This window comes from Camelus dromedarius, chromosome 34 (assembly GCF_036321535.1).
Source record: "Camelus dromedarius isolate mCamDro1 chromosome 34, mCamDro1.pat, whole genome shotgun sequence".
In the NCBI taxonomy this organism is placed as follows: Eukaryota; Metazoa; Chordata; class Mammalia; order Artiodactyla; family Camelidae; genus Camelus; species Camelus dromedarius.
The window spans coordinates 10,870,004-11,353,506 of record NC_087469.1 but is presented as its reverse complement, the minus strand read 5'-3'; the positions used below and the strand labels follow the sequence as shown (position 1 = coordinate 11,353,506).

Here is a 483,503-nt window from a genome sequence, read left to right as displayed (position 1 = left end):
ACTTTTAGCAGAAGGAGATGCCAGGAAGGTTTAAGACTGGAGTCCTTAGGGAAACAGTTCAGAGAGCAGTAAGGAGGATTCATTTAAATATTTGTATTTATGAAAAATGTCACTAACCTGTTCTGTAGAGACTGGAGGAATTGAGTCGGAAATATTAAGCCAAATCTTGGTAAGCCAGGAAAAAATTAGGTAAAACAAGAATTCATGTCACTTCTCCCCCACTTGCTGCCAATTATTTCTGATTCCTGAAATGATGTCTGAATCCTCTACTCTTGAAACCAAAAATTCAGTTAGTTCTGCGCTAGAGTCAGATAAGTGTTGAGTTGCAATCAAGTTTTTTTCTATTGATTAAGGAAAAGTAAATCTAAAGATCAGTTTCAGGATTGCGTAGAGAGGTTCTTTTCCTGAAAAACTAGACCTCTCCCCCAACCCTCCTGAAAAAAAAAGTAGATTCAGATGGAAATGTCAGTTACTTGGAGCTGAAACCTTGGTCCTTTCTGATCGGAATCACTTTGCACTGAAAAACACAAAAGAAACCCCCCCTTCTACCTTTGTACCCAAAAAAAAAAAAAAAAAAAAGGCAACTGTATAATGTTACAGAATTAGCATCCACCAGCATGGGATTAAAACGCCAAACAAAGCTGCTGCCTCCAACATTTAAATGAAGTTGGTTTTCTACTAAAGTCTTTTTCTGTTTCTCTCATTTTGAACAGTTGCCACAGACAGGCTCCACTCTGTTTTTTCACAGGTATGGATGAAGTATTTAAAGAAACTTTCTCAAACGTTTCTAGTTTTTATTCCTGCCCTTTTCCCTCTGATACACCGCAGGGCAGTGGGTGAGACCAGGGAACAGGTAACCAGCGTGAGGCATGACCTTTCAAGAGGGAAAACCAAACCATGCTCTGGACACCTCCAGAGATGCCCAGTGAGGGTCCTTGGAGGGAGGGGGCAGATAGACCCCTCCTGACGAAAATGCGCACTAAGTAAAGAATTTAAAAGGCATTGTGAACGAGGTGAAAATGTGTTTGGTTCGATGTGGAATGAGAAATACTGGCTAAGGCAGAAACTGAGTTTACTATCCAAGATACTTAAAGTAAAATTTGGTAAAAAAAAGAAATCATTTGAATGTAGCAGAAGAAAAACTCTCATAAATCAATGGCAATTCAAAAATCACTCCAAACTTCTCTCTGACCAGGCGTTTAAATGCCAACTATATCAAAAAACATAATTCCAGTTTTGAGCAAGTTTGTCCTAAAATGAACAAGGGGTTTGGGGAATTAATTTTTTTAGTCTAAATTATTCAATACTTTCCCAAAAGCCTGTGGTAATTCAGTAGGTTTTACACATTAAGATTATCATATTAAGTAAAGTCAGACAGAGAAAGACAAATATCATACAATGTTGTTTATATGTGGAATCTAAAAAAAAAAAAAAAAAGATATGAGTTTTATTTACAAACCAGAAATAGACTCACAAACATAGAAAACAAACTGTGGTTACCAAAGGGCAAAGGAGGGGAAGGGACAGATTAGGACTTTGGGATTAATAGATACACATTACTGTATATAAAATAGATAAACAACAAGGACCTACTGTATAGCACAGGGAACTATATTCAATTTATTGTAATGGGCTGTAATGGAAAAGAATCTAAAAAAAAATATATATATATATGTATGTATATGTATAACCAAATTGCTTTGCTGTACACCTGAAACTAACATTGTAAATCAACTACACTTCAATAAAAATAAGAATTATAGAATTAGAAAAAAATTTAAGGATTACTCTCTCATTAGTATTATGAATTCTCCACATATACTTAATATATGAATATTTTCCTCCAAAATGCACATATTTATTAAAACAGAGGATCTGGTTTTTTTTTTTTTGGTGCTTGTTCAAAATAAAATTAAACTCAAATCCAAGATTCACCCAGAAAAGCATTCTCCTTGCACAGCGTTTATTAAGGTTTTAGTCCAATAGTCAACCCAAATGTTGTGAAGAAAAATAGTAGGTTCTATTTTAAAACTGACAGTGGCGTAACAATTGCTTTGGTCTTCTTTCTTCATAGACTCATGGATATTTATAGCTCAGCCCTTTTGACCCATATTAAATGCTTCATCCGTCCTGAGGCAGGACTGTTCCTGGGACACATGCCACCTGGGCATAACCAGATACACAAGACGGCACGTGAATGAATCAGAATGACTTGGAGAATCTAGGTGCAAGCAGGTGCCAGGTGCTTGAGGCAGATCAGAGTGGTAACCAAGGGGGCCTGATCCATAGAGAGTTATTGAGATGATTAACAGAGCATGGCATTCCAGGGCAAAGGAGACGGGCAGCCAACAAGGGTACTGCTTACTACTTACGATTAAAAAGAGGGAGAATGGTTGAGCAAGAGACCCCAGTGAAAGGTCTCGATCCCTTGCTCAGTTTGTGGATCTGAGTCAGTTTTCAAATCTGGAATCCACAGACTGAAAAGGTAACCATGTCACCAAAGGGAAGAATCTTGCAACAGCACTACAAGTATGTACAGTATAGATTCTCCCAGTTCTTCCCCCAAAAGACCTATGGCCATTTACTTGTTGGACTGTAGCCTGGGGGGCGAGGAATGTCTAGATAGCTTGAGGACCATTGGAAAAGAGGTTTAAATTAACACTGATACTCAAAGACCTTGTTAGAGTGAAAACAGAGAGGCCCAGGCAATAAAAGGGGTCCTGGCCAAGTCCCAGAGGGCTATAGACCCACTCGGATGTCTTTTCCCTAGTCCCAACATGTAACTGGGATTGATGTACCTGGCCCATTGGGTCTTTGGTCTATGCTGTAAGAGCTATCGTAGCAAGGAAGGAAACTTGATCCCCCTCACTCCAGCCAAGGCAGTAAATACGAAAGAGTGTTGCTTCCTGGGGTCGGGGGAAGATGGTGAAGATTAGTGTCACTCTTGGAGAGCAGAGGTGGTGGACTCTGTCAAATCTCCATTTAATTGGCCAAGATGGGTCCTGAAGAATGACTGTGGGCTACTGCAAGCTCAACCAATTAGTAGCCCCAATTTGCATCTGCTGTTCTAATGTAGTATCTTTGTTAGAGCTGATTAACAATGGCTTCAGATACATGGCAAGTGGCCATTAATTTGGAAACGAATTTTTTCTTATCTAAATCAGGAATGAAGATCAGAAAGAGTTCACATTTAAATGGAACAGACAGCAATATATACAGGTTTGCCCCAGGGCTGAGATCCAGATGGAATGGCTCCCACAGAATATCACCTTGATTCATGATGTTGATAATATCAAGCTGACTGGGCATAACGAACGAGAAGTGGCAAGCAGGCTGGAGGCCTGGGTGAGACATATGGGCTCCGGAAGGTGAGAGATAAATCCTTCAAAGATTCAGGGCTAGTACTTCAGCAACGTTGTTAGGAAGCCAGCAGTCAGGGACATGCGGGGAACTCCTCTCCAAAGTAAAAAACAAATGACTGCATCTTGCAACCTCTCGACAAAGAAATTCTTCCTTCTTTGTTGCTTTCTTTGGGTTCTAAAGGCTGCATATTCCATACTTGCAAAAACTGTTCGAGCCCACATGCCAGGTGACGTGGAACTCAGCCAGCTTTGACTTGGGTTGAGAGCATGGAAGAACTTGCAGCATCTCCAGACTGTAATGAAAGCAACCCTGCCTCTTGGAGCATGTGTTTAGTAGCGTCTGACTAGAGAACGCACTTTACTCATAAAGGGGATATGAGAGTGGGCCCAAGATGATAGTAGGAGCCATCTGTTGGAGCAGTGTCCCCAGTAGGAGGAATGTATGGGCCCAGGAACCAAGGTGTGCAAGCAGGAGCAGCCCCACTTGTCCTTCCTCCCAGTGATGATTGAGGGACTTTGGCTTCCCAAGCCCTCATCTCTAGGTTGTTCAGAGTTTGACATCCTGGTTCCCCAGAGGGCACTCTCGACAGGAGACACAGCAGGGGTCCTACAGAACTACAAGCTATGGCTGTGAGGCTGGCTATGCACTTTGGGCTCCTTGTGGCAGAAACTATCAGGAAAGGTGAGTCACGATTCTGTTAGAAGTCACTGGCCCTGATGAGCAGGAGGAGGGCTGCTGTTACAGGTGTGGTCCGAGGGGTAATATGTGTGGAACGCAGGTGACCCATTTTGGCAGCTCTTGGCACTCCACTGCCCAGTTGTGACTGTGATGGGCAGGCATAGCAACCCAAGTCTAAGTGGCATATGGTTCAGACTACTCAGGCATCTGGGTTTGGGAGCAGCCACTAGGTAAACCAGAGAGACCAGCGGAGGTGAGCGCTGAGGCGGTAGAATGGATGGTGGAAGAGGGAGGCAATGGGTGCCAGGCGTGGCCCTGAAACCAACTGCAGTGACAGGGTCTGTCGTTCATTCCCCTAACCTCCCTCTTCTGAGTTTCCCCTCAGGAAGGGGGGTCTGCCAGAGCCCCGGAGGAGCTGGCCCTGATCAAGGATGAAGAATTGCATCTACACATGGCCTGGAGTGGACTGTGGTAGACACGGAGGTGCACCGCTCGGATCCACCTTCAAGAAAAGAATGCTTTCCAGCTACAAGGAGTATGGTGGGCTGACAGCTCCTTCGGTGTCGATATCAATGTTCAAGCTGAGGTTATGTTCTTCTTGTGTTCTGCAGTCCATGACTGAGAAAAGCTTTGGTAAAAGGACCTAAGTGGGGCTCCTCTAGTAGGAATCTTTGCTTCAGAGCATCTTATTGGGCTTGAAGACATTGTCGGATCTACAGCATGGTATGATGCCCACTCCTGCCCAATCCTTTTTTTCTTTCATAGGTGTTATTCCCCCAATAAACCTTTGGCACTTCCAACTCCACCTTAGCATTGGCTTCCCAGACATCTGAATCTGTGACACTGGTGTCTCAGATAAATTTACAAGCCCTCGGCCAACTGATCATTTTGCTTCATTTTATAACGTACCACGGAGATTCCAGGTGTTCCTGTAGTGCAGCTACCGACTGAATGATGTTCAGCCTGGTAGATCTCACTCACTAAGAGGATTACATCTAAGGCTATGCTTATATTCTCCCTGAAAATGGTAGTTATCCATGGCTGAACCCTTGACATGGATGAGGTGATACAGAAAATGCAATGATGCTCCTGGAGACGTCTCCTAAACCATAGAGATGTCCACAGTGAGAAAACCCTCAAGAGCTCCACATCTGGAAGTCTGCTTCTCTTACTGCCTTGGAATCTTCACTCTTGGACACCTGGGTTAACTTTCATAAAATGGGGTCTCATGCAGTCTGTTAGTTTTTCCTTCTTAAGGGCAAACATTTTTTTTAATAGTATCATGATCTCTAAACTTTGGCAAAATTTTTGAATACCTAATATAACATTGCTGAAAATTTTCATATTTATTAGTATCATGGTAATAACCATTTAATAGCAAGCTGCAAACATTAACATTAGGAGTCTCAATTGTAGCACAAATGCTCTAGAACCTGTTTTTTTGAATAATCTATTTTATTATTTGCCTCTAAATAATTTTCTTTTTGTGCTGATATTATTCATTCTAGACACTGGACTCTTAATTATGAGAATGGCATCGGCTCTTTGAAAACCATATTGAATGACAATGTTTATTAACTAACTAGCAAGATTTTCTTGATCTAAGATCTCAGTAATAAAAGATGTTCATCTCTGAAATTTAAACAAAGACCCACAGATGTTTTCTGAAAGTAACTTTAGTACTTCTCTCTAGCCAAGGAGTTTGTAATGGCTAAGTAGATCAACATAACTAAAAACAACCTCACAATTGGTCTCATTCCAACATCCTCATTGCTAGCACATTAGCAGCGAAGTTGAAAAGAGGTAGGGGGCAGGGGGAGACACACTATAGTCCCTGTTCACCAAGCAGCACCAAGCAGTTCCCCTGGAAGACGTTCACTGGCGGGCAAGGCAAGAAGCAGCTCTGATTAAAGCTTACTGCAGACAGAAAGCAGAGGGGTTCAGGGTATTTGTCTACCACTTTTCATGGCACTCAGTTGAAACAAATGCTCATACGTTGTTAAGGATAAATAATACAAACGCCTTCCCCTGCAGAGGTGAAATCTCACTCATCAACGATTAAAAATCGCAGATTCCAAGGGAAGATAGCTCCTAAACAGACGACATGTATGCTCAGGCAAATTGATGTGTTGAATTCGAGTGCCTGGATTTGCATGCCTAACTGGGGAGAATGCCATCTTAGCTGCACTAACCAGGAATCACGTATCAAGCCCAAGATTGGTAAAGTCTTTGCAGGGATGTGACAAGTAATAAAACCAGGGGAAAAAATGTTCTTTTTATGTAACTCCAGTCGAGAACAATTTGGCAATATATACCCAAATTAGAATCACTCTGACCTTTTGATCTAGCAGTCCCACTCGTGGGGATGTATTCTACAGATTTATTTCAAACACATAAAAGAATGTATGCTTTTTACTGCAGCAAATTGAAAATACTAAAAAAAAAAAAAAAAAAAAAAAAGAAGGGAGGGGGGAGTTTGGGAGAGAGAACAAAGAAAAACTCAAATGTCTATCAATAAGGTGGTGGTCAAATAAATTAAAAACTACAGCTAAAAATGGAATATTATATATTATACTATAAACAAAGGGTAAGGTGATTCTGTATGTACTGCTATAGAGAGATCTCCAAGGTACATTTTAGAAAGCAAGGTGCGTGCGGGTATATAATATACTAACTTTGGTGTTTACAAGGGGATCAATAAGAATATATGTTCTCATTTGCTATCATTTGTGTTAACTCTGGAAAGACACACAAGAAACTAATAAAAGATGGAGTGGGCTCAGACTGGCATTTTCCAACGTATACCCTTTTTATACTGACTTTTGAATCATGTGAATGTTTTCTGTTTAAAATTAAATTTAAATGGTTTTTTTTAAAAGGCATCTTTTTGTAAACAAGTTGAAATATAAACTAAACAAAAATTTTTAACACAACCAAAGCAGGTCATAATGTCCTAGTTGTAGTCTCTAATATTATTCTCAAATAATAAGGCTTACATCTGTCCTCAAATGTAGCAGGCGGTTCAGAAAACATCTTTTTCATTCTCTTTAGTTTGTGTTCTTTAATGGCTGCCTCCTCTTATCCTCATTCTTATCTATTTAACACCTTAATTGTATTACTTACAGTGACTAAGAAGCATTCAAGGGTGGAGAGTCTGTGAAAGACTCAACACATTGAAATTGCATTGTAATTTTTGGGCAGATCCAGATCTTGCAGACCATAATAGATAAACTGGCTCCTCTATTTTGTAAGCGAAATTTATATTCTTCACAAGGCTCTCTCTTGAATTTTAAAAAGCAACTATAGCAGTGACAGCCTCATCCTTTCCCATAATAAAATCTTTGATAGAGACTCCATTCGATTGTAAACTTTCTTTCCCTCTATAAACACCAACTTTAAGTTCGCCTGAACACGGATGCCTCCCTGATAAAAGTCTGAGACAAAACTGAGTGACCTGTCTCCCCTTTGGTTGTTCACTAAAACAAAATTGTAAGGCTCTGGTATGTCCTTAGGTGGAAGACTAAATGATCAGTGTTCTCGCATCGTATTGCTGGTTCATTTCTTCCTGTCAACAGCACCCATCACAAGTGTCCAGTACGGCATTTCTGAGTAGGGAGGACAATAGAGACACACCAGCCATAATGTCACAGTTCTGGAAGTGGCATGAGGACAAGTTCCAATTTGGATTTAGAGCCATCAGCCACATTAGTGATTCTGTTACAGAGTAAATCAATTTAGTAAATGAATATCGAGAGGAACATCTCATTTTAGTGAAACATGAAGATGAACAGTAACGGTGCGGGGAGGGTTATGGAGAACGTCAGCAGCAAGTACTATAGGGCAGCTGTCAACTGCAGCCAAATTGCTTGGGTTTGAATCCTGGTTCTGCTGTCATTTACCAACTGTGTGACTTCTGGCAAGTTTCTTAACCTATCTGTGCCTCACGAGTGAGAAGATGGAGATAATGAACAGTTCTGAACCACAGGGACGTCGTGAACATCAGATGGGTTTAATACAGGTACTGTGGGCCCTGGTTGATGATAAATGTTCATTGTTAGTGTCTAGAAGAAACATGAGAATGAAAATTATAAGCCTGGATCCCTGGCACTAATTCATACAACCAGCAACTCTGTTTGTGTCTCATCTCCCTCTTGGGTTATGAGTTTGTTGCTCTCCTCTTAACATTTGTGCCTTAAAATAGAATGCAAGCGAATTGCTCAGGTGCCTAAACCACACTGAAGAAAAGCGTGAGATATTCGCATGTATTATATTCGTGTATCTAGGCAAAGATATATTTGAACATTTTAGTAGATCAGTTTGCTAAAAAATCAAAACAAAAAAGATAAAAATTTTTAGCGTTATTCTCAAATTTTTGAAGGATTCAGAAATTCATTATATTGTAGGGAGATGTAATATGGTATGTTATTCCTTTCATGGATTTACTCAGTTCCTAAATCTTAGTTACATTAAAAACTTAGAAACAGATGAAATGGCTCATGTTAGTATCTATTATGACCTATTTTTTAAAAGTTATCTAAGTTTGAATCCTGAAGTCCTACGTCTAAGTTGGAGAACACAGATAATTTCCAGAGAAGAGATGGAAAGAGAAATGTGAATTCAAATGTTAACCTTCTTGTTTTATATGCATCCTAGTAACTGGTGACAGTTACAGTATTTTTCAGCCCAGCAGGTATTGGATATCTTGACATATGTCTACCTTGCAAGAACTCAGAAAAGCTCATAATAAATACTAATTAAACAGAACTTTTGCATAGAAGTTAAAATTATAATTTTTTGAAATTTGAATAAGAGGTAGAAATAATCTTAAACAGATCATGACACTTAAGCACTTCTGAAGAACTGAGAAAGAACAGATTTTGTCTTTTAAATATAGAAATAAAGTATAGTTCTTGGACTCTTGGACCTTAATTCTTGGTATAGGTTAATTCATAACATATTACCAAGAACTTATTGGTAAGCAGACAGGATTCAAGTGTTCAAAACTCTAATTCTTATAAAAAATTATTATTCAAAGGAAAGATATATCATTTTAAAAAGTGTCGCAAATTTTTAATCATCAAAATGAGATTTTTACTCAAAAAAGGAGATGCCAAATTAATCAAAGGTAGGTTTTTTTATCCTTAAAAGAGCATGTCAGAAGTGTAAAACTTTGCTAACACAAAAGCAGTAACATATTTCCTATGAATCTTTGTTTTGCAGTTTTAATTACTAACTTTGACAAGATTCCAAGTTTGTTAAAATAGTCAAATTCTTACCAGCTTAGTCCGATTCCCCAGAGGACTCAACCACAGCACTGATGTCCATTTTTTGCTATATAAAAATAAACATATATTTTGACCCCACAACTCCAGAAAAAAAAAAATCAGAACACAAAGAGAAAGTGGACTTGGATTTTTAATTTTTTTAAAGATTATCTCTCTATATATATTAATAAAAAGTGCAAAGAATAGACCTTCATGTTTAAATTATATTCTAAAATAAAATATATATTTCCATTAACTGCAGGAGACAACTGGCAAGTAAAGAGCCTGAGAGAGTCCAGTCCCTCTCCATCACGACAGTGGACATATTTGAAGGAAGCACCTATGAAAAATAGAGTGTTCACAACACATCTGGTAACACAGATAGCTTCTGGGTGTTCTTGAAAGCAGTTTGGTTGCATTTTCAATCCAACATGAAATGAGGGGAAAAATCAAATTCAAAAACAGGAATGACCTTGCTTAGAACAATCTATTATTCCATATTCTGCTCTGTTTGCCCTGGAGCCTAGCACCTGCCATGTAGGTTTGCCCTGGAGCCTAGCACCTGCCGTGTAGCAAGCCACCCTGACACATGTACCTGGGGAAGCTGTCACCAGCGCGCCTCAAATGGTGCTCAGTTCCCTCTTCCTAACACTGCAGATTCAGCGACATAGCTGAAACATCTGGTTAGAACTGAACTTTTTTTTTTTCAAGTAAACAAACTTTTAAAACAGAGCATCATAACATTCGGCTGTGTTAAACACAGCTCATGTTCACCAAAAGGTCTTAAAGGAGCAAGGGTAGTACCATACCTGCTGCCTTCTTACGTATTTATGGCCATGGTGGCAAGAGGGTGCAGGAACAAGAGAAACTTTCAATAATAAAAAAAGACATATGACTCTGAACTTTTTTTTTTTTCTCTTTAAAGCAATCTGGGAGATTTCAACAATTCAAATTCAAACCTCAGTTTCCCACTGTGGCTTCAGCGGCTGCTGCCCACGTGAAAAGGATGCCTTGGTTCTGACTTGGCTTTCTTTTACGACTCCTTTCCCTTTCCGTAACCGAAAAGAATTTTCTATTTTAGAAAAGATACGTTCTGGTCACTGTGCCTGTAGAAACATATCTGTAATACTGGCTACGACAGAATCTTGCCTCATAAATGTAAATAAGATGCTTTCACTGAACCTGGATGAAGCTGATATTAAAATACAGATAAGCTACAATTAATTATGCATAAGTTGTAGACTCAAAAGTCCATGGTCTCTCCTCTCCTTCTTTATGGCCTGCTTATAAAAATAATTTTGGTTACAAGTGTCTGCACAGCACCGATTTTATTCCAAAAGCAGCGTCTTTACTCAGCCGCCCAAATAAATTTACATGTACACATGCTCTAATAGCTTTTCTCATTTACTCCTGCTCTGTAACTCTAAGAGACTGGTAATTGCATTAGATCTCCTCTCAATCAAAAATTATTCAGCAGTTATTAAAACCATCCATTACAAGGCCCTAAAAACACCCACGTCCATGGAATTAAATTAGAAGTTCCCCTGACATGCAATTGTGTAAGAGAAGAATTATGCCTGCAGTTGATGGACACTGTGTTCTGTAATAACAGAAGGGACAGGTCCCTAATAGTAAAAAAGCATTTCATAAAACTTTGTCATATATAAAATATCTTATTACTTGTGACCATTCCACTGATGATTACAGCATAACATAAGTGTTTGCTCTGCTTTCTGCTGTGGGACAGTCAGCGGTCATACGACCTCAAAAAATAAGAGCGCATCTGCTTCCCAGGCTGACAAAAAGCAACGGGCTCAGCTGCACTGCTTCTCTCTCACACTCGTCTGCACGCGCGCGCACACAAAGCACCCACAGTTTTAGTCTTCGTGACACTGTGGCCACACTTTCCCCCCACTCCCAAAAATCCGCCAGGAAAATGCGATTGCAAAATAATTATTCTTGTCTCTGTCTAGCCTGGCTCTCCACTGCTCATTTTCATGCTTTTGAGAGATAAAGTCTGTAGCAGAAGGAGAACAGGCCTCATTCATCTTCCTCAAACCCTTTGGTTTCCACCTCCAGTGTTACAGAGAATGTACACTTGACTCGGCAGGCCTGGGTCACAGGCTTTAAGATCCACACCTGAAGTGCCATTAAGAGAATAGACGTCTGCTCTCCCGGCACGGGACAATTTAAACAGTAGCAGTAATGAATACAACTCCGCATACGTGAAGAGTGTACAAGAGTCATCTGAACATTTCATAAGAAAGTAAAGAATTTCTAGGAGGGATGGAATCACATAACAGAGGTCAAAAGGTCCAACACAATCAGGTAACAATTACATTCTTTGAAAAATACTTCATGTGCACATTTTCTGCCCCAGTTGCACTGTCTTTCTCAAGTCTCCCGTCTGTAAACATAGTGGACCCAGAAAGACATATATTAAAGAGAGAGGATACATTAACAAATGTCCAGAAGAACAAACAAAAAATTTTCCGAGCAGGTAAGGACTATCTTTTGAAGGAAAGTGCTTTAAATATGCTTCTGCAAAAAATATGATTTGGAGGCAGATCTGAAGTTCTGACACTTACGTTTTACTTCCCAGATTAGTCAGAGCTGTGGGGGCAACTAACTGAAACGTAAAACAAAAATAAGTGTTCAATTATGACATCGCAAAATCCCAGGGAAGAACTGGGAATCAAAGCTCCCTTGGAGCAAAATTTCCCACTTCTAATGCAAAGTGCAAAAGCAAAGTCTTCAAATGACGGCAGGCAGGACGCCACAATACTCTCTCCCACAGGCCCCCTACTCAACTCCCTCACACACACTAGAGAGTTTATTAGCTAAGTCTTAGCTCTCCCGGCACGTACATCCATTACACTATTGGATTCTTCATAAAGTCAGGCCTCCATTCCCCACAGTTTAAAGTAATGAAAAAGATAGACAGATAATGAAGAAATACATTCAAAATGCAAAAATCAAAGAATTCCAGAATCTGACGTATTTCCTGTCAGTAATGGTTGATACGTTGTGGAAGGAACATTAAAACTGAGATGGTTACATGCAAAGAGCTCAGACTGCTGTGTTGTGCTTCCAGAATGAACAGCAAGTTTTCCTGGAGTTGTAACACTTCATCTACTTTTCTTCCAGACTCTAACAGAGCTATAGGTTCTAACTGAGTACCTGAGATCAGAATCAGGTTGACAAATGTTTAAAACACTTTAAATGATTTCAAAAGGGAGAAAGGGAGAAAAAAATTATCCAACTTGAGAATAAGAAGTTAATTATGGACAGAATAAAACTACTAGGTAAACATGTATGGACCCGAGTCAAAATGTGAAAAACTGAACCAAAGAAGCAAAGGAGAGGGAGGGAGGGGGGAAAGGAGGAATTGGGAGAGAGAAGTGCTCCTTCCTGAAAAGACTCCTTGTTTCCTGATTTAAGTGCAAGCCACCCTTCTCAGGGGATACACCGCTCACGCCGTCACAAGGACACCTGTGCGGGCGTGACACCAAGCGGCAGGCAGAGCCCAGGGAACACAGTAAGAAGTCGGTGACTGCTTAGTCATCTTTCTTAAGGGAGGGCACAGGGACTGGAGATGTGACCAGTTCTGGTGGCAGAGCCGAAAAAATCTGTGGTACAAAATACCAAAACAGCCCCCTACCCATTCTAGGGGGACATGTACAAAACCCCCCGAAACCCAAACAAAATGAAACAAAACAAAACAACCTTCTCCCTCCTGAAGAAAACCTCAAGGAAACAAATGCCCTGCAGGAAGTCCTCCTGTGTGTGTTCTCACAAGGCTGGCGAGGTTATTTTGTTTTGGATTCCACAAAAATTTTGTCCCCATCCCTAATGCCGAAAGAATGCAAGGCCCGGGAGCTGTACTTCATCTCCTCTGGGCCGAAGGGCGCTTCGTGGTCGAAATAGTAGAGAAGCATGTTGCTAGGGGGTAACTGCACTAGAGTTTTCAGTTGTTTCTTTAGTTCTGCCACTGTTTGGTCCAGACGAATGCTCATCTCTTCCACCTGGTCGTTAAAGTGGACCTGGACTTTCGCGCTGCTCTGGGGTCTTAGGTCCACTTCTGCCAAAGGCTCCAACTTGCCGTATTTTGTGATCAGTTCATGATACCTAGAAGGATAAAACAGACAACAAACAAAAAACAAAACAGTGACAGCTTCAGTCACTAGTGTAAGAACTACTGACTTCTTCAGAATTACAGGTAAACTATGCTTTCTAACATCCTCTTCTAATTTATATCTACCTACCCACCTATCTACCTATCTATCAAGTGACTACAGTACAGCCTCTGATCTGATACGGCTGCCCTTCCGAGGTCACAGTAAAACCACATCCCTGGGGACATGCCTGCTGTGGGTCATCATATAAGAACAGGCTCAGAGGGGAAAGGAGAACCTAGAAAAGTAGACACTACAAAGATGATGGGGAGAGGTCTAATCACTCTGTAGAGCTTGCTTTCTTGGGTGTCATCAGCAAGAAGGGCAAAGATCTAAGCACGTGTTCCTTGGTCACAGATGGGAACATGCACATAGGCCAGCAGCTTCTGACCCCTGGAGAAGCCATAACTTACAAACAAAAACATCTTGTTGTATGTTAGCTGTTAACTCAGCCTTTTCAGCGATGCTTTGTTTCAATGCTCTGGCCTAGTCTAGTTGACTGTAATACAAGGAGTTTGTGGAAGAGTTAAGAATACATTCTTGTAAAAAAGTAGTAAATGAGGGGGACAATTTCCTTGATCAGTGCAGGAAGAAAGAGCCAAAGACACCTGGAGGACAGTGAACTGTAGAGGTGACACTAGGGCCCCTGAGGATAAGTTCCCCACGTAGGAAACCCTGTCCCCACTGCCAGCCTTGGAGGAGCTAGGTCTGATCTTTGTTGAGGAAGCTGAGCAGCTTCCTATAAACCAGGGGGGGAATCATGCTGAACATTCGCTTTATTATAACAAAGACACACTGAAGTTAATTAAGGATAAGAAGACAATGGTTGTAAGATCACTCCTCCATGTTCTCCCCCCTACTTTTGGGTTTAACTTGGTGAAATCAATGTTGTAAAAAGTTGGCAGGAACATGGACGACACAGTAAAATGTCTATGGTCGGGGACGGAGGTAATCATTTCTAGCACGCAGAGCATCAGGTGTGGTGAAACAGCACTGGCCTTGGAGTCAGAAGTCTTGACTCCAGAGTTTTGACTCCCAAGTCTTGACTCCGTCTTATAGTCAGCTGTGTGACTTAGCGACTCACCCAATCCTTCTGGATCTCAGATTCCTCACTGGTAAAACTGAGATAATGTCTGCCCTTCCTACCTTACAATATAGTACGAAGAGTTATTTAAAATAACATATAAGTAAGCACTTTGTAAATTCTAAGTTCATATACAAATAACAAGTATTAATATTATATTCCTGCTGTCTGGAACTTACATTATTAAAACACACCCCCTGCCCCACCTTGGACAACATACAATTGAAATCTGTTTAGGTAGAACTTCTTAGAAAAGGTGATGGTGTGATGAAACGGATTACAGAAGCTTCTCCCAGCATTTAAGCCCCAAATAGCATTTTTTAAAGGGTAAAATACTACCAGTAGCAACTGAAACAAGAAAAGGGGGAACAACTTTATTGCCGTAACTTTTTAAAAGGAACCCAAAGCTCTGTATTGTGTGGTTCTGTTAAGCACGGATCCTAACTCAACCCCTAGGAACCATTAGGAAAAAAGAAGGAAACAAAATCCTGAGCCTACTGACCAATACTTTCCAATTTAGAGCAGATTCAGGGCTGAGGGGTAAGGAGTCAGCTGGGAGGAAGACCGAGAAAACGCCTTAGGATAAGAAGGCTCCACATCCCACAGCTAGGATGCCAGGATCTTAGTAATGGCAAACAAAACAAAACAGCCCAAACAAACATAAACCAAAATTACCAGGACCTGAAACTTTCCAAGGGTCCAAACTGAAAAAGTGAAATGATTCAAACTCCAAGGGTATCTTTCCTTCACCCAGTCTCCTAGTATATGGCTTCAAGTAAGTGAAGCTAGGTTATGATAATTTAACAAAATCTTGGAAAAGACACCAGAACCCAGGGGTCAAATGAGAGCTGAACCCAACTCTAGAGATGTTTTCCCTTCAGACCACAGAAAAGTAGATGCAGTTGTAGTATCCCAGGTTCTCAAACTCTGCAGGGACAAAAGAAACAACGGAGAAGGGGTCAAGAAGTTCACTCATACTACGTTTCAGTACAGATGGTCTAGAGAGAGGTACCCACTTAAAAGAAGATAAGACACAAAACAGCAACTAAGCACATACCACAGCAAAAGGAATAAAAGCAGAACTCAACCTGAAAGAAAACATAACTGAATGAAAAGAAAATGCCCCACAAACACTCTAAGGTCTAGACTCAATAAGGACATAAATATAATAAAACACAAGCTCAAAGACGATAAACAGCAGAATGAGATGAAAAGGGAGATTTCAGCGCCAGTGAAAGAAACGGAGGAGCAAAACAACACATTACCCACTGAATAAATCAACCAGAAAGCATGACCCAGGAATATTATACCTCACTGAGTTTTTTTCAGAAATAAATTTAACAAGCAAATATTGTGAAACAAGAGCTTAGGGAACAGTGCACCCATCAGTCCTTCTGAAAAAGAAAAAGAAAAATACTACTCAACAATGAGATTAAAGAACTAATGGGAAGCTCTGAATCTATTTCGACATAAAACTAAAATTTAAAAGAATAACTATATAATCCTAGACTTATTTATAATTGATACTATAGTCAACTGAATTTATCTCAAACATAAACCTATTTGTACACAAAATTATGATCCATGTGCAGAAACTAGCCTATTTGCTACAACTGGTCAAATCTATCAGCAAATTAAGTGACCCATCAATTAGAACACTCTAAGGTCTTACAGTTAACTCAAAATCAGCAAGTCCAGAAATAATTCGTTTTCATTCCCCAATCGTATTCTCTTCTAGTCTTTCTTATCACAGTGAATGGCACCAGAAACTAGCCATCTAAGCCAGAAACGAACAATCATCCTGATTCCTTCCTATCTCTCCTCTCCATTTCTCCCACTCAATCAATTGCTGTGTCCTAGTAATTCTGTTCCTAAATATTTCGTGAATCTATCTGTATCTCTCTTGCCCACCTGTCTTGTAAATTCAAGCTACTATTATTAACAATCTGGATTGCTACAGCTTTCTTTGGATGCATAAGCTGGGTGAGTTTCCTCAGAATTAGTTCCAACCTCCTTCTAGAAAGCCTTTCTGTACTGCAAAGCTGAAAACTACATGTACCACACTGCTTTGCAGGTGAGATTGAACTTGCACCAATCACATTTAACAGCCCTGGGGAGAGATACAGTGGATCTAGCAGACATGGTGTGGGATCATTTTGGGTAGAGGCTTCCTAATTGCCAGACTGCAGTTCAAGCAGTGTGTTCCTGGAGCCAGCATCCCTGGCAGCAGCCTGCTGATCTTCAGATCACAGCTTAGATGGTGTGATCCAGCACCAGGGACAGCAGCTTCCCGAGTCTCCCCTCATGTGATGCTAGGAGAGGCAGCAGTGCCCTTGGTGGGCTAGTTCTGCAGTACCGCTCTAGAGGTAACCCTGGCTCTTCCAGAGATTTTGTGAGCACCTTATTCTCTGTATTAAATCCCTTTCTTCTTAAAATAGCTAATGTGGCTTCTATCATCTATAACTGAAACTCAAGTGATACTCTTTCAAATGGTTTTCCATGATTTCAGGGTGGCCCCCAAATGACCCCTGTCTATATTACAGCCAACACGATTGCTATAGAACACAAATCTGACAACACTCTTCTCCTTAAAATCACACAAGCCCCATCAGAATAAAGCCCTAACTCTGATATAATCGTGGTAGGCAGACTTTTGGCCCCTCAGTGATCTCTATGCCCTGGTGTTATTCTCAAGATTATATCATGTTATATGCCCAGCTGACTGTAAGAGGTTAACTAGATAGACCTAATCTAACCGTCTGTGCCCCTGAAAGCAGGGAAGCTTCTCCAGCTGGCAGTAGAAGAGGAAGTCAGAGAGGTTCCAAGCATGAGGAGGACTTGACAGACCACTGCTGGCTTGAAGATGAAGGGGACCAGCTGGAAAGCATGAGAAGAAACAGAATTCGGCCACCATCCTGAATAAGCCTGTAAGGCGATTCTTCTCCACAGCCTCCAGTAAGAAACACAGCTCTGCTGACCCCTTGACTTTGGCCTTGCAAGAACCTAAGCAGAGAACCCAGTTAAGCCATCCTGTGCCCATGCTTCTGACCCACAGAAACTGTAACATAATAAACAGATATTGTTTTAAGCCACTAAGCTTACGCTAGTTACAGCAGCAATAGAAAACTAACATATCGACTATAAAAGGCCCTTCATGATCCGGTTCCTTCATCACTTTACCAATTTATTTTGTGCCATCAACATTACTGCTTCCTGTACCTGCTTTCCACTTACTTAATCTTAAAATCAATGTTTACTTATTAACTTGCAGGTAAATCCAGCAGACTTTTATATATGAATAAAAGTTTAGCTATGAGCTGTAATATTTATGCTTTATTCTATAAAAATGAAGAAAAAGTAGTAGAGTTGTGACTCCCTATAACTCACTACACACACTGAATATGTTTCCCTAAAAGTTACATAAGTAAAAATCACGATTCCAAGATAATACGTTTACTCCCAGCTATCTGATTTTGGATTATCTTTAAGCAGGGCTAATCAGTAGATACAAGAAATTACGGTTGAACGAAATGCCCAGTAAGTTTTAGAAACTAATTTTGTCTTAGTCTTCTAGCTTAGATATTTCATTCATTATTCAAAAATCCACCTAAACTATGTCTGAACTACATCTGCATACTCTACATTATTGGAGCTTTTCTTAGCATCAACCCCAAAGCTACCCCAAAGCCTTAAGAGGTAAACGATTTCTGATGACTAAGTAATCTTCAAAACTAATGATCTCAGTTTATAATCTACCAATCAGTACTTCTATCTGATTATTAAAAAGTAGTTAATATTTACAAGTATCACTTCTGAAGTGGGCAAAATACTATAAAAGTCTGCCTTGGAAGATACTGACAAGGATGTACTGCAATAAGCAAATGCTAAAATACAATACATACTGTGTTTGTATTCAGAAGTTCTGAATATCATTCCACTGTGACCTTCTAACAGAAAATGACCAATCACAAGGGAAACAAAATTTACTACACAAGGCACAAAGGCCAGCGGGACCACATGGGCAACTGAGAATGATAAATGGAAACCAAATGCTCGCTGCGACCTTGTGAAGAACACTACCCACGGGCAAACTGGCATTGTGCCTTTTTTCCTTAAATAAAAACACCCACGGAGACTAAAGCTTCTTTCAACTTTAAGAGTCTGTGAATGGTGAGCAGTCAGAAATCAGGCTACCGGTAAGGTGGGGTTGAACGTGGCACTAACAAAGAGGGGGCTGGAGAATGAAGCCATCCTTAGTGGAGCTAGGGTAGCTCCAATCCCAGGGCACGTAAGCAAGCATTCACACACTGGGGGCCCCTCATCCACGGGACACCTGCCTAATGTGACAGACACAAGAGCAGATTTTAGCAGCATGATGGTCGGGTTGGGAGAGATATGCCCCTTTCTCCTTATTGCCTATTTTCAGTCTTGATTCCTGAGATAGCTGGGAACATTTCCTCAATCACAATTCAGTCACAGGTCTATAACTCTAGAATAAATAAAGACTTGGCACATTACTTGAAAAAGAATGTAGGTTCCTACTATAAATCTTAGTCTGAGGGTGAATTTATGATAAAACCTAAAACCCAAGGATGGATAGAGACAAAGGTTAACTCATTCTCAGCTCTGAGTAGCCTTATAAATGATCCTAACTAGGTAACAGAAACATTAAATATTTTACATAATTTTTAGGAAACTGTAAAACTAAAGTAGGCCTAGAACCAAAGGCTTTGAGGTGGCAGAAATCTTCCAATTTTGGACCTCAGGTCTCGAAATCCATAAATCAGCAGCTCACAATCTCAAGGCGCATCCTAGAGAAGAATGACAGGATTTTCATTTCACGCAGGTGCAGATACCACCATGTGGTTATGGGTATCTCAGGGCTGCCCTATCCATCCCTTACAGCTAAGAGAGGTGTGCTCACAGGAGGCCGACATGGTACTCTTAAGCTCACAATATTACTACTCTATTAATTCTCAAATGCAGACTCATATTCAATCACCTGGAGTCTTTATTCTAAATAAAGCTATTTTACTACAAAATAAATCCCTAATGCATACATCTCTCTCTTTAAGGAATGCAACAAATAAAACACGAAAAATCTCTTATGATTCATTTGGTTGAACCAAATCATTAGATGTAACTGTAAGAAAAACATTCATATAGTTTACTTTGTCTCCCAAGGCATTATGAAGGATTCAAAATATATTCCAAACATCTGACTGCTGTTATTTAATCTCTCCTGTATGCTATGCTTTCTCTCATTTTGATAGGGATCATATGGCGTATCAAAGCTATCTCCCTAGCATTCTACAGCTGGGATTTTACACTACACTGAAACAGGAAACAGTTTTCTCAAGGTTACCAGTATCTTATTTATTAAAACACATAAACAACACATTTCAGAGGCAGAAAGGGTCTTAGGGATCTCCATTACATATTTTACAGAGATAGCAACTGCGGGCCAGTGTGTCAGCCCAGAGTCTAACAGCTAGTGAACAGAGGGGTGGAAATTAGAACTCAGATCTTGCTCTCAGACCATCATTCTTTCTTAGTTCTCATCATCTTAGGGGTTTGCTGCAATAATGAATACTGTTCTAGAAATTCTTTTCTCTGTTTCACATTTCAAATGCCCCCTTTCATGTTCTCATTCCTCTTTTTACCATTTACACTCCCACAGCCCTCAAAATTCATTCCCAGATTCTCTGCCCTTTTGTCTTTCTGATCTTCATCACAGAACTAATTCTTTTACTTAGCTTAAGCCAAAGATGTTGCCTACTTGTCTTCCTCAAGCTTCTGTATTTCACCCACCTCCACAATTGTTTATTCTCATCTTTCACACATAGCAAAGTAACTTGAACTGAACTTAGTATTTTCCATATAGTTTTTCATCAAGGCTTAAGTCATAGAATTTTGTTTCAATTCACTATTTCTTAAAGTCTTGTCAGAACTAACTTGTAAATGGATAAGTTAAGTGTGACCTATTCATATAAAAGAATGCCATATAGCAGTTAAATAATTATTGTGACTTACATTTATCAATATAATTAAAGCTTTAATCAAAATGGCTCCATAAATTCACATTTTAATGTCTTTCTGCTTCAAACACACAAAGTAAAATGGATACAGAATGAAAGGTTGAATTCCAAGAAGACATAGTTCAGGTGTAAAAATAAGAGACATCTCCATGGACCAGAAATTGAAAAGAAATACAAAGCATACAACTGAAGCCACAGGACTCCAAATCCAAAGCAGGCAGTACCATTCAGGAGTTAGGTTCCTGTTAGGCAAAGGAGATTAAAAGCACTCCATGGGAGAGAGAGGAACTCAAGCCAGTTTATTGCCAGAAGCAGGGGTAGGGTTAGGGTGATAGAGGCTGGGCAGGAAATAAGGATGCAAAAAACTGCTGCACACCCACTGCTTGGGGCTACCTCTTTCAAGCAGTGGGTCTCGGTAAAAGAAGTAAAAAGATAGCCTTACCATAAGGAATTGAATCAAATCACCTGCTGCCTAGGTGACTAGATTTATAGTAACTCTGTCATCAGTGGGAAAGGTCTCCAAAATCCATTATAAGAGCTGGTTCTGGACCAGGAGTCTGAGGAAATGGCGAGAGATAAACTGCAAAAGCCATTAGGCAGGGAGAGGTGAGCTCAAACAGGAAGACATAAAAATTCTCAATGTGCCTGTATCTAACAACAGGGCTTCAAGATAATGAAGCAAAACCTGATAGGACTGGAAGTAGAAATAGACAAATCCGTATTCACAGCTGGAGACTTCAGCACTTCTTTCTCAGTAATTGACAGAACAAGCAGGCAGAAAATTGTTAACAATATAAAAGACCAGGACAACGCTAAAATCTTGACCTAACTGACATTTTTAATACACACTTCCAGGCAACATCAGAATATACCTTTTTTTTCTACTGCATATGGAATACTGACCAAGACAGACCATATTCTAGGCCAAAAACATACCTCAACAGATGTAAAATAATTGAAATAATATAAAGTATGCTCTCTGACTATAATGAAATTAAACTTGAAATCACTAACAGAAAGATAACTGGAAAATCACCAAGAATTTGGAAAATACACAACACACTTGTAAATAAACCATGGGTCAAGGAGGAAGTCACAATAGAAATTAGATTTTTTAAATTCAATGAAAATAAAAACACAATATATCAAAAATTCTAGAATGTAGCTAAAGCAGCACTTAGACGAAAATTTATAGAATTAAATGTTTATAAAATAAAGATCTCAATGATCTGAGCTTCTACCTTAAGAAACTAGAAAAAGGTGAGCAAATTAAACTCAAAGCAAGAGGAAGGAAGGAACTAATAAAGACATGAGCAGAAATCACAGAAATAGAATGCAGAAAAACAATCGAAACCCCATGAAATCTAAAGCTGGCTCTTAAGGTTAGTGATTTGATAAACCTCTAGCCAGACTGATGGAGAAAAGAAGATACCACTATCAGGAATAAATGAAGGACCATCACTACAGACCCCACAGATGCTAAAGGTTTATAATAAATGAATATTATGAACAACTTTATGCCCATAAATTCAATAACTAAGATGAAATGGATGAATTTTTTCAAAGAAAGAAGTTACCACAGTTCATTAAAGAAGGAACAGATAACTTGAATCAAGCTATAGCTATTAAATAAATTTAATCATAGTTAAAACCCCCAGCAAAGAAAACACCAGGCGAAGATGGCTTCATTGACAATTTCTACAAAATATTTAAGAAAGAAATAATATTAATTCTATACAAACTCTTTTAGAAAAGAGAAGAGGAAAGAACACTCACAAACTCATTTTATGAGGCCAGCACTATCCTAATATAAAACAAGCCAAAGACATTACAAGAAAAGAAAACTATACATCAATATCCCTCATGAACATTGACACAAAAATCCTCAAAAAATATTAGCAAGTGAAATCCACCAACATATAAGAACACAATACATTATAACCAAATGAGATTTATCCTGGGCATTTAAGGCTGTTTAAATATTTAAAAAATGAGTCAATATAATCCACTGTAATGGCATGCTAAGAAAACCTACAAATTTCTCAAGAGGTACAAAAAAAAGGAAGAGGAAAAAAAAGAAAATAAAAAAGAAGTATAAGTCATAAATTGGAAAAGAAGACATACACTGTGCCCTATCTAGATAACATGATTGCCTACAGTGAATCTACAAAAGAGTTTAGCAAGGTTGCAGAACATATATTTTCAATATACAAAACCCAATTGTATTTCTATACCTAGCAATGAACAACTGAAAATTGAAATTAAAAAACTGTACTATTTGTAACAGGACCTAGATACACAAAATCCTTAAGTAAAAATGTAACAAAATATATGCAGGATCTATATATGAAAAAATACAAAACACTAATTAATGAAAGAAATCAAAGAGAACTTAAATAAATGGAGAAATATACTGGTTCAAAAACAGGAAGACTAAATACTATTAAGATGTCAATTCTACCCAAAGTGTTCTACTAATTCAACACAATCTCAATCAAAATCCCAGCAGAATTTTTTTTCTAGAATTCAACAAGCTTATCCTAATACTTATACGAAAAGGCAAAGGGACTAGAATAGCCAAAATAACTTTTAAAAGAAAATCAAAGTTGAAAGACCCACACTACCTGAATTTGAAGTCTTATTATAAAGCTACAGTAATCAAGAGAGTATGATACTGGCAAAAGGACAGACACAATGCAAAAGAACAGAGAATCCATAAATAGAGAGTCCACCTGTATGGTTAATTGATTTTCAACAAAGGTGTAAAATCAATTCAATAGAAAATAGATAGTCTTATCAATGGATGCCACTAGAACAATAACACCCAAATGCCAAAATGTAAAACCTAAAACTATAAGATGTCTGGAAAACATTAGAAAATCTCTGTGATCTTAAGTTAGTTAAAGACTTCTAAGATATGATACCAAAAGCATAATACATAAAGGAAAAAAACCAGTAAGTTGCATGTCATTAAAACTTAAAACATCTGTTATTTGAAACAGTTAAAAGAATAAAATAAAAAGCCAGACTGAGAGAAAATATTTACAAAACACATATCTGGTAAGAGACATTTATTTGGAATATATAAAGAACTCTCAAGACTCTGTAATAAAAAAACAAGTAACCCAGTACAAAAAAGGGCAAAAGATTTAAACAGATACTTCACAAAAGAGGGTATGTGGATAGCAAATAAGCTCGTGAGAAAATGCTCAGCACCATTAGTCACTATGGAAATACAAATTAAAACAACGAGATACCACTACATATCTATTAGAATGACTAAAACTAAAGACAGAAACAAGAAAATTGTAAACACTAAGTGACAGTGAGGATATGGCAAGAGGAATTTTCACTTGGTGCTGGTAGGAAAGCAAAATGGTACAGTCACTTTGGAAAACAGCTTGGCAAGTTAAACATATATTTCCTATATGACTCAGCAATTCCACTTTCAGATATTTATCCAAGAGAAATAAGAACTTATATTTACACAGAAATCCATAGAAGAGTGTTTTCATAGCTTTCTTAATAAACTGTGATAGATGAATCTCAAATGCATTATGCAAAGTAAAAGTTTCTTTTATAGACTCAAAGGCTGCCTACATCTCCTTTTCAGCAAAGGATAGAATTACTAGAAAATTAGCAAGAATAGAGATCTGAACAAAAGAATCAATCAACAGTATCCAATTGACATATATAGACCACTCCACCCAACAACAGCAGAATACACAATTTCTAAGCACTCATGGAACAATCACTAAGGTGGCCATAAAATAAACTTCAACAAATTTTAAAAATTGATATTACACAAAGTATGTTTTCTGATCATAATGGAACCAGAGCAGAAATCAGTATCAGAAAGACAAGAGGAAATTCCCTAAACACTTAGAAATTAAACTTCTAAATAATCCATGGGTCAAACAAGAAGACTCAAATAAAATGATAATTTTTTTAAAAAACATAGAATTGAAATGAAAATTAAAATATAACACATCAAAACATATGGGATGTCAGCAGTGCTGAGAGTGAAATTTATGGGACTAAATGTTTATTAGGAAAGCCCTCAAATTAAGACTCTATATTCTTAACTCAAAAGGGAGAAAAAGAAAAGCAAATCAAGCAACAGGAAGGAAATAAGCAGAAATCAATGCTATTTTTTAAAAAAGGAAAACAACACTGAAAACTAAAAACCATTGCTTAAAGAAATTAATGAAAACACAAATAAATGGAAAGACATTCCATGTTCATGGATTGGAATACTGTATATTATTAAGATGTCTATAGTACTCAAAGCAATCTACAGATTCAATGCAATCCCTATCAAAATCCCAATAGCGTCTTTTTTTTTTTTTTTTTTGCAGAAATAGAAAAAATCATCCTCAAATTCATATGGAATCTCAAAGGATCCTGATTGGCCAGAAAAATTTTGAAAAGGAAGAATAAATTTGGAGGACTCGCATCTCCTTACTTCAGAACATATTACCAAGCTACAGTAGTCAAAACAGTGTGGTACTGGTATAAAGCCAGACATACAGACCAGTGGAATAGAATAGAGAGGGCAGCAATAAAACCTCACATTCAACAAATGGTGCTGGGAAAATTAGATATCCACATGCAAAAAAAGAAAATAAAGTGGACCATTACCTTATACTATATACAAAAATTAACTCAAAATGCATTTAAGACCTAAATGTAAATTCAAAACTATAAAATTCCTAAAAGAAAACATAGGGAAAAGCTTCATGACACTGGATTTGTCAATGATATTACATCAAAAACAAAGACAACTAAAGCAAAAATAAACATATAGGACTACATCAAACTTGAAAAAGTTTTGTGCATCAAAGGATACAATGAGCAGAGCTAAAAGACAACTTATAGAATGGGAGAAAAATATTTGCAAATCATTTATATCTGATATGGGGTTAATATCCAGAACATTTAAGGAAATCCTACAAATCAACAACCAAAAAATTTTTTTAAAAGACTGAAAAATGGGCAAAGCACTTGAACAGACATTTCTCCAAAGATGATATACATATGGCCAACAAGCATATGAAAAGATGTTCAATACCACCAGTTATCAAAGACATACAAATCAAAACCACTATGAAATATCACTTCACACCTATTAGGATGGATACTATTTTTAAAAAAACCACACAACTACAGTTCCGCAAAATTTTACTATTGGGGGAAACTGGGTAAAGGGTACACAGGATCTGGATATATTAATTTTTACAACTGCATGTGAATCTATAATTATCTCAAAAAAACTTCAGTTGAAAAAAAAAAAGAGTACATACTATATGACTCCATTTATATGACATTCCAGATAAGTCAAAACTAAAGGAATAGAAAATAGATCAGTGGTTGCCAAAAGGTGGGAGCCAAGGGAAGGTTTGAGGAATACAAGATTTGGGGAGGGGGGTGTGAAAGAACTGTTGTATATTTTAATTGTGTTGGTGGTTACATATCTGTGGTGTTTGTCAATACTCAGAAATGTATACTAATAAGGGTAAAATTCATTCAACATCAATTATACCTCAGTAAATCTGACTTTAAACAAAGGACACTACTAAAAGATAATCATTTAGCAGGACCAATCAAGAAAAAAGAGAAAGGCAGGAATAAACATTAATAGGAATGAAAAAGGAGATGAATACTGATACAGTACATTTTTTAATCAAACATATCCCTCATTATGGGATGATATTAAAGATCTATTGATAAGTAAAAAAAAAGGCAAGATGTGCATTGTTTTGGACTAATTATGTACAAAAAATATGTATTGAATAGCAATATGAACTGTAACAAGGAACTAGTGCCAGTAGCTGCCTAGGGACCAAATACCTGAGTGGCTGCTAGGGAGAAAAGTGGGAAGACTTGGGTTTTGGTCTATACCCTTTTAAATTACATGGGAGTATTACCTAGTTCAAATGAGAATTAAATAGAAGAAAATAATTTAAATACCTACCCAAAAATGTTAAGAATATTATGAATGACTATAAAATTTTTAACTTAAATAGTTAATTTAATTAAAAAAAATAAAATTACCAATGTAATTCATTTTATGAAGCTAATATAACCGTTACAACAACACCAGAAAAGAACAGTAGGAAAGAAAATTACAGACTAATTTTAGCTATGAAAACAGATGGAAACATCCCAAATAACATTATAAAATTAAATTCTGCAGTGTTGAAAAAGAACACTTAGTATTTTACAACCAATGTCAACATTCCAGGAATGCAAAGATGGTTCAATACCTGTAAATGTATCATTAAAATTCATGTTAACCAAAAAAATTAAAAAGTTAAATTCAGGCTAACAGAACAAAATAACATGCGCCTCTCAATACAGAAAGAACAGTCTGTTTAAAAAAAGTCAATACTCATTCATAATAAAAGAAACTCTTAGAAAAACAAAGACAGTAACTACCTTAACCTAATGAAGGGCACCTAACAAAAACCTGCAGCATAAGTCATATTTTGTATCCAAACACTTCACACTGAAACTGTGGAAGCAGCCTCTTTAAAGTGAGAAACAAGATAAAGAAAAATACCCCTTTTACTGTTCATTTTAAATATTATACTGGAGGAGGTTCTATTGAAAAACAGAAAAAAGAGATACAAAAATATTTGCAGATATGACTGTCTACATAGAAGTTCAAAAGAAGGTAAAGTTTAATTATTCCACATATCAGCAAGACTGATGGATACAGGCTCATCATATGAAATTAAATGGCATTCCTGTACACAAACAACAACCAATTAGAAAGCAGTAACAGAAAAAATTATTTCATTTCAAATAGCAACAAAATGTATAAGATGTCTATAAATCAATTTAACAAAGATGTGCAAGGCCATTGTGAGAGAATTAGAAATATTGCTGAAGGATATAAAAGATTCTCTGAATTAAATGGAAAGACAGCCCATATTCACAAATAAGACATACAGCATCAAGATGTCAATTCTTTCAAATTAGTCAATGAATTCAATGCAACTGGAATCCAAATTACAGCCGGATTTTTGTGGAACTTGATAAGCCAATCCTAAAATTCACAGGAAAAAGGACCTATATAATCTGAATTAGATTCAGATTAATCTAAACCTGAAAAGGAACAATTAGGGAACTTACCCTTATTGGGAATTAAGACTTACTAAATTTAGCAATGTAACTGAGCAATTTTGTAATGGCACAGGAATGAACAAATACACCAATGGAACAGAACAGGACCCTGACAAAGAACCATGAAAGCATATAAAAAACTAGATATATAACAGAGGTGGCATTACAGATTAATGGTGAATGCCAGTTCTCCATATGAGGGAAAAACAAACCCTTAGGTCTCTAAGACTAAACACAAAAACAGATTCCAGGTAGATCAAAGACGTAAATGTGAAAACACTCTGAGAAAAACACTCAGGAGATTATCTTCAGTGATCTTTGGAAAGGAAAGGACTTCTTAAATAAGATGGAATATGACTAAACCATAAAGAATTGATACATGTGGTAATAAATTTTTAAAACTTCTTTGCAACAAAAAGCAAAGTGAAAAGATCAGATTGAAAAGCTAACTGAGAAGAAATGACAATGTATATTGACAAAGAATGATAAAATCCTACTTTATATTTTAACGGGTAGATAAAATACAGTAAGTAGGTATCAAGGATACATATCAAATTCCTGCCAGCAGGTAGTTACTTCTTGTAGTAAGAAACAGGACTAAGAATAGAGGCAAAAAGGTACTTCAATTGTATCTGTAATATCATTTATTTCACTTAAAAATAAACTTGAAATGAAGAGAAAAATACTAATAATCATCACTTTTAAATAATGTGAACATGAGTGTTTGTTTTCTTATTCTCAGTATTTTAATTCTAAAAAGCCAACCAAAGGAAAAAGGACAAAACTGGCCCCCTGCGCTGCCAACAGTTCAGACACCAAAGATAATTTCCCCCAAGACCATAATTTGTAAGGCTGGATCTTATTCTTTCTTTCCTTTGCAGCTATATTCAAATCTGCATATATAACTCCAATCAAGATTAGGAAGGTAGCCTATCTCCTGCTGGGCTGGGAAAGTGGAAAGAAGTCAGAGTCAAGTCCAAGGTAATTGGAATGACAAAAGCTGTGAGCAACAGGGAGAGCTAACATTTCAGAGGCTCTCCACGGTGCGCCAAGGAGAAAGCCCCTTTTGTTTCTCATCAGACGCACGGCTGAATGTGAGGAGTGCTGTGTCACGGCCCTTGTCAGAGGATGATGGAGCCTGGCAGTATGGAGAACCCCAGGAGACTCATGTCCAACGCAGGAATGTTCCTTCACAACAGCAGGTCCTCTGTCTGGAAGGAATATGAGGTAACGGACACAGCACACTAGGATTTCTCCAGCATCCAAGACAAAATAAGCCTTCATTGTGGTGGTGTCCAAATACGGGCTGCTGCCCCGCTCTCACAATAACATGAAGATACAATCAGCTCTATTTAGAAAAGCCATTAGTTTAAGCAGGAAAAAACATACTCTCCATATTTTAAAAAGCTGGGCACCACTAATGACAATCCAACAAGCATCTGAGGAACGCCTGCTATAATCCTTGACATCGGAAATAAGGACTTCCCAGGACACAGTTTAGGGACTGCTTGGGACAAACACAAAATGAGGTACTAAAGGAAAATAAAAGCAAAGCAAAGTCTTTAAGAAAACCTATTTCTGGCTTTGCCACTCCATCTCTGACAACAGAATTTCCTCCCATCAGAGTAACTTCACTGGAGCAATGCCTCTTATAATTCCTCTTTATGAAAAACAAAATTTGAAAGTCTGAAAAAAAGATAACCCAAATCAATGAATTTACTTCCCCTGACTGTCCTCAAAAACAAAAAGAAGCCATTGAACCTCCAAAAGATACATGATATGTTGGTTTCTAAAAGAAAAGTTACATGGTTTGCCTTTTTCTCTTTGTTTCTCTTCAAAACTAAACAGAGGGCTGTGTATTAGTCAAGTACTAAATAAGTAATTTAAATTCAACCTCTCAGAGGAAATAGAGAGCGCAAACATAAAATAAAGGGAAAACTGATAAATATAGGCAGTGTGGACAGACATCTGATTAACAGCAAGGCAAAAATAACAAACAGGTACACTTAAACATGTATCAGATTAAAAAACGTGGAGGTTTCTTTCTCTCTAAGAGGTACTTTTATACCCCTAGAGAAACCAGGGCTTTAAGTATCAGAAAACTCGTGGAGCTCCACGAAGTGTTTCCTAAGGACTACTGCAAATTCTACAGTGAAATTCTGTCCCAACATGTGCACCTCTGTAAAAAGACATAAAGGACCCCCAATGCACATATCCTCCTTCACTCGTTTCAGTTGCTAACTAGGTCCCTGGGTCTCTCCCAGCTTCTCCTTCTAAACATAAGCCAAAATCTGCCCATGTAACTTTCCCACATGACACCTTTCAGCGATTTCCCACTGCCCCCAAGAAAGACACCTTGTCCCCTGGCATGGCACACCAAGGTCTGGAAGGGCCTACCCCAGTTCCTACCTTCCCCCCAAGCATTATCTGCCTCTGTTTCCGACTTCATTGCTTTTCACCAAGTCACACTGAGACTGTTGTAGCTCACGACACAGAAAGGGTCACTTCATACCTCGATGCCTTTACTTCCCACGTGCTCCCTTCTGTCTGGAATATTCTCCCATCACCTTTGCCAGATTAATTCAGCCATTTTCTAGGAAGTATCACTTCTTCCAGGGGAGCTAAGCACCCCTCCTCTGTGCTCCCAGAGCATAATTCGAAGAGTGGATCGTTTTACTGAACAGTTGCTGTAGTCAGGCACCACTCTAGGCATCGAGGGTAGGGCAAAGCACGAAACAGTAGATCTTGCTTTTACAGAGCTTACAGTTCAGTGCAGGGAGAGGACAGCACACAAGAACTGTGAGTTAGGTGCCGATAAATAAGACAAATAATGGTAGGTTAAGAGACCGACAGGAAACAGGGGGTTGCCATTTCAGACAGGTTGGTCAGGGAGGGAACCTCTGACGAGGCATCAGTGAGGGAGAGAGCCAAGTCGTCAACTTGGTGTACTCCGACCAGGGGAAAAAAAGCAGAGGCATGAGGTGGAAGTGTGCTTGGTGTGCCTGAGGAATAGCAAGGAAGATGTTTTTGTTTTTGTTTCTGTTTTTAACATACTCAAGTTTTTATAACCTGACTGCCATGTAGACAATACACGATAGGGGGCGAGGGTGGAAATAGGGAGACCAATTAAGAGGCTACTATAATAATACAAGTAAGGGATTGGGAAGGCTTGAATTAAAATGAATAGTAAGAAGTAGTCAGATTCTATATATTTTTGAAAGTAGAATTGGGAAAAACAAACAAACAAATGGACTAGACACGGGTGGGGTGTGGGAAAAAGAAATCAGAGATGATGCCGAACTCTTAATCCTGAGCAACCGGAAAAATGGAGAGATGGAGAAAAATGTGCAGAGCAGCAGATATGGCAGGGAGGAGGAGGGGCCAGGGAAAGGCAATAGAGGGGACCAAAAGTTCCCTTTGGGACACGTTAGGTTTAAACATCCAGGTGGAGATGTCATGTAGGTGTCTGCAAATACTAGTCTGGAATTTAGGGGCAGATCGGAGCTGGAGGTATGCACTTGGCAATTATTTGAATATGAAAGGCACAGGACTGGATAAAAGTAGAAGAGAAGAGGTCCAAGGACCAAAGCCTGGAGTGACTGGATTTTCAGAGGTTGGGAACATGAGGGGACTCCAGCAAAGGAAATATAGCTCCAGCTGGGCCCAGATGGCAAGCTTCTTGAGAGCAGACACTATTTTTGTCTTATCTTCAGCTTCTGGCTCAGTGCCTCTCAATTCATAGTAGGTAGTCATTAAACAAATTAAACCATCTTTCAAAACCCAGCTAGAATCTAGAGTTATTTCCTAGAAGTTCTGGTAAAATATGAGAGTCCAATAAATGAGATATATCCAGCCAGTGAGGACATCCTTTTAACCACATGCAGCACACACTGAACTTGCTCTGAAAGAGTGCACCACTGCTACACAAGGCATGCTTCATGAAGAGACGAGGCATGGATGCAGGCTCTACAAGGAAGTCTACTGATTGGAAACATGTACACGATGATGTTTAAGGCCAAGAACCACGGAACAGAGATTTTTCGTCTTCTATCGTCTCACAAAGTAAATAAACATGGAACATATGGGCGATTCCTCAGTTTTTTTGTGTGTTAGTCCATTATTACCACAAACTGCTACAGTGGAGAGGCTAAACCTCCAGCTCTGCCTATCAGCAGAAGGCAGTAAAAGAATAATGGAGCACCTGTAAGAAATTATAACACCCTTAGTAAGTATGTCTCCCTTCAGTCCTCTAAACATTTTATTCTGTTCATCATAAAAAGTTGAAATGAGTCAGGTACCTGGAGCTTGTATTTTTATTCTGAGATAGGAAAACAGAATACGTAAATTTCTGGATCATCTTTAAAGTCTGCTGTTGCCAAAACAATTAATCACATGGAAACAAGTGTATGTGTGAATAATCCAACTGACTCACAAAGTAACTTTGCTACTATAAAGGAAACTGAACCGATCATAATGGGTTTTTACTCATACCCTCAAAAGACACTTTGGCTAACTTTTCTTACTTATGTCTAAGTTGAGCAGAGGTGTTTAGTGTGTAACGACACAAGACAGGAGAATAAGAGGAGGAAGAGAAGCTCGGGGAACCTAACAACTGGGAAAGGATGCCGCAGAAGTTAGAATTTACAGCAAAATCAAATTAAACACTAATTTTAAAAATCCATGGTCAAGTGAAAAGGAATGTTTTCTTCAAAATACATGGATACCTCAATCCCACCAGGAAATTAAAGCTCAAATATGATTCTGTAGGAAACGCTGAATTATCCAGGAAGTCAAATGTTCACCTCTTACTAACTTTGCACTGTGTTATTCACTACTCAGTGGCACTTCAGGGAGAAATTATGCATATAATTTGGAAGGCAGTATCGTAATACTTACCATGCCCAGTCTGTACATCACTCTTCTTGTTTCGCAGTGAATGCATTTTAATATAAATTCCTCTGTGCTTACTCACCACTTCACCCTGCATCAGCATGAACACTGTTACAGTTCTTTTTAAAGTGCCTAGAACAGTTCCTGGCACATCACAATGGCTCAAAAAACATCCCACCAGGCGACTTACAAGAAAACTACTAGAGAACGTGTACTGTAGCGGATATCTGTCAACTATGGCTGTCCAGCATACAAATGCCCTTCTGACTTGAGGGAAACCCAAGATAGATGAGAGGCAGGAACCACTTCCTACTTCAGAAGCAAAAGAGAAGTAGATATTCTCTTTCTCCATTCCCTGAAAGCTAGAACGTGGGAAGATGACATAAACCTGTCTAACTGTAGCTGGAATTTTAAATCTTTAGATGTAAAGCAAAGACACGAGGTCAAGCAGAGATTATTCACAGCAGATAGAGAAGAGTCAAGAATTCAAAGGCACAGCTGCAGATGTCTGAGGGCAATGAAGTCCAGCAGCTTGCTGACGACTGCCCAGTGACCGGTGTAAGCAGCATACTGCCTGTACAGTGCGGTCTACAGAAATCTTGGCTGTGCCTTGCTTCCTATCAATTCTGCCCAAGCCTAATTCTCTGATCTTGTCACTTCTATGAGCTACTTAGCACTCATTATTCTTTTACTAAATTCCTATCCTACTTAGGTTGGCCAGAGTTGATTACCAGGGAGTGTGCGCTAAGAGACTGGTACCAGGGAGCAGATTACTGGCAACAGCACCTCAGGAAATTAAAGGCAATTTGGGATTGGTTTCTGGTTTAGTAGGGGCCAGTGAACAGCATACTAGTGTCCACGGAAAGGATTCTGCAAGTCCTTGACAGGGAGAGGAGAAAGTGACCACCACCTGAGCTCACATGGATGCCCTAGGAGACTGAGTGCTGCCAAGAATACAACAGAATGGAGGGCACGAAGAAGTCAAGACTATGAGGCCGAGCTCTGCTCTTCTAAGGGCACTGAGAGCTGACAGAGAATATTAAGGCCAAATTTCTACAAACCAGGCTTCAGGCACAGACTGAAGCCCAGGCACTTTTAAGAAAAGGATATTTTCTCTCTTACAATAATAGAGCGGACGTAGCTATGAAAACAAATACGCAAGGTTGGATGCTCTAGGTTGCTGAATTTTAAGTCAGGTAAATTTGCATCTATATTGGGGCTATTTTATGAAAGTTGGAACATTGACTGCAGAGACAGAGAGAATAAACTGGAATGGAAGCATAAGGGAGGATTCTGAGCACTTGGGAATATCCTGAATCCCTAATCCTCATTCAGGGTCCCCTTGCTAGCTACATCCAGTGGGACTGTTCCTCTATTGCTTGAAAAGGGAGTGAAATCCCCTTGCCCGAGGGAATTACCTTGTAAGAGTAAATTCATTCATTTGCCTCATGCTTCCACCATATACACTGTACTCCACTACCGCCAGATCACAGCATGGTGTGTGGGGTGAAACACCAAAATAATTACAAGACTTCGGTCATTTATATGGACAAAAATATAGGAAATACAGGAGATGTTGACCGAGGAAAGAAAAGCAATTCTTGATCTAGCTGATTTTGTGTAGACACATTAGTGAGCAGAGCACTTGTATCTTTGGAAAACATTTCATAAGCCAGGGATACTGGTAGGAGACACTGAAATCAGGTTGCCCATTTCAGTACCAAGAAGGAAGGAAGAGACCAAGCAGTGGCATCTAACTACTAGTGAGTGAGAAAGCAGGCATAATTACGTAAACAGGCAGCAAGGCCAGAGTGGTGATTCCAACAGCTTGACTGTCTAAATCTTTTGCAGTGACTAACAGATCACAGTCAGTGTAGGATTAGCATAGGTTATGTCATTCCAGGGAGAGAGAAATGTGTTTTCATTTATACAAGGCATTTATTAGGGCAAGTATAAATACATTTTAAATATATAACACTGGGGAAAAGCTATATGTATAGATGTTAGTCAACGCAGTCAAAGTGTCAGACTACAGGAGATGTTCTTTTTGCTAAATCATTCCTATTTGGGAGGAAGTCCCAAGATCAGGAGATGCAAAATTCTACCTCTCAATGCAGAAGCCAAAGTGGAGCAGATAATCTCTCTCCTGATCACTTGGGAGACAGAGTGTGGGTACATGCCCTAGACACAGCCAATCAATTGGTCAGACGCATAGTTCTGACCCGAAGGAATGAAGCAAAGGTCAGTGAGAGATTATTTTTCAGCACTATGGGGAAATCGAAAGTCCATGACACGGCTGCAAGGGTTCAGTGCAAAGTCCAGCACGGTGGTGTCTAACAGAGATGACAGTGCCAACAGAAATATATAAAGCAGATTCTAAGTTGAAACCCTGGCTACCCTTGCCTCCCTTGATTCCTGTCTAAGCTGGGTTCTCCAGCCTACCTAACAATTCTTTTCATTTCTCAATATCCTTCCAGTAAATTCCTCCCCTGATTACGATGACCTCTATGACATGCATTCAAGCACACTGACCACTACAGAGGCCACTTTAGGAGAATGATGCCATCATGGACAGAAAACAATTTACTGCCTAAACATACACTACTTCTTGCAGGAGACTGGAAGTTAAGTAAACTATAATGACAGATTGATGTTCAAAGCCAGAATGTGTATTTCTTCTATTAATATGTTGGACTTAATCAAATGAAACTATAGCTATCAGATCATTTTTTAACCTAAAACATTTTCATGCAGTTTAACCTAGTATTTATGGGTTGTGTTAAAAGATATAGTCATGTTTCTCCCCACCTAGCTATTCTTAGCTAATTTTAAAAGGTTATCTTCAAAATCCTTACTTAACTTTTCTAACATTTTTAAAACACTTAAGCTTTAAAATTCTACTGATAATACCACAAAACCTTTTTTTTCCAAAAGAATCCATTTCAAAAAAAAAAAATCAACAGTACTGATTGAGCTTTACAGAATGTCAACCCCCTTAAAGTCTGTAAATAATAGACAACTGTGGGAAAAAAATGCTGTTCAGTAAGAATGAATTCGAATCACAGAACTGTAACCAAAAGGACCAACTAATCTGACTCACATTCAGTCCTAACTTGCATCTTGTTGCAAGTCATCTTGTCAAATGGGGTTTCATAGTATTCTTAAAGTCATTAAGAAAAGAATATAACTTGAGTAACTGCTTCTAGTTTCTAACACCTAGAAACCTGTTTTTTTGGGGGGGGAGGGGATAGTTCTTTCTTTTATATTTACCTACATCATACCTGTTACATTTCCTTTACGTTTACAGAGTATTAACGGTAGTTTCTCATCAAACAACATATATTAATTTGTCATATTTTTAAAAGGTTCATTGCTAATTTAGGCCTCGGTATTTCTTTTCATATTCAACCATCCTAAGTCCTTTAAGATTTCCTCCAGAGTCCATCTTCTAGGCCCTTTCTCACAGTCTCTCAACCTAATGCACATCTGCCAAATCTTCCAAACTGCGGGACTTAGTATGTCCTAAAAGCAGACGCAATGTGACAAGAGGAGACCAGGTCTGGGGGCAGGTGAAAATGTGCTCCTGCAGAAGGGGATCAAGAGGACGGATGACATGGGACATGGGACACTAGAAGTAGGCAAGTACTTACTCACCCAGCCATTCTTAATACAAGTGCAAGGCTAGAAGAAACACACTGTGGAAAATGAGATAAAAGAGGTTTGCTTTTTGTGCTCCTTCCTTTATTTTTAGCCTATCACCAAAGTCCTCCAAGAGGGTCCAATAACAAATTATTCGATTTTGCGCTAAAACAATAGTTCTTAAGTTGCCTCAATACCTGCTAAAGTGTGGCCAAGCTAATGGGGGATTTTTACCTGAATGGCACTTCTTCCTGCGGAACATCCACATAGTAACGGATAAAAAATCTCTCAGAATCTTCGCGCTCGCCATCGGTAACAACACTGCCGTTAAGTTTGGAAACTGATGGCAATCTATAAATGAAAAACAAAATAGAGACATTTTGAGACACTAAAAATATTTATAGCTATAGAAATAAAATTATTGGTTTGATGCCCCATCTTATTCTCTTGAAAGGACACATCTGATGTAGCACCGCTTGGGTACAACTATTGACATGAACTAAGTTTTACATAAAGTATAAAAGGACCAAAAATATCTAAAGTTTCATTTTTGGATGTGACACTGACCTTTTATAATCATACCTCACCTTTCAAAATAAGATTCTAGGCAGCACTGTCCAACTTAAATATAATGCAAGCCACACATGTAATTTTAAATTCTCTAGCAGCTATATTTTTAAAAGTAAAAATAAAACAGATGAGATTTAATATTTAATATTTTACTTTAATATTTAATAATAATAAACTAATACTTTTTAATAATAATAAACTAATAATTTAGTTTAATATTTTAATATTTAATAAAATAGTCTATTTAAGGCAATATATCCAGGATATAATCATTTCCACATATAACCAATGCTAAAAAATAACTAAGATACTTTGCTTTTTTTTTCCCCCCACATAAAACGTCAATATCCAGTGTGTATTTTTCTCACTTAGAGCACATTTCAATTCAGACTAGCCACAATTTCAAGTGTTCGACAGTCACACGTGGCTGATGGCCCCATACTGGGCAGCACAGCTCTACAGAAAAGTCAGTACAATTTGGTCACCTAGTCCAGGAATTCATTTATTATATTTATGAAACAGTTGTGTAAATAAAATAAAGTACAAGGCCTACCGCAAGACTTACTCTTCTTAGAAGAAAAATATGCTGAAATTTACTTCTTCAGTGAGATATGAATGTGTATGTTAACAACTGGAAAGCAGTAAAGATCTGCTAGATATTAGTTGGTTAGAAAGACCAAAACCCTGTTTACAGAGCCACTCTTCTTTAGGGAAACTTAAAGCCTACTCTTCCCCTGTCAAAACGACTACGTATAGTACACGAGAGAACAAATCACAGTTCCCTTTACATCTTAGCCAAACCTTACTGCTGCTAAAGGTGCATAATAATAAACCCTCGTGGGACACCTCGGCAGTCTGGGGGAGGCAGAAGCTGAGACACGAAAGGCAGGGGAGGAGGCGGAGGAGGGCGACCACACGGTGGTCCCCTTTAAGTCACTCTAAATCAAAGAAGAAAACACAGATGCCTCTCTCTTTAGTTCCACACTAATGGAACAGCCCAACTGTCAGGTATTTACACTTGAAATGACTACGATGTTAATGTAGAAAGTAAGGAGAAATAAATTAGAATTGATTCCCTATTATACCTACAGTTTCTTCATGACCCCAAAATAGGATTTCAAATATTATAAATATTGAAAAGTATAACAATAGATTTGTGAAGGAATTTTTCAGTGGTTTTGGCAGGCCAATTATATTTTACATTTTTCTTATCATATTGCATTCTTTTTCTCCCAGGATTTGGGAGCTACAGAAGCAGCTCCGCCAAGCCCAGTATGTTCAAGAGATGGATGAGCATACAGTGCGCTCCCCCAGCCCCAAACAGTGCATTATTCCTTTAAAGAAACAACAACACTCTGAGAAAAGAAAGCCGAATAAACAGGACAACAGACCTGGCTACGACCAACTTCCTTCGCTCCTCGGTGGTGTATGGCTGCAGAAGAGGAATTCCTAACAACCTCACTTCTTCAAGTTTAGGGAATGAGTTTAGTTTGTCAATGTCTTCCCAGGACTGCAAACCTAATTTGAGAAATATACTGTTTAAGTAAATCCAGAAAAGCATACAAATAAGAATATAAACATAGCCAAAAAAATGATTTCAATTAATAAATTCTGAAATGTTAAAATGATCATAAACAAAACAAACAAAATCAAAAACAAAAGACCTGTGCCCTTGAGAAGGAAAACATGCAACACATTAAGACTGTTCAGTCCTAAAAGGAAACGCTTCCTATGGCTGTGGACAAATGTATCATCCAAGTCAATACTTGGCACTGGTAGGGAAAACATTCCTGCCCTAATGAAGCTCGTCAGTTTTACAACACATTAAACCCACTGCAGAGAGCAGCGCAGTCCCTTCCTATTCCTATCAACCTTCAGGTAAAGGCAGCGGAGCAATTTACGAGGGCTCTGGGCACAGCTACCCCAAGTCACAACTGTCCTCTTCCCTTCAGAGTGGCACTGCCATCAAGGAGGAAGAACAGAGTTAGCTCAAGGGGTGTCAAGGTGTGAAATAAACAGCCTCCTTATGCAAATCACTGTTTTTAAAAGTTAATTCTCTTATAACCTCTATGGCAAAATAAACTGTTTATATTTTTTCAGTTATAGGTTAGAGTTATTTTTATCTATGTAGTTGTTTAAAAAAAATTGGCCAAAAGACAAATGCCAAGCAAATAAGAAGAAAAGCCATAGACTGGGAGAATGCACTTGCTAAAGGCACACTGATAAAGGACTGTTACACAAAACATACAAAGAACTCTTAAAATTTAATAATAAGAAAATGAACAATCCAATTAAAAAATGGGCAGAAAACCTGAACAGGCACCTTGCAGAAAAGAAAATATACAGACGGCAAATAAGCATATGAAAAGATGTTCCACACCAAGTGCCATCAGGAAAATGCAAATTAAAACAACAGCGAGATACCACTATACGCCTATCAGAGCAGCCAAAAGCCAAAGCACTCACAGCACCAAATGCTGATGAGGATACGAAGCAACAGGAACTCTCATTCACTGCTGGTGCAACGCACAATGGTACGGCCACTTCACAAGACAGTTTGGTGGCTTCTCACAAAACTACAGGTACTCCTACCACATGATCTAGCAACTGTGCTCCTTGTAATCCACCCAAGTGAACTGAAAACTTATGTCCACACAAAAACCTGCACATGGAAGTTCAGAGCAGCTTTATTAATTAAGCCAAAACTTGGAAACAACCAAGATGTCCTTCAGTTTGTGAGTAGATAAATAAACTGTGGTACATCCAGACAATGGATAATCATTTAGTGCTAAAAAAGAAATGAGCTATCAAGTCACGAAAGGACACGGAGGAAATTTAAATGCATATTACCAAGTGAAAGAAGTCAATCTGAAAAGGCTACATACTGTATGAATCCAACTATATGACATTCTGGAAAAGGCAAAACTATGGAGACAGTTAAAAGATAAGTGGTTCCCAGGGATTAGGTGGGAGGGAGGGGTGAACAGGCAGAGCACAGAGGATGATTAGGGCAGTGAACTACTATGTACAACACTGCAGTGGTAGATACGTGTCATTACCCATTTGTCCGAACCCACAGAACGCACACCACCAAGAGTGAACCCAAATGTAAACTATGGACTTTATGGATGATGCGTCAATGCAGGTTCAACTGAAATGCATCACTTTGGTGCTGGGATGTTGACAGTGGGGCAGGGAGTGTATGGGAACTCTGTACTTTCTGCTCAATTTTGCTGGGACCTAAAACTGCTCGAAAAAATAAGGTTTATTAATTTTCAAAAATAGGCTAAAATATTCATTCCTGTGATAAATGGAATCAGACGGCAACAAACTGGTAATCAACTACATGTAAACACTAGAAAAGAGAGCATGTGAGAGTCAGAGCAGGTTGGGATTCCTTAACCTAAATCCAGACAAAACGGTCTAGCTTGTAATTCTTTGTACTCTGCCTTTTACTATCCAATTCGCCAATTTCATTTCACTCCTTTCATAGCCTGACCTCTTTAACATATAAAATATTAATAGCTAATATATGCTGTGTCAAATGAATATTTGATAAATATTGGTATTTATCAGAGCATTTATGAAAATGAATGCCTTAAATTTAGCTAATCAATAGGCATCTGTATGTCACTCTTGAAATCCACCCTGTAAGAAGGCAGAGCTATGACTGAAATACACTTTCACTGTATTTCATGCATAAGTTCAGACCGATTTGCATGTAGAATGAGAACAAGCCTGTACCTCACCTGACTTGTGGAGGCTGATGGATCGCAGATTAGGAAACAACCTGGCCAATGAATCATCAGGCTCCTCGATAGCATGCAGATGATTGTTAGCCAGGACGAGGGTGTCCAGCGAAGGAAACATAACCCCTAGCTTGCGTATTTCAGTCCAGTCTTGGAGGTTATTGTCTGTTATATGTAGTAGCTTAAGAGAAGGACAGCAAATAGAAGGACAAGACACTGTTTCATAGTCATTAAGGCACAGGAAGAGCTCTTCCAAACTGCAGAGAAAAAAAGGAAATATTTCATTGTTTAAAGCAGTTGAGTTTCTACTCTGCACCTATTTTCATTCATTCAATAAAGTAAAAAGTGCCTGCTACGTACGAGACTCTGCTAGGTGTTGTAGAGAAAATACAAAGGTGTCTTCCTGAAGCTTAAAATACAGCTGGGAAGACAAAACCTAACATACGTACAACAGCAGAGAATGACATAACCCAGGACTGAGCTGGCTGTGTGCTTAAATAACTAAGTGCTAAATGGAGCAGCACCAAGTTCAAGTACAACAGTACTTCATACAGAAATGGAACTGAAATTGTAGTTTATCGGGAAAGGTTACATGTCCTTCAAGGAGCAGTAGTTGCTCAACTTGCGTAAGTCGAGAGGAGATAGAAAAATATTCTAGGAACGACATGAAAAAGTGTCTAGAAACAGAAATAATAACTACCGTTTACTGAATTCCTACCCTGTGTCAGGCCCTGGGCAGGTGCTTCACAGACTGTATTTCTATTTCTGCAATTTTATAGATGATGATGCCCATTTTACAGACAAGGAAACAGAGCTCAAAGAGATTAATTGGCTTATCAAAGGTCATATGGTTAGTAAGTGGAATTGGGATTTAAAAGCTCATTCTATGCCATGCTAGATGGTGCATGCAGTGAGGAAACCAATCTCAGCAGAGGCAGAGTGAGGAACTAAGATGGAATAAGTGAGTTGAGACCCGATTCTGAAAGGCTCTGATAATTCCCATATTTAGACAGTCAAGGAGACTACAGCTCCATATATTTCTTTAAACTACTTCCTTTGAATATTTATGCACATATACAAAGATAGATACAAACAAAACAGAGCATTTTTACACTGACAAACAAAAGTATAATTTCCTGCTTAAATTATTGAAAAGAATACTAGGTCCATTCTCCCATCATGCCAGCTAGGCACTTAGTCATCTGAGTGTTACCATATTTTAGAGACACTATGATTTTTCTTCCCCCCAAAGAAAAGGGCTAAGGCAAAATTCTGGAATCAGGTAATCAGAAGATTAAAATGGAGAAAGGCTGGGCTGATCTCGAAATGATAAGGGCTTCTCAGGGATATTTTCTGGTCAAAAGATGACATATCCTATGTCTTAGTGCCACTCAACACTGAACAAGTATTCCAGTGAAAATGCTACCAGATTACCCTCACACCCTCATTTAATTACTTCATTTTTCTAACCTCATTCTCCATTCAATCTGCCGTTCTAGAATTTCTGAGATGGGAGCTCAGCAGTAACTCTAGGTACTAACACAGATGGCCACATAGCTCCCTCTCCATCATGCTCTCTGGGCTTACTCTGGTAACTCCTGCAGTATCGTGTGGACTGTCTCCCAAGAAGCTTTGCTGTTGTTGAGGACAAGTTTTCGAACCCCAGAGAAGGACCCAGCACACGTTCTTTCTAAAACCGATAAATTCAGAGGGTTGGAACTCAGGTTTAGAAACTCCAACTGGGGAACATTTGACACAATTTTACTGACCTATGGGGAAAAAAAAAAAAGAAAAGCATATCAGGCAGTAATCAGAGCTTTTAGACAGCAATCGTATTCAAGAAAACCTAAGTGAGTGGGTTTCCAGGCAAACGGCCATTTAACATTAGGGGGTCCTGTTTAGTGATGGTACCCACAGAGGGGGATAAGTAATTTCAACCAATCTTGGCAAGTAAGTTAATCTCTTTCTATGAAATAGTGGCATAACTGAAAATTAATGGTATAAAAGAAAGATTTTTCATGTTGCCTTTGGCAAGGTTTTTGATTCTGCTCTACAAGATATTCACTTTGATATCTCTACGTGACATTTTGGAGAAAAGATCCTTTAGATGACATTTTAGACTTCAAGTTTCTAAAGAGCTGAGAATGGGTCATGTACAGTAATTCTCTTTGAATATTTCCTTCCTCCCATCCCTAGGACAACATTAAGGTTCATTAAAGTTTTACTGAAGACCACATTGTAACAATTCAGGAATTCAAAATTGATTACATAGTCATAATCACTTAGAAAACAGTTTCAACTTGGTTTAAAGATGCACCAAATTTTAAAATACATTCACTCAAAAATACAAAGCATCTGTAACTATATTACAAAAGAGAAAACACGATCAATTTAATGATTTAGCTAGCTAGCAACGTGGCAAGCAGAAAAGAGAAAAAAAAGGAAATGAGCATTACTGAGTATTGACCTTCACTATCTGCTCTGCATTGTGCTAGTTTCTTTGATAGAACTCAATTTACTAAATTCTCTAAACAACTTGCAAGATGACTACTATTATTTTATTTTTAGTAAATGAGGAAACTGAGGCTCAGAGATGTTAAATAATTTGAGTAAGGTTTCAGAGTCACAAAAGCCAAATCTAGGATTTAAATATCAGAGCCATTGTTCTTCCCAGTATACCACAACTAGTAAATCATAAATATAACCAGAAAAAAAAATGAAGAACTAGCTTAAACAAGCATGAAATAAATGCTAGAAGCCCAGTAAATGTATTAAATGTAAAGTGTATTAAGACATCAAACGGCCAGGCAATGTGGTAACTAAAAGTTATGAGAAAAGGAGTAGAATAGAATAGTTAGAATTGGTTTTAGAGTCAGAAACCCTGGGTTCAGACGAGGTTACAGTACTTCCTAGCTGTGTGGTTTGACGAGTTACCTAACCTTTGCAAATCTCAGTTTCCTTATTTGCAAACTAGAGAAAAAGTACCCACCTATTTTACAGTTATTGTTGGCAGGATTAAATGAGATACATGAGTAAAGCACTTAACAGTGATCGGTACATCTTTTAGAAACTTGTTTCCTTACCTACTTCCCAACAGAATGTAAACTCTATGAAAGCAGGGATAGAACTTAGCCTAGTTCACAACTGCATGGTTACTGGCACTTAACGTCTGTTGAATAAATTAACGGCACAAAACCACTTAATAAATGTAACTATGACTAATAGTATAGGTAGAGTATGAACCAATATCTCAGCCCTGGCTATACATCTTAGCACATTTATGTCATATTTAAAATCATTGGTAGAATTTTTAAAATATACTGGTTTCCCAGGATCTACCATAAACTACTGAACCATAGGTGGGATAAGTTTCATGGTTGGGACCTCGACACCTGTTTCTTTTCAAAGCTCTGCAAGTAATGACGAAAGGGTATCCAGTGTTGAGGACTATGGGAAAGGAAAAGCCGTCTTCGCCTTACATTAGATCTGTGTGCTGCGTACTGCACGGTTCAGGAGCCCTAAAATCAGTGGGAAGTAGACTGCAAACAGGTGCAGAGAAGTATGTTGGAGGGCGTGGTCTTTACATACAGTGTTTCATCTGTACTAACACTAACCTTCTTGATGTAGTACCATAGTTATTCTCATTTTATAAGTAAATAAGGTTTTAGAGAAAATACACTAGGCTTCAGTTTAAAATGTAAGGAATTCATACCAGTCTGCACATATTCTCCTGTCTGATCTCTTTGTGATCAAATGGTACCAAGCATTAGTGGAATATATGGCTAGGATTTAGTCTACTCTATGGCCAAAACACAGCGAAAGAGTCTAGGCAGAAACCAACCCTTTAGTGCGTTCTACCACCTGGATCCCAATGACAGGAAGGACTTTCATACAGAAGATGACGACTTTGCTTTACCTCTTTCAAGGGCAAAGAAAAAAAAAAAAAGACGATGAGGAATTTTGCTCCAACTACATCATGAAGAATAACCACTACAGTACAACCCCAGTTAAATAAACAAAAAACATAAAACCTTCGCTAACTACCACTCCTCATATTTTATTTTTATAATAAAGAAGAAAATATTCCCCCCAAAATGGATACTGTCAGAGCTTTTGAAGTGGTTTCTGAAGGAATTCCGAGGCTAGCAGATATACGATGTAATCGTCTTCATGGTCTGTATCTGCACTACTGTCCAATGAGAATAAAGACTTAGAATCATGACTTGTTAGTCCTAGAATATCCTTAAAAGATAAAAATTAAACTACTGTTTAATAATTCAAGCAGGAAAAATAATATATGTTAGAAATAAATATCTTCTTTAAAAGGTTAAAATGAAAAAGGATTTTTGAGTTAACCTTAAATTAATGAAACATATGACATTCCTTACACAAGTACATCTATTTATGACAGAAACACGTCTTAACAGTAAAGGCAGACACTCAGCGAGTGTCTCGGAGAGTATACTGACTTCTCTTTTTTAAACTCTAAAAATAAAAAAAGACTCCTCTAGCTGGAGTGAGCTGAGGATACTCATGTGCAGAAACACGGAGATGAACTTAGATCACCTTTTAGATGTCTCTGTGATTTAACAGGGGACCCTCTACTCTGACTTTTAAAAAGGAAGAAACTGAAGTTTTAAGAAAAATGGGGAAAGGGTTGTAAGATAACAATCTGTAACTTATACCCCAGCTATTCTCTGCCTCACCTGAGCGGCAAATTCCTCCCTCCTCTCAACTGCCTCGTTTAATTTCTTTTATAAAATGTTTTTGATAAGGAAGGGAGGAAAAAAGAGATCCCTTGAGAAAGGTCAGACCAAAATCTACTTAGCCAAAAAATTCAAGTCAAAAGCTAAAAAATTCATCTTTTTGTTAAACACAGATGCCCAGTTTTAGAAGGATGGAGACAAATCTTTGCCTGCCCACAAAGGATTACATTTCTCACTCACATTTATATTAGTCTCTGGATATATAGCAGCCGGCAGTTTAAACTATAAAAGAAGTCACTCCTAACATTAGTGATCATTCAGAAACGCTAAAAGAACAAACTACATTACTTTGTACCACATTTCTGCATCAAATACTGGCTGAAATAAACTTAGTTAATGGCCAGGGACAAATGATCTTTTTGGTAATCAAATATATGGGTTGTAATGGGTTGAAACGTTAACGCCTTAAAACGGTGACCTATGAGGCATTTTGCAGCTTGGCAAAGAGTTTAATCAATTCTAAAAATCAATATTCTTTCACTGCCAGTATTCCTCCCGTCTCTCTGTGTTCTGCTATATATTCTGAAGACTGGGATCAACCACAGTTAAGGCTAAAGACAAAATAGAAAGGAACAATGAAAACAAAAATACATTGAAAAATGGAAACCTGAAGGGTAGCAGCAACAAATATTCATTTGAAAACAGCTGGAAAACAGAGTACAGAGCACTTATAGGATTATACACACCGAGCACAAATAGAGTACAAATAAACATGTGAACCTCTGCCTATATATGCCAACGTGGGCTGGAAAATATTTATTGTAGCCCTTTGTCTAAGCAGAGAAGAGGCTGAATTATCTAGTATAAACCCTGTGCTCTGATCCAGGTTGACATAAATCGTTCTTCTGAGGTAGCAACTACATCACTGTTAACTGTTCCTACAAGTTAGCAAAAGTTTATGTATGTGGTCAAAGCACAAAGCACAAAACCTCTTGTGAAATTTTTACTCCCAAAGAAACAAATTTAGGGGACTCAGCGTGTGAACACAGGAGCTGAGATGATTCAGGGGAAGATCTGGTCTGACTTGTCACCCATGCAGGTCAAAAATCTCACCAGAGGCTCAGCAGTAGGACTATTGTGGGAATTGTGGAGAAGGAGGATTAACAAGGTAGTTCTTTCTTCACCTGTGCAGTGTGGACAGAGCATGCATGTCAACTAAGCATCTCAAAGGACCAAGAAGGCATAGATTGTAATTTGTTGAACAGTGAACTATAATAGTTGTTTGGACAAGAAAATCAATCAATCAATTTACCTGTACAAAAAGAGACCGTTTCTTGGAACAGCACTGTAAATCTGCACATATTAACATATGACTTAGAAATCAAGTAACATGCATCTGGAAGAATTTTGGTAAACATCTTAATAAAAATAGGAAATATAATTGGGAGCAGCATTACCAGATTAAACAAGACTATGAAACAGATGAATATAAGAAAAGCTAAAGAAAATTAGGTTATAGATAGATTTTTCTTAAAGAAAGCTGTCTTAGAATTTGTATCTCATTTAATATCTGCCAAGTGCCTCAATGATTAATTTTTTCGGCAGCCCTGTCTTATGGGTGAGCAAACTGAAGCACTGAATGATTAAGTGAATTTCTTAAGATCACAGGAAAAGTTCACAAGAGCAAGTAGTCTTGATCAAACCTGAAGATAAAATCATTTATTTATTAGTGCATTCAGCAAACATTTGAACGCCTAGTATGCTAGGTGCTGATGATTCAAGAAAGCTTTTAATAAGCCACAGTCTGGTAGGAAAAATGTCAGGTGAATCCTTTCATAGCACCATGATACAGGTGATGGGATGATCTAATTCTGCCTAAGCAAGAGCTGGGGAAAGTTTCACAGAGGAACAGCAACTTGGGCCAAGTCTTGAAAGATACATAGGAAGTGGCTGGGTAGACAAAAGGAGAAAGAAAGCAGTAGATTCAGAATGAATAAAAGCAAGAAAGCTTTTTGTGTCACGATTTATCATGAGCTGCAAGAAAAGCATATGGTCAAAGGTGGAGATAAACCTCTAGAAACAGCATAGGGCCGTATGATGGAGAGTCACACTTAGAGAGTTCAGATCTTAGTTTGTAGGCAGTGAAAAGCCGCTAAAGGACTTCAACCAGGAGAGTTTCATCACATTTCATTTATTAAAAGGAGTCTGGTAACTCTGTAGAAGGTAGCTTAGAGGAAGCAGGGTAAAACTGGAGGCAGGAAAACCCATTAGGACACTTTTCCAATAGTCCAAGCAAGAAATAAGAGCCTAAATTGAGGCAGGAAATCAAGTAGGAAGAACTATTTTTCCCTTATCCTTAAGGGTAGCTTCTATCAGGTAATGTTATAATCAGGTGGGTAATGTTCTACATAATGATAAGAGAGAATGTCATAATAACTTTTATTTCTCTGTGCAACTTGGTTTAGAGTTACTCTAAGGTCAAAGGCATCAGTTATGCCAAATCACCAAAAAGACTTAATAACATAAGGAAAACGTCTAAAATATTTGAAATAAATTTCAGTACTAAGAATAAATATTTTTATAATCTTAGTTTCAAGCTCAAGCAATTTTTATGTCAGTTTATAGCAATACATGTTGAAGTAGCGGCAGAGAAGAAGCACACAATGTGTAAACTAGTGAAAAAGAGAATTGCGTCATTAGCAGTCTAAGCCTCTGTGGTCTTATTTAACCTCTTGATGCCTGGAATAAAGTTCCTCAGTGCTTTTTGCATTAGCAGAAGATAAATAAGCAATAACAAAGTTAAAAATCACCACAGAAACAGTCGAAGCAGTCAGTTATTTAAATGGAGACGTACAGACAAGACTCTCAAGTGCGAAGCAGAATTCAGCAGCATAAACAACAACACAAACAATAATACAGTGAGTTACTGCTGCATTTCACCAAGACGCAGCGATATTACCTCGTGCCAGTCTTCCAGTTTGTTGTCAGAAAGATCTAGTTCTGACACGTGAGCACAGAAGGCAGCGATTTCTTTTTCGTCTCCTGCACAGGTTATTCCACAGCTGTTCAACACCAGTACACTCGGGAGGTTGAGGCGATCTGAATCACGGGGGAAACAAAACACTTCCGACGTCAGCCTAATTCTTGTGCACATACATTTAGCCGCCAGGAATCAAGACCAAACTGTGTGAGCTTACGCAAGGACCTGGAAAATACAGGATATGATGGGGCCCAGGGGTCCTGAATTCTACGGGGAGACAGTCCAATGTGGCCCAGGAGGATCTCAGAAGCACTGGACCAGTACCACCAAGAAGTCCTGGAGGCTTTACCTCCCAAGCAGGACTGTTTATCTCGACTACCAGCAACAGAGCCATCATCCCTGCTGCCAACTTCTCATCTGAGCACGAGATCCATGTGACTCGTGTCTGGACTACCACCGTCTTCTTCCTGGCCTCAATTCTTTCTTTTATTAACTTAGTTCAAAAATATCATTCCGGATAGTTCTTTTCTCTGTCTGATATGTATTTTCACCTTTTTTTCGCCTTTGAAAATTATCTCAAACCATTAGATAGTCTACCTGCTAAACCACTTCTGTAGCTCCAGTTCACACCGTTCAGAAAATCTTCCTCGGGTACGTGGCTCCATTTAAAAATCTACATCTCTTTCTCCCACACTTATCCATCAGTCATTCCCCTTTCATATCCATGTAGAATATTTGTTGCTTGCGAAAATCAGACTTTTAAAAATATATAATTGTAATGAGAGGAAATGTTTCAGAGTCTTAAGCTATTCAATGAATTCAGTCAAACTACTGTTTGTTCAAAAATATGTGTCAGTAAAATCACACTATCTCTAATAAAAAGGATAAATATTAGAATTCCATCACTTTTTCCCTATTTGGTATAAAATGAAGGCTCACAAAAGTACTATTTTATTAATGGAGGCCTCAAATAATATGATTTTTCGACTTAGTACTTTTCAATTCCTCCAAATGGGAATGGATCATGAAAAAAAATGACCAAGTAAGAAGTCTACTTCTTTCTGCCTTCCAGTTTATATGGAGTGATAAGATAATTGTATTGAGAGATAACAAACACTCAGTAACCTTTGGGCACAGGAACTAAAGCACTGTTCAATATTAATCTCCCATAATTACAAAGAACTACTTTCAAGATCAGTTAATTACAACATTAAGCTAAAGTGCAAACATAAGACACATCTTACACTTATCTAGCTGTAGATCTTTGCTCACATCATAATCCCCCTCCTAGAATGTCTTCATCTCCTCTCTAACCAAATTCTACATTCTTGAAGGGTTAATTCAAGTCTTAAAGCTTTGAACCCTTTCTTGATCAAACTAATTAACTCTCTTTGGCTCAACATAAACTACCTTGTGTTATTATATTATTTACAAAGATATGCATCTTTGTAAATGTGAATATCTTGTAATCCAATAGGCTGTAAGGTTATTGAGAACACAGGTCAATCTTTTACTATTTTACATCCTCCAAGTTCCTTGAAATATTATTACTCAAATATTGCTCTTGCCCTGTGAGTACAACTAAAATGTCTTTTGACCAATCCAGAGGAAAAGAAGTCCTTACAAGTTTTTCAAAAAACTGATTTCACAGCAAGGGAGAAAGACCCATAATTCAAAAGAAAGGAAATCATTTGCCAATAAGACAACATTCTGGTTTAATGTCCTAAGTAAGCTCCAGTAAATAAATGTTTTAGTCCCATTTTTCTTACCTTTCATAGGAGAGCCCTGAGGTGTGGCTGGGACATGGACTCCCATCCCAGGACCACGGCGGTAAGGGAAGTTTTCAGGACTATATTTTTCACATAATACTTGCATAAAACTCCTTCCACTAGGTTGATCCATTGTCCTTTCCTAAAATTCTACAAGAAACCAAGAAATCATTGAAATTACTTATTTACTCATACAATAAATATTTACTGAGAATCAATTATTTACAAGGTACTAAGCTAGGCATAGCAGACATGTAAGACATGGTCACTGCCCCCAGGAACTGCCACTGTGGTGATAACTTATGGTTTAGGGAAGCAACATGTGTAGACAGATGGTAGCAACACAGTCCAGCGTAACTGCAACAGACATGAAAAGTGCTACAAGATTCAGAAGAGGATGCAATCATTCCCAGCTAAGGGTACCAGGAAGACTTTTGGCTGATGTATAGGGTTCATGTGGTTACAGCAGAAAGGACTGAAAAAGGAACGTACAGATTAAACATCAGACTAAAGAGTTTGGATGAATTCTCTTACATTTGTCTTTTAAACTCCTCTCCTTTTCTTCCATAGAAAAAGACTTTGTAATTGTATACATGGCCACTTCTATTAAAGAATGAGTATGTAAGTTCTAGTTGATGGGATTAAAAGTAAGAAATTCCATGGCAACTTCTGGGAATCATCCTTAAAAGGTAGCCAGAGTTTGCCCTTTGCCCTCCTGCTTTGTCTCTTCCTCAGTTCTACTGCCTAGAAAACAGATGCCACCCTACACCATGAGCCCAAGGAACACATCCTAAGGAAGGCAGAGCGAAGAACTGAAGAGGATCTAGGTCCCCGAGGATTTCATTGAACTGAACTGCCATCCTGGTGCTAGGCTGCATAGCCCTAGAAATTTCAGTGCAAGAGAAACAACCTGTTTTATTTAAGCCACTGTTTTTTGGGGTTTTGTTTGTTCGTTTGTTTTTTCAGTTTTTCAGTTACCTACAAATGGACCTAATCCTAACTAACACAGAACGTCATTTCTTTTGGTTTTGAGTTTTGGGAGAGTCTAATCTCAGTTAAAGGTCCAAATACACAGTAATTCCAGCACCCTCTTAGTCCTCATGCATAGGTTAAAATAGGTAATATTAAACAACATGCTAACTTCTGCTAACCCATTATCTTGAAGGACTGGACTTTGATCTGTATTAAATATAAATCAAAATACAGGCAACTAATTGTCCTCTGCAGTTCCAACTACTAGATATCCAGCTTCCTACTAAAATAATCAGAAAAAGGAAGGAGGATAAAGAGAACTCAAAGAAGAAGGGACATCATTAAAAAGGTAGAGCAGTGAGAATGCACAGTGGTACCTATGAGTACCCACAAGAGATCTACTAGCAGACAGCGTCAGGAGTATCTAAATCGGAACCTCAGAGGGGATCTTGTATGCTATATTAAGAGGCTGAACTTCATTCTGTAGGAAACAGGAGGAAACTTACAGGTTTTGAGGAAGGGAATACAACAATCAAATTTTTTGGAAAACTCACCCTGGCAATTAAGTAGCTGATTAACTTGAGGGAAACAAGACTGATGGCAGTGAGCAGAGTTACATGTCACAAAAATACAGGGGAGAGATGATGAGGGCTCAAAGTGATACAGTGGTAGCACAAGAAAGCAAGCAGTGGCAGATTCAAGGTCAATTTAGAAAGCAAGCTTTTATAGGGGTTGTGGGGAAGGTGGAGTCAAGGCTGACCCCCAGGCTTCTATACAGGTGACTAAGTGACTGGTGATACTGTTAAGTAAAAAGAAAACATGGAGAGATCCAGTTTTAAGAAAGAAAATGATGAATTCTATTTTATATGTGTTCAATCTGAGGCATCTTTAAACTCGGTCCATTTTCTAGATTACCAGGACCATGTCTACTATACTTTGTGAAATTAATTCACAAATGCCTAGAACACAAGAGCAGATACTCACTGTGCATATGTCCAAACGTCTTATCTGTAGAGTTTACCAAAGTTTAGACTAAGGAATACATTTCATAATGAGTATGGACAAGTCACCTTGAAAATACAGCGCTGCCCTGTCAGGACGGCCATAAGGATAAAGCCTGTTCTGGTACAAGACAGTTCGTTCTTTCTACCCACACAGAGTGCTAAGTGTACGCTGCTGTCCCCTAACCCAGCATCGACTGTGGCAAAACTGAACTGTGTGCACCTAGGACTCCAGGAACCTCTAGGTGGAAAGGTTCTTTTTCAGTGTAAACTCATCACAACAGCAGACACACAGAGTAGGTGCTACACCAATAGTGACAGGCACCAAAGACCTTTCTTAAGCGGAATGCCAATGGAATTTTCAGAAATGTTTAACAAAAAGTCAAAGAAATTACACTGCTATCTTCCATACAACTGGCAGTTCGAAAGAATAAAAAGTGTGTGGGAGGTGCTCAACTGTCAGTGTCAAAACAATAGTCACTGAGTTTAACTCGCATCTTTTAACTGGAAGCTGCAGAATCACTTAAACTCAAACCTCTTCCATTCAAGGGCAGTAATCTTGTACACCGTTTAAATACAGGCAGAGTGTGGAATTAAAGAAACCTCAGCTAAAACTGGAGTCTGGACAGGCCTGTGGACAGGCCCCTGCCGCACAACACAATTACTCTCACAGCAAGAGCTGCAGGCCTACAGCAGGAAGACGCTGCCGACTTTACCGTCCAGTAGGGAGAAGAACACTCCTCTCTGCCCAGCGACAGCCCAACCAGTCAGAGACCGAAGCAACCCAACCTACCTCCCTACTTTGGACTTGAGCTTCCGCCAGTGGACTCTGGTTATGACACACCTTCTCAAGTCCCGGCCTTTTCCCTATAAAAGCAAGATCTCCTTCCTTGTTCTCTGGATTCACCTACTGGTCTGCCATCGTTTGCATATCTCAAACTGAAATCCTCTGGCTATTCCAGAATAAACTGGCTTTTGCTGGTTAAATAACTGGCTATTATATTAAAACTGATACTAGGGATGGCAAAGTTAGAAACATGCAAATTAAAATAAGTGCTAGGAAGCAAGCAATCATGGGAAATTAAAGTTATTCCTCATGGCTCCATACTTTAACAATTCTTCCAAGTAGTCTGGTTTTGTTATTTTTTTTTTCCCCTAAGACTTAAAAGCAATGCCAGACGCCTTCACTGGTCATTTTCCAGGATACTCTATCGGAACAGCTTTCCAGGAATGTAGATAGTGTACACAGTAATACATGGGTTTTGAATTAGAACATTAAGATTGCAAAATGGATCAGTAACATAAATCTACTCAAAATCTGTCTGGGCAGTTGGAGCAGGAACAGTAGGTGGGAAAGGAAAACTGAAAACCAAACAGACTGAAAAATGAGGAAATACAGGATGGAAAAAGATCTTTAACTGGAGCCTTTTAAAAGGTTTTTTGGGGGTGGGTGGGGTAATCTATGGCTTTCTGGAAAGAACAGGCGTCAGATCACATCTGACCACCTCTACAGTTGGCGGAGTTCTAACGCATTTGTAAAAGTGTTCTGAATTATGTTTAAAGCCAGGGAGCCAGGAATCTGGGGTGATGCTGACTGGTTCTATTAGCAAGTCGTGCGGTGTGCCTGCAAAACTCGCAACTCCTTTGTGCCTCAAATCCTGACTACGACACGCGCTTATAAAGTGGATGGTGAGAGTGCAAGCTGGAGGATGAGATGCTCAGCACACTTTTGCCAAATAGATTAATAACAGAACAAAACATCCAGTCACCTAAGTATCCTCAATTGCTATCAAGCAACTTGTACTTTATGTTCCCAAAGGGTCAGGCCAAAATTAGTATGAAACTCAGCACAACTGGAAACAACAGAAAACAGGCCATGTCTGACCACTAAGAGTGGAAGATACGTGAGACACAGCCTTATGCTGGTATGTAAGATTGATATTTACTTCACAAAAAAACTTTACGGCAGAGTACCACACTTCATAAAGGGTGACTACCGCAAGCCTCACTCACACATTCCAAAAAATACAAATACTACTCCAGAGTCCCAAAATACACATTTTAAACCTTATAAAAAGTAAATGAATCTGACTGTACAGGCACAGACTACCTCCAGGAGGATAAAACCGAAATTAGTAAAGCTAACACCTGTGGTTGACACCAAAGAATGGAAATGAGGAATGCGGGTGAAAAGGAGATTTCCTTTTCAGTGTTCACCCATGCGAACCACCCAAGCTCACCTGATGCATACATCATCCTTCTTCCCCCACACATTACCTTTTCAAAAAATAAAACATTTTAAGGGATATAATGCTTTAATAATCTGTCAAAGTGTGTTTTGAGTCCTCATTATTATTGTCTGTCCAAAAAAAAAAATTCCAAATTGGATCATGTGGAATATATAACAGTAATAATAATTTTAAAAGGAATTGGGGAGTGAGGAAGAAAAGAGAAATAAAATGGGCAGCCAAACAAGAATAGACACTTTTGTAAAAGAGCACTGGGATAAAAAAAAAAAAGCAGAATAAAACACACTTGAACCTCAGAACAAAACTACGATTAAAATGAGGTGGGGTGGAAATGAAGAGGGTCGGAGGGCCAGGCTACAGGATTTTATTAGTCCTCACGTGGCTCTAACATGGGCAAAGCAAAAGCTCCACCAGGAAGTGTACAGAGAGGCTGGAAGAATGCCCTCAGGCCTGTGGTGTTGCTTCCTTTGCAGCCAACTTAACCGTGTTCAGAAAACTCACCCAAAGATTTCACCCAAATGACCCAAATGGTATCCAAACTCTTGCGACTCTGGAACCACTGCAGCTCCAGGAGGCAGAGGTTACAAAGCCATAAGCCTAAGGGCACCTGGGAGCTTCAGGCCTCCCAGTCACCTCCCACCGCAGTGGGAAGCCCATCCTGCAGGATTCAAATTCCCGGAATAATAAATAGTTGGAAACTGATTGACAGTTCTAAAACATAAACTGCAGTAATTCAAAATATGTATCAATGTAGGATGAGGCTGAACACGCAGGAAGAGCCTGCATAGCACAAACACAATGCAGAAGAGACAAGCAGTCCCAGTTTTCAGTCATCTGACCTGGACCCACTGATACACAACGGACCGATCTTATCCACGCATCAGAGAAGGACAGAGAAAACGGCACTCTAAACGCTACCTGCTGGTATTTTGCTACCAAATATGTGACAATAAAACTTAGATTAAACATTCTGCCCAGAGGCGCCAGTTTCACCTTTGGGCTCCTTTGGTCAGATGACATTTCATTCCAGGCATTTTTCTCCTGTCAGGTGCCTATGTCCTTTACTAGACCATCTGAGAATAAGAATCTCTTTACCACTTGTTTAATAAAAATAGAGACAACAGATATATTTCATTTTCACTGCTATCACTTTCTGCACCTTATCAAAGTGGTTCCAATTAGGCTTATTTGCCCATTCATTTATTCATAAAATGTTTGCCCTCACAAAGCTGACAGTCTCATGCAGTTCCATTCAACAGAAATGAACTAGAAAACGGATCTATGCCAAGCACTGTGCTAAATACTAAAGAAAATGAGAATGAATAAAATCCAAACGCTGCCCTCGGTGCATCCACAACCTAGAGGGAAACACACAGAGATAACGTACCTGAAATAAGCCACCCAGAAATAATGGATTCAAACACAAGACGTGATTAACCTGTGGAAGTCTGATCAAGGAAGTAGTAGGTAAATCCTGAGCAATTTTGAAAGATGACAAAGAACAGGGTGGAAAAGAGCATTCCAGGCACAGGAAATAACATAAACTGGCACAAGAGACATTTTTAACTGCTATTACTACAACATAAAATATGTGTGGGGGGAACTGGGGAGGCAGCAGATTCGACCGAGGTGGTCAGCTCATGATTGGCCTTGCTTGGGTTTGACTTTATCCTCTAGAGTTAAAGTAAGAAAATTTTTGATAGATCACTGTGAATATAGTGCAAGGATGGGAGTTACCGATCTTTATGCAGAATATCAAGAGGACAAAAATGATGAGAATTTTAAAATCCCTAAAGGACTGGGCAATTAGGAGTTTGCTCACCTTAATGGAAGCACTTTCAAAACATAGCATAGGGAGTTAAGGAAATAAATAATGAAGACAGTAAGTACAGACCATGCCTTTGAGAAGCTTAGGTGAAAACAGGAGATGGGACAACTGATGAAGAAAAATCAAGTGTTCAGAGGGAGAGCTATTATATCTTCTTTTTTAAGAAGAACAAAAAATGGAATTTATAGGCTGCATTTGTGGGGAAAGGGGTGTGGAAGAGGTCAACAATAACCAATGAAGCAAATCTAAGGGGGAAAATCTCCTGAATAGTTCAAAGAATCTCTCAGGATTACTAGCTTTCTCAATTTTTACAAATTTTTTTTTAAATATCCATTTAACTTTTGCTTTGTGGACTCCTAACCTCATCACCAAAAAGCTTTCTTTTCTGAAAGATTCCCATTATCCCCAAGCCCTGCCAGATTCTAGGACATTTTAGGTAGCTGGGACTTCAGTTTGTTGTTTTGTTTCCTCCATCTTTCTGCTTTCTAATCACTTCTGATTGTGCATATCAAATATATTTTTATAAAATATGAAAAGCAGGTATATTAATAAACTCAGATCAGAGGAGATATGAACAAAAATACTTCACAGCTACCACTGAAATACCAGTTATGTCTACCTCCCCACAGGGATTCCAAAAATAAGAGATCACATGATAGAGCAATGCATCAGTAGCAAAGTGAGAAATACTTGCTCCCTAGCACAAGCTAAGTTCTTCTGGAAAAACTGCAGCCACAGTAGATTTAATACTGAATACACAATGTTGGTATTCATACCACACTATGTGTTTCATATATAAGAGTTAATAATTTATTCCATGCTTCAGCACAATTGGCACAGTTTAGCAACTAAAGATGAATATGTGTGCATTGCGGGTGAGAATGTAAAATGTTGTAGCTGCTGTAGAAAACAGTATGACAGTTCCTCAAAAAATTAAACATAAAATTACCATATGATCCAGCAACCCTACTTCTGGGTACATGCCAAAAGAACTGAAAGAAGGGACTTGAATAGATATTTGTACACCAATATTTATAGCAGCATTATTCACAGTAACCAAAGGATGGAAATGGTCCAAACATCTATGGGTGGATGAATGGATAAGCAAAATGTAGTACATACACACAATGGAGTATTATTCAGCTTTGAAAAGGAAGGCAATTTTGACACATGCTACAAAATGGATGAACCTTGAAGATACAATGCTAAGTGAAATAAACCAAACACAACAGGACAAATACTATGATTCCACTAATGTGAGGTATCTAGAGTAGTCACATTCACAGAGACAGAAAGCAGAATGATGGTTGTCAGGATCTGGGAAAATGCGGAATGAGGAGTTACTGATTAACAGGTACAGAGTTTCAGTTTGGGAACAGCAGAACGTTCTGGAGATGGATGGTGGTGATCGGTGTACAATGTGAATGTACTTAATGTCACTGATCTGTATACTTCAAAACGGTTAAAATGGTACCTTTTATGTTATATATATCTTACCACAATAAAAACTACTTCAAAAATTAGAGAATAAATAAAACATATGTTATGTTGGAAAAAAAAAAAGATGAATATAGGTCAAGTCCAAATGTCTGGTTCTTACTCTCTCAGCACACTTGTCAAATTAATGCCAACAATTCACTTAAGGATCTTAAATAGTGAAAGGGATAAATTAGCCAAGTCTCAGTAAATGCATTTTGTGAGGGATCTGATTTATGATGTATACAATCTTGTCTTTTTCTTGGACTCCTTTACTGATGTTCACTTGGAAAAAAAATGTCACTAATGGATGAGGGATTAATAGAGTTAACATTTAAATTACAATCTCCAAAGGGACTTGCCTTTATAAAGCATATGCTGTAAGTTACTAACAGTACCTGTGAGAAAACATGATCCTCATATAAGTCACAATAATAAGGGTTTAATAATCTAGACTTGTTTCCAACATTTTAAGAGTCACAATTCTTTCCTAAAACTCTTTACTCATTTGCCTATGAACTAAATAACAATACCGTGATTATAAATATAACAAAAAATATTCTCAAAAATTCATTGCAATAATGGCAACTGTCAATTAGCACTTAGTATTTGAGAGATTCACTGCATCAAATCATTCTTTTAAAATAAAATGTTATAAATATAAAGTAAGCGTAAGAGGGAAGGGAACGTGCTAAAGTTAATGGTTTCCTGAAAAACCGTCTACCCAGACTTCATGATACAGTCAAGCCTCCTAATTAGCAAATTCCTTATTTGCAAATTCACCTACTCATTCAAATTAATTTGTAACCCCAAAATCAATACTTCAGCATTTTCAATCATTTGCAGGTACTCACAGAGCAACAAAAAATGTGAGTTACCCAACAGACATGCACATTTCCAGCTGAGATAGAACAAGGTGTCCCTCTGCCTTGTTTCAGCTCTCATACTGTAAACAAGTGTCCCTGTTGCCATCTGTTTGGTGCTAGGTTTTCCAAATTTCTGTGCTTTTTCATTGATTTGAAAAATCCCCCCTCCCCAGTGTAATGCTGTGTCCCTTAGCACAAGAAGGTTGTGATGTGCCTTATAGAGAAAACAAGTGTTAGAAAAGATTTAGTTAGGCATGAACTTTGGTGTTTTTCACTATGAAGCAATAACATATATTGAGTAAGATGTCCTTAAACAGAAGCACTTATAAAACAAGGTTATGTACTGATCACTTGATGAAAATGTGAACCGAGACCAGCAAGACCCTAACCCTATATTTCCCCTGGGAGCAATGGTTCCCTATTCACTATTCAAGGCAACTTTACATTGAGTACCATGAATAACAAGAATTGCCTGCAATTTGTTAACGAAAACTCTGGAGGAAAAAAATAGATCGATGGAATTGAAAAGAGAGCCCAGAAAACGGCCATGTAAACACAGTGGGGAGTGGCACAGAGAGCAGCAGTTTAAACTATGCAATAACTGGTCACGGGACAAGTGAATACAAATCTGGGGAAAATGAAAGGGAATCCTCACCTCACAACACGGAAAAACTCAGCTCCAAATAAAACACGGAAAGCAAACTTCACCCTGATGAGAAGAAAATAGTTTTTTTTTTTTAATAGGAAAAGAGTTCTAAGATTTTGATTTGGGGAACTATTTCACAAGCAAAACACAAAAAGAACCCATAAAGGAAAAGTAAAATGAAAAACTTTTGGTCATCAAAAGGCATTAAGCATGTAAAAAGACAAGTAAGAAATTGGAAAAGGATACTTGCAATACATGTAACTAATATGGAGAACTAAAAACAGTCAGAAAAAGGCAAACAACCCAATAGGAAATTGGACAAAAGACGTGAACAGGTATTTAACAATCTGAATGACTGATAAACATATGTAAAAGATGTTCAATAATGTTCAGAAACAGAAATTAAACTCTCAATAAACTACCATTTTATATAAATTAGCAAAACTTAAAAACTGTGACAATACGAAGTGATGGAGAACATGTGGAAGAATGGGAACTCCTGCGTTGTTGGTGAGACCTCAGAAAACAATTCACCACTGTCTAGTGAAGCTGAAGATATACATCCCCCGCGACACAGCAGTTCTGCCTCTCAGGGTGAACTCTGCGGGAACCTGGGATGTGCACCAGGAGAAAAGTACAAGAACGTCCACAACAACAGTACTGTCTGAAATTATAAAAACCCTGGTGGAAAAAAAATGCCTTTATATCCAAGAATAGGCAATTGGATAAACGGTACTGTATTCATAAAATGAGATGTTGACACAGCAACGGAAATTAACCATCAATCGTTCCCTATGACTGCTTCCTGACAACATGACCGACTTTCAAAAGCAACGTTAAATGGATAAAATAACTAATTATAAGAATACACACAGTGCAATCCTACTTAAACAAAATTCAAAAACATAGAAAATTAGTCATCGTATTGTTTAGGGTTACATACATAGGTGACAACTGTAAAGAAAAGTTAGAAAAATGATAAACACAAAATTCAGAATTGTGGTATCCTTGGAGGGTGTATAATCAGAGAAACACAGGAGGCAAAAACAGAACTCAACTCCCTCAAGCCTGCTCCTCCTCCACCAGTCCCCACCTCCAGAATTTTATTTGATTTCTCTCTTCCTCTCAGACCCCCTGTATGTAACCAACCTCTAAAACACCCCAATTCTGCCCAATTCTTTCCATCTCCTTTACTTTACTCTGGCTTAAGTTTCCATTGACCTCTTACTAGGACTGGGGCAACAGCTTCCTCCCTGGTCTCTCATGACCATAGGATTCATTCTCCAAATGATTTTTTCAAAATTTAAGTCATGTCCTTTAAACTCTCCAAAGGCTTCCCTTCACACTCAGAATCAAATCCAATCTTTGTCATGTCCTCAAGGCTTCATCTTATCTGTTCTGTGCTTACCTCTATAACCTCACCTCCTCCCACCCTCTTCCTCAACACTAGGTTTCAGCTAGCATGGCTTTCTACTTCTCAAACCTTCCCAGCTGATTCCCCCTCTTAAGGCATTCACAGGAATGCCCTTTTCTTGCCTCCTGGCTTAGCTGGCTTCATCTCAGTATTTAAGCCTCAAATAAATTTAAACACCAACGTTACCTTCTCAATGAAGCTGCCTCTGACCACCCCGTTAAAAATGGCCCCAGTGCCACCAGCAATTACTTCTCACTTTGCCCTCGTTCATTATTTACAGCATTTATCACCATCTGTTAGTTTAGTGACAAATTCCACCGGAACCAAAGTCCCACAAAAGCAGGGACCTGTCAGTCGCGCTCAGTGTTACACGGAGCGGTGTCAGTGCATGACAATAAATATTTGTTGGATGAGCAAAAAAGTGAATTTTACTTTGAATAAACATGAAGTAGTATGTTCTGGCAGGGAAATCAAGAACACCTGTGAAAAGTATGACAGATGGAAAGACATTTTGAAAATCACTGGAAAAGCATTAACTTAGAATTTTAGTTTAATCCCTTTCTCAAAAGTACTAGTAATTATCACATTCCTAAGGACCATTAATGAATAATTATTACATTGATTACATATTAATAACTGTGTGACATAGCCACATAGTCCAGAGTTTAGGAAGTGTGTCATCTGTTTCAATCTCCTGTTTGACCTGAGTTATGAATTATGAATTATAATATTAATTATGAATCTGTGTTGAAATCTGAGCAAGGTGTTTACCTCTCCATGCCTGCTTCCTCATTTGCAAAATGAAACAATTAATAGCTATTTCACAGAGTCACTGTGAAGTTTAAAAATGAAAAAAAAAGTTTTGAAAGCATCTAGTTGTGCCTGGCCTATAGTAAGTGGTCAATAAATTATGGTTATTATTATGAAAGCTGAGAGCAGGAAAGTCCAGACAAGTGGGAGAGCCTGAGTTAAATTATTTAACTGCCAAGCACCTTCTGCCTCTAGCAGAGGTGGACTAATTATATACAAAACACTGGTAACATCTGCCAGGATTAATTCCTTTTCCCTCCAAAAAGAAGACCAACGTACACGAAGGTAACACCTAAGCATGCACAGAGCGTTTTGAGAACATCAGGGAGTGACTCCTCGGGGTCAGCCACAAACAAACCTGAGTCTTAAACAAGAGCCAAAGGAATCCCCTAGATGAAAAATAAGGGGGAAAGACACAAATAAGTCAAAGTGGGAAACGCAGAGCGGCTGGTGTGGAGTGTGAGGGGGGAGGGTGGGAAGGAGGATGGGCTGGCAGTGCCAGAAGGTAAGGGGCTACGGTCCTCTGTTTAAAAGTTTACACTTTATCCTTCAGGGGGATAAAATAACAAAATCTAACATGCTAATTTGATACCAATCCTCTCAAGAACACAAAATACCTTTATGACTTTGAATACCATAGAGATCCACCATCTGTTACGTCTAAAATGGAAAATACATTTTAAGCCTGAATTCTTAACATGACCAATTTGCTTATTAACAATGACTGATATGGAACCTCCTCTCAAGTTTCATTACTTCGATAACCCTTGTCACGCTGATCATCATGACATCTATTGAGTTCACTATGCGCCTTGTTGTTTCATATATTATCATTCAATTCTCACAACACTTTTATAAGAGGTACTATTGTTAACCCCATTTTACAGACTGGAAAAGTAAAGCAAAGAGAGGGTATAGTCAGATTGCTAGTGAGTGAGAGGGTTCAAATCTAGGCTGTTGGACTCCAAAGCCCTAAAATTAAACCAATCTGCTGAGCTGATACTGTTCAGTTCACTTATATCATTTGATCAAACTACTGTAAAGCGTCCTGCAGGTCAGCAATTCGCAAATTTTACTGTGCGTCAGAAGAATCACTGAGGCAGATGCCAAGACTCTGATTCAGTAAGTCTAGGCTGGAATTTCAAGAGGTCTGCAATTTTAACCATAAGTTCAATCACTTCCGACTCACTTGGTCCGTGAACTATATACTCTGATGAACCCTACGCTAGGTGTCCTAGAGATGTGAAGGTATTTGAGCCTCCTGTCTCCATGACTTTACAAGCTAAAAGGGATAAAAAAGAAAAAAAAACAAGACACACAAACAATACATACAAAGCCATACGGGAAAAGCTGTATAGACAACACAGACAAGAAAGACTTCAAGGAAGAGGGGTCATCTGTAATTGAAATGAAGATGAGTAGGATTTCATGAAGAAAGGAACCCATTTCCCGCAGACTTTCAGGAATAATGTTACATACAAAGGAAGGAATGAGTAGATGGCTTGGCAGGAACAGAGGATCTGCCTTTAGGAATGGAACAATAACGTTAGTAAAAAGGGGCTGTAGAATGTCCACAATGTCAACCTGAGCACTGCGGGCTTTATTCAGTGCTGGCACTGGGAAACTGCTCCTGGCTTCTGAGGAGGGAAATGATACATTACAGCAATATTCTTTGGAAGAGGACTCTGATGAAGCTATGCAAGATCAAGTGGATGGAGAGTAACAATGGGCATAGCTAGGCTGTTAGCATTCTAATCTCTAAGAAATAAAAGCTAGGACATTGTAGTAGAGAAGGTGAAAAAGGGAAGAACAGTACCTCTTAACCGTTAACCGCATGTAGGGCAAAGGCAACAATTGCAGCTAAGTGATTTCTTCACCCCTTAAGTCCAAACTCTATTACTATCAGTTTCGTGCTACTTTTTACAATGTTTTTTCTTATATTGCTAACTAGGCCCAAAACATATAATAGAGTTCACTTATTTTAAACACAGCCCATGACCAAGAGGTCAGCAAACAGGCCTCTGAGCAGCCAAAATACATGTCATATAGTTCATACACTAAAAAAGTATTTATAATATATATAATATTTAATATATATTATATATATAAATGAAAGAACACTATTCAGAGCTACACAATCTAATTTTACACGAAGTTCTAACAAAGGTAAGCATCTAATTTCCAAACCCACAGCAGTCTGGAAGCAAAAATTAGAATGAGAAAAGAGCCAGCTATAGGTGGAAACACTTAAGAGTCTGAGGTTCAAGAGAAGAAATGAAAACTATAAAAAAGCACACACAATCACTCAGGGTAAATTCTCCACAACTGTTTATTGACAGGTACACATGATTCCCAGAAAAATGAAATTAATGAGAATCTTCCTTAATGTCCCAAACAGCTACCACAAAAAAGAAACCTTTTAAACATTCTTTAAAGCTAAATATTTTCAAACAAATATTTACCTGATTAAAAGGTAATTTTTAAAGGACGGCTGATACATGCCAGCATACCACTCTCCTCAGTAACCACAATACAATCAATAAATAGTTAAAGGTAAGAAAGATTTATAACGCACAAAGCTTGAAGATAAGAAGAATGCTTTCACAAGGCACCTAAGCAAGAATGTGACCCCACTGGTGAACTTTAATGTGGGCAAGTCTTCCTGATGGCCTCTGAATTCCACATTCCAAACTATATGAAGGTGTCACCAACAAAAGTTACCACTATTACCTGGTCTTAAGTACATACCGTATAAATTTACCTACTGAAATTAGGCAACATCATTGGACACTCAACGCCCTGTAAGAACAGGTTGTGTGACAACTTTTTAAAAGACTTCAAACACGGCAGCACATGAAGGCCTCTTACTTTGTTCACTAATACTTATTAACATTTATTACAATACTATTCATCTAAACAGATGAAAACATCATTTTCATGGGAGGAATTAAGATGTCAACTAACTCAAAGTTATACTTAAGTTTATGATTAAGTTACTAAAGCCATGAACTTATACCTTTAATCATGGAGAAAGAGTATACTACTTACTAATTACTGAAATTAGAAAAATCCGGGTTTCAGCTTGAGATTTTTTTAAATACCAGAAAAGCAAATAAGTGTATATTTATAATACTGTAACATTAAAGTAAAATTACATTAAAGATGTAGGGATAAATCAACTAGAATGGAACTAGGCCTCTCATATTTCTCAGACACAAGCAAAGGATAGAGAAAATTAAAGTACACACTTATTTCAAAAATTTCATCAAATGATCAGACATTAAGGTATCAAATATTACGATTATGGTATAAAACACGAGTTAAATACGCTATGTTATATGTGGACAAATGAAGCAGTCAGTTGCACCTGGTTGGTTCTGCCACCCCTCAGCCCCACCATCCATCTTCTTATATAAAATCATCCTTGCGCTCTAGAAACATACAACATGAGGACACTAACCGGATGCCAAAGCAATGTGTCTTGGAAGGAGTGTTTTTCAAACGGCAACGTGTGACCTACAAGCCAATTTAGTAGGTATCAGTCAGCATTTTTTTAATGACAGAGAATAGAATATAGTAAGAATGATCAGTATGCATCGTATGTAAAAAGGGTAAATAATGCCTTGTAAAACTTTTCATTCCTATGCGGGTATGTATTAGATCATGATGTAAAATGTACCTATTATGGAGTATGACTCAAAAAAAGTTTGAAAGCTTATAGAAATCTAGGTCCAATGTCTCGGGACCCAAAGGCTGAATGTTTTCATTAGTTCTCAGCATCTACACATCATCTCTTTGCTCAAGATGGATTCTTGGAAACCAACTGAAGGGCTCCGGGGCAGCATGCAAAGAATGGGGACAAGTCTCAGCCAAGCCTGTATTTGGTCCTGAAAGAATTGCTAACTTCCCCAAACAACAGCCCTAGGCGGTGCCTACAAGCTTCTCGTAGCTTAGCAACCTTCAGAGTAGAGCTCCTCCTTCCTCCACTGACTATAAACACTTCTCTTCCAACCAACTTTCCTTAACTACAACTTCTAGGAGCACTGTCCCAAGAGAAGACGGTGTTAAATTTCTTTCTCGCTTCACCAATTCCCAGCATGTTTCCTAAAAGAGGACCCGAACTCTGTTGAGAATGCAGCTCCCCACAGATCCTTACCTTCCTCCTCTCTCAGATCCCAGGATGGGGTACCCTCCTCCCAGGCCCCATCTTACTCCAATCGCCTCATTGTCAGTCAGGTATCTTGGGGGCGAAACGATTCCCCCCAAAGCCCTTATAAAACTACCGCGTCCTTTTACCAGCCCATTGGAAGGTGCAGGCCTAGTATCCCAAGAGCCTGGGAATGCCCGCCCGCTCCTTGGCCCCCCAAACCTCCCTGGGGACATGTCCTTTATTATTTTTTTTTTTCTTTTTAATTCAGTGGTTCAGAGCCAAGTTTCCTATCTCCCCAGAAGCCCCAGGCTCATCTCCATCTCCTACCAGCCAGGGGGCGTCTCCCCATCCCCCACGCCCCCGGGGGCACAGTGAGAAGCCCGGATTCTCCCAGGAACTCAGGCTCCCCCAGACGCCCTCCTCCAGCCCGGGACTCACTCCCTCTCCCAGCCCAGGCCCTCCCGGCTCTGCCCCGGCCCAGGCCCGGCCCCATCCTCCCCTTCGCCCAAGCAGGCCTCGTCCCGCTCCGAGTTCTTCCCGCTGCGTCCTCGCACGGCGCCCCGGCTCCGGAGGGGAGCCCCTCGGGCCTCGAGAAGCCGGCGGAGCCGGCAGGCCCGGGCTCCACTCACCCCTCAGCCCGGGAGGCGGCGGAGCTGCTGCGGCGGCTCCTCGGGCTGCGCCTCTCCTCCCCCCTCCCGGCCGCCGCCGCCGTGGCCGCCGCTCAGCCTCCGGCCTGCTCCCGGCCGGCCCCGGACCGGCTCCGCTTCACCTCGTCCCCAACTCCGGCCGCCGGAGCCCAGTGTCCTGCATTGACCCGGAAGCAGCTTTCCCGGCCCAACAACAACACGTGACCCCGCCGCACGTGTCACGTCCGCTGCGTGAATGGGAGGGGGCGCCAGGAGGAGCGGGTCCTCCAGGACCAAGCTGGGGTTGCCATGGCGACGGGGATGTCTTTGCCGGCCTAGTCATCGCTAGAAGCACCTCATCAGCTCTCTCTCTTTCTTGCCCGTCATGAGGGGACAAGCTAGGTGCAAAGGAGGAGTACGTATTGCCACATCTGAGTGGAATAGGGGCAGGTCACTGCAAAGCCTGGGCCTCCGAGAGGCTGCTGCTTTACAGAAAGGAGCATTAAGCTCAACCTTTCCTGACTTACCTAGAATTTTGTCCCAATTCTGTCACTAATTTGCAGTATGACCCTGATCAATTTACTTCCTATCTCTGGCTTGAGTGTCCTCATTGGCGAACCCTAGGCTGTAATCTAATATGATCCCAAGATGATTTTGCATTTGGTAGCATTCTGGCCTTTATTCTGTGTCTCCTGCGCAAGGCCTGGAGCATCCTAAGCTTTCAGTGCTCTGACACCAAGGTAGTAACAGCATCTTCCATTTATTGAGCCCCTTGTAGGCACCAGGCCCTGTCCGTATTCTAATTTTTACAACCTTCCCAAAGTAGATATTTTATGGAATTGAAAACTGAAGTTCATAGAGGTTGAGTGATCTGCCCAAGACCATCCAGTTAGTAAAAGTGACCAGGCTGAGATTTGAATCCAGGTCAGTCTGGCACCAAAGTCAAGTCTTCACATTATGTTTTGCTATTGCTCCAGCTCCATACACGTTACACCTGACTGTTGGGCTGTGATTGCTTATGTACTTTTTCAACCATTTCTTTTGCAGGAACAGGCATGGAAGAGGGATGGTGCTGGCTGATCCGGAAGAGAATTCAGCCTTGTATGGTTATGCTCGCTGAAGAGCTGGGAGCTGACAAGGTCCACGTGCATAAGGTGTGTGTGCTTTCATGCAGTGTGTCTCAGGGAGCAGGTGAGGTGTTGTGATGTACACGCACGTGTATTAATTAGTTCCTAGAGGCGGGGAAATAAACTTCTTTAGGGGTAACTCAGTGGCAGTTCCTAGGGACTTCTTTTATTTTATTTTGTTTTGACTTACCCCATAGGTAGGGCTCAGAGGAGTTCCAGAAGGGGGAAAAAAAGCCTAAAAAAGCTAGCTAAAGAAAATGCTCTGATGGAGAGAACATATAGCTCTGTGGTAGAGTGTGTACTTAGCATGCTGGGTTCAATCGTCAGTACCTCCATTAAAACAAACAAACAAACAAACAAACCTAATTACCTTCCCCCATCAAAAAATGTTTAAAAAAAAAAGAAAGAAAATGTTCTGAGGATCAAGGGGAAGGTGACCCAAAGAGTGTGGCTTCGGTTGCTGAGATGGGGGCCTTCCTCCTCCTCCTACAGAGAACAGAGCATCTTTCTGGCACCTTTGGATGAATGGCTTTGGAGGCATTAAGATTATTAGCATGACTGGTGTCTAAAGTAGCCTCAGTGACAAGCACCATGAGAAGAGCTGAGTGAAATATGCATAGAGGACGAAGAACAAGGTGGATGCTGCATGGATACTTAACTGATAGGCTGACTTGTGAGCTCAGGTACCCTTGGGGACACCCAGAAATACTTAGGAAGTTAGATGTCCTGTGAGCAAGTAGGAAAAAAGGCAACAAATGTGGGTTATCCCTGTTAATAAATACTGTATACAAGATACATAAACACATATGTGAGTACTGTGTGTGACTGGGTGTGATTAGTTACAGTCGGTCCTCCATACCCTGAGGTTCCATATTGGAGAATTCAACCAATTGCAGATAGAAAATATTTGGGAAAAAAAGAAAACTCCAGAAAGTTCCAAAAAGCAAAACTTGAATTTGCTGTGTGCAGCAACTACTTGTATGGCATTTACATTCACCTTGTATTTACAACTATTCACATAGCACTTAACATTGTATTAGGTATTATAAGTAATCTAGAGATGATTTATGTGGGAGGATGTATGTAAGTTATATGCAAATACTACACCATTTTATACAAGGGACTTGAGCATCTGTGAATTTTGGTATCTGCGAGGGTCCTGGAACAATCCCCTGAGGACACTAAGGAATGACTATATACACTTCTTATTTCTTTGAAATATCCTTCAGTCATTTTTCTTTTGTTCCTTTTTTTTTTTTTCTCTGTGGTTAGATTTTTTTCATTTTATTTCTTGGTTCATTTCAGTGACCTGAGAAGGGCTATTTCCTCTTTACAGATTTTCCAGGAACAGCAGATTTGGGGGATAAACTTCATTTCTTTTCTGTCTGGGTTCAGGAACAAGGTGTCCTAAATTCTCCTCACTCCATCTCCTACTAAGTCAGGGCCCTCCTCTTTTCAGGGAGTTCCCAAAGTCGGCTCTTTTGTTCCTTTCTTTCCCCTTATAGAGAAAACTTCTAAAGACACGATCGCTGTCTGGTCTATCTCCAAAAGACAGTCAGAATTATCTTTCTAAAACTCATGTGTGATCCTGTTACTCTCTGTCTCTTCTTATTCTATTCCTGCGCTGTTCAATCTGGTAGGCAGTAGCCACATGTGGTTATTTAAATTTAAATTAATTAAAACTGCATTTCCTGAGTCACATGACACTAGCCACATTTCAAGTGCTCAGTAGCCATATGTGGCCAGTGCTATCATATTGCACAGTGCCAAAGTAGACTATTTTCATCATCACAGACAATTCCACTGGGCAGTGCTGCTGTACACCTTCAACCCCGCATGTACCTGTTCTAGAGGAATTTGCTCTGCGAAGCCCTTCCCTTGAGATACTCTTCTTCCACCTCCTTGAGACTGAAAATTATATGTAATTGCTTATTTTCTTGTTGTCTGCTTGTCAAGCACGTAAGCCTCGGCAAAGGCAGGAGCTAGCCTATCTTGTTCACCATTGATTTCACATTCTCTCTAAAGGAGAGAGTGGACAGGGAAGTAAAATGAGAGGAAGTAACAGAAAGGCAAATTTCTGGTCATTTTATTAGAAATTGTTGGTAATTTGATTGTTTTGGCGTACAAACAGCAATTTCATATGGTTCAAGCTAATGAGGAAGAACTTTCGAAGAATTGGAGCTGCTTCAGACAGTTCTAATAAGTTCCCTGTCACTGGGATAGGTTAAGCAAAGGTGGAATTGATTAGCACTATGTTTGAATAATTCCTGCATCAGTCGGACTGGTCTAATTCAGTCCAATTCTAAGATTCCAAGTCTGCGGTCCTCCAGCCAAGTCTTTAATTCAGGGTTGAATATGCTATAACAATAATCATAGCTACTTTCTGAGTTTTTATTATGTGCCAAACACTTCTTGAGATATTTCACATAAACTATTTCCTTTAATTCTCACAACAATTTTTATGAAGGATGTTTGACTTATCTGTTGAAGCCATTTTGACCTAGAGTGTTTTATATGAAAAGTTTTAAATTACAGATTCAATTTATTTCATAATTAAGCATAATTCAAAATTTCCTACTCTTCCTGCATTAGTTGTAGTAAGTTGTATTTTTTCAGGAATTTGATCACTCCAAGTTTTCAAATGTATTATAGCATAAAGTTGTTCATAATATCCCATTATCTTTGTCAGAGCTACAGGATCTGCAGTGATATTTCATTTTTATTCAAGAAATGAAATTGATAAACCTTTAGCTGGTTTGACTAAGTAAAAAGAGTGAAGACACAAATAACTAAAATCAGAAATGAAAGAGGAGTTATTACAACTGATACTAGAGAAATACATAGGACCATAAAAGAGTACTGTGAGCAATTATGTGCCAACAAATGGAATGAATTTATCCAAAAAATGAATAAATTCCTAGAAATATACAACCTACCAAGGGTTCATGAATAAACAGAAAATCTGAACAGACCAATAAGGAAATTGAATCACTAATCAAAAACTTCCCAACACAAAAAGCCCAGGACTACATTGTTTCATTGTTGAATTCTACCACTTAAAGAAGAATTAATACCAATCCTTCTCAAAATGCTTCCCAAAAATTGAAGAGGAGAGAGCACCCACAAACATATTTTATGGGGCCAGGACTATCCCAGTACGAAAGCCAGTTAAGGATACTACAAGAAAAGAAAACTGTAGGTCAATATCCATGCTGGTTATAGATGCAAAAAATCTCAACAAAATATTAGCAAACTGGATTCAGCAACACATTAAAAGGATCACACACCATGCTCAAGTGAGATTTATCCCTGGGATACAAGGATGGTTCAACATATGCAAATCAATAAATGTGATTAATAGATTAATAGAATAAAAGATAAAAATAATATGATCATCTCAATAAATGCAAAAAAAACCATTTAACAAAATACGACATCCTTCATTGTGAAAGTCATCAACAAATGGGGTATAGAAGAAACATACCTCAATGTAATAAGTAAATATAATAAAGTAAATAAATAATATGACATACCCACAGCTAACATCATACTCAACAGTGAGTGGTTGAAAGCTTTTCCTCTAAGATCAAGGATGAGACAAGAGTGCCCATTCTCTTATTCAACATAGTACTGGAAGTCCTAGCTAGAAAAATCACTCAAAATAAAGAAAGGCAACAAAATTGGAAAGGAAGAAGTAAAATTGTCATTAATGCCAATGATGTGATCTTGTACATAGAAAATTCTAAGACTCAGACAAAAGACTGTTGGAATTAACGAATTCAGGAACATTGCAGGAGATAAAATCATACCGAAACCAGCTGCATTTCTATACGCTAACAATGAAATACCTGAAAGGAAAATAAGAAAACTATCTCATTCACAATAGCACCAAAAAGAATATAATGTTTAGAAACAAATTCAACCAAGGAAGTGAAAGATCCGTACAATGGAAACTACATTAATTGATTTTTTAAATGTTAAACCAGCCTTGCATATCTGGAATAAACCCCACTTCACTGTAGTGTATAATTCTTTTTGTACATTGTCGGGTTTGATTTCCTAACATTTTGTTGAGGGTTTTTGCATCCATGTTCATGAGAGATATTGGTATTTTTACCAATCTCTGACCTAGTCAAGAAATAGTGTGAATAGATACAGGAACTTGAGAGAATTTTAGATCATCTTATGCTTAATAATAGTAGCTAAACATGCAATGTCCTCTTGCTAGAGCCAGATATTCTTCTTAGCTTTTCATGCACTTACTCATTTAGTTTCTAAGGGAAAATTGTATGCAAATTCAAGTCATTTTTCTCCAGTAAGGGTTAATCATTTAAAAGAGGAATCTCTAAAACTGACATACATCACAGTATAGCATTCAGTAACTTGCTCAGGAGTTGGCCATGGTACTTACTTACTCGACAAAATGTGTGGAATAAGTGAATTAATGAGTAACATTGGAACCTAGTTCAACTACTAATTGTATTATTGAATTATGCTTTAGAAAACTACTTGGAGACTCAATTGAGGATGCATAAGAACATTTAATCAGCGGTTCTGAGGCATGTTTTAAATGCAGGCTTGACAGAAAGCAGCTGGTTGGCTACCCTGTTCTCTATTCTCTGTAAACGTTTAACTCAGCAGAGTTGTATCCCAGTAAGCATTGCTCCCAAGCCAGAAACTTGTCATAGGTAAACTTGGCTTTCCATTAAGATTAAATATTGCTCACAGGTATCCATCTGTTTTGGAAGGTTTAGTTGCTCACCTGCCTCTGGAGGCTTCATTGAACTCTGTGAATATGTCATTTAAAAAAATTGTACCAGTTTTGAAGTAACACTGAGTACAAATCAATATATTGTACATAATGTTAATCCAAAAGATCCAGCCAACTATTGAGGCACTGGGGAGATAATCCTCTCCAACAAAAAATTTTCCTGTTATGTTATTTCCTTATTTATTTGTTAGAATTTTAGAGCCATTTTTATCTAAAACTCTTCAAGCTACTCCCATATGACTTATTTAAACCTGCCTCTTCTCACGTAAAATTGTAAATGAGGGAAGTAAGGTAGACGACAGAAAGGGAAAAGTAAATGAGAAAAAGAAAGGTTCAGGGGGGACTTTGCAAGAGCAGGTCACATTATTCCATACATTTTACATGAATTGGTTGCACAGCAATACGCATCACCTCCATGCGATTAGACTGTCTTTCCATGAAACTAAAGATCTCTCCTTATTTAATGACCGGATTCACTGATTCTGTGGTAGTTTTAAAATATGCCACAAGTTCTTTGGCCCTCCTTGCATTGAGTAGTGGGGTCCTGTGTCCTCTCTCCTTGGACCTGGATGGGCTTTGTGACTGCCTCCATCAGTGGAGTAGAATGCCATGTACTGCTCTCTTGTTCTCTTGGGTTACATGTGGTTATATATACACGCATACACTCATATATAAAAACATATATATATGTTCGGCATATGTATGTATGTGTATATATTTGGTATGTAAGTACATCAAATACACAATGGGGAAAAGGGAAGTGAACAGTTAGTGAGATAGCTGTGGCAGGACAAGCCTCAAGAATTTAAAGAACCCCAGTCCCTGGCCCAACACTCTCTCCACTTACAGACTTAAACCTTTCAACTTTGCCGAGGATACATAAATGGATCGTTGAAGTCGTGTAAGGAGTGATGTATATTTTCCATCTGCTCATTATTGTCCACTGTGCACCAGCCATTGTAGTGGGTGCTATACAGATTAGACTCCGTGGTCTGTCCGTTTACTCACCCCCTTGCAAATATCCCCAAGTACAGTGCCCCTGTTTTCCCTCTGTCCTTCTTGCCTGGCAAACCCGAGGATGGACCTGACAGTGCCAGTTCTGGAGAAGGTGAGTACCGCGCGAGAAGATCATGAAACGGAGCTGACCGATGTACTTTATTTCTAACAACTAACAAGCACTTAGTACTGCCCTCCCATCTTGCTGAGTTTTTCTAATTTCCCACTCCTTAAGATTCCTTTCTCTCTCTTTAAACTGCCTGTATCCCCATCTCCCTTCATGCCGAGCAGATGACCTCACTTCAGACTTCATTAAGAAAAACAAACACCATCAGTGTGAACTCACTTACCTTCCTACACCTTCCCTAAAAGTCAGCCTGCACCTGCCCCCATTTCTTCTGCTGCTGAATTGGAGACCACATCCTTCCACCTGCCAAAGACCGGGTCCTCCCTTTGTGTTCTGGATTTCTTCTGCTCTCACCCACTCAAGGTCCTCCACCCTTTGGTTTTCCTCTTCTTGCCCTGCTTCATGGGTCTCTTCTCTACTGGATCATTCGCATCAGAACAAAGACATGCTCTGGCATTTCCCATCTTCTTGACTTCACATTCTGTACCCTTCCCCCTTCTGCTCTATTTCTCTGCCCCTCTTCTCAGCAAAATGTCTTTAAAATAGTTGCTACACATGCTGTCTCTGCTTCTCTCACCAGTCACTCTTCGGTTTACTGCAACCTGGATTCTTTTTCCACCGCTCTCCGCTGACACCATTCTTGTGAGGATCACCAACGGATAGTTCTGTTTTCGTTTTAAATTCACAGTAGCATTTGGTTCATTTAACCTCCCCATTCTTTTTGGCCTCTGGATCATCATTTGGTTTTCCTCCTTCACACTGACTGCTCCATCTTAGTCTCCTTGACTAGTTTATCCTCCTCTCCCCTACCTCCAAATGTTAGAGTCCCCTAGGGTTTATTTCCAAGGCCTGTTCCTTCCTCTCCCTGTCTAGTTTCTCCGTAGGTCATGTCATCTAAGTAACAACTTCATGCTGATAAATTCTAAATCACCAGCCCAGACGTCTCTGAGCCCCTCGACCTCCATACCCAGCTGCCTTTTTGATATTTCTATGTAGGCCATCCTTAGATGCCTCAAATTTAACATGACCAGAGGAAACTCAGTCTCCTTCCTGCATCCCCTCCCAATTGGTCTTCCCCATCTTAGCACCACTTTCTATACCAATTGCTAAAGCCAGTAACATGGGATTCATTCTTGACTCTACCAAATACTATCCACCTCCAAAATATACTTATCTCTGCCCCCACAGATACCCAGCTCAGACAGACAATCTACAAATATTTGTTTAACAAACCAACCAATAAGGGAGAGGTTTGTGTTCGCCCACTTGAGAAACTCTGGAACAGGTTGCAGGGAGTCTTATGGTATGAAACATTGATGTTCTTGTTGCTAATAGGTTAAGAAGACACTGGAATTAAAGTATACTAAAAAAAAATAAAGTTGGGGAAAGATTTCCCCAGTTTCCAGGAAAGGAGGGAAACTTGCCTGGAGGTAGAGAAGATTCAAGGTGCTTAGATCATCTTGAGTCACTACATCGTGGTGTTGTGGGAAGAGATGCTTACATAGGGTAGCTATCAAACCCCTCTAAGTTGTACATTCGGAACTTTCCTCAACTTTCTTCACAGAAGAATTAGTGAACTCAGAGAGTGAGGCAACACTTTGGGGAGGCTATTTAAAGAAGGGTAGCATCTTAAGAAGGAAAGCAGTTCTGAAGTACGTAGCATGGAGGTTAATGGCAGTGTTAGTGGCAGCAGTAAAGCAGCAGGGAAACTTTATAAGCCACTGAGCAGCATGAGCTGGGACCATGCCAGTGAAAGAAGGTCTAGTAAAGGTGAGTTGCAAGTCCTCATGCACCCAAGTTGCTGCAGGTGTTTTTAAACACACACACACACACACACACACAGCTTTTGTCAAAAATGTTTGCAAAGAGCCACATCCTATACTACCCTCTTGGGAAGTCACTGTAATTATTTGCATTATAAATGCTCCAATAAATTTGCAGCAGAGAAAATAATTTAACTTCATGCAGCATGCTCCAAGCATGTTTGGCCTCGGAGCCCTCTGTCATGAAATACCTTATAACATGTCACTGAACCCAACTGTTCACAAAACAGAGGGTCACAAGGAGGCAACGTTTCCTTAGCCATGGACTCAGATTCCGGGGGTCCTGGAGAGATATTTACAAGGGGTCTGCAAAATCTCCATGTGCATCCTACCCTGAGTAAACTACAGTTTGCAAATACACATGCTGCTTTTAAAAAATGTGTCAGTATCTGCAATTTTAAAAAATACTAATTCTTAATTGCTCAATACTAAATGTATAACTGTGACCCTGTTGTATAGGAGCATGAAGAATATTTTCTCATTAAAAAGGGATTTTTAAAAGTAAAATTTTGTGAATCAGCCATCCTTAAAATGATTTTGATCCTATAAATAATAATGGCTAATATCTTTTGGTGCTTAATATTCAGGTGTACTGTACTGAATGCTTCATAAAGATTGTCTCACTGAATCCTTACAGCAGTCCTATGAGGTAGGTAGCCTTATTATCATTCTCATTGTGTAGCTGAGAAAAATGAGGCTTCGTGCAGTTAAGTGCAGGAATCCGCTGAGAGGCACACGATAGAAAGCAGTAGAGTTGGGATTTCAACCCAGGAGCCCAACTCCAGAGCTCACACCTTAACCATCAGGCTGTCACCCTGCATCAGGACGGCATGTCCGGAAGGGAACGAATAAGGCTCAAGCCACGTGTTTTGAGCTTTTTCAGGGAAGAATGGAGATTTCTATGTTTTATGGCTGCTAATTCTGTTCCTGTATGTCCCTGAGAAACTTCTCCAAGGACCTGTCTTGCGCAAGACCACGCTCTCCCCTTCTCTTCATTAATTCTGCAATTTAAAAAGAAGGGATGAAATTCAGCATTTTTGTGGGACATGAAGGCAGGAAAGAAGGGACTTTTCCTCACCTCTCTTTTCGACTGAAAAATTAACGCTTTTCTCTCATGAAATTACACCCATCTCCCCAGCATCTCACCAGGATTGGGCCCAGAAAGAAATGAAAAAAGCGAATTTTGACAGAATTACCAAGAGAGCTATGATGCAAACAGCCCTGGGACAGGGAGGAAAGCCTCCAGGTACTTTTCCTATAAGAGGGAACTCTGCGTGGTTCAGAACCGAGGCCGGTCACCTCACTTTTGATAAAGTGCTGACTTGTGCACACTCTTCTCAGGCAGAGACAAGGCATGTGATTTGAGTGAGTTAAGCTGTACCTTCGAACCTCTGGCAAGGCTTAATATATATAATTTTTTAAAAGCCAACACATCAGAGAGCAAAAGGAAAGCAAAAAAAAAAAAAAAAAAGTGTAATGGTGGCCCTTCGTGCTTAAAGATGACAGTGATGGCAGAAGTGTGAGTCCTGGACTCTCTGCCCCATCAATTCCCTGCTGAGTGTCTCAGGTTGGCCCTGCTTTTGTCTTTCTTTCAGCATATGGAACAGATTTTTGCTTACACATAAGCAGTACCACCCATCCCACATAGCGTCCCACCAGGAAAATGGAACCTCAGATTGCTTTCCTGAACTGTTTTTCTCTTAGCAAGTTATTTTCCAGAGTTTTCCCAGCATGTCTCAAGCAGCACTTTAATACTTCAGCTCCCGAGGTGCAACGGTATATTATGAATGATGTATTGGGGAAAACACTTATTTAGGCTCCAGGCGGGAGTTAATAATTTAACTGCCTTTATCGGAGCAGCGTTTTGACATGTGTGCATGAAGTTTCCATGGGAGAAAACCAAACTTCAGGCTAATCTACTTTGCACCAATCTTTAGGCCACCCGGAGTGACAATACTTGGCGTAATTTCTTTTATAGCTCAGCATGGAGCAGTGCGTCGCACAGAGGTAAGTGTATAGCTATGAATGTTCTTCCAGCTAAATGCAGGGGCAGGAAGTAAGATGACTCCAACGTGAGGCTTAAAAAAATGCACACAGTGATGACATGCAGCTTACAGTTGGGCCTCTAATTGAGCTTTCCAGATATTCATTCCAAAAGGAAAGGAACCTTGTCAGTTCACAGCCTCTAAAGGCTAAAATCAAATACCCAAGGGATTTTTTTTTTAAGCTGTTTTTGGCACCAAGATCAGATAGGGCTCCTTCCCTAGAGGCCGAGTTTAATGGACGCTGTTCAATGCAGTGAACATCAGCCTCTACGAAGTTCTTTACAACAGAGTTAGTGAGGTTCATTGGGTTGTTTCTCATAAAGACCTTCTATCTCAGCTAATAGCGTCTCACTGAAGGGTAGTTCTTTAAGAATGATTCTTCAGGGACCCAGGAGAGTCTATCTCATCAGCTCTCTGCTGATCAATAATGTGAAACCAGAAATTGGAACCAGAAAATTCATATTAATAAAATATACTGGCTGGTTATCATCTGCGTGCAGGAAGTTAGATTTTGCCACTAAGTGCTTTACTGACTTAAATTTTGATCAGCCTGAAGGCTCCTATGCCTTTCCCACCAGTGTAGGGAATGTGAGGAGGATGTGGCTGATGGAAGTGCACAGCAGCCTCCTGAAAAAGTGTCACGACCACTGCCACCACCATCATCATCACAAACTCTTCCATTTCTTGGGCCCTTCTTATTTACCAAGCGTGTACATCTGCACTTTGCACATGTGATCTCTGTAATCCTCTCAGCAATGCTACAAGAGGTTTTATATTACAAAGAAAAAAAGACATTGGAGATTATAACCATCAAATGAATAGCTCAAAGCACCATCAGCTCATAGGCAGAATTTGACTCCAGTTCTGACTTTCCATCATCCCATACCACCCCTAGATTTCTACCATTAATTAAGAGGTCCCCCCAACCACCAATTTCTTGTAAACCCTTTCTATTTTGTATGAATACCTTCCAAATAAGCACATAAGACTGAAAATCATTTGAAGACAGAAATCAATCGCTCTGTTGCTCTTTTGAGCAGATTTAATATCCTACTGGAGAGAGAGAAAGAGAGCGGGAGGGAGGGATAGAAGTACTTCTGGATCCTTTTACTCTACTGGTAGCAACAGTACAATCTGAGTTCTTGGACAGTCTTGATTCTTACTGACTAACACATTCTCATTAAAAACCACTTATCTGCATTCCTTTAACGAAGTCGCTGCCCCTTTTATGCATCTGTGATAGGGAGATGCTCTCTGGTTTTGCTTTCCTGCCTGCATCTGTTTTGTTTTATCAGTACACACCAAGACCACGCCAGCGCCGGTCCCGGTAGCCCTCTGTATGTTGCAGATGCTCTAAAACCACGAGACCTTAGGAAGAAGCATCTTTGTTGGCATTAGATCAGTAGTTCAGCCTCCCAAAATATCTGAGACCACGTCCATAGAATTAAGAATATCGTTTTGAAAGAATGGTTCAGCAGGTGTTTTTGTGGTCGATGATTCAACTTAGCAGAGTTGAAAGACATAGAAAGACAGCATAGTTCCCCTGAGATGTGGGGGTTTTCACTCACAATATTATATTGTAAAGACTTGCCACTGTATGGAAATACATAGAGGTGGTACATTCACTTTTATGACTGTGAATTATTCCATTGTATCGATTAAATCAAAAATTTAAAAATCTGTCTCTTTATTGGTGGACATTTATATTTTCCAGTTTTTTTTTTTAAAAAAACAATCTGTTTTGTTTTGCTGTTACAAAACAGGGAATGTTTTGCAGGGAATATTCTTGTTCATGTCTACGTGTGAACATTTGTAAGGATTCTTCTAGAGTATACACCAAGATGTGAAATGACTCATAGAGTATTCCTCATCTTTACATTTACTAGATATTGCCAATTTCTTCTCCAGTTTACACTCCTATCAGCAGTGCATGTATGAGGCTTCTTTTTAACCCAGCATCCTCCCCAGTCCTTGGTATTATCAGATTTTTATTCATTTATTTTGCCTTCTTGATAGATACATTATTTTACTGCTGTTTTGAAGATCTCCAAGTGTTTGAAAAATAGCTGACTTGGTAGCTCTATGAAAACATAGCCTTGTTCTAAATGTAGTGGACGATGAATGGGAAGAATTTATTCAGTGAGGTTCAAACGACTGTGGCCAAGGAGATGAGTTGCTGCCGGTGCTTTGAACAGTTGTACTTAAAACAAAAACGTTGCTGATATTCATATTTTGACAAGTTGTAAAAAGGTCTTCTCCTTTTCCTCTACTACTTACCTTTTTACCTTTTTCTGTCCAGATTAAATTATGAATTTGGTGCCACCAATAAATAAATAAGTCAAGAGTGATGCCCATCTGCATGGGGAAAGTAGCTGCTTAGAAATTTGGAGACTGACTTTAGACAGTGGCCTGAACGTCCTTAGACATGCTTTAACGTGTTCTACATGCTTAGGGTGGGGCGGAGTCGGGTGGGATGGAGTGGGGTGGGGGAGTTGGCCTCTGCCACCCAGATGCAGGCTGGAAACTGGGTAAGGAGGTGTCTAGGAAAAGGCTCCTGTGAGGACAGACTGGCTCTGGAAAGCGGCCACAACTCCGGAGCCTGGTTAACTAGTTGCCTCTTATTCCATGTTTCTTTTCCCTTTGTTATCTCAAGCCTTTAGTTGTCTTGTCTCATCATTTTAGCCTTGTTGCAGCTGTATAGCAAGGAATTAAGGAGAAAGTCCTACGTCCCCTTGAGTCTTATCTGTGAAAAAGCAAAAGTGGCCGCAGCGACAGAGGTGACAGCAGTGGTAATTGGTGACAAGACTCTAAACCGCAGGTGAGTCCTGAGGGGATAGAAATCTGGTTATCAATCTAGTCTCTTCATTTCAGTCTTGGGAAGTTTTAAGGGAGACCATGGGGTTTCTTACACTTAGAATTTCCCACCTAGGCTGCTGGGGCAGGCGACGCTGGCTGACCCAGTTGTCAAATAAGCCTCCGTTTCCTTAATTTCCAGGGAGTCGGCATGCCGTCCCAGAAAGAGCATGGTCTTCGAAGCTGGCAAGCTTGAGTTCACGTCCGTGTGGGGAGAGGTTTGTGAACCTGGGCAAATTACTTCAACTCCCTGAGCCTCCAGCTCTTCAGCTCTGAAATGAGGGTTAAAAAAGACTACCTCAGAGACTTGAAATAAGAATTAAATATAATTTAAGAGACAGTACCTAGTGCCATGCCTGGGACACAACAGACACGAAAGAAACACTAGTTCTCTTCTCTCCCTGTCCCTCCCCACCCCCATCCCCACCCCACTGTCTCCGGGACCAGCTTTCCCACAGACCCAGTGTCTCCAGAAACCCTGGGATCCTTGGAGGCAGGAACCTCCATAACCTTCAGAGAAGCTGACCTCCCCCAGATCTTGTCTCTGCTACTGGGTAACGATTGACCTAACTCAGTATTACACCTCCTTAACCCAAAGAAACCACTCTGTTGACACTTGCAGCTACCACAGCCGGTTTACGGGGCACATGCAGTGTTTGAGGACAGCTGGACTCCTTCCTGCAGCAGTTAACACTAACCTCCAGATCATACCACTTGCCTGCAGGGCAAGCCTTGGTGTTCAGCTTTGGAGGGAATGGATTTTTCCCTCAAAGCCCCTGCAGAATAATCACTGTCCTTACTGCCTTTAAGGCAAGTGCCTCTCCTCACTGTCGGAAGAAGTTTAGGACCAACAGATGGGATTACGATTATCTGTGACAATCTTTGGTATTGAGTTGAAACGCTTTCGATGTTGGTGGCTGGCTTAGGTGGCTGTCTAGGGAACCTTTCATCTCTTTCATCACCTTTCAGAGTCACCCCTGCCACGGCATTCTCCAGGAAGAAGGCGGCCTCTGATAAGAAATTCGAATGGGGTCTCAGGCGTGTGCTTGCCCATGGGACACTCAGCTGGCTGGAAGCATCCTTCCCTCTGGCACAACAGCTCCTTACTGACAGTCTCACTCGAGAAACTGAAGATCAAACAAGTTTAATCTCTGATCCCCGCGCTGGCCACCTAGCAGGGATCTGTCTTTAGGGCGAGGGGCATCTGAAAGTAATTCATGTTGTCATCACAGTGTTTCTCTCCACAGGAGGCTGTCGGCTGCTTGGGGCTATCCATCTGACATACCCTCTAGTTCTTCACGGAGACTAAAATACCATTTAAATCTTATTTCAACATTTCTCAAATCAGGTGGGTATTACCAAGCATGAAGTCATCATCTAAAAACTCAGTTTTTTTAGAGAGTTAATTCTCTGGGAAAAAATATGAAAGAACTTCTCCTCCTGCTTACTCTGAAATTTGCTTTTTTCCAATTGTGTGCTTATTGTGTCTTTCTTAAGCTTTAGAGATTAGGCTTCCATTTCTCACCTAGACTCCAATTTGCCCATAAATCTCTTCATCTTGCTTATTTTAAATGTTCCGGCCAACTTCATGGTTTAATAATGAGAAATAAAATTGGAGCCTTAATGACTCATAAGGAGGGAATTTTCTTTTCTTTGGGAATTAAAAGAGCTGTCGAAGGGGCAGGCATCCTGTCAGACCAGCTGTCACAGCCTGAGCTGAAGCACGCCAAATGCGACTTGAGGTTACACACTTCTTTGTGCCCAGGGTAATTCTCCAATATGATTACGTGACAATCCTTCAGATCCAGCCCTACTTACATCCGCCTGATTGCTATGCCCCTATTGATTAGCTGCAGACTGTTCACTGAATTCAGGCCATCCGAGAAGGCCTCCGGTGCCCGGAGCGTCCCTCGCACGGTGCCCGTCGGAGCCAAGGCAGGCTCCCGGCTGCAGAGGGCTTCAGCACAAGCGTGTAAAGGGGGCCCTGAGAACACGGTTATCAGATAACGAGGTAGGAGGGAGTACAGTTTCAGCACTTCCACCTGAGCAGACTTGAACTTAAAAGAGAGAGAGAGAACTCGAAAAAAAGTTCTAAAACCCTTTTCTCGTAAGTGTAGCACTGGAGAAAGGTATCCACAGCATGGTTGTGTAGCCTAGAATTCCCCCGTTGTCCCAGGGCTGCGAGGAAACCCTAGCTGGGGAGCTCCCCTCGTGCAGAGAGCCGGGCCCTGGTTTCTTTTGTATAGAATGTCACGGGTCCTCTGAGACAGGTGATTGGAGAGGCCACTTGGCACTGGACGGAATAGTGGGAACCGGCTGGAGACAGACCAACCCTCTCTATCAGGGCCTATGGGATGTTTAGAAAAAAAATCAACTCAGATTCTCCCACCCTAGTTTACCGCCCTTCAGGCATGTCCCAGGCCATCTTTCCTCACCGCACATCACTTCTTCCTAAAGAAGTATCTTGCAGCTACTCATTTAGCTTTTTTTTTTTGTTAGAATATGAAAAGAAATATATGTATGTATATGTATGACTAAAATATTGTGCTGCACACGAGAAACTGACACAATACTGCAACTTTTTAAATATATTTTTATTGAAGTATAGTCAGTTTACAATGTTGTGTCAGTTTCTGGTGCACAGCACAGTACTTCAGTCATATAGGAACATACATATGTTTGTTTTCATGTTCTTTTTAACCATAAGTTACTACAAGATACTAAATATAGTTTCATGTGCTATACTGTATAAACTTGTTGTTTATCTGTATTATATATAGTAGTTAGTATCTGCGAAATCTCAAACTCCCAGTTTATCACTTCCCACCCCTTTCCCCCCCGCCCCCGTAACCATAGTCTGTTTTCTATGTCTGTGAGTCTGTTTCTGTTTTGTAAATAAGTTTGTTTTAATCATATATTGATTTATGTTAGTATGCTTTGTGCAGTTAGACTTTTAACGCAGACTGTAAATGCCTTGAGAGTGGAGAACCTTGTTTTATATTTTTTGTTCATTCATTTTATTGATTGATAAATGAGTCAGCAATTAATCCGCTCATTATTCCAGAATCTACTATGCTGAGAGAACTGTGCAAGGTGTCCTTCTGGGGACTCAGGGACTGCAGAGAAGAGTGGTACCTAATTTCTGCCTTCTACCAGCTCAGAATCTTGTTGGGTAAGCTCGAAGTGCACGAGGAGAAAGTTAGATAACAACGCAGTAATGCAGTAAGATCACTGTGAATCAAACACAGAAATGACTGGAAGTCAAAATTTTAATAACGTGTCTTTAGGTATTAACTTTTGGGGTGGCTTTTATCTCTACTTTTCGGATTTTTCAATTTCCTATAATGCATGTGTGTTAATTTATTAATTATACACAACTAAACTTTCAAGTATGAGTTAAGTAGCAACACAGTAACAGCAATGTCACAAAATCAGATTAAGACACTGGGTCAAATGAATGACCCAGAAAGTGAATTGCTTCCATTTTAATTGCTTTGTTTCTCTGTCCTTCAGTATCTAGACAGAACAGATGTTGAAAGAACTTTTTTGACTACATAATCATAAATTCTTGCTGAATATAAAGTTTGTTGATTATATAATTCCTTGTTATGTCTTTTGTAATCCTATCCTTCATTATTAAATAAATCTCTTCTGCTATCTTGTAACTGTGTGTCATATCTCTTCAACAAGATAACAATGTTTTGTGTTATATATTATTCCCCCTTGCATTATAGTTATGTACATCTATCTTCTCTTTTAAATGACACTTTGAAGGCTGACCCCATGTCTGACAATCATAGGATCTCAAGGTTGAAATGAAAAGGACTTAACTAAAAATAGTAAAGACTTTGAAGCCGGGCAGCTGTGTTCAAATCCTAGTTCCACCACTGACCTCTAAATTGCTGCCGGCCAAGAAAAATAGTTTCCTTTTCTGTAACAAGAGGCAAATAATATCTCTGTGTTGTGAATATAAAAATACCAACTATAAAACACACACTTCCCACAAAATATAAGAATCCTCTCTGATCGCCTTAATTTTTTAGGGTATCTCTGATATCATTAACTTGCATACTTACAGTAATAGGGAACTCACTGCTTTGTTTAAAGTCTTTCCTTTTATTGATCTGTATTCTGTATCTCAGCAATATACAGAGAAAAAAATTCCACTGCCTTTTCCACATGACCTTGTCCGTCTTCATGTCCCTCAGCTGCATCCACAAACCTCCCTGCCTCTCCACCAGTGCAAACATAGCATTTCATAAAGGTTTATTGGTTTGAATGGTTAGAGTTACCTCTTTGGTCACGATGGTTTGGGTATAATTGTAATGGTAGAGCATGAACTAAAACAGAGTAACCAACGACTGGAGGGTCCTCCCAGATTTACAACTTCTAGCTCTTTGGGGCTTTATGTGTAATTTTCCTCATTTCCATTGTTATCTCTGATCGCTGAACAGAACTCTCTCTCTCTGGAGTCAAAAACAGCAGCTGGATGTTTACATCAACGAAATGACCGTTCTGGTTCACTGACATGCGCTGTATTAAAACCATCAACACTCATTGCTGTTAATAATAAGAAACATCATCAGAGAACCCAATAAAAACTTTTCTAGTAAAATTCCATCTCTTGAGTAATATACACAGCATCTCTGATGACCTCTGAGCATTTATGGAGGCAGATTATTTCAAAAGCTAATGCAAAATATTAGGGGTGAACAAACTTACAGAATTAGAGTGATTTGTCTGTTTCAACAACCAAAAGCAAGATTCCTAGCCAATAAAAATGGGAGCTCAAGATTTGCAGATACTAACTAATACATACATAAAATAGATGAACAAGTTCATACTGTAGAGCACAGGAAACTATATTCAATATCTTGTCGTAACATGTTGAAAAAGAATATGAAAATGAATATATGTTCGTTCATGTATGACTGAAGCATTGTGCTGTGCACCAGAAACTGACACAACATTGTAAACTGACTGTACTTCAATAAAAAAAAAATGTGTATAAAAAATAAATAAATAAATAGGGTGGGGGGAGGTATAGCTCAGTGGTAGAGCACATGCTTGGTATGCATGAGGTCTTGGGTTCAATCCCCAGTACCCTCATTTAAAAAAGTTAATAAAGTTGGTTATGGTTGTAATAATAATAATAATAATAATAAGGAGAAGAAGGAGAAGAAGGAGAAGAAGGAGAAGAGGAAGAAGAGGAAGAAGAAGAAGAAGAGGAAGAAGAAGAAGAAGAAGAGAGAAGAATCAGGGCAGAACCCTGCCTGTGTTCTCTCCTTTCTGGAGGAAACCCCCAGATGGGACCAGGCAATGGGATGCGATGGAAGACACCCGGACAAAAGAGACAGAACGGGGTTTGAATCTTTGTCTTTCATGAGGAGGCTTTCTCTCTCCCTGGCTGTGGAACTTTGGACCTGTTATTTAATTTTCAGAAGCCTTCATTTTCTCTCCTGAGAATAGTGATATTTAATTCAGAGGGCTATCACAAGGATTAAATAAACAAATATTTGCAGTGTGTTTGGCGCGTAGCAGATACTGGAGAGAAGCTGTTATTTCCCTTCTGCTCCCTGCCTTCTTCTTTGGTCTAAATACTAACTCTTAGGAAAATAACAGCATTTTTCTAAACTCATCAAAACTGGCCAGACTTCCCAGAGTGGTAATCAGTCTACATGCTAGAGCTACAATTTGTAACTTTGAAACCATTATGGTGGTTTTCACATTTTAAAAAGCAAACTACCAAGGAGAAATTTTTTCTGTTTTCCTGATGAGTAAGGAGGAAAGTGAACTTGATTTTCATTATTTTGGTAAAGACGATCGCATTTCTTCTGAGCCAAGTACCATCTTGACTGACTTGTGTTGAAATGAAGAGCCCATGAACCAAGTTTTGGTAATTTTATTTTGGAGCAGAAATCACTTTTTGAGGATAATGAGGAGAGAAGGGAGAAGACTGGTTGATTTTTCCAAAGCTGGTGCAGGGAGTCAGGAGGCTGAGTTCTTATAAACTGTAGAGAAGGCATATAGACGGCTGGAAGAGAACATTTCCTTGTATTGACCGCTTGGAGCCAACTCTCCCCTAGCCTGCGAATATGATCAGCCTGCTTTCCCCACCAGGTACATGAGTAAAAAAAAAGTAATATTTTTGCCTGATGTAAATTATTAAGTGTTTCTTTGCATGGTTGCTTGAAATCGGAGGTGCATTCACGTATTTCTGCCACTCAGTTTCAAACCTGAAGCATTTTTATGTACATTTGCTCTCATGTTAAATTTGCCTTATTCATGCATTCATTCATGGGAACCAAATATGTGCAAAGAATCCTATGCACTGTGAACGAATAAAAGATGAAAATGGCACCTTCTCTGCACTTTAAGAGCCTTATTCTGGTAGCTGGGAGTAAGAGGAACAACACGTGTGCCAAGCACGTACAATTCAACGTCGGAAGTGACAAGGGACAAAAAGAAAGGTGAGGAATGTTCAGGAGAGGGAGAGATTATTTTGTCAGTCCCTTGGGGACGGGGATCATTGAAGATGTCCCAGGGAGATGATATTTGAGCTGGATCTTAAATACTGGGTATGCTTTGACAACGAAGAGGTGAATGGAAGGGAGTTCCAGGAGCTGGGAACTGCCAAAGCAAAGGCCCGGGAGAAGAGCAGGGGGTAAATCGGATGAATACAGAGTAGGACGTGGTCTGGTTTGACCACAGGGTGGGATGGAAGGTAGGTGAGAAAAGCATCAGGAGAAACTCGAAAGGTCGGCAGAGGCGGAATCAGGTGGGGCCTTACATGCTCTTGAAGTAAAGTCAGGCTCAGCAAATCTCCTGTTTTATTTGCGACAAAAGATCGGCTAGCCAAATGAAAAGGTTGGTTCTGAACCCTGGACTTCATTGGCCAGCGCAGCCACTCACAATTTACCAGTTCTATTGTCTGACATTTCTGAAAATTGCTTTCCACCTAAAACCGACCAGGCTACTGGTAAGTGTGGCATATGGATGAACACCGACCCGCGTTGCTCTCGTTCTCACTGACTGTGTTCAATTACATGATCGGCAGAATGTTTTGCCTGGTCCCCTGTTCATACTAGGGGAACTTTCTTTTGCAGGTGATGGAGTGGAGGGGAAGAGGTTTTAAGAAGTCAGCTCAGGCATCGTATCACTCGACAGGGAATGGGGAAAAGCACCTTTTACTTCATGCATCTACATATATGTTGGCTTAGAAATAAATTACATCAGAGACCACTCAGTGAGAACTAAGCCACTAAAAGCCAGAAGACTCAACCCAGCGATGTTATCTAGAAGCAGGGACAAAGGCTGAAGTGATAATGTAAAGTGTCTTCTCTCTTTTGAAACTGACATAAGGAGCCCTGATGGGAACCTGCAGGTCTGTGCTAAACACACACGCACAGACATACACACACACTCCCCAGCTTAGCTTATACAAAAGGGGGCAAAAGCTGCATAGAGAAGTAAGGTTAAGTATTTTTCACTGAATCCTCTTTAAGCTAGTTTTTAAGACCCATCACCACCTTTGAGTGTGTGGGCACTCACCGTCTCCGGTAACACTGTGCTGTGCTGTTTACTCTCTTGTGACCCCTCTTCTTGGACCATCACGTATCACCAGGTTTTGGTGATTTAAGATGCTTTTCTATGCCCACTTGGTGCTATAGGATTACAGGTGATGTAGAAATGGAAGTTACATTCTGTTATTTCTAATGGAAAAGCTACTAAGAATCTAATCAGAACAATCCACATAGAATAACTTCCCAGGCTGACTCCATGCTATGGATAACTGGATAGTTTTATGGCCTGAAAAGGAAAATTGTTCTGAATGTTCTTGTATATCAGAAATGTGGCGATTTGGTTCGGTATTAATTTTTCCCATTGGTTCCACATCTTCAGTTCTATATTCACACTCCTTCCCCCAATTTAAAAAACTATTTGGTTTTCTTTTTTTTTTTTTTTAAAAAGGAGCTCATAATCCACTTCAGATGATTTCATTGCTTATTTCGTAGTTAATCTTTCTATATTCTGTAGGGCTAGGCTGTTCACCTCTGTACCTGATCCCTCTAATGCATCCTAAAGAAGCCCAGGAATGAGATAGTGGTGAAAATCTCTGCACAGTGCTGGCAGCAAACAGAAAGCAGCAAAATAGGAGAGCTGGAATCCTGTAAAAAGGAACGCCGTGGGTGAAACTAAACAGCAACAACAAGCTATCTTGTATCAGCAGAGCGCTGAATTCATCAACATGAATTAACCATGTTTCGCTCCCAGGGAGATGAAGAAGCGAAGTCTTGTTTTTCTAGACATCAAAAAAAAAAATTTTTTTTTTTAACAACCCCAAGACACAAACAGTTCTGCTTCCCCCACTAAGCTAGTCTCAACTACCAGGACCCTTGAGACTCTCTGAATGTCTGCATGGTTTGTATTCCAAATCACACACTCCAGCACTTGGACGTTCTGTGCTTTCCTTTCACAGCTTCATACAGGTAGGTTTTGTCTTCCCCGACAGAGGACAGTTTCTTCTACCTCTTCATTATATCCCACAGACCTAAAGCGGGGCTGTGTGCTAGAGAAGGACCCTCTCAAGATCACTCACCAATCTATGAAAAACATCCCAACAAGATGAGAGGTCCTTTGGTCCCCCTCCCCCTCTGACTTCTCTGCCACAGTCGAGAGAGAGCACTGGATTGGGCACAAGGGATGCACAAGTAGGAATGGATTCTTTAGCTGATTTTCTAGCAGGAGAATCATTGCACGTATGTGTCTGACCTCCATCCTCTATAATATAGACTCTACATATTCAAATCTGTAAAGCAGCTCAAATCCCCAGACACAGCATCACTCACCACACACTGATTTCCTGACACGCTTCGGTCAGTCCCAGCCAGTGAACTATTCACATGCCTGCTCTTAGTTAATACACGGGCAGATGACATGTTCAATGTCCTTATGCCCCTTCTCCGGCCCTCAACTTTCCTGCCACTTCCGATCGCAGAGGGTGTTTTCCACTTTACTCTCCTTATTGTCTTCATAAACTGTTTTTCTTTCTTGATCTCAGTGTTCGTTCTATTTGTTTAAAGGTAATATTAGTATTTTTTCATTCATTCTTCAGATTTGAAAATAAGTATGAAATTAATAAAATGTGAATAATAATATCCTGTTAATAGGGACAGGACTGTTCTTGTCTGATTGCCCTTAAATTACAATGAGGTTGTTGAATTCTTCAGTCCTAAAAATTGTCGTCCCCCCCACCGCCACCTCTGGGAGCCACACCCAGTTGTGAAAGATGGATAGGTAGACAGACAGATAGGGTCCATATTTTCTCCTTGGAAAGGGTTTTCTGAAGGCCCAGAGTCACCAGATTTTGAGGCATACTGTAGGATGTCCCGGTTGTCAGCCCGTGAGGACACTTTCTGTTTGGCTAATAGACTTGCCTGTGGGGAGAAAAGTCACCATTCATAGAAAGGCATGGGAATAACTCAAGGCAACTAAAGGCTTAATTTCTCTTTTTGAGAGCCCCCCTAGGAAGCACTAGATTTAAGTGAAATCTTTATGAAAGGATGCCTTCTCTGAATTTTCCCAGCAGGCCTCTTTGTTATTACCCCAAGAGGGCCGCCAACCAGTCAGGGAATCAGATCTCCCTTATCACACCCAGACTGCCTTGCCTCACTGCGCACCCCCCACTGGTGGGAGGGCTACGAGCGGCGCTCTCAAGCTTCACTCAAACCACCAATCTGCCGTCTCTGAAACACCCCAGCCCTTTCTGGCCTCGTGTACTTGACTCCTCCACCACGGGGAGGTCCCCCTTGGATTCCGAAAGAAAATTAAACTCCTTGGAATCCAAAACTAATAAACTTTCACAGAGCAGCCCCAGGTGGATTGGTTATCATGATATTTCAGTCTCACTTAACCAATAAGAGGGCCGGCTGGCAAGTTCCCAGGGTGAATATTCTCATATGAGCATTGGATTAGAGGAAGCCAAAAGATTTTCGGCCATCTACACGCTCAATTTACACCCCACCTGGGTTCAAAGGTAGAGATCTTGTGACGGTTGGGGCCCTGCAAGGCAATTAAAAGAAATAAAGCAAAGTATTATATTTTAATTGATGTAATCTTCAGGCTCCCAGTGGAATCTGGGGTGATATCTGACTAGAGTTACCCCAGGTATCAATAGATGTCTATTTTGTGAGAGCGCATTTAGGAAGACAAAGCCCTAAGAGTCCTGAACTTCATTAACATGTGTATCCGTTTGAGGGGGGTTTGGCTCTGACTCCCAGGACTACAAATTGAAAGAAGCCACCTAGATTTTTCTGGGATCTGAACAAAGAGCTGAAGGGGGTGGGGGAATGGAGAGGGAGAGAGAGAAGGGCAGGTGGAGGGGAAGACACAATGTGGGTTTATATTTTTATTTGTTTTTCAAGTACCTGGACATTAGACACACCAAACCATTCTTTCCAAACCCAAACAGCTTTCATCCATCACTAACATTTCTGGGTTTGTTTCTGTTTTATTGTAAATATTCCAGTCGAAGAAAGATAAACAGACAAGAAAAAACGACTTTATACAGTATACAGTCAGGTAGAAAATACAGAAAGGAAAAGAAAGCGAACAACCAACAGACAAAAAGTGGAGACGAACCAAGGAAGAGAACCAGCTGGTTGCAAATTCACTCACCAGCTTCAACGAGGCGCAGCGATGGTCTTAGCAGCTAATAGAAACTGCCTAGCGCTGTCAGTCTTATCTTATTCCACCCAGGGAAAGAAACAGACTTAATAAATGATTCATGGGGACATTTATTTCACTAATCCGTTAAAAAAAAAGTTTGCTATTGATCAAGATATCCTGCTCATAAAAACGAGTTTTGTTTTTTATATATTTTTTTTTAAAAAACAACCCTTCCCACCCCACATGGGATCTGACGGTAGGGACCACGTTGTCAGAAGCAAGGGACGGAGCTGTGGGTTGGAGCAGCGTGGCACCATCGCAGTCTGCGCTCAGTCGGCCTTCGGGTGCCCTTCCCACCAAATCCACGTTTCTCCTCGAGGCAGGCTCTAAGCCAGGTTTAAAAAAAATACTCATGTCCTGCACTCATGTTTGCCGACATGTGATGGTTTAAGAGGAAAAAGAAAAAGGATTCAAATTCACGAGAGAGAAGAGGTCAGCTTAGGACAATACCGGCATCCTTTACAGGACAAATCAGAGTCCCCCCCCCCCCCTCCCGCACCCCCTGCCCCGAATGGCAGCTCTAACTCTCTGGGCACAAAGAAGATGTCAACCTTAGGTCGATGGCAAAAGCATGGAATGAAGCTCATCATCTTCCAAAGGCTTCTTTGTTTTAGTACATTCAGAACGGAAACAATGTGAGGACAATTCGATTCAAGGTGGCGATACTGGTGGAGGTGGGAGTAAGTGACTGCTTCGTTCTCTCTCTGAATTTTCTAAGTTGACGATCAGAAATTGCATAGAATTTGTTTTCCATCAGAAAATGAAAACTCTCTGTGTGAAACTCCCAATTGGTGAAGCCAAGCAAAGGTCAGGCAGCTGCTGGGAAGCCTCACCTCTCCCATCCATGAGTGCTCTGGACCCTGCAGACTCAGTAGAGAAGTAAATAGCAGTCATCTGACAGCCTGGAAAGCATCAGTAACTCTGAGCGTGTTGATGGAAGAGAAGTGAAATGCTTCATGTAAAGTCATAAAAGGGGGCTACTGCCCACACTCAGGTGAGAACTCAAGAGTTCCTAGTTCCCAGGCCTGTGTATTCGCTATGGGAACCTGGCACATTCTTGATTATTTAAGGTTTTTCCATATAACAGACACACTCTCGCATGCACGCGCGCACACACACACACACATACCCAGGTCTCCTGTCTAGTAGCAAGAAATCATTCAATCCATGATATCCTTGGGGGTCTGGCTTCATAGGCAGCTACTGAGTTTGGTTAAAAAGAGCTGCTGCTCTCAAAGGATGCACCAGACCCGCAGGGTGGCCCCATCCTCCCCACCACCCCTGGCAGCCCAGGCCGCCTATGAGAAATTTGCATTTAACAGCTCTGTTCCTTAAACAAGACCCCAGGATTCTCTGTGCCTTCTGCTCTCTTCCCCTGTCTCTCTTCTTCAGAGATCGCATTCACCAAAGGCCAAATCATACCCAAGAGTAGTGAAAGTCAAGAAGATAAAGAGGAAGAAAGGACCTATTAACCTCCGAAATCCCAGGCATTTCAAGGTCCCTCAGTAAACTATGAGTTAATTGGTTTTTGGCATTTAAAAAAAATTACTTGAATGGACCTTTACTTGAGACTTTCCAGCTGATTCTTCCCAAGACTCTTCTCCTACACTCCCCGTGGCCCCTGTCACCGCCCAGAAGGGGGCGTTCAGCACCTGGAGTCTGATGCACAGGCCATTCCATATCCTAAAATTTAGGACAAGGAACAGGGGATTATGGAGACCTTCTTTCCCTAACCCAGCCTCCCCCCACCAAGAAAATAAAACAAAAGGTTATAATTGAGAAGACAGCAAGGAAGAGAGAGGGGGAGGAAACATAAAGAGAAAACAAAAGAACGTTAACAAAAATATACATACAAATTCAGAAAAGAAAAACTTCCCTGTTGAGTTTAATTTCTTTTTTTTTTTTTTTTTTTTTTTTTTTTTTTGTCCTGTAAGAACTAGACCCAGGGTACAATGGCCCCTTCCTCAGGGGAAACTCCACTGATGAGTCCACCAACTCATTGGACGGTCTGGACGGGGACCCCCACCCGGACTCTGTACTTGCGGCGGGAGAGGAAGGCCCACTGGGGGAGGATGGGGCTTGTGGCCTGGAGGGAGGGCGTGCCCTGCCACTCGGGCGCAACGTCTCTGGGTGGCCCCAGCTCCCCGGACCAGGGCGCTGTCTCCGGCTGGGGTGTCAGGCTCTTTGATCTTTTTTTGTAAAGTTACTGGATCCAAAATCCGGAGAGAAGAGTGGACGCTGTACAAGTCCCGGGGCCCGGCGGACCGCCGCGCTCGCCCAGCGCACCCTGCCTTCGCGTCGGGCCCCCGAGCGGAGCATCCTGTGCGGCCGGGCTACTCGGGCTCGCTGCTGTTGGTGGCCTTCTCCCACTCCAGGCTCTCCTCGCTGCGCGCCGGCGACGGCCGCGCCCGCAGGCCCTGGAACCGGCGGCACTCGGGGCACACGCGGATGTGCGTGCAGCCGCGGGCCACCAGGGCGGCCTCCTGGGCCAGTCTCTGCGCCAGCTGGTCGGGCTCCCCGGCCCCGCAGAGCTTGCCGTTGCTGAGCGTCACGGTGCCCCGGGGCCGGCGCTCCTCGGGGATGGGGGGCCGGGGCGGCGGCAGCGCGGCGCGCCGCCGGCGCGGGTGGACACTGTCCTGACACAGGATGATGCTGCGAAGCTCGGTCACCATCTCCTGGCAGACGGACACCTGCAGGACACGAGGAGGTCACAGCCCAGCCTCTCAGAACCAGCCCCGGAGGGCCCCCAGCAGGCTCGGGTGCGGGATGAGGGGGGCAGTGTCTCAGAATTATATAATCTCAGTTATGAAGCTTGCATGAAGGCCTTTCAATCCACCGCCGCACTCCCATTCCCCACTGAATAGCCAAACGCCCTGCAGACCACCATGCTCAATAGCCCTGCCAGCTGGTGGTCTCATCTTTGAACACCCTAGGAGACAATGCTCTCACCGTGTTGGAAAAGAACTCCTTCCATTGCTGTTCAATGCTGCTTCCTTCTACTGACTTTAATTCCTCTCCCTGAAATTTTCATCCATTGATCCCAGTTAAATTTGGTCCTTGAAGCCAAGTAAATAAATAACCCCTCTACCAGACGTCAGTCTTTCAAGTATTTGTAAAAGCAACCATGTCTCTATGAACATTCTGTTCCCAGGCTAAAGATTCTCATTTCTTTTAATCAACTGGCTGTGGCTGGAGAGGATGCATTCTAACAGTAACTGTAACAGCGGCCACTACTGCTGCACGTCTACCGTGTCCTGATAAGAATCTCTTGGGTCCAGCTGCGTCTCAGAATATTTCGGATTCTGACAAGGTAATACAATTTACATGCCATACATTATGTATCACATCCAGTGGGTCTGGGGCAGACCTTATATTCAAACACATTACTATTTCTGTAGCAGAATGTATAGATGCTCACACCCAGTTGAGATAAAGACCATAAACACTAGCCTCGGACAAGTCCAAGTTAAGTTTTGTTGCCAACTTAAGGTTTGTTTGATGTTGCATTGGCATCAAACTTCCAAAAACCTTGGGACTTTCCAAGCTTTTTAGGTTTCAGAATGGCGGGTGAAGAAACATAAAACTGTACCATGACTACTACTGTTATACCCATTTCACAGATGTGGAAATGGAGGCTCAGAGAAGATAACAAATAGCTGACCCAGAATTTGAAACTAAACCTACATACTGCAGAGCGCATGCGTGCTCTGCTGAGTTCTCTCCTCTGGGCTGGAAAGGACACTTTCTCCAACCAGGATGGGAGAAGCAGCTTTCTGTTCTTTCATGTTCTTTCCTCCAGTCTTCCCCTTCTATTGACAGGACATTAACTCTACCATAGTTAAATAGTTAACATAGACTTTACTCTTCTTTATAACGTCGAGAGTGCTTTAACTCCTCACTTAAGTTTTCAAGGTACACCCAGACCACGGGTGAGCTCCTGGGAGAACAGATGTGCACAGATCCTCTCCCTGAAGCAGCTACAGAGAAGCAGTAGCACCTAATGGAACATGGCCTGAGTTAGGACTTGAGACCTGGATTCCAGACCCCGGGTTGTTACTAAAAAGCAGAGACTATAGGCAAGTCACTTAACTTCTCCATGCTTCTAATAATAATTACCACAAAAGGACCACCACCTGCCTTACCTATTGTATGTAACAAGAATATAAGGACATATATTTATTTACCGTCAACCAAGTATCAAACCCTGTGCTTTGCAGGGGAAATACAGACACAAAAGACTCAGCCCTTACTTTCAGGCAGCGCAATGTCTAGTAGCCAGGCTGATACAAAATAATTGCCACACAGTGTCTAAGTGCTGTGTGCACTGGTTCCAAAGGTGATGGAAAGGAGGAGGAATGAGCAACTTTCCGGTCCAGGGGAGAAGGCAGGAGAACAGGAGAAGGTTTCACGGGGAAAGAAACACCAGAAGGAGGTCTTAGGAACAGAGAAGCACACCACCATTTAAAAGGTGGACAAAGGGAGAGCCAGTAACGCTGGAAGAGAAATAGGAGGGGAACTGAGAGAGCTCAGAGCCAGGCAGGGCAAGGGAGGAGAGGGCTTCTGGAAGGAACTGTCCATCCCAACGAGGGCCGCACTGAGGTCCAATAAGGCCCAGTGGGTTCTCTTTAGTTTTGTCCATTGGGAGGGGTCAGACCTCTTGGCAATGACCTTTCAGGGCAGGGGTGGGGAGAAGCCAGACTGCCCTGGAGGGAGGCCCAAATGGGAGGTGAGGAAATGGAAGCGGAGGCAGTCAGAGTCCCTGGGATTTCCAGAGGGGAGGGATAGGGCAAGGGGAATAGTCATACGGCTATTATTTTAAAATATAGGATAAACATGAGCATATTTTTGGATCTGGGGGAGAGAGCAGGCAGAAAAAAAATAAAGGGGAGAAAGAGGATTAGCCTAGAGTTGCTGAGGAAAGATGGGAACAAGGCAGAGATAGAAGGATGATCAGAGCATCTGTGGCAGCCACAGGGGGAGGGTAGCTGTGGGTACATTGTTGGGGGTGTTTAATTGGGAGCTGGTCACCTCTGATTTTTGGTGAGGCGGGAGGCAAGCTTAACCTCTAAGCATGAAGGAGCCAAGAGATGTGAGGAGTGGGCGATGGCTTGCAAGTTCTGGGAAGTGGGGAAGAAGCCAGGCACAGAAAAGGAAGAGATTGGCAGGCGGTGTTGTATTGAGGCCCCGCGTGAGGCTGGACTGCATCGGCCTGTAGGGGGCGCTGTACTGTTAGGTACCGTTAGGACCTGTTCTCCAGTGTCAATGAGGGAAGGAGGTTTCAGGTCCATCCAGAGTTGGGAGATTGGCATAGAGGCCAATATACTTTAAAAACCAAATAATGCAAGGAGTACGTAGCATCTGTGCCCCTTCTCTGAGGCAGAGTGGAGGGAGAATGGGATAAAGTCTTATTCCTCCTTCTTAGGCTCTTCCATCTGGATTGAAGTTTATATTAACCCAGTTTCTAAGCCCCGGGTTTGGGGATTAAACGTATTCAAAATCCCCGAGAAGAAAGAAGTCATTCTGAGCCCTCATGAACTGGGATATCTCTAGACGCTTTACCTGCAAGGCAAAAACATACTTAAGATTGAAGAGCCAAAGCCATCGTTTTCCATTAATAACCTGGCACTTTTGCCTACTTTTCGTTATACTACATCTTAAATTGTAGTTGTGTAAGACTTTGTTTTCTTAAAACATTTTTCGCATTATTTATTTGCTGGGCTGTTTCAAAGAAGAGTCTGAAGCCCAGAGAGGTTACCCGCCCTCTCTTTGGCTACATGATTAGTAAGTGATGAAGCACGAACCCAGATCTCGCACCCTCGGAATGGGGATTCCTTCCATTGCGCTGTCCTGTGGGCTCCCCACCCTCCTATGGGGTTTCACAGGTTCGTCTGAAATGACCTTTGTACGTGCGTGCGCCTGTGAACTTGGCCCCGCCTGCCAACACTATCAGTCATACCCCTTAGAAGATTTACCTCAGTAGCTTCTGAGTGTCGGAGAGTCCATAAAAACTCCAACATAGCCATAAAAATGGCCACGATTAAGCCACAAATAAGAACCACAAAGATTCCACCAATATTCTCCATTCCCAGTCCTGTAAGAAAGTGAGAACAAACCAAAAATAGTGTAAAAGAGCTGGAAGACACCATCATTCTACCAAAAATGTTCCACGGCATTTAAACAACCAGAACCCGAAGATGTTTTACACACGCATTCCTGGAAGAGATGCAATTGTTCTTTTGGAAAAAAAAATGTAGCATAGCTGGAGTAGAAGAGGGGAGGGGACATTAGATGCAAGCGGAGGGGACTGGTGAGAAGCTTTCGAAGGCTGTCTGGGGTGGGAGGGGTGGTCCCTTTAAGCAAAAGGCTAAGGCAAAATTTGATCTCGTGTGTAGAGATGTGATGCCAAAATGCCAGTAAATTCTACAGTTTCATTAAAAATTTAGTCGATCTTCCTAATATTTTGTCTGCTTGACATAAAGCAACTGTCTTAACCAAGCTATGGATAGAAAACATCACCTGGGAAGCTCATTAAAAATACAGATTCTTCATCTTTACCCTAGACTTACTGAATCCTTATCTCTGAAGATGGGGCCCAAGAATCTTTATTTTTAAATGCATTTCACAGGTGATTCTTTTCTAGCCAGGCCTCAAATCTGTTTGCAAATTGGTATTTTGGAAAGTATTATTCAAGGCTAAGTTCCTTGAAGTCAGCATAGTTTTTGGTTATAACCTCACTGCCTAGCATGATACCTGGCAGCTAATCGATACACAAATGATATCTGTAGAATCATGTGATTGTTTTATTTCCAGTGTCAAACTCTGAGTTAGCTATGTAACTGGAAGCTTTTTTTTTTTTCGGTACTAGAGAAATCTAAACTTTAGGAGTGTCATAAACACATGAAACCCTGATTCAACAGGGGCCATGATCATAAACCAAAAAGCATCCTTGCATTCAGGAAAATGCCAAGAGGGTAGCTTGCGTCCTGTGTTGTTCTGGAATGCCTGCACGTTTGAGTGTTTGTTCAACCAGCAGTGTTTTCACGGGGCACAGAGCTATGTCAGTGTCGGGGAAAGCCAGCTTGACACAACACTCAGAGACAAGCCACTGTTCAGGAGCAGAAACCTGACACTACTTTCTGCACTTCGGAAAGCTGGAAAAATCGCCCTAGCAAGCCATTTCAAGATGTCTTGGGTTTTCTCTCACAAAGTCTCAAATGGAGATCTGTTGCTTTTTGTTTTGTTTTATTTTTGCAATAGCACAGCGCGATGCAGCGGCTGCCTACACTAATGATCTGCTAGAGTGGCTCCAAGGGCTCCCAGAATGAATGTGTCCAATGGACTCTGTACTCTGGTCTGCAGGTCCACACAGCCGGCTGTTGAGTACTTGTGTGAATCCAAGATCCTCTGTTTTGAATAATCAAAACCAAGAAGTAACTTAAAAACTCAATTCTTAGGGAAGGCGTGTAGGGTTTGGAGTAGATTTCCACCTCCCAAGAGGAAGGTGCTTGGGCTTCATTTGAACACCTGTCCCTCCAACCAGGACCATTTGGACAGAAGGTTTTTGACCAGAGGAAAATCAGGGGGACAAAAAGGATACCTAAGGGGACTCTTCAAGGACCTAGCTGAGGTGAGCAGGCAGCTGCTCCAGCCACAGCTGTAGGGGTAGTGAGAACAGGCACTGGGATGTACCTCTGAGCATCATGGACAGACTAGTTTCTCCAGCCCGCCCCTGGGGAAGGGAGGGGTTCCCAGTGACGAGGAAGCGACAGCTGTGATACCAAGAATGCCGACCTGTTCAGGCAAACAGGACCCCAAGTGACTCTTGAGGTACAAGAGTTTCCTATAGCCTTGGGACAGCTCTGCCTGATGTAGAAAAAAGACTAAGATGCCCTTGAAGGGACTTGACCTCTCCCTGTGTTCCTGCAGAGGAGGTGTCCTCATGGGGCCCAATTCTGCCATCTGGGCTCTAGTGCTTTCCCTGTCACCCTCAGTCACCCCCCTAGCCCTCCCCACTGGCTCCTTCCCTCAGCACACACACACACACTCACGTCCTTTCCTTCTTAAAGAAAAATAAAAATCCTTCTTCCACCTCCAGCTCTGCCTAGTGAACACCCTTCTCTTTCCTTCCTTCCCTGGCCAAGCTTTTTGAAACAGTTGTCTATATCAGAACTATTTTAAGACAGCCCTTAAAACACTTACATTTAGAGGCCCCCATCTCCGAGGGAAGCAAGTAGAAGAAAAGGCACCCACATCTTATGTTAAATGCATTTAAAATTTTTTGCTTCTGGTGGGAAGGAGTGGCAAGAAACAGTTAATTTATAATTGGTGGTGATTTCTCAGCAATCGTTGTGCATACAAGAGCATGTTTGCAAAAGGAGAAAAATCTAACCAAAAAAAAAACTGTTTCTAAATGTAATGAAGTTTTTATGAATATTACATTAAAAAATTAATGAAGTCGAAACAATGTTACATTTTGGAGATATTTAATTACACGTCTTATTTTAATTTTGCAGTTTTCTTTTTGCATTTTGGAGCTAATAATTTTTTTTCAGACCTCAAACATAATTCTGGACGCTTGAAAAGCTTTTAGGCACTAGGTAGTCTGTCTAGGGTATCTGAAGGAGAAAATGATTCTGTTCTGAATTCACTTTTATTCCCCCGAATAGTCACTCCTCATCCCTTGCAATTTTGTTTTGCACCATGAAAACCAAGCTTACCGAGGGCACCAATGAACATTTTGTTTCTAACCTACTGGAAAATTTCCAGTCCTGATCAAACCTCTTGTAATACTTGACATTGTCAACCACACCCCCTTCTTGGCATTTTTGTTTGTTGTTTGTTTTGGGGGAGGAAGGTAATTAGGTTTTTATTTATTTAAATGGAAGTACTGGGGATTGAACCCAGGATCTTGTGCATGCTAGGCATGCACCCTACCACTGAGCTATACCCTCCTTCCTCATTCTTGGGTTTTTATAAAGCCGTTGCTGCCTGCTCTCCTCCAGTCTTCTTGGTTGCCCTTGCCTGCTCTCAGGCACATTTCCCTTCTCCCTGCATTTGGTCTCTTGCCTCTCCTCCATGCACTGTCCTGCTGATTTTACCTCCTAAATTCTTTTCAATCTCTTACCCTTCTCTCTATCTCTCCTACCACTCCCCTGGTTCAAGCCCCCACTATCTCTTGCTTGGACTTCGGCAGCAGCCTCCAGGGCTGATTTTCCTGCTCATAGCTATGTCCTCCTCCACTCTACCCTCCAGAGTTGTCTGAGTGACCTTGCTGATCAGAAGCTTTCTGATACATCGTGCATCAATCTAATATTGCATGAAATAATACACTAGTTTAATGTGCTATCTCTGGATTTCCCATTAGACTATGATTTCCTTGAGGGAAAGATCCATGTTTGGTCAACTCTGTAATCCCACAATCATGGGCTTGGCTCATCATAAGAGCCCCATAAAGGGTGAAAAAAAAAATGAGCAGACAGAAAGAGAAAGACATCTCAGATGGAGAAGCCTGCATTATCAAAATGCAGAGTGTAATCCTGAATTACCAAAAGCTTTAGCTCCATAGTGTGATATGTACTCATTCCTAATTAAATGTTGTTTAAAATAATAGTAAAGAGTGACAGCCCTTGTCGAGTGCTCCCAGCCTGGTGACTGAGGCAGGTGGCCCAGACCGCACTGAGTGGCTGGCCAGAATGGGGCAGAATATGACGTGGACAATCAGCGACAGGGACTGACCGTACGTGGTCCGGGGCAGGTGCGGGGACAGAAGGGACAGCTCTAAAGGGACAGGTGATCTGTGTCGGGATGATCTTGATCAGATTGGAGAAAGCTTCTTGGAGAAGCTCAGGTTTGAACAGGATGCTGGTAGAAACCACGAGTCACCGAAACACCCCACAGCCTTTCTTTCCCAGCTCCTCGCGTTTCAGGGCCAGCATGTTAACCAAGGGTGCTGGCTCCAGCCAGCTGACTCCTGGCTGAGTGGCTCCCTCCCCCTAGGAGCCAGGCTTGTATACCGCTCATGCCTTTAGGAATTTATTGGAAAGTGGAGGTGAGAAGAGATTGCTGGCAGAGTCTGGGTTGAGAAACAGATGGAGCGGGGAGCAGGAAGCGGGAGTTAGGAGGGAGCAGCAGTTCCGTTTAACACTGTCATTAGTCACTCTCCCAGAAGTCAGATGCCTTCCCCGGCTCACAGTCATCACTCGGAGGTGGACTCCCTCCAGTCTGACTCCAAGGCCCTCGCGGTACCCACAGATGCCTCCACACCGGCCGGGGGGTCGCCTCATCACCCCCTCCCTTCCCTTCTTCAGACAGGACCACACAGAAGCCATCAAGACAGACGGCGTTCCAACTGAGATCTTCTCCTGACACTTGAGTCTCCGAGACTTAGCTCTGCCCCGGCAATGACTGGATTAACTGAAATGGAATCGAACTCTCCCACAAGCTCCTGGTTGATTAAGGACTAACTTTGGTTGGTCCCTCACAGATTGTCCACAAACACAATGATAGCTGACAAGTGCAAACGAAGAACTTTCTTTGTGTCTAGAACTACAGACGGGAATGGCAACCTGGAAGGGGGTATCTCTGAATAGATCTGACTCTCCACCCATCCACCCACCTGCCCTGCCTTCTCATCGGCAAATAATCACTTCTTGGATTCAAGTGCAAGTATGTCTCAGGCCTTAAAACTGGTGCGTGTCTCCAGGTAGCACTGTGGAAATTTGCAACTCTGATGCAGGAAAGCTCCTTTTGAACAGGAGCCTGGAAAGCAAAGAGGCAGAGGCCACAGGAGCCACAGAAGCAGGTGCAGAGAGAGGAGAGACTGGTGCCACAATCCCACCAAGGGACAGTGTATCTAGTCTTTGACGTCAGTCAACACACCTTTCTTAAGGAGCTTCCAGGGACTGAGCGCTGTGCCAGGCGCTGAAGTTCTGTGCGATATTCCACATCGAAAACATCTGACAAGAACGTGCACTTTTTGACCAACATGACTTTCAAGCACTTACAATTTCAGAGTCACATTCACCTACATCCACGCAAATACATTAAACGGTCCCATCTCCGTGGACTTATCTGTTGTAAATGGCAACTTCACGTGCCCGTGTGGGACCTTCCCAGAAACTATAAAGCGACTCGTCATGTTTGTGCTACTGAGGCCTGTGGAACACTAAGTTTGCCATTTCTTCTTGTATTCACTGCGGCATCTGTTGACTAGACCTAGCAGATTCTGGAGAGAGTGACAGAGTAGGGACAGGGACCCAGAACATATGAAGGATGGGAGAAGCATCTGATAAATTCTGCAATTTATCAAAACACAAGTTATGGGAGAGGCACTTCACAATTTATCAAAATATGAGTTCAAACATCTCATTTTTAAAGAAACATTCACTATCTCATTCAATTATCATCAAAAATACCATAAAGAAGGCCCACTGGAAGAGCGTTTTACTGTTAAAGAAACACAAAATTCAGATAACTTCAGAAATTTGCCTAGGCCTTTGGAGCTAGGATGTGAAATCTAGATAAACCTGACTGCCCAGCTAATGTTTATAGAAATAGAGCTGCCCTTTGTGAATGTTTACTATGACCGAGCTTACCAGCCTAAACCTTTTCATTCCATCTTAACAGTTGTCACATTTTACCTCCATCTTCCTGACAAGGAACCAAGGTCCTAGAATCAGGTAAACTTGCCCAGGGCCCCATGGCTGGCAAGCACCAGATCCAAACAGAAGCCAGAGCCTGAGCCCTCATCCCTACCCTACCCCGCCTCTCCCCAGAACTTGGGTCCCTCATGGCCCCTCATGTGGCGGGGGTGCAATTACAGAACTCAGCCTGGCTCCCGGATGACTGAATTCATTCCTAGGACCCCACACCCCAGAGTCCCTGGAAAAGAGGGTCCTATGGATAAGCCATTAATTCCACTTACAAAATCCCTTTCTCTCCTTGGGAACATTACATCAAATATTTGAATCAATGATTTATTGACTTAATTTTGGCTCACTTTCCAGACAAAGTGGGGCTGCCGTCTTTATAATTGCTGACCTCCTTTGATGCAGACACACTGGGTCGCAGTTTGCCTCTGTTCCTGATCAGGCTTTCTGGCTCCCACCCCCGAGTTTCTCTGTCTCTCCACAATCAATCTAATTTGCTTAGGAAGAGGCTTCCTCTGCAAACATCCCTTCGAGACACTGTCTGAACACCCATATTCGGGTTTCCAGTCCTGGCTCTCTCCAGAGAAACCAGAGAACCAGGATAATAGTGCTGGGTCCCCAGAAAGAAAGAGGGAGGAACACGTCCCCAGAATTGCCCCACCCCCTCATCACTGGCCCCCACTCTCGCTAAGATGTCTCACACTTTCATTCCTGCTATGCCAGACAGCAAACTTCCTGCTCTCTAAGGACTTTGTGAGTCAATGCCACCGGCCTCTTTTCCATCCTTGAAAGGGGACCCTGATTTTCACAGCCTGGTGGCATATTTATGTTCCTTTGAAGCCTGATTGTGAGCCTGTTTTTCAAGATAAAAGTATTTAATTTCTTTGGAATTCACCGACTACCTTTTTGTCTGGCGATTGTTTTGCAAAGCCTTCGGTAATCCAATCCCCTTGAATTGGGATGCTGGCATCTGCGAGTGGCTAGCGATATTTCTTTTTATAGGAGATGGTGAGAAAATAAATAAAATAAATGTTTTTGAAAAGGCAAGGCAGAAGAAAATGAAGCAGCTTGGAATGAAGCCTGCTCCTTTTTGTAATTCTCCAGTCTTCCACATGATCTGCCATTTCATTTTTCAGCTGCGTATGAGGGGAGACGGTCACCAAGCTAGAGGCAGGGAAAGAAATAGGGGGAGAGGAAGTGAAGGGGTAATGTTGTGGTTCTCACCAGTGCCAAGTGAGACCTGGCAAAAAGACTCGGGATCGGTGGCATCATCCCAATGTTAGGATTCTTCTCTGGAATTTGGCAGTGATGCAGGAGCTGTAATATTGGATTAGAAGTGGGGTAGAGTCAGATCCTCTTCTCTGAAATTCTCACATTTTAATAGGATAACAAAGTAGAAGAGGATTAAGTGAGGCACCGCACATCGTCTGCTACCTTCTAATTGATGTCACTCTCGGAGGTCTCTGAGAAAATGACCCCTCCACACACACACATAGTTCCCTTCACCTCCATCCCTCCCTGCGTGTTCCGTCTTCCCCTCCTTCCTTTAGGCACATCTGGAAGCCAACTGATTCCAATCACGGAAAAAAAAGATCCCTCAGCAGTTGCTTTGGAAAGCATATGAAAAAGACTGCTCTTTGTTCAATTTGAGACCCAAGGAAAACACAGTCCTGTGCTTCCATTCCTGACCACCGTGAAAGACTCGGAGGAAGAGATCTTCTGGGTCTTGCTGAGCCTGTCCTCCTGCCACAGGATGGGGGTCTCTTGCACAGTGAGTTGCATTCTGTAAGTCTGATGGCTAATTTGTCAGAGACCGAGCAGCAGTTCCGTTCCTTCCAGGCTAGTGCTTCTGGTCTGGCTTGGGGGAGTTCACGGGGACTTTTGCTCAGCCAGAAAGCCTTTTAGCCTGTCTGAGTAATGTTTGTTTGGGTTTCAGCCACGGCAGAATTGGGGCCACTGCATTAAACTGGCACTAGATGCTGGGATGGGAGCCCAAGCCCTGGCTCTTAGGGTGATTTGCACAGCATCTCTCAGATAGCTCCCTCTTGGACATCACCGCTTAGTAATACAGCTCACCCTCTCATTGCAAAGGAAGACTGCATAGAGGCAAGTGAACATCAGCTAGTTGATAGAACCCTAGCATCTTCTGAAGCACATGGGACCTGGGCAGGATGACTTCCGCTGTTTATTTCCCTTCTTCATCTGCTCAGTTCTCTTCTCCTTGCCAGGGAACATTGGGTCTCCAAGTGCTGAGAGGAGAGAAGCCTCATGCTCACTCCTTTCCATCTTCCCTGTCTCCCCTCTTCATCCATCCTGAAACTCTGCCGTCCAGTCCGTCTTCCTAAACCTCTGTGGGATGGGGAAGAATTTCCCATACCAACCACTCTGCAAAAATTACAGCTTAATTTTTCTATAAATGTACCTAATTTCTACCTCAAACTCCTATTTCCACCTGATTGCCAAAAACATAGAGACTTCCTTCTGTTTAAATTTCAGGTTCACTCTCAGTTAATGCCATGTTTTCCCTGTTCCCCCTTCCCTCCTGGATGCATTTCAGGTCTGAGGGTGGGAAGGAGATTAAGTGTCAGGAGTGTGGGAGGTTTAGGTGTCTGGTCTTAATGCTAGATTCCACTTAGACTTCCAATATCCTTGTCTGGGACCCAGGAAAATGCAGGGCCCTCTCTATCCTGGGTCCCCATGTGCCATCTCTCATGCCCCCACCCTACCGCAGCATGACACATATTTCTGGGGCATGCCAAACTTCAGGAGCAAGCAAAAATCTCTTAACCTCCTGGAATTCCCCATGAATCTAGGAGTTGTATCTGCCTTTCTCCATCTCCCAGCGGGGCACAAGGCTCCTTTGCAGGGACACTCCACATTCTCACGTATCCTTTCCTGCTCAGAAGCTCCCTGCTCCCACCAGGGCCCCTCCTTCTCTGCCTTGCAGACCGGGCGGCCTGGCTCTTTAAGCTTCCAGTGTCAGCTTTAAGCCAGGCTTCCTTCAGGTCCTGGCCTCTGTATTCCAAAATCCTTTCCTAGCAAATCAAAAACCATGGCTTCTAAGAACATTGTCTCTGCTGAGGTGTAAGAACATTAAATAAACATGCCTGTATTATGTAGTAAAGTGTAAAATTCACATGTGTTTTTAGGACAACACAGAAGACTTTAAGGAAATTCCAGGTATGTTGGGCTGCTTTAGGCTGAGTCCCCAGATCCCCAAGAGGGCAAACTCAGTCTCCTCTGTCATTAATTCCTTCCACGGGACAGTTTGAGACACACTGGTTTGCAGTCCAAATGCCTTCACCTGGTTTTCAATGCCCTCTTCACTCCAGCCTCCTCCTACTTACCCAAACCAATTTCTGAGTGTGACCTCTATGTTCCACCAGGTGCCTCTTGCCTGGATGCCCCCCTCCCCACTTCCTTTCCTATTCTGGTCCTGGGCATCTTCAACATCTAGTTGAATCTCTCAAACCCACAAAAGTCTCCGGATACTTTTCTCTGTACCTCCCCCATTTCTTTTTCCTTCCCAACAAACAGAGTTAGTCTCCTCCACGTTTGACCTTTGGGGAGTGGACAGCCAGGAAGCGTGTGGCCTCCCTGGGTTCCCACCAGAGAAGGGGCAATGTTTCCTCTAACTTACAAAGGGCTTGCCCCGGCAGGTTCGCATCCCCCAGCCCTCCCCTTGCGGGATCAAGATCCCCACGGAGACAATTAGAAGCACAAAGACACCACTTCACTGTCTTATCCTGGGTAATCATTCATGCTGAGCGGGGAGCCAGGCACACAGATCATTCATTTTACTCCTCAGCTGCCTCCAGGGGTAGAGCGTGTGTAGGTAAATTCGTTGCATATTTTAGCAAGGCTGCGGCAGGTTACTAGGCTGACCATATGATTTATTGTCCAAACCAGGACATTTTGAGGATGAAAGGGCACGCTAAAAATAACGAACAGGCATTAACTGATCTATGACAGGTGTAACCCAAGACTATCTGGACACGCCAGGCTATATGTTCCCCCTACAGAAGATGCTGGGTGTTCAGGGACCCTTGGCACTCCTAACTACACGTGTCCGTCAGCGACTGCTTTTCATCCAGCTGGATTTAAGACCCATTCATTCATTCACTCATTCAATAAAATATTCCCGTGCCAAGCCCAGTGGACAGCCCTGGGTGGACAAACGCTGCTCTCGTAAAACTTACGTTCTGGTAGAAGAGGCAGAAAGCGAACAAATTAATAGAAAGCATCATGTCAGGGAGCGATAAGCTCCAAAAAGAAAAATAGAGCAGAGCCGAGGTGAGCGGGGTTGCAGGGGAAGACCTCTCTAACGGGGCATCCTCAGGGGCAGCATGCAGGCCTTGAGGAGGCAGCAGGCTGGGAGGCTCGGGGAACAGAAGGAAAAGGGGGAGGCCAAGGGAGCAACAGGCAGGGCCTGGAGGCCACAGAAAGCTTGAATTTTGATCTGCTTGAGATGGGAAGCCACTGGAAGGTTGGTCCAGGGAAAGGCTGCAATCTTATGTGGGTCGTAAAAAGAACCCCTCTGGCTACTGGTGGAGAACAGACTGCCGAGGGGCGCGAATAAGGAAAGGAGACCAGGCTACGATAAGCCATGCGATAGGCCACGCAGAGCCCGGTGGAAGAGGTGGTGTTGGGGCGGAGGTGGACTCTGGAAACACGGTGGAGGTCGGGTCTCTAGGACCTGTGAGCCGGCAGGAGCCAAGACTCCGGGGCAGGACTGATCCCAGCCAGTCCCGGCCTGGCCCTTCCGAGGCTTGCTCTCCACATGTCCAAGCAGTCATTACCTGGAACTCGGGCACCGGAGACGAGCAGATCGGGTCCCCGGGCAGGAGGGGAGGCCCTTACCTTTGGCTCTGTGGTCCTCCTCCTTGGGGCACCTGCCCCCTTCCCACCACTTGCGCTTCAGAATTTCCAGGCGGTTGTTCTCCTGCAGCTGGAGAATGGCCAGGTCAAATTCGTCCCGGAAGACCGAGCCTGTGGGTCACAGGAGAGTCCGGGACACAGGAGGTGAGCGCCCTCGTCTGCATCACACAGCTCCCTTCCTAGTAAACCTGCCCGCCACCCTGCCCCTGTGACATAGGAGGGGAGTGACAGAGGGGTCCCTGCAGGCGTGCTCTCTCCACTTCACTCACACCGAGGACTCTTCGTGGAAAGGAGCGAGTTCTGGGTCCACACGGGGCACACTCAGGAGTTTCTTGTTTCCTTCTCTCCACACTGGCTGGGATGCCCAGTCCATGGCCAAGACCCCTGCCTGCCTGCATCAAGTGACAGCCTTCCAGGCAGCTGTGCCACCCACCTCCCCATCTGGGCGCCACCGCTTTCTATGTGAGTTAGTGCGGGAAGCTGGTTGCCATGCTCCCGATCCGCCTGCCTCCAGGAGGCCAAGGAGGGAAACATTCTGGGACACAAACCTCTCAGCCAGTTGTTTATTCCCTACTTCATTTAAATTAGTTTCTCAGGCACTTGTAACTCTCACTACGTTACACCCGACAGTGGTTTACTTGGAGCTGTCACCATCTGAGAGAAGAGCCCTCAAGAGTGGGTGGAAGCTTCCTCTCCTGCTTCTGTGCAGAGAACGGGTCTGGGGCATCCCCAGCCCTCACAGCTGCCCCGTCCATCACCCCGTTTATACCACGCCTCCCTCCCTCCTTAACAGAAGGCCTCTGTTGAGAGCAATTCTTTTTTTTTTTTTTTTTTAATTTTCAGAACGGAATATGGTCAAGGAGCTTTGGTTCTGGAATTTAGGTTTAATCACAAAAACAGGCTTAAATGAAACCGTGGAAAGCTCGATGCCCCAGCACAGGCTGAGGCCTGCGATCATGAAGAAAAAGCTGCCAGGAGGCTGGGAATCCACTCAGCTGCCCAGTTTTCTTGCCCAAGCTCTGTGAAGGCCTGATGTGGACAGAGGCCCCAGGGAAAAGGGCTCTCGTGAAGGATACAGGCAGAAGCCGGAAGAAATAGACCCATGCTCTCAAACGTTCACGTGTACAGGAATCCCCTGTGAATCTCGTCCACCTGCAGACTCTGACTCAGTGGGTCTGGGTGGGGGCTGAGACTCTGCATTTCTCACAAGCTCCAAGGTGGTGCCTTGCCGCTGGGCCACAGACTGCACTTTGACAGCTAAGGAATTAGCTCCATTCCGAGATCGCTCAGGACTCTTAACAGCCCATGGTGACTCCATGGATAGAGCCTTCCCTGCTGGAGCTACGACGACGCTCGGACATACAAACCCCAAGCCTGCAGCACCTCATGTACAGTAGGCACTTAACACACATCTGCCGTGATGGCTTCCTGACCTAACAGATGCTGTTAGGGGGTGAGATTAATGAGCCTTCCAGGTGTAGAGACAGCTGTCCAGCCCAACAAGCATTTCAAGCAGTTTTCAAGGCATCTCCAACCCAACTTCAACAGCACATCACGGGCCCCAGGAAAGGATTATTCTGCCTACTCCATGTTTGCCTACTTAGTGCCTAAACTCCCCAATTTTTCACCTCATTCTTTGTTCTGTTTCTCTCAATTTTCTTGGGTCCAACCACATTGCTTATTCTCTAGCCACGCCCTTACTTACCACTCAAGTATGACACACATGCTTGACTTCCCTGGACCTAAATTCTGTCTCATCAGTGGACTGTGCGATGCTCTTCTCTGCCTGATCAAAGAACCTGGGCTAGCCCACAGCTCACCTTCCCTGTCTGTCCTGTCCTGTCGAGCTGGTGGACCCATGTGGCAACATGGTCTGGGGAGCGAAATGCTGGACTTGGAGACAAGCACCCTAGGCTCAAGCCCAGCTTCTCTCTCTACTCATTCTGTGACCTTGGACAAGTAACTTATCAGCTCTGAGTCTCAGTTCTATCCTCTAGGAGGGGAAGGACCACATCTACCTAAGACTAAGTAAGAAAACACATGTGGAAACACCTGTTACGGACCAAATGCATTTCCCTCCCCTTTTCCTTGGTGATCGATGAAAATGTCTAGAGCCAGGCTGCTTTATGTCAACTCTCTATAGATTTGTTCCTTGAAAACTTTGGAAGCACTTGACATTTCAGTTAAATTTGTTAAATTGCCAGAGCATTACCAAGGTGCACCTTAAGTTCATTTTGTGGTTCACGCCACCATCTTGAAACAAAATGTCAGCCAGTAAGTTTCTCAGAGGGGCCCATTATCTGTAATATTAATGGAATCAATAAAATATGATGCTCAGTGGAGAGTACGCAGGTGCCCAGAGTGAGGCCTCTGGTTTACAGAGCTGCGAGCGTCAGAATTTACAGAGTTCAAGGATGAACCATGTGATTGCCTCTGTTCACTGGCTTTGTTTCTGATCAGCCTTTAAGAAGTCATCTGCTTTTATCAAATATCATAGGGAACAGTGGAAAAGATGGGGAGGGCAGTGATGTTCCCCAAAACAGGCCAAGTGTGAGACACTTGGTAAGCACCTGACCAGATTATTGGGTTTAACCTTCATCGTAATGCTGTGAGGTAGCTATTAGTAACCTGATTTTATAAATGAAATAACTGAGACTCAGAGAGGTTAAATAACCCATCCAAGGTCCCACAGCCAGTAACAGGGGCGCATTCCCAGATCTGCTTGACTCCAGTCCATGCCCTTCACACAACACAGGTATAAGAGAGGTCTATAATTTAGAGAGTTCTGAGTTAGGCAACGATCAAGAAAAGGGTGTATAGGGTAACAACAAAGATGCACAGGCCACATCAATTTCCGTATCAATTTCCCCACATGATCTGATGGCTTCGATGCCTGCTTGTTCCTCTGCTGCCTTGAGCAGGACACACTTGAGGTCATCCCTGGACAAGGATGGCCCTACGCAACGTGGCTCTCCATGGTGGGTGGGGGAAGGGTGCAAGTCCAGATCACCTGGGGAACATTTTCAGATCTCCTCCACAATCATCATGAGCAGTAAAAGTGTTCCCCTGCACCTGCTGGTGGAGGGACCATCAGCAGGGGAAGGCCTAAAGTAGGAATATTCCTTTAGAAAGCACAGCTGGAGTACCTTTCTGGAAGCCAGACTTCTCTACCCTCCAATAACGAACCGACGGCATGGTCAGCAAGCAGAATATCAGAGCTTTCCCGCCCTTCCTCAGCCACCTATGCTGACTGGGAGTCAAGAGATCCGTCAGACCCACAGATGATTGGAAAGCCACCTCCTCGAATCACATCAGCCTCCTTTTGTAATAAAACATTCCCCAGGGACACTAATAGCAAAATTAACTCCCTTGAGTCCTACTATGTCTTCCATCCCTTTCCACCGCTAGAAGAGATGTCAACCAATGGAGAAATGGCCAAAGGGCAGGAAGCGGGAGACGGGGAGAACAAAACGCCAAAAGAACCCACCAAGGGCATCCATGTGCCCTTCAGTAATTAATCAGTTAATAACTAGTCAATTCACCCTTCAGGAAGCAAGAATTGAGAACTGATCACTGATGACTGGAAGTGCGTGGGTTTGCTTTTTAAAAACAAAACAAAACAAAACAAAACAAAACAAACAACTCAAGAATGCCAGGGGTTTGGGGAGAGGGAGGGAGGAGGGGATGAATAGATGGAGCACAGGGGATTTTTAGGGCGATGAAACTATTCTGTATGATACTATAGTGATGGCTACATGTCCTTATGCATTTGTCAAAGCCCATAGAACGTACAACATCAAGAGTGAACCCTAAATTAAACTATTTATATTAATGTGTCCATGTTGGTTCATTGATTGTACCAAATATGCCACACTGATGCGGGATGTTGAGGGTAGGGGAGTATATACGTATGGGTGGGGAGGGCTATGGGGGAACTCTATTTTCTGCTCAATTCTGCTATAAACCTGAAACTGCTTTAAAAAAAATAAAGTCTATTAATTAAAAGGGGAAAAAAAAAAGGATGCCCGCCTCAAGCCCCCGTTAGGCGGGCTCTAGGAACAGGGGCCGGGCCGTGAAGCCGGAGTCTGCCTGGGCGGAGCTACCCGCGGGGCCTCCGCTCTCCCGCATACCGACGGGCATGCCGATCCCATAGCCCTTGGTGTCCAGCAGGCCCCCAATCTGGGTGAGGTTGCAGTTCCGCTGCCGGTAGTACTCATTCATGGTGGACTCCAGGAGGAAGGCGTAGTTGGAATTCAACACCCTGGCGATCCCCTCCTCCGTGCTCTTCACAAACACGCTCGGCTGCTTGGAGTACATGTAATTCCACATGCGCTGGTAGGTCTGGTAGCGGGAGTTCTGGGGAAAGAGCACAAGCCAGCGGGTTGGGAAAAGAGGGAGGAAGCAGGGGTTTAGACTGAAAAGTCTGGCCCTTCTGCTTCTCAGTCCCCCTCTTGATAGCCAAGAGCCTTCTCCCTGCCATCTCTCAGCTGCCACCGCTTTAACGGCAGGAGAGAGCTGTGCTTTGATACTTTTGTAGAAAGACAGAGAAGGAACAGGGTCCGAAGGCGCTGTGAATGGCCTACTGGTTCAATCATTGTTTTGCCTCATCCACCCTCCAGAGGTCTTCCGTAGCCACCTGCATGTTCTGACCCAAGTGAGAATGGAAATTCTGGCCGTGTCTTCTGCTCTCCTCCAGCGTGGAGGCACTGAACCCAGGTTCACTCTGGACTTCCAAGGGACATCAGCTGAAGGAGCAGGGCCAGCTGTCCTCTGTCAGCCCAGAGCCCATCTACCAATCACATATCCAGCACTGGCTTCTACTTTACAGATAATAACAAGACGGAGAGGATTCTAGGGGTCTATCCGAGCCCTGCGTTTGCAACAGCAAACAGAACTGAGACTGGTATGGGAAACACAAAACTGAAGGCCTTGGACTTATTCCACATGAAAATGAACTTCCAGGGTCTTTGGTTGGTTAGACACCCTCTACTCCGGGGGAATTGGCTTCCCTAGAAGAAGCAAATGGAAACGATTCCAGTATCTGACCCGGCTGTCAGCCTTGGTGACCAGTCACCACTGTGGCAGGGGTGCTCCTGAGCCTCGCAAGGGAATCTCAGAGAAGCCAACAGGGTCCCGATCTGAGACCTCTCTAATCTGGGATCGATGAAACCCGTTCAGCTTAATCTAGAGTTCCTTATGCTTCAGTCATTGGTATATTATTCCAACCTTGCTTTGGCTAAGTAGTACTTATAAAACTTAGCCGTCTTAAAAAATTTAAATGCAAATGTTAGCCTCATGCTACGCAGTGATATAAAGAAAAGAACAGGTTAGATTCGCTGCATATTTCTTTTCTAGTACTCATTAAAATAAATATGAAACTTGCAATTAAAAAATAGTTCTACCACTAAAATCATCTCAAGTACCACTAATCATTCATGTACAGCACTTTGGGACAAGGCTGATATTAAACCAAAGTGTTTCGGGGACCTCGTTTCAGGGTATTTTGTGGAGTAGGGGGAAAATGAGCCCCATGAGAACCTCCAAGCTGGGTGTTCAAAACGGCTAATGGGATTAGGCAAGATGCTTTTATCTCCAGCGGACAAACATCTCCACTGTAATCTGCCCAATGCCCGATGCTGGCAAGCGGCCGTATGGGTTTACTTGGAAGAAGGTCATGCTGGAGCCTCCGTGAATCGTGCCATACTCAATGGCGGTCTGGTCAGCTAGGTCATCCACTGACTCAATGGGCACATCCATGCGTTGCACGGTCAGGAAAGCTGCCAGGTTGGCCGTGTAGGATGAGATGATGATCAGCGTGAATGCCCACCTGTGTAGGTAAAGACCAGGAAGCCATCACTGCCCGGGCCCTCCCAGGAGTCTTAGCCCCCATCCCCAGTCCTGCTGCGACATGGGAGAGACCAGGTGGCAGTCTACTGAAGGAGCTCTCGGCTTAGTGGGGAAAGAGAAAAGAGTCAGGGCATATGATGGCAGCAGAGGTGAACAGTGTTGCCTGGAAGAAGACAGTGGTTTTCTTTTTCTTGTTTCCTTGATTATTGGGTTACTACTCAAAAGAAGCATGCCCATGAACATGAGACAGCTTGGGAGACAGTGAGCTAGTGAATGAGCTAAGGGTGCCAGCTCTGGGGACTCCATTCAGAGTACAGCTGGGATGGCTCCCCCGGCCTCCTCGTGATGCAGCCAACCTTCCGAAGAGCATCGCCATATACTGAGCACCTGCCACGAGGCCACACCCACTACCCCGTGTCCGCCCTGCAACTCAGGGAGGTGAACTTCTTATCCCGATTTTATAGATGAGGAAACCGAGACCCAGAGAAGCAAAGCAACGTGGCCAAGTAACACAGTGATGTATTCGTATTCTAAAACCAGTTCTGCGAATCGTCAGGGCAGCAACTCTTCAAGATGAGCCGGTGAAAAGCACCTTTGAATGGCTGAGAAGTTGGTATTAGAACGCGCTTTTGCAATGGTCACACTACTTCAAGATGGAAGGTTGTTTTATGGGGTAGATTGAACTCATTTACAATTAGAATAGCTTTGCAAAGCGGACAGCATGCATGCTAAAGTCATTAAAACCAGTTTGTTCACTTAAGTAGGTTAAACAAGACTTCTACCATCTGGGCAGCAGCACGGAGCTGCTTCCTAATCCATTTGTTTATAGGGGTTCAAAGATATATGTAAGCACAACTGAGGTTGGATGATCGCCAAATTCTGAATCAGTGGAGTCTGAATTAATGAGCCCTCACTCATTACGAAGACACTGCCAACGCAGGCATCGTGTTTGCCACGGGACGCAGCTGCCAGCAGCTTCAGGTGGGTTTTCACGAGCAGGAAGTCCCACTGCCTCCTTTGCCACCGTGTCCAATAACTCCTGCAGGCTGAAGTGAAGGGACAGGAGTATCTGCCAACTTGATAGGTGTACCCACATGCCAGACCACCAGTAAGGGATCTGGTTTTCGTTCCAGCTTTGTCCAGTTCTGCCTATGAGACTTTGGGGAGAAGCCACACGCCACCTCTGAGCTCGTCCACTTGTCTAATAAACAGAGATCATAATGCCTGCTCCGCCTGTCTTTGGAGAGTTGTGAGATCAAATGAGATAATATGTCACTAGTGACTAATAATCTGTAAAGGATGAAATGAATGTGAGATACAGAGATGTGTAGAGACAGGTCCCTGCACTGAGTATGGGGTGCAAATCATTTGGCCACCTTCCCTATGGGTGACCTGTAAGGGCCGGGTGACCCTCCATCCTCAAAGCCTGCTTTCCTGGCTCCTGCCTGGGCTCTTACACTCTCCTGCAAGTTGTTTCTCATGACCATCCCCCAGAGGAGGCTGGGGTGGTGGGGGTGAGGGTCCCCAGGTGGAGGCGAGAATCCAGAAGCTGCTCTGCTCCATCACTGGAGGTTAATGAGCCCTGGATATGGACATGAACTCAGAGTTGGCTGGGGAGGTTCCCTGAGCCCCACGGCCATGCTGGCGTCTGTTCTACCCTGGGCAGCTGTGTGGCTGTTCATGCCACTGGTCACAAGGGATGGTTCAGAGAACGTAGGTGGCTCAGGGCAAGCCCATCGCCTCTGCTAAGAAAGCAAATCACGCCCACACTTTCTCCGGAGGGGTCAGTGGGGACTTGCTGCTGTGCAAAAGGGGCACTGTCACTTGTAAAGCTGGCATTCTCGTTAGCAACATGGCATTTTCTGTCACTTGCTCTGGATGAGGATGCCAAGGTAGGCCACCAATGCCCTGTTTTCTGACCTTCCACTCCCCAGGGAGCCAACCAAAAACAGCGGCCCTGATTTAATAACCAAGAACTTCAGGAGGCAGAGGGGCACACTAACACTGCCAGGTCGGGGCTGGGGAGGCCTGAGCTCCCCTCCCACACACGCTCTGGGGCAGAGTACCCCAGCCAGCTTTCGAAAGCACTGCTGAGCCGGTGGGCTGAGGGCTGGCAGCCTGCAGGGCAGGTGGTCCTCTTCAGCACCAGGGCAGCCGGTCTCTGGAGGAGAGAATCCCAGGGGGCGGGAGCTGACAGGTGACAGACGCAGGCAATGGGGCCTACATGCAGCGCATGGGAACGAAAAGCCCAGGTAGAGATGGATCAAGACCTACAGCCGACTTCTGCTTTTCTCCAGGTTTCTGCTCAGACTTCCTGGATCTTGAGGGAGCTCTGTGATGGTACCTGCCGAGACCATCTCTTCTGCTGGGGAACGTGTGACCCAGCTCCCCCTGGTAATCTGCTCAGTGACCCCAGGGAACTATCTGATAGTGGGTGAGAACTTTGCTCAAATGGTTAAAATCCTACTGGATTTGTCACTTACCAGGGAAAACAAAAACCCCAGCTGGGAAGAGGTCACCATCCCAGCTGTGTTCCCACCTCCCGATCACTCAGTGCGGTGGCTCCTCCAGAACTGTCCAGGTCACCCTCTGTCCCCAGCACCCATGCCCTTTCCTTTGCCCTCTGGCTTGCACAGGCTGAGAAGGAGGGGAGAGAACCAAGGTTGGAAGTCCTATAAGCTGTGACACCAAACCCGACAGTAGGTTTTTAAGGGAGGATGGGGAACTCACCTCTCAAGGCTACACTGATATTTCATGCCCTCCCCCCCAATAACGATCTAACAGCATGATTCCTCCACACAGCTAAGTAGCTCTTCCAGGTTTCGAAGAGCTTTCCCACACATCGAATCACTCCATCATGTTTTTTGACCTGTCTGAGCCAAGAGGAGAAGGGCGTTTCGGGCAGAGGCGGGCTGACTGCCTACATGGAGCATGCTGTTAACTCTCTCTCCAAGGTTCTGTCCAAATGTGAGTGACTAAGAGCTTGCATTCCCACCCTCTGTCCCCCCTCCGGTGAGATGGACAGGTCCAGCAGGCCCCCAGAGCCAGGTGCAGAGGGACAAAGCTCCAGAAAGTGGTTGGAGAGGGGGCGATGTGGCAGGGGCTTGGATTCCTCCCTCAGGGCCAGGCTGCTACAAGTTCATATTTGCATAAATCTGCATATGCCTTTGCAGGCCCCACCCCTTAACTGCTGGTCATTTTCAGGTCAGGAAGTTACAACAGCTTTGGTGTGGGCTTTCGAGGCATATTCTCACTCAGTCTCCTTTCCTGCCTTGGTTCCCTCTACATCCAGCCCTCTGCGGCAGAGAATGGGGAGGGAGATAAGATGGCTTAAAGGGGGCCCACCCACTGTCCCCAAACCTTCTGAGCAGGCAGAGGGTGGAGCCGAGGTTCCTGCCCACCCGAAGCTGGATCAGGGCTCATCTGAGGACCGGGGGGTCTTACCAGACACCACTGACGCAGCGGGTGGATAAGGCCCGAGGGGCGATGGTGGAGCCCTGCTGCATGAAGCCCCCGACCGGAAACCAGAGGCTGTTGCCGAGGGAGTACTGGTTCACCAGGAGGTTGCACCGGCCCTGGGCGCACGGGTGGGGGCTGTACCACTCGTAGGGGGTCAACCTGCGGGAGAAAGGAGCACACACAAGTGCTGTGGAGGGTGGGCACCAGGGGGCGTGGGGGCGCTCTCCTCTTTGGCCTCACCTCTGGACCTCGGTAGCCGGCCTATGGCCTTGGGCAAGCCAATACCCCCTCCCCTAATGTGGGACTTCAATTTTCCCATCGAAAAATGAGAATGTTGGACTATGAGGTTCTGACACTGTTTTTCTTTAATCAAAGAAACATTTTAAATTTTTCAAAATAAATCAAGTCAAGGGGTAGCTGGCTGGGAACTGCTTGTTCTGCCTTCTCCAGTCCCCCAGAGTGACCACAGAGAGACCCTAGGGCCCCACAGAGCCATGGTTTGAAAACCCTCAGCCCAGAGCAGTAGTTCTCAAACCCGAACGTACGTCAGAATCACCAGGAAGGCTCATGAAAACACAGATTGCTGGGCCCCACCCCCAGAGCGTCTGATTAGGTAAGTCTGGACGAGGCCGAAGAATCTGCACGTCCCTAGGTGATGTTGATGCCACTGGTCCAGGGACCACACTTTGAGAACCACTGGCCTAGATGGTCCCTCAGGCTGTGGTTCCCAATCCTGTCTATTTTTCAGACTCACCTGGGACCTTTTAAAATAATGCCAACACCTGGATTCCAGTCGCAGAAGTTCTGATTTAATCTGTCCAGGTAAGGCCCAGTCATCAGTATTTTTCAGGGCTCCCCAGGTGAGCATGGTAGGTACCCACTCCCGCTGTCCCTCCCAGCCTCACACTGGCCCCTCTCTGAGCAGCTCCTCTGATGTCTAGACTGCTCTTTCTTCCTGCCCATCAGACACGTGCTCTCCCTCCTCTGTCCAGCTCCTGTCTGTCTCCCGCACAAAGCCTTCCAGCTCCGATGTGAGATGCATGTGCTGAGCAGGGCCGGTGCTGCGTGTTCACAGGGTGTCATCATCATCCCCGGCCTTCGCTCAGCCTGGTCTGCACGTGCGGAGCTGCAGGGCTCGCCCACATTCCCCTCGCTGCTGCTGGCTCCTGAACACACGGCCAATGCGCCTGCGCTGGCCTGGCGTCCCGAGATGTGCTCCCTTCCTCCGTGGCCTTGGGAGGCTGGCTTGTCCCTGTGGTGCCTCCCCTCGGTGGTGGTTCCCAAGCCTATGGGCCACTGGAAGTAAGCCTCAAAAATGCGGGTTCCCAGGCCCCATCCCTAGAGATTCTAAGATGATCAGACTTGGAAATTCAAGTTTTTAAAATCACCTTGTCTGTCTCTGATATCAGCTGGCTTGGGAACAGCAGCCTTAGATCAGTGGTTTTCAAACATTTTTCCCCCCTCTAAAATCCTACCCAGAAGTACAATAGATGAGAGAAAAGTGGAGCTGGTCTGGATGGAGACGGGTTGGGGCCCCAGGGCTCTGGCTGCCCTGCCCCTCCAAGTCTCTGTACTTTCCAGGAGCTTCCACGGTCCATAGACCCTGTCTGAAAGCCACCACCTTAGGCCAGATTACCCTAGGCTCAGATATTTAGGATACTATACATATATAGGACATACAATCAGACCTTTCACACAATTTTTTGGTTATTCTTTTTGTTAATTCTAGATCCTGGGGGGCAGTATGCATGCATGTGTGTGTCTGGAAACCAAGCCCTAAGAGCATTTCCAGGCCCCCTAGGTCACCTGAGAGCTGCGACTTGCTCCACACAGGGGCTCAGTCGCAGGGGGCAGGAGTGAGCTGTGGGGCAGTGGAGCCGGGACTCAGGGGGGACGGCTCCCCCCAAGCAGCCACAGACAGTGCGGGGAAGTGGAGAGGAATGTGTCAGACAGCGTGCCAGCTCCCGCACACCTCTCCAGTCGTCACGACAACAGATACTTGATGGGGCAGTGCCTACAGGCCCAGGGGGTAGGTGGCGCCCGAGCAGCACATGCAGCGGCCCTCGAAGATGACCAGGGTGTGAGCAGGGCCTTTCTCTGTCTGGTGGATCTCATGGGCTGCAGTCAACTTCCGGAACTTGGCTTTGATCTCCACTGACAGAGGCACGGACTGGGTGCTTCAATGCCTCCTGGGCAGGGGTTAGACGCCCCATGGTTCCTTGGGGCTCCATCTTCTAACTGGAGCCAGCACAGGACCCCCTTGAGCACCGGGTAGACACGCTCTCGGGGAAGACCACACCCTGCAGACGCGGAATATTCGCTACTGAATTACCCAGCCCTGCCACATGGCCCCAAGGGGAAGGAAACCGAAGAGAAGAGGCCGGGCCAGAGCCACTGTCAGCCCTCTCAAAGCTCGCCCGGAGTGGCTCTCGCTCCTCCGGGATGGTGAGCCGGGCACGGAGCTAGAAGCAGGGGTCTGAGCGAGACCATGAGCCACGAGAGCTTGCTCTGCTTCTGGAGAGTCAGCAGGCTCTCCTGCAGCCCAGGCTGGTCCAACCTAGCCTCAGAGAGCAACAACCCTCTCTGTGCACTTTCCTGGGAGGACTCAGCCGAGGGAGGGGCCTCAGATTCTTCTCTAGGCCCAGGGACAGTCTCTGGTCTCCAGGGATGGGGCCGGGTTGGAGCATGCCTGTTCTCCCCTACCCCTGATCTGGACCACTTGTCTCAACTCAGACTACTTGCCAAGGCCTCTCTCCATCCTGCCTTCCTGCCATTAGCCCCCCTTCACAGTTCCCGTTCAATGAAGCAGCTGTGTTTTCACAGGCAGAGCTGGGCTGGGGAAGGGCCAGGCCCTCTGCAGAGGAGGCCTTCTCCCTTGCCCGTGCCACTGTGGCCTCCGGTCCCCCTCTCCGGATTGGCAGGCTCTGTTTCTTGTCATTCAGCATTTTGTGGCAGATCCGGGCAGGGACGGATGCCAGGCAGCCAAATGCACAGTACTTAATCGGAGTGATCTTCCTACCACCTTCCTCCCCTTCTCTCTCTCCCAAGGCTCCTACACAGCAGGGGGCTGGAGGCTGGGGGACTGGATGGGTAACAGGCAGGGGTGCAGAAGCAAATTCGGACAAGCTCGCGTGAGGGGATGTGCACGTGGATGGATGGATGGGTGGGACCAGGTCCTGAGTCCCTCTCCCATCCCTCTGCTTTGGCACCAAAGTCTCCTCACCCCGCCCCTCTCCTGCTCCCCACCCCCTCCCGTGCAGTTCCCAGAGGTGGACACGAGGTGGCGGTGTGAGGACAGGGAAGGGGAGAGGCGTGTACCGAGCCACTAGGAAGAGGACGCAGCTGACCGCCAGATAGGCTAGAAGCATGAAGAGCCAGACGCCCGGAGAAAATGGGTCCAGGAAGGAGAAATAGCCAGGTCTGCGTCCCTGGAAATGGAGATAAAAACAAGATTCACTGTACACACTCAGTCAGAACGGCCCTTGGGCAGCGCAGGGCAGAGCGGTGGTGAGCTGGGTCCTGCCCCAGATTTTGCTGCCTAGGGTTATGGGTGCTTGGTTTAAATGACAGCAGGGGATGCTCTGAAACACCTACCCAGCCCTGACCTCAGCAAATGAGACAAAGGAACAGCCCGGGCCTCGTCACTTCCTAGGATGAGGGAAGCTCTGTGCTGAGCAGGTAGAGCAGCCCCCAGTGCCTCTTATGTGCTGTTCCATGTCCTCCAGGGGCTGCGTGGCTGGGCTCTGAAGCACCTCTGAGCCGCCGATGTCCGCGCTGCTGGATGGGACACTAGCACCCCTCCCTGACACCCACGTCTTTCTCAGGAGGATGCTGATACAGCAGGCATCCTTGGGATTTTGTTTGCAGGGTGATCTCAGACACAGTGAGACCTTCTCCTGTAAACCTCAAATCAGTGCTGTGAGGCCTGATTGTTATTTTCATTTTATCAGGGAAGAAATCAAAGCCCAGGGCAGTCAAGAGATGTGTCCAAGGTTATACGGCTAATCAGTGGAAGAGCTGGGACTCAAATGCACACTTTCTGACACAAAGCCCAGGACCATGATGCTATGGGAAGACGTGTGTGCCCCCAGCACAGGGGGACAAACTCATGGGACCCAAGGGGTGAGGGCAGGGACAGAAAGCTGGGGGCCAAGCTCCAGGGGTTTTCTGCAGGACATTGCTTCCTCCCGGTCTCTAACTGTGTGGTCTTGGGCAGGTGCCCACCCCTCTCCAGCCTTGGCTGGAGCTGGACTAGATCAAAGGTGATACCCTGGCGACCTACAGCCCACAGACAACTTGTTTACCTGCAGTGCCTACCCATCTTCATCAGTTGCCAACATTCAATGATTGGGAGATTCCACATAAAAATCCAGATTTGTGGCTTTTAAAAAATGGGTGATCTGGCAACACTGGGTCTAATTCTCAACCGGCCAGAGGTGAGTGGTGGCTTCCCACTCAAGACGGGGCCCTCTCCCCGGGCCCCCACTGCCACCTTGTTCTTGCACCAGGCTTGCTTCTTCCATTTACTATGAAACCACTGGACCAGATGCTCCCTAAGGACCATTCTAAATTGAAAATTATGTGATTTTATGATTTCAGGGATCTAGGAAGTCCACGAACAGGGCAGAAAATCAGTATTAAGCTCAGGGGTCTATGAACAGGTAAACTTTCAAGTTCAAGAGCACATCCATCACGGCACAAACTCCTGTCAGTATCAAAGTATGTCATTTTTACACTGGGGTCTCCAGAAACATGAAGGGGAACTACCTACGCCAATACTAAGCTGATCTCCACCAGCTTTCTGGGCTTTTGTTATCCGCAGGCAGCTAGACCATGGAGACCATGCTGAGAAACTCGAGGTAACCATAACTGGTCCCACCACAGCATCTAAGGTAGGGGTGGGGCTGGGGGAGATAGCTCTGCACGGCCTCACTGTATTCACACAGTATTCAACTTCTCTTCTGGTGGGCTTTCCATCCCTTCTCGGCAAGCCAGCAGGCACATTCCCGAAGCACTTGGGGTGCAGTTTTACACTCCCACTTGGGGGCGCAGCCCAGAGGGTGCAGAGTGAAGAAGTCAATAGCTTACCCTCTGCCGATGGGGCACCTGCTCTGCGGCCTTGCAGCCCTTCATCAGTGTGACAATGACCTCTTGGGTGGCCTGTCTGAAACTGGCTTTCTCTCCCAATTGGGCTTCAACCAACCAGGGAACTTCCCTTTGATACCAATTGCAAGTTCTCTGCCTCATGTGCATTCATGCTTGAGCTGCAGAGGACACTTAGGTGATTTACGGGGAAAATAAAACAACCTGAGGGACAAAGCACGGGAACCGAGGGAACAGGGGAGAAATGGGGAGAAGACCACTCGAGCATGTCTGGTCCTGGCACTATGTACATCCTCTAACAGGAAGAAGAACTCAAGAGCAGCAGAATCGGGGTCCCCAGTTAGTCATATTCCCGCATCCATCACCAGGTAACCATAACTTCGCCATCATCCTAAGAACCAGTGGCAGACACGGGAAGGCACAGTGCAGAACCCACACACAGAGACCAGCAGGGGACAGAGGAGCCATCATGCCTACACACCTGCTAGAGCAGAAATCACTAGCTTGGGCCACTCTTGGGGTACTTCTATACCCCCGAGTTTCTCTGGGCAAACGTACATGAACTCTACACCTGTCACTCATGACTGTTTCACTCGGTGTCTCTCAATTGAGAGATATCCAGGAGAAAAAAAAAATCTTTTATTGTTGCTTTCTGAATCTGAAACCCCATTAGATGCTCAGTGTCAGAAATCTATACCTGATTCTATCACAACGAGTGAAATTGAGGGAAATGACAGCCCTATTTAAAGCTGCCATATTTGGTTATGGGTGATAAGCAATGATGCACAGCCATGGGAAAAATTCCTGGAGACTCAAGTTGTAAAACATAGAGCATCACACAAACAAGGATCAAGACATAAACAGAGCTCCACTGGAAACATATCAGTCACGTTGGCAAGGCGACATCTGATTCCACTTGTGATTGACTGACGCCAACCAGGAGAGCAAGGAATGGGCAGTCATTTGAGATTTGGGTCTGGGCTCACACAGCCTGGGTTTGGGCTGAGCCCAGGCTGTTTTTCTGATGCCAAAGAGAAGTAAGTTCCTTGCAAGGCTCTGGACGCCTACCATCTTTTCTATGTGGATGCTTTAGATTGCTTCCTTCCCAAAAGACGTCCAAGTCAGTGGTGCTTGGAGCAAATCAGGTGTCACATGGCACAGGCATTCCTTCCAAATAACAGATTTTCCTTAACCCAAAGGATACATACATACTGGAGACACTTTTCTTCTGAAGCACTCAAACTGCTTCACTACATTCTCTTGATGTCAATACTCAGTTTTCCATACTGACAGATGGAAAATCTGGGACCCAGGGAGGTTAAGTGCTTTGCTCAAATCATTGGTGATGACTTCAATTTCTCTGGAGCTCATTCGTCAAGCTGGGCCTAGGGATGCCTCGCTCTCCTTCTTTCAAGCAGCATCTGTAGCACATCTTCCTCTCCTTTTAATCTTTGCAACTTGCTCCAATAAACTCCCTAATTAATCCCACGCCTTCTCCGCTGTGCCAACAGAGTCCCAGCCTGCTCTATCTCACCCCCTTAAAGAACTCTAAAACGTTATTTATTTATACCCATCATCATTTGTTGTGACTCTGTTGTATTTATGAACATATGTATTGATTTATACATGTCTCCGTTGACTGCAAGTTGGGCTGGTTCCTTCTGGTGAATACAGCCATTCTGAAGGTAGATAACTGGTTATATGTCATCTATGCCTCAAATGTCTAGGACAGGTCAAGCCCTGTAGATGGGACTGAAAAGTTAGAGGGCACCCACATTAGAACTGGTTCCTTGACTTTTGTACTGTGCTTAAGACTGACCACATTCAGGGCCAGCTTCACTGATGCTGTCTGATGGGAGAGACTGGGCTGGTCTCCAAGTGACCACAATCCCCCTCGTGGTGAGGCCCTTTGTGTGTGAGCAGTGGAGCTCCCCGTGGAGCTGCAAAGTGACGCTAATCTCCTTTTGCATGCTGAAATTTCCTCTTTTCCTTGAAAAAAAAAATCTGTTCACTCACTGATACTGCATTCTATGTGTACTGGAAGAAATGACATTATTGTAAGAAAGTAATTGCTCTCCCAGAATCTGGAGCCAAATGCGCAAGGACACCAGAGCCAGGTCATGCAGGACAGTGAGTGAATTAAAACACAAGACCCTGGAGTCAGGTGGTCCAGGCTGGAATCCTGGCTGTACCACTTACAGTTATGTGACCCTGGGCAAGTTACTTAACCTCACTGGGCCCTCACTTCCTCTTCTGTAACATGCGGTAATAATAAAATGGGTTGTCTTAACACACAGCAAGGGATATTTAAGTGTTTGCTCCCCCTCTGTCTGATGGTAGCTGTGAATGGGGTGCAGGAGGGCGGTAGTGTGACAAAGGAGGGAACCTCCTCTTACACTGCTGCTCTCTCAATGGACAAGAAACGCTATTTTCTTTCCTACAGTAACACACACTCAAGATGCTCGTGGGGAGGCTGCCATCTGGCCACAGCCACTTTCCATAACTCCTAGAGTTTGTACGGGTTATAATACATGAATCACGAGGGTTCCCCAGGGCTCCCCAAGGGAGCCATTAGGGTAATACCAGGCTCCCCTCCGGAAGGATGGCTCTTAGAAGCCGGGGATTGCAAGCTTTGGAACTCAGTTCCGCCTCCGCCTTCCTAAAGGAGTCGCAGACAGAGTGGGCCAGATGTGGGGGTTTCCCCTGTGTACCCTCGTCACCACCTCCTACACACGCACTAGAGACGCCAGCTCTTCCTTTCCTGAACCCACGCCCTTCCCCAGCAGAGCCAAGACAAGGGCTTGTCATGACCCCCATGTGGTTTTGCCAGTCTTTAGAACCAAAGCGCAGTTTATAGAATGGTTTCTTTCCACGCCCAGTTTTCATCAATGGTCAGTAAAACATACTTCAGGGCTGAAGAAAGAGATAAGAGAGACAGTCTCCATGACTCCTTCTGGAAGAAGCAAAAGGAGTGATTTCTTCCTATCCACTCCCCCCGGCCCCCAGGGACCCATGGGTAACCTCCCTCAGTGTGTCTGCGATGGATTGTCTTGAAGATATTTTGGTTCAGCATGCACTTCTCACCTCTGACTCCAAGAGGGAAAAAAGAAGTGAGCAATGAGTTCATCTCCACGAAAAACACCCAGATGGGCTTGTTGCCCATTTAACCCAGAGGCTGCCATATCCAGTCTCACTTCACTGATTGGAAATCTGTCACGAGAAGACCTACGTTCTCAACCTGGCCCTGACCTTGGCTGGCTGAGTGATCCCAGGTGAGCCACTCTGCTTCTCTGGGTGCCGTTTTCTGCTTCCAGAAGATGGGATACCACGACCAGCACGAAGGGGGAATGTGAGAATTACTAAAGTCATGTTGATGAAACACCGTGAGCATCTCGAGAGAGGAGCACCCAACAAATAACGAATATTAACATGATTATGCATTCCAGGAACCGTATTTCCATTATATGGGCTATCATCTTACTTAGCTTTAAGGAACGGAACTCGATTCATTCTGTTTCCTTAGAACAGAGTATTAAGCAGTATTAGAAATGATTCACTGGTTTACTTAGCATTGTTCTCCATTTTCCTAGACAATCTTCCTGAGATGGAAACAGACCTTCTTGGAAAACGAGTAATACTTCCAGCAAAAACGCCAGGCATTAGTTTAAAGCTGACATTTATTTCTTGCTCACTTTTTAATCACTGTCTGCTTTTAAATTTTTTCTTCCTTTAGAGAGAAGATTCTAGCCAAGAGTTAAGAAGAGAAAAAGGACAGAGTATGAAGCTTTCACATTTGTTAATCAAAGGTGGAGAAAGATATGGTAGGGGAAAAACAGTAAACTCACATTTTCAAGGGAGCCTTAGATGCTCTGGCTGGCTTAGGACTCTAGATGGAATCAAAGACAGTATCCTCAGATTAGACAGGATCTTGAAAGATCCCCTGACACATGTCCTTGACCCAGAGGCATACACCTATTACATCTAGAAATAGATCATTGGAAGCACATGGGCTCGGAGACTGGAAACCTGGGTTCCATGCCACTTCCTCCACTGCACTGTCTTTTCTCTTTCCACGGCACCACTAGCTACCGCTGGCCTCAGAATCCTACTCTCTGCCTCAGGGATGGCTGTATTAAACCAGAGACTGCATGTGAAAGAACTTCATACAGAAAGAGATGCCAGAGAGACGTCAGTCAACATACAGGTATCGTGACCACAAACCCAACCTCCTTGAATGTATCAACACTGAACTTTTTAAACTGGATTATCTATCTGGGGGCTACATATGCCAAATGTCAAGTCCCAGGTTGGCTCCTGGCACAGAATGATGAGGCCTTGCTCCAACAATCAGTGTGTGCTCGAGGAATACAAACCTACTTTAACATTAATATGAGCAAAACATCAAATTGCCACTGCAGTAAAAAAAGAAAGAGAGAAAACTACATGACATATTCTAACGTCAAATACGAATGTTTTTCTTTTTCTATGCACTTCTCTCTTCCATTCATGGATATTTGAGTGCTTACAGGATGTATCAATTCTATAAAATTCTAGACTGCAAAATGCATCAATTCTATAAAACCCTGCAGTGCAAAATGCCCGTGGGGTTATACTGCTAAGCTAAATACTGAATTTCTCAGTAAGAGGAAATGAGCTAATATGTCAAAGAAATCAAGAGAGTCTTGAACTTCAGATGTCCTGTCATTTGCCTCTCATCTTTGGAGTACCAGGGGACACGTCAGATTCTAAAGGCCGAACCTTCTATGCCTGGCCTGGAAGCTCATCTGGCCGCAGCCAGGGACGTCAACGCCTTCTCAGGTGGATGACATGCTGTAGGTGGAGTCTGCAGGCATCAGGGAGGGAGAGAGCAATGAGTCCAGGTGGCAGGCAAGGCCAGGCCTGGGAAGAAGATGTAGCTGAGCCACCCCAAACATCTGCCTCCTCTCACTTTTTGTTCTCAAGACCAATGGGTAAAGGCCAGAAAGAAAACAAGACCTGTATTTGGGTCACTCATCCTGCTGCCTGGAATACTGGCCCACCCGACAGAGGCCAGGGTCCTGGGGCTCAGTGCTGCCCAACCATGAGCCACAAGGTAAGTGGTGCTCACTGCCCCCCTCCCTGCCTCCTTCCCTCCCTCCCTTCCTTTCTCCCTCCCTCTCTTCTTTTCTTCCTTCTGTGCTTATCAAGTAAATACGGCACATTTAGGACGATGACATTTTCCATACCAAAAATCATATCATAAAAATTCATGGTCTGAGAAGACTGTACCTTCTCCTCAGTGTATATCCCACTGGGATCTACTTAGGGGGAGAGAGATAAACAGAGACTAAGGTACCATGGCGTATAAACACTACAACATGGGTACAGGCAGAGGGTGGCGCTCAGAGAAAAAAGCAACCAGCTCCCTCTAGAGGGGTCATATATAACGGGTGACATTTGAGCTGGGTATTAAAGGCGAAGGACTAGCTTGTTAGACGGTTGAGGGGCAAGAAGGTGAGCATGAACCTAGGTAAGGAGATGGGAAGAGGCTGACGTGACAGGAAAAGAAGAGAGCAATGCAGTGGGACGGCGCCTGCAGCAAAGGACTGGAGGTGGGGCAGGAGACGCGGGCTTTATTCTCCGTGCTGAGAAGGCTGGGCTTTTTCTCATAAGTGATGAGCAGCCAATGAATGATTCTTTTTTAAGTGTAAACGCAGTCCCCCACTATCACAAACGGTGCAGTCAAATTGCCCACATTTGGGGAAATCATGGGTCAGCACACCCCAAGTGTGATGGCTAAGCGTTGCCCTGGGAAAACCACCTTTGTGATCATGGTATCTCCCCTTGTCAGGTAAGTGTTCTGTGAGTGATTTTAAATCAGACGTGGATATGACTGCATTTGTAAAAATGAATGAATAACAAAAATAACTCTCAGGCTGCAGGATGGATGGAGGATGGACTGCAGTAGGGAGCAATTCACATACATTTATTAAATGTAATGACAAACACTTTATTGTGCATGGGCCAGGCGCTGTTGGAAGTGCGTATCCTCATTAAGTGTGCATGACGACCTGTTTTTACAGATGAAGAAACTGAGACACATGTGACCTGCAGCCAGTGAGCTCAGCTCTGAGAATAAACCCAGGCAGTCTGGCTCCAGAGTCCATGATTGTCACTCTACTGATTCTTGATGGATGCTTAAAATGACCGTGGCTCTTTGATGGGGATACAGTCACGGATGAGAAGCACTCGGCCCTCTAGGAAGATACAGGCCACCAGAATGGCGGCAGTTCAGGTCAGAGAGAGAGAACCTAAACCAGCGTGGTTAAGTGGGGGTGGACAGCGCGTGTGAGGACTCTTTGGGACATGAGCTGACCGACTCGGCGTGCAAGGAAAGAGAAGTGAAGGTCAGCTCAGGGGGCTGGATGGAGATGCCGTTATTGGAGACAGGGTGGAGGAGAGGAGGGAGAAACGTACTGAGTGCAGTTTGCGACACTATTTCTGAGGTGTCTGTGAGGCACCCAGATGGGGAGGTCTTAGTAATGTGTTTAAAATGTGCTTCTGAAATTCAGGGGAGCAGTCAGGGTTAGGCTGACAGATTTGGGAACAGGTGAGATTATCCAGGCAGAGCTGCGAGAGTGAGAACAGAAAAGGGCCACAGACATTTAAGGGACAGACAGAGAGGAATCAACAGGAATGATGGAGAAGGCAATAATCAGGCACGTAGGAGGAACAGCAGGAGAAAACGGTGACTTGGACGCTAGGAACAGAGAAAGTTTTAATAAGCAGGAGGGATCAATGGAAACAAATGCCAAAGCCAGAATCCGTAGGCAGCCTCTGAGTGGCAGGGAGCAGAGGTCAAAAGAGCAAAGTATTCATCTGATTTTGATCCTGGAGATACGTGAGCAGAAACAGAGATTATACCCCAAGGTTGGGAGAAAGGAAAATGTCCTATAATCACCTCATGATGATCCATATTCGTGAAGGAACATGGATAATCTTAGATTGCTGGAAATTCACAAATTGTTTCTGGTCATCTTTAGACTTTAGAGACATACCTGCCACCATGGGTTATTTTGGAGGGTTTTGCAGGGGTTTCTAACTAGGCATTTATACTTTGGGTTAACCATTTGCACTTTTGCACACAGGTTTGATTACCACCAGATGCTCACCTTTTGGTAACAAGCACACACGACTCAGGTGACCTCAATTGTAGGACTAAGATTCTAGATCATGATGGATTATAAATGAAATTAAATGAACCATACTTTTACTCACAGAAAACTATCAATTAGAGAAAATTCGCAAAAGAATAAACATCCAGCATTCAACGTTAATTCCATTGACGTAACACTGTTATATTAAGAGGAAGCGTCTCTACGTGGTTTTGGATTCAGGCTCTCACAGTGACCTCTGCCGGGCTCCCCTTTGGTGTTAGCTGTTCCCTCTGATACCTCTTTTGTTTCTGATTCTGCGAAGTTCATCTCAGGCTTTTTCTCACCAGGTTTCCTCTGGTTTGGTCGATTCAGACTAGTTCTCTCCCCAGCTCGTTCTTTGATACTTTCTAAGCATTCTGCCTCGCACACAGAGTGCACTCAATAAATATTTGTCGAATAAATGCATAAACTGTCAGTTCCGCTCAGTGTAAGCTGTTCACGCCAGCACTCAGTTTTCACTCAGCTTGGCCTCCTGTTAGAAATCAGATCTGAGCAGCCATGTGACACACTCAGTAGGGAGCGAGGGAGGGGGAGGAATCCTGACCAGAGAGGGGACCTGTACGGGTTAGGGTTCTCCAGAGAGACAGAGCGAACCAGTAGGGGGTGTGTGAGAGTGTGTGTGTGTGTGTGAGTGTGTGTGTGAGTGTGTGTGTGTGTGTGTGAGTGTGTGTGTGTGTGTGTGTGTGTATGTAAAGAGATTTATCTCAAGGAATCGACTCATGTGATTGTGAGAGCTGGTAGGTCCAAACCTGCAGGGCAGACTGGAAAGTCAGACAGGACTTCTAGTGACAGTCTTGATATAGAATTCCTTTGCTTTGGGGAAACCTGTTTTTGCACGTAAGGCCTTTAACTGGCTGAGGCTCACCCACATTAACAAAGGTCATCTCCTTTACTTGATGTCCTTTACTCAATCACATCTACAAAATACCCTCACAGCCACGTCTAGGCTAGGGGTTGGCCAAACATCCGGGCCCTGTAGCCTAGCCAAGCAGACACATAAAACTTCACATCCCGGAACTAATGCAGGGGAAGTCATACAGCCATAGGTTTGCAGAGGATGGAAAACGTTTGGCTAATGATCCAATTAAGGATGTTCAGAGGATTGGTGAATTGGAGTTTGGTTCTGGCCAAAGTTGATATTCAGGACAGTGGTGATATTCTGGGTGGTGAGAGCAGCCCAGCCGAAGGCGCTGGAAACACATGGGGTCAGGTGCCTCCACCTATGTGGCTCCTCTGGGTCCATCAGGCCATGGGTGGGGCGCTAGTTCCCGGGCCTTAATGGAGAAATCACGGCCAGAGCCTATAGTCATTTGGCCTAGCCACAGGAGTCTAGTTTGGAGAAAGGCTGTGTGTTTCCATTTCTTTTGGATCCTTCCTTGGAGCTCAGCTGTGGGAGGAGGGTGAGGTGAGCTCCAGAAACAGTGCTGGCTGGAAAGCTGGCTCAGGGGTAGCAACAGCTATAACAATGACAAGAACACTGTCTGAGTCAGGCAACCTGGATTCCAGGCCCAGCCCTGGGGCAGCTCCAGGTGTGACCTTGGTCTCCTCCTCTGCAAGATGGGAATTATCACTCCTTCCCTCTTCCCTCAAAGAATAGCCCTGAGGGCCAACTCAGGAAGGGGCACAGAACGCCTGACTTACAGGACATGTGTTACAAAAGCCACCAGGTGGGGGTGGCAGCCTGGTGTCACGGAGGGCGCACAGGCTCGCATCACACCTCTCCTGGGTTTGAACGCTGCTCTTTCTTTTAGTGATGTGTGGCCTTGTCCACATTTTTAGAACTGACTGCCACTGTTCCCCATTTCAAAGATAAGAACAAGAAGGGGCAGGTATAGCTCAGTGGTAGAGCGTGTGCTTAGCACGCACAAGGTCCTGGGTTCGATTCCTGGTACCGCCACTAAAAATAAATGAAAAACAAATAAAATAAGAACAACATGACTGCATTCGATTACTAGGGCTGCCAGAACAAGTACCACCAACCGGGGGACTTGCCACGACAGCGACGTATCGTCTCCCAGGTCTGGAGGCGTGAGGTTCCACATCAAGGTGTCAGCAGGGCCACGCTCTCTCCAAGGCTTTAGGGGAGGGTCCTTCCTTTTCTCTGTGAGCTCCTGGGTGGCTGGCAATCCTTGGCACTTCCTGGCTTGTAGATGATTACTCCAATCTGCCCCAAATTCACAGGGGCTTCTCCCCTGTGTCTGTGCCCAAATTTCCCTCTTTTTATAAAGACACCAGTCATTGGATTAGCAGCCCCTCTTCCAGCATGACTTCATCTTAACTTGATTCTATCTGCAAAGAACCTATTTCCAAATAAGGTCCTGGGGGTTAGCGCTTCAACACAGCTTTAGAGGGGACACAATTCGACCCATAACAGCAGCCCGCATCACAGGGGCCTGAAAGGGCGTCTGGCACATAAGAGATGCTCAGTGAATGGGAGCGGTCATCATCATGGGAAAGAGAGGAGAAGGGATCCAATGCCCCTTAATTCACAAGACAGACACATCAGTTACAGCGTCAGCCATGACCAAATCCTCACATCTCGTTCTGTCTTAGCCCGGGGAGCTTGGGATTCTGATGCTGTCTCTTCTTCCAGATGATCTGCCTCCTTTCCCAGGCCGGGCAGTGATCCTGATGGACACTGAGGCCCAGTACAGGACAGTGCTCTTCCGAGCTGCTTGGGTGGGCTCTGTGACCAAGAGACCTTCCTCCCAGAGACACAGGCCACAGTTCCCGATGCGCTAGCAGCTGCCAGGCTACAGATAATCCCCTTTCTCCAGGGTGGAGATCTGAAGCTGGGAAGGGGTCAGAAGCTGGAGGGTCACATCTTCAGCAGGCACGTGGGGTGACCTCTTGGTTCCTTCCCCGATGGGCAGCCTGACGGCGCCAGGGTGTGTACTCGAATACGCCAGGTTAGCATGACCCTGAATGCCTACGGTGCCTAGGGCGTTGGGGAAATCCACGTACTAGCCGTGCCCTGAGAGCCAGTTTGGACGAGGCACAGCCAGGGTTACTGTCCCGACGCTCCCTGCCACCAGCCAGGAGACTGTGCCTTCACACCCACCCTCTGCTGCCCTTCAGTGACCTTTCACAAACCCGTTTTCACACTGTTTGTACTAACTCTAACCAACCTAACCAGAGAAGTCTTTTTTTTTTTTTTTTTTTGTAAGGATGCAGAAGAGGGGACAGGCCAGGTAGAAGTGACATTAGATTATCTGCTCCTTCTTTCCCAGAACAGATCATCAGGAGAGGGAGTCTGCAATGCCTCACCAGGTCCGATGCTCAGAGTGAACAGAGGTGGACCTCAAAGTTGGTGAAGTCCTTGAGAACGCCGGGGTGACTTTTCTGGGCTAGGGACCCACCCCCTAGAGGAAGCAGAGTGACCCACGGGACCAGTCGCCGACACACTGTGAACAAAGGGTTGAACAATCGTTCTTGGCCATCCCTATTGAGTGAGGCAAAAGCAGTTTTTATTGGAAAGCCCACAAGTGTGACTTTTCCATTCTTCCTGTTTGCAAGTCTCTGCAGCTGATGGGGGAAAAAATAGCCCAGCACATTTGCATTTAAGTCTTGAAATCTAAATATTTCTGTGAGTCATTCATTATTACCATATAACTCAGTGTTTGCATGCAAATAACTTTAATGCCATAAATGCTTATAAAATAAATCTCTTACCATATGAACTCGGTAAAGAATGCTAATTCCCAGAGTCATGAATGGCTTTGAGAAATCAATCACCTTCTCCCGTTCAGCCGTAATGGTGAGGCCTGCCACGGCCAGATCTGCTTTCTGAAAGGAACAGAGAGGGACCGTCAGCGGGGTGGCCGCATGAGAAGGTGGCACGGGGACTTGTGACCAGAGGCTGTCACTGATGGGGAGATGTTGCTCTGGCCTGGCTTCTCTGCTTGGGGAGTGACCCCAAGCAGCCACGGCATTGCCCAGATCTGAGTGATCCCGCATCAAAGGACATGGCTGTGGAAGCTGTAACTCGCGTTCATTTGCGGTTAGACCCCTTCAAATAGATAAGTTATAAAAACAGGGCATCACTACAGACTGTTCAGACTGTTCAGAATGCCCCAGGCAGGGAAAACTGGCAGATAGAACTTCTGGATACTCAATATGGAGCAGTTTTTTAAAATTCAACTTATTAATTGGTTCAGTCGACAAAACTTCACCATGACCCTGTAGTGGGTACACTCTGGTGACGGGCTTTACAATGAAAGAGAAAAATGATGGAAGCACAGAAATGAGAGGCAATCTGATGCAACCCCATTGGCCCCACGGTGACCAGGAAATTGAGCAAGTGGCCCAGCATCGCTAAGCTTGTCCCTGTCAGAGCCAGGACTACACCTCAGGCCTCCTGGACCGCTGGCCGCTTATGCTGCTGTCAAGGGTAAAAATCTGGCAGAACTAAAAGAAAAGCTTCTCATCATTTTCATGCAAAATCACCGGCGTCTGTCCTGAAGATGTTTCCTTCCTTTCTTTGCCTCCACCGTGCACCCCAAGCGCCCGCATCTCAGGAGAGCCTGTCCTGAGTGAAGGCCCTCTGGGAAAGGAGATACTATTGGCTTCTTCAATACTCCTCTCTGTCCGGAAGTTCTTCCTTGTGTCTAACTTCAATCCATCCTGTTGCAAAGCAAGCTCACTTCTATTGGTCTGTTCCCCTACTACATGGAGCAGTGGGAAAGGCCCAGAGCTGGCGTTCAGTCCTGGCCATGCTCTGCATTAACTAACTAACTAACTAATTAACCAACCTAGGCTAGTCACCTCATTTGTCTGGGCTTCCTTAATCTCATCTGTAAACTAAGGATGTGGGGTTAAGACAGTGCTAGGATCATCCCCAGAAACTCCCTAACAGGGATTCTCAAAATGTAGTCCAAGGCTAACCGCGTCGGAATCACCTGTAGGGCTTATTGAAATGTGAATTCCTGAGCCTCATCCCAGACTTCCTGGTTCAGACTCTGGTGGGAAGGGCCTGGAATCTGGATTTGTAACCAGCTGCCTCAGCATTCCTGACTTACACCGATATTTCAGAACCATGTTTTATAACCTGGGCATGTGTCTTGGGCTGGCCTCCCTTGCGGTTTACATTTTAGCTTAACTCCTAATTCTGGCGGATCAGTTGATACAAAAGGTGAAGAAAGAAATGAGGAAAAGCAGGGTGTCCAGCAACCTACAAAAAGGCCAATCAGCTCTGAATGAGTACACACACACACACACACACACACACACACACACACTCACACACACACACACACACACACACACAGGATTCTTCCCAAATCTTTGCAAAGGAAGTAGGGAGAGATGCTGCCCACCGTTTTACACACAAGGGGATGTAAGATTTGTGTAAAGAAGGACACACCCATTGGCAAAGGTCAGTTTCTTCTCCATCTCAACCCCAGTCCTCCACTCTCAATTCACGCTACAGCAGCCACGCGATCCAGCGTAGGTTAACAACTTGGGACCTTACAGAGTGAGGCCAGGCTTAAAAGAGACTAGAGTGCAGATGCAAGAGATTTTTAATAAAAAATGAAAAATGTGAATGACTCGTTGCGCTCCTTCTGTATTTCTCCAAGAGAGTGTTGATGGTGGCTGTCAAGTGACTCAACTCCTGGGGAGAGAGTGAGGTGTGATTAGAAGATTAGTAGTGCCTTCCTTTGGGGGGCTCTTTAGATGGCTGTCTGGGCCTTTCAGAGCCTCAGCCCCTTGGTGATGGCGGCACTGACTTCCGTTCAGCTCGAGAGCACAGGCGTAAAGGGACAGAAATCCACGACAAAGGCGCAGGCGCAAGGCCGGTTCCGTGCTGGGGGCGGTTTACAGCCAGTCGGCAGCCAAGCCCTGCATGGGCTTTGGGAGGAGGGGGCAAGAGTTAAATGGGTTGGAATGAAAGAACTGAAGAAAAGATTTGGAAAATAAAAACTGACAAGATGGACAAGAGGTAAACACAGCATCCTGTCCTTTCTCTGGTCATTAAATAAAATAGATACAAGCAACCAAAGTCAACGACTCTATCCTCAAGGTTCTTTTCCTCCCACATAGCTTTCTTTCCAAGAGGGCAGACTTTGGATTGAAATTTGGAAATCATTTCACAAGTTTATAGAAGTTGGCCAGCAAGGACATTATGGTTAAAACAATTCCATATGGAGAGAAAGCTGGAAATGGACGGCATCCCAGGAGGGTGCTTCCCTGGGTACGAACAGAATGACCACACAGCCAGAGGGAGCGTCGGCCCCAACAGGGTGCTTCTGCCTAATTCACAAACAGACACTTCCCCAAACTGGGCCAGACGGAAAGACTGCCTCCTGAGGGCACTGCTGCCCCCTTGTCCCCAGCCCGTCTCTCTTTCCTTTGTCCCCACTCAAGAGTAAGCTGGCGGCAGGGGAGGCAGGGAAGCAGGGATGAGAAGCTAGAAGAAACCATACAGGTTTTGTGGTGGTTGTTTTTCATATTTCACTGATTCAGCAGAGAACAGTAATCACGTACCTTGGCCTCAATGCTCCCCGGGGTATCTGCCACAACCTCGTGGGATCAGGTTAGTCCAAAAGGCACACGTGCCTTTATTTTGCCTTCGTTAGAAAGACATCATGCAGTAAAGCAGTCTTAGATGAGGAGATAATGTGTCATGAAACCAAAGTACCAACCAAGAGGGCTGGGACTGCAAAAATGCTCGAAACTGAGGGATTCGTGGGCAGGATGATGGCTCATCCGAGCTCTTCTGCATCTCCGGCCACTTGTTGGGGAGGGCTGTGCTCTTAGTGGAAAGAACCATGGACAGGATGCCAGAAGACCTGGCTCTCGTCACAGCTGGGCCACAAACTCACCGTGACCTTGGGCAGGTTATTCTACTCTCTGGGTGTTAGTTTCCTCCACTGTAAAATGAAGGGGTTCAACCAGATGCCCCCCAAGCTCCCTCCCAGCCCTAAAATCCCAGGCTTTCCTTTTGCGGGGCCAGGAGAGGAGGAGTTTAGTTTAACTGGCCCCTATTTGCTCAAGAAGCTGATGGCAGTCCCAGAATCCGATGCTTCAGAGAAGTGGAGGAAGAAGGTGTTTATCAGACCATTCAGGAGCAGCAGCTGACAGGCGCCCGGGGCCGGGAAGTCAGGACAGGTCAGGAAGGTACAATGCCACCTGGAGAGAGCAGGTCTGGAAGTGTAAGCCTGGGGGCTGGGAATCCAGAAAAGGGTGAGACCCCTGGAGCCAGAGAAGGGAAGAGGACCGGGAAAAGGGGACAGGCAGAGAGCTCTGTGGGCATCACCACGTTCCTGGCGGGTGTGTGTGTGTGTGTGTGTGTGTGCATGTGTACATGAGCACACATGCACAGGGGTGTATAAATACATTTCCTTAGAAAGACCTCTCTCCTCTCCCCATTTTTGATTGAAAGTGTTCTTTGAAGAGCTTAGGGTTCTGCCTCTGAGAGATGCTCTCTTTTATCTCCTAGCTGTTGTGGAATTTATAAGGAGAGGGCAGGTTGGAGGCAGCCTGGGGGTGACTTCTAAAACATACAATCTTTGGCCTCCTGGGTTTTAACACAGGTCAGCCGCCTGCCACCATCGCTATCAGGGTGGGCTGAAGGCTCGAGGTGGCCGCTGCTCTCCTCCTGGGACCTGGGGACTGGCTGGGAGGAAGCCTGCCTGAGCCTGCTGTTCCCACCCTGTGCTTCCCTGAGAATCCCACCAGGGAGGCTTCTGCCGGTAGCACCAGATCCTGAAAGATCTGAAGGGGCAAAGCTCTCCCTGTCTCCTTTTCCTCCTCTTTAAGACTCCTACTGCTCACTTTTGGGCAAAATTCAATCCCCTCCCCTCAGTAGCACCTCAGCACCAGGGGCAGACCTTCCGCTGCCTTGGTCCTGCCCCATCCTCACTGAGCTCCTCCCTCACAGGGAGCCCAGGTAATGAGAGGATGGGGCAGGTCTGAAGACCAGGTTCTGCCTTTTGCTGACCATGTGTCCATAGTGACTCCTTACCCTGGGACTCAGTTTACCAGGCCATACAATGGACAACTGCCAATCAATATTACATGAGAGTTAAGAGAGATGATGGGTTTGCAAGAGGCCTATAAACTGTGCACACTGTGGGGTCCTGCCATGCCTCTCAGGGACTGTGAAGGCAGTAGAGAGAGTGGCTGAGACTTAGCTTTCAGTGTGGGACAGACCTGTCTGGACTCTGTTACTTACTTGCTGCGTGACCTTGGGCAAAAGTCATTTAACCTCTCCAAACCTCAGTTTGCTCATCCGTAAAGTGGGGATAATAATAATTGTACCCACCTCTTAGAACTGCTAAGAAAGTGAATGAGACGATGCTTGTAAATGCTGAGCATGGGGCCTGGGTGGAAATAAGTACCTGATAAACGTTTGCTGTTAGGATGATAATGATGATGGTGTGATGCTGATGAACTTGCCGAGGATGATAATCTCAACAGGGGCTTCTGGAGACAACATCTTAACCCAAGGTGAGCTGTGGGAATGCCTGGGGGGCGGGGGCAGCCAGGCCTGTTCTACCTCCATGTAGGCGGAGATCTCTGGACATTTGGCCCCTTTTCCTAGGTGACCTGGGACAGGTGCACAGCTGTACTGACACAGGGTGCTTCTCTGGTGTGACTGCCCATCTCTGAAGATCCACGTAAGGACCCTCTGAGGCCTCACACTGTCCTATTGCTGGGGAAACTCCAGGAAAACCTGACACCCAGCTTGGAAACCAAGCGCAGGCATTCTCCACCGCCTCTTCCTGGTTATGTGATTCTCCTCAAGGGACAGCAGATTAATGACCTCCCAGCTTCCTTGGAATCCTTGGATCCACTGTGCTGTCTCTGATCAGCTTCCAGACCTTTTCTCTCTGGCTTTCTTCCACCCCTCCACCTCCTCCTGCCCCGCCTCCCAGTCCCCTGGGCTCCTGCCCCCGGGGGAGGCCGGCAGCCTCTACTCCTTTGCCAGTCACATTCGCCCAGATCTTGTTACACCTGCTACTCAGGCCCCACAGTGCCTCACATTCTGTGCTGTCATTTATTTAACTCTGTAATTGTGTTACTTAACTCTGGAAAGCTTTGGGAGGCTACAGTTGTAATGAGAAAATGCTACAGAGAATAAGGCTGTCCCGAGCATTCCTGGAAGCCTTCATTCCAAGGTAGTTGTCTCTGGAGATCCCCTGTATATTGGAAAGGCTTACAGAATTCCAAGCAAGGCCAGGCCTGAGGCGGTGAGAGCAGGGAGACATTACTCGTAAATACCCAGATAGGACAGAGCTCCAAGACCAAGACTGGCTTCCTGGGGAGGGATAACAACATGTCAGCTGTGGTGGAAGATCGGTGTGGAGGGGGACGTGGAGCCACAGAGCTCATCGGGACCCTGGTAGGCACTGTGTCATGGGCTCTGCCCTTGAGTGTGGGATCTTAAGGTAGGCAGAACCCACTGCCCTTCCCCAGCAAGCCCTTCCTCTTTAATGTTCAGCATCCCCTCAACACTCTTTGCTGACTCTCCGCCTTGCTCCAGGCAGTGTGTAAGGTGCTGGGACACAGGGGTGAGCAAACACAGGTGTGGTCCCTGATGGAAAAGAGCTTACAATCCAGTGGAGGAGGCAGGCAGTCATTGGATTGTTGAAGAAAAACATCTGTAAATTATAGCTGAAATAAGTGTTACGAAGGAGTCATCTGCAGCACTAAGGAAGGTAGAACAGGGGGTTGACAGAGTCTGGGAGGTCTGTGGGAGTGTTCCCAAGATGAGACTTAGTTACTTGAACAGGAATTACCAGTGAGAAGGCCTGGGGTGGGCACCTGCAATAGAAGGGACAGCACGTGCAAAGGTCCTGAGGTGGGGGGGGGGGAGCTTAGTGTATTCCAGGGGCTAGACAAAGGCCAGAGTGTCTAGGGCACACGGGACTGGGGAGCGGGCTGTAAGATGAAGCTGGAGAGACAGGCAGAAGATGCAATACCTTGAAGAGCAATTGAAGGGCCTTGACGTATTTCAAGCAGGATCAGATTTGCAGTCCTAACGTGTTATACCACCTCTAGCCCTTCCTGTGTCAATTTACTAACTAAACAGTTCATATGTGATATTTCACTCAGTGCTCACAATACCTTTATGAGGTAGGTTACTATCATCACCCCCACTTTACAGATCAAAAAACTGAGGCACAGAGAGGTTATGAAACTTGCCCAAGGTTGCACAGCAAGTGAGTGGCAGAGCCAGGATTCAAACCTGAGCTACTTGGCTTCAGAGACTGCATCCTGAACCCGAAACAAATTTAATTGGCTCTAGTGAATTCAAAAGACTGAAGAGAAGCAAGAAACAGTCATCCTCATTTTTATCCTCACTTCTTTGCCATTTCCTCCACTAAAGGCAATCTGGTGTCTACGCCACCATTTCACCAATGTCACTCCAGCTGGTTAGTTATAAATTCTACGGGATACTTTCTAGCTTGTATCTTGCTGAACCTCCTAGCTGACCACTCTCTCCAGCCCCCGCCTGGCCCTCCTGAATGAGGCCAATGTCAAGAACACAGCTCTCCCTCCCTCAACCTGCTGTTTCTTGTGACTACATTGGCCTGCTTCTTTGCCACCAAACCAAACTGGGCTCAAATCCCAGCCCTCCGGTTACTGTGTGACCACGGGTAGGTTTCACATCCTCTCCAAGCTTACTTTTCCCATCTGTAAAATGGGGGTAATAATCCCCAATCCAGGGCTGTTATGAGGGTAAATGAGATAATACATACAGTGCACAAAGCACAGTACCTGGCATCTAGTAGGTCCATAATAAATGGTGGTTATTAATATTCCTTTTCTAACAAAATTCACTTTTACCTCATGACGACTGCACCCACCCTCCCTCTCCATGTGTTTGGTGGGGGAGGTGAGCTCCACATCCTTCTACTCCCCCATCTTGATCTCCGCTCCTCCCTGACCTCCCGCTTGAAAAATTATCCATGATCCCCACTCCTCCAAAGCCCAGCCCGGGAGTCAGGCCCTCACGGTCGGCCCCCTTCTCTGAGTTCAGCCTCATTTCCCAGCAAAGCCCCTGCAGCCAGGCGGGCTCAGCTGCCTCTTACACACCTTGCACTTTCCTACAGCTGTAGCGCTAGCGAAGCCACCGCTCCGCCCTGGAATAGCCAATGAGAACTCTACTCTCCAAGGTCCATTCACAGTTCACCTCCTCCGCAAAAACTTCCCTATCGTCTTCTCGGGGACAAGCCCTCCCTCCTCTCAATCGCCGAAGGAGATAAGACACTGGTTACACCGCTCAGGAGGCACGTGCCTTGCATTGGAACAGGGGGCCTGGGCTCACGCTCTTAACTCTGCTAATAGCTGCGTGACCTTGGGAGAGGTCTTACCTTCTCTGTGCCCTAATTTATTCATCCATAAAGTGAGCACAGCAACAGATCCCACCTCATGGAACCTCTAGAGGAATTAAGTGAGCAACTCATGCAAAGTCTATGCCTGGCACAGATTAATTCTCAATACATGTTACCTCTTACTATTTTTGTTGTCGTTGTGGCCTGGCAGGGGCCAGGTCTTCAAAAAACTTAACATATATAGTATTTCCAAGTTGCCAATGGCTCCATTTAACAGACAAAGCAACTGAGGCCCAGAGAGGTTAGTAATTTGCTCAAGTACACACAGCTAGGATACACAGAAAGCTAGCTTCAGATGTACAGATTCTCAGGACTGCTTCCTTACTCAGGTTGCACTGTTCACAGTGACTTTTCCAAAGTGGACACACAGTAAGTCTCTAACTAACAGCCAGTGCAGCCAGCAGGGCAGGGTAGAGGAGGACGACCCTCACCTCTGGCCCTCTCTTGCTGACAGCAGAATCAGGCTGATTTCTGACGAGTCTGCAGGCAGGAGAGATTTTGTCAGGCAGCTGGGTCATTATAACCAGATTGAGGTCGTGCTCCGGATACGGTCACATACAACACCTCAGTCTCCAGCCCTGAATCCCCACTAGAGGGCTCCCTTCCCCTCCTTGCCCCTCCACAGGCGGGTTCCTGTAACTTCACGGGCAGGGTTACACAGGGAGCCCAGGCAGAAGAGGAATGGGCCCCACACCCCACAGTGAGGGTGGAAGTCAGCAAAGGGGCATTAATTACACCCCAGGAAAGAGCTGGATGGTGAGGACAGGCCCAGCCGGAGCCAGGCGGCCAGAAGACAAAACACTGGCTTCCAGGTTTGCGCCGGCCCCCGCAGTCTTCTCCTGCTGCGCCGATTAACATCTGCAGCTCAGCCCATTTCAAGTTAGATCATCTGCTCACTTCCTGACTTTTGATCCATTTACCTGCTGGGTGCCTTTCTCCCTCCTTCCTCTGCCCCCACCTAGTGAGCGGCCCAGAGAACCTGCAGTGATTCACAGGGGTCACCACGCTGAGAGGCCATGGGATCTGAAGGCGCCGGGGAGCTCACTCCCACTCCTGGCTCGGGCTCCTGCTCCGGCGCCGGCAGGAACCATCATTTAGACTCCCTAATAACAGGCCTCGGGAAGGCGCCCAGCTGCTCTCCTGCCTGCTGCACAAGCGGGGGGACTTCCCCTCCACCCGCCGCGGGCTGGGGTCACACGGCACCTGCAAAGTGTGCAGTGACCTTGCTCACTGGGGAGACTGGATGTCAATCCCACCACTTCTAGGTACAAGGACAGGGACTAGGAGTGGAAGCCAGTTAGTCGCCTGTGATGAGAACACACACACACACACACACACACACACACACACACACACACACACTCAGACCAGCCTGCTCCCTGTTCAGGGGGAGGCCCTGCTCAGAGCCTGTTCGAGCCCGTCGGAGCCCCAGCCTGTGGGATTTACCTGTGCTCCCTGGATGGAGCCCAGAGGAGCGTCAGCATTCCTGGGGAAGCAGCAGTGTTGTTCGCAGGTCCAAGGGCTCCCTGATGCTACTTCTCGAGGTGACAGCCTACTCTCAGGGTTGGATGAATTTCCTTAGAGTTAAATTAAAATCCCCATGAAATATTTAGTTGGCTTAGCTCAGGGCTGCGTAATTGGCCTATGTGGGCAGATTTTAGACAAGAAACAGGCCTAAGGAAAGAAGGATTGACAATTCATTTATGGGTAAGGTCGTGCGGCACGGGTCCAAGCTGGGTCAGGAGGTCAAGCAGATGCTGCTGACCTTTGACTTCTGTCACAAGCTCCCATCCCTGGCCATGGACCCTCTTGCCCCTCTGGGGTCAGACAGATCTATGTCTGAATCCCAGCTCTGCCATTTTCAGCTGCGAAAATTACCTGAAGTCTGCGCTTCAGTTTCCCTGCCTCGAAAATGGGCAAAATCATGCCTATTTCTTATGATCATTGTGAGGATTAAATCCAGTAACCCGTGTAGATGGAGCTCAGGGTTAGTCCTGCCCCTGACAACCTCCCCTTCCAACTGCAGCCGGAGGGGTGTTTGAAAGCTAAGGCATTCTCTATATTGCCTTTTTATCCTTTTTTTTTTAATGCCATGGACCTCATTAGTGGGTGAGACCTCTGGGGAAGTCTGTTAACCCCTTGTTTAAAAATGGCTTAAAATGTTTATTACATTTGCCGTATCATATGACTGTACTACGTAATACATAATCACATAATTGTGATGCAGTGACAAGAGCCAGAGGTGGGTCAAATAGCGACACTCAAATGGCACCATTGGTGACAAGGTCACAAGCATGGTTAATCATGATAGTTGTTGCCTGCATTCAGAACCGAAGGAAATAGTACATTTCAATTTGAATTTAGGAAAAAATGTAAATTTTTCCCTTCTAAGTTTCTGTTCTCTCTTGATGCTATCCCCAGACCCTTGGGTGTGCATGGATCCCAGGAAAAGAACCCAGAGACACTTCCCAGTTTGCTGATGGTGGTTCTGGACCACCAGGCGCTGTCATGGCCTCCCACGCACCACTCCCCAGCCACACTGGCCTTCATCCTGCTCCTCAAACACGACCGGTTCACCTGCACCTTGGAATCTTCACATTTACTCTCTCCTCTCCCTGCTCCGCCCAGCCCTGGCCTTGGCGAGGCCAGCTGATTCACGCTGTTCAGATCTCAGAGTGGCCTTCCCCAAGCGCCCATCTAACAGACGCCTCTCCCTGACGCTCTCTGTGTAATTATCCTGGGTTTTCTCTTCACAGCAAAAATCACCATCTACAATGCTCTTGTTCATTTATTCATCTTCTTGAGTATTGTCTGTCTGCAAAACAAGCTCCGGGAGGCAGGAACCTGCTGTTTGCTGGGTCCACACATCTCTCCGGAGCCTAGAACAGTGCCTGGCACGTGGTGGGTACCAAACTGAGGGAAGGCACAACCAAATGAATGAATAGAAGAATCAAAGGAGCTGCGAATGAAAAATATCGCCTGCCATATCAGTACACAAAGGATGTTGCAGCCACCAAGCCATCGGCCCCTGCAGCGCCCCCGGTGGTGCAGCCTGAGGGGACTCAGGAGGGAAAGCACAGGACATTAGATGCCGAGATAGCTAAGGTGCACATCAAAGGAACGATTCCCACAGCCCAGGCTCTTGCGTCTTCCCATACACAGAAAAGCCCTAAATTCCTTAACTCAAGATACCTGGTTTTCTTTAATTAACAGTCATCTTTTGATGTTCCGACAACCTGGTCTTTGTTGCAAAAACTCCTGTATATCCTGGCTCCTCCCTTACCTCTTTGGAGGGAGTCCCTCAGAGCTATCTGAGAGGCTGTCTTCTGGGCTTAAGTCCTCAGAGAGTCTGCCAAATAAAACATAATTCTCAATTTTTAGGTTGTGCTCTTCTATTTCTCTTTCAATCGACAGAGCTCAGTTCATGCTAGTTTCTCACCTTGACTCTGAGCTGGGGGAGCAACTGTGCAGCAATATTTCAGCTAAGAGGACACGCTCTGTGGCCAGCCTCGCCACTCACCAGCCATGGACTCTTAGGCAACCTCTCTGTACCTCAGTTTCCTCATCTGGAAAGTTGGGAGACAGTAATAATGCGTACTTCATAGGTATGTTGTGATGACTAAGTGAATTAATATATGAAAAGCACTTAGATCAGTGCCTGGAGGAGGAAATGCTACAGAAGTATGCTATTATTTTATTTCTTGTTGTTGCAAGTCAAAGTATCAACTCTATTTTAAAAAAAAATGATTGTTTCAAAAACATCAGATAGATTTTAAACAGAATACAAAAAAAAAAAACCCATGATTGGAAAACTAATATGTATTATAGATGTCATACAGTGTTTATATAGTTGAGACATGAAAAGGAAACAGCCCTGAGAGTTTTGGTTCTGGCAGCTGCCAGGGACGCAGACACGCTGGGAGGCTTGAATTCTGCATCCTCGTGCTGCAGAACCATGACCGTCACCACCGTCATCATCACCCCTGATTTTCTGAAGATCAACCAAAGATTTACACACCAAATAAAGAAAGGAAATAGAATTCTATCTAATTTTTCAGGATGATACGCTCATTCCGAATCCAAATGCTCCTTATTTCCCAATCAAATTGATAAAACCTCCAGCCACATGACATTGCAGCCTTCAGTAGGCGCTGTGATAAGAGGCAAGAAATTTCCACTGGTGAGTTTCCACACTTCTGTCAGTTTCCCATCCCTGCTGGCAGCCAGGAAAGCTGGCTAAGGTCTGGGCCGCAGTGTGGGGCCCTGACATGGAGCAGGGCTAACTGGCCCACATGGGGATCAAACGTGCAGCCCTGACTTTACAGGCAGAGGGCCTGCACTGACCAAGCTGGCTCTACACCAATTAGGAAGGCCTCTGGGTTCCAAGCCTGTGCTTATTAAGATGCTCAGGGAGCCTCAGGCAGCAAGGCTGACCCCTGCTGGAGGAATCCGACGGTACCTCTAGCCCACGGTACTTTCTTTTATTTCCCTTTCCACTCGTCAGCCCCGTATTTAGGAATGTGTGATTCCCAGGTCTGTTATTAGGGCTGTTTTGTTGGGTGAGATAAAATACTGGCCGGTTGCCGGAACTTCCAGAAGCCTCTCCTTTGCCCCCTCTCAACTCCAAGCCAAAAAGCCCCCTCGAATGCTTCCCCCACCCCTTACTGCCCTGCTGGGCAGAAGGGAGGCCCCAGCTCTGCCCCAGACTGGACCCTGAGCTGCCCCCAAGTGCCGGGAAGGGTGAGCAAAGATCTGACCCGCCAGATCCCCGAACTGGAGGGCGCGAGCCTCTTTCTCATTTCTTACCAGCAGGTGCACAAATCAAAACCATCGCCAAGGGCAGAGGGCATTTTCTCAGGGCTCCCTGCAGTTTTTCAAAGAGCAGAACTAGAGATGTCATCGTCACTCTGGCCACTCCTCCCAGGTGATGAAGTGCATTTGATCCACTTCAGAGACGTGCTGACGTGGCTCACGTGCCCACCCATGATAACATCCCCAAAGTTCTTTTTCACAGGCTGCACCTGAGCCCCACAACAACCTCAAGGTCGCAGCATACAATCTAGAGACAGGAGAACAAGGCTTAGCAAAGATGGTGTTCGCTTTGGGATGATGGTCACCTTTTGGGAAGAGGGAGGGCATGGAAAGCGGTAAGACGCATTTTGCGGGAGAGGTGGGGCGCAGGGTGCTGTGATGGTGTATTTCTTGACCTGGATTTTGAGCACAAGAGTACATTCCCTTTGTGATCATCCATCAAGCTGACGCTTACGATTTGTGTACTTTTCTATATGTATATTTCAGTTAAAATGTTTTTTTGAAAAGTTAAGTGATTTGCCCAAGGATAAGAGAGAATGGCTATCCTCAAGCCTGACGCTGAGCACTCTTTTGACACCTTGGAATAAAAATCCCAGAAAATACACACCAGGCTTCAGTGGCTGCATTATTTGTGCCAGAGTCTGGTATCTCCACACACACGAGAAAGGTAAGCTCAGGCATGATGGATCTGGCTTATCTCTGTTTAAACAGCTGGGTGGCTTCAAATTCAAGAAAGGATAAATGGAACATCTGAGTGTTTTAACTAGATTTGCATTTGCATCTGGATGGAGAGAAGTACAGATCCCTCAACTAGTCAGAACAGCAGAACAGATTATGAAACTCCCAGAGGAACCAGCTCTCTCTGCTGTGAACACTGAGCAGAGCCCTGGGGGGAACGTGGCCTCCCTCTGGGAGCTGCAAACACCCTCCAGCACTTGTCAGCCACGCCCTCCCCAGATGGGTCTTAACACCTGGAGGACAGCGGCAACACAGATGCGCTTAGAGATGATCATACTAAGTGAAGTAAGTCAGACAGAGAAAGATAAACAGCCTACGATAGCCACTTATATGTGGACTCTAAAAAAAAAAATGATACAAATGAACTTATTTACAAAACAGAAATAGACTCACTGACATAGAAAACAAACTTATGGTTACCAAAGGGGAAGGGAGGGATAAATTTGGAATTTGGGATTAACTAGTGTATATAAAATAGATAAACAACAAGGACCTAATGTATAACACAGGGAAATATATTCAATATCCTGTAATAAACTATAATGGAAAATAATCTGAAAAAGTATATATACATATGTATATAAAAGAAATATATACATAATGGGAAAGAATCTGAAAAAGTATATAACATATATGTACATGTGTGTGTATGTGTGTGTGTGTGTGTAACTGAATTGCCTTGCTGTACACCTGAAATTAACATGACATTGTAAACTAATGATTCTTCAATTTAAGAAAAAACCCTGGAGGAGGGGGAGAGCCGTCTGTCTCATGTTCAACAGTGATGCTTCTGCAGCAGTTTGTGACAGAGAGCTGTCAGAGGGTCCTGAGTTTAAGTCTGCTTCTTGCTAGCTATGTGACCTTGGGCAAGTTACTTAGCCTCTCTGAACTTTCTTTTCTCAGGAGTAAAGTATGAATGGTAATAGCTTCTATTTTATAGAGTTGCTGTGAGGATTATATGAGTTAATATACAAGGTCTGACCCATAGAAAAGGTTCAGCGCTCCATAAATGTTTACTGCTATTATTACGACGCTGCTCCTGATTCTGGCATCCTGCCTCCATCCTCTGTCCATTGACTTGAAGCCCCCGAGACCCGGCCTCTGCTTTGGGCTGCACCATCCTTCCTGGTGGCATTTTCTGAAGGCTGAGCCCTTCTACCTGATTTGCTGCTACTGACTCCCCTTCGCTCCTGGCCCGGCCAACACCAGCTTACACATTTGCTGTCCTTACTGACCACATTTAACCTCTGTTTTGATCTCCTGCCTGTATTTCACTGTTTGTCACTCCCTGGCAGCCAGCCAGGCCCCCAGTCTGCTGCCATCCAGGACCCAGCAGCTCCGCTCAGGGTGTGTCCTGGATTTGGATAAGGGATCCATTTAGCGAGAGCCGACAGTCTTTCTGAGCTGCCCAAATTCACTGAATGGACCACATGCTGCCATTTTAAAAGATGGAGGCCTTTGTTCAGTTGCCTAAATTGCAAATGTAGGCACAGCTGGAGCAGAAGTTTGTCACCAAGCAAGGGAGCCCATCTGAGGGCTGCAGAGGATAAAGAATAATGAATGTTGTAGGTTCTGGAAAGGCTGGAGCAGAACGGGCTCTCAGATGGCTGTCTCCAGAGCTGCCAACACTGCCGTTGGCATGACTGAGCCAGCCCTGGTCTCACGCTGACAAATGGCAGGATGTCAGTTGCTCCTGACAAGCTATAGGACGGCAAGAAAAATGGGCTGTGAATAAGCCCCCCAAAGCATATAATGATCCTGGCCAGGAACCGAGATGGCGAGGCCAAACCACGGCAACAAGCAAGTTGAAACCACAAGACCTTCTGGTGCAAATTCATTTCCATGAGTGAGGGCTGGCCGAAGGACAGAGGGGACTGTCACATTCGGATGCTTTGAAGCAGGAAGGCCAGGGATGAGAACTGCCTGCCTATGGCGAGGGGGGGGGGGGCGGGGAGGGGGGAGTATGCGGCAGCAAGATCTGATGATGGAGGCGCTGCTAGGTAAGCAAAGCAGGGGTGTGTTCAGGGCGCTCCCCACAGCAATGCAGAGGACACACTGTGGCCCCATTTGATTTTGGAGTCTGATTCTGCCACTTCTCAGCCATGTGAGCTTAGACCAGTGAACCTCAGAGCCTTTTTGCTCATCTGTAAAGTGGGGGTAATAATACTTTACTTTGTGAGGTTCTTTTAAGATTAAATGAGATACTTGTTAAGCAACGCCTAGCACTGTGTCCGGCAGGTCACCAGCATGTCGCAAACGGTGCCCATCACTATCTTCAAAGCAATTTCCAGCCAAGGGATGGGCCAAAGGTCAGCCTAGGGAGCCACCAGCGGTTGAGCACAGCACACAGGAGTCTCAGCTGAGGCAACTCAGATGTTCAGACAGGTGATTCGGGCGCCTGCGCCACGGTGTTCAGGCTGCCGCCGCCCCTCCCCACCTACACACATACTCGAGGGTATGAAGCCGGTGAGCACAAGAGGGGAAGGCTTATTGCAAAAGCAGTTGGAAGATAAGTGTGTGTGCGGTGGGGACTGATGAAAGCCACAAGAGTGGAGAGAGGGGACTGTAAGAAGAGGAAGCAAAAGAGGAGATGGGGTCAATTTTAGAACCAGACAACTCACCCCGGACATCCCCACCCCATGCAGAGAGGAAAGAGGGGTGAGGTGGCTTCAGCTCTTCTTTCTCAAGACAATATTGGCGTGGGAAGTGTGGTGGGGCTGAGCATACAGCAGGGTGAGTTGGAGGCCTAGTGGTGGGGAGGTGGGGAAGGGGGAGCCCAGGAAGGGGAGGCAGGGGTTTACAGGAAGCAATGCGGGCGGTAGGGAGGCCCCGGGAGGGCAGCCTCAGGGAAAATGTCATCTCCTGCTGCCCCAGCCTGCTGAACGCACCAGCACTTCTGGGCCACCAGTGTGTTTTCCCTGTTACCAGTCAAAAGGATCATCTGAAAACCTGCAACTGGGTCTCAGTTTTGGACTGTTCTGTTCAGGGTCTCAGGTCTTTGGGATCAAGGGCTATAGTGGTTACTTCTTTTACACATGCCTTCCCAGCATCCCACCCATCCACCCTTCCATCCATCCATCCATCCATCTATCCATCCACCCGTTCATCCATCCATCCATCCTATAACTCCTGAGTGCTGTGTATGCTGGAGCCTGTTCCAAATGCTACCAGCTACACAGATGAACGACAGATGTAATTCCTGTTCTCAGAGAACTCACATTCTAGTGAAGGGAGACACACAATGAACAGAGAATCATAATAAGCAAGATGACTTCAGCTGGCTGTAGTTTCTTTGAAGACAATACAACAAGGTGATGGGGTAGTGAGTGACTCAGAGAGAGGATGGGAGTCCCTTAGGGTGGCAGAGATATGCTTCCTGGAGGAGGTGACACCTGGATTAGAGCTATATAATAAAACAGTAAAAACAGTAGATTAGAGACTAGGGGAAACGGGCTTTTGATAGAAGGAAGGGCAAATGTACAGGCCACTGCTGGAACGGAACTAAGAGAAGTCCAGGGGGTGAGGGGCAGGTGGCAGGAGACGCAGGGCCTTGGAGCCCTTAATTAGTCCTTCAGGTCTTAGGGACCTTGGTGAAATCGTGGCTGATGCAAGGCGGAGCAATGGGGGACATGGTTTTGCTCACTTAGCAGGTGAGCACGTGGAAGCCCAGGGAGACTCACCACTAATTTCAGGTTCAGGGACAGACCCAGACTTCTAACTCAAGGGATCTTTATCTTTTCTAAGCCCAAGGGAACACGTGTGCTTGCCACCACTGCCACCACTTTGTCACCTGACAGAGGTGACTTCTCTCCCAAGAGATGGCCCAGAGACCCTCCCTCTGGAGGGAGTTCCTGATCCTTGTGTGCCCTCTTCCCGCAGAGGGCCGGGGGCGGGGCGGGTCAGAACAGCATGGCCACCACCTCCGCATATAAACTTTGGAAGGCTGCTGGACCACACTCTGCAAGAGCATGACTAGACACGTGGTGTTTCAGTTTCATGTTGATTCAGTTTTGTGTAAGCTTTTGTAGTCTCCAGACAGGTGTGGCAGGGAGGAGTTAACCCAGGCCAGCCTGGGAGGGGAAGGGCCTGGTCCGGGAAGCGTATGTCTCGCGGGAGCAGGTGGACAGGCGTGCCCATGTCTGTGTGTCTGGGGACTTGGGGATGGATGGAGGTGAGACCATGGAACTGAGCTTTAGGCCTGGAGACAACGTGCAAGCAGACCCTTCCGTGGAGAGGTGGGTGACTGACAGCGGTGGGGGGTGAGGGGGAGGTTAATCCATGCCAGACACACGGAGGACATTTTAGTTCATTGATTTCTCCCAATAACCCAGGGGTGGGTGCTACTGTCTCCATTTTGAGGATGAAGACAGAGTGGGGTGGGTCAGAAACACTGGGTGGCTTGTCCAAGCCCACGCAGGGAGCAGGGGTCTGCACCTGGGGGTTAATGGTGTGGGGGGAAGGGGTGTGAGGATGGGCAAGCTCACTCAGTCCCCCCATTTCGCTACCACCTGCATCCTGACGACCCCCAAACAGAGCTCAAGCCTAGCTCTGCCCTCTCGCTGTCCTTCCTCACCCACCTCTCCGATTTACTGTACTTTTCCACCCCAAAGTCCTGCCGGCACTCCAGACCCATCATTTACTCCTCACCTCTGCCGTCTAAAGCTACTCTTTTTCCAGGCACTGTTTCTCAGTTCATGACTTTACCAGGCACCTGTCATCTGAAGCTGAGACCGGGAGTCAGCCAGAGCGTCCCCGCCCCCTCCCTGCTCTCTCTCCTTTCAATAACCAAGCCCCATCCATTTTACCTCTGAAACGCCTGCTTTATCCGTCACTGCCACTTGGATCTTACTGCTGCTATCATCACTCAAGTCTTCATTGGAATTACTCAATAGTTTCTGCACCGGTCTCGTGGCTTCTGGTTCCTCCCTACTCCATCTATCCAGTTTAGTGGATGCCAACGGCATCCGTGGTTCTCAAACGTGGACACGCATCGCAACCACCAGGAGGGCCTGTGAAAATGCACGTTGCTGGGTCCCCCTCCAGAGTTTCCGATTCAGTGGGTCTGGTTGGGATCCCAGTATTCGAGTTTCTGACTAGTGATACTGAGGTTCAAGGGCCACACTTTGAGAACCACTGCTCTAGCATTTATTTCCAGACATCACTGCCCTGCTTAACGAGACTCCAGCAGCTCCCTTCTATCTTTAAAATATGGTCCAAACTCCTTATGGTGATCTTCACAATCTGTCCCAGACTTTCTTTTCAGCCTCAGCTCAAGCTACTGACCTCCCTTCAACCTACGATGCAGCCAGAGTGCAGGATGCATGTTCCTTACACCTGTCGTATACTTCAAACTCCGCATCTTTGATCACACGGCTCCCTCTGCCTGCAACAATTTCCCCCGTGGCGCTTGTCAAATTCCTGCTTGTCCATCAAGGTCCAACCTGACTGTTACTTCCCTTAGAGGTGTCGCAGTGTGTTAGAACGACTGTGGATTTTCATGTCGGGCTTGGCTTTGAATTCCAGATCAGTCACTTGTTGGCTGTGTAACCCTGAGTTAGCCTCTCCGTTAAGCTTGAGTTAACCTCAGCTTCTTCATTATAAACTGTGAATAATAACATTTATCTGATAAGATGGTTATTGGAGAGGAAATGACGCGACAGAAATGCCTGGCAGGTGGTAGGTACTCCATAAACAATAGCTATTATTATCCTGAGCTCTGCTCTAAAGCCTTGCCTGGCTCCCTAGAGCTGAATTCTTTCTTTCTTTCTCTCTCTCTCTTTCTTTCTTTCTTTCTTCCTTTCTTTCTTTCTTTCTTTCTTTCTTTCTTTCTTTCTTTCTTTCTTTCTTTCTTTCTCTCTCTCTCTCTCTCTCTCTCTCTCTTTCTTTCTTTCTTTCTTCCCATAAAATTTTGTATGTGATTCCATTTTGTATATATCACATGCTGTGGTCTCATTATTTTTATACACTGGGCCTCATTCCTAGTAAAATCAGGGCCATTGCACAAATTATAAAAATTGAGACTCCTAGCAGACTTACAGGGCACATGATTTGGCAAACTAAAGGTGTCTTTGTAGGAAGAAAATTTACAGGTGGATACAGCCCCACACCAAGAGCACGTGCTGGGTGAGCCACGAGAGGGCTGGGTTTCAGGCCCTACTCACCCCTTGTACTATACACAACCTGCACAACCATCCTTGGAGGCTCTATGTGTGTAGAATGTGAGCTCAGTGAAGGCAAGAGCTGGGTCTCATTCAACCTGAAGCCACAACCCATGTTGAATCAATGCAGGTAGGGGAGGGAGTGTTGCCTGAGGATAGGAAGTACGTAAGGAGGATCAGTGGGGCCCTGGCCCCAGGTTCAGGAGTAGGATCCTTATTCCTAGAGAGGAGGGATGTGCAAGAACCAGGGTTAGTAACATCAGAGACACAGGCTTTGGAGAATAATCAGCAGCTGAATTACTGGATGGTAAATGAGGACATGCTTTGGGGAACAAGACAGAGGGTGAGTGTCCGGGAGCTGAACTGGAGCTCTTGAAAGCACCTCCTGACCTCAGGCTACAGCCTGGGGCATGGCTGGGCCTGTAGGTGGCACCTCACCTCTGCCAAGTGAGGTGGGCAATCAGGACCAGAGTATTCTTAGGAGATACTAAGATAACACTTTCCAGAGCTTCCTTCCCCACCCCTGCCCCAAATCAATTCCCTACTGCCTGTCTCTTCTGTTTCACAGCAAGCCAATCTCTCAGAAAGCTTTTAGAAGACTTAATTAATCCATTTTCATTTCTTCTGCAGACCCTCACTCCCCTTACCAGCTGGCACTCGGTGGGGAAGGCAGAAATAATTCCCAAGGAGTGAGCCTTCTGACAAATGTCCCCAGCTGCATCTAGACACCCGTGGGGTTTGGAGGAGTTCCCCGGTCTGGAGCTGCTGGGGTGGCTCTGTAGGTAACTGAACCCCAAAGCCCCTGAGATTGCCATCTGCATCCACTTCTTCAGTGGAAAAGAGCCATCATGGGGCAGGGGGTGGTTCTAAGGACCAGGTTCTTAGATGCCTGCTGTATTCCTGAATCTGTGGCTGACCTTCCCTGAGCTTCACGTTCTATGAGCCCCAGGGAGGGAACAGGCTTGACACTGCTTCCTGGGAGATGAGGATTTAAGCTGTGCATCCCCACAGGTGATGGACAATGTCATTCCTTGGTCCTGCCCTGCTTGGGGCTCCCCTGGCAGCGTACTCACCTGTCTCATGCCCACACTGGAGCAAACGTCTCTTTTACGTGTCTGCACTCCCCCACCTCCATGCCACCTAGTCTGTAAGCCCTCAAAGACAGAAGCAAATCTCACCTGTCCTTTTACCCCAATCCTCTAGCACAGTGGCTGACTCACTGTGTTAAATTACTATCTGCTGATTGATTAATCAATTGATGGCCTGGTTTTCTAAGCCTTGGGTTGACAGCTGGGTTGATAGAAGCCTGCTGAGGAAGAACATCCCTAAGTTTATCCAAGGAACGCTTATCGCCAGGCGCCTTGCTCTGTATCATTCAAAAGAACTATCTGTTAACACTTTGCTGGGTCCCAGGCACTGCATTAGGTGCACATGGAAGTCAGGATGAACAAGACTTTGTGCTCGTCCCCCAGAGCTGCCAGTCTCACTGCCACTAAGACCCTAACCCAGCCACCCCCACTCCTACTCCACTATTGGAATACGATGTAGTTTGTCTTTGTAACATTTGTAGCACTTATCCCATACAACCTCGTGTTAAAATCACTTCTGCTGTCTGCCTGCCCGTCAAGCTGGAGAGCTGCCAAAGGAAAGGGACCTGGTTTCAAATCGCAGCCCTTCCGGGTGCTGGCCTCTCTGGGGCTGTGTGTTCCCAGCCTGTACAAGGAAGTATTACAGCCCCCACCTCTGGGATCATGGGGCTGAGGATGTAAGTGTCATCCATGTGTCCCTCTCGAACTGGCCACCTAGAGCACCCTCCCTTCTGCCATTCTCCTGGGCCAGCCTATCCCTTCTTCTCCATTCTTTTGGCAAGTAGACACAGAGGACAGGAGGACTGTACCCAAATCACTCTCTGCCCAAGCCACCAGTTCTCATGTGCCCCTCCCTCATGGGGCAGCGAGAAGACCACAAGATGGGGGTCTGAATAGGGTCTGAGTTTGGACTCTGGTCACTTGCTGTGAGTCTGACCTTGGGTTAATTGGTGACTCTCTGAGCCTCCATTTTCATCTGTAAAATGGAACAATAATCCCTGCCTCTGGGGCCACGCACAGGTTAAATGAAAGAGCGTGTGCAGAGCTCCCCCACGGTGCATGGCCCTTGTCAGGACTTACCACCGCGGCCCACTTCTGAGGGCTCAGCTTTGAACAAGGAAGAGGTGCCTGCGGCAGCGGACACCTCCATTCTAATTCTCTACAAAGCCACGGACGCTGTAGGTCCATGGTGGACCCCCCCGCTGAAAGCTGGTGACAGCCAGGGAGGGCATTGGCTGGGGCTCAGGCTGATGGCGGGAGAGGCTTGGAGGACTGACCGCGGTCTCCTGGGGAGGGCACCCCTCGCCCCCGAACAGGGAGACAGGGAAGCAGTCGCGGAGGCAGACACGGGAGCCCAGCTGTATGGGCGGCAGCCAACACAGTCATCTCCGAAGAAAGGAAGAGCGGCTGCAGCACAAAACTGCTTTTATTGGCTTTTTATCAGGTGAGTGAAAGGACTCGAGTGACAGAAAAGAACCTTTGAGACCTCAAAAGGAGACAGAGTCTTGTAAAGGGAGGGTCTGATGAGAGGGAGAGCGAAGGCAGTTGTGGTCCAAGATGCAGCCCAGGTCTCTGGTCCTTTTATTCTCAAGGACAAGAGCCTGTGAATAATGAACCAGACAAGATGGATTTCCCCCCTTCCAGGTCTCGGGGGGTCGTATGCAGGGGCTGCTACCTGACGTGCATCCTTCTAGAAGCCACCCCAGGAAGCACCTTTGCCAGAGCCAAACAGCCCTCCCTCTTCTCCTGAGATGCAGGACTACCTGAACTCATGCTTAAAAGTCTACCTGAAGGGGGACCTCCCCTACTCAGTAGGCCCTAGAATTAAACGCTGAGACCCCACATTGTCACCATTTTCTCCTGAGCATCCTCACCCCTAATGCCTTAATTCAGGCCCCATCCCGTCCACCTGAGGCACTGGACTGCCCGCAATCTGATGAGGATGCCTGCATCTGATCTTCCCACCGCCAATCCATCCACCTCTCGCCCGCCGGACTAACCTTCCAGAACCAAAGCCAATTACGCCACTCCCCCCTTTCGGAATAAAACAAACAGACCACTTCACTCTTCCATAGCTCTCCATCAGAGTTTAAATCTCCAAACATATAAATCCGGTCACAACTGGCCCCAACCTACAGAACTTCTCTCCTCCCCTCCCTGCCACACCTGACGCCAGCCACACGGGACCACTCACGCTGCTTGGCGTGAGCGCAGTGTTTGCTGCACCAAGAATATTTTTTTCTGCTGAGCTGATGCTTCTCCATCCTCAATACTCTGCTCGGCAGTCCTTTCCTGGGTGAGCCCTTCCCTGCTCATCCCTGGACGTACCTTATCTGTCCTTCCAGCAGACCTACCCCTGCCACTCACTACCCACGCGACCTCGAACTGGCTCCTTATCAGCTTTATGACTCAGTTTCCTCGCCTGCAACATTTGGTGACTGTGAGGACTAAATGAGTTAATACAGTCAAGTGCTTAAAACAGTGCCTAGTCCACAGGAAACACTTAATAAATGTCAACTATCGTTATCCTCATTTTAATCAATGCTATGAATATAGTGCGTATAGTTCCTGTACAGGAACTCTTGGCTCACCTGTCTCTTTGAGTAGAACCTGAACTCCTTACCAGCAACTCCTCACATCCAAGCAGTGCCTGCCAGAGAGTGGGCACTTTGATGAAGGAAAGAACGAGTGAATGAATGAATCGCTGAATCATCATTGGAGCCCACCCCTGCCTATTTGAGTAAATGCAGAGACCAGGCTTCAAGGGGAAGATGCAGCCCTCCCTGAGCCTGGCTGTCACGTGGCGAGAGTCAAACACTCTTTTAGCCCCTGGATCGGTATCTCGATTTTGAAGAAGAGAATTCTGTGACTTATTTGCAGTTAAAATAGTCTCTGGCTTCAAGGTGAAGAAGAATCCCAGGGGATGAGTTGTATTTTTTTTTTTTTTTAGTTCAGCAAAATGTCTCTGGACACCTTTCCCAGTGGATCAAGGCCACAGACAGCCCACCCCACCAGGTCTCTGGCAAATTCTCTCCATAATCCTCTCTCCCAGGGGCCCAGAAGGGGAAATGGAATGAGGCATTTCAGCTTCATTTATACTTAATTCATCAAAATGTCATTGGTAAGAGCTATGTGATGTCCAAAGCTTATGAGCCTTGAATCTAAGCCCTCCAAAGCCCTTTTCTCTTTGAACCCAAATGAGCCGTTCTGCCAACCTGGTGGTAAATGCCAACAGGGTACTTGGTTGCGAGCCTGGATGCTTGAGAGGGGCTCTCTCTCTTCCTTCCTCTTCCTTTACTCTCTCCCAAGCTGGGCCCCAAGGATGTGAAGTGCAGTTTCTCCCCTTCCCGGATACCACTCCTAAGGGCTTAGCCGACAAGGATGCCTCACGCGCTGGGTGAGAGTAGAAGGGCTCAGAGAGGCCGTCTGTCCAGAGGCCCCACTTTACAGACGAAGTGCGATCCCTTTACGGGCCAGAGGCAGACTTGGATACCAAGTTCCGGGCATCCAGCAAATCCTCTGCCAACTGCGGCTGGAGGGAGGCGAAGCTGTAATTGAGCAGGAAGAGGCCATGTGCTGTCGGGGATGGGGACTCAGGTGCCCAGGTTTAACCCCACCTCTGCCACTCGCTGGCTGTGGGACTCTGGGCGAACCAACCTTCTAAGCCTCGGGTTGCTCTCCTATAAAATGGGGGTAATGATGATATCGACCCCACGGAGGCGCTGTGGAGGATGAGCTGCCAACGCTGCGAAAGCAGCTTCAGACGTGAAATCGGCGCGCAAGTGCAGCGGTGACCAGGACAGCACCCGGGCAGACGGACACTCCCCTGGCTGCAGTGGCTCCCAGTTGTCCGCTGCGGGAAGAAGTCTTGGCCAGGGCTCCAAAGCCCTTCATGAACGTGCCATTTCCCACCCTCTGTTCTGTCTCCTGTTACTGTCACTCCCACCAAAACGTTGCTCCGGCCTCGTGACTGTCCCTGCCTCTCCCTAATCCTAAGAGATGTTCTCAACTCCCAGCAGCCGCTTCCATGAGCGATTTCACTTCCAACAACAGCCAGCCTCTCAGCAGCACACACCCTTCTAGCTACAACCCTTTTGCTTTCCCACAAGAGCCAAGCTTCTTTAAAGAGTCTTCCACGACACTTCAGCCACTGCAATCTGATTTCAATCCAGACACCCACTGAAACCACTCTTGCCAATGGACGTCCTTCTGTCTTTCCTTTCCAGAGGTGGGAAACTTCTTTGCCTACTCTTAGCATCCTTCACAGGCTCTCCTGCCCCACCTCCCTCTGGAACATGTGGTTTTCTCCCGAGGGACTCTTTTCCTACTCACGGCTTCAGTGACCGTCCGCAGTTCACCGTCCACTCCAGTACCTATAACCTGCTGAGCCCGCTCTGCCCAACCCTCTGGTCGCCCTCTCTACCTGCATGTCCAAAAGGCTTTTCAAAGTTACCATTTCCAAAGCTGAAATCACCTCCCCTCTCTCCTCCCAGATCTGTTTTTCTCCTGAATTTTCCACCTCAATGACTGGCACCACTGGTCGCCCAGATGTCCACGTCAGAGACCTGGACATCATCCTACTCTTGTCTCCCTCCCTCATGGTCCAAGCCCATTTGGTCCCTGAGTCCTGATGACTTAACTATTAAATAGTTTCAGTAGCTTATAAGACAGCATATATACTATGACCCCATTTTTCAAAAGGAACTTGTGTCAAGTGTATATTCATTAAGGAATCAGAAGGCATGTTAACAAAACGTTCACCAGAGGCATTACTGGATGGTAGAATTACAAGTCATTTTTCGCTTTTTAAAACCAATATATATTTTAAAGATTGTCTACCTCTGTATAAAAGAAAAACTGCCATCTTTAAAGACAGCCTTTGAATGTGTACCCTCTCGGCTGGCCTGGCCCGCTGGGTCTGCCTCTTCCTGATCCTTCATGTGGCTTCATCTCACTCCTTGCTCTCTGTTCCTCTAGCCTCCAGCCCCGAGGCTTCCTCAGGCTACTGAGATGCAAGAAGAGGTGGGACTTCCTGGTGACCAGGTGTGCGCTGGCTCACCCACCTCAGGCCAGGCTGCAGGCAGGGAGATGGGTCACCAGCTCACAACCACTCACTGGACCAGCACGCCCCGTGCGGCTTGCATGAGAGTGCCATCACTCTAGCCTTGGGATCTGACTTTTCAGAAGGTGGCCAGAGGGTTCTGATGCACATCCCAGAAGCATGGGGCGGGGGACACCTACGAAATGAATTTCAGCCAATGAGAGAGGGGACTCAGCAGATCAATTTTCTTCCTTCCTGCTGCGGGCTGTTTGCTGAGGCAGTGATTTCCCAGGCCTCTCTGAAGGCTGAACGGCCAGCTGCACTTGGTGCAAAGCAACATCCAGCACAGTGAGACTCCCCCTCATCCGTGCTCCTCCTCCTTGCCTGCCATACACCCCTTTCCACCTCTTCCCCTGCCTTGGAATTGCACTCCCTGAGTTAGCATGAAAGCTTTTGCCTTGGGCTCTGTCTTTTAGGGAGCCCTGGTCCAAGGCAACTCTCAGACCTCCTGTATGTCAAACACTCTGTATATGTATGCATGCAGGTGTATTATTTTAAATCCTTACAAAAATTCTTTCTAGATAAACCCTGAAGGCTTAGGGAATGGGGTGGAAAGGATCAAATAACTTGCCCAAGAACACACAGCTAGTAAGTGGATGAACTGAAACTTCAGCTGAGGTCTAATATCAACATGCGTGCTCTCAGACCATAAGTGCTGAAGTCAGACAGACCAGGGCTTAAATGCCGGCTCAAAACTTACCAGCTGTGTGATCTCTGGCAGGTTACTTAACCTCCCTGAGCCTGCATTTCCTAATCTGTATAAGTGACAGATTTAGCTGCGGTGACCTCCGAGGTCTCTTCCAGTTGGACATTGAGCAGCCCCAAGGCTCTGTTGTTACAACCTCTGAACTATTCCCATGCAGCTTGGGGAAGGGGGCACACAGGAGGGGTCAGGCCTTAGGACTGTTGTGATCCTAGGGGAGCATCTGGGCAGACATATCAAAGTGTGGAGCCTGGGGCAGGGCAGGGCCAGGGTCACTCATTCCTGCCCAAGATCACCCCCTTCCCATGGCATTCAGATGGCCTTCTGGCTGAAACACTCTTCTCATTCTTTAGATATCAGCTTACACATCATTTCCCAAGGGAAGCCTTCCCTCCCCTGCCCCCTTGCCTCTCAAGTCTGGACCCCTCCCCTCCAGGTGCCCTCTCATAGCTCCCCCACCACCACCTCGTACTTAAGACAGTGCCTTAATAACATACTACTGTGGTCATTCACTATACCTGTCTCTCATTAGTAAGATTCCTGAGGGTAGTGAGCATGTTTGTTCTGTCCCTCACTGCATCTCCATTGTCTAGAATAGTGGAAAGCGTTTAATAGAAATGTACTGAATGAATGGGTTAATTAATTAATTAATTAATACTTGGCAGCCAAGTCTTGATGAGATCAATGCAGCAGGGTTTGGGTTTGAAGGCTGATCTGGGGTGGGAGTTTCAAGATCCCAGTCTGATCGCCCGAGTCAATCTGTATGTAGCTGCATGTCCTCGAGTCCCAGATTCCTCTCCTCTTCCTGCCAGTCTATGCCACAGCTCATTAGGGGGCTGATGAGGGAATGGCTGTGCACTGACTCCAACAGCCCTGAAGTCACCCTACCAGTCTCCAGGCAGCCCAAGGGGCTGAAGAAATGGGCTCAAGGTGACTGAGTACCTTGCTAAGAGGGGGAAGAAAAGGCCTGGCATTTCCACTCGCTGGGCTTTAACCACCGGGCTGCATCTCTGCTGGGGAATCCAGACAAGAAGGCTGCTTTAGGAGGGGGGCTGGGACTTACAGAAAAGCAGTGCGCCCTTTTCTGGAGCGCGGGCTTTGTCAGGAGTGGGGCTCAAGTATCAAAGACAGTAGCAGCCTTCCCCCTTCCCAAGCCCTGCCTCTGTGAGGGGCTCCCAGGGCCTCCTGGGGCTTCTTTGATTGTCTGCAAGCCTCTCCCTGTGAGGAAGGTCTCACCCCGAACCAGCTCATCCTGGACTCTAGGAACCGGGCAGCTCACAGTCTGGCTGAGCAAGTCTGCTTTTGACCCCGCTGGGTCGCTGCAAATGCTGTCAGGCAAACTCTTAACCACCTTCTCACCTCAGCTCTTAAGCACTTTTTCCATGCTCTTGTCTATAAGGAACGTTTCACGATGCGTTGCTAAGGATTGCTTATTTAAGAGCCCGACTAACATTTTTACCCTTGAAGACAAGGATTTTTAAAATGTATCTTTTATCCCAAGTTTGGTACATATAAAGGGTTAAGATCATATTAATTCGATAGAAAAAGGAAAGGGAGAGAAGAGGGGAGGAAAGAAAAAAGCGTGCAAGGGAGGGAGGATAAAACTAAGGAGAGAAGAAGGGTCTGGAATCATGTGGACCTTTCTTGGTGTCCTGTGACCCCAGCTGCGGTGGGAAGCACGTGGGCTCTGGAGTCAGACACATCGGGCTCAAATCCCAGCCCGGTCTCACGCTAAACGGACGGCTTCAGACAAGGCATTCAAGCTCGCCGAGTCCAGGCGGTGCATTTGTAAAATGCGGATCACAACTTGCTGAAAGGTACCAAGAGGACTAGAGACAGTGTATAAAGCAGCCTGCAGGTTGGCACTGGCCGGAAGGCTGCAGGGGCTCCTTCTGCACTTGGAAAGCACACTGGAGGGACCGATTGGTTAAAGGTCGCACTAAGAACCTAGGTCTGTGCTCTCTGCACTGGGCACCCATCATCTGTCCCGACCAGAAAAACTTGGTTGTGGAAACATGGGCAGTGAATTAGCAACAATTTAATTAATTTTTACAGACGTTGGTAGTGTGTACCAAGAAAACAAGAGCTCCCCCACCCCCCGCGGGAAGAACTTTCTGCAGCCTCGCTCTAACCTGACAGTGATTGACATTCTAAGATGCTCACCTGCATTTTAATCCAGGCTCCACACTCACCCTGAAAATCTACAGCCTGTCAAAGTGCACCTTGGCCCCGGGTCTGGAAAAGCACATTAACAGTAGCAGAATATAACACAAGAAGTAACAAAATCACTGTGACTGTGACCAACACCTCTGACAGCTGATCTCTCTTCCCCCGTGATTTAACCATGTCACCTTGACGGCACCTCTCAAGGGTCAAAGTCAACCGACATGGGCGCGTTCTACTCTCCCAGAGCCTGTCCAAGCTCTGCCAGGGGTTCTGATGACCAACAAAATTGGAACAAACCAAAAGCACCTGGATTACAGAGGTGCCAAGAATGGAAGCCAGACTCTCTAAGCTGTGTACATTGGTCCAAGCCTCCATTACCCGTTACAAGCGCCGGACGGGACTGGGAGAGCCACAGGGCAGGGGTCATGCTGGTCGTATTCACCAATATATACCTCCAGTGCCTGGCTCAGTGCCAGCTCCAGAGAGATTTGTGCAACGAATAAACAAATAAATGGAAAATGCGTGAACGTTTAACCGAATACACGGCAGGTTCATGAGCATACAGCACAGCCCTATGTCCCTCCGTCTCCCTCCCCAGCCCATCCCCAAATCCAAATCACCTGCGCTTTCCTTACCCGAGCGATCAGCTCCCCGACCATTCCCGTCCAGGTGCCGTTGGCCTCGGGCACGCCGTACACACCGTCCCCAACCAGGCGGATCTTGTAGTTGAACCGGAGGATCTCTGCCAGCTCCTTGAGCATGTCCACACAGAAGCCCTCGTAGCGGTCATTGCCTTCCATCTCCTGGTGGTTCCCCTTCAGCATTAAATACGGGTTTTCCTGCAGCAAAACTGGGCAGCTGTCATTCTCATCTTAGCCCTGGTGTCTCAGCCACGCATGATGAGGGGGCCGGGGACACAGGGAGGGAAGTGGCCTGGAGAATGGGCTACTTCGTAGGTGGCAATTAGCTCCCCTCCCCTTGTCTTACCAGAAACCCACAATGGTCCCACCACACAGCAGGTCCAGTTACAGCCCCTCTAACTTGTTTAAGGTCATCATTTGACCCCACTCCTCATTTTATTCATTCTTTATTTTTCTCTTCCTTTTGTTCATTCCACACAGACCTATTGCTGGGCATTGTGAGATACAAGGATGCTGACAACAGAGCAGGCTAGGTTCTCACAGGGACTGAACAATGCATCGCAAAGCAGAACAAGTCCAGCCGTGAGTGTTGGGAGGAGGGCTGGGTCTCCAGTGAAGTGTCCAGGGAAGGTTCCATGGGGGAGGTGGGACCCAAGCTGGGTTCCGGAGGATGACAGAGCACTGACAGGTGGAAGTCATGTGAATGGAGGGCATCACAGGCAGGGTCAAGGGCAGAGTCCTCAGTGAGAAGGAACATGGCCCGTCCAGTGGCTAATGGATCGCCCTTGAGTGGGAGTCTGGGTTGTGTGGAGGGGTGCGAGGACACACATAGAAAGATGACTTCAGGTCTGCGTGGGCCTTGGATGCCAGGACGATGTAACCGTACATGATACCTACACAGGAGGGGGCACTGAAGGTTTTAAAGACCTAAGGGTGTGAGTGAAGACCATTAAGCGGCAAGGTAGACAAGGTCTGGGAGTGAGGACAGACCCTCTCCTTGTATGACATGCGGAGTCCTGGGCCGCGGTCTGGCTCAGGTGGACTGCAGAGAGCCGGAGAGGGTCAGGCTTGATGCCAGGCTGGGTGTGGGCACAGGAGGCAGGGTACCAGACCCTCGGAGCCTGAGCGGACGACTGAAGATGGTGTCATCATGGCCATGGATGGCTTGGAAAGGGAGAGGTTTTGGAACATGTTGAATTTGAGGGGCTGGTGGGCAATCCGGGAGGGAACATCCGACTGAATGTTGAAAACGCGGAGCGAGGGCAAGGCTGGGGCAGAGATCGGGCGGCCTCTGTATGGAGGTGGGGGCAGAAGCTGCAGGATATGGGAGGCCCCCGAGGGGGAAGGACTAAGGAAGCACAGCAGAGGGATGAGACCAGTCTTCGAGAGCGGGGAGATGAAGACAAAGCAGAAGCTGCCAGAAAAGCTGAAAATCAGGAAAACGTGGTCAAGGAGGAAGGGGTGTCCTGCAGGGGGATGCAGGCTTCCCACACAGGGAGAAGAAGGGCTGGGAACCCGTGACTGGGTCACAGGTCACCGGAGACCTTCGAAGGCAGATTCGGGGTGGGGGCGGCGGGTGGGGGGGAAGCCCTGCAGGGACTGGCAGTGAACGAGAGGTGCACAAGTGAGTGTGGATTTTTGAGAAGTTAGACAAAGGAAGCAGGTCGCTGCTCCATCCCACTGCTACTGGTCACGTCTATCTCCAAACTTCAGCTCCCCATCTGCAAAGAACAAGGCTGGAGGACCCCCAGGGTCCACCATCCCTAGATGGATGATTCCCTAAACTGAAGGGCAGCTCAAGGGGAGCAGGGAACAGGTAAGGTGGTGATGGTGGTGTCTTAGGATGGGAGGGACCAGACTATATGTGTAGATAGAGGACAGGGAGGGAGGAATCCCTTGAAAGGGAGAGATGAGAGAAGGACAAAGGGGAAGTGCTAGTCGGCGCAGCCAGGTCCCAGGAGAGGCAGGGTCCAGGTGAGTGTGAGGCTGGGAAGGGGGCCTAGGGCAAATTTACGGTGGAGAGCATGGATGTGGACATAGAGAGGAGGTAAGGAGGCCAGAGGTGGGGGAACCATGACAGCCAGCCCTCCAAGTTGTGTTGGGGGCAGGCAGGAGGGAAGGCTTGGTGTGTGGGAAGGTTTGCTCAGGGGTGGGAGGGGAGCGAGCAGAGGTGAGCACAGGGACTGTCCGGCTGAGTTAGGAGGCTGAATGCAGATGGACAGCTGGGAGCAGGGACTGCAAGACAGCTGACTTGGGGACCGGCAGGAGGTGAGACGGCTGAGCATCATGGTGGCATCAATTCTAGAAGCTAAGAGAGGAAGTGCTGAAATGCTGGTTTGCTGAGCACAGGCTGGAGGGGGCTTGTGGGTGGGCGAAGGTGGAGAGCCAGCAGACCAGAGGTCACAAAGGGAGGAAGAGGGACAGCGGTCTTGTGGGAGTGATGAAGTGGAAGAGGGGAAGGTCGGAGGTTCGGCGCCAGGGAGAGGGGGGTCTGAGTTGAAGGTGACGTGGTTCTGGTTCACGATCAAGTGCACTGTCATGTCAGTGGGATGGGACCAGGCTTCCTGCTCTCCTTACACACTGTCTTCCACTCAAGGGCTTCTCTCTGCCCTTCTTCTGCCTAACCTAACTCATCTCTGTCCTCGGGGTCCCACTGCCTCCTCTAATGCTGACCCATTTCTCAGAACTCCTCCTGCACTCACTCCAGGGCCTCAAACACTCATCCTCCATCCTCCTCTTGTGCCTGCTCCCAGGTAGAACATACATGGGGCCCGGGACCCACTCCTCCCTTTCTCTGGTGCCCCCGCCTGGCTCCTGCATTCAGCACTTATGGATTGTATGAGTGAAAAGTGCTGAATTGGCCTCTCGGACCGGGCTGGGCTAGGGGTTTCCATGTCTGGGCTGGAAGGCCACGTCCCAGGGTATCTTTAATCATCCCAAGGAGTGTCACAAAATTCTTCTCCCCAGGCACTCTCTACTCAGGTTAATTTAAAATTCACCGACTTATTTAGAGTAAATAAACCCAAGGCCAGTGTTGGAGGGAGGAGCGTGTGGGAAAGGTTGGGGCTCACTGGCATCTTGGAAAGTGTGGGGGCTAATTCTGTGTATTTGCTGGTATTCACCAATAAATCCTTCCCAAGTCCCAACTGTACCCTGACGGGAGCAGAAACAACAGGGATGTGTGCTGAGTTTTAAGGGATAAATCAGATAGGATTACCATTTCCCAAGGATATATCCCACAAATGGTCACCAAGGATTAAATTGAGGTAATCATTCCTGGTAAGAATTACTGACGTGTACCAGCCATCTTAGACACACGCACGAGAGAAGGTTCTTGTCTGAACTGTGCTTGCCGTGTTATTAAACGTCACATAGACACAAAAGTGTCCTTCCCCACCCTCTTGAGCACATGTGTGCATGCACGCATAACACATAGGGTCAGAGTCTAGGAACACACACATTTCCCAGTCTAGGAACACAACCCTGTGGTCTCAGTATCACTGTGGGTCGATGTCAAAGCACAGAGCCTGGTCCAATTCCAGACCCAGAAGGGCAGGAAGTACACCCCAGCAACGTCCCCATCTCCCTCTCTCAAACTCTTGCTGGCTTATGAGGAATTCCTTCGTTCAAATTCTAATAATCAAGCTCTTACTTTGTGTTAGGCACCCTGATCTTTCAGGAGCCCTCACTCTGGAAGGGGAGGTAGAGCTATAAATGACAACCTCTCATACGAGAAATGTCACAACAGAGGAGTGTACGAAATGCTAGAGACAGAGAGAGGGCAGGAGGCAACTAGGGAAGACTTCACGGAACAGGTGACATCTGAGCAGAGCTCTGAAGGGTGCAGAAGTATTTCCAGTTGGAAACAGGAATTAGGGGAGAGGGTATTCTGTGCAGAGGGAACAGCATTTACAGAGGCAGGGAACAGCATGAGACGGTGAGGAGGTGCTGGGCCGTCCAGTATGCACAGAGAGGAAGCAGGTACAGCGGGCCGGGCCTGATGATCAGGGGTTTATCTTCCAAGTTCAGGGCGGGTGGGCCCTGGGCAGCACCGAAGGGCTGTAGGTAAGGAAATGACAGGACATTCTGCTTTCAGAAGGACAGCACTGCCAGAAGAGGGGGATAGGGAGGTAAGACCAAGCAAGTGAGAAGCCTTGAGGGGCCCTTTGAGGCCTTGAGGCCTTTGAGGAGGCCACGCCGCAGCTCCGGTAAAGAGGTGGTTGGGCCCGAGTTAGGCCAGGAGCTTAAGGATGGACAGGAGGGGACAGACTCAGAATGGCCTTCGGTGCCAGAGAGGACAGTGGGAGGAAGGGCCCAGCCGTCACGCTGTGTGCTGCCCCCTCGGCCAGGACTGCAGCTCACCATGGCCCCAGCTCAGCCAGGATCTCCCAGATCTCAGCTGGTATGGCGTCACCAGCCCCTTCGAATCTTGCTGACATGCTCACACTGGTTCAGATGAGAGAAGGCTGGAGCAGAGATGGGGAGTGACGAACACCCTGGGAGTGGGGCTGCCCTCCCCATCCTTGGCTCAGACTCCTCCCTCTGCCTGGAATGTTCCTTCACAGACAGCCACTTGGCTGTCATCTGCTCAGATCTTCCCTTCTCAGTGGGGCCGGCACTCCCCCTTGCCTTCCCCAGATCTGCCTATTCCGGAACCCTTAAAACAGTGCGCAGCACACAATAGGGTCCCTACCCCACAATATCCACTGAAGGAGTGATAGAACATATTCAGGGACCCCCTGTCTCATACCAAGCAAATGAAGGGAAAATAGACGAGCCTGGCATTCAAGTTCCTGTGCACTCTGGACCCAAGCCACTCTCCTGGCTTCACGTCTTTCCCCTCTTTACCAACGCCCATTTCCCAGAAACCAGCGCTCCTCGGCACTTCCTGAGTGCCTGACGACGCTCTCCCTCATTCACCTCTGCCTCCCCATATCTCCCTGTCTTTGGTGGCCCATCCTCCGCGTCCCTCTTCTCTGAAGGCTTTGCTGACCTCCTGGATGGGACGGGACCATTCTTTCCTTTAACGCCCACTGGGCTAGGCGTGCGCCTCCTTCCTGGCTTTCGTGCCTCTCAGCTTACAGTAGGTCAGTAATTCTGGTCCCAGGCTCCTGGGCCCTGGGGGTTCATGGGGGTAGTGATGGTGGTCCCTGACCTCTATTTATTATCTGGAAAGCCTGAAAGAAACAGTCACATTTCTAGACTTGCACAGTTAGCGATGATAAGGCTGAGCCGGCCAACTGAAAAGTCAAATCTCTGTTTGGGGCTGGAATTCTATCAGCGTGGCCACTCTGGTCATCTCCTGCTGATAAGATGCTGGGCCAGGCAGGCAAATATGTTTTTGATCTGTTAAAAGGAAGTTGGAGGAGGGGGACAAACTATTACTTAGCAAATTACAGCAAATATAGATTATTGCTTAATAGATGTAGTTGGTTTAATTGACAAATCTTTTAAAATATGAGGTCTTCAGGTGTGGGGAGGAAGAAGACCTTGGCCGTGAATGTACTTGACTCGTGCCACCTGCTAAGTTACAGCCTCTTCGAGGACAGAGACTGAGTCTTCCTCATCTTGGTGACTCCAGGGATGAGCAGGAAGGAAGCCCCAGTGCCTGGCACACAGGCGGAAGGGCTTGCTAATTGTCAAAGAGAATTGAATCAGATAAAAAAGGCAGACGGTCCCTTGCTATAGAGATCGAGAACTTTCTTTTGATCATCTGGCCATGAAAACCCACTGAAATTCAGGTGTCCACCGGCGGGGGTGGGGGCAGAGGGAGGAATTTGTACATGAAGGTACCAGCAAAGTAGGCTGTTGTGAAGAGCCAGGGCCACCCCGATGGACTTCTCCCACCTGAGTCATAAGGTCCCCGTCCCTTGGCCACAAACAGCTGCCCCGGGAAGAGGCATCCACCAGCTGTGGGGTTTCTCCACCCCACCCCTCTTCCCCAGCTCTTTGGAACTCATCAGATATTTCCATATGAAATAGCAACTTGAGTTTAATTACACTGTCATAAATTGGCCTCGGGGCCGTGATTAGCGCTCCACCTTCTGTTCACTGGGAGGCTGTGAGCACTGAGGGATGGAGGGGGAACCCTGGGGAGCGGCAGCTGGGAGGCCCTGGGGGGGACCCTGCTTACCAGGATGGTGGTGACGACCAGGGTGGTGTTGAAGAGACTGTCAGAGATGTTGGAGGCGTAGAGGTGGCTGTCCATGCTGAGGCCGTCCGCCACGTGCCACTGGCCAATCTGAGGAGACCAAGGAGAGAGTCTGGGAAGGGGTGGAGGAAGGAGGCGGCTGGGGAGCTGGGCTGCTGAGGTCCTGCGGCCCTCCAGGCTTGGGGCAGCCGAGAGGCCAGTCCCCTGAATCCGGCTGGGCCGCATGGAAACCAGAGAAGGAGAGATGATGTGGTGTGTGGAGCAGACCGGTTGGGCTTGGGCAGGGTTCTTGTGACGTAGGGTGGGGGGGCAGTCAGGGAAGGGTGGGGAGACCTGAGGGGACGGGAAGACTTAAGAGAAGAGGAAGAGGGAAATGGAAGAAGAAAACAGGAACGGGCTGCAGTCCGGGGACGTGCTCTCCCGTGGAGGGGATGGGAGCACGTGCACCTGCGCCATCTTGAGGCAGGACTGAGCCGCGCAGCCCTTCTGCTCCAGTCCGCCGTCAGTCACCCTCACCATCTCTGTAAGAGTCAGAACGGCTATGAGAGAGAACGGCATACACGAGACTCCTTGACGAAAGTTTGCCGAATGATTCAGTGCGTGGATGAACCAGAGCGGGAAGGAAGCCTCAGGTCCTAGTCCTGGTGGGTCCCCTTGCTGGCTACGAGAACTTAGGCCAGTTACTTGAATCTTTCCAAGTCTCAGCTTCCCCTGCTGTAAAGGGCAGTGGCAATGTTTGCCCTGCCTCCTTCTCAGAGCCAACTGACATCACAGATGTGCCAGTTTGATGTTACATTATTCAGCTAGACCCAGGCACATGGATCTCGACTGCATAACCCCGGAAGGGTTACTGAACCTCTCTGAACATGTTTCCTCATCTGTAAAATGGGAATAACAGAAACTTCATTGTGAGGATGTAGTTAAGCTGAGACTCAAGAATAAATGCTCTTTTCCTTTCTCTGTTCTATCATCTTATCTTCTAGGGGGAAAAAAATCCACAACTTACTCAGTTCCCCATTCTAGAAAGTCATCTAAATAGAAACTCAACATCATCGGGTTTTTAGATGGTTTGTTTTCCCAGTGGAACCCTTTTTATAACTACACATACGTGTGTGCAATACCAATATATTTCTGTTAGCTGGAGCCCCTGGCAAATCTTTCTGGTGCTGAGTGTTGGAGGTGGGCAGCCAGGAGAGATGGCTGACAGCTGGCTGGAAACTCAATGAAATGCACACACCCGCCTCTGCCAGGCACCTCCGGGCAGCAGCAGCAGCTTCCCTGGAAAACCCGCACAAGTTCCCTGGGTGCCACGTGGCTCTTCCCACCAGGGCTGGGCTCTGGGCTCTTTTTGTGGAAGGTCCAACCACAGTGGAGCCATGTCTCACCTCTGGCCCCCACCCCCCCACCCCAGGGCCAGAGGGTTGAGAGTCCTGGGGAGCAGTAACCATCTCCCCGACGTCATGGTCCAGAGTTTGAGGAGGAGGGGGCCAAGCTGGACCCCTCCAGCTCCAGGAAAGAGCTTGATCGTCTCTGAAAGTGAGCCTTTCATCTGCCAGCAGGGAGATAATCAAAACCTCCTCTCTGAGCCTCAGCGAGCACGCCACCCGGAGGGGGCTGGGCAGCTTTCTCCACTTCTGGGACAGCAGAAGAGTGATGTACACACTCCTGTTCATTTTCATTTACAAGCAGTGTCTCCTGCATAGCCACCTGGGAAGCCCCATGTGACAGACAAAGGGACAGACACCAAGATAAAAGAGCTCACTCAGCTTGTCTGAGGCCACCTCCCATCAGCTGAGACGCCTGGAGCTCTAACCCCTGTGCCCTGAGCCCTGGTTGAGTCTTCTTAAGGAAGCCTCTGTGGCCATCCTGCCTGGCTCTCCAGTGTCCTGCTGCACGTTGTGTTTACTTGTCTGTCTGCCCCACCAGCCTGCGTGGGGCTGACCTACTCATGCTCACACCTCAGCATGAGGGGCCGGTACCCGGAGGCAGGGGAAGCCATCATCTCATATCGGCTGACTGCTGCTGTGGGTGAGGCGTGGGCAGGAGGCAGGGGAGCCCCCTCGGGCTCTGGGAGTGCCTACTGTCTCTCAGAGGGACTAGCCAGGTCAAGGTATTTCCTGAGCTTCCCCTCCTCCCCTCTCTCTGCAGGGGAGAGGGGTGGGGAGCATGAGGGGCGAGCTGCTAGGGGAACTGGAAGGGCAACAAGAGTCATGGGACACCTGGTGTGCGAGATGTGTTCCATCATCTCTGAATTCTCCCACCAACCCTGGGGAGCAGTGATGGCGTTTTTATATTACTCATGAGGAAACTGAGGCTCAGAGGTTTAACGGCTTGCTCAAGGTGGTACACGGGCTGGAACCCAGAGCTGTCTGACTCCTGAATCCAAGATCTTTCCCATCTCTGCTGCTATCCCTTGAAGGGCGGATGGCCATGCCCTCCACATAAGCAGGCCTGGCCAACCAGAGAAAGGCTGCAAGGGACCTCAGCCTCCCAGCAAGAATCCCGCACACAGCTCTTTACTCATGAATTTTTACATCCACAAAGCCAGGTGAAATGAGGCTATTTCCCTGTCTCTGAAGCGGCTAGAACTGGCTCCTGATGGTCTCCAAGGATGGGAAGGGCCAGTTTTGGACAGAGGATGTAAAGAACAATTGGGTCAGATGTTAGCATCTGGATATTTGGGACAGGACTGAACTTCTTAGAGTCCTGCCCCCCTAAACACGCACTTCACACTGACAGGCCCAGCCAGACCTCCTTCCCCCCAAATTTCCCACCCTGTTGTTCTCGGGGGACCCAATCCTCACTAACTGCCTGACTCAGCCCCAGACTCCCTGGCTGACCCAAACCACAAGACAGATTCCCACAAAAGCCGAGGATAGAAATGATTTACCCAGAGCCAGATCCAACAGCCTGAGCAATGTCCCCCACCCACCTCCCACCTCTGGAGACATGGCAAGGAGACTAATTAGTCCCCAGGCTCTAGTCAGGAAATGATTCTCCCACCCACCCTCCCATTAGCCCCCAAGAAATTAATAAACTCATCAGATCCAACAAAGCGGCTTGGCAGCTATTACACAGTGCAATCTAATTGCAGAAAGGCAGTGGGAGGGAGAGCAAGAGACAGAGCCAGGCGCCCTGGGATCCAGGCTGATTGCCCCACCCAGTGGGCACCTTCCAGGCCACACGCATGCCAGGGGCGGGCAGGAGACATAGCTCTCATCACTGACAATCTGTGGCTCTGCCTGCAGCCAAATTCCCTTGCTCCACCCCGCTGACACCTGCCCCCAAACCTCCTGCAGGAACAGCTGTTTTGTAAGCCTTTTCCACATGCCCACATGTGCAGGCTTGATTATGCTTCAAATAATGTCTTTCTGGGGCCCTCTCTTGGCACTTCCTGTCTCTCCCACTGGCTCTGCCTTTCCACCAGTTTAGAGACCCTAGGGGCTGCAGTGAAAGGAGGAGAGGGTGTGCATGTGGACACCACCACTGCTAGCCTACACAGCACCTTAATGCAGGTAAAGGCTCCCCCAGGGCTGATGTGGCCCTGCGGGCGCGCAGCTGGGCATGTGGATGTCAGCCTCCACTTGCCAGTGAGCATCACAGTCCACATCACGGACACAGTCACGCTGGAAGACCTGAGTTTAACTTGGCTTCTCTGTTTATGAGCTGTGTGATCCTGAGTCACAATCCCTCTGAGCCTCAGTTTCCCCATCTACAAAATGGGGATTAAAATAGCCATGATTCCCTCATTGGGTTCTTAAGGAGATTAAGTCAGATGGTGCAGGTGCAGAGAACCAGGCGAGCATTCACGGAATTTGCCATGCTGTCATCTGAGACAGAAGGTGGGATCGCTTCCGTGCCCCACACTTTGCACTGCAGACGTTATCAGATTAGACCCGAGTCTCAAGGTTTTGGTTCCTGGACCAGCAACATCAGCACCAGAAATGCGAATTCCCAGGCCCAGGCTGACTGCACCCGACACCCCAGGCGCAGACCCGCAGCACGAGTGTCAGGGGTTCCGATGCAGCCTGGATTAGAGCAGCACGAAGAGCGACTCTGACCACAAACACGGGGACAGGGAGGGGCAGGCGTGCAGGAGTGGACAGTGGCTGAAGGCCCAAAGGGCTCCTGGGAAAAAAGGCCCTGACTCGTTTGATTTGCCAGTTTCTGCGGTGTAAACACTTCCAACCATGGCCGATGTCAAGCTGCCAGCATGTCACAGGACACCGCGTTGGGGAGAGAAGTGCGCGATGGGATCTTGCTAGCCGGGGTGCCACCGGATTGCATACAAATCTCACTGCCACCCTACTTTATTAGTAAGGAAAGGAAAGTCCAAATAAGGTAAGAATTTACCCAAGTCACAGAGCTGATAGGTAGAAAAAAAAAAAAACAAAACAGGATTCAAAACAAGGCCAACGTGCTGCTTAACTGAGATCATGATGTGGAAAACAAATGTGGACCACACTCCTGAGTCCTTGCTCTTAGAAAGCAACTGATGAAAGAAGTCTTTTGTCAAATGTGAAAATTCAGGCCAACATAACTGACAGGGGATGCGTCTGCACGTGCACAGAAAGTATCCTTTATCCAACATCCCCAAAGGACACAGAATACATACGAATTAAAAGTAATCTTACTCCTTTAAGCACTAACACATAGGGGATTTAATTATTTATTTGGAAGTATTATTTCCCAAAATTCTTTTGCAGGAAATTAAACTTTCTGCTGTCCCCCTACGCAGAGGGGACACCTTTACCTTCATACAGTGTCACCACCACGAAGCCAGTTACTACACTGTCTGCTCACTGGTTATTGGAACGTGGCGTCTTCTTCCCCTCATTTCTGTGCTTTCATAAGTTAGTCTACTTTTCATAGTGTTTCTTTTCTCACTGTGAACTGTCACTGCTGACTGCTCTCAGGACAGCTGTGTCGAAGAGCACTTGTCCTTCCAGCAGCTGTGTTGGGAGCCCTGGGTGAGCCACCAGGAGACGGAGCTTGAAAGAATTACTGGAAGGAAAGCACAGATAAGGCCTGATGGGCCGAGGGGGTTTAGTGAACAGGCTCTGTGACACTGATGGGGGCAACCCGTCGTCCCTCGGAGGGGCAACTGCTGTACCACTGAACGAGTGTCAGAGACCTGCGTTCGGTCTGCCGAGTGACCCTGCGTCAGCGTGAGCAAGCTGGTCACTCCCTCAGCAACACACCGTGAGCAATGCTTGCCCAGGGGTCCTGACCGCAGGCGTCCTCCGCTGCTTCCTGAAAGAGCTGGTGGCGGGTCACCTGCAGTCTGGAGACTCGCATTAGCACCCAGCACCTCGTCCACAGGGCTGGGTGACGCTGAGCAAGTCAGTTAATGATCCCGAGGCTCACCCTTCCCTGGCCTCCACCCTAGTCCAAATTCCCACCGAACCTGCCTGGACTAGGATCCTAGGACCTCTCCTGGTTCTGTTCTCCACACAGCAGCAACCAGCTGCCTCTAAAAACCTCAAAGACGATCACACCAACCCCTGGTGAAAACTCTTCAATTCTTTTCCCACTTCGGTTGAAGGACAGAGACCAAAATCCTCAACACAGCCCACCAGGCCCACGAGGCCCGGCCGCGGGCCTCTCCCCACGTTCATCTCACAGCCCAGCTTCTACGGCTTTATCTGTGCTCCGGTCACAACTGCGTGTTCCAGTGCAGCAAGCTCCTTCCTGCCGGGGTCTCTGTGCACGCCATTTCCTGTCTGGAAGTCTCCCTGCTGCACGGCCCCCTGCCCCTCAAGCCCTACTTCAGCTAGTTCAGGGGCTGGCAAACCACGGACTATGGGCTCCATCCGGCCCGCCGCCTGTTGCAGGAAATAAAGTTTTATTGGAACACAGCCACGCCCGTTCACTGATGCGCTGTCTGTGACTGCGTTCATCTGCAACAGAAAAGCCGCCAAGGTCTAAATGTTTACTCTCTGGGCGTGTTTTATAGAAGTTTTCCAGGGGGGGAGGGTATAGCTCAAGTGGTGGAGCCCGTGCTTAGCATGCACGAGGTCCAGGGTTCAATCCCCAGCACCTCTTCTAAAAATAACTAATAAAACCTAATTACCTTCCCCCTGCAAATAATAATAATAAAGAAGTTTTCCAAACCCTGGTCCAGTTTATGTGTATCCCTCAGTCCTCAGGTTATAAATCACTACCTCCAGGACCTCTCCTTTAACTCCCAAAGTCAAACTTCTTCCCGAACCACATTCTCTTCCTTTAAAACATCTGTCTCTGGCCGTCAGTCTACATTCACTAATGAGGCCATTGCTCAGCGCTTGTCTTTCTCCCTGTGCGCTGACGGAGAGCGCTCCGCAGTCGCCTGAGCTGGGCGGTCCAGCCCAGAGCAGCCACACGCCTCCTGCTCCCCCTGGAATCACTCAGGGTTGTCATTCTGCTTTGTTCTCTCCCAACGAGGTAGAAAGGGACTCATTTTGAACAGCCTGAGGGACCTTCTCACATCTGTACCTGCCTCCGTGAGTAGGCGCACGGCTCTATAACATTTAATATTTTATGTGCGTTGAGATGATCTCTGCACTCAGTGCTGCCAGGATCCAGCTTGCAGACAGGCTGACATAACTCCAAGGCCCGGCAAGTCCTTCTGCTCCAGAATCAGGACTTCACGAACACTTACTGATCAGCTCTGCAGGCTGGGCACTTAGTCACATGGTTTGTTTACATAAATTTCCCTGATTCTGCATAATAATCCTCTCAGTACTCCCACCTAAGAAATGCAGGCACTTCGGACAGCAATAAAAATGCTTAATGCAGGCACCTCATACAAATTTTTGTTGAATGATGAATGAATAAAACTGAAACTCAGAGATGTCAAGCAGCTAGCTGAGAATTACAGTTAATAGGGGATGACACTGGAATTTGAACTCACATTCTATTTGCTACTATACCATCTGGTCGGGTCAGGGCAGGTACAAGCTACCCCGACCTTAAGACCTGGGCCTTCCATATACCTCTCTGATCACTGTGAACCTGTTCTTCGGTGAACATAGCCCTGAAGGGTGTCAGCTACAAGAGTCCCCAAGAGTGAGCCTGGTCAAGGCAAATGGTAGTTTCTTAGGGGCTTAGCACAGAGGGAGGGAGCCAGAAGACACACATTTTCTTAACTCCTTTGCGTAAGCTGTGTGACCTTGAGCAAGTCACTTAACCTCTCTGAATCTTTCTCATCTGAAAAATAGAAATAAATGAATCTGCCTGTCCATTGTACAGCATTGCTATTGATAATCAACTGAGTTAGTGTGTATGATGGCTTTTGATGAGCCATAATAAACCATGGGAACCTAAGATAATACTACTATCGTCCATCTGGTGGACATGCAGCTGACCAGAAGTCAAATTCCACCCTGCCATTTGCATGTGGCCTTGGGAAGCCAGTTTTGCTACCTATAAGATAAGGGTGGTTAGTCTTTCTTCCCTTCTCCTCTTGTTGGGCTGATATGAGGCGATCACAGATCAAAAGTTTAAAGGCCTACATAAAAAACAATACAGTAATGCCATTTGCAGAAACATGGATGGATCTGGAGATCGTCATTCTAAGTGAAGTAAGCCAGAAAGAGAAAGAAAAATATCATATGATAGCACTTATTTGTGGAATATTTTTAAAAAGATAGACACAAACTTATTTACAAAACAGAAACAGACTCACAGACATAGAAAACAAACTCATGGTTACCAAAGGGGAAAAAGAGTGGGAAGGGATAAATTGGGAGGTCGAGATTTGCAGATGCTAACTACTATACGTAGGACAGATAAATAACATGTTTCTCCTGTATAGCACAGGGAACCGTGTTTAATATCTTATAGTAGCCTATAGTGAAAAAGAATATGAAAAGGAATATATGTATGTATATGTATGACTGAAAAATTATGCTGTACACCAGAAACTGACACAACATTGTAAACTGACTATACTTCAATTTAAAAAATGGAAAAAAAAAAAGTTTAAAAGCCTACAACCAAATGCAAGCTTTTTATTCCAGATCCTTGTTCTCTAGGGCCGTCCGAAGTTGGACCAGCCATAACCAATGACTCACGTGTTTTAACCTCAGGAGCAGGATTCAAAGTTAAAGTTCTCATTCGGAAGAACACCTACAATAATGCCCTAGTGTCTCCTCGAGGGCACAGAGCTTGTTTCAATCTATAGGCAGGAAAAACGACAGTCTGGTGTGGATCAGAATCACAGGGGCTGGAGACCCCAGGAACTGAGACTGAGCACAGTTTAGAATCTCTGTAGTACGGGTCTGTGCCTTGATGTACGACCAGGGAAAGGGTTTGTAATGTAAGCCTCCACGGTGAACCCCTGGCATGAAGGAACAAAATGTTTATTGAATTTAAACCCAGTGTCTCCAGTCGTAGAAGTTTAGTTCACATGGGAGACTGGGTTGTGAGGAACAGCTGGTGCCTGAGGGGCTGATCTGGGGAACAAAGGGAGATGTTGATGTTGGCTGAAGACCCCATTCTTTCAGCCAAAATATTCTTCTAGCACAAAATATGTACTTACATGCAGAATACTGTGAAAACTCGGGTTCAGAGGACAACAGTGACAAATGCCAAAGGTAAGAGATCAGAAGCTAAGCCCAGGAAAAGCCGCAGGGACGCCATATCGAATGAGCTTTCCCTGGGCTTCTTCAACCTTCAGCTGAGCTGGTCTACGGCAGTGTTTTGTTCAGCTGTGGCTGCTCCCCATTAGTGGGTTACGAAATCAATTTAGTAGGTCAAGACCTGCATTTTGAAAATGAAATATGTGTCTAGAATAGATCAGAGTGCAATCCACAGAGCGGGGGCAACTATTGTTTCATAAGCTTTGGTTTCAATTATGTGTAGGTGGGTGTTAATGTGCCGCCTGGATTGCAACCTAAATGCAAGTCATGCTCAAAAAGGATGAACATGCCTGGTGCCAGGCATCTGGACACCTTACCTGTTCACTGATCTATAACCAGCACCTCGCAGAGTACCTAGAACACGGCTGATGCTCCATAAATGTATTTTTGGCATCAATGAACTCCTATCCCGGTCACTTGTAACTAAAGACTAACTACAAGAAAACCATACAAGCAGATCTTTTTGAACATTTACTGTGTGCTAAATACTGGACTAAATGCTTTACATTTGTCATCTAATTTAATCTTCCCAGCCACACTGTAAGGGAGGTACAGCTATCATCCCTGTTTTGCAGATTAGAAAACTGAGGCTCCAAGAGGTGAGGTTTCTTTGCCCAAAGTTCCATAGTTGATTCAGATTCGATCCTAGGCAGGTCCACTCTGCGGCACTGCCCCCAAGATATTAATTTTCCTGGGCTGTGGATATGCAGTTAAACATCTGGTAAACATCTGAACTGTTATTCCTTATCCATTGGTATTTGCCGTTAAGCTTTCCCGCCTGAGAGTCCCCATCCCTGAGGTCAGTCTTTGCTTTCCTTTGTCTTCGACTCTGACTTATGTATTTAGATGAGGACATTTAAATAAAGCCTGCAGAAGGGGACAGTGGGGTACAGTGGAAAAAGAAAAGCGTCAGGAATTCCGACTTCCTGACTGGCTCTGGTCTCAAATCCCGCCCATGACCACCAGGCTGGGAGCTCTTGTTTGGGCTCATACACTCCCCTTCACTTGGGGATGCCCAGCCATCCATCAGCCTTTGGCCTGAATGTCACCTCCTTGGGAATGCCTTTCCCAACCTCTGACTCAGTGCGTCACCATCATAGGGACTCACCCATAACGCCCTGAGTTTCTCCTTTGTAGCACTCAACATGCAATCATTTAGATAATTATCTATTTCATGCAATTATTTAGATAATTATTTGTTTCAAGTCCATTTCCCCCACTAGAAAATACATTCCCTGACTGATGAGCCTCTGTCTTACTCCTCACATATCCCTAATGCCTTGTGTGGAATCAATGCTTAGTAAATATTTGACAATTGCATTAATAAATTCCCCTTTGTCATTCCCGCTCCCAGGATAGTTCCTGGCCCAGGATGGGTGATCGATAAGTATCTGTTGAATTGAATTATGAAATTCCTTTGGGCGAGTCCCTTCTTTTTCATCTTCAGTTATTTTATCTACAAAAGAAGGATCTCATCTAGCCCCTTCCAGCTCCAACATGAATTCCTGAAGACGCCAGGTGGATTTATAATGGGGTATAGTTCTTCAAAGGGTTTTGGGGCAAAGCCAGGGAGAGACAGGCCTGAGAGGGACGACACAGAGAGGACTCGGGAGGAGATGGGAGGGGGGCACCGGAAGCTCAGCTGCCCAGGCATGAAGGTGAAACAGATGGCCACCTACGAGAGGGGTGCCGGGAGGGACCCTCTCCCGCCTGCAAGGGGACAGCTCTCTCTGAGCCCCGTGGCTGATACCTGGCGTCCCTCCATGAAAGAGCCTAGTCTGAGAGCGAAGACGCTGAGTTTGGTTAACACGGAAATAAATCTCAAAGTGTTAGCACATTATTATTCAATGCAACCGGTATTTGCTGAGCACCCACTCAGTGGCAGGTATGATGCAAGGGAAGAGAGTGTTCCTCTGCTCAGACCACGCCTGGAATATCGCACCCTGTTCCAGGCAGCACTCCTTAGGTGGAGCACAGACTACCTGGAGTGTGTGCCAAGTATACGGACCAGGAAGGGAAAGAGACTGAAACCACATGCTAGAAAGAAAAGTGAAAGGCAGTCATGGGAAGGATGAAATACACGTGTGAACCCAAGAACCAGAACTAAGGACCAAAGGAGAAAGAAAGAACTCCATCCAATAGATAGAGAAACATTCTAACAGCGCGAACTTTCTGTGATGGAATATGCTGTCCCTAGAGGTAGTGAGTCTCCCGACGCTGGAGGCATTTAAGCCCAGATGCTACTTCATGAGAACACATTTGCAAGAATCTAAGCATTTGATCAGAGGACCTTTACTAATCCTTTCAGCCCCAAGAGAGTAGGATCTCGATTCTACTTCTACGTCAGGGGAATCAGGAGGAAGGTCAGGGTATCGAGGAGGGTAGATGAGGTCCTTGGACAGTGTGAGGAAACAAGAGAGCAGAGGTGTGGGTTAACAAGTACGGAAAGGCCACTGTGGGAGAACTTCAGCCATTCATTAGGTTTGCTCATTCCTGGTCTTCTCTCCTGGCTGAACTCATTACAGTGCATTCTCATTATTCATGGTAGTTAATGTTCTATAAAGTAGCCACAAACACTGAATCAGGGGAGATTGAACCACTGCTCCTAAGGGAAAAACGGCTGGGTTCCTAAGAGCCTCTGGTCACAATATTTTCATCAACCAATCAACACATAACTTTGTTTTATGTGTGTTTCCGCTGATAGACATTTAATATATGCTGTTGATTCATTAATTTTGAACAAATGCATTCCAAGTCATGCCTGAATAATGTTTTTATAACACCTGTATTTTCTTTGTAAGGCACACCCCAGTTTCCTGCACTTAGGAACCCTACTAGACAGCACTTCAGAAATTAAGCATGGGGGGCGGGGTCATCTTAACAGCGAAATCGCCAAGAAAAAGCACAAAAATGTGAAAAAAGACATGACACTGAAGAAATCGTGAAAAGGATACTTGTTTACAGCACGAGACTAAAGAACAAGGCAGAGCCTCCCCTCGTTTGACCTCAGCTGGGAACATGCCCAGCGACCCACTCAAATTTTTCACTGCTCTGTGCATGTCTGCGAAGCGCACCATGAGTACTGAACTGGGGTCAGAAATGGATTTTAGAGAGTAGACCAGCTGGCAAATACGGAACCTGCAAGTAATGAGGATCAGTGGTACTTGTCTGCACTTGAATGCTTGGCTCTTGCCCAGATGTGCCCAGACTTCCATTCCGCAGCCCCAACCTCTGGGATGTGAAGTGGAATTTGGTCAAGCCCTCACCACTCCTCCCGCCAAAGAGAACAAACTGACGGTGGTGACTCTTTTCAGGGACTCTGGTGAAACATAAATATTGTCTAGGGCAGGAGCGGAGCTCACTTCACTCCACTCGGCGCTGGCTAAATATACCAATCCCCGGTGACGCTCTCAGGGATCTAACAGACTCTCCAGCTAGCTTAGGGCATTAGGAGTTAAATTTCCCTGAGCAGGGCAGGGAAATTTCTTGGACAGAAGTCCAGATTTTGATCATTTCTTTCACCTACATCTCAACTTCCTCTTTTTCTTGTGCGGTGAAAAGATCTCCCAGACGCTCTTCTAAACATTTTGGAAGGTAATCAAACTAGCATCGGGTGAATGCACGGCAGAGTCTGTAAACAGGAAGACTCAGCTGCGCAGCCCTCTCTCACCTCCAGAAGATGGAAGGTATTTCAAATTAGCTGCTGAGGAGAGAATTTATCAGAGAGCTCAGGCGTGCTCGAGAATTTTCATCTTACAGGAAAATTACTGCCAATGCACGAGACACAGTCAGGGCATGGAGAGTGCCCGGCTTCATTTGTTAAGCTCGCTGGGTGCGGAAGTATCTTGGGGAAGCAGTCGTACTAATAACACACAACTTTGAGCTCTGAGAGGCAGATGCCAATTGAACTAGTGATTCTAACAAAGCATCTGGGCTGAAGGAAGTTGTTCGCTGCCCATCCAGCAGGCGTCAGTGGAATGCTGGAGGGCAGGGGGAAGGTGCATCACTGGGCTTCTAGGGATGGACTGAGGATGGCCCTTCGCTGCTCCTAGATGGATGTAGGCTGCAGGTGGGACATGGTGTGTGGCTGGGCCTCCTTGCGCTCTGGAAGGATGGGGAGCTTTTAGTTGGGGGTATCAGCAGCTCCACTATGGGCAGTGCCACTGTGGACTCTCCCAGGAGTACAGCCACGACTTCTGGTTTTCACCTTCACCCAGAGCCACTGCAAAGAGGAACTGGGATACTGCCATGTTAGGGATGGAGGAAAGAGAAGGAGAGGTGGGGGAGGGCTGCAGGGAAACCCATCCCGAAGCAGGGACGGGCCAGCTGGCAGAATTTATTCCCAGCGAGCATGGCTGGCATGGGCTGGCCCCTCATCCCTCTTGCGGGGCTCTGGAGTTCCAGCAGGAGTGACGTGAGCATATGGCTCAGTCCTGCTTTGTCTTTCTCTCTGCCCTGAACTAGGCGAGAAGCGAGGTTCCAGGAAATACCGCATGCAAAGATAGAGAATTATATGGACAGACATCTCCACCAGAGACAACAGAACTAAAACTTGCACAACAGAGTAGAATCCTCAAGGCACAGCTATAAAAAATATTTCATTTTGTTCTCACAATAATTTGATGATGCACATAAAGCAGATATTATTATGACCATCATCTCTATTTTACTGAGGAAGCACAGAGTGGCGGAATGCTGGGGCTCAGCCTGAGTCTTTCCTCGTTCCCATGGTGCCTGCCCCTGCCACAGCTCCCTCTCATCTCCCTGGGTTTTCCCCTCCCCCTGGCCTGCCTGCCTTCGCTCCTCCACACCTCTGGCCTGGGGCCTGCCCCGCATCTCATCAGAGCTGCTTCATGAGACTAAGTTGGCAGCTCAGCCCTTCCAGCTCTCCCAGGCATGAGCTGGCTGCAGAGGCGCGGGAAGTCATCACTCAGAACTGGCAAACTTCCCCAGGCTGAGCTCAGGCAGGATGCGTGATCGGGCATATTACAAGAAATATATTTAAAACGCAGCACTTTCAAACCCTGCTCCTCTGCCCACAAGCAGCCCCCCTTTTGAAAATGCAAGTAGCTCTAATTTGTTTGCCGGCTGATGCGTGAATAAGCTTCTGCAGCCAGTGAATTTTCCATCAAAGCTGATAAGCCGGAAGTCCCTGTGCTTTGGGAGAAAGAGCTAGAAGTCTGTGGGCCAAGGGAAGCAGGAGGAGAGAAGGCCCTCAGGTGACACCTTTCCAAAGCCAGCTCATCTGCCTCCTGGCTCTCAGTCATCCCAGGGGTGACCAGGAGAGCCAGATGCCCTCACAGGAGGAGGTACTTAATAGACTTTTAATTAACCAGAGGCGTACTGCTGTTAGAGAATGGAAAGCCAATGGGAAGGGAGCAATGTATCAAAGATTTGAGGGGCCTTCCACTCCGATTTTCAAATTCCAGTTGCCAATCAGGAGGCTTGTCATGTGGAATCTCTCTTGAACAAACGGGGAGCAGTGGCTTTGGAGAAGTCTTGACAAAATCCTCGGTCCCTGGGGCTCCCCACACACGCCCCAGGTCCCAGAACCAAAGCTCTGTGCACACTAGTCCTTGTTCAGCGGTGTACCCTTTCTCCCAGCCCATGCTGAGCCCAGACCCAGCTGGGCGGTGCTGGGTCGGTACTCAAGGAGTCCCCAAGCCTGGAGGGACAGCAGTGCGAGCATGCTACAGTAGAGGCAGGCACAGGGAGCAGTTAAAAGGGGCACTGGAAGACTCCCTAAGGAGGGGCTTGATGATCCAAACTCTGGAGACGTGAGCAGGAGTGGCCGGCTGGGCATGGGGGTGAGGGGACAGGCACGGGGCGTCAGACAGCCTGGTGTGTGCCCTAGCATCGCTGCGGTAGGGCGTGCGGGGTGGCACGGGAGGAGGCTCAAAAGTGGGCAGGGCTGTACACCAGAAATTGACACATTGTAACTGACTATACTCCAATAATAAAAAACTAAGAAAAAAAAGTAGGCAGGGCCCAGCACGTGACAGCCTTGCTGTGGAGCTGCCATTTACCCTGAAAGCAAACGGGAGCCGCCGTGAGGTTTTCAGCCCAGGAATGACATCCCCGTCTGCGTTCTCCAGTGTGAAAGCTGGACTCAATAGCCTTTCAGGTCTCCTCCAAGTCTAAGAATTTATGATATTCTGTGAGATATTGTCAGCCATTCTAAACCACGAGCCAATTCCCCTATTCCCGGCTCCTTAATAAAAAGGAAGAAATAAGTGAATTCTCTGTCACCTTCAAAGCAGCCCCCAGACCACTGATCTGATCTCTTTTTCCCCCTCCCTCCACCTGGGAATCCGCTGCCTCAGAATTTCCTCATCAAAGGCCAAGTGGCTGGGAGTGGCCCACCAAACAGCCCCCCAGCCAGGGAGCTGGCACTCTCGATTTCCAGCAATCAAACCCCACTCCAGTGCTCTGAGCCAGGACTCACAAAGGCAGCTTCGAAGGATCTGCATATTTATGGTAAACTCCTTCCTCGGACTGAAAATGTATTAGATAGTAGCAACCACGGTGCTCCCAGAGCAGCTGCCCTGACTGGCAACCTGTCTGAACCTTACCGGTTATTCTTGTTAGCGCATGTCTCCCAAAGGCTCACACTGTGAGGGGCTGCGGGACAGGGTGCAGATGCTGGCAGCAGGGGGACCTGTCCATAGAGAGTGTGATGCCCTCCTCACTGTTCCCTCAATGCCATGTGCAGGCAACAGCAGTGCACACTCTCACCTGACAGTGTGTTTTTTGGGTTTTCTATTGTTCTTTGCTTTTGAGGTGGGTCTGGAGGTGGGGACAGGAGGGGACAGGTCTGCTAAAATTGCCATCAAAGCAAGAGAAGACACTTCCTGGTGCTCCGGCCACAGAGGGCCAGGATATGAATTGTAGCTGCCTTTACACTGCCAGTGGTGCAAACAAAGCTGGTTCTGCTGCCACAAACCCTGGACCATCCCACCCAACAACCTTCCCCGGCAGGCGGGCAGGTGTGCCAGCATGTGGGCTTCCATCAGGGAAGAGGGCAGCACTGTCCTCCCAGCAACTGGTGGGACCTGCAGGGACTTCAGGAAGTTGGAGACGGATTCCCTGAACCTTCTAGAGGACACAGTATCCTTGAGTTCTTGGTTTGCACGGGTGACTCACAAAAGCCATCTTGTCTACCCACTGCTCCTGGTTAGAACCACGCTCAAGTCAGCCCAGGAAATCAGGCCCTTGAAAAGCTGGGTTGGTATCAGCTTTGGAAAACTAAATACGGCTATCCGTTCACCATGCTTTTTACTCGCCCACTCTAGGCCAGCTCTGCCAATCTCTCCATCTCCGTGGGAACAGAGTTAAGTGGACCCATCGTCTAAGGAAAAGTTCACATGAAAATAACCCTGTATATGTTGTTGGTAGGAGTTAGGAGTAATTCATTGACTCCAAGGCCCAGAGTTCAGAATGAACAAAAAGTTTGAAAACAAATTCCAGTCAGCAAGTCAGCATGGTGAGTAGAAAGTGAGTGTTTGGCGTGAGGAAGGGGAAACCCCCACAGCGCTCTTAGCTCTCAGCGCCATCCGGAGCCTGGTCCCTAACTTGGGCCTCGTGTTTTACTAGAGCCCCAGACAAACCAAAGAGCATTAGTGGTGAGAGAGATGTTTGCTGTGTTGCATGGGGAACAGCTACGGGCCGTTGTTTGGGGAAGGAGAAAAATCAGAGGGACAGGACAACGCAAGCCCTGGACAGGGATTGCTGACTGCCATTGTTGCCTTTCCCAAAGATGAGGAGTTCTGGAAGGAACCATGACTCATTTATCTTGTGTTTCCAGCCCTTGACAGGAAGTAGGTGCTCAAAAAAAATCTTATGCTAAATTTCAGGAAAGAATGAATGAATGAAGTGAAATCACACTATGTTCAAATATTTGAAGAGCTGGTAAAGAGGAGAAAGCTGGTTATTCTGGGCTGCTTAAAGGGGAAGGATTGGGAGGCAGATTTTGACTCAATGCCTGGAAGACTTTGGAATGTGTCCCTGGGGAGGCGGTGAAATTCCCAGCCCAGGACATGTTCAAGGAAATGTCCCCCGGGGACACTGTGGAGAACAGTCTTGCATTGGGTCAGAAGATTAGACCGGAGGCCTCAAAGGTCTCCTCCAACATGTTCTGGGCAATTCTGCAGAGTGGAAAGACCAAGGCCTTTGAAGACAGCTAGACGTGGGCTCAGTTCTTAAGCCTGGAACTAATTAGCTGTATGGATGAGGATACACCACTTGAACTCTCTCTGTCTCTGTGTCTCTACCTGCAAGATGGAGAGAGGAGCTTTCATGCACGATTGATAAAAAGATGAGAAATTTTAAGTGCACCCCCCAGCACAGTGCATCCAATACATGGTAGCCATTCTCATTATGATGTCAACAGGGCCACCTTTCTATGTAACCACAGGCAAGCAGAAAAGAGTGCTGTGCAAACCTAGTTTCCATAATCCTTGGGCTTAGCCAGGCCAAATGTCGCGGGGTTACCATCTCCACTGCACAGAGGAAGAAGGTTTCGGTACCCCACTGCAATACACAGTGAGCCGATGGAAAAGGTTAGTTTTGCATCTTTAGCTAGACAACCCCCCCTCCCCTTGCCTTGTCCCTCCCTCTCCCGAAGGCTTAATTAGAGCCTGTTAAGCCATTTCCGATCCTCAGATGAAAGGTGTGCTCATCTTATTACAGTCCTAACAAAGTCGCTGGGGGCCTGCTCAGAACCTCTGATCTTTAAACCAAGTTAAAATGAAGAAAATTAAGGGCTCTGTAATGCTTTGCTCCCCTTTTCCCTTGCCTCTTTCAAGTAAGATTTCTCCCAAATTAAGAAGGAAGATTTTTTTCCTACTCCAACACCACTGAGGACATCTTTTGGGGGGTGGGGAGGGAGAACATGGGGTGGAGATGGGAGATCTCACACAGGCAAAAACTGGGGGATGGAGCTGGCGAACCTGGCCCAGGTTCAGAAATGTCACTTACGGAGCATCACAGGGCACATTTTTCCCCAAACAGACTCCAATGGAAGCTCCACAGAGTCCCAAGATGGAAAACCCTCTCTGAGCAGAATCAAAACAGTAATTTTTTAAATGGTAAAAAAAAAAAAAAAAAAAAAACCCTAAATTCTAAAAGACTGTTTTTAAAATGGTAATAATCCCTTAATCAGTCACTGGCAGGGAATATGGTATTTGGTTCAGACATTTACCAATTACAACCCACTGGGTCCCTGCGTGGTGCTTTCTAAATAATCAGATCTAGCTCTTAATAGTCACTCGCCCAGACAGGGAGAAAAAGCAAAAAACCAAATCCAAATGAGAAGATGCCATTACTAAAGAAAGCCTAACCCAGCAGGTCCCTGGGAGCCAGGAGCCGTCCTGGTCGGTAGCAGGTGGCAGCAGGGAAAAGTGTTTTGCTTTGGGGGTTTAGAGATACAAAGAAAGTGAAGAAAAGCCAAGAGGGGGAGGCCCATGGCTTTGGAGTGGGACAAGCCCGCGTGTGAATTCAGCTCTGCCCAAAGTCCTTGCTTCTCATGGACTTGGGCCGAACTCCTTACCACCTCTGAGCTTCAGGTTCCTGATTTGTGAAAGGCGCGTTTGTCCACCTTGAAGGGCTGTCCTGCAGATGAGAAGTGACCTGCGTAAAGCGCCCAGGTGGTGTCTGGTGAACAACTGGTCCACGAAAGACGCTACTTCCCCTGCTCCTTGTCAGCCTCTCCTCCCCTGCCAGCATCACCTTGGATGGAGAAACCCAAGTAATTATCACTCCCCAAACCATTTCTTCATCCTGTAATAAGCAGGGGAAGGACACCTGTCAAGAAGCAAAGATTGGGCCGGTGATTGGGATGGGACCTGGGGACCAGCGCTGCAAGGCTACATCTGTGCCCGTGATACATCCTGCACGGTTTTCACTGCGACTCACGGAATGTGAGCCGGACCGGAAAGCAGCAGGACGGTCACCAGATTTGCTGAAGAAAAATGGGTAATAAAGAGGATGATTGCAATCCACTTTACACGTCCAATCAAGGATGTTGTGTCCCTTAGGGTAGCTGAAGGTCAAAAACACCAACTTCTTTAACGGTCACGTCTGCAACAGAGTCTATTAATTCAACATTAGCGCAGAAAGATGGGGGTGGGATGCAGGGAGGTCAGAAAGAAATTCTATGCGTAGAAGCTGCAGTTGGCTAACATCTACTGGTACATATTTGTCAAAGGGTAGCCTGTGGACCACCAGCATTATAATCATCTATCCGGGTGCTAGTTAAGAAGATGCAACGCCTGGAATGCACCTCGTCTTACTAACTCAGAATTTATAGCTGTGGGGGTCTAGGAATGTGCGTCTTAAGCACCGATGGTCATTCTTGTGCACACTGGGTTTGAGAAGTCCTGTCCTCCACCGGTAGCGCGTGCTGCGGAAGAAGGAGCAGCAGCCACTGCGCAGGATGCCCCAGGGCAGAATCCCTCGGTGGGGCTGAGGGGTGGGTGCTGGTGGCTGGAGGTGCTGTTTCCTGATGACTCAGGCTGGCTCTCTCACGGCTGGTAGAGAAGCAGAGTTAAGGTGAAGCGGTACTCTAGGTCTGATGAGCTGTTTTTCAAGTAGAGGGTGGAATCAGGGCCACCGGCCAACTCTGCCACTGCAGGTGTCGCCTGATGGAAGTGGGCTGTTTCCGGGAGCGTCAGAAAGCAAGGCTGAGGGCCAAAGGAGCTTTTCCAAGCCCAAGCCTGGGTTTTCTACGGAGTAGATCTGGCCTTGGCACGAGCACTGTTCTCCCAACTACAGTGTCTCCCCATCATTCCCTCCCTGACCCTGTTTTACGTTGCCGGTAGCACTTACACTGCTGACGTACTACGTAAGTACTTGTTTGCCTAATGCCCGTCCCCTCCTAGAACACAGGCTCCCGGAAAGCAGAAATTGTGCCCATTTTTAACTCGCACCTAGAAGCCAGCCTGGCACACTGTAGGAACTCAAAAGATACACACTGAAAAAAAATGAATGAATGTTCTTCCCTTCACATCCCCAGGCACACTGGGACTCAGAAAGTCTGCCTGACAATTTTTCTACAGGCTGGCGGCTTCGTTTGTTCCAGGAATTATGAGCCCGAGGGCACAATTTGAGTTTAATAACCCCAAATTGTACTTATTTTTTCCACGTCGGTCTCCCTGGCCAGACAGTGGACCCTCTCCATGCGGGCACTGTGCTTCTCCGGTTCTGATTCTTCCATGCCCAGCACAGTGCCTGACACGTAGGGCGGGCTCAATACGTGATTTGTCACATAAACGAAACGACCATTTTGTGATACTCCATCCCATAGTTTCTGGCCACCTACCTAACGCCGGCCCCATTCGGGACGTTATGACAAACGATAGCTGTTGTCATTGCTTAAAGATCATGTAGCTCCGGAGAGGGCAGAACCCAAGCCTTGCAGACACAGGGATGGAGTGGCAGGATGCAGATGTGATGGGCCTCCCAGTGCAGCCCATGGTGCCACGAGGACCACCTTGGTGCCTGATGGTGCACCCTGGGCCCTCTGCTAGGTCTACCTAATCAGATTCCTGTGGGTAGAGTCTAAAAATCTGCATTTTTAACAAATTACCACCGTGATTCTGATGCATAATTGGTCATAATGGTTAAGAACTTGGGCTGCAGAGTCAGAGGTCCTTGGGTTCAGAACCAGCTGCCACTGCCCAAGGCCAAGTCAGTCAGTCTCCTAAAGCCTCAGTTTCCTCTCTTATAAAATGGGGATTAATAAAAGGCACCTACATTGTAGGATTAAATGAGAAAACAAAAATGATACCCTTAATGTGGTATATGGCCCATGGTAAGAGCTTAATGAATGAAGGCCCCTATGATGATGATGATGATGATGGTGGAGGCAGTGAAGATGATGATGGTGGTGGTGGTGAAGATGATGATGGTGGAGGTGGTGAAGATGATGGTGGAGGTGGTGAAGATGATGGTGGTGGTAGTGAAGATGATGGTGGTGGTGGTGAAGATGATGATGGTGGTGGTGGTGAAGATGATGATGGTGGTGGTGGTGAAGATGATGATGGTGGAGGTGGTGAAGATGATGATGAAGAAGACAATGATTCTGCCACCCCTTCAGTGGTACATTCCCTTGTTCAGACACTGATAGTCAGGAAACTCTTCAATATGTCTGCTTCTTGCTCTAATTAGTGCATCATTCCCTATCTCTCAAGCTTTTTTTAAGGATGGAGAAAAGATACACTAAGAATAAAGAGCTGATTATTAGGGTGATGGTGAAATTGGGAGACCTTCAGAGAGGTACTTGAAGAGACTGCCAGAATCTCTGTTTCCTCTGATGTAGGAGAATCAGAGGAAAAGAGAATGAGAAGGTTAATGGAGGAGAATGAGAAAGGAGTAGGGACTTGTAAGGAGCTCCAGCGGACAAAGCATCCCTGAGCTGACAGAGTACACAGGCAGCAGACAGGAGAGGAGGGGTGTGATTGGGATGGCGGGGGGCGGGGATGGGTTGGTCAGAAAAGAGCTGACAAGAGAGAGCTGGCCATCCATTCTAATGCTGAAGGGGTTCCTCAGCCCCCATGGGATCTGATCTGTGCGTGACCGGCAAGCAACCTGGAATCTAACACTGGTTCCAAGGTTAGGGCGAGATTCAGGGAGCAGAATAAACCAAACAGTGGAAAGGCCTCCTTCCGTGACGCCCCCTTGCCTCCTCTCTCCCGGCATAAGGCACAGTTGCCTCCCTCTTGGTATTCTGCTGGGGCTGCGGTTCCTGACCACGCTGGCTGATCCTGGTGCAGGAAGGAGGGAAGCCAGTGCCTGTGGGGAGCCTTGCCCAGGACACAGCCTGTTGCTCTTGGGGATGGCTGAGCACAGGAGGCCATCCTGAGTGCCAAGGAGGAATGGGCTGGGGACAGGGAAAGGGAAAAGGAGGAGGGATCCACCACCACAGCAGCACAGCTAGCCTTACCTGCCGAAAACCATTCCTTGTGAACTGTAAGATTTTCAAGGCATAGTTGGACCTCTGGCCTTTGCTGTTGAATTCAATGTGGCCGGTGAGACCTTCCAATTCTACCTGTCCAAGAGAGAGTGAGTTACAGCACCAACTAGGCCCCGCGTTCCAAGTGGCCCCAAGCAAGCATCTCATTGTGCTAGCTAGGTATGCGCCAGAAAGGGGAAGCCATCAGGATGCATTCTCTGTCTACCTCTTGGCCACAGGGTCTCAAGCCTATGAAAGTGATGTCTCTGGAACCAATTCAGACTTGGCCAGGGCTTGAGGAGGAAAGGAGGCCGCACACCCAATGACCTCGCAGCTGCTGCATAAACCAACACGATGCCAAGATGCCAGCTCGAGCTCGGGTCCCCCTGAGCTCCTCCTCCACGCCTCTGGCTGTGAATAGCATTTATCCTCCTTGGGCAGCTGCTCACCCACTCCAGCTTGCAAAAAGTCAGGATGATCTGACTCTAAATGCAAAATCCCAGCCACTGTGCACCAGGCTTCTCTGCCTGGTGATGGCTTCTTTGTGGGCGGGAATCCCTGTCCATCTCACCAGAGGCCTCATGGCTGGGAGAACACTGGGGAGAGCCAGCACCAAGCCAGAAGCACTGAGACTGCAGGGATCACGGTCTGCGGCAGCATTATCCATCCCCGTTTATGCAGAGCTTTGCAGGGACCGCTTCTGAGCCAAGGGGACAAATTCCAAGCCTGGAATCCAGGGGCCCTCTAATAGTCTGAGGCACAAGGGCCACTGCCTTGTAAACAAACTTGCTGTAGATTCTCAGTGATTTTTAGGGATTAGGGGACAAATGTGACCCATGATCCCCAGATGGGGTCACTGCAGATTGCTGTTTCACCTGGGGCTGTAGTGTCCTGAGGGGACCTGGAGGACAGGGGCCCTGAACAGTATCCCCCCGTCCCCCAGGCTGGGCGTGGCCTGCGGGGCCCCAGCCACCCCTCACCATGCGCAGGTAGTTCATGAGGCTGGTGCCATGCTGCCAGATCTGGGCCGAGCCACAGGACAGGGGCTTCACGCCGATCTCCTGGCTCCGGTTCAGCTCCTGCACCGCGGTCACCACGGCATAAACGGCGTCAAACAGCAGGGCCGAGGACAGCTGGGAGAGGGCAGAGAGCGGGGCAGAGGGAGGAAATGACGGGTGTAAAGGAAAGAAAGGGAAAAGGGGAAGAAAAGAGAAGAGGAGGAAGAGAGAAAAGCAAAATAAAGAAGTAAGGGTGTGTCTCTGATGCTGTTGGACTACTGCCTGTCTCTGGGCCGACTCCGCTTCCCCTAAGAGTCCAGGGGCTGGCCCAAGGAGACAATGGTGAGGCCTCTCTGAAATTGGACCATCAAGCCATTGCTTTGGGCCCCAGATTATTTCAAGAGTATCCCTTTCTCTCCTCGCTCCCCTGATCTGAGAGACTCCTGAGAAGGGGGCTCTCTTCTCCATCCCACTGCCCTTCCCCTGGCAGCCGAGCTCCTTCTTCAGTTGATTCGAGGCTCACCTGGATGCTTCTCGGCAAGACTACAACTGTCCTTGTCCTTTGCACATAATTCATTTCCCCCCAAGCACATGTGGCTCCTTTATTAATGGACCTCTCACGTTTCCCTGCCAAAGGACATATGGAAATTACGAACGCTAAAGACGCCCTTTCCAGCTCGGACAAGCATCTACGTGAGGGGAGTTAGCGACCCCTACTGACACCGGCTTTTCCATCCTTCCGTTTGGCTATTTAAATGATTCTGTAAACTAATTTCTGTCCCAGCGTCTCCCTTGCCTCCCAGTTAATCTCTCCGTGCTGAGATTCTCAAAATCACCGAGTGTCAGAACTAGAAGGGGTCCTGGAAACCAACCAGTCCAACTCAGAGGACTTCAGACAGGATGGGAGCAGACTGCAACCCAGCTGCCCTTTCTCCAGGCTCATTCCCCGCCCGTTCCTGTCCACCGCCTGCAGCAATGTCTTTCCCCCTCCCTTCCCGACAAGGCTCCTCTTGAGACGCCAGGGTATGTCATTGCTCCACCAGAATTATTCGTGCCTCGCCTCCCAGGACAGCGTGAGGCAGTCTTTCTAGATGCAGTTACCTTCTCAACAGCAGACAAGAGCATGAGGCTCTTGGGCCAGAGCTGGGGGCAGGGAAGGGCGGTGGGCAGGCCTCTCTGCTGCCCCGGGTTTGGTCATCACGCAGTTTCCCTCCCAGTCTGACTGGCTGTTTGTCCTCAAGTTAGCCTCTCAGTTAAGAGCACCTGGAGCCTTTGCTGGCACAGGACTACAAGGCGGTTGGGGAAGGGACCACCTGCACAGCACCCATTCTCCTCTGCCTCCTCCCCAACAGAACCCCCACTTCCTTCAGGTGTCCTCCCTTCCCCCATGCAGCCACGTGCTTCAGGGGTAGCTGTCCCAGCACATGACCCAGCCCGAGCTGTCAGGTGAGCCCGGCTGACCCAAGAGTCATCCCATCCCCCTGCCAGTATGCGATTTGGCACTGGGCAGATGGCCCGATTCTGACCAATGAGACACAAGCTGAGGCCTGGAGCAAGGGGCTGCTTCTCACAAGAGCTTCCTGTCTCTACGAGAGGCAGTCCATCCTCCTCTGGACACTGCTGGCTCTGGATATGACGCCCGGACCTGTGGCATCCATCCTGGTTCCAGCCTGAGGATGAAGCTGACACCAAGGGCTCAGAGCAGAGATGAAAAGAACCTGGGTTTCCAGTGACGATGCTCTGGAATCTGCCCTATGTCTGGACTTGCTGTGAGATGAGATAACACATTTTCCTTCTTGCAAGAGGCAGTTTAATTCTAGCTTTGCATTACTGGGAGCTCAGAGCACCCTGTCTCGTTGGTGCTGGAGGCCCTGGAGAACCCTTGTTCTCGGGGGCATTGGTGCCCCAGGCCGCCAGATAGGCCTGGCCTCATCCCCTCTCTAAGGCCCCTTCTCCCGAGGCTGCGCGCTGGTCCCCGGACCCCCTCATCACTGCAGACTAGCAGACACAGTTTACCACGCCATTTCTCACTTCCTCCCACCAGGCCCCAAGCTCTTTCCTGCCACATGGTTGTCACTATTCCCACTCTGTCTGGGACGTGGTTTTCTTGGCTGATGCTCCATTATTAGCAAATGGTCCAGATGCTGGGAGATCAGTCTGTGCCTGTTTGCAGCGTTCTTTGTCATCTTGAACTCCTGGGCTGGCAAGATTCTTCGAGTGCGTCTAGTAATCACAACTCCAGCAAGGGGTGCTGGGGGGCAGGGAGGCGAGCGGATGCAAGGAGCATCCTCAAGGTTCCTGTCTCCTCTCTGTCTGTATCTTGCCTTCGGAGAAGTGACATGGGTGACATGTCCCCAGAATGCTCTAGGATTCTTGGGTCCTTTCTGTGGTTCAGCCTGGGCTGATTCTTGATGAGACCTCCTAAGCCCCGAACACCTTCTTTCCCCAGCTCAGTCTCCTGAGGGTCCTCGGTACGTAATCAGACAGCTCCTCTCTCGCAGGCTCCTGGCAGTCAGCCCAGGACTCTTACGTGGATCCTCCAGCTGCTTCTCTAAGACCCAGTCCCCCATCCACGCTCCTCCAGCTTATCCCTCTCCCACCCGTTGCCCATCTTCTCCCCTCAGCCAATGTCACCTCCAGTGGCCTGAAAGCCCATAATCTCTGCCACACCAACTTTTCCGTCTCATCCCGGATGTCCATCCTGAAGCATCTTTTTGCTCTCCTAATTGCTTTCTCCCTATTATTTACTAATTTAGCTCTGGAAAGCATTTGAGACTGCAGATGGGGAAAAATTTTGGTACCCAAAGGCTCTCCATCCTTTTCTCCACTGCTGGGTCCACAGTGCCCACTGTCTCTGCTCCTTCCCGTGGTCCCCCCTGCTTCCCTTTCATGAGCCCTTGACGTCTTTCTTGGGCTTCTGTCCCTCATCGGCGTGTGCGTGCCTCTGGGCCTTGTCTCTGCTTCTCCTGTCCCTGTCGTTTCTACATATTAAGTCCCCCTAATGGCTCAATTCTCATTTAAAATCCTCTTCCTTTCTTGGCTCCAAAATGTTGCTTGGCAAACACCCTGGACTCTCTTGTTTTTATATTTTCATTTGTTTCTTCATTGTTATCTTCTTTTGAGCTGTTTGTAAACTGTTCAGGGGAATGAAAGACTCTGTATAAGTTAAGATGACTCAATCTGACTCAGGGAAGAGCGGCTGAGTTTCTCCCTCACTCACCGAAATAAAAATAAGAATACCTTCTAAACACACACCTGTATTTCTCATCTCCCTGACACCCCTCAAATCGCTGGATTCCTAGAGTCCTGTTGGATGTCCATTTGTCTCTGAACTTCTGTTGCTTAAACTCTGCCCCCCTCCCAAAATACCAGGATAGGAACCATTAAAATTTCATGGAATAGTTCTTGCAATCTGGGCTTTATTCAATGAAATAAACACTTAATTACAAACATCTGTTTTAGCCTCAATTCTAATTACTTAATCTAGCCATCTGTAATTTTAATGATTTTCCATGATTTTTGTTCTTTGCTGGGTGATGAATGGGAGTAGCACGTGAAACGAGCGGGAGTGGGTGTCTCCCTTCACGACACTATCTTCTGCTTGCCTGTCACCGGCCAGAAGGGGGTGGTGGCTCGCTGGCAGCCACCTGGCAGGCACTGAGCTTTCTCTTGTGGCCGCTCCTCAATTTAGCCACTCCCTCTCTGTGCCCTGGGAACTGGGCCCCCTTTCCAGCAAGCTCCATCTGGAACACCGTCGGCTGACTGGGAAGTTAAGGAAGAGAAGGAGACACACTCAAGTTGGGAGGAAAAGAAAGAAGAGAGAAGAAAGTGAGAAGAGAGGAGAGAAAGAGGAGCAGAAAGAGAACGAGAAAGGAAGGAGGTGATGGTGACAGAGGAAGGTGGAAAGGGAAGAGTGAGCGGAGGAGGTAAGAAGGGAAAGAGAGAGGAGGAGGCTGATGGGGAGTGGACTGGGCAGGAGAGGGCGCTGGAGGAGAGCGAGGACCGGAGACCGGGTCCCACCGCGACCGCAGCCTCTTTTGAAAGCTGGATGGGGAGACAAGCCAGGCTGTGCTTTCCTGGAACTGGTTATTTCTCGCCTTCCAGCTCCGCAGCAAATGAAAGAGCTGGCTCTTTGTGCTGGGAATTTCCACCCCCAAAGAGACGGGAAGAGGCACCGCTTTCCGAAAGGTAGATGCCGAGGTGAGAAGCCCCGAGGAAGATACGTTGCTGCTGGAGGCTGTGAGCTTCACACGCTCTTCGAGGTGAGGAGTTCCTACATCACTTTCCCTTCCTCCTCAGAGGCCAGAGAGACCGTAGCTGGAAGGTTCTATGAGCTGCAATGGAGCACCGTCTTTTGGAGGCCCTCCACAGGCCACCTGGCTCTCCTGTGCCTCGGTTTCCTCATTTGTCAAAAGGGGTGCATGGTCACTCTTGTCTGTTATTAGGATGCTGTGAGGAGGAAGAAGAGGTCCGGGGGGGGGTGATTCAGCACGCTTCGGCTCTGTGCCAGGCGAGAGCCAGTGAAGGAGGGCACGTCTCCCAGGCTCGAGAGGACGCATGCCCTTTCAATGGCAAGAAAACCAAGGGGCTTGACTTAAGAGAACGCAGATGGAAGCAGGCAGAGAATCTGTGACCCGGGACTGCCTGGCCCCTCCGGCGACCAGTTCTAGGTCTAAGGCTCATATGTCTTCTCCCCACACCACCCCTCCCCTTGGAAATAACCTGCAGTGGGCATGGCACAGCCTAATTTTACTCTTGTCTCCACCCCTCAGCCTGGAGGGAGCCTCCAGAGAACCCTTCCTTCTCCAGATGTCCCCCAGAATTCTTGGGGGGCATAGGATGCTGAGGTCTTGGGAAGTCCGAGAGTGGACTGAGAAAGAGAAGAATAAATTCCGTGTTCTACATCTTTTAAACTGCCTGGGGCTGCCACCCCAGGCACCCTATCCTGAGTAAGGAGCACGTCGGTGTCTGGCACCCTCCCCACCCTGAGACCTTCATACCTGCATGGTGTCCCACCTGCAGTCAATGAGCAGCACTGAGGTTTTTGCTCCCCCCTCCTCCGGAAAGCCTTCCCTGATCTCTCCAGGCAGAACTGAGGGGCTGCCCTCTGCTTCCACGGGCACAGCGTACCCATCAGAACCGCTGGCCTCGAGGCGGAGGCAGACCTTGCTCCCCACGCTGCGGACCCCAGAGGACAGCATTTGTGGCTTTTTTCTGTGGACTGTGGGCTGGAACCCCATCCTTCACCCCGCTCTGTGCTCAGGCCCTTAGCATGGGACTATATTTTTTCCTCTAAAAGGGTAGAGTCTGTTTTCTTACTCCCTGACTCCTGGTTTGTGGGTGTGGTTTTCTTTGGCCAATAAAATGAGGTGGAGGTCACTGTGTGCCCGCTCTGGGAGCCCAGGACTATGAGGAGGTCTTGTGCCTTTCTGCTTGCTTTGCTGCCCCTCTGCCACCAGCATGAGAGTGCCCCAGGCTAGCCTAGGCCTGGAGGATGAGAGGTACCTGGAGCAGAGCTGCCCCCGCTGCCGACCCCCTCATGCTGAGTGAGCTCAGCCAGGTTAGCAGAGCTGCCGGGCCGCTTCAGCCTAGCTCAGCTGATCTCTAGCGGACCCTCAGGTGCACGAGCTACAGAAACGTTCATTGTTGCAAGCTAGCGAGATTTGGGAGTTGGTCATTCCACAGCATTTCTGTTGCAAAAGCTACCTGATATATTTACTAATGCCTCTCCCAGTGTCTGGCAGATGGAATGTTAAAGAAACTCATTTGATGGAGAACTATAAATTGAAGATGGAATCATATCCCATTTTATCTTCATAAGGATCCTCTAAGATGGTTAAGCATAATGAGCCCAAAATTACAGATAAAGAATCTGAGGCCCAGAAGGGTTACTTAGCTTCTTAAGATCCCATAGCAAGAAAACACCAAGGCCAGTATCTGAAGCCAGATCCTGTGCGTCCAAGGCCCACCCTCTTTCCAGGACATGTGAGCACAGCCAGAGCCGGCCCCACAGCCCTGTGAAAGGCACTGCCTGGCTGTGGTGTCAGTTCTTTACAAGCCACCCCACCAGATGCCACGGGCCTCCCATCTGCCTGCTCGCGCTCAATGGGAAGATGAATGGAAGGGCTGAGACCCTCAGAGGGAAACTGGCAATGTGGCACCGGGACCTTTAATTTCAAGAGGCCAGACGCCGGATGTGGAACACCTCAGGCTGGAGAGGAGGTCGCAGGTTTTGTTCCTCTCCTAATACTGTGCTGGGAGCCTTTGAAGTGTGCCAACACCTCGTCACAACACTGGAGTGATGACTGCAAGCCCCACAGACCAGACCGGGAGCACAGGGCTGGTACTCCTGACATGGGGGATGCGCCTGGTCCTACACACGACCCTGTGCTTAAGACGTCCTCACCGCCCCTTAGGCCACCTAACGGGGGTGAGAACTTCCTTCCTTCAGGTGTTTCACCCTGCCGAGCCAAATCCTTCCTATGGATTTATTCCTCTTTCAGGTCTCAAATATCTTGTTGGGATGTGCTCTATAACCTTGAGAACCTTGCAACTCAAGTTCTCACGCCGCCTTCTCCCATCCGGTTCCCTGATCAAAGCTTTGACCCTTTAGAAAATTATATGAGCATCACATAAGCTGCCTCAAGGGATTTTGGGAGGCTTAACTGTAACTCGGGTAGGACAGATCTAAAAAGCCAAGCAATCCTGTCTCCTGAGAACCTGCCTTTTAATACATGGACATGATTAGACATTCTTTTTTTTTTTTTTTTAATGGAGGTACTGGGGATTGAACCCAGGACCTCATGTATGCTGAGCACACGCTCTACTGCTGCGCTAAACCCTCGCCCACGAGCAGAGCAGATGTTCCTGACCTGCCTCCCAGAGTAAGGACATCAGACCCAAAGGAGAACAGCCAAGGAAACCTTTGACTCCATCACACACACAGCAGGGGAGGCAAGAGCAGGGAGGAGGAAGACGGGTGAGGCTCTCTGGACAAGCTTCAACCAGGGCCGTGGTCCAGTGCGATGAAAGAACACCAGACCAGGAGACTCAGAATCTAGTTTCACCCACAAAAGGTTTGGTGTTTGCCCTTGAACAAGACCCCCCATGCCCCTCTCCCTCACCCCTATTCCCAGCCTGGGCTTCAGCTTTCCTATCTGAGAAATCAGCTGAAAGGCCCATTCAACAGTAAGATGCTTGGATCCTAAACTCAGGTGGGCCTCAGCGACAGTGTGACTGGGAGTCTGGCCACAGACATGCCTACAAGACAACTTGGTGTGTCCAAACCCTCTCTCCCTGCCGACTCCTCCATGCTCGCAGCCTACAGCTCTCTACTATCTCAGATGTGTCCCTTGCAACGCTGCCCAGCACCTCTGCAATCTGATTTTGAGCTGGGCCTGGAGAAGGCTGGAGTCCAGGAGGGTTTGAGCCCGGGGTGGGGACTGGCCCACAGAAAGGGTACACATGGCAGTGAAGGGGCACCAGGGAGGGGCCTGGTGGGCACTTACCGCGGGCCCCGTGAAGGGCACGTGGTCACAGTTCTCCTGCCAGGACTGGTTGAGGCTCTGGGCAAACTCTTGGAAGAAAGCGTGGGACTGGTTGAAAATGGAAAATCCCAGGATGTTGACGCGATCATCCACGAGGCTGTCCATCCTCTGGAGCGAGAACTCCTGAAAGACGCAGCAGTCAGAGCAGAGCAGGGTTAGGAAGGGGAGAGCGGGGTGGACTCGCCGGGGGCACAGCTGGGCGTCTCGTCCTAGCCACACGGACCCCGCTGCCAGGCACTCTGCTAGGTGCTAAGGGTCCAGAGATAACTGAGAATTTTCCTTCAGAGAGCTTACAGTGCTGGGGTGTGAGGAGAGAAAAAAAGAGAAATGAGCAGAATGATCCCTAAGAAAGGCAAGCGTAAGGTGCACTGGGCAGAGAGAGAAAGAAAAACACTAACGAGCTGCTGGAGGCAAGACTGTGTCCACAGAAGGGGTGATCCTTGAGCTGAGTTTTGAAAGATGCATAGGCATTTTCTGGGTGGAAAGCATGAAATGACAAAGGCTATTCCAGGCAGAAGTCACTGTGGATACAAAGGCATGGGGTGAGACAGCACAGGAGAGCCTGCGGGGCACTTTGACAGAAGCACTGCTCCTCCAAGTTTGTCCACAGAACATCTGCCCTCAGACTTATTGGGGTATCTTTTTAAAAAAGGGACGATTTCTGCACCCCACCTAACATCAGCTAAATCTGGATCTCAGGAGATCAGGTCCAGGAGTCTGCACTTGCAGCAGAGCCCAGGGTGGGATGCACACCAAAGTTTGGGAGTCATGGGGGGAGCGGTGAGAGGTGAAGCTGGAGACATCTGCAGGGGCCTGGATGCCTGGCCAGGGAGCTTGCATGTACTTTATCCTGTCGTGATGGGACCTGAGGGCACCATCAGCCAAGGAGTGACAAAATTGAACCCAAGAATCTCAACCTGAAGGTCTGCAGGTAGGGCTGTGCCTTCACCTGTGGGTATTAGTTTTTATTCATTCAACAAACATTTAAGTGTTTATTATGCGCCAGACAGAAGCACAGAGGATGTTTTGGACACAGACGATTTGAACAAGGGATGCATTTCCTGACGTCCAGGAACTCGCAGGTTAGGGAGGAGACAGGTTGTAAGTAAACAAAGAAATACGTGTGTCAGATGTCAGATATTGACATGGTCAGTGTCAGATACTGATGGGGGGTTCAGGTGGGGGCTGCTACTTTAGATGAGGTAGTAAGAGAAACCCCACCTGGGGCAGTGACATTTAGATGCTCAAGGGAATTCGCACAGGATACACGGCCCTCACCCAATCACTTGACCTGGACCACGTGTTGTCTCAGCTAAAACCTGCAGGTGTGAGTCTCACTGAAGACAGTGTCACAGGGAGAAGAGTCACCCTGCTCAGGGAGGGCTGAGCTCAGAGCCCAGATCCCCCAGGGCCTGCCTTGGCCTTATACCAAACCAGGCAAAGAGGGTGTGGGCCACTCGGCTCACCAATCCCCGCTCCTGGGATGATGCCTTCAAATGCAGGTCAGGCCATCCTCGCTCACAGAAGTCACACTCATCACACGTTCATTCCAAGCACCTGGCACACGGCCCGCACGTGGTCGGCACTTGGTCGTCAGGCCTCAGGACTCACCTGTCAGCCTCTCAGCCTCACAAGACAGATGGCAGGTGCCCTGGGCTTACTTTCTGGCTGGGTAAAAACATGGCTTTCCTTAACACGGCCTCCTGATCTTAAGACTTAGCTCCTCCCGGCCCCTGGCATGTCCCCGGCATCCTCACTCACACCCACAGCCCGGCCAAGCCCTCGGCCTGTAGGCCTGAGCTCTCCTGCCCAGAGTCCAGCCTCATTAGTTGCAGCCTGCAGATTGAAGTTACAAAGAATCCTTTGGAGCCACCAACCCCTGACAGTGTGGAGTCAGATGAGGATTAAGTGTGCTTTGGATCCTTCCACGTTCCCGTCAGGGGAGCGCAGACGTGCCAGAGGATGTATTGATTCATAAGCTGGCATTATCTCCTGCCTCTCTGACAGGGCAGCTGCCCAGGCGCTGTGGGCTATCAGCAGACACGAGGGGGCAGATGGCTTATGAGAAGAGATGCATCCGGCAAGGGGGAAGGAGAGGGGGCGGGAGCGCAGAGCCAGGCGGCTGTCAGGCAGTCAAGGGGCCTGACCGGCCACGGTTGGTGTGGGAGGAACTGGAAGATGTGCCCTCTCCCTTGGCTTCCTTGTCAACATGGGCAGCTTATCGCCGCTACACCCCCCTCCCCCTCCTCTCCCCACATGCACACCCTGGTGGAAGGAGGCGCATTTCAAGGACATCCTGACTCCTTGACGGACTCACAGCGGCAGTAGTGGGGATACAGTGAGTAAGGGCTTGGGTGCTCAAACCCAGGCTCCACACCATGCGGAATTGCACGACCTTCAGGAAGCAGTGTGACTGTCAGGATCTGGGCTTCAGGTCCTCATTTAGTAAAACGGCAACAATAATGACAGCAACCTCAGTGGTTGTTCAAGGAACAAGTAAGATGCACAAGCAAGTCTCATCGTATCTGGCACACGAGGAGTGTTCAACGTGTGACAGTTACCGAAACGCGACCGCGAGATGGCGGGCGGCTTCTGGCTCCCTGCTTCTTTAGTTCCACTTGTCTTGGAAACCTGAGTCAGGAAGGTGTTTCCTTGAAATGTACATCCCAGGCAGAGCAAGGATGAACAAATGAGTTACAGACACTTAGGCACAGCCCGTCCCAAAGTCAGCCGGTCTGTCTTCCTGCCTTTTAATTCCTACCTTCTCATCCCTCAATTATATCCTATTTTCAAAGGCCCCCTTAAGATAAAAAAGATCCAGGAGCTTCCTTGATAATCCATTCTATTTATAATGACTCATGGGAGAGCTTATGAAAGGACAAGAAAGGGGGCGGTGTGTTCTCTTATTGTAATTCCCGGGGACGCTCTAGGCTTCTACGCTGAGCAGCCTCACAGTTAGGAAATATTTCTCTATGTCTAAACTTACACTTTCCTGCTGCTACTGAAGCCTGGTATCTAAGCGAGGACGGGGAATAGCTGACTATCGTTAGTTCATATGCAAAGAAAATCTCCTCTAGTTCATATGCAAAGAAAATCTCCTCAGCCAGTATTTCTCCAAGTACGTTCCTCTGGACACTAGCTTTCCCAGGAGGGGTTAGCAGAAATTTCATGAAAACAAGGTTCCACGTTCAAATAAGGTGAGCAAACATTGCTGTTCCATCTGCCTTTTCAAGATTCACAATGCATACTGGCATATTAAAGGGTTAAAGAGGTCCTACAGCAAAGCAGTTTAATTTTGGTTAACCCAGAACTTTCCAAACATATTGACCATGGAACACTTCCCCCTTCTCCAAATCTATGACTCGCATTAGTGTTCTGCAGAACGCACTGTGGGAAATGCTACCCTAAACGTATTCAGGGAAACATGCACTATAACCCTCAAATCAAGTGGTGGAGACATTTTGCTGAGACGGATATTTCACAAAATTAATCAATTTCAGGATGGGAGGGGATTAAAGGCCCTCTGGCTCCTGCCGCCTGCCGTGAGCTCTGGCTAAAAATGTGCACCAGGCTCACTCAGGTGCCCTGTGCTCCCCCAGCCACACCACCTGGCGGGCTCGCAGTGACCTTAACTGAAATGACAAAGGCTTAAGAGCCCTGGGGTGGATCAGGTTCTCACAGGGAGCTTGAGTCTCTTACAAATGTCCCGAAGGAAAATCCCAAGGGTCCCCACTTCCAGTGGGAGTGGACTCCACCATCGTCCTGACACCAGGGGGACCAGAGTAAAGAACGAGGTAAATGGACAGCTGGTGAGTTCGGGGGGGTGGTGCAGAGACCAAGCTCAAGTTTTCTATTACTCAAGGGTGCAAGGCTTTGCGACAGCCCTTGTGGTGCCATTACATTTTCATGCTGTGGCCTCTTTCTCCCAAGGCCTGTGTGTTCCTCGAGAGCAGAGATGTGCCTGCCCTGTTCTTGCGAGGTGGGAAGCCTTATAAAAAGACCAGCAAGACCTCCAAGCAGGGCCACTACTCTTGTGCAGGCACCATCCGGTTCCCTGGCCCAGAGGCTCTATTTCACTTTTTGCCTCTGAAATGGCTTACTTACCCATAAAATTCTATTGGTTCCCTGAGCTCACTTCTGATTGGTTATTTCCTTCACTCCTGCATGGTTATTACTCTCACTTCTGATTGGTCCACTTCCCTAACTTCTGATTGGTCCATTTGTAGTACTTCATTTGCATAGAGCTCGCTCCTGATTGGTCTATTTCTATGCAGCTTGTTCCTGGTTGGTCAACTTCTTTACACTTTATTTGCATATGATGTTGCAAAGTGTAAAACTGGCAGCTTATAAAGGCCTGTGTAAACCTACAGACAGGGTCCAGAGCTTGGAGTGTTAACTTTTCTGGGCCTGCTGGTGTAATAAACCTGAGTTCTCCAACTGTCTGAGTGCTGCTTGGTCTCTCGCCTGGATCCAGGTTGCTGTCACAACTGAGCTGTGACACTGAGCTGTAACACATTTTTCCGCAACACTGGAACCCCACGCTGCACTCAGCATAATGCCTGATACCTAGATGCTGTTTGGCGAATGTTGGTTGAGGACAGGTGATTGAAGACGTTTCAATGCCCTGGGGTTCTCACTCTGCCGACACTGTTCATTGTCTTACCCCTACAGGAGATGTTAAGAATACAAGCAGAATTTTGATACCAAGCTCTGATTGTCCTCTGGAAGTTGCCGTATTGTATTTTGAAAAACAAACCCCTGACAGCTTGTTTTCTCATCACCTGGCTTTCTTGTTAAAAAAAAATTTTTAATGTGCACATGCATGTATATGTGAGCATGTGTCTGTGTGTGTGTGTGACTCCTTGAGTGTACAATGATTTGCAGGGGACTGAAGAACTACAGTTGAAGGTCACGTCACAGGCACGAGCGACTACAGGGGAGTGTTACCCGGAATGAAGGTGTTTAGAACAGGCCTGGAGGATGGCCTCAGGCATAAAGGCTTGAGAACAACGTGAGTGCTGCGGCTCAGCTGAGTGGCCCTCACTTTCTCCACCAGCTGTGACATTTCCAATGTCCTGGCTGACCCCCAGGCATCCACTCGCCGGTCAGCTGCAGGGGCCAGGGCAGACTGTGGCTGGGGGGACAAGGTCAGCTGACTGGAGCGTTTCATGATCCAGATTCACTCCTGTGCTTGGCTTTAAGGAGAAAAGCTGGAAACCAAAACACAAGTCCAGACCATGTCCTTAGGTCAAGTCCATCTCCTAACCCTTCGCTGCCTAGGCCTGGGTCCAGGTAGAATGGGGAGGTGGGGGACATGTATTTTATTCTCTCTGCCCAGCAGCCTGTTCTCCCTTGTATTTCTAACCCACCAAGAACATCACTATTGCCCTCCTGCCACCTAAGCTAGAAACTTCAAAGGCAGCCTCAACCTCCTCCTCTTTTAACTTCACATGTAGTGGTTGCTAAGTCTGTCAAATCTGTCTCCTAAATGTCTGTTGCATCTGTCCCTTCCCTTCCAACCCCACCAGGTCAGGCCTTCATCATTTCTCCTTTGCAAATACCTATCTATTAAGTGAACCACTCTTCTGATCTCAGGAGATGTGGCCACCACATTGCACAACTCCCCAGATGCCGTTCACCTCACTCACAACATGAATGGTGCTCCCTGGAGTTGCATGCTGTGGCCATCTCATCAGGAAGCAGCAGGATACAGTATAGAGGGCATGCGTTTTGAAATGAGACAGTCCTGGGTTCAAATCCTGTTTCGTCATGTACTGGTTGGTGAAATTTGAGCAGGTCAGTAACCTTTGAATTTCAGTCTGTTCACCAGAACAACCACCTTGCAGGGATAGTCCACGGATAGTGGGCACTCAGGACAAGCGCGGTCCATCCTCCGTGTCGCCCTGCTCCTTCCTTCTCCTGGGTCCTGACAAGGGGAACTGTCTGGCCTGGGGGCTTCTCCTCCCTCCTTCTCATCTCCCTTTTCCTCCTCACTCTGCAGGAGGCTATTCTTAGCTACTTGTCAATACAAAAAGTTTTGCTAAGTAAGTCACCATAGGTGTTAATTGTTATGTGTGGCTATTTGTGTCGAGACAGAAGGCTTGAGTTGAAGTTCCAGATCTTCCAACCATAAATAATTATAACAAAGCAATAATTATAATAATAATAACTCCCACAATTTATTGACCACCAACCGTGTGCCTGGCAGAACTAAGCACTTCAGATAAATGATCTCAATCCAACCTTACAGAAGCCCTATGGCATGGGAGTTATCACCATTTTACAACTGAAGGAACAGAGACCCAGAGGACTGAAGAGGCTTTCCCAAGGCCACACAGCTGTATTCGGGGCTGAATGCACACCCAGACACAGCTGACTTCAGAGCCAGTGCTTTGAGCCCCATACCATTTACCGCTGTGTGGCCTCAGGGTGTGGGGCACCAAGGGAGGGAGGCACTACGAGTTCACTGTGGTTGTGCTGTACAATAGTTGGCAAAATTGAATTAAAATTCATTTTGAAATCTACAACTCAACTTGAAGACCAGTGACTTCTGATCTAAGATTTGCAGCTACAAAATGAACACAGGTAGTCCAGGGGAGTAAGGGGATTACTGAACATCAACTAAATCTCTGCCTGAGAAGGATTTTAATTACAAATGGGCCTGCTGATTGGCGTGGGCTTCAGACGGAGCAACTAAACAATGATCCTGAGAAGATGGGAGAGGTGAGATTCGCCCCACACCATGTCTGTTCAGCAGGAAGGACCCTGAGAAGGAATACGAGTAAACACCAGCCAGCAGATGGGGAGGAATTAGAAACAAACGCAGTGTCATTGAAGACAGGAATGGCTACGAGGCACAGAGAGGTAGGCAGTCAAAGGCAGCTGCATGAACTTGGCCGACTTCAGCTGAGAGTGGCTCAGGAGCCTCTGTCATCCTAGTCACCATCATCTGAGCCACAAGCGCTCCCCTGCTGGCCCGTGGGCCGTCTCACTCATTGCTGCATCCCTAGTGCATAGAAACTTAGTGAAACTGAGTGCTGGTTCTTTGGTTTAATTAAATGATTAGGAGAATGACTGTGTCGGAGAGAGCGGGTATGGGTTTGGAGTTACAACCTTTTCGATCGTATACTATCTATTGGTATTTTGTCGTAGTTTTCTTCACTGAAACCCCAAATTCCAAAAACCAATCTTTGCTCCTTAACTTTTTAATCTCTTTTTTTTAATCTCTTCTAATTAGACGAGATTCCTCATTACAAAAGAGGGGAAATCACACTCCACAGTGTCAGCTATGAGTCTTAAAAAGAGGTAACATATAGGAAGGTGCCATGTAGATTGGAAATATGACACAAAAGCCTTGAATTATTAGTATTATTAGTGTTAACAATAAAATAGCCCACGGAATGCATTTTGCATGCATTTTCAGACGTTAAAAGGCCATGAGGAAGACAGTGTAGGGAGGGAGCCTTCCTGAACCCTGTAGTTTATGCCATGAAGGAAAGTCTCTCTGCTCCTGCATAAAGCTCTCAGCCCTAATTGGCTCGACAATCTTAACAGCTCCCTTCCTGCCAGGGCCACAAGCAACCTATAAAAGGTGCCATCCTGAGGCATCTATGGCTCCTGGAACCTCTTCGGATGCTGCTAACCTGTCTCAATCAGGTTCTGACTCTCTTTGTAGACCCTTCACTCCAGAACTGGTTCTTCTTCTTAACAGTGGTGTTTCAAACACTCTCCTCTTCAAACACCCTCTGCCCCATGCTCAGCTCTAGCCCCTACCTGCCTTGGAGAGGAGGCCAGCAGCCTCAGATCACCCAAATCACGAGTCATTTCTTAAACATCAACTTATCATTGAGGATAGTGACATTAACTACTGCCATCGGCATGGCTCTACGAGGCTTCTAAAGCGCTTTTCTGTATCCCTTTGGTCCACACAAGCACACTTGGCGTGGTCAGAACAGGTTTTATTCATATTCCCATTTGGTGGAAGAAGAATCTAAAGGCCCCTGGGGCAAAATGCCTTGTCCAAAAGACAGATGTGGGATTAAGATCCGGGTACCAACCATAATGTCCATTGACAGACAACTGGGTAAAGAAGTTATGGTATGTGTGTGTATACACACCCAGACCCACACACAATGGAATAATACTCAGCCATAAAAAGAATAAAATAATGCCATTTGCTGCAACATGGATGGATGGACCTGGAGATTGTCATTCTAAGTGAAATAAACCAGAAAAAGAAAAAATATCATATATCACTTATATGTGGAATCTGAAAAAAGAAGCAGACTCACGGACATAGAAAACAAACTTATAGTTACCAGAGGAGGAAAGAGGATGGGGAGGAATTAATTGGGAGTTTGGGATTTGCAGATATGAATTACTATACATAAAATAGATAAATAGCAAGTTTCTACTTGTAGCACAGGGAACTACATTCAGTATCTTGTAGTAACTTATAATGAAAAATAGTATGAAAATGAATCTATGCATGTACATGCATATGACTGAAACATTATGCTCTCCACCAGAAATTGACACAACATTGTAAGCTGATTATATTCCAATAAAAAAAAATCCGGGTACCTGGCATCAAGATTCTAATTCCATTCCTCCCTACTGTGTCCTTAGCACTAGGCGAGGTCACCAGGACCTAGCATAAACTCGAATGCACAAGCCCTTCACTGAGGTGGTTAATGACTGATGACTTCTAATGTTCTCACTCCAGGAGCACAGAATATATATACTGAAAGATTCCAATTTCTTAAGCCATTATTATGAAGCTGGAACGATAGAAGATATCCTTAAGACTATGTCACTCCTAGCGGGGAGGGTATAGCTCAAGTGGTAGAGCACATGCTTAGCATACACAAGGTCCTGGGTTCAATCCCCAGTACCTCCTCTAAAAATAAATAAATAGATAAAATAAGTTAACTTAATAACCTCCCCTCCAAAAAATAAAAAATACATACAGTTTAAAAAGAAAAAGACTTTATCAGTCCTGAACTTGAATTTCTTATCTTTCCACCCCAGTTTAATCCCCTCCCTTGGTTGCCTAGCTGTGAATGTGACCATTATTCAGGCTAGGATTTGGAACTCATCCTCCATGTCCCCCACTCTCACGCTCCCCATCTGATGCATTTATGCACGCACGTGCTCCATCATTGTCACTGGAGAACATTTTACTTCCTTAATATCTTTTCAGTCTGCCCCCTGTTCTCCATCTGCCTCAGTTCAGATCTTCACCAGCTTGTTTTCTGGACTATGAACGAGTTGGTTTCCCTTCCTCCAGTCTTGCATTTCTCCAGGGTCCTCCTCCGTGCTCTTGCTGGAAGGATCTTTCTCAACTTCACATTTGATCATGAATCCCTCTCCACCTCCCAGTGCTTCTCCGTGCACACAGGACAAAAGCAAACTCTTTAGCTGGACATACGTGTCTTTCCACGTTAGGATTCCCGTCCACCTCTCTGCTCATTCTTCACCTTGACCCCCTCCATCATCCGAGAACCGGCCACTGCCCTCACAGGTATACCTGCCATCACTTAGGGCTTTTTATCACATGAGTTTGTTCAAAGCGACCTTCCAAGGACTGGGTGCTATTGGAGGCAAATGTACTGACTTTACCAGTATCTACCCTGGAGCAGAGGTTACAGGAAGAAGTCAGCACTGTTGACTGAATGGATTTAGGGAGGGAGCACCTGTCAGACTGTTCCTCTCACCGCATGGCCAGGCTGGTCCCAACTTCCCAGGCTCTTCCTTATGGCTATATCCATTCATGTTCCCTTGGGACCCAAGGTTGGCAGAGGCCAGGACCCAGACCCTTATCTCACAAGTGGCCTCTTGGCCTTTCTCAGGAAAGCCTTGGAGCCACCAAGAGCCCAGAATATCCTGGGTACTCTAACATCCCCTCCCTCCCTCCAGGTACCTGTTTGTCTATTTATCTGCATCAAAGCCTGTGCTCTCTGCAGACTAGGTGATTGCTTTTTGTATAATAGGTCTTAGAAGGAAGCAGCAGCTGGGGAGCTCATTCAGACCTGTCTGTGAATTCCATTTAATGGGAGATTTGGTCCTAAACCTCTCGGCTCCCAGCTCTCCTGCATTCTTCTCCCTGCACGTCTCCTATTCATTTATCCCCATGACCTGAACACGCACATCTCTTCCTCCCAGGAACCTTGTCCCTTCCCTGCCTTTCTTTCCCAACATGAGTCCACAAACAGGACTTCAAAAGCAGAGCATGTCCTGTCTTGTTCAATGCTCTGTTCCCTGTACCTTACCCTGCGCCTGTGCTCAGCAAGTGCTCAATATACATTTACTAAATGAATTAATGTTCACCTGCAAATACCCATCAGGGTGGGACCACCTTTAGGAAGACTGCAGTCATCGGCTCCCAGGAAGAGGAAGGCAGAGGCCAGGGGTGGAGGAGCCTCCCACCTCCACTCCGGAAGCTCTGACCGTCTTTATTTTGTATTTAGAAGACTGTTCTATGCCGCTGGGACTAAGTAAGTAGTTATTAACTGTGAAGCTGAAACCTCAGTGGATCAAACTGACACGAGACATGATGGAGACTTGGTGCTCTCTCCCCTGAGGCTGGGAGCACCACTGCTCTCCCGCAGGCCTGTTTCCTGTACCAGGCATTGATTCCTTACCTCAAGGTCCCCTGCACTCGGGATCCACTGATCAGGCCTTCTGTCTACACAGCAGGTGCTCAACATCTCTCTTTCCAAGTCCCAACTCACTAGCCTCAGACATGTAGAGACCCAAGGCACCCCCTCCCCCATCTCAGCAGGGATGCAAAAAGCAGTTGAAGAAGATGAGTGACTCTGTCAGTCAGCAGCCTAGGCCTCCTCCCTCAACTCTGCAGCAGGACCAGGGGAGGGGCTCCGGTAGGGCTGGGTGTCTCGCTGTCTCCAGTGCGCTCAAGATCACTCAGGAGTTACGTGACTAAGGTGGGACCAGGACCCGGGCCACTGGGCTCTCAGACAGGTTCCCACAGCAGGAGGGAAAGGCACATAACAGGAGATTTTTCAGATCTTGGTCATTTTTGCCTCTTTTATTCCACAAGGCACACGCACATCTCCTCTAGGACATACATCATGTTAGGCAGCAGAAACACCCCGACGGGCAGACGGACCCCTGTCAAGGTTCTGGTCCTCAGTGTCAAATGGCAGGTAAGTCTCAAACAGTGGCGAGCGCAAGTGCTGGGGGCGTGGACGGAGGTGGCGCCTTCTCTCAAAGCGACTGTTGATATTCCCAGAGGTCAGTTCAGAAGAGGCTGCTTCAGACCTGATCCTGGGGGTGATGGGGAGCTAGTGCAGAGTTTTCAGCAAGAGAGCCATCTGACCAGGAATGGTTTTAGGAAGATCTTAACTCTCAGCCAGGATAGAAATCCATGCGGGTTGTGGCTGGAGGTGTCAGCTGGATGGGCAGGTGTCACATTTATCACCAGGCTGTGACTTGCACTGTCAGTGCCACAAACTCAGGGCCGGGGTGGGGGGCCTCCGATGGTGATTAATTGAGCGGTTGATGCCTTTGACACCGAGGGAGGCCTGATGCTGGGGACAGAGAAGCTGGATTGCTTACTAATAACAGCACTTGGTACTCCTAATGATGCTTGTAATACAACAGCACTTATAATGTAATAATAATAGTAATACGATTTTCCATAATGTCTTTTCTTCTCAGTCTCTCTATGCTTTCCAAACATTCATTACATCCTCAACATTCTTCTTAGCATGGCCCAAATTCTTCAGGGCAGGAGCCCCTGTGGCAGCTGCAGCAGTCCCTAGTGGCCTCAGTTTCCCCTGGGCTCTGGCTCTGTCTTCTCTCAAGGGCTTGTTGACAGATCACCATCAGGAGTCGAGGGGTGCACCCTGCCCAGCAGAGGGAACCTGGGTCCACTATCTACACTATCAGGGGATGGACCATTTCCTGCCCCAAGAGTCTCCAGGGCCTTTCTCCTGGTTCCCTGGCTAGATCGCTCCTTGTCTATGCTTTTACCCGGGGATAGGGGGTGACAGGGAGGAAATAAATAAAATAAAATAATTTACATGATTCCTGCATGAGTTTTCTTTGGCTGGTTGCAAAAGAGGAAGTCAAGGAGATTCAAGGTATGAGAAGGGCTGGCCTAGAGGGAGATTTTCTACTGATGAGATGGAGATGTCATAGAGGGGGTCATGAGCAAGTAGGGGATGACATGGATGGGATGGAAGCATCGTGGGCAAGGACCGCAGAGTAGCCTCTGGATGCTGGGAGTGGTCCCTAGCCAAGAGCACAGAAGAAAACAGAGATTCCAGTCCTACAACCCACTGCAAAGATGTGAATTCTGCCAACAACAGGAATGAGCCTGGAACAGGTCCTGAGTTCTGGATGAGAATGCGGCCGCAGACACCATAATTTCAGCCCGAGCGGAGAGCCCAGCCTTGCCGTGCAGATGTCTGATCTACGGAGCTGTGAACCAGTCACTGGTGTTGTTTAAGCTGCTAGCTTCGTAGCAATCCATTTCACAGCAAGAGAAAACTCACGTAGAACAGAAAAGCAATAAAGATCAATTTGTTAAGGAAAAGATGTGGGTGGGGAGGTAAAGGGCAAATCCTCAGCTTGACCACTTGTTGATGGAAAGAACTTGGACAAAGCCCTCAAACTTCTCTGGGCCTCGCTTACCTGCTTTGTAGAACCGGAGCCCCTACCTTGTAGTGTTATTTTGAGGATGTGAAATCTTGAACATAAAGTACTTGGCATGATGTCTGGCACATGGCTGGCACTCAGGAAGCCACAATTACTACACTAGCTTGTAAAAATGGGTAGGTTTTTATGATCAGATTCCTGATCGTGGATTATTGGGAACGGCTGGGTCGCTGGACACATGGGGAGGCTAGGGCACTGTGCATCGAATTAATGGGACTGTTCATGCCAGAGGTCAAGGCATGGCTCCCCTCTCCCAAAGCTCTATGAGGCAGAAGGTCTGGCAGTCATAAGGGGATGTTTCCATTATGTTTCTAGAGATATTGAGCCAGAGGAGTCTCCAGAGTCTGGTTCTTATTTCAGTTTGATTTATTTCATAGGCACAGTCTGGTGCACCCTGCCAGTAACACACACAGGCCCAGACATGGGAGTGTGTGTGTGAGCATGTGTGTGAGCGTGTGTGTTGGAGCAGGTGCGAGGAATGAGGTTTATTAAACGGATGATACGCAAATATCTCAAACTTGGTTCTGGGAGCCCCAAGGGACCTGTGTTCGCTGTCATGCTGTTTGTCAAACACGAGCAGAGGGGCTGACTGATAATTGGTTCCTCCGATGCGAAGCAGGGTTTCTTCGCCTCCACCAGGGTTTCCACACCCCCTATCGAAAGCTTCTTCGGCTTCTACTGATTTTCCTGGCAAACCTCGTCCTGCTCTCACACCCTCTGCCCCTCGCCGCTAGGAATCAAGCGGATTTGGAAGTTCCTGCCTCACCTGTGATCACCAGTTCTCACTGTGAGGCCCAGGTGCTGGACTTCTGTTCCCCAGTCAAAGCCCTGGCTGGTGGTGTCCGTCACCTCGAAGGGGAGAGTTGTTGACAGCTCTCCGAGTGAGCCTGGAGTGTCTCAGGCATTTGTGACCAGGTACCACCCCAATAAAGGAGTTAACTCAGGATCACTTGTGACTTACACCTTCCCTCTTCACCTGCCTGACACAGGCCAGGGAAGCTGGCAATTGGAGGCCCCTGTGGAAGTAATGTGAAGGTTTCTCCCCACCCCGAAATACCTTCCTCGCCAAATCCACAATTTCCCAGAGGCTCCACTTCCTTGGTGAAGGCTTCAGTTAAAGAGCAAATGTCTACGGCATTAAACTGTGTTATTCTTCACCTAGAATATCTTCCCACCCTCCTTCTTCACCTGGCCAACTCCTATTGATCCTTAAAGGCCCATGGGCTGTGGCCTCCGCTAGGAAGCTATCTGTGGGCTTGCTGGGCCGAGCCAGGGGCCCTTCTGCCGTGGTGTGATAATACTCTGGGACATCTTCGTCATTTTAACCCACAGATTTACAGTAATCAGTGTGGCTTAGTCTCTCCCTCTAGTCTGACCTCCTCACAGATTGGACTTTAGTCACTGCTGCTTCCAACACACAGCACAGCAAGCGCTCAATTAACGTTGACCTGCGAGGGCATGGCCTGCGGATCCGGGGGCCCCTTCTCTCCACTCCTGACTCACCGTGAGAGCTCAGGCAAGTCACCCTCCCTCCCTGTAAAATGATGAGATTCAGTTAGATGCTTTCAAAGATTCTCCCCAAATTCCATTCACATATTGGCAGGAATTGGATTTTGAGACTGCGGTGGCCCATCGTCTGTCAGGGCTCCGAGGAGGTGAGCTGGACATGGGACACAGGACAGTTACGTCTGGGCAAGAGAGGGAGAGAGGACCACTCACAAGACAGGAGTGCAGCCCCACCAGCAGGGAGGTAGGCTGGAACAGCAGAGGGTACTGGAGGGACAAGCAAACCAGACAAGGACACCAGCAACCACGAAGAGGAGTGTGCCCTGCTTCAGGTGGAAAAGAGGCTGGGTCCACCCAGTCATTTACTATAGACTCATCCAGTCCACGAAATCAACAGAATTCAAGCTGAAAGGCCCCTTTAGTTTATCCCCAGAGGAGAAAGGGCTTGCCCAAGGCCACACACAGTCAGTTAGTGGGGCAGCCCTTGGGCCTGCCAACCCCAGCTCGAATGCTGAAAAGTCCAGCCACCTTGCAGGGCACATGGATGTCACCTCACCCGAACCTCCACCTGCCGGCCTGGCTCCCCTCTCCCCATCACACCCCCTCGCTCCAGCCACAGCAGGCACCGTGCTCTCTCTTTCGCAGAACTACAGTGCTTACCTCTCTGCTCACATGCCACCCTCCCATTCTCCTTTCGAACCATCCCTCATTAAACAATTCAAAGGACGCCCTGTCTGTAAACCTCTCTTCAAGCTCCCAAAAAAGCACTAAACACTTCCTCCTCTGGGCTTCCTCACTTGGCCTTTATAGAGTCTTTAAGCCACATCCTACCGCTGCTTGCATCCCCAGCACACAGTGGACATGTAATAAATGTTTGCTGAATAAGTGGAGTTGACTTTAGCATTTTCCACAGGTAAGTCACTTAATCATGACGAGCTAATCATTTTACAATCCCATAACCCGGGCCAAGGGACCTCCAGCTGTCGGCCAGCTTCCCCAAACGCAAATGCGAAGAATAATTTTCAGCCGATGCCTCCTGAATCTTCTCCCAATTCTTCCTGCCATTTCTCCCGAATACACCGCCCTCTACCAATGGCCTAGTTCAGAGAACAGACACAGGAGGGTTAGCAGCCAGAGAGCACAATTCTGGAGTAATAGCTTCTCCTTAAGATGCTGTTGTACCCACATCCGCCTAGGAGACATTTGTCACTGCCAGGTCCGCCACCTCTCTGGGTTTGCGTTTGGTGGGGGCAGCACCTTGGAAGCTCAGACAGACACATGGGGAGCCTTCACTCCATTACTCTTTTCCTACTTGCACTAAAAACATATTTATTCACCAAAGTATACTGTATTATGCAGAGTGGTTCTCCTAAAAGGCTCAATAAAGGTGAAATATGTGGATAGTCTTAATATTTTTACAATAAACTACACTTAAGAATCAATTGCTCTGGCACTGGAAAGTTGTCCGACTGATGGATTGTAGCTGTTGGCTAGCCCTGTGTGTGTGTGTGCGCACGCGCACGCGCGCATGTGCAGGTGTGTGTGTGTGCACGTGCATGTGATGTGCTTTCAGTAAAAGACTGCACGATACAGAAGAGGCTCACGCACCCTGGGAACTGCAGTTCTAACTAGGTAAGAGGCCAATTTTGCAATGTTCCTGATAACAGCTTTGGAGTTTTGGAAAGCTAGAGGCAATGAATCAGGACACGGAGGTCCCAAGCGTGGAAATGCTCAACAGGGAAGTGGGAAAGAAGGGGGGGAAGGGAATAATGTTTGCTAGCAGCCCCCTGAGGATTTCAAACTTTCCATGTTCCTCACAAAGTGATGTAAAACTGATCATTCCCATTTGACAAGAGAAAACTGAGATTCTGGTAGGTTAAGTAATGTGCCATGTGTCCATCTCACTTATGGCAGGGCCTGGATTCAAACTCAAGTCCTCGCTGATCTGAGTCCTGGACTGGCTCCCTTAAGCCATGTTTCCATCCTCTGTATCAACACAGTCATGAGCTCACCCAACCTCACGTGCCGGGTCATGGGGACAGCGGACAGAACTAGATAGTTTCATAATGACCTTAAACACGAAGGAGAGGTTTGATTTCAAAGACTCTTGGGTTCTGGCTCCATCAGTCAGGCTGGCTAGAAGAGGCCACTTGACCAAGACTGACCCTGGCATGGTGTGGCCAGCAGAGGATGCAGCCTCAGGTGACAGGCCACTGAGCACAATTGGACAGACTGTCCTTGTACTCTTCTGCCTCTTCCTACCTCAATGTTTTGGTCATTTTTTGGATGCCAACCCTGGGCTTCAGGTTTTGTCATCACCCTCACTCATCAGAACCCCCTGAAACCCTATCTCTTGCATCCTGAATGAAACACTCCTCCTGGTCTTGCACACCCTTACTTTCAAATCTGTCCAGCCCAGAATGGAGGAAGGGCACTCCAGACTGAGCAGTCACCATGTGGGCTGTGAATGTGCCAAGTACCCTCAGGAGAGGGGAGGCCGGGCCCAGCTCCTCTGGGATGAGCTGTGGACCTTTGTGCTCATGGGCTTAGTTGGGATGAGCTGAATTCCTGTTAGATGTGAGGAGACGAGTTATCTCCCATGGACTCCCTCCGAGTCCAAGAACTCTGTCATGTTATGAATTTGCCCACTCATTGACTCTCTAAATATTTACTGAGCACCTACTACGTGCCAGGAGGCAACTGAGGGTACAGTGATGGACAAGACAGACTTGGTCTTGTCTTTATAAAGTTCAAAGTCTGGCGGAGGGGATACAGAAGAATGAATTTCCACTTGAGATGAATGCTGCAAAATACAGAAGACAGGGCGCTGTGAGAGTGTGTATCGGCAGACTCGATGTAGGCAGGTGTCAGGGGAAACTTCCTTGAGGAAGTGACATTTAAGTAAGACCTAAAAGATGAGTAGAGTTGGTTCGCCAGAGAAAGAAGCAGAATGGCAGAATGGTGAGCGTTTACTTCCTCTGGAATCATTTGTTTCTTCCCTCCCCGTCTGCCCCAGCTCCCCTTTCCATAATAATTCTAGCAATTTCAATTACTTATGGCTAATCCCTCTGATAAACCTCTAGAAAAATAACAATAAGCTCAGTCTGCTTGACAATAACATGGACCCAGAGGAGGAAAGCAAGCTGCATACATCCATTCTGCCTACACAAGATTAGAGGCTGGGCCGGAGAGGTGTTCTTTCCGCAGGACTCAGTGGGACCTGGCTACTCTTAGGGAATTCGGGGAGCTGCTGGCCAAACAGAAACCGCTTCTGTGGGCCACGTGGGCCCTCGATCTGAAGGGTCCTTCTCCCCTCTCTCCAGGAAACATTCCCAACCCCAGGGTGCTATGAATTCAAATGTCCCCAACAGCGGGCAGGATGAAACAAGTCCAGAGCTGGAAAGACCCTCAGAGATCAATCTCGTGCAACCTCAGAATTTTCAGATGAAGAAACCAAAGCCCAGCGAGGAGAAATGGCTTGCCTGGGTAAACTCAGCAGAGCAAGGTGGCTAAGCTGCCTCAGGTTCGTGATGTGGCTCCACTACCTGGACCAAGGGGTCAAAACTTTAGAGGCCTCAGCTTGCTCATCTCTAAAATGGGGATGAAACAGAGCTCTGCGAGAGTTGTCATGTGAGTTCTGAATGAGACGATAACTAAGAAGCACTTACTACAGAGCTTTGCATGTAGAAGGTGGTCAATACACAGCAACTATCACAATTACTACGTCGCCCAGCTAGTTAGCAGCAGGGCTGTAACTAGAAGCCGCAGCTGCTTCGCTGTCCATTCTCTGTATGATGAGCCCTCCAGCCGGTATAACAGGTGTAACCCCACATGTGCCCCCCAACACCCAGCACTTGGCCCCGTCTCTCTAGATCCCCCAAGAGAAAAACTCCGAGGTGCCCACTGGCACAAATGGCAGCTTCCCCTCCAGCATGGCAGTGGCGCCAAGAGCACGGAGCGCCAGCCCTTCCTGGGGCAAGAGAATGAAGTGATGCTCACAGCATCCAGCTGGCCATGCTGCTGCTCTGCTGGTGGCCGCCCAGGCAGCGCATGGACCATACAGCCCCTTGCTTCCAGTGCCCAGTTATTTCCTGCCTTTCCTTGACATTGCGCGACTCTGACCCTCACCCTCAATCTCTACACTTCTCCCTGCCAAGGCGGCGCCTCCCTCCTTTGGCGCAGGGCCCAGCTGTGCTCTCCCACAATAGATTAGGGTGATTTTATCTTTTCTATTAGGCAGTGATTGCGAATCTCCTTAGGTTCATTAGTAGCTGGATAATCCTCCCAGATTTATTAGCTCAAATAGCACTTCCTCCTTCACCTCCTCTTTTCAGATGGCACCTCTGCTCTCAGCAGCCGAATGGGCTGTGCCCAAAGGCCTTTAATTCCTCAAGTCCTTTATCCCAACTTCCATCAGTCTTGTGGAACAGTGGTTCCCGCAGCCAAACCCAGAGGCCAACTGGAAGACCGAGGCTCCTTCCAGACTAAAGACCAGAACGAGCACAGAGACTCTGTAACCGTCCAGTGCGTGCTCCACCTGGAAGCATCAGACAGGACTGTCAGGCCGTCAGCCCTCCTGGGTAAGAGCGCTGGACGTGCAGGCCCTTTTAGTTATCAGGGAGCTGACGCCTTTGTAACGAAGTGCTGGTCTCCACGTGCAGGCCCAGTGAGCCTCTAAGCAGACATGCCAGGGCTTAGGGTGCTAATTGCTTTTCCAGCATACGGGAAAGAGATGTGTGACAATAATTGATCATTTAATAATGTGGCAGATACGGCTAACTGATCACCATACCCATGTCCTCCTTTCCCTGGGCACACAGAGGATGCCATTGCCCTGTCTCCCTTATAGGGAGGTGCAGGGATGGTACTGAGTTCCAGCCAACAGAACTGAGGAGAAACACTGGGTACCACTTCCAGGCCTGGAAAAGCCCTCCTGTGTCTGCTCCTGCATGTTTTCCCCTTTCCTGGCATCTCAGAGAACACATGAGAAGCTAGAAGAAGCCTAGGCTCCCCCAGATGACCTTAAGGAAGGCTGCCCGATGATCTGGAACACTCTCTTGGGACTTTAATTGAGGGAGAAATATACTTCTACTGTGTGAAGCCATGAGACTGAGGTTTATCTGTTACAGCAGTCGGCACTGCCTACCAGATGCAAAGTGTTATCAATAGCCAATTTTTAATTTTACCAACTTTTTTTGAGACGGATGTTACTATTCACATTTTACGTATGAGGAAACTGAGGACCCCAAGAGCATCAGGGCGCACAGCCAGGCAGCCCCGGGAGTGGGGATTTTCACCAGGCTGCCTGCCTCAAGGACTGGGCTTTTACACACCAGCTTCCTTCTCTCATCATAAAGCTTCTTCATCAGGACCCTCAGCTTCAGCCATGAGGTCTCACTTCTTTCAACTGGAAAACTCCACATAGAAATAAAAAAGCACATCTGAACACTTCATACCCATTAAGATGGCTGTTACTGTAAAAACAAAAAATAACAGGTATTGGTGAGGATGTGGAAGAACTCAAACCCTCATACCTTACTGGTGGGAATGAAAAACAGTACAGCTAGGAAAGAGTTTGGCTGTTCCTCAAAAATCAATCACAGAATTACCAAAAGATCCATCAACTTCCCTACTAGATGTATTCCCAAGAGGGTGGAAAGCAGGGGCTGGAACAGATACTTGTAACCTGTGTTCACTGCAGCACCATTCATAATAGCCAAAAGGGAGAGGCAACAGAGACATCCACACTGATGGATGAAGAGATAAACACCATGTGGTATATACACAAAATGGACCATCATTCGGCCTTGAAAGGGAAGGAAATTCTGACACATAGATGACCCTCCATCTCCCAAAGCCCAGGGCTGGCACACTCACCCTCCCTGTGGGCCGGACCCTGACAGAGAAAGAAACCGCGTTTCTACAGGGGCGAAGGAATGGATGGTTTAGAAGTTTGACTCATGATGGATACTTTTGCCCCAACTCTTGTGATGGGTAATCCACTGATGGAGTCCGGAGCAGCCAATCTAATCCACTTATTACAGATGCCCTAAATCAATCAACCTTCTGAACACCTGGATGGGATGGACTTAAGGGGACCTGACCAGTTACCCAGTAATTACTGGCACCAGCGAACCCTACAATGGCCATGCACAGAAACTGAACCACCTGGTTCTAGTCATTCTCTGGAAATTAATAAAATGGCATTTTACGAGTTACTTTTATAGTTTGCTAGAGGCTGGGCAGCAAAATAAATATCTCCTGTTCCCTTTAGTACAGGGGACATATATATAGGACTTAAAATAATATCTTCCCCTTACAAAACTAGTATTGCTGTGTGGGTAATACCTCCCAAGGCAGGCATTATTAGTGTCTGCCAGCAGATGAGGTCGCTGAGGCTCAGAGAGGTTAAGTAATTTGCACAGGATCACACAGCTGGGAGCGAGTCAAACTAGAATTCTTATTCATGTCTATTCATGCCAATGCCCGTGACTTTTCAGCTCACTGTGCTGGCTCTCAAAGAGCTAATCTGAGTGCCCGCTACATTACTGTGACAGAATTCAGAGAGATGGGACATGATGGGGGCCCTTGAGGAATTCAGAGAAGAAATAAATAAGAATTAAAGTCCAGGTGGCACCCATTTTGGGGGGGAAGGGGCTGTAGCAGCCCAGAGGATCACTCATGACCCTCTGTACAAAGCCCCTCCCACTCTGGCCTAAGACTCCAACTGCAACTGGGCAGAAAAAATGGACTTAAAAATAGTTTCTTTACGTCCACTAGGGGTTTGTCCCTTCCAGAGAGCCAAGGCCCTAATGAAAAGCATCCAGCATCTCTGACTGGTTGACTTTTGCAATGGCTCCTCACCTATTTTCTTGGCTATTATTCAGCCATCATCATTCATGCACTTACTTTTCCGATTTCCCCTTGCAAACTTACAAACTGTGTGAATCCTGTTAATTCCGGGTTCAAAGAACTCTCTGACTGAGGAAGGCTCCCAAAGCTCATCTCGTTCTGTGCCCGCCCCCGCCAAGGAGGACCAAAGCTCTTTGAAAGCTGTAAGTGTCACAGTGTTACCAAAAAACACAACGCCTTAGAAATACATGGTACGCTGCAATTTACAATGCATTTTTCTTTATCCTTGCCACAACCTTGTAAGATGTGATTACCCTCATTTTACAAATGAGAAAATCGGGGCTCAGAGAGTCAGTGTGCCTCCCTCAAAGTCACACAGTGAGTATAAAGCAGAGTGGGAACTTGACCCGGGTCTCCTGACTTCACAGGCCAGCGCTTTCCCCACTAGACAAATCATCACAATCATTATCACCATTTTTGAGAAGAGGGAATAGTTACGCAGAGTGGGGGATGCTTTCTTAAAACTCTCCAATCCAAGCAAACGCATCTTATTCTCCTTACTGTCCTGGGAACTCATCTTCCAAACCACTAGCCTCCTTCCATCTGCAAAGTCACCCTCCTGACCCTTCTGCTGCCCTGGCTACAGAGGGGGTGTCCCTGGCAGGCTGGCACAAGGCAGGCAGCCCCTGGCCTGACTTTTTCCTCTCCTCCCTTCTACTACCCAGGCTCCCAAAATGGAACACAACTGGAGTTGAATATCTCTTTACTCTTCTGCCAACTTGCCCGGGCTCCCCCAGATGCCTCCTCACTTTAAGCAAATGCTTTTGCATTGCTCAGGGAAGAATCTAATCCTTCCCTTCCCTTTACATGTTAATGCTCTGATTTACAGCAGCAGGTTAGACGGGGGAAAAAAATTCATCAGCAAACAAAGAAGTTCCTTCCGCTTTATATTTTGAGGGGAGGGGGCCGAGGGGGACTTCTGGGGCGCTGGCAATGTTCTATTTCTGGATCCGGGGGCTGCTTACACAGGTGTGCTTACTTGGAACACGTTCACTAAGCTGTGCATGTGTGATTTGTGTGGTCGTCTTCTCTAAGTAATGCTTGACTTCAGTGGAAAATGCCAACAATGGAACAGGCAGGTCTGACTAGGCGACGACTGAATGACTGGCAAGCCTGCTGTGGAGGGAGTCCCTACACCAGAAAAGAAGCTATACAGGGTTCTTCAAGCGGGCGTTCAACTCTGAGAGCACAGGCCTGTAGGATGCTTTAGGGCGAACAATTTCACAGCAACCCCAAGAAAGGGCTGTTCACCAAACTATAGCTGCAAAAGAATGGGGACCTCAGAAGAACAGCCTGTCTCTTTGGACAGCCATCTCCTCAACCTCGCAGGACATTTCAGGAGACCTGGTCCCTAAATCCAGGAAGGGACACTGAATGAGCCCCTAGGTTTACCCTACCACCTGTGTTGGCCACGATTTCATTTTAAGATTCAGGAGTCCAATCTGAGGTTGAATTCTGCTTCCTAAACACATCAAGGATCTTGCAGTTCATTGATACCTGCCTTCCATCTTTTAAGTAGGTTACTTTCACAGAGGGCTGTAAATAATGAATAATAATTAACTGACACGCCCATCCCTGGAGCCGTCCATGTGTTTGAAGTGACTCACTCTTTCTGGACAGACCACATACTCTCAATCTCCAAGTGTGTGAGTTTATCCTTATTCCCAAACACTCTTGCCTTCTTTATCAAGAAAAAAAGCCTACCTGTCTTTCAGGATGTAGCTTAACGGCCCCTTCTTCCGGGAAGCATTTCCTGCCTGCCCCCGGTGAAGCAAGTGGCCCCTGCTCTGGGGTCTAAAGCATTCTGTGCACACATCTCATAGAATTTGGCACTTTGCAGCGCAACAGGTGCTTTGCAGTAGGCTTTTCCTGGGCAGGCCTGGCTTCTTATTTCTATTTTAATCCCCAAGGCCTGGCCGGTGTCTGTTGGATCAAAAGCACGTTTGGATGAAGGGGCCACTTAAATGATCTGCATGCGTGTATCTCATGCATTTATAAAATAAACAAATACATAAAATAATTAAATCTCCTCTCTGAATGATTATTTATTACAGCTCTATCTGTAATAGACCAAAACTGGAAACAACCAAGATGTCTCTCCATGGTTGGGGTAGACGGTTAAGCAAACGGCGGTACATTCACACCATGAAACACGACTTGTCAATAATAAGGTACAAGCCATTGATTCACGCAGCAACTTGGGTGGATCTCGAGGGCACTGTGCTGAGTGGAAAAAGTTAACCTCAAAAGTCTCTTATTTATGACTCCATTTATATCAAATTAGAAAATTATAGACATAGAGAACAAATTAGCAGTTGCTAGAGGTTAGGGATTGTGGGAAGACGGGAGGTGGGTGTAACTATAAGATGGTGGCTGGAGGGAGATCTTGGCTGGAAGAAAATAGTCTTGTGTCCTGATTGCCCTGGGAGTCACACATCTCCACGCATCTTAACAGATTTGGTATTTTCATATGCTGGTTTTCAGACTGTACTGTAATAATGTCAGCTGTAACCACTGGAGAACACAGGGTTAGAGGTCCATGGTACCTCTCTGTATTACCTTTGTGACTTTCTGCGAATCTATAATCACTTCAAAATAAAAGGTTATAATGTTTTAAACCTACCCTCCGAGGTTCTTTCTACTGAGCCTATCTATACTTCACAGCATTTCATATTTTTTAATACTTTACAATTTCAAGACACTTACATATCAATTAAATTATATCATTTCAAAATGATGCAACTCCATGACATAGCTGTGCTGTCCGTAAGCCCATTTTACAGATAAGGAAACCAAGGCTCAGGGCTTGCTCAAGGGCACACAGCTGGCATGTGGTAAAGCTAGTGCTCCAACCTGACTCAATTAACAATTTCTATAGACCTGTTTATTTAGCTGCAAAATAAGAGGATGTGGCAAAAATGGCCCCTGGAGGTGCATCCAGGTTTAACTCCGTACTCCTTGTATGTCAGCTACACAGACTAGTTGTGCTCCAGTTTCCCTACTTCTGAGCCAGCCACCCCAGGGGTCTGGCCATTAGAGGCCAGACTGCAGGCCAGTAACTGGACCTATAGGGGAGACTTATCCATCACAGGGACCAGCATGTAGCTGGCAGCATCTGAACTGAGGCATTAGACTCCCAGATCCCCATTCTCTCAAGACTAAGCATTGTTGGAATGAAATTCCCAGTGGCTCTTGGGTTTCTCGGACACCCTGCCTCTCTGGCTGGCTTCTGCTCCTCTGTTTCCATTTCCCCTACTCCCCATCTCCTGGGCTTCATTCCGTTACACCCCACTGACCCTAATTAATGATACTCTCTATGCCAAGGAGGTGAGCTGTGAAAATGTCTTACCAGATTAGTGAAGATGTATGTGTAATAGGCTGACACCATCCCTAGTTCCGCCGCCTGCAAAGAGAAGAGAAGGAAATTAGAAAGGAAAATAAAAACCCACTGGAAGTGAATGAGCAGTGAGGGCTCCAAGTGTCTGCCCTCTGTCTGGCCCGCTACCCCTGGGTACCACGCAGAGCAGAGCATCTTGACCGGTTCTTACACTGCCCTCGACCTTGGAGGATGAAGCACAGAACACTGGCTTCTAGAGCAGGGTCTCTCCACCCCACCCCACACTTCCGACTCACAGTAGCTGATGGTCTCATGAACAACTCAGTCCCCTGGGTGTAACAGTATTACAGAAGCCAGGATGACTTTAAGGGAAATGAAAAAAATAATAAAACAGGCTATGATCGTTATCTCCACAATTATTAACAATAACAACAGCCAACATTTAGCCACTGTTCAGTATGCGCCAAGCACCAGAGAGCGTTGAACTTGGGTTAACTCGATGAGTTTGGGGGCTGTTATTCCTTCACCAGCCCCCATCTGACAGCGGAGGGGCTGAAACACCGAAGGCTACGTAACATGTCCAAGATCACACAGCTCATAAATGGATAAGATGGAATTAAAGGCAGGCAGAGTAAGACCCCCCCCCGCAGGACTGTGCATTGGTGGGACTGCTGACACACCCCTCTGATGGGCCAGTGCCGAGACAGGAGAGTCTGTGGGTTGCAGGCAATTCCCAAAATCACCCCACCCCAGTCAGAATGAGAGCGAGCGAGACTCATAAGCACATCTTTGAATCTGCAGTGATGCTGGAAAACAAGTGACTCATTTGCAAACCCTGGTCCTCTTATTAGTAGGAAGGAGCCAGTTGCTTGTGACATGCCTTGCCCTTGGTCACAGTGCACCAGCGTGTCTCAGCACACACATGACAGCTGCTACTTCAGAACGGCCTCTTTTTGTCTGATCTTGGCAGCACCGTAAATACCCCTAACCAACCTTCCCCGTCAGGGTGCCTGGCTTGGAGTGTGACAGGTGGCATAGAAGCTGACAAGGAGATCACGGAAATAATGAGCCCAGCTCTCCCCAGGGCCCTCCTCCCTCCTGACAGTCGGTTAGCTTCATCATGTAGCCGGCAGCCTCGGGCCACCAGGAAACCGTTTTTGTCTTGACTATTGAGACGCAGGGGGGAAAAGCAAAACCAGGGACATTGACATTTTCCCTTTGCATAGTGTTTCTCTCTCCAGGAACTCCAATAACTTTGTGAGCATTGTTATAGGAACCCTCACTGGCTCCTTGAAGGACAGGCCTGGGTCCTTTAATCACCACCGTCCCAGTGGGAAAACGAAGTGACTGGGGCAAGATGACACCGGGGTCACGATGGAGCTCACGGCCCCCGCGTTAGGCCCCTCCTCCCTCCAGCAGAGCTACATTGCCCCTCCAAGTCCAAGAGCATGGTATGGCATGACGCCCACCTCCATCCCTTCCCCTTGCCTCACTGTCCATGTAATACGCTGCTCCAACCGCTGCCTGGGCCGATGGGAGCCCCCTGGTGACAGGGATGGGCCCAGGGCAGGGGGCTGGGAGAGGGCACCGCCAGACAGTTAAAACCATTTTGCGAAATCTGCTGTCCTAAAGATAACAGACAAGAGATCCTTGGCTTTTAAGACCTGAATTCTGGATAAACACGGAGTTCGCTGCCGGAACAGCCGCTCAATAAAGTAAGGGATTATTCTGAAAATCCTGAAATCAAGAGACGGCAGAGCGCTGCCGAGCTCCGGGCCGGGCTCACGTGATCAGCGTGCCCTCTGATCACGCTGCTTCCCACAGCCTCCCGGAGGCCCCTCAAGGCCAGGTTGAAACCCCAAGCAAGAGGAGCCTGGAGCCCCAGGGAAGCATGCGCACTGAGTCCAGGACTGATGCAGGGCGGGCCTGCCTGGGGCTGCTAGGAATTCAGAAGGAAACAAAGGGAAGAGGGTTTCCTGAAGCCTCACTGGTCATTGATGGATTTGCTTCCAAGGTCACAGGGCCTGAGGCTGATACCTCAGCGGAAAGCCTGCCACTGGCCACGCAGAAGAATTACTTGCTAATAATGACCATTACAAGGGAGTTTCCTGCAAATGCACAGACATAAAAAAAAAATTAAAAAGGGTTTTTAATTAAAATACCCAGTATTGGCAAGGCATGAGGCACCTTTAAGCTTCTGGTAGGAGTGGAAATTGTCACAGCCTTTCTAAAAGGCAACCTTGTGAATCATACCAAAATCCTTAAAAGCATGCATACCTTTAACTCAGTAATACCACTCCTAGAAATTTATGCTCAGAAAATATTCATGAATGTGCATAAAGATTTATGTACAAAGATGTGCATCCTAGCATTATTTATTATAGCAAAGATTGAAAGCAACCTGTATCTCCAACAAAAATGAGATGCTTAAATAAATTACGGTACATCCATATGATAGCAAATGATACAGCCAATAAAATATTGGTAGAAAAATATGTAATGACATGAGAAAAATGAATGGCATATAATTAAGTGGAAAAAAAAAATCAGATTCCAGAAGAGTGTGTGCAGTGTGATAGTAATTTTGGAAAAGGAAAAAAATGTGTCTGTAAAGGCAGAAAGGCTAGACATCAAATTTTAATAGTGGTTATCTCTGGTTGATGGAATTGTGAGTGGTTTTTATTTTTATTTTCTTCCATGTGCTTTTCTATACTTTTTGAAATTTCAACAATGAACTAGGCGTATTTAAAAAGATGGGGAGGGGTAAATGCAGATTTGATTCTGGGAGCCATGAAATATTCCTGGGCAAGGGTTGACCCTAAAAGGCTTCCGCCTGGGGGCTGTCCAGGCAGAAATCAGCTACCACAGAGGAACGCGCATTCTGACCTGCCCTTGGCGAGGGGACTGGGGGATATCTACCTTACTCCTGACTCCCCACCTTCCCGAGGACTCCTCAGCCTGTATCTCTTGTGCCCTGAAATCTGGAGGACCTTCTCCATCCTTGATGACTTCATTGATCACAGCCCCAGAGTTAAGAGAAAAAAAAAGAGGAAAAAAGGAAGAAAAGCGAAAAGTTCTTTGTTTGAGTGTGTGTCTGTGAGTTGGTTGTACGCACACAGACTAGGGTTGGGAGCTGTGGAAAATTACTATAGCAACTGGCTGAAGGGAGGGCCCTCGGTACTCAGAGAACTCATTCAAATCTCTTATTAACTCTGAGACAAAACTAGTGGAGGGAAGGGAGGTTAGGAGAGAGCAAGGGAGGGAGAGGAGGAGGCATGGGAGGGTCTGCTGGGCTCCTTGGGGCTCGGCACAGGTTAATCAGGATGCTTGCTTCCCATCGTGAAAAATGGCAGGTTGCACTTAAACGTGCAATTAAAATGGCATTAGAGGAGGCCAGCGTGCCTGGAGAGGCTTGGGGAGCCGCCGGGGCCAGGGAGGAGCCCAGGAGCAGGGTCCACTCGGTCTAGGGCTGTTTGCCTAGCCAAGCCACCAGCCCAGGAACCGCCAGCAGTGACTCCAAGGCTGCCCAGCTGTTTGCAAATGCTTGTCCAGCGTGGATCCCCAGGCACCTGACTTCCCTCCTTCTGCCTCTCGGAGCAGCCTCACTTGCAGAGGTCCAGTCTCCATGGACGTGCGCTCTGATTCAGGGGCCAGCACCCTGCCCCTCTGGGTCCCCGGGGTGGGTAGGGGAAACCGGCGATTTGCTGTTAGAGGGCCTTGGACAAAGCTGCTCATCCCGCAGTGTCTCAGTTTCTTCATCTGCCAAGGAGAGATGTTCTACCCACCTCATGTGGTCGATGGGAGGATTACACTGAGAAATTACACGGCAACACTTTGTTGACTGTAGTGTATGAGGATGATACGCGGGGCCGATAGTCAGTAACACACACAGATGTAACTGCCCTGGTTGTCAACACAGGAGACACTTCTACACCGCTGGGCAGATAGCCTCTGCCCCAAGCCCCCAGTGGCCCACCCCACCACCCTCACCCCTCCGAGGACCACATGGATCACAAAGCCTAGGGTCTGTGGCAGGTCTAGGTCTGGCCCGTGTCCTACTGCACCTGGAGGGAAATGTTTTTACAATATGGCCATCACCTCGCCTCCTCCTTTCAGCTTTCGGGAACCTTCCATCGAAACTGAAGCACATAGAGGCTTGTCAGGTTCAGAGATCCAGCCTAGGGCGCCTTCAGCCTCAGCCCAGGGGGACGCCCACAGCAAGAAGGGAGCAGAGTGCCAGGTGGGAGGGAGGGGGAGGGAGAAGGCCGCTCAGCCCCACCAGCACCCGCCCAGCCCGCGCCCACCTTCAGGAGGATGGTGTGGGACATGGAGGCGTTGGCGTGGATGATGATGGTGGCTGTCTTGTCGTCCCGGATCTCCTTGAGGAGTGGGGTGGGGTCCCTGGTGTCATCCAGCATCCGGACCGAGAGTGTGTCCTTGGAGATAAGGAATTGCCGGAGCAGCTTCTCTAGGTTTAAAAGGCCTGGAGGGAAGAGAGGACGAAGCCCCTGAGGGTCCACGGAGCTGCCTTGGGAGACAGGGGAGCAAAAGCGAGAGGAGTGGAGACTGGTGGGGAAGCAGGGCTGGGGGCTGGCCCCACTGCTGGTTAAGCAGCCACATCCCATCCTGAGCAGGTTTCTTAACCTCTGCGGGCTCCAGTGATCCCACGTCAAACGAAAAGAACGCTCAGGGCCCCGGGTGAAACAGAGAATGGGGCTCCCTTGAGCGAGACAAGAAACTCCCCGCTCCTCCTCACAGCCCCGGGGCTGCCCAGCACCCAAGCCTGGGTTCACAGACCACCAGGCCCGGATTTCTTTCTCTAACTTGGCCACCAGCTCCCTAAATGACCTTTAGTGTGACTGGGTCTCGACCTCAGTGTCTTCATCTAAGAAATCAGAATTCAGGCACACAACAGAGACACTGGAGGTTCGGTTCCAGATCACTGCAATAAAGTGAGTCACATGAATTTTTTTGGTTTCCCAGCGCATATAAAAGTCGTTTACACTATACTATAGTCTGTTAAGTGTGCGATAACATTATGTCTAAAAAAATGTACACACTTTAATTTAAAAACATTTTCTTGCTAAAAATGCTAACCATCAACTGAGCCCTCGGCAAGTTGTAATCTTTTTGCAATAGTAACATCAAAGATCACCAACCGTTTAATAAATACAGTGTTAAGGAAAACGTTGGGAACATTGTAAGAATTACCAAAATGTAACCTACAGACACAAAGTGAGCAAATGCTGTTGGAAAAATGGCGCTGGTAGACCTGCTGGAGGCGGGGTGGCCACAAACCTTCAATCTGTAAAAAAACGCAGTAAAACGAGGCGTGCTTGTAATATCAGAGGCCAGAGCCCAGGGCTGGGGCGAGGATTAAACGAGGCAGCACATCAAGTGCTGGGGCCGGAGCCTTGCACAGGGTGAGCCCTCAGAAATGCTACATCTAGCTCCAGGAGAGCCTTCATTTCCACGTGGAGGTGGGGGAGCCGTTCCCGCAAGGTCACAAGGCCGGGAAAACAGGTCTAGCAAAAGCCTTTGAACTCCTCAAGGCGTAGTGGCTGCACTCAGACTAGGTATTATGATGACGATGAGAGAACAGGCTTTGAACTGCTCTCCAGCAGGCAATCATGTGAGCCCAGAACAAAACAGAAAACTGGGAGTGTGAGCTAAGGACTCCCTCCCTCCTCACCACCCCCCTCACTTGCTGCCTCAGGGCTGCGGTGGGCAGAGGGGCTCCAGAAGGATGTCACCGAGACACGAGGGTCTTAATCCTGCTTTGTCTCTGACAAGGGAGGCCAGGGGAAGGGAGTGTGCGTGGAAGGGGTTTCCTGGGAAGACGGTGGTCTCAATTCCAATGGAGAGGGACCTACAGGCGTCTGCTCCCCAAAGCCAACAGCAAGAGTAACATTTATTGAATTCTTATTGTGTTCCAGGTAATGGGCTAAACATTTTCCATGACTCATCTCACTTAAGTCCTCACAACAGTCCTTTAAAGTATTATACTCCCGCAGTGCAGAGGCGAGCAGGAGCCAAGGAGAGAAGTGGGTACGGTCTCCACACACCGTGGATGGCGAGGGAAGGGTTGCTTTCTAACCAAAGCTCCCCGTGCTCTGGTTTCTGCACCGGTTAAAGGAATATTAAAGCAAGGATGTCGGGAGTACAACCTTGAGGACTCCTCCCTGTGCAGGTTATGCACTCTCCTGATGTGAGAGGCAGGGTGCGCTCTGAGGAGCACTGGACCACCTCCTCGTTTTGTAGAGAGGTAACAGGATGTGCCCAGGAACACAGCTGGGACCAGAGTTCCCATTTCCTCATCTCCATCCAATCCTCTTCCCCTGAGACCAGGCTGCCGCTTAGGACAAAACATAAGAGGCAGCAGGCGCAGATCCCAAGGAGGCCTGGGGACCTGCGTCTCTGGACCCAGGAGGGAAAGCCTACACTTGATGTGCTTTGTTAACAAGGACAAGGTAGCCGGGGGGAGCCCACCGGCCTGGCATGATGGAGTCGGAGGGCCTGGAAGGCAGGCCAACCCTTAACCTCCTGTCATGGGTCTGGAGAAGGTGGTCCAGGGAGATAGAGGCTGCAACAGGGATAGGGGAGCTCCTGGAGGGCCTGTTATCCACAAAGAGGTTTCAGAAACATGGGCAGAATGAAGAGAGAGGAAGGTCAGGTCTGTTCATCCAGCATCACTGACCTAAGTGCCAGGCACTGGGCCGACAAGACACCTACACAGAAGAGGGGTCACGTACAGACCCTGCCCTCCTGGAGCTTAGGGTCCAGGAACCTGTTAAAATCAAATCCCTATTTTGTTTCATGGCCTAAGAATCTGGTTTTCTATGGGGCAAATGCATTTGTGCTCTAAGTCAAATGGAGAGAATATTCACATCTTCCACAGAGATGATGTGAAAAGCGAACTCCCACTTGGACAAAGGTCTGAGCCCCTGACCCAAAGGTCACTATAACCAGGAGGTCGGGGAGGCCACAGGACTGGAGTCTTGGCCATCTCCTTGGCTCATGGAGAGCTCTGCTGGGGCATGGTCTAGGGGACGGGGCCCTGCAGCTGGAGGGATGAGGGAGGGAGGGGAGGCAGAGGTAAATCCCATGGGGCCTGGAATGCAGCAGGGAGAATCTTGGAGCCTGGCTGGGAGAGAGGCCAAATCCCCTGGGATCCTTCAGATGGGCAATGAAGTTCAGTAGGAGGAATCAGAAGCCTGGGGAGTGGCAGTGTGATTACCCACAGCACGGAGAAGGCTGGCAAAGGCAGCCCAGGGACCCTTCATCCCTTTAAAGCTGGCAGGTGCACCGAGCTCCCAGAGAAAAGAGCCCCCAGGTGTCAGGTAAACTGGGGACCCTGTGCCAATCAATGCCCATGTGCCCTACCCCCCTGCCCTTGAAACCAGGCAGCCGAGCATCACCCCCCATCTCATCCCACTGCTGAGAGGCAGGCGGGCCCAGGGGAGGAGAGGGGAGAAGGGCAGGGCCGGGACCCCTACTCATCGCTCATTTCCCCCGCCTGCACCGCGCCCGAAGCAGCAAAGAGAACATGAGGTCGGACGTGAATCCCAGCTCCTGCATGGGGGCCGCTGGGGCCGCTAGTGCGGGAAAACCCCTCCGCCCCTTTGCGCCTCCGTGTCCTTATCTGTGGAATAAGGAAAATAACTACCTTACAGGGGGAGTAAGAGGATGTCAAGTAAGCAGAAGTGGGTCTGTCACCCGGGACGTGCCTCACAAATCTGGTTTCCATCCGCCCCCTCCCCCGCCATTCACATCCTAACCGTCCTTCACCGCCTCACCTCCTCCCAAAAGCCTTCGCCCGGCTCTCCGGCCCCCACCCGCTTCTCTCTTCTCTCAACTCATACAGGATTTATTATCCAATCTACAGAGTATAGCCCTTGGTTATAAACCATAGGAAACATTTGATAGCATACACACACGCATATATGCATACATATTACGATATATAAAATACACTCTAATTATTTCAGTGTTGGGTAGGGATCCTGGCGCAAACTTCCCAGCACGTCCCCGGTGTGAGGCAGCGGGGGCAGTGCTTGCTGGTGGACTGAACTAGAGATTTGGGGGGGAAGAGAGAGACTCTGCATGCCAACAGGCCAGGGGAGCAGCAGTGCCAGGTGAGAACAGACACCGTGTCACTGCAGGAGCAAATGAAGGAAGGGGGTACCTGTCCTGAGGAAGAAGGGAAGGGCTGTTGCAAGACGAACTTGCTCTTGGCAGCATCAAGGACTAACCCCAGGAACAGATGAGCGGATGGAAGTTGCGGGGGGACACACGTAACTCAACATAAGGAAGAAGCTCTGTTCGCTGTCTAAAGAGGCAGTGGTGTCATCGAGAGAGTGAGCTCCCCATTGCTGGAGGTATTCAAGGCAAGACTGAACTCTCTCTTGAGAACAGCTGCAGAGGGAATTAAACTCCAAGAATGTTGACGTCCTTCCTGCCCAGAGTTTCTTTAATTCTATGAATCAGAGGAAGATTCTTTTTTTATTCTAGACAGTGGAAGGCATCTGCTGAAGAGGAAGGGGTGGTTTCGTTACATTAAGAGTATCTGGAGTTTTTCAGTGTCGTTTGGCATTTCCAATTGTCATTCTCCTCGCCTCTATCCGCTTAATGGAACTAAGGGATTTACCAAAGGCAGCTGCCAGCAGAGGGGTTAAAAGCTGCTCTCTTCCCGGCTTCCTCCTCCACCTCCACCCCGACCCTCCTCTCCTGTGGAACCCTTGGCCCAGCAGCGGGTCTGCCTGCCAAGTCCAAGGCTGCGAGGGACCTGGGGAACCAAGTCTCACTCAGGATGCAGTGGGATGGATCGATGCGAAATCCAGCAGGCTGGCTGTTCTGGGAAGAAGGAGGGAGGCTGGCTTCTGGGACTGGGAGGCAGGGGACCAGGAACGGTGGGAGAAGGGACAGGCCAAGAGAGGCCCAGCTGGGGTGGACAGGGCTCCAGGACAAGGACACTGGCACCTAAGGGATGGGTCTGCAGGGGACACAGAGGAGCCTTGTATCAAAAAAGAAGAATAAACACCCATTTCAACAGCATCCCCCCCTCTCCACTGGCCGATTCCCTGGGCTGCAGGCTTTGGTTCCGGAAAACGCGAATAGTCCCAGCAGAGGCGGCACTTTAAAAACTGTGGGAGGCAGCTGATGTCACAGTGACCTCAGGGGATGGTGGTGGGGACTCAGCGAGACGATGTGAGTTCACCACTGTGCATGATGCCCGAAACCTGGGACGTCTCCACTTCCCTCCCCTTGCCAGGTGCACAGCCCTCTGGTGTGTGGTTTTCACACCGTTTCCAGGGAGCAGATTCTGACTGAGAGAGAGGGATGGGGTCCGAGGTGTTGCCAGAGGGTCAGGGGCACAGAACAAGTTCAAGGGCTTGAACGATTTAAGCGTATCACCTGCTTCTCCGTGTTGCTCCATCCCACACCCGGGCTTGGCCCCAAGAAAAGGTAGAAAGGGCCAGACCACGGGGGTCAGAGGAGGAGATGCAGAGGGGCTGGGGAAGCAGGCTGAGGTCTCCTCTGGACCGTCTGCTGCCTTGCGTGGCCGTTAAGCCAGTCCACTTCTCTGACAGCAGGGGTGGGCATGGAAAGACCTCTGTGCTCCCCTCGGCCTCTCCACTTCGGGGTGTTTATCCATTTATTTATTACTGGGGCCCAGCAGACATCCCTGCCTTGAGAATTGCCTTCAGTGTTTCCTGAGCTCCTTCACATACTGTTGATTAAACCCCACAAGTGCCAGGGAAGCGGGTATTGTCATTATTCCCAGGTAGAGACCAACCACTGAGGCAGGAAGGACCCAGTGACGGATCACAGAACAAGAGATCCTGGGACAGGCCAAGGTCCAAACCCAGGTTTTCTGATTCCAAGTTCTGGCTTCTGATTCACCACTTGAGTTGGCCTGGGAAGAAGTCAATCCTCTCATAAAATAGGAAAAACGGACCCTCACTTATTTGTGTCTCTTCCACAGTGCTGGGAGAAGCAGGAAGAGGAGGTGACAAGAACCATGCGACCTTGAAAATGGACGTAATCTCTCTTTTCTTCATGCATATGAGAATGTCTATAGAACCCACCTTACATGGTTATAGGAGGTTTAAATGAGATCATTTCAAACCCTCAGCAGAGTGTTTGTAACGTAGTAAGTGCTCCAGAAATGGTTAATTTGCATCACTCTAAGCAAAAGGCCTCCCGCAGAGCCCCCTGGGGACAGCACAAAAAGGCCAGCGACTGTTCCGTTATGCACACGGGACCCTGGGTGTCATTCCCGATGCCCCAGTCCTCCACGCCCTGCTGCCATCACCAGGGTTACGGGATACAGTAATAGTAATTAAATGTGCATTGTGTTCTGGGCCCAGATACCTTCCACTCAATTCCCCTGAGAGGCATTATCATCCCCACTTTACACGGGAGGGAACTAAAGCTCAGAGAGGTAAAGGGACCTGCTTAGCATCACACAGCTCATGGAGCAGCTTGGTTTGACTGCAAAGATGGTTCTCTTTCTACTGAATCAGCCTGTTTTTCTCTTCAGCGGCACTCCCTCCCCAGGAGACCGAAGTCTTGCTCCTCTTCAACAACCTGGACCGAGTTCAGCAAATACCGGGATGTTATAAAGACAGAGCCGCACTCCGGTCACTGTGCTGCAGGTCCTCACCTGGCCTTGCTCGGAAGGGATCCGAGGCAGGGGGGGGAGAGGAAAAGTCTTGTGTGCCACCCGTTCCCCAGGTGTGGACACTGTTACACTCTTTGTGTAAGTCGTTCTATTTAATCCCCTCAACCATCTGGGAGAGAGGAGTCACCATCCCCATTTCATAGAGGAGACAACAGAGGCTAGCGAGTGCTTACGTCACTTTGCCAAGATCACACAGATAGTACACAAGTGGCAGAAAGTGTAGGGGGAACAGGGCCTGTAGCCACGAAAAGGACATTGAAATACTTAGAAGCACCAAAGCATGGAAAAAAAGATGATTTGAGCTACGGATGACGATTCCAGGGAGACACACAGCATATTACACTGTGACCACCAAGTCAAGGGCTCTGTGTCCAGCCTAAGGGTCTCAAAAGGTAACTCTATGGCAGGGCTCGGGGAGCTCCAAAGGGGCCTCAGAGGCCACAGTGGGGAACCCCAACATTCCTTGCAAGCCCCCAAGCGGCAAACTCCCCCAGGCTCTGTGGGGATGATCAGGACAGCCACGCCTGGGCTCCTTGCCACACCTCCTCCCCCAGCCTCATTAGAACTAGGTACGAGCAGATGTCCCGATTTTTTTTTACATTAAAGAAAAATAATATAATTCACAATACAACTCTACTTGGTCCAAAACCTGCTTATTAAAAATCTGCTTTGGGAAAGACGGAGAGTAAATGGTACAATCCCCCATGGAATGATCTCTGTTATGTCTAATTTTGACGGCTGGAAAATAGAATTAGATTCCTGTTCCCAATTCAACTTGCAGCGTTTCTCGGCCCTGCATGAATAAGGAAGATGCAAGAATGTCTCCTCCCGGGCTCTGAGCTGCATTTCCCTTCAGTCCCTCATTTCTTCATTCTTTGATTAGATTTTTAATCCTCTGCCCTTGAACTTCTCCTGCTCTGCCCCACCTTCCTTCCCCCTGGTGGGTGGGGCCAGAGTCACTCAGGAGCCTCAACAGATGAGCTCTCCAAGCAGAGGGGCGCCGGGTGGTTGAGGAGTCCTGCCTGGCTCTTGGCTGGCCTCTCCAGCACTTAGGCAGACTTACCCTCTCCAGGACTGCGCTCGGCCATCCTGCACCAGCTCAAGGGAGCAGGGGGACACACTGCTCCAGAGAGAGTTCTGCCCTGCAAAGGACACTGTGCCTGCCAGGCAGAGACTGCCCTGAGCTGCTGCTCTGAGGCTTCTGGTACAGCCCAGGAGGGTCGAGGGACTGTGGACGAGGAACGCCTGGCTCCCCTCCTGGTCAAAGGACCTGAGTTAAGAGTCTTGCTTTTGTCCTGTACCAGCCACGTGACCTTAAGCCTATTCCCTTTGCAGCTCCAAGACCCTTTGCTCAGCTCTAGAATGACTGGAGAAGAGGGAGGTAAAGGGGGAAAACATAAGGGAAAGTACTTTGCAATCTGCAAGGAACCATTTGAATGTCAGAGAATGTCAATTCCAATGGAAAGAGCCCTGGGCTAGGAGGTAGCAGTATCTAGCATAGTGCTCAGCATATGGCAGCAACTTCCTTCCCAAAGCCCAGTAAGAGCTGAAGCAGAGGAAACAGGGCTCAGCTTAAAAGCAAGAGAGACTGTGGCTAGACACAGGAAAGAACTTCCTATCAGTGAGACATTCTACCCAACGCAGACAAGGACTGCAGGACAGTCTTTGCTTGGGCATATTTATAGCCTATCTTCTGTCTCAACATTCCTGCTGGGTACATGGGGTATGTCAGTTCAGTCCTGCTTGAGTGGGCTTGTGGCAGAAATTTCCGGGGCAGAATCCTTGAAACCCTGTTACACCCTTCAGTGGTGCAAGGATGCCACACAAGGAGGGTCAGGTGGTATGCAGCATACCCCAAGTGTGTTCCATCAAATGCCAGCATCCTGTGGGCTTTTAGATCAGCATCCTTTTGGGGCATATGACCAAACTTACTTGGAAGATGATGAGGTAAATAGTTGTTTCGGCCACAGGACAACTCAGAGTGTCCATGCTAATGTGTGCTGCGAATCTCCATGAGGGAGAAATAGAATGAAGTGTTATCCAAACATTTCTCTCTCCTTTTTGGCCACAAAATGCTTTTCCCACAAAACCCTTATCATCTAAAGGCATGCTGTCCAATAGAATTTCTGTGAAGATGGAAATGTTCTCTGTCTGCACCATCCACAGGTGGCTACGGAGCATCTGAAGTGTGGCTAGTGAGACTGAGGAACTGGACTTAGAATTTTATTTAACTTTAAAGTGGGGGATTCCAATGCCTCCAAACCCACTGGGTGGTTGTAATAATTAAATACGATACATAAAAAACACACAGAGTTGGGACTCAGTTACTTTTGTTTCTTGGGTATAGCACAGAACAAACAATCAGTCTGTGTTCAATAATAAATGAATAAACACAAAGACCCTGTTAAAGAAGATAGTTCTGGCCCTTGGCAGGGAGGCGGCTCTTGTTTTCAGATGCTGCAGGGATTTGAGGATGGAAGGTGGATTTACCACGCAGAGCAGTTCTGAGAAGCCGTAGAAAGGAGCCTGATGGAGATGGCGCACGTCTGCCAGTGCAGCCCACCCAGACCCGCACGGGAAGACCTGCACAGGTGAGCCACACAGGACACAGATGCTTGGGGCTTGGGCTCCGAGCCCCAGTGGTAGCCAGTGGCCAGCACCTGTGTGACGCATGTGGATGCACAGCTGTCACCGGCAGCACACAGATGCATAGATTTGCTGGACTGTGCAGGCTTAAATTAGCTAAATCTCACAAACACTAAATTTATGTCACAAATTGTCTGACAGTCAGAGAAAATGCATTTCTAAAACCTGCATTTGCAGAAAAATGCTTTATCAGGAATTGACCTTGGACCTTTGTTCCATCAGCAGAACACGCTCTCCAAGGGAAGAAGCTCTTCAACCCATGAAATACAAATGCATCCAATTTTATATTTTCCCTCTCTCTCTCTGTTTTGTAGCTCCTTAACAATGAGGCTGAAAATGTGGGAATTGCGTTTGCAGATGCAAAAAGGCTTGGCAGTTGGCCAGTCTCCCTTGTAACTGAGCTCCTCTGTGTTCTGCCCATGCCCAGGGAGTTCTGGCAAAGGATGTTCCTGGACCGCTCTCTCTCTCTCTCTCTCTCTCTCTCACATCCACACATGGACAAACAGCCAAGGACACATGGAATGCCCGAACCGTCTAACTGTCATCTCCAGGATGGGAGGGTGCCCTCCCCTTCCTGGCGTATCTCCAGCCAGGGGCAAATCAGTCAGGCTGAAATCAACAGGACCTGACTGTCTGGGGCGGAGCCAGCCTGGGGAAACTTACATTCTGCTTTGGCACAGATGAGGCAGGCAGTGGTGCAGTTGAAGAAGTTGAGGATCCCAGCTACCGCCACGCTGATGTCGGTGTTGCTGGGGTGGAGGTTCAGGGTTGTGAATCTCTGGAACTGGAACTTGATAAACTCCTCTGGGGCCACTTTGAAATGGGGGACCTGGGAGGAAGAGCAGAAAAGGACAGCAGGGAAGGTCCAGAAGGAGTGAGAAAGAAAGAAAAGAGCAGAGAGTGAGACCAGGCGGCAGAGGGTGGATTCTCGTGTGAAAGACCTTTGCTGCACACTGGTAGGTGCTGGAACCTACAGGACTCAGGGCACCTGCTCCGCTGGAGGAAGATGAGATGGCATCCCTGACAACGCTTGAGACAGGCGGACGCAGGACGGGAAACCCTGTATACATGTGCTGTGGATCTCAGAGCTGGGGTCTGTGACCCTGAGAAGGCAAAACAATAGGTCTTTATTCTCAGAGGAACTGTCCACTGCAGGGCAGCGAGACAAACAGCTCTTGAAGGCATAATCCTTATTTTATTTTATTTGTAGTTAATGAATCAGAGCAGAGATGGCAGAAAGAGAAAAAGACTGCCCTGGGGACTAAGGCAGGGGGCTCCCTCAGCTAGTCTAGCCAACAGATACATAAACCAGCTCCCAACGAAATTTCTGGATAAAAGCCTGGGATGGGAGGAGGAAGCACCTCTGGCTGGGAAACCATCTAGAGAGCCAGGTAAATAATACCTGCTTTGGCTTCATTAGAACAGTGTCAGCTTCCGTCTGAGTCTATTACTGACATTTCCAGGAGGCACTGTCCCTGCCTTCTGCCTCTCTTCTCCCGGAAAGAGATATTAACAGGCTGTGATGGGCTGCTTTATTGGCGACTTTGGCTATTGGGTAGGTAACAGGAAAGTTAAAACATAATAAGCTGCCATCTACCTTGATTTTACTCTGTCACCCTGGTCCCAGAGCCAGAAAAGCTAAAGGTGGCTCATGCCTCTCTCAGAGATGGGGCTAACACCTCAACCCTCATCCTCACTTAGGGTGCCCAGTGTGAGGGCCAGATTACCGTAAGTATGGGTCTGAACTGATGTTAAAGTGAATAAGATTGAGGTTAGACAGCAAGAAGAACTTCCTGGTGATGATGCTGACTGGCTCCTAGAATGGGTCATTCAGACATGATTGCAGAAGTTTCCTTTGCCTGCCTGGCCCAGAGTCTGGGATGATGTTGACATGGTCTCTGTAGGATTCTGCTACTTTTTAAGCTTATAGAATAAGTCAGCCAGAGCCCAGAACTCCTCTGAGACTAGGGTGAGGGGAGGATAAAGATTTAGCAAAAAACAGCGAGAAAAATCCAGAATTCAACTAGAATTAGCCCTTGCACCATAGAGAGAGGGCAGCCAATAGTTTCCAGCAGAGACTGAAAAGCACAGAACTGGGGAGAGAGCCTGGTGAGTAACGACAGAAGACTCTAAAGAGTGAGGCTGACCTGCAGTGTGTCATAAGAGGTCTTTCTTCCCACTTATATTTTGCATCCCCTACAATCTGTCTAGAATGAATAACAAATGCGCCTTGGAAGGAAAAAAGGGTCACAGAGGGGCAAGATGGAGGCCAAGGCTGGGCAGGGGCAGGGTGGCCAGGCTGGCGGGCTTACACATTTGAGCATCTCTGACCAGTGCCCCTCCTGTGTGGCCATCCAGCCTACCAGGTTCCATCAGCAGCTAACTCACCCCCAGTAGAAGGAACACTTACAGATACGCTTGAATCCACAGATCCCAGAGATGAAGCAAGGAAAAGACTTAGGAAAGTGAAGACTCAGGAAAATTTGTTTTCAAGTCCATAGACTTGGGTTTGCATCTAGGTTCTGGTGTATGGTTTGGGGCAAACTGTTCAACCTGTCTAAGCTTCATTAACATAGAAATAACAACAGGTGCTTCCTGGAGCTCTAGGAGGATAAAGTGAGACCCTGTGTGTGAAGGATGCACTAGTTCAGTTTCTAACACGGATTCAATGTTCAGGCAATGCCTTTTCTCCTTCCCTTCCCCTTTCTCCCCAAATCTAGGAGCTGCGAAGAAGCTCTGGGGGATGCATGTGCAGGGGTGAGGGCCGAGGGGCTTCCTAGGAGGGGGATCTGGTGGAAAGCCTCCAGCACAACACACACACTCCCATCTTGGAGGCTGCTGGGGATGCAGCCAGCTGCTGTGATGGGCCCGGGCAGGGATGGCCAGACCTTCCTGCTGATTCTCTCTCTAGGACCAAGATCAATCCACAATTGATTCGCAATTACAAACGCATCCCAGCAGGTCATTGTGGAGGTGTAGGGGGGAAGGAGAGGTGAGCGCAATGGAGGGAGGCAGCGAGGCAGAAAGCGGCCAGCCACAGGGGCTGCAGAGATGTTAGCAGCATTTATAGGAACAAACTCCTCGGTGAGAACTCCATTTCTTTTCCCTGAAACTGAGGGGAATCAGTGTGAGGCAGTTCCGCCTCATAAAATATTAAAAGAAATGCATCATCCGAATGGAGAGGAAAGGCTGCTCTGGAAGGAACACAATCAAAGGCGGACTAACCGTCCAGCCGTTCCCTGGGCGGCATGACCTGCCTGGCTGGTCCACGGAACAGGCTCCGGGGCAGCGGGATGGGAAGACGGATGCAAGTCAGGGTCTCTGCCTCCAGCCTGAAATGCCAAACAGGGCTAAGGGATGTGTTTGTGGAGATAAAACAGCCACTGAACCCCCATTCAGAGGAGGCCATTTTGGAGTGGGAGTCGGGGGGATAAATGCAGGGGACCGTGAGGAAAGTGTGATGGGGAGGTTGCAGGGAGGAGGGGAGAGAGCAGAAAAGAGGAAATGGGGAGCTGAAGTCTTGGCAGCCTCACCCGGTGAAGATCACAGCAATCGCTGAAATAACAACCTGCCATAGATTTGAGCTGTGACTTGGAGCCTGGCAAGAAAGATTTAAATTAAACATCAGGTCTAACTTGCCGGGGCCGAGGCTTTGAGATGCTGGAAGGGCCTGCAGTGGGACAGTCTCCTTCTTTGGCCTGGGCTGGATCAGGAGTCACCTTTCAGGACATCTGGGAGGAGTGGGGAGTTGTCCACGTGGACCCACGTTGCCCAGGGCAAGGAGCTCAGGGGCGTGGCCTGCAGGGCAGTGGTGAGTAAGGCCCACCCAGGGACTGGGGCTAGGATCACACAGCGCTCTAACATGCCGAGAGCAACTCTTAGAGTGGGCTCGTAAAACCCAGGAGAGCAATGTTCCTATCCATGCCTCAGGGACTCGCCAAGTCCTCTGATCCCGTGAGACGTGGAGGCATCAAGGGAGTGGCTTTCAGAGGGCCTGGGGGAGGCAGAGGCCCGCCTGCTGCTCCACTGCCTCTGTGGGGGCAGCTCTCTAAAGCTTCTGGAAGGCTGAGCATCCAGGCCCCTCGAACAGGTGCAAGTCTGACCCTTCCTTCTTCTGTCCTTCCGCCCTGCCCCGTCCCCAGCTCCTGACCACCAGGCTCCATCTATCTCTTCTGAAAGAACTGCCTAGAAGGCTCCTGGGAGCAGAAAGAGACTACGGGGTCACTTTGCCACAGTCTCTCAGGGGTAGATCTGAAGGAGAAGGACTGATTGCTTCCAAGAAGAACTAGGAAAGATTCCAACAACAGAATCTCTGAAGTTTCAAGTTTGTTCTTTCTGAGGGGAAAGGAGAGAGAGAACTGATGGACTAGGGAGGGATCAGGCTGCTGCTCAGAAACTCATCCCTGACCGTCTTTATCTCCCAGGGAATGAGAACTAGAGGGAATGGACCCAACACCTTGGAGAAGTAAACACTGGAATTGGGGAATGAAGAAGAAAGCAAAATAAAATCTCTCTTTAAAGAGAACTTATAAAACAGAGGTTTTCAAACTTGATTTCAGCGCTAAAAATGTAGCAAAGCCTTGCTCCAAAGGCATTCTTCCCCAGAATCCCAGGATCCAAACAGATGCCCTGGAGCTGTTCACATGGAGCTTGGACTCCTGCCCTCTTGGCCTTGCCTGGACCACCACCCTCCCCAGCGTCTCCCTCTAACCCCGCCACCAGCATCCCCTGCCCCACCCAGGACCCTAAGACTCAGAAGAGCATGGCTTGAAAATCTTGTTGTGAAACTTTCCCTCTGAGTCCCCTTCACCTAAGCAACCTGGAAAAAACTAACTGCCACCAAAGGACCACTTTTTAAATTTGGAGTGACATCAGGCAGGCCCTGATTCACTCTTCCAGCTCTTAAGAATCCACGCTATCTTTGGGCCCGGGGGCCCGGGCTGCCAGCCCACAGATGGTCCCCACCCTGGTGCAGCACTCACCTCCTTCTCCCCGCAAATGTTGCTGATGATGGAACTGGAGGCCGGGCTGGAGGATGGTCCCAGGACAGCGACCACCCCCTTGGGAAGGATCTGACACACTGCAGCCGGTGGCGGGGACAGAGCGTGTGGAGCAAGAAAGGAAACAAGGCACTCATCAGGTGCGACGTGGTCTTCGGCCTGGAGTCCTCCAGTCCCCCTCACCTTCCACCCACTCCCGCCCGGGTCCCCTCTCCTACCCTTCCAAACCCAGTGCCTCTCCTCCCCTGGACTACGGGGCTCCGGGACAGTTTTATTGGAGTTTATGGATGGTATTAAATGAGGAAATGACCCAGGTTATGACAACATACGGCCTCAGCCAACAGGGTGTATAAATTGTCTGGGCTGCCACCCAAGGACGGAGGCGCACGGCGGTTCCGGCCCATCCCGCCCTCCGGCCTGGCCTGCAGGATCGGGGCTGCGAGCCAGGCATGGCTGCTGCGGGGGCCGAGGGCCCAGCTCACAGAACGGCCACCCGAGAAAGAGTCTGGGGAGGGAGAAAGGCAGACAAGCAGAGAGACCAAAGGAAGGGAGGATGATGCAGGCAGAGAGGAGAAAGGATTCAGTTCAAGTCAAAGGGAGCAGGAGAGAGAGGAGGAGAAAGAGGGAGGATGAGAGGCCAAGAGGGGCCTCACCTTCCGATGCCACCTGCAGTCACCTCGCCGGGAGCCTGGCACCCCCGCTTCCCCGAGCGTGTCACGTGCCCTGCTGACAACCAGCGTGCTCTGTGCCCTTGAGCCTCACCTTGGCGCTCCTCCCTCCTCTACCCTAGACACTCCCTCACCTGTCAAGGAGCACCTCAAACGCCAACTTCTTACACCTTCCCTGGCTCCTTCAAGTGGAATTTAAACTCCCCCGGGCTCCGAGGCCCGTGGTTTGTCCGTCAGCTCTAAGACACTTGTAAGTGTGTCTATTCTGGTTGTTTAGATGCGTTTCTCCTCTCACTAGATTTCAAAACCTTAAGGGCCAGAGCTGAGCCGGGTATCCGTCTAAATCCCCGCTTTGCTTTTCCTGGGTGTCCGGCACAATGTTTTCTAGATGCCCAGCTGATCATTGTTGAATGAATGAGTGGATGGATGGGACATGAGGTTGGAAGAGGAGGAGAGACTAAGATTTTAAAATGCTACAGGCTGAGAAAGGAAGCATTGGGGGAAAAGGGGAAACAGACGGAGAGAGAAAATGAGACAATTCTCAGGACACGCACAGCGATACAGAAGCAGAGAGCCGTCCCTCGGATACGCCCCGTGCTTCCTGGTCGCCCTGTGAGACATCCTTCCCCGCAAAACTCAGAGCTGACACGTTTTCCTCCGACTCCCATCCAGTCAGCTCAGTCAACGGAGGTAAAAGGGTTAGTCCGAGGATCCTCACTGCGTCAGCAGCAAAGCCATGCCCACAACCTGGACGCGCTTTCTCCGAGAGCCCTAAGCACTGGCCCACACAGCCAGCTGAGGGCTGTGACGGGCACAGGGGGCAGGGTAGAGCACCAGGGGTCATATGCCGGCATTTGAACTCATCACACGGACAACAGATCTGTGAGGTCTTCTCCCAGCCTGCTGCTCAGGCATGGATCCCACAACATCCCAAATCTCACCGGCCCCTGAGGCTGCTGGCAGCGGGCGCCTGAGGGGGACCCCTCAACTCTAAATATCAGAACCGTCCCCAGTGACAGAGTAGCTGTGAACAGGCTTTACCTGAGGAACGCTCTTCAAAGTTCAGGCTAATTCCAAGGAAATTACCTCACGTGATCCCTGCCAACTTAACTCTTCCCGCCTGCTGGGGGCTCCAAGTTCACTGGCCATCAAATTCCTACAACAACCTCAAGGATGGATCTTAGTTTCTAATTTTACAAATAAAAAAACCGCATCCTGGGGATGTTACGGCCAGAGCCAGTGTGGGAATTCAAGTCTGGTGACCCCATCCAGTGACTGCCCTGCTCCTTGCAGCCACTTCTCCCACCTCTTCTCAACCCCGTATAGTCGAGGTCCCCAGCCCATCTTGTTCTACTGCATCCACCTCCCTAGGGTCACCAATGACCTCTTAGGAGTTCTCACCTCATCCTCTCTCTCTCTCTGGGACATGTGATGCTGCTGATTGCACTGTTCTTTTGAATTTCATAACACCATCCAATCCCAGTTCTCAGCTGCTTCTCTGACTGGTCTTTCTCACTTCCTTCGCCAACCCCTCTTCCTTCGCCTACCCACAAAATTCAGATTCTGTCCATGCCTCACTCTCTCTGGGTCATCTCATTCTTGCTTGTGGCTTCTACTCTCATCTCTGCCCAGGCGATCCTACACTCTGATCGATGTCCTGAGTTACAGAATCAGGTCCCTACCCCCTGCTGGGTGTTGCCATGGGGACTTCCCTCTGGTGTCATGCACTCGGCATGCCTGCGGCAGAGAGACACAAAGCACAGTCTTGAAGAGCAGGAACTCTGATACAAGACTGTCTGGGTGTGAGTCTTGTCTAGGTCACTTAGGAGCTGTGGGACCTGGAGCACTTTACCAAAACCCTCTGGGCCTGCTTCCTCGTCTACAGGACGGGGATATTAACAGCACCTCTCTTACAGGGATGTTGTGAGAATCAAAGTGAGCTAATACAAAGGACCTGGAGTGGTACCGACAAGCTGTACGACTCTCCTTACTCCCAGTACACTGTTTCTGTTACATGCTTTTCATAAACAGTCTGATTTGATCTGCATACTTCAGGAAGAAGATGCATTATCATCCCCACTTTACAGATGGGGAAACTGATGCTCAGAAAATTTAAGTAACTTGTTCAAGGTCACACAGGTAGAGCTGGGCTTGAACTTGGAGATCCAACTGGTGCCAAAGCCCAAGCTCTTAACTCCTGCACTGCACCCTCCTTCGCTCCTGAATCTCAAACAGCGGTCACCCTTGACTCTTCCTTGCCTTCCCTCGCTGAATCTACTCACTCGCTATACCAATCAGGGGCCAGGCTCTGACCATTTGACCTGCTCACCTCCTGCTGTCCCCTCCTTTCCGCTCTCACCGTCACAGTTCTAGGTCAGCCCCTTTTACTATCTGCCTCTAAGGGCTTTCTCTGTCACCACGATCCTTCACTTCCAATCGGTTCTCCAAATTGGGGCTAATTATAATCCTAAACATAGGTCTGTTGCTCCTGCAGAAAGTTTGTCTAATTTACCTCTGTGTCCTCCATACCTAGCACAGGGCTGAACTCAGAGTTATGTGCTCAATAAGGAGCCGCTGAACCTCAACAAAGCCCCCTCAACACTTTCCGTGGAAAACTGGAAATAAACTAAATGTCCAATCGTAAGGGAATAGTTATCTAAAGTGTGGGTCATATACCCAAATGGAATATTACTTAGGCATTTAAAATGCTTATGAACAGTTTATAATAGTATTAAAAATATTTATGTAATAATATTAAGAGAAAGAAGCAAGATATAAAATTATATGTGTATCGATATGAAGGCTACAACTAAGCAAATACAGAAAATAGTTCTGCTCTGAGGAGTGACTGGAAGAAGAGGTTGTAAAAGCCCGTGTTTATTGAGTGCTAATTACGACCCATTCTAAGCACTTTATATGAATTGACGTATTTAATTCTGGAAACAGCCTGATGTGCTAGATAATCTTACAGTCACTTCATTTTACAGATGAGAAAAGCAGAACAAAGAAGTGAAAAAAAAGGCAGAGTCAGGATTCAAACCCCCAACCCCTGGATCCAGCATCAGTTCCCTAACCACTGCGCCACACAACCACCCCTGGTTACTAGTGATTAACTCGGATCTTAATAGAGATTGCCTTGACTGGTGGAACACTAAATGATGCTCTCCCCCCCCCTTTTCTCTACTTTCCATAAACAAGCATGTATTTCCTTTATAACGTATCATTACAGAAAATAAAATTTCATTATGAAAAAAATTTCTTCCGATGAGCAGATAAAATCCAGATGGGCCTGATCTCCTCAAGACACAACCTCCCAGCCCTTCCTCCCCATCACCTCTCCTCCCTCTTCACGCCAGCTCACCTGGAACACACTCCGTATCTTCCTATTACCTGAGCCCATTCCAGGGCTGTTCTCTCTGACTAGACCAGGGATGTCTTAGCCTGCTGCCTGAGGTCTGTGAGTGGAAGTCAGTGGTCTGTGAACAACCGGGGAAAGAAAAATGGCATTATTTTCTCTAAACCCCTAACTAAAATTTAGCATTCCTGTCAATTTGGAATATAGGCAATAAAGCACGGTATCCTAACAGTAACTGCGACTCCGTCACTGACAGACATCATGAGTGTGTCATATCACATTACAGTGCTGCAGACGTCTTGAAATGTCACTCATATTCCTAATTACTTCAAAATTACACTAGTAGTTACATCCTATGCTAGGTTTGGCTATTGAATACATTAATAAAGAAATACATACACTGATGTATCACTATTAAAATATTTTAACTGCATTCCCATATAATCAGTTTCCCTGGTCATCCTATCTATTTAATTTTATTCATTTAAAAACACTTATCTGAGGAGTTTATTAGCACCCTTAGACTACCAGGGTCCAGACCCTTTTGCCTGGAAAACTCCTACTGGTCCTCCAGTGCCCAGCTTGGTTCTTGCCCATAGGCAAGAAGGTGCCATTCCCTCCTGACAGTCACATCACACTGTGGCTCTGAGCCAGCTCCATGCTGAACAGGTCAGCGTCCCTGTTTTCTGAATTCCTGGCCAGCTTCTGCCCCAAGCTAGCTCATTATGCTGGGTCTCAATAGGGGGAAATTTCTCTTGAAATGAAATTCTTATAGAAGGTCACAATCCCTTATTCCCAATTCCAAAATCCAAAAGGCTCTGAAACCAGATGGTTTTCATCAAACTCATTTGGTGTCAAAATCTGATCTAAATAGAGAGATGTGACGCTTGTCATAATATGTGAATAGTTGCATGCAAGTGTGCATTTAATTTTGAGTATGGGGTTCAGCCCCAAACCCCACCAGAAATGCTACTTAATGTATGGTATGAGCACCATGTGACCTGCCCAGTATCTGAAAAGCTCTAGCATCCAGCCTCAAGGGTTTGTGGACCTGAGTTCGCTGTTGTGAGTGATCATCCCCCATCTACCGCTGGATCAGAAACTCCTTGAGGGCAGGGGTCACATCTATTCAGTCCTGGCAACAAGACAGTGCTCAACAGATGTTTGCTCAGCTGAACTGAAAGGATCCAAAATGAGTGCAATGAAAGTGAATTATCATCTTCCCAGCAGCCATGGCCTGGGGATTTCCTGGGATCTGGGAATTGTTCTTTCATTCCCTATGAAGGATGCCCGCTCAGTAAAAATGAAAATCATCTCTGAAGGGCCTCGGCTCTGAAACTTCCCGGACCCTGATTCTGCAGGCCCCCGGCTGTCTTGTGAGGGTCTCTGAGCAGTTTTGTGAGGGATGGAGGAGAGGGAGGTGCACTCTACCTCTGCCTCCCAGGGAGCAAGGAAGAGACAGGAGTGACGTTGCCATGGCGACGAAGTTTCCCAGCCAGCAGAGGAGTTGGAAGGCAACTGACAGAGCAGCTGCAGGAATAAAAGACCACGGTGGGGTGCTGGAGGAAAGGGGAACTTCTTCTCCCGGGGAGATACCAGCTCCAGCCTGGATCGGACTTCCCCTTAGACACCTGGCCTGCACAGGAGATGTTTGTGGGAGCTGCTCCTTCCCTGCGTCTATACAGGGAGGGGAAGGTCCGGCTGTGCTGCAGATGGTCCAGAGGGGTGAGTTGTAGGCACACTGATCGCAGGCCCTCCAGGGAAAAGGCAGCTTCCCGGGTGGGGACGAGGAACCTGGGGCCTCCTCACCTAACAGTGTGGCCCTCTCTGAGCCCCTGTGTAAACAATCAAGGCAGTCGGAAGCTGACAGAGATGTGGAGCAGGGGCTGGGAGAACTGAGGCCGTCACATAAAAACACGTCAAGGCTCTGAAGCCCGAGTGGAGAGGGTCTGGTCCTGGTTCATACCAAGCTCCAAGTGGGGCCCTGATGAGCGGGAGCGAGGAAAACAACTGCCTTCATCAGCACCAAGAACTGCCTCCTTCTTGTGCGAAAGCCTCGGAGCACGGTCCACTCTCAGCTCTGTGACTGGACAAGGGGCTGAATGGACCGGCCCTGATGGCCTCTGAGAGGAGAGCCGTGAAGGTGGGAGAGCCGGATCTCTGCACTGGCCCGCCCACGATGGGTACCGCTCTGGCCAGGGTGCCCCAGGGTCTTAGAGAGCTCAAAAGTGCCACTGGCTGTCACAGGGATGAAATGAACAGCATGGGGAACACTGTCAATGATACTGTAACATCTTTGTATGTGACAGATGGTAACTACACTTAGCATGGTGATCACTTTGTAATACACAGAAATATCAGATTACTGTGCTGAACACCAGGAGCGAACAGTCTTGTAGATCAATTATTCTTCAAACACAAACAAACCAACTCATAGAAAAGTGATCAGATTTGTGGTTACCAGAAGCGGGGGATACAGGGAGGGGGAATGGATGAAGGCAGTCAAAAGGTACAAACTTCCGGTTACAAGATAAATAAGAATTAGGGACGTCGTGTACAACACGGTAAGTGTAATTAACACTGCTGTATGTTACATACGAAAGTCGTTAAGAAAGTGAATCTTAAGAATTCTCATCACAAGGAAAAACATTTTTTCTATTCCTTTAGTTTTCTATCTGTGGAAGATGAGGGATGGTCACTAAACTTACTGTGACAATCATTTCATAATGTAAGTCAAATCATTATACTGTATACCCTGAACTTACACACATCAATTATCCCTCAATCAAACTGGAAGGGGAAAAGAAAATCTGCCATTGGTTCCTCTCACCAAAGACATATCATTCAAAGCTCTCAGCCTGGTCCCAGACCACCGTGCAAGGGAATGTTACACAGGCAGGCACTGACTGGCAGACACATTACCACCCTGGATCCGTACTTACAATCATCCCGAGAGGGAGGAGTTACAATACTAATTCTCCTACTAAGAAGGATGCTAGTAAGTGAACTCTACAAAGAGTTCACCTGGCACCTAGCCCTGCTCTAAGTCTTCTAAGTGCATCATCGCATTTAATCTTTGCAATAGCTTCATGAAGTGAGAACTTATTATTCCCATTTTACAGATGAGGAATGTGAGGCACAGAGACAAGCCCGCGGTGCTGGTAAAGTCAGGATTAGGATCCTGGTGCTCCCAACTCCAGAACCTGTGTCCTGACGGCTGTTCTACACGGCTCTCCAGTCCCCTCACCACCACCCCACGGAAACTCTCAGTTTTAGCCACGCCCAGTGGTCACTGACCCAAGGTACTCCATTTTTCCCTGCCTCGAGCCCAAGCATCAACCTCAAGTGTGCTGTTAAGGCTTCTGCATGGACGCACTCTTCCTTTCCCCTCTTCTGTCAAACATTCCGAAGTCTGGCCTTCCCCAAGGCCTTCCCTGAGCACCTGGCTGCACCTCTGACCTATCTCTGACCTCCCTCTGCCCTTGTCGGAGCCACTCCCTGGCAAGTCCACAGCAGAGCTACTGAGATTTATGTCCCTTTTCCCATATGTGGTCTTAGCTGTCTCCTGCGAAAGACAGTGAGCCTCAGTCTCCCCATCTGTAAAATGAGGAGTTTGAGCCAGGTGATTTTTGAGCACTGTAATTCGATGCATTTCTGAGTCCCTGTTATGCATACGTGAGGGGGGCCACTCAGAGAAGGGGAGCAAGGACTGTTTGTTGAACGACTCATCACTGTCCTAGGCCTTTCTCTTCCAGCGTCTCCCCTTTTCTCCTTATGCTGACATGGAGACGTCCTACTAAGTTGATGGCGGGATGTTTGCCTTCACCTGCAAGAGCAGCTCTGAATCACCAGAGGTCATACCCGCAGAGCCTTCGAGAAGCTCAGGAGCCCGTGCAGGAGGGGCAGCCACGCAGCGGGGACCTCACGCTCCGTGCCCATCTCCAGGCGCTGGAGCCTCATGGGGCTCGCCAGGGACGCAGCGCGCCTCTGGGTTTCCAGGGGAAACAGTGTGGACGGCTGATAGCATGCTTGGTCTCACAGAGACAAACAGAGGCAGAGGCGAGGGGTTCACAGGGAGGCTCCCGCTTTTAGCTCTGCAGTAAATTAAACCTCAGTCTGTCTCTGGCAGCAGCAGAGACGGTGCCTCCGGGTGTTTGGGTGATAAGGGGGTAGCGCTTAGTTAAGCTCTAATACGTTCACCCACAGGAGACACACGGATCTATAGGAACAGAGGAGGGCAAGGCCTGTGGGAGCTCCCTGCACCGGAGCCAAGGAGGGAAGGGACAGGCGGGAGGGGAGGTGACCTCGTAGGTCCGGTCCACCCCTCTTACTTCAGATCTGTGGGCTGGGCAGAAGCCGCTGGGGAGTCAAACATCAAGAAGCAGCAGGCAATGACGGTGACCCGGGCAGAAAGGTGGAGGGAATCAGATGTGCGTCTGAGGAAGCTTTACCAGTGACCCTCACTTTGAATAAACCCACTGCATGAAAATCCATGTGAACCAGAGAGAAGCCTGGCGGTTTGCTTCTGGTCTCTTTCTATTGTCCAGGTTGTTACTAATTAACGCCCCGTGTAACACTTTCCATCTCCCAGCCGGGCTTTCAACCATCAAACGAGAAGGTTGAACTCTAGACTCCAGCATCTTCAGTTTCTCGCCACTTCATCATCTTTGATTCTGAAATCGCCATTGCTTCTCTCAGCTGACATGCCTGCCCCAAATGTGATTCATTATCTGTGGTTTGTGCAGAGGTTTTAAAACTCACCTATTGCCGAGAGCAAGCACCAGGGTGCCCTGTGGGATGGCTACTGCCTCAGCTGAGATCAGAGCCTCTGTTTTCCGAAACCAAGAATGTTATCACTATGATCTTTCACCCCCTTGAAGTGGAGTCCCCAGCCAGGGGGTGACAGGTGTGAGGTGGGGGGCATTGTTCAGGGCCCTAGAGCCACTCAAATAGCTTTAAGTCATCAGTGCAAATCAGCCCCAGAGCACTGGCCCAGGGAAGACCCAGCCATGACACTGAGCAGTGGTTGGCTCTGGGCAGCACTCCTCGCCTTCCAAAGGCTCAAAGCTGTCGGATGCATCAGACCAGAAAACGGGAAAAAGGGAATATCCAATTATGATGGAGGCCCCACGGGGCACACTGACATTAAAGACAGGCTGTTTGAGAGAAGCCCGGGAGGTAGACCTCGCTGCCAGGTAGAGATGGTTGAACATTGAATCAGAGGAGAGATAGAAAGATGATGGTAAGAGGTGGAGAAAGCTAGCTTCAAGGTGGTGGGGAGAGAATAAACACGAGAACGAAATCCACAACTGTCACTTACTAAACACCTGCTACGTGCAGGGTGGGAATTCCCTCACCTGCACTGTCTCGTGTTGTGTTCGAATGGCCCTAGGAGGTGATATTACCATCACCTCGTTTTACAAACGAGGAAACTGGGGCACAGAATGGTCAAACAGCCTGTCCACGGTCCCACAGCTAGTAAACAGTAGAGCCAGGATTTAAATTGGTCAGTCTGACCCTAAAATCCACGCTCCTCTTTACCCCACAGTCTCCTCAAAGCAGGGACGGCCGAGCCGTTGCCCCGCCTTCATCCTGGACCCTGCCTCCTTCTCATCTCCTCCCCCTCCCCCGACACTGCCACACACCTCCAGTCCCGCCCCCACCACGCTTCTGCTAAAAGCGCTAACCCACCACCCACTCCCCCTCTTACTATGGGAGGAAAAGAATCCGGCTGGAAGCTTTCTTGCTATGAACTGTCTGGGTGGTGTTAAAAATCCATCGTCGGGGAGCAGCTCTGGCTTTAGGAGAAAAGCCTTTGGGGTAGAAAGATCCAAAAGCCCTCTATTCTAACAAATGCTAATCATGCCTCAGACACATTGAGATGTAAAAGCTGAACCAAGGGCCACTTGTTAGTAAAATACTTCGTGCCTAGAAGAAGGGCATTAGAAAGATGCTCCAAAGCTCTGTGAGGAGGAATAAAGAGATCAGTTTCCTTTATTCCCCTGATTCATCTGGCTTAATATTTCAGATGTATTTTCTCGGCAAAGCCTGGGTCATTGGGAAAGGAAATTTATATCTGCTAATGACCCCCATCCACAGTGGGCGATTCGTGCTTTCTGTCCCGTGAAACACCGATGAAGGGGGAGATGGGTTTTTTTCAAAGAACAGACTATAGAACTATTTAGAAACCTGGACCATTGTCTGAGATCTGCCCTCCTGGACAAAGAAGCAGTAGAGGACAGACGGGGCTGGGAGAGTCACAGGAAGTCATCGCTCGTATTTACGATTTAATTTGGAAGATCCTAAGAAATCTGAATCTTTCTTTTGTTGTGCTGGAATTTGACTTCTATGGCAACGAGGATTTTACTCTGTTCCCTGCTGAGTCCCCATGGCCTAGGATAGAGCATAATATGCACTCACTAAGTATTTATTGACTGGCCGAGTGAATAAATGAATGACTATTCCAGGTACCTGTTCCCTCACCCCCTCCCTGTTCCTTCTTCTGGACACATCTCTGTCCATAGATCCCGCTGGCCTCAGCAACCCTGTTCTGTGTGATCAGAATCCATCCTCAGGCGTTAGGAGTGGACATTCTCCCCAAGGGTAGTTATGAGGTCATCTGGCCAATGTCTGTGGCTTGTGAGACCAGCCACAGCAAGATGAGCTGGACCAACCAGATCCTCTACCTTGGAAATCCAAACCAAGAGGCACCGAGGGAAAGCTGAATGCTGAAGAGACACTATGAGCCACCTGAGGGCAGGGCCTGAGTCTATCCTGTTTTCTGCATTGTTCCCAATGCAGGATATCCTGAATCAGGCCTGAAATAGAGCAAAAGCTCAATAAAAATTTCCTGCTTGAATGAAGAAGTTGTAAACTGGGCCTGGATGGCCATCATGGAACAGGTACACGATGAATAAGCGGGGAAACCAAGAGCAGAGAGGGAAGAGCATGGATCCCATGTGGCAAGAGCATCAGAGGAGCTGTTAGACAGACAGAGACAGCCACTGCCTTCTCCCCTGCCCGCTCCCCTCTTTGGATCTGTACAATATCCTACCTATTTCACTTCAGCCAGTGTAAATGTGTTTCTTCTCTCGCAGGAATAGCCCAGATTGGAGCAGCACTGGATCCCCAGGTAGAAGACCAGATGTCTGACATGCGTACTGAAGCAAGGTGTTCTTTGGTTTGGTCTGGTTTTGCCACTGAGTGTCATTAGGGTTGAAATGGGCTACGATGGGAGGAGATGGGACTCCGGAGTCTTAGGGAACAGAGGCCATCATCTCCTGGGCTGAGGGGTTCCCCTCCTTCTCTCTGAACAGGAGTTGTTCCTCTCCAGCTGAGCTATGAGCCACCATCCCACTAACTTAGAAGCTCATCCTGTAAATTCATCAAGGCCATACCAGCAACACACAAGAGAATTACAGGGCAGGGGAGTGGACTGGACACTGGACCTGCAGGGTTGTGATGCAAGTTCAGAGTCTAGGACTTGCTCAGCCATTGACTAGCTCTGGGGTTGGGCAAGTTACCCAGTGTCTCTGAACCTCAGTTTCTTTGGCAAAATGGGAATAGTAACACTTAACCCACCAGTTGTGGGGAGGATAAAAGCAGTGCTCCGTGCATAGCAGGGGCTTGTAAGTGTGACTTGAGTGACCTACTGTGTATGTCTATAAAGCACTGCAACTCACAGAGGCTTTTCCTTTATTGTAAGTCATTTAAACCTCACGACGACTTGCAAGCTTTGCAAAGTAGAGCCTAGCATTCCCATTTTACAGATGAAGAAACTGAGGTTGAATAGGATACGTGGCTTGTCCAAGGTTACCCCACGGAGTGAGTCACTGAACTTCAGCCCAAGTCCCAGCTTCTTTCCACAGTGCTGCCCTCAGCACAAGACAGCAAGACAGGAAACAGATGTGCAATGACTGCCCTTCCCTTGGGCTGCCCGTATTCTCCTTTCTTAATCACACACAAGGTTTCCTTCAGGGATTTGTGTACAAAATGTCCAAGAGATGAATGAATCAATATTGGAAAGAATGAATAAGTCAATGAATGAATGAATGAATGAATGAATTTCCTGTCTTAATTCTACTCCACACACGATTTGCAACAAAGCCTGGGATCCTGTCTAGACTCAGCCCTATGGGGCCCCTGGGGCATGTTTCGCTCCCTCTCTTGGGAATACCGGCATCACAGGCCTGGTGATGGGTGCAGCTCACACCACCAGCCCCTCCTCTGCCAGCAGGGGAAACAGACGGCAGCCCTGCCCATTCTACGTACTGGTTTCTGCAGTCTCGTACTCGCTGTCTCTGAGAAGCTCAAAGATGTCCACTTCGACCTTGGCCTTGCCCAGCCTCTCAGGAGCGCGGTTGATGCGGTTCTTGGCCAGGGTGATGGAGAGCCGCTCCCCTCTGCTGCACTCCATGGGGTCATCCAAGATCGCAGCTGTGGGCAGGCAACCACATGGAGACAGTTGGTACCCTCTGCCGTTACCCCTCCTCCTTCTCCAGTCTCCCCCCACTGCCACCTTCCTCTTCCAGGCAGCTACCCGCATCGCCCTCCACCCTGTCATCCTCAGAACTGTCACCAAAGCACATCCTCTACTTGCTAAGTGTCTCCGTTTGTAGCCAGGTGTAGCAGTGAATTCTAAGGTGGATATCTGCCCCAGGAACCCTGTAATGCCACAGCAGGCCACCAGGGGTCCTACCTGTAAGAGGTCCCTAAGCTTAGGCATAGGGATACCCTAGGATATACGTTTATACGCACACACAGGCACATGTGTGCAAAGGAAGGGAGATGGTGGCTGTCCTTTGAAGATGGTCTCCTGGGCATATGAGAGACTCTCCTTGAGGTGATGCAGGGTTAAAGGAGGCCAGGTTTGAGAAGGAGAGCTGTCTCAGGAGCAGCTGCAAGACGCTGCTGAGTGCTGGTATCCAGGCTCCGACATCAAGAAGCCGCAACAGCCAGTGAGCTACATAGTTTCTATGAACTCTTTCTTCATTGGACATGAGAAATAGTAAGATAACCTCTTGAGGTTGGTGTGAAAACTCAGCAAGATAATGTTTGTAAGTGGCATGGTATACGAATTTAATCAGTGTGACTTTATCAATGTGAATGGTCGGAGTGGTGTGGTACCAATGGCTGCCCAGCTTCTGGAAGCAGTTAAGGGTAAGTGTCATGCTATCATAGAGACCTGAGTTCAAATCCCAGCCCCGCCCCATCTTAGCTATGGGACCTCAGTTTCCTCGCCTGTAAAATGGGGAGAGAGCCTATTCTTTGGGCTACTTGCGAAGATTACATGGATAATATGTGTGAAGTGACGTGCTCACCACAGCATCGGGTGCGTGGCAAACACTCAATAAATCTATCTCTTGATATCATTCATTCTCTTGGTAGAGGACATTGTAAAATGGAAAATCTCTACCTACAGATAAATGTTCCCAGCAGCATTGTTCATAATAGCCCCCAAAGTGGAAAAACCCCAGTGCCCATCAACTGATGAATGGATGAACAAAATGTGGTCTACCCATTCAATGGAATACTATTAAAAAATAAAAACGGATGAAGTACTGATGTATGCCACAACATGGATGGACCCTGAAGACATTATACTCAGTGAAATAAGCCAGACATGAAAAGACCACATGTTGGAAGATCCCATTTACGTGAAATGTCCAGAATAGGGGAACCCATAGAGACAGAAAGTAGATTAGTTGTTGCCCAGGATGGTGGTGGTGGTGGGAAGTTGGGGATAAATGGGGAGGGACTGCTAATGCATATAGTTTGTCTTCTGGGATGACAAAAATGTTCTAAAATTGATCGTGGAGATGGGTGCCCAACGCTGTGAGTATACTAAAAAACCGCCGGGGTGAACTGTGTGGTATATGAATTATATATCAATAAAGCTGCTACAAAAATAAAGAAAGATCAAGCTTTTCTTGCAGAGGTTGAAGCCTCAGAAGAGCAACACGGACAATCAAGCCTCATAGATTTCCCTGACACGTGGCCCTTGACTCTCTGTGGCCAGTGTGGCCAGAGATCCAGGTTCCCCGCCGTCTTTTCTGTATGATGCTCCCATCCCTACAGAGACCCAACTCCGATACCAAAGCCAGGACACAGAATATGACAAAGCATTTTTCCTGATTTGTGGATTTATTTGTATGCATAGCCTTGCTGAACAACAAAAATTAGATTTACACAGGTTGGCCAAAAGTTGGGAGACAGAGGTGCGGCCAAGACTAAGGCAATAAAGTGAGCTTCTGTGAGTTAAGGAGCAAAGTCCACGCACACCTGATAGGATGAGCCACCTGAGGGAGTGGCCAAAGGACCACAAGTGTATGACTGAAGAACCTGGGACATCTCAAATCCCTACCCAGGGGACCTTAGGGCAGCAAGACCAGAATAAGATTGTTACTCAGGAAGCAGAAACCTAAACGATTACACTGTGATCTCCTGGGGGAAAGACTCTGGGAACAGAAGTCAAGCAGGGCAGCCCAGGGGAGCGATTCTCAAATGCTGTTCCTGCAAGACGTGGGTTCCTGCAAGAGGTGGAGGGGGTCTCTAGCCCCACGCCAGCTTCAATCAGCACAACTCCACACCCGTCAGTTTTAGACATCGGGGTTCTCCAAAAGATGTGATGCGGGAAAATGTTTCTTTGTTACAAATATAACAGAAACCATCAGCTCAGCCCTAGACACAGGAAAGAGACACGTAAGATGTTAGAGATCGTCAGCGTCATCGGGCACAAGTCAGGGAAAGGAGGCACTGGCTCCGAGGCACACAAGCCTCATGTCACAGGCACACGTTTATCCAGTGACCACATCAGGCTGAGTGCCTAGTGGACACGTCTGAGTATCTGGAGCAGCTCCAGGAGGTGAGTGTGTTGTGTCAGCATCCTCACTTGGAAATGAGAAAACAGAGGTAGCAGGGGAAGGTGTCGAGGAGGGAGGGGGTCCCAGGTCAGTCTCATACGGACCCTGCACCCTTAAGCACAGTGCATCTTCCTTCTAATGAAGCTCGTCTTCCCAGGGGCGTGCTGCTGAGCAGGGAGTGGACTAGGAGGGTGTGTCTTGGTCAGCTCAGGCTGCTGTAACAAAGTCCTGGAGGGGGTGCCATTTGTTCCTCTCAGTTCTGGGGGCTGGGGAGCCAGAGTTCAGGGTGCCAGCATGATTGGGTCCCAGGAAGGGATTTGCAGGTGGCTATCGTCTCACTATGCCCCCACACGGCAGACAGAAGGAGGGCGAGTTCTCCGGTCACTTTTAAAAGGGCACTGATCCCATCATGGGGGCCCCACCTTTATGACCTCACCTAAACCCCACCTCCTCCCAAAGGCCCCACCTCCTAATACTATCACACTGGGGGTTTGAGTTTCAACAGATGAATTCTGGGAAGACACAAACTTTCAATCCACAGAATTTAGGGCATGTAAGCCTTATAATCACCACAACAGAAGACCAACCAAGGCAAACCAGCTCTGAAACACCAACAGGCTGGACCCTGGACCTCTGGAAATTCCCACGGGTGATGCGTCCAACCCCCATGAAGATTTTTAGACTGCGGGCAGGTATCTTTCTCTTTGCGCCATGTGACCTCACTATGACCAACGTTTCCATCTACAACCTGTTAAATATTTAATAGATCACTTGTAATAAGACGAATTAATTAATAAAACAATCTCTCAGAAAATTCCCACGTCCCCTGCAAATCTGGGAACTCAGGCCTCTCCTGAGACTTGGGGGAGGAGTTACTTCAGCAATGTTTTCATGCTGCAGAGTCGCACTGGACTCACCTCTGCCCCATCAGGACCCGAAGGCCACAATTATACCTGCCCCACAGCAGCCACACACGTACAATGGCCTACTGGTCCTGTCTGCTCTCTTTCTGCAGATGTGTATGCTGTGGACTGAATTCTGTCCCCCGAAATTCATTTGTTAAAGCCCTAACATGACTTAATTTATTTAGAGATAGGACCTTTAAGAGGTAATTAAGGTTAAATGAGGTCATAAAGGTGGGGCCCTGATCTGATAGGATGAGTGCCCTAGAAGAAGGGACTCCAGAGAGGGTTCCCACCCTACTTCCCCCACCCTCCAGCCGGGAAGAAGGCTGTCACCTGAAACTGACCCTGCTGGCCCCCTGACCTCAGACTTCCAGCCTCCAGAACCATGAGAAATAAATGTCTGCTGTGGAAGCCACCCAGTGTGTAGTGTTTTGTTACGGCAGCCCAAGCACACAAAGAAAACGTGCTAATATAAACCCTGATGTGCAGGACTCCAGCCGATCAGCTCGCAGAGAACCACTGGACACACTTTGAGACAGAGGGATCGTGGCCGGGGGAGGAAAGGGAATGTGGGAATTGCACACTAAGGGACACACGTGGTCCCCTCGGCCCCCGGGACTCTGCACCCAGGGGTCCTTGGCAGGTGCGCACCAATTCACTAAGACCCACAGTCCTGCCCTCCCTTCCCAACCTCCTGCCATTCTGGGCACCACTTTTTATTAGGTTTTAGACAGTGATTAATTTCTGGCTGGGAAGAGCCTCTCCTGGGAGGTTGGTTGGCATCAAACATATTGGGATCAGAATAATAAGGATGACAACAGGAACCAGATTCCGGGCTGTGGGCAGCAAAGACGAGGGAAAGGCTCAGGCCCTCTTGGGACACCAGACGAACATGTCCCCAACAGGCGTTACCAAGCAGCACTCTTGCTGTCCGGCTGTCCCACAGCGGGGCCCCAGGGGTGAAGAGCAGCGTGCACAGGACTCAGCCCATGCCTACGTCCACCCTAGAGAGGGCGCCTCTCTGCCCACTGCGGACTCCCTTTTCACCCCAGCGGCTGTGGCCCTGACCGCCCAGGGGAGGCCATATCACTGCTCACACCCCTTCCCCATTGTCTGAAGGGCTGGTCTCAGTCGAGGCTCTAGGGTGCCATTGGCCCTCTGCAGCCTGGCTTCCACACACCTTCCTACCCACAGTACCTCCGTCACCCCTACGGTGACAGGACCTCCGTGTTAAAACCTGGGCTGGCCTCTTGTGTTTCCTCTTCCAAGCCTCTGCTGACACTGGCCCTGTCCCTTGTTCCCCAGCTCCCTACCAGGCCTCTGTTCCCCTCAGGCCCATCTCCTCCAAGAAGTCTCCCCTGACTCCCGGGCCTGGCGCTTTCCTTGGATTTCCAAGCACTGCCTTGCAGGGGTGCTCATCTTTCCATTTCTGTGTATGATTTTCCTCATCTAGCTTGTTCCTTAGAAGCCCAGGGCAATCTCTCCATCCTTTGAAACTCCTCAGATTTTCCATCCCAAATCAATTCCCTCTTCCTTCGAACGCCCACAGAAACGTCTCAGTAGCTTTCCTCAGACAGTGACCACTTCTGACTCTTTATTATTTATTGTGCCTATTTGTCTGTCCGTCTTTTCTCCCCTAGACAGTCGGCTCCTTGAGGGCGAGGGCCGTGCCCGACTCATCTCTGCAACTGTGCCATCCCGGGCACACACGCGCTGAGCTCTTAATGAATGGTATTGAGCGAATAAATAAAGCAAGGCCACTGCCTTTTCATGTCCTACCGCCAGCAGCAGCAGACATCGCGCCCAGGGCAGTAAGAACCAGACGGTGCGCAGACCGGGGGCAGCTCCCCCGGGGGCCTGCAGGACGGAGGACCCGTGTGGAGCCCTCCTGCCAGGGGCTGGCGGCTCTCCTGCCCTCGGCTCACCTGTGTAAATCGGAACAGGGCTTGCCCTCCCTCCACAACGTCTCAGCTGCGCAGAAGTGACCCCTCAGATTGGAAAACCAAACGCCTAATCCCTTGGTTCTTCCAGCGTCTTGTTGCTGAAGATTTCAAAGCACTTCGATAACTCTTACATCTTCGAGGGCGGAAATAAAGAGGTTTTAGTGGAGAGCCTTTTATAGGCAGTATCTATAACATGCCTACAGCTGTTCGGCTCAGCAGGTCCGAGCCCTGCGCTGACAGGAAGAGGGGATGTGCGCCTCCAGGCAACCAGTTGGCTCTGCTCCCAAGCCAAGCCCCCGGCTGCCTGCTCCCCGGGGCCCCCGCCCCACCGCTCGTCTGGTCCCAGCTTCCTCACTCACCTCTGTCCTCTCGGGGGCCCTCTTTTCACCCCTGTTGGCCCCGGTCATGCCTCCTGCTGGAGGCGATCGCACCACTGTGCAGGCTGGTCCCCCACAAGCTCACACCGCTCCCCCTCTCCTGGGGGGCAACAAGGCACCCCCCTGTCCTCGTAAACGACAGACTGCCCGTTTGCTGGGGCTGCCACGACAAAGCACCACAGACTGGGAGACTTAAACCACAGAAACGGGCTTTCTCACGGTTAGAGGCTAGAAGCCCAAGATCAAGGTGTCGGCAGCTTTGGTTTCACTCTGAGGCCTCTGTCCCTGGCTTGAGGACGGCCGTCTTCTCGTTGTGTCTCCACAAGTTCTCTCCGCTACGTGAGTCTGTGTCCTTATCTCCTCTACTTGAAAGACGTCAGTCGTGCTGGCTTAGCTTCCACCCACATGACCTCACTTTAACTCAATTGCTTCTATAAAGATCCTATTTGCACATACAGTCGCATTCTGGGGTACTGGGTGTTGGGACTTTAGTACAGGAACTTAGAGGGGACACAATTCAGCCCATAACAGGGACTCTGCGCATCTAACCACCACCCACTCTCACCTCCTCATTCTTGGCCCACAGGCTGGCCAAACCCAGGCCGCTCTCAGTGAACTGCCTCAACTCGGTGGCCCCACCTCTTTCCATCGGGCTCAGATAAGGAGGGTCTTCTTCTAGGAGAGCCCCCCCAAGCCTGGCTCTCTGCCTCACCGTGCTTCCCTGCTGCCCCAGACCAGCTGGTTCCCCTCTGCTAAAACATGGCCAGAGCCATCCCCTCCTGTGGGGACCCTCCACTGACTGCACTGCCCAAGCAGGTCCCTCCAGCTTTCCCTTCTGTCACCTTCAATTCAGGCCAGGTTTCTCAAGTGACTGCTCGACATTTGCTAACTTCCCCTTGTCCCACATTCTCCTCAACCCCCCCACACTCCCCCTATTGTCCCCTCCACTCCACTCAAACTGTACTTACAAGGTAAATAACCATCAATCACCATTTTTGCAAAATCGATGGACGCTCCTGATTCTCTGTCTAATTATATCCTGAGCTGGTGTTACTGTTTGTATCTGCCAGGTGCTGCTCAAAGAAGATCATGTGTATCATCTCATTTAATCCTCACACAACCCTGCAACTGGCTGTCCCACTTTATAAGTGAGAAAACTGAGACAGGGACCAGTTTAGTGACTTGCCCAGGAACACACAGCTCCTGATGGCAGCGGTGGTCCAGCCCGTGAGCTGCTAGACCATGTCATCAGGCCGCCTCCTGGGTTCTCTTTGCATATGAGAGTCCTGAGCAGTTTTTTTTCTTTTGTCTTGACTTTTTTTGTTTGTTTGTTTTTGCCTGAGACCCTCAGCATCCTCGGCTTCCATGACATGACACTCCTGGGACTTTCCTCCTTCTTCTCTGCCTGTTCTTTCAAGCTACACTTCTTCTGCCTGCCCTTTAAATATCAGGGAGCCCCAAGGGGCCATGCAGAGCCTGCTCCTTGCCGCACTCCCAGGAGCTTCCTACGTGATCTCGTCCACAGCCACCTCCGTGGGGATATTTCACTTACGTCCACCTGCCATGATATCTCCATGTAAATGTCCATCTCAGATTCAGTAGGACCCAAACTAAACTCCCCCTTCCCTCCTGGATGCTCCCTGCTACACGCCTACATTTACTAAACGGCAGAAGCAACGACCCAATTATCGGATTAGTCTTTAAGTTTTACTCGTTAATCTTTTCGGTCCCTAGTGCTTGGCACCTCACCTGATAAGAGCAGGAGACATTCTATGTATGTTTAAGTCAAACTTGTCTCGGCTTTTGAAAGGTTTTATGTTGACTTCTACTCCTTCAGAAATTACTATTCTGACCCATACATATATGGACAATTGATTTTGACAGAGGTGCAGTGAAAAAGAAAAAGTTCTTTTCAATAAATTGTGCTCGACCTATTGGATATTTATATGTTTAAAAAAGAAATAACAACATCAAGCCCTGTCTTGTACACCGTATAAAAGAAACCCCATCTCACACCAGATATAAAAATTAGCACAAAAAATGGATCATAGACCTAAAACTAAAAAACTTTAAATCTTTGTGACCTTGAATTAGAAAACATTTGTTAGATGTGACACCAGAAGCAAAACCCATAAAATTAAACATTGACAAATGATTTCATTGAAATTTAAAATGCCTGCTCTTCAAATGATACTGTTAGTAGAATGAAAAGACAAGCCACAGCCTGGGAGAAAATATTATCTGCAAAGCAAATATCTGATAAAAGACTTGTATCCAGAAAACACAAAGAAATCTCAAAACTCAATAATACAAAATCAAACAACTCAACTTTTAAAGATGGGCAAAAGATGTGAACAGATGCTTCAACAAAGAGGTGGTAACATCATTAATCATTAATCATTGGGGGAAATACAAATTAAAACTATAATGAGATATTGTCATAAACCCATCAGAACCGTTAACAATTAAAAGCTCAACCAGACCACATCGGTGAGGGTGTGGAGGACCTGGAACTCTTCATATGCTGTTGATGGGACTATAAAATGTATGACCACTTGGAAAACCATTTGGTGGTTTCTTAAAAGTTAAACATACACCTCCTATTTGATTTAGCTATTCCACTCCTAGGTGTCTATCCAAAAGAAAAGAAAGGATATGTCTACACAAAAATATGTAAATAAATGTTCATAATTACTTGATCTGTAACAATCAATGAGTGGAAACAACCATCAACCATTGAATGAATAAACAAACTGTGGTCTAGCCATACAATGATATACTACCCGGCAATAAAATGTTATTAAAGAAGCCAGACAAAAAAAGACTACATGCTGTATGATTCCATTTACAGATATTTCTAGAAAATACAAACTAATCTGTAGTGACAGGAAGCAAATGAGTGGTTGCCTGGGGATGGGGCTGGGAAAGGGGTAGGAAGGAGCAGAGTGAGGAATCACAACATGGCACCAGAAAACTCTTTTTGGGTGATGAAGAAATTCATTTTCTTGATTGTGGTAATGGTATTACAGGTGTAGGCTTGGCAAAATTATCAAATTGTACATTTCAAAAATATGCAGTTTATTATATATAAATTATATCTCTATTTAAAAAAAATGCTTTTATGAGATAAATATTACTATTCCTCTGGCTCCTTCCTACCTTCTCCCTCCCTTCCCCCCCACTTCCCAGCAAATGAAACATCTTAAACTCTGTGGTCACGTCTACTGCCTTTAATTCCTCTGCATCTTCTCCATCCTGAACCTCTAAGATCTCTGGATTAGAAATCACCAAGGTTCTCCTTCCTTACAAATCTGAAGGTCTTTCTTTGGTTTTCAGGGTTTTGAAGCTCTGAGGCACTCATGCCTGGACTGTTTTTCTTGGCATCATCTTTTGACATCTGATTATCATGCTGATCACCTTTGCCCCAACCCCCTCCCTAGCTCCCTTCCTTCTGTATAACCCTAGTTGTCAGCGTTCCCCAAATCTCACACTCCGGATTTAGTCCTCAGTCCACTTTCTCTTCATGTGTACTTTCTCCCTTGAAGAATTAATTAATTCTCAACTATCAGCTCTATGCAGATAACTCCAAAATCTCTACCTCCAGCCCCACTTTCTCATCTGCACAGCAGACTCCTGTTTCTGGCTGCTGAAGGGGAATGTACCCTTGGAAATCCTTCCAAATTCCAGGTCCCAAATGTAACCCACTACTTTCCATAGAATGGGGGCCTCTCTGTGACTCCCCAGTTTCAATTAACAGCATCAGTTTCCCACATGCGATCCAGATCAAGCTGACTGGCACACTCCCCATCCTTTAACCACTCTAACTACTCAGTCACAAGGACTGATATGGGTTTGCCTCCCGTCCACTTCTCTCTTCTGTCCCCACTGCCGCTACCTCTGCCTCTCTCCTGCAATACCCCTAACCTGCTTCCTGCCTCCAGCCTCTCCCGCACTAATCCAGCTACTCCACACTGCAGATTCCCTGCCTGGCCCTCATATGCTGTTCCAGGCTCACATTTTACTAAATTCTTTGACCATCTAGCTACACCTAGGCTGTCCTTGCTGTCACTTTGCCCTGTGCCTTTTTTCCAGGCGGTCTCTTCTTCCTGGAAAGCTCTCAGCTTTTCTTTATCCACATCTCAGGCCGACCTGAATGATGTCGCACTCGCATGCCCACTCCCATACTGCCCCAGGCAAGTACTGGACTGCTCTAGCCCAGCTGATTTTGCCTCTTCAAAACCCCCAAAGCGCTTATTATCTGTGTCATTCATTAAGCACTTAATCCCCTGCTTTGTAATTGACGTAAGTAGTGCATCCATTCATTCAATCAACAAACATCTATTACTAATTCATCAAACACCTATTAAATGCCTATCTTAAGCAAGGCACTAAGTACCTAGAAAAGGATAAGATATGACCATAAAAGGAAATGGCCACAACCCAATATGGTAAGTGATTGACAAAACCACATTATGCTGCTCCAGCCGTAAGCAATCCAGGTGCTCGCTGTGCTGGAGAATCAATTACAGACAACTAAGACCAGGTCCTCAGCTCTCAAATCTTTGGCCCCTCCTGGGGGTTGGCGGGGGTGCAGGGCGAGACAGACCTTTACTGCATAACGAAGTAAGTGGTTCAGTAGCGAGGCTCACGAATTTCTAAGGAAGCACAGATCAAGGAAAACCAAGCTCTTCTGGGTGGGGGAGGGAAATTTCAGGGACGGCCTCAGGCACTGATCTAACATACACAGCGAGCATCTACCACGTAGCAGGCACTGCTCCACGCTTCCCAGAAGAGGCAACCTTGAAGGAGGCACATGAGTTTCCCTGGAGAGGCAGGGCAACAAAGTGTGCTCCATGCGGGAGCCCCCAAAGGCGTGAGGAAGCCTGGTGTGACTGGTTCAGTTGGCGAGAGGGGCCCGAGCGCCTGGAGGAGAAGGGGCAGGCTGGACAGGAGGACAGGAGCTTGTGGGTCATGCCAGGGAATGCAGACAAAACAACAGGAAGACACCAACAGACAGTGACATCATAAGATTTGCGTTTTAGGGTTATCACTCTCACAGCACAGGAGATCTACTGGAGAGAGAGCTGAAATAGAAGCTGGGAAGATCAGTTCGGGAGTGAGTTTAATAGCCCAGGAAAGAGAAATGAGGCAGGTACTGAGGGGCGGGGCAATGAGGATCAAAGCGATGGGGCAGATTCGAGCCAGATTCAGGAGGTGGAATTGACAGGGGCGGCTGATTGCGGCAGGCGGGGAGGGGATGAGAAGGGCTCTGGCTTCACTTAGTATTTAGATGGTGACATCACTGACTTGGGTAAAGACTGAGGGGAGAGGAAGGGTGTTCTTTTTTGTCTCTGGAGAAGGGCAGAAATGATGAGTTTGGGGTAGTATTTGTTAAGTTTGGGGTACCAGGTTGAGCAGCAAAGTTGACCCATCCTGGCGGAGGCACAGACCTGGGAGACCTCAGGGTTAGGGCGGTAATGACAATTTGGATCTGGCACAGGGCGGAGAGTAGAGAGGAGGGGACAAGGCTAAGACCCTGGAGACTCAACATCTGGGGACAGTGTTAAGGATGAGAAGCTGACGCAGGAGACTGAGTCACCGTGGTTAGGCCAGAGGAGGGAAGTCAAGCAAAATAAGCACCGGGAATTTTCCGTGAGCTCTGGCTATCAGGAGGTCACTGGGGAAGTGAGCAACAGCTGCTCCCGGGGAGGTGGGGGCAGGTTTAGATTACAGCAGCTGGAGGAGGAGCTGAGAAGCGCATGCAGCTTGTCTTCAGCGAAGGAGGGTCATCGGGGCAACAGGTGGAGTGAATCACGTGGCCCAAGGAAAGGCTTCCAATTCCCGTGAGAGGGGCTCAGAAGGAGGAGCCCCGGGGGAAGGAGAAGCTGATAATGTCAGAAGAAGGGGGCCACTTTCTGAAGCAAGTCCTGCCAAAAGGCTGGTAGAGAAAGAGCCAGAAGCATAGGTTACAGGTTCGCCTGGGCTGAGAGCAGGGACAGCAGGGGAAGAGGGAAGGCGGCATGGCCAAGACTGCTCACTGTCCCCTGGGCACTCTTTCCTTCCCTTCATTTTCATAACAGAACACCCCAGTGTTACCTGGACCTGTGGTCACCCAACTACAGACCCCATTTCCCAGCATCCCTCTGCAGTGGAGGCCAGGAGCTGAATTCGGGCCGGTGAGTGTGAGTGGAAATGACCGCAGAACATCCAGGCCATTCCCTGCCCTGGACTCTCCCCGCTCTCTTTGCTGGCTTCAAATGGTGACAAGAGGAACATGAGAAAACTGCATGTCGATGATGGCCACGCTGCTTCCTGCCCCTGCCATTCCCCCGCCCCGCCAGCCCTGGACCACCACCGACCGCCAACCACCGTGGGAGAGAAAGACACTTCCATCTTAGAGCTACTCAATTTTCGGGTCTTATTATTATTATTATAACTCAGTCTATGTTCCAACTCAGCGCCATCCAACAGAAATATAATGCAAGCAACACATGCAATTTCAGATTGGCTAGCAGCCACATGGAAAAAGTAAAAAGGAACAGGTGGAATTTTGAAATTAATTTTAGTAATATATTTTATTTAACCAAAATTTCCAAATATTACTATTTCAACATCTAATAAATAGAAGACCACTGGAATATTTTGTATTCTTGATTTCACACTGAAAGTTCAAAATCCAGGGTGGATTTTATACGTACAGCACGTCTCAATTCAGACCAGCCAATTTCAAGTGCTCCACAGCCGGTGCCTACCACGCTGGACGGCATGAGTCTACCTAACACTAACAGATGGGGCTGTAGGGAGACACTGGGGGAAGGGGGGTTGACAGAGATGGAGCTTGAGCTTCTTTTTCCTCTGAAAAGAGGCAAGATCATCACTTTCTGAGCAAGAGTGACAAAGATGGGGTGGGTGGCTTTGGACGGAAGCTTAGAATAGGCGTTCTGCTATGTAAGTATATTTCTGTCTGGGCCCAGCTGAAATGAACAATGTTGGTGTGTTTCTACACAACCTCAGAGCACAGACCAAAGCAGGGCAGGTAGGTGTCAGAACTCTCAAGAGTAGAAGTTACTAGGTGGGTGGGCAGGACGAGGGCACACAGGAGTTGAAGGCACTAACAGAGTCGTGGTAGAGGTGATGGGCCACGGTCTTTCCACTTGATGGGAAAGCCAGTGAAACCCAGAAAACGTTGAGGCAGAAGAGGGTCAAGGGGGTACCACAATGCAAAGTGTGGTTTAGACAGTGACTCGGAGAAGGAGACGGTCACTGGAGGGGAAGGCATTAAGGTTCCCCAAGGCACTGGCACTGGGATGGACCCATGGGTACTGAGGACGATCAGGGCGAGAGCCAACACAGGGACGAGAGGAAGGCCGTGAGCCAGGAGTCAAGGCCACAGGTGAGAAAGGCAGGTGCTAGGTGAGCAGAGGCTCTAACCTGGGGAACAATGTCGGGCAGTGGTGGAGGGGGAGGTGTTTGGAGTTTGCACTGGGGAGCCGGGAAATACAGCTGCCTTTCTTCTGAGTGAGCAACCTGACAGGATTGGGTCTTGGCAAGCGGAGGGGCTGTGCAATGGGCTTGACATCTCAGCAGAACTGGGGCTCCCTGCCAAGCTGGTAAGGGTCTGGAGGGAGGTCAGGATCCGAGCTGGGGAGACGGCACAGAAAGGCAAGGGGGAAGCATCTGAGGGAGCCCTGATCATCCTCAGGGGACGCGGGAGCACACACCGTGCAGGGGGCCTGTGCAGGGGGCCTGCGCATGGTGCTGCAGAAGCCTGCCTCCTGGTGCTGAGGGACTGCTCTGGGCAGGGGTCCCTGTCTCATCTTTCCCTGTGGCCTCCGTTCCACTCAGCACAGATCCAGGCAAATGTTAAGCACACATGCCTTCCAAACTTGTTAAAAGTATCAATCCTCATCGCACTTTCAGAACACAGCTCGTCTTTTGGTCCATCCCTTAACCCTCCATAGCCCCACAGTCAACAGAAGATGACCTCCTGGAAAAACTGTATGAATAAAGTCCCCGGCATAACCAGCTTTGCATCGCATTCAGTGCCTTGTTAATAAAGCCACTCTGCAAGGTCTCTGCACGTCCCACTGGTATTCCCAGTTAACCTGAAGCCCTTCCTTTCTCTCCCTGGATCTTGCCACCTTCCTCTAGCTTTTCTTGGGGGAAGGACAGTCCACATCTGTTCTCATGGTCACTTGTCTGTGGCAGCTCCCCTGGCCAGTTCCAGCAGGACCAGATGCACAACTATGGCAGGGCCGTGCCCAGCAAAGGCACACACACTCAAGTCTCTCTGCGCACAGAGACAGGCGGGAGAGCGAAAGAGTGGGCTGGAGCTGCCCGTTTATCTTTTCTAACGGCTGCTGGTGACAGCCCTCTGGCCGAGTTATGGAACAGAGCAGGATGAAGGCAGAGAGATGGGGAGCGATAGAGGCTTCTGGGAACCTTAACGGGTCCAGCACGTACAAGGATGCCAGGCAAGGTCTGCTTTAACTCCAGAGGAGACTGAACCCATGTCCGCTTCACCGTCTGGGGGAATTCAACTTGAAGAGCACTTACTGAACACCTATCTGGCACCAGGCACTAGTGGGGAAGATGCCCTTGAGAACACAAGACATGGGGGCAGGAAGCAGCCCTGGCCCTTGCTCTCAAAGACTCGTGGACTAGCTAGGGAGACGGTGATGGGGGCAGGGAAGGATGGCAGAGAGCATAAGTGAAGAGCCGGGCAGACTCTGAAACGTGAGCTCCGCTGGGCAGCTGGCAGGTGCCATCCCCAGCATCCACCCACCTCTGAGTACCAGCGCTCCATGCTGTCTGTGACCAACCTGTCAGTCTCCATCATCTGACGTCACCACTGCTCCATGCTCCATCCCTGACTCTAGAGATGGAGACCCTAAGCCATAACTCCACTGGGAGGTTCTTATCTCTACATCTCACCCAAAGCCGTGATAAATGAGGGTCGTGCCCACTAGAGTTCACCATGCAGGACCGTGTCCCCTCCAATCAGAAATGGCAGCTACAAGGGGAGCCAGAAGTCTGACAGGTATGCTTGATGCTAATCTCTCTTCCACCCAAGAAAAAGGGCAAGTGAGAGATAAGGACAGAATAGAATTGCTTTGAGTTCTTTGCAAGAATGTGGCTAGAAAAATCCAAAGGGCCATTACTTTGATTGTTTCCACCATGGAGTTATCTGCCTCTTTTCCGAGATCAAAGCACAAGAAATGGATCTTCCTGTTCATCGTCATCTTCCCCTGGGAAAGAGTCAGAACAGGTCAGGGAAACTGATCAGGGAGGAGGCAGGATTTATGGTCTAAGCGAGGGCCTCGCAAAGGGAGAATTGTTTTGTTGAATACTCGTTCACCAGTTTATTCGAAAAATATCCAGGTAATAGCATCCTCTCTTTTGTGCCCCTTTCCTAAGGAAGAAGGGAAGAGATTCATACCAACAAAATGGGTCAGACTCCTAGCTCACGTTGCTCTGACCGTTTCTGACTGGGGAGGACACTTACTGTTCTCTGTGCTGGGGAGGCACGTTCTCCTGAAGTTGACATCTAGAATGTAGGTAGGAACTCTGACTCGCTGCCCCCTCAGCCTCCCTGAGGCCGGCACCTCCCTGTCACACTGCCTCCCTCAGGGTCTGCAGAAGCCTCAGCGTCCTTTGCGGCATTTCACAGAAACAGACACCTCTCGGCTCTGTCCTCCCTCAAACACCCGAATCATGCACCATTTTTCTCCTTGAGAACAACTTGCTTGTTAGCTGGTGTCCGTGGGCATCTCGGGTCGTCCCTGGGGGATCATATATGCTGGGCTTTGTGGAGGGACGGTGAGGAGTCAGGGTGGTCCCTTCAGGGCAGAACAGTGGCCCTGGCCCCCTGGAGCCCCAGGAGCAGCCCAGGATGGGGAGGGGAGGACTCTGAGAGGAGGGGCACCCACCCGGGTTCTACAGGACCCAGCGGACTGGGTCTTGCTCTTTGGGGCACTGACTGGCTGAGTTTCCTAATGAGCTGTTGTTGCCCAAGAGAGATGCTGTAGTGGCTGTTGTCAGAATATTCAAAATGCACAGAGGGACAAGGGAGAAGCATCACCAAGCTGCAGGAGATAAAAAGCAGCCTCGCTCAGATGCCATATGCCACAGACGTAAAAAGCGAGTCAATTTAATTTAGTATAGACCACGCAATTACCCACTTTAAAAATTAAGGACTGAGACCATAAACCCACTAAACTTCAAATCTTCATAATGAGCAGTTTAACAAGAGAGAAAGGTGAGAGAACAGAAGGAGGAAGGAGGAAGGAAAAGGCACAAGGGAAGAGGAAGGAGGAAGGGAAGGAGAGGGAAGGCGGCGGGAGAGAGGAGGAGGAGGGGAAGGAAGCGGGAGGAAACAGAAGTACAGAACTAGCAAGACAGAGCGGAGACAGTGAGAAACAGGAGGAAAGAGGAACAGACCAGCAGGACGCATATGTGACCCTAGAGGAATTTCCCGTTCTTGGGGTCTTCGGAGTCTGTTGCCAGAAAGATTTAAAGTCACAACTGTAGGTACAGATGGGGGCAAAATCTTACCCTGTGGAATAGAAAATATTCACTTCTGGTTTTTGTTTTTTTGTTTTTCTCCTCTTCATTCCCACAACCATCACTCTAGTTCAGAGCAGGGCTTCTCCACCGCAGCACTGCTGATACTTGGAGCCAGATAACTCTTCATGGGAGGGGGCCAGCCCGTGCCCGGTACAAGTTTAACAGCATCCCTGGCCTCTCTCCACTAGACGCCAGCAGCACCCTCCCCAGTTGTGACAACCAAGAAGCCTGCAGTGACGGCCAAGGGTCCCGAGGCTCGGGGAGGCAACCCCCCCAGGCGAGAACCATGAGTTTAGACCATCATCACTTCACAGTCTGGCCCCTAAAAGTTCTCCCTACTTTCAGAGTCTTGCTGCTCTGCCACCCTCCATACAAAGTCATGAGAGGAATGTCCCAATTTGAGGGGGTCATGTCACTATTCAGAACCACTTAAAAGCATCCCAGTACCTACTGAATTAAAAAGTCCTATTGGACGCTCGCTGTGTGCCAGGTTTTGCTCTAAGCACTGGGAATAGACGGGTGAACAGAACTGAGATCCAAACTCGAGGAGCTCATGCTATAGTCGGGGAAGGCAGACAATGGACATGTAAAGGAAGAAATATAGGATGTTTTCAGAGAGCAAGGAGTGCTGTTTAGAAAACACGGTTGCCAGGAATCCCGCTCCTGGGCATATATCCAGAAGGACCCCTACTTCAAAATGTCACCTGCACCCCAGTGTTCATAGCAGCACTATTTACAATAGCCAAGACGTGAAAACAGCCTAAATGTCCATCAACAGATGACTGGATAAAGAAGAGGTGGTATATTTATACAATGGAGTACTATTCAGCCATAAAAAACTGACAACATAATGCCATTTGCAGCAATATGGATGTTCCTGGAGAATGTCATTCTAAGTGAAGTAAACCAGAAAGAGAAAGAAAAATACCATATGAGATTGCTCATAAGTGGAATCTAAAAAAAAAAAAAAAAGAACATAAATACAAAACAGAAACAGACTCATAGACACAGAGTAGAAACTTGTGGTTGCCAAGGGGGCGGGGGGTGGGAAGGGACAGATTGGGATTTCAAAAAATGTAGAATAGACAAACAAGATTATACTGTATAGCACAGGGGAATATATACAAGATCTTGTGGTAGCTCACAGTGAAAAAAATGTGACAATGAATATATGTATGTTCATGTATAACTGAAAAATTGTGCTCTACACTGGAATTTGACGCAACGTTGTAAAACGACTATTACTCAATAAAAAAATGTTAAAAAAAACAAAACAGGGTCGCATGAGAGGATGATGGGAGGGGTGAGGTGGTCAGGGAAGGTGTGTCTGTAAAGAGGCATCATCTGAGCTGAGACCTAAACACGGAGGAGGAAAAAGCCATCGGGGAGACGGAGGAACATTCCAACCTGAAGGAACAAGCCGAGAGCCTGGCAGGCATGGGGGTTCAGTGGCTGGAGTGTCATGGGAAGAAGGAAGGAGGGAGGGTGAAGAGGGGGACAGAGGTGATACCATTGCCTCCTGCATCCTGATGAGAAGGTTAATTTTATTCCAGTTGCGATGTGCAGTCACGAGAGGGTTAGAAACAGAGCCCCACTCCCTAACCTAACTCCAGACTTCCTAATCTAACCCCTAACCCGCCCCACCCCACCTTAACCTGCTCCTACTCCTTGTCCAAGGCTGAGCCTGCATCCGTTTCCCCTGCAGGGTGTTACAACACACACTGCCTGGTCCTCATCCCAGAGTGGGAGGTGCCTGAGAATTTTCATCTCTAACAGGTTGCCCGGAGCTTCTGCCACTGCTAATCCAGGGACCACGCTTTGAGTCACGCTTTCCAGGCAAACTTTACTTCTGAGCTATGTCTTCTATCACACTGTTTTCATGTGGAGATGACCCACAGCTCTCTCCCACCTCTGCAATCTCTGTATATTGAAATCTCAGCCATTCTTCAAGGTCTGGCTCAAAAACTGTCTCACACATACCTGCAGTGATCACCTCAGGCAAATGGACATTCCCTCTGTCCAACCATCACACGATACTATCCGTAAGTGCCTGTAATATACGTGTTAGTGCGAGCACCTCAGTTTCCTGCTAACCCATGACTTCTCCCCGGACAACGTCCTCATCTTAATAAATCTGTTTAAAATCTCTCTCTTTTCTGTTTTGAATGAGGTGAGCTGTAATTAAATCAGTTGCTTATATAAGTAACAAATACTGTGTCTTCTTTTTACCTTACATTCATTTGGATGGCTATTATCAAAAACAAAAACAAAAACGGAAAATGACAGGTATTGGCAAGGATGTAGAGAAACAAGAACTTTGTGTACTGCTGGAGGGAATGTAAAATGGTGCAGCTGCTATGGAAAACAGTATGGTGGCTCCTTGAAAAATTAAAAATAGAATTACCATATGATCCAGCAATTCCACTTCTGGGTATACATCCAAAAGAAATCAAGATAGGGTCTCAAAGAGGTATTTGTATATGCATGTTCACAGCAGCATTATTCACAACAGCTAAAACATGGACGCAACCCAAATGTCTATCAACGGATGAATGGATAAACAAATTGTGGTATATACAGACAATGGAATTTTGGTTAGCCTTAAAAAGGAACGAAATTCTAATACATGCTACAATATGGACGAACCTCGAGGATATTATGCTAAGTGAAAAAAGCCAGACACACAAAGATAGGAAAGGTGGCTGCCGGAGGCTGGGGGGTGGGGAAAAGGAGAGCTTTTTTTAATGGGGACAGGGTTTCAGTTCTGCAGTACGACAAGAGTTCTCAAGACGGATGGCAGTCACGGCCGCAAGCACTGGGAATGGACTTAATGCCCCCAAACTCTACACTTAAAAATGATTAATATGGCAAATTTTATGTTCTGTGTATCTAGCCACAATTAAAAATATTTTTAATGCAAAAAGATGTGTCTTCTATAGTTTACAGAGCGCTTTCACACGTCTTATCTCACTTGTACCTTTTAATAATCTAGGAGATAACAGTAAAATATTACCATTCCCATTTTATAGGTGAGCATTCAGAAGCGCAGAAAGATTAAACCAACTCAAGGACACACAGCTGATGCACTGAGGGATTACAAGTAAAAATCAGATCCTTTACTACCAGCACTCTGTCCTGAATACCCTAATGCTTTTCCTAGAATGTTCCAGGTAATAAATCACCTTTTATGTGCTAAGTGAGGTATGAATACTAGCTGGCTAGTTGGGAGGAAGGGAGGAAGGCAAGGCAAGGAGAAAGGGAGAGAAGGAATTACTTAATTAGGGAAAGACGTCTCTCTCATGATTTAGGAAAAGAGGGACAACTAGTGTTTTCTGGATGTTTCTATGTGCCTGGAAGCTTATATATGTTTTTTCTCTTAACTTTTACACAGTCCTAAACGGTAGGCAATACTTTTAATATTATTTAAAAATATTTGCAGGTAGCTCACATATCTGATAATATATTTTTTAATGTTTTTTTAAATTAAATTTTTTTTTATTTGGGGGTGAGGTAATTAGGTTTTTATCTACTTATCTTTAATGGAGGTACTGGGGATTGAACCCAGGACCTCGTGCATGCTAGGCACACTCTCTGCCACTGAGCTACACCCTCCCCCTATTATTATTATTTTGATTTAGAGATGATGATAAAGAAAATTGTGTGCTTAAGCCACCGGGCCACTTTCACTTTCTCCTTGGACCCCAGGCCTGGGCAACTCTGGGCCCAGGCTCCCACCACGCGGAACACAAAGACCTCCGCGTTCCAGGATGGCCTGGCTGACAACGCGCCCCTGCCCTTAACTAGCAGTCAACAGATTACTCACCCAGCCCACTCTCTTCCTTCACCACCACCCCAACCAGGGCATTTGTAGTTTAAAGAGACACTTTCCTGACGTGTTCATCCCTGTCAGTGAGCCCAGTGACCAGCCCACTCTGCCTGGGCGTTTGGGGTGAGGGGAGACCAGGCCTGTGCGAGTTCCTCCTTCATCCTCCCTTCCTCCCGGCTCACATGGGCTCACATGGGCCCGGGTACCACCTCCTCCAAGAGCAGATGGTCCCTCCTCTGTCACAGGACTCACACCCCACCAGGGACTTCTCAAGGGGCAGGGAAGAACCCTGTCGAACCTTTCTTGAAGCCCTTCCCCTCACTCATGAAGGAACACACAACAGAGGCCGTGGTGCAAACTGACCAGCACTCACCACTCCAGGCCTGACAGACGCAGCAGAGCATCATCCCCTCAGGGGCAGCACTGCCGGCCAGGGTTCCCAGGGAGCCCATGGCCTCAACTCACCAAGGCGTCTCATACCACCCCTTCCATAGGCAGCTCCTTCTCCCAGCCCCTCCTCCAGACAGCCGGGTGCTTCAGAGCCGCCTCAGTCAAAGGCATCCATGGGCCACCCTGTGATAAGAAAGTGGAGGGACCTCAGCCCCCACTGATTTGAAGCAGGGGCTCATCGACCCCTGTGTAATGAAGGTGGCTGTAAATGTGGCTCCAGCCCCTGATTCTCCATCAGACTCTGTCACTTGGTAGCTTCCATTCCTCAGCATCCAGAACTGGTGAAAATCTACCAAGTGTTAACCCACTCCATGAATCTGATGGTAATGAGGTCGACTTTCGCTTTATTTATCATTAGTGCTGGCAGACCCAAAGGGTAATTCAGTGTTTGAAAAGGCTGATTTTAAAACTTCATGTCAGGGGACACATTGCCAAATGCAGCCCAATAATGCCTCATTAAATATAGACTAAAGTCTTTATTTAAATTCACATTTGTCTCATCCCTGTCTATGAAACACAGGGACGTATAAAGAGTCAGTCTTTAATCTTCAGAACGAATTTAGCCCTCTTGTTTTCCTCCCCCAGTCAGTCCTCCTGATGTCTGTGGAAATTTCCTGGAGGGTCCGATACTGTCCCTTTCAGGCACTTTTCAGCTCTTGCCCATCAAAAGGACATTCATCATTCACCAAGCCTCACCACGTGCCCACCGTGCTAAAGAGTGGGGGTGTAAGTTGACATATTCATGGTCCCTACCTTTAAGGAGCTTACAGACTTGTAGGGAAATGAGAGCAAATAATTTCAACATGATCGGGCAGGAACACTCTGTCCCACTTTGTTTTTGTCTGTAGCCCTTGCCAACATCCAACACACTCCACATTTCCTTACTTATTTGTGGTCTCTCGGTCCCCGCTGCCATGTAAATCTTCAGGGGAGGGGGAAGGAATTGTATCTGCTGTGTTCCCTGCCATGTTCCAGCCCCAGCACAGCCCAGAGAAGGCACTCTGGCCACCCTTGTCAAGCGGGGGCTGCACTGGTGCTGTGCAGAGGTCTACCCAGAGTGATCCTGCAGTGCTGGGAAGGACCTCCTCTTTCTGGGGAGTTGCCTGGGAAGGTTTCACAAAGGAGGACACAGTTAAACTGGGTTGTGAGAGACCAATTTGCTGGTAGGAGAAAAATTCCTAGTCCATGGGCACAGAGAAATGGAAACGAATCATTCGTGTAGCTGGGATGTGGGGTGACCGGAGAGAAGAGTGGAAAATAAGGCTGGAGGTGTCGGGGGTGGGGGTGGGGGTGGACTATGAAAGATCTTCTAAGCCATTTAGAGGGACTTGAACTTGATTTCAGAGGTACTAGTTGGGAAACCCATGACAGTGTCTTTAGAGCAGGAGGGCAGGCCCCCCAGGTGAAGTTTCTAGTTCCCCAGAGATTCTACCAGCGTAAGTGTCTGCCAAGCCCAGGTAGCAGTCAGCCCCCAAGACAGCCCCAGTGAGCTCTGCCTCCTGGTAGTCACACCCATCTTAGAGTTCCCTCCCACACTGTACTGGGGTTGATCTGGCGAACAGCATGCGGCAGAAGTGATGGGGTGACCACCTTCTGTCTTAGGGTGGGTCTCTCTCTGTCCCTGTTTCTCTCTCTCTCACACACACACCTCCTGCACTGGGAAAGTGTGCTGTGTTGTGAGCAACCCTGTGGAGAGAACCACATGGCCAGGTGCTGAAGCCTCCAGCCAACAGCCAGCAAGGAGCCAAGGTCTGCCAACAGCCGCACGATCGAACTTACAGATGACTGCAGCCATGGCCAACACCTTGACTGCAGCCTGGTGAGAGACCTTGAGCCAGATCCCCTCGGCTAAGCAGCTCCTGGATTCCTGACCCTCCCAAACCATATGAGATCATAAACATTGCTTTAAGCCCCTACATTTTGGGATAACCTTCTATGTAGCCGTAGATCATTAATACAGCCTAATTCTCCTCCATGAGCATCCAGTGACCTCCCACCTTTGGGACAGACACTGGAGCAGAGATGGAGGATGTCCCTTCTAGAAAGGCCACTGATGAGAGATTCCTAATGAGGTCAGACAAAAAGGAAGGGGAGCTTCAGCTTCCCTGGAAGGCAGCCTCCTGCTGACGCGGGGTGGACAGAGCTCTCTCCGGCTCTGGGGCTTGCAGCTTCCACAACCTGGAGCTCTGACGCCCATGGTCCCAGAGGCCAGCAGAGATGGGAGTACGCAGCCCGCTTCCTATTCTACTGCTTACCCCGCCACTTAATCCAGGAACTCGTCAAGGGGCGGTGGGCAGCTTCTGCACAGCAAGGACAGAACAGACAGCTCAGGGGCAGGCTCAGCCCCTGCTGAAACAATACTCAGAGGCTGGCCTTTCTCTGCCATGGTTATTCAGTGTCGTTGATGCTCTTAAGAAAGCCTCAGCCCTCAGGTTCACAGTCACACCACGGCGCCTTCTCAGGGAAGTCTTCCAGCCTGACAAGGGGGCCCAAGCGACAGCCAGTGGCAAAAGAAGCTGACCCTGACCCCAACAACAGTATTTAATTAATTACCAAAACATAATTGACATATAACATTGTGTGATTTTAAGGTGCCCAAGGTGTCGGTTTCATACATGTATATATTGCAGTGTGATGGACCCTGCAGCATTAGCCAACACCTCCATCCCATCACAAAACCATCATTTCTTTTCTGTGATGGGAAAATTAAGATTTAGTCTCTTAGCAACTTTGAAGTTTATAGCACAGTACTGTTGACTACAATCACTGCGCTGTGCATTCGATCTCCAGGCCCCAAGGACAATAATAAAAAACATCCCACAAATACCCTACAAGGATGTGCCGTGGGGTGGGGAGCCCGTGGGCCCGGGCGTCTGGCACTCCAGAATTTTAATTTCAGCTCCACCTTTTTGCTTTTCTCTTGAGCCAGATCCACCCGGCTAAGCAGCTCCTGGATTCCTGACCCTCCAAAACCGTATGAGACAATAAACATTGCTTTAAGCTTTTTGTAGGTTTGTCTGACCCAAGGGTTCGCATCGGGGTTGTCACAGGTTTAATTTAAATAAGCCTCCACAGAGCACATGCCCACCACGGGGTCTAGAGAACAGCAGGTGCTCGGTAACGGTCTTTCCCGCCCCAGACGATGTGTGAAAGTCTTTCCGATCCCATCACACCCGACCAGTTCACTGTGCTTCACGCAAGTATAAAGAACCCTGAAATAGTACCTATTGTTACTGTCATGTTCTATAACATTCAAAGCACTCCTGCCTCCACAAACTCATCAGACCCTTGGATAAGCTGGTGAGGTTTGAGGGGCACGTACTGCCAGCCCCAGTTTTGCCCAAGTCACACAGGTAGTAAAGGGAAGAGCTGGGACCAGAGCCCAGGCTAAATCCCAGTCCTCTTGCCCCCCAACCCCAGCTGCCTCTCCAGGCACTGCCCCCTCCTTTCCCTCGTCACACGCTTCTTCCTTAGGGGGCCCTTTTGCATGACCTGTGTGCAGTTTCACATGTGAGACTCCAGATTAGTCAATGGACAGCAGATTCTAGAAACCTGGGGCCCTGAGCTTATCGGCAGATCAAGTATAGAAGAAACAGAGGCACAGGGATGGTCCAGAACATTGGATAAAGAGGGGCCATGCGACAAGGCCCTCATCCAATACCAGTGAAATGAAGTTAGAAGAACTGAAAACTTAACCGCCCCTAGGTTGCGGGTAGAGAAGTGCTGGGTTCCCTCATCCTCCTGCCCCACACCCACCCATCTGCACCTACTTGCATCTACATCTCCTCTCCTGCCTTGGTACAGGGGAGTCACAGGTCCTAGCATCAGATAACCTCTCTGCTGTCACTGAGACGTTCATTCATTCATTCACTCATTCGTACATTCACGCTCTCACCCACGCTCAGCCAGGCCCCCACGTGGCTCAGCAACCTCCTGCCATGGTCCGACCACTACGTCTCTGACTCCCGCCCGCCTTCACCTCCCTGGCACCCTCGTCCCTCACTTCATTCTCAGCAGATTACCTCGCCTCCCAGTTCACAGAGAGAACATAGACTCTCAGGTCCCACTTTGTGGTGGTTAATTCTATGTGTCAGTTTGGCCGTGGTGCCCCGATGTTCAGTCAAACACCAGTCTAGATGTTGCTGTGCAGGTTTTTTAAAGATGTGATTAACATTTAAATCAGTAGACATTGGGTAATGCAGAGTACTCCAAAATGTGACTGGGCCCCATCCAAACCGTTGAAGGCCTTACAAGAAAAAGACTGAGGTCCCCGGGGAAGAAGAAATTCTGCCCTGAGACTGCCTTCAGACTCAAACTGCAGCATCAATCCTCCCTGGGTTACCAGCCTGCTGGTCCGCCGTGCAGACCCACAATCACGTGTGCCAATTCCTTAAAATAATCTCTCCATAAGTATGCATGCATATGTTCACACACACACACACACATCACTGGCACCGTTTGTCTGGAGACCACAGCAATCCCTTTAGCACACTCCTACCCATCCTTCATCTGTGCTCAAATGTGACCGGTGTGAGACTTGCCCCAAGTCCCCCAGGCGGAGCTCCTTCCCTTAGACCCTGAGCATCCTTCCATTATGAAAATGACTGTGTGGTACTGATGATGTGTTTTTTGGTGTCAAACCCCAAAATCATTGCCAAGATTGACATCAAGGTGCTTATCTCCTATGTTTTCTTCTAGGAGTTTTAGTTTCATGTCTTAAATTTAAGTTTTCAATCCAGTTTGAGTTGATTTTTGTATGGGTATAAACTAGGAGTCCAGTTTCTTTTCCTTTTTTTTTATTTTTTATTTTTTGGCATGTGGCTATAGTTGTCTCAACATGATTTATTAAAGAGACTGTCTTTTCCCCACCGTGTATTCTTGGCTCCTTTGTCGTAAATTCGTTGATCATGGCTCTTTAAGGAGAACCTCTGTAATTGTGATCACCCTCCGTTTTGTGGGTAACCTCCTCCAGAAGTGTGGGTCTGGACTATCGCCTGTTTCCACCCTTCCTACCCATCTCATGTGGTTCCTTCTTTATTTCTTTAGTTGTGGGGAATCTTTCCTGCTAGTCTTCAGGTCTTCTCATAGATGGCTGCTCTGTAAGTAGTTGTAATTTTGGGAGCCTGTGGAAGGAGGTGAGCTCAGGGTCTTCCTACTCCATCATCTTGGCCACATCTCATCAATACTTTCTTTTGCCATTTTAGTCTCTATTTCATTTATTTCTGCTCTAATCTTTGTTATTTCCTTCCTTCTGTTAACTTTGGGTTGAGTTTGTTCTTCTTTCTCCATTTCCAAGAGGTGTAAACTAGGTGTTTATTTTGGATCTTTCTTTTTTCTCAGTGTATGTGTTTAATAGACTTCCCTCTTAGAACTATCTTTTGCTACATCCTGTAGGTTTTGGTATGTTGTATTTCCATTTTCATTTGTCTCAAGATTTTTTTTTTAATTTCTCTTTTGATTTCTTCTTTGACCCATGGTTGTTCAACAGAATGTTATTTAAGCTCCACATATTTGTGAAATTTCCAGTTGTTTCTTATAGTTGATTTCTAGTTCATACATCACGGTGAAAAAAATGCTTGATACGACTTTAATCTTTTAAAGTTTTTTAAGACTTGTTTTGTACCATAACCCATGATCCATCTTGGAGACTGTTCCATGTGCACTTGTGAGGACTGTATTCCGCTGCTGTTGGATGGAGAATTCTCTAATATGTCTTTTAAGCCCATCTGGTCTAACGTGTAGTTTCAGCCCATCTGGTCTGATGCGTAGTTTAAGCCTAATGTTTCCAAGCTGCACTTCTTGAGGGTCTAATCCTAATGCCTGTTGCATCTGCTGACTCTCATTCTGAGCCCCTATCAGTGAGAATCCTTTGTAAGCACAGTTGAAGATTCATCCATTTGCGGGGTTTTGTTTATTATTACCAGCCTGTCACTACTTTTTATACAGATGTCTCCACTTGGTAATTCTTAGACCAGTAGGGAGTATAAATTCAAACCTCAGACCCGTTAAGGGCACCCCATGGTTATAAAGGCTGAGGGAGACTATTTTTTCCTTCCTCAGAGCCCAAGTTATCACCCTGTGTCTACGAGCAGGTTATTTTATAGGTCCCCGTTTCACTGAGGACTTCATCTTTATGTGGGGTTTTCAATTCTATCTCTCCGCCTTACAGTTCTAGGGTCTTGCCTCCTATCTCTTCATGGGCAGTGAAATCCAAACTCTTCAAATCCCAAGACTGGCCCCTCCCCACTCCCCCACTCCAGGCTGCCACAGCATCATTCCACCTGCTCACCACTTTGGCCTTCAGCTTTCTCTTCATTTTTTGGTCCCTGGTGGTTTTCCTTACTTTCCTTCCTGCTCAGCTAGTGTTCAAAAGCTTTGCCATTATATTTTACCCAGCATTTCTTGGTATTCTCTCAGAGAGGGGCTTTCAATTTTATTAGTCAACTATACTGTCAGAAATAGAAATCTGCTGTATTTCAATTGCTTGTCTACACAGCTGTCTACTCCCACTGGGCCGACAAGCTTCTTGAAATAGTACTCTGGGCCTTAAAGCACGGGTCAAAGCTAGTCTGCACTTAACAGCTATGGGACATCGGGCAGGTTACCAAATCTCTGTGTCTTAGTTTATCAATCTAAAAATAATGGTAACATTGGCACCTGCTGTTATAATGGTTAAATGAAATAACACACACAAAAATCTTTAAACAAAACAAGCACACAATAAACCCTCAATACATATTGCTATTATGGTTAGGAAAGTACACAGCAGAGAGTTGCTCAGCAAATATGTATTGAATTCATTATTTTCAACTTTATATACTCATCACCTTGCATATGAACGTTGGTACATCACAGCACTCGATACATATTTAAGGAGTTAATATGACTAGATGAGTGAATGAATGCATCAATATTTAGACTCATTTTCCCTCTTGCCCTAGAGGAAGAGACCCCCTCCCCTCACCTGAGTGAGGCCAATCCTTTTATAAATATTCTAGATCCCACCTTCTCCCACTCTTCCTATGCCTTCTCTCCACCTTCCCCTCCTTCCTTCCTCCCCAGAATATTATATGTTCTCATTTTTCCCGGTTCCATGTAAAACATGCACACACACACACACACACACACACACACACACACACACACACACTCTCTCTCTCTCCTTTGACTATATATCTCTTAATTGCATATCCTGGCCTATTGACCAAGTCTAGCATCTGGACGAACTCCTTTCTTGACCTCCTGAGCCTGGGTAGGATGCCCTCTCCCATGAGCCACTGTTTCCTGCCCTAATTACATCCTGACCCTTATGCATTGCATGGTAACTGTCTACTTACTAGAGGATGGGGAATAGGGCTCTCCCCTTGGGATCTGCACTGCCTAGTGCAGAGCCTAGCATGTGGCAGGTGCTCAACAAGTCCTGATTAAATAAATGAATGAACAGAAGCCAATGATGACACAATACTCACCATAGTTATCATCCCTACCCCCAGGAGCTAAAAAAAAGAAAGAAAGAAGCTTCAATAGTTATAGAGCAATCAGCCTTGGAATCATCAAGATGAGTCAGTTTGTCGTCAAGTTTCCTAAGTAGATTTATCTTCATGCTGCCCTGATGAGCAGGACTAGAGATAAGTGAGGATGTCCAGGGGCTGCGGGGGGGAGGCAGGAGAAGGGCAGCATAGCTCAGTGAAAAGAACATACATTTTGACACAGTCTGAACTTCTAGTTTCAACTCTGTGTCCCACCAATACTGGCTATGGAGCAACTCTGGGTCAGCTAGTCTCTCTGAGCCTCAGTTTCTTCACCCATGAAATGGGTATAATGGTGATGGCACTATCTCAGCCTTACTCTGTGTGTGTGTGTGTGTGTGTGTGTGTGTGTGTGTGTGTTTTCTATGGACAGTAAAGTGAAACCCAAACATTATTTAATATTGCTGCAATTTCTGTTCTCTTTCTCTGCCAGCTCCAAACCAATCCCTACCACGTTTGCTTTGGCCTGAAATTATCTGCGCCAGAGACAAAGTCTCATTGCATAAAATACAAAATTAAATATAAAACGCCAAAGTGCATATACAGTGTGAGAAAAAAAAAAACACTACCCTGAAATTCATTCAAAAGAAAGTACACTCAGTCAGTCTTCAGCAGGACTGGCCAATGATAGATCCCTGTTGATTACAAAGGACGGAGCAAGGTCAGAGAGGAGACACAGCCCGGTCCATGGAGGGGACCGGAAAAGAGTTTGCCACTGAAAGAGGGGACTCGTCTTCAGATGGCTGGAGCCAGAAGCTGAACTTTGGTTGACTTCCCGGTTTACTGAGGGTCAGCCCTCATTAACTTTCACTGTGTGGCATAAACAGATGCTGGGAGCGGAGGTCACTTTATCATGCCACTGTCACCCGGACGGCTCCGCGCCGCAGTCTACGGAAAGATTTGTGGGTGTTTATTTCTTACACCACGCCTTTGCCATAAAGGAGAATCACTCAACTCCTCCCGCTTCCCCTACTGCACCCATGGGGGCTGCAAACCTGGTGAGTGTTTCAACGACTACTTCCTGACTAATTGCAGGCACTCCATTGGGTCTAGCAACAAAAGTGGGGCCCTGTCTTCAGGAAGACCCTGCTGACATGCACCGGTTTTGGTGTTACCTGGAAGTGAGAGGGAGATCTTTAGCCCATCGCCACAATTTTCCAGGATTAATTCTTTAGCTGGTGTACTGGTTAAGCTAGTAGGGCATCAAGGCGGTACCCAGGCAGGGAGAAGGGAAGAGCCGTCCACGAGGGGCTGGTGGAGGCTTTGTGAACCATGAAGCATCACAAAGATGCTGTGACGCTCACTATCCGCAGTTCAGCCACTGGACTTCCTGCAGATTCTCAAAACTACAAGGTTCTCAGTGCAGGACACTGAGGCTGACTCCCCATTCATTCCCAACCCGCCTCACTGTGTGACAGTGATGTGGCATAGGGCTGGACCCTGCTCCAGGAATGAGTTCTGATCAGTCTAAAGCAGTGGGGTCAGCATTCTATGGCCCATGGGCCAAATCTAACCTGCCACCTTCTTTTGTGTGTGTGTATGGGTTTTTTTGGTATGGTCCACAAGCTAAGAATGGTTTTGGCACATTTAAATGGTTGGGAAAAAAATCAAAAGAAGAATATTTTGTGACATGTGAAAATTATATGAAATTCAAACATTAACATCCATAAATAAAATTTTATTGGAACACAGCCATGTTGATTAACCTGTGTCTTGTCTGTGGCTGCTTTTGTGCTACAAATGAGGTTGTAACACAGACTATACGGCCCACAGTTATACCTAAAATATTTACTATCTGGCTCTTTACAGAAAAAGACTAAGCCGGTGAGAGCCAGGCATTCCCCTGTGACAGTGGTTGGTTCATGGTGATTCCGTGCTCCTACCTGGCCCACTGAGGCCTGCAGGGAGAGGACTCTGTATGCGTCTCATTCTCCTGCAAGACTTGAAAAAAGTTACTATTAATAGCCCACAGTATAAGGGGGGACCAATCTCAGGATAAATCTGACGCTGTGGACACTGGGGTGGGAAGGTGGGCAGAACCCACGTCTCTGCAGCCATCACTGAGACACTGGAAACAACCTCCAGACTTCCTGGTGTGGAAGCCAATTCATTTTCTTATCGATTAACTTGCTTTGGCTTGGTTTTCTGTTACCTGCAGCCAAAAGCATCTCTCAGCTCCGGCCATTAACACACACTGTCCTCTCTGCCCAGAGAGCTCTCCTCTCCCCATCCCTTGCCCAGCAACCGTCTACTCATCTTTCAAGATTCACAATGATTAGCAATGTCCCAGGAAGGCCATCTGTGACCTCCTAGACTAGGTGATGTCCCTATGTCAGACGCCATCCCCATCCACAGTGCCCTGGACTCACCCTTTTGTAACACATCACATATCTATTATTAAGTGTTTATCTCACCTTACTTGCTAGTCTTCTGGCTCCATTACAGTCAAAACCAACCATTTACTTTGTTCTCCACTGTGTCCCGAGTGCTTACCACAGCACCTGGCAACTAGGTGCTGATGAAATTGCATAAAGAGCAGTGCTTCCCAGCTTACGTTTAGTGGGATACCAGCATCCCCGTGGTTATTAGGTAAGACACCAAGGCATCTCCGTTTATTTACTCCCACGGTGGACCAGTTAACACCTGATGATTAGTTTTAGCTGGCCTCCTTTTTCTCTGCAATGTTTCACTCCAGTGTCATGTGTGGACTATATTTTGGACTACATTTTAGATGGGAATCTGACGACTAAGTGTTCCAGGTCTGATGTTTAAATAATTCTGAGCAACAGAGCTAGGCAGCTGCCTTTCCTACAGGGTTTCTCAGAGACTTGGTTATAGTGCTGGGCAATGCTGAGGCCCTGCCTGTGTGTTGCTAAGAGAGGAGTGTAACATGCAGCATTTCCCAAGCTTATTTGACAATGGCCCCCTTTTCTCTAGATTTTTTTGGGGGGGCGGCAATTAGGTTGAATTTACTTATTTATTTAATGGAGGTACTGGGGATTGAACCCAGGACTTCATGCATGCTAAGCACACACTCTACAGTAGAGTTCAGCGAGCTATCCCCTCCCCACCCCCTCCCCTGGCCTTTCTCTAAACCAGTAATACCTTACTGGACTCTAGATTTTTTTTTGTATATATCTATATATACAAAAAAATAGATATATATTTTTTTTAAGTTGAAATGCTGGCTGAAAGCCTTTGGGAAAAGACAAATGCAGAGGCAAAGCATTAAGAGGTCCCCAGAAGTCTCTAACATAAAGCAATCAGTTGCTAAAGCACAGATATCAGGCCCAGGGACCCCTGTGGTCCTCAGGATGGGGACACGAGGCAGCAGCCAAAGGTGGGGCGGGGTGAAGGGGGAGGTCTGGCACCCACCGTCTGTCCTACTGCACTGGCCGATGTGCCGCCCTTGCTCCAGGGCGCTATGAGACCATGTTGCTTGAGCCTTAAGGCATTGCAGCAGTGAGCAGAACAGATGGTTCCCTGGAGGCCAGGTGCAGTCCCTGACTGGCCCAACTTTTACTCCTGAGCTGGGAGCTAAAACTACTCCCAAAGCTTGAATTGCAGGCCATGGAGATAATTCCTCTGGTGAGGCAGGGGCCAAAATTCTGCACTGTCCCCCTCCGCTGGCTATGGTATTAGTCTCCGTGCCATCAGTTCCATAAACTGTAAAGAATTCCCAAAGTCTTTCATTAAGGTCCCGCCAACGACAGTGCCAGAGGGGGTGCCCGGGGCTGCAGGTTCCCCTCTTGTTTTCTGAACGCGAGTGCAGGGTAGGAGTGGAGGAACCCCGTCCCCAGAAGTCCAGAGGGAAGGAATCCCACGGCCTCCACGTCTTCCCCCACCCACGCTCTCCTCCACAGACAAGTGAGACTTGGTAGCAGCCCCCTGATGACTAGAGTGGGGAGGACTGGTGGCTCCAAGCCCGAGAGGGAAATGAGTATTTAAATGTAGCTCCCCTCCTGTCTGGAGCCCAAGTCTTATTTTGGAACCCCAAAAATAAAACAGGGAGGGCCGGGACATAGAGGTTTCGTTGCTTCCCCCTGACCCAGGAGCTCTTCTCCCTGTCACAGCTCTGGAGGTGAACAGAGTCTCCAGAAAAAGAGACAAAGAGTTACCAAGGCCTCCCTGGTCCCACACCATCCTTGGGATTTTGTTTTGCCTCCGGGACTTCCTGTGACACAGGTACGGCTATTATCGTAAGGTACCTGAGGCTCAGAGGAGTCAGAGGATTTGCCCAAATACACAGCCAGACAGAGGTAAAGCTGGGACTTGGGAAAAAGGCCCATGCTCCTTCCAGGAGGCCACACCCCCTTCCATGAAGCCTCAGGACAGGTATGGTGCCCAGCAGACAAAACCCGCCCTGCAGGTGGCCCTCTCCAGTCTGCCTCCCAAGCTCTGCCTTCAGGGAGTCTGTTGGTATCTCTACAGAGTTGGTGGCTGTGATGGCCAAGGATGTCTCTCGGGTCCACTCTTGGAGCCACTGCCCTGCTGGGAGAGGAGGCAGCCCCACTTGTCGCTGCAGCTCTGCCATCGACAAGACAAGACCCTCACGGGCCATTGAGCTGACAAGCCTACACTCGATTCACTCAAGGGTGGAATCCTGCACCTCCTTCAAGAGCAGAAAAGTCAGCTCCACTGAACTGTGTTCTCAGGCAGGAACTGAGCTGAGCTTGGGCTGGGATGTCAGGCTGCAGGTGTCTGGTGCAGTGTGGGCAGAGGTGGAGAAGGAGCTGAGTTATCCAGGCTGCATAAAGCCTGCAAGGAAGCCGCCAGGGGTCGCCTCGCCTTGTTCCCGGCCTCAGGGTGTGGGAGGCCTGGATGGTTGCTCCAAGAAAATTGCTTCCTGCCTCTTGGGGAGAAATCATGGGGTCAGAATCTGAGCTGGGTGCCCACTGCAGACCAGTGGAAAGTCTGGAAGATCCAGAGGGTGGGGCCACAGGGGTCCATTTGCATGAGGGCCTGAGGGCCCGCAGGAGAGGGAAGGGAGTAGTGGTGAATTTGGTTTAAGAATTTAAGAACTGGCGGGAAGAGAAACGATTTCCACCATGAGTCCTGGAGCCCACACTGCCCTTTGAGCCAAATCCTAGAGAGCGCGCAACAAAGAACAAGCGAAAGGGCGGTTTTCTTTAGGATCCTGAGCATGTAAAGCAGTCCTGTTTCCTTCTCGGGGTGGCAGAGGGTACACAGAGGGGATGGGGGACATTTTATCCACATCAGGACACCAAAGAGGATTTGAGGGCCGGGAGTCTGAGATGGGCCTGGAGCCACTGGGACCCACAGAGGGTCTGAGGACACACTGGGGCATAGGGTCCCAGCCATTTGGCTAGAGATGGGGGCCTAATATATACAGTAGGCATACAACAAACGTTTGATGAATGAAAATATATCTTTGAACGATTATGCCTTGGGTTGGCGTGGCCTGGAGAGCCCAGCATTGCAAGAGCAATGCCACACATTGGTCTCGGGTGGAGCAGGTGACAAGCACTTGACCATCCCAGAGCGGAAGCATCATTCCCATCTCAGGGAGGGCACCAAGCTTACACTGCTGGGGTCAGCACACAGAACAGAGCTCCATGCCTGAGGGAGCTCACGCCTGTCCTAATCTCAATCCCAGCAACTAACGATCATCACCTGGGGCCGATCACTTCACCTCCCCAAGTTACAGCTTCTTCATCTGCAAACGGCAACAATAACAGTTCATGCATCAGGTTCCCGGGAGGATTAAAGATGATGAAATGTCCTGAGTCCCCAGGGGAGCAGCAGAAGGACCCACGCCAAGAGTCCTCCCAGGGTGAGTGGCCAAGGCCCCCGACATCTCTCTTCACATAGAAATGAAAGCCATCAGGGGCCTGAGGGGCCTTCAGATATACTTTATTTTCCTAAATAGTTTTCACTGCTCATTTGCTTAGTAAACTCTTTTTTAATAGCAGAATTGGCTCTTCCTTCCCCAGGGCTCTGCCATCAGTGCTCAGCCCATTGGCTGCGTGATGCATTTGCATTCTCCTCACTGCAGCCTGTGGGCCACAAAGGCAGGCTCTGCCCAAATCAGCCCTCTGCCTCCAGGGCCTTGCACACAGTCCCCAACTACAGACACTCTCAGAAACTGTGTGCTGAATGGATGGACTTTGAACCTCTACCCTGACCAATTCAGTTCCAAATGACCAGAGCCCAAATTAATGCGGTTTCAGTGTAATTAGCACTGACATTTTCCCCACAGTTCAGATTCAGATATCTTGCTTCAAAGGACATCGTCGAGAGAGTGAAATGGCAACCCACACAACAAGAGAAAATATTGGCAGATCATAAAGGACTTGTGTCTAGAATGTATAAAGAATTCTTATGACTCAATAACTAAGACAAATAATCCAATTAAAAATGGGTGAGAGATCTGAATAGATATTTCTCCAAACTAGATCTACAAATGGATAAGATGCTCAACATCATTAGCCATTAGGGAAATGCAAATCGAAACCACATGAGAGAAGATGTGGAGAAATACACTGCTGGTGGCAATGTAAAATGGTATAGTCCCCTTAGAAAACAGTTTGGCAGTTCTTCAAAAAGTTAAATGTGGAATTACTGTATAACCAAGAAATTCTACTCCTAGGTGTATACCCAAGAGAAATGAAAGCATAAGTCCAAAAAAACTTGTACACTAATGTTCAGAGCAGCATTATTCATAATAGTCAAAAAGTGGAGAAAACTCCAATGTCCATTACCTGATGAGTGGATAAATAAAATGTGGTATATCCATACAATGGAATATTATTCAGCCGTAAAAGGGAATGAACTACGAAATGTGCCACAACATGGATGAACCTTGAAAACATTATGCTACGTGAAAGAAGCCAGGCGTGAAAAGACACATATTGTAAAATACCATTATATGAAATATACGGAACTGGTAAATCCACAGAAACACAAAGTGGATGCCGGGGGCAGGGAGGGGTGAAGGGATGGAGGAGTGAGAGCTAATGGGTACAGGTGATGAAAAAATATTCTTAAAGTAATAATGGTTAATAGTTCTACAACTCTGAATACGCTAAAACCCATGGAATTATATACTTCAAATGGGTGAATTATCTGGTATGTGGATTATATGCCAACAAAGCTGTTTAAGATAATAATTCCAACAGACTAAAAAAGCAGATTCAGATGTCTTCACTTTTCTGACATCTACTCTCAAGCCTCTAACATTGGAAAACAAGGGTCTGAGTTGGATCTTAACCAATCAAATCCCCCAACGCACCTGAAATAGGGCTGGACACAGAGTAACTACTCAAAAATACCTGTGGAATTAAAAAAGGTGACTATTCAGTCAAAAATGAAAATAAGGTAAGTGGCCTCTCATTCAAATTCACCATCATCAGGGTAACAGTCTCTAGACGTCTGCAGGGGCATCGCTTACCTATTTTCGTCTCACCACAACTGGTTAGGATGGGTATGGTCCCTATTTCATAGAAGAGGGAATGAGGGCCATTGAAATTGAATGGCTTGTCTGAGATTGCAGTTAGTGAATTACAATGGTGCAAATGGTTGGACTCCAGTATTCATGATCTGGGTACTTCTCCCTTCCCCAAGCACCCCTATCCCCCACATGCACGTGTGCACGCACATGCACACACACACACACACCACTGTTGTGTGATTGCTCAACTGCTGCCCAGGGTTTGGCAACCACCTCTGCTCCCGAGAATCCCCTCAGATTCCTCAGATTCCCCTAAACTGGTTGAATGCAGAACAGGGCTCAGCTGAAACACTGCTGTTCTGCTCTGGGGAAAGCTGGGCAAAGCCAGCTTTCCTGTCTTCTCCAAATCACCCATCCAGTGCTCAGCCTCTGCCCTGCCAAGGACATGGTGGAATGAGCAGTGACACCTTGAGTACAAGTACATCCCTCCCCTGGGCTGAGCACCCCGTGCGCTCAGGATGACTTCCATGGAGGCTGCAAGATGCAGAGTGAGGTGGGGCAGGACTGGGGAGGCAGCACTTCAAGGGCATCCTCCAGCCCAGGCCCGCAGCTCCCCTGCCTGCAATGCAGGATTGGGCAGGACCTCCTCTGACCTCACGGTGGAGAGGAGAGTGAAGGGGCTTAGAAGCCTGCTGTGCGTCATTGGTCATTACCATGTTTTGTGACTTGGCCGTGCAAACAGTGACAACAGGTGGCTCTTACTCCCCCTTTTGGGACTGGAGAGCAGAACAAAGGAGAAGCCAGACAGGCAAAGAGAACTCTGGACTTGGCGAACAGGTTGGGTGCAGGCTGGGTCCCTCAGCAAGGCTGTGTGCTCCCTGCCTCCCACCCTCGACTGCCACAGAGAGGGTCAGAAGGCATTATCAATTAACCAAAGTGGGAAAACTTTAAATGGAAAAAACAAATTTAAACTGATGAACTTTAGGGGTCATTCAAAGGCCAACTTTGCTGAACTATTCATGATTTTAAGAAGATCCACTGGGCTCAGGAAAGGAGTAGATCTCCCCAGTTCCCCCCCCCCCCCAGGCTTGGATTACTTTGTCCTTTGCAACAACTCTCAGGTCGTGGACTGGCCCCACCCTGGCAGGCTGCGTGACTCCGGACGTGGCCCTTCCCCTCTGGACTGAGTGTCAGATAACGTGGGAGGGGGCTAACTGAGGATGACTCCCCATGCAAGGTTACACCCTCTGCTCCCCACTAATTACCACGAAGCTCCACCAGTAGGGTTGTTGCTTCATTCTCAAGGACCTCATCTCACTAAAACACAGAGGATTTTAAATCAAACTCTCCTGCTTCCTGGCTGAGGGACCTTGGGCAGATCTTGGCCAGTTGGAGGATCTTTTCCTCATTTGTCACAGGAAGTTGGCCATCTTTTCCAAACTGGTTGTGGGAAGACCTCAGGGTGAGGGCCATGCAGCTGCCCTGGGGAGAGAACGCTGTCACCTCGCAGGGGCCACCTGGCATCTCATCAGCTCCCACTGTGACACCTTGGAGCAGGGGTCCTCGAAGGGTGACTTCCCACCCGCCGCCAGCAGCAGGCTGGACGTCAGATTCCAAGGCCCCAATCCTGACAACTCACATCAGTCTCCGAGACAAACTCAGGGACCTTCTTTGTGACAAGCTTCCCAAGGGCTCTCTTGCTGACTCAACAGGGAGAGTAGAGCCCAGCCCCGAAGTCTGGTAGAGATGGGGAGGGAGGGGGCGGCACAGTTAGAAAAGCCGGGAGAAACCTGCAGAATGGTGCTCTGGCGGAACACACGGGCTGCTTCCATTGAGTCCAGGCGGTTGCCTAACTGTACCTGACCTGCCTGCTTCCTCTGGAGCTTTGCCTGGAAACCTTCCCTTCCCCTACCCAAACCCATCCCACCCAGAGCCTGGCAGGGAGGGCTCCCGAGGACTCCAGGAGGAACTCAGCAAAGCAATAACTTCCCCTTCAGAGCACAGGCTTTGGAAGTCAGCTTGGCAGCTTCACCAAACCATTCATTTTATTTATTTTATTTCATAAAGCTATGGATAGGACTTCGTATGCAAAGGACTCCCAGATGAGATGCAAATTGGGATTCAGAGCCAAGAACTACCATGGGTTTTTTTTCTTCTTTCTTTCTTCCTTTTTTCCCCTCACTCTTTTTAAATTGCAGTAGCACTGCAGCACCCTCTACCTGGTTCTCTGCCCTCTGCTCACTGGCCTCCTTGCATGGGCTTCCTACCCCTACCAGCAGCCACTGGTAGGCGCTGCTCCCTCCTGCCAGGCACGAGTTCCCAGCTTGCACGGAGAGCTGGTTAATTGAACTCGAGTAGGGGCCCTGGGTGGTGAGCAAAGCCTGGGGGCCCCGCCAAGGTGAAAAGGCACCAGCCTCTTCCACTGAGATTCTCAAGACTCACGCTGGAGTCTTCCCATCCTTCCTCCTCTGCACACAGGGAAAATCCAACACAGGTACACTGCAAGGACACCTCGCTGTTTAACTCGTACACTGCAAGCGCCTTGACTGCCCGTGTATTTCTCTGAGCCCTGAAAATCTGGGTTTAAATCCTGACACAACCATTAGCCCCTGACTCTGAGCAAATAACTTAATTTGTCCGTGTGACTCTGAGCAAATCATTTAATTTGTCTGAACTTCCATTTCTTCATCTGTGATGAGGGTAACAATGCCTACTTCTTGACTTGGTAAAGATTACACAGAATAATTTATCTTAAGTATTCAGTACAAAATAGCTTATCAATAAGTTATTATATTATTTTAATAAAACGGTACCTGGAGTACCTCACTTTGTGGAGCTTGTGCTCTAGATGAGGGGGTAAAATAAAATACCTCAGAATAGATTTAACCAAGGAGGTGAAAGACATGCACACTAGCAACTACAAGACGTTGTTGAAAGAAATTAAAGAAGACGTAAAGAAATGGAAAGATATTCCATGCTCATGAACTGGAAGAATTAACATTGTTAAACTGTCCATAGTTCCTGAAGCAATCTACAGATTTAATGCAATCCCTATTAAAACCTTATGACATTTTTCACAAAAATAGAACAAAAAAAAAATCCTACAATGTGTATGGAAACACAAAAGACCCTGAGCAGCCAAAGCCATCCCAAGAAACAAGAACAAAGCTGGAGGTACCACACTCCCAGATTTCAAATTATACTACAAGGCTAGAATAATCAAAACAGCATGGTATTGGCAGAAAAAGAGACACACAGATCAATGGAACATAACAGAGAACCCAGAAATAAACCATGCATATATGGTCACTTAATGTACAACAGACGAGCTGAGAGCATACAATGCAAAAAAGGAAAGTCTCTTCAGTAAATGGTGCTCGGGAAACTGGACAACCATACGCCAAAGGATGAAACTAGACCACTGTCTTACACTATACACAAAAATTAACTCAAAATGGGTTAAAGACTTGAACCTAAGACTTGAAACCATAAAACTCGTAGAAGAAAACATAGGCAGTATACTCTTTGACATCAATGTTAGCAGTATCTTTTTAGCTATGTCTCCTCAGGCAAGGGCAACAAAAACAAAAATAAGCAAATGGCACTACATTAAACCAAAAAGCTCCTGCCCAGCAAAGGAAACCAGCAATAAAACAAAAAGACAACCTACTGAACAGAAGATATTTATTTGCAAGTCATAAATCCAACAAGGGGTTAATAATCAAATTATATGAAGAACTCATACAACTCAACAACAAAAAAGCAAGCAACTCAATTGAAAATAGACAGGATACCTGAAGAAACATTTTCCCGAAGACATACAGATGGCCAACAGGCACATGAAAAGACGCTCAGCATCACTAATTATTAGAGAAATACAAATCAAAACCACAATGAGATGTCACTTCACACCATTAGAACGGCTATTATCAAAACAGCAAGAAATAACAAATGTTGAGAGGATGCGGAGAAAAGAGAACCCTCAAATATACTACTGGTGGGCATGTAAAGTAGTGTAGCCACTATGGAAAACCACATGGAGATTCCTCAAAAATTAAGAATACCATATGACCCAACTATTCCATTTCTGGATATTTTATTCCAAAAAATAGTCCTATGTCCATAGCAGCAACATTTACAATAGCCAAGAAATGGAAGTAACCTAAGTGTCCACTGATAAATAAATGGATAAAGAAGATGTAGTATATGTACATATATACACACAATGGACTACTACTCAGCCATAAAAAAGAATGAAATTTTGCCATTTGCAGCAACATGAATGGACTTGGAAGGCATTTTGCTAAACGAAACAAGTCAGAGACAGAAAAATACTGCATGATTTCATATATATGCGGAATCTAAAAAATACAACAAACTAGTGAATATAACCAAAAAAAGAAGTAGATTTAGAGACACAGAGAACAAACTAGGGGTTACCAGTGAGGCGGGGGGGGAGCGGGTCCATTACATACATAATGGACTAAGTAGCCACAAAAAAAAGATGAAATCTGTCCTGCCATTTGCAACAACACATGTTCCCTGAGGGTATTACGCTAAGTGATGTAAGTCCAATGAAGAAGGAAGATAAATACCATATGATTTCACTCACATGTGGAATACTAAATAACTAACTATACTAAACTAAACAAAAACATAGATAGAGCAGACTGGTGGTTACCAGAGGTGAAGAGGGGCAGGGGAGGGGTGAAGGGGTAAAGGGGCCGGCTGTATGGTGATGGATGGAAACTCGACTTCTGGTGGAGAGCACGCTGCAGTGAACGCAGAAGTCAAATCAGGATGTGGTACACATGACATTTATATAATGTTATAAACCAATGTTACTTCAATTGAAAAGTAAATTAAAAAAAAGAATAAAAGAGAGATTTCGAATCTGAAGATCCCTTTTTGCAATTACAGAAGGGTCAGCATGTACCAAGACCACATGTCTCGACAACTGTTCTTTTTCCAAATCAAGAAACATCTTCTCCATGACTGCTGTGCCTGAACCACCAGGAGGAACAAAGAGCCTCCCCCTCTGTGCTCAGAAGCTCACTCTCCCCCACTTTTCACGGACTGGTAACAACCTGGGGGTCAAGAGACTTGTGTCCTGGTCTCAACTCTGTGCAGAGTAGCTGTGGAAACTCCAGCAAGTCACTGCCCCTCTCTGCCTCAGTTTCCTTGCCTGTAAAATGAGGAGGCCACACGAGGACCCTGAGGCTCCGTCCGATGTCAGCACCATGGGATGCTCTGCCAGGACTTTGGCCTCCCTCTACGTCCCCAGCACCGCCAAGAAAGCACATTAACAACCCTAACCTTGGGACCCACGGCCAGATTGATTTCTCTTTCTCATCTCTCAGCGCAAAAATTAATAAAAGTGAATTTTAAAATGATTCTGAAACTTCTTGCCACCCCTCTGGAGCCCATCAGTCCTCGCATGGAGTCACGCCAAGGCCGCCTTAGTGAGACGCCCTTCCACCCAGCGGTGGCGGGGCAGTTCCATTTCCTGCGCCTTCTCCTCTCTGAGGCTGTGTTAGCTGTGCTTGGCTAAGCCCCCGATTCTCAGCTGTGCATACCCAGGTCTTCTGGGTCTGGCCCCTTCTGGGTAGTTCCTCTGTTCTGATTTGCACCCTTTCAGTCTGCCTGGAAAGCTCTGCGGATTGCTCTGACTGAAGCAGCGGCACGGTTTCCACGATGTGGGGTGGCACTGGGACAGTGGCAGAGCTGTCGGCTTCTCTGCAGCCCCTCATCACCGTGTGTGAGCTGGGCACATAGAGGCCCTCTGGCCCCACTGCCCATCCACTCCCCCACTTGGGCCACAGGAGAGGGGAGGAGGCTTCCTGCTAGCCATCAGTGTCCAGAAGTCAGCCCCTCTGGAGTTCTGGAGAGGTCTGTCTTTCCCAGCTGTATCAGATCTGCAGAAGACTGTGATGGGGGGGTGTTGTTGACAGAACTTTCCTGGGGCAAAAAAAGTATTAGGGGGCCAAGCACAGATATGACTCTGCCTACAAAATCTCAAACCCACAGAGCTCTCTCATTCCTGCTTAAATAACCCACCTCGGTCCAAGGCCAATTTCCACTCCTCAGAGGGCAGTAGACAAAGGAGGAGATGGTGGCTTAAAAACTTGAAAATAACCACAGAGTCAAGGCAAGTGATTTGGAAATAGGAATCCACCAAATTTGCAATCCAGGTGACGGGTGGTCGACACCATATACAAGGTGGTTGGAATAAGTCCTCAAGTTCTTTTGGTCTCAATTCCCCACCTGACACACACCAGAGGGGTGTGAACTGCTCAAGCATTTGGTGAAGGGGCATTCACATTTTCCTGAGAAACACAGGCATGCTTTGTAAGAGGCACTGGGGGAAAAGGCAGGCTTCTGTCACCAGCCTAGGCAGATGGAAGGCTGCCATTTATCCAGCCTTTCCTGCTCCCAAAGGACCCTGGATGACTCTCTGTCTGGTTGCTTCAGTAGGAACGTTACCTTTTTTTATGTGAAGAGCTGGAGGATATCTATGAGCTACTGAAATTCCCAGATGCAAGATATTACCATCACCATCATAAGCATTGACGAGTATTAAGAGAGGGGTCCATACTGGGAGGCGGGCACTGTGGCATCCACTGTGGGGCATCTCAAAGAACAGCCCATGATACCAACCCCCCAGCAGCTCATTACACAGTAGGGGGAAGTCGCAGTTAATACAAAATAGAAAATAAATGACAAAGCGCCCAGGAGAGAGAAGCAGGGAGCTCCAGAAGTGTTCCAAGACTCAAGTTCTTGCCCTAGGTCTGCTGCCAGGCAAACCTGGAAAGGTAATTCTTGGGGGTCCGTTTCCCTTTTATGAAATGAGAATTTGGGACCAGATGATTTCTTATGGCAACCAGGGAAGGCTTGACAGGGGAAACAGGTTTGGAGTCTTACGGTGAGTGATGGGTGGGCGTGAGGGGCAGGGGAGGGCATTCACCAAACAGAGTTGGGGAAAGACAGGGCTCATCTCATTCATTCATTCACCGTTTTCTTCACCAGCTACTCATCACTCTCCTGTATGCCAGGTGCCTTCTAGACATGGGGGTCCTAGCCATAAGGCCACCAGTGCTTCAGGGAGAAGGGGGAAGCAGAACCTGTGGATTCTGGTGCCACGGGAGTCGCGCATCTGCCTGCCACACAGCGGCCCACGACACGTACCCAACTCCCCCTTCTCCCCGCAGACACCGGGGCCTGCTTCTATCAAGGATAGGTTTAAAGGTGATAAATAAAAGCAAGGAGAAAATGAGGTACACAAAGAAGACAGACTCAATTATTCCAAGCAAATTAAAAGTGCCTGGCAGGGGGTGGCAGGAGAAGGGAGGAGGAAGGGGGAGGCTGCGGAAGGTTTCCAGGGGACTCAACAGACAAGCACTCGGGGAGGGCTGTGCAGACAGGAGGGATTAACCCGTTGGTGCTTCCCCGAGACCACCCTGGGAGACACACAAACACCCCAGCCAGGGTCTGGAGGGGAATGTAGAGGCCAACGCTTGGCCCTTGGAGTAGAATCACATTCCCTGATGGTGCTTCTTAGAGAAGATACAGAATTAGCTCCATTAATCCACAGAGGCACCTGGCTCGGGTAGCAGTGATAAGCTTAATTAAACCATTTAGTTACTGGATCATGAGCTTGGGTTACAAACAGTCCAAGTTCCCGCATCATGTTACGGATCCAAACCCACATGGCCCTCATCCTGGGTCTTGTGTGAAAAGCATACTTGGAGAGGGTGAGGCTTGAGAACTAGCGTGCACACGCACATGTGTGTGTGTGTATGCACACAAAGATTTTGTACCAGGCCTTGTGCCCACCTCTGGAAACCGTGATAAAATTCTGATTAAATTATCAGGCAATAATGTTTGCGATATTAACCACAAAACTAAAAATATTGACAGTAATACTGGGCTATGCTCAAAATAAACCACTAAGCAAAATAATCACAAGCAGGAATGGTGTCTGGACCCGGGAATCCTGGCAGCCTGACTTCTCACCCCCTCCCACTGTCTGCCCCGTATTGTTCTGAACATTCCTAAAGCAATTTCTAAAGCTTAGTTATTTGTCTGAGTTTCTCAGGAGCCTCAAACCACCTTATCACTCCTGACTCTACATCTAGGTAATCCCTTTATGGGGTCTGAGACTTTTCCATCACTCCCTGGCCTCCTTCCAGACATCTTCTGACACTGACTTGGTTTGTCACAAACCCTCGAAGGGGAGGAGCCTGTGGCGAGTCAAGACAGGCCCGGAATGTGCAGGGCTCGCTCAGAACTAAGGCTGCCCAGTGCCTGCTGGGACGTGTGGTTAATCGGCTTCCAACTAATGTAAACTAACGACCAGCAGATTAATAGGATGTGCTGAGCAAGCGCCTTCTGCTCGCCCACTAATTGCTTGTTTATGTAACTGATGAGCATGGCACTCATTAGGGGTTGTTAGCACATCAAGGCAGTGTGCGGATACTGGGACGGCCTGAGCTTGTAAGCCTTAGTTAGTTAGTTGTTTGACTTGGGCACAGCGTTACTTCAGGGGTTCTATACCACCACCCCAGAGCTGCCACGTGGTGAGAGCTTACTCTGTTCCAGGCATTTTACCTCATTTAATTCTCACAGCAAGTCTTTGAGGAAGGTATTATCAGCCCGTTTTAGAACTGAGGAAACCTTGGCTCAGAGAGGTTAAGTGATTTACATAATATCACACAGCTTACCAAGGGTGGAGCAGGGATTCCAACTCCACAGTGTTAACCGCTCTGTTGAACTGTTCCCCTCCTCCAACGTCTGCTTTCAGACACAGTCACTTCATTAATGCAAGAGTGGTCTGCGTTTGAAGTTCCACTGAGTGATGTGCTAAGAAAGGGGAGAACACCCGTGCTCTGGCTGCCTCCCTTCTGAGGAACCTGGGCTTCCTGATGACGACAGAGACCTTTCCATCTGACGCTTGCAACTCCTGAATACTTCTTGATTTCTCCAGAGTGTGGCTGAATAAAAACAGAAACTTTATTCCACCTTTCAGGTAAGTGTAAGTTCCTTCCCGTCTGCTATCTAGGACAGTTCCTTGGCTCCTAATGCCAGCACTCCATGTTCTGTGTCCTTGGTCTCTGAGGGCACAGAGCACCCCCCCACCACCACCACCCCGGCCAGGGCAGGGGTTTGGAAAAAGGAGCAGTTTGCTCTTCTCATCTTGTTCCCATGACTCAAGTATCTACCTACCTACCTGTCCTACCTACCTATCTACCCACTTGTCTTGCCTAACTTCCTGTCCTACCTACTTACCCATCTGTCTCATACTCTAAAAATCAGCAGAGCACCTCTGCCTAGGTGTACCACATTCTAGGTACTTAGGATGTTCTCAGATGCTACTGATATGTCTCAAATTTTCAAAGGGTAAATTCCGGCTTAGAGAGGTATAATAACTTTCCCCAGGTCAAAGAGCAAAGAGGAAAAAACACACATTCGCTCTTTAGGACTCTGAGCACTGTGATGGAGGCTGGGGAAGGTGACAGAACACTTTGGTCAATTTGAAATAAATCTCAGATTCCTTATTAATAAAGACACTGACATTTAAGTAACTCTTTTCTTTACAAAGCAATATGACAAGAATTGTAATATGAATCCTTCTTACAGGTTTGTGAGGTGTGTGTGATGGTCTCCATTTCAACTAGAAAGAAGCTAAAAACTGCACCGAGGTCCTGAGCTCATCAGCAGCAGAGCTGGAATCCCAGTGCTGGTCTTGGGCAGCAAGTCCAAGTGCCTCACTCACCATCAGCACCCAGTGGTAGCTGCTATCATCACCAGCCGAGATAACAAAGGGAGTTATTGTTACCCTTGAAACCCTCCCAGATCACACCACTGACATTGTCACTGGGGATGAGGCTTAACAGCCTGTATTCCAAAACCAGTTCCATGTCCTTCTCAGACTTTGTCCTGGCCCCTAAATAAGCAATAGCACCAATTTCCAGAAAGATCTTTCACAATTTTGCCCACCTGTCTGACATCATGAGAATCCATCTGACCTACAGCACAGAGGTTGTCAGATCTCATTTTTCAAGGTCAATAGTGTTCAGTTGTTTCTAATTCAAAATGTTCACACCCTCTGATCCAAATTTTTCACTTTGAGGGATTACATTCCAGAACCACTCCTGCAAATGCGCCAGGACTCCTCTGGCACAAGGATGGAAACAACCCACATGTCCATCAAAAGGGGAACAGTTACTTAAATGATGGATAGTCACATAAAAGAAAAGCATTCTGCTTTTAAAAAGAAGTAAGTAGATTTATTATATAAACTGACATGGAAAGCTGTTCACAATATAGTGAAAAAGGCCAATCACAATACAGTACATCTACATATATATACATGCATATCCTCCATTTTTTTTAAAGAAAAAAATATATATAGACTTAGTGTGACTAGAAAAGAATCCAGAGGCATGTTCATCCATGGTGGTTAACTTGGCAGGTGGGAGAGAAATTACAGGAGCAGGGAGTAAACTTTCCGGACGATGCCCAGCGGATTCTGGCAGGAATTGCTCCTCTGCCTACGCTGTTTCCCTGTAGCTGTGATGAGGAAGGAAGCTCGGGGCTTCCCCCCACCCCAACCGACCTATCTGGACATCAACAAACATTCTCTGAGGAAGGTCACACCCATTTACATCCCTACTCAATTCCCTTTAGTCACCAAGTCTCATCAGATTCAGAATGAAATCAAATAATAAAACTGAAACACAAATTTATTTAACACCATGGTAGGACTGGGCTATTTTTTTCTATCAATTTCCTAGCCCAGGGATTGCCTTTTAAAAGGATAATGATGATTCCGAGGGCCCAGTTATTACCTCGAAACCTCACATTTTGCTATATCCAATGCTCTTCTCTTACATAAATAACAGTTATTATTGCAAAGTGATTTTTTTTCCCCTGCACTTCCAAAGTGGTTCCTGCAGGAGATGGCAGGAAAATGGATTCCACTAATATTCCACTTAGAACAGTTGCCTTTTCCAGCTCTCACGTCCACATAAATCTCCTTGGAGTCTTTTATACAAACACCATCTCTCCTACCCTGCACTGCCCCACTCCCTCCACCTGTCTCTCCTCCTCCTCTCTCATCAACTCTTTCCCAGAAAAAAGACCTTCGTCCTTCGTGGGTTAGCCAGTTGCTGCGATGACGCTGCCGCCTGCCCTGCCCAGGTCCAGGCACGGGGTAAATGTGGCTAATGTTACACTCATCTTTGTTTTCCGCCACGCTCTCCCTCTACCAGCCAGGGAATATGCCTTTCAGCATTATTTTCCTGACTGTGGAGCAGTAATTAAAACCCCCAAGTGAAATACATCAGCAACAAAAAGCTGAACCGACTGAACCGAGTCGGGGATGGTGGTGTCGTGGGTCCAGCTGTGCCCGCATCCAGGCCGGGGGAAGGAGGAGGCCGAGCCCCACACGGCTTCCGGCACGTTCCCATCTCCACGGAGCTGGGTGGACCCCCGCTGCAACAGGCACCCCACCACCTCATTAACACCCCTGCTGGCCCCGAACCCCCTCGAAATTGTGCAGGTTGTTGTTATTAGGAAGTATTTATAAAAGGCTCTGTCACGGCAAAGTGCTTTACAGTCATTTCACGGGAAAAGATCAGAGTGCAGGGAGTATCAGACCCGATGCGGTCCCTGTCACTGTCTCTCAGTCTTGCTGAGCTCCTTAAAGGACCAAGCCTGTCATTCTGTGCTGTAACCCGAGGTCTGGGCTGCCCTTCGCACACCCCTGTGCTGGCCTCCCTGGACCGAATCAGCACAGTGAAGAGAGAAGTCCACACCTAAATAACTTTCATCCACAGTCAATCGTTTTGTCCTTGCCACAGGCTTTAAAGGTTGTCAGGACAGATCCGATTGCTCCGTTTTGTAAATGGAACAACTGAGGCTCAAGGTTGGCTGTCTCGTTCAAGGTCACAGGGCTAGTTGATCACGTAAACATCGATGAGACCTCACCTGGGCTGCCCTTCGTGCTGGGATCGCTGACACAGCATCTTTGCAACAGGAACTGGCAGAGCTCGGATTACAGCCCAGGCTTTCCTTATGCTAATTCCTAGATTATATTATTCCCGATCTCTCCTTGGGTCCTGAGATGAGATCCCGTCTACAGGTTTCCAGATCAGACTTGCTCCTCTGTGCGCCCCGGTGGTTCACACACACTTCTACGGCTGCACCTGCCCTTGGGCTGTGGCACATTTACAGATCTAACGCCTCTGATCCCGCAAACTCCCCCAGGGCAGGGGCTGCTTCTTCCTCCTCTCTCAAGTCCCAGTACCCACCACAGTGCTGGGTGGGGCTCAAAGGGTTCTAACTGTCTGAATGAACCAATAAATGAATGAATGAAGAGCAAGGCAATGACTGCCTGTTGACATGTGTGTGCACGTGTATTCATGTGTACTCGCGTGCATGTGTGAGCACAGGCATGTACCCTGTTCCATGGGAGCAGGAGTTTTCTATCTGGCCTGAAAGGTTAAGACCCCCTCTGTGGCATTCACAGGAACAGAAGGTCCCCCTAGAAGGGAAATCTGCACGGTGGTTCTTTGCAGAAAGGCAGCATGGCACCACGGCTAAGAGTCCACAGCTGGTTTTAGCTGTGGAACCTGGGGCCAGTTCCCCATCTTCTCTAAATCTCCCAATGCTTCAGCTGTAAGAGGGAGATGAGTTAACGTATGCAGATGCTCTGAATGATCCCCTGCATCTGGAACAGGCTCACTGCTGGAAAGAGTACCAGGCAGGGCAGTGGAGCAGTGGGGCTCTGGAGCACTTGCCAGAGACCTGCCCCAGGGACTGTGTCTGGGCATGTGCCTCACACACAACCTGTGGTCTCAAGGCCCCATCTCCCCCAGACAGTTAGGTCCCTGGGTCCTAGAAATATGGGGTGGGACAGGGTTGGGCACCTCAGGGCAGCCCCGGACTTCAAGTTCACATAAAACCAATGGAAGGTGCCATCTCCACAGAAAGGTGAGGGTGACATGACTGTCCATAATCAAAGCATTTGGCAGAACACATGACCTAAAGGGCGGGGGGTGGTGGGCACTGCACTCTACAGATACACTGAGGTCCTCACAAGGAAGGGGACTGACTGGTTGGCAGGAGGGAAACTCATCCTTCATCAGTCACTCAGCTCCAGGGAAACACAGTGGCTGAGATGATCCTCTCTGGACCATCCAGGGAGGCCAGGATCCCAGGAAGATCCCAAAGATGGCTGTGGTGATCCCAGGTCACCAGGCAATATTGGACTGCTTCTCTGGCAGGTCACCTGCCCTCTCCCTGCTGGGACTTGCATGGGTCAAGTTCTGGGTAGGCTAAGATACTCAGAGTCCCAGCTGAGACAGGGCCACCACGGGGCAGCTGTGGGTGATGTGGGGTCAGGAGGTCCCTGAGGGGTGCTCCAGTCCCTACCCTCACTTCAGCCGGAGGCTCAGCCACTCACGTGTGTTGCGGGGAGGCAGGGTCTTGGAGCCACTGCCATGGTGAGTCCGTGCTTCAAATCAAAAGCAGCTTCATGGACCACATATGACTTTCCCAGTGGCCTAACTACAATCCACTGCTATGCTCAGGTATAAGAGATTGTAGGTTTTAGAGTCTAGCCAGGCTCATGCATTTTATTAAAATTCCCTGAGGCTAAGTGTGGGCTCAGAAAGGGCAGGAAAGGACAAGCTACACCTACATGATGCCAGATATTGGGTTGGATCTACACAAGTTCAGCCAATGGTCCACGAAGCCCAAATCCCAAGCTGTCCCATGTCATGTAAACCAGCCATCTGTAATTTACCAACTGCAGGCTTTGGCCACCAGATGGGCTGTCCTGGTGGACAAGGCTGGGGCACGTGTGAGGTCAGCTGGCGGGAGCGCAGCCCTATGACACGGGTCCTGGGGCTGGTCCATGTGTGATCCTGTTAGTGCGATTGTGTTTATAGCTACGAAAGTCACCTTTCATTTAGGCCTGCCCCTCAGATATTAGACTGGCGGGTGACTGGGCCAGTGCAGTGTAAATGCATCACAAATGCTAGAAAAGAACTGTATGTGCATAACTGATGCTAAGCATTGTTACCTGAGGACAGGAGGGATATTGACAGAGAGAGATCCACCATCTGTTTCATCCTCCAAAATGCCCCACAAAGCAATGTGGAATTTTGGTTCCAACATATATGTACAAGATGACTTAACACTTTGTCTCAGAGAAAAACTGAACGGGAGAGAAACTCTAGAAGCAGTAGAAAAGGATTTGTCCCCTGTGGGCCTCAGTTTTCTCATCTACAAAATCATCCCTGGGGTCCCTTGCATCTCACAGCCCCCTGGGCAGCGACGGTCCTCCATGTGCAGATACGTGGAACAAGATGGGGAGGCGGCCCAGGCTCAGTCTGGCAGGAATATCTTAAACCACTGACAGAGAAGGCAAGAAAGCAGACACACCTACGGGAAACCGAAGGGACCAGATCAGCTAAAAGTGGTCCCACCTGTGTGGCAAGCCCAGCTCTGAGCACTCTGAGCGCACAAACCCATTTCATTCTCATAGAAACTCCACGAGGTGGCCACTCTTACTACCTCCACGTAGGAGAGGATGCCCAAGTCTGGCCCTTCACCAGTCTGCCGTCCTGCTGGACTGCCTCTGTGCTTGAGCAAGGTGGGGGGCTACAGGGCGGGGTCTTACAGCCTCAGTAAACGAACAGGGGTGGGGGTGGGGGACAGGCAGGTGTAGATGGAGCGCTCCAAAGCTTCTCTCAAACGGCCAGGCTGCTCTGAGGAGGGCACCCAGAGCCTGCTCTGAAGCTTTTCTGCTCCAACTTTCTGGCTCTGATCTTTTGAATGAACAAAGGGCTCCCCTGCTCCTCAATGCTGACGCATCTGAGCCGGCTCCCTGTGGGCTGTGTTTCTGACAGCCCAGGCCTGAGCTGTGTCCGGCCCTCCTGTCTCACCGAGATGAGAAAGGCCTGGCTGTGGTCGAGTGCTGGGGGGAAGGCGTGAACAGGATGCGGGGAGAATTAGTTCTCTCGGCTTTGCCAAAGCAAGGGGTGGCAGAGATGAGCAATCCTGGCTGATGATGCTTTGGTCTGACTAGCGTCCTCTCCACAGTTGGCTGTTGTCGCCCACAAGCCCAGTGCCTCCCGCCGTTCAGGTCCTGCTTGCCCCGCATGCGAAACAGCAGCCAGCTACCGGCTGCCTGGTCTCCTTAGCGTCCGGCGCTGGCCAGAGCAGGGCATGGGCCGGGGCGAGGGGGAGGGGGATGGATTTCAGCAGATCAGGCCGAGCCGCTCAGCTTCAGCGCAGACTGCTGGTGCCAAGAGGACTGGGGAGGGTTCCCTTCCGGCCTGGCATGAAAATGGCTCTAGGTTTTCCGGACCCGTCCCTCAGCACCCCTCTTTAAGGTTTTCTGGTTATCATCCAAGTGCATCACTCAAGACCCCCCTGGAACCGCTGCCTTTACTCCATCTCCATCCCACTCTCCATTCTCACCTTAACCCACCCACTGGGCTGGGTCTCACCCTCAACACTCCGAGACAGCTTCGACTAAAGTCCCCAGTCCCCGCGTTGACTGAAGCCCATGGGTAATCAATAAATGGTACCACTTTCCTCCCAGTTGCTCAGGCCCAAAACCTAGGAGTCAGTCTCTTTCCCTCACACCCCAAAATTAACCATGTCCGTAGGCCCTGGCCATACTTCCTCCAAAACACATTCCTGATTCAGTTGCTAGCTACCACTGCCATGCTTTACTCCTGATCTAGGCCTCCGCCACCCCTCTTCTGGACTTCTGCACCAGCCTCCTGGTCTCTCTGCCTCCACTCTCCCTCAGGGCAGCCAGAATGGTCTTTCTAAAGCATAACTCAGATTATATCATTCCTGAGTGTAAGGAAACGCAAGGGCTTCCCACTGCAAACAGTGACATGCCCACCCCTAACTACGGCTTCTAAGACCTGCACCATTTGGAGAAATCTGTCTTCTTTGACTCCCTCTCCCACTAGTTTCACTTTATTCTCTGTATTCCAGACCCCTGGTCTTCTTTTTGCCCCCAAGGCATACCCATATGCTGCTATCTCAGGGGCTTTACCCTGCTTCCCCTGTGGTTGGAATGCTTTCCCACTGGATCTTAGCAACAATGCCCCTTCTCATCTTCAGGGCTGAACTCAGAGAGGCCTTACTTAATACCCGAAGTAAAGCTGTTCACTATTTTACTTTCTTCTTAGCACTTACCAGTGCCTGCAAGTATCTTTTTCATTTATTTGTATATATAAATATTGTCTGTGTATATACATTCCTACCACCGCCACTAGAATTCTCCTTGTGGACAGTTGTACCACGGGTGCTCAATAAATGTTTATCAGCTAATTATTTTTCCAGATACCTCTGGATATAGTTACAAAAACCAAGCCCTTCCACAGCAAGCTCCAGAACATGAATATTTTCCTAAAATTGCCAGGTGCCAATCTACACCTTTCTCTCAGGACATGGCTTTGTATACATGGCTGGGCTAAGTGTCCTGACCACGGAACTGTTATAAGAGGAGTGGGTCTCAGCTCTCTTATGGTCAATCCTCCCTTTCTGTAACCAATATTTTATAATACTCCTTTTCTATTCCAAAATGAAAATTCATCTCTAACTACATATCTAATTGTTTACTTAAAGATCCACCTCATTCCCTAATTATAATACAAAGGAGTAATAAAAAGAAAGAAATCTATAATAAAATAATAAGTGTTTCATTATGCAAATGCTTGGGCATGACTAAACCAGAAGACAGAAGGAAGTAGTCAGATGTTTGCGCCTTTATGTAACACCACCATGAACACAGCAACTATAAAGTCAAACTAATACAAGAGTGTTGTGTTGGCAACTCAAACACCACAAGCTGAGTTGGCAAGAGTGATGAGGGTGATGTGACTTTCCAAAATGTTGAACAACTTTTGGGAAAATTCAGAACAAAACAAGGTAGAGTCTTCACAATTTGCTTGGTAGTTGTATTCATGGGAAAATTCAATGCATACTAAATCTTTATAAAAATAACCTGTGTTTACAAATACATACAATGTATCTGTAAATGCAGAATATGTAAGTGTATGCCTTACATAAATGTTCAGTAGAATTACTAAAAGTCCTTCTATGTCTTCATTGTGTTGGATTCTCCAGAACCTTGAAGAGCACCTACCTAGTAAATGCCAGTAGTGCTCACCGCTCAACTGTTGTGAAAACCAGAGCTGACCTAACACATTTACAAGATGCCCCCTCGGTTTAAGTTATCGCAAAATAGCAGCATTGCTCGTGGTCTCCCAAAACTGGAAACAACCCAAATATCCTTCAGCTGCTGAAACAGTAGATACACTGTGGCCCAGCCACACAATGGAATACTATTTAGTAATAAAAAGGAACACACTTCTGATACTGACAACAATCTGGATGACTCTCATGCACTCTACTGAGTGGAAAAAGCCAGACTGAGGTGGCTACACACTGCATGTCTTGGAATGCTACCGGCTAGGTAGCTTTTAAACAACAGAAACTTGTTTCTTGCTCCTGGAGACTGAGAAATCCAAGATCAAGGAACCAGCAGATTCAGTGTCCGGTGAGAGAGCACTTCCTGGTTCATAGACAGCTATCTTCTCACTGTGTCCTCACATGGTGGAAGGGGCGAAGGAATGAGGTCCGGCAGAGAGGCAGGCGGGAATAACTGAGAGCGGACACTGGAGGGAGGTGCCCAGTGCAGGCGGGTCAGGAATTCAGAAGGTGCTGACTCTGTACAATACAACTCCGTGACAAATCAGAATTCAAGGCCATCTGGCTGCAAACCGTCCTGACTTTGACAAGACCCTCTTTCTAACGACCAGCAGCAGAGGGGTTCCCACGGGCTTTTTCCCCCTTCTTACTCTGCTGCCCCATTCACTGCACACCTAAGGCGCCGTCCTTCCTGATGTCTCCCTGTCTAAGCACCCGTAAGGGATACAGGAAGACACTTTGCACCCCAGACCTCCAAAGGGTCTTCCCAGGCTGAGGGCTGAGCCCCAGCCCCCCAGGGAAACCCCTTTAAGAAGAGTTAATAGTAACTGAAGCCTGTTTGCACTGGAGCCTTAGCCACCCAGACAGAGGAGGGAAGGCCAGTTATCAGAACTCGATGCACAAACCCCAGCCTCAGTAGCTCCCTCCTCCCTCTCCGGCTCATGGCGGCATTTGGAATTCGAACACTTCAAAATCTTTTGTTTATGATTCTGCCGTTGAAGCACCATTTACTGATGAGTAATGGCTGGTGTCTGAATAAAGCCCTGTTAGTTACCGCCTCCTTTAAACTTCGTTAAGGAAAACATAATTACTGAGCAAATCTCATTTGGATTCACTCAGTGCTCCAAAGGCTCCAGCACAGACTGTTCTTTGCCCCTTCTTTATAGACAGAACAGTACACAGGCTTGCAAGAGATTCCTTGAAAACCTGGAGACACTTTGTGCACATGCAAATGAAGGAAGCCGCGTCCGGGGAAGCCTGCTTGTGCTGCCCAGAGACGGAGATGCCAGCTCCCTTTCAGAACAGCCGCAGCTGGGAGTCTGGCTCCCCGTCGGAATCAAGATGTCTCTTTGGAAAAGCCTCAAAATCTTTCTGATCCTCAGTTAATCCTACTGCAAAATGCCGTTACCTCCATCATGGTGGAAGCAGAAGGAGCCAATGAAGAGTTTTAAAAAAGAAAAATGTACATGGAATGCAGGAAATTCTCAACTTGAATTAAAAAGGTCATGGCTGAATGGGGGTTCTACAGCCTCCGCTGTGCCTTGCTCCACACCTGCTAAGGAGGCAACACAGTGTAGTGGCTGGAACTCCCAGCCTGGCAGCTGGCCTCCAGTCCCAGTACCAGCTGTGTGACTTAGCTCCAGTGACTTAACGTCTCTGAACTTCTGTTTCCTCATCTGTAGACTAGTAGGACTTAATTCTAAAGGTGCCAGACTTGGGCTTAACCATGTAAATTACTAAGAAGAGTACCTGACATCGTTACTGTTCAATAAATGTTATGTATGATTATTCCCTTAACTGCCTGCATTAACTGTCTTTTATTTTCTGGCTTCTGATGCTTTGACATCTAGGGCCTTGCTGATGCTGGAGGGACCGCCCCTCCCAGAGTTAGCCAGTTCCTAGGGATACTAAACAATGGGTCCACAAGGGCACTTTTTAAAAACAAAGCAACCAACCCAGAGCCCACACCCCAACCTCCCCTTTTATTGGATGCTCACAGGACCACCAGTTTTTGGTCCTAATTCCTCCCAGAACCTACTGAGATTATTCAAACTAGCCAATCCTGAGCCTACTCACCCTGTCTCACATGTTCCTTCCAACAGAAACCACAACAAAGGCTCTTGCCCACATCTCCCCTCACTCCCTCTGCCTGGACCAACCCCACTGCTTCTTGGTGTGGCCCTCTCCCCACGGGAACAGTGAGGAACACACTGTCTTTTCAATAGTGGTCATCCTGATCTGTTGACCTCACCAGACTTCGAATTTCCCACTGATGCTCTGTATTTTAACACCCTGCCTTTGCCACAGCTTTAGTCCTCCCCAACTGCTCTCTCGCAGGTCATCAACCATGTGTTATTGCCAAGCAGGTGATCTCATCCAGGTCTGTTTTTCCTCTTGGCCTTACTATATAGCATTTGGCTTTGCTGACTGGCTTAGAGGTCGTCTGTTCCACTTTTTTTTTTTTTTTCCAGAAAGTCTTTCTGAACCACTTCCCCAAGCCCTCAACCGGTGCCCCTCCTATGTGTTCCCCAGCTTTTGGAATTGTCCATTTTTGTGGCTATAAACCTTCCATGAGAAAGTCAACTCAGGAAAGCTGGAGCCACGGCCTCCCTCCAGTGCGCAGCATAAGGCCTGTGCTGCTGGATAACTACCGCTGGAAAGACTGAAGGAATGACTGTGTGAACAAATAAACCCATCCACCGCTCACAACCTAGGGTCATCCTCAACTCTGCACCCGTCTCTCTCTGTTCCCCACCCCATTCTTCTCTCTTCCTTTTCCTTTCCATCATCACCCACTACTCCTCTGTCCTTTCTATCACATGCTGAAACAGAGCAACAGGCTCTTAATTCAACTTCTCAGTTGCAACAACTCCCCCTTCAATCCAGACCACACGCCACCACCACATCAGACTTCTTAGAACGTAAGTAACTCAGATCTTCAGCCAACCTCCCTCCCTGCCCCTCCCCGACCTACACCCTCATAGACTAAATACAATATCCCAACTGCTTCTCCTGGTATCAGCACCTCCTCGCCCTCCGCGATCTCCTCAGCCTCTTCTCCATCCACCCATGGCGGTGAACCACCATCGCCCACCTGAAAGCTTATTTTCTTCCCAGTTCCAAGCTGTCCTGACCAAAGCAGGACACACATCAACACCCTCAGCTCCCACCTCCCATACTGCCCAGGCCTGGGATCTAGGGGCCCCATCCCTGACAGCTTCTTCCCACCCCTCCCATAGGTGTAGAACTACAGGGGACGCAGCTTTGAGACCTGGAACGCAGTGGGAAAATCTATATTCCTTTGCTCACAGCCACAGACACATCAGAGGATGTCTGGAGAAAACAGTCTACAATAAACCAGAGTCAAACACAAAATGCAGTGTTGATCGATTTCATGACCAGTCCTGCCTGGGCAGACCTTAGTATGCTGTGACCATGACTGGCAGAAGTAGTTTTAATGACCATGCCAATAGGAGCCCTTGCTTCTCAATTTCACCCTCTCCTTCCTCCCCGTCTCTCTCCCTTCCTCTCCCTCTCTCTCCACACACACACACACACACATACACACACACACGTGCGTGCACACACACACGCATGCACGCACAACACGCTCTGCATTCTAGGTACAAGGTGGTATAGTGCTCCACAATTCAGGGGACTTTGCTTTATGCAAAAGTTGTCTCCAAAACAATGTAAATTTTTATAAATCAAATCCTAGTTTCTCCAAATCTTATTTTTCTGATCCACCTCATCCTTTTCTCTAATTGATCTTTAGGAAACACAGGTTCCCAGCGGTTCCTAATACTTAAGCCTTCAGCTTTCAGCCTCTCTTCTTAGCTTCTCTGTCAAATAGGTAATAGCATCAAACTTGGACCAAAAATGCTCCGTTAGTAGAAGAACCCTAGAAAATAACATTATGCAAAAAGGAAGACTCTTTCTGTACTAAGTCTGCCTTCATTGCCTGTTTTGTAAATTCCAGTTTTGAATGTTAGGTGGGAGAGACGCTTACCTAACTCATTTCAGATAAATCTGAATCTGGAATAAAATACCTTTTCAGTATGAGAAGGGGTGTCTACAGATAACTCGGGACTCCTGAGGCCAGAAGGAAAAGAAGTCAGCCTAGCAGACTGTCAAGCTCATCTTCACAACCAAAAGCGGGCATTATCATCAGGCTGACTTCACCAAATGAGACAGCTCTCAAGATCCAGGGGGTCAGGTAGCTGGCCCAAGGTCACACAGGCTGTGAGTGTCAGAACTGGGGTTTAAATCTAGATCTGACTTCAAAACCTTCACCTTCTTCTAGGCTATCTCTGGGAGGAGGCCATCTGGTCGACCCCCACTCCCCCTCTACTTAGGCTACACAGGTTACAGGAAATTCTGCTTTACATGTGTGCACAGAAGTTGCTATAGTCTTCCTATACTGCAAAAACCTATTGTTTCAATTCTTTAAGCATCACATGATTCTATAAGGAATTGGAGAGGCCAACTTCTTTCCCAGCAGATCATCCCCGTGATTAACAACTCTTATTAAAACTGGGGCTCAGTCAGTCATGAAATTGTTCAGATTGGAGTCAGTGTGGAACTAAAACAAGGCAGAATGATGGAGAAGGGGTTGGGGAAAAGGTCTAAGTAGCTAGCTTGGGCAACAGGCAGAAAACAGAGGGGAGGAGGGTCCAGGCACAAAGGCAAAGTCAAGGTAGGACCATGGTGGATGCTGACAGCTCCTGGGCTGGGAGAGAAGCAACGGCAGCGGGGCTGACCCTCCCGAGGCAGCAGACCACAGCCCTGGATGCCCATCTGTCCAGCGAGGCGAGGATGAAGGCTCCCTGCTCAGCTGCGGCTTCGGCATACAGTGCTCAATGTGTGAGACTCTCCCTCCTTCCTTCCATCTAGGGGGACAAGACTAATTCCATGGGGGGGCAAGGCTGTACTTACAGCTGGAGGTGAAGTGTCCCCGGCTCAGAACCCTGGAGACAATCAGGAGGAGCAGGAGCCCAGAAAATCATTTTCCGCAGCGGCACCGCGCCCTTTCTCGACCCTCGCCTAAAGCCAGCTCGCCGCTGCCTGCGCCTATCCCTCCTCACTCTGTCCTCAGGAAAAATGGAAACCGGGCAGGCATCCTCTCCCGAATATGGATGCTTTAGCAACTTAGAGACTTGGTCACATCACTCCTCAGCCTGCTGGGAGCTGGAGGTTTTCCTGCTGTTTCTAGAATGCCTGGGTAAAGACTGGGAGAGGAGAAGGTGGCTGGGAGGTCTCCAACTGACTTACAGACGCGGGGGTGGGAGGCATATGCACATCTGGTGTAAGCCGGATTCCTTAGGAACTTGTGACAGTCACAGGACTGCCAGGTCTTTATTCTTGGTGAGGGGAAGGCGAGAGAGGCATCAGACTAGAGGGGAAATGGCAGGAGGAGGATGCAAGGCTTCTCAGCACCTAGAGCAGCAAGCAGATGACATATGACTTTCCTTTCCAGGAACCAGGTGTGTCTAGACCGACACTTAAGGGGAAAAAAGCCACACTGACTTCACTCTGCTTGGAATTTCCTCAAGCCCCCTTGCAGAGGCGACTGCTCAGTTCAGAGGGCAGAGCTGGGACTGGGGCCGGGGGGAACTGCCTTGGTGATTTTCTGCCCCAGGACTATGTGCAATGCTCAGCTGCTGGGCCCCAGGAAGGGTGGAGCCTGAACCTCAACTTCGAGAGCTCGCTCCTGTCCACAAGCCCATCTAGAACACTGCACCTGGGCTGGGCTTCCCTGGATAGGAACCCCACCCCCACCCTGCACCCAGAGGATGCTCCCCACGGGCGCACTCTCTCTTTTACTACCTCACTCAGCCTCCCCGCATCATCTTGTTGAGACAGGAAGCAGGAAGATTCCTATTTTCCTTCTTATAAGTAAGAAAAAGAGGACCAAAGAGGTCAGCCTATACAGCCATAGTCACACGTCACCTCTGGAATCCAGTTTTTTGGCTTTTGGGGTTCAGATTTCCTGGCCCTGCATTGTCTTTCTAAACAGGTTAGGAGGCGAGGGGGGTGATGGCAAAGAGAGCAGTGGGCCCTGTCTTTCTCCACTGTATCAGCATCACCAGGTCCTTGGCACACCTGCCGCCCCTGTGAGCAGGCTCAGCAGACAAAAGGAAGGAAGAAACCCAAGGGCAACCCGGTCTCTGCCCTGGTAACAGTGCAAACCTTTCCAAATGGGGGCCTTTCTGGAAGCATCTGTTCCTGCAGGGTTGCCCACCACCCGTGTGTTTGCAGTCACTTCCTATTTCTCATTCTCCAGTTACGTTTGCATTAGCCCATGCAGGCGACCCCAGCCCCTGGCTCACATTAAGGTGACCAGGTGTGCGATGGACACATGGCCTTTGGCCTCTGTTTAAAGGTCATTCGGTCATCAGGGGGAAGTCTCCTGGCTGGACCCAAAACTGTGCCTCTGAGCGCTGAAGAGCTGCTTCCTCGGCATCTCTCTTGGGGATGGAGAGGTCCCCACAGCAAATATTTAGAGGATTTGGATCCTACTCCCTCTCCATCCCTCTCTAAACCTCCAAGCTAAAAGCTCAGCCCAGGGCTGTGCAAATAGGGTTATGTCCAGGGCCCTGACCTGCTAAATGAAGTTCAGGGGACTATCTTGCAGCAGAACCACCCGGCCTTGTGAATCCATCATTAGCCCTGGTCAGAGCAGCGGCTGCTCGGAAAGGTGTTCTCTCCCAGCAGCCTCTGGGAGAGAAGTCCTATTCCTCCTCTCACTGTTGGAAGGGCTCCTGCGCAGGGTGGGAGATGGGCTGGAGCAGGGGTGCCTAGGGCTTTGCTTCCTCCCATCTACTTATCACACTGTGTTTCTGTTTCCCCAGCCAGGCTGCCAACTCTTTGAAGGCAGGGACTGCATCTTATCTTCGCATCTCTCGGTTCAAGTTCTGAGCCTGCAAATAGCAGGCACTCGATTCATGTTGGGTAAATTAATGAGTTCTATAATTGTACAAATCCAGGTTGGGGCTTCTGCAAATCAAGCTCTGGTTCTTTATTTCAGCTCTGATATGTTCACTCTCATCTCAGAAATCATTGCCAGCCCCAACTCCTACAGAAATAGTCCAGACTCCTCACTCTCCTTGCTTTTAGGACCACCACCGTCTGGCTCCCGCTCACCCTGAAGCCTCATTCCCCACATGGTGATGTCCCCACACCCAGCTCTTAACTGACCCCGAAGCCCTTTCCCTCCTCAGGATGGTCCTGCCTCTGTGCCTTTGCTTGGGTCATTTCCCCCACCTGGAATCCACACAAAGAAGAGGCTCAGGAAGATATGTTAAATTCATTTGCATTAAATTAAAGTGGGAACCCAGGGGAGGCTGCGTCCTATTTTCTGCTTCAGTCTCCCCAGCTGTACCTCAAAGTGGGACCCTCTGCCCCGGGCCCACTGGCCCCACTGGCCCCACGAAAGGGGGCCGGTCAGGTGGCCATGGAGCCTGGTGGGAGAGGATGCTGTAAAAGTGTGATGAGTCCTTTCTGGTGGTTTGGAGACACCGGGACTTGAGAATCCCTGAGCCCTCGGCAAATGTCATTCTCCATACCTGAGTGGGGAGTCACTGGTGGGGAAAACAAATGTCTAGAAAAGGAAACAGGAAGGGAGAGGAGGAGAGCAAGGGAGAGCAGGATCAGATGAATGGGCTACAGACTGCTGGAGACCTGCTCCCCCTCTAGGCAGGTGCTCAGGCAGCCGTTCTGCATCTGAATTCACTGATCAGCCTCTGGGGGGTTCATAAGGTTTCCATCTCTTTGGTTTTTTGAAAGAAGACTCAGCTTTCACTGGATACTGTGACTCCAAAACGGGCATCTTTCTCGGATTATCTGCTTGCCCTCGTGGGTTGGTGCTCAGGATTCTGTCCTAGGCCCCCCTCCCTCCCGGCAGAGCATCCAGGACCATGGCTTCACTCATGGTGTGATAAGCTGATTCCTGGCACCTGGCCAGGACTAGCATTCGTGCCCAAGTGCTAGCGGAGACATAGTGAATTCCTATTTCCAGCCTGCACTGCTCTTCTGAGCTCCGGACCCACACACCGAGTTACCTACAGGACACACAGCTCCACTGGGAAGCCCAGAGATATTTCAGAATTAGCAGGACCTAAACAAAACACCTCTAATTCACTCTCTTCACTGCAGTGGAGAAATCTCTGTAAAATAGAAACCTGCTCGTGTTCCTCCCTGCTTAAAAGTCTTCAGTAGCGTCCCTCTTACTAGGCTAAAAGTCCAACCCTCCTCAACAGGACTGCTAAGGCCCTTTATGATCTGGCCCCTGCCTACCTTTACAGACTCATCTCTTCCCACTTCCCTCTCTCCTTACATTTCATAAAAACATCATGTGCTCTCTTGCCCTGGGCCTTTGAACGTGCAGCTTCGTGTAACTACACCCGCCCCCTTCCATGTTCTCCTCACCTGGGCTAACTCCTACCTGTTATGAAACTTCAGGTCTCAGTTTAAGTCATGATTTCCTCCAGCAAGCCGTCCCTAATGCCCAGATCAGGTCACAAGTCCCTGCTAAATGAACTGCAGCACATGATATTTCCTCTTTGAGGATGTATTTTACACTTCTAAATAAGCATTTAGTCCTCTTGTATCCTCCACTAGATTCTAAGTTCCAAGAGGCCAGAAACTGCACCTACCTGTTCACCACTGTATCCACAGCACCTGGAGCAGTGCCTGGCACACAAGAGATGCTCAATAAATGAATACTGATAGGAAAAATAAATCGGAGGATAAATGAATGGAGGGAGGGAGGAGGAGGGGAGAGAAGGAAGGAGGGGAGGAAGGGAGGAAGGAGTTGGTCTTGTCTAAACGTCCCTTACCTTTACTGTGGGTCATAACAGACACAGGAGCTAGCATGTTCCTTTTTCCAACCCCACCCACCCCGAGTTGTGGATTATAAGTCAAGATGAGCCTCCACCAGCTGGGTGAGTTCCCGACATTATTAAACATCACTCCTACCAAAAAGCCAGGAGAGCGCATCACACACTCTGCATCCCGCATGGGGCCCAGTGCGGCGTCTCACACAGCAAGTCCTGTCATAACAGCAGAAATTACGCACAGTTCCGCAAGCCTCCCGTTTACAACACGCCGCCGCACATGTTATCTCACAAATAATGGTCAGGGAGGCTGAGTGACGAGCAGAGACAAAGTCCCATGAATGATGCTGGAGGAGCAGCGTGCTGGGTGGTAGGAAGAGCAGAGGCCACAAGACCCGGACTCCAGCCCAGGTCTAACCCTGACTTTCGGTGGGACCTTGAATCAGCAGCAAATCCACTCTCGACTCAATGTCCCCCTCTGTAAAGTGGAGAATTGGGCCCTCCTTTCCCTATCTGCCAAGGCTGCTGTGAAGAGATAAGGCCGGAAAGGCACCGCCCTCATGCAGGGACCTGTGAATATTCACGCCCGACATCTCTTAGGGCACCTTCGCAGCTGCCACTCATCCAGTCACTGGTAGCCACCCCTCCACCTCCCAGAGTTCCCAGCTCCAGACCCACCTGTCTTCCCTCCTCCCTTAGAAATCGTCAGTAGCCAGAGAGGATGAAAAAGACACATCTATTACCTCCTACAGAGACGGTCATAAATCCCATGGCAATTAAACCTAGCCCAGGAAAGGCCTCGAAGCACAGAACACGCTGCTGTTTCACTTTTGCCAATTACAACATGACAGTGATTGAACAGGCCAGTGGCAGTGATGCAAGGGGGCCCACTCGGCCTTCTTCCTGCTCCCATATGGAGTTAGCAGCCGGGGTCTGGGGGCTTGCGGGTGTCAGGGATGACAACACACAGAGCACGCTGATCAAATCTGCAGGGGCCATAGAATGGTGAGGGCGCGCACTGGGCATGTCAGGTGACAGAAGCCAAAGTCAAAATGACTGGCAGAATAGAATACTGAGGGAAACTTACACAATGAAATCCTGGATGGAAAATACAAAGTATTACATTTGGATTCAAGAAATCAATAGCAGACGTATCAACAGGGGCACACCCGGCCTGGAACATTTATTAAACAAAAAAGACATGGCCTTGTTTATTCATTCGTTTTTGAACCCCAAGCTAGACATGAGCCAGCCGTGACAAACTGCCCCTTGTTACAAGAAAAAAAAAAGTGTAATCCTGGGCTGTTAATGATAGCAGAGTGTCTGGGACAAAGGAGGAGACCTTTCCCTCTGACCCCTGCTCGAGCCAGACTAACACCAAGCACTGTGACCATTTTGGTCACCACTTTCAGAAGGACAGTGACAAACTAGGAAAGGAGAGGGTCCAGGCTAGTGACACAAATAGACACTAAATCATGTGAGAAGTGGCTGACAGGGCAGGGAGCATTGATCCCGGGGAAGAGGTCTGGAAGGGACGTGTTGCAGGCTTCAAGCAAGTACAAGGCCATCAAGAAGAACTAGGGCTGTATTTCCCCAGGCCCACGGCGGCCCACGCAGGGCCAGCAGAAGGAGGGACGGAGGCTCAGATCTGGACTCGACATCAGGGACCAACAGCCAGGACTGCCACCTGAAGAGGCAGCGTGCAAACTGTCCTGGGCAGGACACAGGGGCAGAATTGAGGAGAAAACAAAACCAGCAGAGTCCGTGGCCTCGGCTGATAATTGCTTCTGCAAAGCACAGAAACGACTGAGTTGGAGATTTTCCTGATTGAGCAGAAAACGGTCACAAACGCTTTGGCTGAGCTGCTTCGGGAGACCAGCAGGCCTGCCTCCTTTTCCTAAGTCCTGCCTCTCTGGTCTCCTTTTCTGCCACTTCTGCCCACCTCTGCCCCACCCCCAGCCCAGCAGACCACCTGGCTGGACGTCAGGACTCGGCTTCTCCATCACCTCTGCTGAGCCTTCCATCACCCCCACGAGCCGGCAGGGCGCCCCTGCACCCCGGCTCCCTCAGCATCCCGTGCTTTTGGTATCAGAGCATTTACCCTCCTTTACAGTCATTGCTTGGTTACCTGTCTGACCTCCCTGCTGCACGCAGGCTGAAGGCAGAGACCTTGTCGGGTTTGCTCAGCACTGTGGCCAGGGCCCCCGCAGGAACGGCACTGAGTGCATGAATGCATGAAGCTCACAGACTGCAGAATGGGGAGGTTCCCCTGCTGGGGCCTCCAGGCCTCCCCTCCTCACAGAACCCACCTTCTATCGCCTCTGGGCTGCATGTCAGCTTTGAGGCTTTTCTGCCCTGGCCTCAGGCTCAGGGGAGGAAGCCCCTTCCTGCTCTGACCCCAGGAGGTCCCCCATAGCGTCCAGGTGTCTCAGCCACATCTTCCCATTTCGGCAACGGACACTTTGGGAAGTTCTTCCCTGAAAAACAGTAAGGACCGATCTGTTTGATACATCTTTGCCAGGTGGCTAGAGACTGAGGCCCCCTGCTGCCGGTTTCTGCTCTGGGGTTCTGGAAGGGCCTGTCCCCCCGCACTCGGGCGGTCCTGAGGGAGGCCTGTGCACAGAAACATGCCCCATTCCAGCGCATGACTCAGCAGCGTTCTAAAACCAGTCCACAGCACCCCCCCCCCCAGGCCCAGAGGCACAAGTCACACCAGGAAGCGCTCACTCCTTCTACCTGCACACCTTGGGCTGCGGGAGAGACAGGTGGGGGGGGTCCCAGGACGTTTCAGCAGACAAAGGGCAGAATATTTACACCAGCTTGGCCAGCCCATTGGGAATGTTAAGACCCAAGAAGTTAAATGCCTTTTCCCTGCGCTGGAAATGCTCACTCTCCTCCCAGGGGTTAACATGGTTGCCCTTAAAATGAACATCTTGTAACTCACTTTTGCTTACCCTCTCTGCCTCTACGGCTGCTTTTGCTGCTATTAATATTTAATGTCTCTCCAGGAAGGCACGCCCCCTGACAGGACAGGCGCTGGTGCAGTATTTATCAGAGAGACTGGCTTGGAGCGCACTGCCTCCTGCAGCTCAGCGGGGCCCATTCCGGGGCCAGAATCAGGGAGCCCGGCCCTGCACCGGCTGGCTTGGCCCCGCTTCCTCCTGGGAGCATCCTGGCCATGGCTGGAGGCTGGAGGCTCAGGTTCAATGCTGCCCTCCAGGGAATGGTAGTCATGGAATCTGCTGAAGGCTCCCAGTTTATTTCCCCCAGTTTCCTTACTCACTGGGCCTCTGGCAAAGAGGCCTCCGGGAGCACAGATTTTAAAATAAGAAAAATCATTAACATTTAAAATGGCCAAGCGGCAACGGTTCATTCTGCTCTGTGAGGTGGCAAAGAGGCTCAGAGAGAGGAGCCAGGAGTGGGAGGTGCGTGGCTCCATCTTTACGGGTCAGACCCACTGGGGACAGCCTGGAGGTGTATTTGCTTCCTTGGAGAAAAGCCAGCTGCTCCTGGCTCCCCTTTGACCTCTGTGCACAGAAGCCTCCTGTACATTCCAATCTGGGAAGAAAGACTCCTATGAGTCACAAAGCTCAGGAGAAAGAGACACAAACAGCTGGAACTGCGGACCAGCCTGCTCATACAGGAGGCCAGACTCAGAACCAATATTTGCTTGGTCAGTGAGGGGCCAGAGTGCGACAATGCCATCTATCAGAAGGGGGCAGGGTGGGGGGTAGGGGACAGAAGGCCTCAGTTGCATCTTGACTTTTGTCATTAATAAGCTTGTGATCTTAGCCAGACCTCTTAACCTCCCCTCAGCTCAGTTCAACTCAGTTTTCTCATCTGACAAATAACAGAATTACTTAATTTTAGATCTGGAAGAGGCCCCAGAAACTATCTAGTCCAATCCCCTCACTGTGCAGATAAAATGCATCTGTCCTGCCTACTTCTCAGCATCGCTATCAAGATTAATTAGAACACAGGGCACCTTCCACATCTGTGGATTCAGGATTTAAGACTCGATATGGGGTCAGTCCTTTCATTTTGTTTCTGCCTTGTCTCTTGCTGACCACTATTCAGCTGGGACCTGTAGGCAGCTCGGAAACCAAGGCACAGAGTTCTCGTTACTCATCATAATGCTTTGCATGAGTGTGGTTCCGTTTTCAGAGCACCGCACTTACTGCGTCTGTTTGATCCCTATGAGGCGGGCGGGAAGGTATCAATATGGCAGATGGGAAAATGCAGACAGAAAGACACACTCTACATCTCACAGGTCATAGATGCCCAAGAGAGGGACTTGAACCCTGATCATCTCACTCTCTGCCCAGGACTCTCTCTTCTACAATATTCTGCTTTTTTTGTTACACAAAACTGAAGACTCTCTTTGGTATAATCAGAAAACCTAAAAGAACTTTAGAAAGAAAAGGGCTTTGGGAAATGGGTGAACAGCTGTCCGAAGCCTTCTGTGTGTGGAACAAATACTTCTAGATTTGTCTGTCTTCAGGGACAGTCAAAGGTACCACACACGAACACAGTTATTATTCAAATCCCACACTGCCAAACCAGATGGCATCCATCCCCCAGAACTCCTATGAAACTCACCTTTTATTTCCTATAAGCTCGTCAGCATTTGTAGAGAATCCCTTAGGAGGTCATTCTAAAACCCCAGCAGAAGGTGAGGAGAGGGGTCAAGAAGTGAAGCCTCATTTTCAGATGGTAGCACTTAGCGCAGGAATTTCTAGAAACAATTATCCCCTCCCTGGCAGATACCATATCTTATTTACTCTCCTATCTCCAGCACCTAACACCACCACGGCGCAGACAGAGGCGAGGGGACGGCTGTTCTCTGCAGCCTAGGCTGGGAGAACAGACTACCAGTGGGTCTCGAACTTAAGAATTCCTGGGAATCGCTGGATGCTTGTGAAAATGCAGGTGCCAGATTCCGAGAATCTAGATTTCAGTATGTCGGAAATCTACATTCTTGAGAGGTTCTCCAGGTAAGATTCTAAATAGGTGATCCTTGGGTCTCCCTTGGAAAATTATGGCTCAGAAAGGATTCTGAATTCCCAAGCTGGCAGGTCCTCCCGCAGGCTATTTATATACATCCAGTCCACAGTCTGCCCCCAGGCTCCTGGGTTTTATAAATACCCGCAGGCCAAGCAGGTAAAGGTGACTGCCCTGACTTTGCTCTGGCTCTGGGCCATTAGCAAGGTGCCAGCTGGCTTGCTGGAGTCCTACAAACACACAGACCAACTTCCCCTGGTGTGGGAGCGCGTGGGGAGGTGGGAGCCAGAAGAGGAGCCTGTGGACAGACATCCTGGGCCTCACAGCAGAGCTCCGGAGGGACACAGAGGAGAGACTTCAGCCTGGGCGGCTGGGGGAGGCCACGAGGACAGTGGGCCCCTGCAACTGCTTTCTGGCCCCACACAGCTGAGGGCAATTAACCTTTAGAGGGGCCGCTTCACTTCTGAGTCAAGCAGCTGCCTCTGTCTTCTGGAGCCCGTTCACGTTCCCACAAGGAGCACCAGGCCCGGGGCATCTCCCTGGATATGGCTCTGTTCCAGAACCCAGAGATTCACAAGGAAAAAAAACCCATACCGGCCAACCTGCCAGCTGCTGGGGCCGTCCCTCTGAGCCCTGCGCTCATCCCCGCCTCTGCCTGGCTGTTAAGTAGAGGATATTTCTGGTCTCTTCCTGGCGAGGATTATTCATCGGGGATTTCTGTTGAGCTGAGCTAGAGGTGGGAGGGGACAGGGAGACTCGACACACACAAATCCCATTAGTGTTTTTCTCACAAAGGGTCGCTCACATATATCAAAGAAGCAGATCAAAAGCTTTGTGCTTCCCCCACCCTCACCCCCACCCCCAGAGCAGAAACAAGGTTCCTTGTGCCAGTGGCGGGATTCACTGCCTCAGCACCTTTTACCCCTCACCACTTCACTGAGTCCTTTAGGGTTCTACATATATGGTATCATCCAAATATGGCTAGTCCTTCTCCGTGGCTCAGATGGAGATGGTGTTTTCCAGAAATGGTCACAAAAGTATCTCCCATCCCACATTCTGTTCTAATGACGAGACTCTGGCACACCTCCCATTGAAGTGGGGCCTATGGCCCCTCCTCTGGACCCCAGGTGGGCTTGCGACTTCAGTGGAAGTGATGCTATGTGACTTCTGCTGGGCCAGCCCGAAAAGGCAGTACGCCTTCCGCACAGTTCTTTTGGGTTGCTGTCTTAGAACCCAGGCAACATGCTGTGAGGAATGCAGAGGTATCCACACAGAGAGGTCCACGCAGAGGAAGAGAGGCCCCTTCCGGTTCAGCTCCTAGCCTCCAGCCATGGCGAGCCCTCTGGAAGTAGGTCCTCCAGTGGCACACATGCCCTCCCAGCCACCCCAGTGGGTGCTACACGGAGCAGAGACGGGCCTTCTAAACCCTCCCATTGAGCCCTGCCCAGCTGAAGACGCGTGAGCCAAATAAATGAGAGTCATCGTGGTATAGCACTACGGCTGCCCAGCCTGTCCATCACTCCCCCTTACTTCTGTCAGTCTGTCACCAAAAGGGGGCGCTGAGATATGCAAATCAAAACTACAATGAGTATCACTCACACCAGTCACAACGGCCATCATTCAAAAGTCCACAAACGATAAATGCTGGGGAGGGTGTGGAGAAAAGGGGACCCTCCTACACTGTTGGTGGGAATGCAGTTTGGTGCAGCCATCGCGGAAAACAGTGTAGAAATTCCTTAAAAAAAAAACTAAAAATAGACTTACCCTATGATCCAGCAATCCCGCTCCTGGGAGCTGGAAAAGGAGAGCTGTGAACAAAACCCTGGGGCTGAATCAGCTGGGAGACCAGTAGAAATTGGGTCTGAACAATGACCAGAAATCTGCTCTACCCAGAGCAGCAAGAGGAGTGGGGCTGGCAGCAGAAACACGCGAGGAGAGTTACAGGCAGAGACGGGGTCAGCTCTGGGGCCTTCGGTCCTTTCCTGGGAGAGGCACGGATTTTAGGCTGGATCACCAAACTCCTGCAAACAGGCAAGAAGAGGTCCCTGCATCTCCCCTGAGGAGACACCAGATGGACTCAGTCCCAGCGCCTGCCCAGTGCTCACAGACAGCTGGCTGCTGGGAAGCAGTTCTCTGGTGAGGGGCCAATCCTGGGAGTGGGATGTCCTGGAGGCCTCACTGTGCCTAAAGAGGATGTCGGACAGGAGCCCGAGACCCTGGGACCCTGAGGGAAATGAGTGGAAAATGAAAACTGGCTTTAGACTTTGGCACTGGACTTGACCCAAGGAAGAGGCCACAGAACTATGTAAAAAGTGGCTTTGAAGTTCTAGTAACTGTGATGTTGTGATTTCTGTATTTGGTCTTCATCCCTGCTTCTGGCACAGAGCTCCTGAAACCCTCGGGATTTCCTCAGTGGTAAGAGCACTTTTGCTCTCACTGTTGGTCTTTGAGGTCCCGGGGCCCCCAAAACTCTTGTGGTTGCCCGAGTGATAGGAGTGTCTCGTTCTAATGAGGCAGCTCTGGGTGGGCTCCTGGATGGGGGCTGGTCACTGGAAAGACCACGCCAGGATTAGCAGCTTGGAATTTTCAGTCCCACCCCAGACTCACTTGAGAAGGGAGAAGTGCTGGAAAGGGAGTTAAAAATTGATCATTGATGCCTATGTGAGGAAGCCTCCAGAAAAATCCCCAAAGTATTGGGTTTGGAGAGCTTCCAGGCTGGCAAACACGTTCACATCCAGAGGATGACGCACCCCAACTCCAGGGGAGAGGAGCTTCTGCCCTCGGGTCCCTCCAGACTTCACTTACGTATCTCTCCACCTGGCTGTTGACCTGTACCCTTTATCAGACCCTTTAATAAACAGGTAAGTGTACGTGCTTTCCTGAGTCCTGTGAGCCGCTCTAGCAAGTTCATTGAACCTCAGGAGGGGGTTGTGAGAACCTCCAATCTGCAGTTAAATCAGAGAGAAGTTGTGAGTAACCTGGAGACCTACTACTTGCAGGGGAGGGGGGCAGTCTTGTTGGACCTTAACCTGCGGGAGCGGACACTACATCCAGGTAGACAGCGTCGGCAGACAGCGTCAGAACCGAGCTACATGGTAAGACACCCAGTTGGTGTCCCAGAAAATTGCTCGGTGTAGGAAAAACCTCCCCACGTTTGGTGACCAGAAGTGAAGTGTGAGAGAGCAGTAAAGGAGACACGCAGGAGGGAAAGACTACTGGGCTTTTCTTATACATTAATCATGACCAATAAAAAGAAATATATACCACATCATTAACCAGGACCTACATGTGTATATAAAACTGAAACAAACACTTCATGAAACAATAACTGTTTATGTCTGTGACACCCCTGACGTGTTCTATTCCATTCTTTTTCATTTTTCTAAAATTGCCAGTTGTGACCCACTAAATTGATTTCCCAACTTAGTAATGGGTCTTGACCTGCAGTTGGGAAAACAGAGCTCTAGAACAGAGGTCGGCAAACTATGGCCCACAGGCCAGATCCTTCCACCTGCTTGTTTTTCAATTGAGGTGAAACTCGTACAGTACGTATAATTTCATACATACATTTTATAGTGTACGATGAGGTGGCATTAAGTGCATGCATTCACAGTGTGGTGCCACAATCACCACTCTCTGGTTTCAAAACTTTTTCATCACCCTAGAAGAACACCTCACACCCTTTAAGGAAATGCCCCACCCCCAGCACCTTCTTCTCTCATCCCCTGGCAACCACTGATCTGTTTTCTGTCTCTATGGATTTGCCTATTCTGGACATTTCAGTTAAAGAAATCATAAATATTTGTCCATTTGTCTCTGGCTTCTTTCACTTAGCATAATGTTTTCAAGACTCATCCAAGTCGTAGCATGTACCAGTGTTTCATTCTTTTTACAGCTGAATAGTGGTCCACTGCATGTATACACCACAATTTGCCCACGCCTTCATCTGTTGACGGACATTTGGGTTGTCTCTACCTTTTAATGATGCTATAAACATTCATATACAAGTTTTTATGTGGACATATGTTTTCATTTCTTTTAGGTACATACCTATGAGTGAAACTGTTAGGCCATATGTTAATTCTATGTTTAACTTTTTGAAGAACTGCCGAACTGTTTTCCACAGCGACTGCACCATTTTGCGTTCCCACCAGCAACATATAAAAGTTCCTATTTCTCCACATCCTTGCCAATGCTAGTTATTTTCTGGGTGTTTTTTGGTTTTATTTTTCATATAAAGCCAACCTAGGGGATATGAAGTGGTATTTCATTGTGGTTTTGGTTTGCATTTCCTCAATAACCAATGGAGTTTAACATCCTTTTCACACATGTGTTGAACATTCAGACTTTGGAGAAATGACTAGCCAAGTCCACTGTCCATTTTTTAATTGAGCTGTTTGTCTTTTTGCTGTTGAGTTATACGAGTTCTTATTACTTATTAGCCCTTACCAAATATTTGATTTGCAAATGTTTACTCCCGTTCTGTAGGCTGTCTTTTCATTTTTTGATTATGTCTTTTGATTCACCAGAGTTTTTAATGTTGATGAAGTCTGATTTATCTATCTTTTCTTGGGTTGCTTATGTTTTTGGTGCCACATCTAAGGCCATAAAGATGTACCCCTATGTTTTCTTCTAATAGCTTTATAATTTTAGTTAGTATACTCAGGCTTTTGATCCATTTGGCATTAACTTTTACACATGGATTGAGGTAGCAGCCACCTTCATTCTTGTGCAAATGACATTTATCTAAATATAGGAAATCTCAAAGAATCCACCAAAAAAACCCTACAAGAGCTAATAAACAAATTCAGCACCACACCATCCTGAACCCACCGTGAACAGGAGATAGAACGTGGCATAATTCACTAGCCTGCGGTGGGTTATAAGTAATTCAGAAGGCAGGACACAGACACAGAGGAGACAGTGACAGTAACAGCAGATACATCCTAAGTGTCCAAAAAGAGGTTTAAATAACAATATTTCAAAGCAGTCTTGGGGATAGGATGGGCAGGGAAAGCTTCAGAGAGGAGAGGGAATGGACAGATGGTAGGATTTCTAAATGGTCACATGTACTAGATACACTTTCCCCCCAGTACACCCAGCCCTCTGAGCCTGGGCTGGGCTGAGCAGCAGGAGATAATGGCTTCAGGACACCTTGGAAAACCTGTTCACTGGCTATTAAACCCGAGAACTTTAGAGGAGCCCCTAGGTCATACACATCTTCTCCTTCTCCAACTCTGCTCTCCTCAAAATGCACCAGCTCGGGCCAGCCTCGTCCTCTTTGGAACATTCTACCACCTTCTTGTGAAGCACAGGACAGTTTGGGAAGATCCTAGGCTCAGCTGCTCTTCCCCAGACCATCACCCTTGGAACAACAACAAAAATGTGGAGCATTAAAAAGTAAAGTGAAGCAAAAGTCCCCCCCCCCCCGCCCCAGGAGGGGGCCCGCCTCTCGGTCCTCACATTACTGGATCTCCCAGGAGCATGCGTCAAAGCAGATCACTCTTTCCCTGGCTTCCGGGAGACCATGCTCACCTGGTTTTCCTCTTATGCCTGGTGGTGCCTCCTCGTCTCTTTGAGTTCTTAATTTTGAAGTGCCCCAGAGCTTTGCCCTTGGTTCTCTTCTCTATCTACACAAGTCCAGTCTCATGGCTTTAAGTATTATGTATATGCTGATGACTTCCAAGTCTATGTCCAGTCACTTGAACTCCAGCCTCACACTCCAAGTGTCACTGCACAGTCGTCTAACAGGTATCCTCAGACTCACCAAAACTGGACTCATGTAGGTCCTAATCCCAAATCAGCCCAGCCCCCTTCGCTATTGCAGCAAATGCCAACTCCGTCCTTCAAGAGCCGAGCCCCAAACCTTGTGGTCGCTTCTTGATGCCTCTCTTGCTCTCACATCTCATATCTAAATCATCAGGAAATTCTCCTGGACCTTCAAAATCTGTCCAGATTCCATCACTTCTTACTCCCTGTGCTGCTATACCTGGTGCAAGTCAACATCATCTCTCACCTGGATGCCAGCAAGAGCCTCCTAAATTGGTCTCCCTGCATCTTCCCTTGCAACCAGAGTGATTCCTTCAAAACTGAAGTCAGATCATGACCTTGCTTTACTCAAAACATTGTCTCCCACAGCCCAATATGAAAAAAACAACACAATCAAAAAATGGGCAGAAGACCTAAATAGACACTCCTCCAAAGAAGATGTACAGATGGCCAACAGGCACACAAAAAGATGCTCAACTTCACTAATTACTAGAGAAATGCAAATCAAAACTACAATGAGGTATCACCTCACCCTAGTCAGAATGGGCTCCTGAGAGCTCCACTCTGCCCACCCCCCGCCACCCCAACTGGGTGATGCAGACAAACAAGCTGAAGGACCTTCAGAGGCCCAAGGAGGTCGGAGAGGATGGGGGGTTGGAGGGCAAGAAGGAAGCGGGGGCTAGGCTGCTAAGCTGGTGGCCCAGGGAGCCTCAGAGGTGGGAGAGGGGAGCAGCAGGCCGCCATGGCCAGAGGGAGGCAAAACTGCTCTCCAAGGTGAAGTACAGAAGAAAGGTGAGCTGGAAGGATATTATGAATACGACCAGGAGATGGGTACCTGGAACAAAAGACGTGGGAGGGGAAGTCAGCCCCGTGCAAAAAGCTTTAAAATACCACATCTCATTAAAGCCTCTCGTCCACACGGGGCAGCCACGGTTCTGTGAGGTTTACAGATGAGGAGCCAGGAGCTCAAAGAGGCTAACTCGCTTGCCCAAGGTCACACAGCTACTGGTGGCTGGAGACAGAATTTGATCCAAGTTTCTCTGACTCCAAAGCCAGTGAGTGGTTCTTAACAGGAGCCTTGTGGGGCTTTCTGGAAATCTGGGGGACATTTTTGCCCTCTAAGTGCAGTAAGGCCCAGCATTTACATACAGGCGCAGCTCAGATGCTGTGTGTTCGGTTCCAGACCACCACGGTAAAGCCAGCATCACAATAAAGTTACACGAGGTTTTTGGTTTCCCAGCACCTGTAAAAGTTATGTTTACACTATACTGTAGCCTATTAACTGTGCAACAGCATTGTGTCTTAAAACACAACGTATACACCTTAATTTAAAAATACGCTATTGCTACAAAGTGTAGACCATCATCTGCGTCTGTAACCTTTTAGCTTGAGGGTCTTGCCTCAATTCTGATGGCTGCTGACTGAACAGAGTGGTGGTTGCTGAAGGCTGGGGTGGCTGGGGCAACTTCTTAAATAAGACAAGGATGAAGTTTGCTGCATCGATTGACTTTTCCTTTTACGAATGATTTCTCTGTAGTGTGCAACGTTTGATGGTATTTTACCCACAGGAGAACTTCTTTCAAAATTGGAGTCAATCCGCTCAAACCCTGCCGCTACTTTATCAACTAAGTTTATGTGATTTTCTAAGACCTGCGCTATTATTTTAACAGTCTTCACAGCATCTTCACCAGGAGTAGATTTCATCTCAAAAAACCACTTTCTTTGCTCATCCATAAGAAGCAATTCCCCATCTGTGAAAGGTTTATCATGAGATTGGAGCAATTCAGTCACATCTTCAGGCTCCACTTCTAATTCTAGTTTTCCTGGCATTTCTAGCACATCTGCAGTGACGTCCTCCACTGGAGCCTTGAACCCCTCAAAGTCATCCATGTGTATTGGAGTCAATGTCTTGCAAACTCCTGTTAATGTTGATATTTTGACCTTGTCCCACAAATCACAAATCATGGCATCTAGAATGGTGAATTTTTTTTCCTTTCTAAAAGGTTTTCAATGTACTTTTGCTCAGACCCCAAAGAGGAATCACTATCCATGGCAGCCGAAGCCTTACAAAATGTATTTCCTAAATAATTAGACCTGAAAGTCAAAATGACTCCTTGATCTATGGGCTGCAGAATGGATGCTGTGTGAGCAGCATGAAAACATAGGAATCCTATAGTCCATCTCCATCAGAGCTTTGGGTGACCGGGTGCATTGTCAACAAGCAGTAATATTTTGAAAGGAATCCTCTGAGCAGTAGGCTTCACCAGGGGACATAAAATATTCAGTAAACCAAGCTGTCAACAGATGTGTGGCATCCAGGCTTTGTTGTTCCATTTATAAACACAAACAGAGTCAGTTTAAGATCTCATTCTTAAAAGCCCTAGCATTTTCAGAGCAGTAAATGAGCACTGGCTTCAACTTAAAGTCATCAGCTATGTTAGCCCCTAACAAGAGAGTCAGCCTGTTCTTTGAAGCTTTGAAGCCAGGCACTGACTTCTCTCTAACTATGAAGATCGTAAGTGGCATCTTCTTCCAATAGAAGGCTGTTTCGTCTACACTGAAAATCTGTTCTTTAGTGTAGCCACTTCACTAATGATCTGAGCTGGATCTCCTGGAGAACTTGCTGCAGCTTCTGCAAAAGCACCTGCTGCTTCACCTTGCACTTGGACGTTATGAAGACGGCTTCCTCCCTTAAACCCCACGAGCCAACTCTGCCAGCTTCAGACTCTTCTTCTGCAGCTTCCTCACCTCTCAGCCTTCACGGAACTGAAGCAAGTTAGGGCCTTGCTCTGGATTAGGCTTTGGCTCAAGGGAATGTTGAGGCTGGTTCGATCTTCCCTCCAGACCACGAAACCTTCTCCATGTCAGCAGTAAGGCTGTTTCACTTTCTCATCACCCCTGTGTTCAGTGGAGGAGCACTTCTGGTTTCTGTCAAGAGCTTCTCGTTTTACATTCAGAACTTGGCTGTTTGGTACAAGAGGCCTAGCTTTTGGGCCACATCAGTTTTTGACATCCTTTCCTCACTAAACTTAATCATCTCTGGCTTTTGATTTAAAGTGAAAAACATGCAACTCTTCCTTCCACTTAAATGCTTATGGCCATTGCAGCGTTATTAACTGGCCTATTTCAGAATTGTATCTTAGGGAACAGGGGGGCTTGAAGAGAGGGAACGAGGTGGGGGGGACAGCCAGTCGGTGGTGCAGTCAGAACACACACAACATTTATTAAATTTGCTGTCTTATTGGGCATGTTTCGTGGTGCCTTAAAACAGCGATAGTAGTAGCATCAAAGATCTCCGAACACAGATCACCGTAACAATTATGATACAGTGAAAAAGTTTGAAATCTTGTGAGAATTGCCAAAATGTGACACAGAGACACAAACTGAGCAAACGCTGTTGGGAAAATGGTGCTGACTGACCTCCTGGAAGCAGGGCTCCCACAAAACTTTAATCTGTTAAAAACAGTATCTGTGAAGCACAATAAAGCAAAGAACAATAAAATGAGGTGTGCCACACTGAAATACATTTTATTATGTTATTTTCTTTTAATTTAGCCTTTATGTTGTATTTAGGATATTGTATGGTTTTAAATCCTATGTGCAGAAAGGTTACAGTGTCTGTGAATTTCATTTTAGCCCAGTAAAATGGGTTTTTTCAAATACTCGGAAGATAGACTGGAGTGAGCTGAGAAACATCACATCCATTCGAGGACAGAAGTGGTGAGTGATGTCACCTTGGCTCTGGTCAAATCACCCCACCCTTAACCCCAGGACCTGGAAGGAGAGAGGGTGGCCTGCAGCAGAAGAAGGACAGGGGAGGGGTGTGGCCCTCCCCAGAGGAACTGGCCCCAACCTGACAGCCCTGACTCCACAAGCCTCCCTAATATATTATACCTTGGGAGTGGGCGGTGGCCAGCACACCTGATGGTGCCACTGACACCTCCACAAAACCTTTCTGTGTGGAGTCAATGTGCCATAGTGTGCTTTGCAGCTGGATTCCTAGCTCATTTGTAACCTTGGGGCCACCCTTCCCTCTGGCAGTCGGCGTGTGCTAAAGAAACATGCGCTCTTAAAGGTCAAACTTCGTGAAACCAGTTTAAACACAGCGTGCTGTCTGGCATTTAGGACCTGGAGTTAGCCGATGCTCTAGGCTGGTCATCCCTCTTCCTCAAGACCAGCCCAACAGACCACGGGTTCTAACTGTCACTTCTTCAAGAACAGAACTGGCTGCTTAATCCAGGTTGAACCAGCCCGGCCCTGGGAGGGACTGGAAAACTACGGTCACGGAAGCAAAGGAAAAACATTGGGAAGGGGCTAGGACTAGGATGTGTGGAGGAGGAGAAGGCTGAGTCTCTAAGAGGAAACACAAACACCAGTGAAGGGCAGTAGCAGGGACACTGGGGCAGACGCTGGATGCCAGGGTTCCAGACATGGGCTGTCCCACCACGATCATATCTCCTTCCTGGTCTCAGTTTCCTCTTTCATAAAATGAAGAGCTGCACCAGATTTCCAAAGGCCTCTTCCCAGCTCTGACAGCCTATGAGCTGGGAGTTAGTTGGCAAACAGGTGCAGAGAGCAGAGCCCCGGCCCCGTGGCAGCTCTCTGTCCAGGAGGCTCCCTGTTGTCGCTCAAGGCTCCAAGATGTGGGAGTCCGTGGGGCTCCTCACCTCCCTACTGTCCATCCCTGCTGCCGCTGCCTCAGCCAAACCCTCATCATCTCTCCTGTCCACCCCCCACTCCCACCCCAAGTCCATCTTCCAAAAGAGAAATATGAAGAAGCCACTACGTTCACCAACTCCCCACTGCTCCCGAGATGACGCATCGACTCCATGTTGGACACAGGACCCCAAACCCCTCTCGACCTCAGCTCTCTCACCTCGGGACTCAGCCATTGGAGCTTCCTGGGCTCCTCTGCCATATGTCCTCCCCTCACATTTCTATCTAGAAATATCTTGCTCAAAACTTAGTTCAGATTTCACCCCCTTGGGAAGACTTTCCTGAGCCCCCCGGCAGAGCTGAGCGGCCACTACTAGTTCAGGCTGTTCTTCTAGGCCTCTGCACACTGGGTGATGATTATCTGTAGAGAGCATCTCCTATATGAGACCCTCAGGACAGAGAGGAACCCTCACACTGTGCCAGACAGGAGGCGGGAAAGACTGGCCTTCCCAAACTCCAAGTTCACCCTGGGCTCCACCTCCAACCGGCTTTGTGATCTTCGGTGACTCAACTTCCTCCTGAGGCCTGTTTCCTCATTTATAAATAAGTGCATGGGATCTGACTCTGAGGCTCCTTTTTGGCTCTGAGCTGGGGTGGGCCCAGGATTCCAGGACTCCGTGTGGGTGGGGTGGGGCCACCAGGGCAGACCACACAGATGCACTCACATGCAGCCCCTACAGAGGTTTCATGCTCGCGCTCTGCGCTCAGGGTTAATTAGTCTGCAGCATCTGTAGGGCTGCTCCCTCCTTTAATAGCCAATTAGATCTTGTTAGCTCTATTGTCATTTATAGGACAAGTCACAGAGGCACTCCCAGGGCCACTGCCCCATCCGGCAGAAGCAGGCAGCCCAGATCCCTCTGCTGGCAAGACCTGCCTCTGGAATGAGGATCCAGGAAGAGCATCAGGGGAGGTCTTCTTAGGGAGGGAGACCCCGGGGAGAGGCCGGTGGGAGCTTTGTGCTTTGCTCCTGCCAGGCCACAGAGCAGGGCTCTCTGAGTGGTGGGAGGTCCCTCAGGCCCATTCTGGTGTTGTCACCTCAAAATGCTCCCACCAGTGGCTGCACACCACTGCGTCCACGGGCAGCGGGGTGTGTGGCGGCTCCAGCTGCCACCCCACCAGGCCTCTGCAGGGCCGATCACTATCCAGCTAGGCCGCCCTGCTAATGACACTGCAACTCACCCTGGTCACACGGCTCAAGCTGGGGCCTGGGCTGCGCTAACGAGGCAGGGGCAGCCCTGCCCGGCTCTGCCCCCCGCCCGTGGCCGCCGTCCAGGCCGGGGAGGCGGTGGGCAGCCCAGACCCCGCAGGCTGACCTCTCCTCTTCCGCATAAAGAAATTTCTGACAAGCGTGGCCTCAAGCGCCCTTGGCGCTGAAGAGCTGACATCTTGATGTGGCCAAGGAAACCTCTCTCTCTCTCCGCAGTGAGAACAGAGTGCGGCTTTCTCACGGGGGCCGGGTTGAAATGTGTGTTTTGGAAACAGTCCCCTGGCGAGTCACAGAAAGCCCTTCATGGCAGGACAGGGTGGCCCCACTGGCCAGAGGGAGGGGTCGGGGAGCAGGCCGGTGCCCCGGTGGCTGGAAGGGAGGGGGAAAAATAGCTCCAGGCACAAGCCGGGTGCCAGGGCAGCTGAAGGCCCCTGGCCTGTGACAGTCCCTCTGGGGCTGTACACAGCCGGAAAACTCACCGCGGAACACGGCGCGGCCCCCGCCGCTGCCTGGGGACTAGCTCCCCACACTCCTGGGCCTGCAGGAGGAGGGGGGCTGGGGCCGGCCCTCTTAGCCGGGGGTCTCTGGGTCTCCTCTTTGGGGACTGTGAATCACAAAGAGCACAGGCCTTTGAAAGGGGCGGAGGGCAGAACTAGCTTCAGCTGAGGCTCAAGATTTTTTTTTTTTTTTTTTTTTTTTTTACCTTTCCTACAGGGGAAAGGAAGTCATAAAGTTCCTGTGATCAAGCCTGAGGATGATGAACTAGGAAGAATGGGAGCCGCAGGAGGGGACGCGAAACGTTACCGGAGGCCGCCGTGTTTTATGGCCTGAGCTGCTTTCCCTTCTCCTTTTTTTTAATAAGGAAAACAAATTAAAGGACTTGGATTTTAATTAGGTTACTGAAAGACAAAAATTATCCCGGGTTTGTGTGGGTAGGAATGGGCTCCAGGCTGCCTCTTCCTCCCCAGTCCCCCCAAGCCTGATGGCGACCTCCAGGAGGCCTGAGGCTCAGTGTCCCCCCTGAATCCAAATGAGCCGTGAGTCAGGCTCCAGGAGGCTGGCGCTGGGTGCAGGGGACCTCAGAAGTCCCTTACATTTCCGGTCCTCAGACTGTATCTCCCCAAAACACCCTCAGGGGCTGCGGATGGGTGCTGGGAGATGAGGGGGGAAAAGTCCCTAAAATCCTGCTTTGATCATAGCAGCTCAGTTTTTACCTACTGGGATTTTGTGTGTAAACAAAAGATTTAACCATTAAAAAAATAAGTTTAGAGACCACTGATCTGGTCTGATCATCTCATTTTACAGGTGAGGGCCCCTGAGGCTGTCCGAGGTGGGCGAGCTGGTCTTCGGTCACACTGCAGATGAATGGCAAATCTGAGGCTCGGACCAAAGCGTCTCACCGTTCAGTCCACTGTTCTTTTCCCAGCACCACTCTTCTCATGATTATTTTGTCTGCTGTCATGGTTTCCTTTGCTGACAACACCAAAGCTACACTTCCAGTCCAGACCCCATCTCTCATGCTTCAGACCTGTGTATCCAGCTGCCTACTGGATGTCCTGGGCACCTGCAGTCCACCACATCACCTGCTCACCATCTGGCCCTGGTGGATGTCAGTCACCCCGGCTCCCAGTGGCAGCTCTGGGATTTTTATAGGAGGGAATGAAAGGCAGTCAGGCAGAAAGAGGCAATGGTGCTAGCGAACTAGTCTTATAGCCGAGTATGCATGGCAAGTGCACTGCGTTTTCGTAGGTTACATGCTTAATTGGGGTGCTAAGGATGCTAAAGGAAGACCTCCTCCTGACTCAGCCACTGCAGTCATCCAGAGTGGAAAGCAAGAGACATCTCGGCCTCCGTCTTCATACGCGCTGCCCGCCCCACCTAATCAGAAACCAAATCCTACTAAATTGACCTCCAAAATAACTTTTTACTTCATCTTTCTTCCTCTATCTGCTCTACAAGAGAGGTCCAGGCCTCTTCACCTCTCCTATGTCAGCTTTGGAGGCCAGGACTCTGTCTTTCTTATCCACCTCTATATATCCACACTCACCAGTGAGTACCAGATACACACCAGGTACTCAGTAAATACTTACGAAAAGGATGGATGGATACATTGATGGATGGTTGGATGAAAGGATGGGCAGTCTACTGCAACAGTCTCTTAATTAATCTCTCTTTTTAAAGTTTTACCCCCCTCAAATAGTCCCTCCATCTTACTACTGGGGTGATTTATCTAAGATGTATATTGCCAAGGCACTTTCCTTACTTAAAATCCTTCTTTAATAGATTCCCTTCCTTCTTCCCAAAGTCCAGGCTTCCTTCTCAGGCACACAGGGCCTCCAAAGCTGGGCCTAGGATTCTTCTCCGGTCTCATCTCCCTGACTCCCTGTCTGCCCTACTTACAATTCCCCTTTGGCGTCTACATCTCCTTCATCTGGCCCACTTGCACTCTTCTTCTAAACCCAGCTCAGGGGACGTCTCCCTTAAAACCATTCCTGCCTCTGCCACCACTGTTCTAGGCTGGTCGGTGCCTTGCTTCCGGTTCCCTAGTGCACATCTCCATCCTTGCCATCACCACACTGAGCTGTCATGATCTCTCATATGTCATCTCTCCCATTAGACGGCTCACTCCTTGAAAACAAGTCCCATGTCTCATTCATCTGTCTCCCCAGTGCCCAGCACAAAGACCAGCACAGTGACTACAGTTGGGCTTTGAAATGAGCAAATGTGCCCCAGTGGGGCCGATTCTGAGAAGCAAAGCCTCAGAAGTCTTCCAAGGGCTGAGTGTGCTCCAGCGGGAGGGGCTGAGCCAACTTTTCTCTGGCCTCCCTCCCGGCCATCACAGGCACTGGCTACCTCCAGTTCGGGAGTCAAGCCTTTCCCCTGATACATTCGCATGGGGCACTGCTCTTGTGCACTCTTACAATGGTGAGGGGTGGGGGCAAGAGTGTCAACAGCACCATGGGAGACCCCTTCCTGTACCCCCCTCGCCACCGAGTGGCAGGGAAGGCGACCATCATTCCAGGTACCACTGGAACTTGGCTAGTTTGCTAGTTGGGTCCTCATGTCTTTCCCCTGCTGCCTTGCTGGGCTTGGAGAGGAGTAGGATGGGAGGTCACCCACAGAAGGGCGATGTTCAGCCCAATCCAGCGCATACACATCATAGGAGGGCACCCTCACAGTAGCCCAATGCGGAGCTGGAAAGGACTGGGGGCAGCATCAACCAGTGGGGACAATTCCCAGGCTCTAGGCTACAGAATGCTCTCCATCCAGCTCAGGAGTGGGGAGTAGTGTAACGGGAACCCCAAAACGTCCCATCAAGCCAGCAGCAGGGTATCTGGGGACACACAGGTCCTACTGCACAAGAGGCAGGAATAACCTGCATTCAGGATAAAGAGAGAGAGGCATTTGGACCAAAGCAAGTGAGTTTTTTTTTCTTTTTCTTTTTTTTTTTTCTTTTTCTTTCAGGACATGCCAGAAGAAAGCCACTGGTCCCCAGGCTCCAGGTTCAGTGAGGACAAAGGAAACAGAGCCCTCACCTTAATGCTGCTCTGAGTTCTACTGCTCCCTTTGCAAAGCCCTCTCTTCCCACTTTCTTTAAAGGAGGCCGCATAGAGTGGGAAGAAAAGACTTTTTAGGGTCATCTCACAGCCTGTGTTCAAATCCTAAATACACTAGTTATTAGCCACATGCTCACGGGAAAGTGATCTCACAATTTTGAGCCTCAGTCCTTAACTGTGGAAAGAGGCAATAATTTATATCTTATATGATTCTGAGAGATTTCATGGAGACGATACAGGTGAAGTGTCTTGCATGGCACTATAGGTCACAGGTGTTCAGTACCTGTGGGTTCCCTCCTTCCACCCTAAATCTTCCTAGGATGACTCACCCCCAGCCCAAGTCTGGGGGTGAGCCATAGTGAAAACAAGCCCATTGCATGGGAAGGTGATGTTTAGGGTAGGTGATTTGGGAACAGTGGGGCCAAGGCAAGATGAGAAGCACACATGAGCAGCATGGCGGGGAGGGCAGGAGCCAAGAGTCCCCAAAGCCAGATCCCTGACTGTGCCCCCCCCATTCGGGACATTCTTGGAACACATTCTCAAGGTTAGGCCTTCCTGCTCTTAAAAGAAGCCAAGGAGGGAGACTGAATACAAAGGAAGGTAATAAAAATGATTCAAGGAATTAGAAGGCTTGACCTATAAAGGGAGGTTAAAGGAACATACTTTGTGGAACCCAGAGAGCCAGGGCCTACGAGGACATGATAACTTCCCATAAATATACGAGACAGAGCCACATAAAAGAAGGGCAAGAATTATTTCAGGCAGCTTGGGACACCATTAAAAGAAGAAATGGCCTGAAACTAAAATAAGGGAAAGTTAAATCTGGGCCTTGGGAACATTGGCTGGTGGGAAGGGTGGGGGCCAAGACACCTGGCTTGTTGGTGCAAAGTCATCAGAAAGCAAAAGCCACAGGTCCCAGGGCTGTTGTCCCCGTTCAGAGAGATGGCCCCTCTGGGACCCATCTGAGCCTCTCAAGAGTGTTCCCACTCTCCATGCTGGGCTGCTGTTTCTGGGCATCCAGCCCCCGACAGGCAGGGCCCTGGTGCCGGCTGCTCAGCTGTCCGCCGCCCTGGCTCAACTTTGCTCTCGAAATAAAGAGACAGGTGCAGCCAGTTCCTGCTGCGGTGGTTGGCTTGGCTGGCTGGAGCATGGGGCCTGGAGGCCAAGGTCACGAGTGTGAGCCCCGTGTGGGCTTTGCCAGGGCTGGCCGTGACAGAATGTGGCTGGACGAGGAAACAGCTCTCTTCACTGGTGCAAATGTGCTTGAGAGCACAAACACCCACAAAAAGACTGTGCCTGAACATGGGACTGCAGAGCGCTCGCTGTATGTGCAAGCTGCTCACGGCCGTCTTAGCACTCTCTCCAGAGTGAGCATTTGTATCCGGTACCTCAACAGCACACACTAAAGCCACGCTCCTCTCAGGAGGCCGGTGGAGGGGGTGGCGGGGGAGACATTCTGTCTGAGGACACCAGGCCTTGGCCGCGGCTGCTGAAGGCAGCTGTACTCTGCATTTAGAGTCTGGAGCGACGCAAGGAGCAGGCAGAACTGCCTGTGAGCATTTCCCCGACCTGTTTGCACAGATCTCCTACCCAACCGTAAATCACTTTTACAGTCCTTCTCAAACCTCAGGTAAAATTTATCCTGCTTTTCGCCGGAAATTGACTAAACAAACAAACAACAAACAAACAAAAACCTCTAATTACGATACGAGATACCTAGGGCAAAACACATGGAAAGCCTATTCAATACTCATTTATTCATTCGATCAATAAATATTTATCGAGCATGGGGACTACAAGATGAATAAGGCATTCTCCCTGCCTTCAAGGAGATTGTCCTGGTCGGGGTGGGGGCAGCCACCAAAAGATAGAGACATAAAAGCTGTGAGATTGGCAGAAAGTGATTTATTTTAACAGAGGGGTAAACTATTAGGCAACTCGGAGGACAGATGAATCATTTTGACAGGGAAGACCAGGGAACCTTACAGAGAGGAGGGGACATGTGATCTGGGTCTTGAGTAAAGAGAAGACTTCATCAGGCAAAGATGGCAGGGAAGGGCATTTCAGGCATACGGAGTGCCACGGGCGAAGCCATAGGGGCAGGAAGAGACTGGCTGTCTACAGGAATGGTGGTCCAATAAAACCGGAGAACAGGGCCCCAGGGTAGGGCTTGGGAGGGTGTCAATGAAGATGGCGAAAGACAGTAGGTTACAGTCAGATCACAGATGGGCTTAATGCACCCCAAGGAGTTTGTACTTTATTTTATAAATAAGAGAAACCCTCAGAAGTTCTTAAGTGATGAACAACAATGGTCAGGCCTGTATCTTAGGGGGAAAAAAACACGGGTTCAGCGTGTAGGAGAAACTCAAGATGTGAGAGATACTAGGCAGGCAGAAGGCTCTCGCCAGGCAAGCGGTCGTGAAGGACTGACCAGGGCAGTGGCAGAGGCAGTGGAAACTCCCCGTTTTTGTAGAATCACGTGCATATTATCGCAATATCGTAGCAGCATGTTTCCTCAGCCTGTTGCTTCTGCCTAGAACGCCTCCGCCCCACCCAGCTGGTTCAGTTGAGAGAGCAGCTCAAGCCTTTCCTGCCCCACCACCAGCCCCACAGCCCTATCCCTGCTCTGCGCTCCCAAGGCAGCAGGGACATTCTTACATCCAGTACCTGGTACTACTGTGATTAATCACCCGGCCGCTTGTCACCTCCACCGCCAACCAGACTGTGAGGTCCTTAAGGGGAGGACTTTGGTCTTCTTTACCTCCACATTCGCAGGACCTGGTCCAGACCAGGTATTCAGAAAGGGCCCTGCGATGGAAGGGGATACCCTCGAAGCACTCTCTGTGTGTACGATCGCTCTTTCTTTCACCCCCACACCCATAAGCACACCCCCTTCAGAATGCGTATGGCCAGCCCCGTGTCCAGGGCCTCTCCACCCAACTCCCAGTCTGTGCCCCGTCACCCTATTTCCAGTGTTGTTTCTGACTAGTTTCACTCAGCCCCATTAAAATATGATGAATTACTTTCAGCTCTCATGCAGGACTCCACATTGGCTTATCTGGGCAGAAACACAATCTGTTTGCTGATATCAAAATGCTGCTGCTCACCCTGGGGGATTAACACTCTGACAAAATCATTAGAAACCTGATGGAATACTGAGGCCTCCTGAGCTTGCCGAACACTCATTCCTCAGCCTAATGAACGCCTTCCTCCTGGGCCACGAAGTTACAACCCATCCGTTTCCCTGCCTTCTTCCTGGTTGGGCAGCCCACAGACTGGTAAATGCCGTGGGGAAGGTGCACCCCATGGTTGGCTAGGCCACCTCCCACGGCCCCCAGCTAAGAACTGCCCACGTAATAACCTGTGGCTTGTAGGTGCTGAGAATAAGCATTTAATGTCCACTTCCGCGTAGGATGGGATAGCTTGTGATGGCCGATCACTGCTTCCACTGAGAACAACTAGGAATGCTAGATAAAATACAATATTCATCTGTTTTAAGGCATCACAGACCTGCTGAAGCAACAGGATTAGAGAGCACATCATTACAGAGAGGGGAAAGTGAGGAGAGGCCAGCTCATGTTCCATAGTCACTTCTAACCTGGGAGGATTTGCCATTTCTGGGTGCAGGATGAGAGGCTGAGAACCCAAGCTTTACACAGGCATAGGGCTGCTGCCAGGGGACAAAGAAACCAGCAGAGCTTCTGGCAGGATTAGGACTAGAAAGAGAAAACTAGGGACACGAGGGGCCTCAGTGTGGGGCCAGTTTTCCCCTGGGGTCATTTACAGAATTCTGAAGCTGCATGGAACAGAAAGCCAAAAACAAAACAAAACAAAACAAAAAACAAAAACAAACAAACAAACACTAAGCCGAAAGCCTCTATGAAGCAGATTTTTCCTGCAGTATTAAGATACTGAAAAGGTAAGACTAGAATCCAGAAAGGAAGGGACCCCTTGAACACACCAGGCTCTCAGATAGTGCTGACCATTCCCCGGCAGTGGGGCGAATCAGACTGAACCTTATTAAAACACAACCCGGCTTGGACTCAGTTCAGTCTTTTATATTTGGATTAAGATCACTGGTTGCACCCTGTCTAGCAAAGAGTAAACCCTCTCTTGAAGATCACAGCATCTATAGCCCATCCAGTGTCTAACATTCAGCAAAAATTTACTAGGCATGCCCAGAGATATAACCATACAACCAAAATCCAAGAGGGGAAAAACAGACAATAGAAACAGACCCACAGGTGAGCCAGACATCGGCGTTCAAAGAAAAGAACTTTAAATGTGATGAATTCATTCAAAGCACCGAAAGAAAATTTACAAAATAGATTAGAATAAATAATTTCACCGAAAAATTAGAAACTATAAAAAGAATCACCTGGAAATGTTTACAGTGAATAATAACAAGCATCTTAAAGAAATTGAGGGTCATTAGAGGAGACTGGGAAAGTGGGAAAAGCACTGGGGCCCAAGGGTAAAGACAAGAGCTGTGGTCCCCTGGCTCTGCCTAGACTCTAGCTAAAAGAGCTTGGGGAAGTCCTTGAACTTCTCTGGGCCTTGGTTTCCACATCTGTCAAATAGGAATATGAGACCTACTCTATCCACTTCATGGCATCAAGAAGATAAAATTAAATAACATACGTGAAAGCTCTTTATAAATTACCAATCATTATATAAATGTTAAGTATCATTATTATGACAGTCTGGCATCAATTCAAATCACGGTGCTTCTGCTCGATCACCGTATTTAAGGTCGCTGACAAGTGATTAGCATGCCTTTGACTAATGCCCATATTGTCATAAAGCGTTTTAAGCAAAGAAAGCTAAGAGAGGAATAATAATAAAATAGCTGTCTCTCAGTTGTGTTGGGGTTGATGATTTACTTTGTGAGTTATAACCTGGACAACTGAAAATCTAAACCAGCTTCTCCCAGTGCTCAGCACACTTCTGGATCACCCTCTTCAGTTTTTCCAGATGGTGTACGCTCATGGAATGCAGACTCAATAGTGATGTGTGCCTAATAAAACGTAATCAGCAAGGTAAATCTGAAGCAGAAACATCACAGTGCCTTCCAGAGCCAAAAGCAGTCATGTTAGGACAGCCCGTTATTTTGACTCTCCACATCGCTGCTCCCTCTATTAGCATATGTAATGGAGAGTAATGTGTTGGCTTTCATATGTGAAGGTGATGCAGCCCGTCCACCACCAGCAGGACATTTGAGCTTCTCCCGCCTGAAGAGGACAGGCAATGCGCAGGCCTTCTGGGAAATAAAACTATTACAAGGTCAGAAGGCTAGCCTGAATGGAGCTTTTAGCCTTGCAAGGAAGATATGTGTCTAAATAATTACAACACAAGGGTTAAGTGACCTAAGTACCATAAAAGTAACAGAAATACACAAGTGTGTGCGAAAGCCGATTTGCTATTGAGTTGATCATAGACTTCGGGGCCGAGGTAGCAAGGGAACTTGACCTTGAAAGACAGCAAAACTGGAAATGATTCAAGCAGAGGGAAGAGTATGAACGAAGACAGAGCAAAAAAAAAAATTAATTAATTTTAAAAAGTAGGATGGGTACAAGGAATTCAGTCTGATGGAGAGGTTTAGCATAAAGAATTTTTTTAAAGAACCTGACATTTATTAAGCATTTATTATATGTCATCCATTTTATATACATTATCCCAATTGGTCTCAAAAATAATCCTCTGACGTAGGTATTATTAATCTCACTTTAGAGGTAAAATGAGACTCAACAGTAAATTAATTTACTCAAGATCCGTCAGCAGACAAGAGGAGAGCAGGATTCAGACCCAAGGGGGTTTGGCCCTAAAGCCCACACACTGGCTGCCTCTGAGGGGAGCATCATGGATCCTCAGCCTGAACGGTACTGTCCCACGTGTGGGACCTCCCACACACAGCTGGGGCTGCAGAGACGTATGCTTGCAGATGATGTGGAAGCTGTTTACATCCAGAAGGTAATTACTGCCACAGAGTGGACCAGACAACCCAGAAAGAGCGAGGGAAGGGTGAAGGGCTCGGGGAAGAAGAATAATCAGAAAAAGAGGTGAAAAAGGAGTTAGGAATAGAAGAACAAGGCAAGAAGACTAATGGAAACCAAGATCAAGAGAGAGCCTCTAAATGGAAGAGGTCGCCAAAACTGGGAACTGCTACACAGAGATAAAGGAGGTTGAGAGACCAAGAGAAAGCCATTTAATTGGTGGTCTTGAAAAGAATGATTTCAGTGTAAAGAAGATCGTCTATATCCAGGTGAATGCATGGTGAGAAGGCTGGCCTGACCCAGGGACCCAGCTGGAGCAGAGCTGTCAAAACTTTCCTGGTGGCAGAAAAGTCATCATCTGAGGGTACTTATTAAAAATATGAATTTCCAGGTCCCATCCTAGTCTCACCAATCAAAATCTCCAGGGAGGAGGGCTGGGAAGCAGCCCAGAATTCTGCGTCTTAAATCACCAGAACAAGATCAGTGTTTTTCAAACTTTAATGAACATGAGAATCACCTGGGAGGTTGGTTAAACCATGGATACTGAGTTTGTAAGTCTGGAGTAGGGCTTGAGAGTCTGCGTTTTAACATATTCCCAGGTGATTTCAATGCTGCTGGTATCAGGACCATATTTTTAATGACAATGGACTAGACCAAAGCTTACTTGTCCTAGAGAGGTAGGTGCCAACACCCGGTTTTTCTTGGCACCTTCTGTTTCTACCACCTGCGGACCATGCTCCTGGCTCCTTTCCACACTCACCAATAGATGGCAGCAGATCTAAACGTCACCTTCCACAGAAGTACACAGCTCAGAGATTCCATTCCATCCCGTCGACTTCCTGTACACACTAAAAAGCACCCTTCCTTCACTTCCCCAAGATAAACATTTGGATCAGATGAGCACAGAAAAGCCTTCCTTGATGACTTTGGTACAAAGAGAGTGAGCTCTCCCTCTTCCAGGCTCTTATACCGTGTATTGTCTGCACGTTTCATCAGACACTTCTATATGTTTTGCCTTCCTCTAGTTATTAACTTGTCTTACACTGTCATTCTGTTTTTCATAGCTGTTAGTATTGTCTCCACAAGCCCTTGGAGGTCAGGAATCAAATACAATCCTTCTTTTTCTTCCTAACCTTGACTTACAGTGGCTTGGTCATAATACGGAGTATGAATTAGAGAATGGATCAATCAGTCACCAATTAAATCAAATGCATATGCTATTCGTTGCAATCTGTTTTCTCCCAGAAAAGAAGGCTTACCAGAAAGTGTTAATGGTCTGGAAACGTTTTGCACTTATTTGCAAGTCTGTGTTCATGATTTATCCCTTGAGACTCTTCCGACGCATCACTAGGGAAAACTTTCTCCAGCCTGGCAAACGGATACTCCAGGGCCAGTGTTCCACTTTATTCAAAGCAGGGTGTGAGGTCACACTGGCATAACATGGTGTCAGCTGGTCTCCAAGAGACATGCTGGTCTTTCAGGACCATTCCCTATTTTTCTATGACTAGTCTACCATCATTGGCCAGTATGCCCCCAGACATAAAATTCAGAGTTTTCCATTCTTTCTTGCCAGTCAAAATATTTTGGCTGGTTAAGTCTTGTAGCTACTTTTAGTCCTGCCGTTTACTGTGGATTCACTAGACTATGTCTGCTTTGCAAAATGGTATCTTTCTTTTTTGAATGAAAGCTTTAGGTTGCTCAGTCCTAGACTCTCCAACCACTCTCTCCCTAGAAGACTGCCTGATCCCACAGCTCAGAATACCACTTACATGCCGATGACTCTTCTGTTTATATATTCATCCAAGATCTCTCTTCTGAGGTCTACTATCTTGTAACCACTCGACTTCTTGACATCTTGACTTGGATGTCTTATAAGCAACTCAAATTTAACACCTCTCAAAAGGAATTCATGCTCTCCCCTTCCCCGCACACCAACCCCAAGGTTGCTCCCCTTCTGTTCTTTCCCTTCTTAATAAACAATACCCTGGCTACCAAGTCCGTCAAGCCAGAAACCTGGCCATTCTTAACCTTCCTTCATCCCCCGCATCCAATCTACTACAAAGACTGGTCAATTCAACTTCAAATAGACCTGTTTACTTCTCACCATCTCCATTGTCACCCACCTAAGCCTACATCATCTCTGGCCTGGATTATTCAATCTCCAAAGAGCATAGCACATTTGGGAAAGACTCATAAGCAAACCTGCTGTGATAAAGGTGTTTATAAGGCACGATGACACAGGAGAGTGAGGACAGTAGGAGGGAGGGGAAAACAGCGCCGGGAAACACTTCTTTCACTCATCTCCGAAAAGCAACCAACACAGCCAGCTTTACTTGTGAAACAAGGAAATAAAGGCTTAATTCTCATTTTAAAAATGGGGAACATGACATTTAAACTGGGTTTCAGAGAATTAGTAGGGATTCATCAGGCAGACACATGGACAAAATCCTTCTGGGTATGGTGATGGGAAAAGCAGAGCATGTTCAGGGAACGTCCAGCAGAGCAGAGCTGGGAGGGTAGGTGGAGGCGTGACTGGTGAGCTGGGCAGGGGCTGGATCACACGGGGTGCTGTTATGAGCTGAACTGTGTTCCCCTAAGACTCCTGTGTCGAAACCTAACCCCCCTGTATCTCACATTATGACTGTATTTGGAGATACGTCCTTCAAAGAGGTGATTAAGTTACACTGAGGTCATTAGGGCAGGTCCTAATCCAATCCAACTAGTGTCCTTACAGGAAAAGGGAGTTTGGACACATAGACTGACACTAGCAGGGCCCGTGCACAGAGGAAAGACCACGTGAGGAAATGGTGAGGAGGCGGCCGTCTGCAAGCCAAGCAGAGAGGGCTCAGGAGAAACCAAACCTGCCAGCACCTTGATCTTAGACTTTCAGCATCCAAAACCGTAAGAAAATTAATTTCTATTGTTTCAGGCCCTCGGTCTGTGGTATCCGGGATGGAAGCCCTAGCAAATTAACACAGGTACTATCTGCAGCTGTTTGGACTTGTAGGCCACAGGTAACTGGAGAAGATTGTAAGCAGGGAAGACTATCCATCCACCCCTCACTCCCCACACGCAACGCAGAAACTGCATCAGGCATCAGGAGTGCAGCTCAAAGGCTTATGTGCAGAAATGACACTTTATCTGGGGGGAGGGGGTCAAATCATGGTCGAGACAAAGGGAACAGAATGGGTGAGGCCCTAAGACAGGAGGGCTCTGGGCACATTCAAGGCCAGTGTGGGCAGAGTTGCGCGAGAGAGGAGAAAAGCTTTAAGAGATGCAGGCGGAGAGGTCAAGGCCAGATCATGCAGGACCTCACAGGCCTCATAAGTAAGCATGGCCTGCCTCCGGAAAACTCTCCCGTGGGCCCAGGCCAACTCCCTGATCAGGGCAGAAGCTGAGGCCATCTTTCCTTCCACCGAGCAGCTGGGGAAGCCCTCCCCGCCGCCCGTCTGGCTGCCCATCGCCGCCAAGGTGACACCACCAAATGCATTTCTTCCTCGCCAGAGCTCTGAGAGACACAAGATTTGCATTTCAATTTGACTTCTTTCCGATGATTCCAGCCAAAGCTTGGAAATCACTCCCCTTGTCATTCTCTCACCAGTTCTGTTTTCCTTCTTCGCTCCCTCCACCCCACGGAGGGCTCTTTTTTCCTTGACATCCTGCTCCTCGATGCAGAGAAAAGTCATCCTTAACAGCAGTTTTATTGCCCGGTGATATTAACACAATGAAGGAAATCACTGCTAATTTTTATGAATTATCTCATCATCTGCAACTAATTAACAGCTGCTGAAAGCAGGCAACCCGCCTCCCCTCCGAGAGCCTTCACCTCCAGCGCTTCGCAATAGCCGCCCTACCCTTGCTGTCAAGGAGGGGCCTCTGCTTGAGACCAGCACTTCTCCTCCAGCAGGGGTCCCACCACCATGCCCCCCAGCCCCGATCCCATGCTTTCTGGCGGGCCCCAGCCTGGGGAGGCGGCGCAGGGCTGACCCGGAACGCGCAGCGGTCGCTGGGCCGCCTGTGATGCGGCTGATTTAGGTTAGCTGGAAACTTTATTAAAATCCAATCTAAGTGGGCCGCCGCTGCCCTGTTCTCATTACCCTCCCTCTCCAAAATCAGGCCTTGGCCTCTGTGCCTCGTTGAATGTGTCTATAAAACTGAGTGAACGGGCAGCCAACAGCTAAATGGCACTTAATCAGGGGATAATCTAGACCCAGGTGGACAGTAAATACTTCGAGGGGCAGAGGGAAGAGAAAACAACGGAGGGGGACAGTCAGGAGGCTCCAGTGCATCTGGTGTGGCCTCCAGAGAGGAGAACCACATGGAAACACAGAATCCCAAGCTGGACAGGGCCGGGGAGACCACGGCCTGGGAAACGGGGGCCCCAAGGGGTGATGTGACCCCTGAAAATTCAACAGCTCACATGGCCTGGGACCTCATTCTCCTCCTGGACTTCTCTCCTGAGCCCCGAGCTTCTCCGGCTGGTCACGGTTCCTGCCCCACTCGGCTTCTTCCCCATCCCCCTCTACCCTTCTTCCAACTGGATCCCTTCTTGCGACTGTCTGAGGACCCTCACTTCAAGCAGCCTGGCATCTGGCCAAACCCCAGGCAGCCTCTGGCAGTGTCTGCAGAGATGAAGGGCTAGGGTGAAAGGGCATGAGGCCGGCCCACCCCACTGAGGGGCAGTGCCTCCCGGGGTGGGAGTCTGGCATCAGAGCCACGCCGGGCAGGGGGCCTCTGCGATGCTGGGCCAAGCACACAGTCCTCCTTCTAAAGGTCAAATGCTCCACACGGTGTGTTCTGCTAGTACTGGAAAGGCTAGAGACTGCATGTCTGGTACAGGGACGAGAGGGGCACTGGGAGGACACTCTGGAAACCCGCCTTTTGCACCCAGCCTTTCTAAACTAACGTCTTCCCTTCTCCCCCATCAGAATGTCCCAGGCTCCTTGCTGTTCTATTTCAGGGTGTGTCAGGTAGCCCATGTAGACCCTGTTTCCTGCCCCAGGGTCCCCATTTTCAAAGCCAGTGGGTATATGGCCCCAAGGGGAGTTGGCACCTTCTCCATGGCAGCCCAGCATAAGAACTGAGTCATTCATTCATCCATTCATTCAGTCCACCCATGCACCTTAAAAGCAAGGGCAGAGGAGTGACAGGTAGGAAGATGTGGTCTTAACTGAGTTTCTCAAAGAAACCAAAGCCTGAACATCTCTAGTCACTGTGTCCTATGAGCTGAGGGCTGAGGTGGTCAGTCACCCACACCGCGCTGCGGGAGCACGGAGAGGCAGAGAGCCCTGTGAGTGGGGATGGAAAGGGCAGTCAGGGAAGTTTCCTTAGAGGAAGAGCGAGGTCTTGAACGATGAAGGAAATTCTGCAGGGCAGGTGAGGTGAGGGGTGAGTAATCCAGGTGGAGGGAGCAAGGGCCCAGAGATGGGAGAGGCGGGGGGTGGACCGTGCCCTGGGGACTGCCGGCAGCTCACGCTGAGCACTTCAGGAGAGTCCGAGGATGCCAAGAACTCCAGGCTCCACACTCTTTCCAGGCCTCAATGACAAGTTTTCCATCCTTTTCCTGGGCTGTTTATTCAAAAAGTTAAGCTTAAGCAAAAGAGGAGAGGGCACTGGTTTTGAAGTAGGACGGGTCAGTATAATGGACACGTGGTCTCCAGAGGCAGATGGAGCCTGGATTTTAAGGCTGGCTCCAGCCTCACACGAAGCTGTGTGACCCTGGACAAGTTCCTTAACTCTCTGAGCCTCGGCTTTCTCATATGTAAAATGGACATACTGGTGCCATTAAAGAATTTTGAACGGCATAGTCCCTGGCATACAATAACTACTTAATAAATGTCGCTATTATTGTAAGTCTAGATATTTCTGATTCCAAAAGCCCCGACTCTTACCATACACACTTCTTCCCTTTCAGAGTGTCCTCTCCAACTCCCATCCCCACTCCTTCTATTTCAAAAGATCGCTACTTTCAAGAAAAGGAAAGTATTCCTTGCAGAGCCCCTCGCCTGGTCTCTAGGGCCACCCGCCAAGCCACCTTCCCTCTCCTCCCCCAGGGCCTTGCTGATCTTAGAAGGCAAGGACTCTCCGGACCCCTCTCCTCGGTGCCTTCCTGGGAGAGAAGCACCCAGTAGATTTAACAGCGCTGAATAAATAGCAATAATAATATATGTTCAGCCATTAGCTGCATAAGTAATCAAAGATCACTGCCATATGATTCCTGGTTAAACATCATTTGGAATCTAATAAATAAGCGGCTATAAATAAAGGCAATGAGCAGACACGTCCTCTCCGAGCCGCGCAGCCTCTGCTCTTATTTTTAGACTAAAGGTGCCTTCAGCACTACTCCTGCAGTTCAATTTTAAGTTAATTTCTCCCTCTCAAATGTCTGCCAAGGGAACCTGCAAGGGCAGGGGGGCAATAAGGAGGGCTCAGGCGAGGCGTCTGCCTTCTGCTGCTGTAAAGAAATTGAGGTGTCCCGGGTGTCCTCGTTCAAGCCCACCTTCTGCCCACTCCTCCCAGGGGCTCTGCAGAGGGGAGCCCAGAAAGGGCACAAACGGGAGGTGCCCAGTGTGGCGGATGGAGCACAGGGTTGGGGCCAAAGAAATTGGGGTTCAAATACAAGGTCTTCCTTGTTCTGCATGGGAGAACGTAGCCTCTCTGAGTTTCGGTTTCTATACCTACAAAGCAGATATTATCAAACCTACCTCTGGAGATAGTTGTAAAAATTAAATTATATCATTTATAGACAGTGACAGGCACCTATTAGGTGCTCAATGCACACAAAATGTCATTCCATCCCCAGTGACACGGCCCTTGAAAGTGATGGTCCCCTGCCCTTTCATTGGATGGAAACAGGCGATATATCAAGAAGGTAAAAAGAAGCCCAAAGTGCCATCGTGCCCGTGGTCCCTGGACCGCAGTCACCACTGCTTAACTCTGGGGCTCACCGTTTAGTGCCAAGGCTTCCGTGTTTTGTGCTTCCCCACGTCTCCCTCATGTCTGAGTCCTGCTTTTCCACATCAGAACGTTAACAACAAAACATCCTGTTTCCAGTATTTCCGCCAGACCTTAGCCTGCTGCAGGGCACTGTCATCATCATATAAGTACCAGGGGTCAGAGGAACGGGGTGGAGCAGCCTCAGAACCCAGCTCCCCTAATTCCTTGCTCACAGCAGTTCCTTCCCACATCACATGGTTTCCTAGAACACAAGAGGATCTCTCGGGTTCTGGAAGGATGACAGGCAGAGTGACAGACAGGCTGCTGGGACTCTGGGGGGACATTATTCTTTCAAGGCCCCATGGCAGGAAATAAACACATCACTCTAAGCCAAGCCCAGCAGAGCCCACGTGACATGGCCTCCGATAACATTCTGCTGGTAAATTACTCCTTTAGCACCCTGACACGTTAAATCAACGTGATGAAGTGCGTCCCGTTACACGGTCCCTTCCCGGCTCTCTCTCTCTCTCCTGTGGCTCAATCTCAGTCACAGTCATGTGGCCGTCCTGTTGGGTTCCCTCGACCCACTGAGGAAATGCAGCAGCTTCGGTGCTCTGGGCTGCCCGGTTCTTGTGCAAAACGGTTGACTGCAACAGGAGTCAGGCAGTCGGGTCAAGGAGTGGGGTGGGGCCGGTTTCCAAGTGCGTGCATGGTCCCCTACCTACAGCACTGCTCAAGCGAAGGCTTTCAAAATGGTTCAAGATCCCAATTTGGAAGCTATCCAAGCAGCAGAACAGAATAATTGTCCCCAAAGACGCCCATAACCTAATCTCTGGAACCTGCCAGTATGTTATCTTCCATGGCAAAATGGACTTTGCAGGTGTGATTAAGGTGACAGACCTTGAGATGGGGAGATGATCCTGGACTATCCCGGCAGGCTCAACGTCATCTCATGAGGTCTTAAAATCAGAGAACCTTTCCTGGCTGAGGTCAGGAAGTTGTGATGTGAGAATGACTTGACCCTGAGCTTTGAGGATGGAAGAAGGGGCCATGAGCCAAGGGATGCAGCAGACTCTAGAAGCTGGGAACAGTCTCAGCTGACAGCCAGCAGTAAAACAAGAACCTTGATTTTATAACCGCAAGGAACTGAATTCTGCCAACAACCCACATGAGCAGGAAATGGATTCTCCCCTAGAGCTTCCAGAAAGGATCACAGCCTTGCTGACATCTTAGTTTCAGCTCAGGAAGACCCACGTTGGACTTCTGACTGTAAATTAATAAATCTGTCTAGTTTAAGTCACTAAATTTGTGGTGATTCGTTATGGCAGCAGCAGAAAACTATGGTAATAATAATTATGGCAGAACTACTGGTAATAGCTATTATTTACTGACCTCCTATGAATTATCAGGCACTGTGCTACCGTTTTGCATACATTATCACACATAAACCTCAATATATAGGGTGATATTATTACCCCCATTTTATAGTAGAAAACAGAGGCCAAATAATTTGCGCAAGGTTACATGCTGAACCTATAATTCATTTCCAAGTTTGTGTGTCAGTAAAGCCCATCTCCATTCTACTCCCAAATGAGGCCATGCAGAATCCCACTTGCCCATAATGTCGGGCAAACTATTTTCTAAAGAAACAAAAGAAAGGGAAGCAATGTTCGTTAAATACTACTAGATGCTACACACCAGGTACAGTGTTTTGCATATCTCCTCTCAATTAATATGATAGCCTTCCATGGCAAAGTGTCATCTCCCCAGTTTCTAGATGGGAAACTGAGCATGAGAAAGGTTGAGTAACTCGCTTAAAGGGACGTGGCTAATAAGGGAGAGTCAGACCCATGATTTTGAATCCAAGGCTGCCTTGTTCCCTAATGCCTAGCATATGAAGGATTGGATGTGAACTCCAAGCTCCCCCAGGGGACCATCTCCATGGCTTCACGATGAGACAGGCATTGGAGCAAGACCCGAAAGTTACAGGCTGTAACTATAAGCCAAGAGCAGCAGCCCCTGGTCCACCTCCTAAGAGTATTTCTCTTCAGGAGATAATTCGTGGGCAGACGAGGAAGAAGTGGATTAAACACAGGGAGCGCTCGAATGGGGGCGATCCATGGACACTCACCTACACCTGACTCCATCTCCACTGACTTCACCTGTTTCCATTTCACAACTGAATTCCTTTAGCAGAGGGCGGGCATAGCTCAGTGGTAGAGCTCATGCTTAGCATGCACAAGGTCCTGGGTTCAATCCCCAGTACCTCCATTAAAAAAAAAAAAAAAATCCTTTAGCGCTCAAGGGTTTCCCAACCGGCTCTAAAGGGGAAATTGGCATTCAACCAGGTAAAGGTCCCTTTAGGTTCAGAAACCCCAAGGGCTCCAGGAAGAGCAAGGAGACTTCCCTACAAATGGCCATCGGGAAGCTCTCCCCTTCCCCGTCCTCTGACCTGAGCCTCCTGGGGGCTGCTCAGAGGTGGGGGGGCCCCGCCCCTCCTCTCCCACATAGGCAGGCCATGGCGGGGCCTCTGTGGAGCGAGTCCTTAGCAGAGCTTCCTGCTGAGGCCCCCCAGGGCTATAAGCTTCCCTCTTCTGTCGTCTCCGGGAAAAGCCCTGTTCTTTCATCTGTGAGCTGGAAGCTCAAAGTCTCATGTTGTTAGATCCCTGCCACCAGGGGAACTTGTGAATGTTGCCAGCAAAGTGGCATTCCCTCCCCGGCCCGTGTCGCTCCCTGCTTGAAAGACTGTGCACTATAAAGGATGGGAAGAGCGCGTCTCGGAAGAAGCCACAGGGGTGACACAACCTGGGGAACCTCCCCGCACCTGGCTCCTTAACACAGACATCACACGTGGGGCAGCCTGCCGCCGGCGTTCACAAAGCAGCATCCACCTGGGGTTGAGAGAAAAGCCGGCCTGAGATGAGCCGGGGGGTGGGGCGCATTTCACAGGCGTGGGTGGACACCTCAGACAAGCTTTCTTTAACCAAAAGTCTGGTCAGTCGGGCTTGGTGGGCATGGGTCCGACCAGGGCCTCTGGACCTGGAGACCAGGTCCCATGAGGCTGGAGCAGGCGCCTGTGGTGGATTGGAAGCAGAAGAGGGGAGTGCCTGCCTCTGATTTGGGGAACCACATCCCAGCTGGGAAGGAGAAAAGAGAAAACCCATTCAGAGGAAGGTGACCAGGATGACAAGTGGAATCCAAATGCCAAGAAGGAAGGAACAGTCAGAGGCACTAATGATAAATCTCTGGAAGAAAGAAGATGCTGGGGGCTGTGAAATGACAGGGCTTCAGATCTGTCACAGGAAGAGCTCTAGACTTGTTCTGTATGCCCCTGAGGGACAGGCAGAGCCAGGACAGTCATTGGAAGGCACAGAGAGGCAGATTCTGGCTCAGTAGATAGGAAAACCAATTGTTGGAACTATTCTAAAGTGGAATGGGTTAAACTGGTGTCCCTAGCCACCATCAAGATTTTGTGACTTTAAGAACAAGCAGACAGGCAGGGGTCAGCACTGGGAAAGCCTGTGGCAGACAAGAGGCAGGTATCCCAGCCAACGCTGGCAGCTTCAGGAAAGAGCTGGAAGCAGGTGACAGGGTCCCAGCTGGGAGGCTGGGTCCAGATTCAGGGCCCCAGGCTCTCAGAAAACTGGGACAAGTAAGGCCTGACCAGAGTCCCAGGGAAGCTCTGGCACAGTCAAAGTGAGGTTTCAGATTGATGACAAGACAGAAACTTGAGCGCCGCAGTGGCAGTGCAGGTGGGGGAGGACTGTAAGTCAGCAGCTTGGTGTTTGGATCTAAGGGACAAAGTTTAAGACCGGCAGCCAGGACTCATTCCGATGCTGAGTCATTAAACTGCTGACTTGGACTTCCCTGGAATGGGACGGAGTTCAGCCCCAGGACTGAGGGACTGGAGAGCATGGGGACAGGGAGCCAGCGGGCCACTGCACTGTCCTGGGCAAGGAACACTTGTCAGAAACTGCCTTTGTGTCAAGAGAGGCCATCATCATCTCTGCCTTCAAACAACTTTCAAATTTGAAGCTCCTTTGAGACCTCCCTTGGGTCTGCATCATCCACTCATTCAGTAGATATTTAGTGAGCGCCTTCTGTATACCAGGCACTGTCTTACGTGCTGGGGAAATGGAAGAGAACAAAACAAAGGTCCGATGGAGGACTCAGACAATAAACAAATAGGACCAGCTTGTCAGATGGTGACTAGCGCTATGGAAAAAACAAAGCAAGGAAGAGAGAGAAGGAGACAGAGAGTGCGACTGGGGGCAAGGCACCACCTACAGGAAGTGAGAAAGTGAACCACCCAGACATCTAGGTGAAGAGTGTTCTAGGCGGAGAGAACAGCAGGGCAGCTGGGGCAGGTAGGGGGCTGGTATGGCGTGAACAGGGGCAGAGTGGTAAGAGATGAGAACAGAAAGTAAGAGAACAGGGCCAGAGCACGGAGGGCCCCGTGGGACACCGTGAGGTCTCTTTCTTTCACTCTGACATGAGATGAGATGAGAAAGCATTGGAGGGGTTGAGCCGAGGACTGACATGATCCAACTAATACTTTAGAAGGATTATTCCCTTGCTGCCATTTTGAGAAACAGAAGTGAGAGGGCAGCAGAGAAAGCTTTGCAGTAGGAAAGCTTTGCAGAAATCCAGGGGAGAAGGGATTCTGTCTTGGAACAGGAAAGCCACAGCTGAGGCGGCAAGAAGGGGTTGGGTTCCGGATATACTTGGAAGGTAGAGCGAACAGGATCTGCTGACCGGGAGGATATGGGATGTCAGAGGAAGATGGGGCCGAGCATGACTCCTAAGACCAAATAGAGAGAATGGCGTTACCATGAATGAGACGGGGGAGACAGCAGAAGAGGCAGGCTTGGAGGGGATCATCGGCAGCTCAATTTGGGATATGGACACATCAAGTTCGAGCTTCTCTCAGGCATCCAAGAGGGGATGGTGAGTAGGCATGTAAGTCTGGAGTTACGGGGTGAGGTCAGAGCTGGAGATGAGATTGGAGAGTCATCTGCAGCTAAATGCAGCCGTGAAACTGGATGGGATCACTCGGGAGTGGGTGGCGAGAGATGAGGCCTAAGGACAGAACCCTGGGGCACATCTGCATTGCAGAGGAATCAGCAAAGATGTCTGGGAGCCAGTGAGGCAGGGCAAGAACCAAGACGGAGGGTGATCCAGAAGCCAAGAGAAAGAAGCGTTTCAAGGAAGAGTAAAGGACTGTGTCAAATGCTGCTGGTAGAGTGAGGCCTGGGGACAGATGATTGGACTTGGCCATGTGGACACCATGGATGGGGGTGGAATTCTGATGGGAAGGAGTCCTGTTGATAGGGTAAGAGAGGACAGGAGATGGAGACCGCTTTAAATAAGAATTCTTTTGCAGGGTTTCTCTGCAATGGGAAGGAGAGAAATAGAGCAGTAGCAGGAAAAGGATGAGGGGCTAAGGGAGGTTTTTAAGATGGGAGACCATTCAAATCCACTAGCCAGTACCAGGGACCATCACCCCAGTGTGAGAAGCCCACGACGCTGGAAAGGTAGAGAAGCTGGAGTCCAATCTCTCAGGATGCTCTTAGGCTTGTCGGGCAGACAGAATTCAAATAAGGATTTTTAAATGTTTATGAAACAGGTGGGTGTAGACCAGTGAAGACAGTGCAATGTGCGACGGGGTCGGCATGCATGCCTCATGCACGCTGAGATTCTGGAAGTAAGAGCTTTCCATACCAGGTGAGGATCCTCAGCTTCTTAGAAAGAGGTGAGTTTAGAGCAGGGTTTTAGAAAAAGGGAAGAGACAGCAGTCAGTGGAGGAGTGGTGAAGGGTGCTCCAGGCAGGGGAAGACTGAGAGATGGAGACGGGGCGGCGGCCCAGTGTCACTCCCAACAGCAGATGTCACTTTCACAGCACTTACTACTGACAGGACACCATTCTCAGTGCTTTCTAGGCAATAACTTTATTGGATTCTCATAAAAACATGAGGTGGTGATACTGTCACGATGTTATAGAGGAAGAAACTGCGGCCAAAGTCATACAACTAGTAAAGGGCGGAGCTCAGATTCAAACCCAGGCAGTTTGGTTAGAGCCAGGCTCTGGTGGCACACGATGCTGGGAACTTCCAGAGCCAGTCCCCGTGCTGCCCAGAACACATCAGGCTCTCTGGTGTCCCCGAGCTCTCCAGACCCCAATCAGCTTGGATCAGTGATGGAAGGCGCCTGGGTGAGTTAGGGCAGAAGGAAATGAGAGGAGGGAGACCCAAGACGGCCCCTCTGGTGGCTGCCCCAGTGGCCACCCACCCCGTTACCCAGCTTTTCTTTCCAAGTCCAGCATGGTGGCACCGTCCCAGTCACGGACACACACCTGTTGAGCCCCGACTGGACGAGCCACCACTCAGCACCACACCCGTCCTCAGTGTGGACTTAAGGAGCCTCCCCGACTGGACCCCCTACAAGCGGACTGGACCCCTAACTCAGCTCGATGGGAAGAAACACACACTAAACAAGACACAGCGGTGCTGCTGGGCAGCCTGACAGCTGTCTTCTGAGGCCTCCTGCTGCCCAGGGCTCCCAGCAGCCAAGGCCCAGCTCCCGTCCAGCCGATATGGAATGCGTGCCCCCTCATCCAGACTAAGGAGGGCTGCGTGTGACCGCAGTCTGGCCTGCAGCCAAGCTGCGAGGCTGTGAGTGGGATGTGCGGACTCTGCCAGGACACACGTGTGCAACCTACCCACTTGGGCTCACGCACACTCAGGCACTCAGCTGAGAGCTGCCACCAGCTTCATCACTGCCCCGCTTCCCAGACTCCCCCAGCAGTGGGCACAGGGAGAAAAGAAATACCCCGACAGGTCTACACCAACAGAGCAAGAAGAATCAGGAGGGCTTCATATCCAATCTGGCTTAAGCCACTGGAGTCAAATGGGGTCATGGCTTAAATGAGGCAGACGGCCACCTCCACTCTGAGTTCTCATTAGTGGTTGTTAATGAGGACAGAATGACAACGGCATGTATCCCTAATAACAGGAGAACAGAGCCAAGGCTAAAGTATTCATATCTCACAGGACCCCAGGCTGAAAGGGGTCCTAGAGGTCACAGGTCCAGCCCCATCACGGATGCTGAAATCCTTGTCCAGACCACCTGTGGCCACCTCCAGCTGTGGGGACCTCAGCATCCAGAACAGCCCATTCCATCTGTCTGCTAGACATTTTTTTTTACGTCAAACCCAAATCCCTCTCCATCATTTCCACCTCCTCCGGCAACACACCACTCCCCACCAAGAAACAGAGCTTGCTAATGACTCACTTCCCATCCCAAGACTTTTGGAAACCACTTCACAAATCTGGAGACAAGTTTTTGAAATTCTGGCAAAGTCTCATCATGCCTGTTCTCTCAAACCATGAGTGTCTCTGCCGGGCAGGGCCTCATCCAGACAGCAGGCTCTGCGGGTCACCTCGTGCGCGGAGGCAAAATGAGAGCCCAGGGAACCAGGCCATTCCAGTACAAACCAACACTGGCAGCCACGTGCCAAAATTCTTCGGAAATCAGCTCTATTATCTAGGACTTTTAGTTAGGGAACAGCCCCATCCCTTCCCTCCGAGACCTCTGCTAAGGGGCCTTTCTTAGTTTCCTTTCAGAGATTAATCACGAGATGTTTAAGAAAACATAATTTTCCCTGCTGTGACTTGCCTGTTCTCTTTAGCGTGGCCTGATTTTGTGAGGTCCCGGGGTCAGCACACTGACCTTGGTGGCTTTCAGTCCTCACCCATTAAGGATGTACTGTCAACAGGCTATTGAGGACCCCGCCACCTCGGCTGGCCTCCAATTGGACTCAGTAGACCCCCTTTGATCCCACCTGGGAGATGTCCTCTCCTCGCTTCCCCTGGAGGCCACTGCTCCCCTCCAGATGAGCAAGTCACACACTCTGTGGACCTCAGGCTCCTCTTTGACAAGATGTGTTCTCCCCACCTTGCAGGTTATTGGGGAAACTGAACTAACACAGGTGTAAGAACACGTTATACACTATAAACCGTGGCACCCACGTCACCAGACGGGTGGAGTCAGGAGCCCCGGCACTGCCACATGGGCCATTGCCAACTCACTTTGCCTTATGGAACCCCAGTTTCTCTTATCTGTAAAGTGGAGGCTCTAGGCTAATTCATCCATCATCTCTCAATGGAAGAGACTATGGCCTGAGGCTGTAGCTCACAAATAGGTTCTGGAAAGGTGAGAGAGAAGACAAATGTCCTGAAAGTATACAGTGTGGTGTTCTGGCAAAAGACCAAGCCACAGGCGAGGACAGATGACCCCACTGTGGGCTGAGTGACTCCGCACAACACACTGGCCTGGATGCTTTTCTAATGCAGTCAAACCTCCCTCATCCCTCTGAAGATGTGGTGGCGGCAGGGTAGGTGGGGGGACATGAAGGACAGGAGAGATGGCCTTGTGCAAGCACGTGTGTAGGCAGACACCCTCACAGACTGCTTTAGGCAAAACACTCTCCGAAAGACGTATTTTGAACACTTCTTGTTAAATAAAATTGGTTTGCATTTCTGAGCACTGACCAATATCTGGGAGAAGAGAAATTTGAGAACTGACAAGTCAGTTCAAGATTTAAAACTTACCCATTAGAGAATTTATCTAGCAAACACTTCCTAAGTACCTACTATGGGCCAGGCACTGGACTAGACCCAGGAATACAGGCATAATAAGAAAGACACAGGGGGAAGGTGTTCACCAGGGGAGGGGGCTGAGTCCCAAAAAGCTTTGTATACGGATTCCCGCTCTAGATGACAGCTGGAGGAGAAAGTCATCAATTTCTATTTGTCACTAATGTGGAAGATCTATTGATTGCTTATGGGGTGACTCAATTTGGAAAAGAGATGAAGTCACACGCTGACCAAAATGTCGTAAATCACATCACGTGGTCACATTATGAAGGGGAGCCCACTACTCAAAACACCCCATGGCGAGTCTTTCCTCAAGGCACAGAATTCCGCTGGTATATTTGGATCCTGGTGGGTCCGATATATTTAAGACACAGCAGAACAGGATAAGAAAACCAGTGTTTTTTACTCTCCCCCCTTGCCTCCCTCAATTTTTTTGTTATCTTCATCTTCATAACATTCGAACGCTGTGTGTTTAACATTCTCTCTGCAGGACTTGGAGCGCACTGGGAGAAACCAACCAAGTAAAAAATGGTAGTTGTAAAGTGCTTGGGGTCCTGGTAAGACAGTGTGAAATCAATCCAAGCTCTTGCCGCTTCACCTCACGGGGAAACCTTAAATGAGAAAGAGATCCGATTGCTACAATAACCTGCTGATGTGTCTAGTGCCACCCTCGCTGAGCAGGACCCGGTCACACCATGAGCAAGCCTCTCAAATCCCCAGGCCTCAGTTTCCTCATCTGTCAGACGGACTTTGCCTGTGCCCTTAGGAAGTCATTTGGGAGTAAAAGAATCAAAGAAGAGCAAGAGACGATTTAGGCAATAACGATCCCCATCTTTCAGTTCCTTTACTGGATAGAACAGAAGACGTTTAATGTGCTGTGACAATGGGGCATCCCAAATGTCTCCGGGGTGAACGAGATGCAGTACGGCAAGGCAGAAAGAGAAGCTTTGGAGACAGACAGGTTCGAATTGCAGTCTCTGTGTGACCTCAGACAAGTTATTTACACTCCCAAGCCTCTGTTTCTTCATCTATTAACATTGGATCATTAATTCTGACATGAAGTTCTCCTGAAATATGAGAAATACCTAGCACAGTGCCTGGGAGAGAGGGAGGCCTTTCCAAGTGGAATTACTGTGGGGATTATTACTCTTTAGCACCATATCCTCAGCGCTTGGCACACAGCGCTCAATAAATACATGTTGAGTGAATTAATGAATGAACCATTGAATCCCTATTTTTACCATTATAGCCAAAACTTGCTTTAGAACCCAATCAGCATCCCAGCCTGTTCCCATTCTCTAGTATAAGTAAGATAGATGGACATTTTCTCTTTCTCCTACTTCCTCCAATGAATCTGCCTCTTTAAGCACAGGTAAGAGCCAGAAGAAACTTTATAACAATGATACCCAATATGTCCTTGGGGAACCAAGTCTTAACCAGGGCCATGGACTCATCCACCCACCCATTCACTGAGCCTGTGTGACATGCTTGCCAACATCAAGTGTCAGGACCTGTGTTAGGGGGTCGATCTCCCTTGGAATTCAGAGTCTGGTAGGAAAATGCCATAAGAATTAGAGCACAACTCAGTAAGCGCTGGAACAGGGGGATGGGAGAATGGTTAGGAAAAGATGATCTGTCCCTGGGAGGGACAGGGTGATATTGGGAAAGAAGTTTGCAGAGGAAGAGCATTTAAGCCAATGATGGTGGAGAAGGAGGAGGCAAAGGAGGAAGGGGGGAGGAGGGGAAGGAGGAAGAAGATGGAGAGGAAGAAGTTGCTGTTTCCCAAGCAGAGAAGATGGAACGGAGGAAGAGATCTACAGGCAGAGGAGAGGGACAGGAAAAGCCCGGAGTGGACCTCAGGGGCATGTTATATCTGGTTCCCAGTGAGCAGTTGTGTGGCTGAAATAAGGGGCCAGGGAAGGGGTAATGGGAGGCAGGCTGGGTAGCCTAGCATTCATTCAGCTGACACATACTGAGTTCGTAATGTGTTCAAGGACCAGGGTAGCATTTGCTAACATCAGAAACGGGATGGGAGAAAACTACAAGAGACAATGACCTTCACCTGCTATTGAAGGTGAGTCGGCTCGCCCAGAGGCTAAGGGAGCCTACTGTGGGCAACGGAGAGAGCACTGCAAGAAGACAGGGCTGGGGGGCTCATGACCACCAGCCCCGCCCCTACCTGCCCTGTGCCCTCGGCCAAATCACCACCCACTTTGGGCCTCCCTCCTCATCTGTGAAATGAGCAGACTGGAAAATGGGACCCTTAGAATCCTTTACTGCTCTAAGAAATGATGATGGTCCCTTTAAGTAATGGAGGGCTGTAGAGATCGGGGGAGGCTTCATCTCAGGGCATTTATTAACTTGTGGCTCCCACAGTCATCACTCAGAGGACCCAGAGGGACAGAAGCAAAATCAAAAGACATTTTCAGAAGATAGATGACTGAAGGGGGCTGACATATGTGTGAGAGTTTGGGGAATTTATGCGGACAGCCTCACTGCCATAAATAAAATCCCTTTCTCTTACCCAAAACCTCATTCAGGGGGTAAACACAGACACCGTGATAGACAATTTGGCTGCATCTCCCGCCCGTGCCGCACTTGAATGAAAAACAGCAGTCCCAAGGCAGGGTAATGGGCTCACGCCTCTTTACCTACATCCATATTGTCACCAGCTGACAAGCCGGGCTGGGGACGGAGCAGGAGGGGCAATTTATCTCCAAGATTCCTGGTCCCTTCGCTCTGGTGCAGCCATGCTCTCAGAGCCATCTACTCTGAAGCTGGGGATTTGGGAGGAACCCCAGAAAAATCCAATGTGGGGAGAAGTGACCCCTGGGAAGCGGGGAAGGAGCAGCAGCCCCTCCCTTTCCCATGAGCCTCTGGAGTACCTGGGGGACCCGGCGCCATCAACACTGGTCCAGCCCAGCTGCATGGAAGGCTGCCTGCCCCTAAGCACAGTTACTTGTATTTTCTTGACCTACTTCTCCTCCCATCCCTGCCCTACTCCAGATCCCCTCCGGAATCCATGTAATTAGCACCTTTCCATCCATAAAACTCCGAGCTCCTAGGATAACCAAGGAGACAGAAAAACAAGCCTCGGCACTGCTGTTTTGGTTTTTTCTTTGCTTTCCTCTCCCTTTGCTGGCTTCATTCTGCTTCCTGGCCTCTGCAGGAGATGAGATCCGGTCTGACCTTGCCAGCCAGCAGGGCCCCTGGCTGGAAATCAGCTGGAAGTGGCCCGGCATGAAGCAGAACTGTGCGCCAGCAGAGCTGATGGAACTGGACAAGCTCTGCTCCACTTGTGGGGTTGGGAGAACGAGGGTCCCTCTGAAGCCCTCTGCTGTCGCATAGCAGGCCACGGAGGGAGCTGTCAGCTCTACTTTCTGTTCCCCTCCGGGGGAACAAGTGTCAGGAGAGCCGAGGCCCGTGAGGCACTGCCGATTCCGGCTCCATCCCTTTCCGCTTCCCATTAGCGACAAATGGAAATTGATGGGTTACCGCTTTATCCACTCATTTAGAGGAGGGGAAAACCTGGCAGCAAATGCTGAATAACTGGAGGCACTTATAAATTAAGCATCTTAAGGATATGAACCGTTTTGCATTGCTGCTAAGCAGAATTAAATTAGGTTTTGAAGTTTCAGTATAAGTGAATGGGGAAGAGGGAGGAAAGATTTTGTTTTTAATTCCTTTTTTTAAGTAGGCAGCGTGGTGAGCCGAGGGCAGGGTGAGGGAAAGGACTGAGTCATGGGTCCTCATTTCTCATCAATCAGTGGTCACTGCACATGCATGGAGAAACGTGCCCACGTGCCCACCAGGTGGCATGGAGCACCTCGGGGACCTGCAGCTTGGCCTCTGACCCGTGATGCCTGGCTTTGCCAGGGTCATGGCCCACCCAGGCCTCCTGAACACCATCGCCATCACGCCAACCTCTGGCATGTCCTTAGAGCCAGTCTTGAGTGCAACTGGAGGAATTTGGGAGCTTTAGGCCAATTCCCTGTGATTCCAAGTCTTGACATCTTCGTTCTAAATCATCCTCTAACCCTTTCAAATTCAAGTTTAGGGTCTAGAATCCTGCCTTGTTCTTAGTATCCACTTTCCCCCCTCCCCATCCCAGTCTGGGCGGAGGGGCCTCAGGTGGGCACCTGCCTGGATAACCTGCCTGGTGTTTGAGTCCTTCTAAGGCTGTTGCCTAGCCTTGCTCAGGGGGTCCTGCTGTTGGGCCGGTCTTCTTGTGACCAACACACCTGCCTGAATTTCTCACTGCTTTGCCCCACCTGTTTGTCCACACTGCAGATACTCCTAAATCCCAACACCCTTTTCAGGCCATCAGATGACCACCCAGTGCCTGTTGGACTGGACTGTCTCCTTGTCTCTGAGCCTGGGGTGTGTCCCCAGGACCTGGATCAACAGTGCCCCAGCCTGCGGGTAATGAGCCTTGAAGGTGGGCACAGGAGGAGGCACTTGACTTCCCAGGCACTCCGTTACCCCGGGAAGGGCCAAGTCTTCAGCCAGGCACGGGGGTCCGGATGGAGTGGGTGGCAACAGCATCTGCCCACGCCTAGAATGGGCACCCCGTGGCAGCAAGGACAAGGGAAGGAGCAGATGGACACATGTCACGGAAGCATCCATGGCCTTCCTCCCCGGAACCAGACCAGGGGCAAACGGACGTCAAGGCAAAGGCCTGCCAGGCCGCCAGGCCAGGGGCACAAGTACATTTCATCCGAACACACTCTCCAGGAAGCCTTCTTGGCTCAACCAGAGGAGAGGAGCCGTGATCTCTGCTCTCTAGCCCTGGATTTGGAAGTCCTACCCTCATCACCCACAGCCGCCTGTAGCGTGCTTGGCTGAGTCAGTCACAAACCGCACCAGGCACTTGTCAGCATCTGTATTCTCGTCACAAGGGGAGCTGGGCAGGTGGAACAGATGGGAGCTGCGGGTCTGTCACTGCCCCACCCCCACCGCCCCATCCCCAGCCAAGCGGGGGGAGAGCAGCACGCAGGGTCAGATGTCCCCTGCGGACACCTGGGTGTGGGAGGGGCGTCACCCGGAGCTGGGCTGCCCTCAGGGGGCCGCCGGAACATGGCTTACCGATCCTCAGGGAGTGCGGACTGCAGGCGACCATCACGAGCCACGCGGGAAGCAGCACCAGAGGCGCCGAGACGCGGGGCATCTTCCATAAATCCTCATGGAGCCCCCTGCTGGTCTGCGCATGACATAGCTCTGCGGGAGAGCGGAGGGAGCGGGTGAGTCCCTGAGTCCTGCGTCCTGCGGGGAGCCGCCCCTCCAGCCCAGTGGCCCGCGCTACCACCCCGACAGCCGCTGCGGGGAGGACCGGCAATCCCTCCACGACCCGCTGTGCAGGTGGGAGAGCTCCGAGTCTCTGTCCCTCCCCGCTCTGGCCCGGCTCAAAGAAGCCTCCCCCTGCTCCCAGCCCCCAGCCATCCCGCGTCAAATCGGGGTAGGCGGGTGTGCCTGTGGTTGAGTGATTCACGGAACTCTACCTCCTAAAAAATGTCTAATTGGGGATGAAAACCTTCATTGGCTCTTAAGAAACAGGAGCCATGGGTGAGCAGAAGAGGAGTGGGAAGGGAGGTTATGCCATTGTCCCGGACACACACACACAAACACACACACACACACACACACACACACACACACACACACACACGGCTGCCCTGCTCTCTGGGGAGCAGTGTGGGGAAGGGGCTGGACTGGAACCCAGCCACTTGTCGGTCCGGTGGCTTCTCTCTGTCACTCAACTCCATTTCCTGACAGGTAGAAATGGCATAAAGACACATGCCTGGAGGAGCTGAGCTGAGGACTAGGGGAACACAGGGGAGGCCTGGCCCGGAGCAGGGGCTACAGAAAGGCCAGTTCCTCCCTGGCCCAGATGGGAGAGGTCTCTTCCCAGCAAACACTGACGGCAGAAGCGCACATCCCGGGTCATCAGCTGGTTTCCACATCTGTAAAAAACTAACCCCTCCCCATCCTTCCTCCACCAACCCCTCTCCCTCCTGAGGCGGAGGGGCCTCTGGTGTCAAAGCTAGACCGTGGAGGAGGCTGTCTCCCAAACAAGGTAGCAAGGGTATTGTCCCCTCCCTGCAACCTCCCAACACCCTGAGACAGTCTGTAGGCTGCCAGTTCCACCCCATCACAGGGGTGAGGGTGGGGCTGGTGAGCACCTGAATATGCCAATCCCGGGTCATCCTTGGTTAGGAAAATAGTATTAAAGTGATTCATTTCCCCGCCCCCACAGCCAGACAATTCAATAGAAAAGCAGACAAAAGACTAGAAGAGACACTTCACTAACAACTATATCCAAAGGCCTTGGAGCACACTTGGAAAGGTACTTAGAAAAATGCAATTTTAAACCACAATAAGATATCACTCCTACACCCACCAGAATGTGACTTCAAAAAAAAAAAAAAAAAAAAAAGATACCATCAAGTGTTAGCAAAGATGTGGAGCAACTGGAACTCTCCTACAGTGTCAGTGGGAATGTAAACTGGCGTAGCTCTTGTGGAAAACGGCTCTGTTAGAGCTTTACACACACCCAAACGCCAGCAACTCTACGATAGGCATTTCCAATAGAAATGCATGAGTACGTTCAAGACATACTAGAACGTTCAGGGCAGCAGCCTTTGGGTTTCCCCAAACTGGAAATTACCCCAGTGTCCAGCAGCAGAATGGAGAAATACAGCGTCCACTCACACAATGGAATGTTACATGGAAAACAAAAAATGAATAATCAACAGCTCCGTGCACCTGTGTGGGTGAATCTCCTAAGCAATGCTGAGTGAAGGAAACCAGGCACAGAAGAGTATTTACAGTGTGATTCTATCTATGAAAAGTACAAAAGCAGGCAAAACCGCAGTGCGCGGCACAAAGTCCAGTTAGTGATTACCCTTGTGGGCGGGTAGAGACTGGAAGGGGACGTGGAGGGGTCTTCTGGGAGTGCTGGTGACGTCCTGTTGCTCACACTGTTACACAAGTGTGCTCCGTGTGTGAAAACTCGTCAAGGGGTACATATACTGATGAGAAATTTCACTTCTCTGCATGCGTGTTATACTGAGTGGAAGTTCCTTTTTATGACATCCCCCTACACACAAGTGCAATGTTCCACCCTCAACCAGCACCTCAAAGCTTCCTGTGCACAACTCATCCCCTCCACCTGGGCCGTGCTCCTCTCCCCCAACCCCTGCCATTTACCAGAATCGGGTGCCTCTCGGTGCGCCGTTCCAGCAGCCTGCAGTGTCTCAATGCAATGCAGCTCTTTTCCCTCTGATGTGTCCACACCAGGGCTCAGTGTGGGCTTATCAAGGGCCAGGACTGTTTCCAGTTTACCAATATATCCCCAGAGGCTACTTATACACCACGGCTGCACGGGATAGACTTGTTCAATAGATGGAAGGCCTCAAGCCACCGCCTGCTGTGGGGAGACAGAGGGCCATAAAGGATAAGGGATCAGAGCAAAGGCAACTCTGCTGTTGCCAAGTCAGGGCCAGAATCTTTATCCTTTAATTCATGGGTGTCGTTGCAGGAAGAGGTGAAAGCAAACAGTCTCGAGGGAAGATGGATAAAGTCGATTGTTCAGCGCCTATGTGGCTTCCTACTAGAATTCAAGTTTGATGGAGAAGTCCTGTTTGTCTGTCTTCTCAGGGCCCAGAATAGTGCCTGGAATATATTACAGCTTCAATAAATATTTGTTGAGTGGAAAAATGAATGGACTGTCAAAGAGGAAAGAACTGTAAAAATCTGGCGAGGTTATACGAATATAATACTAACTATAATCATTTCTGTCAAATGCCTTCTGTTTATGCCCGGTCAGCCTGCCACGTGCTAATTACCATGCAGACTGCTAAAGAGGTGTCAGATTAGCCTGTGTAAATCTTATTTGATGACAGAACTCCACTCAGTCCGTGCAGGACTGGTGCTCATCGTTCATGGCCCCGAAGGCAGGCTGATCCTGGAGCCCACGTGTAGGGACAATAGCCGAGGTCTCCGGCTGCTCTTGGACATCAGCTGTGTGACCCTGGGCACAACGATGGGAAATAATCTCCCCCTAAACCTTACAGGAGTAAAAAGAACCATCATGTTACGTGTTTGGAAGTCTCAACGGTTTGTAAAAGTCTTTCCATGTCTTTATCTCATTTAATCCATCAGACAAGCTCTATTACTCAGGGGGAAGCTGAGCTCCCGAAAGGTGAGGGGTCAAGCTCAAGGTCACACGGCTGTTACCAAGCAGAGCCAGGGCTAGCCAGGTTTCTGACTCCACAGGCTTTTCTTCTGTCGCTTAACTGTTTGCATATGAGAACAGATGATGAAGCTTCTAGATTCTTTATCTTAAAAAAAACACAGAGAAGTCAAAGACCTAATTTTCAGTTTAATGTTTCGGTGAATCTAGTCTTAGGACCTAACAGTACAGGCTTTATGAGCTGACAATATTTTAATAATTTAGGAATAAAAAAGAAATCTTCCAGAGATCAAGCACCCAAGACCCCCCTCCCACCAACATCGCCTCCACCTGTGGGTTATTGCCACCTGCATGGTGTCACTTCTAAATCAGCACATCAAGCCCAGAAACACCTGCACTGAGGCGGCTGCCTCCTGAAACCTCCACCTGGAGGCCCCACGGCACTTGCAGACACACCTTGTTTTAAAGAGGAGGTATCCTCGCCACCGTTCCCGCCATCTGCTTCTCCTCCTACGTTCTCCCTCTTAGTAGGTGGCACCACGATCTACGAGTCACCCAAGCCAGAAAGCTGAGAGTCACCTGAGAGTTCTCCTTCCCCGACATCATCTCAGTCGCCAAGTCCTGGTAGCTCTGCCTCCATCGCCTTCTCTCCATCACCACTGACCGCCTAGTCCAACATTTGTCAGCCACAACCAGGACTCTGCGACAGCAGCCGTCTGGGTCTCCCTCCCTCTGGTCTCTCCCTCTCCAGTTGGTTCTCCGCTCAGCAGACAGGGGTTCTTACCAAAATGCCAACTTGGTAGTGATACATCCCAGCCCCAAAGTCTCCCACAGCTCTCCACTGCTTCAGGGAGCAAAGGCAAACTCTTTATTCCAACAGATAAACCCTTCATGATCCAGCTCCTGCCCACCTGTCCCTACCACCCACCCCACTGCAGCTGATACTTGGCAGAGCCCAACCCCGGACTTCCCTCAGCACCCGCCTTCTGCCTGCGCACGGACTGCAGTCTCATCCCCGGAAGGCCTGGAAACCGTGTCTTCCAAGCTCCCTGCGCTCCCTCCTCTCAGGCTTTTTGTGATCCCTTTCCCATCTGCTGCCACCGCACCTGGAACATTCTTCCTCAAGGCACACACTTGCTCACGACGATGCTGCCTGTCTCCCCACAGAACCGTCAGCTGTGATGGCAGGGACGGTGGCAAGCTAGGGTGACCTAACCCACTATCTGGCACACAGTAGGTGCTCTATTAATACTTGCTGAATGAATCAATGAACAGATGGTGTCAAAAAGGCACTTTCTGTGTTTGCACCAAGATGAAATAAATTCCCAGTTTGGATCGTGCATTTTGTACGCTCACTGTGGTTAAAATAGTCAATCTAAGCAGACGGAATGCTCCAGATCCAGGCAAAGGGGCCTCACAGCCATGTGTGTTGAGAAAGCGAGGGAAGCACTCACTGCCCTTTCCTTCTGTGCTTGGGGCTTGCCCTGACAGTCACAGCTAAGAACACGGGTTTGAGTCCTGCACTGCCTTGTGCACCGTGGGCGAGGGAGTCGACTTCTTGCCACCTTGATTCCTTCACTTGTAATACGGGACGATAAAAGGACCCTCGCAGAATCGTCACGAGGAGCGATGCTAAGATGCGTATCGTGTGCTGCTCGAAGTAAATAACTGTTCGTGATATTATACCAGCCCTGTAAGATAACACTGCACGCGCTCTTGATAAACGTAGAAGCTGAGGCCGAGTCATTTATCCAAGGTCATGCAACCCAAGCAGTAGTGCTGAAGTTCGAACTCAAGAGAGCCTAACCGTGTGCAATCACAGATCCCAGGCTCCCTCTCCAACTAGAGTTAAATATGGAAGCACTGGCAGAATTTACGTCCGAAGCAGGCACGCAAGTACAGCCTCCTATTGCCGAGGGTCTTTGACAGTCCCCACCTCCCTAAACAGAGCTGGGCCTCAGGCCTGTATGTTAGGTAACCCAGAAGGTGGAGACCCTAAAACAGAACTTTCCCATGCAGCTGAGGACACTGTTCTTGACCCCCGAGGGTAGCCATGTCAATCATGATGGGTGCAGAGCTAGGGCCCAGCCTGGATGGAGGCCGGGTTGTTCTGGCTATGGACCTTATAGAGGGGACACTCCCGAACAGCTCCACCCCTCAGGGCCCGTGTCCTCATCGATAATGTGGGCACATCGATGCCTACCTCACGGGGTGGTGAGCACCAACAGAGCAGGGAGCATGTCGGAATCTTCCACCTGTGTCCCTAGTGCCTAGCACAGGCTGGCCCATAGTAGGCACTCAAATACGTCTGCTGAAATCCTGGAAGAACCCAGTCAGGTACGACACGTGGAAAAGGCTCTGTCGGCATGAAGCATTTACTGGTGGTGAGTTACCTTCAGAGTCCTTGCCCATAAGGAATTTACAGCCCAGATGCAATTCCTCCACCGTGCACGCTCTCCTCCAGCCCTCGCCGTGCACAGTGGCCGGCGGTCAGCATCTCGCCGCCCGCCAATCGCACGCGGCCGCGTGAGCGCTCCAATCAGACTGGGAGTCGGGGCTCCTGACGTCTCATCTCTGCTTTAGGATTTACCTGCCCGGGATGTATCCCCATTCAAACACCAAAAATCAGAGGTCCCCAGTTTCTCCAGGACAACCTAATTTCCTCCTTTTTTTTTTAGCATCTCAAGACTGCTCAGCTTCCTTAAGCTAGAAAATCCTCTAAGGTCTCTTTCAGACCTAAACGTCTCTGACTCACCTCTTTGGTGCCTGTATTTTGAATGAAGCCCTGTGAGGGCAGAGCCTTCTCTCTCTTACTCACTGCTACTCCTCCAGCACCCGGCACAGTGCCCAGTGCAATGCAGCTATGCATGAACGTCAGTAAAAGAAGGAATGAACGAATGAATGAATGAATGAACGAGTGAATGTTATTTAGCTTTGCACTAATTTATGCCCTCTCTCTGTTCCTGTGTGCTCCTGGAGGGCAGGGGAACCTCTCTTTCAGGCATGTACCTTCCTGACACACCACTTGCCATGATGCTTATCCATGAATATGTGCTGACTCTGGACGAGCACCAGTTAAGAGACCCAGACAGGCACCCCCTGCCGACATCACCCCGTGTCCAGCGGTGAACACGCTGTCTGGACTGCCTGGCCCAGTCATGCTAAACGGCCTCTCTCTCCTGACTTGTCAGCAGTCCCTCGCTGGTCTCTCTCTCGTACTCACAGGGCTACGACACCATTAATCGTGATTTTCCGGGGTGGGTCTGAGAGGAGGCTGACAGCCACCAGCCAGCGCTTGGTGGCGGGAAGACAAGAGGAAATCAGAGGGGCAGCCAGATTAATTACAGGTTTTCTCTTGGCTGCGGGCAGCAAGATCTTGATTACTCTTCATGACGCTCCAGGCTCCTCAAGACAAATGGATGTGGGCTTCTCTGTGGTCCCGACTCCTCAGACTGGGAGGAACTCCCAGCAGCAGCTGACAGCTTGGGCGGAGTGTGCAGGAGGCGGGGTGGCCAGGGCCGGGGAGCGGCACCCAGACCCCAGGGCTTCCTTGAGGGAGAGTCATCCTCTGTGGCCTGATACAGTTGGGCAGCACGTGCAAGCATCCTGTCTCCCTGGCAACAAGTAGTACGATGCCCGGGTGCAGGTCCTGTCCTGGGAGTCAGGGGCCTGGATGTTCACTAGCTCTGAGCTTGTCTGAGCCTCAGTTTCTCACTCTGTAAAATGAGGGAATCAGACCAACGATCTCCAAGGTTCTTTTAAGCTCCGAGACTCTGCAGTTCTAGGAAGCATACTTTCTGATAGCAGATAACATTTACTAAATATTTACTTTCTATGTGCAAAGTACTATTTTAGACTCATTGCTCCTCAAAACCGTGTGAGACAGACTCTTATTCCTCGGCAGACAAGGACAGACAAGGAACCCAAAGCTGGAGAGGTTGAGTGGGACTCGCCGAGGGCGCTCATCTGGTCAGCGGAGGAACCGGGCCATCGGCTCCAGGACCCTGTTCTTACCCACCACTCTCCATGCTTGCCTTCTCTAGGTACTGCAGAACCTGGCACATAGCTGGTACTTGAGGAGATGTCAGAAGGTGGTTATAATGACTATCACGATGTTGAAGAAGAAGACGAGTGAAATGCTGGCCGATCTGGGCACACCTGCACATCTTCCCAAATCAGGGGCGGGGGGAGCAAACAGCACAGGAATGAGTCTGGGAGTGTCCTTTGGCAAGATTGTCAGCCCTGATGTCCCCTACCTTTAGGATTTGCCATCAGGAGATGCTCTCAGGAGTTTGTAATGAGTCAACACAGCCAACTAGCCAGGGAGACTTGGCATCGGCTTGGGGGCTGGACCAGGTCTGACGCATCAGGATAAACTCAAGTGCAGCGGCTGGCCCGGCCCAGGCCTGACTCTGGGGAGGGCATTCAGGGAGCACGGCTACCACAGGGATCTGCTGGCACTCTGGACACACAACTAGGGAAGCTGTTCCCAATTCTCGGGCACTAATGAGTGAGACATGGGGGATCCCCAGGCTACCTTCCTCTCCAAACCATGCCCTGTGTATATGTCAGACCGAAGCCCTCAGTCCACCTCTAAACAGCGCCCTCTCGGCAGGGGCCAGAGCAGACAACCCTGGCCGCCAATCCCAGTTGCCACTCTACATTCTTAAGCTGGTTACTTAGCCTCTGAGAGTTTCATCTCCTGGGGGCACGAGGCCTCTCTTGAAAGGCTGCTGCAGAGATCTCAGGTGTGATGCAATCAGTGAGTGTGAACTTCCTGTCTCGCCCTCACCCCATCCAAGGCACCCTTGACCACATCCCACATCTTCTCCCAATGAGACAGCCTCCCACGCTTCTTGCTAATATTAGTCCATGGCCCTCTCACCTCCAAAATGCTGCTCCAAGTCAGCCCCACCCAGAAGCTCTCCCTGAAGAAGTCAGTCCTCCTTCCTCACTCGGACTCAGTCTGGCACAGAGAAAAGCTGGGACTGGAGGTGGAGAGCTGTGTGACCTTGGGCCCACCTCTTAACCTCTCAGGGCTTCTATTTCCTCTCCAGTGAAATGGGGAACTTACACTCCCACCGTCTACTTTACAGGGTCTCTTTGAGGCTCAAGGGAGATAATGGGTGGAGAAATACTTTGCAGACGCGTGAAGTGCTTTCCAAGCAAAACGGTGTTGCCTATTCCTTTACTCCAGACCAGCCAAAGCGAATAAATACACTTCATAGCACTGCATGATTTATACTTTCTTCGTTCAACAAATATTTCCACTGTGTGGCAGGCGGTGTCCAGGCTCTGAGATACAGTCCCTTCCCTGGTGGAGCTTACAGTCCAGGCAGGAGATATCAGTCCACATCCAGGAAGCTAGATTGACAGGTGGCGAAGGAAGAGTCCAGGCTGCTCTAGAGTGAGCGGTGGGATCCTCATGTGGCCCGAGGGGAAGGCTTCACTGAGGACGAAATATTTGACTTGAGTCGGCCAGGTCCTTCGAAGAGGGCAGGAGGGAGCAGAGAGGACCAGATCCAGGCAGAGGAAACAACCCAGAGGAGACCCAGAGGCTGCGTGAGTGTCGGAAGTGGCTGGAAAGCTGGGAGCATCTTCTCCAAGCACTTGTTATGTTTATGTGAGTCTCTCTCATTAGACAACCCCAATGTCTCTCTGCCCCCAGGTCCAGGATAAGGCTCTGCATGTAAAGCCGATTACCTCCCTGAACCTCGGACCGGACACAGCATCCTTCACAGAAAAGGTGAGGAGGCTGCAGCATCCAGAACTCCTTTTTGTGGCAAAGGAGGTGGCCAGAGGTGAGATGACGGAGACTGAATCACCAGGCGCACTGAGCCGGGAGAGGTGGGAAGAGGACCACTGGGTCGGATGCGGAGGGTAAGACTAGCTCTGGATGGTGAAAAACGTCTCTGGCATTTATCTGAGGCCACCAGGCTCGGCCCTGGGGGAACAAAGCTCTGAGCAGAGACCACATGAGCTGAGGCTTTGGAAGAAAATAGCCCAGTGCTAGAGCCGTTTGTGACACATTTAGAGCAGAGAGGCCTTGCAGGAGTGTCCACAGAGGCATAGAGTGAGCAGGGAGAAGGATGCAGAGAGAAGCTGCTTTAAGGACAGCACTTTCATTATCTCCAGTTAAACACAGCCCTCCCTCCCCTGCTGGGACCTGCCTGTCTGGGTGTTTGGGACGAGGGGCTGCCCTGGAGGAGCCCTGGACTAAGGCTGTGTGCACCGCATCCTTCCATAGAGAGATCTGGGAAGAGCTGGGCTGTGCAGCTTGGAGAAGAGGGTGGGGGTGGGAGATGCATCGGAATTTAACCATCTCTGGCCAGAGATGGGTTATTACAGACTTATGGGTGATTGTACGCAGAATCTCCAGCTCCACTGAGTTGGCGGGGTCGGAGCCAGAGAAAAGCACTCTAGCTGATGTTAGTGGGAAGGAAGCAAGTCCTGATTTGACAATGGCGTGCCTGGGTCACAGACATGGGGCTCTCATCCCTTGGCCTGGCTCCATCTTGCCCACGTGGTCACCTCATGTACACATCAGCCTTTTTGGTGTCTCACACGCTGTTGTCAGAAAGTAAGGCCCTGTCTTTTTTAAGTCCAAGCCAGAGCAGGTGAAAAGGCAGCTACCCCAGGGTGCATGCATTCCTCAGGGAAGCCCAGGACCGCCCCCTTCAGCACTCCCAGGGAGCTAAAGAGGATAGGAAAGCCAGATATTGTACAGCAAAGATTGATTACAAAATAAGTGGTGTCCCCTTCAAACTGCAAAGCAGTGGACTTATTCCACTGGTCATCCAAGCTCAGCACAACTCCTGGGAACTGTCCAGGAGCCCACACAGAGTCCGCTCCAGCCCTTCCCCGCACCCAGTTCCACCAGCACTGACGGCCATCCGCTCGGGGAAGGCCTGGCACCCGTCTCTGCACGGGGACGGCTGCTGGCCAGGTGTCCCCTGCACAGAGGGCTCTAGAACTGCAGTCAGGGAAGGAGGCAGACTTGCTTTTCATTCTAAGGTGTTCTCTACTGTTTGCAATTTAAGCTAAGAGGCTGGATTGCTTTTTCAATTAAAAAAATCAGGTAAATAATTTAAAAAACAATAAAGAACCCCAGCTTTCACAATGACTGGCTCCAAGACCTGGGCCGACCACTTAACCTCTGAGCCTGGGCCCCCTCCTCTGGAGAGTGAGGCTAAGTGCTCAGTGACTGCTGGGCTTGCCCACGTCCCTCACAGCCTCTCTGGACCTCTGGTCACTGGCCCAGGTGCTCTGGCTTCCACGAGAGCAGGAGCCGAGCAACTGCTCAGAGCTGACCCTGCAGTGCTCCCGGACCTGTCCCCGCCCAGCCACGGTCTAACCCCAGCATCTCCTCCTCTGCTCCTTCCACGGCTACTGCCTCCGAGTCTCCCTGCAGCTTCAGTGCTTACCTCTGACACACACGCACACACACACCCGGCTCTGGTTCTTGGCAGGATCCCAGGCCCTGGGTGAGAGGAGGGTCCTCCCTTGGAAGGAGGGATGGGGAGAAGGGGGGACCCACTATGCTGAGCCAGTCTCTGAGGGGGTCAGGGATACAGAGGACACCCTCTCCAGGAGCTACCCTGGGCTTCTGCGTTAGCCACAGGCCACAGAAGCTCTCAGCCAGCCTGTCAAAGCCCCATCACTTTTCCTCTGCTGTGGCCTGGGGATGTCATGGAAACCACAGGCAGAACCAGGCAAGTCTGTGGGTTGAAGTCCAGGGGCTGAAAGCTTTTCAGCTCCCCCTGTACAGTCTCAGGACAACCTTGGGGAAACCCTTGACTTCCTTACCTAAGCAAGCGTGCTTGTCCCTGCACTCAACACATCCCCCACCACAGGGGCTTTGGTGAAAGGGTCACAGAGCCATAAGAGCCCAGCTCCAGCTGCCAGGAGGAGAGAGAAGGCTCTGGGTGCCACCTGGGGACCTCAGCCTCCCTCCCGGATCCCGGCAACCTTGCTGCACTGCGCCTGCGTCCCTGCACACTCTGGGCCCACCCAGCTGTGTGCTGAGGGCACTAACGTGCTGTCAGGACTCTCAGATGTGTGACTGCTCTCAAGGAACTAGAAAAGTTGGATATCCTTGTGGGGAAGGTAAGTTAAATAGCACATCTGTGAACTCGTGATGCAAGACAGCAATGCAGCAACTGTCACAAGGCCAGGCAGCCCTCGTCACCAACGGGAAGACAGAGGCAGAAAGGCCTCCCTAGGGCCGGACAGTTGGAGCAAGATTCTTGAAAGATGCGGGACACACGCTGAGTGAGTCCTGAGGTGTGCACTGCACAGGAAGGAAGGCCTTCCGGGCACGTGCTGAGGAAAGCAAGAGGTGTCCAAGGGGCACTGACTAGACCAACGTGGCAGGAACACATGGTATCTCAGGGGCCCAGGGAGAGGTAAGTGTTGGGGTCAGATTCTAGAAGGCTTTGAATGCCAAGGTTAAGGGGCTTAGACTTTATCCTCCAAGCAATAAGAGCCATTGAAAGTTTCTCGGCAAGGAAGGGCTAGGGCTGGAGCTGTGCTTAAGGAAACTGATGTGACCAGAGTGTGCCAGGCAGAGCAGAGAGGCCAGTTAATGGGCACAGGGGACTGCGAACTCAGGGAAGCCGACCTTGAAGGGAACAGACCCCATGTGGCCTGGGCGTTAGGGTCCTGGATTTTCCCACAAACAGGAAAAAAAAGTTTCTGAGCCGCCAAGCATTGGGTCTGCAAGGAAAGCTGAGCCCCAGGCAGCTCCGGAACCAGCCCCAGTAGGACACGGGGCATCACACGTAGTGCTAAGCCAGGCCCAGCCCATACACTGGGCTTTAATGGGAGTGATTCTGGAAGAGTCTGGACTTGAGTCAGAAGGCCTCTGTTCCAACCTGACTTCACCATCCATTCTCTGCACGACCACGGTCAGGGCCCAAAAATCTCTCTGTGCCTTAGTTTCCCATAAAACGGGAGCCACACTATTTGCCGTGTCTTCTTCACAGGGTCGTCCAAAGATCAAAGGGGACATTGTATGCGATGCTTGTCTCACTAGGTTTTTCCAACTGCCGATCATGTTTTAATAATCAGAAAGTAAAGAAGGGTTTTTTTCTAAATCAGATCTCTACAGTGGGTTAGTTCTCACCTCCTCTACTCCCACCCCTACCGTTTCACTCCCTGTCTTTTGTTCTAGAATATATGTCTGACTCCCCATCTCTCAGATCTGATGAACGGATGAATGATTTATCTTTGTCTTCTGTAAAATACCTAGAACGTTTTCCACTTAGTAGGACCTCAATAAATGTGTGACTCACTAATTAATACAAGTGAACTTATAGGAGATGTTTCAGTCCTACTCATCCCCCTGTTTAGTGACTCATCTTAATATCAATGATAGCAAAAAATAATAATAATTAGGATGGAAAGTTGGCGATCTCTCCCCTGCCCCCTACCTCCATTCACAGAACTTTGCATCATTCATCTGGGACCAAGGCAGTGGAAGGTAGTAGGTAAGAGAGCAAGCTTTATGCCTTCATCGGACGGAGATCCCTGAGTCTGGGCTCTGCTCCTTACCAGCTATGACCTTGGGCAAGCAATTAACCTCTCCAAACCTCAGTTTCCCCATCCACAAAATGGAGAAAATTGTTATTTATAAGACTGCTTTCAAAGATTCGCTGCGATCTGAGCAGTACGCCTGCAGATAGCAAGCGCTCCCTGACTGCACCGTTCCTGAGATTAATGAGAGTTGTTAGTGTGATTATTGCTATCATTGCCCAGAGCCAAATCACCATGATTTGGGGGGATTAGGTATTTGGGTACAGATTTCCCATTAGAGGGCTCTGTGACTGCCAATAGATTAAGCCTCTCATTGCTTTCAACTGGAGAAAGCAGAACAGGACGAGCTTTGAAATGCCTCACCCCGCAAAGCCAACCTCACATCCTGCTATCAAGCGGCATCTGGGGTTGGGGGCACCGAGTGGATCGGTTGCCCTTATGGTGCTAACCCAGCGTTAATGGTGCCAGTGAATTACAAACAAGGCCCACCTGCAGGGCTCAGCAGCAAAACCCGGCAGGAGGGTAATTGCCCGGAACTTGAGCACAGGGGGACACAGCAGGCGTGGAGCACATTAAACACGCGGAAGAGCGACTTCCCAGCACTTTTCCTCTCCACGCAGACCCGAGGAGAAGCCGGCAGGCGAGGGGACAGGGACGCAGGCGCCAGACGGGGAAACGTTTGCCCCAGAAGAAAGGCTCTTCCGGATGACCACAGCTGGCCGCCCCGCCCAGCACCTCCACAGATCCAGGTCAGCTCCACGCAGCCTGGGGTTCTGACCGAGCTTGGATGCCGAGGACATCCAGCATGGCTCCAGGCCCTGGCCAGGCGCCCCACCCCGGGGGGAAGGCAGCCTCCTTGATGTTAGCCCCACATATGAGCGACAGGTAGAAACCGGGGTCGCCCCAGGCTGGTGTGGTGCAGGCGGCAGTGGCAGGGAGCCCATTCCCTCATTCACTCATTTGTTCATCCGCGTGCTGAGTGTGCATTCACTAGTCATCAGCTGTGCATGGAAAGGAAGCTACTCTGACACAAGACCTTCTTTCAAGGGGAGACAGGCACAGGCATCAGTCACCGGGCACGGGCGGGGAAGTGCAGTCACACAGCCAAGGTACAAGGCGGCGCTGGCACGAGGCAGGGGGCTCTCCGTGCTGCCCAGACAGGGTGAGAAGGGACCGCTGCACTGGTCTTGACGGATGGACACACACACCCCATACGTGTATATATAGACACGTACACACATGTTGTCAGGTTTTAGGTATCTAAAAGGGATACATGAGGCCCAGGGCTCTCATATCTCCAAGTTCCTAACGTGCTCTGAGACCCAAAGGAAAAGGACAGACTCGGGTACACAGCAGAAAGCAATCCTTGTCTCTGACGGTCTTCCCTGTCTACTGCAGGCAAGAAAAGGTAACCTGTTCATCTTCCCCCGGTCCTACTGGAAAGGTCTGCTGATGACCTGGGAAGTGCCTTTCCGCCTGGCCTGGCTGCAAGAACAGCTTTCCTCCTCCTCCTCCTCAGACCATGAAAGGGTGCAGTGACATTTCAAGAAGCCATCAGAGTAGCAGGCAAGTGCATTCGCTCCGGAAGGCTGGGTTCCAATCCCAGCTCCTTCATTTACTGGCCATGATTAAGACGCTGACCTCTGAGCCTCAGGTGCCCCATCTATAAAATCATGATAATAACTGCACCTGCCTCACAGGGCTGTTGGCGGTTTTAAATGAGAAATGCATGTACAGTGCTTAGCACAGTGCCTGGCATATAGTTAAGTCCTCAATAAACACACTCTAAACATACCTCACGGTGGAACTACATTCCTGCTCCCTAGAAGCAAACCGCTCTGCTGACTTCGACCCACACATTTCATCCAGCAAAGAGCATCTCACCAGTGCTGTTTCATTCATTCAACAAAGATCCACTGAGCATCTAGTGTGTGGGAAGCATAAGGTCTCGTATAAAACTACGGCGTTCTTGTCCTTGAAGCATCTATGAATGATTAAAAAAAAAAAACCTACCTGTGTCCTGCTGAACTGTACACACACCACAGTTATACACACATATACACACACGTTTGTGCACACACGAATACACAGAACCCGTGCCCCTGGAAACCTGTCATCTACATATAAATTACTATTTCCCGCAGGGTTTGACGTGATAGTTATTAAAGTTTGGGCAGCAGGCAGTGCAGGAATGGCTGTCCTCTGTGGGCTGGAAGAGGAAACTGAGGCTCAGAGACAATGTCTTGCCCAAAGACCAGGGAAGGGCGTATGGGAACTGGCGTTACTGGGTGTATTGCATACGCCATGCGTGTGCAGGTGAGCTGGTCCCCTGTGCACGGTTACTTCATCAAGTCCCACAACAACCCTCCAAGACCTGGGTCAGGGCCCTCCTGCAAGGATGAAGAAACAACTCAGAGAGGGTAAGGAATTTGCCAAGGACCGGAGAGCCAACAAGCAACAGGCCAGGATGCAGTTTTGTCTTGCTCTGACCGCCAACAAACACCAGTGGCAGGCCTCCTGTGCACCGGGCACTGTGCTCCACCAGGTAACGCGGGGTCCTCACCACGCCCTGAGCACCCTCTGCATGGTCCCGCTTTGGGACCCAGAATGTTCTTCCCCCAGAAAAAGCAGTACACGCCCTTCCCTTCTTCAGGCCTTGACTCAGATCTCACAGTCTCAGGAGCCGTTACCCACCCTGCCCCACTCTCCCGTTCTTCCCCTGGCACTCATCACCTCCTGGCTTATCACAGAACTTACCTGCCCTTCATGTTTCTTATTTCTATGGGTCGCTCCCACACAGGCTTGCTAAAATGTAAGCTCCCGAGAGCAGGGATTTTGTCTACTTTTCTCTTTATGTGTCCAAAGCACCTAGAAGAACACCTGCCATGCAGTAGGTGCTCAGTAGATGTGCTGAGTGAATATGAGAAACATGGGAACAGCACGTGGGTACTAAGACTAAACGGGCACTAAGGCTGCAGCCCCCAGGGATCTCCCAGTCCTGCTGGGGGAAGGGCGGCCTCAGGAGCACATAGACTCGATGCCTTCTCACTGATCCTAGGGACAATTCAGAGAAAGAGGCAGCATCAGAAGTGTCCTATTTACAATATCCCGACAGCAAACAAGATGAAGTGAGGAGAAAGACATCCGGGAATCTCAAGGCATTCTTGTCCCGGATTCAAGGAGAACCCAAGGCCACCACTGGCCGCGTCTGAACCCAGGTGAAGGCAGGGAGCCAAGTTCTGCTTATCATCACATCCTAAAGGGACAGGAGCTGGAGGATGTGGGGAGGCAGTGGGTCCTCACATCCTGGAAAGTCAAGAGAGTCTGGGAAAGCAAACCTGTGGTGCAGAAAATGAATCTAGAACCTTACAGCTGCAACGGACCCTGGAGATCACCTGGCGCAGGCTCCTCCCTCACCTCATAGACATGAAAATGAGGCTCAGAGATGGAAAATGACTTCCTCGAGGTCATAAATTTGTGCCAGAGCAGGTTCTAAAGCTCTAGTCTCCTTGCTCTTGGCTCAATGCCCTTTTCGTTGCAGCACTTACTCATCAAAATGTTTTGGGTTTTTTTTTTTTTTTTTTACTGTCTTCAAATCACCTCTGTGCTAGGTGCTGGGGACACAAGACACTGTGCAAAACAGATAAACACACAGGTAGCCATCAAATTCAAATACAAAGTGCATGATGTTATCACAGAGGAAGTGTTGCCTGGTTGCCATGGGAACACTGGGAGGGAGGGTCCCCAAGCCAGGCTTGGGGGTGGGGAGGGCCGGAGAAAACACCTCAGAAGAAAGGACATCTAAATGGGGACCAGAACAATGAGTTGGGATCAGCCGTAAGGAAAGGGAGGGGTGGGGCAGGAAACAGGGATCTTTAGGGATCCCAAAGCAGAGAAAGCTGATGCCTGGAGGGAGGCAGGACTCAGTCATCCGAGGCTTGGGCAGCCAAGCTAAGAAGTGTGAATTTTATTCTAAGAGCCATTGAACAGTTTTAAGTAAGGGGTGATGTCATTAGAATTATAAAAAGAAAACAGAAGGATCACTCTGACTGCAATTCAAAAATAGTTTTAGAGGGGTCACATCTGGAGCCTGGGAGATCAGTTGGGTGGGTGACATAGAAGTCCTGGCAAGAGATAAGGTGACGTGAACAAAGGCGGAGGCAGTGAGGGGAGAGATGTGTTTGAACGTGAGACCTTTTTACGGGGTAGCGTTGACAGCACCGGGTGATCAGATGTGGATCACGAAGAAACGGGAAATAAGGATGACTTTCAGGCTTGTAGACTGAGCAATTATGCAGCCGTTGGTGCCACCAGAGCAGAGACCAGGGCATAGAACAGAAGAAGAAAAAAACCAAAAGAAAGGGACAGGAAGCCCAGAGATGCCAAGAACACCTGTGGTGTGGCTGGCTCTCAAGATGAAGAGAATTAACAGCAGGCGCTTGGAATCCTTCCATCCAGAGCTGAGCTGCTGGCCTGAACGCCAAGTTCACCTCCCTGCCTCTGTCCATGGTGCTCCTGACTCAGCCGGGCCTTTGGACAGGTGTACTTCACAGACAGGGACTTCTTTCCCAGGGGCTGACCCTCTGCTCTCTCTGCTCTTCTCAGGTCAAGGGGCCACCTCTGAAAAGGCGGGTGTTAAGAAAGGCACCGAAAGTTGCTTCTAATCCCTGAAAGAGGCGGGCCCCTCTTATCACGCCATTTCAGAGGCCATAATTGAGAGGCAGCAGAGCGTGGTCTCTCCGGTTACTTAACTTCTCCGTGCCTTGGTTCCCTTATTTGGCAAAGGGGGTTAAAAATTAGCGCCTCTTCATAGAGTTGTGAAGGTTAAATGAGTTAATATTTGTTAAAGAGCTTAGAAGAGTGCCGGGCGCAGAGTTAGTGCTCCGTAATTGGTAAATTAATCAAAATGAATGCATGAGATGAGGATTTAGATGCCATCACGAGGACCAAGATAGTCAGGGGTTGGGGAGGTGAGCTCTGTAGGCAAAGGGGCCCAGGAAAAAGAAAGGGCATTCTGCAGTTTGAGCTTTAAGCGCTCTGGCACACCTCCTTAGGAGAAAACCTGGGCTGAGCCGAATGAACAGATTCAACCAGCTTGAGCCTTAGAGCACACCAAAAAAAAAAAATTATTCTGGGTGTGGATCGTCTTTAAGAAGTAATGTTTACTTCGAAAATACAGCAACTGCACCCCAAATGGCTTTGATGTATGTGGAATTTGACCAGCCCCGTCACATTAGGGGAGGTAGTCCTGTTTTATGCATCAGGCTCTCTCTAAAGCACTGAAATTTACAGCACATTTGTTATGCGGCTCAGCAAAAGGTGTATGAATAAAGAAGAACCTGCTCAATCAACACTGCTCAGCCAGGGAGCCCAGGAAGCTACTCACTCTGCCTGTGAAAGGGATTTGCCCAGCGCCAGCAGAAAGAAAAAAAAAAGGCCCATCCCACCAGGGCATCCTGACATTGCATTTCAACAGGCTCACATCCTGCTTCCACTTTGTCACTTGCTAGTGAAAACAACACAGCCCAAACACGAGGTCACTCGCTTCCCCCGAGAGCACGGGCTCCATGCCTGCCTGGTTCTCCTCCGTGCCTTGCTTCTGGAAAGGAGAAGGAAAAGATTTGTTCATACGTCTGCTCTCTCTCTCGCCTCCTTCCTTCTCTTCCCTTCCTCCCCTCATCTTCCCTACCTCTCCTCTCCCCTTCATCACTCACAGCTGGCCACCAGACACCTGTGTCCAGGGAGGTCCATGGCATCAGGGTCCTCAGAGACACAAAGAGGGCAGAAGCTCATTTTGCCTCAGTTTGGCTTCTGGGTCTCTGTGAAATGCCCGGAAAAGTCTGCCCTTGTCCAGCCAGACACCTCTGACCCTGGTCCTGGACTCCAGTCCCATTCTTAGGGACACCAGGACCCCGGTGGAGCCCAGAGAACCACACTCTCTGTAGGGAGGAATCCTGGTTGGTCCCCAAGGTCCCCCAACACAGCCTTCTGAAGCTGCTTTTCTTAGGTGTCAAGACCAGCCCCAGGCAAAACTATGATGTGGGTAAGATTTGTTCAGTCATTCATTCAACCAGTGCTTTTGAGTATCTATTCAGTGCCAGACGCTGGCCTATGAGCTGGAAATAGCACTGTTCAACATTTCTGCCCTCAGGGAGTACTACGGAGCCCCATGGGGGACAAACGAGGGGAACCTAAGCTCCCCTGGGACTGGAGATCAGAGGAGGGTTCCTGGGAGAACGCCATCTAACCTGAGATGTAAAGAGAAGAAACGCGTGTCCAAGAATATTCAAAGCGCTACTGTTCAAAAGCCAGACATCCAAACATCCATCAACCAGCGAATCAGTAAATGGTTGCATATTTATACAATGGACCACAGCACTGAAAACGAACAAACTAGAACAACACGGATAAATCCCACAAAGAGGATGTCGAACAAAAGAAAGGCAGGCACAAAAGATGCATGCTGTATGACTCCATGTTTATACAGTTCCAAAAGAGGCGCTGGGAGTCAGGACAGTGGTTGGGGGTCACAGCAACTACTTGGGGGCCTGAGAGGGACAACGGGGTGCTGTTTCTCAATCCAGATGCTTGATGTAAGGGTGTGCCCACTCTGCAAAAATTTAAAGCTGTACACTTATGATTTCTTCATTTTTTGGGGTATATTTGATATTCTCCCAAGAAAAGGTTGATATTAAAAAAAAATTTTAAGACAAACGAGATAACCTGGCACCGCAGGGGTCCTTCTTGGCTTCAGTGCCCTTGGCCCCCCTCCTTGGTTCTCTCCCCTTTATCACCCAGTGACCTTACGCCCCTCTCCCCTTGCAGTCATACGGGGACACCATCAGATTAATTAATTCACACTAAATTATCCATGACTAACAGCAGTTCAACACTATCACCCCTCCCTGGGGGATTTCCTTTTTAAGAAAGCAGAATGGTCTTGACTCAAAATAGTAACTACAACCAGGCAGCAGGAGCAGGAGAGATGAGTGAGGGGACGGCGGGCACTGCGCCAACACCCTTCAACGCGCCCTACGCTGCTGCTTCACCTGCAGCCGTGTGACATGCTGAGCCTCTTGCTTCTTCGTGGAGAATAAGCAATGGGGGCAACACAGCTGGACCCCTGGGCGGCAGCAGGGGAGGCACCATTTGGGCATCTAGCCCGTGAACTAGGACTCCGGTCTGGCTCTGAGAGCAGAGGTGAGCGCAGACCGGGCGATAGAAATGTCAGAATGCCCCAGGCAGAGGGAAGGCGAGGGTGTGGCCATGCAAAAGACTTGCCAGGCCATCTGCAATTTTACAAACTGCCAAAGGACCAACAGGACTTTGACCTACGCCTCCCAATTTACATAGCTGATTTAGTGCACTTTGGGCAGCTCTGCCGTGTTTCCAAGAATTACCCAAATACTTCTCCCATTCTGAGCAGGTGGGGAATTGCCAGGTTTGTAACCTCACAGGCAGATCATCTGAGAAAAATTCCCAGCAGGCAGAGCAGGAACCAGACATTGTAGAGACCATGACCTGAGGCTTCTGCAGGGATTCCTGGCCACGTGGGCGGCCCCCTGCTGCCCTCCCACCTTCCCTGCTCTGAGAGGGGAGAAGAGGGTGGAAAACTAATTGCTTGGCTGCTCAAGGTCCCTCAGTCTCTCTGGTCCATTTTCCCCTGGGCTTTGTTCTGGGCTGTCAAGGCTGAGCTCAGCGGAGCACAGCGCAGAGTTCCCACCCTGTTTCCCCGGGCAGCCAGAGATGAGAGGCCACCTGCTCCACCTGCTTGGTAGCTCCGTGAGTTAGGCAGGGTGACTGGGCAGGGAGACCAGCAGGGAGGGGAGACAGCTAAACCCCGGGCAGGGGGTCTCTTGAGAGCTCCAGAGATGAACCCCTCACTGTCCCGACTCTGCCTCCTCTCTTTTCAGTTCCCAACCCCGCTGTCTCCAGATCACTAGGTGTTCCAGACGTAGCAACAGGTCCCCTGCCTGACAGACTCAGCCCTGAAGGGTCCCCAGGGGAATGAAGACTCTCTCCAAGGTGCCTCTGGGGAGGGCAGGCTGGCAGGCGGGGAGAGGCTTGTGTGTGGGAAGGCTCTTTCCAGAAAGGCCAGGGCACAGCCCTGCAGACCAGCTGTGCAGAGGGCAAACCAGGGCGGGACCCCTGGGAGAAGGAGGCTCTGCGTTAGAGGCGGACCCCTTTCCAGGCTGCCTCTGTGGCCACCTGGGAAGCGGCAGCAAACAGCAAGCGGGAGGGGACTTTGGTTTGAATCCCAGCACGGCCCTCTACGTGCTGGGGGACCTCGGCATGGCCCCAGCACGTGGTAGGGTCTCAGGAAACGCTAGTTGTCAAGTTCAATGACTAATATTTTAACCACCACAGAGTGACAAAGAGAGAGAGTGCCACCAAACACAGGGCACCAGGTCCACCTCCTGCCATTTATCAGGTGGCTTACAATGTGTCAGGCACCACACCGAGCACTTCACAGACGTCATCACTCTTAATCCTCGCACAAACTCAAAGGTAGGTCTAAGGAGCCCCCTTTCGGAGAGGGGGTTCAGAAAGGTGCCGTTGCTGTTCTGACACGACACAGCTTGCAGGTGGAAACAGCAGGATTTGAGCCACTATGTGTGGCTGCCTCTGAGGTCGGCTGACACAGCCCATCCTCTCTCCCCTAAGGCATGTATCATTTACATTTCCTTCTTTACTTAAAAAAAAAAAAAAAGCTAAATCAGTACAGTTTTAATGCTTAGAATTTAACTTTATTAATAAACAATAAAAGTTAAAAGCTTCTCAGGTCCCTAATTGAACACCATCAGTGGCAGGTGCAACAGCCTAACTTCAGACCCAGTGTAATGTGCAGAGAGCTTCTAAGCCGAAGGATTTTAACAGGCCCCTGCAAGTGCACACACATGCTCACGTGTACAGAGGGGCCACTGTCTCCAGGGAGCCCTCTTTGTCCCAGGAAACAGTTCTCTCTGCTCCTTGGAAAGGCTAGATTCCTATGAGGCCTGGCCCCAGAGTAACTGCCTTTCTGATTTAGAGAGCTGTAAAAGCTTGACACGGACTCAAATATTTAAGCACTTTAAATATGCCGATAATGATAATTACCCTGCTGATGCCATTTTATCGCAAATGAAGCTCCGGGCCAAGAAGACTCTGAAGTCATTGTCACTAAACAGACAATACTCTCAGTCGACTCTAATCGTTGCCATTATGCTAGTGGCCCTGTGGGCAGCTGTCACCCAAGGAAAAAGACCCTGAATCTAGAGCCAGGTGACAGAGGTGCCACCATCGGATTCCCGAGGGGGAATCAGGTGACTTCATCTGTAAAATGAGGAGGATGGTCCAGCTGACCTGCCTCACTGGTTGTGTGTGAGGTGACGGAAACCATGTGTGACCTCCACGTGGGTGACAAACAGGAGCGATTAGCAATGCATTAGCATCAACTCCCTGACCTGAGTGTCCCTGGGGCAGCAAACCTGGCAGGTATGCGCACTCCAGGTGTCCTCGTTCTCAGCACACAGACTGAACGTGCCCAGGGTCCCTCAGAGACAGGCTTGTTTGCCATGAACACAGAGGCCTCTGGGGGCTGCCGGTGGTAGTGCAGGGGGCCGCAGGGGCTGCTTGGGAACCATCCGTGCAGTCAGTGCTTCTCCCCGGACCCCCAGGACTCACCGGGCAGTGCTCCTTGAGTGCTATTCCTGAAACAGCCAAGTTTTCAGCAAGATAAACTGGCAGCAGGGGGCAGGGAGGACTGGGGAAAAGAGGGACGAGTTTTAGACCTTTATTTTCACAGCCCGGCACTAACCTGGAGATAGGATGGGCCAGCATCATGAAACCCTTGGGATGAGCCCATAGTTCTAAGTGGCCCCAGGATTTGAAGGGTGCTCTGTAACTTGAGAATATGGGTGAAGGCGAAGAAAGGAGATGAGGAGGAGGCAAAAGGAGCAAGCAATGGGGTACCGAAGGCCCACTCCGAGCTGGGCCCTGGGCATACTTCGTCTCCAGCAGCCCTGATAACTCTCGGGGGTGGGTTCTGCCGTTGCTGTTTTTCCACACGAGGGTCGGACACGTTCAGGAGCTGCCCCCGCCTGCTGCACCACAGTACACAATTGTGCAACACGGCCACCTGATTGCAAAGCCAACGTCCTCCTGCCAAGCTCCACGGTCGGGGCTCCAGGAGGACATGTCCCAGGTGCCTCCTACAAGCCGAGCTGGAGCCTAGGAGCTGAGGGGTAAGGAGGAATGTGAGACCAGACCCTCGTCTTCAAAGAGCTTTCAGCATAACTGGAGAGACAGGCCCCAGACTCGGGCGGCAATCATATGATCGGCTCTGAATTACGAGAAAGTGAGGAGTTCAAGGAAAGGAACATCTTCCAATCCTCTTTCATGACATCAGCCAGGAGGAAGCCTCCGACCTCACAGCCCGCAGGGCCTCTGCCCTCTCTCCCCCTCCTCTGCTGATGGGGCCTCTGAACTTACACTCCTCATGTCTCTTCTTCAACCCTACGAGGCTCCCACTACCCGGAGGCCAGCCCCGGATGGCACATCCACCCTGCCGTGCCCAGATGCCCAGGCCGTTGCAGCCACAGGCAGGCCGCCCAGAGCGCGGCCCGCAGACAGAGAGTGGCCCCACCAGGGAGCATGGGAGAAACGCGGACGCGTACTGAGTCAGAATCTGCCTTTTGACAAGGTTGCCAAGTGATTTGTATGCAGTTTAAGGTTTGAGAGGAGCTCTGGAACCCCCAACCGGCTGCAGAGCCAACACTGTGAGAACAGGAAGGATGATGACAACGACAGTGACGGTGGAAGCAGACACGACAGCGGGCGCGGGCTGAGCGCTGAGGGCCGGGCACCGTGCGAGGTGCTCCACGTGCACCTCTATCAATTCCCACAAAAGCCCTGAGACCCATTCTGCGCACGAGAGAGCTGAGGCCGAGACAGGTGCCCAGCCTGCAAAGGGGGCAAGCTGGATCCCGGACCCAGGAGCGTCCAGCATTGCAGACCAGGCACGCTCCTGTCTCCTTGGCCAGAGTGCTTCTCCACGAACCGGGAGGTCACCTGGGGCCACAGTCTCATTTTACAGATAAAGCGACGAGTCCAATGAGAAAAGGAGGCCTTGCCTAGCTCCCACAGCCGGCACTCCAGCCCTGCCCCTCCAGCCCTGCCCCTCCAGCCCCCAGTGTGCCTGCACCAAAGGGGCTGGAGTAATTTTGAAGCCAGCAAAGCTAGTCCAATCATTTTGGCCCCAAACGATATGCACTCATGGTCCATAATAAAACCTCCCTCCCAGCAGGGTTTCTTCCTTACCTAAAGTTCCCAAGACAGGGTCCCAGCCACCCAGAGCCCAGCCCGGTGCCCTTGGCAGAGGAGTCAGAAGCTGGCTTCTCTTCGGGTGTCACTTTCTCCTGGCAGCGCATGGAAGGCTGGAGATGGCTGCTGGGCGGATCCATTGGCAGAATGTGGCTTCAAAGCCGCAACTGCCTCCCCTTCCCAGCAGGCTGCCAGGAGCACGTGGAACCCAAAGAGATTCTGGTTCACTGTTCTTCAAGCATGTTTCGATCTGTTTCAGGAGCACTCGGGAGGACACCACAAAGAGGGCAGGCAGTCTTTTGTCTGAGCTACAGAGCCGGCTACTGGAGGCCTGGAGGGTCCATTCCCGAGGGGCTGAGCTCCACGCCTGGGCTGCAGGGCCTTCTGCTGATCCCGGAGGCTGGCAGGTGACAGGCGCCCGAGGACCTGAGGGCCGTAAAAGGTAGTGAAGAGGAGTGGCTGCAGCCTGCAGCTGGGCGGGGAGAGAGGCAGCCTTCCCACCCACCTTACTTGCGTGATGAGCTCAGCGGGGGTCCTAGGCCCTCCCTGGGAAGGGACCCTCCCTGCTCTGGGCCCACAGCAGCCCCGCCACCATACTATGCCAGGTGCCTTTCATCTCTGGGCTGGGCACTCTGCACTGAAGCTTTGCCAGTCCACCTGCAAGTTCAATGCTACTGGATTAACACTAGGACAGCCTGGGACAGGCCCAATTAGCAAAGAGGCATCTAGCCTGGTACAGACAAAATGTCAGGCTCCAGAGGGGGCGGGCAGACGCTGCCCCTGAGGGCCCGGCATCCCCTCTGTCCCAGCAAAAGGCCAGCTCCCCACCTGCCCAGCATGGGGGACGCTGGGAGGAAAAGGTGACTGGAGCTGTCAATACAAACAGCGGTGGCCTAGCAGGGAAACTTTCTGCCTCAGAGGACAATTGGAGCAGAGCAGGAGGGAAGCCGAGTTTAATTCACACTTGCTTGAGGCGCTCTGGCCTTCTTTGCTCGGAGAGAGGCGATTGGCCAGAGGCCTGAGCACACAACCAGGTGCACACGTGGCCCGGAGGGAGATGCAGGGAAGCTGCGAAGGCGTGAGGACGAGGGCAGAGCGGGGCACCAGCAGCGGGAATGACAATGGCTACCGTGTGTGCAGGGGCACATGTTCTAGAGGAACTTAGCCGTCTGCCGTTTTTATTTTATTTCATTTAATCCTCAAACAGTGCTGTGCTGTCCCAAGACACACTCTTCATACTCAGCATTCCAGCGCAGTGTAAGTCTTGCTTAATAAAAATTTAAGAAAGGAAGGAAGGGATGGATGAAGGAGAGATCTTTCCCTGAAACCCTCTTTACTTCACATTTATTTTTCATGGTCTAGAGAAAACCGAGAGAACCGAGAGTGGGATTTCTCTGAAGAAGTATTCTACCACAAGAGCTAGAGCAGACACCTGCCAAGGCCCCAGGACCCACCCAGGTCCAGCGGAGAAGCCTTCCTCAGGCCTCCGAGAAGCTGATCTCCCCCCTCCTCCTCCTCCATCCATCCGTCGGTGAAACGGACCAGAACCCCAGGGAAACGGCTAATGACCTCTCTGTCATCCTGGGCTTTCACCTTCACGGGACCCTCTCTGCACGGGCCACAAGCTGGCAGGTGGACCCCGGGAACACCATTCCTGGGTCTGTGAACCTACAATCTCCAGAGGGAGCTCTTACCCAGAGGAACGTGTGGCAGTCAGAAAGGCCAAGCAAACACCAAAGAAGCAGATTCTCAAGAGTCAGACTCCTTATTTTTGCCAAGGGAAGGGCAGCTAAGAGGCAGTAGGTGGTGTCGGGGGTGACTGGGGTCTCCTGGTGCCATGGGCTGAAGATATATTTCTGGGGCAAAATTAATGACTCCTCCAAGCAGAGAAGAAGTCGGCACTCGGATCCGTGGCCTGAGTCAGAGACGTCGGATGAAGGGCCAGGTGATGAGGACAGAGCTCGCTCAATCTCCTTCCACCTACCAGTTTGCAAGCCTCCAAGTCTCTCCCCACATCTGAGCCATCTTTACACCCCTCCATGGAGGGTGCCCTCACCCTCAAGCACTTTGTTAGCTCCCCTATCGCAGGCCCCCGAGGCTGCATGCTGATCATAGCTCTTTGCACTTTTCAAAGGACTTTCACAAACTCTGCCTCTTACCATCTCCATCGGGAGTGTTCCTGGGCCCATTTTACAGATAAGGAGACTGAGGCCCAGGGAGAATAAGGGGCACAGCAAATTGCTGGCAGCACCCTGACATGAGCTCGGGGATTTTATCTGGAAGCTGCCTCAACACTGATTCCTCAGGGAATGTGGTATGACTGGAAAAATGAGTCCACGCTGGGACTGGGGAGAGTGTGGCCAGATGGGGACGGCTCTGGAGGGACCCTCTCTGCCCAGCCAGGCTCATGCTCAGCTCCAGCAGGTGTCCCCAAGCTACAAGCTCGTACCACCCATGGCCCGGTGACCAAGGCAACAGCAGCCAGGCTGACGGCTTTGCTCCAGCAGCCCCCGCCCCTCGGGACAGGCAGCTTTTCTCCCCAGGAGGTGACTCGGCCTCGGGGAGCTGCCAGGCAGCCCCGGGCTGTGTGCAAGGAGTCATCAGAGGAGGAACAAGACCTCAGTTACGCAAGGGAAGCAGGAGGTGGAGACAGGAGGGAGGAGGCTCCGTGCAGCTGGTCCTGCGGGCCTCATTCCATCTCCCGGGCTGGCTCAGGAGGCACAGGATGGTGTAGGGAAGGGACAGGGAGGAGAGGGAAGGGACAGGGAGGAGAGGAAAGTCCAGGACTTGAAAGAACTAGCAGAGTCACACCTGCCTCATTGCAGAGACTCAGGCCAAGTGCCTGGGTTCACGGAGCCAGCAACAGGCAGAGCCAGGAAGAGAATCCAGGTTCATGACCCCCGGCCTGGGCTCTCCCTGCACCCTACTGTGCACCTTCTCCTTAGGGGAAGACCAGGCCAGTGAGGGCTCCCACCAAAATCCAGTTGGGAAATAACGGCGAGTGCTGTAATTTCTTACAAATAAAGGACCAGATCAGCTGGGCTCCATAATGTTCATTCACCAACCAATATTAGTGACTATTAATGAAATACGTACTATGTGCTCTCCCTGGGGATTCCACAGTAAGTAAAGCGGACCATGTCATAGATGGGACACGGAACCACACAAGCCCACGTGCATCCCCAGGACCGACCCAGGGGCTCCCAAGACAAGATCACATGGACAGGACCAGTCTTCACCTCCACCTGGCCCCTTCCTCTCAGGTGCCACCAACCGGCGTGCCCTGGGCCCTGGGCAGGGGAGACACCCTTGAGCCTCCAGGTGGCGCATCAGGACTGGGCGTGCTCACCATCATGGTCCTCACCGCTAGGACTGGTTCTCTGTTGACTGCATCAGGCAGATGCCTCTTCAGAACAGACCACGAGGCAGAAGGTTCTAGTTTCTTCTGCCCTACGAAGTTCTGGCTATGCGTCTCTACCGTCGTCCTGATGAGCCCTGGACATGTAGGAATGGGCTGGAAGAGCAGCAGGAGGCTTTCCCGACTACCAGGGTCCAGAGCAATTAATGGGGAGCAACTGCAGAGTCCTTGAGATTTGATCCAAACGGGGGTTCAGATAAAGGGATGGACTGAGTGAACTCTGGGGGTATTTAGGGGCCTGGAAAAGCCTGGACCAAGGTGACCTTGAGGAGTGAGAGCACCTAGAAACAGAGTTGGTGTCTCAACAGAAAGAGGGTAATGCATAGGACACAGTGTCCTACAACCACCACCCTGTGCGGCCTTGAAACAGCACAACCTCTTGAACAGCTTGCCACTCACCCTCCCACCCCCGGCCCCCACCTTACAGAGGAGATGTCACTCTCTCTTCCAACAGTAAGGGAAGCTCATTAGCTTCCTTCCAAGAAAGTGTCTACGCCAAAAACAGGTAAAATGCCGTCACGTTCTTCCTGGTGCCTCATCGGAGTAACTTAAACCCGCTCTCCATTCCCTGGTCTCTGTTCCCCTGGTGGCAACCCTGCCTCCTCTGTCACCAGCACGCGGGGAGGGAACCAAAGCCCCCCTTTTGTGGACTGCCAGTCACCCTCTAGGTCAGTAACAGTTGTAATGACTCAAAGAGAGACACATAATGTTTTCATGATTCCCCAAATGAATTCCTTTATAAAGCATCTTTTTTGGGGGGGGAGGGGGCACTTTGAAATAATTAGTTTTCCATCAAGTTATCCTAGAGATCTCTTTCTATGAAAAGCCTTTACTTTCATCCTCCTTAATGTAATTCTATCCCAGCAGATGAACTTGGCTTTTTATATTTTTTCAAACACTGTGTCAGAGCGCTTCATCAGAGGCAGGACCCGAACAAAGAGGGACTGGGCAGTCGCTGTCTGTCGGAGCCCGGGGCAGGGCAGGGCTGGCCAGCGTCCACACCTCCCCGCACTCCCACAGGCCGCTGTCTCCTCCGCTGACGAATCGGTTCCACCTGGAAGTGCTGATTCACCCGTCCGTCCGCCCACCCTCCCGCACACACACTGTTTCTTCCATGTCCCTGGCAGTCTGCTTAGAACCGGGGATGAGAAGATAAGGAAACACACTCCAGATAGGACTTCTGTCGGCTGAAAGCCAGGCCAAAATGTGGCCTCTAGGGGACAGATGGAGCTGTCCCTGTTAAAAGGGGCGACAGAAAGACCTAAAGAGAAAGAACATCTGAAGAGCTGACCAATCAGCATCCCCAGTGTTAGTGACAGAGGCGGCAACACTGAATTCCTAACCTGAGACGAGGCACAGAGTCTGCTCGCAGTCCCCCACGGCTTCTGCAGGACGGGGCCCTTTCCCTCAGCCTCCGCTGCTCTTCTCCTGTGTCCCTCCCCCTTGCCCTCCCCCAAACCCCTGTAATTGAATACATGAAGTTGTCTTGATTTAAGTGTGGCTTTCTGAGCTTTCTTTCCAGGGCAGCAGGTGGGGAGAGGGGCGGCAGGAGCTGTTTCATAGTCCCAGAAGGAGGAAATGAGGCTCTGTGCTGATGGTTAAGGAGAAAACCCTGAGCTGTGAGCAGTTCCCAAGGCACCCTCAAATGCGGATCCTCTGGGAGGGGGAGAGATCGAATGTCTGTCCATCTTAAGTGATGTCCTGTGGAGGACCTGATCCTGTTTGCTTTCTCCCTCTGTGCCAGCTGGCTCCAGGGAGGGTGCAAAGAGAAGGAATTCTGGGAGGCGGGGTGGCCAGCAAGCACTGAGAGGAGGGCCGGACAAGCCCTGCAGTACAGGTGGGCTATTTGAGCGCACAGCCTGGGTGTGAGATGAGGAGACTGATGGAGATGGGGCGGCCAACAAAGACAAAGTTGGCTAGAGCCTAGCCTGGGGACCGGTTTGACACCTGGCTACAGGTGAGGGGCTGTAGTGGAGGCAACCACACTGCCCAGAGATTTCTGTGCCACAGGATCCCAGGTTGAAGGCCACAGAAAGGACTGGGCAGCCAGTTCTTGGACTCTTCTGTTGGTTTTGCTCCCTGAGGACCACCAAGGGGGCCTCAGGAGCCCTTGATGAAAAGCTGAAGCAGCACATTGAGATGATGTTTGGATTTCAGCATAATTTTTGCCATAACAATTTAATCATTTAAAAACACTATCTTGTGTTGCTCTGATGAAGAGAGAGGATTTTTCCATATTGTTTGTGCCATCTGTGAGCAATTTTCACATTAGCCTCTTAGAATGGCAAAGCAGAGGACTGATAGTGATATGGGGGGGAGTGGGCAGAGGGGGAAGGAGGGGGGAGAAGAATGTAGACAGGGAGAGGGGACAGTTGAAGCCCGGAGGGAAGCAGGGCCCTAGGGTAGGGTGGGGGCCGGAAGTATGGAGTGTCCGGGACCCTGTGAGCACACCCAGGCCCGTGATCATGGGACAGGCAGTGGGTGGAGATCTGGGCCCGCTTTAGGGGGTACTTCACATGCGAAGAAAGTTCCTAAATTTGCGGGGAAGGTAAGGAGAGGAAAGGCAGAAGAGCCCTGAGTGGTGCTTTTCAAACTGTGGGTGGCAGTCCATACAGCCCAGTTATCAACTAAGTAGCTTGCAATCAGGAAAAAAATTTTAATGCCAACAGAATAGAATGGGCAGTATCAGGGGGAGATACCACTCACCGCTGAAAGAAACCACGGCGACCTGAAGAAATTCCTGGTCAGGGGGAAGGAGGACAGCAGGTAAGCCTGCGACATCTTGTGCTGGAGCGTAAGGATGTGCCCCTAGACTAATGGGGTCTGATGAACAAGGCGCTGACTTGAAGGGGCTCCCACTTGGCCAACCATGGGACAGTCTGAGCTTCAAGAGGAAGAATGAGGGCAACTGATGGAAATGTACTGAGAACGTAAAACCTCACCAGTCCGTAATTACCGTAGATTATGGTGGTCCCCTGAAACATAGGTTCATGTCCCAATCCTCAGAACCTGCGAACATTACTTTATATGGCAAATGGTGTGCTTAAGTTAAAGATCTTGAGAGGAGGGCCTCTCCCGGACTATCAGGTGGACCCTGAATGTAACCACATGTATCTCTATAAAACAGACAGAGGAGAAGACACAATGGAGGGGCCGTGTGACCGCGGAGGCAGAGGCTGGAGGGACGCAGCCAAAAGCCAAGGCTGCCCTGAAGCCACCAGAAGCTGGAAGAGGCATGGAACTCTCCCCGAGAGGCTTCGAAGGTCAACATCTCAATTTTGAACTTGTGGCCTCCAGAACTGTGACAGAATAAACTCCTGCTGTTTTAAGCCACCCAGTTTGTGGCCTCTCCTTATGGCAGCCACAGGAAACAAAAACAATAGTGACACCCAAAATAGGGAACGCCCAAAGCAAGGAAAACAGGAACTGTCAGAGCACACAGCACCGTTTTCGGTAGGTCTACATCTGTCTCTAGGTAATCTGGGTTGGGCTCCGAAACGCATTTCCTGCTGTAGATTGTGGTCAGTGCTTGAGGGCGCGGGCTTTGGAATCAAGAACCCAGGCAAGCAACTCACTTCTGCCCCCTACAGGCTATGAGGTCTGGGGCAAGTCACTCACAGGCTCGGAGCCTCCAGTCTTCATCTGTAAAACAGGGCTGTGGTGAGGGTTAAATGAAATAGCGCCCTTGCCACAGGGCCTCACGTGTCCCGCATCCTCGGGGAATGTGAGTTGTTACATACTTGTTGTCATGGTTATTACCACTACTAATACAACAAGATTTACGTGAAGACAAGCACGAGCTATACCCCAGGCCCATGTTAACGGTGACAAAGGCTCTTTGTCCTGATGCTCCAGCTGAGAAGCCTCCAGGGGTGGCAGAACTGACCGAAGTCAAGCAGTCAAGCCCCTTCACTTCAGAGAGAAGGAAACTGAGGCCCACGAAGAACAATGATACTTAGAAAATGACTGAGATGGCATCTCTGAACTCCCGATCAGAGGCAAAGGCATGCTCACCCCAACTCCCCCGAACCTCTCATTTGCCCCTAGGACACTGGCCACCACTCCTGTTGGCCTCCTTCCGGCCCAGGCCTCTGTCCCACCAGCAGGGCCCCAGGGAAGCCCCCTTGGTGTCCACCCCACAGGAAATCCCTTAGATGCAACGCTCAGTGATTCTCTGGGAGAGGGTTTCTGTGCCATCAAGCTTTCCCTGCACTGAACAAGCTCACAATATCCTCTGATTACCTGTTGAAATGATTCCAATATTTCTCCCTGACAGCTCCAAGTGCCTGATCCCCCGATCCTGTCTAGTAGGAGGGCCTGCAGGACTCCAAGCAGCCAGCCGATCAGAGTCAAGAAAAAGGACTGGGAGAAAGGCTGACCTGGGGAGAGGGGTCGCAGGGTCCCCTGCCAACCCTGCAGCTCCCAGTGCCCACCCCTGCAGCATTCCCACCCTCACCCAGGACTCAGAGCGATCCTGTTCCTTTCCCAGTGGACAGGGGCTTGGGGCCGGGCAGACTGTATAGAACACTCTATGGCATCTCTCAGCCAAAGGGAGCTCAGCCAATCTGCAGACACAGGGGAGAGGTTAGAGGACGCCTTGTTCTTAGCACTGAGCCACCCAGCCCTGAAATAATGGCTGAGGATACAGGTTTTGCAGTCAGTCACACCTGAGTTGGACTCAGAGCGTTTCTACTGACGGGCTGTGTGATCGTGGGCAAGTGCCTGAGCTGTTCTCTGAGCCTCACCTGCAAAAGAGGGGCAACGATGCCTACTTCGCTGGACTGTTGTAAGGATTAAGTGACATCATGATTGTAAAGGGCTTAGCACAATGCCTGGCGCATCCTGTGTGCCCCGTAAACGGGGTGGCAGCAGCAGCGATAGTCTTACAATACCCAGCTCATGACTGGAGCCATATCGATGTTTATTAAACCAGCTAAACAAGGAATTGTCCACAGGGCTGTGCACACCTGCATTAAAAGTTTCCCCATCCATGAACCATTATTTCTTTTGATCACCTAGTCTTCAACCAATTACATATCAAGCACTGCCATAAACGGAATGTTTGTTTCCCTCTAAAGATTCGTATGTTGGAGTCTTAACCCCCAATGTCATGGTATTAGGAGGTGAGGGCCTTTGGGAGGCGACTGGATCACGAGGGTGGAGCCCTCTTGACAAAAGAGGTCCCAGAGAGCTCCCTGGCCCCTTCCACCACAGGAGGTTATAGCAAAAAGATGGTCACACCAAATCTGCCGGCGCCTTGATCTTAGACATCCCAGCCTCCAGAAGTGACAGAAATAATTTTTTGTCGTTTATAAGCCACCCAATCTATGGCATTTTATTAGAGCAGCCCAAACGGGCTAAGACAAGCCCTGGCAAGGGTCAGGTGCTGAGACGGGTACTGGGAAGGCGGTGGCGGGCAAGGCAGACGGAACCCCACCCTCACAGAGCTTACTGTGGTTCCAAACCTTAACTGGTTAGGGGGTAAGAGGCTATTTTGAGAATATGATTGAAAGTTTCAGACTTTTTCCCAGAAACACACACATGACTACATATACATACCATTTTGCTGACATTCAGGGGACTCAGAGAAGGTTCTCGGTGAGAATTTCTGTCCTAAGTGAACTTGCTGCTCTAGTCACGCTTACTGCTCCTGGACCCTGTCGGACCAATCCAGCAGAGGCCAAGGAACCCAGAGCAAAAGCCCAGTAAAAACTGCCTGATGCAGAAGGGGGGTCCCGAATCCCTTGCACAGTTCATCAGAGTGTGTGGTAGGCTTGCTCAATACATGGAAAACGCAGTGGTTCATCTCCTGATGCAGAGGGGTATCTGATAAAATCCGAGCAGCCTGATCTCATGTCTGAAAACTGCTCCCTCAAGGTCCTGACTTGGCTTCATGTGCTGGCCTTTGGATCTCTGACCTCCCTTGGGAGGGGTTTAGTGCCTCATGGGTGCCCATCTCCAGTCCCTCTACTGACCACACTAGACTCTGCACACCGGCCAGAGCTGCTCACTGTTCCTGGATGCTGGCTACAGATCTAGCCTGACGCCCCCCAGTGCCACCATGCTGGATGGGGACACGATCCTGCCATCACGCCTTTGCTTGTTCAGTTTCCCTAGAGAGAAACCCATCCTCACCCTCACCCAGTACATCCTCTGGGGAATTTTCAACTATATCCCAGTCGATGGCACTTCCTCCTCTGCTGCATCCATCTTCCACAGATGCTGGGAACATCTGACCGTGTCCTGTCTCTTCCCGTAGGATGTAAGCCCCTTGAGGGAAGGGTCTCTGATTCATCTGTGAATCTCCTGGAGCAGAGCACAAGGCCTGGCACTTAGCAGGCGCTCGAAGGATGCTGCTTTCTTCTTTGGGAAAACAGAGGCTACAGCCAGAGAGGGTGGGGGCAGCTGGGGAGGAGACTGGGGCACGCTAGCTGAGCCCAGCACCCTCGGGCAGAGGCACTGTAGGGCCACCCACCTTGGTGGAACAGCTGAGGGTCCAATCCTCTGGACCAAAACAGCCAGCTTCCATCTGGTGAGAGAGAGCTAAGAATGGCTCCTTGAGGGACATGTCTGTCACAGCCAATTTGAAAGAATGATCCAACAGGCTTCTCCTCAAGACCCCCTTAGGAAAGCTCTGTTCTCCACCGCCGTCTTTAATGACTGAGCTCCAGCTAAGCTGCTCCTGGGGATCCCTCAGTGATGGGATTATTGGTCCAGAAACCCAGCAGGTACAGTCCGTCGAGGCCTGGTCCATTCCACTGGCCTCCCTGCTCCTGGGACTGGCCCAGACTCCGACTCAAATCTGGCTGCATCCACAGCCCTGTCCACCACACACAGGGCTCCGCGTTCTTCCCGCCTTCCCTTATCCCCATGGAGATCCAAGGCCAGCCTTTTTAAAGCTCCTAGGACAGGCAGGGTCCAAGGTCTCTGGGACTGTTCTAAGGATCCTGGGTACTTGAACCATCAGCTGGCAGCCAGCTGGGACCCAAGGGAGACTGGCATCTGAAATCAGCCATTAACCCTCCGCCCTCTCTGTAACCCAGTTACCTCCTGCCTCTCCCCGACTCCTGGGACTCTGGGATTGGAAAGGATATTAGGTTGTATTCTCCAGCTCATGAGGAAACTAAGGTCCAGAAAAGAGAAGGACACACAGCAGTTACTTGGACTTAAGTCAAGTTCTCTAGCTTCTACTCTGGGGGTCTTCTGCTGTGCGATTAAATGAAAACAAGCACCCAGTTAAACAGGGCGAAAACAAACACCCAGTTAAACAGCTCCTCTGCCCATGAGCTACGATCACGAAGCCTGATGGTAAAGTCACTGTGCCAGGTCCTGCCAGCCAGGCCCAACAGGTAGAATGTGTTCCTGAAGGCCTCCAGGGGCTCCCGGGGACAGAGAGAGTGACAAGCAGGTGCTGGCACGGCTGTGCTTCCTGGAAACGAGGGGGAAGCTGGGCCCAGGCAGCTGCCGGGCCCTGCCAGGCAGAGACAAATTCATCAAAGGGCTAGAGGCTGGGATGTTCTTCAGAGCCTGATTTAAAGGCAATTCCCATCCACCCAGGCCCAGGTCTCCATCAATCCATATTCCAGGGGAGTAATTAACAGGCTTTTAGATGGAGTTGAGCTCTTTCGGGTGTCTCTCCACACAGGGGGCCCACAGAAGCAGCCCACCCAACCTGTCAGCACTTTGCAAAATGCCATTTGGCACAAGCAAGCACCCAGATCCTGAGATGAGGCAGGAGAGCTGGTCCAGGGCAGAGCGAAGGCGCCGGTCAGAGTCCCAAACCTGCCTCACACCAGCTGTGTGACCCGGGGCAAATCACTAAGTCACTCTTCCCCTCAGTTGCCTCAACTGGAAAATAATTTCCATTTCTTTAACCCTATTTTTTTTTTAAATGTCTTCTATGTCACAGGATCCCGATAGAGGCAAGACGAGGTGTCCAGGAGAAGCACTGTGCGTGGTGCCTGGCATCCGCGGAAATCCTCCATCAGTGACAATTTGCTTGTAGTTTTCACAAATTAGATCACTGCCAGGCTCTTTAGGAGAAAAAATTGGAGAAATGCTCCTGACCCTGGACAGTAGCTGGCATCTCCTTGTGAGTGGGTTATAGTCCCAGGAGCTGCGCGTACCCCAGTGGGCCAAGCACAGGTCCGCTCTGCAGGGCGGTTCAGAGTGGCCAGGAGAAGCCGTGGGGCCCTGCTTCCAGCCTTGGGCACCGGCGGCTCACCTGAGAACTGTCTGGTCCCTGGAGCCCATGCAGCCCGCGTACACAGGCCGGCCCCATGTGTCACAATCTCCGGCCAGTGGCCAACAGGACACCTTGCAGTCGGATGCTCTGGACTCTCTCCCTCGGTCGCCAGTGGGACTGGGTGCCGGTTGCCCATAGTGATAACCTGTAACCTGCTTTGTTGTCTTCTTTCCCTTTGCTGTCTCGCTTCTCAGGCAAATGATTAGTTCCTAGGATCACCTCCCAAGTAACTACTTGTACTTGTATCTTCATCCCCAGTCAGCTTAACCCAGTGTAGGCCAGCGCCTGTCCTCACCACCAGCAGTGGGAGGAAAGAAGGAAGGAAGAAGGAAGCTAGTGAGGATGTGGGTGGAGCCTACTTATGGGGAGGAGGGGGGAAAAGAGGAGGGATTGAACTGACTGATAACTTAAGACCAAAATCCCAGCTCCTGGGAGAAAACAGACCGTCCGCCGCCTCTGAGCCAAAGCAGAACAAAATGTCCCTCAGTTCACAGAAGCCCCCAAATCCAGGCTATCATAGGGCTGGTAACTTTGCCAGAAGGATTCATCAGGCCAGTTTTGAAATGTTACAAGCATCCTGAGACATTGAGCAGGGCAGCATGCGACAAGCTCACCCGGCTCCAGGCTCTTATTCAGCTCCTTGCGTGGACTACGCAGCTGTGCATGAAGAACTTAGGAGCTTCCCTGCCCCAGAACCTGGGGTCACCTTCCAACCCAGGAGAGAATTAGAGAATCTGTGGGATGGAAAGAAATTGGGGGGGAGCATCTCCTCCAAGTCCCATCTGATTCATTAATCCTACCCATCACTTCTGCGACATCCCTGAACGGAGCATAAACAATGTGTGTACGTGCACAGACACACATACAAATTTGTGTGCACACACATGCACAAACACACAATCACTCTCTTTCTCTCTGTGTCTCTTTGTGCTGCTCTGCCCTCCTGGTCAATTCCCCCAGTGCTGTTAGCCTTGTGTATTCCATTCACACGTCAGCCCTACACAGATTAAGAGGATTAACTCTTATCTAGAGCTTTGTATCTCTAAAGCTCTACCAACACCAGCTAATTAAACAGACAGAGTCCCCTTTCCCTCAGCTATAATGTGTAAAAAGTGTAGCCCATGAATTGACAAGACCCGGGTTCTAGTCCCAGGTGGGGAGCCATGTCACCTTGCAAAAAAGCCAGAGAAATGGTTATTATGATACCCCATGCAAGAGATGAAGAAGCAAAGGGTGTAAATAACTTGCCTGAGGTCAGTCAGCTAGTCAGTGGCTGAGCTTGGCTATAAACTTAGGTCTCTCCAAGCCCAGAACTGAGTTCCCTCAGTCATTCCTATGTATAAGTGTTAGTTATCAGCCCATCGTTTCCACAGTCTGAGATGACATGCAGAAACCAACCCTTCCAGCCTCGAATGACTCTCTATCCTGGCACCCCCACCACTCACACACAGAGCCCTACTTATGGGCAGGTCGTTGGTTTGAAACATTTTTTTTTTCCTGCACAAACACTCAGGTTCACGTCATGTGCGCAGGACCCTCTCCCCTCCCTGGACTCTAAGTTGTGAGCAGTCATCTCTCTTTCTGCAGTGTTCCTGGCCCCCTGCCTCCAAGAGCCCCTAGCCCAGGACTCCACGCCCGGTGGAAGCTCAGCGCCGTGGCGGGGCCGCAGCCTGGCTCAGTAGGAGCAGAGATCCCATCCCTTCCTTCCACAGACATCACAGGGAAGTCCCCAAAGCCACTGACCATCCTCCACAAGGCAGCTCAATTAACCAGGTTGTTAACGAGGGCTATATCCACGCCTTCTGTTGTCACGTCTAATCATTCTCTTTAACCGAGATCTTTTGCCTTCATTAAAGTAATCAGCGCCTGCGAGGAAATGATCAGAAAAACTCTCAGGATTTCCTCCTGTCATAATGAATCCCACACACCATATGTTTCATCACTGGGACTCAGGCTTAGTCAACCCTTTCAAATACCGTCACCCCTTAGCTGGCTAAGGAGACTTTCTTTTTTTTTGGCTGCAAAAGTCTGAATAGGATTGAGAATTTGAGGAAATCAATCAGTAATTAATTACCCATTAAACATAATTTGCCCAGGACTGTGAGGACACAGAAGTATTTAATAAGATCCTTACTTTCTAGGAGCTTAGAACTCTGGATAAGAAGAAAAACTAGCATACCAAATAATGAGGCAACAGCTGAATAGGCTCCTGCACTAGAAACACAGTAAGAAATCATTCATTCATTCAATCATTCACTGAAATACACGTAGACCTTATTAGCAGGAGAGTCTACCATAGGCGGACACCCTGGCAGTTCACAGTGGTGAGAGGTGTCTGAAAGGGGTAGATATGGGGTTTATCCCCAAAGAGCCTGGAGGAAATAGGTTATGTAGGCAAGTGACAACAGAACAAGGTAAAATGACAAGTATGTCCCAAGAAGATGAACCAAGTATTCTGGGAGTAGTTCAGAAAAGACAGAATCGGCAGGATGAGTTGCAATTGGCCCTGTAAGGAGGTCAGCTGGGGCACAGGCTCCCCAGCGCTAGGAGGGGATGCTGTAAACCCCAAAGCACGGTGTTCTCTGCACAGCACAAAAGCACTTAATGATTCATCTTGGACAATGTGAAGCTATATTCACAGCCACCAGCTTCTTACCAGGCCTGGAGTAAGATCATTCATTCATTCAGTGAACATTTGCCAAAGGCTGGTGCTGAGGATACTGGGGAGAATGAGCCACAGCCTCTGCTCAGATGGCACAGAGAGACGAACAAATTCTAGGGACAACACAGACGGGTAAGCACTCGCACCACACACAGGAGGGTGTGGAGTCCAGACTCGGGTGGTGGGCGGCGAGGGAACGTGCCCCGAGGAGGCGCTGACTCAGCTGGATTCCGAAGGACAGGTAGGAGGTGGGTGTGCAGGCTGCGGCCACAGAAGCACATGACGACGGTGACAATAATGAGATTTCTAACACACCGTCATTACTGTCATTTTCTGAGTGCCTGCCTTGTTTTGTGCCAAAAACCGTTCTTGCTTTTTCTCTCTCTCACACACGCACACACACATCAACTCTAATCATTTTTAAGTACGTGTGTTTAGGATGTTAGTGATCCTTACAACTGCACGATGTACTAAATGTTACAATAATTCTTGTTTGAGAAACGGGTTGACCGAGAGATGGAATGACTTTCACAGCACACAACCAGCAAGCGGCAGAGCTGGGGTCCAGATCTGCCCCTGTTCCACCCACTGCCCCAGACTTTGGAAATCTGGGGCTGAGCACATAGCTGAATTCCCCCTCGGCCTCTTGGACAACTGAACTGTCCACAGCTCCACGCAGCCAAAGGAGCGACCCCATCGCGGGGCCCCGGGGCCCTGGTCTCAGCGCTCCAGTCCTCTCAGGCTGTGAGCCCAAAACAAAGCCCCTCCCTCTCACTTCTAATCGCAAACTACGAGACATGGCCTAGAGGTTCTTTCTACACTCTGTGCTCTTCAAGACAGTCTCCCACTCTGGTTCTAAAAGGCCTGACCAGCATCACTGTGGAATGAGAGGCAAGTCAGAGGTCCCCACCCACATGCTTTGCATGGGCCCAGCCTGTGACTTAGCAGGGCTGTTGGGTCCCAGAGAATAGGCCTCCCCAGCACAAGGGGGCAAATCCCCAGAGCTGGTGAGCCCGAGACGCGGCAGAGGGCTCCTCTCTCTCGTGTCCTCCTTCCCTTCACCCTCTCTGAAGTGGATGCGATCTGGAGACAGCCACCCCATCCTGTAGCTCCTTCGAAAACGTAAGAGTCAGCTCCATGGGCCACGAAAAACATGCCACCTTGTCTTCTGGACGTGCTGGCCCTGATGGATGGTGTCCTCCACCAACCCGTCCCCTGCTGACCCCACGTCCCCTGCCTGCCACGCTCCTGCCCTCCACTCAGGTAGGAAGCTCACTATCAGGAACCGTGATGCCAGAAAGCTGTCCCCCCGCCACCCCCACGGACCACACACAGCAACCCCACGTTTCCTGAGGCTTAGGGGGCCAGGAACCAGGAGTCCGCACACAAGAATAAACAATCTCATCTCCGAGTGTATATTTTGTCTTCATTATGCCACTGTGAAGGTGTTAATATACAACTTACAACATATTAATCACCCCTCTAACTTCCAAATGCTAAATGCATCATTAACATTCATGTTTTCTTCAATTACTTGGGTGCTCTGGCAGAGGGGAGCGAGGCAGCTCTCCACTAAATCCATCTCCTGCGGAAGGCTCAGGGATCAGAAAAGGCAGCCCCGGCCCCCGCCCTAACTGTGGGGAAGGGAAATTCCTGCTCCCAGCCTTCATCACTGCTGCCTGGCCCAAATGCAGGCTGGCCATAAAAAAGCAATTGAAGCCAAGAAGTGAGAGGGAGAGAACAAAAGAGGGAGGAGAAGGCAGGTGGAAGGGAAGAGGGCGGGACACCGGGAAGACTCACAGCCACACTAAAGGATCATTGACACCGATTAGTCTAACCCCCTCACTTTATAAATCAGAGGACGGTGGCTCAGAGAGGGTAAGTGACTTGCCCCAGATTAAACAGCAGGTTAATGGAGAGGACAGAAGGGTGAGGAAAACTGAGTCCAGAAGAGGGAAAAAATGACAGAAAGAAAAGCTGGCAGAAGGCTGGTCACTAACAGTTCAAAGAGGGTGAGAAAGAAGCAGAGAGGAAGGGACAAGGGTGTGTTAGAAAGCGGGTGGGGAGGGGGGTAGTGGATCGGAAACAGATACAAGCTCAGAGTCGTCTTCAGCTTCACCCCCAACTGCTCAGCTCCCAGATCCCTGAGGCAGCACAGGGCTGGGCAACGGGTGTAACATTTCTCTGATGGGGACAGACAGGACTTAAGGGGGAGGGAAGAGCTGGGAGGGGCACTGGGGTTGGGTCTCTGCACCAGGCCCCCAAAACTTAGCCAAACTAAATACACATAATTAAAATGCCATCACCCCACAATGGGTATCCAATCTTCACCTGGAATTTGCACTGGTAGCTACAAAGTCAATGTGCTGTTGTATTTCAGCAAATCAGACTTAATAACCTCCCTGCCTGCAGATCAGTCCTGAATTGAAGAAGAAAGAGAAGAAAAGGCTCCTGCTGGTTGGTCAGTTTTGTCCACAGGCTGCCATCCAGCCAGGCCTGTCCACCTTGAGGTGGAAGCATCCAAGGTCAGCACACACTGGTGCTTCCAGAAGGACTTGGTAGGGGTGGGGTGCTTCTGGAAGCAGCTGGGGGGCTCAAAGTCCAGCGAGCGGAGAATCAGGGCCAGCTCTAGGGGACCCACCCTGGGCCCTCCAAAGACGCAGGCTCTGATGGTTGTTCTGGCCACAGTGAAAAACCGGCACCAGTCATCACAGCCTACGCAGTGCTTTGGAAGGATCAGCTGTTTGCGTCTCACAACTCAGGTGGGCGTGGTAGGTGTCTTCATGGCCTCCACACAGAGGAAAAAGCCTCAGAAGGATCAGGAGCACGGCCAAGGTCATCCTCTCAGTAGGAGGACAGCAGCGACCATGTACGTCAAGAACGGCAGCACTCAGCCCTGGAACACATACGTGCGTTCATGATATGGCCGAGTCAGCAGGCTCCCAGCAACGTGTGACCGGCGGGGCTGCCCTGACAGCCACTGCAGATGTAACGCCCCCACCCCTCACCCCGAGCCTAGCGACTCTGAGCCCTATCAAGTCTTCCTTGCAAGCTGCCACCCGTCTGTCTCTTCCCTTCCATGCCCACTGCTACGTTCCAGGTCAGGACCCAGGATGCCTCCTGCAGCCCCCTTGTGGCCTCTCCTCTCTCTGATCTTGCACACCAGTTCCAGAATAATCTAAAATGCCACAGTGACCTTGACACTTCCTTGCTCATAAACGTCATACAGCTGCCTCTGCTCTCTCACTTCTGCTCCCACCACTCAACTGAAATGCTCCCCCAAGGCCCCATGGCCTCCTCAGTGCCCACTGGACACTGTCCCATCTTCACTTTCCTCACTCAGCAGCATTTGTCATCCCCAACCATGTCCTTCCCGGAAACTGCCTCCCGGGGTTTCTGGGTGTCTATTCTTACTTGCTTTTTTGTTTGCTCTTCTACCTCTGGTTACTCCTCAGCTAAACCCTGCCTGAGGAGGAGACTTGCAGACCACACAGATGGGTAATAAACATGGATGCAACCCTTAGCCAAGGACATATGGGAACTGGATGATGAGTGCCCTGCTTCCCGGCCCTTTAAGTGGGACCCCCTGAGCCCTGTTCCCCACTGTCTCTGCAAGCCCCCAGCAGGATTGAGCCTCGTGTGTGCACAGCACTAACCTGTCCATTAAGCTCCTTGCATTGGCTTCCTTCCCTTCCCTGTCTCACTTTGCCATCAGGGTTTCCTATGATCACCTCCCAAATAAATCTCTTACAACCTAAATCTTGTTCTCAGGGTCTACTTTGGGGGGAACCCAGCCTAAGTACCCACCAATCCTGGGTCAGTTACATTGTGGAGTCCACTTGCTAAGTGTCTCTGGAAGGCGCCACCTCCTCCCCCACCTGGTCCCAGCCCTCATCACTCCTCTCCTGGACAGGAACCAGCCTCTTAACTGGCTTCCCTGTCCCTGCTCCAAATCATCCCCAGTTACACACTTGATCATGGCATTCTCTCGATTAAAACCCTTCAGCAGACCCCCACTGCCTACAAGACACAACCAAATCCCTTTATTCTCAGGGCTTCAAAGACCCTCGGTGACCTGCCCTCACCTCCCGTGCACACTCAAGTCCCATCAGGCTCCTCCCTGAACTCTATGATCCCAGCCATACCGAGTAGCTTTCAGTTCCAGAACAGGTGGCCTCACCACCACCCCCTCAAGTCACACTCCAGAATGTCCTTGTCCTCTGTCTGCCTTCTGCACACTTACTCTTAGCCAAAAATGAAACACTAGGATGGCTCCTTCTAGGAAATCATGCTCGCTGCCCCATCACTCCTCCTGCCCCACCCCCAGGGGAGAACTCCATGCCTTCCTCTCCACGCTCAGTCCCTCTGACACGCTTCTCCCCGTGTCCCTCAGTGCCCTGCCCGGCATATTTACCTTCCTCTCTGAAGGTGAGGCAATAGTTTATCATCTTAAAATCTCCAGGGTCTAGTTTAGTGCCTGTCACTTAGCAGGTGTTCATTAAATGTCGGCTGAAAGCATGAGAGCTAGAACAGATGGAAAGAATGGCCACACACTCGTAGCCTCTTCCCCTGGCTTGGCCGCTGTCTGACGTGGGACCTGGAGATATCTGGCAGAGACCTTGCCCTGCCGCAAATGTTTACAGTGCTATGCAAATAACACTCCCCGGGGAGGATACATGTGGCCCGCCTGCCCTGGGTGTGCAGTGGTCTGTGCCAAGGGGGCCGTCAGTGGGGATGCTCAAACCAGACACTGAGGAATGTGGGTCTGCAGCGGGTAGGGGGATATAATCCAACACTGTACAAGGACAAATCTGGGCCCCGTGCCATGAAAAATGTGGCCTGTCCTTGACTTCGGTGGCAAATGAGGCATGAAAACATATCAAAATGTGATATTCAATATATGGATGTATTTAATATTTTACGAGACTGGAAATCGGTTACTGAAGATTTGAACGATAAATCAAGCGTCAAGCAGATGAACTTTTTCAAGGGTCTGCACCTGGTGTGTGCCATTCCCAGGAGGAAAGGAGGGAGGAGAGAGAGAAACACAGGATGAGAATGAAGGGCCTAGAGACTCTGGAAGGCAAGATCCAGAGGCCCCTGCCCCCCCCCGACACACCTCCCCCACACTCGCACATCCTGTTCTGGCTGCCTGCAAGCACCATGCCCACTTGGAGCACGTTATTCTTCCTGCAAAATCCAGTGCTTCCTTTGGAATTCTCTCTAAAGAGCATCCCCTGGCCCTTGTACCCTCGGGCCCCAGACCCCCAGAGGGCAGGACATGTGTGGTCTGTGCACACCGTGGCCTGGCGTCCTATACACTGAAGGGCTGGGGGTGTAACAGCTGCATCCCGAGTGCCTTAACACACTGTAAGCTCTCTGAGGACCGAGACTCGGTCTCCCTCACTTCAGTATCCTCCAGAGCCTGGACCATCCCTGGCACAGAGTCCACCCTCAATTCACATGGCACTTGAACTGGAAGAGAGGAAGGTCCTGCACTAGGAAGGAATCCTGGTCAGCAGGCAGCTCTGGGGAACCCTCTGTGGCCCGGATGCCAAGCCAGGAGCTGGCTGGTGGTTTGCACGCTGTTCTTTCACGTAAACTTGACCAAGACCCTGTGCTCTGAGTAGCATTTGCCCCATTTAACTGACGAGGAAAGTGAGGCTCAGAGAGGTCTTGTCACCTGTGCCGGACACTATTCTGGGCTCTGTGTGCTCCTGGAGGACAGGCAGCCCGTCCCCTCCTGCTGAGAGCCCACAGTGGGCCTGGCAGGCGGCAAGTCCTCGAACGTCTGTTGCATGAGTGTTAATTCTTAACCTCCCTCATGCTGACGTGGAACAGCCCCCACTGACAAGTAACGTGCTCGTCCATCCCAGGTCCCCACACTCGGCTGATCATCAGTACCACTCGGGGAGTTTTTAAAAATTCAGAGTTCTGAGCCCTACTCCAGGCTGTTCCAAGTGGACACAAGCACTATGTTTTCTTATTAAAGCCCCCTGGCTGAATCTGACAGTGAGGCAGATTTGGGGACCACCAACGTGGCCCTCAAAACATCTCATCTGCACCTTGACTATGCTCCCCCCACTCGCACGTTAGGACTCACAGGGCCCAGCTGGCCTCTTCCTGGGATGGGGGCTCTTTCTGTTTATTACCACCTCTTCCCACCCCCAATTCTTTTCCTTGTGAAATCCTCCCGTGTCCTCATTTGTCTTCAGGTCACAGCTCCCTCTACTTCATGAAGACCGAGAGCCTCTCTTGCCTTATTTTTGACTCCCCAGGTCTGGGCATAAACCAGTCCAGGCTTAACGCAGCCCCTCTCCGAACCGAACCTCAGCAGGACAGTCAGCTATCCCCAGATGTTGCCCCCCATTCCTGACCAAGATGAAAGTCACCCTTATCTAGTCCATTTCTTCCTGAGACAGGAAAAGAAGAGAATGTTCGAGGGGACACCACCAGCTCAGCCAGGGGTCCTTGACCTCAGCACCACTGGCACTGGGGCTGGATAATCCCAAATTGCAGGGGCGACTCTGTGCATCGCAGGGTGTGTGGTGGCACCTCCCCCACTTGTGACAACCAAAAATGTCTCCAGACATGGCCAAATGTCCCCTGGGTGGCCAAATTGCCCCAGTTGAGAACAGAGGAGTTAAGCCAACAAGAACATTGAACTTGAAGGCAAAGGACTTGTCTTTGGATCCCAGCTTCCAGCCCTACCCTCCCTGCAAGTATGTCTTTATCTTCAACACAGGGTCAACGGCATCCCCATGCTGGCTGCGGGAAGGAAATGAGACTGAATTAAATAAACTGAGTTGGGTGAACATGCCTAAAACAAACTGGAGAGACTTTTAGAGCAAAGGTTGAAAGCAAATACCTACAGACAGTGGTGCACAAGTAAACTGACTCTCAAACAAGAAAGAACTAACTAACTAAAAAGCTCTCATAGAAAACAAACTTATGGTTACCAGAGGGGGAGAGGGGAGTGGAGGGGTAAATTGGGAGTTCGGGATTTGCAGATGCTAACTACTGTATCTAAAACAGATAAACAACAAGGTCCTATTCTATAGCACAGGGAACTATATTCAATACCTTGTAATGGCCTATGATGAAATAACGAAAAAGAATGTGAAAAGGAATATATATATATATGTATAAATGAATTACTATGCTGTACACCAGAAATTAACACAACATTGTAAACCGACTATACTTCAATAAAAAAGAGAAGGAAAAAGGGAAGAAGGAACTGAATAAATAACAAGAGCAAAGGTTAAAAAATAATATATTAAAAAAAAAAGCTCTGATTTGTTTGCTGATTTCTGTGGTGAGAATATGCCCAAAATGGCCAATTTCAAGCTACCAACCTGATGTCAGTGAACACGGAATTGAGGAGAAATGTGCAGACTCCCTCTCTCTGTCGGCCAGCCAAGCTTATAAAAAGTGTGACCCGGGCAGGCATGAGGCAGTAGGGAAAGGTGGGCCTGTGGCCTCCCCAGTAAATGCTCGCCGTGCCCAAAGGCGTCCAAAGTCATTTCAGAGCAACAGATTCGTGGACAAAGCCCGTTTGCAAGCAGGACACAGCCCACCCATCTGTGACCTCAGTTCGGCAATTCCCCATAGAAAAGCACCCCCCAGTCATCTCCCTCCTTCTCCCCAGCTCTGTGGTCAGAGAGGGCACTGAACACAATGAACACTGAACACAATACTCATACTTTTAGTATCAACAAGATGCTAGTGAAAATGCCGTCAGGAAAGTCAGGCAAGAGAGAGGCCTTCACACCCCGTCAGGCCTTCAACCGGGATGGTGGGACTTGGGTTCAGACAGTCCTGCATTCAAGCCTCCTCCTGCCAAGGCCGAAGCCCGCTCCTTTGCTTCTCTGGGCCTTAATTTTCTCATTTGCAAAATAGACAGTCAACGCCTGCCCCCAAGGGCTGTGACGACGCCAGCCAGAGAGAAAGTCTACCAGATAGCGCCTTGCTTCCTCTTCAGGTAGGGCCCAGTAGGACCATCCACCGTTTACCTGAAAGGGCCCAGCAGTCCCTGAATGGGGCTGCCAGGCCTGCGAGGAGCCAGTGGGGTGGTAATCAATTCCTATCCGGTTCTATTTTATCTGCTAAACGGAGACTGGCCCCAGGAAGCAAAAACTCTCATCAGTGGAGAATAGCAAAAAAGGATGTTGTCAGCATCCTCCTCATTTCAGAGAAACCAGACGTGGGAGATCCAGGGCTTGTCAAAGGTAACAAAGAAAGAGGAGGGGCCCACCCGAGTGGAGCTGGTCCCCAGGGGCTCCCTGATCGATATATTAAGTGGAGCAAGCTGGAAATTTAAGGAGCCGCAGGATGAAAGGGGTGGATGAGAGCAGACGGAAGACGGCCCCAGGGTACCTGGCCAGTGATGGAGCTGGTGAGAGGCACCCGGCAGAATCAAACGCCAGGATCAAGGGCCCAGAGGCAAGAGTTCCCTTTCAGGCCTTCAGGCCTGCCAAAGTTGGGGACACGCCAAGCCCAGCCCCAGCTCCTCGAGTATTGAGAACGGCAAGCCCTTAGCTTCATTGTTCCGGAAAAAAACAAAATACGGAAACTCGCCCGGCTTTTTATATCATGTTTGCTGCTCTTTTTCCATCTCATTACCTCTAGCTTCGGATTTGCTCCCATTCAGTTCTGAGTCAGTTTTACCCCAAACTCACAGTCGCTTTTTACTTTCACTTCCCCCACATGTTGAGCCTGTTCATTCCTTATTTATTTTGCTCGTCTCAGCCCCTTTACTTCTGGGAGTGATTCCAACTTAAAAAAAAACAAAAAACAAAAAACAACCGAAAAAACCACCACACACAATCAATTAAGAGACAAGCTGCTTGCAAATTGCCAGGAAATGAGAAAAGGCCTCCCCTACTTGCTATCAGGCCCCTCCCCGTAAACATGTGGATTTGATCTTTAAACAAAAAGCCACTAATGTGCTGTGTGATCTGACTCAAGCAACTTGCCCTCTCTGGGCCCAAGGTTCCTTCTGTCCACAGTGAGGGAGTCATACTATTTCTCCTCAGTCTGTAATCTTTTTTAGGGTCACCGACTTCTTTGAGAATGGGAAGAAAGCTGAAGATTTACCCCCCATTTCACTTTCTAGACATATACAAAATGTGGCCTGTAATAGCAGGGGCTCCCAGAACCCCAAGCACCCTCGTGAAGAGGGGTCCCGGGATCTCCTGCAGCCCTGACGGGAGAGGCAAACTGAAGACCGACATCCCTCCTCAGTCCTCTGGTCCAGGGACAGACAAGGACCAGGCACGCCTTCCTGGGAGGCCCTGAGAGTGGAAATCCAGCTTCCCTGGCCTGGCCTGAGGCACTGCTTCTGGAAGGCTGCTGTTCAGGCAACCAGCGCTGATGTGACATTTGTTAATTTGCAGGAACACACTTTGCCTTTTTTTTTTCCTTTTTTTTTAAGACAGAGCTGGGGACGGTGGGGGAGTCACCCTCATAAAACCTTTTACTTTCTTGCTCTAATGGGACACATAAAGGCTGATGGGGCAGGAGGAGCCTGCAGGCTGTGCGGGGAGGGCGCCAGCCGCCCCAGGGTGTGAGGGACAGCCTTAGGAGGACAGATGATGCAGCCTTCGGTGGCGTAGCCTTCAGGTCCCCACACTGGGGTCTCACCTCCTCCTCCTCCCCCTCTCACTTCCACCTGAACAAAGCTGCCAGTACCATCCGCTGGAACCTTCTGCCAGAGGATTTCAGCCGCCTACTCAGTGGTCAAGGGGTGAGGGCCCTCTGGGACATTTCTCCTGTGCCAGGCCCTGGAGAGGTGCTCAAGCCAATGAAGGAAAGAATAAGACCCACACCAGCCAATAATTTTAACCAGTCCTGGTTGCAAGAGGCACCAAAGGCCTTTCACCTTTGGGTCCCAGGCCTGGGGGCCCGGCTCTGTCCGACTTGCTCCCAGAGTCATTCACCTGAGAAAGCTGAGCTGGGGAAGGGCCCACGGTGTTCACATGGCTGACAGCCCTGTTCTCTCCCTGTTGGAAGGTTTCAGGGGAACCTTGAACTGAGGCCTGAGGGCCTAATAGTACCCAAGGCAGGCTGCCTTGAAACTGGTTTCCACAAATCTCTGATTTTAGCAGTTTCTACTCAGAAAACAGGTCACCATGGCCTTGGAAGCACAGGAAAGAGGATGGTGGGGGGAGGGCAGGGGGGAAGGAACAGAATCTGAAATGAAGCTGTTAAGGTATCCAGAGACTCGATCACCGCACAGATCCTTCTGAACCTCTCCCTCCTTCAAAGAGCCTAAAATTCTCTGGTCTGCATTTCCCAGGTCATGCGGGAAAAACCATGTAACGTTCAGATGGATAAACCAGAACATGCTGTGAGCCCTAGAGAAGGGACAGGCAGGGGGCACAGAGCTGCTCCCTCCTTCATCCCTACAGCTGCAGACAGAGCAGGGACGGTCCCCACCACCAAGTCCAAACATACACTCCCAGGCATCTGAAGCATCTGGTCCAGAGAAATAAGAATAATGAAAAGATAATGGCTGGTTATGAGAACGTGGATAAACTACCAAAGGGCGGTTTTGTTTCCTCCTTCTCTACATGTTAAAAACAATACAACGACAGGAACCGAAAAAAAAAAAAAAATCATCTGTCTGGTAACAGCCTTGGTGACATCCTGTCCGGATGTCAGTAAGTCCCCTCTCCAACCCCTAGTTGACAGGACCAGGAGTCATGAAATGACCTTCTGAAGAACACTGCCCTTTGCGGTGGACTGCAAAGTGACCGCGAAGCTTCCCATCTCTGGATGCGTGCGTGTGGCCCTCCCATCAAGAGTCGGAGTCTCTCCTCCACCCCGTGAATCCGGCCTTGGACACGTGGCTTCCTTGGCCAACTGGACATTAGAAGACATGTAGTAAGAGGGGCTCTAAAAGTGCCTGTACGGTGGGGCTTCCCTCCTTTGCTGCTCAGAACCTTCCACCCCAACATGAATGAGTCCAGACAGACGGGGTTCAAACCAGCAGAGCTACTTTCAAAGGGGAAAGATGTTTATCTAGGGCTACATCCATGTCAATGGCTATGTCTACATATGAAATTCAAAGAAGAGGCCAGGCCTGGGCAAGCCTCCTAGAGGACGCGAACATCTGGCCCTTGCCACAAGGGCTACTGACGCAGGCCACCCCGGACCTGCCAGTCCCCCTCAAGCCACCCCAGACCACAGGAGCCATGCAGCTAACACAGAGCCATGAAAAAGCACAGTTTGTTGTTTGAAGCCTCTAAGTTTGGGGGAGGTCTGTTATGCCGCAGAAATTACCCTCCCTGCCATCCACTCTCAAGAAAAAGAACTGGCTGGTTCCTAAGGGATGCTGGGCCGACTGGACCCAGTGGGCCAGGAAAGCGTCCCGGGGCCAAAGGGGAAAGAGCACTCAGCACCAGAAGCCCGAATTCAAACCACCGTCCTGCCGTGTTGTTCACTGAGCGCGCCCTTGGCGAGAGGTAGAATACGTCTCTGAGCCTCAGCAGCCCTACCTGCACACTGGAGATGACCAGCCACTGCGTCACATCCTTGTGGGAAGGAAACGAGGGCACATCTGGGGAGACCAGTGCCCGGTAAGTGCCTGCCTCACTTTTACTTGTCTTCACCGGCTCTCGCAGACCCCAGACCTGCTCACACAGGAGGGCCTCGCCAGGGCGGGAGGGAAAACCTGTCGCTCAAACAGCCGCTCCGATCTGCGGCCGAGGCACTTGGTTTTTTAATCTCTCTGAGGAAAGAGACATTTCATCTAACATTCACCGCATCAGCAACTCTGTAAGTAAAATGTAGAAAACACAATGTCTTTATTCATTCCATCAAGCAGTAATTAGGGCCCGGAACGTCGGCAGGCACTCTGGCTCCTAACAGCCAGGTAGGTTTCTAATTGGGCGAGAGGACGACTCTGGGGGGATCTCGTAGGGTCTGTCGAAGAAGGCCTCATCCAGAGCCGCAATTTCCCTTCTCCGTTCACAGCCTCGGAGAAAAAATCAGAATGCTGAGCTGTATTAGGAAATTAGACAAAGTGGGAGCCGCACTAAACAGACAGAACACACACAGCCCACAACCTGGAGGACCCCTGCAGATCCCTTAATGTAAACACACTGGCAAGGCGCTCGGCTGAGGCAGCGAAGGAAGACGGAGAGGCAATTTTAATTTTGTTGTTCAAAAAGAAGCAGCTAAAGAAACTGCCTTTATGTTATACCAAGACGCTGCTGCCCGCCGCTGGGCTCCGGTGAAGAGCCGGGGCTCGGGCAGGGAGCGAGGGCAGGTCAACAACACCTGTTGGGGAGAGCAGCCAAGAAGAGGAAGAGGAAGGAAAGAGAAGTGACAGTTCTCGGGCTCCAGGGATGGCAGGTCCTAGGAGAGGAGCTCTGCCTACCTGACCCCACTGAGTCCTCTTGGGGGCCCTACAAGAGAAGCATCATCCATCACCTCGTGGGAAGGGATGTGCCCCTGGTCACCCAGCAGGTGGGGAGCACTGAACCCTCACCTACCAACACCGGGAAGGCAGGAAGGGTGGCTTGGAGGCAACTCCTCCTCGTGCAGAACTCTCTCACGAGGTCAGTGCATCTTTCCTAGAAGTGGCCAGTAGAACTTCTCTTAAGTCCATGGCACAGAACCAGTCCCACTCTTAAACCAATCGTTGGCAATGGCGTCATGACGTGACCACAATTAGCTTAGATTAACCATGGTCACGTCCCGTGGAGGGGAGAAGGGCTCACCTTCCCTGAAAGTGTCACCAACCCTTTCATGAAAAAAAATTCGTAGCTGAACAAAATTGGGGTTCCACTACAATGGGAGATGGGAGGAGATGGCTGCTGGGAGGGCAACTGATCAAGAAGAAGTGCAAGATGAGGGCAGAAAATTAGATGGACGGGCCAGATCATACAGAGCCTTCTAAGGCACAGCGAGGAGTTAGGATTTTATTCTCAGGATAATGAATAACCACTGCAGGGTTTAAGCAGAGGAATAACATGAGACAATTGATATTTTTGAAATGCTGTGCTGTGTAAAGAACACTTGGCAAGAGTGGCAGTAAAGAGACCAATTAGGAAGCTATTGTCCTAGATCAGGAAAGAGATGATGGTGGCCGGGGCTAGAGGGTGGCAGGGGAGATGGAGAGAAGGGTGTTCATTCGAGACACATGTTGGAGGTAAACTGGCAGAACCTGGTGGGAGACGAGATGTCGGAGGGGAGAGAGAGGAGAAACCGGGGCTTTGCAAATGGGTGGGCAAGGGCGCTATTTACTGAGCTGGGGAAGATTTAGGGAGAGACAGACTTGAGAAGAGAAATCAAGAGTTTGGTGTCTTTTCATATGTTTGGGATATCTGTAGAACATTCAGGTGATATATTCAAGGAGACAGACAGAATTGCAAGACGAAAGCTCAAGAGAGGAATTTGGAAGTCATCACTATATAGATAGTATTTAAAGCTTGATAACAGGTGAGCTCACCTAGCAAGGGAGAAACAGGCTGAGGGCCAAGACTTGGGATGTTCAATATTTAGACAACAGAAAAGGAGGAATAAACAGAAGGGGAGGGGGAAGGCAGAGGAGCACAGCCTGGAGACAGTGTCTCTGAGAAGGAGAGGGTGTGGGATGCTGCGGAGAAGCCAAGATGAGGACGACAAAGTGTCGGTGGGGGCAGGCGACATGGAAGCTGCCGGTGACCTCCTCGAGTTGTGAAGTGGCGTGGTGGGGAGGGATGCCAGACTGAAGTGGGCAGGAGGGTGGCTGGGAGGTGGACAAGAGGAGGCCGTCTGTGCAGACAATTCTTCTGAGTCGTTCGGCGGCGAAAGAGAGCAGAGATGGAGCAGCAGCTGAAAGAGGTATTACAATCGCAGGCGGCTTGTGACTTTTTCAAAGACGACGGATAAGAGAGCAGGTCTGTACACTGCTGGGGAAGACCCCAGGTGAGTCCTTAAGAAGGAAAGAGGCTAGGATGCAGAGCCCACGTGGAGAGACTGGCTCTCGGAGTTTCAGGAGGGATGAATCCGAGCACCGCAGCAGGCGGGCTCGCAGACTTAGGGGAGGAAGGATGAGGGGGCTCCAGTCTGAAGCCTTCATCTCCTCCATCACGTCCGTGAAGTCTGAGGTGCGATGCTGAGCTCAGAGCGAGGTGTGGGGGGTGAGGTGGGAGATCTGAAGTAAGAGGAGGGAAGAGAAAGGAGCTCTGAGGAGTGAAAAGGGAGGCTACTAGAGGAACATCAGACTATAAAAAATCTTAAAAGGCCATTGACTTGAACTCTGGTTTTCAGTTAGGCAATCTCCCACCCAGCCTACGAGATGCAGAGCTGAGCAGAACAGGGATTAATTGGGGAACGGGCACAGAAAGCTTAGTTCTGCTCTCAGTGCTCATCATTAAAGAAAAACAGGTACATTTCTGTAGGGGCCCCGGCAAGCATGTCTGAAGGGTGTGTGTGCAGCCACGCTTCAGCGGGTCAGCCTGCCTTTGCTTGCTGGCTTACATACAATTTCTGGGCTGCATCATCATCATTTCAGAAGAATCTGTAATTGGCACTGGTTCTTAAGCTTGAACACTAAGTTTTCTGGTCCCTAAATTCCCCCTGTCAAATACTTAATGACCTGTAAACTACTTAAATACACCAAAAGAGCTCCAATTTTAAAAGACCTACCAGTAAATCCTTCCGTAAAGTGATCTTTTTTTTTTTTTTTTGTAATGCAAATAGCCTGGACCTAGAGGTTTTCCTAAAGAGAGGCCCGCCTGCGTTCTGGAGCTTTGTGGCCAGAGGAAGCACAGGTGGTTTGTACTGACATCTTGTATTTCCGAGGACATTGACACACATCTGCTCAAATTAATTACTCTTCCAAGATCTCTCCCCTGACTCATTTGATGGGAACAAGAGCTCCTGGGCCGACGTGAATATAGAGGGGAGGGTGGGGTGGAGGCCAGCAGAGCAGGCCTGGGACAGACAGTCTGCCACTCATCAGAATGGAAGCAACAGCACTTCACTTACACCCAGAAGTTTGTCTGCGAGCATCAGTCCCCAAGCAGCAAATACCAGAGCTACGTGGGACAAAGACTGGGAGAGAAGAAAGCTGTCGTGAGGGTCCGGACCAGGGTGGGGACTGCGGGGGTGGGGTGACCTCCAAGAAAACGAGGGGGGAGGGGAAAGGAGAGAGGAGGAGGTAGAAGCAGCTGGGGTGCACCACTGAGGGCATCCACGGTTAACCCCACCAACACACTTTTAAGTTAAACTTCTGATACCATTAGCACTATGGTTACAATGAAAAGGTATGAGAGGCAGGGTGTGAAAAGCAGATCAAGTTGTATACAGAAGGTGGCCAAGGGATATGCCCCATGAAGCACTGCTGAACAGTGGCACAGCCGGGCCCCAGGCCCCACCTGCTACTGTCACAGCCCAGCTACAGGCTTGGGAGGAGGGAAGAGAGATGTGGCCGACCTCCCAGTATGGTGACTGGCCTCAGTTTATCCCTCCAGTCAGGAAGGAAGCAGGTTAAGAAGCCAGATCGCCTGTGATTTAACCACTGTACACACTACCCCTTGGCAATGACCATCACAATTTGTGAGTGTCTCAGGCCTTAGGTCAGGGTCTGCCTATAGACACCCAGGGAAGGGAGGGAGCGGAGGATGAGTTAAGTCACATCCCTAACCTCTCAGCATCTTCATTTAACCTGCCCGTAAAAGAGAGCGAGAAGGACCCATCTCAGGGGTTGCTGGGAGAACCAACAACGTGGGGAAGTCACTAAGCATGCCGTCTGGCGTCAGTAAGGACTCCGCAAATGACAGGTTTGGTGGAGCTTGGAGGAAGGGACCCTGTGGCAGAGGCTGCCTCCAAAAGCCATCAGATCCCAGTGAGATGGGTCACTGAATCATGCCTGTGTCACCACAGGGTCAGCCTTGGGGTTCCCAGATCAGGGGTGAGTAAAGCATATATTCACACATCCACTGAGTTACTCTACAATTGAACTGAGTGCCAATTACATTTCAGGCACTGTGCACCGCCTGGAAATACAGCAATGAGGAGACAACAGGCCAGCAGAGGGTGGCACCTGGACCTCAGGGAGCAGCCACAGACCCCAGACCACCAGGCTGATATGCATGGCCCAGGGCTCGTTCTGGGCAGGACAGCAGAGCCTGCCTGATTTCATTCTGTTTCTCTGGGGAGGACAAAGCCTGAGGCTATGAGGAAATGTGCTGCCCAGGCAGGATGAACTCAGAAACGGGGTGCTAGTAGGGGCCTCCTGGGACCAGCTGAAGGAAGCAGAGGCAGGGGTCACCGGCAGGTGCTGGGCCGGGGCAGAAACACTCAAGAGAAAAAAGAAAAATCCAACAGGAACTCATCCTCCATGGATGAAAAAGGCATTACAACCCTCCCAGACCCAGACTTTGACCTTCACGATAGGTATGTCCTTGAATCAGCAGGATACATCAGTTAGAAAGAGCAGAGTCCCAGAGCTGACTCTGCCCCTCCTTTGCCACGTGACCCTGAAGCCCTGACCTCCCTCTCTGGCCTCAGGGGTTTGGGTAGAAGAACCTTTGAGGCCCCTTCCTGCTCTGGCCTTCTAGGGGTGAAGGAGAGAGAAGCCTTTATGTGCGAAAATGCCAGCCGCCCAAGCAAGGTTGTGTGTGCCTCCCTCCGGCCTTTTTAGTCATCGATATCTTTTAAATATGTATTACAAGAAACAGATGTGCTCTGCCCTGTTGGTACTGTTATTGTGGACAGAGGGCCAGGGCGGGCGGGGGTGGGGCGGTTAGTGAGAGGCCCTGGGGGACCCTCTGCTGGGAAGGTCATGGTTTGTTTTCTAAGGTCCCCCTGTGAGTCAGGGAGTGAAAACAGGGAAAAGCACACGGTTTTAGGCTCAATGCCTTTGTGCATTTTGCAAACCTTCTGAGCCCTGTCCTTCTCCAGCGGCCCCATCTAATTCAAGAGGCTTTGCTGGCAGGATGAGACACAGGGCGCCAGGACTGAGGAGGCTCCTGGGCTGGAGCCAGGAGGAGTTCCTGAGACTTCACCTTGGACCAGAAGCTGGGGTCCCCAGTCTGTCGAGCCCTCCCGAGAAGGGTCTTTATCATTTAGATGGTGGCCAAGGTAGGATTTTGACCTCTGCTGGGAAGAGGCCAGGCACTGCACACCTACAGCCTGTGGACTGCTTCATGAAGCCTGGGCAAGGAGTTAAAATTAGGGCAGTGGTTCTCAAAGTGTGGTCCCCAGACCAGCAGGATCAGCATCCCCTGGGGACTTGTTAGAAATGCACATTCTTGGGCCTGGACTGACTGGGGAACTCCGGGGGGCAGGGCCCAGCCCTCTGTGTTTTCACAAGCTCTCCAGGTGATAAGGATGCCTGGGAAAGTTTGAGAACCAGTGAGGTACTGTCATAGGCAGGGGTCCTTCTTGGGCTCAACACAAGCTGTCTCCCCAGCTTGACTTACGTGGTGCCTTTAATGTCAGCAGCCAGCTGGGCCCCATGCGGCACCTAACTTACATGACTCTTTGCAGAGAAGGTGGTTCTATTCCAAGCAAAAGTTCCTGATGATCAAGTGTCCATCGATAGACGAATGGATACACAAAATGTGGTACATACATATATACATACAGACACATACAGTAGAATATTATGCAGCCTTAAAAAGGAAGCACCTTGAAGACATTAAGTGAAATAAACCAGACACAAAAGGACAAATGTTGTGTGATTCCACTTACCTGAAGTAGCTAGAAAAGTCAAATTCATAAAGACAGAAGGTAGAAATAATCCCCCAGGAGCTGGGGGAGAAGGGTCTGGGGAGTTAATGTTTAATAGATGCAGAGTTTCAGTTTGGGAAGTTGAAAAAGTTCCGGAGATGGATGGTGGTGATGGTTGCACAGCAACGTGAATGTACTTAAATGGTATTGAAAAGCACACTTAAAAATGGTTAAAATGGAAAATGCTAAATTTTATGTTATGTATAGTTTACTGCAATTAAAAGAGAAAAAAAAAAACAAAAGCTCCTTGTAAGAATTTGCTGATACCATAGCCTCTCTGAATCATCTGCTCATAAAAGGCTTCGTTTTATTTCCAGAATGAAGTTCTAACTTTCTTTTCTAAAATATTTTTATTGTGGTAAAAAAACACACATCATAAAACTTACCATCTTAACCTTTTAAGTCTACAGTTCAGTAAGGGTGCTTACATTAACATTGTTGTGAAACACATCTCCAGAACTTTTTCATCTTGCCAAACTGAAACTCTGTACTCATTAAATAATTCCCATCTGCCCCCTCTCCCCAGGCCCTGGCAACCACCATTCTACCTCCTGTCTCTATGAACTTGACTATATACCTCATATAAGTAGAATCATACAGTATTTATCCTTTTGTGACTGGCTTATTTCACTTAGCATAACGTCCTCAAGGTTCATTCATGTTGCAGCATATGACAGGGTTTCCTTCTTTTCTAAGGTTGAATAATATCCCATTGTGTGTGTGTGTGTGTGTGTGTGTGTGTGTGTGTGTGTACATACATACATACCACATTTTGCTTATCTATTCATCTGTCAATAGACACTTGGGTTGCTTCCACGTCTTGGCTATTGTGAACAGTGCTCCTGTGAACATGGGTGTGCAAATATCTCTTCAGATCCTGCTTTCAATTCTTTTTGGATATATACCCAGAAGTGGGATTTCTGGATCATATGGTAGTTCTATTTTTAATTTTTTGAAGAGCTGCCATACTGTTTTCCACAGCGGCTGTACCATTTTACATTCCCTCCACCAGTGCACAAGGGTTCCAACTTCACATCCCTGCCAACACTTGTCATTTCTATTTTTTGACAGTAGCCATCCTAATGGGTGTGAGCTGGTATCTTATTGTGGCTTTGCTTTGCATTTCTCTCATGATTAATGATGCCAAGTGTCTTTTCATATGCTTATTGGCCCTTGGCACATCTTCGGAGAAATATCTATTGCCCATGTCTTAACCAGGTAATTTGACTTTTTGTTGTTGAGTTGTAGCCCCAACTTTCTTAACATGAAACCCATGGCCCTTCCAGACTTAGCCCAGCCAACCTTTCCACTCTAATCTCTGACCACCCCCTATGCCAGTTCTCAATGGGAGCAACTTTGCACCCAGATGTCTGGCAAGTCTAGAGACATGTTTGGCTGTCCCAACTTGGGGGCTGGAGGGGATGCTTCTGGCATCTAGTGAGTAGAGACCAGGGGTGCTGCCATAACCCACAATGCCAGGACAGCCTCCACAGCAAAGAATTATCCAGCCCAAAATGTTAAGAACCCTATCCTATGCTATTCCCTGACACCAAACTCTTCTACTCAGTATTCCAAACACCTTGCCCTTGGGTTACACCGTTGACCTCCCAGGATGCCTCCCGGGCCACCACACCTGACTGAATCCTCCTGCAAACCCCACTCCTGCTGCTTTACAGTCGAGCTTACAGTAACTCCTTGCCCCCTGAAAACCTGCTCAAGGTTAGCTGGTAAAGACCTTGTATTATGCCTGCTGCCTCTTCCTCCCAGAAACCTTATCGCTCTCTGCTTGCACACAGTAGGTTCCAGATATGTGCCTGTTCATTTGTTGCCAGGCAGTGAGAAAGGGAGTTGACAGGAAGGGTGATCACCTCACTCGAACACTCCAGCACCAAGATCACTGTACTCCCAGAAGCTTCTGTCCCAGCTGACTGCGAATCCAGGCCCCGAGAAACCTGAGGACCAGAAGCACGCCGAGAGTCCCCACTTCAGTGATTTCACCTCCCTCTGGATTCCAGTGTCCTCAAGGGCAGGCCATGTCCAGCTACATCCCAGCAGAGACAGGAGCTCTGGGTATCGGCGTCTCACTCACCTCCAGCCTCCCGCCCTCCTGAGTCTGCAAGGCATAGTTCACAATCCCCGGTGATAAACCGAATCCATGAATACAGTTTGGCAAATCCCAGCAGCCAAGTGACTGACAGCGGTTTTCACACTGAGCCCTGCGGGACTGAACATGATGCCGTATCAGTTCGGAATTAGAAAGATCTCTTAATAATGCAGCTCACTGCTCCACGGCAGCCTTGTCCAACAAGGCCCAGCTCATCCCACTCAACTCAAAAGGCAGCTCGCCAGCTTTCTGGTGCTTGCTCCCTCCCTGTAAAGACTTCTCTAGCACCAGAGCTGACCAGCACCTGGCCAGGTAATCCAGCAGGCCCCAGATACCACATTAGGCATACCTTCCCGTCTGAGCCACAGCCTGGCTCACTTTATATCAGGGAGAAGAAATTTTCCTCTAACCTCCTAGGCTCCTCTGGGTGATCTAAGAATTAAATTGACATGAGACAGATTAACAGAAGCAAATCAAATAAAAATGTAATAACATGTATTGATGGGAGAGACCCCAAAACTAAGTAACTCGCTAAAATGGCTGAAGACCATCTTCAGCTAAAGACAAAAGAGGATGTTGCAGGTAATGTCGTGATTTGGGACTTCAAAGGGAAGGCAATTGGCATGGACATGGAAAAGAAAATGTTTGGTGAATGTTTGGCAGAAACAATAGGAGACAGAGAGGAATTTTAACAGACTTGCTGGGTTCCTCCCTGTCTAAAATTCCTAGTTCATACTATAGTGATCTAGGCTGACAGCTGCCTTCCTGGAACAGGTCCTCTATCTACATTCTTTTAGGCAGTTAGAGGAAGGTTAAAGGTTCTTCCCAAGTCTTTTGGGCCTTAAAAATACTCATCCTAAATTAACCCTCATGCCAAAAAGACAATTTGGGGTGGCATATTTGCTCCCGGACACTTGCAAACAAGGTCTAGAATGAATGGGCTGGACCTGAAAGTCAGTCCTGAAAAGCTCTTGACTTGCTCACAGGTGCCCAGCCCAAGCACCTTAACATATCCCATTCTGGAGCGATCAAGACCATAGTAACTACCCACATCTGACACTGCGCCAGGCGAGTTACATCGGCCATCTCATGAGATATCATTAACCCGATTTTGAGTGTCAGAGATTTGAAGTAACTTCTCCCAGGTGACACGTGCAATAAACAGCAGAAAGCTAGGGTTCAAACCCTGAGCCAAAGGATCCAAAGCACACGCTCATCTCCCTACATTGTAAGAATTATAAGTGACATTTTAAGAATCCTTTTCCCACATCAAAATGGCTGCACAGTTCCCTTCAACCACTCCCGCCCGGCGCACACTGCCTCCCTCGGGGGCCCCTCACCCCTGATTGCCAGTGTCGTTACATCAGGCTGATTCCCATTACATCGTCTCCGCCTGGCATTATAAAGCAGCCCCATCATAAACATCAGCTTGATTACGAGCAGAGACCGTTGCCTCCAATAAATAAACATGCGTAATGCATACGGGGGGAGAAAGAGACACCTCCATATTTTCAGTTTTGTAAAGACAAATCACCTCGATTGTTTAATCAATAAAAATGCCTCTCTAACTCCAACTGTTATCATGAAGCAATTTCAGACAGAGTGAAAAAGGAGCCACGCATCTGTATTCCTGTCAGGACAGCCAGGGTCTGATCAGGCCGAGGAATGAAGGCTCAGACAGATGCCCGTCCACTGCAGGCCTGCGCCTGGACCCGCATCGCCTCCACGCCTGGACCCGCATCGCCTCCACGCCTGGGCAGAGGAGGAGCTGCAGGTGTCTTGAGAAAGCTGCACTTGAGGTATAGGAGAGGCCGAACACAGAGAGATCGGCCAAAGCTGTGGGGTTTGATCTAATCAGGGGATCTCCGGGGACACACAGGCTTTACAGATCTGAGGAGGGGCAGCCTTGCTGGTGAGGCCGAGGGACGGGAGACTAGGAGAGGAGGGCACTCATCCTGAATGTCTCACTGTCACCTCCAGCTCTCCATTCCTCCAGCCACTGCCACTTCAGACGTTCAGCATCTCCCAGTGAACAAGCACCTCCTAACTGACCTTCCTGCTTCCTGTCTCATGGCCTCTAATTCGCCTCAAGGCTCTGTTTATTTACCTAAAATAAACATCCGAGGGAGGAAGGGACAGTCACTCCCTTACAGAAAGTTTGTCCGTGAGTCCCCCAATATCTCCATGAGAAAATCCAAACTGCTCTCTCTCCACAAAGGCCACTTTCTTCTTCCAGACTCCCCTCCCATCCTCCCACCCATGCACCTCATCTCTGGCTGCTCCAAACTCCTCAGTTCCCTCAACACTCTACACTTCATGCTCCTAAGCCTGTGCACATTCTGATCCTTCCCCTGAAATGCCATTCCCTAGACCCTCTCTTGGCGAACTCCTACTCACCCTTTAAGACACACTCATTTATTCTGGTCTAAGGTCTTCCCTGTTCCACCTGTACTCCTGTCCCCAGGCTCTAACACACACCTCTGCTTCTGCATTCAGTACACGGCCCTCTAAGTGCCAGCTTACCTGCCTGTTTCCGGGTGCCAATGACTTGCACAAGGTGTATCTCCAGCCCTTACCTCTGACTTGAACTTCAGACTCATTGCCAAATGCTCTTATGCTTCACGGGCACCTCCAAAACATAACTGTAAACTTCCACATCCCAAACTTGTTCTCCCCAAGGGTCCTGCATCTTAGAAAGTGGCACCCCGATCCAACCAGTTGCTTGAGCTACAACTCACAGTCACCGTTACTTCTTCCTTCTCCCTCATGTTCCACATCCTATCTCGAAAACATATCTAAGGAAAGGAACTCTCAGAAAGATAAACTGAGGAAACAATCCCACTTATAATTGCATCAAAAAGAATAAAAGACCTATGGGTAAATGTATCTAAGGAAGTAAAAGACATATACTCAAAAAACCATGAGACAATGATGAAAGAAACTGATGATGATACAAGCAGATGGAAAGATACACCATACTCAAGGACTGGAAGAATTAATGTTGTTAAAATGAACATACCACCCAAGGCAATCTACAGATTCAATGCAATCCCTATCAAAACACCAGTGTCATTTTTTACCGAACTAGAAGAAACTTATATAATATTGTAAATCAACTATACCTCAATAAAAAAACAATAAATTGCAAAAAATAATTAATTAAAACCGTCTCCGCCACATAATAAAAATGCAACAAACCCATGACCCAAAAAAAGCAAACAAACACCCAGTGCAAAAGGAATGCAAAGGAGGGAGGATCTCTTTTTCAATAAATCTTGGTGAAACCACTGGATATCCATTTGCCAAAAAAAAAAAAAAAAAAAAAAAAAGAACCTTAACTCACACCTGTTACCATATTAAAAAAAAAAACTCAAAACGTATCACAGATTGAACTATAAAATCTAAAATTATAAAACTTCAGGAGGAAGACGTAGGAGAAAGTACCTGTGACCTTGGATTAGGTGATGACTACACAGATACAATACCAAAGGCACCAACCATGAAAGAAAAAACGGATAAATTTTTAATCAAAATTAAAAAAAACTTCTGCTCTTCAAAAGGCACTGGCAACAGAATGAAAAGAATCCAAGAGAATTGAAAGCAGGGTCCCAAAGAGATATTTTTAAACTCAATTTTATAGCAGCATTATTCACAACAGCCAAAAAGTAGGAGCAATCCACGTGTCCGTGAACAGATGAGTGCACAGGCAAAACGCGGTCTGTACGTACAATAGAATATTATTCAGCCTTAAAAAGAAAGGAAATTCTGATACATACTACAACATGGATGAATCTTGAGGGCCTTATACTAAGTGAAAGAAGCCATTCACAAAAGAATAAATACGTGTGATTCCACTCAAAAGAGGAGTTAAATTCATACAGACAGAAAGTAGAAGGGTGGCTGCCAGGGGATGGGGAGTTGGTATTGATGGGTGCAGAATTTCAGTTTTGAAAGATGAAAAGGGTTTGAGAGATTGGGTGCGCAATGATGTGAATATACACAGTGCTACGGTACTGTCCACTTAAAAATGGTTTAAGATGGTAAAAATTATGTTACATGTATTTTACTACAATTTAAAAAAAATAGAAACTACAAAAATTGGACCATCAAGATAAGATTCTCAAAGAAGTGGTCTTTTGGAACCATTCTCTGAGTAACAACAGAGGAGTGGTCTGTGGTTTTAAACATTATGTACTTAGTGCTCAGTTTTGGTTCTGTTTTCATAAATACACTTTGTCTTGTGATTTAAGACAGTGAGAGAGAATGAAAGACAAGCCACAGACTGGGAAAAAATATTTGCAAATCACATATCTGATAAAGGACCTGTATCCAGAATACACAAAGAACTCTCAAAATTCAATAATAAGAAAGCCAACAAGAATACAGAAATGTACAAAAGACTTAAACAGATACTTGACCCCAAAAGATATAGGGGCTGCAAATAAGTAGATGAAAAGATATACAGATATCATTAACCACCAGGGAAATGCAAATTAAAGCCACAATGAGATATCACTTTATATCTACCAGAGCGGAGGAAAAAAAAAATTTTAAGGACAACAGCACATGCTGGTGAGGATTCAGAGGAACGAGAACTCATACACACTCCAGTGGGAAGGCAAAATGGTACAGCCATTTTCCAGTCTGGAAAACAGGTTGGCAGTTTCTTAGAAAGTTAAACATCCACTCATTGGATAACCCTGCAACCCCACTCCTGGTATTTGCCCAAGTGAAGTGAAAACAGGTTCACATAAATACGGGTGCTCCAGTGTTGACATTTGTTGGAGATTTATTTGAAACTGCTCAAAACGGAAAACAACCCAAATGTCATTCAAGCAGTGAATGAATGTAGAAACTGGTGTTTCCACAGAATGGAATACTACCCAGCAGTAAAAAAGGAGTGACCTCCTGATACACGCAGCAACGTGGGCGACTCTTAAGTGCACAACGCTAAGTGAAAGGATGCACTGTGCTAAGACGCCATCCGCTACATACCGTGTGATTCTATGTACATGACCTTGTAGAAAAGGCAAACCAAAAAGAACAAAAAACAGATCAGTGGTTGCCGGGGAGGGATGACACAAGGTAACAGGAATCTGAGGGTGATGAACTGTTCCATATTTTGACTGTGGTGGTCACACCATGACACACAGTTGTCAAAACTCACAGAACTTGGCACTAAACAGGGCAAAAGTTACTGTGCGTAAAATGTAACTTCACAACCAGATGACAGCACACATCTGGAATCTACTGTCACCAGGGCCACTGTCCAAGTCTCCGTCAGCTCTCACCCAGCCTACTGCTACCGTCACTTCTTAACTCTTCCTCCCCTATAATTTATTCTTAAAAAGCAGTCAGAATTACTTCTTTCAAATATAAATCAGATTATGTCACTCCCCTGCTTAAAACTCCTCCAGTGCCTCCTCATCTTCTTTTAGGTATAATACAACCCAAATTCCTCCCAGGCCCACAGAGCACTCTCCCCTTTGGCCACCAGGAGCCAGCCACCCTGCCATCTTTGTCTCTCGAGGAGGACACCAAGCACGACCCACCTGGGGGACTTTGTTTCCACCTAGTTCCCCCCTCCCCGAAACCCCGGAGACTCTGCACTGACCTCTGTCTTGCCTTTCAGATCTAAGCGTAAACATCACTGCCCCAGTTCACCCCACCTCATCATTCTGCACCCCACTCCTCGTCCACCCCCGGGTTTTCATTTTGTCATGGCATTTAGCCTGATAATCCTTATTTACCAAGGGGTGGTCCCTGCTCCACGAGCACCATCACACCGGCCTTATTCACTTCTAAATCCTGGGTGCCAGGACAGGCCATGGCACACAGTGGGTGCTCCATACATGCTGCTTGGGCTGACTGTTATCTTCAGGGAGGAGTCTGTCTCTGAGCCTTCCCAGGCACTCACGGCGGGGGTGGTGGGAGGAGTCACTCCGACACGGGGAAAGCACACCGCTGCCTGCAGGACCTCCCACCCCTCAGCCCTGCCCACTCCCAGGTCCCAGGGCCGAGGGGCAGCAGCTAAGCGGTTCTCGGGATTCAATTACAACAGCAGTACTGAGAGCCAGGCGTGTGTCTGGCGCTAGGTCAGGCATCTGTCACAGAAGGAAGGGAAGGTGGCTACCACAGCTCACCGGGTATCTGTATGTCCTAGAAGTTCCAGCTGCGTTCTCATTAACACCCACCTGGCAACTGCATCCTTATTTAATGTGACCTCAGAAAGGTTATGCATGTTGTAAGTGGCAGAGCATCTTAGAGCTGTGAAAATTAATAAACAGAAACCTCATTTAAAATGGAGCCTGGAGGCCAGTAGGGGGCACACTCAAGCGCCACTACTCAGATCAACTGTATGCCCCACAGGCACCCTGCGCTCCCAAATACAAGGTGCAACTACTTTAATCTCCAAAGGCAGAATTTCTCCTGGCTCAGCAACAGCCCAGCCAATGAGAAGCCATCACCGCCTGGAACTCCTACTTTTGACCGATGAACTTCCATTTAGAACAGCCCCTCCCAACTCTCCCCTTTCCCTCTAAAAGCAGGCTCCCTTCTTTATTCTCTGGACATGCCTTTGGTTCCCCATAGACTCCATGTCCTGAACTGCAATTCTTTGTCATTGCCAAATAAACTTATTTTGCTGGTAAACTAACTTGCTGTTTCAGTAATTTTAGATGAAGAGAGTCCATGCCTAGAGCTGGTTCCGTCATATGCCTAGGGGCACCTCTACATCCGTGGTCTCTCCAGCTTCTTGGGACACATTAATCCAGCATGTTCTCAGCCCAAGGGTGGAGGAGACCAGAGAGCCCAGAGCATCCTGGTGCTGGGGTAACATCCAGCTTCCCCTTTACTGGCCCTGGGCTGTGCCCGCCTCAGCCCCTCCATGTTCTCATAGCTGTAGGTGTAGACTCACAGCTAACAGACCAAATGTGGCTGCCCTCGGGAACGCAAGTTCTGTTTCCCTGCCCCCAGCCTTGTGGCATTCCTGTCTTGCCCCCGCCCCCGTCTGCCACGTCTCTCTTCGTCTCTCTGTTTCCTTGCCCCACACATGCCCATGCGCACACACGCACACGCCTGCACACTGCTGCCACTCCTTTTCCAACTCACCTCCTTCAGCTGTTGAACTCACTCTGCGCAGAGGACAGGACCCTGACTGATCAAGGCTCTGGATAACCTGCTGCAGGGGATCAAAGGGATCAAAAGGACGTCTGGGCTTCTGCTTTGGTCCCCAGTCCAGAGCCAAGAAGTCTTTGCACTACACCGGGCTCATGGCCGCCTGGACTTTGCTCCAGCATCACCCCTCTTCATGAAGCTCTCAGCCTTGCTAAATAACACCAGTCCACCAGTCGGCCACAGCTGCACACGTGGTCACCAGTGGGGAGGGGCTCTGTCCAGCAGGTGCTCTGGGCCAGCTCAGCTGCAGCCCTGTGGTGTGGCTGGGGAGGGCTAGAGAGAGGAGGGCAGGGACTGGAATAATTTCATGTCTGGCCTTTCCTAGCCGACAGGCAAAGTGACTCCGTGATCCCCCAGCTCTCTAAATTAGTTGTATTTTACGATCCCCCTGTCTGGCGGGAAATGTCCCATTAAATCTTAATGATCTGCCTTCCAAGAAACTCCCCAGGTCCTCTGTCCCTTGGAGGACACCTAGTCCTGGAAAAACAGGGTGAGGCATTGGTTGGGGAAAGCAGGAGATGTGCACCCAAGAGATGGTGTCTGGAACAGATTCCCAACGTCTTTCACTGGGTGGCTGTCTTCAGAACCGGAAGTAAGAAGGTCCTTCTAAACTAACAGCTCTCCATCATCCAACTCTGTGCTTCCCCCAGGACCTGTCCCTCCCTTTCTCCTCTCAGGCCACAGCCTATGCACTGCTCTGAAGCCTGCCTGATGCCCTCCATCCCAGGCGTCTGCTTCTGCCTCTACAGAAACCAACTGGCTCCAACTCCGCAAGTGCAGAATTCAGGACAGAGCTGCACTTGCCCCACTTTCCCGGCACACAGCCAAGGCCAGGGGAGAAATCTCTCTCTTGAAAGAAAGATGCTACATGACCTTCAGGATTATTCAAATATTAACTACCTGGATAAACAGTTTCTCCTATATTCTCATTATCACCTCTCTTGCTGGAGCTGAAGTGCAATATTTCTCTTTTATATCCAGAGCAGAGATGCTTCTGGTAACTCCCGGGGAGAGGGCAAGCTTAGGGGAAGAGGGAGCAGCATCCTTCCAGCTCCTCCCACCCACAACACAGGCAGTCTGGACGCCCAGCAGGAGCGAGCGGAGACCTTGAGCCAAAGGCTGGAGGTCACCCAGGCCAAACAACAGCCAGCCTCATCTCCGGCCCAGCACAGACTGGTGGTCACAGAGGGGACTGGGGATCACAGGCTAGCAGGGTACATCCATCCAGCTCCAAGAGCTCCTTGCATGACCTTGACCTCATCACTACTTGGGCCTGCCTTTTGGGAGGCGCTGCCACTTGCCCCTGGCCAGGAGGGCTGTCCATGACCATCGGAGCCACGAACAGGGTTCCCTCTCAATAACCTTGTACTAAAGTCTGCATATTCTTGGCTGGACCCTTTCATTCCTGTGTTTATTCTCTCTTGTCTCATGTAACCTTTGGTGTCTACCTGCCCAGGTCATGAGAAAGCTAATAAGCACAGGGGTAGTGGTGCCTCCCTGCTTCCTCCACCGGCTCTGCCAGTCAAAACTCTCCCCAGGTCAAGAGCACCTGCCTTTCCACATTCCCACCCCTCCCCTGGGAGGGGCGCAGAAAAGGGAGGCCTCAGTCCTCCTGAAGTCCAGCCTTGCCCAGCAGAGAAGACAAATCCATTTCCAGCTTTCATTATTGCTACCCATTTTAAAGTTATTATTGTGGATTCTTAAGATGTCAACAGTGAGGAATCCTATTGTCCCACTAATTAATTCAGCAATCTCCCTGAAATAATAGGAGTTGTAATTGTAATTCCAAACTCACCCCTCGACCACTGGCATCAACTAATTAAACAACAATCAGCCAGCACCAGGCTTTCATGGAGAAGATGGACTATTCCTTTTTATAGCTGCAATTAGGAGACACATTCAATAATCAGAATGAAATACAAATTTACCCAGGAGCCCAGTAAATTATGGCCATTCATACTCTGTTTTCCTATGTTCGCCTCCCAAAAAATGAAAAGGGGGCTGCATCTTCCAGCTGCAGCAGGAGGCCGTCTGGACAGCCTCTGAGCCGCTCCTCGGGGTCTCTGTCAACAGCTTGCTGCTGCTTGGTTCAGAAGCGCCAGGTGAAGGGAGAGGGTGCTGAGGCCCACACCTAGTTCTGCCAGCACCCGTGGGGTACCCAGCAGGGGTCAGAGTGGCTTGAGGTTTCCGGAGGAAGAATGATGGAGGCAAGAGTAGGAGTTGTGTACACTGTCGGGCCTGGGTGGGTGTGTGATGCCCCAACACACTGAGTGCTCACACTCTCAGGAGCACCAGCTCTTCAGCAAACCCTTTGCATTTCCTGCCCCAAGGGGCAAGAAGGGCTTGGAAGCTGGGGGGAAGACGCACAGGCCAGAGGGAAGAGATGTAGATGGGTTTCACGAGAAGCCACTGCGTAATGTGTGAAAATGAAATCAGGTAAAAGGTAGTGGCTGGGCAGGGAGAGGAGAAGAGGAGGGGAGGAGAGGCATGAGACGATACATGGAAAGATACCAGCGTCTTTGTGGTGCCCTCAGCCCACCACAGGCTGAGCGGAAAACTTGTACTCTTCAGAATTTGCAAAAAACGTTCCTGTCCTCAAACGGGTGGAGCAAAAGATCCCAGCATTAATGTGCATAACCGAATCATCTCAGCGGGTCTACCTGTGGGATGCTGGGGACAGCAGGGCTCTCTGAAGTCGAGAAGGCTGCTGAGCACGGTGCCTGTGCGCCCCTTCCTGGAACCCTCAGAGGGCAAAGCAGGAGTGACTGACCAAAAGCACGGGAGAGCTGCAGGAGGAATTCAAGTGGAGGGATGTCTTTGCAGAAGAAGTTGGAAACCCCTTGAGGTCATGTCCCTTCCCTATTAGTCAGTACAGATCTGGGCATGTAGTAGGTGCTCAATAAAGACATGCTAAATAGAGGGGCCGGTTTCCCTCTGCTCAGTGGGCACTGCAGGGCAATGTAGAGAGCCTCCCCTCCTGCAGACTGACCGATGGAGCGCTTCCTGGAGACAAGTCATGCTCTCAGAGCGTGTTCGTTCATTCATTCAAAAACATTCACTGAGCGTCTACTCCATCCCACCTGCATGCCAGGCACCGGGGCTTCCGCATGAGCAGGACGGGCAGAGCCCTGCCCTGACCGAGCCCACAGCCCGAGGGAACAAACAGGAAGAGCGAGAAATGCAGCGATAGGGAGGGAGAGGGAGGCACAGACCTTCAAACTGAGACCCAAGGAATGCACAGCAGTAAACCAGGGGCCTCCACGTCCTCATCTGTCAAATGTGAGCAATAAGAATCCCTGCCTCGTGGGGTGGGTGTGAGAATTAAGCAGATGAAGTAATTAAGTAATGGAGGTGTTCCCCCAGGCTGGGGGCTTATAGCACATGCGGCTGAGGTGTCGCTACTGCTCCTGCCATTGTTACTAACACACACGGCCCCATCGTTCCCTCTGACCGCAGAGGTCCCTCCGTCCCAGCGGCTTCACCTCGGGCGCTGTTCCCGGCGCCGTGCCCAGCCCACTCGGGCACAGTCGCACAGCGTGGCCCACCGCTCGATTCAAGCAGCATCCCTGGGCCACGCTGGCACATGTTTCAGACTTGTTCCTGAGAAGCTTGTGACAAGGCTGGAGAGAAGACACAGATTACTAACTCTCATATTGCGGCCACTATCCTGGAGGCCCTGGTGTTGGCCCTGGAGGTGAAAGGATCTGTCAGGAGATGTGCTCAGCGCAGCAAAGAGCCAGCAGAGATGGAGCAGCAGGAGCCTCGGGGCCTGGCCATCAGCCTGGCCATCAGCCGCCTTCTGTCTGGGCCCCGGGATGTGGGGCAGCCAGAGTGAGCGCCCCGGCTTAGCTGTCATTGGAGGCCGCCTCCAGGCATGAGGGACCGGGAGAGGGTCCTGAGCCCCAAGCCCTGGACCTCAGTGGCTCCCTCGCTCCTGATTCAGGCCCATCTACCCAGTGTGTATGGTGGCCAGGACCAGGGCCTGCTGACTCCAAGTGGAGCCTCAACCCACCCCCCTTTCTTGCCATTCCTGGGTGGCCCTCCTACATACTTGCTCACGACCGTCTGAGTCCCACGTGCTCCATTCTGACTTTCCGTCCCCATGTGCACCTCCTCCTCCACGGGGGGAGACAAGACGTGAACTGGACACCAAAGGCCCCGCAAGCCGGAGCTGAGAAAAGCCGAGCTGGGGCCCAGGGTCCCTGGCAGCTGTGGGGTGGCAAAGGTATGGGGTGAGCTGGGCAGCAAGGCCGGAACTAATACAGCGACTTGTTGTTTTCTGCTCAACTTCTCCTCAGCAGTAACTTGCCAAGGCCTCCTTCATCGTGCCCCAGCTCTTGGAAACCATAAAGAATCTGACTGAGCGCTCTTAGAAGCACATTCAAGGGGAAATTCTCACTCACATGAGTACAGATTTATTCCCTGATGACAATGGCAGTATTAGCTTTATTGATCAAACACCCACGTCGTCAACAACAAACATTTATGGGCTCTCACTCCGAGCAACTGCCTGTCCTTCAGCCCACGCCGTGGACCCCGAGGGTCCCAGGCAGACTGTGACTGTGCAAAACCAACCAAAGATTCACGGCCTTGGGGTGATTACAATCCACAAGAGGTCAGTTTGTTTTAAATACACTTTAAATACCTCAAACCGAAAGACACGGTGTTTTTATAATGCCAGAGCAGAGAACTTTATTAGATTAATAAAAGACTACTGAGCGAATGAATGAATGAATGAGTAAACAGTCACCCTCAATGGCTTTGAGCCTGATTGACTAATTCATGGGTTACTGAAGCCTCTTGCTTTTCCATCTTCTTGCAGAATATTTAATGGCCTTTACTTGGGTCATTCCATTGCTCATTTGTACCTCAATCAGCAGCAGGAGGAGGGAGCAGAGGGAATGAAAAGGGGAAAGACACAAATCATTCAGTATTGTTTCGTTTAGCAGCTCTGGGAAAGGTTCTGTGGGTAAAAGACTGAAACTAGAGGCTAAAGTAGGGCTTGGGAATTATCTGTGGATTTTATTCATGCAATACTCCTGGGCATGAACTGCCATCTTGCTTCCTCTCAGCCTGGAAAACTTCCCCAGAAAGGCAATGCTATAGGAGGAGGTTGAAAAAGGGACAGAAGGAACCTGGTAAGGAGGAGGCAGCCCCCTTAAAGGAGGCCAGGCAAGTCGTCCCAGAGACGGCTGGCAAAGAACAGAGGCTCTCCCGCCCTGTTCGCCATCTCAACACACTCACCTACTGAGTGACAAGGGACTTCAGAGGAGCCTGACTCTCTCCCCGATGCTCTGCTCCTTCACCTGCGCGATTCAGGCCTGAATTTTTCCAGGCAAAGCCTATTAGTATGTTGTAGAGGGATCCCTCCACTGACTTCCTGCCAGTTCAAAGGACCAAGAGCAGAGCTGTGCAAACATAAAGGGAGGAGGCGGTGGCGGCCTTGATCCTTACAAACCACGTTCCCAACACCAAGTAGACCAGCCACCCAGAAAAGTATAAAATGTCCAGGTCACCTCACAGACCCTGGGGTTTCCTCTGGGAGACCAGATCCCAGGCAGGGCCCAGTTCAGGTGTTAGAGAGACAGACAACAACAATGGGGCTGGATGGGGAGTAAGAGGAGGAGGGACAAGGCCAGATGAGGCCGGGGAGCGCTGGTCCCGCCACAGCAGGAGGAAGAAGGGTCACAGATCTGAGGGAGGAAGAGCACCAGAGCTGAGCTCAGGTCAGAGTTCTGCCACCTAGTAGTGTGACACGTGCAATGGCCCCACCAGCATTTGGCCTTCCTAAAAATCAAAATCCTCCAGCAAGATGAAGGAATAAGACAAAGGACCACGTGGGATACAGAAAACAGGAGCTCCTACCCAGGGGTGAGAAGACAGCTGTGCACCAGGTGCAGAAAGCACCAGCCCAGAGTGCAGCACCACCCCGAGGGCTGTCATCACCATGCCCTCGGCCACTTGGCCTTGTCCAACCTGAGAAAACTCCGGGAGACTGTTCCCCATGAAAACAGTGGGGCAAACCAAAAAAAAAAAAAGATGCAAGGTCCTAAAACTAGGAAATGAGGATCACAGGAGGGCAAAGGGAATTCCCAGGACAAGAGCAGAGCGAAGTCCCAGGATAACAGGGCCGTAGGCCTGGCAGCAAGCTGTCCAGACAAAACAGAGGTGTCCAGGGGCAAAATCTCCAAGAAACTTGCTGGAACTGATTGATTGCCCGGTGAGACTGACCCTGAGGGGCTACTGGTAGACACAAAGAAAATTAAAGCAAAAAAACTCAGCAAAACAAGGCATTTACTAATTTCATAAAAAAATAAATAAATAAACATAACCATAAAATAATAGTTGTGAATAGTATTCAAATAGGCATAACAATGTAAAATCCTAAATATTGATTTAACTAAAATTTGACTCCAGTATATAAGGGGTCAGAATCAGACAGAATGGCAGTGTAAGAGAAGTAAGTCCTCATTACCATAGTCAATAGACAATATAATCAATTCATTCAACTACAACAATATCTATATACTATTTAGAACTAAAGAGACATGCAAATGTCAGAAGAAACAGCTAAAAAGTTGAAAGTCACTGTTTCTAAGAAGGGAGGCTATGGAGTGAAGGGGGTAGGGCATAGACCATATGTCTATGATCATAAGCCTTTTAATATTATTTGATTTATAAACTATGAGCAATTATTACAATTAGATATTTTTCATTTTTTATTGTGATAAAACACACAAAACAAAACTTACCGTCTTAACTGCGTTTTTTAATTGTAGTTGACTTACAATGTTGTGTTAGTTTCTGTGTACAGCACAGTTATTCCCTGACACATATATATATTCTTTTTTTCTAACAGGTTATTACAAGTTATTGAATATAGTTCCCCCATCTTAACTGTTTTTAAGTTTACAGTTCAGTAGCGTTAAGTATATTCACATTGTTGTGTACAATTAAGCTTTAAAAGTCCTCGAACCCTGACCCTCCATGGCTGGCCGTGGAGAGGTGCTCTCCAGTGAGCCAAGGCAGCAGGCTCTTTCTACCCTGACCTTTGTCACCTAAGGGTCACTTTGTCCTGGGGAGAGGGGGGTCTCACTCATCACGCTGACACCAACGGGGTGGTCTCAGGAGCTGCTGCCAACCCTTTCAAAATGATGCTCTGCCATGGACACAGGTCTCTGCCTTAATCCCAAGAAGCACAGCTAATGACTCGAATAATTAAGTAAGACTTTTCTAACAGCCAGGAAAGGAACGGAGAATCTGGTCATTGTGGGTACGGTCACACCCTCTCCGAGGTTCCCAGTTCAGCCGTCCTAGACCCTGCCTGCCCGTGCAGAGACAGCACTGTTCCCCACTCCCAGCCTCCTCCAAGCGTGTATTCACAGGATTAGGGCCCAGACTTTCTCCCCTGCCACCCTAGGGTCCTCCCGGTCACTCCTGTTTCCTGGCTAACGACCTGACCCTCCTCTCCCCTCAGTGACTGACATGGGGCAGCACTACCGGAAGCCCACACCTCTTCCCCCCAAATCAGAACTCAGTACAGAATCCCTGACACTCACAAGGGGACACCCACACACAGAAATAGGAGGATGAGAGACGGCGAGTCTCTTAGTCTTGGACAATGTAGTAAACATTTCAATGCCTCCGTTTTCTCATCTGTAAAATGGGGATGATGGTTTCTGTTCCAATCCCCGGGTGGTTGTCAGGATCAAGACAGAGACGGATAGAAGGCAGTCCTGTAAACTAGAAAGTCCCTTACAAATGGAAATTATTATTGTTCACGCTATTTTTTTTTTTTTAATCAGCAGACTACAAAGAGATCCAGGAGTGGCAGGAGACCAGTGCACTGAAGCTAAAAGCCTCCACCCCGTCAGCCCTTTCCCATGGTAACCACGGGATAGTGGGTCTAGTCTCCTACTTGCAGCAGTGCCGGCCACCCCGCCTGGAGCTGCAGATGCCCTGGGCACAGACCTTGATGCCTCAGGCAAATGGCTCCAAACACCTGTGCCATTTCCCCTTCATAAAATAAAATCGCTCGCTAATGCTCCTCTGCTCCTTTCATACAAATGGCAACAGCCGTTGTTCTTATTGGATTGTAGATGAATCACTTGGAAAATATTTTTGGGCACATTATAGAGGCAATAACATAAAAGTACCTGGAAAATGGTTCTGTTTTGTTTTCTACTTTGCAAACCCAAACTGGAGCCTGGGGTTGTATTACATAGTTTTGTCTCCTTTTTTTGAACCGAAGTGCAGTGCTCATTTCCTCTCCACGCTGGGGAGAGGGACACGTTAATCACTCCTGAGTGGGGTGGGAACCCTCCGAGAGCTGAGCTCAGTCTTTAGCAGCCAGAACTTGAGTGAGCGGAGAAATGAGACTTAAATACCAGCCTTCAAAACCAGGAAGAGCGACTTGGAAGAAGGTGGTGAGACAAAGATGTCTCTGTCTCCACTGAGGACAGAGCAGAAGGGACCGGCAGCAGTAAGAGGGCAGGCTGGACATGGGGAGGGATGGTCTGACTGTAAGGAAGGGACTGACACCCGCCTGCATCCCCTGGAGAGTTGTCAAGTCTTCACTGGAGATTTTGTGGGGCTGGACAACCACCTTCATGGGGCGTTTTTGGTTCATACCTGCCTTGCAGCAGGTGAAGGGACAGATGACTTGTGCAAAGCCCAACAGGGTGACATGCTAGTCCCACAAAAAACTCCTGTTGACATCACGTGTCCCCCTGGTACCTAGGGCCAAGTACAAGTGTCTTGGGAGGGAATGTGGGCTTCCCGTCTGCCAAGGGAAGTCTCTCTCTGTCACGGAGACCTCCCCTTCATCAGCCCCTTTCTCTGCTCTGGAAGTGCCGGCAGCCCACTTGGCCTCCTAGAGGCCTGGCACACGAGGCTTTCAATCATGTGTCCATGTGTCTGTTCTAAACCCTTAGGTCAGGTAACTTCCACAGAAATTCCCTCTCCAGCCCCTCTCCCGTCCTACTGGGAGCTTTCTGAGTCCTAACTCCAATATCAACACAGTAAGAACACCGAAGTGGGTAAGAACAAGGACTGTGTCCTGGTACAGGTCCCTAGAAACTCCCTCCGAGTTGATATCAGCCCAGAAACTACTCAGCCACTTACAAATCCACTTAACTCTACCATCTCCCATTCAGAAAACTGAACCTACAAAAACAAAACTATGGAGACAATAAAAAGATCAGTGGTTTCCAGGAGTTGAGAGGTGGAAGAGATGAACAGGCAGAGTACAGAGGAATTTTTAGGGCAGTTATTAAAGTACTCCATATGATGCTGTAATAATGATGGCTATATGTCATTATACATCTGTCCAAACCCACTGAATGTACAGCACCAAGAGTGAACCCTTCAGTAAATCCTGGATCTATGCGTAAATATGATGTGTCAGTGTGGGTGCATCCTTGGTAACAAGCGTACCGTTCTGGTTAGTGATGCAGATAATGGGGGAGACCATACATGTGTGGGAGCAGGGGGTAGGTGGGAAATCCTGGTACCTTCCTCTCCATGTTATTGTAAACCTAAAACTGCTCTTAAAAAATAAAGTCTTAAAAAAAAAAAAAAAAAAAACCTGAGCCCGAAGTCAAAAACAAGTTTGTGTGTTGTTAGAATAGTCTGTGATATACATTCTAAGGACCCTCCTTATTCCAGCTCTGGAGGGTCTAAAACCACATCATATGTTGGCCCAACTAGTCTACAGATTAGTTTGCAATTGTCCCAAATAGACCTTATTTTAATACAGCGTGGATTTAACTGACATCCAAGGCCTCGGTAGGATGGGATGTGAGGTCTCGTTTCCTTTCTCAGTTATTTCCTGGCTGCATCGCCCTGGACAGGGTGCTTCACATCTCTGGGTCCCAGTCACTTCCTCTGAAAAGCAGAGGAAATAATATCTTACCTCAATCAGAAGATTTCTTGAAATCCCTTAGAGCTCAAGTGCTGCAACTCCTCACTAAATGCCTCCACAAATGAAGAATTTCTTCCCCTTTTCATTTGTCAACTAAAATCTGAGGCTTAGGGTAACAGGCAAAGCATGGGCTTTGGAGTCTGAAGGACCAAAGTGCAGATCCAGACTGCCACTTCCTAGACCCTGGATATATGACTTCGCCTCTCCAGGCCTCGCCCAGATCTCTATCATCAAAATACTGACAGCTACTGGCACCACAGCTAAGGCATAGTAAACACAGGATCACCCTCCACCCCTCCTTCCTGCTTAAGTACCAAAGTCATCCCCAAGCCCAGAACAGCCACGTAGCTCTGCTCTTCCTTCTGGATTTCCTGTCTCACCTTTTCCTCCCTTTAGGAAAAGATGGCTTTGTCCATTCCCTACCATCTAATGTGCTATTAGTTACGCTTTCTCTTGTGGCCAGATAGTACCTCTGAATTATAAGTGGAAAGACTGAGATGTAGGGAAAAAAGAGAGTGGGCAGGAGTAATTAAGGAGACAAAGCCTTAAGCCAGACCTTGTATTTCTGCTCATTAACCAGTGAGCACTGCCCTGGGTTGGAGACCCTCTTCCCCTACCTGCCCCTCCCCACTTGGCTATGCTCTGTTGTACTTCTGACAGCACTGGATCTGTTAAATGCTTTATATTCCATCTGCCAACGCAGGGATGATTCAGAACAAGATTGGGTTATTACAAATTCAGGAGGCACTACACACACGGCTGTCATGTTTCAGTTACCCTTTCTCTCGGTTTAATAAAATTTGCCACACTAATACAAAGCCATCTTTTATCGTTTTCCCTGCAGTTGTAACAACTTGTCCAGCTCCCTCCTGCTAATTAAAGGAGGAGGGGACACAGCAGCTCATTGGAAAGCCAGTTTCCAGGGAGGCTGTCAATATCTTTGCAGCCATTTACCTCTGGTTCTTATGGACCTTTAATGGCCCTCTCCGTCATGATTTGAACCCTAATGAGGTCAGCAGCTGGTGGCCACCGACCGGCAAAGCCCTGCTTGGCGGCAGCCCGGGCACCTCCGCCCGCTGGCAGCACAGCACTCCCCCTGGGCTGGATGACGTGGGCTCCGCAGTCCGTCCTCCCACGCCTGTCTGGCCCGGCATCACTGCCTCGGCCCTGATGTGTGTGACAGCCTCCCAGGCAAAGGGTCCCCAACAGAATAACCAGGATTGGAGGTGGGTGGTTAGACAAGACCCCCTTGCCCCACTCCCGCCCCTTGGTGGAGCAGATAACCGGAAAAGGGGAGGAGGTGGGAGAAAAGGAAATGGGAAGAGAAAAAGGAGCTGTAAACAAAGAGCTGCCCTTGTGCTAAGTCCTGAGATGGGTCCAAACCAGCCCGCTTCCGGAGGGCCCACGCTTTGTTCGTCATCCCACTCGGGAGCCTTTAGGGAGCGAGGCAGGGAGAAGGGCGCCTGTTTCACGGCGAACATCTACCTCCGCGCGCGTCCCCATCTGTCCGGCTAATTACCTGCTACAGCAGCTGGGCTGCTGCCCTTTTAAAAACAAGGAGGCGCGGGCGAGCGGGCGCATTATCATTCCCGGCGCAGGCGGCCTCCCCTGGCGGGGCGGGCAGGCGACCCCGCCGGAGGTCTGTGGCTGCAGGAAGCCCAGGGACTGGGGACTAGAGCGCCCCCAGGGCAGGGCAGGATTCGACCCCGTCCTTGTAGGGGGCGGGGGTCTTCCCCCAGGAGACACCTGTCTTCTCTCTGGGTTCTAAGACCCTTTCCATCCATGAGCTTCGACCCCCCTCCTTGCGTAAAGTCGGGGAATCAGAACAGGCCAAGCCAAGGTCAACGCTGGGGCGGGGGCGCTTGGGGCCGGTTGGCCCTGCCAGCCCCTCGGCTCAGCCCGCGCCCCTGATTAGTATGCAGTGGTCGTCGCCCCCGCTGTCCCCCGGCGGCGGCCTGGATTCCCCCGCCCTCTCCCCGCGCGCGCACACTAATAAGTTTACAAATGGAAGCCGGTGGCGCCGGTTGCAATAAAAGGCAGCAGCTCCGCTCCTGAGCTTCAATGAGAGCATTTTCCCCTGTAACAAGGGGCTGGATTCAGCGGCCCGCTGCCGTCTGAGCGGGGCGAGTTGCCAGAGTAACGAAGGCCTAGCACACACGTGGTGAGAGGGAGCAGAGCGGGGAGTCCAGGGCGCAGCAGCCTCCGCTGCCATCCAGGCCCAGGCCCTGGGGCCCTTTCTCGGGCGCCAATCCCTTCCTGCTAAGCATGTCTCCCCGGCCCCAACTCTCCCTTAGGGTCCTGCCCCCACCCCACACACCCCCAGCCTTTAAGAGGTCCTCTGGGAGCTTGTATTACGTTCATGAGACACACCTGGAGCACCTCGTCTGTGATGGGTAATGGGTCAGGCCATCGGGAGTCAGCCGGGAGTCAAACTGGACAGTGGCTGTGCCCACGGTGGGCCTGGGAGGCATAGCCCACCCCAGATGTGGCGGGTAACAGCCAGAGAGAAAGCAGATGGGGGTTCCTGTCTGTTTGAACAACAGGTTGGCTTTTCTGCAGGGTGGGGAGGAACTCAGAGCCAAAAAGCCGGAAGTGCGTGCGTCTAACTTCCTTGGATGGAGGCGGACCAGAGGACAGAGTTCCAGAAGTGCTTAGGCCTACCAAGCTGAGGGAGGAAGCCAGCAGGACGATGAACAAAGCCCACCCATCCTGCTCATAACCGCAGGAGGGCGGCTGCTGCTCTTCCCCAGCCCTTGGCCTAGCCTAGTCAAGACTGAACTTGGCTTTTGGTACTCAGTTTTCAGAAGTTCACATTTTACTCCAGAAAGTTAAGGTTGCATTCCACCCTGCTTTCCTCCTAGGGACCTAAAAAGTTAAGGATTGTCTTAATTCCTTTTACAAGCTTCTTCTTGGGCACCAGGTTCACCCAGGCCCCAGAAGTTGTTTCCTAGAGCCCAGAGAAACTGGAGTATGGGGGATCCCGGAAGCACCCCCGGGATCTCACAGCTCCTCTCCTGAAGCTAGGCTGAGGGCTTCAGGGCAGCTGCGTTCCAGACGGCCATGTGCTGGTATCCTAGGAGCAGCTAGGTCCAAAAGAAGTGCTGGCTGGCCAAGTAATCCTGAGGCCACATGGGAAAAGAGGGCAGTAATAGACACTGTCCATATGTCCAATACACAGAGTCGATTTCCTTTGTAACCGACAAAGAAGAGGTTGTGCCTGGGGGGAAGACGAGGTGGGGAGGCCCACTTCCCTAGGCCAGTTCCTGGGAGCTGGGCCAGCTGGGTCCCTGCCTGCATGACTGACATCTCAATAGTCACATGCATCCCACAGCCCAGTGGTCATAAATCATCTACTTCAACCACATGTAGCCGGAACAGGGCGGGTGTCCACAGTGAGGGTCCTCATTGCCAATAAGCAGGCAAGCCACACATATTTGGGAACTGGCTGCCCACTCTGGTCTGCCAGATGTGGCTCCTCCCTTCTCCACAAATGACACTCCCCATGTCCAATCAGCACTGAGTCCTGTCAACTGGCCATTGTAGAGTCAAATATATCCACTTCCAGAACTTTCTCACTGGTATCTGCAGCAGGCCTCATGTTTTGTTTTGTTTTGTTTTGTTTTGTTTTTTGCCTCCTATCCAGCTGCCCAGAGGATCTCAACCTGTGCCCTTTTGTAGAAATCCCCGCAGTGGCTTCTTTGTGCCTTTAGCCTCACGTACAAGACCCTTCACAATTTGATCTCTGCCATATCTCTGGCTTCTCTCTCCCCTCACACCTTGGCTCCAGCCTGCTTGCTGTGACCTAAACAAAAGTCTTTGCTGGCTTCTGTGTGTTTGTTGAAGCTCTTCTCACAGCCTCACAATACCCTACACCTCCCATTCTTCTCTTCCCCCTGCTGGCTCCTAATATATATATCCTGCTAGATTCAGCTCCGGCATCACCTCCTCCAGGAAGCCCTCCCTGGTTCCTTGCCATCTATGCCAAGCTGAGTTTCCCCCTCAAATATATTCATGTGCTCTCCAACTAGATTCTGAGCTTCTCAGGGGCAAGGCCTGGCTCCCTCAACTTTTCAGCAAGACCTTATTGGCAAGCGATTCTGAGTGACTGAAAGTCAGATATGGGTTTGATTCTTAGCTCTTCCATCTGGGAAGGTCACTTAATTTTTCTGACTCCCTTATTTAAGTGGATAATAATAACATAAGGCTCTTAGGGTTTAAATGAATTAATGTGTTTAAAGGATTTAGCACGATGCTCGACACAAGGTGAGATGGACTCTGTATTATCTGTGTCTCCTCGGCAGCTAGCCCATCTGGCACATTCTAGCCACCTCCTCAAAATCGCCGAGTGAACCCACACATGAAAGGAAGAGCACAGCATGGCTCCGAGTCTCCGCACCCCCTGGCCCATCTCCCCAAGATAGCCCTTTTCCAGTGGGTCATGAAGAACTGGTGACCAGCTGACATGCCCCTCATCAGACGTATGCGGCCCCGCAGTCGAGAGTCAGATCCAGACACATGAACGGGTGAGAAGGCAGGAGACAGAAGCACAGATGAGACTGAAGGTGGGTGCCTGTCTCTGGGTCATCGTGAGGCTCAAGGAGGGGAGAAGGAGTGCTGGGGATGGTCCTGTCCTACATAAAGAACTTCACCTAAATCTCCTCGCCTGCTGTTTCCTGCTCCCGAAAGAGACCTGTGCTGCCCCGCTGTGTGGTCTGGGAGACCGTGTCTACATGTGAGAGCCTCTCCCAGCGTGTGCTGTTGCTGGGGCTAAGGATGCCCAGAGTAGGCTCCTGCTTCCCGAGTGGCTGTCCAGCAGCGCCAGGAACTGTTGGGACTGATGCTTCCACTGGGGCAGGAGAAGGGAGGGACGGGGCCTAGCGGGCCGGTGGGTAGACAGGAAGGCTGAAACAGGAGGGAAAGAAGAGAAAGAAAGGCTTGAAGCCCGGCAGGGGCAGCCCTGATGCAGATCTCGGGGAAAGCCTCTGTCAAAACCATCTGAACTTCCAAGTAGGCCAAGCTGAGGACCAGCAGCAACCAGCCCTCTCCAGACAGCCCTGAGCCCCAGGGCTGCTCCTCTTCCAGCTCCACAGCTGTGGCTGCCCGTGGCTCCACCCACCCTCGTCCCCCACCCCCGAGACCACACTCCAGGGAGCAGGACCAGCTCACTCCCTCCCTGGCTGGTTTGCAATTTTGATTTCTCACCTTCCCAAACAGGCAGGATTTATGGCTCACTTGACAGAAATATTTAATTTTCCAAATGTCTATTATTCAAAGGTTGTGGAAATCTCCAGACCTAACATTTCTGCATTAATATCCATATAGAGCTGAGGCCAAATAAAGACCTTCCCAGAGACGTGGGAGGGGGAAACAAAGAGGATGAAATCCTGGGCAGAAAAGGAAAGGCCCTTAGACAAGCCCCCGTGAAGCTCACACCAGCCCCACCAGAGGCACCAAACCAAATACCAAAGCTTTGTTATCGTCCTTATTAACATCAGCAAGTGCTGATTACGTGCCCGGTGTTGCACTAAACGATTTGAACAGCCAGGATCTCGTGTAATCCTCACAGCCCTGTAATCAGCCCATTTCTCAGATGAGGAAACTGAGGCATAAAGTAATCTAAGATCACCCAACTAGAACCCCAGTTTTACTGACTCTTATCCACTATCAAACCGTCTCTTTTGTATACATGATGGAAATGCTCTTTCTTTCTTTCTAATGGTATAACTATTTCTATTTCCAGTGGAACTAACTATTCAATTCAATTCTGTCTCATTAGATTCACTGATGAATTCAATGTGTACATATGTGTAGGGAACCAGCCATGCATGGAGCACTGCTGCAGATATAATAAACGTAAAGTCAGGCCCCTCGTCGACCCCGACCACGACCTGAAAATCTCTTTGGAAAACTGGGCACACGCAGCGTCAACACAGGCAGCAGGATTAACGCCACCCGCTAGCGGACTCAACCCTACTGAGATAAAGAAGGGAACAAAAAAGACTCAGAGCAAATAAGAGAGACCCTGCCAGGCCCCACTCCAAGCCTGATGCCGAGAGCATTCATTCACACTAAGTGCAGGACAGGGGAGAGGAGAAGGGAGGCGGGCAAGCTGGCAAAAGTAAGAGGCAACCGAAAAATCACAGAAAGTGAATAAGGAACCAGGAAGTTCAGCTGCGGGGAACAGAATACCCCCGCGAAGCTCCGGAGTCCCGGTTCACTAACACACAGAGTGGTAGGGTGGTTTCCAGTAACACCGAGTGATGAAAAAATGATTAAACTGTGTTCTGAGTACACTGGTTAAGAAAGCATGACTATTAGTCACACTTTCCTTATGTCCATTCACATGAAAATATTTCATTCAAGCTGCCAAAGTACTTTTTTTTTTTTTTTAAGTTTTGGTGCTTAAAGAAGTTAAGTTACATTTTGTAACTGGCTCTGTAATTAAGCACCACAGCCAGGCAGGACTGGCAGCTCCTGTTGGACAAGAAGATTGTGTCTGGCCCTCGCTACTCAGGGCCCAGCACAGGTAAGCACCGAACCAGAGATGAGGGTCCTGGGGCTGCTGGTGCCTCATTCATGCACAGCCGAGAAGGCAGGGGGAGGTAGGGAGTCTCTGCCCCTCTACCCCAAAGTCAGTCCTGGGGGACCAAGACCTCATTCCCCAGCTCCCAGGAGGCCAAGCTTAGAGTAGAATTGCCACCCCGTGGCCCCAGGGGTCCTCTGCTATCCCCTGGGGGTCACTGTCCCAGACTTCTTGGGAGTCCTAATCCAAGCTGTCAGCAGACGATACAGGAGCATCCTTACCCCCCTTTGTCTAGTCCTCTATGGCTCTAGTCGGTTGCCGCCTAGAAAAGTGACAGGAAGAGCAAACGAAGCAAAAAGATGAGTCCGCACCACCATCACTATGGTGAGGCTTTACTAAGGATCTCAGAAATCTCCATAGAACCAAACCCTCACAGCTACTGAGCCAGAGTGAGAAAAAAAAGCACGACACAGAGAGAGACCAATCTAGGACACCCACACCCACCATGTCTGGCAGGTGAGAACGTCTGCCTGCTTTCTTTCTACGTGAACCAAAAATGTCCCCTGAGTCCATCTCCCTCTATCAAGTAAGTTCATCCAACTGTTAACTTGTATGTACTCTACTCGCTTGTTAATCTTCTATCATTTATGTTGCGTGTAAATGCCACTGCATCAGCCTGGCTGATGTGAAAACATCCGCGGGGTTTTTAACTTACTGCGTATGGGGGGAAAGGAAGTAATATTTAGAGTGCGTTTACTATAATGCAGACACTTCACGTAGGTTTCTCTCCTTTCACCTCATAACAGCCCCCTGGAGAGATATCGTTTCCGTTTTACACATAAGAAAACTGAGGCCCAGAGAGGCCAAGTAAGTTGCTCAGAGTTGCACAGCTAGTAAGTGTCAAAGCAGAGATTGTTTCAAGTGCATCTGACCCTGACTCCGATACCACTAACGATGCCTTCTTGATGTTGTCACCAGCAAAAGCGCAGTGCGAGGCCTCTCAGGTGGCAAATCTGGAGACAAGGAAGATGCCTTCTGACTTCAGACAAGAATGCTCTTCCTTTTTGTCCTAAGCCTGGCTGGCATTTCGGGGGCTGACTTACACGATGAATGGGCTCAGGGCACACACGAGATGTAATACGTCTTGATTTAGTGAAGCGCTTGATAGGTCGTTTGATTAAATTTTACTTGCAAAATTAATTCAGATTGTCTTGGCTGGGTGCTCCCGTCACCCAGACAGCAGAGAGGCTGGGAACCTGTAAACAAGTGGTCAAGAGAAGAGGCTGGTGATGGCAGGAGCACAGCCCCAGGGGCAGGCGACTTCGACAGCAGGAGGTACTGCTTTCCTTCCCCCAGCGTGGCAGAACCAGGGCTGGGGCACGAAGACTGCGGGTAGACGGAAGGGGCGCCATGCGGAACGGAGAGTCCGGACGCGGGAAGAGGGTTCCTTCTCCGGTGGTGACAGTCGGACCGTGCTGGGCGATGGAGGAGGCCAGGGAGGGGCGTTTTCAGTCCCTGAGTTCTCTGTGGTCATAACACATGGCCCAGAAACACCCTGAGTGGGCCACAAGAGGGCAAGAGTCAGTCCTGGTTCCTGAATGGTGTCAGCAGGCAGCTCCAAGAAGAAGCCAACGGCCAGGGTGATTGAAGCCTCAGTCAGGCCTACAGGGCAGCAGGAGTTGCAGATCGGGGCCTTCTTTGAGCAGGAGGGCGGCCTAGACGGGGTCGGCTCCACTAGGGATGTCAGCTCACACCGGGAAGGGGAGGCCCACTGGCAGGCTGGGGACCCAGGACAGGGAGGGAGAGGGACAAACTGACGACGAGGGGCAGTCAGAGGCCCGGTGCCGAGTGGAGGGAAACTGACACAGGAGTGGGAACGGGACTGCCATTCACCATGAACAGAGGAGGAGAGAGGAGATGAATCATTGTAATTGTGAACCTATGGGGCACAGTCAAAAAAAAAAAAAAAAAAAACAGGTGTCCTCTTGTGAGTGTATGCAGCAGGCGAGGGGGCTGCAGTTGTCTTGTTCTCCTAAAGTAGAGCGTAGGGGTTAAGCCCGCTCCAAAGGCAGGTAACACCCAGGATGCTGAGGAGAAACCTCGGGACTTAGACAGAGTGGGTGGGCAGAAAGGAAACCAGGCAGATCCCAGAAGAAAGCAGGCACCCAAGGAATCTTGATCCCCGCCTGTGTGGAGCTGGCAGGAGGTAAGGGGAATTGACTGGAGTGGGGGCGGAGGGTGGGGAGGTGCAGCCTCCTGGATGGATGCGCGCTGTGTTATCCTTGTGAGGTGACTAGACCTGACTTACATTTTAAAGGTTTACTCTGGCAGTGACGTTTAGACCAGACTGTGGGGAAGGGGACAGGGCGAACAAACGAGGAAGAGGAATTTGAAATGAGGATGGCGGTTCGGACTAGGATGATGGTACCTAGCAAAAAGTTTAAAGTGGTGAAATTTGGGCTGTATTTTTTCAGGTAGAATAAACAGGACTGTTGAAGAATTGAGTTCGGGGTGTGAGAGAAGAAAGGACTCGTGAATGAATGAATGTATGTGTATGCACGCATGTATGCGTGCCCCAGCCTGGCTGCATCGTTACGTAGACCCGGTGGGATGACCTTTCCTTCTCCCGGGCCAACCCCAACTTGCTCCTCTTCAATTTAAACCTTGACCGAGACCTGTCCCTTCCAACAAGCTGACAATTTACTTTAATCCAAGTGAGACAGCCCTTTGTGTGCCGGCATGGAAACCTAACCACCACCTGAAAATGCATTTCCATGAAAAGAATTGTTTTCAAGTAGCCAACAGCCAATTTATAAATAAATTGCTAGAAATATGACCTGTTCCTAAGTGGGAAGCGCCTGGATAAACGCTGTCATCGCCTAAACCGTCAAATCCAAGGCAAAGCAATTTCTGTTGCCTCCAAGACTAATGGGCCCAGCCCCGCCGTGACTCTTAGGCGACAAGGCCATTGAGAGTGAGAAGAAGCCCCAAGGCCTCTCATGATGACAGAGCAGCTGGGGACGGAGGGGAAGGGACGTGCAGACATTATGCCATTCACAGCTCTCCCAAGAGGTCGAAGGGGCCGAGAGTAGACGGCAGACCTTGTCTCTGCTCCCCCACCCCACCACTCCCACCTCACCACCTAGACACTGGGCGCTTCTCAATGCTATTTGCCAAGTAAGAAACTGCCCGGAAGGGAAAGGCAGGTGGACAGTGAGAGGGAAGGATGCCTGCTGTGTGCACCTGGCAGCAGCCTCAGCCCCAGCGCGAATTCTACTGAGGGAAGATGAGAACGTCTGGGACTGTGGGCTGGGCGAATGATGTGTGCAAGCAGATCCGAGTGCAAAGCACTGTTAGCAACCTCCAGGCAAATCAGAGCAGCGGAGACACAAGCCAGGCCTGTGACCTCTGTGTCCGCTCCAGAGACGCCCTCCCACCCTCACCTGGCCCCGCGCCTCCCTGTGGCTTCTGGTTCACCACCCGGTAATGAGAGCGCCCAGTGAATAAGCAGGAAGCTGCTCACCAGGCTCCGCATTCAAAATCCCTGCCAGTGAAAAACATCAGAAACACTGACTTTCTGGGTCTGGCAATTTGCAAAACTCCATTTGCAAGAGTTAAGCGTGAAGTCATGGTGAGGCTTGGTAGACAGCATGGTGCCACCTGCGCTTTGACCCAAGCGTGCGTGGCCTGGAGGAGGTCTAGGGCTGCAGAGAGCCCTCGGTCTCCCCAGGCAGCAGCAGCAACCGCCCCCTCCAGCAGACCTCTGTGGACCACCCTTTCAGGATGCCCAGTTGCAGTGTGGTTTCCGTCTCCTTGCCACACTCCCAAGCCGAGCAGACATCCCTCATTTGAAAGGAGGGGAAAGGGCACGGGGCATCTGAGCCCACCCACAGGAGACTAGACAGGAAGAGGAAGCCAGGCCACCCCTGTGACTTTACGCCATACACCAGCTTGGGGAGCAGCAGGAAAGAGAAACTGGGAGAAAAACAGAACCAAAGTGGAGGCAGGAGTCCATGCAGGGACTGTAAGTAAGGTTGAGAGATACCGTGGTCCAGCGCCGACTCCTGACCCTGACACTAAAAGAGATGGACGCAGGACGTGTGGAAAGAACACAAAGGCTTTCATGGCAAAGAATAATGAACTGCCCCCTCCAACGATCCAGGGCTTTTTTAGAGCATAAACTGTCACTGCCAAGATATCCTGGGTTCAAAAACTCACATCTACAGACGTTTTTGCTAGTTCCATTGGGGTCCGACTCTAGGTTTTTCAACTTCAGATATTCACTCACCTTTCTGTGACTCACGGGGGCTATTCCAAGTACTGGGGGTGGGGTGTGAAACCTGTAACATTCTCCCTAATGTAAATGTCCCACAGGCACCCAGCCTGGTCACCTCTGTGCCTCCCTGCAAAGTAGTTTCTCTGTTTGAAAGCCTGGCCTTGACACTGTGGGCTGGCCCTTCCTGACCGCACCCTCACTTCCCGCCCCGTCCCATCCCCTCCACTCCGCCGGAGGCGCTGGAAGTGCACAAGCTGCTTTACTTGTGGGAAATCTCCAGGCACAAGTGACACACGGGCAGGCAATTTACAGTTACTCACTTGTTCAGATGCCTCAGGACCCAGTCCTCACTCCTGCCGATTCCCTGACCCCTTTCCATGCCTGCTTCCCTCCCTAGGCCCAGAGGGTTCTCTCACTCACAGCTCTGGGCCCAGGGGAAGCCAAGTGCCGTTTTCTGGTTCCAAATATAACCCCTGAGTTCAGGTCATAGCTTCTTTTCCCGTAGCCTCTTGGAAAATTAATCCATTTCTCATTCCTCTGACCTGGGTCAAGTTCCCTAGGTTTCTAACACTGTTAACCCTCTGACCCCACTCCACTTTTCCCACACCACGTTCCTCTGAAAGCACTTCCAGCTAGGTCACCAGGGACATCTAAAGTCACAATTCCGGGACTTCTTGGACGCATGGGATGCTGCTGGCCATCCTGCTCTTTCCTTTGTTTTCCATGACATCACCTGCCCCCCACCCCCGTTTCCTCCCTCTCAGTCACCCCGAAGGCTCCTCCTCTCACCCCTTAAGTACTGAGTCTCAGATTTGATCACTGGCCCTCTTCTTTCCTATGCCGCCCCCTCCCTGGGCAATCTCGTCCAACCCTTAGCTGATGGTCCCAAATCTGTACTTCTAGCATCTTTTCTATCTCCCAAATTATTGGATTTGTGTGATTATTGCTCATTATCATCTCTCCCTTGGAAATAACCTCAAACCCTGCCTCCCTCCTTCCACTCCCCAAGCTGAATCCCAAGTCCACCTGCACCCAACACTCCATCTTCTCCACACCTGCACCCCAGCAACTAATCAGTCCTGGAGGAAACCACAGAGCCAGGGTGACTACTCGCACTTTAAATTTATAGCCACAAGGTTCAAACGGGCTCAACATCGCGCTGTAATCGCCCTGCAGATCCTGGTAATGTCATCCCCCGGTGCACTCAGGCTGCAGTTTGATGCCTTTCTTTTCTCTTATCTCAACTCCCCTCAAGACCCTCATCTCGTTGCCTCACCCTGTGGTCCATCGAGAAAACAAGTAAACAGGAACCCCCTTAATTTCCCACCACCAAATCTACAGCCTTCCCTCCTCCCAATCTCATATTCTCAGTCATCCCCCCATTTATTCTCCCAGGAGAGGCCAGATTAGCAGTTTTCCAACCCCTCGCCTTCTTGAGCTCTTCATTTTAGAAGGGATCCCCCTCTTTCCTGGATTATCGATTTATTCCCCCCACACTAGGTCATTCCCATCACTCTATGCATGCTCCGCCATCTCCTGTCTTTAAAAGTAAGATGCCCTCCCTGGAACCCACGTCCCCCTCCAGCAGCAGCTCCACTGATCTGCTCCTCTCACAGCGCACCTCAAAGCACCTTCTGGGCCCGCTCCTCCACTCCCCTCCTCCCGTTCACTCTTTGGTTACTCCAGCCCGGCTACCTATCAAGGTCACCCATGACCGCCATGTTGCCAAATCCTGTGCACACTTCTGTGTTCTTCTTCTGTGTGACCCCCTCAGCACCACTGGACACAGCTGGCCTCTCCCTCCTGGGTGCTGTGGCCCCACTCTGCCCTGGCTGGCCTCCTCTCTCTCTCACCACCCTCTCTCCATGTCCACTGCTGGCCTCTCCACCTCTACCTGACTCTAAGATTGGCAAACGCCAGGGTTCAGTCCTCAGCCCTCCATATCTCTATTTTCTCCCTACATTACTTTTATTTTCTCCTTCATCACTGGTGACATCCAAATTAACCCTGACCTTCCGCCTGGGCAAGAGACTGATACCCGACTGCCGACCTGTCATCTCTGCTCAGTTGTCTAATTGGCATCTCCAGTGTAATCTGCTCCAAAGAGAAGTCCCAGCCTGTCCCACCCACCAGCCCACCACTCCTCAAACCCTGTTCCTAGTCAGCACTGCCAAGGGCCCCCCACCCCCGTCCTCCCAACCACTCCCATCCTCCCAGTCCACCCACGCCAGTCTTGTTGATTCTACACCAGTGACACCATGACTCTGCTGGCATCTGCCCACTCTGCTATGACCCCCCGAATTTAAGCCACTTCTCCCGCCTGCACGGCTGCGACGGCCTCTCGGGGGGTCTCCTGGTTCTACTCCAGCCCCTCTACAGCCCACTCTCTCTCGGCAGCCAGAGAGATCTTTTAAACACATAAATTAGATCCTGTCACTCCTCAGCTCAAAATCCCTTAATAGCTTTTCATTGCACTTGGAACCAAATCCAACGCGGGTGACAGGAAACCCAACTCAAACTGGCTTAAATGATAAAAACTAATTTATTGATAGCAAAATGTCTGAAGCTGTTGCAGACCGCCTATCTTCACCCCTCAGTATCCAGGGGAGCCCTTTCTATGTGCCACGGCGGGCCACGGAGGCCAGCAGCAGCCCGGGCTCTCAGCCGGGGTCCTCAGCGCCCAGGCGCTCTGTCCGCTCACAGGTTGCCCTGCTCTCCCCTCGTTTTGTGGCGGCCTCCTCTCCCGGCTCCTCCTCCGCGCCCCAGCTCCACCAGCTGCCCACAGCCTCCCTCCTCAGCCTCTGCCCCTGCTGGTCCCAGGCTTCTTCTCTGAGCCCAGCAGCGTTCTGTGGCTCGAAACCTTTACAGGCTTCGGATGGGGGTGTTCACCATGCCTCTCCCATCCCCACTCCAGCCCCACATCCTTTTAAAAGAAAGCGACCTTTAAACACGAAGCTGCAGCTCCCATGAAGGGATCCCTCCTCCTCTGTCACACTTTATGTCTGTCCACAACCACCACGTAACAATACCCCCTGGGGGACATGTTTCTTCTGAAAAGAAAGAGCCAAGAAACAGAGCCTCCCCCGCCCCCGCCCCGGTCCCTGGGATGACAGACGGTGCCGGGCCTGCCTGGGCTGTGCACCCACCCCTGCGTGTCCAACAGGCATTGCACGGCGCCAGGTTCCCCAGGGGAGCAGGTGCCCCCAAGCCGAGGTGCCTTCCCGTGCAGAGCGCCCTTTCTCCTCTGCAAATCCGCCACTCCTGCTGAGTGACTTTCAAGGAATCAGCGAGCCTCTCGGGGCTTGGATGTCCTGTCTATAAAATGCAGGGGCCGGGAGAGTGATCTTTGGGCTACTCTGGCTCAAATACGCAATGTTTCTCTGGTCTAGAATGTTGGTGTGGAGTTATGTTTCCACACAAAAGGCCAGGCCCCGGAGCAAAAAGCTTGCTGGTACAACACAAAGGGTCTTGGGGCTGGGGGCAGGCGCCCAGGGACATACCTCTGCTCCGGGGTGTTTGTGCCGGAGCCGTGCACAGGTGGCAAGACTCCCCAACACACACACCTGTCCCACCTGTCCCACCTGTCCATCCTCCAGTCCTGCCGCGGCCAGCACTTATAACACGGCACGATGGGTGCCAGGCAGGGTGCGGAAGGGAGCGTGGGCCTGGAGTCTGGCAGCCTGGGCTACTAGCATCACGCTTAGGTGCCTTCCAGCACCAGGTAACAGGTGATGACTCACGCAAAGGCTTTAATCAGGATGCCTGTGCGGGCATCTCCCCAGTGTCCGTCCCGGACACGGCCCCCCACCGGGGACCCTCGGGACTCACCCTGACATGAGACCAAGCAGCCCTGCCCGCTCTGGCAGGCTCCCGGCAGTGGTAGTTGCAGATCCCCTCGCATCCAGCACACCTGGCCCCCTAATGAGAAGTTTCTCACACTCTAACCAGACTCCCTCCGTCAGGCAGGTTCAGTAAAAGATTCTCATAAAAAATAAATTCAGCACATTTAACCCAGATTTCAGCACATTAGTGGACCCGCGGGTAGGAACCTGAAGTTTCCAAATTATCAGACAGTTGCTGTCTTTTAATTAAAAAATAATGATGAACTCATGTAATTTCTGGTCCCTCCCTGAGAAAGGTTTTCTGCTTTCCCATGTAAGATACTTCAGTGGAAAAACCGAGTGTTTACGTTGGGACAAAAACCACGTCTGAGTGGCTGGAAACAGGTAAGTCCTCCCCGCTTGGTCGTGGCAGCTCCAACCTCCCTCTCCATCCTCCCAACCCCACCCCACCCCCCACCCCACCCCAGCTCCTTCCGCCTCCACTTATCTGATCGCTGCCCTGAAAGCGTGTGTGAGGCTGCACGTCTGTGCGGGAGTCTGGCCACTCCTGATGCTTCTGCCTGAGCCCCGCTCAGCAGCTCCACAGTATTCCTCCCTCTGCATCCCTCCAGCCATCCAGCCACCTGTTGAGGCCACTGTGTGCCAGGAGCCAGACATGCCTGAGGCAAGGTCTCTGACCTGCAGGGTTCACAGTCTAGCTGCAAAGAGAGGTCTCAGAATAATTGAGCACAGATGCTCAGGGCCGCAGTGGTCACACGCCCAGGGTGCTTTGGGGGCAAGAAGAGGGAACTGTTTCTAGGAAAGGCTTCCAGGCGAGGCTTCACGGAGGAGATGACCACTGTGCTGACTCCTGAGGATGAGTGGAGGGGAGAGGGGCAGGAGCTTCAAGTAGATAAGACCGCCATGCAAAGGGGTGGGGGCACGAGCATATACAGGGAGTGGTACCAGAGCCCAAGGGCCAGGCTGCCAGGGGAGGCCCCCACAGCTCTGCAGGCAGGAGACTTAAGCTGGACAGTCAGGCAAAGCCACACCCACCCCTCGCTGTTCTGAAGCTGTGCTCGGCCCCAGAGCCTGGGATTAGAGAGAGAGCAAAATGGTATTTGGTTCCTCTAGCAAGATTCTGAGTCGTCTTCTTGTATTTCTGATTCATACCCAGTTCACGGAGGCCTGAAGCCCCCGAAATTCCATCCTTATTCCTAGTAGCCACAGAGTGGGGAGGGGACTATGGGAGAGGGGCAGTATCTGTGACTCAGAAAGGGGAGTGACACATAGGTACTCAAGCCGAGGCAGGAGGGGACAGGCTGTGCCCAGTCCCCCTCAAGGTGCCGGACTCCCGCTCAGACTGCAGTCCCCTTCCTCTGAGTGCATGTCTACGGAGAAGGAATCAGGCTGTTGGAACGGCAGGTGCAGAAGCCACAAACGCCCAGCGTGGCAGGAAGCAGGCAGGCACGGTCCCCCAGGAAGTTCTCCGCCATTCCAGAAAGAATCCCTCCAAACTGCTTGGTCTGTTCTCACGTGGGTCACCCTTGCCCCACCTCCTCACCCTCCTTGATCACTGGACCAGATCTCGTCCTGAGAAATGCACAAGCAAACCCACATCCACTGGAGATGAACCAACCAAACAGGAATGGATGGCCAAGCCGAGACTGTAAGGGGAGGCTTTCAGTGTGGGATGCTGCCTGCCAGCACCTCCCTTCTCCTCTGCACACTGGTTCCCACGGGAGGAAGCTGCCCCAAGGACCCCGTTAGAAGCACAGGACAGCTGTGCCTCGGGGTCAACATCTGGACCAACCCAGGAGAACCAAGGGCTCTGGCCATTGACCAAAGGGGCACCAAGGGGAGAAACCGAGGGCACCCAGGCCACAGTGTGGGCACCAGATCACAAAGCGGAGCCCAGAGGAGCTCAGCCCTGAGCCACTCCCCTTGCCAGGGAGGGAGGGAGACTGCCGTCCTTGGCTCATCTCTGAGCGCGCAGCCTCAGCTCAGCAGTTCTCAACTCATTCTCTGTCTTCATAAAGCCTGAGTTAAAGAACCACTAGGTGCCATTACCTGAAGATTCCTGAAACTGGTGGTCCCCACCAGACCATTTTAATCACGATTTCTCGAGTCCCGAGTAGGCAAACCCCAGTAAACAGCTTCAACGCCTCCCTTCCCAAACGCATTGCTATTGCTATTTCACACAAGAAAAGAGGGCGTTAAGAGCCTGAGCCCTGTGTATATTAAAATCTCATCATTTCCTGGCTGTGTGATCTTTGCCAAGTTACTTCACCTCTCTGAGTCTGTTTTTTTCACACATAACAAAGGGTTAATAATAATAGTGCCTTAAAGCCCTTAGAATCGTGCTCACAACACAGTATTCAGCACACGTCAGCTATCAGCATTAACATTATTATATGTGGTAGGATTATGGGTGATTCCCACCCTCTTACGTGTGCCTCACTGTATTTTTAAACTCTCTTCAATGAGCATACATCATTTTATAATAAGAAAAAAATTATCTTAGGGGAAAAACCTTCAATTAAATTAATTCAATATAGTTTCAGCCAAAAGAACATTCTAAAGGCTAGCGACAAGGTGGTTTGGAGTGAGCAGAGCTGCATCTCTGGTGTGACTGCATAACGCACACACGTGCTCTCGGTCCCTCTATAGCAAACACGCCCATGTCTCCTCACAACCGTGGCTGCAGTTTATGCCATTACACCCCGCAGCATGAGCGGCAGAGGCGGCTGGTCTGGCCACCCCCAGGCCTGGCCCCGACCGTCTCTGGTTCATCGATGCCTCTCTGGCCCCGAGATGCGTCCCCCAGCACAGCCATGGGAGACAGCAAAGCCCTGCCTCGCGGCTGGACCCATGCAGCTGAGTTCTGACCCCGCCACTGACCAGCTGTGTGGTTTCGGCCAGCCATGTGACCTCCCTGCCTCAGTTTCCCCACCCACAAATGAGAGAAAACAGGAACCTCCAGGAGACGGTTGTCGTGAAGATCCAGTGAGGCACCTCAGGCACCACGCCAGGCACCAGCCTGGGAGCCTGCGATGTGCTCCACGCCCTCGGGTCCTCCCTCACCCAGGTGCTGCCTGGCTTCCTCTTTTTGGTGCATTTGTGGAATGGGCCACATATGGTTTCCTTGATGACATCCTTAGTGATTCTCCCCAGCTGTCCGTGTCCAGCCCTGACCTCTCTCCTACTTCAGGACCAGAGCTCTGATGCCCCCGGAATGGTTCCCTTCCTTGTTTGCCCTGGTAACTCAAATGCAGTCAGCTCCAAACCCAAGGAAATATCACCGGGGAGGGACACAGCTTCCTCATAACAACAGTGTTGCAATTCTTCCAATGTCCAAAGAGTATTTTTCTTGATACCTACCTGTTGTGGCCATTTTGGTTGAAAGGGCTTATTCAGGTCAATTTAACACATCTTATCAATGGTTTACTCAAAAGGTTTATTCAGAAAGGAAGACGGTCACCCCTGCCCTCAAGAAATGCTTAGTGTTCTGGGTGAAATAAACACAGGAATAAATAGTTTTAATACACTGAGTGGTAGATTCTCCAATAAACCTGCTGAAGGTTTGATGATGGCTCAAAGGAGGGGTCTGTCGGCTCCGCCCAGAGGGGAGGGGTCAGCAAAGGCTTGAGCTGGGCCTTGCAGGATGAGTAGGAGTTTGGCAGGTGGGCAGGGAGGCAAAGATAGAGAGAGCAGTGCCGACAAAGGCCCTGGAACGCGAACGAGCAGAGCACGTTCAGGAGGCTGCACCTAAAGTCCATGCCTGCTCCCCGGGCTGTGGGAGCAGGTGATGGAACACACTGGAGGGCCCCACGCAGGAAAGAGTGGTGCTTTTTGAGGCCACAGCCCTCTTCGAGAACCTGATGAATGCTACCAACCTTGTGCCTCAAAGGCACAGATTCACAATTTTGCATCCAACTCTGAAGACCTCCCACCAACCCCCAAACCCTTTCAAGGACCCCTGTGTTGATGACACCCAGGTTCTGCACCCTGCGCGAGCATCCTTAGGAAGAAACCTGGTAATGTGCTCCGACCCTGCATTCTGCAGTGTGGGTTATTCCTCCCTAAAAGCACCATGACACACTTCCCCACATTAAAGCTGCCTCACTTTTTCCCAGTCACCGACCCAGGCCTGCGAGATCTCTGGTGATCTCTCCCCAGAGGCCAGGAAGCGCCTCCATCACCCTTGGGGTCACCATCATTTCCACAGGTGCCACCAGCCCAAGAAACACTCCATTCTCTGCCTGTCCACATCACCCTTCACTTTCCATTGCCAGCTTCTCCATCGGTGACAAAGCCACAGCCCCAGCCCCACAGTAACTCAATTATTTAAAAACTGCAACCTTAAGAAGGCCTTTGGAAGCCAAGCAGGTTAGAGCTGCTGGTTCCCCTTTACCTGGCTGCCTCCTTCCCCCTCAGAGATCCCGCTGTCTCATCCTCACTCACATTCCCTGTGCAGAGACCACCAATGGGATCCCAGTGGAGGCATCTGGCTGATGTGTTTGGTGACCCTGCTCAGCTGGGAAAAGCTGACATGGCTTTAAATATTTAACCACTTTAAATATGTAGGTAATGATAGTAACTTTGCTGATGGCAGCTTGAATTAAGCTCCAGATCAAGTAAGATTTGTTGAAGCTAAAATACTTCCAATTAAGTCCCCGGCCAGCTTTCCTCACAGCAAACAGCCACAAGGGACAGCTGTGTATCCAGCGAGAGCACTGGACTTGGAGTCCACCTGCAAAGAGGGGCAGACAGTACTCTTTTCCACTGTGTAGTTGTGAAAATCAAATGAGATTGTGTCTGCAAAACCACTTCCTTTGGGGATCTATTATTAAGTGGATACAAATGTAAAGGATAACTATCACTGATAGTTTAAGTTGCTCCCTACTCGTCTAAAGGTTCCATCCTATGATTTGCCAAACCTCTTAGCCAGAATCTCTTTAGGACAGCAGGGACACAGGCCCCGGGCTGTCCCACAGGCCCCCAGAAGCCACCCCAGCAGTGACACAAGGGCTGTACTTTCCTCCCACAGAAGATGCTCCCTTTCAAGACGTCATCCCCTAGACAGAGCGTTCCGTGTGCTTCCCCTGACCTTGGTTAGACCCTGGGCTGAGTGCCTCTGACCTGCTCCAGAAGTGGCTCTGGCCTTTCCTTCCCTTGCACAGAGTTCCTCAGGAGAAAAGCAACCTCTCACCTGACCCCTGGACCAGTAAGGACACTGACCTTCCCCCGGATACCTCCCCTGGGAGGACCCCAGGCCATCCCGGGATACAGTCAGGGCGCTGAGCCCCAGTGGGCACCAGCGGAGTCGTCCTGCAGGCTTACTTGGATTGCCTTGACCTGACGATGGAGAAACTCTACGCCTTTCCCCCCCTCCGACTTCTTCCTTCTCTGGGGCGAGCTAAATCGTTGAACGGAGGGCTGCCAGTTTAAAGGTCTCAAGCAGCAAACTCCAGCACCTGGCCCACCTCAGCACTTCAGGAGGAGAAGGGACCTGAGGCAGTCTGCCCAGCCAGCCCGAAGCGGCAAGGAAGCCAAGGATGATGGTTAATGCAATAGACACAATTTCATTACTAATGTGAAAATAGATTCTAACTCACGGAGAAAGAAAAGGGAAATCTGCTCAGAATACTAAGTCCCAAAGATTTGGAATGGCTGGATGGGCTTGTCCTGAGAGAGTGGACCTTTTACAAAATAGACTTCATGGGGAGGGAATCAGATAGACACGTGCCTGGTAGACTGGGGTGGCACTGGAGGTGGGGGGCTGTCACCTGACATTTTCTACTTCCCAGAACAAGCACCTGCCTGTAACTACTGTGCCCCATTCTTTCTTCCCAAGAGGAGCAGCATCGCCAGAAACACCCCTCCTCCCCACTGGCCTAGTACCAAACCCGTCCTGGAAAGCAGACCCAGAGACAGGCTCGTGTCTGGGGGGACGTGCGGAGCTTCTGAGACCATGAGCGGTACTGGATACCCAAGCTTCTCCCTATCTCTAAAGACTTCCGCCCTCATTAGAGCGATGTGATATATGAACGTCTGTGGCTATGACATCTAAACACACTTTTGTTTATTACGGCTAAATAATTAAGACAAGGGTTTTATTTAAGCATTGGCCTTGGCAGTAAATCACAAACTTGCTCTATGGGTTTCCTGGCTGTATGATCTGTAGATACTGATCCCCGCCCTCCACCCTGGGTCCAGCCCCTAACAAGGAAAACTCATTCAAAGGTCTGCTTTTACAAAGAACGAGGGAGTCTGTGTTCCAACCTGTACACAGAAAAGTGCGTATTTACTCTGCAGCAGATTCACTCATTCATTATTGAGCATCTACTTTGTGTGTGGCGCGGGGCCCGCACTGAGGTAAAAGCAGGCACGGGCAGCTCTGTGGTGCGGTGGGGAGGAGCTGCAGACGCCCCTCCAGCAGGCACCACGCCAGGCGCGCGGTGAGGCGGGCACAGGGCGTCTGGAGACCAGAGAAGAAGCAGTGATTAACTCAGCCTCGGGGGTCTGGGGACAACTCCCAGGAGGTACTTGCATTTGCCTCCCTCACTGTGGGTTTCCGGGTAGGACTCCCACAGGCAGGACAGAGACTCCTCTGGTAAGACCCAACGGATCCCACTTGTACCCACTCATCTTCGTTCTCCTCGTGCCCCATAAAGAGCAATGCGACAGCCCTGCTCAGGGCAGTGACTTTATTCTGAAGCTTGCTCTGTGGCTGGGACGCTGTGAAGCATTTGTACATAGGAGGTCCCCCACCCCCGACCACAGCCCAGACTTCCTCCTGCCTTCATCCTCTCATTTCCAAAGAAACTGTTGGCCAGGTAAGGAGGGGATGACAGAACTGCAGAAAAGAAGGGAAGTGGGGGGAGGGGTCCTGTGTGTCCGCTGATGAGCAAAGAGCAAGGGACAGTGACACAGATCAGTAAAGCTTGCTCTCCTTTAACCGCACTGTAGACCTTCAAACGTTTGACGCAGTCACCCTGAGTCCTCTCTCCCACCTTCCTGCAGCCCCCTGGCCATGTCGCCAGCCCACTCCTGGATGCACTGTGGATTTATTCAATGTGTCTCAGGGTGAGGCACTCGGTCCTCGGTGCCATGTGCCCCCCGACATGCTCTAATCAGGATCCTTCCTTTAGCTCCGCCTCACGGAGTTTGTGTCAGCCCCACCTCCAAGTCCTCTGCCCAAAATGAGGCCAAGGCAGGTCGCCCCATTCTGTGTTCACGTCACTGATATTTTTCAAAAATCTGGACGCGAGACTTCTCATTCACTCGTGGTTAATTCCATCGTGTTGGCTTTGGCCTGTTGTTCTGCCTGTCCATCACCCACAGGCAGATTCAAGTCACCCGGTGGAGTAGCTCCCCTCCCTCCCAGCCCGGCAGCATGTGCGCATTTGATAATCTGCCTCCTCGCTCTTCATCCAAGACATCAATAGATATGTCACCCCGGATGGGCCCATGATAACACCGTTGGCACCAGAGACCTACAGGAAGGGCTCAGCTAATATTTGTCATGCAAATAAGTAACCGAAGGAAAGCCTAGAAAAGGTGAGTTCTCTCTGGGTCCACCCTGCTCCTTAATCAACGCTCTGGGTCCAACTACAAACCAGCTGTAAATCCACCTGTCTGCACATAAGGGCTGTTTACAGCTTTTCATCTTACTCCTAAGGACACAGTCAAGGCTTGGCTTAAGGCTGCCTGAAGTTAAGACACCCGTGTCTAAGATACTTAGACACGGTAAGCTTTTTGAAAAAAAAAGAGCAGGTGAGGTTGACCTGGCTTGCTCTTTGTGAGAGCTGCCGGCCCCGGTGAGCACCCACTTCCCCACAGCTACAAAACCATCTGCTCCACACACTCTTTCCAAATGTTGGAGGAAAATGGCATAACACGTAATGCTTTATAATATTTTTAATCTACTTTTTTCTTCTCTGTGAAAACATCTGCCTGTCTTCAGTCTTCTGGCACCTCTCACCCTCCTCCCTGCGATTTCGCAGCACACTGCTATTAGAATCACGTTGATAATCTTCCACTGCTCCCCTAAGAATGACTTTATAGTTACCTTTGTTTGTCGTCATCTCAAACGGATCCCCAGCTTTGGCCCACCGAGGTATAAACACAGCCCTGTGGTCAGGAGGAGCCAGTCAAGCTTGCTAATACTGTATTCATGTGTATTCATGCCTACTACTGAGAAATAAAAATTACGCCCGCTGATTGGAGGCGGGTTATAGCATCGCTTTCCTACCTCGAGGACCGCTCGTTATGTGTGGCACTGCAAATGTGCATGGATATGTATACCAAACAACATTCAACATTCGGAGTTCCTGCTATAGTAATAATAGTTAATGTTTATGTCACTTCTTTGCTCAGGTGCTAAGTGCTTCATATATTTCACTCGCTTAATCCTCACTTCAGTCCTGTAAGGTGAGTACTAGTGTTATCTCCATTTTACAGCTAACAGAAGCACACCGCGGGAAGCAGTACACCTGTGCCTGGAACCCAAACAAATCCAAGCCCGAGTTTGGGCTCTCAACTACTGCTGCCTTTTCTTAGGCATGCTTACATACATCAGCAAGACCCCATCCCAAGATTTCCACTTCATTTCTTCCAGCCCACCGGCACACATCACATTCTCTACATCTGGCTACTCCTCATTGTTCCCTGAACATTCCATGTATTTTCACACCACAGGTGCCTCTGTTCATGCTATCGGCTCTGCCTAGAATCCCCTTTCTCCTCTTTTCTACCTTGAAAACTCCTGTTCATCCTTCAAAGTCCAGTTCAATGTCATCTTTTCAGTGAAGCATGTCCTACTCCCATCCTGGATAGAATGATTTGTTCCCTCCCTTCTGGTCCAAGAGCAATCTGTTTGCACTACACAATATTATAACTGGCTAGAGCAAGTTTTATAAATAGTGCAGGATTCTGGAACAGGGGTGTAGGAGCCAGGCAGCTAACAAAAAAAAAATAGTAAGAATAAAGTTTGCAGTTTATTGAGCTTTCACTCATTCATTCATTCAATAAATACTTATTTAACGTCTACTGTATGCTTGGCACTGTTCCAGACACCAGGGATAAAGCAGTGAACAAAACACAGCAATCCCTGCCCTCATGGAGCTTATGTTCTAGTGATGGGAGACAGACAATAAGCAAAACACATAAGTAAACGTATTAGGAGGTAGTAAGTGCCGAGAGGAGGGAAAAATAGGGGGAGGGACAGGGATGTTTTGTCATGGGATCCTGATCTCGGAGACTCATGCTCAGTTGCCACAGGAAGGTTCCAACCAGAATGGCATAGAGGGTGTCCCTGTACTCACAGAACTTGGCCAGGGCTTCAGAGAAAACGCGAGTCCCTCCACTGTCTCACTTCTACCTCTCGTGGTGGCGATGGGGAGCCAAGGCTGTTCCATTACTTTGAGGAGGCAGATACAGACGAAAAAGACCGCCTGACGGCACAGCTGGGACTGACACACACCCAGAGCAACCACACCTAACAGTAACGGAGGGGTGTCCGTACACACAGGTGCGCTGCCCAGCACTTTACATGGATCATTTCTTCACATCCCCACAGCTTTAGAAGGTGATACTGATATCACCCACCTTGGGTAGGTGAAAGAACTGAGGCTTGGAGAGGTTAAGCATCCTGACCAAGGACCCACAGAGTTCAAATGATGGAACTGGGACTCAAACACGGGTCTGACTCCGAGGCCACTATACCACCTCCCCAAACCCCCAAAGTCATTAGTCTAGAGCTAATCGGCCAGGAGTCTTATTCTCTGGGTCATCCCTAAAACGTGCCCAAGAGCAGAGACAAGACACCAGGAGGGAGCAGAGGAGGACTCTCAAAGCCAAGCCTGTTCCAAAGAGGGAGCCTGGATGTCCCAGGATGACAACTGGGCTCCTGGACTAGGAATTCGGTTCTGCAGCCAGCGTGAGGGGCTTGGTTGTGGGGAGAGGCTCCAAACCCAGGCCTGACCGAGCACGTCCCTCCTGGGCTCCCCACACGCCTCTCCTGCCCCCCAGACCCAGCCCAGTGCTGCCGTCACCACACCCCAACCTGCCCTGCACAGGAGGCTGGAGAGGCTTCCCGGGAACCTGCGCCCCTGCCAGGGGCTTCTCCTGCTCTCTCCTCCCTTCTCCCACCAGGCTGTGGAGACCACCTGCCACAAGTCCTGTGTGACACTCCTCCACTACTGCAGTTACCTGCTTCCCATCCCCACCCGGAAGGTCACCAAGGACCCCCGAGTTGCCAGATCCCTAAGCACGGTCTGCCCTCGTCTTACTTCCCGTACCTTCCTGCGGCGTTCCGCGCTGTGGACTATTCCCCCACTTCTTCCTGGGTTTCTGCGACACCTTTCTCTCCTGGCTGGCCTTCTTCCTCTGGCTGCTTCCCTGGTCCCTCCCGTGGACTCAGGCCCTCAGTGCAGGTGGCTCCAGAGCCCCATCATCAGCCCTCTTCTCTTTTCACATTAAACGTTCTTTCAAGGGGCTCTCATCCAAACCCGTGCACCCTGTTTGCCTCGGTTGCAAAATGTGCATTCCCGGCCTCGGCCTCCCTCCTGGGCTCTGGGTGCGGATGTTCAACTGCTGGCTGGACACCTCCACGTGGATGTCCCACTGTCACTTCAAATCAGCTAGTCTAAAACAGAACTGAGTCCATCACCTGCTACTGCAATCTAGTCCTCCCCTGTACGCCCTGTCTCAGTGAATGACTTCCAGCTGCCCCAAATGAAGACTCAGTGATCACAAATGCTGGTGACGATGTGGAGAAAAGGGACCCCTTGTGCACTATTGGTGGGAATGTAAACTGGTGCAGCCACCGTGGAAAACAGTATGGAGGTTCCTCGAAGCATTAAAAATAGAACCACCATATGATCGAGCAATCCCACTTCTGGGAATATATCCAAAGGAAATGAAAACACTATGTCAGAGAGATATTTGCACCCCCTCATGGTCATAGCAGCCTTATTTACAATAACAAGACGTGCAAACAACCTAAGTGTCCACTGACGGATGACTGGATAAAGAAAACATGGCATATATATATACAATGGAATATTATTCAGCCACCTAAATAAACCAGGGAAATCCTGCTGTTTGGGACAACACGGATGGACCCTGAAGGCATTTCGCTAAGTGAAATAGGTCAGACAGAGAAAGACAACATCTGCATGATCTCACTTACAGGTGGAATCTAAAAACCCAACAAACCTAATACACAGAAAAAGAGATCAGACTTGTGGTTACCAGAGGTGGGGGGAGGGGTGGTGTTGAAGGAAAATGGTCAAAAACTTCCAGTTACAAGACAAGTAAGCATCAGGGATGCAACATACAGCCTGGCGATGGTTAACTCTGCCGTGGGACACACAGGCAAGCTGTTAAGAGAATGAATCCTAAGAGTCCTGATCACAAGGAAAAAATTTGTTTTCTTTTTTTTTTTTTGCTTTCTCTTTTCATTGTATCTAGATGAGATTATGGATGCCAACTAAACATACTGCAGTAATCATCTCACAATATATGTAAGTCAAACCATTACGCTGTAGCCCTTAAACTCATACAGTGATGTACGTCAATTATAACTCAATAAAACTGAAAAAAAAAAAAACCTCTGTCCTATTAGAGTAACTCGTATTAGGAATTCTGTAACTAATGAGCCTTACAGTTACATTAAAAGGGTATGAAGTTTCAGAATGCTTTTTTTTTAATTAAATCATGTTTAGTTGGTTTTAATATTGCATATATTTTCTGTCTTAAACATGCTATTAACTAATTAATGCTAGTGAGTCAATAATACATCAACTTATAGTCTTCAAGTCAAGATTCAAGCCATATCTCAGTCTTTGAATCAGCGCGGTGAAGCTGGAAGGGATTCCGTCTCTCATTTTAGGGACCATGAGTGTGCGGTCTTTATAGGGTAAAGATGTTTTATTGATTTGGGAACTGTGGTATTGTGATTTATAATAAGACATATATATATATAGTAAGATATATAAATATATATATATACTTAGTCTACGTCCCCATTTCTGACACAGAACTACTAAAACCCTTGGAATTTCCTAAGTGGTGAGCATGATAAAGTGTCTCATTATGTTAATGAGGTGACTTTTGGACCCCACCTGAAGACGGAGCTGGTTGCCAGGAGATCTGACACGTGATTAGAGGGTTCTGGGAGAGGAGAGGGACTGGAGGTCGAATCAATTGCCAATGGCCAAGGATTTAAAGAATCACGGCTATGTAATGAAACCTCCATAAAACTCCCAGAGGACAGAGTTCGGACAGCTACCTGGTTGGTGAACACGGGGAGTTTTGGGGAGAGCGGTGCCCCTGGAGAAGGCGTGGAGCCGCCATGCCCTTTCCCGTACCCTGTCCTCTGCATCTCTTCCATCTTGCTGTTCCCCGGTTACATCCTTTTACCAGTAATCTGGTAAGAAACGTGTTTCCTGAGTTCTGTGAGTCGCTCTAGCAAATTCATCGAACCCGAGGAGGAGGTCGTGGGAGCCTCTGATTTACGGTCCCTCAGTCAGCCTGAGTTGGAGGGGGGCGTGGGAACCTCCAATCCGTAGCCAGTGGGTCAGAAGCACAGGGAGCAGCCTGGACTTGCCACTGGCATCTGAAGTGGGGCATGGTCTTGTGGGACTGAGCCCATCACCAGGGGAACCTGATTCTGCCTCCAGGTAGATGGTGTCGGAACTGAGCTGAATTCTTGAACACCCTTCTAGAGTCTGAGGATCGCTTGGTGCTGTGAGGGAAAACCCCTCCCCCACCCACTGGGAATTGGTCTCAGAACACCAAAAGAGGGGCTGTAACAGGTAAGAATTTGACTTTTGATGAGACTTTATCCATGTACTTTATAAAAATTAATCTTTGGTTAAAAAAAAAAAAGACCTAAGAATCATCTAAAAACCTGCCTTCACCCACCCTCCCTCAGCCTCATCCAATCATCCCGGAGATGCCTTGTAGATCCTACCTCCTCTGTGCCTCTGGGGCCCCGTGGGCCCCTCTGCACCTCAACTCCCCAACCTTCGCCAGCCTGCAGCCCTCCTGGCAGGGCCAATGGCCGGCTCAGTAGCTCCCTCCTTGCCTCCAGGCTGGATGCTGCAGCTGGAGTGATTATTTCTACAAACAAGACTGATTTCTCCGTGTAAAATTCCTCAGTGGCTCTACGTAGCGTTCCAGATAAAGTTAACACTTTCTGATGTACACACATAAGACCCTCCATAATCTGGCTCCGCCAAGGACACCCCAAGGTCACTGACCCAACCCTTGATGCAACATCCCTAGGACAGACACAGCCATGAGGCAACAGGTGCTGAAGGAGCCGGCACTCCTGAATAGACGCCTGAGTTCACGGTTCTGGGCCTCCACCAGGACAGGTGGGACCCGGGCTCCGCCACCTTAGCCATCGAGGGAGGTGCTGACAGTACCTACGTGTGGGGTTGTTAATAAGGACTAAACTAGACGGTCTAAGGAGCCCTTCGACACTGTCCCATGCTCAGTGAGTGCTCAGTATGGTATCATTATTGTCATTACTCTCAGCCCCTAGCCTGGCTCCAGGTGTCCCCCCCCACCCCCCGGCCCAGCCATCACGGATGCTCCCTCTGCCAGGCTAACTCCTCCTTGTCCTTTGAAATGCAGCTCAAGCTGGACTACAGGCACTGCTCCTCCTCCAGGAAGCCTTTCCTTCTGCCCACATCTGATTTCAATGTCCTCTCGGTGTCCCCATGCCCCACCCCCCAACCACCACGCTGCACCGTATCACCTGTTCACATCTCCCACAGAGCGCTGGACTCAGGAATCTGTCCCCTAAGGGACACAGGCTGATCACAGGGCCTGGCCTGCATGTTGCCTCATTGAATGAATGAATGATGCAGCAAAACCAGGGCTGGTCCCTTAAGTCTCCAGGCCACTGCCCTTTCCACTCCCTTTCAGAGAAGGTCTCCAAGCATTTAAATCCCAGAAGAAATGCACCAGGAAGACTCTGTCCGTCCCGAGTCTCCAGATACTTCACAAAACACCAGCTGAGGAATGAGTTATGGGAATCCACTTGAGAGGGACCAGGGACCACTGGGAGGCCAGTGCCAGAAAACAGAAGATGCTCATTATGAAGCCAGTGGAATGAAACCCAGGTTGAGGGCGCAGGGAAGGGATCACATTAGAGAAAGAAAAACGAGGGCCAGGCAAGCAAACTACTTAAGCAGTCAGCTGGGACTCAGAAGGGAAAGACAGACTAAATCAAACCTCTGACAGGCAATCGATGGACATTCAATTAACAGTTACAATATTACTAATTTACACAAAATGCCTAAACAGTACCCATTCCCCCCATTGTGAAGACCTTGTATTCAGCGCCTCCCAGCTGTTCGGACGTTCCTGCTAACACCGCAGGGCCACCAGGCAACTGTGCCCACGCCCAGGGCAGACCCCATGGCACTGGGGCAGCCAGATCAAAAGAAGCTGGGGTGAAGGGAGGGCCTCGGTGGATGCCCAGGGTTTGGCCCGAGGTTGGGGAAAAGGACGTTCAGCACAGCATGGCCAGGGCGCTTCTGGAGCTGCGGAGACACAACCGACCATTCAAAGGGGCCAAAGTCAGAATCAGGCAATCAGCTCTGCTCTGCAGCCCGGGAGTCTGCGCACACACGGTCTTTGGATGTCTCTCTCCCTCGGTCCATGGCGCTCCGAAGGTCAAATGCCTTCTGGGTGCACTGAGGTCTTTCTTCATGCTCAGAGCATCCAGAGATGAGGCAGGAGGAGGGTCTCCATTTGGGGGTAAAAGAGAGGAAGGGAGATGGCACCCACTTCCCAGGGACACCCCAAGGTCACTGACCCAACCCTAGGCACGGCAGCCTTGGGCCAGAACCTTGAGGCGGCAGGATGCTGGAGCCAGGCAGAGCTCAATTCTAACAGGACCTCAGGCAGGCCCCTCACTGCTCTAGGCCTCAGTTTCCCGCTTCTGTAAAATGGAATAATACTGGTGCCCACCTCAAGACTGGCTGAGGATTGGAGAGCATGGGTGCCGAATGCTAGGTCCGCAGTGCTGGCGATTCTTGGTGACCGAGCACTCATTTGGGCAGCGCTGCAGGGCTGGTGCCCGTGGTGTGGGTGAGAGGGCAAAGGGAGGAGGGGGCGGAGGGCAGTGCGGGCCCTCATTCCACCACTGCTGATGGAGGAAATCCGAACGGTGCTGCAGGTACCACCCGCACACAAATCCCAAATCCCTTCACATTTCCTAAGCCCTCCAAAAGCCCAGCTTTAAGCAAAGCAATTTCCCGAGGAAAGCACGAGGGCTGTCTCCAGATACCTGAAGGGCTGTCATGTCCCTTCTGCTTACATGTCCCTGTTTTCCCTCTTGATCCTAAGAAGCGGGCCCAGCAGGTCTCATATCCCCATTCTATGGATGAGGAAATTCACACACAGAGAGGGTAACTGACTCCCTCAGCGTCACACAGTAGCAGGTCTTCTTTTTCTTAAATTATATTTTTTCCAGCCCATGATTCTCTTGGGACACAGCAGGACAGATGAATTATAGGGACAAAGATGTGTCTCCTGTAGGGGAGAGAGGTGGTGGCTCTGAGTCCCCTCAACACCCAGGGCCCTCTCTCTCTCTCTCTCTCCCCCTACTTCCCAGATATCATGGAGCCTGTGATGTGTCCCTCGGTTTTCTTAGACTCTTCTTAGGTCTCTGCCCTGCTTGGCAGGACCCGGCTTGCTCTGGAACTCAGGTTGTCAGAAACACAGGCACCCACTGGATGGCAGGCATGGGACCTTGTAGGAAGCGACTTTTCAAATTATGCATTTTAAACACAGGTAATTGAAGCAGACGTTGGAGAGCTATTCCCCCAGCCAAGCAGCCACCTCCTCAGCCTGGAGACGCTGCCACTGCCACCGCCACCAGCAGCAAATGTGCTTTCAGCAAGTTGTAACATGCAGATTAATGACTTCCCAAACTGGACCAGGAACCAGACCAGGAGTGAAGAGCTGCTCCCCTGACGGCCCCACCCAAATAAGCCCTCCCATCACCCACCCCAGCAAGGACCCTGCAGTGGCTCAGTCCCCGCTGTCACTCGTCTCCATGAAATACCCTTCCCCGCATCCTCTCCCCACAGGCCATCGACCAATTCATTTGCTCACCATTATTTTTAAAACTCAAATTTTATTAGCAGTGGAGCATGAGCAATAAATACTAATACACTGTTTGCACTTGAATTAGCCCTGCATGTCCTGGGACCACAGGGCTATTTGTCAAAGCCAGACTTGCTCCCCACCGGCACTTTGCGGTCGGGACACAGGCCTTCCAAGGTCATGGACTCTCAGGTGCCAAGCAAGGACAGGGAGGTGCTCTGAGGACTCACACTTTGGGGCTCCCTGATTTCTAGGCAGGGAATGGAGCTTCCTGGAAGGAAGGGCAGCAATGGTGGGGCTGCAATGCTAAAAAAAAGAACTGGATCCCAGCTCTGCTGCTCATAAGCCATGTGACTGGGCCACATCCACTTAGCTACTCTGAACTTTCATCTCCTCATCTGTGAAGTGGGCCAATAACACCCACCTCCCATGGTTGCTGGGGGGATTAAATGAGAAACTGGCTATGAAAGCATCTAAAAGCAAACTTGCACACAGTGGCCATGGGGAGCATGAGGGAGGGAGGCTTCCCTCCACCAGGAGACCAGGACCCCTGAAACCACTTCCACCCAGTTCCGCTCCGTGGAAGAATAACAGATGGCCAGCAACTTTCCGGGTCACCCCCAGCTCCGTGCCCAGCGTGGGAGATGGAGCAGTGGACAGACAGCTACAGTGCCCATGGGGAGGGCTCAGAAGGGAAGGAGAGCAGGAGGGGGAGGGGGAGGAGCAGCGAGGGGCCCCATTCAGGCTGCAGGAGGCAGCAAGAAAGGCCTTCATGGAAGAGGAACAGATAAGCAAGAGTGATACAAGAGATGGAAAGGAGGTGAAGGAAGGGGTTCCAAGCAGGTGGACAGCGTGTGCAAAGGTCCTGAGGCAGAGTCAACTCTACACTGGGGAACTAGAGCCAGCACTAAAGACTGACACCTGCTACATGGATGGAATCCCTAAGGGAGGCCCATAGTCCCTGCCCTCAGCCAGCCTCCAGTCAAATAAGGGTGGCAGGGCTGACATATTGGAGATAAACTTAAGACAAAAACAACCATAAACAACCATCACTTGCTAATGCACTTCCTCTATTCACAGTGTGTCCATCCTTGCTGAGGGCTGGGAGGTAGCCATCAAGAGCTGAAGGGGTTAATCAGGGCAGGCCTCTCAGAGGAGGTGAGCAGCTCAGCTGGTAAAGAAGCTGGAAAGAAGCTGTCTGGCCTCCAGTACTCTGAATGATGCCTCCAGTACTCTGAATGACGCCACCAGGCCCTCTTTTCCCCAACTGATTGGAAACCTTGGACAACAATAAGGCTTTACCTGCTTTGCCAGTTGCATATAAACGCAAACACAATGCCATCTCTCTCCCACTAGACAAGGCCACAGGGCAGAGTTGCTTAGTCTGAGTTCGTCTGACTTGCTTAGCCGAAGAATCAAGGCAACAAAAGTGCCTGGCTTTCCATCTTCCTCCCAGCCCCTAGCCCACCCCGGGAAGATGCAAGCGTGCCCCAGGCTTCTCCTGCTGAGCAGTAAGGCCTCTGCGAAGATGCAAATCCCCCAGCACAGGCTCCGAATCGGTGAGGGAATTCAAGTTATGCATAAAAGCTCCCTCCTCCCCTCGGGTGCTGGGAGGAGAAATACTGCCAAATCTCCCTCTCACCAGGCAGGGATCTGCCCTGGAGGGTTTTAATTGAACCCTGGAGCCTCCACACAGCCTCCTCCCTACTGAGACCCTTGGAGATGCCCTCCCACTCCACCAGCACCGAGCACAGCACGTCTCGCTGCTCTCCAGACAAATGCCTCCCTTCTGGTTCCTGCTTCCCACTTACTCCCATCCTGGAGGCATCTCCAGACTGGGACCCGCAGGGGAGCAGCTGTTCTGCATATTCCACCCCAAGCTGTGAGCCAGCAGGACCCTGGCACAGTCAGGGTTAAAAGACAAGCCAGACCCAGGGAACGCCCCCCAGTTAGCCCAGGAAGGGGTCTGGGCAACATTTAGGTCCTTCATGCTCCACGGAGAATGCAGCTCTGGAGTCAGATGTGCTCTGAACCTACCTCTGCCCCAGGCTAGCTGTGTGACTTTGGGCAACTAATACAACTTCTCTGAGCCTCAGTCTCCCCATTTGTAAAACAGGGGCTGTTGTAAGGATTAAATGAGAAAATGCATGTGAAGGAATTGGCACACTGCCTGAAATATTCCACAGAAAGAAGCTGTTTCTATTAATGTCATTCCAAGTCTCCTCCTGGACATTCTGTCAAACGATGGTCATTATAACCTGACCATTCTAAGCATTATAAGCACTTTATTAAAAAAAATTTTTTAAATTGAAGTATAATGTACATACAGAAAAGTGCACATAAGTGTAGAGTTCAGTGAATTGTCCATAGAACCAGCTCTTGGATCAAGAAACAGCATTATCAGTACTCTAGAGCACCCCACCACCCCCGGCCCCCCTTCCAAGGGTAACTCCTCTCCTAATTTCTATTACCACAGATTACTTTGACTATTCTGGAATCTTATATAAAGCCATCCAGTATGTATTGAAAGCACCTTATTTAAGAAGCCCTTCCATAGATGTTAACCTATTTGCTCTTCCCCAAGCCCTAGGAGATAAGCTGGAGATAAGGTTACCCCATTTTATTGCTGAGCAAACAGAGGCTTCAGACAAGGTAACAGACTTTCCCAGAGATAAGCTGTTTTATTACCCCATTTTATTGCTGAGCAAACAGAGGCTTCAGACAAGGTAACAGACTTTCCCAAGGCTGCATAGTAAGTAAAGTGGTGGGGACTCCAACCCCAGGCTGCCCAAGGCCCTCTCCTGTCACCTTTCTACCACACCAGGCTCCTTTCCACACATCACACCAGACTCCCCTACCCCCATGCTGCAGGGGAACCCCCTCCTCCAGGAAGCTTCCTGGGATTGCTCAGAGAAGAGCCGTCAGCCTGTCCTGCTCTGCCCATTTCAGCCTAGATACCGGGTCTTAATACGCTGCTAACCTGGGAACGTCCCTGATGGGCGTGTGTTCACTGCCTGCTGTGGGTTTGCACCATGTCTCTGCCTGTCTCTTCACCTCATGCCTCTTGGGGGTCACAACTCCCAGAGGGCAGGGCCTGCTCCATGGCTCATTCTCTGCTCTGCCCAAGATAGAGGGGCTGGCTAGTCGCCGGGGAGAGTGGAGACACCACTGGTGGGCCAGGTAGGGAGCAGTAGAGCAGGGCGCTGGCTCCACTGGTTTGATAAGAGGCTCCTGGAGAGTCCACCTAGTGAGAGGCATGAGACAAGAAAGAACCAGGGACCAGGGGACCCCATTTCTAATCCTGATGCTGTAAGTCACGTGACCTTGGGCAAGTTACTACCTGAGTCTTGCTTTCCTCACTTGTAAAATGAGATGATTGGACTAAATCTGACCTGACAAATTCATTGCACCCTGTGCCCGCAGCAGACATCCCAAGTCAACCCAGGCCCCATCCTAGGGACATTCCGCCCTAGGCCCCTCTTAACCCAGCGCTGCAGGTAACCCCGCCAATCAGCAGAAGTGGGCACAGGCAAAACCTAGCAGACACCACTGACCGTGGCCGGCACCGGGTGGCAGGAGTCACGGGGACTCTGCATCCACGTGCTGCTCCTGAGCATGCCCCGAGATCCAGGGATGAAAGGTCAAAAGTGTCTCAGCTCACGCCCTGAATCCTGAGGCCCTCCATCCCTACACAAACGCAGTCCTTCCCTAGGTCCTCTGCTCCCACAGTCCCTAAGCCCCACCCTGCACGCTGCCCTCACATAACTAACTCTTCCCGGGAACAAATGAATTCTGTGGGCACAGGGTCCCTGCTCACACTGCGTGTCTAGAGGAACAACCCTGGGGCTCAGGCCTCTGCTCCCAGGCCTCCTCTGCACTCGTGGGAGCAGCAATGCCCCTCAACCCTGATCTGGAAGTCCGAGCTCCCAGCACAAAAGCCACCTCCACTCTCATTGGACACCCCTGTCTGGTCCCCTGGGCCTATAACCCAGCAGGACCCCTGTGGGGCCTTCCAGGGTCAGACCCCTCCCTCTTACCCCCTGCTGTAGCTCCTCTCTGAAGTACCCAGATAATAGTATTTCATGTATATTTCCTGAGTTTTTCAGATGCTTAAAACCACCACCAAAGGGAAGAAATTAACTACTTGATGACTGAGAGCACGTGGCCCCAGACCGTCTGGCCCCTAGGGGTTGATAGTGTTGACCGCCCTGTTACCTCTATGTCAACCAGTTAGAGAATTGTGCCCGAGCTGATCACGCACCCCGTGACCCACCTCCCTGACCTGGCCTTTGTGCTCTGCTGAAACCCTTCAGGGACCTCAGGGTTTTCTGGGGCATGAGCCATCCCATCCTCCCTGCTTGGCCCTGTAATAATCATCTCTCTGCATCAAACTTCAATGTTTCAGTTTGCCTGGCCTCATGGTGCGGCGGGCACATGAACTTGCCTTCGGTAACAGGCCCCTGGTGCCATGCTCAGCTGGGTTTGAGGAGGAGCTGAAGTGCTTGGGGCCAAGGTCCCGTCGGGCCAGGGCTGCCCTCTGTACTGGTTCAGTTCCATTATGGGCTGCGTTAATCCCACGATCCACCAGGGAAATGTGCTCTGAGATCCACAATGGACCCTTTGATCCAGTAGGTCTGTGAGTTGAAGCAGCCTTTCCAAGCTTTCCGGAGCCAAGGCTCCACCATCCAGGGCCTCTGCACACAAGAGGCTCCCCAAAGAAGCCATCCATTCAACAAATATGTATTGAGCACCTACTACATGCCGGTCCCATCCTAGCTGTGGGGGCTGCAATGCTGAGAAATGGACATAGACCCCGTGCCAAGGGAGCTCAGGTCCTGGGGAGACAGACGATGACCTCTGCTGACCTCCCTGAAGCATCCAAGTGTGGCCTGACCTGTCGTGGTCACCAGCCCTTGGCCCTCTTCCAGGTGAGCTGCTTAAGATTCTCCCAGGCAGGGGCTGGAGGCTGGAGCAGAGAAACCTACTGGCTCCCTGGGGAGGCACTGGCCACCAGGAGAAGCCATGTCTATAGAAAAAAAGGGGTGATGCTACGGTCCAGCCGTGTGACCTCAGGGTGCTCTGGGAGCATCCATTCCCTCCTGGGTCAAATGGAACCAATAATCCTACTGTGCAAGGCTGCGGTGAGGATTTGCCAAGACATATGAGGATGGACACTTGAGACGCGGCAAGACGGACAGCACTGCTGGCCCAGGAACATGGGACAAAGGTCGGCTCCACCCCAGCTCCTGAGGCCCAAGGTCAAGTCCTGAGCATCCCCCTCTGCCAACCTCCCTCCCCAAAGAGGAGCTCGGGGGAGGGGCTGCCCACGAGCAGCCAGCCTGGCCGGATGCATGGATAGAAATGCACTTCCTCGGCTGGCTTTCCACTACTCATGTCATCCCACTGCCTTGCTTACTTCTGATCTGCAGCCTACCTGGCAGGTCCACGCTCCAGCCTGTTTACTCTGGCCTCTGCCAGGACCCCTGCCTGTCAAAGGAGAAGGGCAGGGTGCTGTTTTCAGCCAAATAAACTGGGTGAGCTTTCTCCACCTACTTGCCTACCCTTAGATTTGGGTCATCAGAACTTTCTCGCCCACTGGTGGGGTGTCTGTAGCATCACCCAGTCCCACAGGAGCACGTGGTCACCTCGGTGCTCAGACCCCTGCCCCCAGGACCTGAGGTCCAATCCATCATCTGACAGATTCAGAAGATACCTGTGCACATATTTACTAAGGGCCCAGCCCAGGGGTGAGCTCACCCCGTGCCCCTCTGAGGCCGTGCCTGGCACCCAAAAGGTACTCGGGAAATGTGTGCTGACCAAGGATCAGGCACCAACCTGCCCAAGAGGCCAGTCCCAGCCTTGCACATTTCCTGGAGTCCCCCCACCCACCCCTCCAGGCCATCATCTTCCTGCTAGGGGACTCTGGGGAAAAGCGTCCTGGACAGAAGCCCAGGTAGGAGGAGACTGAATCCTGGCTTTGCTTCTTGCTCATGACGTATCTTTACATCCCAAGGACGGGAAGGGGAAGAAGGGGCTCCAAGGAGGGGTGCGGAACAAGGACCCGTGGGAAGTAGACTTGGCTCATTATAAGGCATTGATGGACCTGGGACGGCTGGATTTGAACCCCGTGCCATCTGGTCTAGGAGCGCCACCACCGCCCCACACAGCCACTGGACGAGGAACAGTGGTGGCCTGCTCAGGCTACCTGACAGGCAGAGAGAAGCAGAGAGCTGTCCCTGAAAGGTGACAGCGACACTTCATCCCCAAACCCAGCCCCCTACTCAGGAGCCCTGCCAGGCTGAAGAGCAGAAACCACTTCAGCTGCCCCGGCCCCCCCCCCGGCCCCCAGGATGTGCCTCCACAACCCTCCTCGGCCTCTTAAACTTCTCTTTTTTATTAAGTGTGCCTCATAGCCACATCTTAACCTCCTCTGGGCTATTGATTTCTCATTTTATTAAATCCTCCTCTTTAGCTCTGGCCCTTAAACTCCAATTGTAAATATGTGTTTACTCCACAGCCCCTCTCCCCGTCCTGGGGTGGGGGGGCCACAGCCCTCCCTGCTCCCTCCTCTGGGAAGCCTCAATGTGATTACCCCCCTGAATCCGGCACTCCGTGAGGCTGAGTTTATGATACGCCCAGATTATAGAGAGAAAACTGAGGCTGCAATAAGGAGCCTGGGTTTCCTGTTTCCCTGCTGGCTCTCCCTGCTGGGTCCACAGCAACCACCCTCCCCACCCAAGGATGTCCCCCCGAGACAGTGCACACTCAGCCTCCCCTCAGCCTCTCCATGGCCAAAAGGCTCCCAGCATCTCGAAAAGAGCAAATCACTGCCACCTGGTTTTCTCTGCTTCCTCTGAGCAAACTGCTCCCCAAGAATAGCAGGAGAAGGAAGGACCAGGGGCATGAGGGCTGATTCCAGGCAAGAGGCAGGGCCCACAGTGCTCAGAGGGCCTCCCTGAGGTGGGCGGCAGGCCAGTCTCAAACCCAGGACGAAGTAGCAAAGGGAGGCCTGGTGGCCTCTGGACCCGCGCTCCTTCCACACCGCTTGGGCCCCAGCAGCCTCGGGAACAGTCAGGCTCAGCACCACGTGGGGCACGTGGAGCGGAGGAGAGAGGCACAGAGATCAAGGCTCAGTGTGATGGAGGAGCCTGACCCCGACTCCTGGAGGCCGGAGGCCCACCCAGCCTGCCTCTCCCTTCCTCATCCGCTGAGTTCTGTCAACTAATCTCTAACAAACGCTTGTTATAAATGTGGGCTGAGGCCCCATAAATATTTATTTAGCACCTGCTCTGTGTGAGGCACTGGGGGTACTCCTCACGGACCCCTGGAGGTGACAGGCGCAGTGAGTGCTGAGTGTGGGGGTCCCAGCGCCACAAGGGGAGACAGAGAGGGCTCCAGGAGGCTGGGAGTGATATTCAGGTATCAGAAACATCTAGAACCAGCCCCCTGGGTAGCACGTGCCCGCACCCTCACACATCCTCGCACAGACCACCCAGCTGCTGTCCAGGACCCCATGGCTACCCAGGCCGACCCCCAAATGCCCCACTGCCTCCCTCACAGCATGTCTGGGGACACACTCCCCAGCAACCCCCCCAGCCCCACGTCCCCTCTTGGCTCCTCCGCTCCTGAGGCATCACCATCCTCCAGTCTCCAAGGCTAGAAATCTCCAAGTTCCCTCCGACACTTCCTGCTCCCTCATCTGCTGTGCCCAATCTGTCAGCACGTTCTGCTGTTCCTTGGAAATGTCACTCAAGTGCACCCCTTCTGCCGTCACCTCCAGGTCCTCACCCCCCTTTGGGTGCCTGAGGATGCTGAACGCCTTCTCTTTGGCTCTCAAGGTCCTGTGGACTCCAGTGAGCTCAGCCCCCCTCCCCCCGCCCACCCTTCTCCCCTTAGGCAGGACCCTTCCTCACCTGCCCCATCCCTCCTGCCCATCACCCAAGCTTCAGGACACCCCTTGTCCCTGCTCAGCCCATGCAGCCCCTCCTTGCCGGGAAGCCCTTCCTCCCGGTCCCTGAGCTCCAACCCCGTCTGAACACCCGCTCAGCCGGCGGCCAGCGCACATCCACACACACGCCGCACATGCCAACCGTGCCAACCGTGCTGCGGGCCCTCCTGTGCTCTCCACCCAGGGCACCAACCTGCTGGAGGAGACCCCGCCTCCCCTAGGTGCTGGTAGCCACCCATTCCCTGCTGGGCTGTATGTAAATGACTGAAGTGCTCAGTTGTTTAAAGAAAACCTGGGTCCAATCTTTTTACAAAGAGTCTCTCCTTCCCTTTTCTAGGCCCAAGTCCAGGGTAAGGAACTGGGGTTCTGGAACACTCCCTGGTCTGACGCGGCGCGGAGTGGGCTACACTGCAGGGCACCCTGTGGGCCCCCTTCCTCATCTGTAAAAATGGAGATGATTGCGTCTAACTCCCAGGGTCCCAGGTGTGATGGAGTGAAACGAGCAGAGGACGCCGGCAACACAACGTTAAATGGATTCTCCCCTTCCTTCCCGCCGTTTACCGCGGCTGCTTCTGTGGCTTAAGATAGCTTTTCACATTGGATTTGCTAAGCGTAAGGCATACCCTATTTTATGTAACCAAATATTATAATCCAGTCACAACTATTTCTTACATTTCTACTAGGAGCAGGGGCCGATTTATGGGATGCTGAAGGAGAGTGCTTGCTCTGTTGGAGGCGAGGATGTGAAAGGCAATGCTCGGGGCACTTGAAGGCTGAGTGCGGGGACAAACAGGGACAGGGGATTATCCACAGCAGGCAGGAGCTGGGAGCTAAACCACAGAGGCAGCGTGGGAGAAGCCCCCCACGGGAGGCTCCCTGGGCCCCTCCTGGGCTGCCCATCACAGGGGCAAACCACATTCCCATCGTGCACACATTCATGCCAACAACAACCCTTTGAGGCAGGTGAGATCATCCCCATTTTACAGGTGAGGCAAGTGAGGCTCAGAAAGGTTAAATGATTTGTTTAAAGTCACTCAGGAAGTGACACCAGGATAGGAACCCAGGTCTGCCTGACACTGAGCAGCTGAAGCTGCCACCATTTCCTGCTGGGACTGAGGGTCGGGGTGTTGGGGGAGGGGGCTTCCCAGGAAAAGGTGTAGAGGGCCTCGGGCGAGGGTGGGCAAAGAGGGGACAGAGGGTCACATCCAGAGGCATAAAGCTGGGGCCAGCCCATGGATGCCATAAACTCCAAGCCACCATCTGGAAACTCCATGCAGGACCCCCAGGGCCAATGAGCCTCTTGTGACCAGGTCGCATGTTACCTTTGCAGGAAGGCAGGTGTGGCATCAGGGTGCCCAGGGAGGAGGCTGTTACCCTTCCCCAGGGGTGCACCACTGGAGCCCCAGGTGGGACAGTGATGGGGGGGGAATGGTCAGGCTGGGCCCCGGCAGTGCCCCAAAGCACCGAGGCTGAAGCGATACGGTGCAGGAGAGTGGGGTGGGGGCGCTGCATGCCTGGGAGAACCTGGAAGGGGTCCAGAGGCAGTGACAGTCTGGGGTGGGGGTGGCAGGGCGCCAGTCTTGGGGCAGGGAGAATGCAGAACCAAGGACCGGCCAGACCCCAGACCCAGGGTGGGGGCGGGGAGCCAGCCACCCCCCACCCAGTGGGAGAAAGTGTTGAGCTGACAGACAGACAGAAGCATGGGATATGAGAGAGGGAGGGCTGAACAGCTGAGACTTTAAAAAGCAACAAGTAGGGGCACAAGAGCCCGGGGCTGGGAGTCCAGGGGCCTCACGGGTGGCGGCAGAGCCTTGGACAAGTCACTTGACCTCTCTGAGCCTCAGTTTCCGGGGGATCGATGACCCCTCCCCGCAGGGTGCTGGGACAGACGAAGTGCTTGTCTGGTTCAGATCCAGTGAAGGAATTTTTCTAAAAAGCATTTGGAAAACTGCGGAGCTCAATCCACACATAAGGGATGCGTACTACGCAGAAGCAACAAGACATGCTCTCTCCGCACACGTTCCCAGCCACTGCCCGCCCGCACCGGCCACACGGCCACTGGCTCCTCCTCACTGTTCCTCTGGTTTTCCGAGCATTTTTCCCCCTCACCCAGGGCAGGTCTTCCTGCCCTTCTTCCTTCCTTCCATCTCCATTGGGCTGAGACCCACACTGGGGGCGGCTGAGGCTCTCGGTCCAGGAGGCCCTGCATCCCAGCAGCTGGGACCTTCTCCTGCGAGTCTCTGCCTCTCTCCCACCACGCAAAGTTCCCTCTCCATCCTCAGGCCAGACCAAGAAGCAGACCCAGTCTCTAGGAAGAACTTTTGGTGCTGGGGAGAATGCCAGCCAATGATCAAGACACCTAGGGGACGGGGAAAACATAGAAAACCAAAATCTCCTGTCACCCCCCTCCCCCACTAACCCCCACCTCCTCCCCACCAGGCACTCCCAAGAGCTCCAGGGACAAGCCTCCTCTCGGGTCTCCACTGGCAGGTCCAGAGGAGGACAGGCACGGATGGAGCTGGAGAGGCAGGCGGGAGGCTGGCAGGCAAGCCTGGGCCACAGCTCCATGGAAGCCTTGCTCCACAAGAAATGAACAAAACACAGAAAATTAAACAAACCCAGACACTGTAATGTGTGCATATTAGATTAACTCTCCAAAGGGTCGTGACCTTGAGGAACACATCCAGCCAGTGAGGAAAATAATAAACCTGATTAATGACGAGGCATGAGCTGCAGCTTCAGCAAATACAACGAGCCTGACGATGCCCAGCGGAGTTCCCGGGGCTTCCACCCCGGTGGGGCTGGAGCACAGCTGACCTCACCAGGCCCTCACCCCATCACACGTGCACAGACACTCAGCGAGCAAGCAGGACCAGATTTCCCTCTCAGGCACCCGCTGCCAACCCAGACAGCCTCTATCCCAGGGGATGCCATACCCACTGATGGCAGGTGCTCCTGGAAGCATCACTGTCACCCAGGTGACCCACAGAGAGCTTAGGTGAAGGTAGTTCTCTTTGTTCCTGGCAGGGCTCAGGGCTCGCGGCCAGTCCTGGGACCTCCTAGTCTCGGCTTGACAGACGCCCGCTGCCTGGCACAGGGGCCCAGCCAAGCCCAAAGCTGCCTCCTCTCTCCAGACAACCCAGGCCCTTGGGAGACATGCCCAGGAGAGCCACTGGAGGGAGGCAGGGAGGTGGCACCTCGTGGCATCACCAGACAACAGCACCAGGAGGAAGATGGCAGCACAAAGTAGAGATGCCAAGAGCTGAGCAGCCAAAGGTCCGGCGAGGGAGAAGCTCGGCTGCATTGCCCGGCCACTGCCAGGCTGGCGGGCCAGAGGGCCCAGGGCCTCTCCCCACCACCAGCTCCCCCACCCCAAAGGCCCTGCCAACTCTCCCTGGGCTCCAACTCCTCCCCTCTCACTTTCTCCAGCTCAAGGGAGCCAGGGAAAGAGACACAGGTGCTGTTGGTGCCTTGAAACCCCTGTCCCAGCTGTCGCAAGCTGGCCCTCCACCCTGGCCAGGTCTGAGCAGCTCACCGCTCTGGCAGTCCTCACTGGAGAGCAGCTCAGTCAGCTCCCCTCCCCCTTCGCCTGCCCAGCCCCCTCCCCCATCACACGCCCAAATGCAGGTCTCTAGAGTTTCTCCCTCACTTCCCACTCGGGTGAACTAGGGTGGGATGGGTGGGAGCCTCATTAGTCCAGGGAAAGAGGGTCATTTCTGATAGGACGCTGTTCCCCCCAAGCCAGACGGTGTGTAGGGTTGGGGAGGGGGTGGCCGGAGTCCAGGGCAGGGGCCAGGAGCAGTCGAGGCAGATGGCAGTGAGGCAAGGGGGAGGGGGCTTCGTGGGCTCCAGGGCTGAGCTGGGATGGGGCACTGTAGCCGGGGACTGGGGCGACTGGACAAGCGGAGGGGGACGGAGTGCGGGGGAGAAGCGCCGGGGCGGGGAAGGGGCCGTCATCCCTGCAGGGGGCAGAGGCAGGGCTGGGAGTTGTACAGGGGCAGGGGGAGGACCACAGCGGAAGGACAGCAAGCCCGAGGAAGGCATGCGGAGAGAGGGAGATCTGGATGGAGACTGAAGGAACTATGGGCGCAGAGCGATGGGGGTTCGGAGCCAGATCCGGAGACGCAGGGACCGGAGTGCAGGGGACAGGCTGGCTGAAGGCGGGAGACGGGAGGAAGGGCGCAGGGGAGGGGTGGGGGCGGGGGCCGGGGAAGGGCGCGGGGCCGCGGCCCGGGAGGGTAGGAGAGGCAGAGACGTCAGAAGTAGGGGGTACGGGCGCAGGTGGGGGCGCGCGCGGGGCCCCGCGCGGATGGGACGCGGGGGGCGCGGGGGCAGCGCAGGTGCGGGCCGGGGGTGCCGCGGCGGGCCCTGCCCTTACCTGGGCGGCTCCGCACTCCGAGGGCTGCGCTGGGGCCGGGCGCTGCTCCGCCGGCCGCCGGGCTGTTGTTTTCCTTTTTCTCTTCTTCCGCAGCAGCCGCGGCGGCTCCAGCGCGATCCGCCGGCAGCTGAAGGCAGAGTCTGTGTCCGGCGGCGACCGAGCGGGGAGCATGCAGCGCGGGAGGAGCGCGGCCGAGGCGCGGGGCGCCGCCCGGCGGGCAGCGCGGGAACTGCGGCGGCCCGCGCACACCAGCCCGGTGAGGGGGTGGGGGGCGCCCCTTCGGGGCCCGCGCGTCCAGCGGCCCGCACGCCCTCGCCGCCCGCCTGCCGCCTCGCCCGGCGCGCCCCGGGGCGGAGGCGTGGGAGGAGCGCGGCGGCGACGGCGGGGCCAAGCGGCCGGGGGCAAACTTGCCGCCGCCCCGGGGGGGCCGAGGCCGAGCAGCAAGCGCGGGGCTGGGGACGCGGCGCCGGGCAGGGGCACGAGGGGCTCGCGCGGCCGAGTGGCCGCGGGACGAAGTGCCGGCAATGCGGTGGATCGACCTCCGGGGGACCCCGGCGCAGCCCGCACCCTGCACCGCCCTGCGCAAAGGGGCGCCCACCCCGGCCCCAAGGAGTTCGAGCCCGGCCCGCTTCGGCGGGCAAAGGGCGCCTCCTGGTGGGGCTTTGGAGAACAGCGCGAGGGACCAGCGTGCCGCTTACCGGGGACTGGGGCCTCAGTGGTGGCGAGGATGGAGAGCGCGAGGTTTAAGGGAGAGAAAAGAACAAACTGTTCCAGGAGGCTGAAGAGAGACAGCTTGCATTTAGTAGTTCCAGGGCGCTATTTTATGAATACAAACATCTTGGGAAGAGCTGTCATCCCCATGTCACGGATGAGGACCCCGAGGCTAGGAGGGTGAAGGGATCAACCTAGGATCCCAAGGCTCTAGGTGAACGAGGTGGCTAGTGGAGGACCAAGAGGGCAACCAAGCTTTCTAACATGTGGTCATGGCTCATTTTACTACGTCACAGCTGCCCTCAGGAGGATCTGGGGAATTGGGGATCCTGAGGAAGGCGGTCCAAGGACACATGACCTCCTCAGACTTGAGTTCCTCCTTTACCACCCACATGGTCTCTGTCTGGGGCAAACAACGAACTGATGACAGAGCCCTCCCATCTTCCACGCCTGGGAGCCCACACTCAATTATCAGCCCACCCACAACCTCGTCGTATTCTCAGGGAAGGGTTTGTTACCAGACGTCCTGGGTTGGGTCTTGGGCATGAAAGCATGATACTGGGACTAGAGAATATTCTATGACCCTGCATTCCCCAGGGAGTGCTAACTACCGGGCTTTCCCACTTCTCTGCCACCCAGGCTGCAGGGAGGCATGTGGGTCCCAAGAGTCCTGGCGTCCCATCCCCCACCTCCACGTGCTGGGCTTGGCGAATGCTCCTTAGGGAAAACATCCTGTGCACCTACTGTGTGCCAGCACTACGGCACTTACATGAATGTGGTTTCCAATAACCTCACACCACCTTTGCAAGGCGGATGTGAAGGTGACACTATCCCCATTTCACAGATGAGGAAGCTTGCTACAGTTTAAGATCCCCCATAAGCCAGCCACACCCTGGGGTGAACAGGCTGCACAGAACTGTTTCTAATTCCAGCTGTATTCTCTCATGGGGGGGCCTCGTTTACAAAGAGGACAAAATGCAGCATGGGCCAAGCAGAAAGCACCCTGGAGAGTGAGGGGCATCCCTGGGACCCTGGGCAAGTGACTTCGTATCCTTCTGCTTCATCGTCCACATGTATAAAGGTGAGGGAAGCTGACTGAATAATCTCTAAGTTTATTTCAAACTCTGAAATTCTGAGCATGGATCCTGTGCCCTTTTACTGGAAGGATGCAAATTCAGTGGGACCACAGAGGTTTACGTGTTTGGGAAGAAACCCACGATCTATATGAAATGCATCATCTTATTCCTTTGCCTCGTGAGCTCCTCCTGTACACCAGGGCGGTGGGAAGTTGCTCTCGGCAAGATCCGAGGGACGGCTGATGGGTCTGGAGGTAGCCGCACTGTGGTCTAATAAGGACCCCAGCTTCTCCTCTTCCTGTAAGATGATTCTGACTTTCCCTTCCTTAAGGCCTGTGCCCCTAGAAGCCAGGGGCCCTCTAGCAGTCAGAAGGTGGACAGCAAGGCCAGCCCCACCCAAGTTGTCCCCCACCACCTTCCTGTCTCTTCCTTCTGCTACTGAGTGCAGAGTTCTGAGTACTCCCTGCTTGTGGCCCACTTTCTCTACTTCTGAATCTCAGTGCCATGTGTCAATCAAAATTTAATTCCAGGCAAACTAACTTCCCAAGCTTGACTGCGGGTAGGGCTGGGGCAGGGGAGGTCAGTCCAGACAATTTTGGATTCTTCAGCAAGGCTCTGTCAGAGGGGAATGAGGCTGGCCTGGCTGAGCTATATTTGAGGCTGACGCCTTGAATGAAATAGCAGAAGGGTTGGAAATGGGACTCCCTCCCCTAGAACCTCTTGTCTGAAGCATCCCTGACAGCCAGCTGCGGGGCGGTGCTAGGCAGGTTACCACGTGCTTGGGTGTCATGGTTAAATCCAGTGGATTCGATCTTTGATGGCTGGGTCCACAGGAAGGAGCTTGTTCTCCAGATTAGTCAGCTTCTTCCTTCTTTGTATTTGCTTGAGGTATATCCACGGAGAATCCTTGATCTTAAATTTACCAACCTACCTTTTCCAAAAGCCCCTCTGAAGGTTCATCACAAGTTCATAATGGACCCATTGCATAAGTGGGGCTGACTTGGGCACACAGTGACTGGGCAACTTGTCCTCAATTGCTTAGTGGCACATGCCATCCTCATGTCACCATCTCTTAGAAACTGTCCCAACAGTCTTCTAGCTGACCTCCCTCCATCACGTCCACAAATGGCTGCCATTTAAGCTACTTTACACCCTGGCTTAAAACCCTTTCGCAGCCTTGTGTGGCCTCTAAGGTGAAAGTGAGCCCCCAGCTCCTTAGCACCGTACATAAGCTCTCAGTCACTTCTCCTGTCTCACCCACCTCCTGCTACTGCCCACCTCACAGTCCAGCAATATTTAGTGTTTCTTCCCTGGTCCTCCAGTCTCATGCCTCTGTGCCTTTAACACATTGAATTCTGCCTAGAATCCATCTCCCACTCTCACCTCTACCCCCAATACACACGGATATACAGCTTCCTATTTACCTTTCCAAACTCAGTGTAGGAATCTCTTCCCACTGGAAGTTTCCCCTAAGCTGCTGTCTGGTCCCTTCCCAACAGAATTACTCACTCCCTTCTGTAGACCTCGCTTGCCCTTAGTAGAGTTTATGCTTTCACCAAGTGACCATGAAAATGTTCTCCTGGATTTATTTTTAGCTTCTTCCTTCTTCAGATTTGCCCCAGGTATATCCATGAAGACTACTTGATTTTAAGTTTCCGTACCGTCTCTTTTCCAAAGGTCCCTTTGAAGGCTGTCACAGGTTCGTGGGGATAGTGTGCTGTAGTAACAGCAGAGTGCCTAGTGCAGGACACACAAGTAAAGGTGTTCAGTGAATGAAAGGACATGGAGTAGGAATTAGTGGGTCTGCAATTCCGGCAAGTCAAACTGGCTTCTGTGGACAGTCCAAATGAGTCAGACAAAATGACCTAACTGGCAACATGAAGGGTTCGTCCTCGCTAAGTTGAAGCCTTCGCAAACCTCACCTGAAGTTGGGGTTCACATTTGAGAGAATGAGGCTGAAGGAAGCAAGAGCCTGACTGAATATCCTTCTTGCCACACAGTATTCAAATGCAGAAATCCCGCCACAGGACTACACTCAAACTCCAGATTAAATGAAAATGTACCTGTGTTCTTCTTGCCACCTGGGATGGGGGGTTTGGGGAT

General features: G+C 48.7%; 2 protein-coding genes, 2 long non-coding RNA genes and 2 other non-coding genes across 8 annotated transcripts; 3 read left to right on the top strand and 3 right to left on the bottom strand.

The window, feature by feature from the left end:
• Window positions 1-9,438: 9,438 nt before the first annotated feature.
• TBCEL (tubulin folding cofactor E like) lies at window positions 9,439-66,286 on the bottom strand. 3 transcript variants are annotated; one of them, XM_031443478.2, is made up of 9 exons: window positions 66,075-66,267; window positions 64,756-64,811; window positions 50,034-50,183; window positions 48,244-48,383; window positions 42,166-42,347; window positions 40,579-40,835; window positions 38,221-38,347; window positions 36,494-36,610; window positions 9,439-13,433 (listed from the first exon to the last, which is right to left on the bottom strand). In XM_031443478.2, exons 3-9 carry the CDS (start codon window positions 50,164-50,166, stop codon window positions 13,115-13,117), a joined length of 1,275 nt encoding a protein of 424 aa, XP_031299338.1. In that variant the 5' UTR covers window positions 50,167-50,183; window positions 64,756-64,811; window positions 66,075-66,267; the 3' UTR covers window positions 9,439-13,114. The 3 variants fall into 3 exon arrangements, with proteins under 3 accessions (XP_031299338.1, XP_031299337.1, XP_064338225.1); XM_031443477.2 differs by lacking the exon at window positions 64,756-64,811 and having other exon boundaries at window positions 66,075-66,286; XM_064482155.1 differs by lacking the exons at window positions 64,756-64,811; window positions 66,075-66,267 and adding an exon at window positions 59,081-59,287.
• An 838-nt stretch (window positions 66,287-67,124) lies between these two features.
• On the top strand, window positions 67,125-81,100 carry LOC105097557 (uncharacterized). The gene is made up of 4 exons (XR_837957.3): window positions 67,125-67,225; window positions 79,643-79,778; window positions 79,956-80,031; window positions 81,061-81,100. It is a non-coding gene; the product is annotated as an uncharacterized LOC105097557 (long non-coding RNA).
• A 3,750-nt stretch (window positions 81,101-84,850) lies between these two features.
• Window positions 84,851-84,922, top strand: TRNAT-GGU (transfer RNA threonine (anticodon GGU)). The gene has a single exon. It is a non-coding gene; the product is annotated as a tRNA-Thr (tRNA).
• Window positions 84,923-92,790: 7,868 nt separating this feature from the next.
• Window positions 92,791-479,750, bottom strand: GRIK4 (glutamate ionotropic receptor kainate type subunit 4). Its single transcript, XM_064482153.1, has 20 exons — window positions 479,614-479,750; window positions 361,336-361,467; window positions 252,745-252,909; window positions 240,433-240,530; window positions 236,114-236,279; window positions 226,425-226,603; window positions 222,133-222,186; window positions 197,646-197,807; window positions 190,120-190,272; window positions 189,131-189,235; window positions 167,552-167,659; window positions 161,413-161,616; window positions 132,345-132,458; window positions 119,692-119,801; window positions 116,359-116,532; window positions 112,729-112,894; window positions 111,198-111,423; window positions 107,050-107,178; window positions 96,514-96,632; window positions 92,791-93,231 (listed from the first exon to the last, which is right to left on the bottom strand). Exons 2-20 carry the CDS (start codon window positions 361,415-361,417, stop codon window positions 92,875-92,877), a joined length of 2,871 nt encoding a protein of 956 aa, XP_064338223.1. The 5' UTR covers window positions 361,418-361,467; window positions 479,614-479,750; the 3' UTR covers window positions 92,791-92,874.
• On the bottom strand, window positions 127,158-127,314 carry LOC116150275 (U1 spliceosomal RNA). Its single transcript, XR_004133990.1, has one exon. It is a non-coding gene; the product is annotated as a U1 spliceosomal RNA (small nuclear RNA).
• LOC116150189 (uncharacterized) lies at window positions 193,865-195,049 on the top strand. The gene is made up of 3 exons (XR_004133885.2): window positions 193,865-194,063; window positions 194,242-194,399; window positions 194,910-195,049. It is a non-coding gene; the product is annotated as an uncharacterized LOC116150189 (long non-coding RNA).
• Window positions 479,751-483,503: the final 3,753 nt, after the last annotated feature.

Coding starts and splice junctions, on each gene's coding strand:
- TBCEL (XM_031443477.2), bottom strand. CDS start 50,166: ATGGATCAACCTAGTGGAAGGAGTTTTATGCAAGTATTATGTGAAAAA. Junction 42,348..48,243: donor AACTGGAAGACTGGCACGAG/GTAATATCGCTG, acceptor TTTTCCCCATAG/GTCAGTAAAATTGTGTCAAA. Junction 13,434..36,493: donor CAGGAAGAAGTGCCATTCAG/GTAAAAATCCCC, acceptor TTATCCTTCTAG/GTATCATGAACTGATCACAA.
- GRIK4 (XM_064482153.1), bottom strand. CDS start 361,417: ATGCCCCGCGTCTCGGCGCCTCTGGTGCTGCTTCCCGCGTGGCTCGTG. Junction 116,533..119,691: donor GTCCTCTTCCTAGTGGCTCG/GTACACGCCTCT, acceptor TTTCTCCCGCAG/GTTGACCCCCTACGAGTGGT. Junction 96,633..107,049: donor GGAGGACCACAGAGCCAAAG/GTAAGGGCCTCC, acceptor ACTTTCTTACAG/GACTGGGAATGGAGAATATT.